The sequence below is a fragment of the Myxine glutinosa genome, chromosome 13 (assembly GCF_964187855.1).
Source record: "Myxine glutinosa chromosome 13, kmMyxGlut1.1, whole genome shotgun sequence".
NCBI lineage: Eukaryota > Metazoa > Chordata > Myxini > Myxiniformes > Myxinidae > Myxine > Myxine glutinosa.
The window spans coordinates 86,155,363-86,645,681 of NC_136273.1; the positions used below are offsets into that span (position 1 = coordinate 86,155,363).

The 490,319-nt window shown below is 46.4% G+C and overlaps 11 protein-coding genes across 18 annotated transcripts in view; 5 read left to right on the top strand and 6 right to left on the bottom strand.

Annotated features, from left to right (window-relative positions):
• Positions 1-40,601, top strand: part of LOC137439076 (fibroblast growth factor 12-like) — a 238,336-nt gene extending 197,735 nt beyond the window's left edge. For both annotated transcript variants that reach the window (XM_068134755.2, XM_068134754.2), the window contains exons 4-5: positions 36,152-36,350; positions 36,919-40,601. In XM_068134755.2, the coding sequence (XP_067990856.1) occupies positions 36,152-36,350; positions 36,919-37,052 (333 nt within the window). In that variant the 3' untranslated portion in view covers positions 37,053-40,601. The remainder of the gene's footprint in view (positions 1-36,151; positions 36,351-36,918) is intronic.
• Positions 40,602-48,313: 7,712 nt separating this feature from the next.
• On the bottom strand, positions 48,314-99,306 carry GOT1 (glutamic-oxaloacetic transaminase 1). The gene is made up of 9 exons (XM_068134753.2): positions 98,702-99,306; positions 96,884-97,074; positions 89,407-89,530; positions 89,030-89,142; positions 88,830-88,934; positions 88,583-88,733; positions 76,073-76,238; positions 57,160-57,302; positions 48,314-49,020 (listed from the first exon to the last, which is right to left on the bottom strand). Exons 1-9 carry the CDS (start codon positions 98,817-98,819, stop codon positions 48,878-48,880), a joined length of 1,254 nt encoding a protein of 417 aa, XP_067990854.2. The 5' UTR covers positions 98,820-99,306; the 3' UTR covers positions 48,314-48,877.
• LOC137439072 (uncharacterized) lies at positions 99,091-167,249 on the top strand. Of its 4 annotated transcripts, none has more exons than XM_068134745.2 (9): positions 99,091-99,119; positions 130,345-132,253; positions 134,452-134,605; positions 140,878-140,971; positions 142,539-142,621; positions 151,694-152,244; positions 154,287-154,338; positions 163,137-163,365; positions 165,624-167,249. In XM_068134745.2, exons 2-9 carry the CDS (start codon positions 130,383-130,385, stop codon positions 167,099-167,101), a joined length of 4,512 nt encoding a protein of 1,503 aa, XP_067990846.2. In that variant the 5' UTR covers positions 99,091-99,119; positions 130,345-130,382; the 3' UTR covers positions 167,102-167,249. The 4 variants fall into 4 exon arrangements, with proteins under 4 accessions (XP_067990846.2, XP_067990845.2, XP_067990843.2 ...); XM_068134744.2 differs by lacking the exon at positions 99,091-99,119 and adding an exon at positions 126,253-126,348; XM_068134742.2 differs by lacking the exon at positions 99,091-99,119 and adding an exon at positions 126,445-126,588.
• A 1,286-nt stretch (positions 167,250-168,535) lies between these two features.
• Positions 168,536-218,820, bottom strand: LOC137439073 (ATP-dependent DNA helicase DDX31). Of its 2 annotated transcripts, none has more exons than XM_078767741.1 (20): positions 218,529-218,820; positions 218,144-218,397; positions 217,801-217,876; positions 185,313-185,356; positions 185,123-185,193; positions 184,870-184,934; positions 183,037-183,081; positions 182,825-182,866; positions 178,220-178,284; positions 177,609-177,728; positions 177,393-177,499; positions 176,324-176,556; positions 175,871-176,041; positions 175,629-175,688; positions 175,312-175,362; positions 173,620-173,759; positions 173,436-173,505; positions 172,659-172,767; positions 172,377-172,536; positions 168,536-169,578 (listed from the first exon to the last, which is right to left on the bottom strand). In XM_078767741.1, the coding sequence occupies exons 1-20, from the start codon at positions 218,613-218,615 to the stop codon at positions 169,497-169,499; spliced, it is 2,052 nt and encodes a 683-aa protein (XP_078623867.1). In that variant the 5' UTR covers positions 218,616-218,820; the 3' UTR covers positions 168,536-169,496. The 2 variants fall into 2 exon arrangements, with proteins under 2 accessions (XP_078623867.1, XP_067990850.2); XM_068134749.2 differs by having other exon boundaries at positions 218,520-218,647.
• A 149-nt stretch (positions 218,821-218,969) lies between these two features.
• LOC137439074 (metal-response element-binding transcription factor 2) lies at positions 218,970-243,636 on the top strand. The gene is made up of 12 exons (XM_068134751.2): positions 218,970-219,040; positions 228,746-228,940; positions 231,863-231,944; positions 233,798-233,896; positions 234,136-234,236; positions 234,374-234,522; positions 234,836-234,931; positions 235,069-235,137; positions 236,831-236,954; positions 237,745-237,812; positions 238,469-238,594; positions 243,048-243,636. Exons 2-12 carry the CDS (start codon positions 228,767-228,769, stop codon positions 243,304-243,306), a joined length of 1,347 nt encoding a protein of 448 aa, XP_067990852.1. The 5' UTR covers positions 218,970-219,040; positions 228,746-228,766; the 3' UTR covers positions 243,307-243,636.
• Positions 243,637-248,390: 4,754 nt separating this feature from the next.
• LOC137438394 (ATP-sensitive inward rectifier potassium channel 1) lies at positions 248,391-366,952 on the top strand. Its single transcript, XM_078767743.1, has 6 exons — positions 248,391-248,560; positions 264,709-264,911; positions 267,804-267,987; positions 333,945-334,268; positions 343,401-343,586; positions 366,499-366,952. Exons 1-6 carry the CDS (start codon positions 248,525-248,527, stop codon positions 366,832-366,834), a joined length of 1,269 nt encoding a protein of 422 aa, XP_078623869.1. The 5' UTR covers positions 248,391-248,524; the 3' UTR covers positions 366,835-366,952.
• Positions 366,953-396,107: 29,155 nt separating this feature from the next.
• On the bottom strand, positions 396,108-415,192 carry VMA12 (vacuolar ATPase assembly factor VMA12). The gene is made up of 6 exons (XM_068134756.2): positions 414,871-415,192; positions 403,223-403,299; positions 402,394-402,483; positions 401,984-402,026; positions 401,756-401,868; positions 396,108-397,743 (listed from the first exon to the last, which is right to left on the bottom strand). Exons 1-6 carry the CDS (start codon positions 415,013-415,015, stop codon positions 397,648-397,650), a joined length of 564 nt encoding a protein of 187 aa, XP_067990857.1. The 5' UTR covers positions 415,016-415,192; the 3' UTR covers positions 396,108-397,647.
• Positions 415,193-417,120: 1,928 nt separating this feature from the next.
• Positions 417,121-434,693, bottom strand: LOC137439080 (uncharacterized). Its single transcript, XM_078767030.1, has 6 exons — positions 434,631-434,693; positions 423,255-423,291; positions 421,410-421,528; positions 419,288-419,629; positions 417,512-417,829; positions 417,121-417,380 (listed from the first exon to the last, which is right to left on the bottom strand). The coding sequence occupies exons 1-6, from the start codon at positions 434,691-434,693 to the stop codon at positions 417,249-417,251; spliced, it is 1,011 nt and encodes a 336-aa protein (XP_078623156.1). The 3' UTR covers positions 417,121-417,248.
• Positions 434,694-437,586: 2,893 nt separating this feature from the next.
• On the bottom strand, positions 437,587-448,080 carry LOC137439081 (rab9 effector protein with kelch motifs). The gene is made up of 7 exons (XM_068134760.2): positions 447,986-448,080; positions 446,586-446,743; positions 446,167-446,319; positions 440,988-441,149; positions 439,986-440,135; positions 438,413-438,562; positions 437,587-438,113 (listed from the first exon to the last, which is right to left on the bottom strand). Exons 1-7 carry the CDS (start codon positions 448,036-448,038, stop codon positions 437,695-437,697), a joined length of 1,245 nt encoding a protein of 414 aa, XP_067990861.2. The 5' UTR covers positions 448,039-448,080; the 3' UTR covers positions 437,587-437,694.
• Positions 448,081-456,195: 8,115 nt separating this feature from the next.
• Positions 456,196-478,195, top strand: ZNHIT6 (zinc finger HIT-type containing 6). Of its 2 annotated transcripts, none has more exons than XR_010986853.2 (9): positions 456,196-456,835; positions 461,911-461,976; positions 466,923-467,029; positions 470,200-470,285; positions 474,123-474,226; positions 474,724-474,792; positions 475,403-475,490; positions 475,866-475,946; positions 477,587-478,195. XR_010986853.2 is itself a non-coding variant. In XM_068134761.2 (9 exons), exons 1-9 carry the CDS (start codon positions 456,213-456,215, stop codon positions 477,723-477,725), a joined length of 1,356 nt encoding a protein of 451 aa, XP_067990862.1. In that variant the 5' UTR covers positions 456,196-456,212; the 3' UTR covers positions 477,726-478,195. The 2 variants fall into 2 exon arrangements, 1 of the variants encoding a protein (XP_067990862.1); XM_068134761.2 differs by having other exon boundaries at positions 475,410-475,490.
• On the bottom strand, positions 462,617-481,724 carry NTMT1 (N-terminal Xaa-Pro-Lys N-methyltransferase 1; the record flags this gene model as incomplete). Of its 2 annotated transcripts, XM_078767745.1 has the most annotated exon segments (3): positions 462,617-463,420; positions 481,178-481,294; positions 481,472-481,724. In XM_078767745.1, coding segments are annotated over 3 exon segments (384 nt in total), but the record flags the coding sequence as incomplete, so codon positions are not given.
• Between the last annotated feature and the right edge of the window lie 8,595 nt (positions 481,725-490,319).

Here is a 490,319-nt window from a genome sequence, read left to right on the forward strand (position 1 = left end):
TTCTCAACTGCTGCGCAACTAAAAGCATGAACCACAAGAGACCAAAAGCTGCACTGCCAGACGCCAGAGAGGCAAGAGAACAAGAACCAAGAGAGCGTTCGGCGCTCCCTTAAATAACCTCGCTGGTGACGTCACGTTCCTTGGTGCGCCACCCAATCAGTGCCCTCCACCGAATCACAGGCCTGTAGTGTTGTGATAGCGCGTGGCACTCGAGGCCCAGCGGAGGTGTAGCTGGCTGCAGCCATCATCGGCGGTGTCCTAGCCTGGTTTCCTGTCCGTTTGTTCCGAAGTCATTGTCAGGGAAAGGAATTATTTAATGTTGCGCTAAGGACCTAACTAATGTTTATGTGGTTTGGAGTGCCATAATGGACAAAGGTTTGACTACTAGGTGAAACTCACAGGGGCGTTACCTTTAATCCCTCACTATTTAACACCCGAATCTCCAGGTAGATCCACAATCATACATATTACCCCGACAAATGCCTAAACATCAAGAACTTATTACATGTAGAGTCCGTCACGACAGTCGAATACCTACCTATACAGATCTACCTAGCTCTACCAAATTCATAACACAGCCTCCCCCCTGGAACCGTAGCTCCTGCAAGGTTCACCGCAGGCGCTACCATTCCAGCCTTAACACTTACTGTCACACACTTAATTAACCTATGAAATAAATCAGGAAGGGCTGTGGGAAGTGAGTCGGACTACCTACCTACACTTCCTTAACATGCTAAACCCCTTAACCATCATGCAAGTATGTACATTTTCTTCGTTGTTCCTGCGGAGGGAGGAACAAACAACACACCAAAACTCCTACCTTATCCACAAACTTAACCATCTTACAAAAACTCAAAACTCTAACCCTTGTAGATACCCCGGTCTACAGACCGCGTCCCCCGGTGGATGCCACAAGACACAACCTTACCTGCGGGGCCATCCCAATGCACCCCCTAAATTTCCTCGGGCCCTGTCCAGATGTTGCAGGTAAGTGACATGGCTCGGTGGATTTCGCCCACATGCATGCAACACTGACCCTTTAACCGCTCATCCTTATTCCAAAAATCATCAAGGCATTTAAAAAATCAACAAAGCACTTATTTCAATACACCCCCTGCAGGACCATGGCATTGATGTCATTCGCGTGTGTGTGCATTCCTCAACTAGGCAGCGGGGAGGTACCGCACAAAAAGATGGTGGGGGCGCATCAGGCTGTGGTGCCCGCAGTCCCAAAAACAAGTCAACCGACTTACAAGTTCATTGCCCCCCCCCCCCCCTTTACCTCTTGGCCCCGTGACAGCCCAACAGCCCCTTTCCGCCGTTACCTCGCCGGTGAGGGTCTCCACACACACCAGGCTCCTTTGCCTCCTGCTTTCGCGCAGCAACACGGGTCACCGGGGGACTTCCTCACCCCGCGGCGCCCAACCAGACCCTCCACCGACGAGCTCCAATTTCCAGTTACCACCGGCTGCCAGGGGTAATTGCCGCAGAGGGGGGCCCGCAGGCATCGCTCCTCAGAGCTTGCTCTGTACCTGCGGACACACACACCTTCCCCACCCACAAGACCCCAAAACACACTTCCTCCCCCGCTGCCATTCAATTCTCCACACAACTCAGCACAATTCAGTACAATTCCATAGATGGTGTAAAAGGTGTTACAAGGCTTGCCATGGCCTGCTACATGTGAAATCCCCCAGTTCACATTTAAACCATCACACATTTCCAAATGCACATTTCCAAAAGCACAAGTATCACCCCTCATTATCTCCAATAATCATCACTCACTCTCCAGGTTCCACTCTCACGACCACATCAAAACACATAACCACAACACAAAAACATACGCCACCCACAAGACACTGTGTGGCTCCCATTCCATCCCCTCACCGGCCATGTCATCACTCTCACCCGCCTCCCAACTCCAAATTACATGTCCCCAATTTCCCAAAGCAAGTCCTGAAGCCTGGGACAGTACTCCTTAAAACACTCACCTCAAGTGCAGGTAGTTGCAGGTTGGTCGGGTTCAAGAGTGTCATCCACCACACCTAATTTCCCCCTCACCCTTCCAATCCACTCCGGAGCCTCCCGACCCATGTAGGAGCTCAATCTATCCCCGTGAACTATCTGTGGAAGGGTATGCGGGCCCATCTGAATTTTGAACACCACATCAGTCACCTGCCGAAGCACCACCCCGGGGCCCTTCCAAGGTGAAGTGAGTTTTGGGCACACCCCCTTCCTTCTCCGGGGCCAGTAGAGCCAAACAAGGTCTCCGGGAAGGAACCGAGGTGTGTGAGCCCGAGCGTCATACCGCGTTTTCATATGCGAAGAAGCCAAGCCAATTTGCTTCCTCGCAAACTCATGAGCCTTTTCCATGCTCGCTTTCAAATTGGTTGCATAGCTCTCCACAGTTGGCTCACCCGGTTCCCCTGGTGACGGTCCCATCAACAAATCTGTGGGGACTCGCATCTCCCTACCGAACATCAACAAGGCGGGGGTGCACCGAGTGGTCGCATGCTGGGCGGTCCGGTATGCCATCAATATAAAGGGAAGGTGCTCATCCCAATCCTGTTGGTTTTCAGATGTAAAGAGGGCCAATTGTGTCAACAGTGTCCGGTTGAACCTCTCTACCATCCCATCCGATTGAGGCCTAAGGGGGGTCGTCCGGGTCTTATGAATTTGGAGGAGCTCGCACACCGACCGCAGGAGGGCGGATTCAAAGTTCCGGCCCTGGTCAGTGTGTAGCTCCCTTGGGACGCCAAATCGGGAGAAGAATCCCTCAACTAGAACTTGAGCTACCAGCCGGGCTTCCTGGTTGGGCAATGGGTAGGCCTCTGGCCACTTGGTGAAGTAATCCATTGCCACCATAATGTACCGATTCCCTCGGCGGGTGGCTGGCAGGGGCCCCACCACATCTACTGCCACCCGCTCGAGCGGTGCCCCGACATTGTACACCTGGAGCGGGGCCTTGCGCGCACGTGGGGGTCCCTTCTTACCGCGGCAGAGGTCGCAGGATCTCACCCAATTTTGAATGTCTCTGCCCGAATTCACCCAGTAAAACCTTTGCCGTAATTTGGACAAAGTTTTGGCCACGCCCAAATGTCCCATTGTCCTAGTCCCATGCACGTGCCCCATAACCACTTCCTTCAATTTGTTGGGTACAATTTATCAACCAGGAAGCTACATCGCCCGTTGGTGTCACCCACTTTCTGAACAAATAGCCCTCTTTCAACCCCAACATCTGCCACTGTGCCCAATAGGCCTTTACCTGGGCTCCGTGTGGAGCAATCTCCTCCCAAGAAGGTCTTTTGTCCTCCTCTAGCCAATGAAAAAGGGGCCCCAAAACAGGATCCTCCCTTTGACTCTCTTGCCAATTCACATCGCCCAATTCCGGTGGGGGTTGTGGCAAAGTTCGCCTGGTCACTTTTGCTGCATATAGGCATGCATCAATTTGGCCCTGCCCAATTGGATCCTTGGCTTCTTGTCTATCACAAAATTTACATTGTGCCTCCCAACAGGGGCGCCGAGAGAGAGCGTCTGCATTGGCATGTGCTTTGCCAGGCCGATGTTGCACAGTGAAATTATACTGCTGCAGCCTCTCAAGCCACGTTGCAATTTGTCCCTCCGGCTCTTTGAACCGAAGGAGCCATTGCAAGGAGGCATGATCCACTCGGATCACAAACTCCCTCCCATAAAGGTAAGGGTGAAAGTGTCCAACTGCAGACAGCAAGGCCAATAGTTCTTTGCGGGTAACGCAATAATTTCGTTCGGGCCTCGAAAGTGCCCGACTAATACGCAATAGCCCTCTCGACTCCCTGTTGCATTTGTGACAACACAGCTCCCAATCCTTCCTGGCTCGCATCTGTGTCCAGGACGTAATTGCCATCCTCTGTCGGGTATGCCAAAACTGGGGCCTCCACCAGACGTTGTTTTAAGTGACTGAATGCCTCGATGCAGCTCTCTGACCATACAAATTTGGCTCCTTTCTCTGTCAATTTGTGCAAAGGTCTTGCAATTTCCGCGAAATTTGCCACAAATCTCCTGTAGTAAGAGCAGAGGCCCAAAAATCCTCGGACCTCCCTTACATTTTTAGGGCCGGGCCACCCTTTTACAGATTTTACCTTTCCAGGGTCAGTGGCCACGCCGCTCTCACTGATCACGTGACCCAGGTAAGTCACTTCCCTCCTGAAAATTTCACACTTGCTCGGATTTAATTTCAACCCGGCACCCCTTAATCTCCCAAATACCTCTGACAAATTTTCGACAGCCTGTTCAAATGTGGGAGCGTGGACCAATACATCATCCAAATAGACTAGGCAAGTCTGCCACGATAAGCCAATTAAAACACGTTCCATCAGACGCTCAAACGTGGCAGGGGCATTGCACAATCCAAAGGGCATGACGACAAACTGCCAGAGACCCTTTCCTGTGGTGAACGCTGTTTTCTCCCTCGCCTCTTTATCCATTTCCACCTGCCAATAACCACTCTTTAAATCCAACGTGGAGAACCATTTTGAGCCTGAAACGGCATCGAGGGTGTCATCAATCCTTGGCAGGGGATACGAGTCCTTGAGTGTCACATGATTGAGCTGGCGGTAGTCCACACAGAACCGAGTGGTCCCATCCTTCTTCTTCACCAGCACAATGGGTGACACCCAAGGACTCACCGAGGGCTCGATAAATCCGGCTCTTTCCATTTTGCTCACCTGTTCCTCTGCCTCCTCTTTCTTAGCGAAAGGGAGCCGCCTCGGCGGTTGGCGAACAGGCCGAGCCTCGCCAGTACTAATTTGGTGCCTGACGAGACTCGTGCGTCCAACATCCTCGGGGGAGAGAGAAAAAACACCCAAGTTCTTACCAACCAAATTGTGCAACGTCTCTACCTGCTCCGATGTTAGGCCCTTTTCAGAGCGTGTCATCATGTCCCGCACTCCCTCTGACCAATCACATTTCCCCAAATTTTGCCCTCCTTCCGGCTGTACTGGCAAGCATGTGGATCCACCTCCTCCGGTGACCTCTACTACACTACTGCATTTGGCTACGATGGCTCCGCCCCTTATAGTGCGGGGGCTGTCGGACAAGTTGAGCAGCCTGACTGCCAGCATAGGCCCACGGGTGTCTACGAGGGTGCGACCCACCATTAATCCCTCCGTCCCCTGCGAGGACCACGACTCCACTAGCCCCAGCTGGCCAATGGGTTGAGCACCTGCTGCTAACTCTGCCATCACGACTCTCTCGGACCTGGGAGGCACGGTCACAGTGCGCGGCACCTCCAGCCACGTCCCCTGCACCTCCTCGTCATCCCCCAGTCCCATTAACTGCAGCCTCTCGGTGCCCAACCACATATGACCATGCCCAAGGTCTAATTGGCAGTCATGTTCCACCAGGAAACTCAGTCCCAACAGACACTGATCGCACACCCCCGCCACCCACACAACCACGCTGACCTCCAGGCCACCCAACTCCATCCTCACCACTCCGCGTCCCAATATTGGTGCCGTTGCCCCCGTAGCCAGTTGAAGGCTGTGTCCTTCTACCCTATCAATTTTGTCCCAGCCTCCAACACTCTGGTCTAGCACACCCGGATTGATAATGGTGTCACTGGCTCCAATGTCCACCACAGCCTCACAAAATTCTCCCTCAATTTTGCATCTAACCCTTAGATTACCTGTGCCAATTTGTCCGCAATTCACTACTTCCACCAAAGGAGGGCGCTTCTCCACACACTTGCCAGCCGAGCATGGCCCCGTATGCTCGGCTCGTTCTAGTTTCCCGCACACTCTATCGCTATTGGCCCAGGCCGAGGTGGTGGTCCTCTGTCTGGCACCTGTGGACCTACTGGGGGCCCCCTCCTTTCTGGACTGCGAAGCCTGTCAGGAGGTGGGGGCCCATATGGTTGCCGACAATTCCTCTGACTGTGCCCTCTTCTCCCACATATAAAACAAGTCCCCAAGAACGGACCCCTCTGGTAGCCAGGCGGAGCCCCACCTTCTCCCGGCCCAGCCCGATAAAAATCAGGCCGTCCCGATGGCCAACCTGGACCAACCTGTCGTGACTCGCTCCCTGCAAATTTTCCCCCAGTCAAATTTGTCAGCTGGCGGCTGATTCCCCTTAACATTCGCCCGATGTCATCCTCTGACTTTTCCTGATCCCGCACCTCTGCCTGCCGTACCGTCACAGGTGCCTTCTCCGATGCGCGGTTCGACCTTCTCAAAAAGGTCAGTCTCGCCACGCATTCCGCTGCCCGGTGCACCGTGGGTGGGTCCTGTAACTCCACCAACGTCCGGACCTCAGGATCAGGGAGAGCCGCCATAAATTTTTCTATCGCCAGCTTGTCCCACGCCTGTGCTGGTAGGTCCCTGTATGCTATCCTCACAGATTGGTATATATCCTGGGCCAGCTCCTGCAACGTCTCGTTAGGCTTTTGCCTGCGATGCAGCAGCTGTGCCCTGACCAGGTCGCACCTTGCGCCTGTCCCGTACCTGTTATTCAAGGCCTCACAAATGGCCTTGCTGGTCAATATTCCCTCTGGGACTACGTTTAACACGTCGGCGGCTGACCCCCGCAGTGTCGCCACCAGATTCCCCATGCGCTCCCGCTCTCCCCAACCATTGAGCTGAGACACGCACTCAAATTGTGTCAGGAAAGCCTCGAGGCTCCCTGCTCCGTCGAAATGTACGAGGGGGATTGTTTTTCCAGAGACTCTATTCCCCGATTCCTCTCTGTCCAAATCCAGTCTGGGGCCAAAACACCCCCCCATCTGGGTATTCCGTTTCGGAGCCTCTGGTGTCCAAATGTGGCTCGTGGTGAGGGTCTCCTGGGTCACCTTAATCTGGTCCTGAAGATGTTTAACCGACCTACTCACCTCTTCCCTTAGGCTCTCTTGAACCCGGCCAACCTCCTCCTTGATGGTATTGTCCCAGATCTCCAGTCGCTCCTGCATAAAATCACTCACCCTTTCATTATCCATTAGTGGCCCCCACAGGCCTTTCTCAATTAACCCTTGCTCCTGCTCTTTTATGCGGGTTTCCAACCCCCTCACCTCCTCGGCCAATTTGCCCCCCTGTCGGTTGAGCCGTCCCCATTCCTCACTCTGCTGTAGCATTCTGGCATCCACCCGGCCCCGATAGCCTTCCAGGTCCCCATTTGCTTTATCAATTCGACCCTCCAACGCTTCCCCCCTTCGGACAGCCTGGGTCACGCCCTCCTCTATTTTTGACATTAATTCTGTCCGTATCGATTCACTTGCCACCCCTATGGCTTTTTCCATCTCCCCCCCTCTAGTTTCTACTTTATCCTCCAATTCCCCCAGCCTGCCCGTAATTTGGTTTTGCACACTCCCTTCTATGCCATCAATTCGTTCCCCCAGCTGTTGTGCCATTTCCCCAATTTTTCCTTCCAATTTTTCATTCCTCTCTTTCATTTGTTCATTCACTTTTCCCTCCAATCCCTCAATTTTGCTGTCCATCCCTTTGATCTGTTCTTTCAAACCCTCCTCTAATCTACCCATTTGCCCCTCCATGTTTTTTGTTTGGGCATTAATTTTGTTCTCCAATTGCTCGTTCTGAGCATTCATTTCCCCTTTCAATCCATTAATTTGGTCACTCATGTCCTTCAGTCCTTCCCTACATTCCTTCCCCTGCGACTCCATTTTATTTTCCATCCCTTCAATTTGTTCTTCCAATCGATCACTCATTCCCCGAATTTCTGCAAGGTTTCGCTCACCCTGTGCGTTCATATCTCCCATCTGCTTTCCCATTTTGTTTTCCAGCCCATCAATTTTAATACTCTGAGCATCCATTAATTCCTTTAAAAATTTAATTAAAGCCTGGTCGTCTCTAGGGGCCGTCCCACTTGTTCCCGGCTCCCCGGTGGGGGAGGGGGATAAGTTGGTGTTCGGGACGGGGGAGGTTCCAAGGCTCACCTCGACATCTAATTCCCCTATTTCCGGCTCACTCCCGACGCTGATGGAGGCCTCGCTGCGTACTTCCATCTCATCAATTTCCGACATCCGCTTTCCGGAAGATTGTTTCCCGCGCGCGTATTTATTTTAATAATTCCTGAAACAATTTAAATTTGACGAAGACGCGATATCGCGCTCCGTTTGCCCAATTGATTATTAAATTTCTCCGCCTCGACTATAAAAATCTTGCATTCGAACGTCGGGCGCAATGCACGCCCGACCGTGTCGATGTCTCGCCGTGGACAAAAAAATTTGTCCGACGGGTTCGAATCCTACACTCCTGACACCACTTGTTACGCAACCGCGATTAACACCACAGTTGCGGATGGCCGATTGCGAGGCTTTACACTCCCGAGGCGAAAACTCAATGGCGGATTCCAAATCAACACAAAGTTAAACGCGCGGAATGGCGGACACAGCAAGCTCCGCAGCCTTATCTATTAAAATGAAACACCCAGGAAACTGCGTTCAGATATATACAGAAAATAATACAAGGATTTATTAATGAAAAGTAAAGACAGTGAAAAAGCCCGCGCCGGTAATAACTCTAATCAGAAGCCTAAATTGGGATCCCACACACAACAGATATCAAACACGATATGAGGGAGATTATGAATTACAAAAGAAACACGTCACGTCGTGTACAGTGTACGCGGAGCCCGGCCTTATCTGTCTCTGTCGTCTTCTTGTGACACGGCCGCGCTCAGCCGCCACCAGGCCTTCTCCAAGCTCCGATCCTCTCGCCGCCCACGAGGTCGGTGCACCAATCTCCAAGGCACCCAACGCAGGCCAGCGGCTTCACCCAAGATCGATCCCCACACGAAGCACGAAAAGACAGGAACGGGGAGAACGCAGGTTTGACTGCACGTCTCATCCCTCCAACTCGCTCCGGGACTGGTCTCAACTCAACTCCTCCGGCTCAACTGAAGTGAACTCTCTGCGGGAGTGCTGGCAGCCAACTCTTCTGCAGAACTCTTCTCAACTGCTGCGCAACTAAAAGCATGAACCACAAGAGACCAAAAGCTGCACTGCCAGACGCCAGAGAGGCAAGAGAACAAGAACCAAGAGAGCGTTCGGCGCTCCCTTAAATAACCTCGCTGGTGACGTCACGTTCCTTGGTGCGCCACCCAATCAGTGCCCTCCACCGAATCACAGGCCTGTAGTGTTGTGATAGCGCGTGGCACTCGAGGCCCAGCGGAGGTGTAGCTGGCTGCGGCCATCATCGGCGGCGGTTTCCTAGCCTGGTTTCCTGTCCGTTTGTTCCGAAGTCATTGTCAGGGAAAGGAATTATTTAATGTTGCGCTAAGGACCTAACTAATGTTTATGTGGTTTGGAGTGACATAATGGACAAAGGTTTGACTACTAGGTGAAACTCACAGGGGCGTTACCTTTAATCCCTCACTATTTAACACCCGAATCTCCAGGTAGATCCACAATCATACATATTACCCCGACAAACGCCTAAACATCAAGAACTTATTACATGTAGAGTCCCTGTCACGACAGTCGAATACCTACCTATACAGATCTACCTAGCTCTAGATGTTGCTCTACCAAATTCATAACAATATATATATATATATATATATATATATATATATATATATATATATATATATATATATATATATATATATATATATATATATATTGTTGCGGATCTCGAACGTCGGCTCTCCCCTTATCAAGGGGGGGGGGTTAATCCCCTTGTCTTTTAAGCTGGACGTCCCCCAATCCGGTAAGCTATAACGTCACTTCCGGTCGGTATTAGCCAGGGTGATTGGTCAATGGAGTCCCAAATACCTGCTTACTAACCCGACCGTAAAGCGAGGAGATAACCCCCACCCAAGCCGCAGCGTTAATGGATACACCGAGCACCCGATCCTGAGCGGTTCCTATCGTGCCACAGGTATTCAATTGAGAAAAGACGCAGATGATCGAATGAAAGGAAATCAGAGTAAGGGAGAACAAAGAGTGGGTTTATTAATTATTTACAAAAACCCAAAGAGGAAACGAAAGCAATATACAAGAACAAAAGGACACAGGGCAAGCTTATCTATGCAGTCTTACTTACAACCCCGGACAAACAGACAGACTCACACGGGAGGGTAGTGGTAGGAGGAGAAGGTCCAAGCAGATGGTTCCAGGCTCCGGGTCCGCGGCGAAGAATGGCAGGCAGCTTGGCGTGTATCGTTGGCGCGCGACCGGACCTTACATATGGCGGGGGGGAATGCCGCATACGTATATGCATGCCAACTCTCTCTCTCAACATTCGTCTCAGAAGGTACCCTCGCGCAGATCTCATTACAATAAGCAAGGAGTCCGTGGCACCGTTCTCTCTAATAATGGAGCTCCCTCGTGCCGTTCTTGTTACAATAAGCAAGGAGTCCATGGCGCCGTTCTCTCTAATAATGGAGCTCCCTCGCGCAGTTCTTCCAATAGCCACGGTCCCCTTCGCAGTTCTCTCAAAGCAGTCCTCGCGCTTGCGCTTATATAACGCGCTGTGAAATCACTCCGCGCTCCGCCAGGCCACGCCCGTCGGTCAGATTACATTCGCCCTGGTTGGCTCGTGGGGGCTTACCGGCCACGCCCTGGTGGTAAGTTGACGTGGCCACACCTCGTTCTTGGCGCTCCGCCCCCTTCTTCTCCAAGCTTGACCGCATGCGTAATGGCGTTTGGAGCGAGCGCTGAGGCGGCTGCGGCTGGCAGAGGTGCGTAATACAATTTGGAGAGAGAGACTGGCAAAATGGAAGGAATGGTGCCTATCTTATTTCATTAATGCAATGCAGATTCAACTATTGGGAACACAGCCTTATCTGAAACACATACGAAGGAAATAACTGACAGTCCTACGGTGTCCTACGTGTTGCATATGGCCTAACTATCGGTGCGACCTTATTAAATGATGGAATATTTACAAGAGTTATTATTTACAAGTAAGGGGTTCTCAAAACCGCAACACTGCACCCTCCTCTCCTCCAGGCCCGTCCCGGGCCAAAACAACTTTAATTTAATGTGACACTTAGGTGTGGTAACCCTCTACTTTTAACCTCACCCTGAGTGTGACAGTTTTAACACTAAGTATGTCCCGCCTGCTGCGTTGCATTCTACTTATCAGACTCATTCCCACAGACTAACCGAATTGCGGAATGGTCTTGAAACTAAACATTTAACCGGTGGGGAGCATGTTATTTACAAAGACACTACTATTTTGATTATTTACAACTACACCCAGGACCTGTCTTTGGTGGGAACAAAAGCAGAAACTTTTGAAAAGAGGAAGATCATTGCCATGCACTGCACTGATACATCATACCATATGCACCAATAAAACAAAATGCATGAAAAGCACCACAAAGCACCAAAGAGCACCAAAAAGCACCATAACAAAAGAAAATGCACCAAACACATTTCAAAACAATAATAGTGGCGTCTTGTGATGTCTTCTCTGCTCTTCTGCTGGGCTGGCTGCTGGGCCGCTGGTTCTGGCTGCCTTCTTACTTGCCATCTATTTAATAATTAAAAAGGGCACACACCGCGTCTGCTTTTTATTTACGGCCAGCAGGGCCAACTGAGGTGGTCCACCTGCTGGGCATAGGTGCCACCTTAACCGTGGTCCGCAAGCAAGAGGCTGCTGGCAGCAATGGTCGGTCCCAGCAGAGACGCCAGGCCACAGTACGTGTGGTCCAAAGTGGTGCCAGGCCACAGAACGTGTGGTCCAAAGTGGTGCCAGGCCACTGAACGTGTGGTCCATATGTGGTGCCAGTGTGGTCCATATGGTGCATCAGTGCAGGCCGGAGGCAGCAAAGGTGCGGGCACACAACTGCGGCCACCTGCGCACTCCCCCCGGGCCCAACAAAACAAGTCCATGAGTGGGGGAAGGAGGACAAGCAAATCAGCGGGGCAAGGGCACAAGGGTACACATTAATACCAGGCAATGCAAGGTGAGGTGCGCAGGAGAGCGAGCCGAGAAAGCTCGTCCCTAACGTACGTCCCCCCCTGTCACCTACTCTACCCTTGCCCCTCCCCCATATTTACACAATTTACACATCAAATCCGTCGCTATGACCCGTCCCCCATATCTCCCCTAATGCCAAATTCATCACCAATCCCTCCTAAGGAGGAAGAGATGGAATCCCAACAATGTCACCCCCACGTCATGATGCGTCTTTCAACTAACCAAACATTTGCTCAAAAATCTGGTGTGGAGTCTTATCACCTTGGTGAGTGGATGTGGATGGTGCGAAGAGATTTTCTCCTATCTATGCTTCTAAATGACATTAACTCAGTTAAGCTACCCGGGGTCTTTCCCTGCCAAACCATTGGCCACTTTACTCTATGCGGTTCTGAAAACCAATTCCCATTGAACATACTGTGGTGCTCACCAATTTGTGATCTCACTCCCCCGATTCTTTCCCCCTGTGCCCTCGCACAATAACGGGGCTGGGTCGTGTGGCTCACCAGCAGGTCCGCTCACCTGCACACCTCCACCACTGTACGTCGCCACCCGAGCTTACCTAGCTCCTTATCCTAACCTACCTGGGGAAGGCCCTCCCTGGCGCTTACCTCCTCGATGCCCTCTGTGGCACTGGGCTACCCGGGTCCGTCCTCCGGATTCTCGGGCCCCTCTGAACTCTAACCTGGCTCCCAGATCCTATCTGCGGCCTCACCTGGCCGACAGACTAACAGTGGCGGAGTGCCCAACCAACCATTCTCACCAACAGGCCACACGCCCAGCCATTTCACTCCACTAATGCACCCATCAAGCAGTACTCTGCTACTTTCGCACCACAGATGTCAATATGCAACCACAATTTACCTACTCCCTCTACCTACTTTTAAACTACCCTCCCTGGGTATTCGTGAAGGGGTCCATCCTTCCCCCATCCACTCCTTCGCACCATACACTCCCCTCCACGTATTCCACAATACTCACTCCACACCATTCATTCCATACTCCATTTACTCCAGACCATGTATTCCATCCAACCATTCTCCCTTGCCACCATGCAAGCCAATCACTCAATGCACAATCACACACATCCTCTATACTCTGCTCAATACACTTTCACTTCTCCAAACCATTGCCTCCGGCACTCAGATTCTCCCACGCTCACACACACATCCTTCATGAGCATTGCCTCTCAATTCCTCATTTCAATATGCTCACCAGCAAGACTCGCATACCAATTCCTCATTCAATAAACCACACCACAAACACACTGCATCATTTAATCTACCTGCTTTTCCCTCTAACTTAGTGCTTCCCTGTCATCCCTTATACTATGCACATCCCACGTCGTTAACATCCAACTAATCTACGCTACGTCTCCACTACAGGTACAAATGTCACTACTTACATCTCAGTCTCCTAAAGTCATCTCTAGGTCCCTATACATTATCCAAGCCCTCCCGGGCTAGTTTTCACCGCCAATACCCCATAAAACTATAGCTCCTTTGCCCAAAGATACAATGTGAGGGATGGTAGATCTACCATCCCTCTACACCGTATACCATTTGCCATCATTACTGCTACCATTAATCGTCCACTATGCTTGAGCCTCTCGGTGCGGGAAATACATTATCAAAGCTCGGCTTCGCAAAGCCGAGCAATGAATTCGGGTGGTTTGTCTCCTACAGGTTGGGTCCGTCCGGCATTCAGATTCAGGGGAGGAGGTTTTGTCGGGCCAAGACTCCAGGCACCATCTCGGCGCAAGGCCTTGTGCTCCCAAGCGCGTTCGCCCAGCCTTGCCCGGCCGGAGCACCGCCACCACAAGGGGGCGACGCTCCGCACCCTTCTCCTTCCCCTCGAACCGGGCCGATCGCTTTGCCTAACAAAGCGCGGCACCGACAGTGCAGGGCGGAGCCCGGCCCGAATCGTGCACGGCGCTCCGTGCAGGAGCGACGCGGCCACGATCCCGGCCGGCCCCCGCAGCACACAAAAAAAAAAACCGCGCACCGAGAGCTCGCGTCGGCTATACGTCGGCCTGAACGCTGTCCCGGTTAACGTCGATGCTCGGATTGCATTCTCACACCACGCGTTCTGTTCTACACTCATACATCTCGGCGCTCCAACGCTTCTCATACAACCCATACACTCTGTCATTGCACTCGCTCGTGCATTCCCTTTCGCTCCACACTCAGGTGCACACCACTCGCTGCTCGCACACTCCTTTGTTACACACCTCTCCTCCGTTATGTACTCCGTAACGCTCCCGGGTGTGCACTTCTGCGTCCACCCACTCAGGCAACACCTACCCACAGGTGTGCAATCCCCTATCGCACACCCAATCGCGCGCACCCAATCACACCCAATTTAAAGTGTGCTCTCCCACACACTCGCCACAACCAACTCAGGTGTGCATTCTCTCACACTCGCCACAACCAACTCACACTCCGTGTCACTCTCACTCAACCCACTTTCACACTCTAACACACTCACTCTTTGACGCACACTTTTTTCTCACACGCGCGCCATTTCCATTCACACAGCGCACCACGGACCTTCCACAGCCGCCCGGGTTACACTGGGATCCCAAGCGCGCTAAAATTCTTTTTGCGCCAAACACTTTCCCGAAAAACCTTTTCGCGCCATATACAGCCCGACTCACCTTGGCGCTTCTTCTTCTTCGCTCCACCACCTGCAAATCTTTATTCGGGTTAAGCACGGCATCATGATGTGGATACAGACTTTGCACATTTTCCATTTCTTTCTCCCGCGAGTGCTTTTCTAAGTCCGTCTCTTCCGCCCCAATTTCCATTATAATGATTTTAATTCCTTTATTTTTGACGACCGCTGGCGCTAATAAAATTTTCTCTACTTCGGCGGTCGCCGGCTTCCCCATACCCCGGGTCGTGATTTCTATACCCGTCCACCCGGCTGTGCTTTGCTCCACTTCGCTCAACCTGCGCTCCTCTAGCCGCGTTACCTCGTCGCGTACCCCCGTGACCTCTTCGCTCAATCTGCGGTCCACCTCTTTCTCAAATTCCTTTATTTCGAACCTGGCTTGCCCCCTCGCCAGCCCCTCGTTTACTTCCCGGGCTTGGCCATTTATGTCCTCCAATTGGTCCCCTACTTTGTCTTCTAATCCTCCCAATTTGCTGTCTAACCCCCCAAATTTGTGATCTAACCCCTCAATTTGACCTCCCAATTCATTCCTCGACCCCCCAATTTGGCTTCCCAATTGCTCCCCCATTCTGTCTTCCAAATTACTCAACCCATCCTTCATTTGGTGAGTTTGTGCATCCATTTTTTTTTCTTGGATGTCCATCCTCCCATTTATTTCATTCATGTCATTCTTTTGGGCATCAATTATTTCCCTTTTTGATTGGTTCCCCATCTCTCTCATTTCTGCCATGAATTGCACCATGAAGGATAGCATATCCGTCACTCTTACTTGCGCCGCGGGCGCGGCCCTCGTCACCATGTGCGAGGCGCAGCCATTTTGTGTGCCTGCAACCCCCTCTACCGCACCTTCTTCAACCCCCTCCTCCATTGCTCCCACTTCTTCCCTGGGGTCCTGGGTTGCCTCTAATTCTTCTTCTATTTCCCCCTCCGGCATCCGATCGCCTTGATTATCCATGGCACGACTCAATTTGGATCTTTTAATAAAAATTTCGGCTGCTCAAAATTTTGACCAAATTTTTTTTTCAGATTTATTAAAATTTGGTTCGGGTCCAATCCCACTCCCAGACACCAATTGTTGCGGATTTGGGGGTCGGCTCTCCCTTACCAAGGGGGGGGGGGTTAATCCCCTTGTCTTTTAAGCTGGCCGTCCCCCAATCCGGGAAGCTATAACGTCACTTCCGGTCGGTATTAGCCAGGGTGATTGGTCAATGGAGTCCCAAATACCTGCTTACTAACCCGACCGTAAAGCAAGGAGATAACTCCCACCCGAGCCGCAGCGTTAATGGATACGCCGAGCGAAGCGAGCCGCGACTCGGGCCGTTAACAAACACTAAACCCGATCCTGAGCGGTTCCAATCGTGCCACAGGTATTCAATTGAGAAAAGACGCAGACGATCGAATGAGAGGAAATCAGAGTAAGGGAGAACAAAGAGTGGGTTTATTAATTATTTACAAAAACCCAAACAGGAAACGAAAGCAATATACAAGAACAAAAGGACACAGGGCAAGCTTATCTATACAGTCTTACTTACAACCCCGGACAAACAGACAGACTCACACGGGAGGGCAGTGGTAGGAGGAGAAGGTCCAAGCAGATGGTTCCAGGCTCCGGGTCCGCGGCGAAGAATGGCAGGCAGCTTGGCGTGTATCATTGGCGCGCGACCAGACCTTACATATGGCGGGGGGGAATGCCGCGTACGTATATGCGTGCCATCTCTCTCTCTCTCTCTCTCAACGTTCGTCTCAGAGGGTACCCTCGCGCAGATCTCGTTACAATAAGCAAGGAGTCCGTGGCGCTGTTCTCTCTAATAATGGAGCTCCCTCGCGCCATTCTTGTTACAATAAGCAAGGAGTCTGTGGCGCCGTTCTCTCTAATAATGGAGCTCCCTCGCGCAGTTCTTCCAATAGCCACGGTCCCCTTCGCAGTTCTCTCAAAACAGTCCTCGCGCTTGCGCTTATATAACGCGCTGTGAAATCACTCCGCGCTCTGCCAGGCCACGCCCGTCGGTCAGATTACATCAGCCCTGGTTGGCTGGTGGGGGCTTACCGGCCACGCCCTGGTGGTGAGTTGACGTGGCCACACCTCGTTCTAGGCGCTCCGCCCCCTTCTTCTCCAAGCTTGACCACGCGCGTAATGGCGTTTGGAGCGAGCGCTGAGGCGGCTGTGGCTGGCAGTGGCGCGTAATACAATTTGGAGAGAGAGACTGGCAAAATGGACGGAATAGGGCCTATCTTATTTAATTAATGCAACGCAGATTCAACTATTGGGAACACAGCCTTATCTGAAACACATACTAAGGAAATAACTGACAGTCCTACGGTGTCCTACGTGTTGCATATGGCCTAACTATGGGTGCGACCTTATTAAATGATGGAATATTTACAAGAGTTATTATTTACAAGTATTTACAAGTGAGGGGTTCTCAAAACCACAACAATATATATACATGAGTGTGTGTGTGTGTGTGTGTGTGTGTGTGTGTGTGTGTGTGTGTGTGTGTGTGTGTGTGTGTGTGTGTGTACGTGTGTACATGTATATACGAGTATATATATATATATATACACTAGCTGAGGTACCCGGCTTCGCCCGGGTTGAATAAGAATAAGACAAATATATGATGAAAAGAACATGTATATTTTAGAGCAATATCACAGTACATTTCCTACATGACGTTTTGTCTCGCGCCTGATTTCGCATCGCTCCAGGTTCTTCACCTCGCTTCAACCATTTTCACAACCATCCAGACGTTAATCTGGTGTGTGTGTGTGTGTAACGTGGATTTTGAGTGGGAATTTGCGGTTCGTCGATTGGGAGCCGTTGAACGTCCATACCCGAAGGTGTGATTTCCCAGCCACCTCTTGAGGACACTTTTGCCTATCTTTGGCAGTGTGACTGTCAACCGAGCGGGATTCTGGTCTCGATACAACATCGTTCTGACGATCGCTTCAACATCACCCGTCCCACAGTCCCCGACCTGTCCCACAGTACCCGAGCCGTCCCACAACACCCGACCCGTCCCACAACACCCGACCTGTCCCACAACACCCGACCCGTCCCACGTACCCGACCCGTCCCACAGTACCCGACCCGTCCCACAGTACCCGACCCGTCCCACGTACCCGACCCGTCCCACAGTACCCGACCCGTCCCACAGTACCCGACCCGTCCCACGTACCCGACCCGTCCCACAGTACCCGAGCCGTCCCACAACACCCGACCCGTCCCACAACACCCGACCCGTCCCACAACACCCGACCCCTCCCACGTACCCGACCCATCCCACAGTACCCGACCCGCCCCACAGTACCCGACCCGCCCCACAGTACCCGACCCGTCCCACAGTACCCGACCCGTCCCACAGTACCCGACCCGTCCCACAGTACCCGACCCGTCCCACAGTACCCGACCCGTCCCACAGTACCCGACCCGTCCCACAATACCCGACCAGTCCCACAATACCCGACCAGTCCCACAACACCCGACCCGTCCCACAACACCCGACCAGTCCCACAATACCCGACCAGTCCCACAATACCCGACCCGTCCCACAATACCCGACCAGTCCCACAACACCCGACCCGTCCCACAACACCCGACCCGTCCCACAACACCCGACCCGTCCCACAACACCCGACCCGTCCCACAACACCCGACCCGTCCCACAACACCCAAACCGTCCCACAACACCCGACCCGTCCCACAACACCCGACCCATCCCACAACGATTGAAATGGCAGACTTTGCAGCACCGAGTCAGCTCTGACTGGAGCTAAAAAGCTTTGGACTCTCACAATCGGCAAAGCCAGAGGAGCCCAGGGCCTGGAAGCAGGATGAGGGGAGGTTGGAGGGTACGTTAGTCATTACCGTGTCTGGGAGAGAAGGACTTGCACGGATATGGGTTTGGGAGATTGTGGCTTGGGTCAGATTCCCAGAAGGAATTCGTAGCAATGCCGTTAACCACGATGCCGTTAACCACGATGCCGTTAACCACGATGCCGTCCATGGGCATTTCCACTGTGAACACCAACGTGCATTTCCTGGGCTTCACCTGCGCTCCTGCAGCGCCGCACTCTTCCGCATTTGGGGAAGGTCGAGATTAAATCGACCGTCGTTGGTTAACCAAAAAAATATTTCCAACAGTTGAAATAATTATTGTTTCCAACAGTTTGAATTTAATGAAATTTGAATTCGAATAAAATCTCAACTTAAAAAAAAACCGTTTATTCGTTCTTGGCGCGAAAAAATGGCGCGCATTTTGTCATTATGTGCGACTTTACGTCACTCCTACGGACGTGAAAACATTTGTTTTCCTTAAAGATATATTTAAAATAAATAAAATAGTACATAAATTACCAATAAAAGAAGCTAAAAAACAATTTAAAATACAATAAAAAGCACATTAAAAATATATAAATATGTACGTACAGTATACTGTACGTACGCGCAACCGCTGCTTCGCATTCACAACAGAGGCGACGTACAGTATTCCTTTACTGAGTCTGTGTTAGCCATGGGTCCAAAGAAGGATAATGCCAGTGTTTCCAAGCGTAATGTGGTTACGATGGACGATAAGGTAAATCTGATTAAAAGGTATGGAAAAGGTGGAAAAGTGTCGGTGATAGCGCATAGACCTCATCGCGAATCGGAACCGCAATGCGTCATGGGATCGGAAAGGGGCAATAGCGCCGCCACAAACTACACCATGGAATTGCAGCTGGCCCGGTTTTTTAAACCATTGATATTAAAATAAAAAGTCGCCTATAACCACCGGGATTTTATGCTGATTCCGAATCTGTGTCTAAAACTTTTCTCCGATGTGTAGTTCTTGAGTTATAAGCGGACATCAAGACAGACAGACAGACACTCCTCCTTTATATATAGAAGATAGAAGAGATATATATATATATATCATGGTTCTTGGACGTATTATGAAGGCGAATTGTGTTCTACAGTGTTCAAGTATAGAAGTCAATTTAAATAATGGTTTAAAGAAGTTTAAAGGAGTATAAATAAATGAAAGGCATATAATTCTGGGCTTTACCACCATTTTACCCAGTCTATATTATGTCATTCTGTCTCTGTCTCTGTACGTCACTACTCTGCTGTTGTTGTGGTTTTTGTTGGCGGTCGATTTTTTAAATGTGCACCCATTGGTCAGACCCCACCCACATTTGTCACTTGACTCCACCCACCATGGCACCCAGGCAAAATAATATGGCCACCATCCTGTTTTTTGGTGGGCCAATGATATCAGGCCTGCAGGCCTGTGCTGATTTTATATTGCCTGGGATTGTTGCGTCCGATTTAAATTGACTTTGTTTGAGTCGAGTTTTGATTGGAAGGGGGCATGTCTTCAAGTGTTAGGTAATATCTTAGGGGGGTGTGAAACCAGACCCAGCTGTAAGACTTGTCATTGATATTGAACCAAACCATGAAGACCCTCGTGGATGAATTGTATAATTCCTTCAACAGCAAGGATGAGGGAATTGAGTGGATAGAGGAGGTGAAATATATATATATATATATATATATATATATATATATATATATATATATATATATATATATATTGTAACGAATTTGAGAAGTGTAACGGTTTTGAAAAGTGTAACAATTTTGGAGGAAGTGTAACGAATGTGAAAAGTATGGTTTTGTTGTGTGTAACACCCTCGTAATGTAAATAATGGTCGCAGCCGTCCTCCTAGTTAATTCCATGAAACTTACACACAGGCCACGATATATCTTTTTAAATAGTTTATTTCCTTATTCTATGTAGGCTAAATATGTGTTTCCCACTAGATTGACTCTGCATTGCATCAAACGAAATAAAGCGTAGGCCCCTCCGATGATCCATGGCAGCTCAAGTGCCAGGGATTCCCCCACTTGAGCTTTCACAGCAACCGTTTATTGCAGTACTGAACTGATGAGCAAAGTGACGGCGCCTTACCTGCAGCTGCTGACCGGTTTTCGCCATTTGCGGCCATTACGAACAAGGGGAGTGGCTAGAGAAGACGGGTCGCCCCCCTCGTCATAGGGGGGGAGGAGTAAGGCGGCCCCGCTCATCCAACCCAGAACAAGGGGTTTGGCTAAGAGAGGGCGGAGCGGGAACCCCCGAGAAAGTGCGCGAAGGTTCGGGGAGGAAACCAATATAAGTCGCCGCGGGACGCACTCCACTCTCTTGCTCCTCTTGCTCTTGCGTCCTCCAAGCTCTTGCTTTGACCCCGTCCTCTTGCTTGCTGTCCCTCGTTGTTGCTGGGGAGAAGGAAGACGCCTGAACGAGCAGGTGTGTGCGAGCCATCGTGCGACCAGCTGCGCTGCAGCTAAGGGGGCAGCTAAGGGGCCGCAGGCTACGAACAGGACGCGCCAGGCAGCAATCGACGCTGGACCCTCCATTGCCTCCCAAAAACAACCATCCATCCTCAAGCCATACCTGCCTGCAATATCCCCCGTGTAAGTGTGAACGTAGTCTGTCCTAATCGTTGTCCTGGGGTTAAGTAAATAGACTAGTATAAGCTAACGATGCACTGTGTATCTGCTCCTTCCATTCGCTGAATATAACCGATTGCTCTCGTTGCTCTGGCTTGTGAAAATACATAATAAATCCTGTTATTCCTCCGTACTCTGTCTTCTTCTCTCTTCCTTCTCTTTCGGTCGCTTTAGAGGTTTCCCGATTGAATATCTGTGGTGCGATCTGGTCAACGTTGGGGGAGTCGGGCCAATTGGGGATCCTGTAACGGTCGCGGTGGACCATCCGCTCGGCCCAAAGTAACATCTAAGCCGCGATCCGTAACAATTGGTGTCGAGGAGTGAGATACGAGGCCCGAACCAAATTTTTTACAACGTGTAGAAAAAAAATTTTTGGTCAAAATTACGAGCTGCCGAAATTTTGTTTTATAAAACCCGAATTTTGAGATCGCGCCATGGACAATCAAGGCGATCGGATGTCGGTGGGGGAGATAGACGGGGTAAGGGTAACCCAGGACTTAGGGGAAGCAAGGGAGGAGGAGAGCAATGAGGTGGTTGAGGGAGTATCAGACGCACAAAATGGCGCTCTCGCGCACGAGGTTACGGGCGCGCAAAATGGCGCCTCGCACATGGCCACGGCGACCGCGCCCGCGACCGTAGCAGCGCCAACGGTGGAAAACATGCAATCATTTATGGCTGAAATGGAAGCCATTATGGACAAAATGATAAACGGAATGAGGGCCGATAGGGAGGAAATGGAGCAGAGGGACAGAGACCGCAAGTTGGGCGAAAGGGTCCCCAAGGGTGCACGAGGAGGTAGCGCGGGTCGAGAAGCGCCGGTTGAACGAAGTGGAGAAAAGCACTGGTACAATGACAGGGGTAGAAATCGCGACCCGGGGTTTGGAAAAGCCGGCGACCGCTGAGGTAGAGGAGGGTGTTTTATTAAAGCCAGCGGTCGTCGAGGTGAATAAAGAAAAAGCAGTGCTGGGAATTAAAATTGAAGAGATGACGGAGGTAGCCCGGGAATTGCAGGAAAAGATGGAATATGTACAAAGTCCCTGCTCAAATCACGATGCTGTGCTTAACCCGAATGGAAGTTTGCAGGTGCGCGTGGAGAAAAGGATCCCCCAGGTGAGTCGTGCTGTATATTGTGCGGGTAGATTTTGTAAAAGGATGTTTAGCGACAAAAGAATTGTCGCGCGCTTGGGATCGAGGAAGCATCCGGGCGTTGGTGAAGGGTCCTGTGTGAGTGGAAATGGCACGCGTGGGAGGAAAAAGTGTGCGTCGGCGAGTGGGTGTGTTATAAAGTGTGGGAGTGAAACCGAGTGCGAGCGAGAATGCACGTCGGGGTGTACGGAGTGTACGTGCGAGGGTGAGAGTGACACGAGGAGTGAGTTGGTGGTGGAGCGGGTGCGAGAATGCACGCTTGGAATGGTTGAGGGTGTGCGAGGAAGCACACCTGAGTTGGTCATGGCGCGAGTGTGGGAGGGCCCATCTGAGCGCGTTAGTGGGTGGATGCCAGAGTGCACGCCCATGGTGAGTGTTACGGAGGACGTAACGGAGGAGAGGTGTGGACCGAGGTGTGCGCAAGAGTGTGCGCGAGAGGTGTGGTGTGTAACAGGGAGTACGTTGGTGGAATGTACGGACGGCGTTGGAACGCCGGGTTTGGTGAGGGTGAAAGGGGTAGCGTATGCATGTGAGCATGCAGGTGAAGCATCGACGGTAACCGGGTTAGCGGTTAGGGCGACGGATAGCCGATGCGAGCACTCGGGGCGCGGGGTGCTTTGTTGGGTGCGAGGCCCGGCGCGGGTCGATGCTGCGTCGCTTCTCTTCGAAGCGTCGTTGCCGATTCGGGCTTGGCCCCGCCCCGCACGGTCGAGTCCGGGCTTTGTCGGGCGAGGCGACCGGTCCGGTTCAAGGGCGAGTGGGAGGAAGCGGAACGGTGCCCCCTCGTGGGGACGGGGTTCCGACCGGGGGAGATTGAGCCATCGGGCCCGGGACCGCAAGGTGCCGCGCCGAGATGGTGCGTGGAATCTCGGCCCAACCAAACCACCTCCCTTGAACCGAAAGCCGGACGGATTCAACCTGCAGGTGACCAAACCACCCGAATTCATTGCTCGGCTTTACGAACCGAGTTTAATGATGTCACGACGCACCGAGGCTAGGATATAGTGGACTGTGATGATGGTGATAGTGATAGTGATAGTGATTTGATACGAAATTTATAATAGTGGGTAGAATTGGCAGTAAATGGAAAATTTTTGAATTGGTTGGAATTTGGACGAGCAAAATTGATAGTGGGACCTCCCCGATGTGGTGGGATGGCAACTCTGTCATCCCTCACAACGAGGGGGGCAAAGGAGCACTAGCTTATGGGGTGTATGGCAGTGAGAACTAGCCCGGGTGGGTTAGGATATTGTGTGTAGGGCCCTAGAAGATGACATTAGGTAACGTTAAGATTAGTTAGTGACAAGGATACCTGTAGTGGGGACGCAGGTAGATTAGCGTGGATGATAATGACGTGGGAGCGCAATAGTTTAAAGGGGCGACTGGGAAGCGCAAGTTTCAGAGGGGAGTAGTTAGATGAGATGATGCCGTGTGTTTGAGGATTGAACAGGTGTGATTGAACAGGTGTGATTGCACAGGTGTGCAACTGAACAGGTGTATGGAGCAGTGTATGAGGGAGTAGTGGTGATTGCGTGTTGTGTTGACCAAATGGTCCAGGAAGAAAGGAGGGTGCAGGTGGCACCAGGTGTGAGTGCACAGGTGTGCAACAACAGGTATGGAGAATGGTTGTGTGGAATAAATGGTATGGGATATATGGCGTATTGGAATGGATGGTCGTGGAGTGAGTATGGTGGAAATTGTGGAGTGGAGTGGATGGTGCGAAGGTGTGAATGGGGGAAGAGTGGACCCCCATCACGGATACCCGGGGCGGGTAGAGTAAGTGTTAGGTAGAGGGTACAGGTAAATTGTGGTTGGATATTGGCATCTGTGGTGCGGGTGAAAGAATGGTCTTTGGATGGGTGCATTAGTGTTGTGGAAATGGCTGGGCGTGTAGCCTGTTAGTGTGTGTAGTTGGTTGGGCACTCCACCACTGTGAGGATGTCGGCCAGGTGAGGCCGCAGGTGGGCTCTGGGAGCCGGTAGTTGTAGTGGATGGGGCCCGAGGATCCGGAGGACGGACCCGGGTAGCCCAGTGCCAGAGGGCACCAAGGGGTGACAGAGCCAGGAGGGGTCTTCCCCAGTTAGTTAGGTTAGGGTGAGGAGCTAGGTAAGCTCGGGTGGCAACTACAGTGGTGGAGGTGTGCAGGTGAGTAGACCTGCTGGGAGAGCTACACGTCACAGCCCAGAAATTGTGCAAGGGCACCGGGAGATGAATCGGGGGAGTGAGACCCCAAATTGAGAAGCACCACAGTTTGGTCAATGGGAATTGGTTTTTAGAACCCATAGTGTAAGTTGGCCAATGGATTGGCAGGGAGAGACCCCGGGTAGTGTAAAGTGTGTTAAAATCATTTAGAGGATAGTTAGGATGAAGGATCTCCTCGCACCATCTGCATCCACTCACCTGAGGTGACAGGTACTCCGCACCATGCCATGTTTAATTATTTTTGATGCAAATGTTTTGGATTGTGAGACGCATCATGACGTGGGTGTGACATTGTGCGTAATTCCATCTCTCCTTCCTTATGAGGATTGATGATGAATTGATGATGGCAAATTTTGAAGTAGAGGGATTGGAGACGAATTTGGTGTAGAAGGGAAAGATGGGGAAGACAAGACGTAGTGACGAATTTGTAAAGGTGTAAATTCTTGTAAATATGGGGTAAGGGCAAGGGTAGTGTAGGTGACAGGGGGGGGTGACGTACGGTAGGGACGAGTTTTTCTCACTTCGCTCTCCGTACGCACTTCACCCTGCATTGCCTTTATTGACGTGTACCCTTGTGACCTTACCCCTCACTCATTTGTCTTCCCCCTTTTGTCTCCCACTTGAGGACCTGTGCGCCATTGGGTGCCGAGGGGAGCGTGCGTGAGATGGCCATTGTGCGCACGAGATTCTCAGAACCAGCATGCATTGCGTTGATGTACCACTTTATGGACCGCTGTTCTGCGGCCAAGTACCACTTGATGGACCCCAGGTTCTGGGGCAGGGCACCTCTGTTGGAGACCGGCCATAGTGGCCAGGGAATCTTGCTTGCGGACCTCGGTAAGGCGGCACCTATGCCAAACAGGTGGACCACCCTTAGTTGGCCCCTGAGGCCCTAAATAAAAATGAACACAAGTTGTGCTTTTTATTATTTCCAAGTAGGCCGCATGAAGCCAGAAGACGTCGGGAAGAACATCGGCCCAGCAGAGAAAGAGAAGACCACCACCAGTTGTTTTGTTGTGTTTATTATGAACCGTGGTGACTGTGCACCGGGTGGTGCTTTGTGGTGCTTTTGGGTGCTTTGGTGGTATTGGTACGGGTGCATCGATGCAATGCGTGCTGTCTCCTCCCTCCAACAGGAATTTCTTTTTCTTGTTCCCTAAAAAAAAAAAAAAACACAGGTCCTGGGTTGCGTTGTAAATAAGAAATAACGTGACTGTAAATAATGCTCCCCACCGTAAATGTATAGTTTGAGAACAATTCCGTGATTCGGTTAGCTGTGGGCTTGAGTCTGTTAGACAGGGAGCAATGCAATAGGGGGACATACTTATTTGTGTTTTAAGATTGTCACACTCAGGGTCAGGTTAATTGTAGAGGGAATTACACCTACGTGTCACACTAAGTTAAAGTTTTGTAGGCCCGAGTACGGGCCTGAAGAAAGGAGGGTGCAGTGTAACGAATTTGAGAAGTGTAACGGTTTTGAAAAGTGTAACAATTTTGGAGGAAGTGTAACGAATGTGAAAAGTATGGTTTTGTTGTGTGTAACACCCTCGTAATGTAAATAATGGTCGCAGCCGTCCTCCTAGTTAATTCCATGAAACTTACACACAGGCCACGATATATCTTTTTAAATAGTTTATTTCCTTATTCTATGTAGGCTAAATATGTGTTTCCCACTAGATTGACTCTGCATTGCATCAAACGAAATAAAGCGTAGGCCCCTCCGATGATCCATGGCAGCTCAAGTGCCAGGGATTCCCCCACTTGAGCTTTCACAGCAACCGTTTATTGCAGTACTGAACTGATGAGCAAAGTGACGGCGCCTTACCTGCAGCTGCTGACCGGTTTTCGCCATTTGCGGCCATTACGAACAAGGGGAGTGGCTAGAGAAGACGGGTCGCCCCCCTCGTCATAGGGGGGAGGAGTAAGGCGGCCCCGCTCATCCAACCCAGAACAAGGGGTTTGGCTAAGAGAGGGCGGAGCGGGAACCCCCGAGAAAGTGCGCGAAGGTTCGGGGAGGAAACCAATATAAGTCGCCGCGGGACGCACTCCACTCTCTTGCTCCTCTTGCTCTTGCATCCTCCAAGCTCTTGCTTTGACCCCGTCCTCTTGCTTGCTGTCCCTCGTTGTTGCTGGGGAGAAGGAAGACGCCTGAACGAGCAGGTGTGTGCGAGCCATCGTGCGACCAGCTGCGCGGCAGCTAAGGGGCCGCAGGCCACGAACAGGACGCGCCAGGCAGCAATCGATGCTGGACCCTCCATTGCCTCCCAAAAACAACCATCCATCCTCAAGCCATACCTGCCTGCAATATCCCCCGTGTAAGTGTGAACGTAGTCTGTCCTAATCGTTGTCCTGGGGTTAAGTAAATAGACTAGTATAAGCTAACGATGCACTGTGTATCTGCTCCTTCCATTCGCTGAATATAACCGATTGCTCTCGTTGCTCTGGCTTGTGAAAATACATAATAAATCCTGTTATTCCTCCGTACTCTGTCTTCTTCTCTCTTCCTTCTCTTTCAGTCGCTTTAGAGGTTTCCCGATTGAATATCTGTGGTGCGATCTGGTCAACGTTGGGGGAGTCGGGCCAATTGGGGATCCTGTAACGGTCGCGGTGGACCATCCGCTCGGCCCAAAGTAACATCTAAACCGCGTCCGTAACAATATATATATATATATATATATATATATATATATATATATATATATATCGTGTCGCAGTTTGTGAACACAATACGGTCAATCTTGTTGCAATCTGCAAGCAACAAAGAGATCGATCGGAATGGGCTATTTTTAGCCCAAAGCGAAAATCAGGGTTAAGCAATTGGTTCTCAGTCAATGATCAAGGACCAACTTAATTTCAATCGACAGTACTTTGTTTAACTTTGGCTCTGAATTTGGCAAATTGTACAGAATGTCGTCCATGAGTGCTCATGCGTACAAAGGAGAAAGGTAATTGTTTTTTGTCTCGCTGACTGTTTGGCAGCCAAACAAAATTGAAAGTCATTCCAAACAGGAAGCTTAGTGTTTTATGGATGTCATGAAGGACAAACACCAGGCATGAATAACTAATTTAATATGTTAAATAAGGTGGTGTAAAAGACAGTTCACCAATGGCGGTCAACTTCCCAAAAAATTTTTCCCCTAAAGTCTTTAAAACCTTTTTTAAATTTCAATTGAATTCTATACTTGAACACTACGGAACACAAATCACCTTCTTGACACTTTCAAAAACCTTTGTGCTCGGAAATATAGCTAATTTCCAGAAATGCAAAACAACCGTTTAAAAGACCCTCGTCATGTCCTTTTTTTCAAGACTGTTTCAAGGTCTCTCTCGTTTTTCTCTCTAGCTTTTAACTGTTTAAAGGTATAGTATTTTTTCATGTAAAAAGGTCAAACGTTAAGGAATACAACTATTGTTTCAATTTTAATTGGTTGCTGGGCAATGCAAAGAGATGGAGCTTATGATTCCAAGTCGAAGACAAATGTGAAGGGTGGATCTGGAACTTATTAAGCAAAGTAAAAAACAGTGATTTTTTATATTCTTGTTGCTGTTACCACGAGCCACGTTGTTGGCAATGGAGCCAATTTTAGTTATTATAAATCAGAAAATAAAATTTAAAAAATGAAAAAATTAAGTCTGGATGGAAATCCAAAAAAAACAACCATAAAGGTAAGAAGGAATGATGAGGAAGGAATGACACTACAATCCTTTTACAGATTGACATTTTTGCCATAGGTGACTGTTTAGCAATCACACTATAATTCACCAAATGTCCGTCCGTCTGTCTGTCTGTCTGTCTGTCCATTCGAAGGTACCGTAAAAACTGCTGAACCGATCGCAACAATATTTTGGGTGGATAATCCTGGGATCTCCAGGAGTCAAATAGGCTATTTAGTTTTCCCAATTTCAGCTTTGGTCTCCAGCATTCTCAGGTTTGGACTCCCGCATAACATTCGCGTTTGCATAACGTGCATTGTGACGATGTTTTCATTGTGACGATGTTGTTTTCCCGGGTGCCGCACAAACGACTTCACCGATCGCTGCACAGCTGCACCGATCGGACTCGGTGACCTTGGACAAAGACCTTTTATAAGGACACGGGTTGAATCCCTGCTTGAGAGAATTCCAACCCCCTCGCCGCCATCACGGCCGTCTCTCCAACTTACAATCCCACGAGATATGCGGAAAGGACGACCCAAAACCAATATAAACATCATTAAACATCATTCATATATAAACATCATTAAAAGTAAATAATGACCTCGGCCAAAGTTCAAACGACATTTAATCTCTATATGAGAGAATTCCACATAGCTATTTGGGCGGTGAATACGCTAACAGATCGCTGTCTCCATTGGTCTTGCCAAGGCCGTAACAGCTATCGGCTCAAAATCCTTTTAGTTGTTGAGTTGGTAGTTTTTACAATGAAGGAAACATTAACAATGTTGTTTAAAGTTTATTTTGTGATTAACTGGAGTTATGTTGTTTGGAATGAAAAAAGAGATATCGAGTTCAAGGTCCCACGATCGATCCCACGATTGATGTTTCTATACGTGAATGTACCCGTTTGTTTGCGAACGGGTACGTTTTTCATGGAAATCCTTCACGAACTTCCTGTCCATGTCTGACGTGCGACTGAAGGTGCTACAGGAATGTGGAATTTATTGGTTTCATGCTTTAGCATTCGCCGTATCTGCATTGCCTGTTTGCTTCTGGCCTTCCACCCATGCATAGCACGGGTATCTCCCTCGTAGTAACAAATGCATACAGATGTCTATGTGAGAGGGAGTTGTACATTTGTAGTATGGGTTGGTGCAATTGTGTATTTTATTATCCCCCATTGGACTTAGTCTGAAACGGGTGGTTATGGATTGGGTCTCGTCCGTCCGTCTGTCCGCAACCATATCTCGGAAATGTATAGACCGATTTTGTGCATACTTGGCAAAAAGACAGTACATGATGATATACATATGCACATCATTTTGTTTTGCGGTGTGATCAAAGATAGCCGACTGGCGGCAGCTATTTTAGGTGTAAAAAAACACGTTGAACACTTCCTCAACCATTTCTCAGACATGCATTTACAAATGTTGTTCAAAATTGGCAAACAGATAACGAATGACGGCTTAGACATATATGTCATTTTTTTTTTCGAGATCAGATCCAAGATGGCCGACCAGCGGCCATTTTGTTACTTAAACATGTCCCCAACCATTTATTGAACATGCATGGACCGATTTTGTTCAAACTGGGTTTGGTTTTGGACAAACAAAGATAATACATGAGAGTATACATGCAGTATGCATAAGATTTTGTTTTGTAATCAGACTAAAGATGGCGAACTGACGGCCTTTGACTCTGTACAGCAAAATTGCTAAAACCATGGGGACCATAAGAGGGAGAGATGATAATGCTACAGGGCTGGTAGTATGCATCCAAGAGTATTTGAGAGATGTGGCGAAGCAGATAAGCATGATGTTAAAGGTAGTCAGGACATATTTACTAAATGAAGGTCATGATTAAATTCATCGGAGTTAAATGTGGCAGTTTCTTTGACTTGGCAGACGAATGAGTAGTTTATCAAGACTTTCAAAAAGCATAGAGATTCGGTACCATGGAGAAGGCTGTTGGCCAAGGTGAGGGCTTGTGGAATGGCTGTTGGAGGTTGGAAACTGGCTTAATGTTTGGAAGCAAAGAGTGGCTGTGAATAGGAGGATATCAGGCTGGGAGGATTAAGAGGATGTAAGTAGTGGGGTACCTCAGGGATCAGTTCTATCACCGTTATTATTCTTATTGTACATCGATGATTTTGACAGTGAGATTAAGAGTAGGTTTTCCAAATTAGATGTCACTAAGTTTGGAGGGAAGGAAGGTAGCAGAGAGGTGTGTGTTGGGGTGGGGGCAGGGGGGGGGGGGGGGTTATCACTTTCAGGAAATTTTTTATACTTTAATATATTCGGCAAAATATTGGCAGATTCAGTTTAACATAAGGAGATGTAAGGTGCTGGGGAGGGGAATAATAATGAAAATAGGGATTACATCATGCAAGTGGCAATTTTAACTTAGGAGAAGGATCTGGGGGTGGTAATAGATATGGCTGGTAAGCAGACAGCACTATTCCAGGCAATCGTAGGTAAAGCAAATAAGGTTTTGTGTTGCATTCAGAGGGGGATACATTTTGAATCCAAGGATGTAGTATTGACTCGGTAGAGGAATTTAGTGAGACCTTATCGAGAGTATGGTGCTCAGTTTTGGTCACCACATATGAGGAAGAACATAGCTGGCATAGAGAGAAAACAGCATAGAGCAACTAGATTGATTGTGGACCTGCAGTCTAGCTAGATGAAGCTATGTTTCCTGGCTGAAGGAGACATGACTTTCTACATTCGACAGGAAGCAATTGCGAGGGGATCTGATAGTGACATTTCAAAGAACTAGCAACGGTACCCGCCCTATATAGTCCATGGGCCCGGACCCGAAATTTCACTAATTGGTACCACCCGAGGTGGCAAGTTCTAGTAATGATTTTTGGAAAGGTGCATGTATGTGGGATACATGCTGATGTGATAGCAATTCTGCACTGGTAGCTTAGTGGTAGTTATCAGCTATTTTATACCCGCACCCGGTGAAAGGCGTTCGACGGTTCGGATTGATTTAGTCCATGTGTGAAATTTTGGGTACGGGCCCATGGACTAATTGGGCATATTAATCAGAAAGTACTGAGACAACGTAGATCCCAAAATTATCGCTTTATGTCTTATTTTAAACATACAATCTTCACATAGTGTAATTTTGGAATACAACAGCTACTATAATACACGTACGTGATTGTTATGGAAATTGTCACATAAACATGTCACAACATGAAAAGGTCACAACACATATTAATCAAACGGTTTTCTGAATCAAGGGAAAGAAAGTCCAGAGGCTGTACTGAGCTCATCTGCTGAGCCCATCTCAAGTACATGTATGCCACAATAGCTATAAACAGTACTAGTACTCAAATGTTATACAAAATGGTTGGAAATGTCAGACCAATCGGTCTGATTAGGTCTGATTAGACAGACCAATCAGACCTTGGACAGACCAATCAGGTCAGTGTTGTCAGGGAACATTGGATTCAGCCAGTTGTTTTCCATGAGATCTATGAGGGACTTGACAGCAGTTTCGTCTTTCCTGATCCTTGGAGCATGTATATCTGGATGAGACAGTTTGGAACTGCCCTGACCTATCATGTCCCTCAGTGCTCTCAGATACATGGTCCTGTACTCAGCTGTCAGGTAGTACTTGCTCACAGCCCCTGGTTTCAAGCTGAACCCCTTTGTCCCTCCTGCCGTCTGGGTGTCTTTGTTAACTGTCTCTTCGGTCGTTTGGTCGACAGGGATTCTTCCGAAGGGGTTGTTGGGACCGAGTTGAACTGAGAATCCCCCTCGCATGAACTCAGCATACACATCTGGGTGTGTGGTGGGCAGCTGGGACATCTGGGCATAGTAGTATGGGAGGTAGCGTGCATAATTCAGCCTGTCATATGCGAAGCACCATGGGATCATTGCACGAATTGATGCCAGGTGTAGCACCCAGTCTCCCTCTCTTGATGCTCGAATGAGACCCAGCAAGATCTCGACAATGTCCAGATACGACATCCAGAATGCTGAGAGGCTGCCGTTTCCACCTCTGAGGAACTCGAGGTATATTCCAAACAGTTCCATGATGCGTGCGCATGAGCGGTCACCGAGGACCTGCTTCAGGGATGCCTGTGAGATATCTTTGCAGAGGCTGTCAATGATCCTCAGTGTCTCATCCATGTGGACCACATCGTTGGCGTGAGTGGCTTCCAGCCACGAGAGGAAACCCTTCCAGGCCAGTCGAGTGAGTGCCTCATAGACATTCTTGTGTAGGTGGACTGCCCTGTTGTACTTGCGGCCATCCATGACACCATTAATGGAACCTTCTGCGATCACACCAGACTCGATGCAGAGATCTCGCAATCCAGCATCTTGAAATCGCTTCCCTATTATTCCCATCAGTGTGCAGATGGTGTGGAATACTCCGAGCCTGGTGATGATGGTGTTTTGGAACTTGTCAGGGTGTTTCCATATAATCTCCACAGCCTTTGCATACAGTGCCTGGTCAAAGACACAGACAATCTTTGTCAGGTCCAAGGAGTGCATGATGTTCAGTGACTGGTTTAGCACTTCATTGACAGTCGACATTTGTGTCGCTGGAGCATTAATGGTAGGCAGGTAGCCTACATTGTCTGGAATGACTGTCACGTCATCTCGAGTCCGGATGTTGAAGCCTGTCCAGCTGCTGATTGATTGCTCTTCTTGTTGCGACATGCGTGCCATGACCCAGACAAGATTCTTCTCTTTGGCGAGCTGAGTCTCAGCTGCAGTGTCAGCATCTGCACTTTTGCTCTGTGGTGGTCCCACTCGTTGTCCAGCGTTGTATGCTGGTAGCATTGGTGGTGGTGCATCAATACTTCTCTGCTTTGTTTTTCCTACAGTCAGCATGGTTCTGGTGGACACTGGGGTGATTGGCTTTGCTTGTACGGCAATCCCATTCACTCTGTGAGATGTTCCTTCTCCACTGGTGGTCTCTTCCAGACGGTCGATATTATCCCAGGCTAAGGTTGTGAATATGCCAGGATGGATGTTACCTGGGAGGGCAACATCACTCCCTGATAGCGAGAGCTTTTGGAGACACAGAGCAGTGTCGATCTCTTCCATCTGAGAATAGGACACACTATGGCCGAGTCGGTTGAGGATGTGTATCAACTCTACATTCCCGGTCAGTGACTTGATAGCGAATGGCAGAACGATGTGCTTCGGGGGCTTTATCAGTCCACGTGTTACAGCATATACCATGTCATAGCCGAGTGAACACAGAAGCCGCTGGACTCTTTGAGATGCATGATCAGGGTCATTGGAACCTGTAAGTAGATAGCACAGGAAGACCATGACCGACTCTGGAATGGTAGTGTCCTCTGCTTCTGGTTTGACTTCCGGTGGCCAGGCTTGAGGGGCATCTTGGTTCTTGATGTCGGCTCTCATTTTCAGGGCTGCTTTGGAGACCACATCTTCAGCATGGAGGCCTTTCTGAGTATGCAGCTCTGCTTGTAGCGATTGGTATTGTTTGGCAAGTTCGTATATGGACAGGTTGTCTGGAAACAGGAGGAGTTTCCCTTTTCCCTCAGAGAAGATGTGCAGGGAGTCTGCAAACTCGCTTTCCAGTTTCCGTCGTATGTGTTTCTTGGTTGATTCCCTTACATGGGCAATACCAAGAGAGTTCATTGAAGCCACCAGTCTAGAAGAGAGATCAGTCATTGTCATCACTTGAGGATTGCCAAAAAGCTCCCTTCTGATGAACAGGAACAGCTCATTGTTGGCCTGATCCACAGCAGCGCCATACTGAGCTTCAGCATCATCATCTTGGCTTGCATCCTGTCCACTGCGAACCTCTCTTTTGGTATAGAACCGATAGCACGACCTATGATAGTGACCTTCTGCAGCTACCAGGTCTCTGCTGACTATGGCAAGGATTCTGCTGTCCATTTTCTCCATGGCTACATTCCTGATTGTGGCGTCAGCTCGCAGTTCTCGACATTGTATGAGGATTTCTCTCGTCTTCTGTCCTTTAGCATACTTGGTGTCTTTCTGGCAGAAAATGCACTCTGCCTCATAAGTCCTTGATGTGCTTGCACATTGTCTAGCTGCTCTCTGTGATCCTGTGTCTTGAGCAGGTTCACTGGCACTGGCACATTTGAGGATGCCATCAAGATGTCTTTTCATGGTGAAGAGACTGCGACATTTTCTGTGGTACTGGATTGTTGGAATCTGTCCATCAGGAAGGTTCGTAGCTAGTTTCAAAATTGCTGCATGTTTTCTGATCTGGGCTGCCCTCAGCAATGTTCTCCATGAGTCAATGTCTTGTAGTGAAACCAGCTTGTCTGTATTGTCATTGGAACAGTGGATGATGCACTCCACTCGTGGCCGCTTTAGTGGCAGGCTGCTTGCTCCATCAGAGGCCATGTTCAGTCAGTTTTCACCTGCAACATAGAATTATCAATCCACATTACTATGTTGCACAAATTAGTAGTCTGCCAGTCCTTAATTATATTTAATTACACTTAATTAGACTGGTGAAACCAGTGGACTGATATCTGAAAGCAAATCAAGCATTCATGACTGGACTTATTCTAACCTGCAGGCTGCAAATGTATATCACCACTGATGAGGGGAAATCAGCACTTTACATATCTGTCATATATTTTCTGCTTAACTAAATAGACATAATTATTGCAGAGCCTCTTGTTCTTGCCTCACCTACCAGGAAGTATCCACCAGTGGCCAAGTATACGGAATACGGAAGAAAACTGGACACTGCCAGCATCCAACATATATTTTGTTCTTAACTAAGACACTAAAACTGAAGAAAAAGTTAGTTTCCACACATGAATAAATACAAGAATATGTATTATATAGTATAACATACATGTCTTTATTACAAACATCCATTTGCTAAGATATTTAAGCATGTTACATTGTCTATTCAGCTAAAAAAATGATTTGGAAGATGATACTAGTAACAACAGCGCGGAGTTGCGGTATCGCGATTAATGCAAAAACAGCTTTCCTGCAAGAAAAATGAAAAAGCTACCCATTTGGAATTGCTATCACATATTATTTTACTTATATGGGTGTAACAAATAAATTGGCACCATGGAACTTTTGCCACCTCGGGTGGTACCGATATCTGGTCTGGCCCATGGACTAATAGGTGGGGCTTCAATTGGGAAGCCCAAATGAAAAGGCAAAATATCAGAAATTGAAGGCTTTTTTATTTTAAACGATTCATATAAACATCCGTTGAATCATATCACATTCAAATCATCAAAATCTAAACAGTACATGGTACCCATTTTGAAAAAAGATTGAATTCTGCAAAACAGAAGCGGCTGCTGCACGTCTTTCTTAGTCGCACGTTTATGTGTGAAGAGTGCGCGCCGAATCTGTAACACGGAAGTGGCCGCCACACCTGTTTCTCAGTCGCTTTGCACACGCTGCCGTGTTACTTCGGAGCCGCACGTTTATATAGGAAGAGTTTGTCAGGAGTCGATCTACTCTCTCCTGGTATGTAGAATTTCAACAAAAGCCACATCACTGTTCATATCGGTAAATATTATTCCATCGTGTTTGGAAAAACTGGAAAATAGGAAAACTTGGAAAAACAATATCGCCTATTTTACTCCAGGGGGTCCCAGGATTACCCACCCAAAATATCGTTGTGATCGGTTGGGCCGTTTTTGCGGTACCTTCGAACGGACAGACAGACGGACATTTGGTGAATTATAGTAAGATGAAGGGTAGAGATAAAATAAGTGCAGAAGGGTTTTTCAGCATAATGGACCCAGGGCAATGGGCCACAGGTTACAGAGTAAAGAAGAGGAAAGTTAGTAAGGCAGGGGGGGGGGGGGGGTCTTTCACTCTGATTAGTAAATTGATGTAATAGTCTTCCTGTAAAGGTAGTGACAGGAGAAACAGTGCATGGTTTTAAAATAGGGTTGGATATGTATGTTGAAGTAGTGTGAATAGATGGTTACTTAGATAATGTCACGATTAAGGAAGTCGGATGGGCCTAATGTCTTCGTCCTGCATTGCAATTGCTTGTAAGATACCAAGCTGGTGATGCACCTGGTTTTGATTGATTATGTTGGTTTCTGTGATGCACGCAGGATCGGTTTACTCCAGAGTGCAAATTTAAAGAGTCGGTGTACCAGAATTATTACGTCATTTACTCGTCGACTATTTACAAGCAGCATGAATCTGGTCGTTCGTGGTTCCTTGGTCTCAACCACGAGGGCCATGTGATGAAGGGAAACCATGTCAAGAAAACTAAGGCAGCATCCCATTTCATTCCAAAACCAGTTGAAGGTAAGTTGAAATGTTCTTGCTCTTCTTGATCGTGTGTGTGTGTACATGCATCAATGCGTTGCTCTATATATCAGTTAAAAAACAACAAAATAATAAAAGTCAAAAAAGTTGGTTTTGCCCCTTTTCTAAGTGTCAGAGTTGTATACCTGACTTGTGTTCGATTGTCAGAACCAAAGCCTTGACTTGTATTCCAATGTCAGGGAAAGATGTGATTGGTTGGAAACAACATCGAGAAGCAGTAATTTTGGACACCCCTGATGTAATGATGCCTCATGATGTAATGATGACCCCCTGATGTAATGATGCCTGATGCCTCATGCTTAATTTTCCAGATAGGCCTGTTATGTTGTGTGAAACTTTGCTTGCATTCGGTGTTAGAGGCCTATACACGTTTGACATGCTGAGGGTGGACAGTCCTGAAGAAATGTGCCAAATGGAGCCTCATAATGAGCAATCAGTAATAAGGATTTATATATATATATATATATATATATATATATTAGCCTCTCCTCACACTGCTCACTGCCTTTCTTGTCTCTATTTATCTTTCTCTTTCCCTCTTTCTCAGTGGCTATGTACAGGGAGCCATCACTGCACAATGTTGGTGATTCCCCGCTGATGCTGCACAGCGTGACACGGGTCTCGGCAATGCCTTTGGCTATGAACGGTGGGAGTGTGAGCAGTCGGCTGAAGGCCGCGTAATATGGACCGACCCTTCCTGCCTTCCTATCCAACCGACACCACTCCTTGGCCACCGGTGGATGAATAGCTTTGGCCACAAGACTGCACATTCAAAGTCACAGAGAGTAGATGGGAAATTATCCATTGTTAAACATTGGTTTCCTAACAGATACTAAATTGGAATATTTTATCCTAAAGTCCACGCAACTTACTCAACTGTGTAATTGCTACTCGATTGAATGCCGAACAAGAACACAAGCTCAAACCTCTGTTTCAAACGGATCGATGCGACAAACTTTATAACATGTGAGATAGGAGTTTTGAAGAAGTTGATTTACAAGGAAACGTGTTCTCGCATCTTCAAGGAAACAAACTGCGAAAGCGACAAAAATAATACAATGTAAATAAAGCAAATCAGAAATCTTGAAGCATGCTTATGACTAGTCTTAGTTTTCCTTTTTCAATGAATGTCCATCATCAGAATAGCTGTACCTGTACGTCTATTTCCATGGCCATCCCTCGTAACCAGCTCACACAGATTATGTTTTAAACTCGTGAATGTAAATACAGGGAACACGCCAAAAGTAACCGGTTGTTACATCAAGTTGTGAAGATCACATTGAAATTTTTGATCCAATGATTCCACAAATTCGCACACAAAGCAACGGCGTGATTCACAAGAAATGCAATGAGAGTTGTACATATGGCTTGTTTACAGAAACGCCGCAATGGAGCGTCTGCTAGGCATTGCATGGTTTTCCTTTTTTAGACTCCGATCAACAGGATGCCCTAGTGTGAGCTCTGTCAGCTGCTATGTGCCTTGATTGAATTGGCTTCGTTTCATTTCGTTGTTATAATACTTGCTACCCCTTTAATGGATTTATTTTATGCCCTTTCATGGCTTTGTCGCAATTGCACTGTTTTCTATGCACGTTGAAAAAAGTGGCAAATTAACTTATGGTTCTGTATGATATAATGTAACAATCGAACTGCACTGTGCTGTCTAGCAAAAGAAAAATTGCCCTATTCGGTAAAGGTTCATAAAGCCACTGTTACGTTCAAATCTAACTGCCACATCGCTAGCGATCATCAAACGACTAAACCATTGTTTTCCACAAGGAGTGCCATGAACATTGTGTTCGATTGATACATGTACGTCAAATAGATATATAGAGCAACTGACCTTAACCCGAACCTTAACCCTAAAACTAACCCTAACAACTGACCTTAACCAGAATCTTAACCCTAAAACAAACCCTAACCCTAGCCCCAACCCTAACCCTAACAACTGACCTTAACCCGAACCTTAACCCTAAAACAAACCCTAACCCTAGCCCCAACCCAGGGGCGCCGCCAGGGATTTTGGGCCCCATGAAAAGATATCACAATGGGCCCCTATGAAGCACGTGCGCACATTTTTACCTAATGTTCAAATAATTTTTAGGGCCCCTGTCAGTGCAGGGCCCTTGGAATCATCCTAACTTCCCCCCCCCCCCCCCTTACGGCACCCCTGCCCCAACCCTAACAACTGACCTTAACCCGAACCTTAACCCTAAAACAAACCCTAACCCTAACAACCCTAACCCTAACCCTAGCTCCAATCCTAACCCTAACAACTGACCTTAACCCTAAAACAAACCTTAATTGTAACCCTTTGTTGGAGAAAAGGAAGGATTTCATATCAACTGCGATGATGGATTCCGTTACCTTGCTGATGATTTAAAGTAAGCTGATAGCCCTGCATTTAAGGGGATCCGTTTTTGCACCTTTTCATGTAATGTAGTGATGTTGGCGGATTTCCATGCAGATGTAAGATGACCTAGCACAAATGATAGGGTGAAAAGGGCAGAGAGACGATGTGCAAGATCAGCAGAACAGGTTTTTAAGACACATCAACTGATGCCGTCTTGTCTCGTAGCAGATTCAGAGTTGAGGGTTGCTTGAAACTCCAGCAGGAGGTGGGTGCGACAGGGTAAAATGGGTACAGAGAGTGAGGGGTTGGGGACACAAGATTTGGAAACAAACACAAAATTGAGGCATTTGGCCTTCTCACAAACAGTGTCGGCTGTGACGCCTTTTGAAGAGAGGGAAGGGATGTAAGAATAACATACTCCGGAGACAGACTTAACAAGGCGCCACCAGGTTTTAGAGGAGGAAGACAAGTTTGAAAGTTAATTCTTGAGGTTGGACAGATGTTGTTTTCTGGCTATCCTGAGAGTCGACACACACTTGTTGCGGGCTTTGTGGAATGATCTCAGATTGCCTTTGGTTGGATTTGCTTTCCAGGAAGTAAAGATGAGTTGTTTCAAAGCAACTGCCTCACCACAGGATTCAGTGTACCATGGGCGGAAGGAGGGGTAGGACAACTGAAGACGAGATGGGATGAATCTGTGCATGAGAGAGAGCAGTTTACTTTGGAAGAATTCCCAGGCCGAGTTCGTATCAGTGGCAGATAGATATGGGAGACCAGTCCTGAAGAGAGATGGCACACGCAGTCCTTGCCAAGCTACCTGAGTGAAATGCCAGACTTGCCTACGTTGAGGCAGCTCTCCTAGAATAAATAGCCAGAGAGATGTTGACTCTCACAAGCACATGATCAGGCGATTCAATAGGAGCAGTGGGACGGCAGGAGCCATTCCCAGAGAAGATTGTCATCACCAAGTCCAGAAGGGAAGATTTGCCATTGTTAGAAATCTGGGTTGGAAGGTTTACAGATTGTGTCAGTCCCATGGAGTCACAGAAGTCCTTTGCTGAAAAGCCATGGCTGGTCCATGAGAGAGCTACGCACTCCAAGCCAATTTGCATAGTCACAATTGAAATTGCCACATATGAGGAAGAGAGAGTTGGGATGAGGGGTTAAAAGTTTGTCCATGTTGTCTGAAAGAGAGATGTAGATGGAGTCGTCATGGTAAGACAACACATAGACAAACAAGAGGTGGGAATGGAGGGGAAATTCCAGGCAAAGGTACTCCTGGAGTTTGGGAGGTTTAAGATCAAATCGAGTTCTTGATGTAAAATGCAATAACTCCACCGTCAGGGCGGGGTTCAAGATTCTCAAAGAGACATCAGAGGAGAGACTAGCCAGAAAGAGACACTAATGCCTTCTGGGATAGAACTGCAACCCTAACAGCTCACCCAAGGCCTAACCCTAACCTCTCATTGCAACCTTAACAGCTCACCCAAGGCCTAACCCTACCCTCTCATCGCAACCCTAACAGGTCACCCAAAGCCTAACCTCTCATCGCAATCCTAACAGCTCACCCAAAGCCTAACCCTATCCTCTCATCGCAACCCTAACAGCTCACCCAAGGCCTAACCCTACCCTGTCATCGCAATCCTAACAGCTCACCCAAAGCCGAACCCTAACCGCTCATCGCAACCTTAACAGCTCACCCAAGGCCGAACCCTAACCTCTCATCACAACCATAACAGCTCACCCAAAGCCTAACCCGAACCCTAACCGCTCATCGCAACCCTAACAGCTCACCCAAGACCTAACCCGAACCTGTCATCGCAACCCTAACAGCTCACCCAGGGCCTAACCCGAACCTGTCATCGCAACCCCAACAGCTCACCCAAAGCCTAAGCCTAACCTCTCATCGCAACCCAAACAGCTCACCCAAGACCTAACCCTAACCTCTCATCACAACCATAACAGCTCATCCTAAAGCTAACAATCTAACCAGAACCCTAACAACTCGTCCTCGAACAGAACCAGGGATATATGCTGTCAAGTGGGGGAGAAACTCATGTTACTTGTTACAAGATGGTTACCTGTGATCATTATAAGGAGTTTGTTGCCTGTGATCGTAACAAGGAGACTTACCTGTTTATAACGAGGAGACAACTGGAGACTCAGTATTTATAACAATGGGACCTGTGATCGGTAGAACGACACAGACGGTTACCTGCACACGTATCATCGGCTTTATGCAAACGACTTATAAATGGCAAAAGACAGTGGAAATTGCAATTCTCTTTCAATGTATTTGGGAAATTCAATGGAATAGGATGAGTCAATGCTGTTTCTCTTTGCAATTCACAATTCATTTTAAAATCATGTGTTTATTTATTTATTTATTTATTTATTTTTACCCCATTTATACCAAACATCAATCGAGTCGTATTGAATAAGGTGAAATATTGGTGCTGAAAAGCATGTAGAAAATGATAATTTTGATTTATAACAGCTTCCACAAAGTTATCCTTATTCAAGATATCGTGGGAAGAGGGGGGGGGGGGGCGTGGGGAGATAGGATGGGGGGGACGTGGGGGTAACGGCGGTGGGGTTTGGGAGGGGGTTTAGACGAAAAAATATGGCTTTTTAAAGCTCATCGGAAATTGATACGGACACTATTTTGTCACACTTCTGTCTTATGCAAATCCAAGGGCGCTCTGTGTAGCCCATGGGGCGTTCATTAGACGATTGTGTAGCAGGTTTTGTAAATAGCGTTTCACCAAAAAAACCTCCAGCTTGTTGACAGAATGAGCAAGCGAGCCCAGTTGGGCGGTCTCTTTATTTTGGTATTCGTGGATGTTATTTTTGCACGATATTATGCTTCACAATTAACCATAAAAGGTGAATAAAAAGAAAAGTAACAAAAAGTGCCAATTTAATGAATTATTCAGGATTATAAGTGTGTACGTTTTGTTTCATGCTCTGTTATGCATGATGTCGAAACGGGTCATCGAAGGACATTTACCATCTAAAAAGAGAAATCTTTTATACGAGTCGAATAAAAAATACATGGAAAGACTCGTACCTGTATTCCTTTTAGCACAATTTACATTATGATTACGTTTTTGGATTCTCATGTGTGCAATAAATCACAAAGGTAAATTACTTTTGTTTTAAAGTTTTTCAAAGAACGAAGCTATTTGTGTAAGGGCTAACAGCTTTGCTAACCCCAACCCAACCTCAACCCTGCTGAAACCTTTGCTAACGCTGGTGAAAAAAAAATGGAATTCACATTTTTCGCTTCAAATTGGACGGTTTTTGTGATACACGGTTCAGATTAAACTGGTGGTGTGATAAATGGTTCAGATTGGACTCTTCATGCGATAAATGGTTCAGATTGGACTCTGTGCGATAAATGGTTCAGATTGGACTCTGTGCGATAAATGGTTCAGAATGGAATCTTCATGCGATAAATGGTGCAGATTGGACTCATTGTGCGATAAATGGTTCAGATTAAACTGGTGGTGTGATAAATGGTTCAGATTGGACTCTTCATGCGCTAAATGGTTCGGATTGGACTCTTCATGCGCTAAATGGTTCGGATTGGACTCTTCGTGCGATAAATGGTTCAGATTGGACTCTTCGTGCTATAAATGGTTCGGATTGGACTCTTCATGTGAAAAATGGTTCAGATTGGACTCTTCGTGCGATAAATGGTTCAGATTGGACTCTTTGTGCGATAAATGGTTCAGATTGGAATCTTCATGCGATAAATGGTTCAGATTGGACTCATTGTGCGATAAATGGTTCAGATTGGAATCTCCATCCGATAAATGGTTCAAATTGGACTCCATGTGATAAATGGTTCGGATTGGACTCCGTGCGATAAATGGTTCAGATTGGACTCCGTGCGATAAATGGTTCAGATTGGACTCCGTGCGATAAATGGTTCAGATTGGACTATTTGTGCGATAAATGGTTCAGATTGGACTATTTGTGCGATAAATGGTTCAGATTGGACTCTTCATCTTACTATAATTCACCAAATGTCCGTCTGTCTGTTCGAAGGTACCGTAAAAACTGCTGAACCGATCGCAAAGATATTTTGGGTGGGTAATCCTGGGATCTCCAGGAGTAAAATAGGCTATTTAGTTTTCCCAATTTCAGCTTTGGTCTCCAGCATTCTCAGGTTTGGACTCCCACATAACATTCGCGTTCGCATAACGTTCATTGTGACGATGTTGTGACGATGTATGTGTTCACGGTAGTGTTTGACGTGACGGTGTGAACGTAATTTCGTAATGTTTTTCGTTTCGTAATCCTTGAATGAACGTTAAATGTTAAATGAACGTTTAATGTTTAATGAACGTTTAATGCCCTTCGATGTCCGGGGCCACACACGCGTGACACTGGACGGGACAGTGTGTACCTTGCCCTTCGCCGTCAGGCTCGGGTAAACCGCTGAGCCCCATCCGTGATGGGGACTGGGGCTTGAGACAGTGTCCCACGAACGAGGAATTCCCAGTAAGCGTGAGTCATCAGTTCGCGTTGATTAAGTCCCTGCACTTTGTACACACCACCCGTCGCTACTACCAATCGGACTGTTTGATGAGATCCTCGGATCAGCCCCTGCACGGACCGTTCTCGGCTCGTGCCGGTGCATGGAAAAGATGAGCGAACTTGACTGTCTAGACTCTAGAGGAAGTAAAAGTCGTAACAAGGTTTCTGTCGGTGAACCTGCGGAAGGGTCATTATCGGGACAACATGAGAGCGAGCGAGACGTTCGTGGTACGTGATCGTCCATGTTCTGTTTAGCCATGTATTGTTTAGATTTTGATGATTTGCGTGTGATATGATTCAAGGGATGTTTATATGAATCGTTTAAAATAAAAAAGCCTTCAATTTCTGATATTTTACCTTTTCGTTTGGGCTTCCCAATTGAAGCCCCGCCCATAGAGCGAGTACTGTTGCTAGTACGATAAATGGTTCAGATTGGACTCTTCATACGATAAATGGTTCCGATTGGACTCTTCATACGATAAATGGTTCAGATTGGACTCTTCATACGATAAATGGTTCAGATTGGACTTTTCGTGTGATAAATGGTTCAGATTGGACTCTGTGATAAATGGTTCGGATTGGACTGTTCTTGTGATAAATGGTTCAGATTGGACTGTTCCTGTAATAAATGGCTCAGATTGGACTCTTAATGCGATAAATGGTTCAGATTGGACTCTTAGTGCACTATGTAATGATTTCAATTACAAAACGCGTTCAAGATAATGAGTTTTATTGAAATCGATCTTGCACGTCATCTACAAAACATAATCACATATTAGCAGGCAATCATATAAAACCCTATAAAAAGCAAGCCATATAAAGATGTGTCATTTTAAACCTACCAGCTCGGATTCGTCACGAAAGACAGACAGCTCCCTTGCACTCAGGCCAACCCTATTAGAGCACATTGCTTAACTCACCGACAGAGAGGGAACTGCAACGGGTCTTAACCTTTATTCTTCATTACATTCTCCTACCAATTAAAATTTCTGCGAAGCACGCATGAACATAATCCATACTATGGCATATAAACCCACAGATAGCATTGTTCAGCAGCAAAGAACAGACAATCTACCACCCCAAACGAACCGGTTTCCGACTCTCTCTTCCGGCTCGGGTACATAGCCGACAGAACTGATCTCAGGATCGACCACATTGGGCACTGCCGAACTAGGGGAGTCTGCTTCAGGGCCGGGCCCCAGCGGCTCCGCACGAATCGGGACACAATCATGCAATGGGGAGCTAGAAGAAGAAGAATCCGCTACTGGCCCAAGAGGAGACACCGCAGGTGTGTTAAGCGGTTCCTGCCCGACTACATGCTCCTCACTCATATCAGGACGTGGATCCTCACCACAAGGAGCTAAATGCCGAACCGATGAAGCCGTGCGTCCGTCCGCCATCCGAATATGGGCATATTCTGGATTCACCTCCAGCACGTGTACCCGGTCGACTAGCGGTTCATATTTACTATTGCGGACCATCCGCCTCAAAAAAGTGGGTCCGGGTTCGAATAGCCAGCCTGGCAAGGATTGTCCTCTCGAACTACGCCTTTGATAACAAAACATTCGATTGTGGGGAGTTTTATTTGTAGCAGTACATAGGAGAGTACGTATAGCATGTAAGGCCTCAGGTTACACTAAACCCCATTGATGAGGGCTCAAGCCCCGAGTTCTCAAAGCCATTTCCACGGCCTTCCAGACAATACCATTAAATCGCTCGACTTGTCCGTTCCCCTGCGGATGATATGGAGTAGTCCGGCTGGCGGCGATGCCTCGCTCTAGAAGGAAGATCTTCACCTCCTGAGACATGAATGCAGCCCCCCTGTCAGAATTCATGAAAGCCGGATATCCGAACAGTAGAAACAGCTGGAGCAAACAGTGGATGACCATAGCGGATGACATGTCAGGGTATGGGAACGCAAATGGAAATTGTGAGTACTCGTCTACAACCGTGAGCATGAAGCGATGCGGGCCCGACGAAGCTAGAGGTCCCTTAAAATCGATACCCAGTCTCTCCCAAGGACGGCCGGCTTGAATCAAAGTCCCCATCGGTGGCTTATAGAAACGAGGCTTCACTTAAACACACACCAAACATGAACGGCACAGGCGTATGACGTCATCTACCATGAAAGGCAGGTTACAACAATGAACAAAATGTGCGAGACGAGTTACCCCCGGATGACATAGAGATTCGTGGATAACCAGCAGATCGTCGGACGTCATGCCAGCACAGATAGGTCGACAGGGAATCGGCTGCCAGATTATCGTGTCCTGGGCGATAAGTTATGTCAAAGCAATACTCTGCCAATTCTATCCGCCATCTCGACATCTTTTCATTCTTAATGTGTTGTGAATGCTGATGGTCGTACATAAATGCCACAGACTGCTGAGCAGTCACGAGTTGAAACTTTTCTCCTAAAAGAAAGTGACGCCATCGCCTGATCGATTCCACGATCGCGTACACTTCCTTTTCGATAGCAGAGTGTTTACGTTCACTGTGGCTCAAGATTCGCGAAAAGAATGCCACAGGCTCCCCTCCCCTCCCCTCCCCCCCGGTAAGTGTCACAGCGATAGCACAATTGGAGGCGTCTGTTTCGACTAGGAAGGGTATTGTCTCGTCAATGGAGGTCACACAGGCGCCTGCTATATTTTCTTTTAGCTGCTGGAATGCGCCCTTGGCACCCATCGTGGCCTTGGCACCCATCGTTAGAGGGAACGCCTTGCAATCTACAAGAGGACAAATCTTCTCCGAGTAGCCTTGAACCCACCAAGAATAATGGGCAAATACAGTGCATTCAGAAAGTATTCAGACCCCTTCACTTTTTTCACATTTTGTTATGTTGCAGCCTTATGCTGAAATTGTTTAAATTCATTTTTCCCCTCATCAATCTACACTCAATACCCCATAATGACAAAGAGAAAACAGGATTTTAGAAAGTTTTGCAAATTTATTAAAAAGAAAAAAACTGAAATATTACATTGACATAAGTATTCATACCCTTTGCTATGACACTTGAAATTTAGCTCAGGTGCCTCCCATTTCTCTTGGTCCTCTTTGAGATGTTTCTACACCTTGATTGGAGTCCACCTGTGGTAAATTCAATTGATTGGACATGATTTGGAAAGGCACACACCTGTCTATGTAAGGTCTCACAGCTGACGATGCATATCAGAGCAAAAACCAAGCCATGAGGTCGAAAGAACTGCCTGCAGAGCTCAGACAGGATTGTGTCGAGGTACATATCTGGGGAAACCTACAAAAACTAGAGAGGTTCCAGGGAACCTGAACTTAACTGGTCTATATCAATATGGTTAGAATATGCATAATAGAACCACAAACTATATAGTTTATATGTGCTAAAAATGACCAAAATGTATTTTTCAATATGGCCGCCCTGCCACGCCCATTTTTGGGCATGCAATCCCAAACTAGTTTATGTCCTAAAGATGCTGCATTACAAGTTTCATCAATATTCGTGACTTTTAGAGCGTAGACATCGAATTGTTTACAGACGAGAGACAGACAGACGACGAACACGGTGTCGACAAAAACTCAGCTGGACATAGTCCAGTTGAGTTAAAAATCTCTGCTGCATTGAAGGTTCCCAAGAGCACAGTGGCCTCCATAATTCTTAAATGGAAGAAGTTTGGAAAAACCAGGACTCTTCCGAGAGCTGGCCACCAGGCCAAACTGAGCAATCGGGGGAGAAGGGCCTTGGTAAGAGAGGTGACCAAGAACCCGATGGTCACTCTGGCTGAGCTCCAGAGATCTTGTGTGGAGATGGGAGAAACTTCCAGAAGGACAACCATCACTGCAACACTCCACCGATCTGGGCTTTATGGCAGAGTGGCCAGACGGACGATCGTTTTTATTTTTTGAAACAAGGAGGGCATAATGTTGAGTAGGTGGAGATAAGATATTTGGGAAGAAGGAAGCAAAACTGGAACAAGGAGAGAAAATAATTTTCACTCTTACTATCCGAGGGGTGGTTGTGTTATGCGTAAAACAATACAAAACAAGTTCAAGATATAACAGAAACAACATACGATTTAACATGAAATTTTGGACAGGCTATAACAACATGAAGAGGAAGATATAACATAAAAACACGACGAATCCAGTTCGGGAAAACTCCGCTTTAGTGAGGTGGAAACAGGAGATTTGACCAGCACGCGCGAAGTATGATACGTTGTGATCAATAAAATTAGTTTTTAAAATGATAAAAATTATAACATGCATTTGCAAGACTGTGCCGCAGCACATTGCGCACCAAAGGTGGGCCGTGAAGGGTACACCCGGCCAGAGGGCCGAAAAGGGTACTCCGGGCTGGAAGGTGGGCCGAGAAGGGTACTCCCAGCAGCAGGGCCGGAATGGTACTCCAGCCTAGAGGTCCCGAAAATAGGCCGATAAGGGTACTCCCACCCAGAGGGCCCTCCTGCCTGGATGTGTACTCCTGCCTGGATTGCAGAGAAGGGTACTCTCGGCCGGAGGGCCGAGAAGGTGGGCCGATAAGGGGCACCCGCACCCGGAGGTGGGCCAAGTAGGGCATTCCTACACCGGGCAGGAGTGCCCACTAGTTTTCATCATGATGCAAACAACATAATGATTCAAATGCAACGAAATAATAAACACTTATTTCTTGTTCTTCCATGAGCCTTACTCTTGTAGAAAGTAAAACAAAACCTGCCATTTTAACCAAAATTACAATTATACCTTAATGTTTGAGCAATTTATGTAAAAATAAACTTGATGGAGCAACACTCAAATTATTCAGAATTTTCTTTCCCCAGTATGAACACATGTGGGATAAACTCACTCACAAAAGAAAAAACACACATCAGCATCTTGGCTTCGACACGGGAAATGTAATCATGTTGCACAACGCAAAATTAATTCTCGTTTTTATTAAACATTTACCTATCAAATGTTTTTATTCCTTCACTTTTCAATTCTATCCTTCCTACTCACAATATAATTCGAAGCAGTGCACCATATTTCAAACAAGGATAAAATATCTATTTCGATAAATAATGCGAAACAAAGGTTTGTTTTTAGCAGTTTGTTTTTAATCTCATCAAGTCAAACAGGTACGCGGACACAATGGATAGTTATGTCGGTGCTGCCACCTTAACATTGCACCTTGTAATTGTCTTTCTCCTCCATCACTTACCACTTCCCAGCCAGTGTATTGCACTCCGGAGTCGATCTGAAGGGCATCAGCTTCCCCTCGCTCCCCACAGTCGTTAGCATACCCCAATCAATGTCCTGTTGATATCGCCCAATACATTCAGACGTATCAGAAAATGACCTTCACTCCGTATAATAATATCTGAGGACGCATGTTCGGTGTAATCTGTGACAATGTCATATGCAACTTCACCCTGATGAGCCCAAGACTGCTGCGGCCCTGCGATTTTGCAGGAAAACTCGCATTGTGATTGCATACAGCCGTTGTCTCTCGACTCTTGTTGATTAAAGGCAATTGTAAAAATGCCATGAATTGTGAAAATTTATACTCTGCACCACAAGAAAAAAAAACCCAAAAACATTCACATAACATCGTTGTTTTGTTAGGGTGGCTGGAATCCGGTATCGTGAGGGACAACCCTCATTCGGAGATTGTTGTGACCGCGTCGTGGATAGACTCGGCAACATAATCGATGTTGTGAGAATTGAGAGCACACATGTTGATGCGCCCACTTGCCATCAAGTACACGTGCTTCTCCCGGATAAGAAAGTCCACTTGTGCTCCTGCGCACATGTACAGTACATGAATATCATTAACGTTTCTTTTTTGAGAGAGAGAGAGATTTCTGTGTTCCACTTCACTGCTACCGAAAAAAAAAATAAGAGCATAGAAAAACAACTTTTTGTAGGAATATTGACAAAACATACAACAATTGGATATGGTCATGCCCTCATGATGAGAACACTGTAAATATCTCAGAAAATATGGGTTTAAATCCAGCTGAAGGCAAAAGTGTTAAGCATCAGAATGAGATTCTGAGGAGGATTCAAACTTTCGATATTTCTGTGAAACTCCAGCCACCTCTGACATTAGAGGCTGTGAACAGTAAACGTGCGACTAAGCTTCTTACAAGAAAGTGACAACTGACAGCACATGGTGCCAAAGGCCATTGAAGGTTCACAAAATCAGAAATTCATATTTGATTTAATGAATAAATATGGATTTAAATACCACTTAATTATTCTTTTTTCTTGAAAAGAAAATTTGTGTTTTTTTGTGTCTTTGTACTCTCGATTGTCCCCAACCCCAAAAAACGATGATGGGCATGTGACCCGCCAAGTCTTCTTCAAAACACTTTTGCTTCCGGACTTCTGTTTGTGCGGCCTACATACGCTTTATACATAGAAATGCTGTAATCGCGTCATCAACTAAGAAAGAAACTAGAGCAATGCGACTGTCACCAATATGCCTCCGCATAGTCCCACAACGGGTAGATGCCCTCGTTCACTGTTCTAAAAATAAACAAGTTTGATTTAAATCCCTTCAGCTATTTTCAAGCATCACATTTTCACCAGCCATGACAAGTTTCACATCGATCAGTGAAGCAGTTTCAGAGAAGGGATTTTTTAATTATCAGCTTTCAAGCTGATATGACTGCCACACCACGTGACATATGACCTTAAACTAGAGTAATTAAAAAAAGTACACTCTGCATATGTATGGGTAGGGGATCACGTTTGTGAAGTTTTGTGTTGATCGGATAAGGTTCTTTTTTCTATCCAAGATGGCTGACAAACCACGTGACCTACGACATCATCATTTTCAAACTATATGCAACAATGGTGTTCGATGATATTTGTAAAATTTTGCATCAATAGGGTTAGCGTTTTCAGAAATATAATTATTTAACATTCTCCTTCAATCCAATATGGCTACCACACCATGTGACCAGTGATATTTTCCGTGATCAACTTTTAATCGCCATGCCTCGTCAATGACACACGTAAAGTTTCAAGTCAATCAATTTTGTGGTTTGGGAGACGATTGTTTTTTAAGGTTTTAGGTTAAATCCAATTTGGCTGCCAAACCACGTGACCTATGACGTCATAAATGTCATATTTCAAAACAAATGTTTCATAGATCATGTGCATTGCAATTTCAGATTTTTAGGATAAGGAAATCGATTAAAACATTTTTGGCTGGTATACCACTTCACCAATGATGTCATCATTATCATGCTTTTGTTCCCCATTGGGAGTACTTGACAATGTGCCAAGTTTAAAATTTTTCCATTCAGTGGTTTCCGAGAAAGAATTTTTTAATTACTTGAGTTTAATAAAAGATGGCTGCCATACCACGTGACCTACGATGTCACAATTATGATAAAAACATTCTGCATGGGTGTCACTCCTACCCTGAAAGTTTCGTCTCAATCGGACATGTGGTTGCTGAGAAAAAACGAGGTTTAGCCCGTACGGACGGACAGACGGACGAACCCGAAAACATGATGCCTCCGCCACCTTCGGGGGCGGAGTCATAAACAATCGATGCGAGTGAAAGACGCGATCGCCGCTAAGATTCGAGATCGTTGTAATCCAATGGAGAAGAAGAAAAGCTGCCGAAAAGCACCAGAAACCGAGGGTAATTCGCACACTGCTGCCCCGACGGTTGTACAGTTTTGCCCGATTGCTGTGATCGCCAGGTATTTCATAAACGATGTCGCCCCAAATTTTCGCCCCCAATTTACACCGCGGGTTCATCACGATTTTGACTATCGTCATAATCTGAAGATTCTAGATCAGAAAATTCGTCAAATTTACCTTCTGAGGAGTCTGAAGCGAGTTGTGCGGCCATTGCTCTTTGCAGACCGAGACAATCGTATTGGTGATGACGTCACACAGATGAAGCAATAACCATGTAGGTTTTCTGCAATTTTTAGGGGCAGTACCAGCCAGGTTGGCTTTTAACCTTAACGCCTCAAAAAAAAAATCATAATTAAAAAACACATTCAGTTATTACTTGCAAAATCGAAGATTTTTCAAGTATATTTGTCGGTTGCGTTTGTGGTTCTGTCTGTCTGTCTGTCTGTCTGTCTGTCTCTTACTTGCCGGAATCTTTGTTACTTGCCGGAAAAGATTCCGGCAAGTATGTTGATCAGTTGGTTTGTCTGTCTGTCTGTCTGTTTGTCTACTTGCAGCACTACGTCTACACCGTTGCACGTAGAATCGCCAAACTTTACACACATATTTGTCTTGCCCTGGGATAGACTGTGCCCAATTGATGACGTCATCGGTCACGTGGTTTGGCCGCCATCTTGGGAAAACCGAAAAAATTTGCACCTCTATATCTCCGAAAGTGCTGAATAGAAAAAATTGAGACATGGCTCATTGTAAAGAACTCTCCATGGGGAATAAAATATGTTAATGATGATGTCATAGGTGCCTCCATTATGACGTCATAATTCAACAAGTACAAAACTTCATCCGATGAAGATGGAATTTCTTGAGCATCATCAAGGAATAAATTATAATGATGACGTCATCGGTCACGTGGTTCAGCCGCCATATTTGTCCAAAATGGCCCATAAAAAAGTACATTCCGGCAAGTCCTCGGTCTCTGACCAATTTTTCATCTGTTTGTTTGTTTGTTTGTCACCGGCCTACAGGTCACAATTTTCAACCGATCTTCACGAAACATCACCAAATGGTAGCTTGTCAAAAGCAAGAAGCCTATTGTTTTTGGAGTCAAAAGGTCAACATAGGCCAAAGGTCACCAACTTTGACGTCATAATTCGACAAGTACAAAACTTCATCCGATGAAGATGGAATTTCTTGAGCATCATCAAGGAATAAATTAGTTTAGAAAACAAATAATGATGACGTCATTGGTCACGTGGTTCAGCCGCCATATTTGTCCAAAATGGCCGATAAAAAAGTACATTCCGGCAAGTCCTCGGTCTCTGACCAATTTTTCATCCGTTTGTTTGTCTGTTTGTTTGTCACCGGCCTACAGGTCACAATTTTCAACCAATCTTCAGGAACCATCACCAAATGGTAGCGTTGGTCAAAAGCAAGAAGCCTATTGTTTTTGGGGTCAAAAGGTCAACATAGGCCAAAGGTCACCAACTTTGCTAAATTTCTAAAATCCTCAATTTTCATCCAATTGACTTGAAATTTGAAGAGGACTTGCATATCTGGTCTCTGAATTCAACCACCAAGTATTTTTGAGGTCAACATAAGCCAAAAGGTAAACATAGGCCAAATTTCTAAAATCCTCAATTTTCATCCAATTGACTTGAAATTTGAAGAGGACTTGCATATCTGGTCACTGAATTCAACCACCAAGTATTTTTGAGGTCAACATTGGCCAAAAGGTAAACATAGGCCAAATTTCTAAAATCCTCAATTTTCATCCAATTGACTTGAAATTTGAAGAGGACTTGCATATCTGATCACTGAATTCAACCACCAAGTATTTTTGAGGTCAACATTGGCCAAAAGGTCAACATAGGCCAAATTTCTAAAATCCTCTTTTCATCCAATTGACTTGAAAATTTAACAGCATTTGCACATTGAGTCACTAAATAGGAAAACCAACTATTTGAGGTCAAAAGGTCAAAGGTCAACTCAAGGTCAACCTTCCAAAATCTTTTTTAATCTGAAAAATCGTCACTTTTCTTCTTATTGACCCAAGCTTTGATCAAGATTGTCAATTTTAATCTTGATGAAATGGACAATTTGCTGTATCAATGGAATTTTTTTTTCTTGGGGAGGGGGGGGGCAGATTTTGCAAGTATCGTGCTCCGCATGTAGTCTTCTTGTTTATTTATTACTTAGAAATCATTATCATTGCATTTAGAAAAATCTATTTTTTATTGATTTCTGATTCTGTGGGCCTTTAAGCTTTATGTTCACCTCTGCCCCATTCTCAGTGTATCTTCTACAGTCTGTTGACTCAATCTCTCCAGGCCTTCAAGTCCAATGCCCACTTCGTATTGATCTCTTTCATTTATTTATTTATTTGAATTTATTACAACTGCAAAGACCCTGCTCTACCCATGGCTTCAACCTAACAGTATGCTGTGATGGAAGAACCTAAAGTACTAGAACCTAAAGAAAAAGGCAATCTTCAAATGCCCAGCACAGAATATGCGCAGGAAAAATAAATAAATAAACAAGACGACGTCATGTGTAGCACGATACTTGCAAAATCCACCGCCCCCCCCCCCCAAAAAGTTTTCCAATGATACAGCAAATTGTCCATTTCATGAAGATTCAAATTTACAATCTTGATCAAAGCTCGGGTCAACAGGACGAAAAGTGACGATTTTTCAGATGGAAAATGATGATTTTGGAAGGTTGACCTTGAGTTGACCTTTGACCTTTTGACCTCAAAAATAGTTAGTTTCCCTATTTAGTGACTCAATGTGCAAATGCTGTTCAATTTTCAAGTCAATCAGATGAAAATTGAGGATATTAAAAATTTGGCCTATGTTGACCTTTTGGCCTATGCTGACCTCAAAAATACTTGGTGGTTGAATTCAGTAACAGGATGTGCAAGTCCTCTGCAAATTTCAAGTCAATCGGATGAAAATTGAGGATTTTAGAAATTTGGCCTATGTTGACCATTTGGCCTATGCTGACCTCAAAAATACTTGGTGGTTGAATTCAGTGACCAGATATGCAAGTCCTCTTCAAATTTCAAGTCAATCGGATGAAAATTGAGGATTTTAGAAATTTAGCAAAGTTGGTGACCTTTGGCCTATGTTGACCTTTTGACCTATTGACCCAAAAAACAATAGGCTTCTTTCTTTTGACCAACTCTACCATTTGGTGAAGTTTCGTGAAGATCGGTTGAAAAATGTGACCTGTAGCCCGGTGACAAACAAACAAACAAACAAGAAAACGTCATGCGTAGCACGATACTTGCAAAATACGCCCTCCCCCAAAAGTTTTCAATGTGACATGATGGCCTATGGTGACCTCAAAAATACTTGGTGGTTGAATTCAGTGACCAGATATGCAAGTCCTCTTCAAATTTCATGTCAATTGGATGAAAATTGAGGATTTTAGAAATTTGGCCTATGTTGACCTTTTGGCCTATGTTGACCTAAAATATAATTTGTGGTTGAATTCAGTGACGAGATATGCAAGTCCTTTTCAAATTTCAAGTCAATTGGATGAAAATTGAGGATTTTAGAAATTTGGCCTATGTTGACCATTTGGCTTATGTTGACCTCAAGAATACTTGGTGGTTGAATTCAATGCAAGTCCTCTCAAAATTTCAAGTCAATTGGATGAAAATTGAGGATTTCAGAAATTTGGCCTATGTTGACCATTTGGCCTATGTTGACCTCAAAAATTCTTGGTGGTTGAATTCAATGACCAGATATGCAAGTGGTCTTCAAATTTCAAGTCAATCGGATGAAAATTGAGGATTTTAGAAATTTAGCAAAGTTGGTGACCTTTGGCCTATGTTGACCTTTTGACCTATTGACCCCAAAAACAATAGGCTTCTGGCATTTGACGAACTCTACCACTTGGTGAAGTTTGGTGAAGATCGGTTGAAAATTGTGACCTGTAGGCCGGTGACAAACAAACAAACAAGCAAACAGACAGACAGTCACAAACACAATCGACCAATATACTTGTAAAATCTTCGATTTTGCAAGTAACAAGAAAACGTCATGCATAGCACGATACTTGCAAAATACGCCCTCCCCCAAAAGTTTACCATTGATACAGCAAATTGTCCATTTCATGAAGTTTAAAATTTACAATCTTGATCAAAGCTCGGGTCAACAGGATGAAAAGTGACGATTTTTCAGATGAAAAATGATGATTTTGGAAGGTTGACCTTCAGTTGACCTTTGACCTTTTGACCTCAAAAATAGTTAGTTTCCCTATTTAGTGACTCAATGTGCAAATGCTGTTCAATTTTCAAGTCAATTCGATGAAAATAGAGGATTTTAGAAATTTGGCCTATGTTGACCTTTTGGCCTATGTTGACCTCAAGAATACTTGGTGGTTGAATTCAGTGACCAGATGTGCAAGTCCTCTCCAAATTTCAAGTCAATTAGATGAAAATTGAGGATTTTAGAAATTTGGCCTATGTTGACCATTTGGCCTATGTTGACCTCAAAAATTCTTGGTGGTTGAATTCAATGACCAGATATGCAAGTGGTCTTCAAATTTCAAGTCAATCGGATGAAAATTGAGGATTTTAGAAATTTAGCAAAGTTGGTGACCTTTGGCCTTTGTTGACCTTTTGACCTATTGACCCCAAAAACAATAGGCTTCTGCCATTTGACCAACTCTACCACTTGGTGAAGTTTGGTGAAGATCGGTTGAAAATTGTGACCTGTAGGCCGGTGACAAACAAACAAGCAAACAAGAAAACGTCATGCGTAGCACGATACTTGCAAAATACGCCCTCCCCCAAAAGTTTTCAATGTGACATGATGGCCTATGGTGACCTCAAAAATACTTGGTGGTTGAATTCAGTGACCAGATATGCAAGTCCTCTTCAAATTTCATGTCAATTGGATGAAAATTGAGGATTTTAGAAATTTGGCCTATGTTGACCTTTTGGCCTATGTTGACCTCAAAGATACTTGGTGGTTGAATTCACTGACCAGATATGCAAGTCCTCTTCAAATTTCAAGTCAATTGGATGAAAATTGAGGATTTTAGAAATTTGGCCTATGTTGACCTTTTGACCTATGTTCACCTAAAATATAATTTGTGGTTGAATTCAGTGACGAGATATGCAAGTCCTTTTCAAATTTCAAGTCAATTGGATGAAAATTGAGGATTTTAGAAATTTGGCCTATGTTGACCATTTGGCCTATGTTGACCTCAAAAATTCTTGGTGGTTGAATTCAATGACCAGATATGCAAGTGGTCTTCAAATTTCAAGTCAATCGGATGAAAATTGAGGATTTTAGAAATTTAGCAAAGTTGGTGACCTTTGGCCTATGTTGACCTTTTGACCTATTGACCCCAAAAACAATAGGCTTCTGGCATTTGACCAACTCTACCACTTGGTGAAGTTTGGTGAAGATCGGTTGAAAATTGTGACCTGTAGGCCGGTGACAAACAAACAAACAAGCAAACAAACAGACAGACAGTCACAAACACAACCGACCAATACACTTGAAAAATCTTCGATTTTGCAAGTAACGAGAAGACGTCATGCGTAGCACGATACTTGCAAAATCCTCCCCCCCCCCCCCCCCCCCCAAAGTTTTCCATTGATACAGCAAATTGTCCATTTCATGAAGATTAAAATTTACAATCTTGATCAAAGCTCGGGTCAACAGGATGAAAAGTGACGATTTTTCAGATGAAAAATGATGATTTTGGAAGGTTGACCTTGAGTTGACCTTTGATCTTTTGACCTCAAAAATAGTTAGTTTCCCTATTTAGTGACTCAATGTGCAAATGCTGTTCAATTTTCAAGTCAATCGGATGAAAATCGAGGATATTAAAAATTTGGCGTATGTTGACCTTTTGGCCCCTGTTGACCTCAAAAATAGATGGTGGTTGAATTCAGTGACCATATATATAAATCCTCTTAGAAGTTCAAGTCAATCAAATGAAAATTGGTGATTTTAGGAATTTAGCAAATTTGGTGACCTTTGGCCTATGTTGACCTTTTGACCTATTGACCCCAAAAACAATAGGCTTCTTGCTTTTGACCAACTCTACCCTTTGGTGAAGTTTGGTGAAGATCGGTTGAAAATTGTGACCTGTAGGCCGGTGACAAACAAACAAACAGACAGACAAACAGACAGACAAACAGACAGACAAACAGACAGACAAACAGACAGACAAACAGACAGACACAGAACCACAAACACAACCGACCAATATACTTGAAAAATCTTCGATTTTGCAAGTAATAAAATAACTGGGACATACGGTTGAGGCCGGTGTAGCTGAACATCCCAATCTGCTTCGTGATGTGCTCCCAAGTCCCCGGCGTTCCCAGCTGGCTCAGCTTATCGTACAGTTGCTGCCGCATCAGCTTCACACGTTCCGCCATAGATGTCACACATCCAATCCTTACGAGAGCACACGAGCATTTGGGCATGGAGCTTCTGGGCATAGAACTTGGAGCAACATGCTCATGCAGGTAGTCCATACACTTGCAAATAAGCCATTGGAAATATGTTCTGCAGTTATGTTTGTTTTTATGTATCATGTGTATACATTGCGTAAACTAAACACACGTTATAATGAAAACTGAAAAAAAATAAAAGTAGGAACCGCCTTTAGAGGCCATTTTTACCCGCAGAGCGGGGGTTGGCCTTTTTCGGGCACCGTGGTCCCCTTTTTTTGAAGCAATGTTTTACGGCCGGATGCCCTTCCTGCCGCCCTAGCAGTGTCCATGTGTTTTATACCTCTCCTCTCCAAACCCCCCCCCCCCCCCCCTTCCCATGCCTCCTCCCCCCAAGCCCTCTCCCTCCCACAGATCTCCCGATGTCCCTGCTCTCAAATGTTGTACTTGTGTGCTTCCCTCTCTCCCCATCTTGTCTCCTGCTCCCTTTATCATATGTTTTATGTGTCAGTTTGTCTTTTTGGGATTAATGTGTCAGTTTGTCTTACATAAGCCTTGATCTTGTACACAAAAAAACAAACAAAAAAAAAAAAACCTCTGTTGGTCGCCTCTTGCGACACACAGCGAGTTAGTTACCAGTGAACTGGGACTCAATTTGCCGACCTCAGAAGGATGACAGGCTGAGTCAACCCCCCTGACGTTAATTCAGAGATCGACCGGGATTCGAACCCAGGATCCTATGATCCCAAGCCGGCACCCTATTAAAATCGCTAAAAATGAAAAAGCACCAGGCATTAAAATAAAATAAAAAGGAGCAAAATTTTATTTTGTTTTTAACAACAAAAATGACAAACAAGAAAGACAAGTACACATACATTCAAAGTACACCGCCCCATGCCAAATAATTAAATATGCTGCAGCGCGGCATTGCCGGGGCGCCTCCGGCGCCCGGCAATACCGCAGTGCAGCTCATTGAGGCTCCATTGGGAGGGAGAGGTGTACACTAATTGATTGATTAATTGTATAATTAAAATCAATAAAAGATTATCACAAAATATTTTCATAATCAATTGGCCAATCGCATAACTAAACCACTAGTGCTTCATCCGAAGATGTATCTTTTAGAAATTTAATTAAATAAGTCATTTATAAAAAATTAAATAATTCATTGATTACTCAATAAATAATTAATCGATTAATCAATAAATAATCAATAGATGAAATGATTAATCAATAAATCAAAAATATCCTTGATAGCCACATCACTTGGTCACTCATGTCCAAATATTAGCTTCCCAGCTCAAAAGGTGCCTGAGATATTGGCCAAATGAGAAAGAAAATAAATAAATGATTAATAATGAAAATAAATAAATAATAATCATAAAAAAATTAAATTACTAATCAATTTGGTCAGAGAACACATAAACTACCACTATTTCATCAGAATCTGTAACTTTAAAAAAAAAAAATTTTTGGTCATTTTTTTTTTTTTTTTTTTTTTTTGTATACAAGATCGAGGCTCGTGAAAGAGCGAACATTAATCACACAGAAAGACAAACCGACACATAAAACATATAACATAGGGAGCGGTAGACAAGATGGGGAGAGAGGGGGAAGGACACAAACATAACATTTGAGAGCAGGGACCGAGAGACATGGAGACATCGAGAGATCTGAGAGAGGGCGAGGGCTTTGGGGGGGGGGGGGGCGCGTGGGAAGGGGGCAGTGGGAGAGGTATAAAACATATGGACACTGCCAGGACTTCCAGGAAAGAAGTTGGAATTTCAAACAAGGTGGATCTGGGGTGAATTAGCGGGGGTAGAAAAGATCAAGGTTTTGGATGGGGGAAGATAAGAGATGGTGGTGAACAGCTGTTTTAAAGACCTGGAGGGAGAAGTGGGATTGAAGGGAGTGAGGGAGTTTGTTCCAGAGGCGGGAGAAAAGAGGAATGAAAGAGTGAAGGTGAGCGGAGAGCCGAGATTTCGGCAGTTTAACCATCAGAGGGTTGCTGGCAGATCTTGTGCGACCTGTAGGAATATTTGGGGGACAGAGCACAGAGAGAGCTGGGGGTGCAAGGCCGGAGAGGAGTCGGTAGAAGACAGAAAGACCACCTACCTGCCTGCGGTGAGTGAGTGAAAGGCCCTCAGAGATAGCTTCATCGCGGGAGATTCCAATAATTCTGAAAGCTTTGGTTTCAACAGCGTGAAGCCGAGCTAGGTGTGAGGCAGGAGCACCGGCCCATAGGGGAGAACAGTATTCCATTGAGCTGCGGATGAAAGCCTTGTATGTGGTGAGGAGCTCAGGTGTGCCGAGGAAGGACTTCGCACGACGGAGGATGCCCAGTCGGCGACTGGCTTTGGAGGCCAGCTTGGAAATGTGGTTTTCCCAAGAAAGATCATGGCAGATAGTGAGACCCAAAATCTTGAGCGACAGAACTTCTTGGAGAGGATTGTTGAGAAAGTAGATGGGAGGGTTGTCCAGTCGATCTTTTCGGAGAGACATAGTAAGAGTGTGAGATTTGTCAGGATTGAAAGACATGTTCCACTTGTTTGACCAGTCTATGATTTTGTCCAGGTCTTCAGAGAGTGAGGAGGCAGCAGACTGCCGATCTGAGGGAAGAGGAATGGAGCGGCAGAGAGTGGAGTCATCAGCAAAGAGATAGAGAGGATTTTCGAGAGAGTCAGAGAGATCATTGATGAAGACCAGAAAAAGCACGGGGCCCAGAACACTGCCTTGGGGAACTCCAGCCTGAACAGGAAGAGGAGATGAGAGAAACCCATTCAGGGCCACACGTTGACGACGACTAGAGAGGAAGTCCGCCAGCCATGCGTGGAGATTTCCATGGATACCAAAGGAGGAGAGTTTGGTGAGCAGAGCGGGGTGCCAGACCGTGTCGAAGGCACGTGATATGTCGAGGGAGACAGCTCTAATTTCCTGTTTGGCATTGAGGACCTCCATCCATTGTTGAGACAGCAGAAGCAGCATGTCCAGAGTAGAGTGACCTGGTCTGAAACCAAATTGATGATCAGAGATCAAGCCATTGGAGAAGAGGAAAGATTTCATATCAGAAGCAATGATGGATTCCATGACTTTGCTGATAATTGGGAGAAGGCTGATTGGTCTGTAGTTGCTAGGATCTGTTTTTGCACCTTTTTTGTGCAAAGCGGTGATGTTGGCTGATTTCCAAGCAGATGGCAGTTGACCTTGAGCAAAAGAGAGGGTGAAGAGAACAGAGAGAGGGTGAGATAGAGCAGTAGAGCAGGATTTTAGGACCCGTGGGCTGATGCCATCGGGTCCAGTTGCAGAATCAGAGTCGAGGGTTGACAGAAACTTTTCCACCTTGTCAGGAGGAAAGGACACGGAGTCCAGGAGCAGCAGGGTACGACTGGGTATGGTGGGTACAGAGAGGGATGGGTTTGGGACACAAGATTTAGAGGCAAACACAGAGTTGAGGCATTCAGCTTTTTCACGTGCGGAGTCAGCTGTGTAGCCGTTTGAGGTAAGGGAGGGGATGGAGGGGGAACAAACACCAGAAACGGATTTGACCAGACGCCACCAGGATTTGGAAGAGGGAGACAGATAAGAGAGTTCGGTCTTGAGAACGGAGAGATATTGTTTCCTGGCTCTCCTGAGGGTGGACACACACTTGTTTCGGGCTTTGTGAAAGGAAATGAGATTTCCTTCCGTTGGATTTGCTTTCCAGGAGACGAAGGCAAGTTGTTTCTGGGCAACAGCCTCACCACAAGATTCCGTGTACCATGGACGGGAGGAAGGGTATGACAACTGAAGACGAGATGGGATAAATCTGTGCATGAGAGAGAGCAATTTACTTTGGAAGAATTCCCAGGATGAGTTGATGTCAGAGGTGGTAGAGATGGGAGACCAGTCCAGATGATTGATGGCTGCTTGAAGACCGTGCCAGTTGGCCTGAGTGAAATGCCAGACTCGTCGACGCTGAGCAGGCTCCCTGAGGATGGTCAGAGAGATGTCCACTTTAACAAGGACATGATCAGATGATCCGATCGGAGCAGAAGAAGAGCAGCAGACATTTTCAGGGAAGTTAGTCATAACCAAGTCCAGAAGAGAAGATGTTCCGTTGACTGAGATCCGGGTCGGGAAATTGACAGATTGTGTCAGTCCCAGTGAGTCGCAGAAGTCCTTTGCTGAGGAGCCATGGCTGGTGAGAGAGGTACCCACACCCAGCCAACTGGCATGATGACAGTTGAAATCACCACATATGAGGAAGAGAGAGTTGGGATGAGTAGATAGAAGTTGGTCCATATCATCAGACAGCGAGATGTAGATGGAGTCATCACTGTTTGGTGGACGGTACAACACACATATGAACAAGAGGTGGGAGCGAAGGGGAAGCCGTAGCCAGAGGTATTCCTGGGGGTGAGGTGGAGAGAGTGCAGTGCAGGGCGAGTGAGGAAGAGAGTTTTTGATAAAGATAGCAACCCCGCCTCCAGGACGAGGCTCAGGTCTATCATACCGGAGGAGGGAGTAGCCCGGGAGAGATACTATGGAATCAGAGACATCATAAAGGAGGAAAGTTTCTGTTAAGCAGATCACGTCTGGTTTGACAGAAGCAACCTGTATGGAGAGATCAGTTAAGTTTGAACGAAGGCCCCGGATGTTTGAGGTCCATACCGTTAATGAAGAGGAAGGGGGAGCATCAGATACAGAACAGGGGGGAGGAGGGGTAGGGTAAGATGTGGAAGAGGTGGAAGAGGTAGGGGGAGCTGTTGAAGGTGTGTCAGAGATTTCAGAATAGCTCGGAGAAAGGGAAGGATGGGGCGGACAAAAGGTTTGATGGTGATTGGGTGAGCCACAATGAGGTGTTATTTGAGGAGGGGGAAGAGCAAGGCAGAAGGTTGGGGGAGATGGAGGTGAGAGGTTGAAGGGGGAAGAAGCGGGGAGGACGCTTTGAGGAGGGGGAGTGAGAGGGGGGAAATTGAGAAGCAATGAGGGTGGGGAGATTTGAAGGGGAGGGGTGAGGGGGGAGTTTGGGAGGGAAGGGACAAGGGGAGGGATTTGAAAGGGATGGGATATGGGGGAGATTTGGAGGGGAGGGTTGAGGCAGGAGTCTAGGAGGGGAGGGGCGAGGGGGCGTCTTGGCGGGGAGGGGTGAGGGGGTAGTTTAGGAGGGAGGGGGCAAGGGGGGAGATTTGAAAGGGATGGGTGATGGGGAAGATTTGGAGGGGGAGGGGTGATGGGGAAGATTTGGAGGGGAGGGGTTATGGGGAAGATTTGGAGGGGAGGGGTGAGATTGGATTTTTGAAAGTGTACGATTTATGGGAAACGAACATTTATTGCAAAATGAGTTTCTTGTGACCTTCGAGTTAAAAATACGTTTAAGGACGCTGGATGGAGGATGGAGTGCAGGAGAGTTTAGGGAATGTAGAAAAAAGGCACTATAGGAGATGGATATTTTTTTTGGGATGAATTGATTTGGTGAGCAAGTCGAAAGCAGCCTTTTAAAGAAGAAGAAGAAAAAGGTGTTATAAAATATGACGGAATACATAACTTGAGGGGAAAGTGTAAACATTGAAGGTTAATGAGTGAAAACTATCTGGGGAAATGGGGGAGAAACACGTGGTCGAAGAACGAACGAACGAATAAGAATGAATAAACGAATGAGAACAGAGAAGGAAATGTTGTTTTTTTTTTTGTTTTGTTTTTTTTTTTTTTTGAGTTGAGATTTACACAAGGAAGTAGGCTATGGGTGAAAAGCCTGGGAATACAGAGAACGAAAGTTATTGGATCACAAACGATGGACCGCTGAGAGAAAAACAAAGCCTCAAGGTTGTACAGTGCACACTGTACAAGGCCTTGCTCGCGACACGGCAAACAGACGATCAATTTATGAAAGATAAACACCGAGAAACAACCAAAGTTGCACACAATAACTTCACACACCGAAAGATAAATACAGTTTCGACAAAATACAATTGTGAACAGACTTAACTTCGAAAAACGTGGAGACCGTGTGGAGCTTCGAAAATCCCTGCCGCCGTCATTAATCGAATAATTAAATAATTAATCGATTAATTGATTAATTAATAAATCAAAAATATCCTTTGCAGCCAAATCACCTGGTCATTGGCATGTCCAAATATCAGCTTCCTAACTCAAAAGGTGCCTGAGTTAATGGTCAGAAGAGAAAGGAAATTAGATTAATTAAATAGGTACTTAATTAATCGCTAATAATTAAATAACTCCTCAATTTATTGATTAATCAAAAAAATAAATACCGTTTTTGACAAAGGACTTGCTCACTATTGTGCCGAAATTTCAGCTTCCTAGCTCAAAGGATGGCTGAGATATCGCCCGGACAACCAAGAAAGAAAACAAACAAGAAAGCAAGAAACCAGAGTGAAAACTGAGTACTCTTTCAGCGTGCGTCACTGCCGAGCCCCCTTTGGTGCCCGGCAATGACGATTTGCAATGCCTGGAGATGGCAGAGGAAAGGAGCGGTGTACAACAAGAAAGAAAGAAAGAAACCAGAGTGAAAACTGAGTACTCTCTTTCAGCGTGCGTCACTGCCGAGCCCCCTTTGGTGCCTGGCAATGACGATTTGCAATGCCTGGAGATGGCATAGGAAAGGAGCGGTGTACAATTAACGGTCTTATCATCATCATCATCAGGTCGAGCGAAGTCGGGTATGTACGAGGTTTCTCCAAGTCCATCTGTCTTCCATGTTCCTTGGTAATTCTTTCTTCATCCCCCGTGTCTCTTTCCAATTGCTCAACATGGTTAGAACTGGTCGATGGTGAGATCTCATCCCATGACATGGCGACCAGTGTGTTGCGATACAATTTCATGTTTGCTTAGACTATAACAGTGTCCCACAAATGTAAGTCTGCGCTCCGTTAAACAGTCAGAAACCCGTGGTAGATTACCATATCGATCGTTAACAACGAAGTGTTGTTTCCAACTAATATTTAGTGCCGCTCTAAGAAGTCTAATGTAACATCCATCTCGTCTGCTTTCAGGTACAGTAAAGTGCTGCAGGGGAGGGTGCTGAAGGGGATGAGGGTAAGGGTGCTGATGGTGTTCAGGTGGAGGGGCCACAGTCAATGGGTAATCGACACCTGTTTTACTGAGTGCTGCAGGTTTCTGTGTAGCTCCTTGTACAGGAGCAAAATATCATGCAACCCCCTCTTGAACCGGAGGCACCACTCTATCACTGGGTCGGCATCTTGCAACCTGTCAGTGACTGCCCTCATATCCTGCAGCACTTCAGCCAGGAACCTGATGGTTAGGTTGGGCCTCACCACCTCTTCCTCCCCTTCACTGCCCCCTTCCTCCTCCTCAGAAACCTTCATGATGGCCTCCAACCCTTCAGCCAGCTCCGCCCCATGTTAGGTGATGAGCTCCTCCAAATTGTCAGGCTCCATATCATCGAAGCCTTCCCCTCCCATCTCCCATACCAACCCATCTCTTCCGTGGTGTCTGGAAAACCTCTGAAGTTGTTGACTGTCTGTGGCCATAGGTTTTGCCAGCAAGTGTTGATGGCAGAGGCTTTCACTTCGTCCAACGAGTCTTTGATGGCGCTGATGCACTGCGCTATGTTGAAGTCCTTCCAACATTTCCCGACGGTAAGTTCGGGGTTGGACTCCATAGCATCCAAGATGCGACGGAAGGTGCCGTAGGTGTAATGCGTTTTGAATGTCGAAATTACCTCTTGGTCAAGCGACTGGATCAGGGAGGTGGCATTGGGTGGCAGGAATATGACCTCGACATTGAGATGGGCCACCTTCAGCACCTCGGGATGACCAGGAGCATCATCCACCAGCAGGAGGACGTTGGAGAGGTCCTCCACTGCCAGGTACCTCTCCAATTCAGGGACGAAACAGTTGTGAACCAATTCATGGAGATGGCAGCTGTAACCCATGCCTTTCTGTTGGCCCTCCAAAATACAGGCAGAGTGTGCTTATTTTTGCACTTGAAAGCACATGCATTTAGGGAATGGTACAACACGGTTTGATCATGCAGTCCCCTTTAGTGTTGGCACAGAGAAGAGATACCCGTCTTTTGCAGCCTTTAACCTCGATGCTGTCCTCTCTCAATTCGACATGAAAGTTCTCGTGGGCATTTTCTTTTTTCCAGAACAGACTTGTCGCGTCTGCATTGAAGACCTGCTGTGGTCTATATATACCCCTTCTCCTCGATGAGCAGCGCGAGTTGTCAGGAAAGTTTCAGCTGCCTCGTAGTACGCCGAGGCACACTCGCCTGTGAACTCCACATTGTGGAGACCTTACCGCTTCTTCCAACGATTAAACCACCCCCTGATAGATTGGAAGGGGCCGGAGCCACTCTTTCCCACATCACTAAGCACATCATCGATCATAGCCACATCACTCGTGTTGGTAGCACCTCCCGCGCCGATCCAGATGACCGTACATGCGCTTTGCCTTTTCATGAATCAGAGGTCCACTTAAAGGCTCGATTTTCTGAGCATTGTCCTCGAACCACACATTCAATTCCCTCTCCATTGTTTATGCGTGAACATCCATCCCTCACCTGGGTAACCACTTTGGTGCTGGGTGCTGTGCTACCTGCAACACTTTCACGAATCGCCTTCTCATTTTTTATGTAATGTACAGTCGGACTCGTTCACTCCATAATACCTGCCCAGAGGCCACACTCTCACCTATGGATAGCCGGTCTAGTAGCTCCAATTTCTGGCTCAGGCTCATGATCTTTTTCTGCCTCTTGGGAGCAGACGCATCTCCTGCACTACTCTTGTGCTTAGGACCCATGATCGAACAATGAGCGCAAAAGGTCCACGAGCACGAGGAATCACAGCAGGTCAAGGCAGTGGGACGAATAGATTAGTCCGGAAAATTTTCGATCATAGAAATGTCGACACGTTCCCACTATGCGGCCTTAGAGGCCCTGACGCGGAAGCATGGCATCGCCTTGTTTTCCCCCTAAGGAGGTCAGTGTGGAGGACATCATCACAGTTGGTAACATCATCGGCTAGAAAAAAAATCCGTGTAGCTTCACAGATGAATAAACAGGTGGTGATAGTCGTAGCTGAAGAGCAGCTGGTACACAAAATTGTCATGACTGGGCTGTGTACCAAAAATTGACACTTTGTACTGGCTTCCCCACTTGACACCCGGGCCGTGAAAGTCTTGTTCTCCAATGTTCCACCGTTCCTTAAAAATGATTTACTTTTAACTGGCCTATCTCAGTTTTGAACAGTGACATCCCAGATCACAATGTTATCTCTTGGCTGTCGCAGTGAGCAGATTAAGCACATCATGTCCTTCCGGCGGCAGGTGCACGTTGTGTTTCGTACATTCAACGTGGACAAGGTATTCAGCACAGCATTCAAATTTTGTGTTGACAATCATGAGTATCCAGTGCTGTCTTAGCTGTGGGAACTTTAGTCATTTGAAACGTTTCTGTCCACAAACGACCCCCTGCAGCTGAGCAGACGGCCTACCCAGTTACTGTCTCAGACGACGTACCATCAACATCAAAAGCTTCCAATAACAACGTCTGGGACGGATTTACACTGGTTTACTCCAAGACGAAAACACTTCGGGATGTACCCCCACCCCACAAGGAAAATAAGGTGGTTTTAGAGTCGGATGCGTCAGACAGTTCCAGCTTTAACTGATCAGATATCGATGAATAATCCATATGAGCTTTTTTATTTGCATGAGTATTTTTTTTTTTTTTTTTGTATACAAGATCGAGGCTCGTGAAAGAGCCAACATTAATCACACAAAAAGGCAAACCGACACATAAAACACAAAATAAGGGGAGCGGTAGACAAGATGGGGAGAGAGGGGGAAGGACACAAACACAACATTTAGAGCAGAGACATCGAGAGAACTGTGGGAGGGAGAGGGCTTGGGGGGAGGTGGGAGATGTATAAAACATATCAACACTGCAAGGACTTCCAGGAAAGAAGTTGGAATTTTAAAAAGTGGATCTGGGGTGAATTAGCGGGGGTAGAAAAGATCAAGGTTTTGGATGGGGGAAGATAAGAGATGGTGGTGAACAGCTGTGTTAAAGACCTGGAGGGAGGAGTGGGATTGAAGGGAGTGGGGGAGTTTGTTCCAGTGGCGGGGAATGAAAGAGTGAAGGTGAGCAGAGACCCTCGATTTTGGCAGTTTTGGCAGTTCTTTGCTGCATAAAGTTCCTTGGAGCAACGAAGGCCGTAATTAACAGCACGGTTAAATTCAGAGCTCCTCTCAACATTTGGATCTTGCTCAATCACCAATTCTATGGTCTGATTAAATGTGCCGGGAATTTGGCTGATAAATCAACGGAAAATCAGCAAACTCCGTGAAATTGTGGACGCACTCAGGGCACACTTTCTTCTAGCCTTCATTGAAGAGGCCTTCACCTCCACCCATCAATCCTTAATGTTTTCCAAAACCTTAATGTCTTTAAATCATTCCACAAATTATGGGCTGTTTTTGGATCACAATAAGAGATAAAGGCATGTGATATTTAGTTTGATCTTCGATATATGCACTTAACCACTCCATGTTCTGCAGGGCACTGTCTCTCACTCTGGTTAGTCTTGTAGCATCAAACTGGTCGCAGTCGCCGATATTGGTTCAAGCGTTATCAAACAGAGTGACCACAATATTCGTCATGGGTCTGTGTCTGTGTGTCTGTCTGTCCGCAGCATAACTACCCGATGATATCATCCGATCTTGATGAAACTTGGGTGGGAGGTTGATATCATGATCTAGTTGTGTCCTGCCGAGAGTGGGCGTATTGCGCCCATTGTGGGCGGAGCCACGCCCAAAAAAGATGTCTTTTTAGGGGGTAATCAAGTTCAAGCTACATCTTCTCCGAGGGAGTTGGTGGAATCTGAGAGGGGTTTCGGTATTTGGTTAGGCCAATGTCATGTGTCTAGCCCCACGGAGCTCGATTTTTTATTTTCGCCCCAAGGTCAAGGTCACCAGGTCACGAAATTTAGAAAAGTCGATTTGTGATGGTTTTATTACATTGTTCGCTTCCTGATAGGGTGAAATGTCGTACATGATTTTATATTATCGCATACATCATGAAATACAAGTTTTCCAACAAATTTCAGAATCTTCGACCTTTGACCTTTGAAGGTCACAAAGGTCAAATTTTCAAAGTTGTCAGAATCGAACCGAATTTTCGGTATTGTGTAGCTAACTAACCTCATAACTGATTATACATTATTTTCTCTCATTTCAAGGTCAGTAACCTTCGTTTTGACATTTCCGGGCCAGCACCACACACAACTACGTACAGCTGGCTCTTAAAGGCCTGCGCACGCAGAGTATTGGGGCCCTTTGTAAAGAGGCAGGCACACCGCATGTCGGGGGCCGACACCAGCTACGTGGGCCCCCGACCCCCCAGTCCGGGCCTGTTTCGGTTGTAGTCCGTCCTTTGTCATTGAATACTGCTCGCTCGTGAAGCTTCGTCGTCTCCTGACTTGTTTCCTTTATTTTTGCCAAACTTTTCACGATCGAATATATATATATATTAAAAATAACCACATTTAGAGGCCATTTTTCCCCGCAAAGCAGAGGTTGGCCTTTTTCGGGAACCGTGGTTGTTGTTGTTTTTTTTGTCCCCTTTTTGAAGCAATGTTTTACGGCCGGATGCCCTTCCTGACGCCAACCCTTTTTGCTGCCTTTAACGACAAACAGGGAATGACCAGTGAACTGATACTCAATTAGCCGACCTCGGAAGGATGACAGGCTGAGTCAACCCCCCTGGCGTTAATTCAGCGATCGACCGGGATTCGAACCCAGGATCCTAGGATCCTAAGCCGGCACCCGAGCCGCTAGCCCAACACCAGGGTTTCTTTTCACGATCGAATGCACAGTCGATATAGCTATTGCATGCGTGCGCCCAATTTCCGTTGTTCCTTCACCACACTCAAGTCTTTCAATGAAATTCCATTTCACCTCCAACATAAGTCTTTCGTTGTTCCTTGAGACGAGGTGTGATTGGCGAAGGTCTCACGTGTCTCTTGGAACTCATTACAGAGGGTTTGGGTCGTTTTTTTTTGTTTTTGTTTTTTTTGTATACAGAGTCGAGGCTCGTGAAAGAGCTAACATTTATCAAACAAACAAGCAAACAAAGTATATAAAAAGGGGAGCGGTCGACAAGATGGGGAGAGAAGGGGAGGAAGCACACAAACACAACATTTGAGAGCAGGGACATCGGGAGATGTTTTTGGAGGGAGAGGGCCTGGGGGGAGGCAGGATAGGTATAAAACGGAAGGACACCAAGGACTTCCAGGAAAGAAGTCAAAAGTCACCTCAAAAAAGTGGATTTGGGGTGAAATTAGCGGGGGCAGAAAAGATCAAGGTTTTGGATTGGGGAAGATAAGAGATGGTGGTGAACAGCCGATTTAAAGACCTGGAGGGAGAAGTGGGATTGAAGAGAGTGAGGGAGTTTGTTCCAGAGGTGGGAGAAAAGAGGAATGAAGGAGTGAAGGTGAGCAGAGAGTCTTGATTTTGGCAGTTTAACCATAAGAGGGTTGCAGGCAGATCTTGTGCGACCTGCAGGAATATTTGGGGGACAGAGCCCAGAGAGAGCTGGGGGAGCAAGGTCGGAGAGGAGTCGGTAGAAGACGGAAAGACCACCAACCTGCCTGCGGTGATTAAGTGAAAGGCCCTCGGAGATAGCGTCATCGCGGGAGATTCCAATGATTCTGAACGCTTTGGTTTCAACAGCGTGAAGACGAGCTAGGTGTGAGGCAGGAGCACCAGCCCAGAGGGGAGAGCAGTACTCCATTGAGCTGCGGATGAAAGCCTTGTATGTGGTGAGGAGCTCAGGTGTGCCAAGGAAGGACTTCGCACGACGGAGGATGCCCAGTCGGCGACTGGCTTTGGAGGCCAGCTTGGAAATGTGGTTTTCCCAGGAAAGATCATGGCAGATAGTGAGACCCAAAAGCTTGAGTGACAGACCTTGGAGAGGATTATTCAGAAAGTAGATGGGAGGGTTGTCCAGTCGGTCTTTTCGGAGAGACATCGTAAGAGTGTGAGATTTGTCAGGATTGAAAGACATGTTCCACTTGTTTGCCCAGTCTGTGATTTTGTCCAGGTCTGCAGAGAGTGAGGAGGCTGCAGACTGCCGATCTGAGGGATGAGGAATGGAGCGGCAGAGAGTGGAGTCATCAGCAAAGAGATAGAGAGGATTTTCAAGAGAGTCAGAGAGATCATTGATGAAGACCAGAAAAAGCACAGGGCCCAGAACACTGCCTTGGGGAACTCCAGCCTGAACAGGAAGAGGAGATGAGAGAAACCCATTCAGGGCCACACATTGACGACGACGAGAGAGGAAGTCCGCCAGCCATGCGTGGATTTCCATGGATACCAAAGGAGGAGAGTTTGGTGAGCAGAGCGGGGTGCCAGACCGTATCGAAGGCACGTGATATGTCGAGGGAGACAGCTCTAATTTCCTGTTTGGCATTTAGGACCTCCATGCATTGTTGAGACCTGGTCCTGGCCCTGGCTGGCCCTGGCTCTGGCTGGTGAGGCCCTGGTGTTGGGCTAGCGGCTAGGGTGCCGGCTTAGGATCCTAGGATCCTGGGTTCGAATCCCGGTCGATCGCTGAATTAATGCCAGGGGGGTTGACTCAGCCTGTCATCCTTCCGAGGTCGGCTAATTGAGTACCAGTTCACTGGTAATTCCCTGTTTGTCGTTAAAGGCGGCAAAAAGGGTTGGCGGCAGGAAGGGCATCCGGCCGTAAAACATTGCTTCAAAAAAGGGGACCGAAAAACAACAACAACCACGGTTCCCGAAAAAGGCCAACCCCCGCTTTGCGGGGAAAAATGGCCTCTAATGGCCTCTAAAGGTGGTTATGCATTGTTGAGACAGCAGAAGCAGCATGTCCAGAGTAGAGTGACCTGGTCTGAAACCAAATTGATGATCAGAGATCAAGCCATTGGAGAAGAGGAAAGATTTCATATCCGAAGCAATGATGGATTCCATGACTTTGTTGATAATTGGGAGAAGGCTGATTGGTCTGCAGTTGCTAGGATCTGTTTTTGCACCTTTTTTGTGCAAAGCGGTGATGTTGGCTGATTTCCAAGCAGATGGCAGTTGACCTTGAGCAAAGGAGAGGGTGAAGAGAACAGAGAGAGGGAGTGAAAGAGCGGAAGAACAGGATTTTAGGACACGTGGGCTGATGCCGTCAGGTCCAGTTTCAGAATCAGAGTCGAGGGTTGACAGAAACTTTTCCACCTTGTCAGGAGGAAAGGACACGGAGTCCAGGAGCAGCTGGGTACGACTGGGTATGGTGGGTACAGAAAGGGATGGGTTTGGGACACAAGATTTAGAGGCAAACACAGAGTTGAGGCATTCAGCTTTTTCACGTGCGGAGTCAGCTGTGTAGCCGTTTGAGGTAAGGGAGGGGATGGAGGGGTAACAAACACCAGAAACAGATTTGACCAGACGCCACCAGGATTTGGAAGAGGGAGACAGATAAGAGAGTTCGGTCTTGAGAACGGAGAGATATTGTTTCCTGGCTCTCCTGAGGGTGGACACACACTTGTTTCGGGCTTTGTGAAAGGAAATGAGATTTCCTTCCGTTGGATTTGCTTTCCAGGAGACGAAGGCAAGTTGTTTCTGGGCAACAGCCTCACCACAAGATTCAGTGTACCATGGACGGGAGGAAGGGTATGACAACTGAAGACGAGATGGGATAAATCTGTGCATGAGAGAGAGAGCAATTTACTTTGGAAGAATTCCCAGGATGAGTTGATGTCAGAGGTGGTAGAGATGGGAGACCAGTCCAGATGATTGATGGCTGCTTGAAGACCGTGCCAGTTGACCTGAGTGAAATGCCAGACTCGTCGACGCTGAGCAGGCTCCCTGAGAATGGTCAGAGAGATGTCCACTTTAACAAGGACATGATCAGATGATCCGATTGGAGCTGAAGAAGAGCAGCAGACATTTTCAGGGAAGTTAGTCATAACCAAGTCCAGAAGAGAAGATGCTCCGTTGACTGAGATCCGGGTCGGGAAATTGACAGATTGTGTCAGTCCCAGTGAGTCGCAGAAGTCCTTTGCTGAGGAGCCATGGCTGGTGAGAGAGGTACCCACACCCAGCCAACTGGCATGGTGACAATTGAAATCACCACATATGAGGAAGAGTGAGTTGGGATGAGTAGGTAGAAGTTGGTCCATATTATCAGACAGCGAGATGTAGATGGAGTCATCACTGTTTGGTGGATGGTACAACACACATATGAACAAGAGGTGGGAGCGAAGGGGAAGCCGTAGCCAGAGGTATTCCTGGGGGTGAGATGGAGAGAGTGCAGCGCAGGGCGAGTGAGGAAGAGAGTTTTTGATAAAGATAGCAACCCCACCTCCAGGACGAGGCTCAGGTCTATCATACCGGAGGAGGGAGTAACCCGGGAGAGATACTAAGGAATCAGAGACATCATGAAGGAGGAAAGTTTCTGTTGAGCAGATCACGTCTGGTTTGACAGAAGCAACCTGTATGGAGAGATCAGTTAAGTTTGAACGAAGGCCCCGGATGTTTGAGGTCCATACCGTTAATGAAGAGGAAGGGGGAGCATCGGATACAGAACAGGGGGGAGGAGGGGTAGGGTAAGATGTGGAAGAGGTGGAAGACGTAGGGAGAGCAGTTGAAGGTGTGTCAGAGATTTCAGAATAGCTCGGAGAAAGGGAAGGATGGGGGCGGACAAAAGGTTTGATGGTGATTGGGTGAGGCACAATGAGGTGTTATTTGAGGAGGGGGAAGAGCGAGGCAGAAGGTTGGGGGAGATGGAGGTAAGAGTTGGAAGGGGGAAGAAGCGGGGAGGACGCTTTGAGGAGGGGGAGTGAGAGGGGGGAAATTGAGAAGAAATGAGGGTGGGGAGATTTGAAGGGGAGGGGCGAGGGGGGAGTTTGGGAGGGAAGGGACAAGGGGAGGGATTTGAAAGGGATGGGATATGGGGGAGATTTGGAGGGGAGGGGTGAGGGAGAAGTCTAGGAGGGGAGGGGCGAGGGGGAGTCTTGGAGGGGAGGGGTGAGGGGGTCGTTTAGGAGGGAGGGGGCAAGGGGGGAGATTTGAAAGGGATGGGTGATGGGGAGGATTAGGAGGGGAGGGGAAAGGGGGAAGATTTGAAAGGGATGGGTGATGGGGAAGATTTGGAGGGGAGGGGTGATGGGGAAGATTTGGAGGGGAGGGGTGAGATTGGATTTTAGAGAGTGTACGATTAATGGGAAACGAACATTTATTGCAAAATGAGTTTCTTGTGACCTTCGAGTTAAAAATACGTTTAAGGATGCTGGATGGAGGATGGAGTGCAGGAGAATTTAGGGAATGTAGAAAAAAGGCACTATAGGAGATGGAATTTTTTTGGGGGATGAATAGATTTGGTGAGCAAGTCGAAAGCAGCCTTTTAAAGAAGAAGAAGAAAAAGGTGTTATAATATATGACGGAATACAGAACTTGAGGGGAAAGCGTAAACATTGAAGGTTAATAACAGTGAAAACTATCTGGGGAAATGGGTGAGAAACACGTGGTCAAAGAACGAACGAACGAATAAGAATGAATAAACGAATGAGAACAAAGAATAAGAACAGAGAAGGAAATGTTTTTTTGTTTTTTTTTTAGTTGAGATTTAAACAAGGAAGTAGGCTATGGGGTGAAAAGACTGGGAAAAGCAGAGAACGAAAGTTATTGGAGCACAAACGACGGACCGCTGAGAGAAAAACAAAGCCTCAAGGTTGGACACTGTACAAGGCCTCAAGACACAACACGAATTAACACGATTTTCAATACAGGTATGAAAGATTTGCACCGAAAATCTTCCTCGGGACACAATATACGTACACACACCATAAAATAAATACAGTTATAACGAAAATACAAATGGGAACAATTACTTAACTTCGATTTCAAATCGCTCGCGACGCGGCAAAGGCCTTGCTCGCGACGCGGCAAACAGACGATTAATTTATGAAAGATAAACACCGAGAAACTTCCAAGGGGCACACTATAACTTCACACACCGAAAGATAAATACAGTTTCGACAAAATACAATTGTGAACAGACTTAACTTTGAAAACGTGGAGACCGTGTCGAGCTTCGAAAATCCCTGCCGCCGTCTCCAAGATCTCGCGAACAATTTGATCGCGAACAATTTTTCCTAAAACAACCTAAACAACCTAAAAAAAATTGATCGCGAACAACTTTCAAAAGGAATGTAAACCTCTCTATCAGAGCGTCTTCCACCTTGTGAACACGGAGGAAACAGTGTACAGTACATGCGCAGTAGAGTGAAAACGTGTTCTTGCGCATCCTGGGTGGTTGGTGTTTCAGCCTCGCAGTTTTATATATTTTTTGTATACAAGATCGAGACTCGTGAAAGATATAACATTAATCACACAAAAGGTCAAACCGACACATAAAACATATAATAAGGGGAGCGGTAGACAAGATGGGGAGAGAGGGGGAAGGACACAAACACAAAATTTGAGAGCAGGGATACCGAGAGAACTGTGGGAGGGAGAGGGCTTGGGGGGAGGTTGGAGAGGTATAAAACATATGGACACTGCAAGGACTTTCAGGAAAGAAGTTGGAATTTCAAAAAAGTGGATCTGGGGTGAATTAGCGGGGGTAGAAAAGATCAAGGTTTTGGATGGGGGAAGATAAGAGATGGTGATGAACAGCTGTTTTAAAGACCTGGAGGGAGGAGTGGGATTGAAGGGAGTGGGGGAGTTTGTTCCAGAGGCGGGAGTAAAGGGGAATGAAAGAGTGAAGCTGAGCAGAGAGCCTAGATTTCGGCAGTTTAACCATAAGAGGGTTGCAGGCAGATCTTGTGCGACCTGTAGGAATATTTGAGGGACAGAGCCCAGAGAGAGCTGGGGGAGCGAGGCCGGAGAGGAGTCGGTAGAAGACAGAAAGACCACCAACCTGCCTGCGGTGAGTGAGTGAAAGGCTCTCGGAGTTAGCTTCATCGCAGGAGATTCCAATGATTCTGAATGCTTTGGTTTCAACAGCGTGAAGACGAGCTAGGTGTGAGGCAGGAGCACCAGCCCAGAGGGGAGAGCAGAAAGTTTTCAACAACAAAAGAGAAAGAACAGAAAGAGGAGAGTTTTAATGTGAAACGCATCTGCTATATAATCGAATATTTGGTCATAAAAACTAAATTGCGATTAATCGAAACTGAGATTATGCGAGGATTTACTGTACTATCAGTCCAGAAAGTGACCTCGTCAATTGTAATTTATATTTCCCGTCGGTTCATCTCATTCACTCGCACCAACAGTGGCAGCAGTCAGCTCCAGTCAGGATGGTCACTTGCTAGAGGGGGTGGGAGGGGGGGCAACTCTCTATTTCCTCAGAATCAAGGCACAATATATCCATCCCTCTGCATTCACTTGTCTTAGGTAAGAAGACGGGCCATAGCCACTCTTGCTCGAGTCAGAGAAGTGGTGAAGCTCGCGAGTCACAACTCTCCCAAGGCCTGCAGGCTTGAAACATCTGACAAAGTAGTACTCTGCCAATGTATCTCAAGTCGTTTGTTTGTTTGGTTCATGTGCGCGGATGGATGGTAGTTTAGGTAAGGGTTTTATTATCGATTTGTTATGTACTATTTTTGCTTCTTTGTGTTTCTTTCCCCAAACCATTTGCAATTAAACCGACTTGTCTCGGGGTGAATTCTGCCTGTGGTGATTAAGAAATTCTGGCTTCAGGCTTTGTTTACATTTTGTGGAATGAATTAATGAATGAATTAATTAATAAGCAAAAATTCTGGAAGCAAAAATATTCTCCCCCATACCCATTCTCTCTTACCATTCCTCGCGCAGAGCTGGGTCTCCAAGCACAGTCGCCACGATGCGTGCCCCATGGCTGGGAGGGTTGGACCACATGGCACGTACTAGTAACACCATCTGCGACTTTATGCAAGCAAGAGTGTCCGGATCACGAGCCACTATCACCAGGTTTCCAACTCGCTCATCTGGAGGGAGTACAGCAGCTCAAGATGTAGATATATGGCGATGGTTAAAGTGATAAGAATAATGGGACCAGCACAAGGAAGGCCAGGATTTCAGAACAATTTTAAGGAAGGAAGAAGTAAAATATAGTTTGAATTTCTCAACAATTCCTCTCAAGATGACAGTGTAATAAGATGTGTGTTATAAATTTTCTTGGAACGTGTTCCTCAAAAGCCACAAAGACGATAATGTCTTGTGTTGCTCATCAAAATTTGATAGTGAAATACTATAGCATTTCGCGGATGAAAGCAATACCCCAATGTATTTGTGCCAAGGCACATCCATGCTTTACTGCAGTGAGATGTCTGTTTCATAATGCTTGACTGCAATAATCATGTCACATGTGCTACCATGTGCCACGCACGCACGCACGCACACACACACACACACACACACACACACACACACACACACACACACACACACACACACACACACACACACACACACACACACACACAAAAAAGGCAATGTAGGGATGACAAACTACAGTCTAAAAAGGTCCTAAACAAGATAGGGATGATGTTGGTTTAGGGAGTAGCTAAGAGAATTGGCATCACATAACATACCCGACATACCCTACATACATATACATATACATATACACATACACATATTGTTACGGATTCGTCACTTCCGTTGTTGTGGTTTTCATCCACTGTAAACATTTTTGATTCCATGTAATATTATTGTTGTCATTGAAGGGAGATAGAGATTACTATTTTCAAAAGGTAAAAAAGTTAATGTTTTAAATGAAACCGGAACCGGACGATGACGAAGAGGAGGAGGAGGAAGAGAAGGCGGAGCGAGTGAGTCAGACAAGAAGCCTGGCTGCTTCGAGGTCTGGAGCGAACGATTGGTGAACGAGGGTCACGAGTGAACTTTGGGTTTCCCGGGAAAGAGATTCCTGCGACAGAGTTGTTATCGCTGTGACAGATAAACCTGCGTGACAGGTTTTGCGATTGATACCGAGGAGAATCATCGTCGTGCCGTTACGCCTCGAGAACGGGCCGTCGGCCATTTTGACTCACGCGCGTTGCGCTTCGCTCAAGGTTTTTCACTTCGCTTTAACCATTGTCACCGCATTCAGACGTGAATCTGGTGTGTGTGTGTAACGTGGCTTTTGAGTGGGAAATCTGCGGTTCGCCGGTTGGGAGCCGTGGAGCGTTCATACCCGAGGGTGTGATTTCCCAGTCGCCTTGAGGGCGCCTTTGCGCAGCTTTGGCAGCGGGACTGTGACTGTCATCTGAATGGGATTCTGGTCTCGATTGGACATCGTTCTGACGATTACTGGAGCGGATGGACTTTGGTTTGATGCTGGAATAGAGACATTGGGAATGTTCTTCTTTTCGCTCACTTGGAGCACAGCGAGTTATATTGTACGAACCTGATGGTACCATCGTAGGAAATATATATTGGTTGTACAATTGATTGCTATTGTTGTTGTACCGTTATTCTTGTGTGATCTTAATACAATACTTGTTTGTTGGTAACAATTGGTGTGGTTTCACCATTGATCTTTGACATACAGAATAACACATCTTTCTGCCGTGACTCCTCTCGGGGCTTGGAGGTACACCGTGACCGGGGTTTGGGAAGGAGCACGTAACAATATATATATATACACACATATACATATATATACATATATATATATATATATACATACATATATATATATATATATATATATATATATATATACATATATATATATATATATATACATACATATATATATATATATATATACACATATACATATACACATATATATATATATATATATATATATACATATATATACACATATACATACACATCTATATATATATAAAACACAGTTTGTGTGTGCGTGTGTGTGTGTGTGTGTGTGTGTGTGTGTGTGTGTAATGTTACCGATAGACTCCTAAACGGAGTGGCTCACGTACTTGATATTTGGCACAGACATGGCCATTGAGCCTGGGACGAACATGGCTGACCTAAAAATTTATTTCATAATATGTTTTTACCATATTTTTATCTCAGCGCGAAATATTATGACCGGAATCTGACCGGAAGCAGAGCAGCGCGCTGATTCGCTCAGAGCGATCACGTGATGTTCGTTGCCGCCATTAACTCAGTTACGCGTTCGCACGTATTTCAGAGCGATTGCGTTTTTGCCGGGTACTTCTGCATGATTAGCATTTAGCGTGATTTAGCATGTTTCACATACATTTGTTTTCAGCGAGCAGAAGTACCCGGCATTGTACGAATAATATATCGATAGTGCCGTGTAGGGCGGAGTGATGCCGCTGTGGGAGGGACCGAGCAAGGTCGCTGTGGGCGGGACCGAGCAAGGTCGCTGTGGGCGGGACCGAGCAAGGTCGCTGTGGGCGGGACCGAGCAAGGTCGCTGTGGGCGGGACCGAGCAAGGTCGCTGTGGGCGGGACCGAGCGAGGTCGCTGTGGGCGGGCCCGGGTGAGGCAGCTATGGGCGGGGCCGAGAGAGGTTGCTGTGGGCGGGGCCGAGCGAGGTCTGCGTTAGTGCGTTGCCGTTGCCTGGTATAAAAAGATGGTGCTTGCTGCTCTCTGCGTCAAGATACGGACTTGATGTCCGTATCTTTACAACAGACATTCCAATGATGATGATGATAAATGTAATACCACTCAAGGAAGGCCCACAACTCAAGAGAGTGGAAAAAAACAATAAAATGAACAAAAATACGGGGAAGGAGAAGCAACCACTCAGAAGAATGACAGAAAATCATTTCCCTTAAATGTACCGTGTTCACCAACTAGCACGACCAGATACAGGACACCAAAATAATTTCCCTTACACATATCGTGTCCACCAACCAGCAAGACCATACCACTTACCTCTGGATCAAACTGTATTGCAAATATTCAAACGGTTTTTACATGCTGCCGTCTCCTAGCAACCAATGAAATTTTTCAAAAATATTGTAGCTTCACTTTTCACGGAGTATGAGCGTTCTATATATTTTCAATTCAGTGCGCCCGACTCGCTCACGTACTTGATTTGTGGCATAGACATGGCCATTGGGCCTTCACGGTGTAATTTGTGCGAGGCTTTTGTCCGAGTGAGCTTGAGTCGAGAGGGCGAATGTACGGGTTGGGAATGTACGGGTCTCCCTTCCCCCGCCCGGCAACGCCGGTACTGGAGGGCGTCACAGGATCGGTGAGTCTCCAAAATCCACTTCGTGCTGTTGCGAAGATTCAGGACGATGTCGCGATTGTTGTGCTGCTCTCCGACCATGAGAACTGCAACGTCATTGTTGACTGGCCCTCCCCTCCCCCCTTCACCCTACCCCCTCCCCCTCCCTTTTCCCCCTCCCCCTCCCTTTTCCCCCTCCCACTCCCCCTCCCTAGGATGGCAGGAAGGTTGGCGTCAGGAAGGGCATCCGGCCGTAAAACATTGCTTCAAAAAGGGGCCCGAAAAACAACAACAACCACGGTTCCCGAAAAAGGCCAACCCCCGCTTTGCGGGGAAAAATGGCCTCTAAAGGTGGTTATTTTTTATATATAAGTACCCGGCATTGCTGGGCGGGGGAGGGGAGGGGGAGGGGAGGGGGAGGGGAAAGGGGAGGGGAGGGGAAAGGGGAGGGAAGGGGAATGGGGGGAGAGTGAGCCCCTTGGTAAAGCGAGCGATTTTTTTTTTCATAGCGTCATAGTGTTCATAGCGTCATAGCGTTCATAGCGTTTCATAGCGTCATAGCGATTTTTTTTTTCATAGCGTCATAGCGTTCATAGCGTTCATAGCGTCATAGCGTTCATAGCGTCATAGCGTTCATATCGTTCATATCGTCATAGCGTTCATATCGTTCATAGCGTCATAGCGTTTCATAGCGATTTTTTTTTTTCATACCGTCATATCGTTCATAGCTTCATAGCGTCATAGCGTTCATAGCGTCATAGCATTCATATCGTTCATATCGTTCATAGCATCATAGCGATTTTTTTTTTCATAGCGTCATAGCGTCATATCGTTCATAGCTTCATAGCGTCATAGCGTCATAGCGTCATAGCGTTTCATAGCATTTCATAGCATTTCATAGCGTCATAGCGTCATAGCGTTCATAGCGTTCATAGCGTCATCGCGTTTCATAGCGATTTTTTTTTTCATAGCGTCATAGCGTTCATAGCGTCATCACGTGATTGCTCTGAGCGAATCAGCGCCCACCTGCTCTGATTCCGTTGATTCCGTGCGCTGAAATGCGCTGAGGTAAATATGAATAAAAAATATGGATCGTCAAATATTTTGAGTTCGGCCATGTTCGTCCCAGGCTCAATGGCCATGTCTATGCCAAATATCAAGCACGTAAGCCTCTCCGTTTAGGAGTCTATCGGTAACATCACACACACACACACACACACACACACACACACACACACACACACACACACACACACACACACACACACACACACACACACACACACACACACACACACACACACACAGTGTTTTATATATATATATATATATATATATATACATATACACATATATATATATATATACATATACATATATATCTATATATATATACATATATATCTATATATCTATATACATATATATCTATATATCTATATATCTATATTGTTGCGGATATGGGATTTGCATCCATCCATATCCGCTTGTAAATATTCCCCTATTTCCTCAATACTTCCCAACTATCCCCAATCCCCCATTCCCTAGTCCCATTTTCTGTAAACAACACTCTGTAGACCCGACCTCCCCCTATTTCCCCCATTAAATGTCGTGCCCAGGTTCACCGCATCTCATGTAAGACAACTATAGGACATCTTGCTAGTTATTCTTAGTCTATGTCAGTTAAGGACTCGTTTCCATTAATTCTGACCCTTCGTTGCACCAGAATGTGATTGTATGGCACCGTTAGGAAGTTTAGGACCTCCCAATACCTCCCCGCAGCTCTTCCTCACAGTTCAACAACAACAACAACAACGAGCGCAGGAAGTGCGCGTCCTCACCCCCGGCTCGGTTGGTAGGGGGTGTTGGGAGGGCACCAGGCCTTCCCAACGAGCCGCCATCAAACATGTGCTCGACGGGGTTACCAAATAGGGGCTCCCTGTCAGCTCCTCGTCAAGGGCGGAGCCCGGTAACCCCCGCACCCAATGGAAGCGGCGGACCGGCCCCAGTGGGGCGGAACCAACCAGCCGAGGGCGTGTCACTCCCCGCTGAGCATGCGCAGTGAGAGGGAGGTGACGCCAGATGCGCGCTGAGATTGGAGAAAGAAAGACGTCCCCTCCGAGCGCTGTGACACCTCCCCGCATCTTCTGGACCGTGCTTTATCCTGTCCCGGAGCCAAGGTGCACCTTGTGCTATCGACCTACCTGTCCCTTCCTGCCATCAATCCCTGTGTAAGTCTGCCTTGTTCCGTTTGTCTGTGGTCTGTCTGGGCTAAGATAAGACGGTAATTAAGTGCCCATCTCTTCTGTGTCTTTACCTCACTGCCTTGTAATCTACCCCTTTTCTCCACCACTGTAATTATACCCTCCTCCGGAGGTCTTGAGAACTGTACCCCTTGCGTCGTTTCCTCTTTCCCAGTCGTCGTGTCCTTTCTATCATTGATTTGGCATAGCGCAATTTGGCCAACGTCTGGGTGAATCGGGTGAGTTGGGGAAGAATCGGGGGAACTGTTCGGTCGCGGTAATACCAACCGCTCGGTAAATAACATCTTTAACCGCGTCCGCAACAATATATATATATATATATATATATATATATATATATATATATATATATATATATATATATATACAGACTTGGCATTTAATATGGAATATTTTTTTTGTAGGGGTGAACTTACTTTGCAAGATGTCTAAGAACCAAAAGTTCATTGGAATTATGTTGAAATTATTCTAGATTTTGTTAATGTGACCTTTAAAAGAAACAAAAACCCCATTTGACATTTCGAAACAAATAAATTGATCCTTGAAAGTGATGTAAACTGATATCGAACTCAATTCATGGACAGTACTGTGTTAAACTTCTGTACGTTTTCCAGAAGTATCTCTTTATTTTGCACATTAGCCAAATTTTTTTTTAACAAAAACAAAAGTTAAATTACGACTGGGATTACAGACAGTAAAATTACAGTTCAGTACTTCGTGTTACCCCCACGAGCATTCAGGAGAGCACGTACACGTTGAGGCATGCTGTTCACGAGATTGCCAAGGTTCGGACAGGAATCGCTTGCCATGCAGTGACAATAGCCTGCTGCAATTCACGCACAGAGGTCGGCTGCTGGTCCAAGTGGTCGATTTGACGCGTTAATTCTGCCTACAAGTTCTCTATCGGATTCATATCCGGGGACATGGCAGGCCACTCCATATGCTCTACACCACGGTCAGCAAGAAAGTGTTGGATCATGCGAGCACGATGAAGCCGTGCATTGTCATCTTGGAAGACAAAGTTTCCTCGAAAGGCTGCACGAGCAAATGGAAGCAATGTTTCTTCCAGAATGGCCCTGTACTTGAACTGGTTCAGGTTTCCATTCAGAACAACCAGGTCAGTTTTGCCCCCTGCATGAAAAGCAGCCCAAACGGTCACCCCACCACCTCCAGCTTGGACTTTTGGCACTATACAATCTTCGTTGTAGGCTTCATGCACTTGTCTACGCACTCGGACACGGCCATCTTGACGATAGACCAGAAATCTAGACTCGTCACTGAAGATCACATGATTCCAGTGTCCTGGCTGCCATTGACGGTGCTCTCTGGCCCACTGCAATCGGCGCTGGCGGTGTTGTCTGGTCAGGCGTGGCTTTTTCAGGGGACGCCTGGCACGATAGCCTGCTTGAACCAGTCGTTGGTTGACTAGCCTTCTGGATACAGGCACATTTGTCAGTTGCTGCCACTCAGCCCTAAGCCGATTAGCTGACTTGGTACGGCCATTGCGGACTAACCAGTGCAGCTGGCGATCATCCCTCCTTGTGGTTCTGCGGGGACGTCCTGGCCTCGGTATTGGAGTAGGGACACCCCTCTGAGCATTTCGTTTCAGGATCTTTGACACCTGACCTTGAGTGATGCCATACTGCCGAGCAATAGCACGCTGTTTCATGCCGTAATTTCGTAAAGCCACCACTCCATGACAATCAGCATTGTCGAGTTGACGGACCATCTCCAGAGGAAGCGGCAATAACTTTTGGAGACGTGCAGCAGTTGTTTTCCACTAATACAGAACACAACAACCCTTGTACACCCAACTGTGAAGCCAATCATCAAATGCACCTGTCCGTACATTTTGCCACACCACCTGTGATATAATCCTGTTGTTCACTTCTTGCTGCGACAGACAATCAGTGACATGGTTCTTTTCACAAATAAATCACCAAAGTGTAAAAGAAACTCACCAGATTGATATACTGAGTTAAGAAAGTAAACACAAGTCAAGAAAGAAAAATATTCCATATTAAATGCCAAGTCTGTATATATATATATATATATATATATATATATATATATATATATATATATACAGTGGAACCTTGACTTACGAGTGCCCCAACTTACGAGTTTTTCGAGATACGAGCCGTCGCTCGGGCGGTTTATTGCTTTGAGATGCGAGCCGAGATCCGAGTTACGAGCTTTCGCCACCCGGTCACGTGGTTATCTTGCCATGCACGTACAGTATCTCTGTCGTATAGCGCTGCATTTTAGTTTTCGCATTTCGGTTATTTTGAGTTTACGCCGCCAGGTGGGTTCCGGTCACGTGGTTATCTTGCCGTGCACGTACAGTATCTCTGTCGTATAGCGCTGCATTTTAGTTTTCGCATTTCGGTTATTTTGAGTTTACGCCGCCAGGTGGGTTCCGGTCACGTGGTTATCTTGCCGTGCACGTACAGTATCTCTGTCGTATAGCGCTGCATTTTTGTTTTCGCATTTTGGTTATTTTGGAAAATTTCATGTTCATGTCGAACATTTCATGTTCATGTTCATGTTTTCATGTTCATGCCATGCCAGGCCACAACTTGTTCAGAGTGCCGGCGATAGCTCGCCTTCTCTTTGTGGAAAACACGGTGAGATCCTTAACATCCAACAACTAATGGGACGCAAACGGGGCGCCCAGTTTAGCGGTACACACATTGATGAATCACCCTGCCTGTGAAACACCGACATGACAGGTTATAGCTGGGTCGGGATTCAAACCCAGGCTGGACAGTTTAGACTTTAGAGTCAAGTGTGCGTACCTCCAGTCCAGGCCATCCTGCCAACTTGTATGCTGCATACAGGTGAAATATAAAGCGCGAGATATTTTTATATATACTGTATATTTTAAAAAAAATTGGTGTGGTTTTTGGCGGGCTGGAACGGATTAATAGCATTTCAATGCATTTCAATGGGGAAATTTGATTTGAGATACGAGCAATTTGAGTTACGAGCTCGGTCACAGAACGAATTAAACTCGTAAGTCAAGGTTCCACTGTATATATATATGTATATATATATACATGTATATATGTATATATATATATATACAGTCTATATATATATATATATATATATATATATATATATATATATATATCTGTGCAGTGTCTGTCTTGAGTTGTGTTGTCTTGTCACTGAACTACTTTCTCAAACTTTTGTGAAATCGTACCAAACTTCTGGTAGGCACATAACTCTCCCGTCGGTATGTCCTAAGGGTATTTGTTTGAAAAAATTTCGAATTTATTTTTTATTTTTTGGAATTTTGTCGGGAATTTTTTTTTTTTTTCAACTTAAGTGTTCAACTTCAATGGTTTATAAAATGTGATATCACGTATATTACAAATACATTTGTGCAAAATAATTGTTTGAATTATGATTGGTTTAAACCATGACAAAACGGCAACTCGGGCACAGTCATTTATCTATACTAGGGCATGCCCGTACTATATCTATATCTAAAATTATATCCCCCCCTCTATTTACATGAAATGGTTTGGTCCATGAAATGTTTTGGTCCATTCGCAACGCCAAAGCGAACGGCGAACGCTTTACATGAAATGGTTTGGTGCATGAAATGTTTTGGTCCATTCGCAACGCCAAAGCGAACGGCGAACGGCTTGCGAGTACAGTGACAATCCCCCCGGGGTTTTTATTAGTTTTAAAACATAGTTTAACGCCAACATAGCGCCAACATAGTTTGCAAACGTGAAATAAATGAATACGCTCTCAAATGTGCCATCCGAGGCAGAGTGTGTCCGCCACGTTCGGCACACGCGATAGCTCGCTGCTCTGATTGGTTGAATCGTTTTTTGGACATAGCTCGGTAAGTAATTGTCCGATTAATATGAAACCTTGAAAAGGCACATCCTCGGGTCCCCAGCAATATACCTGGCAAGTTTAAAGTATATCGGACCCGTGGTTGTCGAGAAACAGCGGTCACAGACAAACAAACGTACAAACGTACAAACAAACACACAGAGATTACTGGAATTATAGATAGATACAGTCACGTGAAAAAGTAAGTACACCCCATGTAAAGTTTTGACTTTTTCAACATATTTCAACATACAGCTATTTGATCTTCATTTCAACAATATTGTTATGGATTCGGGGGTCGGCGCTCCCCTTATCAAGGGGGGGTTAATCCCCTTGTCCTTTTAAGCTGGCCGTCCCGAGTCCTGGAAGCTACAACGCTCCTCCCGGTTGGTCTTGGGTAGGGTGATCGGTCAATTTGGGTCCCAAATACCTAATTACCAACACCGACCGCGAGCAGGGAAATAACTCCCGCTCGAACTACGGATAAGATGGAAATTGCCGAGCGGTTAGCAATCCGCGGCCCGAGCCATTAACCAAGAGACTAAACCCGATTCTAGTGGTTCCGAAATCGTGCCACAGGTACTCAATGGAAAGAAAGGACTAAAGCGATCGGGTAAGAAGAAACCAGAGTATAGGAAGAACAGGTGAATTTATTTACAAACCAAGAAGAGGAAATGAAAGGAATATACAAGGAAGAAGAAGAAGAAGCAGGACACAGGGCAGGCAGCGCTCCGCGTGTTGTCAACCGCGAGCGGACCTTACGTATAGCGGGGCGGGGGGGGGGACTGGACGCTGCGTACGTAATACGTTTCGAGCCATCTCTCTATATATATATCTTTTTCTCTTTCTCTTTCTCTTTCTCTTTCTCTTTCTCTCTCTCTCTCTCTCTCTCTCTCTCTCTCTCTCAGTTCTTTCGAAAGGAGTCCGTTTGCAAGGCGCGTATATCCTCCAGTCCTTCAATAATGACGGTCCCCTGCGCAGTCCGTAAAAGGAGTTCGTTCTTATGAGCCCCGCTGGATAAGTCCTTCGCGCAAGAAGTCCCCGAAAGAAGTCCGTAAAAGGGCTTTTCGCTCGCACTTATATAACGCGCTTTCAGATCAATCCGCGCGCTTGGAAACCACGCCCGCCAGCGAGCTCACCTCAGCCCTGGTTGGCTGGTAGGGGCTTACCGGCTCCGCCTTTGACGGCTGGTTGACAGGGCCACGCCTTGTCCCCGGCGCTCCGCCCCCTTCTTCCTCGAGCTTGACCGCATGGTTAATGGTGTTTGTTTGAGCAAACTTCAGCTGAACGCAGCGAACGCTGCTGGCAAGCAGAGGCGCGTCATAGAATTGGGAGAGAGAGGTTGGCAAAATGGCCAGAATGGATTTGGACCTATTCTTATTTAATTGATGCAACGCAGATTCAACTATTGGGAACACGGCCTTAACTAGACACATAATAAGGAAATAACTAAAGTTCCTATGGTGGCCTACGTGTTGCATATGGACTAATTAAGGGTGCGACCTTTAACCTTTTAATAATGGAATATTTACAAGTATTATTTACACGTGAGGGTTCTAAAACCGCAACAATATTGATAGATAAAGGTGACACAATAAAACAAATATCATGAAACATTTACATTTTGTAGTCCATTGTATAATTTAAATAAACTTAAATGCAAATTTTGCATGTGGAAAAAGTAAGTACACCCCTACATTTATCACTACTTCAAATACCTAAAATTTGAATCAGGTGCACCAGCTCAGGTGCAAATGATTTGAACATCGTTGGAGAGGATCTTGGAGGAACCTGTCTTATTTAAACCTCAGACATTTAGTTTGGTTTGCTCTTTGTTGTTGGTGTGCAGCGTCACCATGCCTAGATCAAAAGAGCTCTCTGAGGCCTTCAGAAAGAAGGCTATACATGCCTACGAGTCTGGGAAGGGATTTAAAAAGATCTCCAAACAATCTGAAATCAATCATTCGACTGTCCGGAAGATCATCTACAAGTGGAGAAGATTCCAAGCAACTGCCAAATTGTTCAGGCCAGGCCGCCCCAGCAAGTTCAGCCCGAGAGCAGACCGCAAGATGCTGAAAGAAGTCTCGAAGAACCCCAGAATGTCATCACGGGACCTACAGGTAGCTCTTGCCACTGTTGATGTCAAAGTGCACGAGTCTACCATTAGAAAGAGGCTGCACAAATTTGATCTACATGGGAGGTGTGCCAGGAGGAAACCTTTGCTGCCCAGAAAGAACATCAGGGCAAGACCTTAGTTTGCCAATGAACACCTCGGCAAAGACCAGCACTTCAGGAACAATGTGCTCTGGACAGATGAGTCAAAGGTAGAGCTATTTGGCCACAGTACCAGAAGACATGTTTGGCGAAAACCAAAGACAGAATTTGACCACAAGAACCTGATACCAACTGTAAAGCATGGTGGTGGAAATATTATGATTTGGGGCAGCTTTGCTGCATCAGGGCCTGGGCAGCTCACCATCATAGAATCCACTATGAATTCTTTATTGTACCAGAGGGTGCTTGAGGCTAATGTGAGGCCATCTGTCGGAAAGTTGAAGCTGAACCAAAGGTGGATCTTGCAACATGACAATGACCCTAAACATACCAGTAAATCCACCAAGGAATGACTGAAAAGAAAGAAATGGAGGGTTCTGGAATGGCCAAGCCAAAGCCCGGATCTAAATCCCATCGAGATGTTGTGGGGGGATTTGAAACGAGCTGTGCATGCAAGAAACCCCTCAAACATCGCACAGCTGAAATAATTCTGCATGGAGGAGTGGGCAAAAATTTCTCCCAGTCGATGTCAGAGACTGGTAGACAGTTATAAGAAACGCCTACTTGAGGTTCTTTCTGCCAAAGGGGGCAATACCACCTATGAGAGCCAAGGGTGTACTTACTTTTTCCACATGCAAAATTTGCATTTATGTTTATTTAAATTATACTGCATGTTATCCCAAATAAATAAATCACACTCCCAAAAGTTATACAAATCATTCTGCAGAAATGACAGCAACATAATTGAAGGCACATACTGTATAGGCCGAAGTTCTTGGAAAATGACTGTGCACAGAATAGCTCCAGACCATGGGACTCAAACAGACGAATCGCAGCTGCATCTTCATCTAGCTTCCCTGAGGCGAAGCCCTGATATGCAGAGTCGAAGAATGGGAAGAGATTCCGGCGCTATGGAGGGTTTAGGGGATGAATGTGGGATTAAAGCGATGAATGAAGGGAAACTAAGCATGTAGATTGATCCATAACCACCAAAAAGAGTCTCACCTTGACCACATCCAAGATCTGTAGCCACTGTGGTCCAGTGGGGTCTGTTCCAGTGGGATTGTGGGCGCAAGCATGCAGCAGCACCACGGATTTTTCTGGAGCTGACTGCACACACACAAGTGCATGTCGTCATTTTATTCACTCGGATTATTATCATTTAAATCATCATTTGCCAGCCATTGTATGCAATACAGCAGGACCTCAAGATCTTCAAGGAGCTCAGTGATAGCAAGGCTACGGCCAGCTTCGTCCCAGTAGCGATACTTGCGCAGATCCGTGAAACCCGCATCTCGAAATGTTGTGATATGGTTTCCTAAATGAAGAACCCACTATTATCAACATTACCATTACCTCCTCCTCCCTCCTCCCCAATATAGTTTTCTTTCTTATCTGACATGGTTGAAAAGAAGTAATGAAAAAAACCAAGTCGTCTTTTTTTTTTGTTTCACTTTAGGAATTACTGTATCTTGAATTCCATTAATTCTGCACAACAAAGCAAAACAATCGTAATAGACACAAGATAAGGAAGATAAATAAAAATGTAAAGAGAGGCAAGAATGGAATGCTCAAGTCTAACCCCATGTGGGTTCTGAAAAGTAGACAGGACATTTGCCACCCAGCTCGGGATTCCACCAGCGGCGCAGGAATTCTGCTCCAAGACGCAAAGCTCCTGTTCCACCAATTACCTGCACACCAGCTGCCTGCCGAGAAAATGATGGAGGCCTAGGTAAGAACACAAACAAACTGCTACGAGGCTGCAACCTTTAAACAAAGGGACGCAGTTAATTAATATTTTCATTAAAGAAGTTGTCTGCATTCCCCATATGCCAATGTTGATGTAAGGGTTAAACTACGGAATGATGCACCCCCCACCTCCTTCCCAACCCAATATTCAATTTGCATCCATGCCCACCCCCAAACTCCACCTGTGCAAAATCCAGTGTGAGAACGAGAGGAGATGAAGGTATTCCATTGAGAGCTACACGTTGGACAAAGACAGTCAGTAATCCAAGAATGGAGTTGGCGTTTGGTACCATAGACCGTTTTGCTTGACGCCATGGACATCCAGGACTTCACGATCATTGGAATATCCCACAATAAAGTAGAGTCTGTGGGCCTATCACTTTGCCATCGCAAACAGGTTTGTGGCTTGTCTTCTTCCACCTATTTTCTGTTCTTATGCCCTCTCCATGCTTTGTCCCCTCCCCCCCCCCCCCCCCATCTCCCCCCTCCTCACCTGTACTCCCGAGGTACATGCATATATGCAGGGCACACGTAGTCCACTAGCAACCCCCTTCTGGTGAAACTCCCAAAATGCAGAAGCACTGCTAACCTCCACTCATTTATTCCTCTTTTTTCCAGCCGGTGGAACCAGCTTCCACATTCTCTTCATCTCATTCTTCCCTCCAGGTCTTCAAGACAACTGTTCACCACAATCTCAGATCATCCCCCATCCAAAATCCAGCCTATCAGTGGGATACAAAACGTAGACTGTAGTATGCGTTCTACAGAGCGCCATTCCAGTTACCTCCGCCACCTAAGGTGGATAGAGGTTACGTCCTCACCCCCGTCTGTTGGGTCTAAACTGCCAAAATAAAGGGATGAACAATTTATATAATAAAAGAAGGTTATTGTACACAATTTCGGTTTTAGTCCAAGTTTTCAGGGCTGATTCGTGTCATAAACATGATGCATATGTTTGTTCCATGTATGCCAGGTATCTGTGCATTTTACGGTAATACAGTAAAACCTCACCGTCTGCGTTAACTCGTCTTCCTCTACCATCCTCTCGCAACCCCCCGCCCCCTCACCCTCCTCTTCCTCTTCCTCTTCCTATCCCCTCTCTCCACCTCCATTTTCCGCCCCTAGTTTGACAACAGCTGGTAAGAGCTTTCAAAGATGTGCTATATGTTATGCATGCATCTCACGAAACAGCAGCAGGGACTTGTTCATTTTTCCCTGTATTAAAAACAAACAAAAATAAATAAATAAACATTCTTTTTTTCCCCCAGATTTCTCCCAATATCGTTCAGAACACCTCGTCACTTCTGAAAATGCAAGCACACGTCGAATAGACCTTCCGAATACGAAACCCCCAGTCCGAAAGCTACAAATCTATTTCATATTTAGTTGTTTAAAATGGCTTAAAATGATTTTCGTTAAAAAAAAAATTGTTTAAAGTGGTTTTTAGTTATTTGAAATGATTTTAAATGGTTGAAGTTATTTTTGAAAAATTGTCTAAAAACGTCGAATTTTGTCCGATTTTCTCGGGATTTATTTCAGCCGAGTCTTAAAGTATATCAGCGACAGTCAAAAATGATATCACAAAAAAATGATATCATAAGAATAAATAGTGGAATAGTCCAAAAGGGTTTCACTTTGTTAGGCCTCAAAGCATGGGGAATTTTAAACGTTAATTTTAAAAAAAAAAACAAAAAAAAAACATGAGACCCCCACAAACACATCATTCACCTTATTGTTCTCAGGAAACATTCATCTATCCAAATGTGCACACATACACCCACTCACTTTATTATTTAATGATAGAATATTCTTCAAATGTACGCCAGAGGCCTGTGGGACGTCAGAGCTATGCGATTCGAACAAAATGGTGGTGCCTGCTAGGGTGCACACGGTGCCCCTTTAAAAATATATATTTATAGAATCAATCTGTCCCTGGTCTCATTGTATTCCTATACCAAAATAAGAAAGCCAGGCAAACTTTCAAGAATATTGGAAACTATTTATGTGTCCCACCACTGCTTTGAATATTCACTGGCAAAAACAAATAAACGGCAATAAACGCTTACAGAAATAGGTGGTATACATACAAAGGACACATGTAGGGATTTATTTTGTTAGCAAACATCGACAGAAAATATTAATGCATGACAGACATAGTTCAGATATTGATATAATGTACATTTTATATTCCTTCACAAGTTCACACATGCATTCAACAATGTATTAATTGAACATAATGGCCAATTTGGCTAACATACACAAAACAGAAAGGCAACAAACTCATGAATCAGCTGCTTATGACTTTTGGTCCAACAATGTCTTTATTGTCCCTGACTTTTATCATCTGGTTCAGTTGTCCTTTTTCTCAGATTGGGCCTCATCTTTCTGTTCTCTTCAACAACTTGGAGAACATTCTGATAGTGCTCTTCACCGCGAGCAGCTGCCAAGAAGTCGGAGCTCAGCTTCACGCCTCGTTCTGCTGAATCATTCACTACATTGATTGCTCCAACATTGATCAAGGCATTCTTGTAGAATTCTGATTCAGGCCACTCGGAAACATCCAGGGACAGGAACCCTACTTCCAGCTTCAGAACATGGAAGAAAAACCATGAATCTTCGGTGACAAAGTCAGCAAGTTTTGAGCCGAGATTGACTTCTGTTGGGAACCTTGGTTTGCCGAAGCCTGTTCCGAAACGATTCTCAGGAAGCTGGCGCGGTGTGTCAGGTCTTTTTTGGAGCAGTTGGTCTGCAAGTATGCAACACTCATGAGCTGGGGTGTTACTGCTGAATAGTGCCAGTGGTATTAGCTCTCCGGTAAGGTACCACAGGTGTCGACTGAACGCCTTCAGTGCGCTACTGGCCACTATGGTGTTGAGTTCCTGATACCGTAGCAGCTTCTTGTACAGGAGGAGGTCATTCCAGGGCACATCTACACTGATGGAGCATTGCATCCACCAAGTGGAATAGACGAGTGTTGCAAAGGTGACGAATTCTGTGAGCTTCTTTCCCTGGTGCTTGGCTGTTATTGTTCCAGATGGGAGATCCTGGATTTGTGTCTCAAACAGGCAGATTTTCAAACAGTAGATCAATTTCGCCATCCACCTAGCTTCGTGTAAGGCACCAGGACGCTGAAATGTTGTAGTAGGGTAGTCAGGATCGAGATAGACTGCACATAGCTGTAGAAATTCTTTGTAGTCGTCCCGTTTCTGGTCAACTTGTGATGTCACGAGTTGCAAGGTTTCTGCACGCCATTCATCAATTAGATCTTTACCTTCCTCGGGAAATGACGCTAACTGTATTCGGTGCAGTGGCTGATCGCTCTCATGGGGAACCAAGTTCCAATTTTTCCTGAGACGAGTGAACAGCATGACATCTGGAGACTTGGATGTCTCGATCTTGAGATCCTCAAACACGTGCGTAAGAATGACTTCTCCTACGTGATGCCGACAACCAGACCACAAAAGTGGACGTTCTAGGGTTTCCTGTATCTGAATGCATGCTGCGGACACATGCCCTGTGTTGCTAGCGGTCGTATCAAACACCATGTTGCAAATTGAGTCTGTGCAGTTCCAACTGCACAGCAAATCAAATGTGAGCTTTGAAATGATTTCTCCAGATTTTTTTTATCAGTTCCAGGTTTGTAAGCAGGCACACCAAGAACCTTGATGTCTGTCACATCTCCAACCGCCACAGTCAGCCGCTCCTCATTTTCATATTTATTTGTGAGCGAGGGAAGCAGCTTGCCATCCCAGTGAAGAGAAGCAAACTGTGGAACATCCCACTTCTCCTGGTAACTTTCAGCTATTTGCTTTCCGATTTCTCGTCTGGATATATCAGCCACAGCATACGATGTATATACTTTGGACACATCCCCTCCAGCTTCCTGGACGAATGCCTCAGTGAAAGCAGCCTGTTGTGATGGTCATCTTCATTCTGGTAGCAAGTGCAATCATTTTGGGGGATTTCATGATGTTATGAGGTATGAAAGCCTCTGTCCCAGAATGTACCACTCGTCTGTGCTTTCTTCTCGGATGTGTATCCATAATGGTTCCTGGCAAGAAATCTACTCCATCCTCGGTGTCACCAGGATCAGTATCAGAACTGCTCTCAAATGTTGCTGTAGCAGTAAACTCCGCCATCTCAGCTTCTGCCTTTTCTTGCCTTCGTCTGTCCAGAAGCTTGCGTTGTTCTGATCTCTGTTTCTGTTTCGCGAGGGAAGCGTCAAAACCTCCAAAGCTAGCAATACGATCTGTCTTCATGGACTGCAGGAATTTGATGTCCTCAGGAGTTTTCATTTTCTCTTCAGCATCAAGCGGCCAGAGTGGGAATGTTTTGAAAAGATCCTGCTCATGTTCATGGACTTTGCTCAAAACAGTTGGCATGTCACGGCGACTTTTGGGGATTTGTCTTAGTTTGGAGTTCTCATCGTGCAGCTTCAAGATCTTTTCACATGCTTTGCGATCACATATCAAAGGAACGTTTGCTTTCTCATAAAAAGGCTGAATCTTTGCAAGCACCAGCTTGGAACAATCCTACTTGGTTTTGTTGGTAGAATATCCATCCTGTATATGGAATATCAGACACCGAAGGACCTGTAGTGCTGTAGGCAAGCGAGATCCAGTTATTTCTGAATCAACGTCCGTGATCGATTGACCTAGTGCAAATATCTCAGAAGAGTTTCTTGTTTTCATTCTACTAGATCCTGCTGCAGTTGCTGGCGAGCCTGGCGTAGATTCATGCTGGAGTTCATCAGTTGAGCAGATATCAAGAACACCAGCATCTTGTGATGATTTATCCTCCTCCATAATATTTCCTCTCTGCTAGTAATTCTGGCAGCGCACACAAACGTATCACAAATGTGTGTCAATATCTACAACTGGGTAATAGCATCTGTGTCATGACAGGCCAAAGGCAAACATGTCAGCTACATCAGGATCAGTTCCTGCATAATGCATATACTTGCTACAGAGCAGATCAGTCAATCAGCTCATATTGTGACTGCATTGTTATGTCTAGACAATGTCTAGACTGTGCGTGTCTAAAAATAGCCCAAATCTAGCAGCAGTTTCCATGGCAACTGTCTGGACATTTCATCCCTGGCATTTCTATTTACAACTTTACACAGGTAAATCAATTCACATTGAACTCTCAAGAAAAAACAACAACAAATAATGATACTAGTGCTGGAATTAAAGACAGCCTATTTACCATAATATTGTTATAATGGCGGCTTATGGCCATTTTTGTGGAAATATTCAAGTGAATGGTGGGACACATAAATAGAGTCCAATTTTCATAAAAATTGACTAGGACTATTATTTTAATGATTGGAACAAAATAAAAACAGGGACAGGGCAATATGCTCATATGGGGGCACCGTGTGCACCCTAGTGCCTGCCTTAATAACCTTAATAAGTGGTAGAGGCTTGCCTGTAGAATTGGCAGCCCTTATGACCCACAGACACTAACTTAGCTATATATATATATATATATCCTTTGCACTGCCCATGATGCAAGAAATGGCTAGTCAACAATAATGATATGAACTGTTGACACTGATGTAGTGGTCCTTGCAAATGCAGTGAAAATGAGCATACGCTAGCTGTGGATTGCATTTGGGGTTGGCAAACACTATCGATATATTCCAGCCCACACTGTTGCTTATGAAATGGGGCCAAGAACCTGCGAGGCATTGCCCTTTCATGCTGTCACTGGATGTGACACTGTTTCAGCACGAGCTGGCATAGGAAAGAGAATGGACTTTGAGACATGGAAAGGCTACGCTGATGTACCAGCTTTTTGTATACTGCACACTCAGCCAAAATCTCTGAAGAGGATGCTGCTTCCTATGAAAGTTTTGAGGTCCTGTTGTAGACGCACATGCCCCCTCAGCAGAGTAAACCATGCCTGCCAGGTGCTGTTTGGCCAAGGTAACAGGAGCATTGAAAACACCTCAAACTCAGGCTGCCCTTCTGGAACAGCTGTGGTCTGAAACAAAGTTGGTGATCTGAGATGAGGTTGTTGGGGAGAAAAAAAAAAAAAAAAAGGATTTCATATCAACTGCGATGATGGATTCCATGACCTTGCTGATGACTGGAAGTAATCTGATAGGTCTGCAGTTAACCCTTTGAGGACCACAAGCATCTTTAAAGTAGTTTTCAGCTACAAGTCCAATTTTATAATTTGGTTGACTATAATAATCATGATTTTTCTTTATACCAAGTCGAGGTTCGTGTAAGAGCTAACACATAGAACATATAATAAAGGGAGCGGGAGACAAGAGGGGGAGAGAGAGAGAGAGAGAAGCACAACAACAGTAGAGAACAGGGACATCGGCAGATCTGTGGAAGAGACAGGGCTGGGGCAGGATACACGGAATAAACACGATGGATATGATATGAAATTCACGACTATACAATGGCCTGAAAATGTATTCAACCCCGCCCTCCCCAACCCGTCCAAAGTTTTCACATTTTGATGCCACCTGAGCTTATTTCATGATGCTTTCAAATCAAACTTAATATATCGAGTCTTCACAAACTACTCCAAAGTGATAACGTTAAAAACTGCAGATAAAATGCGAATAACTTTGATTAACAGAGAAAAATCAGATGATTCTCAGTTGCATAACTATTCAAACCCGAGCCCGAGCTCCAACAACCCAATTAACCCTAAATCACTGCAGGAGCAAATTATGGGGAAGCCAAGAGGGAAGGGACAATAGGGTGTAGTGACGAAGAAGCTTTGAAGGGATGGGTGAGGGGGAAGTTTGAAGAGAATTGGGGTGTTTGGGGTGGGAGTGCAGAAAGGGGGGGAGCATGAAGTGGAGGGATGCTGAGGAAGGAGACATGCGCAAGGGTTGGGGTTAGAAGGACGCAGGCTTGTAGGGGATGGGGGCGAGGGTACTGACACTAAATAACGTAAAGGGGACCCGATTGTTGTGTGCAAGCAACCTCTGCAAACTCGACTTCAAGATTCTCATACTTAACATTCTGAGATAAAGATCATGGGATGGGTGGGAGAAGATGGAAGAAGATAGAGAGACCACCAACCTCTATTGGGTGAAGGGGACAATTGGGTGAGGTCCTCTATTGGGTGAGGGTGAGGGTTACGTGAAAGTAATAGGTCCAAAAACTCTGCTTCATCATGAAAGATACTACTGATTTGAAGGATTTGGTTTCCATAGCGTCAAGCTGAGCAAGGTGTGAGGCAAGGGTGCCAGCGCAAAGGTGAGAGCAATACTCCATCAATCTGCTGTTCCAAGTGGAAAATCAAACTGTCAATGCTGGTTCTGGAAGAGACGTACTTACCCTGCCGCTCTGTAATCCCGGACTCGCCTCTCCCAGGCTGAGCACTGTGGCCAGGCGAGTAAATTCTGGATGACCAATGACTGGCAGGTACTCGTGGTCCAAGGAGGAATCTTCCAGTTTATGTGCCAGCTGTGCCTCGGTCTTTGCCACAACAGGCAGCACCCAGGGCAGACCATCATCAGTGCGATAAGCTGAGGGGGGGGGAGGGGGGGGGGGGGTGGTGGAAAGAGGAAAAATGTACAACCAAATAGACTACGGCACATCACGTCCTTTCCTCAGTTATATGGTAGCTCTGTCAGTGTTAGTATTTATCCACCAAATGAGGAACCAAGTGTTCTGCTGTCATCTCGTTCTTCGGTGAGCCTGTCATTTATTACTCTTCTGAAAATGGAATGTATAATCTTTCATATGCAAAGCATTCCTGTGGGTAGCATGATTTGTTGGGGGCTATGGTTGTACCGCTGATGCATTGCCCTATAGAGGTCAAACCCCGTCAAATATGGGTGCGTGTGGCATTACCTTTCTCAATAAACACGAGTCAAGGTGAAACATTGCACAAAGTTGGGATTTACTTGCCAGAGACCGTATTCAGCCATGGTGAATTACAGTAAACGCTCAAATATCCGATTTAGTTATTGCGGGATTTCATTTCGGCCAATCACGGTTTTTGAGTTGACATGATCTTTGACCTCTTGACCCCAAAATTAAATCAGTTCATCTTTGCATCATAACACATACTTGTTCCAACTTTGGTCAAAATCCCATCACTGGTTCACAAGTTATTGCGGTAACACAATTTTAACCGAAAATGACCTCTGACCTTTGACCTCGTGACCCCAAAATCGAATGTGTTCATCTTTCCATCATTATACATACCTATATCAAGTTTGACTTGTATCCTTTCAGCCGTTTGGTATCCACGCTGTCGAAACCAAAGCTTTCGGAATCATTGGAATCTCCCGCGATGAAGCTACCTCCGAGGGCCTTTCACTCACTCACCGTAGGCAGGTGGGTGGTCTTTCTGTCTTCTACCGACTCCTCTCCGGCCTTGCTCCCCAGCTCTCTCTGGGCTCTGTCCCCCAAATATTCCTTCAGGTCCCACAAGATCTGCCAGCAACCCTCTTATGGTTGAACTGCCAAAATCAAGACTCTCTGCTCACCTTCACTCCTTCATTCCTCTTTTCTCCCACCTCTGGAACAAACTCCCTCACTCTCTTCAATCCCACTCCTCCCTCCAGGTCTTTAAAACAGCTGTTCACCACCATCTGTTATCTTCCCCCATCCAAAACCTTGATCTTTTCTACACCCGTTAATTCACCCCAAACCCACCTCCTTGAAATTCCTTGTTTTCTTTCCTGAAATTCCCTGTAGTATCCATCTTGTGTATCCCTTGCACCCCACCCCAACCCTCTCCCTTCTACAGATCTCCCGATGTGAAGTCTTTCTCTCCCATCGTCTCTCTTCTACTTTGACTTCTACACATCCCCTGTTCTCGCAATCTCGCCCCCTCTTGTCTCCTGCTCCCTTTGTTATATGCTCTATGTGTTAACTCTTATATGAGCCTCGACCAAGAATAAAAAATTATTAATTTTTTTATTACACCCAGTAGTCTAACCCCGTTCCGAGACGTGGCAGGTTGGCACACACGTGACGTCTCTCTCCCTGCAAGCGAAACACCAGGATGACAGTTTGTACCTGGGTCAGGATTCGAACCCAGACGAGGTAGCTCAAAGGTGAGGGAGCGTACATATTCAAGTCATTCTGCCAAATTCTCCAATCAGTACTTCTCTCTGTTTCTCTCAGTGGTCGTTCACTCACCTCCGACCCCCAGGTTGACCTTCGCCGGGTGTGGGTCGCCACGGAAATCCACCGTAAGTTGGAACACCGGAACCGGCGGTGCACGTGGAACCTCCGCGAACCAGGACGTGTGCTCCATGATGTGAAGGACGAGGTGATCGCACACGAGCGACTGTAAAGGACGCAGGAAGGTCGTCTCACCACACAGGGACCAAGGTGCGACCAACTACAAAAATATCTTTAAACTTCGAATATGACCCGAGCTCCAAATAAAGAAGGCGCCGAACAGGACGAATTAAAAAAAGAAAAAAGGAATTTAAAGGAAGGCGGAGAGGGAAAACCGTAATTTAAATCCCTCCCATGGCGTGACGTAATCGCCACCCGCCCCAGTCCACGTTGGGCACCGTGACGTCATCACAACCTCTTCCTCACCCTACAAGTACAAGTTCATCTCCGCGATGTAGTAAAATATTTAAATTTCACAAACCTCGTTATTCCGAGCACGTTAATAGTTATTTAGTTAAAACTTTAACTTTTTAACCAGAGTCGGTGAGGTAATGGTTATATAGTTAGTTGTCCACTCAGTCTCGGCGGACGGCGGTTTGAATCCCGTCCGAGTCGTACGTAATTTGTAAATGGTATAGGGGAGCCAGGCACTGAAATGTTGAAAATCCCGTACCGGCGTGCTGTAAAATTTCCATGGGTGGAGTTGTGTAGGCCTAGGCATCCCGCACAGGAATAGTTTGCTCTGCTCTGCATTTGCTCTTGCGAAATCCAAATTTTTCGGGGTTATTTGAACTTAAGGGACCACGTAATTGAGCCCAAAAGTTGGGGGTGGGGGAAATCAAAATCCGATTTCAACAGGTTTACTAGAAAGGAAACCATGCAGGTTGGGTATCATTAGAAAGGTCTTGATAAGACCTACCGGATGGTACGATGCAAATGAGTAGGTCAATACTGATGACGTCACCAGAGGTCAAAACGTCATATTTTTTTTAGCCGAGGTGAAAATCTAGGGGGTTCGATCTTAAAATGGCCACTGGTGCAAAACTAAAAGAGATAAATGGATGAAAATAACACTGATTTATGTTGACATATAGGGTAAGTTTTTTATAACAATAAACATTACAAATACCTTGAGGTTTTGGAATTAACCCCTTGTGTTTGAAACACAAATTTCATTAAAACGACAATCCTCGGGATTTTTCTAGCATTAGGACAAGACAACCCCAGGACTTTCTATATTATGATTTTAACCAGATATCTTATTGAAATAGTTTACATTTATCTCTTCGAAGGTGTATCAACCCTTAATGCACCAATTTAGTAACAGTGGATACATTTTGACCCTCAGTGTACGGAATACCAAGTTTGTGGTAAAACTCCGCATGAAAAACGTAAGAGTAAATCTCTCAGGCTCTCTTTAGTGAGTTATGGGTACTATAGTATTCCTGCATTGTTCCTTGTATTGCATGAGTTATGGGTACTATAGTATTCCTGCATTGTTCCTTGTATTGCGTGAGTTATGGGTACTATAGTATTCCTGCATTGTTCCTTGTATTGCGTGAGTTATGGGTACTATAGTATTCCTGCATTGTTCCTTGTATTGCATGAGTTATGGGTACTATAGTATTCCTGCATTGTTCCTTGTATTGCGTGAGTTATGGGTACTATAGTATTCCTGCATTGTTCCTTGTATTGCGTGAGTTTTGGGTACTATAGTATTCCTGCATTGTTCCTTGTATTGCGTGAGTTATGGTTACTATAGTATTCCTGCATTGTTCCTTGTATTGCGTGAGTTATGGGTACTATAGTATTCCTGCATTGTTCCTTGTATTGCATGAGTTATGGGTACTATAGTATTCCTGCATTGTTCCTTGTATTGCGTGAGTTTTGGGTACTATAGTATTCCTGCATTGTTCCTTGTATTGCGTGAGTTATGGGTACTATAGTATTCCTGCATTGTTCCTTGTATTGCGTGAGTTATGGGTACTATAGTATTCCTGCATTGTTCCTTGTATTGCGTGAGTTATGGGTACTATAGTATTCCTGCATTGTTCCTTGTATTGCATGAGTTATGGGTACTATAGTATTCCTGCATTGTTCCTTGTATTGCATGAGTTATGGGTACTATAGTATTCCTGCATTGTTCCTTGTATTGCGTGAGTTATGGGTACTATAGTATTCCTGCATTGTTCCTTGTATTGCGTGAGTTTTGGGTACTATAGTATTCCTGCATTGTTCCTTGTATTGCGTGAGTTATGGGTACTATAGTATTCCTGCATTGTTCCTTGTATTGCGTGAGTTATGGGTACTATAGTATTCCTGCATTGTTCCTTGTATTGCATGAGTTATGGGTACTATAGTATTCCTGCATTGTTCCTTGTATTGCATGAGTTATGGGTACTATAGTATTCCTGCATTGTTCCTTGTATTGCGTGAGTTATGGGTACCATAGTATTCCTGCATTGTTCCTTGTATTGCGTGAGTTATGGGTACTATAGTATTCCTGCATTGTTCCTTGTATTGCGTGAGTTATGGGTACTATAGTATTCCTGCATTGTTCCTTGTATTGCGTGAGTTATGGGTACTATAGTATTCCTGCATTGTTCCTTGTATTGCGTGAGTTATGGGTACTATAGTATTCCTGCATTGTTCCTTGTATTGCATGAGTTATGGGTACTATAGTATTCCTGCATTGTTCCTTGTATTGCATGAGTTATGGGTACTATAGTATTCCTGCATTGTTCCTTGTATTGCGTGAGTTATGGGTACCATAGTATTCCTGCATTGTTCCTTGTATTGCATGAGTTATGGGTACTATAGTATTCCTGAATTGTTCCTTGTATTGCGTGAGTTATGGGTACCATAGTATTCCTGCATTGTTCCTTGTATTGCGTGAGTTATGGGTACTATAGTATTCCTGCATTGTTCCTTGTATTGCGTGAGTTATGGGTACTATAGTATTCCTGCATTGTTCCTTGTATTGCGTGAGTTATGGGTACTATAGTATTCCTGCATTGTTCCTTGTATTGCGTGAGTTATGGGTACTATAGTATTCCTGCATTGTTCCTTGTATTGCGTGAGTTATGGGTACCATAGTATTCCTGCATTGTTCCTTGTATTACGTGAGTTATGGGTACTATAGTATTCCTGCATTGTTCCTTGTATTACGAGAGTTATGGGTACTATAGTATTCCTGCATTGTTCCTTGTATTGCGTGAGTTATGGGTACTATAGTATTCCTGCATTGTTCCTTGTATTGCGAGAGTTATGGGTACTATAGTATTCCTGCATTGTTCCTTGTATTGCATGAGTTATGGGTACTATAGTATTCCTGCATTGTTCCTTGTATTGCATGAGTTATGGGTACTATAGTATTCCTGCATTGTTCCTTGTATTGCGTGAGTTATGGGTACTATAGTATTCCTGCATTGTTCCTTGTATTGCGTGAGTTATGGGTACTATAGTATTCCTGCATTGTTCCTTGTATTGCGTGAGTTATGGGTACTATAGTATTCCTGCATTGTTCCTTGTATTGCGTGAGTTATGGGTACTATAGTATTCCTACATTGTTCCTTGTATTGCGTGAGTTATGGGTACTATAGTATTCCTGCATTGTTCCTTGTATTGCGTGAGTTATGGGTACTATAGTATTCCTGCATTGTTCCTTGTATTGCGTGAGTTATGGGCACTATAGTATTCCTGCATTGTTCCTTGTATTGCGTGAGTTATGGGTACTATAGTATTCCTGCATTGTTCGTTGTATTGCGTGAGTTATGGGTACTATAGTATTCCTGCATTGTTCCTTGTATCGCTTAAGAACAGACAGTATCTCTTGAAATTAGTCGATGAGGGAACAAAGGTAAGACAAGCAATCATTGATTTCACTGATAAGTGACTATACATGTAACTCTAAGATTTGTAGCCTTTAATTCAGGCAAATTTGATCAACAACCATTTCAGACACTCGTGGGTCCATAAGCAACATTATCGCTGGTTATGCATCCAGCCTAGTCTAGATTATATATCGGATAGCCTTTCATTGGCACAGTGACATAGTATGGAAAGACCGGTTATAACATTGAAGATGGAGATAGGCGGATGGCTCTTAACAGTACAGATTCAAACATGTATGAAAAGTAGGAAATTACTTTTCGAATCGGTTGCATTTTAGTGGGTCTCCTGCACACAAACAGGCAATGCTGCACTCTGTTCCAGCCTGTCTGCAGGCTCAGTTGCCCCTGCATTTTCTTTTCATGCATCTGCGGAATGTCCGAATAATGCCCGGTTTTGATGGCTTGGTCATCCTTAGGGCAACTAAGCAACCGTCATGCAAGGTCCTACCAAATTGTGATGCATCTGGAAGGGATGGATTTGTCTGGACTGCCCGCTTGCAGAGTGCGAGGTGTTGCAAGACATGGAGAATATGGTGTTTAAAGGCATCCTCAGTGCAAGGAAGGGAACGTAGATCTCCTTTGCGCGTGATAAACAGATGGCAGCGCAGTTCGTCTAAGGTACCATTGAAATCCTTCCTGCCATACAAGGCAAAGTACAATAGTCTGGCTGATTGGAATATGTCTGAGGTTGGGGTCCAAGTCTGTGTCACAGTCAGCATCGCTGCCAAGAGGATCGAGGACATCTGTGCATTCAAATGCCACTTTAAGGGTGAAGGAACTGCGCTCCAACGCGAGTCGAAAGAATTGACGCGACCAAAGACGGAATTCGTCCGAGTTGCTTTATTGAAACAAAACAGCTCAGGTATTCTGACAAGCCCGTTTTTCGGGCAACAATATATATACACATTTATGTCGGGAAGTTTGCCCGGCAAAAGCTATACCGGGCATGCCCGGGTATCAAGGGCGAGCCTTGGAAAGGCGAGTCTGGACCTGCCCGGGCGTGTTTGGCTGCGGCCTGGCAAGTCGAGGCTGGGCGTGCCCGGGCGCTCTGGGCGAGCACTGGAAAGGCGATAGCGGGCATGCCCGGACGCTCTGGGCGAGCCCTGGAAAGGCGATAGCGGGCATGCGCGGACGCTCTGGGCGAGCCCTGGAAAGGCGAGAGCGGGCATGCCCGGGAAAGACGAGACCGGGCGTGCCCGGGAGGTTCGGGCATGCCCGGGAACAGTGAGTCCGGGCATGCCCGGGAGAGGCGCGTCTGGCCGTGTTCTGGCCGGTGCAAGGCGATTATGTACATCCAGCGGTAACCGCTACACACGCCCCTCCAGAATCGACCTGCACCGGCAGGGTCAATTTAAGGGGGGTCCAGATGACCCGGCCGAAGCGACCCCTGGAGGGTCGTGGGGAGGGGTCTGACGTGGTGGTGGGTAGTCGAGCGGGGGGAACTGTGGACGGGGGGCGGCCTTGCCGCGGAGGAAGGGCCAACCGTGGTGGTCGGTCGACGTCCATGTGCGCTGGTTTGAGGCGGTCCACAGAAATCCGGTCCGGCCGGCCGCCGAAGTCGACGATGAAAGACTTGTCGCCCCGTCGCAGGACCTGGAAAGGCCCGTCGTACGGCGGCCGGAGTGGCCCCCGGTGCGCGTCATGACGCACAAAGACGTACTCCGCTGTGCAAAGCGCCGGGGGGACGTAGGACTGGGGGCCACCGTGGTGGGACGTTGGCACGGGGGCAAATCGTCGGGCGGCCTCCTGGAGGTCCGAGCGCTGGCGAGCGGCGGACCAGGGACTGGTAGCGTCAGGCACGAATTCGCCCGGGATGCGGAGTGGCTGGCCGTAGACGAGCTCGGCGGCGGATGCCTGGAGGTCTTCCTTGGGGGCCGTGCGAAGGCCCAAAAGGACCCACGGCAGCCGGTCGGCCCAACCGTCGTCCTGAAGGCCGGCCATGAGTGCGGCCTTCATGGAGCGGTGAAACCGCTCGCACAACCCATTGGCTTGGGGGTGGTAGGCCGTGGTGCGGTGCAGCGTGACCCCCAACGAACGGGCGACCGCGCCCCAAAGCTCAGACGTGAACTGTGGGCCGCGGTCGGACGAGATGTCCGCTGGTGCGCCGAAGCGCGTGACCCAGGTGGCGATGAACGCCTGCGCCACGTCGGCGGTGGTGGTGGAGGTGAGGGGCACGGCCTCCGGCCACCTGGTGGTCCTGTCCACCATGGTGAGCAGGTGGGTGAACCCCCGCGAGGGGGGCAGGGGACCCACCAGGTCCACGTGGACGTGGTCAAAACGCCGTTCAGGCACGGCGAAAGGTGCCAGCGGGGCCTGGGTGTGGCGGTGGACCTTGGCTCGCTGGCAGGCCGTGCAGGCGTTGGCCCAGTCGCGGATGTTTCGTCGAAGGCCGTGCCAGACGAAACGCGCCGACACCAGCTTCTGAGAAGCTTTCCAGCCCGGGTGAGAAAGGCCGTGGATGGAGGCGAAGATGCGGCGCTGCCAGGAAACGGGCACGATGGGGCGAGGCTGGCCCTGGGAGACGTCGCAGAGCAGGACGGTGCCCGCGACGGGGATGTCGGCCAGGCGGAGGCCCGTGTCCGCCACGCGGAGTGCCTGCACCGAGGCGTCGGTGGTCTGGTCAGCCGCCATGAGCGTGAAGTCCACACCGAGGTGGACCGCGTTCGCGCTGGCCCGCGAAAGGCAGTCGGCCACGGCGTTGTCTTTGCCGGCGACGTGCTGGATGTCCGTGGTGAACTCCGACACGGCGGAGAGGTGGCGCTGCTGGCGGGCCGACCACGGCTCCGTGACCTTAGCCATTGCGTAGACCAACGGCTTGTGGTCGACGAAAGCCGTGAACGGGCGGCCCTCCAGGAGGTGTCGGAAATGGCGAACGGCCAGGAATAGCCCGAGCAGCTCGCGGTCGAACGTGCTGTAGTTTACCTCGTTCGGCCGGAGTTGCCGGCTGAAAAAAGCGAGTGGCTGCCAAACCCCGTCCACCCATTGCTCATGGACGGCGCCCACCGCGTAGTTGGAGGCGTCCGTAGTGAGGGCGATGGGCGCGTTGAGCACCGGGTGAGCCAGCAGCGTTGCGTCGGCGAGGGCCCGTTTGGCACTGGCGAAGGCCGCGTCCATGGCCGCGGACCAAACAATGTCATGCTTGGCCGGCTTGCCCCGGAGGGCCTCGTAAAGGGGCCGCATGAGCTGAGCAGCGCGGGGCACGAATCGGTGATAAAAATTCACCATGCCGAGGAACTCTTGGAGGGCCTTGATGGAACGGGGACGCGGGAACGTGGTGATGGCCTCGACCTTGGTCGGCAGCGGCACGGCCCCGGTCTTGGTGATGCGGTGGCCCAAAAAGTCAACGGTCGTCGCGCCGAAGTGGCATTTGACCGGGTTGACAATTAAGCCGTGCTCGCTGAGGCGACCGAACAGTGTTCAGAGGTGGAGGAGGTGCTCGGCGCGGGACGTGCTGGCGACGAGGATGTCATCCAGATAGACGAAAAGAAACGGCAGGTCGCGCAGCACGCCGTCCATCAAGCGCTGGAACGCCTGGGCCGCGTTCTTGAGGCCAAACGGCATCCGCAAAAATTCGAACAGGCCGAACGGCGTGATGACGGCCGTCTTCGGGACGTCGGCCGCCCGGACAGGTACCTGGTGGTAGCCCCGTATCAGGTCAATTTTCGAAAAGATGACCCATCCCGCCAAACGGGCGGAAAAGTCCTGAATATGCGGGATCGGGTACCTGTCGGGGGTGGTAGCGTCATTGAGACGGCGGTAGTCGCCACACGGGCGCCATCCACCCCCCGGCTTTGGCACGATGTGCAGTGGCGAGGCCCACGCGCTATCGGAGCGCCGCACGATGCCGAGGTGCTCCAACGCGTCGAATTCGGCCTTTGCCACGGCGAGCTTGGCTGGGTCGAGGCGGCGGGCCCTGGCGTAGACCGGCGGGCCCGTAGTGGGTATGTGGTGCTCGATCCCGTGCCGCACCGCGACGGCCGAAAACGTCGGCCGCGTGAGGGCCGGGAATTCCACGAGCAGGCGAGCGAACTCGTTTTTTGCCGGGAGGGCGCATGCCAGTTCGGTCGGCGCGGAGCTGCTCATTGTGCACGCCAGGGAGTTGAAGGTCTCGGCGTGGACAAGGCGACGTCGTTTGACGTCGACCAGCAGCCCGTGCGCGCAGAGGAAGTCGGCGCCCAGCAAAGCCACGGGGACGCTGGCGGTAACAAAAGTCCATTGAAAGCGCTGGCTGCCGAAGCAGAGGGTGACGACGCGTGGGCCGAAAGTGCGTATGGCCGAGCCATTAGCAGCGACCAAAGAGGGGCCGCAAACTGCGTCCAGCCTGTCCTGCTCGGAGGCAGGTATGACGCTCAGTTGGGCGCCGGTGTCGCACAGGAAACGCCGTCCAGACGCTTTGTCCCGAATAAACAGCAAGTTGCCCGAGTGGCCGGCGCTCATGCGGCCGACGTTTTCGGCCGTCGCGGTGCGGCACGGGATCGAGCACCACATACCCACTACGGGCCCGCCGGTCTACGCCAGGGCCCGCCGCCTCGACCCAGCCAAGCTCACCGTGGCAAAGGCCGAATTCGACGCGTTGGAGCAATTCCGCGGCGATGCCTCGCAGGGCGAACTGGGAGTCCGCCTGGGCGAACCAAACAGCCGCGTGAGTCTCCCAGAGGGTAGGCAGTTTAAGCGTCACTGCCGTATCACGTCGGGGTCACCAATGAAGGAACTGCGCTCCAACGCGAGTCGAAAGAATTGACGCGACCAAAGACGGAATTCGTCCGAGTTGCTTTATTGAAACAAAACAGCTCAGGTATTCTGACAAGCCCGTTTTTCGGGCAACAATATATATACACATTTATGTCGGGAAGTTTGCCCGGCAAAAGCTATACCGGGCATGCCCGGGTATCAAGGGCGAGCCTTGGAAAGGCGAGTCTGGACCTGCCCGGGCGTGTTTGGCTGCGGCCTGGCAAGTCGAGGCTGGGCGTGCCCGGGCGCTCTGGGCGAGCACTGGAAAGGCGATAGCGGGCATGCCCGGACGCTCTGGGCGAGCCCTGGAAAGGCGATAGCGGGCATGCCCGGACGCTCTGGGCGTGCCCTGGAAAGGCGATAGCGGGCATGCCCGGACGCTCTGGGCGAGCCCTGGAAAGGCGATAGCGGGCATGCCCGGACGCTCTGGGCGAGCCCTGGAAAGGCGAGAGCGGGCATGCCCGGGGAAAGACGAGACCGGGCGTGCCCAGGAGGTTCGGGCGTGCCCGGGAACAGTGAGTCCGGGCATGCCCGGGAGAGGCGCGTCTGGCCGTGTTCTGGCCGGTGCAAGGCGATTATGTACATCCAGCGGTAACCGCTACAAGGGCACGCTTTTTCCCAATGTGGTAAGGATAGGATACAGTGTCACATCCCATTAGGATGTAACGGCCAAGATCATTGCTGTGACATCCACTGTTGGAAACGTTGAAGTCCGTTGTCTGGAAATGGTGTGGCATGGGAGGTATACAGTTGTTGTGGCATCCGGATTCTGTGGCCTTGTTTTCTTTTGAATCCACAGTTCCTTCAGAACCACAGTGGTGAATCCACAGTGGTGGGAATGAAAAATCCCTGCCTGTCTTCTTGCTGATCCACTTCTCTCGCCATGGATGCAATGTATCTCTGCGCATCAGTGTAACTTATACAATTACCAAGGCGATTCAGTAAAGTCACAGTGTCTTTACTTCTCATCTGCTTTATAACGTGGATGGCAGTTCCAATCTGCTTTGGTGTCTGTGTGTTTGCAATTGCAGCACATATATCTTGGGTGAGGTTGAGAACTTTCTCATGCATCTTTGTGTCTAATTGAACCCGACCATCAGGCCCCAAGTCATCGCCAGCATCACTTACCATCCAGGCAACATGATTGTACAAGTCACAAGGGACACAACTTGAACGAAGGGCATATTCATAGGAAATCACAATGTTTGCTTCAACATCAGATTCACTAGACTGTCGACATTTTGTCATCTCGGAGGTTGCAGACTTGACCTGACAACGAATAGACTTTGCAGTGTGAAATGATTCAGCAATGCTGCTGTATGATTGCGGCTTGTCAATAATTTCTTGCTCAGTGGCAGTTTCACGACCACCATCTCCATCCTCTATGAATATTGATTCTTCCAACTCGCCTTTCAATTTTCTGATTTCTTATAAACTGTTGCAATAGATAAACCAGATGAACACAGCCAATTGGAAATGCCTTGAGGTTGGAGGATTATCATGACCCGGTCTCCGAAATGATTTTGAAAGCGTTGCTCTAGACGACAGTTGCGGTATGATAAGGGGTTATCAGCATCGTTTTCTCTTAACCAGTTGCAAAGCATATCACGCAGATGAGAAACAAGATATAATGTACCCTCCCCAAACAACTGTTGTTCTATCTCAGAAACTAGCCATTTGAAGCCAGCTTCGAAAACGCCAGCGCAAGAAACCTCGGCCTCTTTCATCTTACCTAGACCCCTCTGATTTATGAAATTGTCCAAACAAAGTTTATGGTACTTGAAATCATAGGCAATCATATCAATCCAGCCATCACTCGTACCTTGTAGGAGGTGTAACATTTTCTGGTCATTTAGTTCTTTTGCTCTAGTCCAAATTGAGATTTGTCTTTCTGCAGTTGCAACTAGAATCAGCTTCCGATTTTCCTTCTTGTCTCTGTCCTTCCCACAAACAAAGCACACAGATTTCAAGTCCACTTTGGAATCTAGTTTCGATCGGGTAGTTGTACGGCGGACTTCTTCGGCACTCTCCTCAGCAAATTCGGCCATCTTCTTCTTTTTCTGGTTTACGGACTTCTTGTTGGTGTACTGGCTATGGCAAACACTGTGGTACTTTGGACGTTTCTCCAAAAACAAATCTTCGTCCCCAATATCTTCAGTGAGGCGGCGTGCAACATTATCATCCAAATTGGACACTGCATGCAACAAACCAGGGTAGCCAGCTTTCGTGAGATTTGACAAACAACTTTGTGTTGACTTTTGACATATGATACAAATTCCATAGTCCGTGCCACCAACAGGACACCCTCTCTTCTGTCCAACGTGCAGCGTTCCATCCTCTGCATTGCCATAGTTGGCCAAGGACCAGAAAAAGCCTGAAAAAGAACCAGGATTGATCAGGAGGAGTCATGAGGCAAACACGCTATGTCACAGCCTTAGACATGTTAGACAGCAAGCATCGGTTTTTAACTCAACTGGACTACTGTCCAGTTGAGTTCATCACATACTGAACCCTCCGGCGTCCGTCGTCTGTCGTCGTCGTCTGTCATCTGTCGTCCGTTAACTTTTCGACATTAACACTCCAGCGTCCACAAATATCAACCGATTCTGATCAAACTTGACTTGCAGCATCCTTACCCCAAGGACCAGGTTGGTATTACATTTCAGCCCTATCCGTTGAAAAATGGCGGACGTAGGCGACCATTTTGTTTTTGATCATGAAAACGACGTTAACACTCTAGCATCCACAAATATTAACAGATTTTGATCAAACTTAGAGTGTTTAACCCTTACTACACAAGGTAGGTCGCTATTGCATTTCAACCCGATCTGTCACAAAAAGGCCGCCATAGGCCGCCATATTGTTTTCAGCTCCGAAACGACGTTAAGACTTTAACATCCACAAATATTTATGGAGGTTGATCAAACTTGGTGTGTGAGACTCTTACCACACACACACACAACTATATTTCTGCAACATTGTTGCAAAGTGTAACATTGTATCAATTGTAAAACAAGGACAAGTATAAGGATACAAGGACCTTAAAATTATGACACAAGGTTGTTGGCTTTTCATTTAAGTCAAATCTAGTACAGACAACTGACCTACTTTAAAGTTGTCCAGTCAGTTCAGTTGAGTTCTGCTTCCCTGGAAGCTCTAGTTTATCATAGGTTCTCCTTTATCTGCTCAAAACAAAAGGCTCTGCTATCAAGGAATAGTTAGGCCATCCTTCGACAGATGGTAACTCATTAGGGACAGCAGAAATCCACTATCCCGTTTTGCCCCGCTATCTCATTATGCAACATACATAGTGTTTGTCGGTAGGGTAGAGCAATATCTAGAGCCAGGTAGATCTGAATAGGTAACATGCTTCGAATAGGTAACATAGGGAATCTACCTTGCAATAAGTTCTGTGTAGTCCGGTTTGTCGGGTTAAGATGTATACCTGTGAAGGCTGCAGGGCTCTCGCGCCTCCCTCCATCCCGCGCGCTTTGGTGTAGCTTTTGTTTTTGGAGTCCGCCATTGAGTTTCGCCTCGAGAGCTAAGGCCTTGGCTTCCGTGACCACCTGATTTTAATCAAAGGTGGCCGCGCGACATTATAGTCACTTATCAGTGAAATCAATGATTGTTTGTCTTACCTTTGTTCCCTCATCTACTAATTTCAAGAGATACTGTCTGATCTTAAGCGACACAAGAAAAAATGCAGGAATACTATAGTACCCATAACTCACTAAAGAGAGCCTGAGAGATTTACTCTTACGTTTTTTTATGCGTAGTTTTACCACAAACTTGGCATTCCGTACACTGAGGGTTAAAATGCATCCACTGTTACTAAATTGGTGCATTAAGGGTTGATACACCTTCTAAGAGATAAATGCTATTTCAATAAGATATCTGGTTAAAATCATAATATAGAAAGTCCTGGGGTTGTCTTGTCTTAATGCTAGAAAAATCCCGAGGATTGTCGTTTTTATGAAATTTGTGTTTCAAACACAAGGGGTTAATTCCAAAACCTCAAGGTATTTGTAATGTTTATTGTTATAAAAAACTTACCCTATATGTCAACATAAATCAGTGTTATTTTCATCCATTTATCTCTTTTAGTTTTGCACCAGTGGCCATTTTAAGATCGAACCCCTTAGATTTTCACCTCGGCCAAAAAAAATGACCTTTTGACCTCTGATGACGTCATCAGTATTGACCTACTCATTTGCATAGTACCATTCGGTAGGTATTATCAAGACCTTTCTAATGGTACCCAACATGCATGGTTTCCTTTATAGTAAACCTGTTGAAAATCGGATTTTGATTTCCCCTACCCCTACCTTTTGGGATCAATTACGTGGTCCCTTAAGTTCAAATAACCCCCAAAAATTTGGATTTCGCAAGAGCAAATGCAGAGCAGACCAAACTATTCCTGTGCGGGATGCCTAGGCCTACACAACCCCACCCATGGAAATTTTACAGCACGCCGGTATGGAAAAATCCTTATTTTGCATAATTTTGAGGTCAGGCTCCCCTACTATGTGCTGCTTCCCTGCTGACGCTCATCATTCAAAAAAAGGATAGATAACGGACAAAAAAATAACCATATATTGGCAATCATACACACACACACAGGCTTTGATGGTCCTAATGGCCGAATGTTGAAGTGCCAATTGCAATGGAAGTGTTATATTATTTATTACTAGCACACGGTGTTGCCGGGCAACGTGGGGTCCTTCCAACCACCCCATCCCTTCCCTCCAACTCCTCCCCTCGTCTCCTTATCCTCACCCCTTCCCTGCATCCTGCAACCCCACCCCACCCCCTCCCCACCCACCCCACTCCCTCCCCACCCCACCCCGTGCCGACCGCCTCCTGGACCTTCCCGTCCTCGGCGACACACGACCATCCGTCCGGATGGATTTCATGCTGTCCCTGCTTGGAGACCAGCGCCCGGATTTCTTGTTCCACGCACTTTTCCTCCGCCAGCTACCTGTACAGGTGTGCCTCACGCTGGCCGGTTCCAACATCACGGAACCCCGCGCCCTGGCTGGAGAGGCCGACAAATTTTTCGCGGCCTGCGACACGCGGTCGGTTTACGGTGCTGCCGTAGTGGATCCCGGTGCGGCGGCTCCAGCGCCCCCTGCTTCCCTCGTGGCCGCTGCTATGCCCCGCCCACTACCGCCGCCGCCACCACCACCGCCGCTGGCATGGCCGACGCGGCCGCCGCCGCCGCAAACCTGGTGCTACTACCATGCCAGGTTCGGCCGCAAGGCTAAAACGTGCCGCCCGCCGTGTTCTTTTGACGGGTCGGGAAACGACCGGGCCGGCGCTCACTTGCGGCCATGAGCGTCGGCCATTCCGGCAGACTCCTGTTCATCACGGACACCTCGTCCGGGCGCCGTTTTCTTTGCGACACGGGAGCGCAGGTAAGCATCCTCCCTGCCTCCGCGTCCCACAAGCAAGCCGCGGGCCGGGGCCCCGCTTTGCTTGCCGCCAACGGTACTCCCATCCGCACATTCGGGAAGCGTTGCCTCTCACTGCGGTTCGGAGGGCAGCGCTTCCAATGGTCGTTCGTCACCGCCAGCGTGCCAATGGCCCTGCTCGGCGCGGACTTCCTATGTGCACATGGGCTGTTGGTCGACGTTAAGTGCAGACGTCTCATCCAGGCCGAAACCTTCAGCTCGCTCGCTTGTTCGCTGAGTGGCTCGTTGAGCAGCTCGATGAGTGGCTCACCGAACGGCTTGGCAAGCGGCTTGCTGAAAGGTTCCGTCCCGGCAAGGTTAGCCTGAACGCTTCCGGCAGCGGACGAGTTTACCCGCCTCCTCGCCAGTTTCCCGGCCCTCGCGCGGCCCACCTTTTCAGCGGTGGCCGTCAAACACGGGGTGGAGCACCATATCCCCACGGTCGGGCCACCGGTCTATGCCCGGGCACGCCGCCTCGACCCCACGAAGCTCGCCGTGGCGAAAGCGGAGTTTGCCATGCTGGAACAGCTGGGTATCGTACGGCGCTCCAACAGCGCTTGGGCCTCTCCTCTGCACATTGTGCCGAAGCCCGGTGGCGGATGGCGGCCGTGCGGTGACTACCGCCGGCTCAATGATGCCACCACCCTCGACCGCTACCCGGTCCCGCATAGCCAGGACCTTTCTGCCCGGTTGGCAAACACGACCGTGTTCTCCAAGGTGGACCTCATCCGGGGCTACCACCAGGTCCACGTACAACCGGACGATGTCCCAAAGACGGCCGTCATCACCCCTTTCGGCCTCTTTGAGTTCCTGCGGATGCCTTTTGGGTGGAAGAATGCGGCCCAGGTGTTCCAGAGGCTCATGGGCAGCGTCTTGCGCGAATTACCTTTCATCTATGTCTACCTGGATGACATCCTAGTCGCGAGCGCATCCCGGGAGGAGCACCTGCTCCACCTCCGCACACTTTTCGAACGCCTGGGCCAGCATGGCCTGATCATCAACCCCGCAAAGTGCCGCTTCGGCATCGCCGCCATCGACTTCTTGGGGCACCCCATTACCAGGCATGGGGCCATCCCTTTACCGGCCAAGGTGGAGGCCGAAAAGTTTTCCACGCCCCCGCACGATCAAGGGGCTCCAGGAATTCCTGGGCATAGTCAATTTTTACCACCGCTTCGTGCCCCGCGTCGCCCAGCTCCTCCGCCCCCTGCACGAGGCCCTCCGGAGGAAGCCGGGCAAAGGTGACATCGCCTGGTCGGAGCCGATGGCCGCGGCATTTGCGGGCGCAAAGCTGGCCTTGGCCAATGCCACCATGCTGGCGCACCCGGCGCCCGATGCACCGATCGCCCTCACCACCGACGCGTCGGACTACGCGGTGGGTGCGGTGCACGAGCAGTGGGTGCGTGGTGCTTGGCAGCCCCTGGCGTTATTTAGCCGGCAGCTTCGCCCGCACGAAAACCGCTACAGAACCTTCGACCGCGAGCTGCTCGGGCTCCACCTGGCGGTCTGACACTTCCGCCATCTGCTCGAGGTCGGCCCGGCAGCAACGTCACCTCTCTGCCGTGTCCGAGTACATGACGGACATCCGTCACGTCGCCGGTAAAGACAACCCGGTGGCGGATTGCCTTTCCCGGTCCGTCGCGCACGCGGTCCACCTCGGGATCGACTATGCCCGGATGGCGGAGGACCAGACCGCCGACCCCGGCGTCCAGGCCTTGCAGACCGCCATCACGGGCCTCCGCGTCACCGAGGTGCCGTTCGACGTCGCAGGCGCGGCCCTCCTGTGCGATGTCTCCCTCGGCCGGCCTCACCCCATCGTGCCCGCTGGCTGGCAGCGCCCGGTTTTCGCCACCATCCACGGCCTGTCCCACCCGGGCACGAAGGCCTCCCAGAAGCTCGTCGCGGCGAAGTTCGTCTGGCATGGCCTCAGGAAGGACGTCCGTGACAGGGCCAGGACGTGCCTCGCGTGCCAGCGCGCAAAGGTCCACCGCCACACCCAGGCCCCGTTGGCCCCGTTTACGGTGTCCGAGCGTCGGTTCGACCACATCCACGTCGACTTGGTGGGACCTCTGCCCCCCTCGCGGGGGTTCACCCACCTCCTCACCATGGTGGACCGCACCACACGGTGGCCGGAGGCCGTGCCATTGGTGGCGATGTCTGCGGCTGATGTGGTGCAAGCCTTCATCGCCACTTGGGTTGCCCAGTTCGGTGCCCCCTCGGACATCTCGTCCGACCGCGGCCCCCAGTTCACCTCGGAGCTCTGGGGCGCAGTGGCGCAAGGGCTCGGCGTCAAACTGCACCGCACCGCGGCCTATCACCCCCAGGCCAACGGCCTGTGCGAGCACTTTCATCGCTCGATGAAGGCCGCGCTCCGGGACAGCCTCCGCGACGGCAGCTGGACCGACAGGCTCCCCTGGGTCCTGCTGGGCCTCAGGACAGCGCCAAAGGACGACCTGCGTGCGGCCTCGGCGGAGCTGGTCTTCGGACAACCGCTGCGGGTACCGGGCGAATTTATCCCCGACTCCACGGCTCCTTGGTCCGTGGCACAACAGCGCTCCACCCTGCAGGAGACCGCCCGGAGGTTCGCCCCGGTGCCGATGGCACACCACGGTTGCCCGTCCTCCCACGTCGCCCCGGAGCTTCGCACGGTGGAGTACGTTTTCGTCCGGCACGATGCCCACCCGGCACCGCTGCGGCCCCCGTACGACAGGCCCTTCCGCGTGCTGGAGACCGGGGACAAACATTTCACCGTGGACATCGGCGGTGCCCTGGATCGTATCTCCATGGACCGCCTCAAGCCGGCCCACCTCGATCTGGACCACCCCCCGCAAGCAGCTCTGCCTCAGCGTCGAGGCCGCCCCCCGGCGGTCAGACCCCCGGCACCCCTCAGCCCCGCCGTCCCGCTACCCCCAGCCCTGCACGCATCGCCAGGGGGCGTTTCGGCCGGATCATCCGGCTTCCCCGCAAGCTCACCCTTCAGGTGCGCGGGAATTCTGGGGGGGCGCATGTGGCGGGCACAAGGGTCAATAATTTCGCGCACCAGTGGGTGGCGCGAGCGTCCAGGCGGGGAACTGAAATACATGCCCCGCCTTTCGGCCGATCGGCCACGCCCGGGGGCAAGGCGTGGCCTCGGGACATATATGCGGGCTCTAAGGTCGAGCCCGCCCAGTGCTGATATGCGAGCTTGTAATAAAGACTCCTGTTTGTATCCACGCGTTGTGGCCTACCTCTCTGGCAATCGAGTCGTGTGTGCACAGCACCACATGCGCGTCTTGTTCATGACATATTGCACATATTTTGTACACACACACACATACACACACACACACACACACACACACACACACACACACACCCACATACATATACACACACACACACACGCACACCCACATATATGTACACACACACATACGCACACACCCACATACATATGTACACACACACACACATACACACACACACACACACACATACACACACACACACACACACACACACATACACACACACACACATATGTACACACACACACACACACACACACACACATATACATATAAACACATATACACACACACACATACACACACACACATACACACACACACATATGTACACACACACACACACACACACACACACACACATAAACACACATATATACACACAAACACACATATACACACCCACATCCACACACACACACACACACACACACACACACACACACACACACACACACACACACACACACACACATATATAAACACACATATACACACCCACACATACACATACATATTGTTGCGGATATGGGATTTGGCCTCCATCCATATCCGCTTGTAAATATTCCCCTATTTCCCCAATACTCCCCAACTATCCCCAATCCCCCATTCCCTAGTCCCATTGTCTGTAAACAACACTCTGTAGCCCCGACCTTCCCCTTTTTCCCCCATTAAATGTCGTGCCCAGGTTCACCGCATCTCACGTAGACAACTATAGGACATCTTGCTAGTTATTCTTAGTCTATGTCAGTTAAGGACTCGTTTCCATTAATTCTGACTCTTCGTTGCACCAGAATGTGATTGTATGGCACCGTTAGTAAGTTTAGGACCTCCCAATACCTCCCCGCATCTCTTCCTCATGGAACAACAACACCAACAACAACAACAGCGGCGGCGGCGCGGCAGCGGCGCGGGGAGTGTGCGTCCTCACTCCGGCTTGGTTAGCCGCCATTGAACATGTGCTCCGACGGGGTTACCACGCAGGGGCTCGCTGTCAGCTCCTCGTCAAGGGCGGAGCCCGGTAACCCCCCCCCCCCCCCGCACCCAATGGAGGCGGCGGACCGATTCCATCTGGGGCGGAGCTAACGAGCCGAGGGCGTGTCACTCCCCGCTGGACATGCGCAGGAAGAGGGAGGTGACGTCAGATGCGCCTCAGCTTGGAGAAGAAAGGACGCCACCTCCTAGCGCTGAGAAATACCTCCCCGCCTCTCTGGACCGGACCGGGTCGATTCTGCCCCTGAGCCAAGGTGCACCTTGAGCTATCGGCTGACTGCCCTTCCTTGCCATCAATCCCTGTGTGAGTCAGTCTTGTCCCGTTTGTCTGTGGTCTGTCGGGAATAAGATAAGACTGTGTCTAAGTGCTTATCTTTCTGTGCTTTACCTCTTGCCGTGTAATCTAACCGTTCTGCATAACCAATATTATATCCTCCTCCGGAGGTCTTGAGAACTGTACCCCTTGTGTCGTTGCCTTAATCCCAGCCGTTGTGTCCTTTCCTTCATTGATTTAGCATAGCGCGATTCGGCCAACGTTCGAGTGTAATCGGGTAACTTGTGCGAACACGGCGGCCATTCCGCTCGGTCAAGCAACATCTAAGTCGTGTCCGTAACAATTGGTTGTCAGGAGTTGGATTCGGACCTGGGACTAAATTTGTTAGGCCCAAATTTTGGAACACCAATTGTACTATTAGAGAAACAATTGGTGTCGGGAAGTGAGATTGGACCCGGAGCGCGTTTCACGCGCTCGAAATTATAACGGCGAAATTTGATTGTGTTTTACAAAAAAAAAAAAAAACCCGAATTTTGAAAGTCGCGCTATGGCGGATCAAGACGGCTGGGTTCCGGTAGAGGAGAGTGAGGCAGGGTCGATCCAGGACCAAATTGAGGGACATGAGGGACATGAGGAGAGCGAAGCAGTGAGGGTGGCAGGTTCGCAAAATAGCGTCGTCGCGCACGAGGTTATGGGCGCGCAAAATGGCGCCTCACACATGGCCACGGCGCCCGCGCCGTAGTAGCGCCACCGGTGGATTTGAACCTTTTTTTAATGCAAATGAAGGCCCTTATGGACAAGAATAATGAAGAAATGAAAAACAGTATGGGGGCAATGAGGGAGGACATGGGGTCCAATAGCGAGAAATTGAGGGAGGACATGGGGGCCCAGATCGGAGGGTTAGGGAGTAGAATAGAGGGATTAGACAATAGATTAGGGGAAATACAGGAGGGGTTAATGGGGGTAGAAAACAGAATGGCCGCTCAAGAGAATCAAATGGAAGGGATGCAAAAGGGGTTAGAGGGGTTAGAAAACAGTATGGAAGGCAAATTGAGGGACATGAGGGACCAAGCGGAAAGGGAAGTTAAACAAATGGGGCAGCAGATAGAGGGGGTCAGAATGGGGGTAGAAACCAAACTGGATGCTCACAGGGAGGAAATGGAGCAGATGAGGGTGGCATCTGGGCAGGAGATGCAAGTGATGGGAGAAGAGATCAGAAGAGGGGTGAGTGAGGAGGTCGGAGGAGTGCGCGAGGAGGTGAGGCACTGTAAGGAGCACATGGAGAAGGAGGTGAGAAAGGGGACTGTAAAATTGCAAGGGGGCATAGAGGACCTGATGCAGGAAGTAGAACAACTGACAGAGGGACAAAAAGAACTAACGGACCAGGTAAAGAAGAACACAGCGGTAATAGGAGGGTTAAAAGCGACACAAAATGACCTAAAAAATGACTTGGTAGCGACGAAGAGGGAATGTCAGATGGTACGTGAGGGACTGACAACGAGGTTGGACGAGGTGACAGAGGTAATGGAGACGAAGGACCGGCAGGTGAGGACGCACATGGAAACGGTCAAGGTAGCCTTAGAGGACGAGCTTGAGGAGACGTACCGGGAAATAAAAGAGGTGAAGCAGAAATTAGAAGAAGTGGAAGAAGGGGTGAGCGAAATTAAGAAGCGACGGAGAGGGGATAAGAAAGAGATAAAAGAGGAGATAAAAGAATTGGTCCAAAGTCTGTGTTCGGATCGTGATGATGTGCTCATTAACCGGATGAGGGATTCGCAGGTGATGGAGGAGAAGCGAAGAGGAAGAGGACCCGGTGTAAGTGGTGACCAATATGGTCGTGCGTATGATGCGCCAGGTGATTTAATGAGCTGAGGGATCGAGATAGACCCGGATGTTCGTGAGAGGCCAAGAGTGAGGTGTATGGCTGGTCCGGAGGGTATGGAACGAGAGGTGCGAGGTGTGGGTGAGCAAGGTTGTGGTGGTATGGAATGGGTAGCGGGTTGCGGAAGTGTGACCCATGCATCGACACCAACAGGGGTAGTTGTTAAAGGGACAGGGGAGGCACGAGAGCCCCTTGGGGGTAATGTACTGTGGGGGCCCGGCCGGTTCGGCCCCGCGCTGACCCCGCCAGGGGCGACGCACGGGGTCCGGCAGGCGGGCAACGACTCGCATACGAGGTGGTCCCACAAGGTCCCACTCGCGCCATATGATGGTGGGTAAGGGTGGCATCCCTGCCACCCTTCCCAGGGGGGGCAAATGCGCTATAGTTTATGGGGTGTATGGCAGTGAAAACTAGCCCGGGTGGGTTAGGATATGGTGTGTAGGGATCTAGCGAAGATGACATTAGGTGACGTTAAGGTTAGTTAGTGACAATGATACCTGTAGTGGGGATGCAGGTAGATTAGTGTGGATTATAATGACGAGGGAGCGCAATAGTTTAAAGGGACGACTGGGAAGCGCAAGTTTCAGAGGGGAGTAGTTAGATGAGATGATGCTGTGTGAGAACTGGACAGGTGTGTGGAGCAGTGTATGAGTAGTGAGTGTTGTGGATCAGCGCGAATGCGCTTGGGGAGAGAAGGGTGCAGGTGGCACCAGGTGTGAGAGCACAGGTGTGCAAGTACAGGTGTGTGGAATATATGGAGCAGAGAATGAGTGGTGTGGAGAGAGTTGGAGTAAGTGGTACGGAGTGGTGTGCATGGTGCGAAGGTGTGGATGGGGGAAGAGTGGACCCCTTTCATGAGTACCCGGGGCGGGTAGTGTAAGTGTTAGGTAGAGGGTATAGGTAAATTGTGGTTGGATATTGGCATTTGTGGTGCGGTTGCAGAATGGTATTGTGGATGGGTGCATTAGTGTTGTGGAAATGGCTGGGCGTGTAGCCTGTTAGTGTGTGTAGTTGGTTGGGCACTCCACCACTGTGAGGATGTCGGCCAGGTGAGGCCGCAGGTGGGCTCTGGGAGCCGTTATTGTCAGTGGGGCCCGAGGATCCGGAGGACGGACCCGGGTAGCCCAGTGCCAGAGAGGGCACCGAGTGGGGAGAGCGCCAGAGGGCCTTCCCCAGGTAGTTAGGTTAGGGTAAGGAGCAGGTAAGCTCGGAGGCAACTGCAGTGGTGGAGGTGTGCAGGTGGGTAGACCTGCTGGGAGAGCTACACGTCGCAGCCCAGAAATTGTGCGAGGCACCGGGAGATGAATCGGGGGAGTGAGACCCCAATATTGAGAAGCACCACAGTTTGGTCAATGGGAATTGGTTTTTAGAACCCATAGTGTAAGTTGGCCAATGGATTGGCCGGGAAAGACCCCGGGTAATGTAAAGTTGTTAAAGTCATTTAGGAAATAGTTAGGATTGATGAACCTGTCACACCATACGCAGCCACTTACCTGTGGTGATGATGATGACTCCACACCTGTGTTTTCTTTGTTCTGTGTGCAGGAAATGAGAATTGCTGTGTGGATTGGTGAGACGCATCACGACGTGGATGAGACATTGGGGTGATTCCATCTCTCCCTCCTTAGGAGGGACTGATGATGAATTGGTGATGGCAAATTTTGATGTTGAGTTGGAGATGGCAAATTTTGATGAGAGTTGGAAATAGCAAATTTGATTGGTTAGGAGGGAGAGAAGACGAATTTGGTTTATGGGAGGAACGGGGAAGACAGTAGGGACGTTTGTTGATGTGTAAAGTAGATGTTTATGGGTAGTGTTGTGTTTTGTGGATACAGTAAGGGGTAAGGGAGGGGCAATGTAGGTTACCTGGTGGGGGAGGGGGGGGCGTACGGTAGGAACGTACCTGTCTCACCTGGTTCCCATGTGCCCCCAGTGTGCATCATCTTGTATTGCGTGCACTTTTGCGCCCTTACCACCTTACTCACTTGTCTTCTTTTGTCTCCCACCTCCGAGGATCTGGCTTTGGGGCAGAGAGAGAGGAGAGAGAGGTGCTGGCTCCGCAGTTGTGGGCCTGTACTTTCGCTGCTTGCTGCCTGGATCGATACACCATATGGACCGCAATTTTTGTGGCCGCCCACCATAGACCGCAATTCTCTTGCGGGCAAGCACCACCCGTTGATGGACCTATGGGTCAACGTGGCACCTATGCCATACAGGTGAACCACTTTTAGTTGGCCCCCTGACGGCCACAATTCAGAAATGGACGCGGTTGGCGCCTTTCTTTATTTCTAAGGAAGCCAGAAGGCCAAGTGCTCCATGAAGGCAAGACCAGCGGCAGAACATCGGCCGGCTGCGACACCACCGGTGTCGGAGCGGTACAGTGTTACAGTGTGCTCTTACAATAAAGACGTTTATATGTTACCGCTTGTCCGCTTCCTCCTTGCTCACAAGCAGCGCGCGTAACGCCGCGCTTTACTGGTGACCCTCGACGTTGGATCTGCCGTAGCGATCCTTCCGAACACGACGCCATTGCAATGGCCAACGACAAGGCAATGGCGATTAAACTTCCCGAATTTTGGGAGGCCCAGGCCGAAGTCTGGTTCGTTCAAGCCGAAGCCCAATTTCAGCTTCGGCGCCTCACCAACGACGACATGCGCTACTGCCATGTCGTCGCCTCCCTCGGGCCCGGCACGGCCGCTCGAGTTGTGTCCGTCCTTCGCCACCCACCGGACGGCCACAAGTACGAGGCACTCAAGCGACTACTCCTAGCCACGTTCGGCCTCACAGACGACGCACGGGCCGACCGCCTCCTGGATCTCCCCGAGCTCGGCGACACGCACCCGTCGGACCGAATGGACCATATGCTGTCACTGTTGGGCGACGAAGCCCCCGGTTCGCTATTCCGGGCGCTTTTCCGGCGCCAACTTCCAGCGCAGGTTCGCCTCGCGTTGGCCGGGACCGAGCTAACGGAACCCCGAGCATTGGCAGCCGAGGCGGACAGGTACTTCGCCGCTTCGGACACGCGGGCGAGCGTCGGCGTGGCCGTCACGGCCCTCGAGGCTGATGTTCAGCAGCATGTTCCACAGCATCAGCTTCTACAGCATACGCAGCATGCTGATACGCACCTCGTGAACGCCGCCACGCCCCGCCCACCGCCGCGGCGAAAACCGCCACCGTGGGGAAACCCGCCAACTCCACCGGCCTGGCGGAGCCAGCCGCGCTCCTCCAGCTCCACCACCTGGTGCTGGTTCCACGCCAAGTTCGGCCACGAAGCTCGGCGGTGTCATCCGCCGTGCTCCTTCAACGGGTCGGGAAACGCCCGGGCCGGCGCTCAATAGTGGTGATGAGCGCCGGCCGTTCGAGCAGCCTGCTGTTCATAACGGACACCTTCTCCGGGCGCCGTTACCTGTGCGACACGGGAGCGCAGGTGAGTGTCATTCCCGCCGGCACGTCAGACAAGCACGCCGCGGTTGGGGGCCCCGCGCTGCTTGCCGCGAACGGGACGCCCATCCGTACGTACGGAAAACGCTGCCTCTCTCTGCGGTTTGGAGGGCAGGTTTTGCGATGGACGTTCGTCACCGCCGACGTGCCCATGGCACTGCTTGGCGCAGACTTCCTGTGCGCTAATGGGCTCCTGGTCGACGTCAAGCGCAGATGGCTTGTCCAGGCCGAGACGTTCAGCTCGCTCGCTTGTGTGTTGCCCAGCTCAACGAGGGGCTTGCCAAGCGGTTTGCCGAACGATTCGGTTCCGGCCACTTTGGTCTGTACGCTTCCGGCAGCAGACGCATTCACCCGCCTCCTCGCCGGCTTCCCGGCCCTCACGTGGCCCACCTTCTCGGCGGGGCCGTCAAGCACGGGGTGGCCCATCACATCCCCACCGTCGGGCCACTGGTCTACGCCCGGGCACGCCGCCTCGAGCCGACGAAGCTGGCGGTGGCAAAAGCGGCGTTCGCTACCCCGGAGCGACTCGGCATCGTTCGGCGCTCAGAGAGCGCTTGGGCGTCGCCGCTGCACATCGTGCCGAAGCCCGGCGGGGGATGGCGACCGTGCGGGGTCTATCGCCGTCTCAATGACGCCACAACTCCCGACCGCTACCCCGTCCCCCACATTAAGGACTTTTCCGCCCGTTTGGCGGGCAGGTCCTTCTTCTCGAAGGTGGACCTCATACGCGGCTACCATCAGGTCCCCGTCAGGCCGGAGGACGTCCCGAAGACGGCGGTCATCACGCCATTCGGACTCTTCGAGTTCCTGCGCATGCCCTTCGGTCTGAAAAATGTGGCTCAGGCGTTCCAGCGACTGATGGACAGCGTCCTGCGCGACTTGGATTTTGTCTACGTCTACCTGGACGATATCCTCGTCGGCAGCGCGTCCCGCGAAGAGCACCTACGCCACCTCCGCACGCTCTTCGAACGCCTGGGCCAGCATGGCCTGATTGTGAACCCCGCAAAGTGCCGGTTCGGCGCCGCCACAATCGATTTTCTGGGGCACCGTGTCACCAGGCACGGAGCCGTCCCCCTGCCGGCCAAGGTGGAGGCGGTGAAGGGGTTTCCGCGCCCCCGCACGATCAGAGGGCTGCAGGAGTTCCTGGGCATGGTGAACTTTTACCATCGGTTCCTGCCCCGTATCGCCCAGCTCCTGCGCCCCCTGCACAAAGCTCTCCGAGGTAAGCCGGGCAAAGGCGACGTTACCTGGACCGAGCAGATGGACACGGCGTTCACGGGCGCGAAGCTCGCCTTGGCTAACGCCACCATGCTCGCGCACCCGGCGCCCGATGCACCGATCGCCCTCACCACCGATGCCTCGGACTACGCGGTGGACGCGGTGCACGAGCAATGGGTGCGTGGAGCTTGGCAACCGCTGGCGTTCTTTAGCCGGCAGCTTCGCCCGCCCGAAAGCCGTTACAGTACCTTCGACCGCGAGTTGCTCGGACTTCACTTGGCGGTCAGGCACTTCCGCCATCTGCTCGAGGGCCGTGCGTTCACTGCCTTCGTCGACCACAAGCCGCTGATCTTCGCGATGGGCAAGGTCACCGAGCCGTGGTCGGCCCGGCAGCAGCGTCACCTCTCGGCCGTGTCCGAGTACACGACGGACATCCAGCACGTCGCGGGGAAGGACAACCCGGTGGCGGATTGCCTTTCCCGGGCCGTCGCCCACGCAGTCCACCTCGGCATCAACTATGCCCGGATGGCAGCGGACCAGGCCGCTGACCCCGACGTCCAGGCCTTGCGGACCGCCGTCACGGACCTCCGCGTCACCGAGGTGCCGTTCGACGGCGTGGGCGCGGCCCTCTTGTGCGACGTCTCCCACGGGCGTCCTGCCCCATCGTGCCCACGGGCTGGCAGCGCCAGGTGTTTGACGCCATCCACGGCCTGTCCCACCCGGGCGCGAGGGCCTCCCAAAGGCTGATCGCCGACAAGTTCGTCTGGCATGGCCTCCGGAAGGCCGTCCGTGGCTGGGCCAGGACGTGCCTCGCGTGCCAGCGCGCCAAGGTGCACCGGCACACCCAGGCCCCGTTGGCCCCGTTCACGGTGCCGGAACGCCGGTTTGACCACGTCCACGTGGACCTGGTGGGACCTCTGCCCCCCTCGCGGGGTTTCACCTACGTCCTCACCATGGTGGACCGCACCACCCGCTGGCCAGAGGCCGTGCCCCTGGCATCGACAACGGCAGCCGATGTCGCGCAGGCTTTCATGGCCACCTGGGTCGCCCGGTTCGGCGCCCCCTCAGACATCTCATCCGACCGCGGCCCCCAGTTCACCTCGGAGCTCTGGGGGGCGGTTGCGCAGGGGCTCGGGGTCCGGCTGCACCGAACCACGGCCTACCACCCCCAGGCTAACGGCCTGTGTGAGCGATTTCACCGCTCATTGAAGGCCGCGCTCCGGGCCACCCTCCGCGACGGCGGCTGGGTCGACAGGCTCCCCTGGGTCCTGCTGGGCCTCCGGACGGCGCCCAAGGAGGACCTGCGTGCATCTGCGGTGGAGTTGGTCTTCGGGCAACCACTGCGGGTGCCGGGCGAGTTCCTCCCCGACTCCACGGCACCATGGTCCGCGGCACAGCAGCGCTCCGCTCTGCAAGAGACCGCCCAGAGGTTCGCCCCGGTGCCAACGGCATGCCACGGGCACCCACCGACGCACGTCGCCCCGGAGCTTCGCACGGCGGAGTACGTCTTCGTCCGCCACGATGCCCATCGGACACCACTGCGGCCCCCGTACGACGGGCCTTTCCGCGTGCTGGAGACCGGGGCGAAGCACTTCACCCTGGACATCGGCGGTACTCCTGACCGCGTTTCGGTAGACCGCCTCAAGCCGGCCCACCTCGATGTGGACCATCCACCGCCAGTGGCCCGACCCCCACGTCGGGGCCGCCCTCCTGTGGGCGGACCCCCGGCACCGCCCAGCCCCGCCACCACACCGCCCCCCGGTCCTGCACCCATCCCAGGGGCAGCCAGGGGCATCCCACCTGGCATCCCTGCACCCCGGACGCCGCCGATCGCCAGGGGGCGCTTCGGCCGGGTCATTCGTCTGCCCCGCAAACTGGCCCTCCAGGTACGCGGGAATTCTGGGGGGGCGCGTGTGGCGGACACAAAAGCCCACTGGCGTGGTGACATCATTCCGCGCACCAAGTGGGCGGTGGCCACGCCCGAGAGGTAGGCGTGGCCTCATGATATACACCGGGCGCCCAGCCCGGAGCGGTACAGTGTTACAGTGTGCTCTTACAATAAAGACGTTTATATGTTACCGCTTGTCCGCTTCCTCCTTGCTCACAAGCAGCGCGCGTAACGCCGCGCTTTACTGTCATTAAACATTTAAATACATACAAACAATTTTTTGTGAAGTACTTAATAAAAAAAGTACGACTTTTACAGTCACTATAATTATGGATGACCACTTCCGAGAGAAAAGCTTCAGGAGACTTTATAAATGACGATTTTGGGTTCTGTTTACAAAGATCTGCCAACGCACGACATCATGGGAGCTTCAATATGGCGTCCGGTGACTTCATCCCACGCGTCCAATGCGCGATCCAGTCAGTGAGTTTTAGATCAGTGCGCCAAGCACTCAATTCCGTTGTGCAGCGCATGGAGAGCTAGCCCCAGGTGGTGTAGCGGGCGATGCAATGCTGGCGATGTATAACCTGAGGTGAATTACATTAAAGGTACGTTTTTACATCATTGATGTTTATTATGATTAATGCTTTGTTTGTTGAAAGGTAAACGTTGTACTCAGTGAATACAATATCCGTTACGTTAATATTGTAAATGCGTGGTAATACTAATGGTCGCGATTTAGTTTTTCCCATGTGTCAACATGAGCGCCATGCGGTCGTTTTGTTAGGTTGTACAGTGGAGGCCGCGGCAGTGAACATAACCCTTCATTGGACGTCGTTTTCACACTTGTAGGTGATAGCGGGTTGTTGTGCATTGTTGGAATGTTGTGCGGACGCCAGAGCAGCTCGGTTGGTGCTTGCCGATAGTTTGGGTTCGGTTCCTGACGGTCCTATCAGTATCAGAATACAATGAATACATTGTACAGAATACAATGCTTACAATGATCTCTTTAGTTCAGAGTATGTCGTCCTTTGGATGAGGACGCAAAGCCGGCTGTACTAAGTGCACTCAGCCTCAGGTTATGGACGTTTAAAAGTATTCTTTAATTAAGATCCTATTGTGTGTGTGTGTGTGTGTGTGTGTGTGTGTGTGTGTGTGTGTGTGTGTGTGTGTGTGTGTGTGTGTGTGTGTGTGTGTGTGTGTGTGTGTGTGTGTGTGTGTGTGTGTGTGTGTGTGTGTGTGTGTGTGTGTGTGTGTGTTAGCGTTAGCTTGGCTTGGCCCGCCTCACCACGCGCCGTTACTGAGGAGCGGGCTTATTTTAGCTGAGGATAATGACTGTACGGTACCTGAGTTGTTGTGTTGTGTTGTGTTGTACCTCACCACCAAGTAATTGAAAACACTTCACCACCACGAAATTCCAAAACACCTCACAGCCACGAAACACGTAATTAAACACACCTCACAGCCACGTAATTAAAAACACCTCACAGCCACGAAACACGTAATTAAACACACCCCACAGCCACGAAATTAAAAACACCTCACAGCCACGAAACACGTAATTAAACACACCTCACAGCCACGTAATTAAACACACCTCACAGCCACGTAATTAAACACACCTCACAGCCACGTAATTCAAAACACCTCACCACCACGTAATTTGAAACACCTTACCACCACGTAATTCAAAACACCTCACCACCACGTAATTCAAAACACCTCACCACCACGTAATTTGAAACACCTCACCACTACGTAATTCAAAACACCTCACCACCACGTAATTCAAAACACCTCACCACCACGTAATTCAAAACACCTCACCACCACGTAATTCGAAACACCTCACCACCACGTAATTCAAAACACCTCACCACCACGTAATTTGAAACACCTCACCACCACGTAATTCAAAACACCTCACCACCACGTAATTCAAAACACCTCACCACCAAGTAATTCAAAACACCTCATCACCAACTAATTCAAAACACCTCACCACCACATAATTATAAATACCTCACCACCATGTAATTATAAATACCTCACCACCACGTGATTTAAAACCACCTCACCACCACGTCATTTAAAAACACCTCACCACCACATAATTCAAAATACCTCACCACCACGTGATTCAAAACCACCACCACGTTATTAAAAACACCACAACCACGGAAACAAAAGTTTGAGGGAGTCGTTAAGTAACAACACAGACACTGCCCAGATGTGTAGCTGTAGATATCTATCTATAATTCCAGTAATCTCTGTGTGTATGTATGTATGTATGTATGTATGTATGTCTGTTTGTCTGTGACCGCTGTTTCTCGACAACTACCGGTCCGATATACTTTAAACTTGCCAGGTATATTGCTGGGGACCCGAGGATGTGCCTTTTCAAGGTTTCATATTAATCGGAGAAGTAGTTACCGAGCTATGTCCAAAAAACGATTCAACCAATCAGAGAGCAGCGAGCTATCACGTGTGCCGAACGTGGCGAACAGACTCTGCCTCGGACGGCACATTTGAGAGCGTATTCATTTATTTCACGTTGGCAAACTATGTTGGCGTTCAACTATGTTTTAAAACTAATTAAAACTAATTTGCGATTCATCGTAACTGCGATATGCGACCTTCCGGACAGTGAAGACTGCACTTCCGGCAGCCAATCACAGAACGCGTTGTTGCGTAGGCGTGGCCGATGTGAGAGCGAGCCGAGCCGAGCGCGTGCGCCATTACGGTTCGTAATTCGATTTCTTCCGGAGAAAATAATAATTTCTCGATTTCTTATGCGCATTATTTCTCCCAATTCAGTCAGAGCGAAGGGCGGAAGCGAAGAGCGTTGTTTTTTTTGTTTACGGGCGTACGGGCGTACGGGGGGGGTAGAGCGTACGGGTAGCGTTTTTTTTTTTTTTTGGCAAGGAACGGGCACCCACGTACGGGCATGCCCTAGTATAGATAAATGACTGTACCTGAGTTGCTTTGTCATGGTTTACACCAATCATAATTCAAACAATCATAATGCACAAATGTATTTGTAATATACGTGATATTAGCTTTTATAAACAATTGAAGTTGAAAACAAAAAAAAATTTCCGAAAAAATTCCCCAAAAAAAAAAAAAAATTGCAACATTTTTCAAAATAAATACCCTTAGGACATACCGACGGGAGAGATATGTGCATACCAGAAGTTTGGTACGATTTCACAAAAGTTTGAGGGCGTAGTTCAGTGACACAACACAAGACAGACACTGCACAGATATATATATATATATATGTATGTATGTATGTATGTATGTATGTATGTATGTGTGTGTAAAAGAGGCATACTTTTTGTGTCTATTAATTACATACTTTTAATTAATTACGTATTACGTACAATTGAAATGTACCTTTTAACTCGTTTAGACTCCTGAGACTCTTTCGAACTTTGAAGACCCTTTAAGACTCAAAAGACCTAGATGACCCAAACGTCCCCCAAGGACCCAAAAGACCCAGATGACCCAAAGGTTCTCGAGGACTCAAAAGACCCAAATTACCTAAAGGTCCCTCGAGGACCCAAAAGTTCCCGAGGACCCAAAAGACCCATATTACATGTTGGTAATGTATATTATGTTAGTGATTTATATTTTGTTAGTGATGTATATTATGTTAGTGATGTATATTATATTTTGGTGATGTGTATTATGTTAGTGATGTATATTTATATGTTGGTGATGTATATTATATTTTGGTGATGTGTATTATGTTAGTGATGTATATTTATATGTTGGTGATGTATATTGCATGTTCGTGATGTTTATTACATGTTAGTGATGTATCATGTTAAATTGGATTAAGTTTATTATAAGCATGCAGCCGGTACATGTAAAGGAACGATTTATTTGATAATAACGTGAGAGTGTGCATAAAAGAATACGCCACTCGTGTTTCTCCTCATGGTCTCTGTGTTAAGTTTCCTTGTTTGTTACCTCCGCTACAGAAGGTGGGTGAAGGTTATGTTTTAACCCTTGTCTGTATATCTGTCAACATGATATCTCAAAAGGTTGTGGACAGATTCAGACAAAACAAGGTGGACAGGTTGGGTGTCTGCCAAGGACAAATTGATTCAATTTTGGTGTAGATCTAGATCCGGATGTGGCTACTATAAATTTTTAGGTGATTCTTCACCATTGAGAGTTAAGGGCAAAAATAATATATAGCATGATATCTCAGGCTTGAAGACGGATTTGAACAAAACTTTGTGGATGAGTTGGTTTGTCAATAAATGGTATTGACATAATTTTTTATTAGAATTGTTTATTTAGTGGGTGCATTTTAAATGGAAAACTTAGTGTTAATCATCCAGAATTCAGCTTGGGAATTGGCATTTTTTGACTCTGTATATCCAAACTAGGTTAAAAAGTGTTGCAGGCTTTTACCCAAAATGCCTTTGGATGAATCCTTTCCTGAAAATCTGAATGGTCTATGACTCGATCATCAAAGTAAATGCAAGTCCGTGTTTAATTCAGGCTACAACTCACTAACGCCACCCCCTCTTCCCTTGAACTTGCATGTCTGTGATGTCTTTTTACATGTTGTTATTCTGTTATTCTTTCAGACCGAACTCTGAACATCGTCACAGCCATTCTTTGAGCAATGGCAGAGAATGAAGCGTCTGCTCATGGAATATGCAAGGGCAACAGTTTTGCTTGCTCGACAGCCCATAAAAAGAGAACCGATTTTCCACTGGAGAATCAGATTACACTTGCATGTGAACAACTTGGTGGTGAAGCAGGATGGAGAGATAGCAAGGTAGTTGAATCTGCTACGGATGCAGTATTGGCATTTCCTGAGGGTACGGGAGCAGAGATTACAGGTGGGGAGTGTGTGAAAGATGTAGAGCATGCTGATGCCTTTAGCGCCACTTGTGCAGAGGTTGCTGTTGCCGAGGAGGGGGATGTAGAGGGTGCGGGAGCAGAGGTTACAGGTGGGGAGTGTGTGAAAGATGTAGAGCATGCTGATGCCTTTAGGGCCACTTGTGCAGAGGTTGCTGTTGCCGAGGAGGGGGATGTAGAGGGTGCGGGAGCAGAGGCTACAGGTGGGGAGTGTGTGAAAGATGTAGAGCATGCTGATGCCTTTAGGGCCACTTGTGCAGAGGTTGCTGTTGCCGAGGAGGGGGATGTAGAGGGTGCGGGAGCAGAGGTTACAGGTGGGGAGTGTGTGAAAGACGTAGAGCATGCTGATGCTTTTAGGGCCACTTGTGCAGAGGTTGCTGTTGCCGAGGAGGGGGATGTAGAGGGTGCGGGAGCAGAGATTACAGGTGGGGAGTGTGTGAAAGATGTAGAGCATGCTGATGCTTTTAGGGCCACTTGTGCAGAGGTTGCTGTTGCTGAGGAGGGGGATGTAGAGGGTGCGGGAGCAGAGATTACAGGTGGGGAGTGTGTGAAAGATGTAGAGCATGCTGATGCCTTTAGGGCCACTTGTGCAGAGGTTGCTGTTGCCGAGGAGGGGGATGTAGAGGGTGCGGGAGCAGAGGCTACAGGTGGGGAGTGTGTGAAAGATGTAGAGCATGCTGATGCTTTTAGGGCCACTTGTGCAGAGGTTGCTGTTGCCGAGGAGGGGGATGTAGAGGGTGCGGGAGCAGAGATTACAGGTGGGGAGTGTGTGAAAGATGTAGAGCATGCTGATGCTTTTAGGGCCACTTGTGCAGAGGTTGCTGTTGCCGAGGAGGGGGATGTAGAGGGTGCGGGAGCAGAGGTTACAGGTGGGGAGTGTGTGAAAGATGTAGACCATGCTGATGCTTTTAGGGCCACTTGTGCAGAGGTTGCTGTTGCTGAGGAGGGGGATGTAGAGGGTGCGGGAGCAGAGGTTACAGGTGGGGAGTGTGTGAAAGATGTAGACCATGCTGATGCTTTTAGGGCCACTTGTGCAGAGGTTGCTGTTGCTGAGGAGGGGGATGTAGAGGGTGCGGGAGCAGAGATTACAGGTGGGGAGTGTGTGAAAGATGTAGAGCAAGCTGATGCCTTTAGGGCCACTTGTGCAGAGGTTGCTGTTGCTGAGGAGGGGGATGTAGAGGGAGTGGGCACCAAAGACACAGAGGGCAAGAGCATCAGGGTTGCGGGCGCAGAAGATGCTGGCACAGTGGACGAAGTGGAATCTGGAAAAGTCGAGGATGACATTGAGAATCTGCTCGTTATGGTGCAAAGTATTGAAAAAGACACCAGTTGTGAAGTTAGGAAAGAAGTGAGTTCTGATATACTGTGGATAAAGAATGCACTTGATGGGATTGACTCTAAGATCGTTGCAGGCTCTTTGGAAAGCTTATTGGAAGATTATGGGAATGAGAGCATGAGTCAAGGGGATACTGAGGAAATAGGCAAAACATTGTGCAGTGATGAAGACTTTGATAATGAAGAATTGCTAGTATTAGAACCTCTGGGCGATTCCTTCAAAGAATGTGAGGCTACGAGGGCAGTTTTGGAAACCTCGAGCAAATACAATGTGAGCTCCGAGAGCAGTGACTCGAGGTGAGTTGTTTTATCTCATTCTTTTTTGCATTTTCTTCTTTCTCAGAACTTTCTTTCTATAGATATATATCAGAACATATCAGACTCCTCTCTGGCCTTGCCCCCCAGCTCTCTCTGGGCTCTGTCCCCCAAATATTCCTACAGGTCGCACAAGATCTGCCTGCAACCCTCTTATGGTTAAACTGCCAAAATCAAGACTCTCTGCTCACCTTCACTCCTCTTTTCTCCCACCTCTGGAACAAACTCCCTCACTCTCTTCAATCCCACTCCACCCTCCAGGTCTTTAAAACAGCTGTTCACCACCATCTCTTGTCTTCCCCCATCCAAAACCTTGATCTTTTCTACCCCCGCTAATTTCACCCCAAATCCACTTTTTTGAAATACCAACTTCTGTCCTGGAAGTCCTTGGTGTCCTTGTGTTTTATACTTCTCCCACCCCCCCCCCCCCTTCCCACGCCTCCTCCCCCCAAGCCCTCTCCTTCCCACACATCTCCCTGCCCTCAAATGTTGTGTTTGTGTGCTTCCCCTTCTCTCCCCATCTTGTCTTCCGCTCCCTCTTTTTATATATCTTGTTTGTCTGGTTGATTTGTTTGTGAAATAAATGTTAGCTCTTTCACGAGCCTCGATTCAGTATACAAAAAAAAAAAAAAGGAGCGGGAGAAAAGAGGGGGGAGAGAGAGGGAAGTACAACAACAGTAGGGAACAGGGACATCTGTGGAAGAGAGAGGGCTGGGGCAGGTTACATGCGATAAACAAGATTGACACTGCAGGGGCTAAGGAAAGAAAACGGGGAATTTGAAGGAGGTGCGTTTGGGGTGGAAAATATCAAGGTTTTGGATGTGGGAAGATAAGAGAATGGTGGTGAACAGTTGTTTTGAAAACCTGGAGGGAGGAGTGGGATTGGAGAGTGTGGGAGTTTGTTCCAGAAGCGGGGGAAAAAAGAGGAATGAAAGAGTGAAGTTTGTTCCCCCTTCCCTTCTCGTCCCCTTCCCCTTCCCCCATCCTCCTCCCTCCCTCTTCTCTCCCCTTCCCCTTTCTCCATACCCCTCCTCTTCCCCTTCCCCTCCCCTATCCTCCCTCTCCTCTCCCTCTCCCCGTCCCCCTCTTCCCCTTTGTATACATAGTCGAGGCCTGTGGAAGAGCTAGTAATAGTACACTGAACGGATCAGGATGCAATAGGACAAGATGAACAGCAGATAGAGGGGGGAAACACCAACGGCAGAGCTGAAGGCCAAGACAGGGGGAGGCGGACAAAAAATGGGTGTGCAGAGGAATGGGGGGAAGAGGCAGGAGAGTATGCATGGGATGGACAAGATGGATACAGAAATAATCTATCAGGAAGGAATACTGGAAATTTGGAAGGAGGGATTGTGGAGAGGTTTGGGGGTAAATGAGGGTAGAATGGTTTTTGGATTGGGGATGATCTGAGATGGTAGTGAACAGCCGTCTTGAAGATCTGGAGGGAAGAATGAGATTGTGGAAGTTTGTTCCACATGTGGGGGAAAAGAGGAACAAATGAGTGATGTGGGCAGTGATTCTGGATTTGGGTAGTTTCACCAGAAGCGGATTGATGGTGCACTGCGTGAGCCCTGCCTGGGGTAGGAGAAATGAGGAGGGGGGGGGGGGGGGCAAGGTATGGAAAGAGCATTTTCGTTATTATCTACTTTTTTGACAGTTCCTCAGACGTTGCATGTTTTTGACATTGAGGTCACAGAAGGTCAACTTTTTCTTCATGTCATACTTCTATAAAAGTGATTTTATTTTATTTTATTTTATTTTTGGGGGATTGTAAATGACACAGGTTCCAATGATGGATACCTTTATTGGGCTAGGGTTGGTAGGAGCCAAAGTTGCACAGCTCCAAAGGTGGAAGGGTCACCCCGAGACTCCAAATGGCATTGACCCAATATCTCTGGATCTCATGACCCGCTTGTGCTAAAACCTGCACAGGTGTGTTTGGAGCCTAAAACACCCTTGCCTGCCAAATTACAGCAACATTGGATATGGGGTGTTGACCACTGGTCCACTTGTCCTGGACTTCCCCAAGTTGGAATACATATACAGTATTATTTATTTATTATCAATGATTAATGAAATGTGTAAAATACTAAATGTGTGCGTGCCTGTGCACTTTCTGAAATAAAACTTCCCAGAGTTCTGTTGTGAATTAGTAGAACACAAATTGTTTCTTTTGGCAGTGATGACTGGACAAGTTCCTCTGATTCCTTTGACTTCACAGAGAAGGTTGAAGTTGGCCAAATCGAGGGGCAATTGCCAAAGACAGCAACGAAAAAGAATGTGGGCTTGACACAGAGCATTGGTGATCAATGGCTTTGTGACATGGGCCTTAAGGTAATGTTTTACAAATAGAACACAAGAGGATGAAATGTGCATCGAGATTATCATCTTCCAGTTAAGAGGAGAGGAATAACTTGTTGATAAATGCAAGTGCTCACTGTTCCAGTTTCATTGCAAGTGCACGAGGTTTTTCTGAACATCTTCAAAAGCTAAGAATACCATACCAGATCTGTCTAGTGTAACTTATTGTTAATCGTGAATCGTTTCTAATGTCTTCATGGAAAAAACGAACTTTGTTTTATTGTGTCTACTTGGAGTTTTTATGTATTTATTTTAATAGAGTCAAGGCTCGTGTAAGAGCTAACACATCAAACACGAAATCGTGCATGGACACAAAACTTACAATAAAGGGAGCGGGAGACGAGAAGGGGAGAGAGACAAAAGCACACAATCACAACAACGGCAGAGAACAGGGACGTCGGTAGATCTGTGGAAGAGAGAGGGCTGGGGGAGGAGAGAGGGGTACACGGTATAAAACACATGAACACTACTAGGAATTTCAGGAAAGAAGTTGGAGATTGAAAGAGGTGGGTTTGGGGTGTTTTAATGGGGGTAGCGTGGGTGGGGGAGGGGAAGCTGCGAGGAGAGAAGGAAATTATTAGGCAAAAAATTTTTTTTATGCCTCCGCCAACAAAGTCGCCGGAGGCATTATGTTTTCGGGTTGTCCGTGCGTCCGCCCGTACGGGCTAAACCTCGTTTTTCTCAGCAACCATATGTCCGATTGAGACGAAACCTTCACGGTAGGAGTGACACCCATGCAGAATGTTTTTATGATAATTGTGACGTCATAGGTCACGTGGTATGGCAGCCATCTTGGATTAAAAGCAAATAATGAAAAAATATTTCTCGGAAACCGCTGCATGGAAACATTTTAAACTTGGCACATTGTCAAGTACTCCCAATGGGGAACAAAAGCATGATAATGATGACCTCATAGATGAAGTGGTTTCCCAGCCAAAAATGTTTTAATCAAATTCCTTATTCTAAAAATCTGAAATTGCATGCACATTATTATATTTCAATACAAATGGGTCATATCTATGACCCATTTGTATTGAAATATAAAATTTTATGACATAGGTCACATGGTTTGGCAGCCATATTGGATTGAAGGAAAATAATAAATAATTATATCTCTGAAACCGCTCACCCTATCGATGCAAAATTTTACAAATATCTGACAGCACTGTTGCATATAGTTTGAAAATGATGATGTCATAGGTCACGTCGTTTGGTAGCCATCTTGTATAGAAAAACAAACCTTATCGATCAACAGAAACATGATACCCTACCCATACATCTGCAGAGTGATGGCATCTACCCATTGTGGAACTATGTGGAGGCATATTGGTGACAGTCGCATTGTTCTGGGTTTTTTTGTATTTAGGACTTTAAACAAAGGGTAAGAGGATTGGGGGAAGTAGGGGGTGAAAAAAAAACAAAGAAAAAAAGCTATACAACGAAAGAACGAACGTAAATAAACAAAAAATTGACAAGGAGACGGGGAAGCCTCGAGGGAACCAGGCCCCAAACGCGGCGCAAACAAAAGTTTGTACGATTGAAAAAACCAGATCCAACTAGAAACGCACAGTAAACACATACACAGTTAAATAAACAGTAGAAATTTGACAAAAACACGATCGGGAATTTTTTTTTTTAATCTTTGATGACATGGAGGTCTCGGACAGACACTACCTCGCCGGAGGAACCAGAGGCGGAAGTCCAATCGGAGTTTGCGTTTGATTAAGCTGCATACTCGTGAGTCAGAGGTCTTAATCCTTACACCTCATCTCCTCTCCGGCATTTCTTCCTCCACCCACCTCTCCTCACTCGATATGTATTATTTTACGATTCTTAACTTTCTTTCTTCTTTCTCACTTGCAGAACGCGGATTGCTTACTTTCAAGTCTGATTTTAGTTTTACTGGTACCTCTAGTTTAGAGATTGTCCAATGGCATTTCATTCAGTATCTAATGCCAGCAAACGAGATGGAGATTCACAGTGATTCTTGTCCGAAAGCAGATGCGATTGATATGAGCAGCATTAGCTGCACATATGCTTCGGCTGTAGACGCTGTAGACATTTTCCCTTGTGCATGCAATTGCCGTTTTATTTTTTGCTACTTTTTATAATCGTGCTGTCGGAATTAGGTCTGTAGACCATCACACGCACAAATCAGTGGAGAGCATACCTCTGCCAGTTAAACAGTTTACGTTTTGTATCGCAGAGTAGACCAGAAAAACACAATACAGAATCACATTTAATCAAAATCATCCGTCCACAACTTTTTGAGATGTCCTGCTATATATCATTTTTGGCCCTATCTCCCAATGGTGAAGAATCACTTAAAAATTATACTAGCCGGATCTGGATCCAGATCTTCACCAATATTAAATTGATTCTTCCTTGTCACATGCACTACCTGACAACCAAGTTTCGTCCAAATCCATCCATAACTTTTTGAGATATCCTGCTATATGTTGGTTTTAGCCTCATCTCTCAATGGTGAAGAATCACTTAAAAATTCAATACTTCTTATATCCGAATCCATATTCAGATCTTCACCAAAATCGAATCGATTGGTCCTTGTCACACACACAACCTCTCCACCAAGTTTCGTCCAAATCTGTCCACAACATTTTGAGATATCCTGATATGTATCGTTTTTGGCCCGATCTCCTGATGGTGACGAATAACTTCAAAAATTCTCGTTGCCGGGTCCGAATCCCAATCTTCCCCCAAAATATAATCATTTCGTCCTTGTCACATACGCTACCTCTCTGCCAAATTTTGTCCAAATCTGTCCTCAATTTTTTGAGATATCTTGTTCACAAACAAACAGACATACAGGGGTGTAAACATAACCTACATCCACCTTTGGTGTCGGAAGTAGTCAGATAGTTTCGTGAATATTCTATTTGTAATTCGACATAATCTTGACTTTTTTCTGCAATTTACTATGTTCCGTTTTAAGTCTCGGATTTCAGAAATTCCGTCTGTTTTCCACAATCTTATAAAAGCACTGGCTCTAAAAATGCATCACGTGTCTTGAGTAAAAAAATAAAAATAACCACCTTTAGAGGCCATTTTTCCCCGCAAAGCGGGGGTTGGCCTTTTTCGGGAACCGTGGTTGTTGTTGTTTTTCGGTCCCCTATTTGAAGCAATGTTTTACGGCCGGATGCCCTTCCTGACGCCAACCCTTTTTGCCGCCTTTAACGAAAAACCTTAACGACAAACGTGTCTTGAGTATAAACCCCAAAAGCCAGCACACCTGAATTATGAAGATTTTAACAGTAAACGGAAACAAACTTCAGAAAATCTGGAGAAACTACAGTTGGGAAAAAAAAGAAGACTGGAGGGTGATATTCAGGCACTTCAACATATTGTTTCAGTCGCCAGATCGTCCCGGTTGCCTGGTTTGAATTTGGTGAGTCGTGTCAAAACGACTGTGAGAGCACCCTAGCTCAGAGATCTCCCGTCGGATTCCGTGTCCAGAGCCTTGTTTTGTGCAGATTTTTGAAGTCCTTCAAACGAGCGAGTGCCTTGCTGATAGGCAATCACGTGGCAGATCTTAATCTTCGGCCGAGCAACTGAGCTACCTGATGCGGGTGTTTCTAGCGGCACAAGGGCCGCGACCAATTCTACCTTTAACGGGCTCCACAGAGCCACCAGACAAAACCGTCAGAGCAAACAGGATCCACCCGGAGACCAAGTCAGATTCGGAAATTGTATTTCAAGCCAAAAGGGTCGGGAATTTATCAGAAGCAATTCCCACTTACCCACTCCTGACACTCGTGCACGCAAAACATCATCGATGATCCCCTTCCCATGCCTCCTCCCCCCAAGCCCTCTCCCTCCCACAGATCTCCCGATATCCTTGCTCTACATCTTGTTCTCCCGCTCCCTTTATCATGTTTTATGTTTCAGTTTGTCTTTTTGTTATCAATGTTAGTTAGCTCTTACACGAGCCTCGATCTTGTATACAAAAAAATAATAATGTACAGGTCTTAGCGTTTGCCTTCACACATTTGCCAGTTGAGAGACAATTGGGGAAAGCACGAGACTGGCTGAACTTTGTGACAGGCCCCGCAGAGCTCGCCGCATCTCTCAACGGAGGTAGCACAGAGCTGGATGCCCCATGATACTTGAGAGTGTAAAGTTTTCACACGGCAGGGTGCCGAAAATCCACTCAAGTCTCTATTAGGAAGCTCGGTTCATCGGGCACCCACCACAAGACAGCCGTGTGAGGTTCGTGCCAACAATCCCTGGTATATTTGAGACGATCTGTCACTGTTCTCCGCTATGTCCATGCCGTCCTACTCGGCCATCTTCCGAATGCAAAGACCAAGACGATGTAACCAAGGCCCGCAGTTACTTGCAGCACGAATAACACGGGCGCTCCGTCTCGATGGTCATAATACAACCAAAAATCCCAAGCAGATGCTGGAACTAAATAGATGCCGGAACTCTGAACATACGCCACCCTGCCCTTTTATTCACTCCCCCGGGCATGCGACCTCGCCTCGAGAGCTCCTTGATCCTCAAATTCGCATGCAGAACTGGGTGTGAACTGTTTTCATATTGTGCACCAAACTTGCAATGAATACTACAAGCAATGCCTTTCTTGGCACAGCTACATGATGTACATAAGTGTTGGTTGCTCTTACAACAGCATCTTGTATCAATCAGCAGTTCTGCAGGTCCTGAGACCTTGTCAGTGATAATGGGTACAACTGAGCCAGCCTCTACTTTGTATCCATATTCCTCCATAGTTTTATTTAATTATATATATATGTATATATATTTTTTGGATACAAGATCGAGGCTCGTGTAAGAGCCAGCACATTAAACACGCATTAGCACATAAAACACAAAAAACGTAAACGGACGCATAAAACAATAAAATGAGGTGGAGACAAGATGGGGAGAGGGAGGGAAGCACACAACCACAACAGTAGAGAACAGGGACATCGGGAGATCTGTCGAAGGGCGAGGGCTGGGGGGAGGGGGGGGGTAGAGGGAGGGAAGGGGTACACGATATAAAACAAATTGACACCAATAGGAATTTCAGGAATGAAATCGGAGATTGAAAGAGGTGGATTTGGGGTGTATTCACAGGGGTAGGAAAGATCAAGGTTTTGGATGGGGGAAGATAACAGATGGTGGTGAAAAGCTGTTTTGAAGACCTGGAGGGAGGAGTGGGATTGAAGATAATGTGGGAGTTTGTTCCAGAGGCAGGGAAAAGATGAATAAAAGAGTGAAGGTGAGCAGAGAGTCTTGATTTTGGTAGTTTCACTAGAAGAGGGTTGCTGGCAGATCTTGTGCGTCCTGCAGGAATATTTGGGGGACAGAGCACAGGCAGGGCTGGGGGAGCAAGGCCGGAGATGAGTCGGTAGAAGACAGAAAGACCACCAACCTGCCTGCGGTGAGAGAGTGAAAGGCCCTCCGAATCAGCTTCATGGTGGGAGATTCCAATGATTCTGCAAGCTTCGGTTTCCACCAGCCCAGAGGGGAGAGCAGCACTCCATAAAGCTGTGGATGAAAGCTTTGTATGTGATGAGGGGCTCAGACGTGCCAAGGAAGGACTTCGCACGACGGAGGATGCCCAGTCGGCGACTGGCTTTGGAGGCCAGCTTGGAAATGTGGTTTTCCCAGGAAAGATCATGGCAGATAGTGAGACCCAAAAGCTTGAGCGACAGAACTTCTTGGAGAGGATTTTTCAGAAAGTAGATGGGAGGGTTTTCCAGATGTTCTTTTCGGAGAGACAAAGTAAGAGTGTGAGATTTGTCAGGATTGAAAGACATGTTCCACTTGTTTGATCAGTCTGTGATTTTGTCCAGGTCTGCTGAGAGTGAGGAGGCTGTAGACTGTCGATCTGAGGGTTGAGATATGGAGCGGCAAAGAGTGGAGTCATCAGCAAAGAGATAGAGAGGTTTTTCCAGAGAGTCAGAAAGATCATTCATGAATACCAAAAAAAGCACAGGGCCCAGAACACTGCCTTGGGGAACTTCAGCCTGAACAGGTAGAGGAGATGAGAGAATTCCATTCAGGGCCACACGTTTACTGCGACCAGAAAGGAAGTCTGCAAGCCATGCATAGAGATTTCCATGGATACCATAGGAGGAGAGTTTGGTGAGCAGAATATCTTCCAGTAATTAGTAACAGTTACTTAGCTTATTATTTTATATTTACCAGAAAATATGCATTTTATACCATAAATAAGAGTAATTATGAATCCCCCCCCCCCCCTCCCCTGTGTTTTTCAGGTTTGCATACCAACATCTGTACCACCACTTACTCTTCCCAAATGCTTGAACCTTCAGCCTGTTGGAGTGATCTGCTCAGTGTTCCTCCCCATTGGTGAGTTGAATTGTAGTGCTCTGAGGACTTTCAGGCTGTAACCACAAATATTACCTGTTGATGTCTTAACTGATTTTTTTTTTCAGGGTCTTGCTTGTCAACTTCAACACCTTTTTCCAAATATCTGACATGTTGATTTCATGTTGCCGAATGGTTAAGGGATGTTGGCTGGACAAACCTGGCACCTGGTTCTCATCAAGCTCTTTGTAAGAGGTGTTTTCAAGCCGAACTGACTGACTTCCTCTATGTACGCTGACAGTGTTCGGCTTTTGAAGTCTCCTTATCAATTGTTCAACCTGTGCATGCTGCTTGTGCCCTGTGGCAGTCTTGGCCCAGTTCTCTGGGTTTGTGTGGTGGGATTTTTGGAGGAGCTTGTTGCAAAGCAGAGTCAAGGCTCGTCAGAACATTGTGTACCTTCTCAGCTGAAAAAACTCAGTGTTTTGGAGCCATTGAATACTAGGGGGTTAGAGTGGGAATAGATGCGGGTCGGTTATGTACCCAAGCTTTGCTGGCAAACAGAGTTCAGTCATTCAACCTTATTGTGATATACTCTGCCTGTTTTCTCTTAGTGTAGCAGCATAGCAAACCTGTTGTGCATTTTGTGATACAAGCACCAAATTTGGCACAAATGTACATTAATATGTTGCGAACATTGTGTGGTCAGCAATGAAGACGAGAGTCTGAATTACATGTATGCAAAAGACCTTGTGAACCAGTGAAGCAAATACACGGGTAAGCATGAATTAAATCTCGGGCATGATATAATTTCCATGATGTTTACCTCTACACTCAATGGTGGAAGGAGGTAATGTTTTGATCCCAGCTTGTCTGTATGTCTGTTTGTCTGTTAGTCCACAAAATTCCAGACAAAGCTTGTAGTAGTGGTAGTTGTAGTGGTAGTGGTGATAACAGAAATTGTTATATAGAACTGAACTTATATTATTATAATTATATGCAGAAAATAACTTCATTTCTATATGCCCTGCAGTGGACAGGTTAATTGGTTTATGCACTGAAGGGGTCACCCTGGTGTGCACTGCTGTGTTCTGCCTCACTGAGTTGTTCAGGTATGATGTATCAGCACAAGCTTCCGGTCGGCCCGGAGGTGGGGGTGCGGGGCCTGTCACGGAACGTCAAAACAAACGGCCTGCCGGGGCCGCCCAAAAGTCGGGCGTGAGGGGCGCGTCCACTAATGGAACGCCTCTCGCTTCCCAGATCGATGGCCACGTGGTCAGGAGAACCTCGTCCCTTCCGGTCACACTTTGCCTATCGGCCGGCCTCGAAGACCGAAATTGTGACGGTGTCACCCGAAAAATTTGAAATTACGAAATTTGAAAAAATTTGAAAAACAAAAATTACGGAATTTCAAGTGGCCCAATATCTGAAAATGTTCGCAACATATTAATGTACATTTGTGCAAAATTTGGTGCTTGTATCACAAAATGCACAATTCTTTTGAATATTTGGGCTAAGCCGCCCCACTATCTGTAAAAATGTTAATAGATACTTTTTCCTCAACTTTCCTTTTTGTTAATTCCTTCCTTCCCCTTCATTATTTTTCCTGTAGTGGTTGTTGAGTCTCTTCCTGGCGTTCCTCCTCTGGATGAGGGCTCCATCTTGTTCACAGACAACTGCATACCCATTGCAACGGTAACACTAATTTGCAAGACTGATTAATTGTATTTTGGATGATCATTACTGAATCTCTCTTGATTAAAGTGTTCAGGAAGCTTCTGACCTAACTTGTCATATAATATATATTCTCCGCCAGTCGCTCTGTCACTCTGAAGCTCTGTCCGTCCAAGGCGGAGCTTTGCTGGCCTGACTCCACCTACAATCCTAGCCTCAAAAAATCAAATCGCCGCTATTTTGTTCGCTACTTATAGGCGTTAGGCTTCTGGTGTACGTTTGAAGACTGAACAATGTGTCTTCTATCATGAAATAAAGGTACGTCTATGTAAAGGTGGGAGGGTTTGTGGAATTTCGGTTGGGGGCGGAGGGGAGTGAGGATTTGTGGTGGGGAGGAGGGTTTTGAAGGCTTGAAGTGGGGAAGGGATAGAAGGATTTGGGCTGGGAGGGAGAGGTTGAGGACTTGAGGTTTGTGAGGAGGGGTTGAGGGCTTGGGGTTTGTGAGGAAGGGTTGAGGCGTTTGGGTATTTAATACATTGATATATCCCCAAGTCCATCTTCACGATGGAAAACCTTATTTGCAATCGATAACTTGGGAGACACTAACTTTATAATAACTTATCAGAACGGAAGCAGACAATATCTCCAAAGCATGAAACTAAAATATGGAAAAACTCATTTTCCATATACATGTCGTTGCAAGTATGACTCAGGTGTGAAGGTGTTGGCAGATCATTCTTCCTGCTCTAAACTTTTGGACTGTGTAAAATATATATATATATACCTGGTTTGATCTTGGGGTAAACAGTGTTTCTGTTTTGTCGATTTTTATTGAAGACTAGGAAGAGTTCCACAGACTTTCGACCATTGTATGCAGCACAATACTCCATATGCAAAATCTTAATAAAACACAAATTGTACAATTTAATGAGGGAGAATAATACTCAATGGAGGAAGATAAGTACAAGATATATTTGCACACAAATCAAAATTATATATTCCATAAAACAATAAAATAAGACAGGTGATATGTACATGTAGTCTCACAGGTACATAAATATCCACATCCAGTATATTTGCTCACGTTTACCTGGGGGGCGATGCAGCTTGAGAGTCTGGGTAGGCAGAGAGGCGAGTGGTGGCGTTATGTAGGTGAACAGGTAGAAATGACCACCTCATCGTCCGATAGTGAGTGTGATACACAAGCGTGATACACTATCACAAGCAGATAGTGAGTGATCGACTTCAGTAAATATTAGAAACAAAAAAAAACCCGATCAAGGGTTGAAGTTTCCTCATTATTTAGTCAGCCGTGTGGTTCGGCGGTTGCGAATCTGTTGCCGAGAAACCATGATTCAAGAAGGTTTCTGATCACATGGTTTGCTTTTGCCAGAACACCTGAGGTCTCCACTCATGTCCCTTGTAGGACTGTACGGTGTACAAAAACACATCTAAATATACAAGTGTTGATAAACAATTTTGTCGATAAAACTGATCGACTTAAACTGATAAAAAATGTTATTAATTTTTTTGGTATGCAAGATAGAGGCTCATGTAAGAGCTAACATCAACACACAAAAAAAAAAAACCGACACATAAAGAAACATATAATAAAGGGAGCGGGAGACAAGATGGGGAGAGAGAGAGGGAAGCACACAAGTACAACAGCAGAGAACAAGGACATCGGGAGATCTGTGGGAGGGAGAGGGCTTGGGGTGAGGAGGCATGGGAAGGCAGGGGAGGGAGGTGGGAAAGGTATAAAACACATGGACACTGCTAGAACTTCCAGGAAAGAAAGAAGTCGGTATTTCAAAAAAAGTGGATCTGGGGTGAATTAACGGGGGTAGAAAAGATCAAGGTTTTGGATGTGGGAAGATAAGAGATGGTGGTGAACAGCTGTTTTAAAGACCTGGAGGGAGGAGTGGGATTGAAGAGAGTGAGGGAGTTTGTTCCAGAGGCGGGAGAAAAGCGGAATGAAAGAGTGAAGGTGAGCAGAGTCTTGATTTTGGCAGTTTCACCAGAAGAGGGTTGCTGGCAGACCTTGTGCAACCTGAAGGAATATTTGGGGGACAGAGCCCAGAGAGAGCTGGGGGAGCAACGCCGGAGAGGAGTCGGTAGAAGACAGAAAGACCACCAACCTGCCTGCGGTGAGTGAGTGGAAGGCCCTCGGAGTTAGCTTCATCGCAGGAGATTCCAATGATTCTGAATTCCAATAATTCCCACTATTTGTCAACGATGTTAAAACGATACGACGTAAACTGATCATTAATTGTTTGCCGATGCTTTTGTCATGGAGGCATTCTGTCTGCGAAACATGGACTGATGGTAATGCTAAGCAATATCTCCATGCCACTCAGGGTGATTCCCCGGCATGTCATTGCCATGGGCAGCAATACTCTTCCTCCTAAAATAAACCACTGTGGGAACAATTTACATAACGAACGACAATCGCGGTGATGACGTAAATGAACACAGGGGTGTTGCCCAAACCCCATCTGGATGTTATGAATTAAGAAAACGAATCCGCATATACGAATAGGTGAATAACACCCCAATTTCCCACATGGTATGTTAGTTCTGAAAATACGGAAACCTCTGTATTGGCAAAAAAGTAAAAATTGAAGGGGGCCCGACACTTAGTATTTCCCCGGGGCCATTCTGGCTCTCTGTATCCCTGCACACACCCAAACTGTCCACCAAATTTCATCCAAAATTGGCCACAACTTTTTGATACATCCTGTTCACAGACAGACTGGGGTGATAACATAACCTCCACCCACCTTTGGTGGTGGAGGTAACCAGGTTCTCCAATCTATGTTGTTGCACCAAGACCTTGTAATTAGGGCAAAAGGAATGCAAGTTATAGGCTAAAAGCTACTTGACAGTTGCCTTTACTAGCGTTTAGGCTTTCAGACATGCTTTGGCCCACATTTCCTCATTTCTAATAGCCACTGGCATTTTGATTTTTGGTCAACGCCGAAAGTGGTTTCCTCCGGACATATTGTAGGCAAGACATCCTGTTCTCTACGTACATCATACTCACCTAATTTATCTGTCTGGCCGTTCTGCAGGTGATAGTAATAAGTATTATCTTTGAAATGAATTCTGACAAACCTTGGATGAAATAAATGCTTTGAGACCAACAACAAACAACAACAGGCATTTTAAGGCCATTTTCCCTGCTAGAGCGGGGGTTAGCCTTGCGGTCCCCATGACAATCTTCTCCATTTTGCCCTATTTTCTGCATCTCTCCTTGTTAACCCCCTTGCCCGCATTTCTTCTTCCACCATCTTTAGCAAAGTCTTTCTCGGTCTTCCCCGTCCTCTACTTCCTTCTACATTCATTTCCATCACTCTTCTCAACCAGTCACTTTCATCCTTCCTCAACACATGACCAAACCATCTCAACCTGTTCCTCGTCACAGCATCAATCACAGGCTCTATTCCCATCATCTTTCGCAATTCATCATTTGTCTTCCTCTCTCAACGATACTCTGCACATCCGTCGAACCATTCGCATTTCCACCCTTTCCAGCCTTCGTTACTGCTCTACGTTCATTACCATGTCTCGCTCCCATAAATCATAACACTTCTCACACATGCAGCATACACCTTTCCCTTCAGCTTCAACGACACTCCCCTCCTCATCAGCACACCACTCAGTTCCCGAAACTTCTTCCATGCACATCTCACTCTAGTAACCGTTGCCGAGTCTGATCCACCTTCTCCATTCAGCATGTCTCCGAGGTAGCAAAATGTTTTCACACCTTCCAGCTTCACGCCGTCTCCAAGATCCAACTCAACATTTCCTCCATCTGCAGCTCCCTCTGTGCACACCTTACATTTGAATGTACCTGCCACACTGGTTAATGACCATCTCAGACCACTACATTTTTGATGAACCCACTCAGCGCATATTGTACATTGAATGGAATTCACTCCGACACCCTTCCTGCACACAGCACACGGCCACTTCCCAGTTCTTTCCACCTCACCACATGCTTTACCACTTGCCATCACCTTCGTCTTTCCGATATTCACCTTCAGACCTTTTGTCTCCATACATTCCTTCTACTTTTTCATCTTTTCCTTCAGTCCATCCATATTTTTCGCAATCAACACCAGATCATCTTTGACCAAACATTTTTGATTTGATCATCTCAAAGATCATCTTTAAGACCAAAGGAGAGATATTTCGGATGAACCACGACGTCACTAGATGTACGTATACTCTAGCTTTGTTCTCGTGTGGAAACTTGGGTTATGAAAAAAACGCTTCCGAAGCCCCATGGGAAAGTAAATCAAAGTATGTTTGCTCGTTGTTTTATCCATTCAATGAGATGTGAACATGTCTATGTTAGGTTTTTAACTCCACGTGCATCAATTTACTGCTGAAAAGGAAAACATGTTTTTGCTCCAAAACAAGTATTGGAGCCATCCATTCCTGTCATAAACCCATATGCATATGATGTTCCTTTATTTCCTGGTTTGCAAATTCAAAGCAATGAATGTATGATCAGAGGCTTCCTGTGGATTTGGTTGTTTTCATGACTTTGGATGGACAAATATTTGAATGTCAAATGTGCTTGTACTTGTATGTGGGTGTTAAGTGTTCGATGGTAACTTTCACAGTTGTAGCCTATTGAGTCAGGGCAGGTGTGGGAGCGTGCGCCGCAGCAGCACGTCACCACGTCCACTTTCTGCCGGTAGTCCAGGGGTCTCGGTCTGGCCATCTCCCAGACAGTTGCCCGGCCCATCCCCATCCCCATCCACATCTCCTTGAAATGCCGATCAACCACGATGCACGTGGTTAGCCCGTTGGCCTCCTCCATTCACGAGGCTCCCTTGCTGAGAGAAAGAATCTGGCGTGCAGGATCAGCGTCAGGAAAATGAGCCCCATGTCCATACAGCCGCAGCTGACACTCAGACTATACAGGTAATAAATCTCATCTGAGTCTCTCTCAGCAAAAGCTCGTTAGACACACAGTCTGACCAGTGATAGCCAAGGATTCTCCAAAGGGACCTGAAACCGAAGGAGGTAAGTCAGAGTCCAAGTCTCACACCCGTAGAGAAAACTGGAAGCACCAAGGTCTTAAAAATTCGAACTTTCGTCCTCCTGCATAGGTACCGACAGCACCACACCCTATGGTCCAGTGAATCGATGACTCCCCAGTCCCCAGGCCCGACCCAGATGTCTATCGACCTCTGGCTCACAACATGGGGAGACATGAATATCACTGCCAAGGTAAGTGAATCTCTGTGACCTCAACATCCTCGCCACAGACAGATACAGACGAGATCGCAGCATCCAATACATCATTGAAAGCCTGGATCTTAGTCTTGACACAGGAGACCCTTAATCCCAGTGGCTCCGAATCCTCATTCAGCGCCTTGAGGGCCCCCATCAGGATGTCCAGAATCTCTGCAATGAAGACTGCATCGTCTGCGAAATCAGGGTCAGAGATCTTCACGTTCGCAAACGATGCACTCACTGCAGCTAGATCTCTCTGACATCTTTCCCAAAATCCAGTTCATACAAGTGCTGAAAAGTGTGGGAGCCAGTACACCCCCCCCCCCCCCCCCCCCCCCCACTGATAAACTCCAGTTAACAAATGGAAATAAGTCAGAGACACTCTGAACCACCACACTTCACAGCACTCTCAATACCAGAGTTTATTTAAAAAATCACATCGATCAGCTTTGATGGCATACCACAAAGACCAAGTATCCTCCAAAGGGAATCCTGATGTACTGAATCAAATGCTTTGCAGAGATCAATATACACTGCATTCAGAGATCCCTACTGAAACTCTCACCTGCATTCAGTGAGGACCCAAAGAGCAAGGATATGGTCAAACATCGACCTGTTTGGTGTAAAGCCAGACTGCTCTGTGCGCTAATGCTCAAACAGATAATGGCGAACTCTATCAATAATTATCCGAGCAAAGACCTTGCCCGGCACTTAGAGCAGCGTCACCCCTCGGTAGTTGTTGCAGTCCTGCCGATCACCCTTCCAATACCAGAGAGGGACAACAAGCCCCCCCCCCCCCTTCTTACAGTCAGTTGGGATGATGTCTGTGCTCCAAACAGAGCACAGAACTGCATGTAATGACACAAATACAGCCATTTCCCCAGCCCTGAGAAGTTCAGCATGGATGCCACAAATCCTAGTAACTTTTCCTCCTTTCAACCCGTTCACCGCAGCCTGTTTCCACAAACAAAGGCAGTTCATAGTTTATTGGAGGATCAGCAATAGGGATAGTAACACCCCTGAAAGGCTGACATCCAACTCAACAGCTGGTGGGCCAGCCTGTAAAGCCACTCCAAGTAACCGGCCCAGCTGGCCTTCACTTTAGTCCTCTCTGTCAAGAGCTCACCATCCCACGCTCTAAAGGCAATACACCTAAGGATAGGCTTGGAGGAGCGCAATACACAGATTCCTCTGTAAGCAATCTGATGAGAATCATGACCACAGGTGATGCTCTACCCTTTCACTTATTCCTCACACATAGGCCTCCTTGTCCACGCTCAGCGAATGTAGTTTTACGTCAGAGCTCAGTTCTGCCATCAAGCCTGCCCTTGCGACTGATCAATACTACCCAATGTCCTTTGGGAGACAAAGTTCTTCTTCGCCTGACAGTGGGTTCCAAGACACCCACCAGCAACATCAAAAATTGTGGTCTTTAAGGCACTCCACAACTCTTCACGACCCCCTGAAACGCTCAGATCCCTTGGACCCCCACTCAACCTGTTTCAAAACTCCTCAGCTACCCTTTCATCCTTGAGCCTGCCAACATTCAGCCTAGGCTTGGATTTGGTCCACAGCTTCAGAGTTGCTTCAACAAGCCTATGGTCAGTATTGAGGAACTGAGCATTCCGGCAGACCTGCATTGTGGCGCAACTTTCAGCAACCACCAACGAGAACATGGTCAATCTCCTTTCCCACACCACCAGCGTTGGAATGCCAACTCCAGCGATGTGGCTGTGGGTGCTGAAAACATGAACCGGCCACCCTAGATGCACGACCTTTTACGAAGTCAACGAACTTAGTGTTATTCTGGTTCCTGGTTCCAGACCCATGGAGACCCACACGTCTCATAACCGTCCCTATCGGTGCCAGTCAATGCATTGAAATCTCCCAAGACTGGAAGAGTATCTCGCCTGGGGCACTAATCAATCAGATTAGATCGTGGCATGGAATGTCTCCTTCTCAATGAGATCACTCACCTCAGTCAGAGCATATACAGAGACCAGTGAAATGAAAACTGACAAATCCTCAGTCTTATAAAAATGCTTGTTGACCGGTGTTACCTCAATTATCATCGGAGTCAGCATGTTGGACACAGCTACAGCACCTCCCTGGGCATGGTAACCATCAGTGACCAGAACAGTACATGTAGCCACCCACCATGATCTCACCACTATCTGATCTCTGAACCTCAGTGCTGCAATGCTGATGTTCAAACGCTGGAGCTCAGATAACAGCAGAAACAGGTGATCATCCTCTCTTAGAGTGAGGACATTCCAGGCACCCACCCGAAGGGACCGTCTCAAGTTAACCCGTTGAGACCACCCTTTGGTGGATGACACCCTCAGCACCACCCCGATACACACTACCACAACCCGAAACGGCAAGGTTCCCCTATGCTTTTCCTCCTATCATCCTAGAATGGGGGTACCAAAGACTTTGCCCCAGTCCCGTCATCCGGTGAGCTGCCCTGCGAAGGAAAGCTGCACAGTAGGTAATTCCACGGAGCGGGTTTTCTCGTTTTTTTTTTTTTTTTTTTGCGTGTATGTTGTGGAATGAAGTATTTTACGGTGGTCTGAGTGCAAATCCTTCCACCAACCTCCTATAAATGGGTAACCCAACTGCTGGAGGACATCCGTGGACACAGTTGGGCACCAGATATGGATGGCGTTGCCTCACTCGGAGCTCCGCCACCCTTTGACAGGTTTTCTTTTTAATCCTGCTGTGTGTCCATATCCTTATACCCCTCCTCACCAGGAAACCTGGTGGGAGAGACTGTTTAGTCGCTGGCAACCCGATCATGAAATGCATTAGTACAGGTCTACATGGTACCTGTAGCAAGTCACAGATCTGATGTGGCATGACCTGACAATACAGGCGGTTCACAGTTGATTAGAGGGTGCTCCATGATAACTTTCACAGTTGTAGCCCATTGAGTCAGATCAGGTATGGGATCGGCAACATCAAGGTGGACGACACCTCAGCACCACCCCGACACACACCGCCACAACCCAACCCAGCAGGGTTGCTCTGTGGTTTTCTTCCTATCAAAGAATGGGGGTTCCGAAGGCTTTGCCCCAGTCCATGTAGACCATGCCAATGACATTGGAGTTTATTGTTCAGTCATTTTTAAATTGGAACTAGAGCGAAGGTGATTGTGCACCATCGCAAATCCCCATGCTTCCCACCTAAATCAAAATTGAGAGATAGCAAAAGGTTCCACCAGGAATGATCCGATATCACATTTAGAAATTTTTTCCCCCATTTTGACCCCTGTTACTCTACGTCCCCCACCCCCTCCCTGGGTCTTGAACCCGGGGTCAAATAAAAAAAAACTCATTACATATTTTGTGCGTCACCCAATGTTGATTGCAGATGGGGGGCGGGGCCAAAAATGATACTGCTCTTGCACCTTCATGCCATGTGGTGATCATAACTACCAAGTTTGGTGAATTTCTGCCCAACCGTGTTTGAGGAGATAACGGGACAGACAGACTAGGCCGAATACCATCTCTCCCGGGTTTTTTTTCCCCTAAAAGCATGGGTATCATACAGTCCAACATGACAAATCGAAGCGGAATACATCATGATGGAGCAATCGTGTCAGAAATGTGATGGACCAAGTGAGGTGATAGGATATGTTGTTTAGTTCATGACAAGATGTGAATTTGACCTGGGCATGATGAGCTAATAATGTTTCCGTATTAAAATTGGCCTATGAATTGTGACACCATGACTTGTTACTTTGTCTGCTTATTGCTGCTTAACTTTGTTTGCCATTGGTGGTCTGTGTCATTGATCTTTCCTTACACTGGGCATGCTCTTATCATTGTCTCTCTTCAACAGGTCTTTGAAACATTTGGCCCAGTGAGCAGGCCTTACTACAGCCTGTATATTGGGACATACAAAACAGAAAGTGAACAGGTGGCAAACACAGTTGAAAATGGGAAAGAAATGAAGGAAAGTCATGTACCTAGTGAATTTGCTGAAACTCTTAGTATTTGTGAGAGGAAACATCAAAGACGTTTCTTTAAAGACGAAACAGAAGAAACACAGGATGTAGTTTTAGAAACAGATATAAGAGAAGATGAGATTGGTGTTGTAGGCGAGAGGAGTGAAATGGCGCTGCAAGTTGCAGACATGAAGATGGAGATAGCAGAAACGGTGATTGAGATGGAAGGACAGGGGAACGACACACATGAAGGAATAATTGCCGTGAGCCGTGAAGAACAAAACATGGGGAACATTGAAGAGGTTAAGAATCAGAAAGTGGATGTTGAGAAAGAGTATAATGATGTTGCTGAGATACCATTTGAACTCGTTGTGGGCCAGATATTGAAGTACGCACCAGGACTCACCAGCTGCACCCAAACAGTCTTCACTGAAAGGCTTTTCAGGTAAGGTTGTGGTCGGGGATTGATTAGGAAAGAGCAGTCGATTGTATAAATGAGGAAGGAAGTTGTAAAAAGAAAACAAATCGAGTATGTAGCTTAGTTCTGAACGTGATATATAAATTTAGGAAGGCGGATACAGTATGACTAGACTCTTAAGATGAATGCTTGATAAGATTATAATGTTACTTTTGCATATTGTTTGACATGTGGATTTGGGGGAAGAGAGTGTAGGACAACCCAGCCACTTCCAGAGGGTATTCGTCCACACATTTTGATTGAATAATAACAAAGACAAGTTTGTGCTGTTCTGTCCAGACCCAAATTTAAAATTAGCACCTTCAGTAGAAATGTCTAAAAAATAGAGCAGCACGGATATTTTAAGTTGGCATGGTATTGAAGACTTATTTGGTTATTTTAAACTATTGATGTGTTATTACAGGGGTGGCTAAACTTCCTGACCCTACACGTCACACCAGGTTTACGTCGTGGGTACAAAAATAAAAACCAAACCTCCCAACAAGGCAATTCCCAGGCGTATCCATTGCACTATGACTTGGTTTTAATACGACTATGAACCTCGTTCACATTTCATTCACGACTCTTTCATTCGCTAACATTTTTTTTTTTTTTTGCATACAACATCAATCACAAAAAAGGACAAACGGACACACAAAACATACAATTAAGGGAGCGGGAGACAAGATGGGGAGAGAGAGAGGGAAGCACACAAGTACAACAGAAGACAACAGGTACATCGGGAGATCTGTGGGAGGGAGAGGGCTTGGGGGGAGGAGGCATGGGAAGGCGGTGGGAAAGGTATAACAAATTACAAATAGGAAATTAGTCTGACAAAACAACAATAACGAGAACGTCACTCGGAATAGTGCATGCCTCTGCCAGGTTTGTATCCCACTGGTAGGCCGGATCTGGATTCGGACCTGAACCACAATCTAATCGGCTTGTTCTTGTCTCCGAACCAACTCGTCCACCAAGTTTAGTCATAACTCGTCCATAACTTTTTTTAAATATCATGTTATATAATCGCTTTTCGCCCGATCTCTCAAAGGTGAGTACCAGTTCACTGGTAATTCCCTGTTTGTCGTTGAAGGCGGCAAAAAGGGTTGGCGTCAGGAAGGGCATCCGGCCGTAAAACATTGCTTCAAAAAGGGGACCAAAAAAACAACTACCACGGTCCCCGAAAAGGCCAACCCCCGCTTTGCGGGGAAAAATGGCCTCTAAACGGTGGGTTTTTTTTCTCAAAGGTGAAGAATCACTTGAAAATTAAATAATTCTCGTATCCAAATCCTTATTCAGATCTTCACCAAAATCGAATCGATTCGTCCTTGTCACACACACAACCTGTCCACCAAGTTTCGTCCAAATCCGTCCACAGCTTTTTAAGATATCCTGCTATGTATCGTTTTTGGCCCCATCTCCCAATGGTGAAGAATCACTTTCAAAAATTAAATAATTCCAATATCCGAATCCATATTCAGATCTTCACCAAAATCGAATCGATTTGTCCTTGCCCGACATCCAACTGGTCCACCAAGTTTCGTCCAAATCCGTCCACAACTTTTTGAGATATCCTGCTATGTATCGTTTTTCACTCTATCTCCCAATGGTGAAGAATCACTTTCAAAATTTTACTAGCCAGGCCCGAATTCCAATCTTCCCCAAAATATAATCTTTTCCTCCTTGCCACATACGCTACATCTCTGCCAAATTTCGTTTGAATCCGTCCACAACTTTTTGGGATACTGTATCTTGTTCACAAACAGATAGACAGGGGTGAAAACAACCTCCATCCACCTTTGGTGGCGGAGGTAATAATCATATATGGACTGTATACGAGAAGTTGTATACGAGGACTGTTGTATACGAGAAGATATTAAAGGAGATGTACAATGAATGTCATAGTCGAGAAAAGTCCATTACTTCACTCAAGTTTAAACATTTACTTGAAATGAGCCAGGTTATAATGACAGATGCAGACTTTTAATTATTATTTATTACTTGTATTGTATCACCTCTGACTATTCTAGAGACAAAGGATCGGATGCTTCTTGGAAGAATGACGTCGAACCCCCAATGGAGGTATGCGCCAACATTTTTGTACATCATCAGTATGCTATGGTGTACTTTTAAGATTAATTTTTTTGTACACATTAGCAACTAGAACGGCGCTCGGTAGAGCGCATACCTGAACAGTTTACGGTTTGTATCCGACTGATGGGCCGGATCCAGATCTTCACCAGAATCGAATCGGCTCGTTTTTGTCACTTAACCAACTCATCCAACTCGTTTTGTCATAACTCGTCCACAACCTTTTGATATATTGTCGTGTCCATAGCCGATGAAGACCAATCTTGGACAGATAGCCAAAACGAGCTTTAACTCTGAGGTGGATCTCAAAACTTGGCGGAATTATCTTTTCACGCGTGCGGGTTGGTTCGAAGTCTTACCTGATCAGACGGCCAGCACGGGGTTATTATTACTCGACCCACAAACGTAAGATGCAAGAAATAATGAATTTAATGAAAATAAATGCAAAGACAACTAGAACTCAGTAGAGAGCATACCTCCGCCTGGTTGGCCACATCACTCAATGGTGAAGAATCACTTAAAAAAATTAAATAATTCTCATGTCCGAATCCATATTCAGATCTTCACCAAAATCGAATCGATTCTTCCTTGTCACACACACAACCTCTCCAACAAGATTTGTCCAAATCCATCCATAACTTTTTGAGATATCCTGCTATGTATCGTTTTTGGCCCCATCTCCCAATGGTGAAGAATCACTTTAAAAATTCTCGTAGCCGAATCCGGATCTTCACCAAAATCTAATCATTTCGTCCTTGTGACATACGCTACATCTCTGCAAAATTTCGTCCGAATCCATCCACACCTTTGAGATATTTTGTTCACAAACAAACAAACAGACAGGGGTGAAAACATAACCTCCATCCACCTTTGGTGGTGGAGGTAATAAAAATGTTGAGGTAAAACTAATAGTAATAGGCTAAGGTGAGGGACCCTTCATGCGGACTCAATTACAGACACAGGGAAAGATAAAGAAAACAAGCGTTACGCCTAGGTCCCCCGTCGGGGAAGTGATGTGAGTTGACAAAGTGGAAGACGCAGAAAACATGCTATGATATGATATTTCGCTCACAAGGTTCAGACATACATGGAGGCGGCCATCTTGGATTTTGACGTGGTGACCCAATTTTCAATAGCGTTCTTTCTTATGCCTAGATACACCCACACACCAGTTTAGAAGTTGGTACTTCGCTTATTTTTCAAGATATTCCGCTCACAAGGTTCAGACATACATGGCGGTGGCCATCTTGGATTTTGACGTGGCGACCCAATTTTCAATAGCGTTCTTCCTTGTGCCGAGATACACCCAAACACCAGATTAGAAGTTGGTACTTCGCTTATTTTTCAAGATATTTCGTTCACAAGGTTCAGACATATATATGGTGGTGGCCATCTTGGATTTTGACGTGGCGACCCAATTTACAATAGCGTTCTTCCTTATGCCGAGATACACCCACACACCAAATTAGAAGTTGGTACTTTGCTTATTTTTCAAGATATTCATCTCACAAGGTTCAGACATACATGGCGGTGGCCATCTTGGATTTTGACGTGGCGACCCAATTTTAAACAGCGTTCTTCCTTATGCCGAGATACACCCACACACCAAATTAGAAGTTGGTACTTCACTTATTTTTCAAGATATTCATCTCACAAGGTTCAGACATACATGGCGGTGGCCATCTTGGATTTCGACGTGGCGACCCAATTTTAAACAGCGTTCTTCCTTATGCCGAGATACACCCACACACCAAATTAGAAGTTGGTACTTCACTTATTTTTCAAGATATTCAGCTCACAAGGTTCAGACATACATGGCATCACATACATGGCGGCGGCCATCTTGGATTTTGATGTGGGTTGCACCCACACACCAAATTCGAATACGGTCCTTCGCTTACGCACGCATGCTCGCACGGACGGACGGACGGACACACGGGCGGAGGGGAAAACCATAGTCCCCCTTTCGCTCCGCTGTGCGACGGGGGACAATAAAATGTGCTTATAATTGGTCGGGACTCAGCTTTGCGTCCCCAAATGTCTGGTAGGGCTTGCTGGTCGTTGAACCAGAGTCAACGTGCGGGAAGCGCACAAGATGGTGCGGAATCGCGCGTGCAGCCAGCCACCGGAGTGAGGCAAGCAGGCAGGATCCTTCTTTGTTTCGGTCGAGACCTCCTTCATCTCCGAAGAGCACCACCGAAAGACTTAATGAGCAAAGAACTCACGCGCACTGGCCAGACTGGAAGGATCGAGGAAGAGGAGTTGTAAGCGTCCAATAACTGTACCAGATACGCGGGCAAAGCCCGACGCGCATGAACCGAAAGACGCGCTTTTATGAGTGACGCTCGGTTGAGCTTTAGGCCGATCGCTATACAGTGCATTAAGTCACGCGAGTGAGGAAAACGGCTGTGTAATCGCCAGCCGCGCTGAGAGTCCCGCCCTTTGCCGTTCCACCTCGTTATCTGCCTTGTTCGGGAGACGCGCTACGAGGTTCCTGCCATCTTCGCGGGACGTGCTGGGACCGTGGAGAGCCGGACGGGGGCCGTCTCTGGACGACCACGTCGACGCGTTGGCTGAACACCTACCCATCTGCAATTCCCTGTGTGAGTGTGTGACGGGCCCGAGTCCAGGGAATAAGTTAAGATTGACTAAGGCTGCTCTGTGTCTCTGCGTCCCCGATCATTGTAAATACGTGTGGGAATAATTAAACCTGTGTTCTTCGTTTCTTACATTTTCTCGTTTCTGTGGTTTCTTCATTGGCTAAGCGTGGTACGAATGGGATCGCTCAAATCGGGTTCCACTAACTAAGACTGCACGGACCACGTGGTACTCAATCCGCTCGGTGTACTCAAACCACACGTGACTTGTGCGAGGCTTGCTTCCTCGCTTCCAGGGCGGCGCAGGGAATTAGGTACGAGGGAGGGGGAGAGGGGAAGAAGGGCGGCGTAGAACCGCAACAATATAATAAAGGGAGGGGGAGAGAGAGGAAAGCACAACAGTAGAGAACAGGGACATCGGGAGATCTGTGGAAGGGAGAGGGCGGGGTACACGGGATAAACAAGATGGACACTACAGGGACTTTAAGGGTGTAGTACTGGTGAACAGGTGATTTTTTTTTTGTTTTTGTTTTTTAGCTGAACAGTTTCCTTATAGTCTTATAAACAAGAATCATGCTATTAGAGGTCATAGAAGTACCCCTAATTATTGAAAAATTCAAATTTCAATTCAATTCAATATAATATTTTGCATGAAATTTGTTATAACTTGGGAAATGCATCATTCTTTTGGGCTGAAATTTGGACAGGATATTCAGAATATCACTTCCTTTAAAATGATGAAGGCTTTTGTTTATAGGAGTAGCCATTGTGGATTTATTGAAGGACAACCAAGTTTTATCTGGTAATTGGCATAATTAGCTAATTAGTGAACATTTGACATAATTTCACAAAATCCTCTCATCAGGTAGTAGAGTAACACATGTATAATACATGTACCAAGTTTTGTGTGAAAAGAATGATAGGTGACATAGAAGATAGAAGTAGAAATGTGTTCTTTGTTTTTCCTTGTTTTTTATTGACGGTCTAATTTATGCAAATTATATGCATGTAATATGACAAAGAAGCGTTGAAACTGGTCTGAGTTAAAGCCATGGGCGGACTGGCCATAGGGCATTTGGGCAATGCCCGGTGGGCTGGGACCGCTGGGTAAAAAATGGGCCGCTGGGCTGGATAAAAAAACTGCTGAAAAAAAATTTGTCATGGAAAACTTTTGGCTCCATCCCCGGGGATTCCCCGCTAAATATCAAAAGTTCAAAAGGTCGCCCCTGACGCCTCATTATAATATTACTAGCAACGGTACCCGCCCAGTAACACGTACCAGAGCAAACAAATCGTTTGCGCAGTGGGCTCTCCAATATTCGATGTGTTCACGGTTTGAATTACGTAACGTAACGTTTGTGACGATGTTTGTGACTTTTGTGTTCACGGTCGTGTTTGATGTGACGGTGTGAACGTAATTTCGTAATGTTTTTCGTTTTTATTTTCGTAATCGTTTAATGAACGTTTAATGAGCGTAAGAATAATGTTTCATGATCATTAGATGAATGAATGAATATTATGAATCATGCCATGGCGTCGCGTTGGCAGCAGTGACAATATAAAAATGTTTGCCAAGAACTTCAAAGAGAGAAAAGGAACTTTTATCAGCAATGACGTGTGTCCTGAAGTTCTAAGCTGAAGAAGAGGTGCCGTACAAAATCATTCCATTTTTTTTCCTAAAGAAAAGCGAACAGTTGGTCACTAATCACGATTTGAAACACGATGGAATAATATTTACCGATATGAACAGTGATGTGGTTTTTTTTATTGAAATTCTAAAAATACTGTTCACATTTTGATGATTTGTGTGTGATATTTAACGGATGTTAAAATAAATCGCGCCTCCAAATTGAAGCCCCGCCCTCAGAGCGGGTACCGTTGCTCGTCATAGATAATGGCGACTCAACAATTTTTACCGCTTTGCTTTGAAGAACGGGAATGAAGGGGGAGGAGCGTGTTAATATGTCTGGTTGAAGGCTGTGGGCTGTGAGGTGAGGGGCTTTTAAGCCAGATTTGAATCTTACAGCCGCCATGTTGGTTGTCACTGTCACTGCGATGCGAAGCGAAATACGCCTCAGAGCTGTTACATTCACAATCGCTATGTCATATGTACTCCCGATACGTGTTTCCTTCGACGATTGTAAAAACTACCAAGTCAACAGTTAAAAGGATTTTGAGCCGATAGGCCAAGTAAGTTTAGATAGGTCTACTGACTACTGATCTAGTATTGATAACAATGTCGCGAACTGACTTACGATGCTAATTTTTTTTCCTTCAGCAACTGCATCTGTAACCAACAATGGATAAAGCAAACCAGAAGAGAAGAAAAGGAGGTGCTGAGAAAGAACGTGATCGAAAGAAAAAGAAACTGTCAGATAGTGCTTCAAAGTGCAGAAACCTTTTGGATCTGTTCAAAAGTACAAATACTGGGCCTGGTGAAGTCAGTGAACACAGGGATAAGGATACTGAATCGGTAGCTGGACCATCAGCAGCTGAATTGGTAGATGATCAATTGGCAGATGAATCAGTAGATGACCAATTGGCAGCTGAATCGGCAGAATTGGTGCAAATTGGTGAACACGAACAGGTGCGGTCAGCTGAGAGAGATGTACCTGCTGCAGCTGCTGCACTTGCAGAGGAGAGATACCCCTCGATTAACTACTTTAAGAAACCATGTAGAGATGAAGATTGTTTGCTGTTTTGGAATTACCACCCTTATCAAAAAACTGACAACCGAGTGGTCAAGAGGTGTTTCATGCGAAAAGATGGTACAAACAGATGGTGGTTGTCATACAACAAGAACAATCATTCTCTTCACTGTTCAGTGTGCTTGGCGTTTTCCAGCACCTCAGACTGGTCCACGTTCATCGAGGGAATGACTGACTGGCGACATGTACATACACGTGTTGAAGAACAGGAACGCTCTTCTTTTCATTTGAGATGCTCTACAGCATACCTGGTAGATCGACAACAGTCCAGCGTTTCTCACCTGCTCGCACGCAGCCATCATTATGAGGTTAGAAAGGCACGACAAGTGATGGAAAGAGTTGTGGATGTGGTCAAACTCATTGATAAGAGGGGACTGAGCTCCAGAGGAAGTAATGAAGAAGCAGCATACATACTTGTCAATGAGGAGATCGAAAATGGTACATTTCTGGAAGTTGTAAAACTGCTTCGGAAGTATGATTCCTGCACAGCCGATCATCTCTCTCACTTTGTCCAGAACAGCAAGAAGCAACATGAGAAGGCAAAGAGTTCACGAGGTCGAGGCTCCTTGGTAACTTTGCTGTCTAAAACTACAGTGAATTATGTTATCACAGTTATCCGGGATAAGATACGTCGGTGGATTTCTGAAGAAGTAACAGACATGTTTGCTGTGGAAATTGATACCACTCAAGACATCTCAACACAAGACCAGTGCTCTGTTGTTCTGAGATATGTTGATAGCACTGGCACTATCCAAGAAAGATTCGTGAGTGTGGTGAATGAAATGTGAGGAATCTACTGGCAAAGCTTTTGTGCAACTTGTTTCTGAAGTCTTGTTAGGACTGAATCTTGGCCTCAAGAACTGTGTTGGAAACTCAACTGATGGTGCAGCAAACATGCAGGGGCGCTACAAAGGCTTCAGTACTCTGCTATCAAAGGAAGCTCCAATGCAGATCCATGTTTGGTGCCACGCACATGTGTTAAATCTCGTTGTGACTGAAGCTACAAGTGATGTGGTGACTAGCGCATCACTGTTCTCACTACTGAATGACATTGCAGTATTCTTTCGGGAATCTTATCAGCGAATGAACATCTGGAGTTGACACTCCACTACTGTGAAACGAATGGGAACTATCGGAGAAACTAGATGGTGGTCAAAGGATGCCGCCTTGAAGAAGGTTTTTGGTTCATTCAACAATCCAACTGGAGCACTTTTCATGGAAGTTATCACCACTCTTAATGCCATACTTGTTGCTGACCAGATCCAAGCAGCTAAGGCCAAGATGAAGGGATACATTGCCAGTCTCCTGCAGTTTGAAACAATTCTGACTGCACAAGTATATCTGCATGTATTCTCCCGCACTACAGCGCTCTCCAAGTATCTACAAACTGTGCAATTGGATCTGCTGACTGTGCACCGGATGGTGGATGAATTGCTAGAGAATATGCAGATGCTACGATTGCTACGGGATGACTTCCAAGCTTGTCATGATGCAGCTGCAAATTTTGTTCAATGGGCTAATGACCAGCTGGATGAAATGGATGTAAATCTTGTTATGGAAGAGTCCCTTCCTATAAAACGGCAAAGACAGCACAAACGTATTGATGGCGAACTGTCCATAGATGAGGCTACATCAGCTTCTGACCCAGTAAAGAAGTATCGCATTGAAGTGTACAACCGAATAGTGGACACTATTGTGAGCAGCATCGAGCAGCGGTTTGACAGATCAGCAACATCAACATTGTATGCTGATCTCTCACTTCTTCACCCAAGGAACTTTGATCAAGTGCCATCGGGAGCTCTGGAAGAGCTGCACAAACATTTGCTGAGATTTGATGATGGTGTCACTGCGGAACAGCTACGAAAAGAACTGTGAAGCCTTGGAGAACAATGGTCAACACTGAAACAATCAGTAGCAGATGCTTATACAGTGCAGGAGGACAGTGAGTCTGAACAGGACAGGAAGACTCTGCCAAGTACATGCAAGTCATGTAAAGCCTGTCCTCTCTGCTGATACAAGGTGCTCCTCAAGTTGAACCTCTTCACTGATGTCTACAAGAGCATTGGGCTTGCCTACACGCTGCTGCTAGCGCTGCCTGTGTCACAAGTGGCATGTGAACGGTCTTTCTCTGCTTTGAAGAGAATCAAAAGCCGTCTGCGAAGTACAATGACACAAGAACATCTTGAGGCGTTCATGTTGATGTCTGTGGAAAAAGGGAATCTGGCCAAGCTTGACACTTAGGATATCATTGATGGTGTGGCTGCCAGAAGCAGCGAACTGCGCAGGCACCTACTCTCTTAGACATGACATGTGCTTGTGTTACTGAAAATAAATTTAATTTTTAGTGGATTTTTTTTTTTCAAGCATTTCGTCTATTTCCTCAGATAAGCAACATATAAATGAATAATGGGCCGACCTAGGTGTAGGATGCCCGGACCGGTTTTAAGACCCAGTCCGCTAAAAGCCAAGATTATATCTTTCAAGAAAAACTGAAAATTAGATATTAACTTGACTTTGTTTTTGTGTAAAGGCCTCTCAAAGGTACCTATGTAGTTTTCTCAATTTTTCACCAGTACTACACCCTTAAGGAAAGAAAACGGAATTTGAAGGAGGTGGATTTGTGGTGGATTAACAGGGGAAGAAAAGATCAAGGTTTTGGACGGGGGAAGATATATTATTGATGATGGTGAACAGCTGTTTTGAAGACCTGGATGGAGGGGTGGGATTGAAGAGAGTGTGGGAGTTTGTGCCAGTGGTGGGACAAAGAGGAATGAAAGAGTGAAGGTGAAGATTTTGGGATTTTGACCAAAGTTGGTAAAAGTATGTATTATGATGCAAAGGTTAGAGGTCACATCAGGTAAAAATGTGATACTTTTACCATCAGGATATCTCAAAAAAATGTGAGAACAGCTGAATGGATGTAAATCAAACTTGGTACAAGTATGTATAACTAGCAGAGTTACCCGGTGTTGCCCGGAAAATAGTCAGTCATGTGCTTTTTATAGTCAGAGGAAGCCATGCCCTTATTCTAAATCTGATGCGCCCATGTTTTTTGTCGTGAAAAGTTACCCCATGGACCACCTCTTCCCTCTCTAAGTCACTTCCTTAGGCTGTCCATGAGGCAAAACCGAACAAACAGACGTTCACAAATAGGGTTATAGATGATGTAATAATGTGGGCGGAGGCATATTGGTTGACATCGAAGAGTGCCGTTCTAGTTTATTCTTATCTGATCATGTGGATGCACACACCTGAAAGTTGGCGATTGTGTATTTTGTTTTTTTTGTCATTCATGTGTCCCACAAAAATGAATTGAAAATGTAGATAATTTCACACATTTATGCAGAGAAATTATTATTTGGTTTCTGGATTTCTACGACATCTATTTATTCTTTGAGCAATTAACTGCAGATAGTGTTCACTATGAATGTCCAGCTTCTAGTGAAGGATGTGCAGGAATTAAAAAGTTTGCAACTTCCCCCAGATGCTGGATTATAGTGACGATGAACAAGAACGAGCTGCACGTCGTGAACGACATGCCCCATGCAATGGTAAGGAATCCAACATAGCGCACGATCAAGTGAATGTCTCAAGAGGAAGAAACATGAAGATGAGAAATCAGGAGGAAGGGAAGCAAGAGACAGTGGAGGGCACAGACTCTCGCACCTTGAATGCTGGAGGACAAAGAAAAATTGGATACCGAAGAATTGAGCGTGAGTTTTTAATCAGAGCAAAGCTGGAAAGGTTTTTTTTTTTTTTTACACACACACACACACACACACACACACACACACACACACACACACACACACACACACACACACACACACACACACACACAGTGTGGGAATTGCACATGCACTCAGAGCACCAGGATAACACCTGTGGAAAAGCCATCTGTAATCAAATAACTGACCAAATACAGTGCTGGAGTATCGGGAGGGATGCAAAAAGACAAAGATGAGGTCACCAGGAGGAACCTGGATAGGATTCAGTTTTCAACTGCTGCTCCCCTACCCGCAAACCCATCCAGGCACAGTCAGGTGAACCTTACAAAAACGATTTGGAAGATGCACTGCACCCCTCCATGAATAAAAAACGCAAAGGAAAGAATGGAGTGGAGAATAAGCAGGAAGACAAAGAAACAAGAAGACGTCATGTGGAGCACGATACTTGCAAAATCCGCCCCCCCCCCCCCCCTCCCCAAGAAAAAAAAATTCCATTGATACAGCAAATTATCCATTTCATCAAGATTACAATTGACAATCTTGATCAAAGCTCGGGTCAATAGGAAGAAAAGTGACGATTTTTCAAAAGAAAAATGATTTTGGAAGGTTGACCTTTGACATTTTGACCACAAAAATAGTTAGTTTCCCCATTTAGTGACTCAATGTGCAAATGCTGTTCAAATTTCAAGTCAATTGGATGAAAATTGAGGATTTTAAAAACTTGACCTATATTGACCTTTTGACCTATGTTGACCTCAAAAATAGTGGTTGAATTCAGTGACCATATATGTAAATCCTCTTAGAATATCAAGCCAATCAAATGAAAATTGTTGATTTTAGAAATTCGGCCTATGTTGACCTTTTGGCCTATGTTTATCGAAAATATAATTTGTGGTTGAATTCAGTGAACAGATATACAAGTCCTCTTCAAATTTCCAGTCAATCGGATGAAAATCGAGGATTTTAGAAATCCGGCCTATGTTGACCTCAAATATACTTGGTGGTTAAATTCAGTGACCAGATATGCAAGTCCTCTTCAAATTTCCAGTCAATCGGATGAAAATCGAGGATTTTAGAAATCCGGCCTATGTTGACCTCAAATATACTTGGTGGTTAAATTCAGTGACCAGATATACAAGTCCTCTTCAAATTTCCAGTCAATCGGATGAAAATCGAGGATTTTAGAAATCCGGCCTATGTTGACCTCAAATATACTTGGTGGTTAAATTCAGTGACCAGATATACAAGTCCTCTTCAAATTTCAAGTCAATCGGATGAAAATTGAGGATTTTAGAAATTTGCAAAGTTGTTGACCTTTGGCCTATGTTGACCTTTTGACCCCAAAAACAATAGGCTTAATTGGGACGACCTATACAACTTCGTGAAGTTTCGTGACAATCGGTTTAGAATTGTGACCTGTAGGCCGGTGACAAACAAACTGACAGACAGACAGACAAACGCCACAAACGCAACCGACCAATGTACTTTATTTATTATTATTATTAATAATAATAATAATAATAATAATTCATTTATTTTGTATTATTATTATTATTATTTTTGTATACAAGATCGAGGCTCATGAAAGAGCTAACATTAATCACACACAAAGTCAAACCGACACACAAAACACAAAATAAGGGGAGCGGTAGACAAGATGGGGAGAGAGGGGGAAGGACACAAACACAACATTTGAGAGCAGGGACATCGAGAGAACTGTGGGAGGGAGAGGGCTTGGGGGGAGGTGGGAGAGGTATAAAACACATGGACACTGCAAGGACTTCCAGGAAAGAAATCTTCGATTTTGCAAGTCTCATAAATCATGCATAACACACACACACTGGCCTGACCTACCCTAGCCTAATCACATAATATACACAGCAATTCAAGAGCACACAAATCAATACACAGGCCCTCTATGTACGAGTACAATAATAAAAGGGCTGTGTGTGTACGTGTGCATGTGCGTTATGCATGTGGTCAAGGTACGTGTGATTGTGTGTTGTTTAGAAGAAATAAAGGCACAGCCAAACAATGTACCAAGTACGACTCAACTACCAATTTCTAAAGAAAAACCAGGAAGGAGCAGATTTGGTGCCGGTCAACTTAACTGAATCCAGGAAATGGTATTGCATGGTTGGATTGTACAAACTGTTAATTTGAACATTGAGGACGTCATGAGATCAGTTTGTGCTCTCAAGAGGCATATTTCAAGCGATTTGTTTATTTGTTTATTTTTCCAGGTTCTCTTTCTGTTGGCCAGTACCAAAAAAAGTCTTTCAACTTTCAGGAAGCGAAGCCACAGTTCTCACGAACTCCTGGGCCACCTCCACACAGCCATTTTCCTCAATCATCACCTTGGCCCACTTCAACTAACAACCATTTCCAACAAGTAATTGGGTCTTTTTCACCAAGATCTTGCCCCACTGCATTGCCTTTGCATGCTTCTCCATGCCAGCGACCGCCACCTTCACTCTGGTCCAATTTCCCTCACGGCCAGCGACCCCCGCCTTTTCCCTGTCCTGCTCCTCCTCTTCGGCAGCAACCTCCACCTTTATACTGGCCTGCTCCTCCTCTTCAGCAGCAACCCTCACCTTTTCCCTGTCCTGCTCCTCCTCCGCCTCTTCAGCAGCAACCCCCACCTTTTCCCTGTCCTGCTCCTCCTCCTCCTCTTCAGCAGCAACCCCCACCTTTTCCCTGTCCTCCTCCTCTTCGGCAGCAACCCCCACCTTTTCCCTGTCCTGCTCCTCCTCCTCCTCCTCTTCAGCAGCAACCCCCACCTTTTCCCTGTCCTCCGCCTCTTCGGCAGCAACCCCCACCTTTTCCCTGTCCTGCTCCTCCTCCTCCTCTTCAGCAGCAACCCCCACCTTTTCCCTGTCCTCCTCCTCTTCGGCAGCAACCCCCACCTTTTCCCTGTCCTGCTCCTCCTCCTCTTCAGCAGCAACCCCCACCTTTTCCCTGTCCTCCTCCTCTTCGGCAGCAACCCCCACCTTTTCCCTGTCCTGCTCCTCCTCCTCTTCAGCAGCAACCCCCACCTTTTCCCTGTCCTCCTCCTCTTCGTCAGCAACCCCCACCTTTTCCCTGTCCTCCTCCTCTTCGGCAGCAACCCCCACCTTTTCCCTGTCCTGCTCCTCCTCCTCCTCTTCAGCAGCAACCCCCACCTTTTCACTGTCCTCCTCCTCTTCGGCAGCAACCCCCACCTTTTCCCTGTCCTCCTCCTCTTCGGCAGCAACCCCCACCTTTTCCCTGTCCTCCTCCTCTTCGGCAGCAACCCCCACCTTTTCCCTGTCCTGCTCTTCCTCCTCTTCGGCAGCAACCCCCACCTTTTCCCTGTCCTCCTCCTCTTCGGCAGCAACCCCCACCTTTTCCCTGTCCTGCTCCTCCTCCTCCTCTTCGGCAGCAACCTCCACCTTCATACTGGCCTGATTTTTCTCGAGGACAGCAAGCCCCACCTTTGCTCCGACCCACTCTACCTCTTCCTCGGCAACCCCCACGTTTGCCGTGCTCCACTCCGCCTCTAGGCCAGCAACCCCAGCCTTCACCTGCTCGGTTTCCAGGCCAACAACATCCACCTTCACCTTTGTTCACTCTGCCTCCAAACCACAACCCCCCGCCTTCACTTTGGCATGTTCTGCCTCCGGGCCAGCAAGCCCAGTCTTTGACCTGTTTCACTTCGCCTCCAAGACCCCAACCACCTGTTTCGACCTGGCCTGCTCCATAGCTGAACCAGCAGTCTCAGCCTTCAGCCTGTCTTGCTGTGATGCCTGGGCACAAACCACCACCTCAACCAATTCCACTCGTTTCTGGGACAGTAATTCCAACTTCTGCCATGATCCATTTTGTTGAGTGGTAAACCTTCGCCTGTGCCAGCAAACACTTCCTTCACCCTTTCTCGCTATGGGTCCGGGACAGCAACCCCAGTCCCATAATGTTGGTTTGGGGGATTTGTTTATTTGAGAATCTTTTATATTCAATTCGATCTATCGGTTTTTGGATTTTTGTTGTTGTATCAGATTACCACAACATTCTGCTTTGTTTTTGTTTTTTCACTTGACTGATTTGTAAAGTATCTCAATTTACTTGTACTGTATTATAAAATGGTACATGCAAGCATAAATCAAATCATTCAGTTGCTGAAATTCCACGCACTCGTTACAAACCAAGGGCAAGTAGGAGGATTATTTTGTGTTTACCACCTGACTACTTTATTAAAGTCTTCTTTCCTTACTGTTGCTCTTGATTTTGCCTTACTCTGAACTCAAAATGCTGGAGTTTAATTCACCAAACTTTCCTGTACCCATACTTTCTCCCCTTGCAGAAGCATGTGGACCTCTTCCCCAAGGAGGGGGGGGGGGCGGTAGGGGGGGGCGGTAGGGGAAGAGGGGAGGGAGGGGAAGGGGGGAGGGAGGGGAAGGGGGGAGGGAGGGGCAGAAGACGAAAGGGAGGGAGGGGCGGAAGAGGAGGGAGGGAGGAGTGGAAGAGGGAGGGAGGGGCGGAAGAGGAGGGAGGGAGGGAGGGGCGGAAGAGGAGGGAGGGAGGAGCGGAGGAGGGAGGGGCGGAGGAGGGAGGGAGGGAGGGGCGGAAGAGGAGGGAGGGGGGGGAGAGGGGAAGAGGAGGGAGGGAGGAGGGAGGGAGGGGGAAGAGGAGGGAGGGAGGGGGGAAGAGGAGGGAGGGAGGGGGGGAAGAGGAGGGAGGGAGGGGGGGGAAGAGGAGGGAGGGAGGGGGGGGAAGAGGAGGGAGGGAGGGGGGGGAAGAGGAGGGAGGGAGGGGGGGGAAGAGGAGGGAGGGAGGGAGGGGGGAAGAGGAGGGAGGGAGGGGGGAAGAGGAGGGAGGGGGGAAGAGGAGGGAGGAGTGGGAAGAGGAGGGGGGGAAGAGGGATGGGGGGAGGGGGAAGAGGAGGGGAGGGGGAAGAGGAGGGAGGGGGGAAGAGGAAAGGGAGGGGGCAGAAGAGGAGGGAGGGGTGGGAAGAGGAGGGAGGGGTGGGAAGAGGAGGGAGGGGTGGGAAGAGGCGGGAGGGGTGGGGTGAGGAGGGGAGGAGAGGATGGGAGGGGGAAGAGGAGGGATGGGGGGAGGGGGAAGAGGGGATACCTGATAATCTTGAGTACCTCAATGATTGTTTATGTATTAAACAATGACCTTTATGAATTACATCAAATGAACCATACATTTCACTTTATTGTGCAAAGTTGGTATTTTTCACCATGATTCGCATTGCTCACTGTAAAATTGCTTGAAAAAAAAATGCACACTGTACAATATATTTTTTCCAATATACAATTGTAAATTATTCGACAATAAAAAAAAATCTCAACACTTTCAAGTTAAAAGGGTAACGATTAAAACGGCAGCCTCAATCCTTTCCCAAAATACCATAACGAACCAACAGCCGATTCTTGGGACAGGTCTGCCTAATTGTTACACAAGAATGGACTGAGGTACACGATGTTTGAGGCAAGCGTCCACATGACCTGCTGGGAGATTCATGGCGACCAATCTCCTGGAGGACCGTGACACCTGACCGTTACATCATCGCGAGCGCTTACGATGACGTACGCACACAGTGCCTCACGTATTCCCATGTACGTACATAGCCTTCGTCCGTGTGGCGTCATCACCAAGGGTGTGCAGTATCATGGATGCATCATGACGTCATGTCGATATGACAATTGCTGCAGTACGATCTTGGCGTAGCGGAACATCAAACTGTCTCGTTTTCTTCAACTCTTTTGTTAAAATGACGCCGGCCGGGGTCTTTATTTTCAATTGCAATTCTGTGCCAAATTCAATCCGCCGTGTTGGTTTACAGCGTTGCTAAGCAACAAATTAGACCAGTCCTGCACGCAAGCATATATAAACGTGACGAACAATAGAGAATCTGCTGGGATTCTTGCCCAAATGGGTGTTACATGTAATACGATGTTGATACAACCACGATATCATTACGGTAAGCAAAAAGGGCTCTCGGTGCTTTCTAGGCCACATTTTTTGCTCTTTTGGTACAACAGCGCAGAATAATCATGAAGTGCACACCGTGAACCAGGCAGTGACCTCTGAACACGAGTTGAAATGTACTTTTCGATTTCACCGCAGATCAAGCACATTTACAGCTTGTCACCTCAAAGGCCACTCTCATACTCGGATAACATGAGGCTTCGAGGGTCCATCTTGTGTTTGAGTCTCTTTGGCTGTTTAACAACCCTGGAAGGAAATGTGAGAGTGAAAGAAGAGAATATGAGCTCAAGGTCGAAGGGAAAGCATAAACGAATAAAAGCTCCACACCTTATGTTAAAATGAAAGGAACTTTCAAATGTTAACAGATCAATATAAACAACGATGTTCAAAGCATGTGAACAGGCCTTCTGTCAGAGACAAAAGAGGATTTCAACTCGTGGTTTCAAAAGTGATTAATGAAGTAGGGATATCTTGCATACATCGAGGTTTCGATCTATTGCAGCCGACAGCAAATCAATAAAGGTCAAGATGACAGGCTGCGCAATACGCCAGGGCCCGAGCAATTCCGGGAATGCTGGGCTAGCATGTGGCGGAGCATGTAGATATTATAGGATGATCAAAACTAACTAACTAACTTGTTACATACACGTCAGGTGGGTCGACGACAACCGTCGACTACCTGATGGTGCGTAGGCGAGATAGGGGGCACCTCCGGGACACAAAGGTGATCCTGGGGGAAGAGGCTGTTTCACAGCACCACTTGGTTGTCTGCGACATAAGGGTGAAAGGTGCGAGGAGAGCTCGGCGGGTGAAGTACCAACCGAGAATGAAGGTGTGGAGGTTGAAAGAGGTGACAGTAAGGGAGGCATTAAAAGAGAGGCTGAGTAGGGTCGAGGATGATGTGGTTGAGCTTGAAAGTGGTTGGATGTCAATGAAAGATAGTCTGTTGGGAGCCGTTGGTGAGGTATGTGGATGGACAAAAGGACCACCGAGGCACTCGGAAACATGGTGGTGGGATGATGAAGTTGGAAAGAGGATTGACGAGAAGAGGAAGGGGTGGCAGAAGGCGAAGGTTCCCGGAGCAGAAACAGCAGAGCATGAAAGTTATAGGCAGCCAGGAAGGCTGCAAAGAAAGAGGTAGCAAAGGCGCAGCAGGCATGTGGGAAAATGTTCGGAGAACACTTGGATTTGGAAGAGGGTCAGAAAGCGGTATTCAGGATTGCAAAGCAGATAGCAAAAGAGAGGTGTGATGTGATGGGGGTGAGTTGCTTGAAGGATGAAGTGGGACAAATCGTTGTCGACCCAGATGGAATTAAAGGAAGATGGAAAAGATATATGGAAATGCTGTTGAATACAGAGAATGAAGGGGATGGCAACATAGAGAGTAACCCAGTTTTAGGACCGGCAGAGAAGATAACTGAGAAGGAAGTTGAGGAAGCGATAAAAGCAATGAAGGGTAGAAAAGCGGGAGGGCCGACGGGAGTTGGAGATATGTTGAAGGCAGCAGGAAGTTGGGGTGTGAAGAGAATGACAGAGATCTATAATCTGGTGGTGAAAGAAGGCCGCATTCCAGTGGTTGGGAACTGAGTACCCTCGTCCCTCTATACAAGGGGAAAGGTGACCCTCTGGAGTGTGGCTCGTACCGAGCGATAAAGTTATTGGAGCATGGAATGAAGGTATTGGAAAGGGTGTTGGAAAGGAGGATAAGGAAGAAAGTGAAGATCGACGAAATGCAGTTTGGATTTATGCCAGGAAGAGGAACGACAGACGCGCTTTTCATTGTGAGGCAGTTGCAGGAGAAGTACATGGAGAAGAGGAAGAAGTTGTTTCTTGGTTTTGTTGATCTGGAGAAAGCATTCGATCGGGTTCCACGCAAAGTATTGACATGGGCATTGAGGAAGTTAGGAGTGGAAGAATGGTTGATCAGAGTAGTGATGGCAATGTACAAAGAGCGCGCACAGCTGTAAGGACGAAGGACGGGAACAGTGGTGAGTTTGAGGTGAAGGTGGGAGTGCATCAGGGGTCGGTACTAAGTCCACTACTATTTGTCGCTGTGATGGAGGTGCTGGCTCAGACCGTAAAGGAGGGTTTACCGTGGGAGTTGTTGTATGCAGATGATCTGGTGTTGATTGCGGAAAGTATGGATGCACTGAAGGAAAAGATGAACAAGTGGAAGGAAAGTATGGAGAGAAAAGGTCTGAAGGTGAATATAGGAAACATGAAGGTGATGGCAAGTGGTAAAGCATGTGGTGAGGTGGAAAGAACTGGGAAGTGGCCCTGTGCTGTGTGCAGGAAGGGTGTCGGAGTGAACTCCATTCAATGTACAATGTGCGCTGAGTGGGTTCAGCAAAAATGTAGTGGTCTGAGAGGGTCATTAACGAGTGTGGCAGCTACATTCAAATGTAAGGTGTGCACAGAGGGAGCTGCAGATGGAGGAAATGTTGAGTTGGATCTTGGAGACGGCGTGAAGCTGGAAGGTGTGAAAACATTTTGCTATCTCAGAGACATGCTGAATGGAGAAGGTGGGTCAGACTCGGCAACGGTTGCTAAAGTGAGATGTGCATGGAAGAAGTTTCGGGAACTGTTGGACGGATGTGCGGAGTATCGTTGAGAGAGAGGAAGACAAATGATGAATTGCGAAAGATGATGGGAATAGAGCCTGTGATTGATGCTGTGAAGAGGAACAGGTTGAGATGGTTTGGTCACGTGTTGAGGAAGGATGAAAGTGACTGGTTGAGAAGAGTGATGGAAATGAATGTAGAAGGAAGTAGAGGACGGGGAAGACCGAGAAAGACTTGGCTAAAGATGGTGGAAGAAGAAATGCGGGCAAGGGGGTTAACAAGGAGAGATGCAGAAAATAGGGCAAAATGGAGAAGATTGTCATGGGGACCACAAGGCTAACCCCCGCTCTAGTAGGGAAAATGGCCTTTAAAATGCAGGTTGTTGATCAAAACTAAGCTCTGGTGTAAAATTAACTTAAACAGGGAAATTAAGAGCCATGGAAGGAGAAAAATAAAGATAATAAATCGAAAACCAAAGACTACCTGTCCTTGTACTTCACATCGGTCTTGCACGCAACAGCCCCTGGTGCCTCCCGGAGAGTGAAGCTCTTTGCAACATGACCCAGATGAAGGGATCTCAGGTTGAAGGCGTGGCGGAGAGACGTCGGGAATGTGGCGTAGGCCCGAATGTAGGACTGAAAGGCTGCACCACATGTACCAGTTATAAACTGTCTTCACCGTCTTCGGTTCGTTTCTACCCCACTTGCTCCAAAAACCTTTCATTCTATACTCATTTACACCATTACATTCTCCCTTTGGCCTCACCTTTCCTGGCCTGTTGCAAATGTGCTGGCTTTGAGGCAGTGAACGATTCAAACTGCACTTGCAAGTCCGTCGCCCTTTTCCGTGTGACGTCCCACGTCACAACATGTTTCTGAGGGGGGGGGGGGGGGGGGGGAAATGGTGAATAGTTAGAGAAAGACGAAGGAGATCAAGGCTGAGACCAGAGGAGAGGTGTTCTTCCTGAAACCAGCAGTGGACGCGGAACGCCCGCTGAGGACGACCCAAACGCTGCAAAACCTCCAACTTCCATAGTGTTCGGACTACAGCCCTTCGGCTGGCTGTGAATGGCACTCCTCACCTCCACCACCTACCACTACAACCAAAACAACCTATTGCACTTTTTAACTTCCTTTTCTTTTATGCCAGAGCAGGGGTTTCCATTCCTCTGCTTCTCATTAGCTCAAGGCATAAAGCAGAACTTTGGGCCCACCTGCATATGCCTTAAATGCAACAAATCTACAATAAGAAGGTACACCTTCATACAACGCAACCACTGCCACAAATGGCTTCATCTAACATGCTCCAACCTAACAAAAACCGCGCACTGGACAAACTGTCAAGCACGTCTATGCACACGACCTGCCTTCCTACCCCTACACAATACATCCAACAACAACAGGCCTACTCACATAATAATAATCTTAACACACGACAGCTAAATACCAATGGTGTCTTGAGGAAAACAACTGAACCTAATCACTTCTGATACAAACACAACATGCACACAAAAAAATAAAGGAAAAAAGGCAAAGCTCGCACCCTTCCACGGAAAAAGTCTTCTTTCTGTAGCAGCGACTCCAAGACTTCCTCAACTTTGAGCTCCTCGAGGCTGGAAAAATAGGTCAAAAGAAGATGATATTGGTGGATATTTTACCCTGATGTCTTTCTTTTTTTTTCCCTTATCCTAACAACGATTGGCTGCCATCAGTGGCAAACTAGTCACCTGATGCCGTGGGAAGAAAGTTCATCCAGCATGCCGACCTCTGCTGGTGTCAGGAATAGGACACAGCCACCCCCACTGCCTGCCCGAGCAGTTCGGCCTGCACGGTGGACGTAGACCGCAGCTGAGATTGGAGGGTCATACTGCCATGGCAGGAGTCAAAGGTAGAACCATTTGCGGTCAATATGCAAATGTCTGTTAAATGTAATCCTGAAATCAATTTATTTAAATAGCAAAAACGGTTTGGTTCCAACACTCAAAACAATGAGTCCCGTATTTTTTCCCGCCGAAAGTCGGCCTCAACTTGTATTCAGAATCGACTTATCTATACGAGCAACGGTTCCCGCCCTATGGGCGGGGCTTCAATTGGGAGGCCCAAATGAAAAGGCAAAATATCAGAAATTGAAGGCTTTTTTATTTTAAACGATTCATATAAACATCTGTTGAATCATATCACACGCAAATCATCAAAATCTAAACAGTACATGGTACCCATTTTGAAAAAAGATTGAATTCTGCAAAACGGAAGCGGCCGCTACACGTCTTTCTCAGTCGCACGTTTATGTGTGAAGAGTGCGCTCCGAATCTGTAACACGGAAGCGGCCGCTACACCTGTTTCTCAGTCGCTTTGCACACGCTGCCATGTTACTTCGGAGCCACACATTTATATAGGAAGAGTTCGTCAGGAGTCGATCTACTCTCTCCTGGTACGTAGAATAAACAGTATTTGTAGAATTTCAACAAAAGCCACATCATTGTTCATATCGGTAAATATTATTCCATCGTGTTTGAAAAAACTGGAAAATTGGAAAACTTGGAAAAACAATACAGCCTATTTTACTCCCAGGAGTCCCAGGAATACCCACCCAAAATATCGTTGTGATCGGTTGAGCCGTTTTTGCGGTACCTTCGAACGGACGGACGGACATTTGGTGAATTATAGTAAGATATGCTTTCAGACAATGAATTGCAGAGTGTGATTTTTCTGAAATTACTGTAATTGTCAATTAAAAACACACGAAAGGAATCAAATTGATATATGTGGGAAAATTATACGCCCAGACCAGGAATCAAACCCATGTCTCTGGTGAACCATACCAGTACTCTGCCAGAGGACCTGGGTTCGATTCCTGGTCTGGGCATGTAATATTCCCACATATATCAATTCAATCATTTACAATTCTGTTTATTAATGTAATTGCTTCACTACGCCCCCAGTGGTGTTTATCAAAGAGGACATGGATTTGTCCCCCCATTGGAGGAAGACCCTCTCGTGTTCAGGCTATTGGTGCCCCGATGGTTGGCACCGAGTGCCCCGGAAGCATTGACAGAAAGAGAGCGGCAATCATATGTTTGGGGAAATTGCATGCTCAATCAGGGTCGCCCAGCTAGCTTAGATGGCAGAGCACTGGTAGTACGGTTTTCCAGAGGACCTGGGTTCGATTCCTGGTCTGGGCATGTAATTTTCACACATATGGCAATTTAAATATTGAAAAACTATTTATATTCCAATTTATCCAAAAAGTCGACTTATCTATGAATGGAGGAAAGAAAAATGGGGAAATTAGCCAACTCGACTTGTACACCAAAATGTATGGCAATTATTTTTGTTTTGGAGTCAAAATCTGTGTGCTTGCATATCGTGTTTTAATATTCCAAGCAGAATGATCACCAAACCCTCCTCCCCATACTTACTTGCAAAATCCAGTTAACACAGGGGAGATCGAGCCCTCTTGCTGCCACATCCTGGAGGTAGTTGGGATGCAGGTATGAGGTGTGTGAATGGAACGGCACGTTGTCGTTTGATACCACAGTACTACATATACAGGATTCTGTTTCAAACCAAGATCAATATCAAAGCAACCGGTTTCCTTCATCCCAACCGTGCTCACTAATTGGTGACAGCGTTACTATTAGTGACAGCGGTATTAGACAACAACAGCATTATTTGATGGTTTCCTCCTTTTAGACAAGAAGATTTATTATTGCATTGCGTTGATTCCGGAACTGACCGTGCAGAGCAAAATGCCAGCTGTTGCTTGTGTGAAGGTTTGAAAAACTTCCCTTCGTTCCTGTTCACCACAAGGAGTTCATTTTACCTCATAACAATCAAAAGATGCATCTTGGAATCGACAACATTCATATTACCACCTTACCCACCATGCATTGCAACATTCTCACCATAAGCTTTCAATTCTTACATTAATGTCTCGCAAGGGCCATTGCACAGGCCCATGGTGTTTACCAATCATACCTTCTGTGCCATGTATCCATGCAGCTTCAGCCAAGAGAGATCAGAACTAAAGCTCAGCCTCGGATTAAGATCCAAGAGCTCAGCATCACCGAAGATGTTGCTAAACAGACAGTGATGGAATTCCACCGAATCGCACGCTGAGAAGAACACAATGATCTTCGTTTCACCTTTCTGACAGAGAATCAATGGTGCATCAGGATAAGAGATGCTGAATGGAAGAGGCGACTGAATTGCCATCAATAAGAGTGAAAATAATGGGATGGAAATGGGATTGAGGAGAGATCCTCAAGAAACAGGAATGAAGACAAATGAGAAAAGGTGGGAGGATTCGGAATACCGGAAATGAGGATGAAATGTATGAACTGACTGGGGAAGAGGGAGTAGGGAGGGAAATAAGTCAGGGTGAAAAGTGAAGAGAAGAGATGTGCGGAAAATGGGAAGAGGTGACCATACCTTGAAGCAAGATATAAAGAAAGATGCGAGGGCAACAAGACGCAACTTGCTGGGTACAACCAATACGTTCTGAGAAAGTCCTTCAGGCACCGCAAACTGCCCATTGTCCTCGTCACCTTTTGCTTTCTGCTTTCCAGCTGACCCAGGACATTTCTCGTCATCTCCATCTCGCCTCTGAGAAATGTCGATGGTGACTGGAGAATTCAGACTGATGCTGGCCAGTTGTGATACACCTGTGAAGATTGACAAGATCAAAACCTGTGCTACGATTGCTAACCTATGGTTGTTTGACTGTGCTCCATCTATCTATAATTCCAGTAATCTCTGTCTGTACGTTTGTACGTTTGTACGTTTGTCTGTGACCGCTGTTTCTCGACAACCACGGGTCCGATATACTTTTAACTTGCCAGGTATATTGCTGGGGACCCGAGGATGTGCCTTTTCAAGGTTTCATATTAATCGGACAATTACTTACCGAGCTATGTCCAAAAAACGATTCAACCAATCAGAGAGCAGCGAACGATCGCGTGTGCCGAACGTGGCGGGCACACTCTGCCTCGGATGGCACATTTGAGAGCGTATTCATTTATTTCACGTTTGCAAACTATGTTGGCGTTAAACTATGTTTTACAACTAATAAAAACGAATTTGCGATTCATTCGCTTTCCTGCGCGTTTGTGCACGCGATGGCGATTTCTTTACCAAACTCCGGAAGCCGTTCGCTTTGGACCAAACCATTGCATGTAAATAGAGGGGGGGGATTGTCACCACTCGCAAGCCGTTCGCTTTGGACCAAACCATTTCATGTAAATAGAGGGGGGGGATATAATTTTAGATATAGATATAGTACGGGCATGCCCTAGTCCTTTTAAAATGCAGAGCGTCAAGAAAAAAATAAATAAAAAAGAAGCAGCAAGTACCATTTTTTAAAAAGTCTTTGGTACGATTCAGTCAAGGTTGGGTGCAAACCGCCGGGTCCACTGACCTCCCAGACTCGGAGAAGATGCTCTAACCATTACGCCACCAAGATGGTGTCAAAAGGCCAAAATATAAATAAAAACAGCCTCACCTTGAGTTAGTGTGGCCGAAAGCAAAACAGACTGGTGGTTCGGGCTCTGCTGGTTCACTCTGTTTAAAATGGTGGTGACGTACTTCTCAAACCCCAGATCCAGCAGCCTGTGAAGAACGGATAAGCAAAAGTGGTAACGCTATAATCGAACAAGCTATTGAGGTAACATGTCATCGTAAAGGTTTTCCCCCTTCCCAGATCCGTACAATCACCGACCTGTCTGCCTCATCCAGGATCAACCAAAGCACGCGAGAAAGTTCCAGGCAGGCAGTGCTTGTTAAGTGGTCCACCAACCGGCCAGGCGTCGACACCAAAATGTTGATGCCTTTTCGAATCCTACGGAGACATTGCTTGCTACCATGGCAACCAATTTCTTTATGATTGCCCGTTCATCCATCCTATTCTATGCTGGAAGTTTTTGTGCATTGCCTCAAACATAATATTTTCGTCTTATTTCCATGCTTTACAGGTTTAAATAACAAAAGAAGGGTAAAATGGATCGAGGAGGAGGGGGGAGGCCAAAAAGGGTTCCACGAAGCAGTATTTAGCAACATTACCATTTCACAACCTTTGTGGTGTCTCTCTCATACGCATCCAGCAAACGGATTGGCCTGTTAGAATTTCCATCCAGCTCACAATGTTAGTAATCCAGGTTCAGATATCGTACGGGTTTGTCCATCGTCGACTACTGTCCTAGTAATTCATGTAAAGGTAATCCGATATCTACTTACGTTTATGACCTCCATGTGATGTGTGTGCAAGCTTCATTGCGAGCCCTGAAATTATTGAATGAATAATGAAAGAATGTGCTCATATCGTTTACAAACCTTGCTTTTTCAGAACTTTTCTTCTCCCCACCCATGAGAATACCAGGAACCAATCGTATGAAGGGCTGCAAGTTGAGTAGGAAGGTTGTGGACAGCGGGGTGTGGGAGAGGGAGCATGTTTTTAAATAGAAGAAACAGGTTAAAAGATAAAGTCCATGAGAGCAACAGTCAAGTTCCAAGAAAAAATAAATCCAGTCTTCTATTAACTTGAAGGTGAAGATAAAGTTGGTCTCGAGACTTCTTTTTGGGGAAATCAAACTCTGCTTTGTCAATCTGTCTATATATTTATCAATCTACAATATCTCAAAAACAATCGACTTATTTGAAGATGAGATTTGAAAATATCTGAACCCCAATATGAAAATAAATAAATAAACATTTTGGAAGGGCGTTAAGCTGGAGGATCAATCTTCCAGCACTGGTCGTTGGTGGATGTTAAAGGTCCCATGGAATCTTTCGTGAAGAGTATGCAAGTTATCGCTTACACTGAAGAAATAAATTCCTGCCTCTATCCTGAAGACAAGAAAATTTGGCGCCCCAGGCTTTGTACTTCTTCTTATCAAACAAATTCAATTGTTGGATCCTATAGTCTTACAACAATGAGACAACATGGATGGATGTAAAGTCCTTGTCCTGCATGCAATACATGTATAGGCTCCTGCATGAGTCTTCCCTCATTGCAAATCCAAACAAGAGGGAGAATTGCTTTGCAATACATGTCCCCGACCAGTCCCATTAAGGGTACAACTCCATGAAAAATTTGTGAAACACCCCGAAACTCAAACTTGTTCTGTAACGTATCATAATAAGGCCATGTACCAAGTTTCAGTTTAATACGTTAAAGGGTATGGAAAGAAGTCTTGAATATCTGAATCCCATTTCAAATAACAGAGTACAAACTAGAACGCCACTCAGTAGAGCGCATACTCCCGCCGTGGGTCAAGTTGGAATAATACGTTTTGTTTAACATCCCCTCTCCCCAAAACAATAAATGAAAAAGAAAGTAAGCCCTAACTGGCAGAGAATTTATTTTGATATATCTCGGAATTAGAGGAGAAAAACATCATTTAAGAATAAGAATAAAAGCTTTAATGCAGTAAAACAGAAAAAAAAAATTCCCCCAAAATTCCCAAAAAAAATTCTAAAAATTTCTCAGAATAATATCCTGAGCTTCACCAACAACTAATCAATTCTTCCTTATCCCAAGGGCAATCATCCCACCAACTTTCATCCGAATCCGTTCAGAACTTTTCCAGATATCTTGTTCACGAACACATGAACACACATACGCACACACACGGACACGATTGAATGCGTTACTGCCTGGCGGGAGTAATAACTCTCTTATCTATCTATAATTCCAGTAATCTCTGTGTACGTTTGTCTGTGACCGCTGTTTCTCGACAACCACGGGTCCGATATACTTTTAACTTGCCAGGTATATTGCTGGGGACCCGAGGATGTGCCTTTTCAAGGTTTCATATTAATCGGACAATTACTTACCGAGCTATGTCCAAAAAACGATTCAACCAATCAGAGAGCAGCGAACGATCGCGTGTGCCGAACGTGGCGGACACACTCTGCCTCGGATGGCACATTTGACAGCGTATTCATTTATTTCACGTTGGAAAACTATGTTGCCGTTAAACTATGTTTTAATAAAGTTTTAAAACTAATAAAAACGAATTTGCGATTCATTCGCTTTCCTGCGCGTTTGTGCACGCGATGGCGATTGCTTTACCAAACTCCGGAAGCCGTTCGCTTTGGACCAAACTATTTCATGTAAATAGAGGGGGGGGATATAATTTTAGATATAGATATAGTACGGGCAATGCCCTAGTATGAACAAATAACAAAAACTGTTATTTGAATAACAGAAGTACAAATAACAAGTGGGACGGACAGACAGAGAGAGCAAACCTATAGTACCCTGCGGGCAGTTAACGAATAAAACTAGAGTTCATAAAACATTATTATCTCATGCAGTCTTGAAACAATAACAAAACAACAACTTGAGAGAAACAAAGACATGGGAAGAGTCTTTTAAACTCTCGCTTGGCGTTTCCAAGCACGATCAACATTTGTTTTGTTCATGAACATTGCATGACAGAAGTTATGGTAACCAGGCAACGCTATGCGCCACTATATTTGTCAGAATGCAGAATCCAACAGGTACTGCTAAAGGTAGGTTTTGAAAGTGCCAAAAAGGCGATTTGTGTTTTACGGTGTTAAAGCATATTTAATAAACTGGAATTAATTCCTGGATGGGACGAGTGTGACAAATCCGGACTCAACCCGGGACTCAAACCTAAGCACCTCCTCGCTGATGTGGCGACACAGCCGACTGATCTATGAGACTTCACTTCAGGTAACCTCAGGAACACTGCGAGCTTTATAATGTCCGACAGACAACAGACAAACGAGTGAAAACGTAACTTCTGTCCAGCTTTGGTGATGGAGATAATTCAGTCACTGGCACAACAACCCAACATTGTCAAAAAGGAGCAAGTGTTTTTTTTTTGTTGTTGTATTTTTTTGTGTACAGAGTCGAGGCTCGTGAAAGAGCTAACATTTATCAAACAAACAAATCAAACAAACAAGCAAACAAAGTATATAAAAAGAGGAGCGGTCGACAAGATGGGGAGAGAAGAGGAGGAAGCACACAAACACAACTTTTGAGAGCAGGGACATCGGGAGATGTTTTTGGAGGGAGAGGGTCTGGGGGGAGGCAGGATAGGTATAAAACGGAAGGACACCAAGGACTTCCAGGAAAGAAGTCAAAAGTCACCTCAAAAAAGTGGATTTAGGGTGAAATTAGCGGGGGTAGAAAAGATCAAGGTTTTGGATTGGGGAAGATAAGAGATGGTGGTGAACAGTCGTTTTAAAGACCTGGAGGGAGGAGTGGGATTGAAGAGAGTGAGGGAGTTTGTTCCAGAGGCGGGAGAAAAGAGGAATGACGGAGTGAAGGTGAGCAGAGAGTCTTGATTTTGGCAGTTTAACCATACGAGGGTTGCAGGCAGATCTTGTGCGACCTGCAGGAATATTTGGGGGACAGAGCCCAGAGAGAGCTGGGGGAGCAAGGCCGGAGAGGAGTCGGTAGAAGACGGAAAGACCACCAACCTGCCTGCGGTGATTAAGTGAAAGGCCCTCGGAGATAGCGTCATCGCGGGAGATTCCAATGATTCTGAACGCTTTGGTTTCAACAGCGTGAAGACGAGCTAGGTGTGAGGCAGGAGCACCAGCCCAGAGGGGAGAGCAGTACTCCATTGAGCTGCGGATGAAAGCCTTGTATGTGGTGAGGAGCTCAGGTGTGCCAAGGAAGGACTTCGCACGACGGAGGATGCCCAGTCGGCGACTGGCTTTGGAGGCCAGCTTGGAAATGTGGTTTTCCCAGGAAAGATCATGGCAGATAGTGAGACCCAAAAGCTTGAGTGACAGAACTTCTTGGAGAGGATTATTCAGAAAGTAGATGGGAGGGTTGTCCAGTCAGTCTTTTCGGAGAGACATCGTAAGAGTGTGAGATTTGTCAGGATTGAAAGATATGTTCCACTTGTTTGCCCAGTCTGTGATTTTGTCCAGGTCTGCAGAGAGTGAGAAGGCTGCAGACTGCCGATCTGAGGGATGAGGAATGGAGCGGCAGAGAGTGGAGTCATCAGCAAAGAGATACAGAGGATTTTCAAGAGAGTCAGAGAGATCATTGATGAAGACCAGAAAAAGCACAGGGCCCAGAACACTGCCTTGGGGAACTCCAGCCTGAACAGGAAGAGGAGATGAGAGAACCCCATTCAGGGCCACACGTTGACGACGACTAGAGAGGAAGTCCGTCAGCCATGCGTGGAGATTTCCATGGATACCAAAGGAGGAGAGTTTGGTGAGCAGAGCGGGGTGCCAGACCGTATCGAAGGCACGTGATATGTCGAGGGAGACAGCTCTAATTTCCTGTTTGGCATTGAGGACCTCCATCCATTGTTGAGACAGCAGAAGCAGCATGTCCAGAGTAGAGTGACCTGGTCTGAAACCAAATTGATGATCAGAGATCAAGCCATTGGAGAAGAGGAAAGATTTCATATCCGAAGCAATGATGGATTCCATGACTTTGCTGATAATTGGGAGAAGGCTGATTGGTCTGTAGTTGCTAGGATCTGTTTTTGCACCTTTTTTGTGCAAAGCGGTGATGTTGGCTGATTTCCAAGCAGATGGCAGTTGACCTTGAGCAAAAGAGAGGGTGAAGTGAACAGAGAGAGGGAGTGAAAGAGCGGAAGAACAGGATTTTAGGACCCGTGGGCTGATGCCGTCAGGTCCAGTTGCAGAATCAGAGTCGAGGGTTGACAGAAACTTTTCCACCTTGTCAGGAGGAAAGGACACGGAGTCCAGGAGCAGCTGGGTACGACTGGGTATGGTGGGTACAGAGAGGGATGGGTTTGGGACATAAGATTTAGAGGCAAACACAGAGTTGAGGCATTCAGCTTTTTCACGTGCGGAGTCAGCTGTGTAGCCGTTTGAGGTAAGGGAGGGGATGGAGGGGGAACAAACACCAGAAACAGATTTGACCAGACGCCACCAGGATTATATAAAATAATAATAAAATAATAATAATCAACGTACCTTTGTGAGCCACCTGACAACCTCGTAGGTCTGAAGCGCAAGCTGTCGGGAAGATAAAAGCAGAACAAGAAAGAAAGAGATTGGCCAGCTTAGTGGAGGGAATAAAAAACCACCTTTAGGTGGTGTGAATGCTTAGTGGAGGGAATGAGTGAAACAAACATGTAACGAGGCAGAACCAGCATGAAAGGCAGAGTAATCAAACACAAACTCACCTCCCGTGTTGGTACAATTATGAGTGCATACGGCCCATCGCTTCTCTGCGTAAAATGCAAAAAAGGCGTTTAGAAATGATCAATCCACTCTCCTCGATGTTTCCAAATCAACAAGCAGCACAATGGAATAGAAATGCTCATTTTACACAAAATTCAAAAACAACGATAACCACAATGGATGGGGGGGGGGTGTGGGGGGGGGGGTGGAGGGGGTCGGGAACGTATCGAAAAAGGAAAAAAAGATTCATAGTTTTAAAATAGTAATATCGACAGTTTAATAAAATACGGCACTCTAAGAAATCGCGACGTCGACCGATATGCCTCCATCCACATTATACATACTTGTACCAAGTTTGATTTTAAACCCTTCAGCTGTTCAAGCATCACATTTTTACCTGACATGACCTCTAACCTTTGACGCCAAAATCTAATCGGTTCATCTTTGTATAATAGTATTTACTTGTACCAAGTTTGGTCAAAATCCCATCAATGGTTCACAAGTTAGCTTGGTAACAGAATTTCAATGGTTCACAAGTTTACCTAATGGGACCTCTGAGCTTTGATCTCTTGACCACATGATCTAATCAGTTCATCTTTGCGTCATTATACATACTTGTACCAACTTTGACTTGGATCAATTCAGCCGTTCTTCAGTTCTCACGGTAACGAAAACCTATCACTGACAACCTAAAAACATAACGCGTCCGGTGACTTCAACGGCGGGGGCATAAAAATAAACCAGAGAATTCATAGAACTCCTTATCTCATGCAGTCATGAGAGAAAATAACATGAATAGTGTTTAAACTCTCAATTATTGCATTTCCGAGCACAATATATATTTCCGAGCCGCCATTTTGTCTCAATCTCGATATTCTCCAATGCTGAGAGAACAAGCACCAAATTTGATTGGTCGAGATGGCGTAAAAATGCTTAATACTTTCTCCAAGTACGGCTAAACTGAAGGGAGGTAATTTGTGTTCAACTATAATTATATTGAAATAAAATAAAGATTTTACAAGTCATAGAAAAAAAAAAATTCAGAAGTTTACCACTGTTGGTACAGCATCGTGGCCTCTATTACACCACCTTATTTAATATTAGTCTGTGCCTGTTGGCTTAGCGGTTAGGGTGCCGGCTTGGGATCCTAGGATCCTGGGTTCGAATCCCGGTCGATCGCTGAATTAACGCCAGGGGGGTTGACTCAGCCTGTCATCCTTCCGAGGTCGGCAAATTGAGTACCAACTTGCTGGGATGAATGATCCCGGTGTGTACCCCGTTTAGAATAGGTACACCGTATCCCTGCGCATCGTAAGAGCGTGACCAAGGGTTGGCGTCAGGAAGGGCATCCGGCCATAAAAACATTGCCTCAAACAGGGAACCATGATTGTCATGGGGCCCGCAAGGCTAACCCCCGCTCTAGCGGGGAAAATGGCCTTAAAACGATCATTCATTCATTCTCATTCAGTCTGTGCCTGTTGTTTGTGTCTAGCAGGGAAAATGGCCTTAAAATGCCTGTTGTTGTTTGTTGTTTGTGTGCTGTATGACGTCCCAAAACGCTAAACTGCACGCTCGTGTTCCGATTAATGTTCTGCAGTGTTCAAAATGTAAAATTAAATTGAAATCAGGTCATTTCTCAATCACAGACTGATGTTTGTACAGACAGCCAGATACGCAAAGTGAACCAATTGCTTAACCCCGCTTTTCACTTCGTGCGCATGGGGCAACAATTCCACAATAAAATATTCAACTATTTCTGAGGCAGTTAAAACATGGAACCAATTCTTCTTTAGGCCCGAACAAGGAAATTGCATCGTTTGGAAGTAGACCGACACCTTGATTTCCGGTTGCACGGCTTGCAGGGCATGGACCAGAGGCAGAGCATATGCCAACGTTTTCCCTGCATCAAGACAAAGAATCATTAGCTCTTTTTGGTACATTCCAACCAAAAAAAATACCAGCACAGGTCTGTGGTTCATCTTTACTTGGTCAAATTATCCAATGGATTGATTCTTGATACAAACATCGTTCCTGCTACTTGGTGGAATTCACCGGAGAACCCCCGTGTCTCATTATTATTTACTATACCTGATCCTGTCTGCGATTGGATTAGAACATCTTTTCCTTGTAGCAGCAACGGAATGGAGCATTTCTGGACACTGCGAACAAGAGTTTGCTCAACGTCTTTCAAGAATTAACAAATGACCGTAATAAAAAGAGAAGATGCATGCATGCATGTGATGGCAAGTATTTGTGGAGTAAAAAAAAAAATTCTTACCAAGTCAAACAAGTCAAGCCCTTGTCCTTGGAAAGCAGAGATTCCTGTGAAAAGTCGTAAACAATTGTACATTATCAACCCTTGGTATATTTGACGCTATCATTGGATGGGCGATGACCGTGATCATACTTTAAACAACAACACAACAACAACATGCATTTTAAAGGCCATTTTCCCTGCTAGAGCGGGGGTTAGCATTGTGGTCCCCATGACAATCTTCTCCATTTTGCCCTATTTTCTGCATCTCTCCTTGTTAACCCCCTTGCCCGCATTTCTTCTTCCACCATCTTTAGCCAAGTCTTTCTCGGTCTTCCCCGTCTTCTACTTCCTTCTACATTCATTTCCATCACTCTTCTCAACCAGTCACTTTCATCCTTCCTCAACACATGACCAAACCATCTCAACCTGTTCCTCTTCACAGCATCAATCACAGGCTCTATTCCCATCATCTTTCGCAATTCATCATTTGTCTTCCTCTCTCTCAACATACTTTAAACAACCACAGAAATATCACTGTTATGACTTTGTTTGAAAATGGTCCACCAAAGCACTTGGCTCTGTCATAAGGCCTTGTTAATCATCTCCACTTAACACTTCCTGCTGGTCAGGATGAGTGTGAGTGGATCCCACATTTCAACCGGCCTTTATAAGACAAGTTCCGAGCATAAATGATCCGATTACTGCCCAATGGAGCGGGGACCGTCAAACCTCACGTAACAGCGTACCAGCTTGGGGGCTTGACCATGTGTTGTAGCCTGCCCCCACATGTATAGCAGGTTTATTTTTTTTATTTTTTTTGTATACAAGATCGAAGCTCGTGTAAGAGCTAGCACATTAAACACAAAAAACATAAACAGACACATAAAACAATAAAGGGAGGGGGAGACAAGATGGGGAGAGAGAGGGAAGCACACTTGAGCACAACAGTAGAGAACAGGGACATCGGGAGATCTGTGGAAGGGAGAGGGGAGGAGGGGGAGGGCAGGGGTACATGGTATAAAACAAATTGACACTACTCGGAATTTCAGGAATGAAGTTGGAGATTGAAAGAGGTGGATTTGGGGTGTATTAACGATGGTAGAAAAGATCAAGGTTTTGGACGGGGGAAGATAAGAGATGGTGGTGTTGGTGCAATAAGCATTTCAGCAATCAGGTGGATAAAGTTTGCTTAGGTTTCCTCGTGTAGGCTATAATTTCATGCTTGTCAATCATGAGGTTTACAATCATGTGGAGGTTGAAGATCGCATGTTACCACATTCAAATAATAGCTTGTACTAATAAACAGTCCTACTATCTATATCTGTACTGAAAATATATGTGTGTGTGTGTATATATGTATATATGTATAATTGTATATATGTATATATGTGTATATATATATATATATATATATATATATATATATATATATATATATATATATATATATATATATATATATATATATATATACATACACAGGCGGACTTGGGACTATATACACAGGCCACAGGCGGATTCCGTTGAACTTGGGGCCGACTCAGAAGAAGACCTTTGTTGGTCGAAAGCTTGTCGACAATTAAAGATCAACGTCCTGAAGCTACGTCCGCGTCTTATTTAATCTAACGATTATTTATTCAATGCAAATGAGACGCCCTGCTCGTACTGCTCGTACTCCATATCCGCTTGTAAATATTCCCCTATTTTCTCCAATACTCCCCAACTTTCCCCAATCCCCCATTCCCTAGTCCCATTGCATGTAAATAACAATCAGTAGAGCCGACCTGCCCCTTATTCCCCCATTAAATGTCGTGCCCAGGTCCACCGCACCACACGTAGCCAACTTTCGGACATCTTCCTAGTTATTCTTAATCTATGTCAGTTAAGGCCTCGTTTCCATTAATTATGACTCTTCGTTGCACCAGAATGTGATTATATGGCATCAGTAGTGAGTTTAGGACCTTTCCCATACCTCCTCCCATCTTCTTCCCCAAACAACAACAATAACAACAACTACAACAACAATTACAACAACAACAGAGGGGATGGCGGCGGAGCGGGGGAGGATGCGTCCTCACACCGGCTCGATTAGCTCCAGACCATGCGCTCCACGGGGTTACCCCGAAGGGGCTGGCTGTCAGCTCCTCGTCGGGGGCGGAGCCAGTAACCCCCCCCGCACGCACCCAATGAGAAGCAACGTGCCGATTCCACGAGGCGGAGCTAACGAGCCGAGGGCGTGTCACTCCCCGCCGGATATACGCGGCCACGCGCCGGATGTGACGTCAGATTCGCCCCCAGCTGGAGAAAGACGGACCTGCGAGCGCTGAAACAGATGCGCCTGAGTTTGGAGAGGCCTGAGAAAGAACGTCACCTCTGAGCGCTGCGACGAGACCTCCCCGCATCTCTGGACCGAACCGTGTACCCTGCTTTGAGCCAAGAGTGCACCTTGAGCCATCGCTATCTGCCTTTCCTAGCCATCAATCAAACCCCGTGTGAGTCAGCGTTGTCCCGTTTATCTGTCGTCTGTCTAGGGTTAATATAAGAGTGTGTCTAAGTGCCTGTCTTTCTATGCTGTCCCTCTTGTAGTTGTAATCTAACCTTCCGCCTTAATATAACCTCCTCCGGAGGTCTTGAGATCTGAACCCCTGGTGTCGTATTGTGTCATTATAACCCAGCCGGGTGTCTTCTTTTTCTTATTGAGCCAGCGTAGCGCGACTTCGTCAACGTCGAGTATAGTCGGGTAATTTGTGCGGACACGACGGCCATTCCGCTCGGCCCACCTTAACATCAAAGTCGTGTCTGTAACAATTGGTGTCGAGGAGTGGAATTCGAACCCGGGACTAAATTTATTAGGCCCAAATTTTGGGAGGGAAAATCGATTCGGAGCGCGTACTGCGCTCGACGAAATTATAACGAAAAAAAAAAATTGGATTTGTTTTACGAAACTCGAATTTTGCAAGTCGCGCTATGGCGGATCAAGACAGCTGGGGTCCGGTAAAGGAGAGTGAGGTAGGGTCGATCCAGGACCAAAATGAGGGACAGGAGGAGAGCGAAGCAGTGAGGGCGGCAGGTTCGCAAAATAGCGCCGTCACGCACGAAGAAGCGGGCGCGCAAAATGGCGCCTCGCTGGTCACCGTGCCCGCGACCGAAGTAGCGCCGCTGGGAAGATTGGAACTTTTTTTTATACAAATGACGGCCCTTATGGAAAAGAATAGTGAGCGATTGGAAAACCAAATGGGGGTAATGGGGAACCGGATGGATGCTCAGAGTGAGCAATTGGGGGTAATGAGGGACGAAGCGAGGGCTCAGAGTGAGCAAATGGGGGTAATGAGGGACGAAGCGAGGGGTACCAGTGAGGGGTTAGACAATAATTTTGAGGAGTTAGACAAGAAATTTGGGAAGATAGACAATAATTTTGAGGGGTTAGACAACGGGATAAAAGAAGTGAAAAATGGGTTAATGGGGGTAGAAAATAGAATGGCTGCCCAGGAGAATCAGATAGAGGGAGTGAAAAATGGGTTAGAGGGGTTAGAAAACAGTATGGAAGGCAAATTGAGGGACATGAGGGACCAAGCGGAAAGGGAAGTTAAACAAATGGAGCAGCAGATAGAGGGGGTCAGAATGGGGGTAGAAACCAAACTGGATGCTCACAGGGAGGAAATGGAGCAGATGAGGGTGGCATCTGGGCAGGAGATGCAAGTGATGGGAGAGGAGATCAGAAGAGGAGTGAGTGAGGAGGTCGGAGGAGTGCGCGAGGAGGTGAGGCACTGTAAGGAGCACATGGAGAAGGAGGTGAGAAAGGGGACTGTAAAGTTACAAGGGGGCATAGAGGACCTGACGCAGGAGGTGGAACAGCTGACGGAGGGACAAAAAGGACTAACGGAGCAGGTTCAAAGGAACACTGCGGTATTAGGAGGGTTAAAAGCGACACAAAACGACATAAAAAACGACTTGATAGCGACAAAGAGGGAATGTCAGATGGTACGTGAGGGACTGACAACGAGGCTGGACGAGGTGATAGAGGTAATGGAGACGAAGGACCGGCAGGTGAGGACGCACCTGGAAACGGTCAAGGTAGCCTTAGAGGATGAGCTTGAGGAGACGTACCGGGGAATAAAAGAGGTGAGGCACAAATTAGAAGAAGTGGAAGAAGGGGTGAGCGAAATTAAGAAGCGACGGAGAGGGGATAACAAAGAGATAAAAGAGGAGATAAAAGAATTGGTCCAAAGTCTGTGTTTGGATCGTGATGATGTGCTCATTAACCGGATGAGGGATTCGCAGGTGATGGAGGAGAAGCGAAGAGGAAGAGGACCCGGTGTAAGTGGTGACCAATATGGTCGTGCGTATGATGCGCCAGGGGATTTAAAAAGCTTGGGGGTCGAGATAGACCCGGGTGTTCGTGAGAGGCCGTTGGTGAAGTGTGCGACAGGTCTGGTGTGCGAAAGAGGAGGTGTGCGAGAAAGTCCGACTCTGGGGTGTGTGAGGAAAAAGTGTGTGCCAAGGAGTGAGGGTGCTGGCGAGAGTGAGTCGGTCGTAGCGTGTGTGCGAGGGAGCACATGGAAGCGCGGGGTGGTGAGTGTTACAGAGGGTGTGACGGGAGAGTGTGCGCAAGTGTGCGCGAGAAAGGTGTGTGACGGACAGGTGCATGAGGAAAGTGTGCGCTGTCAGAAGTAAGGAAGAGTGTCCACCTGTGGTGAGTGTTACAGAGGGTGTAACGGGGGAGTGTGCGCGAGAAAGGTGTGTGATGGACAGGTACATGAGGAAAGAGTGCGCTGTCAAAGGCAAGGAAGAATGCACACCTGTGGTGAGTGTTACAGAGGGTGTAACGGGAGAGTGTGCGCGAGAAAGGTGTGTGATGGACAGGTACATGAGGAAAGAGTGCGCTGTCAAGAGTAAGGGTGAGTGCGCTGTCAGGAATGGAGGTGAAAGTAGTGAGAGTGACATGGAGCGTGAGTTAGTTGTGACAGGTGAGCGAGGATGTACACCTGGGATGGAAGGATGCACACCTGGAATGGTAGAGCGCGAGTGGGAATGCACGCTGGAGTTGGTGGTGAGGCACGTGGTTGGGTGTGCGAATGAGAGCACACCTGTGATTGTCACAGAGGAGGTGACCGAGGAGGGGGCGCGAAGAGGTGTTTTGGTGAGGTGTGCGACCAACGAATGTGTGCCAAGGTGTTCGGTGGTCAGGTGTGTGACCAAGGCTGTGAGTGGAATGGGTGTACCTGGGTGTGTAAGGAAAGGTACGAGGAGCATGGGCACAGCTGGATGTGTGAGCAAGGAACGGGCTGCGGGGTGTAAGCGTCCAGGTGAAGCATCGACGTTACACGGGTTAGAGGTTAGAGCGACTTTTAGCCGAAGCAGGCCCTCGGTGCGTGCCGGGCCTCGCTTTGAACGGCCGCGTCCAGGCTCCACTAGGCGGAGCTGGCAGCCCGATAGGAAGGGTCGTTATGGCGACCACGTTTTGTTGAGACGTGCCGGCAGGTCGAGATCGGGACATTGGATGGCTCCACGCCGAGGTGATGCGTGGGATCTCGGCCCGGGTAAGCCCCCGTCCCTGCACCGAGTGCCGGACGCATTCAGCCGCTGGCACAAAACAACCAGCATCCATTGCTTGGCTTTACGAAGCCGGGCTTTGGATAGGAATTGGCGCACCGAGAGGCAGTAGTGAGTAGACTGGGTGATGAGGTTAGTGTTTTGGCCCCGAAATGAGAAAAACAAAATTTGGTGATTGGCAAGGGATTGGCAGTAGTGATTGGCAGATGATGGGTAGTGATTGGCAAATTTTTAATTTGTTGAAATTTGACGTGCAAAATTGGTAGTGAGAGACCCCCGATGTGGTGGGATGGCATCCCTGCCACCCTTCCCATGTAGTGGGGCAAAGGAGCAATAGCTTATGGGGTGTATGGCAGTGAAAACTAGCCCGGGTGGGTTAGGATATTGTGTGTAGGGATCTAGAGAAGATGACCTTAGGTGACGTTAAGTTTAGTTAGTGACTGATACCTGTAGTAGGGACGCAGGTAGATTAGTGTGGATGATAATGACGTGGGAGCGCAATAGTTTAAAAGGGACGACTGGGAAGCGCAAGTTTCAGAAGGGAGTAGTTAGCTGAGATGATGCTGTGTGTGTGAGAATTGAACAGGTGTGATTGCACAGGTGTGCAACTGGACAGGTGTGTGGAGCCGTGTATGAGTAGTGAGTGTTGTGGATCAGCGCGAATGCGCTTGGGGAGAGAAGGGTGCAGGCGGCACCAGGTGTGAGAGCACAGGTGTGCAAGTACAGGTGTGTGGAGAGAGTTGGAGTAAGTGGTACGGAGTGGTGTGCATGGTGCGAAGGTGTGGATGGGGGAAGAGTGGACCCCCATCACGGATACCCGGGGCGGGTAGTGTAAGTGTTAGGTAGAGGGTGCAGGTAAATTGTGGTTGGATATTGGCATTTGTGGTGCGGTTGCAGAATGGTGTTGTGGATGGGTGCATTAGTGTTGTGGAAATGGCTGGGCGTGTAGCCTGTTAGTGTGTGTAGTTGGTTGAGCACTCCACCACTGTGAGGATGTCGGCCAGGTGAGGCCGCAGGTGGGCTCTGGGAGCCGGTAGAGTTGTGGATGGGGCCCGAGGATCCGGAGGACGGACCTGGGTAGCCCAGTGCCAGAGAGGGCACCGAGTGGGGAGAGTGCCAGAGGGCCTTCCCCAGGTAGTTAGGTTAGGGCAAGGAGCAGGTAAGCTCGGAGGCAACTGCAGTGGTGGAGGTGTGCAGGTGGGTAGACCCACTGGGAGAGGTACACGCCGCAGCCCAGAAATTGTGCGAGGGCACCGGGAGATGAATCGGGGGAGTGAGACCCCAAATTGAAGAGCACCACAGTTTGGCCAATGGGAATTGGTTTTTAGAACCCATAGTGTAAGAGGGCCAATGGTTTGGCCGGAGGAAGACCCCGGGTAGTGTAAAGTTGTTAAAGTCATTTAGGAAATAGTTAGGATTGATGAACCTGTCGCACCATACGCAGCCACTTACCTGTGGTGATGATGATGACTCCACACCTGTGTTTTCTTTGTTTTGTTGCAGGAGATGAATCGCTGTGTGGATTTGTGAGACGCATCCCGACGTGGATGAGACATTGGGGTGATTCCATCTCTCCCTCCCTAGGAGGGACTGATGATGAGTTGGAGATGGCAAATTATGATGTTGAGTTGGAGATGGCAAATTTTGATGAGAGTTGAAAATGGCAAATTTGATTGGTTAGGAGGGAGAGAAGACGAATTTGGTATATGGGAGGAACGGGGAAGACAGTAGGGATGTTTGTTGATTTGTAAAGTAGATGTTTATGGGTAGTGTTGTGTTTTGTGGATACAGTAAGGGGTAAGGGAGGGGCCATGTAGGTTACCTGGTGGGGGGGGGGGGGGGGCGTACGATAGGAACGTACCTGTCTCACCTGGTTCCCATGTGCCCCCAGTGTGCATCACCTTGTATTGCGTGCACTTTTGCGCCCTTACCACCTTACTCACTTGTCTGCTTCTTTTGTCTCCCACCTCCGAGGATCTGGCTTTGGGGTAGAGAGAGAGGAGAGAGAGGTGCTGGCTGCGCAGTTGTGGGCCTGCACTTTCGCTGTTTGCTGCCGGGATCGATACACCATATGGACCGCAATGTTTGTGGCCACCCACAATGGACCGCAGTTCGTTTGCGGCCAAGCACCACCCGGGGATGGACCTATGGGTCAACGTGGCACCTATGCCATACAGGTGAACCACTTTTAGTTGACACCAAGTGCACCACAAGAAGAGCAAGAGACACCTGCAGGGTTAGGGGTTGTCGCATTTATTTTTATACCAATGAACAATGGTGACTGCACCGGATGGTGCTGACTGTGTGGTGGGGTGGTGCTTTTGATGCTGGGAAAGGGTGCTCTGCACGTTATTAAAGGCCGTCGGCCACAGAGCACTCGTGGGTTGGTGTATCGATGTTGGCAAGCGCGCTCTCTCTATGCATAACATCTGCATGTGTTCCTCCAAAAACAGGTCCTGGATCGTAGTGTAAATAGCAGCGTAGTCTTGTAAATAATGCTCCCTACCGGCTGTATGTTTAGTTTGAGAATTCTTTCCGGATTCGGTTATCCTGTGGGTGTGTTTCTGTGAGGAGAAGGGTGCAACGTCGCAGGGGGACATATTTACTCATTTGTGAATATCTGTAAAACTGTCGCACTCAGGGTAGAGTTAATAGTAGAGGGAACTACATTGCGTGCCACACTAAAGTAGGTAAAAATTTATCGGGTCGGGACGCCCCGAGGGTAGAGAAGGGTGCAATGTTGCGAATATGGAATTTGGCCTCCATATCCGCTTGTAAATATTCCCCTATTTTCTCCAATACTCCCCAACTTTCCCCAATCCCCCATTCCCTAGTCCCATTGCATGTAAATAACAATCAGTAGAGCCGACCTTCCCCTTATTCCCCCATTAAATGTCGTGCCCAGGTCCACCGCACCACACGTAGCCAACTTTCGGACATCTTCCTAGTTATTCTTAATCTATGTCAGTTAAGGCCTCGTTTCCATTAATTATGACTCTTCGTTGCACCAGAATGTGATTATATGGCATCAGTAGTGAGTTTAGGACCTTTCCCATACCTCCTCCCATCTTCTTCCCCAAACAACAACAATTACAACAACAACAGAGGGGATGGCGGCGGAGCGGGGGAGGATGCGTCCTCACACCGGCTCGATTAGCTCCAGACCATGCGCTCCACGGGGTTACCCCGAAGGGGCTGGCTGTCAGCTCCTCGTCGGGGGCGGAGCCAGTAACCCCCCCCGCACGCACCCAATGAGAAGCAACGTGCCGATTCCACGAGGCGGAGCTAACGAGCCGAGGGCGTGTCACTCCCCGCCGGATATACGCGGCCACGCGCCGGATGTGACGTCAGATTCGCCCCCAGCTGGAGAAAGACGGACCTGCGAGCGCTGAAACAGATGCGCCTGAGTTTGGAGAGGCCTGAGAAAGAACGTCACCTCTGAGCGCTGCGACGAGACCTCCCCGCATCTCTGGACCGAACCGTGTACCCTGCTTTGAGCCAAGAGTGCACCTTGAGCCATCGCTATCTGCCTTTCCTAGCCATCAAACCCCGTGTGAGTCAGCGTTGTCCCGTTTATCTGTCGTCTGTCTAGGGTTAATATAAGAGTGTGTCTAAGTGCCTGTCTTTCTATGCTGTCCCTCTTGTAGTTGTAATCTAACCTTCCGCCTTAATATAACCTCCTCCGGAGGTCTTGAGAACTGAACCCCTGGTGTCGTATTGTGTCATTATAACCCAGCCGGGTGTCTTCTTTTTCTTATTGAGCCAGCGTAGCGCGACTTCGTCAACGTCGAGTATAGTCGGGTAATTTGTGCGGACACGACGGCCATTCCGCTCGGCCCACCTTAACATCAAAGTCGTGTCTGTAACAATATGTATATATGTGTATATATATATATATATATATATATATATATATATATATATATATATATATATATATATATATATATATATATATACATACACAGGCGGACTTGGGACTATATACACAGGCCACAGGCGGATTCCGTTGAACTTGGGGCCGACTCAGAAGAAGACCTTTGTTGGTCGAAAGCTTGTCGACAATTAAAGATCAACGTCCTGAAGCTACGTCCGCGTCTTATTTAATCTAACGATTATTTATTCAATGCAAATGAGACGCCCTGCTCGTACTGTGGAGTTTCTACTATTTCTTACAGTTATATATATATATATATATATATATATATATATATTGTTACAGACACGACTTTGATGTTAAAGTGGGCCGAGCGGAATGGCCGTCGTGTCCGCACAAATTACCCGACTATACTCGACGTTGACGAAGTCGCGCGATGCTGACTCAATAAGAAAAAGAAGACACCCGGCTGGATCACAATAACACAATACGACACCAGGGGTTCAGTTCTCAAGACCTCCGGAGGAGGTTATATTAAGGCAGAAGGTTAGATTACAACTACAAGAGGGACAGCATAGAAAGACAAGCACTTAGACACAATCTTATATTATTCCCAACAGACGACAGATAAACGGGACAAGGCTGACTCACACGGGGATTGATGGCTAGGAAAGGCAGAATCGATGGCTCAAGGTGCACTCTTGGCTCAAGGACAGGGTACTGTACGGTCCAGTAGATGCAGGAGGTTTCACAGCGCTCGAGGTGGCGTCTTGTCGTCTCAAGCTGGGGGCGCATCTGACGTCACATCCGGCGCGGGGCCGCGTATATCCGGCGGGGAGTGACACGCCCTCGGCTCGTTAGCTCCGCCTCGTGGAATCGGCACGTTGCTTCTCATTGGGTGCGTGCGGGGGGGTTTACCAGGCTCCGCCCTTGACGAGGAGCTGACAAGGAGCCCCTTCGTGGTAACCCCGTGGAGCGCATGGTCTGGAGCTAATCGAGCCGGTGTGAGGACGCATCCTCCCCCGCTCCGCCGCCATCTCCTCTGTTGTTGTTGTAATTGTTGGGGAAGAAGATGGAAGGAGGTATGGGAAAGGTCCTAAACTCACTACTGATGCCATATAATCACATTCTGGTACAACGAAGAGTCATAATTAATGGAGACGAGGCCTTAACTGACATAGAATAAGAATAACTAGGAAGATGTCCGAAAGTTGTCTACGTGTGGTGCGGTGGACCTGGGCACGACATTTAATGGGGGAATAAGGGGAAGGTCGGCTCTACTGATTGTTATTTACATGCAATGGGACTAGGGAATGGGGGATCGGGGAAAGTTGGGGAGTATTGGAGAAAATAGGGGAATATTTACAAGCGGATATGGAGGCCAAATTCCATATTCGCAACATTGCACCCTTCTCTACCCTCGGGGCGTCCCGACCCGATAAATTTTTACCTACTTTAGTGTGGCACGCAATGTAGTTCCCTCTACTATTAACTCTACCCTGAGTGCGACAGTTTTACAGATATTCACAAATGAGTAAATATGTCCCCCTGCGACGTTGCACCCTTCTCCTCACAGAAACACACCCACAGGATAACCGAATCCGGAAAGAATTCTCAAACTAAACATACAGCCGGTAGGGAGCATTATTTACAAGACTACGCTGCTATTTACACTACGATCCAGGACCTGTTTTTGGAGGGACACATGCAGATGTTATGCATAGAGAGAGAGCGCGCTTGCCAACATCGATACACCAACCCACGAGTGCTCTGTGGCCGACGGCCTTTAATAACGTGCAGAGCACCCTTTCCCAGCATCAAAAGCACCACCCCACCACCAATCGGTGCAGTCACCATTGTTCAATGATTAAAAATAAATTCGACAACCCCTAACCCTGCAGGTGTCTCTTGCTCTTCTTGTGGTGCACTTGGTGTTAACTAAAAGTGGTTCACCTGTATGGCATAGGTGCCACGTTGACCCAGAGGTCCATCCCCGGGTGGTGCTTGGCCGCAAACGAACTGCGGTCCATTGTGGGTGGCCACAAACATTGCGGTCCATATGGTGTATCGATCCCGGCAGCAAACAGCGAAAGTGCAGGCCCACAACTGCGCAGCCAGCACCTCTCTCTCCTCTCTCTCTACCCCAAAGCCAGATCCTCGGAGGTGGGAGACAAAAGAAGAAACAAGTGAGTAAGGTGGTAAGGGCGCAAAAGTGCACGCAATGTAAGGTGATGCACACTGGGGGCACATGGGAACCAGGTGAGACAGGTACGTTCCTATCGTACGCCCCCCCCCCCCACCAGGTAACCTACATGGCCCCTCCCTTACCCCTTACTGCATCCACAAAACACAACACTACCCATAAACATCTACTTTACAAATCGACAAACATCCCTACTGTCTTCCCCGTTCCTCCCATAAACCAAATTCGTCTTCTCTCCCTCCTAACCAATCAAATTTGCCATTTTCAACTCTCATCAAAATTTGCCATCTCCAACTCAACATCAAAATTTGCCATCACCAATTCATCATCAGTCCCTCCTAGGGAGGGAGAGATGGAATCACCCCAATGTCTCATCCACGTCGTGATGCGTCTCACAAATCCAACAACAATTCTCATTTCTGCAACACAAACAAAGAAAACACAGGTGTGGAGTCATCATCATCACCACAGGTAAGTGGCTGCGTATGGTGCGACAGGTTCTTCAATCCTAACTATTTCCTAAATGACTTTAACAACTTTACACTACCCGGGGTCTTTCTCCGGCCAAACCATTGGCCCTCTTACTCTATGGGTTCTAAAAACCAATTCCCATTGGCCAAACTGTGGTGCTCTTCAATTTGGGGTCTCACTCCCCCGATTCATCTCCCGGTGCCCTCGTACAATTTCTGGGCTGTGGCGTGTACCTCTCCCAGTGGGTCTACCCACCTGCACCCCTCCACCACTGCAGTTGCCTCCGAGCTTACCTGCTCCTTACCCTAACCTATCTACCTGGGGAAGGCCCTCTGGCGCTCTCCCCACTCCGTGCCCTCTCTGGCACTGGGCTGCCCGATCCACACCCGGGATCCTCAGGCACCCACTCACAACTACCGGCTCCCAGAGCCCACCTGCGGCCTCACCTGGCCGACATCCTCACAGTGGTGGAGTGCCCAACCAACTACACACACTAACAGGCTACACGCCCAGCCATTTCCACAACACTAATGCACCCATTCACAACACCATTCTGCAACCGCACCACAAATGCCAATATCCAACCACAATTTACCTGCACCCTCTACCTAACACTTACACTACCCGCCCCGGGTACTCGTGAAAGGGGTCCACTCTTCCCCCATCCACACCTTCGCACCATGCACACCACTCCGTACCACTCACTCCAACTCTCTCCACACACCTGTACCTGCACACCTGTGCTCTCACACCTGGTGCCACCTGCACCCTTCTCTCCCCAAGCGCATTCGCGCTGATCCACACACTCACTACTCATACACTGCTCCACACACCTGTCCAGTTGCACACCTGTGCAATCACACCTGTTCAATTCTCACAAACACGGCATCATCTCTGCTAACTACTCCCTTCTGAAACTTGCGCTTCCCAGTCGTCCCTTTAAACTATTGCGCTCCCTCGTCATTATCATCCATACTAATCTACCTGCGTCCCCACTACAGGTATCAGTCACTAACTAATCTTAACGTTACCTAATGTCATCTTCTAGATCCCTACACACAATATCCTAACCCACCCGGGCTAGTTTTCACTGCCATACACCCCATAAGCTATTGCTCCTTTGCCCCCCACCTGTGAGGGATGGTGGATTTGCCATCCCACCACATCGGGGGTCTCTCACTACCAATTTTGCACATCAAATTTCAACAAATCAAAAATTTGCCAATCATCTGCCAATCACTGTACCATTACCAATCATCACTCTGCCAATCCTTTGCCAATCATCAAATTTTGTTTTTCTCTAATTTTGGGGCCAAAACACTAACCTCATCACCCAGTCTACTCACTAATACCTCTCGGTGCGCCAATCCCTGTCCAAAGCCCGGCTTCGTGAAGCCAAGCAATGGATGCTGGTTGTTTTGTGCCAGCGGCTGGATGCGTCCGGCACTCGGTGCAGGGACGGGGGCTTACCCGGGCCGAGATCCCACGCACCACTTCGGCGTGGAGCCATCCACTGTCCCGATCTCGACCTGCCGGCACGTCTCCACAAAACGTGGTCGCCATGACGACCCTTCCTATCCAGCTGCCCGCTCCACCTAGTGGAGCCTGGACGCGGCCGTTCAAAGCGAGGCCCGGCACGCACCGAGGGCCCGCTTCGGCTAAAAGTCGACCTAACCTCTAACCTGTGTAACGTCGATGCTTCACCTGGACGCTTACACCCCGCAGCCCGTTCCTTGCTCACACATCCAGCCGTGCCCATGCCCCTCGTACCGTTCCTTACACACCCAGGTACACCCATTCCACTCACCGCCTTGGTCACACACCTGACCACCGAACACTTTGGCACACACTCGTTGGTAGCACACCTCACCAATACACCTCTTCGCGCCCCCTCCTCGGTCACCTCCTCTGTGACAATCACAGGTGTGCTCTCATTCGCACACCCAACCACGTGCCTCACCACCAACTCCAGCGTGCATTCCCACTCACGCTCTACCATTCCAGGTGTGCATCCTTCCATCCCAGGTGTACATCCTCGCTCACCTGTCACAACTAACTCACGCTCCATGTCACTCTCACTACTTCCACCTCCATTCCTGACAGCGCACTCACCCTTACTCTTGACAGCGCACTCTTTCCCCATGCACCTGTCCGTCACACACCTTTCTCGCGCACACTCTCCCGTTACACCCTCTGTAACACTCACCACAGGTGGACACTCTTCCTTTCTTCTGACAGCGCACTCTTTCCCCATGCACCTGTCCGTCACACACCTTTCTCGCGCACACTCTCCAGTTACACCCTCTGTAACACTCACCACAGGTGGACACTCTTCCTTACTTCTGACAGCGCACTCTTTCCTCATGCACCTGTCCGTCACGCACCTTTCTCGCGCACACTCTTGCGCACACTCTCCCGTCACACCCTCTGTAACACTCACCACCCCGCGCTTCCACGTGCTCCCTCGCACACGCGCTACGACCGACTCACTCTCGCCAGCACACTCACTCCTTGGCACGCACTTTTTCCTCACACACCCCAGAGTCGGACTTTCTCGCACACCTCCTCTTTCGCACACCAGACCTGTCGCACACTTCACCAGTGGCCTCTCACGAACACCCGGGTCCATCTCGAACCCCAAGCCTCTTAAATCACCTGGCGCATCATACGCACGACCATATTGGTCACCACTTACACCGGGTCCTCTTCCTCTTCGCTTCTCCTCCATCACCTGCGAATCCCTCATCCGGTTAATGAGCACATCATCACGATCCAAACACAGACTTTGGACCAATTCTTTTATCTCCTCTTTTATCTCTTTCTTATCCCCTCTCCGTCGCTTCTTAATTTCACTCATCCCTTCTTCCACTTCTTCTAATTTGTGCTTCACCTCTTTTATTCCCCGGTACGTCTCCTCAAGCTCGTCCTCCAAGGCTACCTTGACCGTTTCCAGGTGCGTCCTCACCTGCCGGTCCTTCGTCTCCATTACCTCTATCACCTCGTCCAACCTCGTTGTCAGTCCCTCACGTACCATCTGACATTCCCTCTTTGTCGCTATCAAGTCGTTTTTTATGTCGTTTTGTGTCGCTTTTAAACCTCCTAATACCGCAGTGTTCCTTTGAACCTGCTCCACTAACTCCGTCTGTCCCACCGTCAGCTGCTCCACCTCCTGCGTCAGGACCTCTATGCCCCCTTGTAACTTTACAGTCCCCTTTCTCACCTCCTTCTCCATGTGCTCCTTACAGTGCCTCACCTCCTCGCGCACTCCTCCGACCTCCTCACTCACTCACTCCTCTTCTGATCTGCTCTCCCATCACTTGCATCTCCTGCCCAGATGCCACCCTCATCTGCTCCATTTCCTCCCTGTGAGCATCCAGTTTGGTTTCTACCCCCATTCTGACCCCCTCTATCTGCTGCTCCATTTGTTTAACTTCCCTTTCCGCTTGGTCCCTCATGTCCCTCAATTTGCCTTCCATACTGTTTTCTAACCCCTCTAACCCATTTTTCACTCCCTCTATCTGATTCTCCTGGGCAGCCATTCTATTTTCTACCCCCATTAACCCATTTTTCACTTCTTTTATCCCGTTGTCTAACCCCTCAAAATTATTGTCTAACTTCCCAATTTTCTTGTCTAACTCCTCAAAATTATTGTCTAACTTCTCACCGGTACCCCTCGCTTCGTCCCTCATTACCCCCATTTGGTTTCCCATTACCCCCAATTGCTCACTCTGAGCATCCATCCGGCCCTCCAATCGCTCACTATTCTGGGCCATAAGGGCCTTCATTTGTATAAAAAAAAGTTCCAATCTTCCCAGCGGCGCTACTTCGGTCGCGGGCACGGTGACCAGCGAGGCGCCTTTTTGCGCGCCCGAAGCATCGTGCGCGAGAGCGCCATTTTGTGCACCTGCTACCCCAGCTGTTTCGCTCTCCTCATGTCCCTCATGTCCCTCAATTTGGTCCTGGACCGACCCTGCTTCACTCTCCCCTACCGGACCCCAGCCGTCTTGATCCGCCATAGCGCGACTTGCAAAATTCGAGTTTCGTAAAACAAAACAAATTTCGGCCGCTCCAAATTTTGACCAAATTTTTTTTTTTTCCTCTATTCGTTTTTTTTTTTTTTTCAAAATTTGGTCGGGCCTCGAATCTCACTCCCGACACCAATTGTTACAGACACGACTTTGATGTTAAAGTGGGCCGAGCGGAATGGCCGTCGTGTCCGCACAAATTACCCGACTATACTCGACGTTGACGAAGTCGCGCGATGCTGACTCAATAAGAAAAAGAAGACACCCGGCTGGATCACAATAACACAATACGACACCAGGGGTTCAGTTCTCAAGACCTCCGGAGGAGGTTATATTAAGGCGGAAGGTTAGATTACAACTACAAGAGGGACAGCATAGAAAGACAAGCACTTAGACACAATCTTATATTATTCCCAACAGACGACAGATAAACGGGACAAGGCTGACTCACACGGGGATTGATGGCTAGGAAAGGCAGAATCGATGGCTCAAGGTGCACTCTTGGCTCAAGGACAGGGTACTGTACGGTCCAGTAGATGCAGGAGGTTTCACAGCGCTCGAGGTGGCGTCTTGTCGTCTCAAGCTGGGGGCGCATCTGACGTCACATCCGGCGCATCCGGCGGGGAGTGACACGCCCTCGGCTCGTTAGCTCCGCCTCGTGGAATCGGCACGTTGCTTCTCATTGGGTGCGTGCGGGGGGGTTTACCAGGCTCCGCCCTTGACGAGGAGCTGACAAGGAGCCCCTTCGTGGTAACCCCGTGGAGCGCATGGTCTGGAGCTAATCGAGCCGGTGTGAGGACGCATCCTCCCCCGCTCCGCCGCCATCTCCTCTGTTGTTGTTGTAATTGTTGGGGAAGAAGATGGAAGGAGGTATGGGAAAGGTCCTAAACTCACTACTGATGCCATATAATCACATTCTGGTGCAACGAAGAGTCATAATTAATGGAGACGAGGCCTTAACTGACATAGAATAAGAATAACTAGGAAGATGTCCGAAAGTTGTCTACGTGTGGTGCGGTGGACCTGGGCACGACATTTAATGGGGGAATAAGGGGAAGGTCGGCTCTACTGATTGTTATTTACATGCAATGGGACTAGGGAATGGGGGATCGGGGAAAGTTGGGGAGTATTGGAGAAAATAGGGGAATATTTACAAGCGGATATGGAGGCCAAATTCCATATTCGCAACATTGCACCCTTCTCTACCCTCGGGGCGTCCCGACCCGATAAATTTTTACCTACTTTAGTGTGGCACGCAATGTAGTTCCCTCTACTATTAACTCTACCCTGAGTGCGACAGTTTTACAGATATTCACAAATGAGTAAATATGTCCCCCTGCGACGTTGCACCCTTCTCCTCACAGAAACACACCCACAGGATAACCGAATCCGGAAAGAATTCTCAAACTAAACATACAGCCGGTAGGGAGCATTATTTACAAGACTACGCTGCTATTTACACTACGATCCAGGACCTGTTTTTGGAGGGACACATGCAGATGTTATGCATAGAGAGAGAGCGCGCTTGCCAACATCGATACACCAACCCACGAGTGCTCTGTGGCCGACGGCCTTTAATAACGTGCAGAGCACCCTTTCCCAGCATCAAAAGCACCACCCCACCACCAATCGGTGCAGTCACCATTGTTCAATGATTAAAAATAAATTCGACAACCCCTAACCCTGCAGGTGTCTCTTGCTCTTCTTGTGGTGCACTTGGTGTTAACTAAAAGTGGTTCACCTGTATGGCATAGGTGCCACGTTGACCCAGAGGTCCATCCCCGGGTGGTGCTTGGCCGCAAACGAACTGCGGTCCATTGTGGGTGGCCACAAACATTGCGGTCCATATGGTGTATCGATCCCGGCAGCAAACAGCGAAAGTGCAGGCCCACAACTGCGCAGCCAGCACCTCTCTCTCCTCTCTCTCTACCCCAAAGCCAGATCCTCGGAGGTGGGAGACAAAAGAAGAAACAAGTGAGTAAGGTGGTAAGGGCGCAAAAGTGCACGCAATGTAAGGTGATGCACACTGGGGGCACATGGGAACCAGGTGAGACAGGTACGTTCCTATCGTACGCCCCCCCCCCCCCACCAGGTAACCTACATGGCCCCTCCCTTACCCCTTACTGCATCCACAAAACACAACACTACCCATAAACATCTACTTTACAAATCGACAAACATCCCTACTGTCTTCCCCGTTCCTCCCATAAACCAAATTCGTCTTCTCTCCCTCCTAACCAATCAAATTTGCCATTTTCAACTCTCATCAAAATTTGCCATCTCCAACTCAACATCAAAATTTGCCATCACCAATTCATCATCAGTCCCTCCTAGGGAGGGAGAGATGGAATCACCCCAATGTCTCATCCACGTCGTGATGCGTCTCACAAATCCAACAACAATTCTCATTTCTGCAACACAAACAAAGAAAACACAGGTGTGGAGTCATCATCATCACCACAGGTAAGTGGCTGCGTATGGTGCGACAGGTTCTTCAATCCTAACTATTTCCTAAATGACTTTAACAACTTTACACTACCCGGGGTCTTTCTCCGGCCAAACCATTGGCCCTCTTACTCTATGGGTTCTAAAAACCAATTCCCATTGGCCAAACTGTGGTGCTCTTCAATTTGGGGTCTCACTCCCCCGATTCATCTCCCGGTGCCCTCGTACAATTTCTGGGCTGTGGCGTGTACCTCTCCCAGTGGGTCTACCCACCTGCACCCCTCCACCACTGCAGTTGCCTCCGAGCTTACCTGCTCCTTACCCTAACCTATCTACCTGGGGAAGGCCCTCTGGCGCTCTCCCCACTCCGTGCCCTCTCTGGCACTGGGCTGCCCGATCCACACCCGGGATCCTCAGGCACCCACTCACAACTACCGGCTCCCAGAGCCCACCTGCGGCCTCACCTGGCCGACATCCTCACAGTGGTGGAGTGCCCAACCAACTACACACACTAACAGGCTACACGCCCAGCCATTTCCACAACACTAATGCACCCATTCACAACACCATTCTGCAACCGCACCACAAATGCCAATATCCAACCACAATTTACCTGCACCCTCTACCTAACACTTACACTACCCGCCCCGGGTACTCGTGAAAGGGGTCCACTCTTCCCCCATCCACACCTTCGCACCATGCACACCACTCCGTACCACTCACTCCAACTCTCTCCACACACCTGTACCTGCACACCTGTGCTCTCACACCTGGTGCCACCTGCACCCTTCTCTCCCCAAGCGCATTCGCGCTGATCCACACACTCACTACTCATACACTGCTCCACACACCTGTCCAGTTGCACACCTGTGCAATCACACCTGTTCAATTCTCACAAACACGGCATCATCTCTGCTAACTACTCCCTTCTGAAACTTGCGCTTCCCAGTCGTCCCTTTAAACTATTGCGCTCCCTCGTCATTATCATCCATACTAATCTACCTGCGTCCCCACTACAGGTATCAGTCACTAACTAATCTTAACGTTACCTAATGTCATCTTCTAGATCCCTACACACAATATCCTAACCCACCCGGGCTAGTTTTCACTGCCATACACCCCATAAGCTATTGCTCCTTTGCCCCCCACCTGTGAGGGATGGTGGATTTGCCATCCCACCACATCGGGGGTCTCTCACTACCAATTTTGCACATCAAATTTCAACAAATCAAAAATTTGCCAATCATCTGCCAATCACTGTACCATTACCAATCATCACTCTGCCAATCCTTTGCCAATCATCAAATTTTGTTTTTCTCTAATTTTGGGGCCAAAACACTAACCTCATCACCCAGTCTACTCACTAATACCTCTCGGTGCGCCAATCCCTGTCCAAAGCCCGGCTTCGTGAAGCCAAGCAATGGATGCTGGTTGTTTTGTGCCAGCGGCTGGATGCGTCCGGCACTCGGTGCAGGGACGGGGGCTTACCCGGGCCGAGATCCCACGCACCACTTCGGCGTGGAGCCATCCACTGTCCCGATCTCGACCTGCCGGCACGTCTCCACAAAACGTGGTCGCCATGACGACCCTTCCTATCCAGCTGCCCGCTCCACCTAGTGGAGCCTGGACGCGGCCGTTCAAAGCGAGGCCCGGCACGCACCGAGGGCCCGCTTCGGCTAAAAGTCGACCTAACCTCTAACCTGTGTAACGTCGATGCTTCACCTGGACGCTTACACCCCGCAGCCCGTTCCTTGCTCACACATCCAGCCGTGCCCATGCCCCTCGTACCGTTCCTTACACACCCAGGTACACCCATTCCACTCACCGCCTTGGTCACACACCTGACCACCGAACACTTTGGCACACACTCGTTGGTAGCACACCTCACCAATACACCTCTTCGCGCCCCCTCCTCGGTCACCTCCTCTGTGACAATCACAGGTGTGCTCTCATTCGCACACCCAACCACGTGCCTCACCACCAACTCCAGCGTGCATTCCCACTCACGCTCTACCATTCCAGGTGTGCATCCTTCCATCCCAGGTGTACATCCTCGCTCACCTGTCACAACTAACTCACGCTCCATGTCACTCTCACTACTTCCACCTCCATTCCTGACAGCGCACTCACCCTTACTCTTGACAGCGCACTCTTTCCCCATGCACCTGTCCGTCACACACCTTTCTCGCGCACACTCTCCCGTTACACCCTCTGTAACACTCACCACAGGTGGACACTCTTCCTTTCTTCTGACAGCGCACTCTTTCCCCATGCACCTGTCCGTCACACACCTTTCTCGCGCACACTCTCCAGTTACACCCTCTGTAACACTCACCACAGGTGGACACTCTTCCTTACTTCTGACAGCGCACTCTTTCCTCATGCACCTGTCCGTCACGCACCTTTCTCGCGCACACTCTTGCGCACACTCTCCCGTCACACCCTCTGTAACACTCACCACCCCGCGCTTCCACGTGCTCCCTCGCACACGCGCTACGACCGACTCACTCTCGCCAGCACACTCACTCCTTGGCACGCACTTTTTCCTCACACACCCCAGAGTCGGACTTTCTCGCACACCTCCTCTTTCGCACACCAGACCTGTCGCACACTTCACCAGTGGCCTCTCACGAACACCCGGGTCCATCTCGAACCCCAAGCCTCTTAAATCACCTGGCGCATCATACGCACGACCATATTGGTCACCACTTACACCGGGTCCTCTTCCTCTTCGCTTCTCCTCCATCACCTGCGAATCCCTCATCCGGTTAATGAGCACATCATCACGATCCAAACACAGACTTTGGACCAATTCTTTTATCTCCTCTTTTATCTCTTTCTTATCCCCTCTCCGTCGCTTCTTAATTTCACTCATCCCTTCTTCCACTTCTTCTAATTTGTGCTTCACCTCTTTTATTCCCCGGTACGTCTCCTCAAGCTCGTCCTCCAAGGCTACCTTGACCGTTTCCAGGTGCGTCCTCACCTGCCGGTCCTTCGTCTCCATTACCTCTATCACCTCGTCCAACCTCGTTGTCAGTCCCTCACGTACCATCTGACATTCCCTCTTTGTCGCTATCAAGTCGTTTTTTATGTCGTTTTGTGTCGCTTTTAAACCTCCTAATACCGCAGTGTTCCTTTGAACCTGCTCCACTAACTCCGTCTGTCCCACCGTCAGCTGCTCCACCTCCTGCGTCAGGACCTCTATGCCCCCTTGTAACTTTACAGTCCCCTTTCTCACCTCCTTCTCCATGTGCTCCTTACAGTGCCTCACCTCCTCGCGCACTCCTCCGACCTCCTCACTCACTCACTCCTCTTCTGATCTGCTCTCCCATCACTTGCATCTCCTGCCCAGATGCCACCCTCATCTGCTCCATTTCCTCCCTGTGAGCATCCAGTTTGGTTTCTACCCCCATTCTGACCCCCTCTATCTGCTGCTCCATTTGTTTAACTTCCCTTTCCGCTTGGTCCCTCATGTCCCTCAATTTGCCTTCCATACTGTTTTCTAACCCCTCTAACCCATTTTTCACTCCCTCTATCTGATTCTCCTGGGCAGCCATTCTATTTTCTACCCCCATTAACCCATTTTTCACTTCTTTTATCCCGTTGTCTAACCCCTCAAAATTATTGTCTAACTTCCCAATTTTCTTGTCTAACTCCTCAAAATTATTGTCTAACTTCTCACCGGTACCCCTCGCTTCGTCCCTCATTACCCCCATTTGGTTTCCCATTACCCCCAATTGCTCACTCTGAGCATCCATCCGGCCCTCCAATCGCTCACTATTCTGGGCCATAAGGGCCTTCATTTGTATAAAAAAAAGTTCCAATCTTCCCAGCGGCGCTACTTCGGTCGCGGGCACGGTGACCAGCGAGGCGCCTTTTTGCGCGCCCGAAGCATCGTGCGCGAGAGCGCCATTTTGTGCACCTGCTACCCCAGCTGTTTCGCTCTCCTCATGTCCCTCATGTCCCTCAATTTGGTCCTGGACCGACCCTGCTTCACTCTCCCCTACCGGACCCCAGCCGTCTTGATCCGCCATAGCGCGACTTGCAAAATTCGAGTTTCGTAAAACAAAACAAATTTCGGCCGCTCCAAATTTTGACCAAATTTTTTTTTTTTCCTCTATTCGTTTTTTTTTTTTTTTCAAAATTTGGTCGGGCCTCGAATCTCACTCCCGACACCAATTGTTACAGACACGACTTTGATGTTAAAGTGGGCCGAGCGGAATGGCCGTCGTGTCCGCACAAATTACCCGACTATACTCGACGTTGACGAAGTCGCGCGATGCTGACTCAATAAGAAAAAGAAGACACCCGGCTGGATCACAATAACACAATACGACACCAGGGGTTCAGTTCTCAAGACCTCCGGAGGAGGTTATATTAAGGCGGAAGGTTAGATTACAACTACAAGAGGGACAGCATAGAAAGACAAGCACTTAGACACAATCTTATATTATTCCCAACAGACGACAGATAAACGGGACAAGGCTGACTCACACGGGGATTGATGGCTAGGAAAGGCAGAATCGATGGCTCAAGGTGCACTCTTGGCTCAAGGACAGGGTACTGTACGGTCCAGTAGATGCAGGAGGTTTCACAGCGCTCGAGGTGGCGTCTTGTCGTCTCAAGCTGGGGGCGCATCTGACGTCACATCCGGCGCATCCGGCGGGGAGTGACACGCCCTCGGCTCGTTAGCTCCGCCTCGTGGAATCGGCACGTTGCTTCTCATTGGGTGCGTGCGGGGGGGTTTACCAGGCTCCGCCCTTGACGAGGAGCTGACAAGGAGCCCCTTCGTGGTAACCCCGTGGAGCGCATGGTCTGGAGCTAATCGAGCCGGTGTGAGGACGCATCCTCCCCCGCTCCGCCGCCATCTCCTCTGTTGTTGTTGTAATTGTTGGGGAAGAAGATGGAAGGAGGTATGGGAAAGGTCCTAAACTCACTACTGATGCCATATAATCACATTCTGGTGCAACGAAGAGTCATAATTAATGGAGACGAGGCCTTAACTGACATAGAATAAGAATAACTAGGAAGATGTCCGAAAGTTGTCTACGTGTGGTGCGGTGGACCTGGGCACGACATTTAATGGGGGAATAAGGGGAAGGTCGGCTCTACTGATTGTTATTTACATGCAATGGGACTAGGGAATGGGGGATCGGGGAAAGTTGGGGAGTATTGGAGAAAATAGGGGAATATTTACAAGCGGATATGGAGGCCAAATTCCATATTCGCAACATTGCACCCTTCTCTACCCTCGGGGCGTCCCGACCCGATAAATTTTTACCTACTTTAGTGTGGCACGCAATGTAGTTCCCTCTACTATTAACTCTACCCTGAGTGCGACAGTTTTACAGATATTCACAAATGAGTAAATATGTCCCCCTGCGACGTTGCACCCTTCTCCTCACAGAAACACACCCACAGGATAACCGAATCCGGAAAGAATTCTCAAACTAAACATACAGCCGGTAGGGAGCATTATTTACAAGACTACGCTGCTATTTACACTACGATCCAGGACCTGTTTTTGGAGGGACACATGCAGATGTTATGCATAGAGAGAGAGCGCGCTTGCCAACATCGATACACCAACCCACGAGTGCTCTGTGGCCGACGGCCTTTAATAACGTGCAGAGCACCCTTTCCCAGCATCAAAAGCACCACCCCACCACCAATCGGTGCAGTCACCATTGTTCAATGATTAAAAATAAATTCGACAACCCCTAACCCTGCAGGTGTCTCTTGCTCTTCTTGTGGTGCACTTGGTGTTAACTAAAAGTGGTTCACCTGTATGGCATAGGTGCCACGTTGACCCAGAGGTCCATCCCCGGGTGGTGCTTGGCCGCAAACGAACTGCGGTCCATTGTGGGTGGCCACAAACATTGCGGTCCATATGGTGTATCGATCCCGGCAGCAAACAGCGAAAGTGCAGGCCCACAACTGCGCAGCCAGCACCTCTCTCTCCTCTCTCTCTACCCCAAAGCCAGATCCTCGGAGGTGGGAGACAAAAGAAGAAACAAGTGAGTAAGGTGGTAAGGGCGCAAAAGTGCACGCAATGTAAGGTGATGCACACTGGGGGCACATGGGAACCAGGTGAGACAGGTACGTTCCTATCGTACGCCCCCCCCCCCCCCCCACCAGGTAACCTACATGGCCCCTCCCTTACCCCTTACTGCATCCACAAAACACAACACTACCCATAAACATCTACTTTACAAATCGACAAACATCCCTACTGTCTTCCCCGTTCCTCCCATAAACCAAATTCGTCTTCTCTCCCTCCTAACCAATCAAATTTGCCATTTTCAACTCTCATCAAAATTTGCCATCTCCAACTCAACATCAAAATTTGCCATCACCAATTCATCATCAGTCCCTCCTAGGGAGGGAGAGATGGAATCACCCCAATGTCTCATCCACGTCGTGATGCGTCTCACAAATCCAACAACAATTCTCATTTCTGCAACACAAACAAAGAAAACACAGGTGTGGAGTCATCATCATCACCACAGGTAAGTGGCTGCGTATGGTGCGACAGGTTCTTCAATCCTAACTATTTCCTAAATGACTTTAACAACTTTACACTACCCGGGGTCTTTCTCCGGCCAAACCATTGGCCCTCTTACTCTATGGGTTCTAAAAACCAATTCCCATTGGCCAAACTGTGGTGCTCTTCAATTTGGGGTCTCACTCCCCCGATTCATCTCCCGGTGCCCTCGTACAATTTCTGGGCTGTGGCGTGTACCTCTCCCAGTGGGTCTACCCACCTGCACCCCTCCACCACTGCAGTTGCCTCCGAGCTTACCTGCTCCTTACCCTAACCTATCTACCTGGGGAAGGCCCTCTGGCGCTCTCCCCACTCCGTGCCCTCTCTGGCACTGGGCTGCCCGATCCACACCCGGGATCCTCAGGCACCCACTCACAACTACCGGCTCCCAGAGCCCACCTGCGGCCTCACCTGGCCGACATCCTCACAGTGGTGGAGTGCCCAACCAACTACACACACTAACAGGCTACACGCCCAGCCATTTCCACAACACTAATGCACCCATTCACAACACCATTCTGCAACCGCACCACAAATGCCAATATCCAACCACAATTTACCTGCACCCTCTACCTAACACTTACACTACCCGCCCCGGGTACTCGTGAAAGGGGTCCACTCTTCCCCCATCCACACCTTCGCACCATGCACACCACTCCGTACCACTCACTCCAACTCTCTCCACACACCTGTACCTGCACACCTGTGCTCTCACACCTGGTGCCACCTGCACCCTTCTCTCCCCAAGCGCATTCGCGCTGATCCACACACTCACTACTCATACACTGCTCCACACACCTGTCCAGTTGCACACCTGTGCAATCACACCTGTTCAATTCTCACAAACACGGCATCATCTCTGCTAACTACTCCCTTCTGAAACTTGCGCTTCCCAGTCGTCCCTTTAAACTATTGCGCTCCCTCGTCATTATCATCCATACTAATCTACCTGCGTCCCCACTACAGGTATCAGTCACTAACTAATCTTAACGTTACCTAATGTCATCTTCTAGATCCCTACACACAATATCCTAACCCACCCGGGCTAGTTTTCACTGCCATACACCCCATAAGCTATTGCTCCTTTGCCCCCCACCTGTGAGGGATGGTGGATTTGCCATCCCACCACATCGGGGGTCTCTCACTACCAATTTTGCACATCAAATTTCAACAAATCAAAAATTTGCCAATCATCTGCCAATCACTGTACCATTACCAATCATCACTCTGCCAATCCTTTGCCAATCATCAAATTTTGTTTTTCTCTAATTTTGGGGCCAAAACACTAACCTCATCACCCAGTCTACTCACTAATACCTCTCGGTGCGCCAATCCCTGTCCAAAGCCCGGCTTCGTGAAGCCAAGCAATGGATGCTGGTTGTTTTGTGCCAGCGGCTGGATGCGTCCGGCACTCGGTGCAGGGACGGGGGCTTACCCGGGCCGAGATCCCACGCACCACTTCGGCGTGGAGCCATCCACTGTCCCGATCTCGACCTGCCGGCACGTCTCCACAAAACGTGGTCGCCATGACGACCCTTCCTATCCAGCTGCCCGCTCCACCTAGTGGAGCCTGGACGCGGCCGTTCAAAGCGAGGCCCGGCACGCACCGAGGGCCCGCTTCGGCTAAAAGTCGACCTAACCTCTAACCTGTGTAACGTCGATGCTTCACCTGGACGCTTACACCCCGCAGCCCGTTCCTTGCTCACACATCCAGCCGTGCCCATGCCCCTCGTACCGTTCCTTACACACCCAGGTACACCCATTCCACTCACCGCCTTGGTCACACACCTGACCACCGAACACTTTGGCACACACTCGTTGGTAGCACACCTCACCAATACACCTCTTCGCGCCCCCTCCTCGGTCACCTCCTCTGTGACAATCACAGGTGTGCTCTCATTCGCACACCCAACCACGTGCCTCACCACCAACTCCAGCGTGCATTCCCACTCACGCTCTACCATTCCAGGTGTGCATCCTTCCATCCCAGGTGTACATCCTCGCTCACCTGTCACAACTAACTCACGCTCCATGTCACTCTCACTACTTCCACCTCCATTCCTGACAGCGCACTCACCCTTACTCTTGACAGCGCACTCTTTCTCCATGCACCTGTCCGTCACACACCTTTCTCGCGCACACTCTCCCGTTACACCCTCTGTAACACTCACCACAGGTGGACACTCTTCCTTTCTTCTGACAGCGCACTCTTTCCCCATGCACCTGTCCGTCACACACCTTTCTCGCGCACACTCTCCAGTTACACCCTCTGTAACACTCACCACAGGTGGACACTCTTCCTTACTTCTGACAGCGCACTCTTTCCTCATGCACCTGTCCGTCACGCACCTTTCTCGCGCACACTCTTGCGCACACTCTCCCGTCACACCCTCTGTAACACTCACCACCCCGCGCTTCCACGTGCTCCCTCGCACACGCGCTACGACCGACTCACTCTCGCCAGCACACTCACTCCTTGGCACGCACTTTTTCCTCACACACCCCAGAGTCGGACTTTCTCGCACACCTCCTCTTTCGCACACCAGACCTGTCGCACACTTCACCAGTGGCCTCTCACGAACACCCGGGTCCATCTCGAACCCCAAGCCTCTTAAATCACGTGGCGCATCATACGCACGACCATATTGGTCACCACTTACACCGGGTCCTCTTCCTCTTCGCTTCTCCTCCATCACCTGCGAATCCCTCATCCGGTTAATGAGCACATCATCACGATCCAAACACAGACTTTGGACCAATTCTTTTATCTCCTCTTTTATCTCTTTCTTATCCCCTCTCCGTCGCTTCTTAATTTCACTCATCCCTTCTTCCACTTCTTCTAATTTGTGCTTCACCTCTTTTATTCCCCGGTACGTCTCCTCAAGCTCGTCCTCCAAGGCTACCTTGACCGTTTCCAGGTGCGTCCTCACCTGCCGGTCCTTCGTCTCCATTACCTCTATCACCTCGTCCAACCTCGTTGTCAGTCCCTCACGTACCATCTGACATTCCCTCTTTGTCGCTATCAAGTCGTTTTTTATGTCGTTTTGTGTCGCTTTTAAACCTCCTAATACCGCAGTGTTCCTTTGAACCTGCTCCACTAACTCCGTCTGTCCCACCGTCAGCTGCTCCACCTCCTGCGTCAGGACCTCTATGCCCCCTTGTAACTTTACAGTCCCCTTTCTCACCTCCTTCTCCATGTGCTCCTTACAGTGCCTCACCTCCTCGCGCACTCCTCCGACCTCCTCACTCACTCACTCCTCTTCTGATCTGCTCTCCCATCACTTGCATCTCCTGCCCAGATGCCACCCTCATCTGCTCCATTTCCTCCCTGTGAGCATCCAGTTTGGTTTCTACCCCCATTCTGACCCCCTCTATCTGCTGCTCCATTTGTTTAACTTCCCTTTCCGCTTGGTCCCTCATGTCCCTCAATTTGCCTTCCATACTGTTTTCTAACCCCTCTAACCCATTTTTCACTCCCTCTATCTGATTCTCCTGGGCAGCCATTCTATTTTCTACCCCCATTAACCCATTTTTCACTTCTTTTATCCCGTTGTCTAACCCCTCAAAATTATTGTCTAACTTCCCAATTTTCTTGTCTAACTCCTCAAAATTATTGTCTAACTTCCCAATTTTCTTGTCTAACTCCTCAAAATTATTGTCTAACTTCTCACCGGTACCCCTCGCTTCGTCCCTCATTACCCCCATTTGGTTTCCCATTACCCCCAATTGCTCACTCTGAGCATCCATCCGGCCCTCCAATCGCTCACTATTCTGGGCCATAAGGGCCTTCATTTGTATAAAAAAAAGTTCCAATCTTCCCAGCGGCGCTACTTCGGTCGCGGGCACGGTGACCAGCGAGGCGCCTTTTTGCGCACCTGCTAACCCAGCTGTTTCGCTCTCCTCATGTCCCTCATGTCCCTCAATTTGGTCCTGGACCGACCCTGCTTCACTCTCCCCTACCGGACCCCAGCCGTCTTGATCCGCCATAGCGCGACTTGCAAAATTCGAGTTTCGTAAAACAAAACAAATTTCGGCCGCTCCAAATTTTGACCAAATTTTTTTTTTTTCCTCTATTCGTTTTTTTTTTTTTTTCAAAATTTGGTCGGGCCTCGAATCTCACTCCCGACACCAATTGTTACAGACACGACTTTGATGTTAAAGTGGGCCGAGCGGAATGGCCGTCGTGTCCGCACAAATTACCCGACTATACTCGACGTTGACGAAGTCGCGCGATGCTGACTCAATAAGAAAAAGAAGACACCCGGCTGGATCACAATAACACAATACGACACCAGGGGTTCAGTTCTCAAGACCTCCGGAGGAGGTTATATTAAGGCGGAAGGTTAGATTACAACTACAAGAGGGACAGCATAGAAAGACAAGCACTTAGACACAATCTTATATTATTCCCAACAGACGACAGATAAACGGGACAAGGCTGACTCACACGGGGATTGATGGCTAGGAAAGGCAGAATCGATGGCTCAAGGTGCACTCTTGGCTCAAGGACAGGGTACTGTACGGTCCAGTAGATGCAGGAGGTTTCACAGCGCTCGAGGTGGCGTCTTGTCGTCTCAAGCTGGGGGCGCATCTGACGTCACATCCGGCGCATCCGGCGGGGAGTGACACGCCCTCGGCTCGTTAGCTCCGCCTCGTGGAATCGGCACGTTGCTTCTCATTGGGTGCGTGCGGGGGGGTTTACCAGGCTCCGCCCTTGACGAGGAGCTGACAAGGAGCCCCTTCGTGGTAACCCCGTGGAGCGCATGGTCTGGAGCTAATCGAGCCGGTGTGAGGACGCATCCTCCCCCGCTCCGCCGCCATCTCCTCTGTTGTTGTTGTAATTGTTGGGGAAGAAGATGGAAGGAGGTATGGGAAAGGTCCTAAACTCACTACTGATGCCATATAATCACATTCTGGTGCAACGAAGAGTCATAATTAATGGAGACGAGGCCTTAACTGACATAGAATAAGAATAACTAGGAAGATGTCCGAAAGTTGTCTACGTGTGGTGCGGTGGACCTGGGCACGACATTTAATGGGGGAATAAGGGGAAGGTCGGCTCTACTGATTGTTATTTACATGCAATGGGACTAGGGAATGGGGGATCGGGGAAAGTTGGGGAGTATTGGAGAAAATAGGGGAATATTTACAAGCGGATATGGAGGCCAAATTCCATATTCGCAACAATATATATATATATATATGCATATATATATATATATATATATATATATATATATATATATATATATATATATATATATATATATATATATATATATATATATATATATATGCAAAGATTTGCGGTTGGGAGTAAATCCAAATGACTCCATGGTAAGATCTCCAACCTTTAATTGAACAAACAATGACAACGTTTCGATTAACAACATGTGACAAAGCCACACGCCTCCGTTAATCTTCCTCAAGAGTGATAAAATCATCTCAACATCCCCTTATATGCAACAAAGTGGGTGGGGTATATGCAAAGTGGGGTGGGCAAAGCTGGACAGCCAATGAAACCGTATCACACCACTCTCGTGAACAAAGAATGTTACTGACCAAATTCAAAAATCAACCACATATTAACGGCTCAAAACAATCCTGTAAGCAATGCTGGATTATAACTCAAGTGTTTAGAAAATCCAGAACAAACATTACATTTAATTAGAAGTTAAACTTGTAAATAATGAAATTGTAAATTAAATTAAAACTGTAAATATATTAAAGCAATTTTTTTTTAAAGATAAAATAAAATTGCCATAATATCAAAATCATCACATGTGTGCCTATGCGGTAAAGGGGAATGCGGGAAGGAGGGGTGGGGGTGATAAAAAGGGGGGGGGGAGAACCGGAGGGGGGGCGGAAGCAGAGAGGGGGTTTGGGAGAGGGGTGGTTTGGGAGAGGCGTGTTTGGGGGGGGGGGGGGGGGAAGCAGGGGGCAAATTGTCCGAATAAAAACCTTGTGTAACATATTATGTGGACTCGTTGTTCAAAGTATGGAATGCCTGCTTCGTTTACACAAGAGTGGGTCAAACGCTACCGGTAAGTCAACCACCTCTTGTGTGATCGAGGTAACAGTTTCTTCCGTGTGCCAAGCCTCCAAAACACGTCTTCTGTTTCTGTTAGGTGTGGAACCCAAAATATTAACCCTATCCCATAAAGGTGTGTGGCCTTCCTTAAGGCCGTGCTTGGCAATAGCAGATCTGCTGGGATAATTACATTCAAATGCTTTTTGGTGTTCAGCAATACGTTGACCGAAGGTCCTCCCGGTTTCACCCACATATTCAGCTCCACAACCAGAGGGCACTACGTATACCACCCCTGACCTATCCTTCCTCGGAAGCTTGTCCTTGACCCTTATAAGAGCTTGGCGAAGGGTGAAAACCGGTGTGAAACTCACCCTCACTCCTGCCGATTTCAAAATTCTGCCGACCCTCTGTGAAACCCCCGGTACAAAAGGGAGAACACACAAACCCTTTGGTTGTTCTCTCGGTCTCAGCCTGTTGTGTGGGGAAGCCCTTATCGTTTTCCTGTTGGGTAACAAGCTATCAGGATAACCATTTGCCCTCAACACATTTTGAAGATGGTCCACCTCACTCATCTTGTCTTCAAAGGTAGATCGTAACTCACGTGCTCTTTTTGAGAGGGTGTGCACCACCGATCTTTTGTGTTCCATTGGATGGCAAGAATTGAAATCAAGGTAGCGATCAGTGTGGAAAATATGTAGTATCATCTACACTATTCTACAGGAAAGGGTCAGTAACGTCTCCGTTCACGAGAGCGGTGTGATACGGTTTAATTGGCTGTCCAGCTTTGCCCACCCCACTTTGCATATACCCCGCCCACTTTGTTGCATATAAGTGGATGTTGAGATGATTTTATCACCCTTGAGGAAGATTAACGGAGGCGTGTGGCTTTGTCACATGTTGTTAATCGAAACGTTGAGTCATTGTTTGTTCAATTAAAGGTTGGAGAGCTTACCATGGAGTCATATATATATTCTTTTTAGATCTCCACACTACAACACTCTTCTCCGTTCTCTGTCAGTCTGTCCGTCCGACCGTCATTTTTCATAGTAACTAAGATGGTTTAGACTCGGGGTGGGGGAGAGGTTGAGGACTCGGGGTGGGGGAGAGGTTGAGAACTAGGGGTTGGTGGGAGGGGGAGAGTTGAGGACTCGGGGTTGGTGGGAGGGGGAGAGTTGAGGACTCGGGGTTGGTGGGAGGGGCAGAGTTGAGGACTTGGGGTTGGTGAGAGGGGGAGAGTTGAGGACTCGGGGTTGGGCAGACGGGAGAGTTGAGGACTCGGGGTTGGGGGGGGGGGGGGGGGAGAGTTGAGGACTCGGGGTTGGGGGGGGGCAGTTGAGGGGAAATGCCACAGAAAACTCACCAGGAAAGGGTGCAGACCAACACTGGAAATCGAGGCCGAACTGAAGATCTGCTCTTGAGGATGTTCTACTGGTTGCCTGGGCAACACAGGAACATAGGGATAACGGATGCTGCGATTCACTGAGCAACTATGTACAATGTGCTACAAAGACATCCATTCAAAAGTATGATGCCATTTATTTACTACGTACCGGTACGCAAATATCTTGGGTTGGTAGATTTATTGGGCAATGCATGCATGATTTCCACCAAATATGCGTACGTAATAGATATATGGTCCTTTTGTCATGCCTGTTTCCATTTCGGGAATGATAGGCAAGTAGATAAACAACCGAACAACCCACCTGGATATTGAGGGGACATCGGGGTTGTTTTTAAAAAGGGAGGAAGTTTTCGGAGGAAGCTTCTCTTGGGGATTTTGCCCCTTGACCGGTCTTCGTCCCTTTTTGTAATGCAGACCCACAGGTTCATATTCATTCTGATTCTCGCCACCACCAACCTTCTTCTTCTTCTTTACATTGGCTGCAACCCCCTCCTCATCCTCGGTGAATCGGAATAGCTTCGACCGAGGAGCAGCATCTCGTCCGCGCTTCAGAGCCTGTTTTAGAAGATGGAACACGTTTTGTGTTTTATTGACAAAAAATTCGAATAAAACCTCCAGAGAAACCGGATCGGTGCAGCATCGAGACCGGACGGCGGACACTTGGTCCTTTCACTCACTCTACTAACCCAAGTTCTCTCCACCCGAACAGGTCCAGTCACCAGGTCAGACTCCGGCTCTGTGGAGATTCCGATCTGGATGCCCCAGTCCGCCATGCTGACCGTGACGTCACGCACTCACGTCATGCATTCGCACCATTCGCCGAACCGATACGAACCACGTTTTGGGACCCGTCGTGACTGTAATCTACGGAAGTACACAATTAATTATTATTATTATTATTATTCACAAATTTGTTGTGTCCATTGTCACGTGCCTTCTACTTCCGGCGCCGATTTCGTGTAACGGTATTGCTTGAATGCAATTTTCTTTTCTTCGAAACGATAACATCAGGTTTGAAGTATTTAAATTATCAACTCAAATGATCTTTTATATATGTCATATAATTGTGTTTTATCACATTTATCGTAGTTTCACTTTAAAATTTCGCACGTAACGTCCGGTTCCGGTATGAGGGCACGTCATTTCCGTGTCCTGGTAAACGGCATTCTTTTGGCGCGAAAGATACGACAGGGTTTTGGTGAGTTCGGTCATAAATGAATGAACAAACGAGCAAATAGACGCATCAATGTTCGTATATTTTGTGTCCCTGCGGTGTAAGGTCGGAGTCTATGGCTTTACAGAGGCGTTATTGCATTGCGACAACACGGTTTTGCGTTCCCATTATGTACCGTACTGTACAAGGAAGTAGGCAAGAGCACAGACAATAAAGACCTTTTGTCTAACAAGCGTCCATAATAAGGCTGCAGATTATTGTCAAAAAGTGCCTTAAAAATAGCGGAACTGGCAACCAGCTTCCTACCAGCTACTTTTGTTATTTTTATAAAGTAGGGGCCTTGATAATGATAAGTTCACAAACCAAAAATACCCAGAATACCTCTGGGGGAACATGCTTAAATGACGTCATCAAAATGGCTGCCAAAATTGTAAAGTTTGGCATTGTGTACAGGTGCTGACTTGGTACCTAACCGTTAATATATAGTAGTTTTACTTGAGCAAAGGTATTGTACACAAAAGTAGATCACTGAAACAAATGGTAACCACCAATGTGAAATGAACACCAGGGGGCGCTAGCAACATGGCCGCCTGTGTATTGAAATGGCGTTTTTCTTTTCTCCATATTTGATGAATATAGTGGGAGAAATCTTGATGTTTGCTTTTATGATATAGGTTCAATAATACTAGTACCCGACTGCAAAGCCGCAATGAGCCGGCGAAGCCAAAGCCTCTTGCCACTATTTTACCCATCACTGTGGCATCAGTAGGTTAGGTAGTTGGTAGGTGCAGTAGGTACCGTACTAGTTCAAAATGACACCATTTGCATTCTGGATGAGATTAAAATTTATAAAATTTCCTTCTTGATTAATTCGGTGAATTCCGTCTCAACTTCGGATATTTCCAGCCGTGAAAAACTATCCCCAACGGCCGCGAGATTTCTAAAAAATAATTCTTCGTCAATTTTAGAATATTTGACGCCGTTTACACCGTCCGAAATGTGGTAAAAAGCTTTTTTGAAATGGTTTTTCAACTGCTCGAATCTCATTGGTTCCGGTAATTGGTGACGATTTTCGTTGAAGATAACCAGGGCCCGTGTGGGCCCGGGGAACGAGGTTGGTCTTAAAGTATTTTAATTACAAATTAGAGGTGCATAAGATTGTGAATCAAACAAAGACGGGTGAAACAAACTCCTATTGAACTTTTTCGCAATTCTTTTATGCATACTTCCGCATCCGGAAGATGGCGGCCTCCATTGAGCGATTTGGTTTTTGAAATATTTTTTCAAATGCTCGAATCTCATTGGTTCCGGTGTTTGGTGACGATTTTCGTTGAAGATAACCAGGCCCGTGCGGGCCGAGGTTGGTCTTAAAGTATTTGAATTACAAATTAGAGGTGCATAAGAATGTGAATCGAACAAAGACGGGTGAAACAAACTCTTATTGAACTTTTTCGATTTGTTATGCATACTTCCGCATCCGCAAGATGGCGGCCTCCATTGAGCGATTTGGTGCGTCAAAGCTTCGAAATTCTCAAGGGATCCAGCAAAATCTGGCTTTTCAACATAATACGTACGCGTTCATTCACAACACCGGCTTCGCCGGCTATTATACATGTATAAAGAGGGACTTGCCTTATTACCAAAATAATGAGACCTGGTTGGTTACACGATATTGATTGCAACACTAAATGTAATAGTTCATTTGGTTTTTTCCCCAGACGTACTGAGCTTGACATCCACAGATTAGTGATCGACTGCTAATTAAAACATTAGGAGGTCGGCCCAGAGTTGATAGTTAGCTTTAAAATTATTCATTTTTGTTTCATTCTTGTTTTTCATTCTTGTTTTATTCCGGTGCTTTTATTATGAGTTGATGATATTCATTTCAATGTTATTAATTTCTATTTCATTATTGATTATCCCAGAGTTTAAAGTGACCAGCAGTTAACCGATAGATTTAATGATGTTCATTTTTGTTTCATTCTTGGTTCAGTTCTTCTTCATTCTCGATTCATCACAGAGTTTTACCATCACATTTAATTTGTCTTTGTTTATTTATTCTTGGCAAGTTTACCATAACACTTCAGGTTCACTCTTTTCTTGGATTTCTTCGTTCAACATAATATGACTGTGGATACCTTATATCCTTATTTGCTGTATTTTTGGTAGTTTACATACCTTGTATTAATTTCTGCATCTGTTGCTGTGCTTTTTCTAAGAATAGATTCATTACTTTTGTTCTAGGTCCACATCTTTAGATGAGAACAATGGACGAGCAAGAGTCATCTTCAAGTAGGGACTCTGAGAGTGTCTTGCGGACTGATATTTGTATAATTTGCAAAGGAAAGAAAGGACCTTTATCTGAGAAAGAAAAGGCACGGACAATTACATCTAAGGGATTATCAACTTTTATAAAATCATGCGAGGAGCGACAAGATGAGGTTGCTGATGAAATACTGCCACTTCGCGAGACACCTCAGGTGTCCCAGATCCGATTTCATTTTACCTGCAAATCTACCTATACGGATTCACGAAAACGTCAAGCAGCACAAAAACGCAGACAAGAAGGGAGTAATTCCAATGACCACCAGCCGAAAGTAGCCAGGCTGTCAAGAGAAAAAACATCAGCCTTTTCCTGGGATCGGCTTCAGGGGGCTATTGCTGCAGGAAATCAGGTTGTTGTCCAACGTCTTTCTTTTGAGAAGGATATATTTGCAAAGAATGTGAAATACCACAAGATATGCTATCAAAACATTACCTCTTCAAACACCAAAGAGGCTAATAAGCATAAAACAGAGAAAGAAAGTGTTGACTCTACTTTCAATCAAGCAGCTAGAAATGTCTACCTGGAATTCAAGGAAAGGTTGGACAATGGAACACCAGTGCTTCTATCAGACTTGTGCAAACATTACAGAGAATGTTTGGTTAACCTGGACATGGATCCTGACACTGCCAAACAGACACGGTCATTTTACGTTAAGAATAAAATGATCGAAATTTTTGGAGACGAGATAGCATTTTACAGTCAGATAGGATTGCCGGATATTGTATGCTCCAGTAGCATAACAGTGGGACATTTAGTTAGAGAGATGGCTAAAGTGTCAGAATCCGATATCGAGCAAGACCTGGTTGAGAATGATGATGGTTCTGATTACAACAATGATTCCCAAATACTTCACCGTGCAGTTAGTATTATTCGCAGAGACATAGAAAAATTACAACCAACAACTGAATACCCTAATACCCAAGAAATTGATCTTAATGCATCAGCTGCGTTTAATTTAAATATTATTTAAATATTTAAATTGGATTATTAAATTAATTTAAATGCATTTAATTTAATTTATTATTTAAATATTATTTAAATATTATTTTAAATATTATTAAATATAATTAATAATATTATTTTTAAATATTATTAAATATGAATATTATTAAATAGAATATTTAAATCAGATGCTAGTATTATTTTATTACAGATCAGGACACAGGGACCCTCAATGTAAAAATACAATACAAAAACTTAATAAAAATGGAGGCCATCTTGATGACGTCACTTGAACATGTTCCCCCAAGGGGATTCTGGGTATTTTTGGTCTGTGAAGTAGTCAGGGCCCATACTTTATACAACAACAACAACATGCATTTTAAAAGCCCATTTTCCCTACTAGAGCGGGGGTTAGCCTTGCGGTCCGTCCCCATGACAATCTTCTCCATTTTGCCCTATTTTCTGCATCCCTCCTTGTTAACCCCCTTGCCCACATGTCTTCTTCCACCGTCTTTAGCCAAGTCTTTCTCGGTCTTCCCCGTCCTCTACTTCCTTCTACATTCATTTTTTTTTTTTTTTTTTTTTTTTTTGTATACAAGATCGAGGCTCGTGAAAGAGCGAACATTAATCACACAGAAAGACAAACCGACACATTTCCATCACTCTTCTCAACCAGTCACTTTCATCCTTCCTCAACACATGACCAAACCATCTCAACCTGTTCCTCTTCACAGCATCAATCACAGGCTCTATTCCCATCATCTTTCGCAATTCATCATTTGTCTTCCTCTCTCTCAACGATACTCCGCACATCCGTCGAACCATTCGCATTTCCACCCTTTCCAACCTTCGTTGCTGCTCTACGTTCATTACCCATGTCTCGCTCCCATAAATCATAACACTTCTCACACATGCAGCATACACCTTTCCCTTCAGCTTCAACGACACTCCCCTCATCATCAGCACGCCACTCAGTTCCCGAAACTTCTTCCATGCACAGCTCACTCTAGCAACCGTTGCCGAGTCTGATCCACCTTCTCCATTCAGCATGTCTCCGAGGTAGCAAAATGTTTTCACACCTTCCAACTTCACGCCGTCTCCAAGATCCAACTCAACATTTCCTCCATCTGCAGCTCCCTCTGTGCACACCTTACATTTGAATGTAGCTGCCACACTGGTTAATGACCCTCTCAGACCACTACATTTTTGATGAACCCACTCAGCACACATTGCACATTGAATGGAGTTCACTCCGACACCCTTCCTACACACAGCACAGGGCCACTTCCCAGTTCTTTCCACCTCACCACATGCTTTACCACTTGCCATCACCTTCGTCTTTCCGATATTCACCTTCAGACCTTTTGTCTCCATACATTCCTTCCACTTGTTCATCTTTTCCTTCAGTCCATCCATACTTTCCGCAATCAACACCAGATCATCTGCATACAACAACTCCCACGGTAAACCCTCCTTTACGTTCTGAGCCAGCACCTCCATCACAGCTACAAATAGTAGTGGACTTAGTACCGACCCCTGATGCACTCCCACCTTCACCTCAAACTCACCACTGTTCCCATCCTTCGTCCTTACAGCTGTGCGCGCTCTTTTGTACATTGCCATCACTACTCTGATCAACCATTCCTCCACTCCTAACTTCCTCAATGCCCATGTCAATACAATACCCATGACAATACACATACTTTATAAAAATATCAAAATTAGCTGGTAGGAAGCTAGTTGCCACTTCACTCTCATTTTCATGCTCAATCTGCAGCCCTATAAGGCTGTCCATCATGTAATGTCAGAATCATTTTCTAAGCAGTCGTTAGATCAAGTGACGTCATTGTGGGACAGGAGGGCATATGTCCCGTGTCGTCCTCTCTTCGGTACAACAGCAGCTGGTCTGGACTCATCTTAAAGCCGTCTGTCATCGATGCTTGTACAATGTCCTCAGAAAGTCCATTCCAAACATTCACCAGCCGGTGGGTAAAGAAGGATTGGACTCCAATCCACCAATTGTACACCTGTGCACATTCATATTGTACCTGTGTAGAGTATTTGAGAAATGTACCTCTTCCTCAAAAGAAGATACCACTCCATCTTCGGCATTGATAATGGAGCACATACTGTACGTATGACGTCACCACACTTCCGTCCGCCATATTGGATTACTTCCAAACTAAGCGAAATCCATGTCAACTACATCATTGTTTCTATATTTGGTAAAAATGGTGAATTTTTTGTACCTGTATTTTGATACATGTCGACAGCAACAGTTGCTGGTGACATTGTCAATAACATTTTCATATTTGGCAAGTGACTTTGCCCAGGTTTGCCTCTTCATCCACCAGTGGATGGTAACTGGTATATGCTGACAATAGGCTATTATCATATTAGTACCACCTGGTGTTGGCCTCATGGTTAGGGTGGCGGGCTTGGGATCTTAAGGTCCTGTGTTCGAAACCCGTTGAATTAACGCCAGGTGGGGTTGACTCAGCCTGTCATCCTTCCGAGGTCGGCAAAATGAGTACCAGATAACTGTTTATAGAGAGGCATTGCATCAGCGGCAGATGAGCCCACATAAATGATGCAACCAGCAGCCAGGTGCCTGCACACGAACCACCCACCATATTAGTACGAGAACTATTTATTTAATATTTCAGATTTGCCACCAAGCAACATTTGATGCGTATTTCACTTGTTATAAGCATAATTGCCTTGCTATGCATATTTGCCTTCATATTTTCCTTGTTATAAGTTAAACAGAGGGACAAAAAAACAACACGAAACACATTTGCATGAAATTTTTTTTTTGCTGACGGTGACAGCTGGCTGGTATTCACGGCCGCCTTTAATGTTAATTCGTTTGATGCAATATTTACTGCACATTTTTATTGTTTTATCAATATACTAGCAGGAGTACCCGGCATTGCCTGGTGATGTTCTAATCCTGTTGGCATTTTGAAGAAATCTAATTTTTTTTTTTTGTGGATGTGTAAAACACTTCCCTGCAACAACAACAAACAACAGGCATTTTAAGGCCATTTTCCCTGCCAGAGCGGGGGTTAGCCTTGCGGTCCCCATGACAATCTTCTCCATTTTGCCCTATTTTCTGCATCTCTCCTTGTTAATGATTGTTTATAGACATGTTGAGAAAGCGAGTTCATTTTTAAACAAAACTACGAGGTATTTCGTGCTGGCATTTGAACTGTTAAATTTTAATTGCAGTAATTGTGATCGAAATATATTGCCGCAAACGGCTGCCTGGATGCGCGAGTGTCTAGTGGATAGTCTTTCTCTTGACCTCCATATAGGCCATCAGCCAGACCCCCAAAATAGGGTCCATTGGTACCAAAATGAGGGAGTAAGCCTAATATTGATTTTTGGATAGGTCTTTACCCCTAGAATATGAAAATATGTGATAGCAAATTCAACCATGTAGCTAAATGGGTGTTATCACCTCATTTTCAAAATGGCCGCCAAAATGCATGTTTTTCTATTAAAAACACCATGTTTCATATTCTTGTAGGAATTTGTAACAAATAGCATTGCGTTTTGAGATGTTTAAGACTTTACAACTCTCTTAAAGTATGAAATACATCATCTGAACTTTAATCCAAGAAGATAGAATCCAATATGGCGCCCAATTTCACAAAATGGCTGCCATCATAGCAACAACTTTATGCACAAAATATGCACGAAAATAACTGGCGTTCAGTAGATTTGCAAGTATACACATGGAAAAAAGTATCGCACCACCACGTATTTTCGACATAGTGGAAATGTATCGATGAATTTTTGCACCTTTTCGTTGCGGTGTAGGGTAATCTTGTGCAACATTTTGTCCAGATGTTGGAACGCAATGAAGAGAACAAAATTGGGTGACACATTCCTGCCTGTCCTTCACATCATTTGTTTGTTGATACTTTCTTTTTATGTTTATGTTTTACTTTACATTCACTGGTGAAACATGGTGAAACAATGTTTATAGTTCTCATGAATATCTAATGACATTTAGAAAGTTGTAAAATCATTTCTAACCCCTAAAACCAGGTATAAGATACCCAAATTTGTGGTATAGGGTGAATAGTGAAAAAAACACTACATTGACCATTGATACTTTGTGAAATTTGGCGGCCATTTTGAAAATGGGTGATAACACACATTTAGCTACATCGTTGAATTTGCTACCACATATTTTCTTATTCTAGAGGTAAAAACCTTGTCAAAAATCATTATTAGCCTTACTCCCTCAATTTGGTACCGGTTGACCCCCCTAGCTGATAGCCTAATAATTGTTTGATTTCTTAACATTCTAATTGCACCATGGAAGTGAACGAGTAATGCCACCCTCCTTGATTATAAGTAACGAATTTTTACTTATAGTCGCACATATATGAGTATAAGTAAATAATTGGATGCATACAGTAGCAGATTCAACTAGATACTGAATAATAAAAATATACTAATTGGAATACTGTGGGTTAACATAATTAATTAAAGATAAGGGGAGGGAGGATTAAAGAGTGAAATTAAAAATAAAAGAAAGAGGATCAGGCCAGATTTGGAGGATGCTGGGAGCAGGTGGAAATGGGGAGGGAAGTCGAGAGATGTGTCGGCTAACGGCCAGGACTGCCTGAAGTGATAACTCGGAGGCATTGAAAGGGAGGCAGAAAAAAATGCAGTGGCGGTATCTCGTAGACTTAGGCAGGAGAGCCCTGAGGGCATTTATGGCAGCAAAGAGCCTCTAGGTAGGGGCTTGAGCCCAGAGGGTGTCTGGCATAAAAAGTGCAGGTGGGTGTGAGACAGGTGGGGCTGAAGTACAATATCCATTCATTCTGACTGGCTCTTCTGACTCTCCCCTCCCTCTTTTTCCCCATGATTCCCATTGAAACTAGACCAACCAATCAGTTGGCCAGTTCTCGATATAACATTGGGTTTAACCTAGCGTTGAGTACCAGCTTGCTGGGATGAATGATCACGGTGTGGACCCCAATTCAGAATAGGCACACCGTATCCCTGTGCATCGTAAGAGCGTGACCAAGGGTTGGCGTCAGGAAGGGCATCCGGCCATGAAAACATTGCCTCAAACAGGGAACCATGATTGTCATGGGGCCCGCAAGGCTAACCCCCGCTCTAGCGGGGAAAAATGGCCTTTAAAACGATCATTCATTCATTCATTCATTTCTCCTTGTTAACCCCCTTGCCCGCATTTCTTCTTCCACCATCTTTAGCCAAGTCTTTATCGGTCTTCCCCATCCTCTACTTCCTTCTACATTCATTTCCATCACTCTTCTCAACCAGTCACTTTCATCCTTCCTCAACACATGACCAAACCATCTCAACCTGTTCCTCTTCACAGCATCCCTACACCCACTAAGAAAAATTTACATTTAATATTATAATATTACACACGCACACTAATCGGGGATCATTTAATATTACCTTTCATATAGGTACAAAGGCTCAGACACTATAAAGTGGGGGTAATGCTGTTATGTGTTTACAGGCCTCCCCTATCTTGACCATACAATCACAGTGGGCAATGCAGACAGTCCCAGATTTCCCTGCTTCGATCTAAGGTTGTTGTGGCTTCTTGCAAAACTCCTGTGAATGAAGTACCTGCAAATTATAGTTAAATAATCAATTATGGTGCCAAATTGTTACATTTGTAAGGGTATGTGAGCAGACTTAGCCTATATATGTCGGGACAACAATAATGTTAAAGTTGTTTTGTTATTAATGATTATGTATTTGGATTTGTTAGTGTCAAGCTGTTGTTGTTTTCTCCAAAAAAGTATTTCTCCCATAACTGGAATATAAAATTACCGCAAATACGAAACAAATAAGAAATCTAAACGTTGGAAAAATGCCAGCGATGCATTTTAGGCCTACCCTTCCTCGTACAACGTAATAGCCATTCTTCACAAAAACACGCACATCGCTGATCCTGCCAGACGTCAACTGGTTGTCGGTATCCAAACGTTTCCACGGTGTAAATATTTTTAGTAATCGTAAGATAATTCACTAAATATGGATATAAAATGGTTAGAAAGTTTGTCTCGCTTCTGGACCATGCTGTGTTCAGTAATTCACACGGATCTGTGATGCCCATAAACTCGTATTGTTATAATATTGCTCCCCAGACAAAGTGTCCAATGTATCGACATATCCAAGCTTCAGGACAAGCTTTGACTCCGATTGTTGGGCCATAAAAGCACACAAAGCACAATAACTCAAACCTATCGTGAATTTATCTTCCTTTCCCACCCGATCCTGCACCCCCTTCCCGTACTCCAATATGGCGGTGGCATACAAATTGCTGACATCTCTAGCTCCATTGATTGTAGATGCAACAACAACCTGAGCTTAGCCATTCGCTGTTTGACTGGACCCATTTGGTCTTTGTATTTTTGTAATCTTAAAGCAATTAAGTTAGGTTGTTGTTGTTTCAACAGACTGATGTAGTTTTACCACACATGAGGAATACCATGGATAATACCAATGCTGAGGAGGACAGCCCAGACCTTTCCTTCTTGGCCATGCCAGAGCCTCCAGGGGTTGGCGTGGAAGGGCATTCCAGGTTTGTGACTGGTCAGGAGGTGCTGGCACGTTGGTCCGATGGCCTGTTTTACTTGGGACTTGTGAAAAAGGTGAGACGTTTCTCTCATGTTTGCTCTTATTCCCAACACTCAACATTATAATAATACTAGTGGGGCATCACATGCTTGCAGATACTCGGGTGCACCCTACATGCAGACACAATAAATATAAGCTTTATATACAGTCACGTGAAAAAGTAAGTACACCCCATGTAAAGTTTTGACTTTTTCAACATATTTCAACATACAGCTATTTGATCTTCATTTCAACAATATTGACAGATAAAGGTGATATAATATAACAAATGTCATGAAACATTTACATTTTGTAGTCCATTGTATAATTTAAATAAACATAAATGCAAATTTCGCATGTGGAAAAAGTAAGTACACCCCGACATTTATCACTACTTCAAATACCTAAAATTAGAATCCGGTGCACCAGCTCAGGTGCAAATGATTAGAACATAGTTGGAGAGGATCTTGGAGGAACCTGTCTCATTTAAACCTCAGACATTTAGTTTGGTTTGCTCTTTGTTGTTGAGGTGTGCGGTGTCACCATGCCTAGATCAAAAGAGCTCTCTGAGGCCTTCAGAAAGAAGGTTATAGATGCCTACGAGTCTGGGAAGGGATTTAAAAAGATCTCCAAACAATTTGAAATCAATCATTCGACCGTCCGGAAGATCATCTACAAGTGGAGAAGATTCCAAACAACTGCCAACTTGTTCAGGCCAGGCCGCCCCAGCAAGTTCAGCCCGAGAGCAGACCGCAAGATGCTGAAAGAAGTCTCTAAGAACCCCAGAATGTCATCACGGGACCTACAGGTAGCTCTCGCCACTGTTGATGTCAAAGTGCACGAGTCTACCATTAGAAAGAGGCTGCACAAATTTGATCTACATGGGAGGTGTGCCAGGAGGAAACCTTTGCTGTCAACAAAGAACATCAGGGCAAGACTAAAGTTTGCCAATGAACACCTAGGCAAAGACCAGCACTTCTGGAACAATGTGCTCTGGACAGATGAGTCAAAGGTAGAGCTATTTGGTCATAGTACCAGAAGACATGTTTGGCGAAAACCAAAGACAGCATTTGACCACAATAACCTGATACCAACTGTAAAGCATGGTGGTGGAAATGTTATGGTTTGGGGCAGCTTTGCTGCATCAGGGCCTGGGCAGCTCACCATCATATAATCCACTATGAATTCTTAATTGTACCAGAGGGTGCTTGAGGATAATGTGAGGCCATCTGTCGGAAAGTTGAAGCTCAACCAAAGGTGGACCTTGCAACATGACAATGACCCAAAACATACCAGTAAATCCACCAAGGAATGGCTGAAAAGAAAGAAATGGAGGGTTCTGGAATGGCCTAGTCAAAGCCCGGATCTAAATCCCATCGAGATGTTGTGGGGGGATTTGAAACGAGCTGTGCATGCAAGAAACCCCTCAAACATCGCACAGCTGAAAGAATTCTGCATGGAGGAGTGGGCAAAAATTTCTCCCAGTCGTTGTCAGAGACTGGTAGACAGTTATAAGAAACGTCTACTTGAGGTTGTTTCTGCCAAAGGGGGCAATACCACCTACTAGAGCCAAGGGTGTACTTACTTTTTCCACATGCGAAATTTGCATTTATGTTTATTTAAATTATACAATGGACTACAAAATGTAAATGTTTCATGATATTTGTTATATTATATCACCTTTATCTATCAATATTGTTGAAATGAAGATCAAATAGCTGTATGTTGAAATATGTTGAAAAAGTCAAAACCTTTCATGGGGTGTACTTACTTTTTCACGTGACTGTGTTTGATCAAGTGTATTATGCTTGCAGCAATTACCATTTTCTGTCTTTGGTATGACTTGGTCCGAGTTGTGTTTGAGCCGCCGACCTCCCAGAATCAGAATTGACACTCGGACCTTACTCCACTGAGTCTGGTAGAGGGTAGACATTCAAACCTCAGGTGTAACACCACTTTCCTTGCATTCGCAACATGAGTCTCATCAGAATCCTCTTCTTAATTCCTTTTCAACATGACACACACATCATTTGGCCCTCCTCCTCGCCCACCTTCCCCCACCTCCCCCACCCCCCCCCCCCCAACCTCCCTTTGCGCAACTCCCACGAATGTTCTGGGAAAGAACAAATGGTGCAACGAATCTGTGCCATGAACAAACTCAAAATACCCAGCAAATACCATACAACATGCACACGTGATTGAAGAAACGACTCAAGTTTACTCCTTAAAACTCAGTGTGATTAACCTTTAAAAACCCCACAGATGTTTCTATTTTTAGGCCACCAAATGCTCTCATTTATTACACTACTGTACGTTCAAACAAAAGCTCATTTTCAGATTTATTACTTATAATGTCTTCGGATAAGCCTGGTGGTGGATTGACGGTTAAGTTGGCTGTCTGAAGATTATAGGGTCTTGAGTTTGGGCCGCTGTCATGCCGTTAACACCAGGTGGGTTGACAGCCTGTCATATTTCCGAGCGAGCTGGTAACAAGGGGCACTGACTGCATCAACGGCACCACCGCGCTCCTAGCAATGATGCAACCAGCAGCCATAGGCTGCATACAAAATAATAATTTATTAGGTTCTATCTTTATAACATACAAAAATGTGGTGGAATTTATGGGCCCTCCCCTCCCAGAATAAGTGCCAGTACCATGAGCACACAGGATTTGAGCCCCTACCCTAAACTACAAAGTACGTATTGTAATGTTATCATCACTATTTATTATCACCATTGCTGAGGCCCAAAACCCAATATTAAATTATTACCTTAAGTCAACACTGTCCTGTAATCTGAACAGGAGTGCAGCTGACGCACACTTGCGAAGCCCGAACACCCCAACCCCACCCAATTCTCCCAGGCATACGTAATATATAGATTGCTCTTTATTAATAACGCATTTCTGATATTTCACTTGAAGTTCCTGCTTGGGATTTCCCCACTTGTTTTGGCAGGTGGACAAGAAAAGGCAAAGCTGCCTCATCACGTTTGAAGACTTCTCTGAGTTCTGGGTCTTCTGGAAGGATATCCAGAGTTGTGAGCTCTTTGGGGTGGTTTGGGAGGCGCTGAGGTGGGGGGTGTTTGTTGTTGTTCTGCCACCTTTGTCTATGAAAGAGAACTGGGCACAGTATCCGTCATGACAAATTAGAGCTTGGATTGTACAATGGTGTTTTAACTTTTTTGTCCCCCTTTTCTCTCATTTGTGCAAGTCCTATTGTGCTTGGCTCTTCTCTTCAATCCTTCAAGACAGCTACCCATTGCAGGCAGGAGAAATTTCCGTGTTTCTGCGAATTGCCTCATTTTCTGAATGTCCGAGTCATTTCCGAGATTCCCATAAAAGACCGGTAATACGATATGAATCGTGACACGGCCTTTAGATGCAACATTGCTGTTACACTTGATTTGTGAAGCCTCAGTTCGGCTACGTTAAAGACGAGTGCTTGCGCCTCCTCCGTGTGTCAATCGGAAGATTCGATTGTAATCATCACGTTTGGCTTTGCCGTGGCCGACAACGTGATCGGTGCGGTGTTGTGACACCTCGATTTGCATTGTTATGTAACCTGACTTTCAATGCTTGCGCTTCTCCTTTTTTACGTGCTTTCTACTGCCGGTGCTGCAACTAGCAAAAAGATCCCTCATTGTTGCACGGCGGCGTCGTTTATCAATATAAACTTCTACATATAATAAGATACTTTGCTTGGATCACCAGCATCTCTCTCTCTCTCTCTCTCTCTCTCTCTCTCTCTCTCTCTCTCTCCCTCTCGCTTTTGAGAGACCATGGAAAACTGTGCATCAGCGTTGAAGATGCAGAACAAGAAAGAGCAATCAGAGATTGCAGACCCTCACCAGGATGTATTTTTAGTGGTTTTTGAAGGCTTTAGTGTCGAAACAAATATGGCGGCCAAACCAGGTGACCGATGACATCATCATTTTTTTTTCTCCACCAATTTATCCCGAGATGATGCTCAAGAAATTTCATCTCGTTCGATTGAGGTTTTGTACTTGTCGATTTTTATGACATCATCATTAACATGTTATTCCCCATTGAGAGTTCTTTACAATGAGCCATGTCTCAATTTTCTCGACGCAGCGCTTTTGGAGATGTAGAGGTGCAAAGTTTTTCGGTTTTTCCAAGATGGCGACCGTACCACGTGACCGATGGCGTCATAATTATCATTTAAAATTCTATAGGAGGAGTTTCACCTGTGGTGAAAATTTCCTGTCAACCGGACCAACGTTTGCAGAGAAAGTCACATTTATTCTGTGCAGACAAACAGACAAATAAACAGGTAAACAAACGGACTCAAATACAATAACCTCTCCTCTGGCGAGGGTTATAACGGCCAAAAAAATAAACCAAAACGTAACATCAATGCAACCAAGTACATACTTCCGGTAACTGGTGTGTTTATTTAATTTTGTGTGCTCAACAACAAAAATGAAATTGCATGTTACCAAAATATTCCCGTCAAATCTTTACAACAATTCCTTCCTTTGCTTTGAATCTTTTTTTTTCTTTTTTCAAACTGAAGCACTCTCATGGCTGCCCGTTGCTGTTCATTTTGTCTATCTCAGATCTCTCCTGTTCCTGCCGACTCTGCCCCCCCCCCCTCTCTAACTGCTGCCTTAGATACACACTTCGATGTTGTTGTCTCTACGTCTCTTGTACGCCTGCTCCTTTCCGCCACCTTGTCAGTTATAAAACCTTACACCTTCTTTCAGCTAGCTTTTCCATGAGCCTTTACCTCTGTAATATAAGCTCACTAGTTTAACCTTAACACCCCTAGTTATGAATGTCCTGCTGGCTTCTCAATATCCTCCATTTTACCACACGTCTGCTGTCCATGAGGCTGTTGGTGGAAGCCTAACTCTTCCTTTGTGTGTGGCAGTGGGTGGTGTTTCTGGTGGTGACGTCGTATGCACAGTCTGCCAGGAGGGAACGTCCGAAAAGCCCAATGAGATCGTCATTTGCGACAAATGTGGGCAAGGTAGAGCCAACGTACCCGCAAGCTTTCCTGCCATCACACGTGATTCAAAATGGTTTAGTGTTGGAACAAGGCCGACTCACACTGTCCCTTCTCTCGCTCCACCCTCACTCACTCCGTCCCAAACCTCCTCTCCTGCAGCTGTATCATAGTGCAGAGCAGATGAGCCATTGGCAATGAGACTAACTCGATGTCTCAGTTTGTGCTCTTGTAGCTAGCTCCTCCTGTGTTTGCCTGTTAAGGTTACCACCAGCAGTGTCACGTCCCAGCCATCCCTTCCGACCTGCTCTCCTCTTCTGCTACCTGGCAGTGCCGCCAATGCATCTTTGTGACCACCACCAAGGTTAGAGGACGCGATGCCCAACCCTCGGTTTTATGTTCATAAACCTACACCTGATTTTATGTTGTGCTAACCAGCGTCTGTGCCTCTCCTCTCTCTTTCTTTTGACTCCTTGCTATGGCAATGCTCTAACACTCCAGCGGGGAGGTGCACTGAAGCGTGGTCCTCAAGCGCGGGCCCTGTTGGCCGTTAAAAGGACGCTGCCGTACTGCCCAGACAGCATCGTGTGGGACAACTTACACCGCACCAACCTGCAGCACGTGTACTGTTACTGCGGCGGTCCTGGAGAGTGAGTACCAGAGGCGGGACGGAGTGGCGGTTAAAACAGGATGTAAAATACCCTTAACCTCCTTTTTCAATGTTGCAGTAACCTTTTTTTTCTGTTGCACCTCAAAAGTTAATTGTGAACCGTCAAACAAATCTCTGAACAAATTGTTTTATTTTTCATGAAACTCAATTTGGGTTGCTGTTGTTATTTATTAAAATCAACTGTTCCTTACAGCGTCGTATAACAGTGCTCAAAACAATCGTTTAACTGTCAGCAATTGCATAATGTCACTGTGGCCGCACATAGTGCCGGTTGATTGTTACTGTTCGTTCAGGTGGTACCTGAAGATGCTGCAGTGCAGAGGCTGTAGGCAGTGGTTCCATGAGGCATGCATTCAGTGCCTGGAGCGGCCCATGCTCTTTGGAGACAGGTTTGTGGTCATATTAGGTCCAAATGAGTGTTTCATCCTTTCTAATTGGTGGTATTCCTTTTTAAGATTCTACGGCATTTAAAAAACAATTGCTCCACTTTGTCAATTGCTCTCATTTTGCTCCACTACCATGACAGGTTCTACGATTTTGAGTGTGCAGTTTGTACTCATGGCCCAGAGAGAGTGGAACGGATTTCAATGCGCTGGTATGTTGTAACTTATTAGTCCCTTACCGGTTTCAGCGGAGTGTACTATAGGTTTGCTCTCCATATATCCATCCGTTTGTCCGTCCCACCTGTGGTTTCCCAGACTTTTTTTCCCCATACCCTGTAACATATTCAACTTAAATTTGGTGCATGACTTTATTATGATAAGTTAGAGAACAAGTTTGAGTTTCGGGGCGTTCCGTCAATTTTTAACAGAGTTATACCCTTTTTGGACTTGGAAATATCACATATTATACATGGGCCAGTTTTCCAGACTTTCCCCCCCTTACCCTGTAACATATTGAACTGAAACTTGGTACATGGCTTTATCTTACTATAATTCACCAAATGTCCGTCCGTCTGTCTGTCCGTTCGAAGGTACCGTAAAAACTGCTGAACCGATCGCAACGATATTTTGGGTGGGTAATCCTGGGATCTCCAGGAGTAAAATAGGCTATTTAGTTTTCCCAATTTCAGCTTTGGTCTCCATTATTCTCAGATTTGGACTCCCGCATAACATTCGCGTTCGCATAACGTTCATTGTGACGATGTTGTTTTCCCGGGTGCCGCACAAACGGCTGCACCGATCGCTGCACGGCTGCAATGATCGAACTCGGTGACCTCGGACAAAGACCTTTTATAAGGACACGGGTTGAATCCCTGCTTGAGAGAATTCCATCCCCCTCGCCACCATCACGGCCGTCTCTCCAACTTACAATCCCACGAGATATGCGGAAAGGACGACCCAAAACCAAAATAAACACCATTAAACATCATTCGTATATAAACATCATTAAAAGTAAATAATGACCTCGGTCAAAGTTCAAACGACATTTAATCTCTACATGCGAGAATTCCACATAGCTATTTGGGCGGTGAATACGCTAACAGATCGCTGTCTCCATCGATCTTGCCAAGGCCGTAACACCTATCGGCTCAAAATCCTTTTAACTGTTGATTTGGTAGTTTTTACAATGAAGGAAACATTATCAATGTTGTTAAAAGTTTATTTTGTGATTAATTTGTGATTGGAGATATGTTGTTTGGAATGAAAAAGAGATATCGAGTTCAAGTGAATGACGACATGCCGTGATGGTTTCTACTTTCTAAACGTGAACTTCGCGGATCGCCATAAGGAGATTCGCCACGGACCCATGATCGATGTTTCTATACGTGAACGTACCCGTTTGTTTGCGAACGGGTATGCTTTTCATGGAAGTCCTTCACGAACTTGCTGTCCATGTCTGACGTGCGACTGAAGGTGCTACAGGAATGTGGAATTTATTGGTTTCATGCTTTAGCATTCGCCGTGTCTGCATTGCCTGTTTGCTTCTGGCCTCCCACCCGTGCCTAGCACGGGTATCTCCCTAGTTATGATAAGTTACTGAAACTGCAACAGGTTCTGTAGCTTGGCATACCTAAAACAATTTATGCTACAGGATATTATTCCCAATTGCTGAGTGCTTGGAACAAGAGCATTCATTGGGACCCATAGGGGACATGTATTGCAAAGAAATTCTCCCTCTTGTTTTACTTCCTATCTCTTTGGAGTTTTTAAAAGCACAGATATGCATTAACAAGGCTTTTAAAACATTGCTTTGTGCACTCGTTGCTGCGTTTTCTTTTATTTGCGTTGTGCTGAGTGAGAATGGTTTGCATGTGTGCGGATGTGTTGGTGTGTATGTGCTCACAGGGTAGACGTTGCACACCTCTCTGTGTACAACTTGACCATCTTGCAGAAAAAGAAGTATTTTGACTTTGAGCGTGAGATAATGACATTTGTTAATGACAAGTGGGAGAGTCTACTGCCGGGAAAGGTACGAAACCTATTGCTTCTTCTTTTCATGTGTAGACGATAGGCTTTGGCCCCTCGCTTGAAAATGATAATTATCTGAATCAATAAATTGTTTTTGTCAAACACATTGACCTTCCTTTAGCCAAGTGGAACCATATCCCTAATCGGTTACAAACTTGTTCACAAAATCGTACTTTCCTCACCTTCACTCCCCTTTCTTTTTAACCTGGCCATTCCACTATTGCATTATTGCCAGTTTTCTTTGCGTCTGGCCCCCAATGAAGGCCTGCCCAGGCCCATAGCTGTGAGTCTTCCCGGCTTCTTATTGCAAGCAGTGTTTAAAGAACAGAGCCGTTTGTTTTTGACTTTTTATTTTCACAATATAATCCTAGTTTTTGTGACGGCTCCCATCGGTCTATGTTGGTGGATAAGAGCATGTTAACCGCTGCCGTGAACCGAGGAGCCGCTGATGTTTTGTTAATTGATCCCAAATATGGTATTTCTGATTTGAGCTCGTTGCAAGAGCTTGGAATCCATCTAATTGATATTGCTGCTTTCGGCCAGATTTGAACCCATAACCTCTGGATTGCCAGCCAATTTGTCCCCACCCGTAGACCACTGGATTTTTTAGAGGTTGAGTTTTGAAGATCCAACATGAACAATAAACTTACTTTTTAATGTTTGCAGTTGCACTTGAGAAAATATCCTTCCACCCCTTCTTCTCTGTTATAATAGTACCTTCCGTTTCAACCTCAACCTTCTCCTGGCTCTGTCCTGTACATTCTGTACCACGTGTTCCCACTCTGACCCAGATTGCGAACACACCACGGCAGGACCGCAGCCACCACATCCTCTACGCACTCACGAGCAATAAGACCAAGTAAGTTTGGCTTCGCTCAGCAGATTCCTTCGTTCAGTCACAGGATGTGTGCACGTGCGTGAGTGCGTGTTCTTTCACACTGTTGGAAGGATAACGTATGTAAGCAAATTGTAGATGGAATCAAAATATATAAGGGAGGAAATCCTCTGCATTAAATCAAAAAGACAATTGCCTTGGATTGTATTGAGTACCTTTTAAAGCCGGGTCCTCACCTGAACAGTTGCGCACCCAAATGGCTCTCAAAATCGTGCAACTTAATTGCTCGTGGTGGCTTTGTACACCTCTGAGCAAGTTGTTGTGCAAATTTGCAGGTAACATGTCGTTCGAAATATCACTCGTTGGATTGCTTGAAAGTCGAGCTCGTCTCTGATAGAAGGCCTTCCGTTGCCATCAATCAAGTTGTGCAACTGATCGCTGGTACAAGCGATGTGGACCCGGCTGAAGAATCAAGATTCTGCAAACATTCTTCCCTTGGACAATTTTTTTTTTTGTAGGCGCAAAACTCGTGGAAGAACGAGAGTTAAAAAGGAAAGTGGAGAAAACAGCTTTGGGCATTGTTTGTGACGTACGGATTAAGTTGCCTGGTTGTTCGATTATATCCAAGTGTGTTTACAAAACATGTGACTGAAAAATTAACATGTGTACCCATGCTGCAGGTTTGTGTGTGGCAGAGAAATGAAGAAGAAGAAACACATATATGGCTTAAGGGTCCGTGTTCCACCATTTCCTCCGATACCATCCCAAAGGGAGCAGGAACCATTGACTTTGAGTTCCTTGAAACGGTAAGTTGGAAAAACTAAGTCAAAAAAGAATATACACTTAATTTTATTATTAACTTGCAGAATACCCACCGTCTGGGTCTTAAAAGTCTTAAAGGGTCTTTGGGGGTCTTTAGGGCCCTGCGTGGGGTTTTGCAAGAAGACAATGTTTGCATGGTGTGTGCTTAAAAGGTTCTGGATGGTCTAAAAGGTGCGTTCCAATAGTAGTTAGTGTCTAAGCCGTCGATGGAGTGTAATCTCTCAAGCATGTAAAAAGGGTCTAAAAAGGTCCAAGGGGTCTAAAACTCTAAATGGTCAAGAGTCCAAACTGTCTAATCTGTCTGAAGTGTGTAAGGGGTCTAAATAGTGTTAAGGTCTAAGGGATCCAAAGGGACTTAACAGGGGTATATGTCTAAAGGGTATGACAGATCTAAAAAGTGAAGGGATCTAAAGGTGTCGAAAGGCTCTTAAAGGTAAAAGGGGTCTTGGGGTCTCAAGAATCTAGGGATCTCAAGGGTCCTGAGGATCTTATGGGTTGTCAAAGTGTCTTATGGGTCTGAATTGTCTTCAGGGTGTTTGAGGGTTTTAGGGGTCTCCAGAGTATTAGGGGTCTCCAGGGTCTTAACAGTTTTTTGGGTGTCTTTGAGGTTTTAAGGGTCTTTAGCTAGCTTATGAGTCTTTTGCATATAAGGGGTCTTCGGGGTCTTAATGGTCTTGAGGGTCTTAAGTGACTTTAGAGGTCTTAAGCGTCTTTACGGGTCTTTAGGGTTTGTGGGGCTTTAAGGGTCTTCGATGTATTTAGGGATCTTAAGGGTCTTAAAGTGTTTTAGGGATCTTAAGGGTCTTGGGGGTTCTTTAGGGGTTTTGGGGGTCTTTAGGGTTTTGGGGGTCTTTTGTATCTTGTGGGCCTTAAAGGGGAACCCAAACGCTCAAGCCTCCTCGACGCTAATCTATCCCTTGTTACCCTACAAAATAGATATGATGTCTTTTTCCGATTTGCGATTTATAAAGAAGGTAATTTTGCAATTAAAAGTCGAATTCTTCTTCTTCGCGATTAGCCAGACGTCGCACCACGAAGTAGACCGCCACTTCCATATTGTCTACGGGTTGCATTGCAGTGCGATATAACTCAAACGGCAATTAATTTTCAAATTTCAACAAATATGCCGGGCCGATGCATCTTTGGTGGTTGTAGTAATACAAACCAAGAGGGTTTCATGCTACGCCAATGACCGAAAGACCCTGAGTTTGCCAGAAATTGGACGAGGTTTGTCCGAAATGCCCGAGTGTGGATCGGGCCTACAAAATGTTCGCGTTTGTGCTTGAAACATTTTACAGAGCACTGTTATGAAACAGCAGAGATGGCTAGATCTTGTGGTTTTCTGCCACGATTGAGAGAGGATGCCATCCCCACAATTAAGTGGAAGAAACAGCCGTCACTCAAAACTGTAAGACCACCCAGCACCACTTCCACCCTCCACCATTTCACCCTCACTCATTTTACCACAAAAAAATTGTGTTTGGGTTCCCCTTTGAGGGTCTTGCGGATCTTAAGGGTCTTGGGGGTCGTAAAGGGTCTTCAAAGGTCTAAGGGGTCTCAGCAGTCTAAAGGGTCGAAAGGTTGAAAAGGTACATTCCAATAGTCCGTAATTAATAGACGTACATGTCATTCGGGTGCAACTGACATTCAAACAGTACGTCATTAATAAACATGTAGTCACATGGCTTCATGGACCGTGTATTTCATTTTTATATATCTGGATTTCACCCTCACTCATTTTCCATGTACATATCAGCAGCAAAGCTTATTGATAACACGCACATCATTAATAATTACGCTGCGCTCGCGAAGCGAAGGGAAAAGCAGGGTTAGGCATTCAGGTGCGTGTGTGTGGCGTACATAGGTGTGTGTCTGCATTTTAAAAATTCATTTTCTCAGCAACCGTTGGTCCGATTGACACGAAATTTTACCATAGGAGCACCTCCGCCTGTATAATTTTTTTTTTCATAATTATGACATCATAGGTCAAGTGGTAAGGATGTCATCTTGGAAAAACGTTATACCTCGATATCTCCAAAACCGCTCAATGGACAAAATTGAAACGAGGCTCATTGTCAAGTACTCCCCATGGGGAATAAGATATGTTAATGATGACGTCATATTTTGACAAGTACAACGCTTGATCAGATCAGTATGAAAAATAATTTCTCTGCAACTGTTATTCTGATGGACATTAAATTTTCAGCATAGTAGCGCTTCCTCCTGTATAATATTTTAATGATAATTATGACTTCATAGGTCAAGTGGTACAGGCGCCATCTTGGAAAAATCGAAAAACATTGCACCTCTATATCTCCAAAACCGTTGCATGAAAAAAATTGAAACGTGGCTCATTGTAAAGAACTCCACATGGGAATAAGTGTTAACAATGACGTCATTGGTGCCTCAATTATGACGTCATAATTTGAAATTTATTGAGCGTGATTTACACAACAATTATATTGGAGAATATAAATTTATGATGTCATCGCTCACGTGGTCTGGCACTTTTATTGGACCAAAGAAAAAAGCCCTTCAAAAAGAGAACAGTTGGCTCGCACCAAGTTGCCTGTGCAGGGTAAGTATTCTATGAATACCATCTCATTATGAAACAGTTATCCAATCGATTATTTGCTAACACAGGTGTACCGATAGGCCATCCCAACAGCTAATACTGCAAAACCCTCCAATAATGAGGCCTAAAAATATATATGAAGCATTTATTTGCCCTTGCTTTCTCTTTATGCTTTTGCCGTCGAAGTGGCCGGAAGCATTATGTTTTCAGGTTGTCCCTCCGTCCGTCCGTGATAGCTTTTCGTTCCTGCGATAACTTCAGAACGGCTGAAGGGATCCAAGTCAAACTTGGTGAAGGTATGAATAATGAGGTAAAGATTAATTAATTAGATTTTGGGGTCACAAGGTCAAAGGCCACGTTAGGTAAAAATCCTGTTCCCACGATAACTTGTGAACCAGAGATGCGATTTTCACCAACGTTGGTACAAGTATGTATTATGATGCAAAGATGAACTGCCTAGATTTTGGAATCAAAGGTCAGAGGTCATGTCAGGTAAAACTGTGATAGTTAAGAACAGCTGAAAGGATTCAAATCAAACTTGGTACAAGTATGTATGGTGATGTAATAATGTGGGCGGAAGTATGTCGCGACATCAAAGAGTGCCATTCTCGTTATTTTTTTCATATAAATTTTGAAATACTGGTTTAATGTATCACTACGGAGGGAAACTAGAACAGCACTTGGTGGAGCGCATACATCCACCAGGCTGGGCAGTTTATGTTGTCACACTATCACACTCATAGGCCGGATCCGGATCCTCACCAAAATCTAATCAATTTGTCCTTGTCGCACACCCAACCTGCCCACCAAGTTTCCTCTGTCCAATCGGGTCTTCACCAAAAAGACAACAAAATAATAATATAATTAATCGGATTATTCATTTGTTTATTGAGGTCAAGGATATTGGGTTTATGCTACAGCTTCGATTACCAAAATTTGACAAAAATAGGAAGTTTTAATCCACAAATGGAGAATAATAAATACATCTGTGAAAGTTTTCATTCACACATTGCATACTTCCGAAACCTCCGAGACAACAAATAATAATACACGACTCAATTATCCCGACCTTTTGGGGTCGGCCAGGAATTTTGTTGTTCCAAGTCGTTTACAACCCAGCTAGTCGGGCCTGACATTCGACCGAAGGTGATTTGGGCTAGGGTTGGAAATTGTTCAGGCTGCCAGCGATAGCTCGACGACTCTTCGTGAAAGACACCGTGGGATCTTTAATGTCCACCAAATAAACAGACGGGACATCCAGCTTATCGTTTATCCAAGGGAGGTCTTACTTTCTGATCACCCGCCCCCCCCCCCCCCCCCCCCCCACCCCGAGAAACATCAATCTGACAGTTTCTTGTCAGGCCGGGAATCAAACCCATACTATACTGCTCAGAGGGAAGTGCGCTACTTCTTCCCCATCTAATAGTGTATTAAAAAAAAGAAGTATTTTTTTTACCTTCATGGATTCTTTGGAGCCAGGTACTTTGCTGTCGTATTCTGCATTTATAACTGTAAAGACTTTTGCTCTTTCCTTCTTCTCAGGCGCCGTCAAACCCTTTCCAGCACCCCCACCCCCACCCCCACCCCATATACCTCAGCTCCCTGCCCTTGAACTCCCACACACCCCTTTTGTCAGAATTATATTTTCACCCTCAAATTCCTTCATTCCTTCTCCTGACCAATCTCCTGTTTCATCTATGTTTTTGCAATCCACTCTTATCAACGTGATTTCTTATTTGCCTTCACCTCCCTTTACACTCGCCGTTCCTTTGCACCCCTCACATCTCTGTCCTGCATCCTTTCACCTGTCCTCCTCAACTTAAACTCAAATATCTTCACCCACCTATTTTGACTACTTACAGACCTTTCAGGAGAAAAGACCGGGGTCCACTTCGCCGTTCGCCTCGCTTGCCCGTTACCGATGCGCAACTTCAACAACAGGAACAGCAGCAGCGCGAGTCTGGACCAAGCTCGCTGGAGCAGCTCAAAGCTACGATGAGCAGCTGTCGGGGACCGGAAGGCCGGCTTGCCCTAGGGGAGGAGGTCCAGGTGCTAGCTCGCCGCATTGGGGTCGACGGCCGGGTCCAATACCTGCTGCAATGGGAGGGGACCACAGCCTGAGTGTTGAGCCCCCCCCCCCCCCCCTCTGCTCCCGGCCCTCGACCGTGAGCACGCAAGATGCAACCTTTAACATTTTTATCTGTCCTATTGTTGTGTATAGATAGCATACCATCTGATGGGGAAATGATCGTGAAATAAGGCTATCTCTTAAACGCTTGATGAAGAGGAGGAGTCTGCATTGCGGAATTCAATTGCAATGATGTGAATGGCTTTTGAGGTGTTTTTTAATCATTGTTCCGCAGTTCAGCAAATACTCAGGAGAACATTCTGTCACAGGAATTCTTAGAATTTAACATTTTTGATCCATAAAAATAAACCGCATTGAACCCACGAGTCACTTTTTGTCGGTAAACCGTGCGTGTTGGGTATCGGAACGCGTGGCTTTAACATCCTGCAAAAGACGGTGCACTCATTGATGCAACCAAATGCCACCTCCAAAGCACCAAGAGGTAGTACAAAGCTCAGGTGGACACTCTAACCCAGATTAAACAGCCAAAATGCAACTGCGTTACCTCTGAGTTATCATGCCAGCCGTTCTACATGTTACATGAGCAAACATTGTGGAATGTGTGAGAATTCTTAACTCCCCTGTATTTCTCCATACATTCCCCATTGCTTACTTTTTCCACTCTTTCCCAGCATTCCCTGCTCGTGCCCCAGAACAACGATACAAATTATTCGGCCATTGGCGATTCTCCACGTGTCCAACTCTTAAACACCTTTCGTAAATTCCATTGCAACCATCAACCTAACAGACTCGGAACGGACGCTCAATACATTACACCACCACACCACACAAAACACATTACACCACACAAAACACACCTGGTGGTGGCTTGGGATCTCAAGATCCTGAGTTGGAGCCTCTGTCATGCGATCAAATTAACACCAGGTGGGTTGACTCGGCCTGTCATCCTTCCGAGGTCGGAAAAATGAGTACCAGCCTATTGGTAGCAGGGGCACTGCATCAACAGCTGCGCTTCCAGACAATTATGCAACCAGCATCCACTTGAGCCACCTCAAAACAGCAAGTATATATATATATACTGAAACGCAAAAGAAACTTACCACCTTTGAAACCTTTAAATATCAACAATAACACTGCGTGTAGTAAATGTGTGAACTTATTTGTGGACAATAGTGTCCTCACCGTCAGACAAAACGGTCACGGATGGTCACTTGAACCTTCAATGGTCACTTCATAGCACAGCTGTTGAACAGCCGTTTTGACTGTCAGTGATTAGCCAAGGGGTACAGGATGATTTTAATGAGCTGCACGTGATGTCTTGATATTGGCTTTAAAAAGGCCAGTGCAAAATGGGCATTTTGACCGAAAATTTTGACCAACTTAAAAAAGACCGAAAACGCAAAAGAAACTTATCACTTGTTTGAAATGTAATAAAATTGTAACAGTTCAAAATAAAACAAACCAACAATTGCTAATTGAAACATTGGCATTTTATTGATGACATGTCAAGTTTTTGACCAAGATACACCATCTCATCAGTTTGTTCTACAGTACAGAACAGCACAGGGTGCAATGTCAGTCCCCTTTCAATAGCGTGTGTGGCCACCATTGTTTTGGATACAGGCAGTGCATCGTCGGCGTATACTGCCTACCAGTCTTTGGATGGATTGCTGCTGGATTCTGTCCCACTCAGTCCTCAATGTCTGAAGCAGCTCTGCCCGTGTCCTGGCCCTGCCAACTACGCGTCTCCCAAGCTCATCCCACAGGTGATCTATGGGATTCAGGTCAGGGGAGAGCGCAGGCCACTGCATGGTGTTGATGTTCTCGCCTTGGAGAAATGCAGTGGTAAAGCGAGCAGCATGGGGACGAGCGTTGTCATGCTGAAAGGTTCTCAGTTCTGGGTGGTCTAGCAGGAATGGCAGCAGATGAGGTCGCAGGATGTTATCCACATACCGCTGAGCGTTAAGATTCCCATCCACAACCACCAGTGGCGTCCTGTACCGGCCTGATATGGCGGCCCACACCATCACACTTGGGCCACCCCACCTGTTGGCTTGACGCACGCAACAATCGTCATATCGCTCACCAGTTCTTCTCCAGACACGCTCACGCCCATCAGGACTGTCCACACAGAACCTTGACTCATTGCTGAAAGCGACCTCGTTCCACTGCGCCATGGTCCACCGCTGATGCTGCTGGCACCATCTCTGTCGATTGCGGCAATGGGCAGCCGTCATCACGGGGCCTCTGTATGGTCTTCTGGCAGTCAGAGTCATGCAGTCGTCTTCGTGCAGTATCATTGGAGATCCGTGGGTTTGCACGCCCCGGAGTTTCTGCCGCAGTGCGGGATGCTGGACGGAATCGATCCCGCAGGTGACTTCGGACCATCTGCCTGTCCTGCCTTGCAGTGGTGACTCTTGGCCTCCCTGATCGAGGTCTGTCATCTGCAGAGTTGTGGAGGGTGTCTCTGACCACCAGGGCCGATATCGTCTGGTGTGAACAGCCAAGGCGACGTGCCACCTCACGGTAGCTCAGTCCCCCTTGCAGCATGCCCAGGGCACGCTGCCGTTGATCCCTTGACAATCGTGGCATGTTGATTGAAATGCCCATTTTGCACTGGCCTTTTTAAAGCCAATATCAAGACATCACGTGCAGCTCATTAAAATCATCCCGTACCCCTTGGCTAATCACTGACAGTCAAAACGGCTGTTCAACAGCTGTGCTATGAAGTGACCATTGAAGGTTCAAGTGACCATCCGTGACCGTTTTGTCTGACAGTGAGGACACTATTGTCCACAAATAAGTTCACACATTTACTACACGCAGTGTTATTGTTGATATTTAAAGGTTTCAAAGGTGGTAAGTTTCTTTTGCGTTTTCGGTCTTTTTGAAGTTGGTCAAAATGGTCAAATTGTTCGGTCAAAATGCCCATTTTGCACTGGCCTTTTTAAAGCCAATATCAAGACATCATGTGCAGCTCATTAAAATCATCCCGTACCCCTTGGCTAATCACTGACAGTCAAAACGGCTGTTCAACAGCTGTGCTATGAAGTGACCATTGAAGGTTCAAGTGACCATCCATGACCGTTTTGTCTGACAGTGAGGACACTATTGTCCACAAATAAGTTCACACATTTACTACACGCAGTGTTATTGTTGATATTTAAAGGTTTCAAAGGTGGTAAGTTTCTTTTGCGTTTTCGGTCTTTTTTAAGTTGGTCAAAATGGTCATTTTTTGGTCAAAATGCCTATTTTGCACTGGCCTTTTTAAAGCCAATATCAAGACATCACGTGCAGCTCATTAAAATCATCCCGTACCCCTTGGCTAATCACTGACAGTCAAAACGGCTGTTCAACAGCTGTGCTATGAAGTGACCATTGAAGGTTCAAGTGACCATCCGTGACCGTTTTGTCTGACAGTGAGGACACTATTGTCCACAAATAAGTTCACACATTTACTACACGCAGTGTTATTGTTGATATTTAAAGGTTTCAAAGGTGGTAAGTTTATTTTGCGTTTCAGTATACATACGAGTATATACTGTCACGTGAAAAAGTAAGGACACCCCATGTAAAGTTTTGACGTTTTCAACATATTTCAACATACAGCTATTTGATCTTCATTTCAACAATATTGATCGATAAAGGTGATATAATATAACAAATATCATGAAACATTTACATTTTGTAGTCCATTGTATAATTTAAATAAACATGGATGCAAATTTCGCATGTGGAAAAAGTAAAGTAAGATTTCACCGCTCATTGAAGGCCGCGCTCCGGGCCACCCTCCGCGACGGCGGCTGGGTCGACAGGCTCCCCTGGGTCCTGCTGGGCCTCCGGACGGCGCCCAAGGAGGACCTGCGCGCATCCGCGGCGGAGTTGGTCTTCGGGCAACCGTTGCGGGTGCCGGGCGAGTTCCTCCCCGACTCCACGGCACCATGGTCCGCGGCACAGCAGCGCTCCGCTCTGCAAGAGACCGCCCAGAGGTTCGCCCCGGTGCCAACGGCATGCCACGGGCACCCACCGACGCACGTCGCCCCGGAGCTTCGCACGGCGGAGTACGTCTTCGTCCGCCACGATGCCCACCGGACACCACTGCGGCCCCCGTACGACGGGCCTTTCCGCGTGCTGGAGACCGGGGCAAAGCACTTCACCCTGGACATCGGCGGTACTCCTGACCGCGTTTCTGTAGACCGCCTCAAGCCGGCCCACCTCGACGTGGACCATCCACCGCCAGTGGCCCGACCCCCGCGTCGGGGCCGCCCCCCTGCGGGCGGACCCCCGGCACCGCCCAGCCACGCCGCCCCCCGGTCCTGCACCCATCCCAGGGGCATCCCACCTGGCATCCCTGCACCCCGGACGCCGCCGATCGCCAGGGGGCGCTTCGGCCGGGTCATCCGTTTGCCCCGCAAACTGGCCCTCCAGGTGCGCGGGAATTCTGGGGGGGCGCGTGTGGCAGACACGAAAGCCCACTGGCGTGGTGACATCATTCCGCGCACCAAGTGGGCGGCGGCCACGCCCGAGGGGTAGGCGTGGCCTGAGGATATACACGGGGCGCGCAGCCCGGAGCGTGCTAGTGTTACAGTGAGCTCCTGAAATAAAGACGCTTATAAGTTACCGCTTGTCCGCTTCCTCCTTGCTCGCAAGCAGCGCGCGTAACGACGCGCTTTAACTACCTGTCAAACTTACGTGGATTGTTTTTTAGCCTCCGATTTTGGTTGCATCATTTTTCTGGAAGCGCTGCTGTGCTGCTGATGCAGTGCCCCCTTGTCAACAGTAAGCAGGTGCTCATTTGGCGGACCTCGGAAGGATGACAGGTAGAGTCGACCCACCTGGTGTTAATTCAACGCCACGACAGGGCTTGCTCGAACTCAAGACCCCAATATCTTAAGCTTAAACCAATCGATCCTCCTGTTCGGTGAGTGTTCTTTTCACCCTACCTGCTGCACCCGACACACCTGCGGAATTTTCACACCGACCCAGGACCCCCATACGCGGATACGTCATACGTAACCCCCATCTCGACGGACGTCATGTAAATTCCACAAATTCCTCCAAGACGTCAAGTTTGTGCAAAGACCACCGAGGGACGAGTCTGGAGTCTGCACGGAGCACGGCCACAGGTGCGCACGTCAGCAACACCTTTGCACACCTGTTGTGACTTTACGAGCACTTTAACAGCGCAATCCGAACGGTGAGGTCATCGTGCTGAGCACAGGTCGACTGGTCGAGCGAGTTTTGGGCGAAATGCGCGAGTTGTGTAAAGTTTGGACACTTGAAACTGTAAGTACGTTCACGGTAAATCGTAAATACACGACAGGTACCGGTCGGTGTGCTCACGGTTTGGGATTTTCCCGCCCGTTTGTTCACACGGTTCGCTGATCGTTATCCAAACGATGAGAGCGAACTATGCACCTGTTGGAAAGGTGTAAACTGCTAACTAGCACGTGCAGGTGCATTGGTTGTTACCTCCACCATCGACGGGATGGACGTTATGTTTTTACCTCCGTCTGTTTGTGAACAGGATGTCTCAAAAAGTTGTGGTTGAGTTCTGTAAGTGACAAGAAGAGGCAAATTCAAATTTGCTTCAGGTACGAATCCAGATCCGGCCTATCATTTTGATACCAAACGTTTAACCTGTTCAGTCAGGTGGAGGTGTGCTCTCCACCTGGCGCCATTGTAGTTATCTCAGATTAAACATGGTACCTGCTGCTTCCTTGCTTGGCGTTCAGCATTTAACAAGGATAGAGCACGGACAAACAACCATAGGTTGGCAACCATTGCGCAGGCTTCATTGGCCGAATGGCCTCGTGTGTTGGAACTTCCTTGTAAGAGAACTAGGCTGGTGGGATGGCCTAGACCTTAGAGGTATGCACCCACCTGTCTGAAGAGAGGGAAAAGGGTGCCTGCCTGAAAAGAAGAAGAAGAGGGTGCACCCTGCCTGGCTGAGGATTTTCCAGAGTCAGAGAGATCATTGATGAAGATCAGGAATATGATTGGGCCGAATTCCCTGCTTTGTGTACTCCAGCCTTGACAGGGAGACGAGATAAAAGGATTTTTCCCAAAATCTTTGTTTTTTTAAAATCTCTTACTTTTTAACATCTTTTACTTTTTAACATTTCTTTTACTTTTTAACATTTCTTTTACTTTTTAACATTTCTTTTACTTTTTAACATTTCTTTTACTTTTTAACATTTCTTTTACTTTTTAACATTTCTCTTACTTTTTAACATTTCTCTTACTTCTTCACATTTCTATTCATTCTAATTCTTGCTTTTCCTTTATTTCTCTCTCTCTTTGTCTATCTACCGAAGCAGAATTGAATTCTTGCAGAAAATTTTCTGGAAGGTCCACTCGGCTGCACCTGGTTGGGTTTGAGTGTAGTTGTGGAGTAGCGGCTGAAACCCGAATCCTATCCAGGTTCCTCCTGATGACGCCATCTTTGCTCTTTACTTATTCGGGTTCCTCCTGATGACTCCAATGTAGTATTTGGTGTTCCGTTTGATTCCGTTGAGGGCTACGCCTTGACTACAGGTGGTAGAGGAAGCCAGTATGTGGAGGTGACTTTGGATACCATGGGTGGGCAGAGAGTTTGGAGAGCAAGGCGGGGTATTAGTGGATAAATAATTGATTTGTTTATATATATATATATATATACATACCTACATACACCTTCCTGTACTCCTCTTTTGGCGCATCTCCGACGATTGTGAGTAAGTCGTTCCGATAACCTAACCTTTGAACGTATCCCTCATATATTGAACCTGCTTTCAGGAATTCCACGTCTATTTCTTATGTAAAGGCTTTCATCCTCGTGTGCTGTTCCTAATTATTATACACATTCGTTTCGTTATAAATTCATCATTAACAGACTGCACCTTCTCCTCAAAAGGTTTCTAAACTGATGTAGGAACGGTTCTTTACAAACGGCTTCACATTCTGTATCCCGATTCGAGCGAGTGTCGATTCCCCATTGGATAAGTTAATTTGGAGAATCTTGGAATGAGCTTAAGAAGGGCTGTGATGGGTTACGTTTGGTGGGATCGGGTGGTAGGGTCCATAGCTAGACTGCGGTAAGTGTAGTATGGTCCGTGTGATTGGAGTAGGTAAGATTGCCATGTAACAGGGACCTGTCGTATGTAATTTATAGACATGATAGTCGGTAATATTGTATGCGTAAACACCTCTTGTTTGCGGGTGGGGCCAGATAAACCTTCCCATCAGAATGAATATATGAATGATCGTTTTAAGGCCATTTTCCCAGTTAGAGTGGGGGTTAGCCTTGCGGGCCCCATGACAATCATGGTTCCCTGTTTGAGGCAATGTTTTTATGGCCGGATGCCCTTCCTACGCCAGATGAAGCCTTCCCATCACAATAATAACAAAAACAATTACAAGCAAACCATTACCTGGGAAAGCTCTGTTCAGCCGCCGTGAGTGGGGATGGAGGAAATGTCACACGGAGGACAGGACTGCATCCTTGAGAAGCAATTGTTAACTCGTAATTGACAACACAATTACCATCTTTGGGAATGCAAGTGTTTTGTCATTATAGGCTCGCGTGTCACCTTTGTGTGTTAATTACGTTTACAAACACGGGCGAACAGGTTTCTCGGTTAGCTATTCAGATTAAATCTCTCCGCGTTTGCTCACACCAGCTGCTGTTTTTATGTGTGAAGTGATGATAATCAATTATAACATCGTTTTTATATGATTTATCAGATATGTAAACACGAGCAAAAGTACCTGTCTTCGCTTTGCTGACACATTTAATGAAAAGACAACATGCACTTCACAAACATTCTGCGATACAGTATTCATTTCATCATTTACCCGAGGTCATCTACCATCTGCTTGGAAGTCAGGTAGCATCACCTTCATCGGCCAATCTTGCTGTTTATAAATGGAGGGAGGAAAAATCACTACCGCTTCGCTGTGAAGCTCAGTGTTGGATGTTTTGGTTTGAACTTTCACTTAAAATGAGTGCAATTAAACATTTTGAAAATGTCGAATTATTCTCTCAGATTTCAACATCACCTTAATGCATACAGTCATGTGAAAAAGTAAGTACACCCCATGTAAAGTTTTGACTTTTTCAACATATTTCAACATACAGCTATTTGATCTTCATTTCAACAATATTGATAGATAAAGGTGATATAACATAACAAATATCATGAAACTTTTACATTTTGTAGTCCATTGTATAATTTAAATAAACATAAATGCAAATTGCGCATGTGGAAAAAGTAAGTACACCCTTGGCTCTAATAGGTGGTATTGCCCCCTTTGGCAGAAACAACCTCAAGTAGGCGTTTCGTATAACTGTCTACCAGTATCTGACATCGACTGGGAAAATGTTTTGCCCACTCCTCCATGCAGAATGCTTTCAGCTGTGCGATGCTTGAGGGGTTTCTTGCATGCACAGCTCGTTTCAAATCCCCCCACAACATCTCGATGGGATTTAGATCCGGGCTTTGACTTTGCCATTCCAGAACCCTCCATTTCTTTCTTTTCAGCCATTCGATGGTGGATTTACTGCTATGTTTACGGTCATTGTCATGTTGCAAGGTCCACCTTCGGTTGAGCATCAACTTTCCGACAGATGGCCTCACATTATCCTCAAGCACCCTCTGGTACAATGAAGAATTAATAGTGGATTCTATGATGGTGAGCTGCCCAGGCCCTGATGCAGCAAAGCTGCCCCAAACCATAATATTTCCACCACCATGCTTTACAGTTGGTATCAGGTTCTTGTGGTCAAATGCTGTCTTTGGTTTTCGCCAAACATGTCTTCTGGTACTGTGGCCAAATAGCTCTACCTTTGACTCATCTGTCCAGAGCACATTGTTCCAGAAGTGCTGGTCTTTGCCTAGGTGTTCATTGGCAAACTTTAGTCTTGCCCTGATGTTCTTTCTGGACAGCAAAGGTTTCCTCCTGGCACACCTCCCATGTAGATCAAATTTATGCAGCCTCTTTCTAATGGTAGACTCGTGCACTTTAACATCAACAGTGGCAAGAGCTACCTGTAGGTGCCGTGATGACATTCTGAGGTTCTTAGAGACTTCTTTCAGCATCTTGCGGTCTGCTCTCGGGCTGAACTTGCTGGGGCAGCCTGGCCTGAACAAGTTGGCAGTTGTTTGGAATCTTCTCCACTTGTAGATGATCTTCCGGACAGTCGAATGATTGATTTCAAATTGTTTGGAGATCATTTTAAATCCCTTCCCAGACTCATAGGCATCTATAACCTTCTTTCTGAAGGCCTCAGAGAGCTCTTTTGATCTAGGCATGGTGACGCCGCACACCTCAACAACAAAGAACAAACCAAACTAAATATCTGAGGTTTAAATAAGACAGGTTCATCCAAGATCCTCTCTAACGATGTTCTAATCATTTGCACCTGAGCTAGTGCACCTGATTCTAATTTTAGGTATTTGAAGTAGTGCTAAATGTAGGGGTGTACTTACTTTTTCCACATGCGAAATTTGCATTTATGTTTATTTAAATTATACAATGGACTACAAAATGTAAATGTTTCATGGTATTTGTTATATTATATCACCTTTATCTGTCAATATTGTTGAAAAGAAGATCAAATAGCTGTATGTAGAAATATGTTGAAAAAGTCAAAACTTTACATGGGGTGTACTTACTTTTTCACGTGACTGTATTGTTATGTTTGTGGGGGTAGATAATGGAATCCCATAGTAAAGGTAGGATTGCATATTTATAGCATGGACCGTGGACGCGTAGGACAAATCTCTATGTACTTAAGTTGGGAGACTGTAGCTTGATTGATTATGTATCTTCAGACGAGGGGTGAAGCAGTGATAATTAGTTAGGGATTAAGGTTGGTTTTCCCCATTATGTGATTTTTCCCTTTGTCGTTTTCCCTAACGTTTTACATTTACAAAGGCCGGCCATGCAAAACCTCCGTTTAGTGACAACAACCGCCGACATAACCCGAACAGAGCTGATCAGACTAAGCCCCGCCTCTAAAGGACCATAGGAAACAGGCCACGCCCCTGAAGGACATGATTAGCACAGAGGTTGTGGGCGGGGCAAACTGGTAGGGACGTTCGGTGATTGGCGCTCAAGAGGCGGAGGAAGAGCGCGTCTACTCCAGCTGTGCTGTTTTTGCTCGGAGAAGGAGGGTGCCATTTTTGTTCTGATAGTGGACGACCATGTGCTGACTGTGTTGGGCGCGTTTTGGGAAGCGCGGAGCTCTTTGTCATGTCGGCAGTGTTTTGCAGGAGGTTTTGGACAACTGCTGGGCTCTTGGAAGCTGAAGGCCGTGTTGCACTTGACGGTAGAAAATCGAAAGGAGGCCGTCTAATCGGCTCTCCTCATGCTTGCAGTGCCTTCGACGCGCAGCGATCAACGTCGCCATTTTTGGAGAGCTTCCATCATGAGTGGCTACACTAGCTTCAACAGCCACCAAGCTCCTAAAGAAATTTATTGTGACCAAGCTGAGTGCCGGCCAGCTAAAGGGATTTTATTTTATTATCTGTCCCCTTGTCTGTCTTTAAGTCTGTAGTCTAAGGTAGTAGTCTAAGTGTCTAAGTGTGAACTCTGATAGAAATTAGTTTTACCTCAGCATTCCATTTATTTCTTTGTTCATTTTTATTCAATCATATTTGTTGAATTTTCTTTGTCGTGTTTACTCGTTTGTGGTTTCAGAATAAACCCATGTGTTTTGTTCAGGCAAACGCTTCACCTCCCTTCATTCTGCATGCGACAAAAGTACCGCCACTTTTCGGGGTTCCACATCGGGAGTAAAACTGTCTCGGTTATCGGTCATCCAGCGGTCTTAACCACTGTTGACAGGACAATATTGTCACGTCTGACAGCCTCCGTAATACAGACCATCTGCGCTGGGATCATTTATCCCAGGAAATGGCCGAACGGTTTCTAACCTACTGCATTCGGTTATTCATTAATCGTTACCATTCCACAAGGTCAAGCCTGGTGTTGGCTTAACAGTGAAGGTAGCTGGCTTAAGATCTTCGGGTCTTGAGTTTGAGACCTTGTCGTGCCATTGCACCCAACAAGGAACACCCAACGTGCCGTTGCAATAACACCAAGTGGGTTGACTCAGCCTGTCATCCTTCTGAGGTTGGCAAAACAAGTACCAGCTTATTGGGGTAATAAGCCATTTGATTGTCCTGCGTCAGAGTGGTGACCCATCTCTGATTGTACTCCTTAGCCAATGAAACTCCCTTGGCAGCCAGATGTGCCTCACGGCGTGAAAGGCATGGTTATTATTATTCCCCAAGGTCACCCAAGTGAACCAAAATTTACGGCAACACGCACAGGAGGCAGATGGATCGAACACGTTTCTTACCTTTAAAAAGGTTTATTTATAAACTAGCAGGGGTACCGAGCATTGCCCAATGTTGTTCTAATCCAGTTTCCCTTTTGAATAAATCAATTAGGGGTTTTTTTCGATTTTTCAGAGGGAGAGTTTGGGGTGGGAGGAGGAGGTAGGGGAAGGCGTGAGGAGGGAGTTCGGAGAGAGTAGCTGGGGGTGAGGAGGGAAGAAAAGGGGTTGGATTCTGGAGGGGATGAGGTGGGAGGAGGAGGGAGGGGAAGGGATGGGAGATTGCTGAGAGGGGTTGGGGGGTGGGGGGGACCCTGCATTGCCGGGTATCTTTGCTTGTACTAGCAAGGACCCGGGGAACGGAGTTCCACAGAAACCCTCCCTTTGTTTGGGCAGTGTATACGCAATTGGTATAGTATTAATACATGGTACAAGAAGGATAAAAGTCCTTCTTGGCCATGGGAGATAACATCATGGGTTCTGAAATAATACACCGCTTTAATAATTAACTTTAGTTAGTACAGTATTATTGTCCTATACGTACTGTGTCGTTGGAAGACCCATGACACCTATGCTTTCGATATGATTTTAACAATTAGACTAGACGGATTTATGCGAAAAGGCCATGGATAAGCTTCTAGGTGCATTTTTGGGTAAAAGTTGGGAACCTCACTTTTTAACATAATTAGGGTATGCTGAATTCGATCAACCCGGTTCCCAAGCCGAATTTTGAATTTTGAGAATTCTAAGGTTTTCTCTGTTGATTCAGCACGACATATGTTGTTCTCCAAGACTGGTAAACCAGAAGCAATGTCAACGACAAGTGATGCTCTTCATTTCCATTTGATGCTAGTGTGGTGCTGTGCCCACGACTGGATTGCCAGAGAGGTAGGCCACAACGCGTGGATACAAACAAGTCTTTATTACAAGCTCGCATATCAGCACTGGGCGGGCTCGACCTTAGAGCCCGCATATATGTCCCGAGGCCATGCCTTGCCCCCGGGCGTGGCCGATCGGCTGAAAGGCGGGGCATGTATTTCGGTTGCCCGCCTGGACGCTCGCGCCACCCACTGGTGCGCGGAATTATTGACCCTTGTGCCCGCCACACGCGCCCCCCCCCCAGAATTCCCTCGCACCTGAAGGGTGAGCTTGCGGGGAAGCCGGATGACCAGGCCGAAACGCCCCCTGGCGATGCATGCAGGGCTCGGGGGTAGTGGGGCTGGGGGGTGCCGGGGGTCTGACCGCCGGGGGGCGGCCTCGACGCGGAGGCAGAGCTGCTTGCGGGGGGTGGTCCAGATCGAGGTGGGCCGGCTTGAGGCGGTCCACGGACATACAATCCGGGGCACCGCCGATGTCCACGGTGAAATGTTTGTCCCCGGTCTCCAGAACGCGGAAGGGCCCGTCGTACGGGGGCCGTAGCGGTGCCCGGTGGGCATCGTGCCGGACGAAAACGTACTCCGCCGTGCGAAGCTCCGGGGCGACGTGGGAGGATGGGCAACCATGGTGTGCCGTCGGCACCGGGGCGAACCTCCAGGTGGTCTCCTGCAGGGTGGAGCACTGTTGCGCCGTGGACCAAGGAGCCGTGGAGCCGTGGAGTCAGGGATAAATTCGCCCGGTACCCGCAGCGGTTGTCCGAAGACCAGCTCCGCCGAGGACTCGCGCAGGTCGTCCTTGGGCGCCGTCCTGAGGCCCAGCAGGACCCAGGGGAGCCTGTCAGCCCAGCTGCCGTCGCGGAGGCTGGCCCGGAGCGCGGCCTTCATCGAGCGATGAAAGCGCTCGCACAGGCCGTTGACCTGGGGGTGGTAGGCTGTGGTGCAGCGCAGTTTGACGCCGAGCCCTTGCGCCACCGCGCCCCAGAGCTCCGAGGTGAACTGGGGGCCGCGGTCGGACGAGATGTCCGAGGGGGCACCGAACCGGGCAACCCAAGTGGCGATGAAGGCTTGCGCCACATCAGCCGCAGACGTCGCTGCCAATGGCACGGCCTCCGGCCACCGTGTGGTGCGGTCCACCATGGTGAGGAGGTGGGTGAAGCCCCGCGAGGGGGGCATAGGTCCCACCAAGTCGACGTGGACGTGGTCGAACCGACGCTCGGGCACCGTAAACGGGGCCAACGGGGCCAACGGGGCCAACGGGGCCTGGATGTGGCGGTGGACCTTTGCGCGCTGGCACGCGAGGCACGTCCTGGCCCAGTCGCGGACGTCCTTCTTGAGGCCATGCCAGACGAACTTCGCCGCGACGAGTTTCTGGGAGGCCTTCGTGCCCGGTTGGGACAGGCCGTGGATGGCGTCGAAAACCGGGCGCTGCCAGCCAGCGGGCACGATGGGGCGAGGCCTGCCGAGGGAGACGTCGCACAGGAGGGCCGCGCCCGCGATGTCGAACGGCACCTTGGTGACGCGGAGGCCCGTGACGGCGGTCCACAAGGCCTGGACGCCGGGGTCGGCGGTCTGGTCCTCCGCCATCCGGGCATAGTCGATCCCGATGTGGACCGCGTGCGCGACGGACTGGGAAAGGCAATCCGCCACCGCGTTGTCTTTACCCGCGACGTGATGGATGTCCGTCGTGTACTCGGACACGGCAGAGAGGTGACATTGCTGCCGGGCCGACCATGGCTCGGCGACCTTGGCCATCGCGAACACAAGGGGCTTGTGATCAACGAAAGCCGTGAACGGGTGGCCCTCGAGCAGATGGCAGAAGTGTCGGACCGCCAGGTGGAGCCCGAGCAGCTCGCGGTCGAAGGTGCTGTACCGGCATTCGTGCAGGCGAATCTGCCGGCTAAAAAACGCCAGGGGGTGCCAAGCACCACGCACCCACTGCTCGTGCACCGCGCCCACCACGTAGTCCAACGCGTCAGTGGTGAGGGCGATCAGTGCATCGGGCACCGGGTGCGCCAGCATGGTGGCGTTGGCCAAGGCCAGCTTTGCGCCTGCAAACGCCGCGGCCATCGGCTCCGACCAGGCGATGTCACCTTTGCCCGGCTTCCCCCGTGCAGGATTAAGGGCCTCGTGCAGGGGGCGAAGGAGCTGGGCGATGCGGGGCACGAAGCGGTGGTAAAAATTGACCATGCCCAGGAATTCCTGGAGCCCCTTAATCGTGCAGGGGCGCGAAAAACTCTTGACGGCCTCCACCTTGGCCGGTAAAGGGACGGCCCCGTGCCTGGTGATGCGGTGCCCCAAGAAGTCGATGGCGGCGACGCCGAAGCAGCAGTTTGCGGGGTTGATGATCAGGCCATGCTGGCCCAGGCATTCGAAAAGCGTGCGGAGGTGGAGCAGGTGACCCTCCCGGGACGCGCTCGCGACTAGGATGTCGTCCAGGTAGACATAGATGAAAGGTAAATTGCGCAAGACGCTGTCCATGAGCCGCTGGAACGCCTGGGCCGCATTCTTCAACCCAAAAGGCATCCGCAGGAACTCAAAGAGGCCGAAAGGGGTGATGACGGCCGTCTTTGGGACATCGTCCGGTTGTACGGGGACCTGGTGGTAGCCCCGGATGAGGTCCACCTTGGAGAACACGTTCGTGTTTGCCAACCGGGCGGAAAAGTCTTGGATATGCGGGACCGGGTAGCGGTCGGGGGTGGTGGCATCATTGAGCCGGCGGTAGTCACCGCACGGCCGCCATCCGCTGCCGGGCTTCGACACAATGTGCAGAGGAGAGGCCCAAGCACTGTTTGAGCGCCGTACGATACCCAGCCGTTCCAGCGTGGCAAACGCCGCTTTCGCCACGGCGAGCTTCGTGGGGTCGAGGCGGCGTGCCCGGGCGTAGACCGGTGGCCCGACCGTGGGGATATGGTGCTCCACCCCGTGTTTGACGGCCACCGCTGAAAAGGTGGGCCGCGTGAGGGCAGGGAAACTGGCGAGGAGGCGGGTAAACTCGTCCGCTGCCGGAAGCGTACAGACTAACCTCGCCGGGACGGAACCCATCAGCAAGCCACTCGGTGAGCCGCTCAGCGAGCTGCTCAATGAGCCGCTCAGTGAACAAGCGAGCGAGCTGAAGGTTTCGGCCTGGACGAGACGTCTGCGCTTAACGTCGACCAACAGCCCATGCGCACATAGGAAGTCCGCACCAAGCAGGGCCATTGGCACGCTAGCGGTGACGAACGACCATTGGAAGCGCTGCCCTCTGAACCGCAGTGAGAGGCAACGCTTCCCGAATGTGCGGATGGGTGTACCGTTGGCGGAAAGCAAAGCGGGGCCCCGGCCCGCGGCTTGCTTGTCGGACGCGGAGGCAGGGAGGACGCTTACCTGCGCTCCCGTGGCGCAAAGAAAACTGTGCCTGGACGAGGTGTCCGTGATGAACAGGAGGCTGCCGGAATGGCCGACGCTCATGGCCGCAAGTGAGCGCCGGCCCGGTCGTTTCCCGACCCATCAGCAGAACACGGCGGCGGCACGTTTTAGCCTTGCGGCTGAACCTGGCATGGTAGTAGCACCAGGTTTGTGGTGGTGGCCCCCGCGGCGGCCGTGCCGGCGGCAGTGGTGGTGGTGGCAGCGGCAGTATTGGGCGGGGTTTAGCAGCGGCCACGAGGGAAGCAGGGGGCGCTGTAGCCTCCGCGCCGGGATCCACTACGGCAGCACCGTACACCGACCGCGTGTCGCAGGCCGCGAAATACTTGTCGGCCTCTCCAGCCAGGGCGCGGGGTTCCTTTATTTTGGAACCGGCCAGCGCGAGGCACCACTGTACAGGTAGCTGGCGTAGGAAAAGTGCTCGGAATAAGAAATCCGGGCGCTGGTCTCCAAGCAGGGACAGCATGAAATCCATCCGGAAGGATGGTCGTGTGTCGCCGAGGGCGGGAAGGTCCAGAAAGCGGTCGGCACGTTCGACCTCCGTGAGCCCGAACGTGGCGAGGAGGAGACGTTTGAGTGCCTCGTACTTGTGGTCGCCCAGCGGGCGCCGAAGGATGGACACGACGCGGGCGGCAGTGCCGGGCCCGAGGGCGGCGACCACGTGGTAGTACCTGGTCTCGTCCACCGTGATGCCCCGGAGTTGGAATTGAGCTTCAGCCTGCACAAACCAAACGTCGGCTTGCGCTTCCCAAAACTCCGGGAGTTTGATTGCGATGGCGTTGGTAGCCATGGCGCGTTCGGGGGTCAGCAACGGCTGAACCAATCGGGGTCACCAGTGTGGTGCTATGCACACACGACTCGATTGCCAGAGAGGTAGGCCACAACGCGTGGATACAAACAAGAGTCTTTATTACAAGCTCGCATATCAGCACTGGGCGGGCTCGACCTTAGAGCCCGCATATATGTCCCGAGGCCATGCCTTGCCCCCGGGCATGGCCGATCGGCCGAAAGGCGGGGCATGTATTTCAGTTCCCCGCCTGGACGCTCACGCCACCCACTGGTGCGCGGAATTATTGACCCTTGTGCCCGCCACACTAGTACACTATCAAGCCATGGTATGGAGAGATGCTCATTGTGCCATACCTGACCTTCCTGCACCTGTGGAAATGGGATGGAAACGTGGTGATTCAGGACTAGAGCCTATTCTGATGTCACTGAGTCCAATCCCAGAAAGTTGCCTCGAGATGATTTGTTGTGTATGCCAGAAGCAATGCAAGACTCGACGCTGCAAATGTCGCTATTCAGAGTTGAGGTGCACATCAATGTGTGCCTGTCAGCAACAGAGTGATGATCAGACCCCTTGTATGAATTTGATGTAGTTTGGCAAAACAACATGTGTGACATTCCTGAATGCTTGTCCTTCACGGCCATGTATACTTAATTTTAGAATAAATGGTTGTATGAAATATTGTCTTATTTAAACCATTTCCCATTTTATCGTGTCCAATTTCCATATCAGTTTGAATGTCTCTTTCAACATGTCGCCATCATAATATAGACCAGACAGATTTATGAAAAAAGGCCATGTCTAAGCTTCTAGGTGCATTTTGGGGTAAAAGTTGTAAACTTAAAGTAAAAGAGCTGCATGTATATACATGATATATAAATGCTTGTTCAAATAAACTGTCCAAAAATGGCAATTTGGCGGCCATTTTTTAATGCTAATTAGAAGGTCAAAAACTAACATTCATGCACCTAACATTCACATTTCTCAGAAATCCGTCTCGTCTAAATCGCTTTGTTTGTGTTTCACACTGAATGAAAAATGTAGAGGTAGAGCATGCAGATTGTGATACATGACTGGTTCGATCGCTTCGATGACGTTCGGCTTCAACGGCATATAAATGAAAATGGCGGTCGGCGGAGTCAGCCACCGTACGCTGTTGTACGCTGTAATTACATCATAGACGTTATGACAGACAGACAGACAACTGCCGCTACTTTAATATTGTCGTGTGTCTACCCTTTGGTGAACACCGCAGGGTGATGGATAGCCGACCGAGCTTTAACTCCGAGGCGTACCCAAACTATGGCGGTAGTGGCACGTGCAGGGGGGTATTGGAGGGCAGCGAGAGCTTACCAGCACAGCCAGATGCGGCACGGGGGTTATCTGATCCTCACAACAAATAAATGTACAAAACCGGCAAAGCCACAATACAACAATTAAAATGCAACAAATAATGGTTTAATAAAAATAATGCAGGCAACAAAAATGAATGTACAGTAAACTAAAGTTCCTATATTGAGGATCTTCCTCTCGGACACAATTACACACAAGGGGATGATAAAACAAACATAAAAATGTAGTGTGGTGCGTTTGCCTGCGACTCCGTCCCGGCATCCTTGACCGTCCTGGGTCATCACAGATTCCACGTCCCTGCACGGGAAAACACGCGTTGGCACGAAGTCGCGTTCACCGCCAGCCGCCGACGCGAAGCGAACAGGCCCGGGCTCCTCCCTTGTCCTTCTCGCTCGGCTGCACCGAGCTCCGACCGTCCCGAACCGCTCTTGGTCTCTTTTCCCACCAGCGGACCCGATCCAGGAAATGCAACCACCATGGGCCAGCACTAAGAGAGAGAGAGGGTAAAATGTGTCTTCCTGCGACCAAGCCAGGGACAGAGAGAGAGAGAGAACAGTGCATCCACCCGCAATCAAACCCAGCACAAGAGAGAGCGAAAATCCACTGATGCTTACACACGACGATCCACTGATACTTACAGGTGGCAATCCACTGATGCTTACAGGTGATCATCCACTGTATCTTGCCAGTGATTATCTACTCCTGCTTTGTGGGGAAGAGACAGTATTTTGGTGGCAGGGGTGGGACTTGTGGTTCTAAATTATTTATTGGCTTCATGCATTGAGATTTGAGCTGTTCCATAAATACTGATGGAGATTATAATGTGAATGTGTAAAGGGCAATGTACATTCTACAATCTACATATTATGCAATCAAATGACAATGGTTGAAGCTCCCATCTTTTCTTGTCTCAGCCATCTCCAAACAGAGATCATTCCCTTTTTTGTTACAGGAGGGAGGCTTATGGAAGAGCTAGGTAGAACTGACAGTTGGACAATCATCATGGGAATGAACAAAACAGAAAAAGAGGAAAGGCAGGAGAGGAGGAAACGCTGAAACTAGCATGTAACATGGTTGAGTTAGGAAAATATTGTTACGGAAACGGAGAGGGCTTCCCTCGTTGCCCTGCGGAGATTAACCCGCCGTTCCTTCTACTAACCACTCTCCGTTCCTGGTCGTCCCAACGCTCCCTCCCGCCCGCAGCGCCGCCAGGGTATTCGGGCCAGAAAGTCGGAATGGCCTTCCCGGGACCTGAGTGCAACGCTCGGTCGTGAGACAGGGAAGAGACGGCCGTTCGAGCTACGGTTTTAGGTTACCGAGCGGGTTTAGTAACCCGTAGTTCGAACCATTAACAAACTACACCCGATTATAACGTTGGCCAAATCGCGCTATGCTAAATCAATGATAGAAAGGACACGATGACTGGGAAAGATGAAACGACGCAAGGGGGTACAGTTCTCAAGACCTCCGGAGGAGGGTGTAATTACAGTGGTGGAGAAAAGGGGTAGATTACAAGGCAGAGTGAGGTAAAGGACACAGAAAAGATGGGCACTTAAATACAGGCTTATTTATGCCCAGACAGACCACGGACAAACGGACAAGGTAGACTCACACAGGGGTTGATGGCAGGAATGGACAGGTAGGTCGATGGCACAAGGTGCACCTTGGCTCGGGGACAGGATAAAGCACGGTCCAAAGATGCAGGGAGGTCTCACAGCGCTCGGAGGGTACGTCTTGCTTGCTCCAAGCTCAGCGCGCATCTGACGTCACCTCTCTCTCACTGCGCATGCTCAACGGGGAGTGACACGCCCTCGGCTGGTTGGCTCCGCCCCAACTGGGGCCGGTCCGCCGCTTCCATTGGGTGCGGGGGTTACCGGGCTCCGCCCTTGACGAGGAGCCGACAGGGAGCCATGTTCTGCCCCCTGTTGGGTAACCCCGTCGAGCACATGTCCGATGGCGGCTCGTTGGGAAGGCCTGGTGCCCTCCCACCACTCCTACCAACCAAGCCAGAGTGAGGACGCGCACTCCCTGCGCTCGTTGTTGTTGTTGTTGTTGTTGTTGTTGTTGTTGTTGTTGTTGTTGTTGTTGCTTCTGAAGAGAACTGTGAGGAAGAGCTGCGGGGAGGTATTGGGAGGTCCTAAACTTCCTAACGGTGCCATACAATCACATTCTGGTGCAACGAAGGGTCAGAATTAATGGAAACGAATCCTTACCTGACATAGACTAAGAATAACTAGCAAGATGTCCTATAGTTGTCTACATGAGATGCGGTGGACTTGGAGGCGACATTTAATGTGGGAAATAGGGGGAGGTCGGGTCTACAGAGTGTTGTTTACAGAAAATGGGACTAGGGAATGGGGGATTGGGGAGAGTTGGGAAGTATTGAGGAAATAGGGGAATATTTACAAGCGGATATGGATGGATGCAAATCCCATATCCGCAACAATATAATGGAAGCAATAAGTATAATGGGTCAAAATTGGGGATGACATGAGATGGCGGAGCATTGCTTGCTTGAATCCCTGGATGTAAGAGTGAAACAGCCTCTGGAAAGTTGTTCCATAGATGGGAATAGTGATAAATAAGAGATGAGGTGTGCAGTCAGCCTGGATGTTGAAAGCTTACCCAGGAGTTGTTACTGGAAGAATACATTAATCCTGGAGTAGATAGTGAGGGGCAGAGGACCGAGGGACCAGAGGGAGCGATGTTGGAGAATAGACGGTACAAAACAGAAACCACAAACCTACCTGTGATGTGAAACAACACACCTTGTGCTTAGGCTTCGTCATGGGAAATTCCAATAATTTTCAGAGCTTTAGATTCCAGAATCCTGGACACACAGATGCGATGCTGGTGGGCCAGCCCATAGCAGAGAGCAGTACTCCAGTGAGCTACAGACAATGGCCTCGTAGATTGTGGGTAGCTCTGATGTTCAATGGAATACTTGTATTGACGAAGGACGCCTAGTCTGGCGTTGGCTTGGGAGACCAGCTTTGCTATGTCCTCGGCACAGGAAAGGTTATGGCTGATGGAGAGGCCCAGACGTTCAAGAGACTGAACCACTTCCAATAGATGACTAAGGAAATAGATGGGTGATCCGCGTCCATTTGATGAACCTTCAAGAGCGATAGCGAGTGACTGAGATTTTCCAGGAGACTGAGATTTTTCCAGGAGACTGAGATTTTTCCAGGAGACTGAGATTTTTCCAGGAGACTGAGATTTTTCCAGGAGACTGAGATTTTTCCAGGAGACTGAGATTTTTCCAGGAGACTGAGATTTTTCCAGGAGACTGAGATTTTTCCAGGAGACAGATTTTTCCAGGAGACAGATTTTTCCAGGAGACAGATTTTTCCAGGAGACTGATTTTTCCAGGAGACTGAGATTTTTCCAGGAGATCGAGATTTTTCCAGGAGACTGAGATTTTTCCAGGAGACTGAGATTTTTCCAGGAGACTGAGATTTTTCCAGGAGACTGAGATTTTTCCAGGAGACTGAGATTTTTCCAGGAGACTGAGATTTTTCCAGAATATTTGAGATTTTCTAAATTTCTCCCCTTCACTCCCAAACCCCTGCGTTTTAATATGGACATGCACCTGCATGTTATTTAAACCGAAAATGTAGCTGGGTGATGCAAGCTCTTGGTTTCATTGCTCCATGTAGTTGTTAATACCTACAACATAACCTTTTCTTTACAGATGATGAAAGCATGTGTGAGGAATTTTCTCCAGAGGATAAGTGGAGGACGTTTACAGGTCGGTCCAGTGTCTGCGGAGGTCCCTTGCCCACGGCTCGTCTCCAAAGATGGACACGTCAACATCGTGCTAGACAACCTGTCCACCCAGTACCACCTTACTATGATGGCCGACATGTGGACAACCTTTTTGGAACTAGGGTGGAGGTGTTGTTTTAGATCTTGCAGTAAACACTTGTGGTGGTACCATGCTTAAACTAACGTTGTTCATTTGTTGCTGTCAATCACATGTCAATTGCCAGGGCTGCAGCGTCTCTTAAGACCTCAAGCTCTTGAAGAGGGAAGTCGTCAGTTCAAAGGGCAATTGGTGTCACAAAGGTGGTGAACTCGAAGTAGTTTAGTGTTCGATTAATGGATATTACCTCTGCCACCGAAGGTCATTGGTTATTACCTCTTACCTTATAAGACCCCGAACATCCCTTCAAACCCCAAAGACCCTTTAGAACCCCAAGATCCTTAAGACCATGTGGACCCAATTAGAAGCATTAGACTCTACTGGTAGTCTCATGGGATCAGGATTTTAGAACCTGAAGACCTTACATTGACCAATGACCATGCTAGATCCTTTAGAAACTCAGACCTTTAAGATCCCTAATACCCTTGAGACCCTAGATACCACATTAGACCTTTTAGAACACCTAGACCCTGTTAGACTCTTTATACCTGTAACTACTGTTGGAACATACCCTATAGACCTTCTAGACAGACCATTTAGACCCTTTGGACCTTTTTAAGACCCTTTCATTCCCTGCGACAGGTGGTGGCTCTGGTGGTTCGTGTGTTTATGAATTGTGAATAAGGTGTGTATCGTGGTAAAAAAATGTGTTCCTCTAAAGTTTCGCTGTGATTAACAGCCATTTCCGATGTCGGAGAAGGCAGCCATTTCCAAGCAGCTTGTTGAGCGCTCGCCAAGTGCTTTAGTCTTGTGACGGTCTGAATAACTCAAGGAGACCAAGCAGGTTTATAAAGTATTGCAAAAAAACGGAAATGGCTCAACACGAGGAGAGGTGTAGCGGTTTGTCAGGGTCGGTTGTGTTTCGCCCTTGGGCCTGTGGACTTGGCTCGGTTTTCCTTCATGGGGCGGCCCTGCACGGCAGGGAATTGGTGACCAAGAGTTGAGGCTTGGTAGAGATTCTGAACATGGGGCGAGGCACACGAGGAGGATTGCATGAGGGGGGTGAGGGTGAAACTGAATGGCGGGAATCAAGTGTGAAAAGCATTTGGGGTGTTCACTTTGAAATGTTACTTCTTTTTTTTTTTTACTTTCCCTTGAGGGAGGGGAGGGAGAGGAACAAATGGAGAAAGAGAGCAGGGAGAGGTGGGAGTGTGTGTGTGTGTGTGTGTGCACTCGGGTAGGAGTGCAAGAGGTAGCTATATGATAACAGCCTATGGTAGGAGATCCAGCAGGTCAGCCAGGGCAGCGCTAATGATTGGTGACTTGAGTGTCCCAAACTAATCAAGATGGTACTAACTCTGCCAAGCGGGCAGAGGTTTCGAAGCGAGGTTCGGCTCGGTAGTTTGAATGTGGGATCAATGGGGGGAGAGGGGTTGAGGTGGTGGAGATGGTGCAGAGAAGGAGGTTGGAAGTGTTGTGTGCGCAGGAGACAATATGGAAAGGGGACAGGGCGAAGAGATTAGTAGGAGGATACCAGATGTTGCACGCAGGTGGGATGGAAGGAGTATGAATAATAGTTTTGGACGAGATCAGCAAGGAGGTGCTCAGAGTGGAAAGATGGCATGGGTGGTGGTACAGAGGCAAATGGTGTGTGTTATGTCGGTATATGGGCCACAAACGGGAAGGTCTAGGCCAGAGAGGCAGAAATTCAGGGACGCACTGGAGAGGATGATGGGAATGGTTGAGATGGAGGGGATGCTGTGCATTGCTGGAGACTTCAACGTGCATGTCGGAGTAGCGCAGCCTGGTGAAGGGGAATGGGTTGGGAGATTTGGTTGGGGAACGAGGAATAGAGAGGGTCAAGAGCTGGTGGAGCTGATGGCTCAGACTCCTTCTTTCTAAAGCGGGAACGCCACAAGATTATCTATAGGAGTGGACAGCACAGGACAGAACTGGATTTGGTGGTGGTAAGGAAGTGACAGCTGTGGAGGGTTAAGGATCGCAAGGCAGTGGCTGGAGAGCATGTTGCCTCCCAGCACAAGGTTGTGGTGTTTGTGGTGAGGATGAAGAAAAGGAGGGAGGTTAAGAGAAGGGGTCGAGAGGTTATGAGGTTAGGGAAGTGTAGGGGAAACGTCGCCGAAGAGTACAAGAAGAGGGTGGGCGCCAGGTGTGAGCAACTTCGTGGAAGGTTTGGAGAAGGGGTGGAAGAAGTATGGAGAGGCATTCAGGGGAATTGCAGAAGTGTTGTGTGGAAGGACGTCCTCGTCGAGGGATAGAAATCAGGTATGGTGGACAGAGGAAGTATCGAAGGCAGTTGGTGAAAAGGAGGTTTGCAAGAGGAAAGAGAAGATCAAGGATAGAGGGAGAGAACCGGATGCAGGGTTGCTTTACCTGTATGTGCAGAAGAAGAAGAGGAGCAGCAAGGAGAACTGTGGATAAGGTGAGGAATGATATGGAAGAGGGAGGTGTACAAGTTGAAGGAGGATGGTGGATGGTGGGAGGAAGATGATCTCTAAATTGGCTCGTAACAGGAGTGCGGATAGTAAGGCAATGAAGGGACGGGCGGTGATTGAGGATGGAGGCAGGAAGCTCGTGACGGAGAAGGGATTTGTAAAATAAAACAATAAAATATTTGTCGACCCACTCAGCATTCGTATTCCTTATTTTATGATTGATCAGGAGACCACAAACTGATGGGTTTTTTATTTATTTACAAGATCTATAAGGACTAATAATAACAATGGAATTATATTCATATTATAAAGACACTTTTCAAAATGAATGTTGATACAAATGACTAAATTTATTTGAGAAATTTGGCTTGAAGACAATTTTGATGAATGTGGTTAGATAGAATGATTACATACACTGTATTTTCATCGAATACCAATCCACAAATGGTTATTATATCTTGTGCTTCACAGGTGCAAGTGTGCAATGTTCTTCATTGTTTACCTTGGTTCGTGGCTCCTCTTCGGTCTCATTTGGTTTGCCGTTGCATCATCACATAGAGATTTATCCACCAGCAACTCCACACAGGAACAAAAGCCATGTGTGCACAACGTGAAAAATGTTATGGGAGCCTTCTTGTACTCTGTGGAAACACAGGTGGGCTTTGATTCCAAATCCAACAGCCACTTCGCTTTTTGATCCATTCAGCATCGGAAAAAGTCATTCTACATTCAACATCCCAAAAACAGCCATTTTACATTCAACATCCCATAAACAGCCATTTTACATTCAACATCCCATAAACAGCCATTTTACATTCAACATCCCATAAACAGCCATTTTACATTCAACATCCCATAAACAGCCATTTTACATTCAACATCCCATAAACAGCCATTTTACATTCAACATCCCATAAACAGCCATTTTACATTCAACATCCCAGAAACAGTCATTCTACATTCAACATCCCATAAACAGCCATTTTACATTCAACATCCCATAAACAGCCATTTTACATTCAACATCCCATAAACAGCCATTTTACATTCAACATCCCATAAACAGCCATTTTACATTCAACATCCCATAAACAGCCATTTTACATTCAACATCCCAGAAACAGTCATTCTACATTCAACATCCCAAAAACAGCCATTTTACATTCAACATCCCATAAACAGCCATTTTACATTCAACATCCCAGAAACAGCCATTTTACATTCAACATCCCATAAACAGCCATTTTACATTCAACATCCCATAAACAGCCATTTTACATTCAACATCCCATCGAGACATTTTACATTCAACATCCCATAAACAGCCATTTTACATTCAACATCCCAGAAACAGCCATTTTACATTCAACATCCCATAAACAGCCATTTTACATTCAACATCCCATAAACAGCCATTTTACATTCAACATCCCATCGAGACATTTTACATTCAACATCCCATAAACAGCCATTTTACATTCAACATCCCATAAACAGCCATTTTACATTCAACATCCCATAAACAGCCATTTTACATTCAACATCCCATAAACAGCCATTTTACATTCAACATCCCATAAACAGACATTTTATATTCGATGTCCCATAAACAGCCATTTTACATTCAACATCCCATAAACAGCCATTTTACATTCAACATCCCATAAACAGACATTTTATATTCGATGTCCCATAAACAGCCATTTAACATACAACATCCCAGAAACAGCCATTTCACATTCAACATCCCACAAACAGCCATTTTACATTCAACATCCCATAAACAGCCATTTTACATTCAACATCCCATAAACAGCCATTTCACATTCAACATCCCAGAAACAGCCATTTTACATTCAACATCCCAGAAACAGCCATTTTACATTCAACATCCCATAAACAGCCATTTTACATTCAACATCCCATAAACAGCCATTTTACATTCAACATCCCATAAACAGCCATTTTACATTCAACATCCCATAAACAGCCATTTTACATTCAACATCCCATAAACAGCCATTTTACATTCAACATCCCATAAACAGCCATTTTACATTCAACATCCCATAAACAGCCATTTTACATTCAACATCCCATAAACAGCCATTTTACATTCAACATCCCATAAACAGCCATTTTACATTCAACATCCCATAAACAGACATTTTATATTCGATGTCCCATAAACAGCCATTTTACATTCAACATCCCAGAAACAGCCATTTTACATTCAACATCCCATAAACAGCCATTTTACATTCAACATCCCAGAAACAGCCATTTTACATTCAACATCCCATAAACAGCCATTTTACATTCAACATCCCATAAACAGACATTTTATATTCGATGTCCCATAAACAGCCATTTTACATACAACATCCCAGAAACAGCCATTTCACATTCAACATCCCAGAAACAGCCATTTTACATTCAACATCCCATAAACAGCCATTTTACATTCAACATCCCATAAACAGCCATTTCACATTCAACATCCCAGAAACAGCCATTTTACATTCAACATCCCATAAACAGCCATTTTACATTCAACATCCCATAAACAGCCATTTTACATTCAACATCCCACAAACAGCCATTTTACATTCAACATCCCATAAACAGCCATTTTACATTCAACATCCCACAAACAGCCATTTTACATTCAACATCCCATAAACAGCCATTTTACATTCAACATCCCAGAAACAGCCATTCTACATTCAACATCCCACAAACAGCCATTTCACATTCAACATCCCAGAAACAGCCATTTTACATTCAACATCCCATAAACAGCCATTTCACATTCAACATCCCATCGAGACATTTTACATTCAACATCCCATAAACAGCCATTTTACATTCAACATCCCATAAACAGCCATTTTACATTCAACATCCCATAAACAGCCATTTTACATTCAACATCCCATAAACAGCCATTTTACATTCAACATCCCATAAACAGACATTTTATATTCGATGTCCCATAAACAGCCATTTTACATTCAACATCCCATAAACAGCCATTTTACATTCAACATCCCATAAACAGACATTTTATATTCGATGTCCCATTAACAGCCATTTAACATACAACATCCCAGAAACAGCCATTTCACATTCAACATCCCACAAACAGCCATTTTACATTCAACATCCCATAAACAGCCATTTTACATTCAACATCCCATAAACAGCCATTTCACATTCAACATCCCAGAAACAGCCATTTTACATTCAACATCCCAGAAACAGCCATTTTACATTCAACATCCCATAAACAGCCATTTTACATTCAACATCCCATAAACAGCCATTTTACATTCAACATCCCATAAACAGCCATTTTACATTCAACATCCCATAAACAGCCATTTTACATTCAACATCCCATAAACAGCCATTTTACATTCAACATCCCATAAACAGCCATTTTACATTCAACATCCCATAAACAGCCATTTTACATTCAACATCCCATAAACAGCCATTTTACATTCAACATCCCATAAACAGCCATTTTACATTCAACATCCCATAAACAGACATTTTATATTCGATGTCCCATAAACAGCCATTTTACATTCAACATCCCAGAAACAGCCATTTTACATTCAACATCCCATAAACAGCCATTTTACATTCAACATCCCAGAAACAGCCATTTTACATTCAACATCCCATAAACAGCCATTTTACATTCAACATCCCATAAACAGACATTTTATATTCGATGTCCCATAAACAGCCATTTTACATACAACATCCCAGAAACAGCCATTTCACATTCAACATCCCAGAAACAGCCATTTTACATTCAACATCCCATAAACAGCCATTTTACATTCAACATCCCATAAACAGCCATTTCACATTCAACATCCCAGAAACAGCCATTTTACATTCAACATCCCATAAACAGCCATTTTACATTCAACATCCCATAAACAGCCATTTCACATTCAACATCCCATAAACAGCCATTTTACATTCAACATCCCATAAACAGCCATTTCACATTCAACATCCCAGAAACAGCCATTTTACATTCAACATCCCATAAACAGCCATTATACATTCAACATCCCACAAACAGCCATTTTACATTCAACATCCCATAAACAGCCATTTTACATTCAACATCCCATAAACAGCCATTTTACATTCAACATCCCATAAACAGCCATTTTACATTCAACATCCCACAAACAGCCATTTTACATTCAACATCCCATAAACAGCCATTTTACATTCAACATCCCACAAACAGCCATTTTACATTCAACATCCCATAAACAGCCATTTTACATTCAACATCCCATAAACAGCCATTTTACATTCAACATCCCATAAACAGCCATTTTACATTCAACATCCCATAAACAGCCATTTTATATTCAACATCCCAGAAACAGCCATTTTACATTCAACATCCCATAAACAGCCATTTTACATTCAACATCCCAGAAACAGCCATTTCACATTCAACATCCTATAAACAGCCATTTCACATTCAACATCCCATAAACAGCCATTTTACATTCAACATCCCAGAAACAGCCATTTTACATTCAACATCCCATAAACAGCCATTTTACATTCAACATCCCATAAACAGCCATTTTACATTCAACATCCCAGAAACAGCCATTTTATATTCAACATCCCAGAAACAGCCATTTTACATTCAACATCCCATAAACAGCCATTTTACATTCAACATCCCATAAACAGCCATTCTACATTCAACATCCCAAAAACAGCCATTTTATATTCAACATCCCAGAAACAGCCATTTTACATTCAACATCCCATAAACAGCCATTTTACATTCAACATCCCAGAAACAGCCATTTTACATTCAACATCCCATAAACAGCCATTTTACATTCAACATCCCAGAAACAGCCATTTTACATTCAACATCCCATAAACAGCCATTTTACATTCAACATCCCATAAACAGCCATTTTACATTCAACATCCCATAAACAGCCATTTTACATTCAACATCCCATAAACAGCCATTTTATAGTCGATGTCCCATAAACAGCCATTTTACATTCAACATCCCAAAAACAGCCATTTTACTTTCAATATCCCTTAAACAGCCATTTTACATTCAACATCCCAGAAACAGCCATTTTACATTCAACATCCCAGAAACAGCCATTTTACATTCAACATCCCATAAACAGCCATTTCACATTCAACATCCCAGAAACAGCCAGTTTACATTCAACATCCCATAAACAGCCATTTCACATTCAACATCCCAGAAACAGCCATTTCACATTCAACATCCCATAAACAGCCATTTCACATTCAACATCCCAGAAACAGCCATTTTATATTCGATGTCCCATAAACAGCCATTTTATATTCGATGTCCCATAAACAGCCATTTTATATTCGATGTCCCATAAACAGCCATTTCACATTCAACATCCCATAAGCAGCCATTTCACATTCAACATCCCATAAACAGCCATTTCACATTCAACATCCCATAAACAGCCATTTCACATTCAACATCCCATAAACAGCCATTTCACATTCAACATCCCAGAAACAGCCATTTCACATTCAACATCCCATAAACAGCCATTTCACATTCAACATCCCATAAACAGCCATTTTATATTCGATATCCCATAAACAGACATTTTATATTCGATGTCCCATAAACAGCCATTTCACATTCAACATCCCATAAACAGCCATTTCACATTCAACATCCCAGAAACAGCCATTTCACATTCAACATCCCATAAGCAGCCATTTCACATTCAACATCCCATAAACAGCCATTTTACATTCAACATCCCAGAAACAGCCATTTCACATTCAACATCCCATAAACAGCCATTTTACATTCAACATCCCATAAACAGCCATTTTACATTCAACATCCCAGAAACAGCCATTTCACATTCAACATCCCATAAACAGCCATTTCACATTCAACATCCCATAAACAGCCATTTTACATTCAACATCCCATAAACAGCCATTTTACATTCAACATCCCAGAAACAGCCATTTCACATTCAACATCCCATAAACAGCCATTTCACATTCAACATCCCATATAAACATTTTACATTCAACATCCCAGAAACAGCCATTTCACATTCAACATCCCATAAACAGCCATTTCACATTCAACATCCCAGAAACAGCCATTTTACATTCAACATCCCATAAACAGCCATTTCACATTCAACATCCCATAAACAGCCATTTCACATTCAACATCCCATATAAACATTTTACATTCAACATCCCAGAAACAGCCATTTCACATTCAACATCCCATAAGCAGCCATTTCACATTCAACATCCCATAAACAGCCATTTTACATTCAACATCCCAGAAACAGCCATTTCACATTCAACATCCCATAAACAGCCATTTTACATTCAACATCCCATAAACAGCCATTTTACATTCAACATCCCAGAAACAGCCATTTCACATTCAACATCCCATAAACAGCCATTTCACATTCAACATCCCATAAACAGCCATTTTACATTCAACATCCCATAAACAGCCATTTTACATTCAACATCCCAGAAACAGCCATTTCACATTCAACATCCCATAAACAGCCATTTCACATTCAACATCCCATATAAACATTTTACATTCAACATCCCAGAAACAGCCATTTCACATTCAACATCCCATAAACAGCCATTTCACATTCAACATCCCAGAAACAGCCATTTTACATTCAACATCCCATAAACAGCCATTTCACATTCAACATCCCATAAACAGCCATTTCACATTCAACATCCCATATAAACATTTTACATTCAACATCCCAGAAACAGCCATTTCACATTCAACATCCCATAAACAGCCATTTCACATTCAACATCCCATAAACAGCCATTTCACATTCAACATCCCAGAAACAGCCATTTTACATTCAACATCCCATATAAACATTTTACATTCAACATCCCATAAACAGCCATTTCACATTCAACATCCCATAAACAGCCATTTCACATTCAACATCCCATATAAACATTTTACATTCAACATCCCAGAAACAGCCATTTCACATTCAACATCCCATAAACAGCCATTTCACATTCAACATCCCAGAAACAGCCATTTCACATTCAACATCCCATATAAACATTTTACATTCAACATCCCAGAAACAGCCATTTCACATTCAACATCCCAGAAACAGCCATTTTATATTCGATGTCCCATAAACAGCCATTTTATATTCGATATCCCATAAACAGACATTTTATATTCGATGTCCCATAAACAGCCATTTTACATTCAACATCCCAGAAACAGCCATTTCACATTCAACATCCCAGAAACAGCCATTTTACATTCAACATCCCATAAACAGCCATTTTACATTCAACATCCCATAAACAGCCATTTCACATTCAACATCCCAAAAACAGCCATTTTATATTCGATGTCCCAGAAACAGCCATTTTACATTCAACATCCCAGAAACAGCCATTTTACATTCAACATCCCATAAACAGCCATTGTACATTCAACATCCCAAAAACAGCCATTTTACATTCAACATCCCATAAACAGCCATTCTACATTCAACATCCCAAAAACAGCCATTTTATATTCAACATCCCAGAAACAGCCATTTTACATTCAACATCCCATAAACAGCCATTCTACATTCAACATCCCAAAAACAGCCATTTTACATTCAACATCCCAAAAACAGCCATTTTATATTCAACATCCCAGAAACAGCCATTTTACATTCAACATCCCATAAACAGCCATTCTACATTCAACATCCCATAAACAGCCATTTTACATTCAACATCCCAGAAACAGCCATTTTACATTCAACATCCCATAAACACCCATTTTACATTCAACATCCCAGAAACAGCCATTTTACATTCAACATCCCATAAACAGCCATTTTACATTCAACATCCCATAAACAGCCATTTTACATTCAACATCCCATAAACAGCCATTTTACATTCAACATCCCATAAACAGCCATTTTATAGTCGATGTCCCATAAACAGCCATTTTACATTCAACATCCCAAAAACAGCCATTTTACTTTCAATATCCCTTAAACAGCCATTTTACATTCAACATCCCAGAAACAGCCATTTTACATTCAACATCCCATAAACAGCCATTTCACATTCAACATCCCATAAACAGCCATTTCACATTCAACATCCCAGAAACAGCCATTTCACATTCAACATCCCAGAAACAGCCAGTTTACATTCAACATCCCATAAACAGCCATTTCACATTCAACATCCCATAAACAGCCATTTCACATTCAACATCCCAGAAACAGCCATTTCACATTCAACTTCCCAGAAACAGCCATTTCACATTCAACATCCCATAAACAGCCATTTCACATTCAACATCCCAGAAACAGCCATTTTATATTCGATGTCCCATAAACAGCCATTTTATATTCGATGTCCCATAAACAGCCATTTTATATTCGATGTCCCATAAACAGCCATTTCACATTCAACATCCCAGAAACAGCCATTTCACATTCAACATCCCATAAACAGCCATTTCACATTCAACATCCCAGAAACAGCCATTTTATATTCGATGTCCCATAAACAGCCATTTTATATTCGATGTCCCATAAACAGCCATTTTATATTCGATATCCCATAAACAGACATTTCACATTCAACATCCCATAAACAGCCATTTCACATTCAACATCCCATAAACAGCCATTTCACATTCAACATCCCAGAAACAGCCATTTCACATTCAACTTCCCAGAAACAGCCATTTCACATTCAACATCCCATAAACAGCCATTTCACATTCAACATCCCAGAAACAGCCATTTTATATTCGATGTCCCATAAACAGCCATTTTATATTCGATGTCCCATAAACAGCCATTTTATATTCGATGTCCCATAAACAGCCATTTCACATTCAACATCCCAGAAACAGCCATTTCACATTCAACATCCCATAAACAGCCATTTCACATTCAACATCCCATAAACAGCCATTTCACATTCAACATCCCATAAACAGCCATTTTATATTCGATATCCCATAAACAGACATTTTATATTCGATGTCCCATAAACAGCCATTTCACATTCAACATCCCATAAACAGCCATTTCACATTCAACATCCCAGAAACAGCCATTTCACATTCAACATCCCATAAGCAGCCATTTTACATTCAACATCCCATAAACAGCCATTTCACATTCAACATCCCATAAGCAGCCATTTTATATTCGATATCCCATAAACAGACATTTTATATTCGATGTCCCATAAACAGCCATTTCACATTCAACATCCCATAAACAGCCATTTCACATTCAACATCCCAGAAACAGCCATTTCACATTCAACATCCCATAAGCAGCCATTTTACATTCAACATCCCATAAACAGCCATTTCACATTCAACATCCCAGAAACAGCCATTTCACATTCAACATCCCATAAACAGCCATTTTACATTCAACATCCCATAAACAGCCATTTTACATTCAACATCCCAGAAACAGCCATTTCACATTCAACATCCCATAAACAGCCATTTCACATTCAACATCCCATAAACAGCCATTTTATATTCGATATCCCATAAACAGACATTTTATATTCGATGTCCCATAAACAGCCATTTCACATTCAACATCCCATAAACAGCCATTTCACATTCAACATCCCAGAAACAGCCATTTCACATTCAACATCCCATAAGCAGCCATTTTACATTCAACATCCCAGAAACAGCCATTTCACATTCAACATCCCATAAACAGCCATTTTACATTCAACATCCCATAAACAGCCATTTTACATTCAACATCCCAGAAACAGCCATTTCACATTCAACATCCCATAAACAGCCATTTCACATTCAACATCCCATAAACAGCCATTTCACATTCAACATCCCAGAAACAGCCATTTCACATTCAACATCCCATAAACAGCCATTTTACATTCAACATCCCATAAACAGCCATTTCACATTCAACATCCCATAAACAGCCATTTCACATTCAACATCCCATAAACAGCCATTTCACATTCAACATCCCATAAACAGCCATTTCACATTCAACATCCCATATAAACATTTTACATTCAACATCCCAGAAACAGCCATTTCACATTCAACATCCCATAAACAGCCATTTTACATTCAACATCCCATAAACAGCCATTTCACATTCAACATCCCAGAAACAGCCATTTCACATTCAACATCCCATAAGCAGCCATTTTACATTCAACATCCCATAAACAGCCATTTCACATTCAACATCCCAGAAGCCGCCATTTTGCATTCAACATCCCATAAACAGCCATTTCACATTCAACATCCCAGAAACAGCCATTTTACATTCAACATCCCATAAACAGCCATTTCACATTCAACATCCCAGAAACAGCCATTTTACATTCAACATCCCATAAACAGCCATTTCACATTCAACATCCCATAAACAGCCATTTCACATTCAACATCCCATAAACAGCCATTTCACATTCAACATCCCATAAACAGCCATTTTACATTCAACATCCCATAAACAGCCATTTTACATTCAACATCCCATAAACAGCCATTTCACATTCAACATCCCATAAACAGCCATTTCACATTCAACATCCCATAAACAGCCATTTTACATTCAACATCCCATAAACAGCCATTTCACATTCAACATCCCATAAACAGCCATTTCACATTCAACATCCCAGAAACAGCCATTTCACATTCAACATCCCATAAGCAGCCATTTCACATTCAACATCCCATAAACAGCCATTTTACATTCAACATCCCATAAACAGCCATTTCACATTCAACATCCCAGAAACAGCCATTTTACATTCAACATCCCATAAACAGCCATTTCACATTCAACATCCCAGAAACAGCCATTTCACATTCAACATCCCATAAGCAGCCATTTTACATTCAACATCCCATAAACAGCCATTTTACATTCAACATCCCATAAACAGCCATTTCACATTCAACATCCCAGAAACAGCCATTTCACATTCAACATCCCATAAGCAGCCATTTTACATTCAACATCCCATAAACAGCCATTTTACATTCAACATCCCAGAAACAGCCATTTTACATTCAACATCCCATAAACACCCATTTTACATTCAACATCCCAGAAACAGCCATTTTACATTCAACATCCCATAAGCAGCCATTTCACATTCAACATCCCATAAACAGCCATTTTACATTCAACATCCCATAAACAGCCATTTTACATTCAACATCCCATAAACAGCCATTTTATAGTCGATGTCCCATAAACAGCCATTTTACATTCAACATCCCAAAAACAGCCATTTTACTTTCAATATCCCTTAAACAGCCATTTTACATTCAACATCCCAGAAACAGCCATTTTACATTCAACATCCCATAAACAGCCATTTCACATTCAACATCCCATAAACAGCCATTTCACATTCAACATCCCAGAAACAGCCATTTCACATTCAACATCCCATAAACAGCCATTTTATATTCGATATCCCATAAACAGACATTTTATATTCGATGTCCCATAAACAGCCATTTCACATTCAACATCCCATAAACAGCCATTTCACATTCAACATCCCAGAAACAGCCATTTCACATTCAACATCCCATAAGCAGCCATTTTACATTCAACATCCCATAAACAGCCATTTCACATTCAACATCCCATAAGCAGCCATTTTACATTCAACATCCCAGAAACAGCCATTTCACATTCAACATCCCATAAACAGCCATTTTACATTCAACATCCCATAAACAGCCATTTTACATTCAACATCCCAGAAACAGCCATTTCACATTCAACATCCCATAAACAGCCATTTCACATTCAACATCCCATAAACAGCCATTTTATATTCGATATCCCATAAACAGACATTTTATATTCGATGTCCCATAAACAGCCATTTCACATTCAACATCCCATAAACAGCCATTTCACATTCAACATCCCAGAAACAGCCATTTCACATTCAACATCCCATAAGCAGCCATTTTACATTCAACATCCCAGAAACAGCCATTTCACATTCAACATCCCATAAACAGCCATTTTACATTCAACATCCCATAAACAGCCATTTTACATTCAACATCCCAGAAACAGCCATTTCACATTCAACATCCCATAAACAGCCATTTCACATTCAACATCCCATAAACAGCCATTTCACATTCAACATCCCATAAACAGCCATTTCACATTCAACATCCCATATAAACATTTTACATTCAACATCCCAGAAACAGCCATTTCACATTCAACATCCCATAAACAGCCATTTTACATTCAACATCCCATAAACAGCCATTTCACATTCAACATCCCAGAAACAGCCATTTCACATTCAACATCCCATAAGCAGCCATTTTACATTCAACATCCCATAAACAGCCATTTCACATTCAACATCCCAGAAGCCGCCATTTTGCATTCAACATCCCATAAACAGCCATTTCACATTCAACATCCCAGAAACAGCCATTTTACATTCAACATCCCATAAACAGCCATTTCACATTCAACATCCCAGAAACAGCCATTTTACATTCAACATCCCATAAACAGCCATTTCACATTCAACATCCCATAAACAGCCATTTCACATTCAACATCCCATAAACAGCCATTTCACATTCAACATCCCATAAACAGCCATTTTACATTCAACATCCCATAAACAGCCATTTTACATTCAACATCCCATAAACAGCCATTTCACATTCAACATCCCATAAACAGCCATTTCACATTCAACATCCCATAAACAGCCATTTTACATTCAACATCCCATAAACAGCCATTTCACATTCAACATCCCATAAGCAGCCATTTCACATTCAACATCCCATAAACAGCCATTTTACATTCAACATCCCATAAACAGCCATTTCACATTCAACATCCCAGAAACAGCCATTTTACATTCAACATCCCATAAACAGCCATTTCACATTCAACATCCCAGAAACAGCCATTTCACATTCAACATCCCAGAAACAGCCATTTTACATTCAACATCCCATAAACAGCCATTTTACATTCAACATCCCATAAACAGCCATTTCACATTCAACATCCCAGAAACAGCCATTTCACATTCAACATCCCATAAGCAGCCATTTCACATTCAACATCCCAGAAACAGCCATTTTACATTCAACATCCCATAAACAGCCATTTCACATTCAACATCCCAGAAACAGCCATTTCACATTCAACATCCCATAAACAGCCATTTCACATTCAACATCCCATATAAACATTTTACATTCAACATCCCAGAAACAGCCATTTCACATTCAACATCCCATATAAACATTTTACATTCAACATCCCATATAAACATTTTACATTCAACATCCCAGAAACAGCCATTTCACATTCAACATCCCATAAACAGCCATTTTACATTCAACATCCCATAAACAGCCATTTCACATTCAACATCCCAGAAACAGCCATTTCACATTCAACATCCCATAAGCAGCCATTTTACATTCAACATCCCATAAACAGCCATTTCACATTCAACATCCCAGAAACAGCCATTTTACATTCAACATCCCAGAAACAGCCATTTCACATTCAACATCCCATAAGCAGCCATTTTACATTCAACATCCCATAAACAGCCATTTTACATTCAACATCCCATAAGCAGCCATTTTACATTCAACATCCCATAAACAGCCATTTCACATTCAACATCCCATAAGCAGCCATTTTACATTCAACATCCCATAAGCAGCCATTTTACATTCAACATCCCATAAACAGCCATTTCACATTCAACATCCCATAAGCAGCCATTTTACATTCAACATCCCATAAACAGCCATTTCACATTCAACATCCCAGAAACAGCCATTTCACATTCAACATCCCAGAAACAGCCATTTTACATTCAACATCCCATAAACAGCCATTTTACATTCAACATCCCATAAACAGCCATTTTACATTCAACATCCCATAAACAGCCATTTCACATTCAACATCCCAGAAACAGCCATTTTACATTCAACATCCCAGAAACAGCCATTTTACATTCAACATCCCATAAACAGCCATTTCACATTCACCATCCCATAAACAGCCATTTTACATTCAACATCCCATAAGCAGCCATTTTACATTCAACATCCCATAAACAGCCATTTTACATTCAACATCCCATAAACAGCCATTTCACATTCAACATCCCAGAAACAGCCATTTTACATTCAACATCCCATAAACAGCCATTTCACATTCAACATCCCAGAAACAGCCAGTTTACATTCAACATCCCATAAACAGCCATTTCACATTCAACATCCCATAAACAGCCATTTTACATTCAACATCCCATAAACAGCCATTTCACATTCAACATCCCAGAAACAGCCATTTTACATTCAACATCCCACAAACAGCCATTTCACATTCAACATCCCAGAAACAGCCAGTTTACATTCAACATCCCATAAACAGCCATTTCACATTCAACATCCCATAAACAGCCATTTCACATTCAACATCCCAGAAACAGCCATTTTACATTCAACATCCCAGAAACAGCCATTTCACATTCAACATCCCATAAACAGCCATTTCACATTCAACATCCCATAAGCAGCCATTTTACATTCAACATCCCAGAAACAGCCATTTTACATTCAACATCCCATAAACAGCCATTTCACATTCAACATCCCAGAAACAGCCATTTTACATTCAACATCCCATAAACAGCCATTTTACATTCAACATCCCATAAACAGCCATTTTACATTCAACATCCCATAAACAGCCATTTCACATTCAACATCCCAGAAACAGCCATTTTACATTCAACATCCCAGAAACAGCCATTTCACATTCAACATTCCAGAAACAGCCATTTTACATTCAACATCCCAAAAACAGCCATTTTACATTCAACATCCCATAAACAGCCATTTCACATTCAACATCCCAGAAACAGCCATTTTACATTCAACATCCCAAAAACAGCCATTTCACATTCAACATCCCAGAAACAGCCAGTTTACATTCAACATCCCATAAACAGCCATTTCACATTCAACATCCCAGAAACAGCCATTTCACATTCAACATCCCATAAACAGCCATTTCACATTCAACATCCCAGAAACAGCCATTTCACATTCAACATCCCAGAAACAGCCATTTTATATTCGATGTCCCATAAACAGCCATTTTATATTCGATGTCCCATAAACAGCCATTTCACATTCAACATCCCATAAGCAGCCAGTTTACATTCAACATCCCATAAACAGCCATTTCACATTCAACATCCCAGAAACAGCCATTTCACATTCAACATCCCATAAACAGCCATTTCACATTCAACATCCCATAAACAGCCATTTTATATTCGATATCCCATAAACAGACATTTTATATTCGATGTCCCATAAACAGCCATTTCACATTCAACATCCCATAAACAGCCATTTCACATTCAACATCCCAGAAACAGCCATTTCACATTCAACATCCCATAAGCAGCCATTTTACATTCAACATCCCAGAAACAGCCATTTCACATTCAACATCCCATAAACAGCCATTTTACATTCAACATCCCATAAACAGCCATTTTACATTCAACATCCCAGAAACAGCCATTTTACATTCAACATCCCAGAAACAGCCATTTCACATTCAACATCCCATAAACAGCCATTTCACATTCAACATCCCAGAAACAGCCATTTCACATTCAACATCCCATAAACAGCCATTTTACATTTGTTACGTGGTCCCCTCGGTGAATACCTGGTCTCGGTGACCCCCGGACCGTGAGAGGAACTTCGCCAGAAAGTTGTATTATATATGCGCTTTCGCCACGCAATCCATATGAATTCCACCCAAGAGACAACTGATGTTCAAGGATATATTTCAATGGTAATGATACCATACAATTTCAATGATACAACCACGGAGATTTTCCCCGAGCAATCAACAACAAACAACCATCAACAATTCCCAATCCACAATCAATTCCCTATATGATTAAGATGGCCATCTTATATATGTGTGTCCCCGTTGGTACTCATGACCCCCTTTTGGTCTCGGTCCCGCACAATGTCTCTGGGCCCCTCCTGACCAAGATGATGGTCGGCGTCGCCGCACTCGGGCGGTTGAACGAACCCCGGGTGGACGTGTTTCCACCGGGCAGGTATCGTACCAGGCACCACGGCTGCAGCCCCTCGTGGCCACGCGAAGCGGGTACGGGAAAGCAAGCCAAAAGCCCCACGCCGCTTGCAAGGCGTGTTAGGCCCCAACGTGCGACCCGTACGCGTCTTTTTAGACGGTGTCGCGAACGGTGCCAAACGCTGGGTCGGTGCACGGCCACACGACAGTTTGACGTCCACCGGGCAGGTATCCGTCCCGGTAACTCCTCTCGCCAGACGGGCTCGGGAACGCCGCTTTTCCACACGGCTCAATCAATCCCACCTTTCGTCGGAGCGGGCGAGGAAGAAGAATACTCGTCGCTTTTCTTCCTCGTGTCTTTCCTCTTCCGTTTCCGGTTTCTTTTTCAGAAGGGCTCCTGACCCTCCAACCACAACAACCCTTAATCTACTACACATGGATAAGCAAAGACCTGAATGGTAATTCACATACATTCACATAAATATGTAACACTCCCCCCCTTCAAGAAAGAAAGTTTGAACCCAGCGAAAACTTTCTTTGCCGGCCAATTTGGAGAAACAAACCAGATAACTCAACCCCCCCCCCCACATTATCAGTTCCCCCCGGGCACAGTTATCACTTAAAAATAAAGCAACCAAAATTTCACCACAACCCCTCCAGATTACTCACTCTGGACTAAGCACCAGCAACGACATTGTCCCTGCCAAATCAAACTCCATCTAATGACCCTCTGACTTTGACCGTCAGTTTCTTGTGAATGAAGGTTAAGGGGTTGATCAAAGATCCAAAGTTAAGCAACTCGATAGCACTTTTTCCGGGAGGCCAAGCCGAGTATTCACTACATGGATGCCTTTAGGAACGTGGAGTTCACGGTTAGTCCGTGCAGGAAAGTTCTCTACATGGGCGCCTTGAGGAACGTGGAGTTCACGGTTAGTCCGTGCATGAAAGTTCACTACATGGACGCCTTTAGGAACGGCGTTCACGGTTAATCCGTGTAGGAATCTTGGCTCGGCGGCTCCGCCGCATTCAGTGCTTCAACTTCTCAGAACTTCCCTAATAATTATGGTGGGACCACTTGTCCCTGTAGTCCTCTCGACGCCTACGAAATGCCTTCCCTACTGTTATGGTCCGACCCTCCAAATCCTTGCCATTCCAATTCTTCTCTGCCTCTCTGGCGTCTTTGGTGCTGGCAAACGTGACAAAGCCGAACCCTCTTGACTGTTGCGTTTCCCAGTCTCTTACCAACCGCACTTCCACCAGCGGCCCATATCTGTTGAAGACAGAGGTCAGAACTTCTTCCTCTGTTTTGAAGTTCAGTCCCCCTACAAATAACTTGGCACTTTTGTCGCCATCCCGAGCTGGTGTGGTGTTATTTTCCCTGCTGGGCTCTTTACCAACCCTCAGGTTACCATAAACTTGACCCCCGGCCAAATCATTCCCGATAACCACAGATACACCCTCTACAGGAAGCGTGGCTTGTAAACCGACGGTGACCGGTCCTGACACCAAATCGGACTCCAAATGGATGACATGAAGTGGAGCACTAACACCGCCCCCGATCCCCTGTAAACGAACACTATCCCCCGTTGTCGTCTCCTCGGACCATGGCAAAATGCCTTCAAGCATTAAAGATTGATGTGCCCCTGTGTCCCTCAATATCCTAACCGGTTTCCGGTTAGTCGAGGCTCCATCCCGTGACACAAACCCCTCTGAAATAAATGGTTGGTAACCCTTTTGATGGCGATTTCTCACAATGGCCATTGCATTTGGAGTCGTAATAGTCGGACTCCGCTCTGGGTCTTCCCTTTTCATGCGGTAACAACTGGACATCAAGTGTCCAGGTTTCTTGCAAAAAGCGCAAGTAGGCCCGGAGGAAAAACTCGTGGTCTGCCTCGGGCCCCCCGAACTATAAGTTTGTCTTGGGCCCGCATCCCTCTGATTTCGAACAGGTGGGGTATCCGCGTTGTCCCCATAATCCTCTCGAGGCCGCCGCCATGTATGGTCGTTCTCCGCACCTGCTGTTCCCCACCTCCCCTGCAGAGATCTAGGCGAGGAGTTAGGTTCGTGGACCCCTATTCGGTGGGTTAAGGCATAATCATCTGCCATGGTGGCTGCGTCCCACAACTTTGGTACTTTCTTTTCCTGCAGGTACACTTTGATGTCCTCGTGGACACACTGCTGAAATTCCTCCACCAGGATCAAGTCACGCAATGTTTCGAAGTCTTTCCCGACTCCTTTTGACTCACACCACCGATCAAACATGTTTTCTTTCACTCTGGCAAATTCCACATGGGTCTCACTCTCCCTCTTCCTGGCATTCCTGAATTTTTGCCTGTAAGCTTCCGGAACCAACTCATAGGCTTTGAGGATGTGTTTCTTCAGTACCTCATAATCTGCACATTGGTCCATTGGTAGCGCCGAATAAATCTCTTGAGCTTTTCCCACCAGCACACTTTGCACTAGTATGGTCCAGGCCTCCTCCGGCCAGTTTAATTGTCGAGCCACTTTCTCAAAGTGTGGAAAAAATTTCGCGACTTCCTTTTCACTGAACGGTGGAACCAGCCTCACATGTCTGCCCACATCCCAGGTTTTCTGGTTAGGTGTCGACCCCGTCAGCAAGGGTGGTACCTCTCCCCGTTCTCTCATTAACTCCAGCTCCTTGAATTTAATTTCCTGCTGAAGCTCCATGTCACGTTCCTTTAATTCCCTTTCCGCTTTTCTCTCCTCTGCTTCGAGGTCCCTTGCAGCTCTCCTCTCCTCTGCTTTTCTCCCTTCTAACCTTTCCTGGAGTTCTCGTTCCACTCTCCTTTCTTCTGCTCTTTCCTTTTCTGCTTTCCTTTCTTCTTCTTTAATCCGTTCCTGGCTCCGTAATTGCAACTCCAGTTTCCGGAGCTCAACGTCTTCTGGTTCTTCGGGTAGCCACTCCCAGGCTAACTCGTCCCATGTTCCTAATCCCATCATAGACTGTATCACCGTGGTCTGCAACTCTGCCTTCCTCAAATTAGTTCGGACCTCCAAGTTAAAATGTTTGGCCAATTTCAAGAGGTCCGACTTTAGTAACGCTCGGAACTGTGCCTCACTCGGGGTGACCACAAAGTTCTGTGCCACAAACGCCATGGTGCCTATCGTTAACACCTGTTAACCTTTACCCAAGACTTTACCCCAATTTCTCAAAAAATTTACCAATTAATAATTAATTAATAAATTTTAATTAATAAAAAACTATTATTTTATTATGTTATACAATTTTAAATCCCGGACGTAGACCCAATTGCGAAGCCGCAAATCGTAATTTGGACGAGCCCCCAATTCTGTTACGTGGTCCCCTCGGTGAATACCTGGTCTCGGTGACCCCCGGACCGTGAGAGGAACTTCGCCAGAAAGTTGTATTATATATGCGCTTTCGCCACGCAATCCATATGAATTCCACCCAAGAGACAACTGATGTTCAAGGATATATTTCAATGGTAATGATACCATACAATTTCAATGATACAACCACGGAGATTTTCCCCGAGCAATCAACAACAAACAACCATCAACAATTCCCAATCCACAATCAATTCCCTATATGATTAAGATGGCCATCTTATATATGTGTGTCCCCGTTGGTACTCACGACCCCCTTTTGGTCTCGGTCCCGCACAATGTCTCTGGGCCCCTCCTGACCAAGATGATGGTCGGCGTCGCCGCACTCGGGCGGTTGAACGAACCCCGGGTGGACGTGTTTCCACCGGGCAGGTATCGTACCAGGCACCACGGCTGCAGCCCCTCGTGGCCACGCGAAGCGGGTACGGGAAAGCAAGCCAAAAGCCCCACGCCGCTTGCAAGGCGTGTTAGGCCCCAACGTGCGACCCGTACGCGTCTTTTTAGACGGTGTCGCGAACGGTGCCAAACGCTGGGTCGGTGCACGGCCACACGACAGTTTGACGTCCACCGGGCAGGTATCCGTCCCGGTAACTCCTCTCGCCAGACGGGCTCGGGAACGCCGCTTTTCCACACGGCTCAATCAATCCCACCTTTCGTCGGAGCGGGGCGAGGAAGAAGAATACTCGTCGCTTTTCTTCCTCGTGTCTTTCCTCTTCCGTTTCCGGTTTCTTTTTCAGAAGGGCTCCTGACCCTCCAACCACAACAACCCTTAATCTACTACACATGGAAAAGCAAAGACCTGAATGGTAATTCACATACATTCACATAAATATGTAACACATTCAACATCCCAGAAACAGCCATTTCACATTCAACATCCCATAAACAGCCATTTCACATTCAACATCCCAGAAACAGCCATTTCACATTCAACATCCCATAAACAGCCATTTCACATTCAACATCCCAGAAACAGCCATTTTATATTCGATGTCCCATAAACAGCCATTTTATATTCGATGTCCCATAAACAGCCATTTCACATTCAACATCCCATAAGCAGCCAGTTTACATTCAACATCCCATAAACAGCCATTTCACATTCAACATCCCAGAAACAGCCATTTCACATTCAACATCCCATAAACAGCCATTTCACATTCAACATCCCATAAACAGCCATTTTATATTCGATATCCCATAAACAGACATTTTATATTCGATGTCCCATAAACAGCCATTTCACATTCAACATCCCATAAACAGCCATTTCACATTCAACATCCCAGAAACAGCCATTTCACATTCAACATCCCATAAACAGCCATTTTACATTCAACATCCCATAAACAGCCATTTTACATTCAACATCCCAGAAACAGCCATTTTACATTCAACATCCCAGAAACAGCCATTTCACATTCAACATCCCATAAACAGCCATTTCACATTCAACATCCCATAAACAGCCATTTCACATTCAACATCCCATATAAACATTTTACATTCAACATCCCAGAAACAGCCATTTCACATTCAACATCCCATAAACAGCCATTTCACATTCAACATCCCAGAAACAGCCATTTCACATTCAACATCCCATAAACAGCCATTTTACATTCAACATCCCAGAAACAGCCATTTTACATTCAACATCCCAGAAACAGCCATTTCACATTCAACATCCCATAAACAGCCATTTCACATTCAACATCCCAGAAACAGCCATTTCACATTCAACATCCCATAAACAGCCATTTTACATTTGTTACGTGGTCCCCTCGGTGAATACCTGGTCTCGGTGACCCCCGGACCGTGAGAGGAACTTCGCCAGAAAGTTGTATTATATATGCGCTTTCGCCACGCAATCCATATGAATTCCACCCAAGAGACAACTGATGTTCAAGGATATATTTCAATGGTAATGATACCATACAATTTCAATGATACAACCACGGAGATTTTCCCCGAGCAATCAACAACAAACAACCATCAACAATTCCCAATCCACAATCAATTCCCTATATGATTAAGATGGCCATCTTATATATGTGTGTCCCCGTTGGTACTCATGACCCCCTTTTGGTCTCGGTCCCGCACAATGTCTCTGGGCCCCTCCTGACCAAGATGATGGTCGGCGTCGCCGCACTCGGGCGGTTGAACGAACCCCGGGTGGACGTGTTTCCACCGGGCAGGTATCGTACCAGGCACCACGGCTGCAGCCCCTCGTGGCCACGCGAAGCGGGTACGGGAAAGCAAGCCAAAAGCCCCACGCCGCTTGCAAGGCGTGTTAGGCCCCAACGTGCGACCCGTACGCGTCTTTTTAGACGGTGTCGCGAACGGTGCCAAACGCTGGGTCGGTGCACGGCCACACGACAGTTTGACGTCCACCGGGCAGGTATCCGTCCCGGTAACTCCTCTCGCCAGACGGGCTCGGGAACGCCGCTTTTCCACACGGCTCAATCAATCCCACCTTTCGTCGGAGCGGGCGAGGAAGAAGAATACTCGTCGCTTTTCTTCCTCGTGTCTTTCCTCTTCCGTTTCCGGTTTCTTTTTCAGAAGGGCTCCTGACCCTCCAACCACAACAACCCTTAATCTACTACACATGGATAAGCAAAGACCTGAATGGTAATTCACATACATTCACATAAATATGTAACACTCCCCCCCTTCAAGAAAGAAAGTTTGAACCCAGCGAAAACTTTCTTTGCCGGCCAATTTGGAGAAACAAACCAGATAACTCAACCCCCCCCCCCCCACATTATCAGTTCCCCCCGGGCACAGTTATCACTTAAAAATAAAGCAACCAAAATTTCACCACAACCCCTCCAGATTACTCACTCTGGACTAAGCACCAGCAACGACATTGTCCCTGCCAAATCAAACTCCATCTAATGACCCTCTGACTTTGACCGTCAGTTTCTTGTGAATGAAGGTTAAGGGGTTGATCAAAGATCCAAAGTTAAGCAACTCGATAGCACTTTTTCCGGGAGGCCAAGCCGAGTATTCACTACATGGATGCCTTTAGGAACGTGGAGTTCACGGTTAGTCCGTGCAGGAAAGTTCTCTACATGGGCGCCTTGAGGAACGTGGAGTTCACGGTTAGTCCGTGCATGAAAGTTCACTACATGGACGCCTTTAGGAACGGCGTTCACGGTTAATCCGTGTAGGAATCTTGGCTCGGCGGCTCCGCCGCATTCAGTGCTTCAACTTCTCAGAACTTCCCTAATAATTATGGTGGGACCACTTGTCCCTGTAGTCCTCTCGACGCCTACGAAATGCCTTCCCTACTGTTATGGTCCGACCCTCCAAATCCTTGCCATTCCAATTCTTCTCTGCCTCTCTGGCGTCTTTGGTGCTGGCAAACGTGACAAAGCCGAACCCTCTTGACTGTTGCGTTTCCCAGTCTCTTACCAACCGCACTTCCACCAGCGGCCCATATCTGTTGAAGACAGAGGTCAGAACTTCTTCCTCTGTTTTGAAGTTCAGTCCCCCTACAAATAACTTGGCACTTTTGTCGCCATCCCGAGCTGGTGTGGTGTTATTTTCCCTGCTGGGCTCTTTACCAACCCTCAGGTTACCATAAACTTGACCCCCGGCCAAATCATTCCCGATAACCACAGATACACCCTCTACAGGAAGCGTGGCTTGTAAACCGACGGTGACCGGTCCTGACACCAAATCGGACTCCAAATGGATGACATGAAGTGGAGCACTAACACCGCCCCCGATCCCCTGTAAACGAACACTATCCCCCGTTGTCGTCTCCTCGGACCATGGCAAAATGCCTTCAAGCATTAAAGATTGATGTGCCCCTGTGTCCCTCAATATCCTAACCGGTTTCCGGTTAGTCGAGGCTCCATCCCGTGACACAAACCCCTCTGAAATAAATGGTTGGTAACCCTTTTGATGGCGATTTCTCACAATGGCCATTGCATTTGGAGTCGTAATAGTCGGACTCCGCTCTGGGTCTTCCCTTTTCATGCGGTAACAACTGGACATCAAGTGTCCAGGTTTCTTGCAAAAAGCGCAAGTAGGCCCGGAGGAAAAACTCGTGGTCTGCCTCGGGCCCCCCGAACTATAAGTTTGTCTTGGGCCCGCATCCCTCTGATTTCGAACAGGTGGGGTATCCGCGTTGTCCCCATAATCCTCTCGAGGCCGCCGCCATGTATGGTCGTTCTCCGCACCTGCTGTTCCCCACCTCCCCTGCAGAGATCTAGGCGAGGAGTTAGGTTCGTGGACCCCTATTCGGTGGGTTAAGGCATAATCATCTGCCATGGTGGCTGCGTCCCACAACTTTGGTACTTTCTTTTCCTGCAGGTACACTTTGATGTCCTCGTGGACACACTGCTGAAATTCCTCCACCAGGATCAAGTCACGCAATGTTTCGAAGTCTTTCCCGACTCCTTTTGACTCACACCACCGATCAAACATGTTTTCTTTCACTCTGGCAAATTCCACATGGGTCTCACTCTCCCTCTTCCTGGCATTCCTGAATTTTTGCCTGTAAGCTTCCGGAACCAACTCATAGGCTTTGAGGATGTGTTTCTTCAGTACCTCATAATCTGCACATTGGTCCATTGGTAGCGCCGAATAAATCTCTTGAGCTTTTCCCACCAGCACACTTTGCACTAGTATGGTCCAGGCCTCCTCCGGCCAGTTTAATTGTCGAGCCACTTTCTCAAAGTGTGGAAAAAATTTCGCGACTTCCTTTTCACTGAACGGTGGAACCAGCCTCACATGTCTGCCCACATCCCAGGTTTTCTGGTTAGGTGTCGACCCCGTCAGCAAGGGTGGTACCTCTCCCCGTTCTCTCATTAACTCCAGCTCCTTGAATTTAATTTCCTGCTGAAGCTCCATGTCACGTTCCTTTAATTCCCTTTCCGCTTTTCTCTCCTCTGCTTCGAGGTCCCTTGCAGCTCTCCTCTCCTCTGCTTTTCTCCCTTCTAACCTTTCCTGGAGTTCTCGTTCCACTCTCCTTTCTTCTGCTCTTTCCTTTTCTGCTTTCCTTTCTTCTTCTTTAATCCGTTCCTGGCTCCGTAATTGCAACTCCAGTTTCCGGAGCTCAACGTCTTCTGGTTCTTCGGGTAGCCACTCCCAGGCTAACTCGTCCCATGTTCCTAATCCCATCATAGACTGTATCACCGTGGTCTGCAACTCTGCCTTCCTCAAATTAGTTCGGACCTCCAAGTTAAAATGTTTGGCCAATTTCAAGAGGTCCGACTTTAGTAACGCTCGGAACTGTGCCTCACTCGGGGTGACCACAAAGTTCTGTGCCACAAACGCCATGGTGCCTATCGTTAACACCTGTTAACCTTTACCCAAGACTTTACCCCAATTTCTCAAAAAATTTACCAATTAATAATTAATTAATAAATTTTAATTAATAAAAAACTATTATTTTATTATGTTATACAATTTTAAATCCCGGACGTAGACCCAATTGCGAAGCCGCAAATCGTAATTTGGACGAGCCCCCAATTCTGTTACGTGGTCCCCTCGGTGAATACCTGGTCTCGGTGACCCCCGGACCGTGAGAGGAACTTCGCCAGAAAGTTGTATTATATATGCGCTTTCGCCACGCAATCCATATGAATTCCACCCAAGAGACAACTGATGTTCAAGGATATATTTCAATGGTAATGATACCATACAATTTCAATGATACAACCACGGAGATTTTCCCCGAGCAATCAACAACAAACAACCATCAACAATTCCCAATCCACAATCAATTCCCTATATGATTAAGATGGCCATCTTATATATGTGTGTCCCCGTTGGTACTCACGACCCCCTTTTGGTCTCGGTCCCGCACAATGTCTCTGGGCCCCTCCTGACCAAGATGATGGTCGGCGTCGCCGCACTCGGGCGGTTGAACGAACCCCGGGTGGACGTGTTTCCACCGGGCAGGTATCGTACCAGGCACCACGGCTGCAGCCCCTCGTGGCCACGCGAAGCGGGTACGGGAAAGCAAGCCAAAAGCCCCACGCCGCTTGCAAGGCGTGTTAGGCCCCAACGTGCGACCCGTACGCGTCTTTTTAGACGGTGTCGCGAACGGTGCCAAACGCTGGGTCGGTGCACGGCCACACGACAGTTTGACGTCCACCGGGCAGGTATCCGTCCCGGTAACTCCTCTCGCCAGACGGGCTCGGGAACGCCGCTTTTCCACACGGCTCAATCAATCCCACCTTTCGTCGGAGCGGGGCGAGGAAGAAGAATACTCGTCGCTTTTCTTCCTCGTGTCTTTCCTCTTCCGTTTCCGGTTTCTTTTTCAGAAGGGCTCCTGACCCTCCAACCACAACAACCCTTAATCTACTACACATGGAAAAGCAAAGACCTGAATGGTAATTCACATACATTCACATAAATATGTAACACATTCAACATCCCAGAAACAGCCATTTCACATTCAACATCCCATAAACAGCCATTTCACATTCAACATCCCAGAAACAGCCATTTCACATTCAACATCCCATAAACAGCCATTTCACATTCAACATCCCAGAAACAGCCATTTTATATTCGATGTCCCATAAACAGCCATTTTATATTCGATGTCCCATAAACAGCCATTTCACATTCAACATCCCATAAGCAGCCAGTTTACATTCAACATCCCATAAACAGCCATTTCACATTCAACATCCCAGAAACAGCCATTTCACATTCAACATCCCATAAACAGCCATTTCACATTCAACATCCCATAAACAGCCATTTTATATTCGATATCCCATAAACAGACATTTTATATTCGATGTCCCATAAACAGCCATTTCACATTCAACATCCCATAAACAGCCATTTCACATTCAACATCCCAGAAACAGCCATTTCACATTCAACATCCCATAAACAGCCATTTTACATTCAACATCCCATAAACAGCCATTTTACATTCAACATCCCAGAAACAGCCATTTTACATTCAACATCCCAGAAACAGCCATTTCACATTCAACATCCCATAAACAGCCATTTCACATTCAACATCCCATAAACAGCCATTTCACATTCAACATCCCATATAAACATTTTACATTCAACATCCCAGAAACAGCCATTTCACATTCAACATCCCATAAACAGCCATTTCACATTCAACATCCCAGAAACAGCCATTTCACATTCAACATCCCATAAACAGCCATTTCACATTCAACATCCCATATAAACATTTTACATTCAACATCCCAGAAACAGCCATTTCACATTCAACATCCCATAAACAGCCATTTCACATTCAACATCCCAGAAACAGCCATTTCACATTCAACATCCCAGAAACAGCCATTTTATATTCGATGTCCCATAAACAGCCATTTTATATTCGATATCCCATAAACAGACATTTTATATTCGATGTCCCATAAACAGCCATTTTACATTCAACATCCCAGAAACAGCCATTTCACATTCAACATCCCAGAAACAGCCATTTTATATTCGACATCCCAGAAACAGCCATTATATATTCGATGTCCCATAAACAGCCATTTTACATTCAACATCCCAGAAACAGCCATTTTATATTCGATGTCCCATAAACAGCCATTTTATATTCGATATCCCATAAACAGACATTTTATATTCGATGTCCCATAAACAGCCATTTTACATTCAACATCCCAGAAACAGCCATTTCACATTCAACATCCCAGAAACAGCCATTTTATATTCGACATCCCAGAAACAGCCATTATATATTCGATGTCCCATAAACAGCCATTTTACATTCAACATCCCAGAAACAGCCATTTTATATTCGATGTCCCATAAACAGCCATTTTACATTCAACATCCCAGAAACAGCCATTTTATATTCGATATCCCATAAACAGACATTTTATATTCGATGTCCCATAAACAGCCATTTCACATTCAACATCCCAGAAACAGCCATTTTATATTCGATGTCCCATAAACAGCCATTTTATATTCGATATCCCATAAACAGACATTTTATATTCGATGTCCCATAAACAGCCATTTTACATTCAACATCCCATAAACAGCCATTTCACATTCAACATCCCATAAACAGCCATTTCACATTCAACATCCCATAAACAGCCATTTCACATTCAACATCCCATAAACAGCCATTTCACATTCAACATCCCATAAACAGCCATTTCACATTCAACATCCCAGAAACAGCCATTTCACATTCAACATCCCACAAACAGCCATTTCACATTCAACATCCCATAAACAGCCATTTCACATTCAACATCCCAGAAACAGCCATTTCACATTCAACATCCCATAAACAGCCATTTTACATTCAACATCCCATAAACAGCCATTTTACATTCAACATCCCAGAAACAGCCATTTCACATTCAACATCCCAGAAACAGCCATTTCACATTCAACATCCCATAAACAGCCATTTTACATTCAACATCCCATAAACAGCCATTTTACATTCAACATCCCAGAAACAGCCATTTCACATTCAACATCCCAGAAACAGCCATTTCACATTCAACATCCCATAAACAGCCATTTTCCATTCAACATCCCAGAAACAGCCATTTCACATTCAACATCCCATAAACAGCCATTTCACATTCAACATCCCATAAACAGCCATTTCACATTCAACATCCCAGAAACAGCCATTTTACATTCAACATCCCATAAACAGCCATTTCACATTCAACATCCCATAAACAGCCATTTCACATTCAACATCCCATATAAACATTTTACATTCAACATCCCAGAAACAGCCATTTCACATTCAACATCCCAGAAACAGCCATTTCACATTCAACATCCCAGAAACAGCCATTTCACATTCAACATCCCAGAAACAGCCATTTCACATTCAACATCCCATAAACAGCCATTTTACATTCAACATCCCAGAAACAGCCATTTCACATTCAACATCCCATAAACAGCCATTTCACATTCAACATCCCATAAACAGCCATTTCACATTCAACATCCCAGAAACAGCCATTTTACATTCAACATCCCATAAACAGCCATTTCACATTCAACATCCCATAAACAGCCATTTCACATTCAACATCCCATATAAACATTTTACATTCAACATCCCAGAAACAGCCATTTCACATTCAACATCCCAGAAACAGCCATTTCACATTCAACATCCCAGAAACAGCCATTTCACATTCAACATCCCAGAAACAGCCATTTTATATTCGATGTCCCATAAACAGCCATTTTATATTCGATATCCCATAAACAGACATTTTATATTCGATGTCCCATAAACAGCCATTTCACATTCAACATCCCATAAACAGCCATTTTATATTCGATATCCCATAAACAGCCATTTTACATTCAACATCCCAGAAACAGCCATTTCACATTCAACATCCCAGAAACAGCCATTTTATATTCGACATCCCATAAACAGCCATTCTACATTCAACATCCCCAAAACAGCCATTTTATATTCGATGTCCCAGAAACAGCCATTTTACATTCAACATCCCAGAAACAGCCATTTTACATTCAACATCCCATAAACAGCCATTCTACATTCAACATCCCAAAAACAGCCATTTTATATTCGATGTCCCAGAAACAGCCATTTTACATTTAACATCCCAGAAACAGCCATTTTACATTCAACATCCCATAAACAGCCATTTTACATTCAACATCCCATAAACAGCCATTTTACATTCAACATCCCAGAAACAGCCATTCTACATTCAACATCCCAAAAACAGCCATTTTACATTCAACATCCCATAAACAGCCATTCTACATTCAACATCCCAAAAACAGCCATTTTACATTCAACATCCCATAAACAGCCATTCTACATTCAACATCCCAAAAACAGCCATTTCACATTCAACATCCCAGAAACAGCCATTTCACATTCAACATCCCATAAACAGCCATTTCACATTCAACATCCCATATAAACATTTTACATTCAACATCCCAGAAACAGCCATTTCACATTCAACATCCCATAAACAGCCATTTCACATTCAACATCCCATATAAACATTTCACATTCAACATCCCAGAAACAGCCATTTCACATTCAACATCCCATAAACAGCCATTTTACATTCAACATCCCAGAAACAGCCATTTTACATTCAACATCCCAGAAACAGCCATTTCACATTCAACCTCCCATAAACAGCCATTTCACATTCAACATCCCAGAAACAGCCATTTCACATTCAACATCCCATAAACAGCCATTTTACATTCAACATCCCAGAAACAGCCATTTCACATTCAACATCCCATAAACAGCCATTTCACATTCAACATCCCATAAACAGCCATTTCACATTCAACATCCCATAAACAGCCATTTCACATTCAACATCCCATAAACAGCCATTTCACATTCAACATCCCAGAAACAGCCATTTCACATTCAACATCCCATAAACAGCCATTTCACATTCAACATCCCATATAAACATTTTACATTCAACATCCCAGAAACAGCCATTTCACATTCAACATCCCATAAACAGCCATTTCACATTCAACATCCCAGAAACAGCCATTTCACATTCAACATCCCATAAACAGCCATTTCACATTCAACATCCCATATAAACATTTTACATTCAACATCCCAGAAACAGCCATTTCACATTCAACATCCCATAAACAGCCATTTCACATTCAACATCCCAGAAACAGCCATTTCACATTCAACATCCCATAAACAGCCATTTTATATTCAACATCCCAGAAACAGCCATTTCACATTCAACATCCCATAAACAGCCATTTCACATTCAACATCCCAGAAACAGCCATTTTATATTCAACATCCCAGAAACAGCCATTTCACATTCAACATCCCAGAAACAGCCATTTCACATTCAACATCCCAGAAACAGCCATTTTATATTCGATATCCCATAAACAGACATTTTATATTCGATGTCCCATAAACAGCCATTTTACATTCAACATCCCAGAAACAGCCATTTCACATTCAACATCCCAGAAACAGCCATTTTATATTCGACATCCCAGAAACAGCCATTTTATATTCGATGTCCCATAAACAGCCATTTTATATTCGATATCCCATAAACAGACATTTTATATTCGATGTCCCATAAACAGCCATTTTACATTCAACATCCCATAAACAGCCATTTCACATTCAACATCCCATAAACAGCCATTTCACATTCAACATCCCATAAACAGCCATTTCACATTCAACATCCCATAAACAGCCATTTCACATTCAACATCCCATAAACAGCCATTTCACATTCAACATCCCATAAACAGCCATTTCACATTCAACATCCCACAAACAGCCATTTCACATTCAACATCCCATAAACAGCCATTTCACATTCAACATCCCAGAAACAGCCATTTCACATTCAACATCCCATAAACAGCCATTTTACATTCAACATCCCATAAACAGCCATTTTACATTCAACATCCCAGAAACAGCCATTTCACATTCAACATCCCATAAACAGCCATTTTACATTCAACATCCCAGAAACAGCCATTTCACATTCAACATCCCATAAATAGCCATTTCACATTCAACATCCCATAAACAGCCATTTCACATTCAACATCCCAGAAACAGCCATTTTACATTCAACATCCCATAAACAGCCATTTCACATTCAACATCCCATAAACAGCCATTTCACATTCAACATCCCATATAAACATTTTACATTCAACATCCCAGAAACAGCCATTTCACATTCAACATCCCATAAACAGCCATTTCACATTCAACATCCCAGAAACAGCCATTTCGCATTCAACATCCCATAAACAGCCATTTTACATTCAACATCCCATAAACAGCCATTTCACATTCAACATCCCATAAACAGCCATTTCACATTGAACATCCCATAAACAGCCATTTCACATTCAACATCCCATATACAGCCATTTTACATTCAACATCCCATAAACAGCCATTTCACATTCAACATCCCATAAACAGCCATTTCACATTCAACATCCCATATAAACATTTTACATTCAACATCCCAGAAACAGCCATTTCACATTCAACATCCCATAAACAGCCATTTCACATTCAACATCCCAGAAACAGCCATTTCGCATTCAACATCCCATAAACAGCCATTTTACATTCAACATCCCATAAACAGCCATTTCACATTCAACATCCCATAAACAGCCATTTCACATTGAACATCCCATAAACAGCCATTTCACATTCAACATCCCATAAACAGCCATTTTACATTCAACATCCCATAAACAGCCATTTCACATTCAACATCCCATAAACAGCCATTTCACATTCAACATCCCATATAAACATTTTACATTCAACATCCCAGAAACAGCCATTTCACATTCAACATCCCATAAACAGCCATTTCACATTCAACATCCCAGAAACAGCCATTTCGCATTCAACATCCCATAAACAGCCATTTTACATTCAACATCCCATAAACAGCCATTTCACATTCAACATCCCAGAAACAGCCATTTCACATTCAACATCCCATAAACAGCCATTTCACATTGAACATCCCATAAACAGCCATTTCGCATTCAACATCCCATAAACAGCCATTTTACATTCAACATCCCATAAACAGCCATTTCACATTCAACATCCCATAAACAGCCATTTCACATTCAACATCCCAGAAACAGCCATTTTATATTCGATGTCCCATAAACAGCCATTTTATATTCGATATCCCATAAACAGACATTTTATATTCGATGTCCCATAAACAGCCATTTTACATTCAACATCCCAGAAACAGCCATTTCACATTCAACATCCCAGAAACAGCCATTTTATATTCGACATCCCATAAACAGCCATTCTACATTCAACATCCCAAAAACAGCCATTTTATATTCGATGTCCCAGAAACAGCCATTTTACATTCAACATCCCAGAAACAGCCATTTTACATTCAACATCCCAAAAACAGCCATTCTACATTCAACATCCCAAAAACAGCCATTTTACATTCAACATCCCAAAAACAGCCATTTTATATTCGATGTCCCAGAAACAGCCATTTTACATTCAACATCCCATAAACAGCCATTCTACATTCAACATCCCAAAAACAGCCATTCTACATTCAACATCCCAAAAACAGCCATTTTATATTCAACATCCCAGAAACAGCCATTTTACATTCAACATCCCAAAAACAGCCATTTTACATTCAACATCCCAAAAACAGCCATTTTATATTCAACATCCCATAAACAGCCATTTCACATTCAACATCCCATAAACAGCCATTTCACATTCAACATCCCAGAAACAGCCATTTCACATTCAACATCCCACAAACAGCCATTTCACATTCAACATCCCATAAACAGCCATTTCACATTCAACATCCCAGAAACAGCCATTTTACATTCAACATCCCATAAACAGCCATTTCACATTCAACATCCCAGAAACAGCCATTTTACATTCAACATCCCATAAACAGCCATTTCACATTCAACATCCCATAAACAGCCATTTCAAATTCAACATCCCATATAAACATTTCACATTCAACATCCCAGAAACAGCCATTTCACATTCAACATCCCATAAACAGCCATTTCACATTCAACATCCCATATAAACATTTCACATTCAACATCCCATAAACAGCCATTTCACATTCAACATCCCATAAACAGCCATTTCACATTCAACATCCCATAAACAGCCATTTCACATTCAACATCCCATAAACAGCCATTTCACATTCAACATCCCAGAAACAGCCATTTTACATTCAACATCCCATAAACAGCCATTTCACATTCAACATCCCATAAACAGCCATTTCAAATTCAACATCCCATATAAACATTTCACATTCAACATCCCAGAAACAGCCATTTCACATTCAACATCCCATAAACAGCCATTTCACATTCAACATCCCATATAAACATTTCACATTCAACATCCCAGAAACAGCCATTTCACATTCAACATCCCATAAACAGCCATTTCACATTCAACATCCCATATAAACATTTCACATTCAACATCCCAGAAACAGCCATTTCACATTCAACATCCCATAAACAGCCATTTCACATTCAACATCCCAGAAACAGCCATTTCACATTCAACATCCCACAAACAGCCATTTCACATTCAACATCCCACAAACAGCCATTTCACATTCAACATCCCATAAACAGCCATTTCACATTCAACATCCCAGAAACAGCCATTTCACATTCAACATCCCATAAACAGCCATTTTACATTAAACATCCCATAAACAGCCATTTTACATTCAACATCCCATAAACAGCCATTTCACATTCAACATCCCATAAACAGCCATTTCGCATTCAACATCCCAGAAACAGCCATTTTACATTCAACATCCCAGAAACAGCCATTTCACATTCAACATCCCATAAACAGCCATTTCCCATTCAACATCCCAGAAACAGCCATTTTACATTCAACATCCCAGAAACAGCCATTTCACATTCAACATCCCAGAAACAGCCATTTTACATTCAACATCCCAGAAACAGCCATTTCACATTCAACATCCCAGAAACAGCCATTTTACATTCAACATCCCAAAAACAGCCATTTTATATTCAACATCCCATAAACAGCCATTTCACATTCAACATCCCATAAACAGCCATTTCACATTCAACATCCCAGAAACAGCCATTTCACATTCAACATCCCACAAACAGCCATTTCACATTCAACATCCCAGAAACAGCCATTTTACATTCAACATCCCATAAACAGCCATTTCACATTCAACATCCCATAAACAGCCATTTCAAATTCAACATCCCATATAAACATTTCACATTCAACATCCCAGAAACAGCCATTTCACATTCAACATCCCATAAACAGCCATTTCACATTCAACATCCCATATAAACATTTCACATTCAACATCCCAGAAACAGCCATTTCACATTCAACATCCCATAAACAGCCATTTCACATTCAACATCCCATATAAACATTTCACATTCAACATCCCAGAAACAGCCATTTCACATTCAACATCCCATAAACAGCCATTTCACATTCAACATCCCAGAAACAGCCATTTCACATTCAACATCCCACAAACAGCCATTTCACATTCAACATCCCATAAACAGCCATTTCACATTCAACATCCCAGAAACAGCCATTTCACATTCAACATCCCATAAACAGCCATTTTACATTAAACATCCCATAAACAGCCATTTTACATTCAACATCCCATAAACAGCCATTTCACATTCAACATCCCATAAACAGCCATTTCGCATTCAACATCCCAGAAACAGCCATTTTACATTCAACATCCCAGAAACAGCCATTTCACATTCAACATCCCATAAACAGCCATTTCACATTCAACATCCCAGAAACAGCCATTTTACATTCAACATCCCAGAAACAGCCATTTCACATTCAACATCCCAGAAACAGCCATTTTACATTCAACATCCCAGAAACAGCCATTTTACATTCAACATCCCAGAAACAGCCATTTCACATTCAACATCCCAGAAACAGCCATTTTATATTCGATGTCCCATAAACAGCCATTTTACATTCAACATCCCATAAACAGCCATTTTACATTCAACATCCCAGAAACAGCCATTTTACATTCAACATCCCAGAAACAGCCATTTTACATTCAACATCCCATAAACAGCCATTTTACATTCAACATCCCATAAACAGCCATTTTACATTCAACATCCCAGAAACAGCCATTTCACATTCAACATCCCATAAACAGCCATTTCACATTCAACATCCCAGAAACAGCCATTTTACATTCAACATCCCATAAACAGCCATTTTACATTCAACATCCCAGAAACAGCCATTTCACATTCAACATCCCATAAACAGCCATTTTATATTCGATATCCCATAAACAGACATTTTATATTCGATGTCCCATAAACAGCCATTTCACATTCAACATCCCATAAACAGCCATTTTATATTCGATGTCCCATAAACAGCCATTTTATATTCGATATCCCAGAAACAGCCATTTTATATTCGATATCCCATAAACAGCCATTTTATATTCGATATCCCATAAACAGACATTTTATATTCGATGTCCCATAAACAGCCATTTCACATTCAACATCCCAGAAACAGCCATTTTATATTCGATGTCCCATAAACAGCCATTTTATATTCGATATCCCATAAACAGACATTTTATATTCGATGTCCCATAAACAGCCATTTTACATTCAACATCCCATAAACAGCCATTTCACATTCAACATCCCAGAAACAGCCATTTCACATTCAACATCCCAGAAACAGCCATTTCACATTCAACATCCCACAAACAGCCATTTCACATTCAACATCCCATAAACAGCCATTTCACATTCAACATCCCAGAAACAGCCATTTCACATTCAACATCCCACAAACAGCCATTTCACATTCAACATCCCATAAACAGCCATTTCACATTCAACATCCCAGAAACAGCCATTTCACATTCAACATCCCAGAAACAGCCATTTTACATTCAACATCCCAGAAACAGCCATTTCATATTCAACATCCCACAAACAGCCATTTTACATTCAACATCCCATAAACAGCCATTTCACATTCAACATCCCAGAAACAGCCATTTCACATTCAACATCCCAGAAACAGCCATTTTATATTCGATGTCCCATAAACAGCCATTTTATATTTGATGTCCCATAAACAGCCATTTTATATTCGACATCCCAGAAACAGCCATTTCACATTCAACATCCCATAAACAGCCATTTTATATTCGATATCCCATAAACAGACATTTTATATTCGATGTCCCATAAACAGCCATTTCACATTCAACATCCCATAAACAGCCATTTTACATTCAACATCCCATAAACAGCCATTTCACATTCATCATCCCAGAAACAGCCATTTTACATTCAACATCCCATAAACAGCCATTTCACATTCAACATCCCATAAACAGCCATTTCACATTCAACATCCCATAAACAGCCATTTCACATTCAACATCCCAGAAACAGCCATTTCACATTCAACATCCCAGAAACAGCCATTTTACATTCAACATCCCAGAAACAGCCATTTCACATTCAACATCCCATAAACAGCCATTTCACATTCAACATCCCATAAACAGCCATTTCACATTCAACATCCCAGAAACAGCCATTTTACATTCAACATCCCACAAACAGCCATTTCACATTCAACATCCCAGAAACAGCCATTTTACATTCAACATCCCATAAACAGCCATTTTACATTCAACATCCCAGAAACAGCCATTTTACATTCAACATCCCATAAACAGCCATTTTACATTCAACATCCCATAAACAGCCATTTCACATTCAACATCCCATAAACAGCCATTTTACATTCAACATCCCAGAAACAGCCATTTTACATTCAACATCCCAGAAACAGCCATTTTACATTCAACATCCCAGAAACAGCCATTTCACATTCAACATCCCATAAACAGCCATTTTACATTCAACATCCCAGAAACAGCCATTTCACATTCAACATCCCATAAACAGCCATTTCACATTCAACATCCCAGAAACAGCCATTTTACATTCAACATCCCAGAAACAGCCATTTTACATTCAACATCCCAGAAACAGCCATTTTACATTCAACATCCCAGAAACAGCCATTTCACATTCAACATCCCATAAACAGCCATTTTACATTCAACATCCCATAAACAGCCATTTTACATTCAACATCCCAGAAACAGCCATTTCACATTCAACATCCCATAAACAGCCATTTTACATTCAACATCCCAGAAACAGCCATTTTACATTCAACATCCCAGAAACAGCCATTTTACATTCAACATCCCATAAACAGCCATTTTACATTCAACATCCCATAAACAGCCATTTCGCATTCAACATCCCAGAAACAGCCATTTTACATTCAACATCCCAGAAACAGCCATTTTACATTCAACATCCCATAAACAGCCATTTCACATTCAACATCCCATAAACAGCCATTTCGCATTCAACATCCCAGAAACAGCCATTTTACATTCAACATCCCAGAAACAGCCATTTCACATTCAACATCCCATAAACAGCCATTTCACATTCAACATCCCAGAAACAGCCATTTCACATTCAACATCCCATAAACAGCCATTTCACATTCAACATCCCATAAGCAGCCAGTTTACATTCAACATCCCAGAAACAGCCATTTCACATTCAACATCCCAGAAACAGCCATTTTACATTCAACATCCCAGAAACAGCCATTTTACATTCAACATCCCAGAAACAGCCATTTTACATTCAACATCCCAGAAACAGCCATTTCACATTCAACATCCCAGAAACAGCCATTTCACATTCAACATCCCAGAAACAGCCATTTTACATTCAACATCCCAGAAACAGCCATTTTACATTCAACATCCCAGAAACAGCCATTTTACATTCAACATCCCAGAAACAGCCATTTCACATTCAACATCCCAGAAACAGCCATTTTACATTCAACATCCCAGAAACAGCCATTTCACATTCAACATCCCACAAACAGCCATTTCACATTCAACATCCCATAAACAGCCATTTTACATTCAACATCCCATAAACAGCCATTTCACATTCAACATCCCATAAACAGCCATTTCACATTCAACATCCCAGAAACAGCCATTTTACATTCAACATCCCATAAACAGCCATTTCACATTCACCATCCCATAAACAGCCATTTTACATTCAACATCCCATAAGCAGCCATTTTACATTCAACATCCCATAAACAGACATTTTATATTCGATGTCCCATAAACAGCCATTTTACATTCAACATCCCATAAACAGCCATTTCACATTCAACATCCCATAAACAGCCATTTCACATTCAACATCCCATAAACAGCCATTTCGCATTCAACATCCCAGAAACAGCCATTTCACATTCAACATCCCATAAACAGCCATTTCACATTCAACATCCCATATAAACATTTTACATTCAACATCCCAGAAACAGCCATTTCACATTCAACATCCCAGAAACAGCCATTTTACATTCAACATCCCATAAACAGCCATTTCACATTCAACATCCCATAAACAGCCATTTCACATTCAACATCCCATAAACAGCCATTTCACATTCAACATCCCAGAAACAGCCATTTTACATTCAACATCCCATAAACAGCCATTTCACATTCAACATCCCATAAACAGCCATTTTACATTCAACATCCCATAAACAGCCATTTCACATTCAACATCCCATAAACAGCCATTTCACATTCAACATCCCATAAACAGCCATTTTACATTCAACATCCCATAAACAGCCATTTCACATTCAACATCCCATAAACAGCCATTTCACATTCAACATCCCATAAACAGCCATTTCACATTCAACATCCCAGAAACAGCCATTTTACATTCAACATCCCATAAACAGCCATTTCACATTCAACATCCCATAAACAGCCATTTTACATTCAACATCCCATAAACAGCCATTTCACATTCAACATCCCATAAACAGCCATTTCACATTCAACATCCCATAAACAGCCATTTCACATTCAACATCCCAGAAACAGCCATTTTACATTCAACATCCCATAAACAGCCATTTCACATTCAACATCCCATAAACAGCCATTTCACATTCAACATCCCATAAACAGCCATTTTACATTCAACATCCCATAAACAGCCATTTCGCATTCAACATCCCATAAACAGCCATTTCACATTCAACATCCCATAAACAGCCATTTTACATTCAACATCCCATAAACAGCCATTTCGCATTCAACATCCCAGAAACAGCCATTTCACATTCAACATCCCATAAACAGCCATTTCGCATTCAACATCCCAGAAACAGCCATTTTACATTCAACATCCCATAAACAGCCATTTCACATTCAACATCCCATAAACAGCCATTTCACATTCAACATCCCATAAACAGCCATTTCACATTCAACATCCCAGAAACAGCCATTTTACATTCAACATCCCATAAACAGCCATTTCACATTGAACATCCCATAAACAGCCATTTCGCATTCAACATCCCATAAACAGCCATTTTACATTCAACATCCCAGAAACAGCCATTTCACATTCAACATCCCATAAACAGCCATTTCACATTCAACATCCCATAAACAGCCATTTCACATTCAACATCCCATAAACAGCCATTTCACATTCAACATCCCAGAAACAGCCATTTTACATTCAACATCCCATAAACAGCCATTTCACATTCAACATCCCAGAAACAGCCATTTCACATTCAACATCCCATAAACAGCCATTTCACATTCAACATCCCAGAAACAGCCATTTTACATTCAACATCCCAGAAACAGCCATTTCACATTCAACATCCCAGAAACAGCCATTTTACATTCAACATCCCAGAAACAGCCATTTCACATTCAACATCCCATAAACAGCCATTTCACATTCAACATCCCATAAACAGCCATTTCACATTCAACATCCCAGAAACAGCCATTTTACATTCAACATCCCATAAACAGCCATTTCACATTCAACATCCCAGAAACAGCCATTTCACATTCAACATCCCATAAACAGCCATTTCACATTCAACATCCCAGAAACAGCCATTTTACATTCAACATCCCAGAAACAGCCATTTCACATTCAACATCCCATAAACAGCCATTTCACATTCAACATCCCAGAAACAGCCATTTTACATTCAACATCCCAGAAACAGCCATTTCACATTCAACATCCCAGAAACAGCCATTTTACATTCAACATCCCAGAAACAGCCATTTCACATTCAACATCCCATAAACAGCCATTTTACATTCAACATCCCAGAAACAGCCATTTTACATTCAACATCCCAGAAACAGCCATTTTACATTCAACATCCCAGAAACAGCCATTTCACATTCAACATCCCAGAAACAGCCATTTTACATTCAACATCCCAGAAACAGCCATTTCACATTCAACATCCCATAAACAGCCATTTCACATTCAACATCCCATAAACAGCCATTTCACATTCAACATCCCAGAAACAGCCATTTTACATTCAACATCCCATAAACAGCCATTTCACATTCAACATCCCATAAACAGCCATTTCGCATTCAACATCCCAGAAACAGCCATTTTACATTCAACATCCCAGAAACAGCCATTTCACATTCAACATCCCATAAGCAGCCATTTTACATTCAACATCCCATAAACAGCCATTTCACATTCAACATCCCATAAACAGCCATTTCACATTCAACATCCCATAAACAGCCATTTTACATTCAACATCCCAGAAACAGCCATTTCACATTCAACATCCCAGAAACAGCCATTTTACATTCAACATCCCAGAAACAGCCATTTTACATTCAACATCCCATAAACAGCCATTTTACATTCAACATCCCATAAACAGCCATTTCACATTCAACATCCCATAAACAGCCATTTTACATTCAACATCCCAGAAACAGCCATTTTACATTCAACATCCCAGAAACAGCCATTTTACATTCAACATCCCAGAAACAGCCATTTCACATTCAACATCCCATAAACAGCCATTTTACATTCAACATCCCAGAAACAGCCATTTCACATTCAACATCCCATAAACAGCCATTTCACATTCAACATCCCAGAAACAGCCATTTTACATTCAACATCCCAGAAACAGCCATTTCACATTCAACATCCCATAAACAGCCATTTTACATTCAACATCCCATAAACAGCCATTTCACATTCAACATCCCAGAAACAGCCATTTTACATTCAACATCCCATAAACAGCCATTTCACATTCAACATCCCAGAAACAGCCATTTTACATTCAACATCCCATAAACAGCCATTTCACATTCAACATCCCATAAACAGCCATTTTACATTCAACATCCCATAAACAGCCATTTCACATTCAACATCCCATAAACAGCCATTTCACATTCAACATCCCATAAACAGCCATTTCACATTCAACATCCCAGAAACAGCCATTTTACATTCAACATCCCATAAACAGCCATTTCACATTCAACATCCCATAAACAGCCATTTTACATTCAACATCCCAGAAACAGCCATTTCACATTCAACATCCCATAAACAGCCATTTCACATTCAACATCCCAGAAACAGCCATTTCACATTCAACATCCCACAAACAGCCATTTCACATTCAACATCCCATAAACAGCCATTTCACATTCAACATCCCATATAAACATTTTACATTCAACATCCCAGAAACAGCCATTTCACATTCAACATCCCATAAACAGCCATTTCACATTCAACATCCCAGAAACAGCCATTTTACATTCAACATCCCAGAAACAGCCATTTCACATTCAACATCCCAGAAACAGCCATTTCACATTCAACATCCCATAAACAGCCATTTCACATTCAACATCCCATAAACAGCCATTTCACATTCAACATCCCAGAAACAGCCATTTCACATTCAACATCCCATAAACAGCCATTTTACATTCAACATCCCAGAAACAGCCATTTCACATTCAACATCCCATAAACAGCCATTTCACATTCAACATCCCATAAACAGCCATTTTACATTCAACATCCCAGAAACAGCCATTTCACATTCAACATCCCATAAACAGCCATTTCACATTCAACATCCCAGAAACAGCCATTTCACATTCAACATCCCATAAACAGCCATTTCACATTCAACATCCCATAAACAGCCATTTCACATTCAACATCCCAGAAACAGCCATTTTACATTCAACATCCCATAAACAGCCATTTCACATTCAACATCCCATAAACAGCCATTTCACATTCAACATCCCATAAACAGCCATTTCACATTCAACATCCCATAAACAGCCATTTCACATTCAACATCCCAGAAACAGCCATTTCACATTCAACATCCCATAAACAGCCATTTCACATTCAACATCCCAGAAACAGCCATTTCACATTCAACATCCCATAAACAGCCATTTCACATTCAACATCCCATAAACAGCCATTTTACATTCAACATCCCAGAAACAGCCATTTCACATTCAACATCCCATAAACAGCCATTTCACATTCAACATCCCAGAAACAGCCATTTCACATTCAACATCCCATAAACAGCCATTTCACATTCAACATCCCATAAACAGCCATTTCACATTCAACATCCCATAAACAGCCATTTCACATTCAACATCCCAGAAACAGCCATTTCACATTCAACATCCCATAAACAGCCATTTTACATTCAACATCCCAGAAACAGCCATTTCACATTCAACATCCCATAAACAGCCATTTCACATTCAACATCCCATAAACAGCCATTTCACATTCAACATCCCATAAACAGCCATTTTACATTCAACATCCCATAAACAGCCATTTCACATTCAACATCCCATAAACAGCCATTTCACATTCAACATCCCATAAACAGCCATTTTACATTCAACATCCCAGAAACAGCCATTTCACATTCAACATCCCATAAACAGCCATTTCACATTCAACATCCCAGAAACAGCCATTTCACATTCAACATCCCATAAACAGCCATTTCACATTCAACATCCCATAAACAGCCATTTCACATTCAACATCCCAGAAACAGCCATTTCACATTCAACATCCCATAAACAGCCATTTTACATTCAACATCCCAGAAACAGCCATTTCACATTCAACATCCCATAAACAGCCATTTCACATTCAACATCCCATAAACAGCCATTTCACATTCAACATCCCATAAACAGCCATTTCACATTCAACATCCCATAAACAGCCATTTTACATTCAACATCCCATAAACAGCCATTTCACATTCAACATCCCATAAACAGCCATTTCACATTCAACATCCCATAAACAGCCATTTCACATTCAACATCCCATAAACAGCCATTTCACATTCAACATCCCATAAACAGCCATTTCACATTCAACATCCCATAAACAGCCATTTCACATTCAACATCCCAGAAACAGCCATTTCACATTCAACATCCCAGAAACAGCCATTTTATATTCGACATCCCAGAAACAGCCATTTTATATTCGATGTCCCATAAACAGCCATTTTACATTCAACATCCCATAAACAGCCATTTTACATTCAACATCCCAGAAACAGCCATTTCACATTCAACATCCCAAAAACAGCCATTTCACATTCAACATCCCATAAACAGCCATTTCACATTCAACATCCCAGAAACAGCCATTTCACATTCAACATCCCAGAAACAGCCATTTCACATTCAACATCCCACAAACAGCCATTTCACATTCAACATCCCACAAACAGCCATTTCACATTCAACATCCCATAAACAGCCATTTCACATTCAACATCCCAGAAACAGCCATTTCACATTCAACATCCCAGAAACAGCCATTTTACATTCAACATCCCATAAACAGCCATTTCACATTCAACATCCCAGAAACAGCCATTTCACATTCAACATCCCAGAAACAGCCATTTTATATTCGACATCCCAGAAACAGCCATTTTATATTCGATGTCCCATAAACAGCCATTTTACATTCAACATCCCATAAACAGCCATTTCACATTCAACATCCCATAAACAGCCATTTCACATTCAACATCCCATAAACAGCCATTTCACATTCAACATCCCAGAAACAGCCATTTTACATTCAACATCCCAGAAACAGCCATTTCACATTCAACATCCCAGAAACAGCCATTTCACATTCAACATCCCATAAACAGCCATTTCACATTCAACATCCCAGAAACAGCCATTTTACATTCAACATCCCATAAACAGCCATTTCACATTCAACATCCCAGAAACAGCCATTTCACATTCAACATCCCAGAAACAGCCATTTCACATTCAACATCCCAGAAACAGCCATTTCACATTCAACATCCCAGAAACAGCCATTTTATATTCGACATCCCAGAAACAGCCATTTTATATTCGATGTCCCATAAACAGCCATTTTACATTCAACATCCCATAAACAGCCATTTCACATTCAACATCCCAGAAACAGCCATTTCACATTCAACATCCCAGAAACAGCCATTTCACATTCAACATCCCAGAAACAGCCATTTTATATTCGACATCCCAGAAACAGCCATTTTATATTCGATGTCCCATAAACAGCCATTTTACATTCAACATCCCATAAACAGCCATTTTACATTCAACATCCCAGAAACAGCCATTTCACATTCAACATCCCAAAAACAGCCATTTCACATTCAACATCCCATAAACAGCCATTTCACATTCAACATCCCAGAAACAGCCATTTCACATTCAACATCCCACAAACAGCCATTTCACATTCAACATCCCACAAACAGCCATTTCACATTCAACATCCCATAAACAGCCATTTCACATTCAACATCCCAGAAACAGCCATTTCACATTCAACATCCCAGAAACAGCCATTTTACATTCAACATCCCAGAAACAGCCATTTCATATTCAACATCCCACAAACAGCCATTTCACATTCAACATCCCATAAACAGCCATTTCACATTCAACATCCCAGAAACAGCCATTTCACATTCAACATCCCAGAAACAGCCATTTTATATTCGACATCCCAGAAACAGCCATTTTATATTCGATGTCCCATAAACAGCCATTTTACATTCAACATCCCATAAACAGCCATTTTACATTCAACATCCCATAAACAGCCATTTCACATTCAACATCCCAGAAACAGCCATTTTATATTCGATGTCCCATAAACAGCCATTTTATATTCGATATCCCATAAACAGACATTTTATATTCGATGTCCCATAAACAGCCATTTTACATTCAACATCCCAGAAACAGCCATTTCACATTCAACATCCCAGAAACAGCCATTTTATATTCGACATCCCAGAAACAGCCATTATATATTCGATGTCCCATAAACAGCCATTTTACATTCAACATCCCAGAAACAGCCATTTTATATTCGATGTCCCATAAACAGCCATTTTATATTCGATATCCCATAAACAGACATTTTATATTCGATGTCCCATAAACAGCCATTTTACATTCAACATCCCAGAAACAGCCATTTCACATTCAACATCCCAGAAACAGCCATTTTATATTCGACATCCCAGAAACAGCCATTATATATTCGATGTCCCATAAACAGCCATTTTACATTCAACATCCCAGAAACAGCCATTTTATATTCGATGTCCCATAAACAGCCATTTTACATTCAACATCCCAGAAACAGCCATTTTATATTCGATATCCCATAAACAGACATTTTATATTCGATGTCCCATAAACAGCCATTTCACATTCAACATCCCAGAAACAGCCATTTTATATTCGATGTCCCATAAACAGCCATTTTATATTCGATATCCCATAAACAGACATTTTATATTCGATGTCCCATAAACAGCCATTTTACATTCAACATCCCATAAACAGCCATTTCACATTCAACATCCCATAAACAGCCATTTCACATTCAACATCCCATAAACAGCCATTTCACATTCAACATCCCATAAACAGCCATTTCACATTCAACATCCCAGAAACAGCCATTTCACATTCAACATCCCAGAAACAGCCATTTCACATTCAACATCCCACAAACAGCCATTTCACATTCAACATCCCATAAACAGCCATTTCACATTCAACATCCCAGAAACAGCCATTTCACATTCAACATCCCATAAACAGCCATTTTACATTCAACATCCCATAAACAGCCATTTTACATTCAACATCCCAGAAACAGCCATTTCACATTCAACATCCCAGAAACAGCCATTTCACATTCAACATCCCATAAACAGCCATTTTACATTCAACATCCCATAAACAGCCATTTTACATTCAACATCCCAGAAACAGCCATTTCACATTCAACATCCCATAAACAGCCATTTCACATTCAACATCCCATAAACAGCCATTTTACATTCAACATCCCAGAAACAGCCATTTCACATTCAACATCCCATAAACAGCCATTTCACATTCAACATCCCATAAACAGCCATTTCACATTCAACATCCCAGAAACAGCCATTTTACATTCAACATCCCATAAACAGCCATTTCACATTCAACATCCCATAAACAGCCATTTCACATTCAACATCCCATATAAACATTTTACATTCAACATCCCAGAAACAGCCATTTCACATTCAACATCCCAGAAACAGCCATTTCACATTCAACATCCCAGAAACAGCCATTTTATATTCGATGTCCCATAAACAGCCATTTTATATTCGATATCCCATAAACAGACATTTTATATTCGATGTCCCATAAACAGCCATTTCACATTCAACATCCCATAAACAGCCATTTTATATTCGATGTCCCAGAAACAGCCATTTTACATTCAACATCCCATAAACAGCCATTTCACATTCAACATCCCATAAACAGCCATTTTATATTCGATGTCCCAGAAACAGCCATTTTACATTCAACATCCCAGAAACAGCCATTTCACATTCAACATCCCAGAAACAGCCATTTCACATTCAACATCCCAGAAACAGCCATTTTATATTCGATGTCCCATAAACAGCCATTTTATATTCGATATCCCATAAACAGACATTTTATATTCGATGTCCCATAAACAGCCATTTCACATTCAACATCCCATAAACAGCCATTTTATATTCGATGTCCCATAAACAGCCATTTTATATTCGATATCCCATAAACAGACATTTTATATTCGATGTCCCATAAACAGCCATTTCACATTCAACATCCCATAAACAGCCATTTTACATTCAACATCCCAGAAACAGCCATTTCACATTCAACATCCCAGAAACAGCCATTTTATATTCGACATCCCACAAACAGCCATTCTACATTCAACATCCCCAAAACAGCCATTTTATATTCGATGTCCCAGAAACAGCCATTTTACATTCAACATCCCAGAAACAGCCATTTTACATTCAACATCCCATAAACAGCCATTCTACATTCAACATCCCAAAAACAGCCATTTTATATTCGATGTCCCAGAAACAGCCATTTTACATTTAACATCCCAGAAACAGCCATTTTACATTCAACATCCCATAAACAGCCATTTTACATTCAACATCCCATAAACAGCCATTTTACATTCAACATCCCAGAAACAGCCATTCTACATTCAACATCCCAAAAACAGCCATTTTACATTCAACATCCCATAAACAGCCATTCTACATTCAACATCCCAAAAACAGCCATTTTACATTCAACATCCCATAAACAGCCATTCTACATTCAACATCCCAAAAACAGCCATTTCACATTCAACATCCCAGAAACAGCCATTTCACATTCAACATCCCATAAACAGCCATTTCACATTCAACATCCCATATAAACATTTTACATTCAACATCCCAGAAACAGCCATTTCACATTCAACATCCCATAAACAGCCATTTCACATTCAACATCCCATATAAACATTTCACATTCAACATCCCAGAAACAGCCATTTCACATTCAACATCCCATAAACAGCCATTTTACATTCAACATCCCAGAAACAGCCATTTTACATTCAACATCCCAGAAACAGCCATTTCACATTCAACCTCCCATAAACAGCCATTTCACATTCAACATCCCAGAAACAGCCATTTCACATTCAACATCCCATAAACAGCCATTTTACATTCAACATCCCAGAAACAGCCATTTCACATTCAACATCCCATAAACAGCCATTTCACATTCAACATCCCATAAACAGCCATTTCACATTCAACATCCCATAAACAGCCATTTCACATTCAACATCCCATAAACAGCCATTTCACATTCAACATCCCAGAAACAGCCATTTCACATTCAACATCCCATAAACAGCCATTTCACATTCAACATCCCATATAAACATTTTACATTCAACATCCCAGAAACAGCCATTTCACATTCAACATCCCATAAACAGCCATTTCACATTCAACATCCCAGAAACAGCCATTTCACATTCAACATCCCATAAACAGCCATTTCACATTCAACATCCCATATAAACATTTTACATTCAACATCCCAGAAACAGCCATTTCACATTCAACATCCCATAAACAGCCATTTCACATTCAACATCCCAGAAACAGCCATTTCACATTCAACATCCCATAAACAGCCATTTTATATTCAACATCCCAGAAACAGCCATTTCACATTCAACATCCCATAAACAGCCATTTCACATTCAACATCCCAGAAACAGCCATTTTATATTCAACATCCCATAAACAGCCATTTCACATTCAACATCCCAGAAACAGCCATTTCACATTCAACATCCCAGAAACAGCCATTTTATATTCGATATCCCATAAACAGACATTTTATATTCGATGTCCCATAAACAGCCATTTTACATTCAACATCCCAGAAACAGCCATTTCACATTCAACATCCCAGAAACAGCCATTTTATATTCGACATCCCAGAAACAGCCATTATATATTCGATGTCCCATAAACAGCCATTTTACATTCTACATCCCAGAAACAGCCATTTTATATTCGATGTCCCATAAACAGCCATTTTATATTCGATATCCCATAAACAGACATTTTATATTCGATGTCCCATAAACAGCCATTTTACATTCAACATCCCATAAACAGCCATTTCACATTCAACATCCCATAAACAGCCATTTCACATTCAACATCCCATAAACAGCCATTTCACATTCAACATCCCATAAACAGCCATTTCACATTCAACATCCCATAAACAGCCATTTCACATTCAACATCCCATAAACAGCCATTTCACATTCAACATCCCACAAACAGCCATTTCACATTCAACATCCCATAAACAGCCATTTCACATTCAACATCCCAGAAACAGCCATTTCACATTCAACATCCCATAAACAGCCATTTTACATTCAACATCCCATAAACAGCCATTTTACATTCAACATCCCAGAAACAGCCATTTCACATTCAACATCCCATAAACAGCCATTTTACATTCAACATCCCAGAAACAGCCATTTCACATTCAACATCCCACAAACAGCCATTTTACATTCAACATCCCATAAACAGCCATTTCACATTCAACATCCCATAAACAGCCATTTCACATTCAACATCCCAGAAACAGCCATTTTATATTCGATGTCCCATAAACAGCCATTTTATATTCGATATCCCATAAACAGACATTTTATATTCGATGTCCCATAAACAGCCATTTTACATTCAACATCCCAGAAACAGCCATTTTACATTCAACATCCCATAAACAGTCATTTCACATTCAACATCCCATAAACAGCCATTTTATATTCGACATCCCAGAAACAGCCATTTCACATTCAACATCCCAGAAACAGCCATTTTATATTCGATGTCCCATAAACAGCCATTTTATATTCGATATCCCAGAAACAGACATTTTATATTCGATGTCCCATAAACAGCCATTTTACATTCAACATCCCATAAACAGCCATTTCACATTCAACATCCCAGAAACAGCCATTTCACATTCAACATCCCACAAACAGCCATTTTACATTCAACATCCCATAAACAGCCATTTCACATTCAACATCCCAGAAACAGCCATTTTACATTCAACATCCCATAAACAGCCATTTCACATTCAACATCCCATAAACAGCCATTTCACATTCAACATCCCATAAACAGCCATTTCACATTCAACATCCCATAAACAGCCATTTCACATTCAACATCCCAGAAACAGCCATTTCACATTCAACATCCCAGAAACAGCCATTTTACATTCAATATCCCAGAAACAGCCATTTTACATTCAACATCCCAGAAACAGCCATTTTACATTCAACATCCCATATAAACATTTTACATTCAACATCCCATAAACAGCCATTTCACATTCAACATCCCATAAACAGCCATTTCACATTCAACATCCCATAAACAGCCATTTCACATTCAACATCCCAGAAACAGCCATTTCACATTCAACATCCCAGAAACAGCCATTTCACATTCAACATCCCATAAACAGCCATTTTACATTCAACATCCCATAAACAGCCATTTTACATTCAACATCCCATAAACAGCCATTTCACATTCAACATCCCATAAACAGCCATTTTACATTCAACATCCCATAAACAGCCATTTCACATTCAACATCCCATAAACAGCCATTTTACATTCAACATCCAATAAACAGCCATTTTGCATTCAACATCCCATAAACAGCCATTTTACATTCAACATCGCATAAGCAGCCATTTTACATTCAACATCGCATAAGCAGCCATTTTACATTCAACATCCCAGAAACAGCCATTTTACATTCAACATCCCATAAACAGCCATTTTACATTCAACATCCCATATAAACATTTTACATTCAACATCCCATAAACAGCCATTTCACATTCAACATCCCATCGAGACATTTCACATTCAACATCCCAAAAGCAGCCATTTTACATTCAACATCCAATAAACAGCCATTTTACATTCAACATCCCATAAACAGCCATTTTACATTCAACATCCCATCGAGACATTTTACATTCAACATCGCATAAGCAGCCATTTTACATTCAACATCCAATAAACAGCCATTTTGCATTCAACATCCCATAAACAGCCATTTTACATTCAACATCCCATAAACAGCCATTTTACATTCAACATCCCATCGAGACATTTTACATTCAACATCCAATAAACAGCCATTTTACATTCAATGTCCCATAAGCAGCCATTTTACATCGGACATCCCATGGAGACATTTTACATTCAATATCCCATAAGCAGCCATTTTACATTGGACATCCCATAAACAGCCATTTTACATTCAACATCCCAAAAACAGCCTTTTTACATTCACTATCCCATAAGCAGCCATTTTACATTCAACATCCCAGAAACAGCCATTTTACATTCAACATCCCAGAAACAGCCATTTTACATTCAACATCCCAAAAACAGCCTTTTTACATTCACTATCCCATAAGCAGCCATTTTACATTCAACATCCCAGAAACAGCCATTTTACATTCACTATCCCATAAGCAGCCATTTTACATTCAACATCCCAGAAACAGCCATTTTATATTTGATGTCCCATTAACAGCCATTTTACATTCAACATCCCAGAAACAGCCATTTTATATTTGATGTCCCATTAACAGCCATTTTACATTCGACGTCCCATAAACAGCCATTTTATAGTCGATATCCCATAAACAGCCATTTTACATTCAACATCCCATAAACAGCCATTTTGTAGTCGATATCCCATAAACAGCCATTTTATAGTCGATATCCCATAAACAGCCATTTTATAGTCGATATCCCATAAACAGCCATTTTATAGTCGATACCCGGTATCCCATAAACAGCCATTTTATATTCGATGTCCCATAAACAGCCATTTTATATTCGATGTCCCATAAACAGCCATTTTATAGTCGATATCCCATAAACAGCCATTTTACATTCAACATCCCATAAACAGCCATTTTGTAGTCGATATCCCATAAACAGCCATTTTATATTCGATGTCCCATAAACAGACATTTTATAGTTGATATCCCATAAACAGAACTTTTATATTCGATGTCCCATAAACAGCCATTTTATATTCGATGTCCCATAAACAGACATTTTATAGTTGATATCCCATAAACAGAACTTTTATATTCGATGTCCCATAAACAGCCATTTTATATTCGATGTCCCATAAACAGCCATTTTATATTCGATATCCCATAAACAGACATTTTATAGTTGATATCCCATAAACAGAACTTTTATATTCGATGTCCCATAAACAGCCACTTTATATTCGATATCCCATAAACAGCCATTTTATATTCGATATTGTAGCGGCTGCCGCTGAGTTTTCACAATCGCCTTGCACCTATCAAGGACGCGGAGCGATCACCATGCCGGGCTCGTCCAGGACGCCCAGGCCCGCGCTCAACTTGCCAGGCCTCAGTCGGGATGCCCGGGCATGCCCGGGCAGGCTCGCCCTCAACTTGCCAGGCCGCAGCCAGGACGCTGGGCCACGCCCCCTGGCGCCGGGCCTGGGCAAACCCCCTGGCGGAATAGATATATATTGCTGACTGATAAACGGTTTTTCAGAGTGCCTGAGTGTTTGATTTCATTAAAGCAACTCAGATGAATTCTAGCTTTTTGTCGCGTCCATTCTTCCGATCGACGTGGGAGCCCCGGCTCCTTCATTGGTGACCTATCGACATGGACACGGCAGTCGCCCTTAAACTGCCTACCTTCTGGGAGGCTCACGCGGCGGTTTGGTTCGCACAGGCGGAGTCCCTGTTCGCCCTGCGAGGCATCACGGCCGACGACACCCGCTTCCACCATGTGGTAGCTGCGCTCGGGTCGGTTACCGCGGCCCGCGCCCTGAGCCTCCTCGAAAGCCCGCCAGCCGCTGACAAATACGGCGCGATTAAGAAGCTGCTCCTCGATGCTTTCGCCCTCCCATCGGCGGAACGCGCACGGCGCCTGCTCGATCTGCCTGAGCTCGGCGACACGCGCCCTTCCGAGCGCATGGACTACATGCTTTCACTGCTCGGCGAGCACTCTCCGGCATTCCTGTTCCGGGAGCTGTTCTTCCGTCAGCTGCCTAACCCGGTACGCCTCGCCCTGGCAAGCACGACGATCACAGATCCCCGGGCCCTTGCCAGAGAAGCCGACAAGATCTCCGCCGCAGGACAGCGCATCGTAGCGGCGACATGGGACCCACCGCCGTCCGACGCAACACCCAGGGCGCCCGAGCACCCGGCACGGTCGACGGCCGAACTGCCGACGCCATTGGCGGCCGATCTACCGAGCCGACCACCTCCGGCACGACGACCGAGGCCTCCACCTGACCAAGCGTGGTGTTACTATCATGCCAGGTTCGGACAGAAGGCCCGGACATGCCGACCCCCGTGCACCTTCGGCAGGCCGGGAAACGGCCGGGCCGGCGTTCATTACCAGCCATGAGCGCCGGCCACACGGGCAACTTACTGTTCATCACGGATAAAGCGTCCGGACGGCGCTTCCTGTGCGACACCGGCGCCCAACTGAGCGTCATACCCGCCTCTGACCAGGACAGGCAATCCGCGGTTTGCGGCCCCTCCTTAGTTGCGGCCAACGGATCGACTATCCGCACCTTCGGCCCGCGCAACGTCACCCTCTGCTTCGGCGGCCAACACTTTGCTTGGACGTTTGTAACCGCCAACGTGCCCGTGGCTCTGCTAGGCGCCGACTTCCTCTGCGCACACGGACTGCTGGTGGACGTCCAACGGCGTCGTTTAATCAACGCTGAAACCTTCAGCTCCCTGGTATGCACATTGAGCAGCTCCGCGCCGACCGAGCTGGCATGCGCCGTCCCGGCGGCGAACGAGTTTGCTCGCCTGCTCACAGAGTTCCCGGCCCTCACGCGGCCGACGTTTTCGGCCGTCGCAGTACGGCATGGGATCGAGCACCACATACCAACCACGGGCCCGCCGGTCTACGCCAGGGCCCGCCGCCTCGACCCAGCCAAACTCGCCGTAGCGAAGGCCGAATTCGACGCGTTGGAGCACCTCGGCATCGTGCGGCGCTCCGATAGCGCGTGGGCCTCGCCACTGCACATCGTGCCAAAGCCGGGGGGTGGATGGCGCCCGTGTGGCGACTACCGCCGTCTCAATGACGCTACCACACCCGACAGGTACCCGATCCCGCATATCCAAGACTTCTCCGCCCGTCTGGCGGGACGGGTCATTTTTTCGAAAATTGACCTCATACGGGGATATCACCAGGTACCTGTCAGGGCGGCCGACGTCCCTAAAACGGCAGTCATCACGCCGTTCGGCTTATTCGAATTCTTGCGGATGCCGTTTGGTCTCAAGAACGCGGCTCAGGCGTTCCAGCGCTTGATGGACGGCGTGCTGCGTGACCTGCCGTTCCTTTTCGTTTACCTGGACGACATCCTCGTCGCCAGCACGTCCCGGGCCGAGCACCTCCTCCACCTCCGGACACTGTTCGAGCGCCTCAGCGAGCACGGCCTCATCGTCAACCCGGCCAAATGCCACTTCGGCACGACGGCCGTTGATTTTTTGGGCCATCACATCACCAAGAACGGGGCCGTGCCGCTGCCAACCAAGGTCGAGGCCATCACCACGTTCCCGCGTCCCCGCACCATAAAGGCCCTGCAGGAATTCCTGGGAATGGTGAATTTTTATCACCGCTTCGTGCCCCGCGCTGCTCAGCTCATGCGGCCCCTCTACGAAGCCCTCCGGGGCATGCCGGCCAAGCACGACATCGCCTGGTCCGCAGCAATGGATGCGGCCTTCCAAGGCTCAAAGCGGGCCCTCGCCGACGCAACACTGCTCGCTCACCCGGTGCTCAACGCTCCCATCGCCCTCACCACGGATGCCTCCGACTACGCGGTGGGCGCCGTACATGAGCAATGGGTGAACGGGGTTTGGCAGCCACTCGCTTTTTTCAGCCGGCAGCTCCGGCCGAACGAGCTCAAATACAGCACGTTTGACCGGGAGCTCCTCGGTCTACACCTGGCCGTCCGCCATTTCCGCCACCTCCTGGAGGGCCGACCTTTCACGGCGTTCGTCGACTACAAGCCGTTGGTTTACGCCATGGCCAAGGTCACGGAGCCATGGTCGGCCCGCCAACAGCGCCACCTCTCCGCCGTGTCGGAGTTTACCACGGACATCCGGCACGTCGCCGGCAAAAACAACGCCGTGGCCGACTGTCTTTCCCGGGCCAGCGCGAACGCGGTCCACCTGGGCGTGGATTTTGCGCTTATGGCGGCGGACCAAACCACCGACACCACGGTGCAAGCCCTCCGGGCGGCGGACACGGGCCTCCGCCTGGCCGACATCCCCTGCGCGGACACTGTCCTGCTCTGCGACGTCTCCCAAGGGCAGCCTCGCCCCATCGTGCCCGTCGCCTGGCAACGCCGCATCTTCGCCTCCCTCCACGGCCTTTCCCACCCGGGCCGGAAAGCTTCCCAGAAGCTGGTGTCGGCGCGTTTCGTCTGGCACGGCCTTCGTCGGGACGTCCGCGATTGGACCAGCGCCTGCACGGCCTGCCAACGGGCCAAGGTCCACCGACACACCCAGGCCCCGCTGGCACCTTTCACCGTGCCCGAACGACGTTTCGACCACGTCAACGTGGATCTGGTGGGCCCCCTCCCCCCGTCACGGGGGTTCACACACCTGCTCACCATGGTGGACAGGACCACCAGGTGGCCGGAGGCCGTTCCCCTCGTCTCCACCACCACCGCCGACGTGGCGCAGGCTTTCATCGCCACCTGGGTCGCCCGCTTCGGCGCACCGGCGGACATCTCGTCAGACCGCGGTCCACAGTTCACCTCCGAGCTGTGGGGCGCGGTCGCCCGCAACCTGGGGATCAAGCTCCACCGTACTACGGCCTACCACCCCCAAGCAAACGGGTTGTGCGAGCGATTCCACCGCTCCATGAAGGCCGCGCTCATGGCCGGCCTTCAAGACGTCGGGTGGGCCGACCGGCTGCCGTGGGTCCTTTTGGGCCTTCGCACGGCCCCCAAGGAGGACCTCCAGGCATCCACCGCCGAGCTTGTCTATGGCCAGGTGCTACGCGTCCCGGGCGAATTTGTGCCCGACGCTACCAGTCCCTGGTCCGCAGCTCACCAGCGCTCGGACCTCCAGGAGGCCGCCCGACGGTTTGCCCCCGTGCCAACATCCCACCACGGTGACCCCCAGTCCTACGTCCCCCCAGCACTCCGCACAGCGGAGTATGTTTTTGTGCGTCACGACGCACATCGGTGGCCACTCCAGCCGCCGTACGACGGGCCCTTCCGGGTGCTGCGACGGGACGACAAGTCGTTCGTCATCGACATCGGCGGCAGGTCGGACCGGATTGCTGTGGACCGCCTCAAGCCGGCGCACGTGGACGTCGACCACCCACCACGGGTGGCCCTTCCGCCGCGGCGAGGCCGTCCCCCGTCCACGGTGCCCCCCACTCGACCGCCCACCACCTCACCGGACCCCCTCCCACGACCCGCCAGGGGTCGCTTCGGCCGGGTCATCAGGACCCCCCTCAAATTGACCCTGCCGGTGCAAGTCGATTCTGGGGGGACGTGTGTAGCGGCTGCCGCTGAGTTTTCACAATCGCCTTGCACCTATCAAGGACGCGGAGCGATCACCATGCCGGGCTCGTCCAGGACGCCCAGGCCCGCGCTCAACTTGCCAGGCCTCAGTCGGGATGCCCGTCATGCCCGGGCAGGCTCGCCCTCAACTTGCCAGGCCGCAGCCAGGACGCTGGGCCATGCCCCCTGGCGCCGGGCCTGGGCAAACCCCCTGGCGGAATAGATATATATTGCTGACTGATAAACGGTTTTTCAGAGTGCCTGAGTGTTTGATTTCATTAAAGCAACTCAGATGAATTCGAGCTTTTTGTCGCGTCCATTCTTCCGATCGACGTGGGAGCCCCGGCTCCTTCAATATCCCATAAACAGCCATTTTATATTCGACGTCTCATGAACAGCCATTTTATATTCGATATCTCATAAACAGCCATTCTATATTCGACATCCCATAAAGAGCCATTATATATTCGATGTCCCATAAACAGCCATTTTATATTCGACATCGCATAAACAGCCATTTTATATTCGATATCCCATAAACAGCCATTTTATATTCGATGTCCCATAAACAGCCATTTTATATTCGATGTCACATAAACAGCCATTTTATATTCGATGTCCCATGAACAGCCATTTTTAGTCGATACCGGTATCCCATAAACAGCCATTCTATATTCGACATCCCATAAACAGCCATTATATATTCGATGTCCCATAAACAGCCATTTTATATTCGACATCGCATAAACAGCCATTTTACATTCAACATCCCATAAACAGCCATTTTACATTCAACATCCCATCGAGACATTTTACATTCAACATCCAATAAACAGCCATTTTACATTCAATGTCCCATAAGCAGCCATTTTACATCGGACATCCCATGGAGACATTTTACATTCAATATCCCATAAGCAGCCATTTTACATTGGACATCCCATAAACAGCCATTTTACATTCAACATCCCAAAAACAGCCTTTTTACATTCACTATCCCATAAGCAGCCATTTTACATTCAACATCCCAGAAACAGCCATTTTACATTCAACATCCCAGAAACAGCCATTTTACATTCAACATCCCATATAAACATTTTACATTCAACATCCCATAAGCAGCCATTTTACATTCAACATCCCAGAAACAGCCATTTTACATTCAACATCCCAAAAACAGCCTTTTTACATTCACTATCCCATAAGCAGCCATTTTACATTCAACATCCCAGAAACAGCCATTTTACATTCACTATCCCATAAGCAGCCATTTTACATTCAACATCCCAGAAACAGCCATTTTATATTTGATGTCCCATTAACAGCCATTTTACATTCAACATCCCAGAAACAGCCATTTTATATTTGATGTCCCATTAACAGCCATTTTACATTCGACGTCCCATAAACAGACATTTAAAATTCAACATTCAACATTCAACATTCAACATCTCATAAACAGCCATTTCACATTCAACATTCCATAAACAGCCATTTTATAGTCGATATCCCATAAACAGCCATTTTATATTCGATATCCCATAAACAGCCATTTTATAGTCGATATCCCATAAACAGCCATTTTATAGTCGATACCGGTATCCCATAAACAGCCATTTTATATTCGATGTCCCATAAACAGCCATTTTATATTCGATGTCCCATAAACAGCCATTTTATAGTCGATATCCCATAAACAGCCATTTTACATTCAACATCCCATAAACAGCCATTTTGTAGTCGATATCCCATAAACAGCCATTTTATATTCGATGTCCCATAAACAGACATTTTATAGTTGATATCCCATAAACAGAACTTTTATATTCGATGTCCCATAAACAGCCATTTTATATTCGATGTCCCATAAACAGACATTTTATAGTTGATATCCCATAAACAGAACTTTTATATTCGATGTCCCATAAACAGCCATTTTATATTCGATGTCCCATAAACAGCCATTTTATATTCGATATCCCATAAACAGACATTTTATAGTTGATATCCCATAAACAGAACTTTTATATTCGATGTCCCATAAACAGCCACTTTATATTCGATATCCCATAAACAGCCATTTTATATTCGATATCCCACAAACAGCCATTTTATATTCGACGTCTCATGAACAGCCATTTTATATTCGATATCTCATAAACAGCCATTCTATATTCGACATCCCATAAAGAGCCATTATATATTCGATGTCCCATAAACAGCCATTTTATATTCGACATCGCATAAACAGCCATTTTATATTCGATATCCCATAAACAGCCATTTTATATTCGATGTCCCATAAACAGCCATTTTATATTCGATGTCACATAAACAGCCATTTTATATTCGATGTCCCATGAACAGCCATTTTATAGTCGATACCGGTATCCCATAAACAGCCATTCTATATTCGACATCCCATAAACAGCCATTATATATTCGATGTCCCATAAACAGCCATTTTATATTCGACATCGCATAAACAGCCATTTTATATTCGATATCCCATAAACAGCCATTTTATATTCGATATCCCATAAACAGCCATTTTATATTCGATATCCCATAAACAGCCATTTTATATTCGATGTCCCATAAACAGCCATTTTATATTCGATATCCCATAAACAGCCATTTTATATTCGATATCCCATAAACAGCCATTTTATATTCGATGTCCAATGAACAGCGATTTTATATTCGATACCGGTATCCCATAAACAGCCATTTTATAGTCGATGTCCCATAAACAGCCATTTTATATTCGATGTCCCATAAACAGTCATTTTATATTCGATGTCCCATAAACAGACATTTTATAGTCGATGTCCCATAAACAGACATTTTATATTCGATGTCCCATAAACAGCCATTTTATATTCGATGTCCCATAAACAGTCATTTTATATTCGATGTCCCATAAACAGACATTTTATAGTCGATGTCCCATAAACAGACATTTTATAGTCGATGTCCCACAAACAGCCATTTTATATTCGATGTCCCATAAACAGTCATTTTATATTCGATGTCCCATAAACAGACATTTTATAGTCGATGTCCCATAAACAGACATTTTATAGTCGATGTCCCAAAAACAGAACTTTTATATTCGATGTCCCATAAACAGCCATTTTATATCCGATATCCCATAAAGAGCCATTTTATATTCGATGTCCCATAAAGAGCCATTTTATATTCGATGTCCCATAAAGAGCCATTTTATAGTCGATGTCCCATAAACAGCCATTTTATATTCGATGTCCCATGAACAGGCATTTGATATTCGATATCCAATAAACAGCCATTTTATATTCGATGTCCCATAAACAGCCATTTTATATTCAATGTCCCATAAACAGCCATTTTATATTCGATATCTCATAAACAGCCATTTTATATTCGATATCTCATAAACAGCCATTTTATATTCGACGTCTCATGAACAGCCATTTTATATTCGACGTCTCATGAACAGCCATTTTATATTCGATATCTCATAAACAGCCATTTTATATTCGATGTCCCATAAACAGCCATTTGATATTCGATATCCAATAAACAGCCATTTTATATTCGATGTCCCATGAACAGGCATTTGATATTCGATATCCAATAAACAGCCATTTTATATTCGATGTCCCATAAACAGCCATTTTATATTCAATGTCCCATAAACAGCCATTTTATATTCGATATCCAATAAACAGCCATTTTATATTCGATGTCCCATAAACAGCCATTTTATATTCGATGTCACATAAACAGCCATTTTATATTCGATGTCCCATGAACAGGCATTTTATAGTCGATACCGGTATCCCATAAACAGACATTTTATATTCGATGTCCCATGAACAGCCATTTTATATTCGATACCGGTATCCCATAAACAGCCATTTTATAGTCGATGTCCCATAAACAGCCATTTTATATTCGATGTCCCATAAACAGCCATTTTATATTCGATGTCCCATAAACAGCCATTTTATATTCGATGTCCCATAAACAGCCATTTTATTTCGATGTCCCATAAACAGCCATTTTATATTCGATGTCCCATAAACAGCCATTTTATATTCGATACCGGTATCCCATAAACAGCCATTTTATAGTCGATGTCCCATAAACAGCCATTTTATATTCGATGTCCCATAAACAGCCATTTTATATTCGATGTCCCATAAACAGCCATTTTATAGTCGATGTCCCATAAACAGCCATTTTATATTCGATGTCCCATGAACAGCCATTTTATATTCGATACCGGTATCCCATAAACAGCCATTTTATAGTCGATGTCCCATAAACAGCCATTTTATATTCGATGTCCCATAAACAGCCATTTTATATTCGATGTCCCATAAACAGCCATTTTATAGTCGATGTCCCATAAACAGACATTTTATATTCGATGTCCCATGAACAGCCATTTTATATTCGATACCGGTATCCCATAAACAGCCATTTTATCGTCGATGTCCCATAAACAGCCATTTTATATTCGATGTCCCATAAACAGCCATTTTATAGTCGATGTCCCATAAACAGCCATTTTATATTCGATGTCCCATAAACAGTCATTTTATATTCGATGTCCCATAAACAGACATTTTATAGTCGATGTCCCATAAACAGACATTTTATAGTCGATGTCCCATAAACAGAACTTTTATATTCGATGTCCCATAAACAGCCATTTTATATCCGATATCCCATAAAGAGCCATTTTATATTCGATGTCCCATAAAGAGCCATTTTATATTCGATGTCCCATAAAGAGCCATTTTATAGTCGATGTCCCATAAACAGCCATTTTATATTCGATGTCCCATGAACAGGCATTTGATATTCGATATCCAATAAACAGCCATTTTATATTCGATGTCCCATAAACAGCCATTTTATATTCAATGTCCCATAAACAGCCATTTTATATTCGATATCTCATAAACAGCCATTTTATATTCGATATCTCATAAACAGCCATTTTATATTCGACGTCTCATGAACAGCCATTTTATATTCGACGTCTCATGAACAGCCATTTTATATTCGATATCTCATAAACAGCCATTTTATATTCGATGTCCCATAAACAGCCATTTGATATTCGATATCCAATAAACAGCCATTTTATATTCGATGTCCCATGAACAGGCATTTGATATTCGATATCCAATAAACAGCCATTTTATATTCGATGTCCCATAAACAGCCATTTTATATTCAATGTCCCATAAACAGCCATTTTATATTCGATATCCAATAAACAGCCATTTTATATTCGATGTCCCATAAACAGCCATTTTATATTCGATGTCACATAAACAGCCATTTTATATTCGATGTCCCATGAACAGGCATTTTATAGTCGATACCGGTATCCCATAAACAGACATTTTATATTCGATACCGGTATCCCATAAACAGCCATTTTATAGTCGATGTCCCATAAACAGCCATTTTATATTCGATGTCCCATAAACAGCCATTTTATATTCGATGTCCCATAAACAGCCATTTTATATTCGATGTCCCATAAACAGCCATTTTATTTCGATGTCCCATAAACAGCCATTTTATATTCGATGTCCCATAAACAGCCATTTTATATTCGATACCGGTATCCCATAAACAGCCATTTTATAGTCGATGTCCCATAAACAGCCATTTTATATTCGATGTCCCATAAACAGCCATTTTATATTCGATGTCCCATAAACAGCCATTTTATAGTCGATGTCCCATAAACAGCCATTTTATATTCGATGTCCCATGAACAGCCATTTTATATTCGATACCGGTATCCCATAAACAGCCATTTTATAGTCGATGTCCCATAAACAGCCATTTTATATTCGATGTCCCATAAACAGCCATTTTATATTCGATGTCCCATAAACAGCCATTTTATAGTCGATGTCCCATAAACAGACATTTTATATTCGATGTCCCATGAACAGCCATTTTATATTCGATACCGGTATCCCATAAACAGCCATTTTATCGTCGATGTCCCATAAACAGCCATTTTATATTCGATGTCCCATAAACAGCCATTTTATAGTCGATGTCCCATAAACAGCCATTTTATATTCGATGTCCCATAAACAGCCATTTTATATTCGATGTCCCATAAACAGCCATTTTATATTTGATGTCCCATAAACACATTTTATATTCGATGTCCCATAAACAGCCATTTTATATTCGATATCCCATAAACAGACATTTTATATTCGATGTCCCATAATATTCGATATCCCATCATATCCGCCACCAAAGCGCGACCTGCAACACCTCCCTCTAGTGGTCCTCATGATACCCCATACCAGGTGCCTGTGAGAAACCACCTCGGACCCCCCTGGAGGTCTTAACCACCACCAGGGTCCGGCGACCCTCGCTCGGGCGATGGACAAGGGACGCCACACTCCACCATTCCCCCTGTGGGACCTGGGACGTACCCATGGTCGGACCCCACATCCAAATTTCACCAGCGCAGCCCCCCAGCTGGCTGGCATACCCAATTTCTAAGTGGGGCAATTTCCCACTAGGCCGACACCAATGACGTCTCCTGATCCGAATTCCGCAGTCCGGGGACCAATTCCCTCCAAGGCTGTGCCAAATTAAATTCCCATTTAAATTTAATGTTGAAAATTTTGGCCTCTTGTGCCCAACCGCAGCTGCAGGTTACAACCCCTTCTTCGGGGTTTTCTGCCCCTCCCTGCAGCTGTTCCAAATTCACTATGGGGATCGCCTCTTCCGAGGCTCTATCTCCCGACTCCTCCATGTCCAAGTCCAGCTCGGGGCCAAAACACTCCCGCCCCCCCTGCTGGGTATTCAATTTCGGAGTCTCTCGTGCCCAATCGTGGTTCGTGGTGAGGGTCCCCTTGGTCACTTTAATCTCGTCCTGGGGGTATTCGATGGACCAACTCACCTCATCTCCCAGATTCTGTTGGACCCGAGCAATCTCCTCCTCGATGATATTGTCCAAAGGGCTCAGCCGCTCCTGTGTCAAATCATTCACATTCCCAATCAATTGTGGCCCCAACAGGTCTTTACTACTAACCACCCGGTCTGGTTCTGTTACACGGGCCTCCATTATTTTTACCTCATGCTCCAAATCACCGCACTGGTGATGCACAAATTCCAATTCCTCCCCCTGCTGATGCATTCTGGCATCCACGCCGATCCAACAGCCTTCCCGATCCTCATTTAATAAACATTCCCCATTTACTTCCGAACATTCCCTCTCCTGTGCCCCAACTGCACCAGCCTGGGCCTCACCCTCCTCAACTTCCAACGCCATCTCCTCCCGTTTTGAATCAACTTGTAATGCCCATTCCTTCTCCTGTGCCCCCAATTTGATTATCTATTCTCCCCTCTATTTTATCAATTCGTTCCCCCATTTCCTGTTATTTCCTCCATTTTTCCTTCTAATAGTTCATTCATCTCCCGTATTTAATTCCCTTGGTCACTCATTCGTTTAATTCCTTCAATTTTTCCCTCCAACCGATCACTCATGCCCTTCATTTCTTCACTTTGGGCATTCATTTTATCAGTTATTCCCCTCATTTTCCCCTTAAATCCTTTCATTTGTTCATCCATTTTATTAGTTTGGGCATCAATTTTCCCCCCAATTGTTCCATTAATATTTGTATCCAGACCTGGTCGGGCATCGCACCCGTTCCCAGCGCCCAAGGCTCCGTCATTGGGGAGTTGGGTGGACAAACGCTCGGGACGGGGGAGGTTCCAATCCTATCCTCAAATCCTTCTATCCCTGGATCGCTTCCGAGCTCCTCAGAGCCCTCCATCCGCTCGGCCATTTCATTCAAGTGGGCCATAACGTGCTCACCGGCGGTTTTCCCACGCGCGCCTAATTTTACCTCCGACAAAAAGAAAAGTTAAATTTAGTGACGCGCTGTCTTGCGCTCTTCCCGACACCAATCGACAAAAAAAAAAATTGAAACCCTGGTACTACAATCGATTCTCTCCTCGAGAGAGAGAAAACGATTATTAATTTTGTATTCCGAAAACTTTTGTATCCCTTGGACACCGAATGTCCACCGGGTTTGAATCCCAAACTCCTGACATCAGTTGTCGTTGGTGTCAGAAAGTTAGTATCCCACTCCTCGACACCAGTTGCCGTGTGTCTCCCCTGCAGTGAACACCGCAGTGTGACGGGTGGCCAACCGAGCTTTAACTCTGAGGCATATACTCAACTATGGCGGTAGTGACGCGCGGGGGTAGTGGAGGACAGCGAGAGCTTACCTGTACAGCCGGACGCGACGCTGGTTTTCCAAACCACAAACAAATAAACGGACAAGACAAGGAATTGAAAGTCAACGATTAAAGGGTTTAATAAAAATCGATGCAATACAAGAAAAAAAAAAACAATGACACTAAATTCCTAACCAAGGGACCCTCCATGCGGACTCAAATACAGACACAGGGAGGAATAAATGAAAGTAAAATTATGGTGTGTAGTGTTTGCTTGGTATTCAGCTTGGCGTCCTTGACCGTCCCGGGCCGTCACCGGTCTTGCGTCCCTGCGCGGGAAAACACGTGTTGACGCGAAGTCACGTTCACCGCCTGCCGCCGACATGAAGCGAACAGGCCAGAGCTCCTCCCACGTCCTTCTCGCTCGGCTGCACCGAGATGCGACTGTCCCAAACTTCCCAGGTGCACATGACTCGAAACGCAGCCGTCAAGAGCCAACACCAAGGAGAGGAAAGAGAAGGATGCGTCAGCTCACAATGAAGTACAGGACAGAAGAGAGTAAATCTGACTGTACGCGATGGAAGCCAAGACCAAGACAGTGTATAAACTGTGAGACAGCTTGTCACTAACCCAGCACGAAAGAGCGAATGCGAAACGTACTGTCCGTAATAAATGTCAGAACCAAGAACATATAAACGGTGACCGCTTGCGAAGAAAGCCACGAACCAAGAGAGCGAAAATGGCGAGACGTGTCCTTTTTGTCCCTGGTGCTCGAACATTCTCTGATGACGTCACACACGCTCCAATCAACAAGCGCCACCCGCTCACCCAACATTGCTTTCCCTATCGTTCTTCAGGGCGTGGCCTCACGGCCACTTCTTGGTGCCCCTTGAGATGACTCAGCTGGGTGGCGTCAGTGGTAGTGTTCGGATCCGGCCGGCGATTATGTTATTTAATTGTAGGCGGTGATCACATGGCTGGTGATGGAAGTGTCATAAGGAACAAAGGGGAAACCACAGAGGCAACTACACATAGGGAATCTACCCTTATACCCAACTAATTAGCATAGCTCCACCCCTCGCATGGAGACAAATATACACTTGCGTGACATCCGGCCCTACTTAGTTACAGGAAGGTTTCTTCTTCTTCGTGACATTCAGAGCACACGACCCTATACAATCCTACCTGATCTAAGATATTCCAATGCCTACCCCTATAAACATAACAATACCTTTAGTCGGTGTGGTATCGTGCTTTATTCTACCAGGTGAGCGCCCAGGGGTGTTGCCCCTATTTTTATTATCGATCCGAAAACTCTCAAGTAATAGAGTGGGGGTAGAGCGACTTGAGACTCAATAAAGCTCCACCAGAACGATCTACAAATTGTGTACCGTACATACAAATGGCAAGAATTTCACCAACCCACGTGTACCATTGTGAGATTGGGTCAAACCCGAGATGTTGTGAGCAAAAATGCTCAGCACCAGACCATATTTTCGTTCCAGGTAACCATTGGGTATGGATCTCGTGCCCTCACCGACAATTGTCCAGTAGCAATGCTGGTTTTGGTGCTGCAGAGCCTCTGTGGACTGTTCATCGATGCGGTGGCGTGCGGAGCAATTATAGCCCAGCTTGCGATGCCGTGGCGCAGGGCACGCTGCGTGCGCTGGAGTCACTATGCGGTCGTGGCACCGAGGGACGACCACCTGGTTCTGCTGCTGCGCTTTGTGGACCATCGGCGGAGCGCACTCCTGGGTGCGCGGATAAGCTGTCGCCTCATTCACATTGCGCACACCACTCAAGGACATACAGTTGTGCTGAACCAGGAGGTACGACATTGTCAATTTTGTGCATCAATCCACATACAGCGCATGCCAACATTCATGAATAACCAAGTGGGAATACTGCTAATCCATTCATAAATAACCAAGTGGGAATACTGCCAATACATTCAAGAATAACCAAGTGGGAATACTGCTAATCCATTCATGAATAACCAAGTGGGAATACTGCTAATCCATTCATGAATAACCAAGTGGGAATACTGCCAATACATTCATGAATAACCAAGTGGGAATACTGCTAATCCATCCATTCATGAATAACCAAGTGGGAATACTGCCAATACATTCATGAATAACCAAGTGGGAATACTGCTAATCCATCCATTCATGAATAACCAAGTGGGAATACTGCCAATACATTCATGAATAACCAAGTGGGAATACTGCTCATCCATTCATGAATAACCAAGTGGGAATACTGCCAATACATTCATGAATAACCAAGTGGGAATACTGCTAATCCATCCATTCATGAATAACCAAGTGGGAATACTGCCAATACATTCATGAATAACCAAGTGGGAATACTGCTAATCCATCCATTCATGAATAACCAAGTGGGAATACTGCCAATACATTCATGAATAACCAAGTGGGAATACTGCTAATCCATTCATGAATAACCAAGTGGGAATACTGCTAATACATCCATTCATGAATAACCAAGTGGGAATACTGCTAATCCATCCATTCATGAATAACCAAGTGGGAATACTGCCAATCCATTCATGTATAACCAAGTGGGAATACTGCGAATCCATTCATGTTTAACCAAGTGGGAATACTGCTAATCCATTCATGAATAACCAAGTGGGAATACTGCTAATCCATTCATGAATAACCAAGTGGGAATGTTGGAACCCATCTGTGGATCGGTCCCATCGGCCGATGGGTCTGACCCGTTTGCGGATCCGCAGATGGGCGACCCATCTGTGGATGCACGAGAAATGACAATGCAGACCCATCGGCCGATGGGTCTGCGCCATCTGCGGATGTGTTGTTCACCTTGAAGGAATGTGTATGCATCAATGGTGGATGAGTATGTTTATTTGAACCTAAAAATAAGCAATTGATGTCATAAATGTTTATAAAGCAGTCCGTGACATGTGGTTTGTCGATAACCGTTTGTCGATAAGATAAAAATACTGTTACTGTCGCGGTTAAGATGTTATATTGACCGAGCGGTGGTGTATTACCGCGACCTAACACTAACAGTTCCCCCGATTCTTCCCCAACTCACCCGATTCACCCCAAACTTTGGCCGTATCGCACCGCAGCTGCCCAATCTGGAAAACTCTAAAACGACCGAATGCAAAGAGGAAAAGGAATAAGACGAGAAGACGGACAGAAGAGTAATTGGATTTATTATACACACAAGCAAAAAGAAAGCAGTCACGTTTATTTACAGACGAGATTAGATACACAGTGCAACGCTAGCTTACCTACAGTCTTAATTAACCCAGGGACAGAACAAACAAAAGACAGACTCACGTACGCAAATGGATGGAAATTGCAGGCAGGAATGACAGGAGGTGGGTGGCTGGAGGAAGGCCCGGAGCTGGTTGGAGTTTGATCCCGCACGGGACGTCGGGCTGGACCTCGACGGCCGCCGATGCCACCGATGCCACCGATCCTGTCGTGTGCGCGGGGTAGCGGGTCGGAGCTGCTTGGTGGAGCCAAGCCAACGCTGCTGGTGGGGGGTCTGGCGTGACGGGTTCTCTCGCGTGACGGGTTCTCTCTCTTACTAACTCCAGGACTATTTGTAAGTCCAACTCTTCCTCACCACCGACAACTCAACACAACCCCTCCACTCTACGCAAACACTGACCACCACTGACGACCAACCCAGCTCTGACCAAAAAAACCACACACTCCGCTCTTGTCGTAGCTCATCCCGTCAAAGCTCATCTCCTTTGGACACGCCCTGCCTTGGGTTATATATGCCCCGCCCCTCAACCTTTGCGAACCTCCCCGATCGCTCTTCCTCCGCCCTCTCTAGCCAAACCCCTGGCTCATGGTTGGTCGAGTGGGGCTGGCTCACTCCTCCCCTCTATGACGAGGTGGAGACACGCCTTTCTTCTCCGACCCTGCCTCGTGGTCAATGGCGGTAATTGGAGCGGAGGTAGTTTCTAATCGACAAAAAGGGGGAATGGAGGTTTTGGGAATGGGAATGAAGGGAATCTATCTCTTTCACTTGGTGCAATGGAGTACTTCTATTAATGGGAGACACAGCCTTACCCTAAAACACAGAATAAGATATAACTATTGAACAGGGGTATTCTATGATTGGCTGTGGTGTGGATGCTTTATGGACTAATTATGGGATGCCCTTTGACCTTTACACATCTCCGGAGGCAGGAGGCGCAGAATAAACAATAATAATAATTCACACAATCAAAAAAATATACAGTCCTCATATCCGCAACAATACGATAAAAGACGCTCCATTTAAAAACGCTGGTCTACTTCGCTGGTGGCACTGGCAGACTCAGCTCTCCATTGTTTATATTAAAGCGTGGCGTTACGCGCGCTGCTTGTGAGCAAGGAGGAAGCGGACAAGCGGTAACATATAAACGTCTTTATTGTAAGAGCACACTGGAACACTGAACTGCTCCGGGCTGGTCGCCCGGTGTATATCATGAGGCCACGCCTACCCCTCGGGCGTGGCCACCGCCCACTTGGTGCGTGGAATGATGTCACCACGCCAGTGGGCTTTTGTGTCCGCCACACGCGCCCCCCCAGAATTCCCGCGCACCTGGAGGGCCAGTTTGCGGGGCAGACGAATGACCCGGCCGAAGCGCCCCCTGGCGATCGGCGGCGTCCGGGGTGCAGGGATGCCAGGTGGGATGCCCCTGGCTGCCCCTGGGATGGGTGCAGGACCGGGGGGCGGCGTGGCGGCGGGGCTGGGCGGTGCCGGGGGTCCGCCCGCAGGAGGGCGGCCCCGACGTGGGGGTCGGGCCACTGGCGGTGGATGGTCCACATCGAGGTGGGCCGGCTTGAGGCGGTCTACCGAAACGCGGTCAGGAGTACCGCCGATGCCCAGGGTGAAGTGCTTCGCCCCGGTCTCCAGCACGCGGAAAGGCCCGTCGTACGGGGGCCGCAGTGGTGTCCGATGGGCATCGTGGCGGACGAAGACGTACTCCGCCGTGCGAAGCTCCGGGGCGACGTGCGTCGGTGGGTGCCCGTGGCATGCCGTTGGCACCGGGGCGAACCTCTGGGCGGTCTCTTGCAGAGCGGAGCGCTGTTGTGCCGCGGACCATGGTGCCGTGGAGTCGGGGAGGAACTCGCCCGGCACCCGCAGCGGTTGCCCGAAGACCAACTCCGCCGCGGATGCGCGCAGGTCCTCCTTGGGCGCCGTCCGGAGGCCCAGCAGGACCCAGGGGAGCCTGTCGACCCAGCCGCCGTCGCGGAGGGTGGCCCGGAGCGCGGCCTTCAATGAGCGGTGAAATCGCTCACACAGGCCGTTAGCCTGGGGGTGGTAGGCCGTGGTTCGGTGCAGCCGGACCCCGAGCCCCTGCGCAACCGCCCCCCAGAGCTCCGAGGTGAACTGGGGGCCGCGGTCGGATGAGATGTCTGAGGGGGCGCCGAACCGGGCGACCCAGGTGGCGATGAAAGCCTGCGCGACATCGGCCGCCGTTGTCGACGCCAAGGGCACGGCCTCCGGCCACCGGGTGGTGCGGTCCACCATGGTGAGGACGTAGGTGAAACCCCGCGAGGGGGGCAGAGGTCCCACCAGGTCCACATGGACGTGGTCAAACCGGCGTTCGGGCACCGTGAACGGGGCCAACGGGGCCTGGGTGTGCCGGTGCACCTTGGCGCGCTGGCACGCGAGGCACGTCCTGGCCCAGCCGCGGACGGCCTTCCGGAGGCCATGCCAGACGAACTTGTCGGCGATCAGCCTTTGGGAGGCCCTCGCGCCCGGGTGGGACAGGCCGTGGATGGCGTCAAACACCTGGCGCTGCCAGCCCGCGGGCACGATGGGGCGAGGACGCCCGAGGGAGACGTCGCACAAGAGGGCCGCGCCCGCGCCGTCGAACGGCACCTCGGTGACGCGGAGGCCCGTGACGGCGGTCCGCAAGGCCTGGACGTCGGGGTCAGCGGCCTGGTCCGCTGCCATCCGGGCATAGTCGATGCCGAGGTGGACTGCGTGGGCGACGGCCCGGGAAAGGCAATCCGCCACCGGGTTGTCCTTCCCCGCGACGTGCTGGATGTCCGTCGTGTACTCGGACACGGCCGAGAGGTGACGCTGCTGCCGGGCCGACCACGGCTCGGTGACCTTGCCCATCGCGAAGATCAGCGGCTTGTGGTCGACGAAGGCAGTGAACGCCCGGCCCTCGAGCAGATGGCGGAAGTGCCTGACCGCCAAGTGAAGTCCGAGCAACTCGCGGTCGAAGGTACTGTAACGGCGTTCGGGCGGGCGAAGTTGCCGGCTAAAGAACGCCAGCGGTTGCCAAGCTCCACGCACCCATTGCTCGTGCACCGCGCCCACCGCGTAGTCCGAGGCATCGGTGGTGAGGGCGATCGGTGCATCGGGCGCCGGGTGAGCGAGCATGGTGGCGTTAGCCAAGGCGAGCTTCGCGCCCGTGAACGCCGTGTCCATCTGCTCGGTCCAGGTAACGTCGCCTTTGCCCGGCTTACCTCAGAGAGCTTCGTGCAGGGGGCGCAGGAGCTGGGCGATACGGGGCAGGAACCGATGGTAAAAGTTCACCATGCCCAGGAACTCCTGCAGCCCTCTGATCGTGCGGGGGCGCGGAAACCCCTTCACCGCCTCCACCTTGGCCGGCAGGGGGACGGCTCCGTGCCTGGTGACACGGTGCCCCAGAAAATCGATTGTGGCGGCGCCGAACCGGCACTTTGCGGGGTTCACAATCAGGCCATGCTGGCCCAGGCGTTCGAAGAGCGTGCGGAGGTGGCGTAGGTGCTCTTCGCGGGACGCGCTGGCGACGAGGATATCGTCCAGGTAGACGTAGACAAAATCCAAGTCGCGCAGGACGCTGTCCATCAGTCGCTGGAACGCCTGAGCCGCATTCTTCAGACTGAAGGGCATGCGCAGGAACTCGAAGAGTCCGAATGGCGTGATGACCGCCGTCTTCGGGACGTCCTCCGGCCTGACGGGGACCTGATGGTAGCCGCGTATGAGATCCACCTTCGAGAAGAAGGACCTGCCCGCCAAACGGGCGGAAAAGTCCTGAATGTGGGGGACGGGGTAGCGGTCGGGAGTCGTGGCGTCATTGAGACGGCGATAGTCCCCGCACGGTCGCCATCCCCCGCCGGGCTTCGGCACGATGTGCAGCGGCGACGCCCAAGCGCTCTCTGAGCGCCGAACGATGCCGAGTCACTCCAGGGTAGCGAACACCGCTTTTGCCACCGCCAGCTTCGTCGGCTCGAGGCGGCGTGCCCGGGCGTAGACCGGTGGCCCGACGGTGGGGATGTGATGGGCCACCCCGTGCTTGACGGCCCCCGCCGAGAAGGTGGGCCGCGTGAGGGCCGGGAAGCCGGCGAGGAGGCGGGTGAATGCGTCCGCTGCCGGAAGCGTACAGACCAACGTGGCCGGAACCGAATCGTTCGGCAAGCCGCTTGGCAAGCCGCTCGTTGAGCTGGGCAACGCACAAGCGAGCGAGCTGAACGTCTCGGCCTGGACAAGCCGTCTGCGCTTGACGTCGACCAGGAGCCCATTAGCGCACAGGAAGTCCGCGCCAAGCAGTGCCATGGGCACGTCGGCGGTGACGAACGTCCATCGGAAAACCTGCCCTCCAAACCGCAGAGAGAGGCAGCGTTTTCCGTACGTACGGATGGTCGTCCCGTTCGCGGCAAGCAGCGCCGGGCCCCCACCCGCGGCGTGCTTGTCTGACGTGCCGGCGGGAATGACACTCACCTGCGCTCCCGTGTCGCACAGGTAACGGCGCCCGGAGAAGGTGTCCGTTATGAACAGCAGGCTGCTCGAACGGCCGGCGCTCATCGCCACTATTGAGCGCCGGCCCGGGCGTTTCCCGACCCGTTGAAGGAGCACGGCGGATGACACCGCCGAGCTTCGTGGCCGAACCTGGCGTGGAACCAGAACCAGGTGGTGGAGCTGGAGGAGCGCGGCTGGCTCCGCCAGGCCGGTGGAGTTGGCGGGTTTCCCCGCGGTGGCGGTTTTCGCCGCGGCGGTGGGCGGGGCGTGGCGGCGTTCACGAGGTGCGTATCAGCATGCTGTTGAACATCAGCGTGCTGTAGAAGCTGATGCTGTGGAACATGCTGCTGAACATCAGCGTCGAGGGCCGTGACGGCCACGCCGACGCTCGCCCGCGTGTCCGAAGCGGCGAAGTACCTGTCCGCCTCGGCTGCCAATGCTCGGGTTTCCGTTAGCTCGGTCCCGGCCAACGCGAGGCGAACCTGCGCTGGAAGTTGGCGCCGGAAAAGCGCCCGGAATAGCGAACCGGGGGCTTCGTCGCCCAACAGTGACAGCATATGGTCCATTCGGACCAACGGGCGCGTCTCACCAAGCTCGGGGAGATCCAGGAGGCGGTCGGCCCGTGCGTCGTCCGTGAGGCCGAACGTGGCTAGGAGTAGCCGCTTGAGTGCCTCGTACTTGTGGCCGTCCGGTGGGTGGCGAAGGACGGACACAACTCGAGCGGCCGTGCCGGGCCCGAGGGAGGCGACGACATGGCAGTAGCGCAGGTCGTCGTTGGTGAGGCGCCGAAGCTGAAATTGGGCTTCGGCTTGAACGAACCAGACTTCGGCCTGGGCCTCCCAAAATTCGGGAAATTTAATCGCCATTGCCTTGTCGTTGGCCATTGCAATGGCGTCGTGTTCGGAAGGATCGCTACGGCAGATCCAACGTCGAGGGTCACCAGTAAAGCGCGGCGTTACGCGCGCTGCTTGTGAGCAAGGAGGAAGCGGACAAGCGGTAACATATAAACGTCTTTATTGTAAGAGCACACTGTAACACTGAACTGCTCCGGGCTGGTCGCCCGGTGTATATCATGAGGCCACGCCTACCCCTCGGGCGTGGCCACCGCCCACTTGGTGCGTGGAATGATGTCACCACGCCAGTGGGCTTTTGTGTCCGCCACAATATAGCAATTCCTGGCATGCCTTAATCACCCCAAAGCTAAAGATGAAGGTGTGGCTTCGTTATCGGGGCATTGTCAATTATATAAACACAATAACGCATTATGTGAATTCTATGAGGCCCTATGTGATTCTATGAGGCCCTATGTGATTCTATGAGGCCCTATGTGATTCCATGAGGCCTTCAGCGATGGGTCTGACCCGTTTGCGGATCCACAGATGGGTCAGACCCATCGGCCGATGGGACCGATCCACAGATGGGTTCCAACAGGAATATTGCCAATCCATTCATGTATAACCAAGTGGGAATACTGCTAATCCATTCATGTATAACCAAGTGGGAATACTGCGAATCCATTCATGTATAACCAAGTGGGAATACTGATAATCCATTCATGAATAACCAAGTGGGAATACTGCGAATCCATTCATGTTTAACCAAGTGGGAATACTGCGAATCCATTCATGTATAACCAAGTGGGAATACTGCGAATCCATTCATGTATAACCAAGTGGGAATACTGCGAATCCATTCATGAATAACCAAGTGGGAATACTGCGAATCCATTCATGTTTAACCAAGTGGGAATACTGCGAATCCATTCATGTATAACCAAGTGTGAATACTGCGAATCCATTCATGTTTAATCAAGTGGGAATACTGCGAATCCATTCATGTATAACCAAGTGGGAATACTGTGAATCCATTCATGTATAACCAAGTGGGAATACTGCGAATCCATTCATGTATAACCAAGTGGGAATACTGCGAATCCATTCATGAATAACCAAGTGGGAATACTGCGAATCCATTCATGTTTAACCAAGTGGGAATACTGCGAATCCATTCATGTATAACCAAGTGGGAATACTGCAAATCCATTCATGTATAACCAAGTGGGAATACTGCGAATCCATTCATGTATAACCAAGTGGGAATACTGCGAATCCATTCATGAATAACCAAGTGGGAATACTGCGAATCCATTCATGTATAACCAAGTGGGAATACTGCGAATCCATTCATGTATAACCAAGTGGGAATACTGCGAATCCATTCATGATTAACCAAGTGGGAATACTGCGAATCCATTCATGTATAACCAAGTGGGAATACTGCGAATCCATTCATGAATAGCCAAGTGGGAATACTGCGAATCCATTCATGGATAACCAAGTGGGAATACTGCGAATCCATTCATGAATAACCAAGTGGGAATACTGCGAATCCATTCATGTATAACCAAGTGGGAATACTGCGAATCCATTCATGAATAGCCAAGTGGGAATACTGCGAATCCATTCATGGATAACCAAGTGGGAATACTGCGAATCCATTCATGAATAACCAAGTGGGAATACTGCGAATCCATTCATGGATAACCAAGTGGGAATACTGCGAATCCATTCATGATTAACCAAGTGGGAATACTGCGAATCCATTCATGTATAACCAAGTGGGAATACTGCGAATCCATTCATGAATAACCAAGTGGGAATACTGCGAATCCATTCATGAATAACCAAGTGGGAATACTGCGAATCCATTCATGTATAACCAAGTGGGAATACTGCCAATCCATTCATGTATAACCAAGTGGGAATACTGCCAATCCATTCATGTATAACTATTCAAATATTGTATTCATGAATATTTGTGTATATTGCATTGTGGGTCTATTCGGCAAAATAAAAGCAAAAAGAAGTTTAATTTCCTGTTATTATTATCTTTTGTAGACTATAATCAAAGAAAGACAACTTGGATAACAAATCTGAGATAAAACTTGGTTTCCGTTTAACGCACGCTTGAGGCGATACCAGAACACAATGAAGAAGAGGAAACTCAGTAACCTTAGTTTCTCGAACGCTCTCAAAAGTTTCTTCTTCATTTCGATTCCGGTATATATTTGCGTCAAAGAAATAACGTGAAAAAATTTAATTGGTTGGAATTTCAGTTTTGGTGAAACATTACTTGAAAAGCCTAATAAATTGATCAGTTCAACAAGTGATTTACAAGGAAATAAATGACGAATTTGTTCTTGTTCTGTCCGGTGGTTATACCAGGTGGTGGAGTTCGTGGTGGATTCCAGCGCCGAGGTACCGTTCGTTGCCGCCCCCTTCACTGCCATGCACGTGATTGATGGGCGGAGCCCCCTGCGTACCCTGACGTCCTCACGGCTCCGTGCGTCGCACTTTGAGCTGATTGTCCTGCTGGATAGCACCAGTGAAACGAGCAGCGACACCTGCCAGGTACGTGCTCTACATACATCAGGGCCTGGCTTCCTTCAGAAAGTATTCACACCCCTCGACGTTTTTCTCATTTTGTTGTGTTGCAGCCTGAATTTAAAAGGGATTAAATTGAGATATTTTTTGCCAATAATCTACACAATACACCATAATGTCAAAGTGGAAGTTTTTAGAAGAAATTTTGACAAATTAATTAAAATGAAAAGCTGAAACGTCTTGAGTCAATAAGTATTCAAATTCAACCCCCTTTGCTATGACCAAACACACCAAATTGAGCTCAGGTGCATTCAATTTCCTTTACCATCCTTTACATGCCTCCACAACTTGATTGGAGTCCACCTGTGGCAAATTCAATTAATCGGACAAGATTTAGAAAGGAACACACCTTTCTACACAAGGTCCCACAGTTGGCAGTGCATGTCAGAGCAGAAACTCCACCATGAAGTCCAAGGAACTGTCTGCAGAACTCTGAGATAGAATTTTGAGGTGGCATAGATCTGGGGAAGGGGACAAAACAATTTCTCGAGTGTTGAAAGTTCCCAAGAGCCAAGTGAGTTCCATCATTAGGAAATTGAAAGAATATGGAAGTAAACGGACTCTTCCTCAAGCTATTTAGGGTATTTTGTGATGATCAGTGACAAAATATTTAAATTTAATCCATTTTAAATTCAGGCTTTGACATAACAAAATGTGAAAAAGTCAAGGGGTGTGAATACTTTTAGAAGGCACTGTAGACACCATGATCTTGAAATCTGCATTCAAAAGAGATATCGGTCTCCAACTTTTATATCCTTGAAATCCCCTTTCTTTCGGAGCATCACCAACAATGATTCGGACCACGAGAGTGGCACCCTGCCAGAGCTCCAGATAGCATTCCAAACATTCAAAAGGGGGCCCTTGATTTCTGGTAGAAACACCTGATGAACTGTGTTTGGAAAGCCATCCTTCCCTGGTGCTGCTTGGCCTCTTTAAGGCCTCAATAACCCTTTCTAACTCCTTCGGTGTAAATGTGTAATTTTCCTAACTACCATTCACACGAGCAGTACAATGTGACACCAGATCTTCCCTGTCCACTGCAGACACCTCCTGAAATCCCCAATTATCCCATCAACTACCAAAGGGTTAGTCTGAAAGAAGCCCAAACTGTCACACATGCATGATGGCTGCACATGACGTTTTGTCAACTTGCGGAAAGAGGGAGTGGAACACTGTTCACATTTTCCCGATGAAGCGAAAAGGTTTTAAAAACAATGTGGTCTCCGAAAATAGGCAGCAATGCTCCTCTTAACTTATGAGATTTCATGCCACACGTCAAATCCATTTTCAACTGGAGGGCATACAGTCGTTGAAGCCTCTGGGACAACCGGACAAACTACTGTCTCTCCCTCCGCATCTTGGTCCTCCCCAAGCCCACCAGCAAACTTTTCAGCCGGATCTTAAAGCCATTCCACAAATAGGAAATGTCATCATATTCTGGAATTAATAAAGTCCATAAACAAATTTGTTCCCTCATAACATTGTATGGCCAGGGGAGTTCAAAAAGTGTAGCGTTGCACTTCCAATGACCCTCCACCCTGGGAACACTGACGAGTAACAAGAGATCCCTACAATACTACAATGGTCAGAAAACGAATTCCAGACCTGATGAAAACCATGACTTCAATTTGTTTAGAAATAAAAAGGGAGTCCAGTCGTGACCACACAGAATTCCCATTACCTATCCACGTATGGCCAGAGCTAATCGGATGCAACGTGCAAAAAGAGTCCCAAAGGTACCAGAGGGATCTCTCTCCAGAACCTCCAACAACAGATTGAAATCACCACCCAGGATGACAGAACGCTCAGTACGTCGGCATGATCAAATTATTTTTAAACATTCTACCTGCTTCCTCGATTTCTGAGGGAAAAGGACATTGGTTTCTTATAAGACGAAACCTTAGATCACGCAGGTCAACGTCAGCCATACATATTCTACCTGGTAATTGCTTCCGCATTCCCCATAGTCTGTGGCAGCTTATCAGAAAACGAATCCCAACATCATCATTCCTGTTTTGATTACCCTGGAAAAATGGGGAAGTCCCAACCTTGCTTTAGTAAGAGATGGATAACTCATCCGAGCTGGTAAAAAGCACTCCTGCAGAAAGGCTACATCGAAACCAGATGCGTTGATTTCCTTGAAAATCACATCCCTCCTGTCCGGACGACAAATGCTGCGGACATTAACTGACAACATTTTCAAGTGCGTCATCCAAAGCACTGTTCAAGGGTGAGCGATCAGCGTTTCTCAATTTCCCTTATTTTCCCATTCTTTCCCTCGCCTCTTTATCTTCCGCTTCGCATGTTGAACGACAACAACCTCTTTGGACCTTCCGTCCCACTCCAAGTCTGCCTCCATACTCCCTTCTCATGGAGCACCCATGCCCTTTGTACGAATCCAGTCCACACCCACCTCAACATCCTTTGAAATTACACACTCTTTCATATATATGACGCCACCAGCCCTGAAGTACGAGCTTTCCAACCTCCCTCTCTGACCGCATCACTCTTGGTAATGGATCCCCCGTGCCCAACCTTGCTTCTCTCCATATTGTCCTTATCACCTTTCCCTCCCTTCTCTCCATCACCCTCAATCAGAGCACCTGAGCCCAACGGACTTACAACTCTTGCAGGTTGGGGTTCAGCTTCAGCTTTAGATCCCACGGCTGGAGTAGCATGCGAGTCCTCAAGTTAAACAGGCAAAACAGCACCTGAAGCTGTAGCTTCGCAAGCACTTAATAGCCCCAACCCTCACCTGATGGACCTTTGGCAGTCGGGGAGTCGCCTGCACTCACAGTACTCCAAAGAAATTCACGCATTCTCTTGATTCTACAGGCATAGGACTGTGGACAAAAACGGTAGAGGTGCTCCAAGCTACCGCAAAGATTACATTTCAGACTCTGTGCACATGCGTTCCCCAGATGCTCAGAGGGGCCACACCTATAACACTAAGGGTTTTTTGCTCCTGCCTGCCCTCTGCTTGGTCCCGGCTCTGCTCCTGGCTTCACCTACCTGGCTCCTTCGTTTCCTCGGGCCCGCTCTCGTGGGTTGGGACCATTGTTTCACCTCCTCAACCTTGGCCTCGTCTCGTCTCTCTGCTCCTGCCTGGCATGGCTCTGCGGTACTCCGCCGCAAGGCTCCTTCTGCTCAATACCCGCTCCACTCCATCATGCATCTCTGCCATCAAATCAAATGGACTCCTCCGACGACCCAGGTACATTCACCGTGGCTCCGGTCGTAAGTTTGTTTATTTGCAATCAGGTCACTCCATCCCCGTCCTCTGGTCGGCTCAGCGCACTCTCACTCTTCGTCCCAGCGCACCTGGTCACAGCAACGCACACGATCGCACCTCCTGCCTACGAACCCTGGCTAAATCACCTGAATTCATCCCTGCTGTTCAAAACAACATCAAGCTCACCCTGTTCAACACCCGGTCCCTCAACAACAAATGCCTCATCCTGAACGAATACATCCTGGATAACAAACTGGACTTTCTCTGTCTCACCGAAACCTGGCAACAACCTCTGGACTACTACACACTCAACCTCACCACACCCAATGGATATTCCTACGTCAATAAACCACGCTCGGAGGGCCGAGGTGGTGGAATTGCCGTTATCCACCGTCAAGACATCAAGACCAACCTCATCTCCATCTCATCTGCTCCATCATTTGAACACCTGGCTTTTAAACTCTCTGGTCGCACGCAGTCAGTCATGGCTGTCGTCTACCGCCCTCCCAAACCACACCCATCATTCCTGTCTGACTTCTACTTTCTGACCCAGCTATGTTCCCTCTCCCCCTCAATCCTCCTCCTTGGTGATTTCAATATCCACATGGACTCCACTGACTCCACAATAACCACTGACTTCACTGATTTACTCACCTGCTTTAACCTCACTCAACATGTCGACTTTCCTACCCATATCCATGGTCACATTTTGGACCTTGTCTGCTCCACTGGATTAAATTTGCACCATCTCTCTGGCTCCGACCTCACCCTCTCTGACCACTTAGCCATCACTCTGACCATCAACATCCCCGCCCCAACACCAAGGCATTATCGCACTATCAACTTCCGTAAGCTAAACGCTCTTTCACCTACCTCATTCTCATCCACCCTCTCTGAAAAAATGTCCACTTCTCCCTTCATTGACCTCCACACCCCTTCCGACCTCACTGACTACTACAACCACACTCTCTCCTCCTGCCTTGACCAGCTTGCGCCTGTAAAAACCAAAACAGTTTCTTTCACCCATTCTGCTCCCTGGTTTACCCCTGAACTCCGCCTGATGAAAACTCGTGCTCGCCAACTTGAAAGACTCCGCAATAAAACGGGTCTCACAGTTCACTCCCAAGCCTACAAGGACCACCTACAACACTACAAAGATGCCCTCTCCCGCACCCGCTCCGCCTACTACTCTCAAATTATCCACTCTGGCTCCGGAAACCCAAAAGCACTCTTCTCGACAATAAACAAACTCCTCCACCCCCTGAACACCACCACCCAGTCAATCACAGTAGACAACTGCATCTCCTTCCTCTCTTTCTTCCAACGCAAAATTGACAACATCTACAACAGCTTGACCACCGCCGCACCCGCTCCCCCTCCAACCACCTGCCCCCCCTTGTCCTGCCATCCCCTGTCTCGGTTCTCCCCAATCTCCCTACTGACCTCTCTGAACTCCTCATAGGAATGAAAACTGCCACCTGCACTTTTGACCCCATCCCCTCCAGCTTTGTCAAGGCCTCCCTCCCTGCTCTCTCTCCACTTATCATTGCAACAATAAACTCCTCCCTGTCTACAGGCATCGTCCCACCTTCCCTCAAAATTGCTGCTGTTACCCCCATTCTAAAAAAACCTGGTCTAAACCCTGACACCCTAAACAACTTCAGACCCATCTCCAACCTACCCTTTCTGTCAAAAGTTTTGGAACGCGCTGTAGCCACTCAACTCAAACATCATCTCTCTGCCAATAACCTGTATGAAACATTCCAATCCGGATTCCGCTCCAACCACAGTACTGAAACTGCTCTCCTCAAAATCACCAACGACCTTCTCCTCTCCTCTGACGCTGGCAACCTCAACATTCTCGTCCTCCTCGACCTCAGCGCTGCCTTTGACACCATCGATCACACCATCCTCCTCACCCGACTTAAATCCACCTTTAACGTTACCGGCACTGCCCTCTCTTGGATTAAATCATACCTCTCTGACAGACGCCAGTTCATCTCCATCAATAACTGCAAATCCCCCACTGCTCCCCTCCCCCAAGGTGTCCCCCAAGGTTCAGTTCTTGGCCCCCTCCTCTTCATCCTTTACCTGTCCCCCCTCGGTCACTTAATCCGCCGTCATGGTCTCCAATTCCACTGCTTCGCCGATGACATCCAGCTTTTCATCTCCACCAAGTCCGTCTCCACCGACACCCACTCTATCCTGACAAACTGCATCACTGAAATAAAATCCTGGCTTCAAATCAACTTCCTCAAGCTTAACTGTGATAAATCTGAAATAATCATCATTGGCCCAAAAACGCTCACAAAATCCACCCATAACTTTGCCCTCAACATCGACGGTATCCCAGTATCCACCTCCCCTCACATCCGGAATCTTGGCGTCATCTTTGACCAAACCCTTTCCTTCGACAAATACACTAAACAGATCACAAAGTCAGCCTTCTTTCACCTGAAAAACATTGCCCGTCTCCGCTCATCCCTCTCCTCCACGGCTGCAGAAACCCTCATCCACGCCTTCATCACCTCCCGTCTGGACTACTGCAATAGCCTCCTCTATGGTTCACCCTCAAAAATCACCAATAAACTCCAATACATTCAGAACTCCGCTGCCCGTCTACTCACCCATTCCCGGACCCGTGACCACATCGCCCCCGTCCTTTACAAGCTTCACTGGCTCCCCATCCCCCAGAGAATCCAGTACAAAATCCTCCTCTTGACATACAAAGCCCTCCATAACCTGGCCCCATCCTACCTGGCTGACCTCCTCTCCAGACACACTCCCACCCGCAACCTCCGCTCTGCTGGTACCAACCTCCTGACCCCCTCCATCCGGACCAAATTCAGATCCTGGGGGGACAGGTCCTTCTCCATCGCTGCTCCCACCCTCTGGAACTCACTACCTCACACCATCAGAGACTCCTCCTCACTCACCACATTCAAAACATCACTCAAGACCCACCTGTTCAGCACTGCATTCAACATTCAACCCACAGCATTTAACCCCTGACTATCTCTTCTCCTTCTCCCTCCTTTTGCTTTAAATATTTCCCTATTGATTCTTGTCTTTTTGCAATTGTTGTTGTCATGTATTGTTATGCATTATGTTTTCCACTCTGTCAAAGCGCCTTTGGGCTTCTGGAAAAGCGCTATACAAAATAAATGAATTATTATTATTATTATTATTTTCCATGCCCATGCCACATGGTCTGTACTACCACAACGGTTACACGATTTCACCTGTCCTGGATAATATATAAATACACGAAACGGTCCAATGTTGATTTTGCCTGGAAGATGCTTCAAACCACCAGGTGACGTATTATCACCTTCACGGTTCTTGCTCCCGTTGGCATGCAACGCATTCACCACCGGGCCTCGCACCTTGAAAAGGCGACTCAACCTTGTGATAATATCTTCACTTTTCACGACCTCACAGTACATTTGAATCTTAATACTGATCACACCCTTTTCTGATAATGCCACCGCTAGAGACGATTCAGCGGTTGTGTGTTCTTCCTCTCTGCCCAAATCTCCCAAAAGTGGGTCTCACTAGGGTAGTTAGTCAAAATAATTTCAAATATCTTACCGCCAGGCAAAGCGAAAATTGCATCCAATTGGGAAAACCTAAAACCCAATGCTCATTGGATTACGAGTTTGCTAAACGAGTGACGATCCATTGTAAAATCCTCGCACACTTCAAGGCAGGCGCACAGCATTCCGACGCTGCACCCGTGTAGTGGCTGCAACGATCCCGGCTGCATTCCTCCCACGCTGGTTCGGTACACTCGCAGTGAACAGTGAACACAGGTATATTTTGAGGGATGGAATGATGAGACACCACCTGCTGCTAGTTACCAAGCAGACCGGTGGGCAGACGTGCTACTGCAGATGCATCATTTGCCTGTAGACCGACAGTAAATTCATGCCTGGCTCCTTCCAAACTCGGAGTGATTGCAGTATCAACTGCAGACTGCCTCTCTTGAACATCTGACTGGACCGAATCACCCCCCAAAGGAGGTGCAGAAGCTGGAGAAACACCACCATCAGCTTTCAATGGAAACGGGGGATGCAGATACCCACCTTGACAGAAGATGACGATGGTCCCCCTACCGAATCCAAGAACGGAACGAGAAGATCGATAACACGTGCGGTTTGTTCCAGGTTCCTCTAACATTTCATTATTTCCAAGTGTTCCGGAAGCAGAGAATCACCTTCCTCCAAGTTGCCATCAACAGTGCCCACAGTAGTCACGACAGCACTGGCAGACTTCATAGCACCAGCAACAGTAGTCGTAATGGCATCATCATCAGTTGTCGTTGTAGTAGTAGTAGTCGTAGTATAAGCAGCATCAACCACGGGAGCAACACCTGAAACAGCAACATCATACTTCTCCTCACAGTATTCCGAAGAATCCGTCAAAGGTAAAGGCACGGTAATACCTGCCAGGAGGACCCTGGCCATGGTTGATGGAGATGGGGAGGAGCTAGGCAGAGTACGTCCATGCCAAATACTTCCTGTATTTCATTCTGTATTTCTCCCTTTTTCTCAATAACTTCAAACTAAATCTTTCTTGAATGTAAAGTTTGTAAACGATTCTGCCTTCCTCTTTTAAAAGTATTTTAAACATTTTAAAATACTCCACTTTCAGTCTCCTCGTCAGAAATGCACCGTGTTTCTCTTCTTCACCACGGTCTATCACGCTCTTTTTCTTCAGAAAGATTATTTTTTTTCCTTCCAACCGTTCCTTTTGTTCTGTTGCATCCTCATCTGTTCTGTATTCTTCTTCTTCAATGAAGAGTTAATAGAACACAATACCTCGCACAGTGTTGAGGTATAACTGAGGAGAATAGAACCATGTTCCACACCTTGAGTTCAAGAGATAACAATATTTAATGATGAACCAATATCACAGCGCTGTGGAGGGTGTAAGAGCCATACCATTCACAATTGAACAGCATGGCCACATACACTCCTAGAAAATTGGCATCCCAGAGTTTCTTTATATACACAAAATTATACAAAAAATCTCCGCTGAAAAATGAGCACGGACAAAGGAAAACTGGCTCGACATCTCCCACCGCGACCCTATCTTCTTTGGCATGAGCACAAGAGCACCGTGACATTCTCAAAACTTATATTCCATGCTGGCTTTTGGTCAAGGACAGACAGACGCGTTTTCACGAGGGGGTCTAACAGAGCAAGCAGTTTCACTATCTTTCTACATTCCTTGGCACAGTTGGAAAATATAGCATAGTTAAAAAGCAAGAGGGAACATAGTAAGCTTAATCCTTTTCACAAAGCAACCATTATTAAATGCAAACCACAATTACATAAGGCACAATAAAAGGCATGACCTCGACATTCCCCCATTTGGTCTCTACGAGACTACGTATCACAGAGACCAGGCCACATCGGCTTTATTTGCAAAGCAAAAGAGAATAGTGTTATATGTGGCCACATCGGGCTTTATTGAGTGTTGTATGTGTGTCCTCCCAAGGGCATGCCACGCACATAAAGTACCCCGCATGCACGCTTGAAAGGTGTGTCATGTTGTGCGTGTTTGGAACATGAAGGTCCAGAACATGAAGATCTATTAACTTTTCAGATCCGCAACGAAGGCGCCTGGTCCGGCCAAGGATGTTGCCCGGGGGGGTCTAACAGCCCACCCTTGGAGCAGCGTAGGTGCGGCTGAAATCCCCCCCAATCGAAGGGCTCCCCGTCCTCGCACAGACCCGGTCCTTGCCGATCTTCGAAGTTAATCGACGTCCATGCTGTTGTTCTGAGGAATACATAATGTAATTAATATCTTGTGTCACGTGTTCCTGGTCAGAGTACAGAGCATTACAATTCAAAGTAAAGAGAGAGACTTCCTTTTGTGTCAAAGACGTTCATGGACGCATAATCAGCTTGTGGAACCAGAGTATCAGTGTCAGGTCCTTTGGCAGCCAGACCCAGCGTTGCAGTCAGATCCATAGTCGAATCAAGCGGAGATGTGCAGCTGTGTGCTTATAATACATAAGAAGCATTAGCCAATTCCCGCAGGGGATTTACAACAAAATCATCACAATAAATCAAATAAATCAACAGTCTTCTGATGCGCCGGTCACATCGGCATCGCCCAGGGGCTCGTTCAGGTCGACGGCCTCGGCGGTCAAGATCATGGTCTTCCGACGGCGGTTTCTTCATCGTCCATCCTGAAAAATACTTTCTTACACACACCATGATCAAATTCCTAGCCCCCCGTCCCACCAATTGGCATTTAGTTACCTTATCTCTCAGATGGTTGGCTTATTCATAGCCGCATTTCCTGTGTCGTGTCTGGAAATTCAAATGCCATATTTACTTTCACCAATTTCCGAAAATACCTTCCTTTTAATCATCTTCCCTACATCTAATAATACATGATTTACCAACCATTTCCCCCCCAACCATAATCGGTCAATGGAAATAATCGGTATTCTCCCCTTCAAAATTTCACTGTTATCCTATCAATACCTGGACATTTTTTCCCTTCCTTCCTAGATACGCGAATTTCACACCAGTATAAACCCACTGGAAAAATTATCTGAAAAATAACGAAATCGTCTCCAAGTTCTCTAGCTAATCTCCATCCGCAATCACCAACTTTACCCTCCTGTGCATTTTGCCTTAGGTTTTAGAACCTAGAGTCTACCAAAACAACAACAACTAGCCTCCCAAAGCCATTTCCCTGCAAGAGCGGGGGTTAGCCTTGCGGTCCCCATGACAATCTTCTTCATTTTGCTCTATCACCTCCCTTTGAGCAATAATTCAATTGATGTGATTCCCACGTACCTGGTGGAGTTCTGTTCACCTGGTCTGCAGAGCCGTGATCCAATCTTCACCAGCCCCCAATCACCTCCTCGATTGGGGTCATTCTGCATGTAGCAATCTAACGCAACGTTATTAAACGAAATTCACAACTTTACATTCATTGGTCCCCCCAGTGCAAGCCAACCCCTTGTATCACCTTCTTATCACAAAAACAACAGTCCATAACTAACCACTTTCCTTTATTTCCTGTCTTTTCCATTAACTTTTTACAACCTTTTCCTCTACTTCCTCAACAATTCCCAACAAAGTCACCTGTCATTGACAAATAATCCATCTGATTCGACTTTCCAATCCAATCATCTTTGCACTTTCCACGACCTTCTTCACACTTCCTCCCAAACCTTTCCTTCAGACACAACCCACATGAGTTATGAATACAATTTCCCCTTTCAGGCACGTGTCTAGCCACTCACAAAGTGTCCACAAGACAACGTCACCATATTTCACACCTCGGACCAGCCTGGGGTCCATCGAGAGATGCATCCTCAGGTTAAAATCACCTCAGCTCTTGAGAGCTCAATTTTGTTCCATGGCCTATTCTGACCCATCTTGGCCCACCACCACCTCTACCTTCTGCCAAGCAAGAGGCAGGAGCATCATTACTCCCTCTTCCCTCTGCCCACCATAACTGGCAGACAGACAATGGCGAGCCACAAGCCCCAATGTTCTTAAACAGACAGATTCAACAACATCCAATAAGTGAATTCATTTTCCCAGAACTCATTCCCCTTTCCAACCAACATTTACACCTAAGCTTTAGGAACATGCCTTGTTCCAGGTGTGTGCGCATCCACATCCTTAAATTGGCCGACCCCCATTTGTATCCCGGCTGCCCCACCACCTGGAGCATGGTTACCCCCCAAAATGACATTGCACGAACCCTTTCAATACCTGTCTAAACCTACTACCATTTAACGACGCTTCCCCATACACTGTTATGGCCCCATCTGGATTTTTCAATCTTTATTTCAATTTAAATTTAACCCGATTTCCTCCAATTCCTTCCTACAGCATCACATGCACCTGTTACAGTGAATATATTTCCCCTGCCCCCTCCCCTTACTCAGGAGCCATCATTTTGATAAAATCATTTGAAAAATAGCCAATGGCAATCCATTCTGTTCAGATTGCGTGCTCCCAACAGAATACTGGATCCCAACCTCCAACCAAGCCACTGTTTCTCCGAAACAGCTCCAATTTTTTCTTTTTCCCCCGCACACAAGTCAGTCCAAGCCAGCAACTGAACACAAAGATATCCCAACATGCCGTGACCTTCACACCCCCACCAAGCTAGCATTCCCAAAAACAAACCCATGTTGTCTTTTTTTCCAGTCATACAAACCAAAGTACACTTTTGTTTGCACCTGTACTTTAACCACGATTATATGAGACTCAACACCAGGACTGCTCCGTGGAGCAAGGCACCAGAGACAACTCCCCTCTCCACCTGGACTTACCCCAGGTAGAATTTGGCTACCTACAGAGAAAGTACTTGCACAACACATTTACAAACCAATTCGTCCCCTCGTTGTATTAGGGGACATCTCGAATGTTCCACCACAATTCACAGCAGGTGACCACCCACCTGCCCTTGAAGTCCTTCTCAGTCATCTTTCCCACGAAAATGTAATCGATTTGTCTGACGCACCACGTCTGTTCAGCAAATTTTTGAGACACCCAAGCATGTCATAACACATGGGCTGTCCAATTCTGAAATCTCACGAAACCTTTTCTGAGGGTCAAATGTAACAGACAGACAGACCGGCAAATAGGCAGGGGCAAACCCCGAGGCCCCAGACACCATCACCACACACATACCCCGCATCACATAGGAGTATCAACATTTGTCATAGGAGTATCAGCTTAAAATATCCACCCGCTCTGATCCTCCAGAGCTGAGGAAACCAGCCAACCTGAGCCGGACAGCAAATGCCATATGTCTTCGTCTCAAATCGAGGGCAAAATTTTCACAATGGCAAACAATTAATATATTGTCCACATTCATCTTGGTCACCCCAACCCATCCTGGCTCTCCCCAAGAGCTCCGTGTCCGGACAGACAGACAGACAGATAAACAGACCGGGTGAAACCATAACCATCCATCCTTCCGATTGGACTCAGCACACATGCCGCCCGCTCACCAGTCATGTACACTCAGCACCCATAAATGGCACACGCCAGCATCACATGTCATTCTTACCTTTATTCAACGCATTCCGCAATCCCAAGTCAAATCCCAAAACAAATTAAAACAGACGTCATCTTAAAAAATACAACTTGCCTCTGCAAGAGGGGTCTCACTAAAATCCGAAATGGAGCGAAATGGACCTCAAAATAACCAATAACTTCCCCACAGCCTTCCTAGGGAGGCGTGCTCTATCATGCAGCACCCTTTACCTGGTGCACACCTTCCGCACATTCCTCCCGCTCCCAGGCTTCGTTGCACACCTGACCACCGCACACACTCGTCGTTCGCACACTCCATTCCAGGTGTGCATTCCTTCTCACCTGCCACAACCAACTCGTACTCCGTGCCACTCTCAGCACCTTCCCTGTGTCTTTGCACCAATGCATCTCCAGGATGCATTACGCAACCCATCCACACATCATTCGCACGGTGTGAGCCACATCATATACCGACAGTTGAAACCTCGACCGTTTTCATCCCTCGGATGAGCGTTCGACCCACATTATCTTCTCCAATACTTTCCCCCATCCGCCTGTGGGGCAGCTTGTCTCGCATTATCTGCCCTGAGACCCATATGCATTTTCATAACTAAATCATACCACCATCGCTTGCCTGGAAAGCCGTTGTCCGGCGCATTGATCAACACAAATGTGCCGATGCATCGTCCAGCTGCCATTCCGCATCACATCCGTACCTCGGTCTTGTAACTGCCATTCTCTATTTCATCCGCTGTAGACAACCTCATTCACCTCATTCAGAGAGACCTCATCCACACTATACATCATTCATTGTATGGACAATGGACAAGAACAAGACTTCCTGTTGGCACCGGAAATTCATTATTGTCTTGAAATCCTACATTCAACCACGTCAATCGCCTCATTTAATATACTTCGCGTTCCTATCAATGTTAATTCAGCATTCCTCTTATAATTCCATTATCAAACAATGTATTCCTCATGATATTGCATGGCAGGATTCACAGGCGACCACTATACCGACATGGCGCATAGCACACCGCATGAAGCACCTTGCTGGCAAGGCATGAACGACTCACGTGTAGGAAAGTTGAAGTGGCCCACAATGCATTTGGACACACATCCTCCAAGCAACCTCATAGCAGGGTTCTCCCTCGTACTCACGCATCTTCCTGTTCCATAATGCGCCTTTCTCTCCAGACGGCTCTCCCACACTCGTCCGTCTCAATCCCAACTGCACCTGTTCACAGGATTTTTGGGTCTCTCCCAATCTTCTGCTTATCTCGCCGGCCTCCATGCTAGCCGGGCTGCATCCCCATGCGGCAACTCCGCACGTTATTCTTTCCCTCATCTTCAGTTTTTCATAAAGGTGCAACCACCCGATGTGGCTGGTTGCATCATTTTCTTACCTGGCTCATTTTAATCCTTTATTCGCCTGACTCGGCCACCCGAATGCGTCGAATACACGCACTCCGTCTCCAGAACTCAAATCATTCTAGTTTACTTCAGATTGAGTATTACTCCGACATACCTTAATCTCCCTTAAGATATTTAATTAACGTGCACGGAACATTTTCCCGTCCATGCGCCCAGGCGGTCGCTCCCAGCGCACGGCAGCACGACCCCCATTTGCAAGAAGCAGCTCGTGATGCGTACAAGGCGCAAGGAAGCGCCCCGAGGCCATCCACCGAAAAATCCTGCCTTTTAATTTACCGCGCCAATATTTCCCTAATCCGGTCCTCCCGCGGCGCTAACTCGCGGTCAATGCTTGTATAGCGCTTCTAACTTGTCTAACTTATCCTGGCCATCCTCCTTGGGTCTTCGTTAGCCCGCAGCCAATACTTTCTCTGGTTACTATCAACCCCATCAACTCCATCTTGTCTCTAGACTGCCCTGCCTGGGAAGTTCTTGGCTTTACCAAGAAGTCCCCCCTTTTTGCTAACTGACCCCCATTTCTTGGTTCATCAATAGACACTTGTTACCCGAGCCAAATAGGCCTGTACTTACACACCAGATTCCAATTTGTTCGTGATCCAAGCACGGAACGACGAAATAGAAGACAGACAGCCTGGGTGAGTGAACGGAGCTCAATTTGGAAAGACCCCTCAGTATGAAAGCTCACGTTAATCGAATCAGTGCTGGCCAGCCTCTCCGCTGTCTCCACAGGGTCTGCCTCCCAAATATCGCTCAGAGTCGGATCCCACTTCTGACACCAAACTGAGGAGAATAGAACCATGTTCCACACCTTGAGTTCAAGAGATAACAATATTTAATGATGAACCAATATCACAGCGCTGTGGAGGGTGTAAGAGTCATACCATTCACAATTGAACAGCATGGCCACATACACTCCTAGAAAATTGGCATCCCAGAGTTTCTTTATATACACAAAATTATACAAAAAATCTCCGCTGAAAAATGAGCACGGACAAAGGAAAACTGGCTCGACATCTCCCACCGCGACCCTATCTTCTTTGGCATGAGCACAAGAGCACCGTGACATTCTCAAAACTTATCTTCCATGCTGGCTTTTGGTCAAGGACAGACAGACGCGTTTTCACGAGGGAGTCTAACAGAGCAAGCAGTTTCACTATCTTTCTACATTCCTTGGCACAGTTGGAAAATATAGCATAGTTAAAAAGCAAGAGGGAACATAGTAAGCTTAATCCTTTTCACAAAGCAACCATTATTAAATGCAAACCACAATTACATAAGGCTGCTGGGCCATAGAAGTTCACGGTTCACGTTTCACGTTTCACGGTTCACGCGTGTAAAGAAAAATGGACAAACGTAGTATGACTTGCTCTGGGCCATAGAACGCCTTTCATGTTTCACGTTTCACGTGTCACGTTTCACGCGTGAAAGGCGGAATGAACATGCACACTTTTTATATGCGTGAAAACGGAGATCTCGGTCGACCTGATTATTTTTAGACTGACATCCGGGCAAAACTTCCGAAACAAAATGGACGACTACCGAGAACAGTTGATCGAGTTAGTGAGAGCAAGGCCCCTGCTGTGGGATCCGCGTGTGGCGGATTACAAAGACAAGGACCAGAAGGCACAAGTTTGGGAGAACTTGAATGGGCGTCTGAATTCACCGACAGGTTAAGGTTTATTGTTTTCGGGTGTGTGCGCGTGTGTGTTTGTTTAATTGCGTGTGTGTGTGTGTGTCAATGTGTGTGTGTGTATGTGTGTTTGTGTGTGTGTCAGTGTGTGTGTGTGTGTGTGTGTGTGAGAGAGAGAAAGAGAGAGAGAGAGAGAGAGAGAGAGAGAGAGAGAGAGAGAGAGAGAGAGAGAGAGAGAGACAGACAGACATACAGAGTGAATGAGACAGTGATAAAGACAGAGACAGAGTGAGAAGTTGTTCGGTGGAATTCACCACGGGTTTCTCTCAGAAGGAAGTGCTCTCGGCTCCAAATTCTGTGCCTTTTTCTCTTCCTCCGTCTTAGTAGAAGCAGAATGAGGCAATCTTCTTCATCCGAAGAGTCCATGTTGACGGTTACTCGGCCAAAGCAGAACTGGCGCGCAACACGTGAACAGCCAAGCGTGAAATCCTATGGCCCAGGGTCCGATTGTTCACGTGAACGTGAACCGTGAAACGTGAAACGTGAACCGTGAACTTCTATGGCCCAGCAGCCTAAGGCACAATAAAAGGCATGATCTCGACATATACAGTACTGTACTTCAGTTTTAATAAAATAATGATAAGCTACATGGCCAAACGTATGCGGACACCCCTTCTAATTAGTGGATTCGGCTGTTTCAGCCACACCCATTGATGACAGGTATATATAATCAAGCACACAGCCATGCAATCTCCATAGACAAACATTGTCAGTAGAATGGGCCATACTGAAGAGCTCAGTGACTTTCAACGTGGCACCGTCATAGGATGCCACCTTTCCAACAAGTCAGTTTGTCAAATTTCTGTCCTGCTAGAGCTGCCCTGGTCAACTGTAAGTGCTGTTATTATGAAGTGGAAACGTCTTGGAGCAACAACAGCTCAGCCACGAAGTGGTAGGCCACACAAGCTCACAGAACAGGATCGCCGAGTGCTGAAGCACGTAGCGCGTAAAGATCGTCTGTCCTCGGTTGCAACACTCGCTACCGAGTTCCAAACTGCCTCTGGAAGCAACGTCAGCACAATAACTGTCTGTCGGGAGCTTCATAAAATGGGTTTCCATGGCCGAGCAGCTCCACACAAGCCGAAGAACACCATGCGCAATGCCAAGCGTCGGCTGGAGTTGTGTAAAGCTCGCTGCCATTGGACTCTGGAGCAGTGAAAATGCGTTCTCTGGAGTGATGAATCACGCTTCACCATCTGGCAGTCTGACGGACGAATCTGGGTTTGGTGGATGGCAGGAGAACACTACCTGACTGAATGCATAGTGCCAACTCTAAAGTTTGGTGGAGGAGGAATAATGTTCTGTGGCTGTTTTTTATGGTTCGGGCTCAGTCCCTTAGTTCCATTGAAGGGAAATCTTAACCCTACAGCAGGGGCGGGCAACCTTTTCAGAGTGAGGGCCAGATGAGACTTTTGGAAGGAGATCGCGGGCCGGAGTGAAAAACGAAATCTCAGAATTACTATATTTTGTTTACATGAATAGATTGTACAAAAATTGCATTGAACACTCTACAAATCAATGAGACTGCTGGTGCTGTTTGCCATGAAGAAGTATTTCCATGTCTGGCTCGATGGTTGAGGTAGACAACAGAAGAATGTCATTGAGGTGGCGGTCCGAGAGTTGGGAGCGAAGGTGAGACTTCGTGTACTTCATTTTCGAGAAGAGCTGTTCACAGCAGTAGGTGCTGCCGAACATGGCCACAATGCGTTGGACATGGGCAATGTATTTTTGAAAATTGTTAGAAGGGAGAACGGTGTCGCGGAAGAAGGACAATGGAGAAGAGGTGCGGAACTTCGCCTTCATTTCATCGTTGCACTGCAGCTCCACCAACTCCATCTGTAAGGAGGCAGGGGCGTCTTCCACGGGGAAGTCAAAGGGAGCAGTGAAAAGCTTGAAGTCCGCAGCCAGCACCCTGACTCCTGCAAAACGGGAAGCAAATTCCTCACGTAGAGAGTTGACGACACTAACGCAAGTGCCCAGGTCCACATCGTCAGGGGCACATGCAGCAAGGCGAGGAAAATGCACAAACTGACCAGAAGCCAATTGAGCCTCCCACAAGCGCAGTTTAACCTCGAAGGCAGTGATGTGCGCGTACATGTCTGTCACGAGAATGTCTTTGCCTTGCAGCTTTATGTTGAGGGTGTTCAGGTGCGCCGTGATGTCCGTGAGCAGGGCCAGGCGAGCTAGCCACCGCGGATCAGAGAATTGATCAGCGTGGGGAAGGTTCTTCTGACGTAGAAAGGTGGCAATCTCCTGCTGTAGGTCGCACACCCGAGACAGCATGGCCCCACGACTCAGCCAGCGTACCTCACAGAAGTAGAGCAGGTCGTTGTAGTGCACGTTCACCTCGTCCATCAGTGCCTGGAACTGACGATGGTTAAGGCTGCGGGAGAGGATGGAGTTGACGACCTTCACCACGACAGACATGACACCAACGAGGTTGGCAGACTTAGCACACAGGGACTCTTGGTGGATGATGCAGTGCATCTTGTTAATGGGCTGAGTGTATCCGGCGGCTGCACAGTGACGCACTAGCAGCGAAGCGGCGCCCTTCTTCTCACCAACCATCGCCGGGGCACCGTCGGTCGTCACACACACAAGACGGGAGAGGTCCAGGGAGTGCTGATCAACACACAGAAGCACGGCGTCGCATATGTCTTTCCCAGTGGTGGTGTCGCGCAGCGGGACAAGCTGGAGGAATTCCTCACACACTTGAAAGTCAGCGGTGACGCCACGGATGAAAACGGACAGCTGGGCCGTGTCCTTTGTGTCGGTGCTCTCATCCAGAGCGAGGGAAAAGGCGACGAAATTTGAGCTGCGTGTTTTGAGTGAGTCGTGCACGTTTTCCGACATATCCTCGATGCGGCGACGAACGGTGCGGGACGAAAGGCTCACGTTCTCAAAGGCGGAACGCTGCTCTGGACAGACGGAGTCCACTACAGCGAGGAGGCATTCCTTGATGAAGTCCCCATCCGCGAATGGCTTCATTCGGCGAGCAAGGATGCGGGAGACTTCATAACTGGCGCGCGTCACCTTTTCGGCCTCAGTATTCTGCTTGCGGAAGAGTGAAGTTTGTTTCTCCAAGTTGCCTGATAGTCTAACCATGGCGTCCTTCCTTTCGGTGGCAGACACCGACGCGAAGTTTGACGCGCGGTGCTCTGTCTCCCAGTGGCGGCGCACGTTGTACTCTTTTAGGACAGCCAAAGTCTTCAAGCATATGAGGCACTGGGCCTGTCCAAAGCGCTCGATGAAGAAGTACTTCTCCCACTCAGGGTTGAAGATCCGACGCTCGAGGTCCACTTTCCTCTTCTTAACACGCTGGGTCGCAGACATGATGAGCTGAAAAGGAAGAAAATTAGGTATATCAGCAATGAATAAATGATGTAACAGCAAGCAATCTGGGGCACAAAAAATCTCGGAAGACGAATTGTACAGATGAATGTATTTATTTTACGCGCACGTGGCCAACGCTGAATATGACACAGTTTCACCGTAAAACTGAAATACAGGAAATGAATCAGTCTGCATACTTTTTTTTTTAAAGAGTTCGTTTTCCTTTTAAACAAAAGTTCGTCAATTTCGTTTTCCTTTTAAACAAAAGTTCGTCAATTTCTTTTTTCTTTTACAAACAGAAAGTTCGTTATATATTTTTTTTCTTTACAAATAGAAAGTTCGTTATATTTTTATTTTTACAAATAAAAAGGGAGAATAAAATTATTTAAACGCAGCAAATGAAAGATAATAACATGTTCTAACAAACAAAACAAAGCAAATTGAAAGAAAGTGAAAATTGAAATAGGTTTAGAGAACTCTGCGTCGCTTACCTCTTTGTTGCAAGTTATTTGTCCCAGACACCAACGTTTGTCGCAAGCTGACTGAATCGGAAGGACGTCCGTATCACATGCCGGCTGATTTGAAAAGACCGCCTATCAGCAAGCAGGCGGTGTCTAGGCAAGACAGTTCCCCGTGCGCATGTCTTCCGGAAGAGGACGGTGCTGAAGACAAAATGTCCCTTTCTTGAATTCAGACCGGCTAAATATAAACTCTTACATTTACAAATGATATGAGTTTTACTGGGAGGTCCGCGGGCCGGATTGCAATAATAAAGCCTAGCAGGGTGGCGGGCCGGACGCTAAGCCTTCGCGGGCCGGATGTGGCCCGCGGGCCGGGGGTTGCCCGCCCCTGCCCTACAGCATACAATAACATTCTAGACGATTGTGTGCTTCCAACTTTGTGGCAACAGTTTGGGGAAGGCCCTTTCCTATTTCAGCATGATAACGCCCCCGTGCACAAAGTGAAGTCCATACATAAATAGTTTGTCAAGATCGGTGTGGAAGAACTTGACTGGCCTGCACAGAGCCCTGACCTCAACCCCATCGACCACCTTTGGGATGAATTGGAACGCCGACTGCGAGCCAGGCCTAATCGCCCAGCATCAGTGACCGACCTCACTCATGCTCTTGTGGCTGAATGGAAGCAAATCCCCACAGCAATGTTTCAACATCTAGTGGAAAGCCTTCCCAGAAGAGTGGAGGCTGTTATAGCAGCAATGGGGAGACCAACTCCATATTAATGCCCATGATTTTGGAATGAGATGTTCAACGAGCACATACGGGTGTGATGTTCGGGTTTCCACATACTTTTGGCCATGTAGTGTATTAATGACCATTTTTGCTAAAAACCCGGAAGTTCCGTGTTGAAGTAGTCCAGAAGCAGTCCCAAATACCATACTTATACACCACCCCCATTGAAGCTTTATTTAAATTTAAGTACATACTGCAAAACTGGTGGTTATTGGAAGTTTTATGACATACAATTTGTGTTCTCGTGTAAAAGTCGCATAAATTAATTAATTCCGTCTGAGCGGGTTTAGCCCCGCCGTTTCATCATGGTTAACCAGACCCAACGTTCTACTTGCGGTATCGCTCGTCCGTTTTGATTAAGTACAGTTGAGTGTTTGGAAGCACAGTCGTTATCTGGGCTGATTAATTTGCTGGGATGGTTAAGCGGGATTTGGACGCTGGACCCTACCTAAATGAAGCGTCTCAGACGACGTCTGCGGTTGCTTAGCCACCCGTCATGCAGCCGAGTAACCCACTGTTCATCGGCTTCAGGGTCATCAGCCTGGAAGTGGGTCCAAGATCTCCCCTCGCAACCCCCCACCCGACCCGAACCCGTAACAATATGGTGTTACCCCACGTGCACGATGTGAAAAGTGGGGTTAAGCAATTGGTTTACTCTGTCTGTCTGTCTATAGATGTCGGTCTATGATCAAGGAACTACTTAACCTGAAATTGAATGTTATATTTTGAACACTGTAGAACACAAATCGCCTTGTTGTCTCTTTCAAAAACATCTAGTTTTGCAGTGCCTGGACAAAAACGGCGGATCGGAGCTCTGCCCTGTCACCTATCAAGTAGCGGTTGAACTACGGACATGAATTATTCGATACCTGTCGATTAATGTCACAATTATCACTGTCATGTTATAGTTAGTCGTGCCATTGCTTTCACTATGCCGTAATGTAGTTGCTTTCACGCTTACGTTATCCAATTTTCCTCAGGCATTTGTCAGTCGCAGGTATTCCCACCTTTAATCAAATTTCTTCTGTTGTTAATCATAATAACTCCAACTTTTTCCTTTCCAACTTTTGTACCCCACCAATAGGCCGGATCTCCATTCGTACCTCGAGCAGAATCTAAGTGACCTGTTCCTGTCACCCACCCAACTAACTCATCCACCAACTTTCATCCGAATCCCTCCATAACCTTTTGAGATATCGTGTTATATGGGTGTTCCAAAAAGACCTTTGGTTGTTAATATATTTGGAACCACAAATGATACAACAATACCCTTTGGTTTATATGATACAGAAACTCATAAAGTTTTGTGCACACCATCATTACACTTCAATGTGAGCTCCATTTGTCACACACAGGACATCAAGATGGTACACGTGTTCTTGCCACGTTCAGCTCAGCATGTTTGCGTCCACCAGTGCGCCGGCAGCTGTGATCCGAGAACGAAGATGCTGCAGATTTGCCACCTTGGTGTTGTCAATCTTTGACAAACCCCCACAGAAAAAAAACAAGGGGGGGGTTATGTCTGGCGCTCGTGGGGTCAGGCGGTTGGTCCGTCTCTGCCAATCCAGTGACCTGGAAAAGTTTCAGTCAGGATGGCTCGAACGACTAAGGCCCAATGAGGGGGAGCGCCATCCTGCTGGAAAACGATATCGGTTTGCAGGTCTTCAATCTGTGGGAAGGTGAATCCTTCCAACATGTTCATGTAAATTGTTGAGGTCACTCTATCCTCCGCAAAGAAAAATGGAGAAGGCCACATCATATATTGACCTTTGGACTGTCGCATATGTGTTCAATGACCACGTGGGGTTATCAGAGCCCCAGAACCTCACATTGTGCTGGTTTACCTTCCCCAACACATAAAAGCAAGCTTCCTCTGTGAACATGACCTTTTTCAGGTAATCTTCGTCATCCTCCATGCGACTGAGCATTTCCAAGGCAAACGCCTTGCTTTTGGGTCTGTCATTTGGTTTGAGTTCCTGCAGAAATCTGTACCTTATAGACATAAAGCTTTAGACTTTCATACAAAATCCTGTGTACAGTGGTGGTTGGCAGTCCCAGTTCTCCGAATGCGTATTGGATTGATTTTCTGGGACATTGTTGAAATGATTCACGCACTCGTTCAGCGTCTGCTACAATTGTGCTCGGTCGACCCGTCGGTACTTTTCTGTTTCTGGCAACTTCCAGTCTCCTTGATACCAATCTTGCCAATCCCATGTACCAATCTCTGATACTAGTCCACAATGGCCGATTCCTTCCATACCTTGTACGGAAATTCTCTGAACTTGCGTGTCGGATCTTGTCTCTGAACCATTCAACGCATTGAGCTTTCTCCTGTGGAGTCGCCATTTTCTTTTACATTAAAGCAGCAGACCTGAAAATAAAGAAAACTTTGAGTTCTGCATCATATAAAATAAAGGGTACCGTTGTATCATTTGTGGTACTAATTATGGCAACAACAAAGTTGTTCAGGTCTTTTTGGAACACTATAATGTCGTTTTTTGCGCTTTCTCAATGGTGAAAAATCACTTGGAAAATTCTCGTATCCAGATCTGGATCTTCGCCAAAATCGAATCATTTTGTCCTTGTCGCACATCCAACCTCTCCACCAAGTTTTGTCCAAATCTGTCCCTAACTTAATATATCCTACTCACAGATAGGGAAGGGGGGGGGGGGCACATAATGTCCGTCCACCTTAGGTGGCAGAGGTAAAAATATGTGCAGGTACAGTTGCATGCTGTGTACCCTTCGGCATTTGCTATTGTGCCAAGTGAAGCCAATCTCTTTTAAGATAACAAACTTTGTGCCCTGTACATCCAATATGACATTAATCAGGTCTCATGGGCCTTTTACTGGGCCTCAATTTTGTTGTTGAATGTGTTTGAACTGGTAACGTGACAAACTTGGTTTGTTTCAGGCCCGCACATCATACCTTCCGGACGAGATCATCTGGGGCGGGAATTTCTGTCCCCTGCCGATCGTCGCATTCCCGACCGTGCCATCTCTCCTCCCGTTCACGCATTCCCACCGGACGATGTTCCGGGTAGACATGAGGAGCTTTGACCGCACGCTCCCGGTGGAGACGCCACACTGCCTCACCTGCCTGAAAGTAGGTTCGTGTGAAGACTGCAAAAGCGGAATCCCAGGAACGAACCCAGCATTCGAAACTGATGAGGTTTCCACAAAACCTCTTCAGATTATGATGCCCACAGACATTCCTGGTGATTCTGCCCTTAACATAACCAGATTTTAAGGACGATCACCGTTCAAAACTCGCCCTCGGTGTTCGCAGAATGTCACATCATTATATGAGTTATTTGTTACATCATTGTATTTACTAAAGTCAGTTTGTCTGCAGACAGTGTTCTCTCCAAGCGACCTGGGGTTACGAACAAGTATTTTCCTTTGCGGAAAGGCCTTGCAGTTTGAAGGATTTGGGCCTTGGCCGCATGACTTAAAAAAGGGCCAACGATTTATTCTGGACACACCAAGAGCAAGGTGTGCAGGTGAAAGAGTGAATTAAAAAGAACACAGAGGTGTGGGGATGATAGAGAGGGAAAGGTGGGCAGAGGAGTTTGGAACAGGTGGGAAGAGAAGGGAAAGAAGTTAGATGGGGTGGGGGGCAGGAGCATCAACAGCAGGGTTGAAGAACAAAATGGAGGGAGACTTGGACAAATAATAGGTGTGGTGAGGAATGAGGGGCTGGAGAGGATGTATGGGGCTGGACAAGATGGATACAAAAGGAAACTCTCAGGAAGGAAAAATCTGGAAATTTGGAAGGTGGTGGTGGTTAACAGCTGTCTTGAAGATCTGGAGGGAAGAATGAGATTGAACAGAAGAATGTGGAAGTTGGTTCCACAGGTAGGAAAAAAGCAGAACGCGTGGTCTCGGTGTCTGCAAAGGTGACTAATGGCAAAGGAAATAGACAGGCCAGAGGTCACACTCTCTGTAGCAGTGTCCTTTGTTTTACCGAGTGTGCTGAGTCCGCCATGTTCAAGTGTACGTATCAAAGACACAATGACTGCAGAATCCGCTTCGAGCAAGTGCATCTACATAATGGTACAGACTCTCCTGCTGCATTGCTGCCTCCACTCCAAGGTGGTGCGTTGTTCACTCACTTCTGTGGCTGCGCTGACTTCCTTATGTCGTGAAAATCAAGCTCAGACACGACTTGACCTGAGCTACCTCTGGGTAGGTTTAATATAATTTAGATCTGAAGTACATCCTGTAAAAATACATTCATGCAACAGGCATTAAAATCAGAGTATTTCATGAGCAATGGTCGATTCAATATGGCAATGGTCCAATAGAGAGGACAGTCAGCGCAGCATTTAGGGGCGTACATACCATTCAAACTACAGGACTATGTCACAGTGAGTTCCGCTGGAGTGTCCGTGCGCCCCGGTTGTCCCGGGTCTTATAGATGCCCCTTTTGAAGCGAGCACACCCTGGGTTCACCTTGGTATAATTTCACTACATTCTCCCCGCCGTTAGAACTATACTGCCGCTCGGCAGGTTGCAAGCAAGCATCAGCAATAGCAATCAGCAATCGAAAGGGTCACGTCAATCTACGTCAGTCGGTCCACCCGTAGCGGTCGGGGCGGCGAACTTCCCTGCCAGTTCGTGTTCGGAATCTACCGGGCACGGCGTCCCCAAGCCCGGAGTCCCCCGCGTTGGAATAGCCGCCGGAGGTGGGAGTCGGAGGGGGCGCCCCAGCGCCTTCGGGCACGGGAGTGGGGAACGACGGAAGTAACAGTGGTAGTTCCATAGGGGAAGCTTCGGTAGAGTCCATAGACTCGTAGACGGGTTCGTCGATATCCCTGTCGTCGTCCCCACATGGGGCGAGATGGCGTACGGAGACAGTAGACTCGCGGCCATCCGTCGTTAACACGCGAGCATGCTCGGGATTAGCCTGGAGGACCTGCACCTTGTCAACAAGGGGGTCGTACTTGCTAGCGCGAACCGCTCGTTTGAGATAGGCGGGCCCCGGTTCAGCGAGCCAGCTGGGTAAAGATTGGATACGGCCGGAGCTTCTAGGATGGTGGAACAGTCGTTCGTGAGGAGTCTGGTTGGTGGCGGTACATAGGAGAGCCCGGATCGAGTTTAGAGCGGCAGGTAGCGACCACGCCCATTTATCGAGGCCTCGGCCGAGGGTCCGGAGGCTTAGCATGACGGCCCTCCATATAATCCCATTAAAGCGTTCGATCTGCCCATTCGCTTGGGGCCGGTACGGGGTGGTGTAGCTCGAAGCGACATTATGCTGGAGCAAGTAGCCCCTCACCTCCTGGGACAGGAACACCGCACCCCGATCGGTATGCACGTAGGCCGGATACCCGAACATAGAAAACAAATTCTGCAGGCACCGAATAACCGTGGCAGCCGACATATCCCCGCACGTGTAAGCAAAGGGGAATCGTGAATACTCATCGACGATAGTGAGCAGATAGCGAGAGTTGCTCGACATTGGCAGCGGCCCTTTGAAGTCCATCGCCAAGCGCTCTCACGGTCTAGTAGCCCTAACGAGTGTCCCCATAGGAGGGTTATAAAAACGCGGTTTGAGTTCCGCACAGATCGCGCAATCACGGCAGATGCGGCGGATGTCCTCAATCGAGTACGGCAGATTGCCCTCGCGCACAAAATGCGCGAAGCGCGTTACCCCGGGATGACACATAGTGCCGTGCAAAGTGCGCAGCCCCTCCAAAGTTACAACCCCCGCGCAAGTGGCCGGCCTCGATAAGGCGTCAGCGACCAGGTTATCCTTCCCCGGGCGGTATTTGATGGTGTAGCAGAAGTCGGCGAGTTCGATACGCCAACGGGTGATTTTCTCATTCTTAATGCGCTGAGCATGTAAGGTGTCGTACATAAACGCAACGCTCTGTTGGTCCGTGACGATTTGGAAACACCACCCGAGCAGATACGGCCGCCATCGCCGAATTGATTCGACGATCGCGTACGCTTCCTTTTCGACAGACGAATGCCTCCGCTCGGCGGAGGTGAGAGTCCGCGAGAAGAAAGCCACAGGGCGGCCCCCTTGGGAGAGAGTCGCCGCTATCGCATGATCTGAGGCATCACTCTCCAAAACGAAAGAGGCACTCTCGTCAATCGTCGCGACAGCGGCGCCAGCGATGTCGACTTTAAGGCCCTCAAAGGCCGCCAGGGTGGCCGGGCCCATGGGGAAAGTGTCGCAGGCCATGAGGGGGCGGAGCTTCACAGAGAAATTTTGCACCCACTTTGAATAGTGGGCGAACAGCCCTAGAGCGCGTTTCAGCGAAGCCCGATCGCTAGGCGGAGCCATATCGAGCAAAGGGCGCAGACGCTCCTTATCCGGAGAGATGGAGCCATGGGTCACGGTGTACCCCAAAAGGTCTACCGTGCGTAGAGAGTATCGACACTTAGCCGCATTCATGGTTAGGCGATATTTCCGCGCGACCTCGAGGAAGCGTTTCAGATTAGCGTCGTGATGCTCCTGGTCATACCCACAAACCGTAAGATTGTCCAGATAGACAAAGACATCGGTCAAATTCTCCTTCGCAACGAGGTCATCCATAGCCCTCTGAAAACAAGCGACTCCGTTAGTTACCCCAAAGGGGAGTCGCGTGAACTGGTACAACCGCTGACCTGATTCAAAGGCTGTAAAGACGCGATCAGCCCTAGAGATGGGGACTTGATGATACGCACTACGCAGATCGAGAGTGCTATAAACGGAATACAGGGGCACCTGGCGTACCAGGGCGTCCATCCCCGGTAAGGGGTAGGCATCCAGCTGTGTAAAACGATTAATCGTCTGCGAATAGTCGATTACCATGCGCCGGCGGTGGGCCTCACTCCGCACCACTAAGACTTGGGCCTGCCACGGTGACCTACTGTGTTCTATAATACCGTCCTTTAAGAGCAGGGCCGTTTCTTCCGCAATGAATTGCGCGTCCGCGCGAGAGTAGCGCCGCGATTTGACGGCTACAGGGGTACAATCAGTGGTCAGGTTGGGGAACAGTGAGAGAGGCTCCATGTCCATTTGAGCGAGGGCGCACACAGCGAGCGTGTCCGGCCCACCGAAGTCTATTTCCAAACGTCCATGCCGCTTAAGGAAATCAAGTCCTAACAGAACGTCAGCGCATAAAGCAGGTAATACCATGAGATACACGTCCGGGAACGTGCGTCCCTTTATCACAAGTTTCAATCGACACGCCCCTTTTGTGCTCAACCGAAGTCCCTGAGAGGCCATGAAGATCCGGCGGGTTGTCCCGAGAACCGGCCACCCATGTTGATGCACGAGTCGCTGATCGATAAAACTATCCGTGGACCCCGTGTCAATCAAAGCTTGCGCAAAAACGCCCGCGACCGTGAGCGGAATGATGGCCTGCGCAAGGCCGGCAGACCCGGCAGGTATTGTACCAGCCGGGCGAGAAGATCGCGCCTCGCGGGTGGATCCCACGCCGGCTGCAATCCTTCGGGCAGCGTCGGCAGGTTGGGCCTCAGCAGGAGCATTGATGTCAGTTGGCTCATCAGCAGATTCATTTGCTAGAGTGGGTGTGTGTAGGTCGTAAGAGCCGCCGCCAGATGGCGCTCGAGTCACGTGAGAAAGATATCTGCCGTCTGCAGATTCATATGCCAAAGTGAGTGCATGTAATTCGTAAGAGCCGCCGTCAGATGGCGCTCGAGTCACGTGAGAAGGCTCTCTGCCGTCTGCAGATTCATATGCCAAAGTGGGTGCATGTAATTCGTAAGAGCCGCCGTCAGATGGGGCTCGAGTCACGTGCTGCGTTTGCCGCACATCGAGAGGAGTTTCCAAAGCAGGAGCATGTCGCTTGTTTGAAGTAGGCGTTCGAGCGCCAGTCAAGGTCGGTCGCGCTGCGGCCGGTCGCGTTCGCGCCATTTGTTTCGGCGGCCCGGTGTATCTCACCAAGGTCGGGCGTGCAGCCAGAGGCCCGCGAGAAGGAGAGTGGCTCATCAAAGCCGAGTGAGGTGCCCCGTCCGGCGCTCGATCCGTTGGCTCCGCAATGAGCCCATTCAAGGTCGCGCGGGGACGCGTGCCCCGAGCGGCCTTCCTGCAGACCTTTGCAAAATGGCCCTTGGTGGAGCACAGGTGGCATGTAGCCTCCCGAGCCGGGCATTCAGAGCGAGGGTGCTGCCGATTCCCGCAAAAATAACATTTTGCATACCGGTCAGGCCGTGGCCGGGCAGCGGCGGCAGCAGTGAGGCCGGAAGCGGAGTTCGCTTCAGGAGCACCCGGAGTCTCGGCCGTGGTGGTCGGGTCCTCCTCCGTATCCTCGGCGGTAGCCCTCTCCGGTCGCGCGAGTTGAGAGGCCCCTGCCACGACTCGTGGGTGATCATATGTGGTGGATTGTTCTCGGGCATCTGTATATACGCGCGCCAGCCGTAGTGCTTCCGTAAATGTCAGATCCGCGACCTCCAGGAGTCGGAGCCGCAAGACCCCAGAACTAATTCCGGAGATGAATGAATCTCGGAGCAAGTCGTCCTGCACTTGTTCGTGGGTCCGTACGTCCTGCACGCAGTCCGCCAACAGGTAGCGCAACTCCTGCGCGTAGCGATCGATCGATTCAGATGGTTGTTGTCGCCGCTGGGAGAGTTGATGCCGGCCGTGCACAGCGCTCCGTGTTTTTACGTATAAGCGCTTCAGCTCGGCTAGTGCCGTAGCGTACGTCTCAAATCGAGCTATGTTCCGGAACACGGTGTGATAGACCTTCGACTGTAACACGGACAGCTTCATCGCAGCGGTGGGCTCTGTTTCGTGAGCAGCAAAATAATTCTCCAGCGTTTTGAGCCAGTGAGTGAACTCCGATGCTGATCCCTCAGCTTGAGAGTCGGCTCCGAGAATTGGTACCACGATCATCTTGTGGTCAGCCATTCCGGCGATCTAAATGATATTAAATGTCGTGAAAATCAAGCTCAGACACGACTTGACCTCTGGGTAGGTTTAATATCATTTAGATCTGAAGTACATCCTGTAAAAATACATTCATGCAACAGCCATTAAAATCAGAGTATTTCATGAGCAATGGTCGATTCAATATGGCAATGGTCCAATAGAGAGGACAGTCAGCGCAGCATTTAGGGGCGTACATACCATTCAAACTACAGGACTATGTCACAGTGAGTTCCGCTGGAGTGTCCGTGCGCCCCGGTTGTCCCGGGTCTTATAGACGTCCCTTTTGAAGCGAGCACACCCTGGGTTCACCTTGGTATAATTTCACTACACCTTACATCTCCAATCTTGGTTTGTGTTGGTTTTCAAGCCAAAATCCATTACCATTGGCTTGCAAACGCCTCCTTATTGGTCAACCACGCATGGTCTCATGGGAAGTCAAATGGTCCTTTGCTATAACATTACCATGAATATTTGGCAATGGACTTGGAAAAACAACTGACACCATTTTATCCATTTTTCTCTCTGCATTTTTTTTTCATTGCAGGAGCAAGACTCATGGAAGAAAAAGGTAGAACTGAGACAGCGAGACAAATATTAAGGGACTGAACCATCAGGAAAAGAAGACATGAGGGAAGGAACCACTGAAACTAGCGAGTAAATGCATTGCTTAGTAACTAGCGAGTAAGTTATTTCCTGGGAAAACCACATTTCCAAGCTGGCCTCCAATGCCAGTCGCCGACTGGGCATCCTCCGTCGTGCGAAGTCCTTCCTTGGCACACCTGAGCTCCTCACCACATACAAAGCTTTCATCCGCAGCTCAATGGAATACTGCTCTCCCCTCTGGGCTGGTGCTCCTGCCTCACACCTAGCTCGGCTTCACGCTGTTAAAACCAAAGCATTCAGAATCATTGGAATCTCCCGTGATGAAGCGAACTCTGTGGGCCTTTCACTCACTCACCGCAGGTAGGTTTGGTGGTCTTTCCGTCTTCTACCGACTCCTCTCCGGCCTTGCTCCCCCAGCCCTGTCTGTGCTCTGTCCCCCAAATATTCCTACAGGTCGCACAAGATCTGCCTGCAACCCTCTTATGGTGAAATTTCCAAAATCAAGACTCTGCTCATCTTCACTCCTTCATTCCTCTTTTCTCCCGCCTCTGGAACAAACTCCCACACTCTCTTCAATCACACTCCTCCCTCCAGTTCTTTAAAACAGCTGTTCACCACCATCCCCCATCAAAAACCTTGATCTTTTCTACCCCCGTTAAATTCACCCCAGATCCACTTTTCTGAAATACCGACTTCTTTCCTGAAAGTCCGAGCTGAGTTCATGTGTTTTTTGTTTTTTTTACCCCATGTGTTTTTTTTACCTCCCTCACCCCCCACCCCATTCCCAAGCCTCCTCCCCCCAAGCCCTCTCCCTCCCACAGATCTCCTGATGTTCCTGCTCTCAAATGTTGTACTTGTGTCCTTCCCCCTCTCCCCATCTGGTCTCCCGCTCCCTTTATTTTGTCTTATGTCTGTTTTTTTTTGTCATTAATGTTATCTCTTACACGAGCCTCGATCTTGTATACACAAAAAAAAAATTGCTTATTTGGCGTCCTGGAGCAATGAGTGAGACAAAACAGCCTTTAGAAGGAGATTCCACGGACGAGATAAGCGAGCAATAAAAGAATCGAGGTGTGCAGTCGACCTTGATTTTGGGAGTTTAACCAGGAATGGGATGCTCGAAGAATGGGTAGATGCTGGAGTTTCTGGTGAGCAATATCGGAGAATAGATGGTAGAAAACAGAGAGACCACCAACCTGCTTGCAATAATGCTAAAGTATCGGACCTTGTGCTTTGGCCTCATCACGAGAGATTCCTATCATTTTGAGAGCCTTCCATCCACAGCATCCAAGAGAGCCCTCCGTGTCACTCATAGGAGAGATCTGAGATCCACTGAAGCATGGACAACGACCTTGTAGAATGTGAGTATCTCTGATTATCCAAGGAAAGATTTGGATTGACGGAGGATGTCCTGTTTGCGGTTGGCTTTGGAGGCTAGTTTTGCTGTGGGTTTGTTTGACGATCATGCCGGAGTGACAGAGTGAGACAGAGATTTTCCAGGATTGAAGGACCTGTTCTATTTATCAGACGAGAATGTAATTCTAATCATTTCCAGATCAGAAGAGAGAGACGCAACCCCTGTCTGCCTAGCAGATGGATGGGGGAGGGGGGGGGGGGGGGTGCTGTAAGACACAATGTGAGCAGTTTTCAAAAAGAAAGTGGTTTTCCAGACCATCAGAGGTTGTTGTTTTTTTGTATACCAGATCGAGGCTCGTGTAAGAGCTAACATCAATCACAAAAATAACGGACACACAAAACATACAATAAAGGGAGCGGAAGACAATATGGGGAGAGAGAGGGAAACACACAAGTACAACAGCAAAGAACAGGGACATCGGGAGATCTGTGGGAGGGAGAGGGCTTGGGGGGAGGAGGCATGGGAAGGGGGTGGGGGGTGGGAGAGGTATAAACCACATGGACACTGCTAGGACTTCCATGAAAGAACTCGGTATTTCAAAAAAGTGGATCTGGGGTGAATTAACGGGGGTAGAAAAGATCAAGGTTTTGGATGGAGGAAGATCAGAGATGGTGGTGAACAGGTGTTTTACAGACCTTTAAAGGTTATTAATATAGATGAGCAACAAGACTAGGCCCAAAACAATGCCTTGAGGAACTCCAGCCACCAATTATAGAGGGGAAGAGGGTTCCATTCATGGTAACACGGGCTGCATGAGTGAAGGAAGTCAGAAATCCAGGAATTAAGGCAGCCTTCCATTCCACAGGTAGATTGCTGGGCAAGCAAAGCATGTCCAGAGTTGAGTGACTGGAACGGAATCCAAACTGATGGTCACGGATCAGGTTGTTTGAAAACAGGAAATAGCCTACTTGACATCGGAAGCAATGATGGACTCCATGAGCTCGCTTGGAATTGTTGTTGTCGAGTCTGCTTTTGCACCCTTGTTGTGGATGGCAGTGATGTTTGTTGATTTAAACGCAGAGTGGAGGTAACCAAAAGAGGGCAGACTGAATAGCACAAAGAGTAGGGGGTTGGGGAGAACCAAGAACGGGATACGAGAACATGGACACCGACATCATCTGGACCCATCACCAAAGTAGGAACCTTGTATATCTTACCAGAAACCACTGTTAATAACACTGGAATCTAAAGACAACTTTGGGATTGAAGGAGCTGGGGCTCCCACGTCGATCGGAAGAATGGACGCGACAAAAAGCTAGAATTCATCCGAGTTGCTTTAATGAAATCAAACACTCAGGCACTCTGAAAACCCGTTTATCGGGCAGCAATATATATCGATTAACCCAGGGGGTTTGCCCAGGCCCGGCGCCAGGGGGCGTGGCCCAGCGTCCTGGCTGCGGCCTGGCAAGTTGAGGGCGAGCCTGCCCGGGCATGCCCGGGCGTCCCGACCGAGGCCTGGCAAGTTGAGCGCGGGCCTGCCCGGGCGTCCTGGACGAGCCCGGCATGGTGATCGCTCCGCGTCCTTGATAGGTGCAAGGCGATTGTGAAAACCCAGCGGCAGCCGCTACACACGTCCCCCCAGAATCGACTTGCACCGGCAGGGTCAATTTGAGGGGGGTCCTGATGACCCGGCCGAAGCGACCCCTGGCGGGTCGTGGGAGGGGGTCCGGTGAGGTGGTGGGCGGTCGAGTGGGGGGCACCGTGGACGGGGGGCGGCCTCGCCGCGGCGGAAGGGCCACCCGTGGTGGGTGGTCGACGTCCACGTGCGCCGGCTTGAGGCGGTCCACTGCAATCCGGTCCGACCTGCCGCCGATGTCGATGACGAACGACTTGTCGTCCCGTCGCAGCACCCGGAAGGGCCCGTCGTACGGCGGCTGGAGTGGCCACCGATGTGCGTCGTGACGCACAAAAACATACTCCGCTGTGCGGAGTGCTGGGGGGACGTAGGACTGGGGGTCACCGTGGTGGGATGTTGGCACGAGGGCAAACCGTCGGGCGGCCTCCTGGAGGTCCGAGCGCTGGTGAGCTGCGGACCAGGGACTGGTAGCGTCGGGCACGAATTCGCCCGGGACGCGTAGCACCTGGCCATAGACAAGCTCGGCGGTGGATGCCTGGAGGTCCTCCTTGGGGGCCGTGCGAAGGCCCAAAAGGACCCACGGCAGCCGGTCGGCCCAACCGCCGTCTTGAAGGCCGGCCATGAGCGCGGCCTTCATGGAGCGGTGGAATCGCTCGCACAACCCGTTTGCTTGGGGGTGGTAGGCCGTAGTACGGTGGAGCTTGACCCCCAGGTTGCGGGCGACCGCACCCCACAGCTCGGAGGTGAACTGTGGTCCGCGGTCTGACGAGATGTCCGCCGGTGCGCCGAAGCGGGCGACCCAGGTGGCGATGAAAGCCTGCGCCACGTCGGCGGTGGTGGTGGAGACGAGGGGAACGGCCTCCGGCCACCTGGTGGTCCTGTCCACCATGGTGAGCAGGTGTGTGAACCCCCGTGACGGGGGGAGGGGGCCCACCAGATCCACGTTGACGTGGTCGAAACGTCGTTCGGGCACGGTGAAAGGTGCCAGCGGGGCCTGGGTGTGTCGGTGGACCTTGGCCCGTTGGCAGGCCGTGCAGGTGCTGGTCCAATCGCGGACGTCCCGACGAAGGCCGTGCCAGACGAAACGCGCCGACACCAGCTTCTGGGAAGCTTTCCGGCCCGGGTGGGAAAGGCCGTGGAGGGAGGCGAAGATGCGGCGTTGCCAGGTGACGGGCACGATGGGGCGAGGCTGGCCTTGGGAGACGTCGCAGAGCAGGACAGTGTCCGCGCAGGGGATGTCGGCCAGGCGGAGGCCCGTGTCCGCCGCCCGGAGGGCTTGCACCGTGGTGTCGGTGGTTTGGTCCGCCGCCATAAGCGCAAAATCCACGCCCAGGTGGACCGCGTTCGCGCTGGCCCGGGAAAGACAGTCGGCCACGGCGTTGTTTTTGCCGGCGACGTGCCGGATGTCCGTGGTAAACTCCGACACGGCGGAGAGGTGGCGCTGTTGGCGGGCTGACCATGGCTCCGTGACCTTGGCCATGGCGTAAACCAACGGCTTGTGGTCGACGAACGCCGTGAAAGGTCGGCCCTCCAGGAGGTGGCGGAAATGGCGGACGGCCAGGTGTAGACCGAGGAGCTCCCGGTCAAACGTGCTGTATTTGAGCTCGTTCGGCCGGAGCTGCCGGCTGAAAAAAGCGAGTGGCTGCCAAACCCCGTTCACCCATTGCTCATGTACGGCGCCCACCGCGTAGTCGGAGGCATCCGTGGTGAGGGCGATGGGAGCGTTGAGCACCGGGTGAGCGAGCAGTGTTGCGTCGGCGAGGGCCCGCTTTGAGCGTTGGAAGGCCGCATCCATTGCTGCGGACCAGGCGATGTCGTGCTTGGCCGGCTTGCCCCGGAGGGCTTCGTAGAGGGGCCGCATGAGTTGAGCAGCGCGGGGCACGAAGCGGTGATAAAAATTCACCATTCCCAGGAATTCCTGCAGGGCCTTTATGGTGCGGGGACGCGGGAACGTGGTGATGGCCTCGACCTTGGTTGGCAGCGGCACGGCCCCGTTCTTGGTGATGTGGTGGCCCAAAAAATCAACGGCCGTTGTGCCGAAGTGGCATTTGGCCGGGTTGACGATGAGGCCGTGCTCGCTGAGGCGCCCGAACAGTGTTCGGAGGTGGAGGAGGTGCTCGGCCCGGGACGTGCTGGCGACGAGGATGTCGTCCAGGTAAACGAAAAGGAACGGCAGGTCACGCAGCACGCCGTCCATCAAGCGCTGGAACGCCTGAGCCGCGTTCTTGAGACCAAACGGCATCCGCAAGAATTCGAATAAGCCGAACGGCGTGATGACTGCCGTTTTAGGGACGTCGGCCGCCCTGACAGGTACCTGGTGATATCCCCGTATGAGATCAATTTTCGAAAAAATGACCCGTCCCGCCAGACGGGCGGAGAAGTCTTGGATATGCGGGATCGGGTACCTGTCGGGGGTGGTAGCGTCATTGAGACGGCGGTAGTCGCCACACGGGCGCCATCCACCCCCCGGCTTTGGCACGATGTGCAGTGGCGAGGCCCACGCGCTATCGGAGCGCCGCACGATGCCGAGGTGCTCCAACGCGTCGAATTCGGCCTTCGCTACGGCGAGCTTGGCTGGGTCGAGGCGGCGGGCCCTGGCGTAGACCGGCGGGCCCGTGGTTGGTATGTGGTGCTCGATCCCATGCCGTACTGCGACGGCCGAAAACGTCGGCCGCGTGAGGACCGGGAACTCCGTGAGCAGGCGAGCAAACTCGTTCGCCGCCGGGACGGTGCATGCCAGCTCGGTCGGCGCGGAGCTGCTCAATGTGCATACCAGGGAGCTGAAGGTTTCAGCGTTGATTAAACGACGCCGTTGGACGTCCACCAGCAGTCCGTGTGCGCAGAGGAAGTCGGCGCCTAGCAGAGCCATGGGCACGTTGGCGGTTACAAACGTCCAAGCAAAGTGTTGGCCGCCGAAGCAGAGGGTGACGTTGCGCGGGCCGAAGGTGCGGATAGTCGATCCGTTGGCCGCAACCAAGGAGGGGCCGCAAACCGCGGATTGCCTGTCCTGGTCAGAGGCGGGTATGACGCTCAGTTTGGCGCCGGTGTCGCACAGGAAGCGCCGTCCGGACGCTTTATCCGTGATGAACAGTAAGTTGCCCGTGTGGCCGGCGCTCATGGCTGGTAATGAACGCCGGCCCGGCCGTTTCCCGGCCTGCCGAAGGTGCACGGGGGTCGGCATGTCCGGGCCTTCTGTCCGAACCTGGCATGATAGTAACACCACGCTTGGTCAGGTGGAGGCCTCGGTCGTCGTGCTGGAGGTGGTCGGCTCGGTAGAGCGGCCGCCAATTGCGTCGGCAGTTCGGCCGTCGACCGTGCCGGGTGCTCGGGCGCCATGGGTGTTGCGTCGGATGGCGGTGGGTCCCATGTCGCCGCTGCGATGCGCTGTCCTGCGGCGGAGATCTTGTCGGCTTCTCTGGCAAGGGCCCGGGGATCTGTGATCGTCGTGCTTGCCAGGGCGAGGCGTACCGGGTTAGGCAGCTGACGGAGGAACAGCTCCCGGAACAGGAATGCCGGAGAGTGCTCGCCGAGCAGTGAAAGCATGTAATCCATTCGCTCAGAAGGGCGCGTGTCGCCGAGCTCAGGCAGTTCGAGCAGGCGCCGTGCGCGTTCCCCCGATGGGAGGGCGAAAGCATCGAGGAGCAGCTTCTTAATCGCGCCGTATTTGTCAGCGGCTGGCGGGCTTTCGAGGCTCAGGGCGCGGGCCGCGGTAGCCGACCCGAGCGCAGCTACCACATGGTGGAAGCGGGTGTCGTCGGCCGTGACGCCTTGCAGGGCGAACAGGGACTCCGCCTGCGCGAACCAAACCGCCGCGTGAGCCTCCCAGAAGGTAGGCAGTTTAAGGGCGACTGCCGTGTCCATGTCGATAGGTCACCAATGAAGGAGCTGGGGCTCCCACGTCGATCGGAAGAATGGACGCGACAAAAAGCTAGAATTCATCCGAGTTGCTTTAATGAAATCAAACACTCAGGCACTCTGAAAACCCGTTTATCGGGCAGCAATATATATCGATTAACCCAGGGGGTTTGCCCAGGCCCGGCGCCAGGGGGCGTGGCCCAGCGTCCTGGCAAGTTGAGGGCGAGCCTGCCCGGGCGTCCTGGACGAGCCCGGCATGGTGATCGCTCCGCGTCCTTGATAGGTGCAAGGCGATTGTGAAAACCCAGCGGCAGCCGCTACAGGATCATGTTTCCTTCAATGATGCAAGGCCTTCCCCAATGTTTCAAACCACAGCATTTTTTTTGGTCCAATCCATATTCTGCATTGCTAAGGTGATGGGGATGAATCAAATGTTCCAAAATATGGCAATGCTTGGACAATAATCAGCATATTACATTTCATCGTGTTTCACATCAAAGTGCATTCGCTGCACAAGGGAAGACATTTCTTTTTTGTCTATTTATTGTCTCTCTGACAAGATCGGAGACGTGAGATATTAAAATGAGCTCCGTCCAACCGATCATCTGTCCATGTACGTTTGTGTGCGCTCAAAAACCCTTGAGCATTTATCAAGCTTTCATATTGCAGATGTTCCTCATGACGTCATCTCAACCTGATTAGATCACTTCTGTGATTGGCTGAATGTTGTTGCCATGGCAACCATCTCAGCAACTTGTCTTGTGCATGAGATATTTAAAAAACCGTTGAACATTTAGCTTTAATATTGCAGATATCTATTCCTAATACCACCCAAAAGGCAGGGGAGGAGGCCTAGAGTATCAGCTCCTTGTTTTCTAAGTGTCTAAGGCTCATGGAGAAACTAACAATTCGCGTGCATGACGCACATCCACAGGACCACACTGCAGTTGAAGAAATTGATGGATCATGCGCACAAAAACCATGTTGCGCTCGACAATTTGAGGAATGTTTATTTATATTAATTTAACGGAAACAAATTGATGTCCCAAACTCTCCATCTCTTCTATGTCCAAAAATTATTTACAAAAAAAAAAAAACCTACAGTGGGCAAGAACCATTAGCAGTTATTTAATGTGGAAAGCACTGCATATGCATGGTGCACCATCTTCTTCAGCTTTGGTTATACAACTTTACCAGGTCTACAAATTACATCACTATATTTAAAATAAAATAAACTTTGTGATTCATACGGACTTAATTATTTATTGAAATCATTGTCACTTTACAGAGAATACGTTTCTGTTTTTATAATAAAATAAAGCTCCAAACTGCTGTTTTGTTTTGTTTTTTTAAACAAAATCTGGGCTCATTTAAGAGTGGCGAGAAGGTAAAAGGCAACGCACTGACAGTGGGGCAGCGCATAACACATGGACACAAGGGGATGAACGATGGACAAAGGAGGAAGGTAATATCACAGCCAAGAAGTAAAAGTATCAGGTCCATGGGGGTAGAAAAGATCATAGGAAGGATGGAAGATGACCGAAGATGGTGTGTGTTGTTTATTGTGGCCGAGGAAAGAAAAAGAACGAAGATCCGAACGTCCATCCCCGTTGTGTGTTTTTTCGCATCTTGTGTTCTTGGGGTTGAGAAACGTCAGTGCAGAGTTATCCTTTTGATTTTGGATAATACACAATGAAAGACTACATGCAATGCTGGGTTAACATACCTCTGCGAGATTATGAAGCAATGAGAATGCAAGTACACCAAGCTGAAGACGTGATATTTGCTCGACTTGAATCGAGTACCATTTATATTATGGGGAATGTCGCATGTGCATAGTGCAATAAATTAACTTACATTATTTAACTGGAATGGCACCACCCTTTGGTTTGTACAACTCTATGGTACAACGTTGACCAGCATGTGGTCAATCCAGCGATAGCAATTGCTAAGGTGAACCCGCTGGGCTGTTCTTACCGTCTGGAGTGGGATATTTGGGACCATGACACATCTTTCCCTGCATTCGTCAACCGGGCCTCCGAAACTGTGCCACAACACCAGCTTGCACATACTAAGTAATCTACTATATAAGAGAGCCGTTGGTCTGTCACCATTTTTCTCAGAGATGGCTAAACGGATCTTCGTCAAACTTGCAGAGGTTCATCAGTGAGTGTTTCGGAGTGTTCTGGGCAAAAAAAAACTTTTGAAAAGAAAAAAGAAAGTTCGGGTTTTTGGGGATTTTTTTTTTTTTTTAATTGCTCTATAATGCCAGAGTTATATACAAGTAATTTTTGATTAATGACAGTCATATACAAGTACACATTCGCATAAACAAATACAAAACAATTACCAGACATTTGACCATAAATGATCAAACAATTCCAGAAGCGGTTGAAGTTGGTGGTAAGGCTTCTTCTTCTTCTTCTTGAACGTCATCTATCTATAATTCCAGTAATCTCTGTCTGTACGTTTGTACGTTTGTACGTTTGTACGTTTGTACGTTTGTCTGTGACCGCTGTTTCTCGACAACCACGGGTCCGATATACTTTTAACTTGCCAGGTATATTGCTGGGGACCCGAGGATGTGCCTTTTCAAGGTTTCATATTAATCGGACAATTACTTACCGAGCTATGTCCAAAAAACGATTCAACCAATCAGAGAGCAGCGAACGATCGCGTGTGCCGAACGTGGCGGGCACACTCTGCCTCGGATGGCACATTTGAGAGCGTATTCATTTATTTCACGTTTGCAAACTATGTTGGCGTTAAACTATGTTTTACAACTAATAAAAACGAATTTGCGATTCATTCGCTTTCCTGCGCGTTTGTGCACGCGATGGCGATTTCTTTACCAAACTCCGGAAGCCGTTCGCTTTGGACCAAACCATTGCATGTAAATAGAGGGGGGGGATTGTCACCACTCGCAAGCCGTTCGCTTTGGACCAAACCATTTCATGTAAATAGAGGGGGGGGATATAATTTTAGATATAGATATAGTACGGGCATGCCCTAGTCATACTAAACTCAGAAACGTGATCAACGGTACATTCACTAGCATATATTCAATGAAAAGGTAAAATGATGATTTTACATTTGTGATGGATTCTGATTTGGATGTAATTGCTTTTCCATTATATTTGCCCTCATTTCAAATACTAGGGCATGCCCGTACTATATCTATATCTAAAATTATATCCCCCCCCTCTATTTACATGAAATGGTTTGGTCCAAAGCGAACGGCTTGCGAGTACGGTGACAATCCCCCCCCTCTATTTACATGAAATGGTTTGGTCCAAAGCGAACGGCTTGCGGAGTTTGGTAAAGAAATCGCCATAGCATGCACAAACGCGCAGGAAAGCGAAAGAATCGCAAATTAGTTTTAATTAGTTTTAAAACATCGTTTAACGCCAACATAGCGGCAACATAGTTTGCCAACGTGAAATAAATGAATACGCTCTCAAATGTGCCGTCCGAGGCAGAGTCTGTTCGCCACGTTCGGCACACGTGATAGCTCGCTGCTCTCTGATTGGTTGAATCGTTTTTTGGACATAGCTCCGTAACTACTTCTCCGATTAATATGAAACCTTGAAAAGGCACATCCTCGGGTCCCCAGCAATATACCTGGCAAGTTTCAAGTATATCGGACCCGTGGTTGTCGAGAAACAGCGGTCACAGACAAACATACAAACATACACACAGAGATTACTGGAATTATAGATAGATGTTAATATTTCTTTTTCGCTTGTGCAACGCTGGGTACTCCAGATATAAACACTTATGTACTTTACTCAGGGTAAAAATACAAATACAACTTTGTCTGGGGAGTAACATCGGCTACGTAGCCACGGCCTCATGCAGAGGTGTGGGGGACCGGGAGAGGGGCATAAATTCTCCATGTAAATGTGTACCGTGTGATGGTGGCAGAGGATATTACAATTGGACCTGTCGTTTTTTTTTGTCCACCAATTTATCCGGAGATGACGCTCAAGAAATTTCATCTTGATCGGATTAAGTTTTGTACTTGTCGAATTATGACGTCATAATGGAGGAACCTATGACATCATTAACATATGTTATTCCCCATGGAGAGTTCTTTACAATGAGCCATGTCTCAATTTTTTTCTCTGCAGCACTTTCAGAGGTGCAAGTGTTTGTTTTTCCAAGATGGCACCCATACCACGTGACCTATGACGTCATAATTTTTTTTGTTAATTCTACTGGAGGAGCTGCACCTATGGTGAAAATTTCCTGTCAATCGGACCAACGGTTGCAGAGAAAATAATATTTATTCTATGCGGACAAACAGACAAACGGAGTCCAATGCAATACCCTCTCCTCTGGCGAGGGTAAAATGAGAAAGAAGATAAGGAATCACTGTAACCTGAAAATTAAAAGGGTTAGGTTCGATTATGTAGGGTAATGCGGGTAGAATTACAATCAAAACTAGAACGGCACTTGAAAGAGCATACCTCCGCCAGGCTGAACAGCTTACATTTTGTGCCCCGTTGATAGGCCAGATTTGGATTCGGACCTGAACTAAAATCGAATTGGCATCCACCTAGTTTTGTCATAATCTGTCCACAAATTTTTGAATTATCATGTTGTGTGTGTGTGTGTGTGTGTGTGTGTGTGTGTGTGTGTGTGTGTGTGTGTGTGTATGTATATATATATATATATATATATATATATATATATATATATATATATTGTTGCGAATATGGAATTTGGCCTCCATATCCGCTTGTAAATATTCCCCTATTTTCTCCAATACTCCCCAACTTTCCCCGATCCCCCATTCCCTAGTCCCATTGCATGTAAATAACAATCAGTAGAGCCGACCTTCCCCTTATTCCCCCATTAAATGTCGTGCCCAGGTCCACCGCACCACACGTAGCCAACTTTCGGACATCTTCCTAGTTATTCTTAATCTATGTCAGTTAAGGCCTCGTTTCCATTAATTATGACTCTTCGTTGCACCAGAATGTGATTATATGGCATCAGTAGTGAGTTTAGGACCTTTCCCATACCTCCTCCCATCTTCTTCCCCAAACAACAACAATAACAACAACTACAACAACAATTACAACTACAACTACGACTACAACAACAGAGGGGCGGGGAGTGTGCGTCCTCACACCGGCTCGGTTACCCGCCATGACCATACGCTCCACGGCGTTACCCCGAAGGGGCTGGCTGTCAGCTCCTCGTCAGGGGCGGAGCCAGTAACCCCCCCACGCACCCAATGAGAAGCAACGTGCCGATTCCACGAGGCGGAGCTAACGAGCCGAGGGCGTGTCACTCCCCGCCGGATATACGCGGCCCCGCGCCGGATGTGACGTGAGATGCGCCCCCAGCCTGGAGAGAGAAGTCGCCACCCCTCGAGCGCTGCAATACCTCCACCGCATCTCTTAAACTGGACCGTACGTGATCCTGCCCTGAGCACAGGTGCACCTGGAGCGATCGCTACCCGCTTTCCTGGCCATCAAACCCCGTGTGAGTGAGCCTTGTCCCGTTTATCTGTCGTCTGTTGGGGTTAATATAAGTGTGTTTAAGTGCCCACCTTCCTATGTTTCCCTCTTGTCCCTGTAATCTAAACCTTCCGCATTATTGTAATAACAACCTTTGAGAACCGTATCCCTGGTGTCGTGTCGTATTAATTCCAGCCGTGTGTCTTCTTTTTCCTTCATTGGTCTAGCATAGCGCGATTAGTCAACGTTCGGGCACAATCGGGTAACTTGTGCAGACGTGGTCATACCATAAAACCGCTCGGTAAATAACATCCAAGCCACGTCTGTAACAATTGGTGTCGAGGAGTGGAATTCGAACCCGGGACTAAATTAGTTAGGCCCAAATTTTGGGAGGGAAAATCGAGCCGGAGCGCGTACGGCGCTCGACCGAATCGATTCGGAGCGCGTTTCCCGCGCGAAATTATAACGGCGAAATTTGAATTTGTTTTACGAAAATAAAAAAATAAAAACCGAATTTTGAAAGTCGCGCTATGGCGGATCAAGACAGCTGGGGTCCGGTAAAGGAGAGTGAGGTAGGGTCGATCCAGGACCAAAATGAGGGACAGGAGGAGAGCGAAGCAGTGAGGGCGGCAGGTTCGCAAAATAGCGCCGTCACGCACGAAGAAGCGGGCGCGCAAAATGGCGCCTCGCTGATCACCGCGCCAGCGACCGTGGCAGCGCCCCCGATGGATTGGGGCCTTTTTTTCATACAAATGAAGGCCCTTATGGCCCAGAATAGCGAGAAAATGAGGGAGGAAACGAGGGCTGATAATGAGCGGTTGGGGAACCGGATGGATGCTCAGAGTGAGCAAATGGGGGTAATGAGGGACGAAGCGAGGGGTACCAGTGAGAAGTTAGACAATAATTTTGAGGGGTTAGACAACGGGATAAAAGAAGTGAAAAAGGGGTTAGAGGGGGTAGAAAATAGAATGGCTGCCCAGGAGAATCAGATAGAGGGAGTGAAAAATGGGTTAGAGGGGTTAGAAAACAGTATGGAAGGCAAATTGAGGGACATGAGGGACCAAGCGGAAAGGGAAGTTAAACAAATGGAGCAGCAGATAGAGGGGGTCAGAATGGGGGTAGAAACCAAACTGGATGCTCACAGGGAGGAAATGGAGCAGATGAGGGTGGCATCTGGGCAGGAGATGCAAGTGATGGGAGAGGAGATCAGAAGAGGAGTGAGTGAGGAGGTCGGAGGAGTGCGCGAGGAGGTGAGGCACTGTAAGGAGCGCATGGAGAAAGAGGTGAGAAAGGGGACTGTAAAATTGCAAGGTGGTATAGAGGAGTTGACGCTGGGAGTAGAACAACTGACAGTGGGACAAAAGGAGTTGGGGGACCAGGTAAAGAAGAACACAGCGGTAATAGAGGGTTTAAAATCGACACAGAAGGAGATGAAAAAGGACGTAGGGGTAATTAAAAAAGAGTGCCAGACGGTACATGAGGACCTGACGAGGAAAATGGACAAGGTGGTAGAGGTAATGGAGGTTAAAGAGCGGGAGGTGCGGGAGCACATAGAAAAAAATAAAGTGGAGTTAGAGGAAGAACTTAAAGGGGCGCACGAAGAGATGAAGGAGATGAAGCAAAAATTAGAAGAAGTGGAAGAAGGGGTGAGCGAAATTAAGAAGCGACGGAGAGAGGATAAGAAAGAGATAAAGGAGGAAGTAAAAGAATTGGTCCAAAGTCTGTGTTCGGATCGTGATGATGTGCTCATTAACCGGATGAGGGATTCGCAGGTGATGGAGGAGAAGCGAAGAGAAAGAGGACCCGGTGTAAGTGGTGACCAATATGGTCGTGCGTATGATGCGCCAGGTGATTTAATAAGCTTGGGGGTCGAGATAGACCCGGATGTTCGTGAGAGGCCAAGAGTGAGGTGTATGGCTGGTCCGGAGGGTATGGAACGAGAGGTGCGAGGTGTGGGTGAGCAAGGTTGTGGTGGTATGGAATGGGTAGCGGGTTGCGGAGGTGTGACCCATGCATCGACACCAACAGGGGTAGTTGTTGGAGGGACCGGGGAGGCACGAGAGCCCCTTGGGGGTAATGTACTGTGGGGGCCCGGCCGGTTCGGCCCCGCGCTGACCCCGCAAGGGGCGACGCACGGGGTCCGGCCGGCGGGCAACGACTCGCATACGAGGTGGTCCCACAAGGTCCCACTCGCGCCGTATGACGGCAAGAGTGATCTACGCGCGTACCTGGCGCAGTTCGACTGTGTGTGTAAGGGTAACGGTTGGGGTGAGGACGAAGGTGGAGTACACCTGGTGGCCGCATTGCGCGGCGCGGCGGCGGAGGTGCTGACGGCATTACCAGCGGGTGCTCTCACCCTGCCAGCCCTCCGCGACGCCCTAATTAATCGATTTGGAATAGAACAGCAGAGCGAGCTTGTTAAAGCTCAGCTCGCGCTGCGAAAGCGCAAGCCCCAGGAAGCCATCGGGGAACTTGCCCACGACATTCGCCGCGCAGTGGGGATCGCACATGCTAGCATGGCAGCGGATTCCCGGGAAAGCCTGGCGCTGGACCATTTTATCCAGGCCCTCCCGGATATTGAGCTCCGGCAACAGCTCGCCATGTGGCGCCCGCAGACTCTGAGCCAGGCGGCTGACGCTGCGGCCCGTTGGGAAGCAGCGAGGCCCCTGGCCCGGGGGGGCGAGCGTCTCGCAATGGCGGTCCGCCAGATGGGACCCCCGATGGAGGGCGGACCCCTTAGGGGGCCCGCCCCCGACGTGGGTCCTGACCTGGCGGGCATGGTCCGGAGGCTGGTGGACCAGCGCCTGGCAGGACCTGGACCATGGCAGGCGGCCCCGGAGGTGGCCCGCGGTGGACCACGAGCGGGTAATCCAATTCGGACCTACAGGGGGGGGAATTTGGAATTCCGGAGGCAAGCACCTTACCAGGTGAGGTGCTATACCTGCAACCGCCTGGGTCACCTGGCGCGGCACTGTCGAAACGCGCGCCGGGATGATCCCCGGCAGTTGAGGTCCTCAACTCCGCCCAGGGGGGAGCGGGTTAGCCGACCCCAGACACCCCCCCGCCAGACCCCGGGAAACTAGAAGGTGTCGGGCACGTAGGGCGGTGTTCGGCAGCAGAGGATGGAGGAGAGCCCTCATTGACGCGACAGGTCATTTATTGTGGCCAAATTGGAACCGGTAGCCTGACAATTAGATGCAAAATTGCCGGCGTGGGGGTAGACGCCGTAGTGGACACAGGAGCTAGCGCCACGATCATCAGCCCTGTGGTCCTTGATTCGAGTGCAGGTGGCTGGGATAAGATCCAGCGCCTGCAAAATTATAGTTTGCAGCTTGCTACCGGGGTAACGGCCCCGATCATAGGGCGTGGTTCTGTGACCCTCAAGTTAGGGTCGGTAAGGAGGGAGATAGATGTTTGGGTGGCGGAGGTGTGCGACCCATGTTTAATAGGGTTGGACTTGTTGACTGCCAGCGGTTGTAAAATCGACTTGTGCCGGGGGATCCTGCAGGTGGGAGTAGAAGAGCTGCCGTTAGGGGGAGTGAGCACGGCCGAGAGAGCGGAGCTGGAGGCTTCCGAGGCCGTGACCATCCCCCCAAGGGCCGAGGCGATAGTGCCGGCCCGATGGGCAGCTCGCCCAACATGGCAGGAGTCCTGCGGCCTGGTCGAACCGGTGGCAGCGCAGTCCATACCGGGTTTAATCGTGGGCCGCACCCTTGTAAAAACGAACGGACCGGTAGTGGCCGTCCGAGTAATAAATATGAGTACAGAACCACGCACTATAGTAAGGGGCACGAGGGTAGCTGGCTGCACCCCCGTTGAGGAAGTCGCGACAGTGAGGGGCGAGAACGTCCAGCCGAGCCGACCCCGGGGGGAGCCTTCAATGACAAGTAGGAATTGGCCCGATCCCATTTGCGAGATGGTAAATCGTAGCAGCGTAGAGTTGGGAGGTACCCAGAGGGAGGCCTTACACAAACTGGTTGGGTCCCATTTGGACCTCTTCTCCTTGTCCACCGAGGATATTGGACGTACGGGCCTGGTGAAACATCAGATCCACACCGGTGAGGCCCGGCCTATTCGTCAGGCCGCCCGACGGCTCCCTTGGAGCAAGAGGGCGGAAGCTGACGAGCAGGTTGCAAAAATGCTCGACGCAGGTGTGATCGAGCCCTCGGGAAGTCCTTGGATGTCACCTGTTGTGCTGGTCAAAAAGAAGGATGGGACCACGCGGTTCTGCGTGGACTATCGCCAGCTAAACAACGTGACACTCAAGGACTCATATCCCCTGCCAAGGATTGATGACACCCTCGATGCCGTTGCGGGCTCAAATTGGTTCACAACTTTGGACCTCAAGAGTGGGTATTGGCAGGTGGAGATGGATAGGGCAGGGAAGGAGAAAACGGCATTTTCCACAGGTAAGGGACTGTATCAGTTTACTGTGATGCCGTTTGGTTTGTGTAACGCCCCCGCCACCTTTGAGAGATTGATGGAGCATGTACTAGGCGGCATGCCATGGCAATCATGCCTGGTGTACCTGGATGACGTCCTGGTACATGCCCAAACGTTCCCCCAGGCACTAGCTAATTTGGACCAGGTGTTCGGGTGCCTCAGACAGGCAGGGTTGAAGCTGAACCCGAGTAAGTGCACTTTGTTTGCAAGAGAGGTGGCCTATCTAGGTCACGTGATTGGCCGCGAGGGGGTAAAAACAGACCCAGACAAAATTAAAGCGGTAGAGGAGTGGCCCGCACCACGTACCATCAAAGAGGTGCGGGGATTTTTGGGACTCTGCTCCTACTACCGGCGCTTTGTGGCGAAATTTGCGGAGTTGGCCCGTCCCCTCCACCGGCTTACGGAGAAGGGGACGCGATTTAATTGGACACGGGAGTGCCACGAGGCCTTCCAAAAATTGAAGGGGTGTCTAACATCCGCACCCCTTCTAGCTTACCCCACTAGTGACGGGACATTTACCCTGGACACGGATGCGAGCCAGGAAGGATTGGGCGCAGTTTTGTCTCAGACACAGGAGGGCGTGGAGAGAGTGATTGGTTATTATAGTCGGGCCTTAAGTAGGCCCGAGAGAAATTATTGCGTCACTCGCAAAGAGTTATTGGCTATGCTGGCTGCCATGAACCATTTCCACCCGTACTTGTACGGGCGGAAATTTTTGGTTAGAACTGACCATTCCTCCTTGCAATGGCTCCTTCGGTTCAAGGAACCGGAGGGCCAAATTGCAAGGTGGTTGGAAAAGTTGCAGCAGTACGATTTTGATGTGGCCCATAGGGCCGGGAAGGCCCATGGTAATGCGGACGCACTCTCTCGGCGTCCTTGTCTGGGAGAAAACTGCAAATTTTGTGCGAGACACGAGGAGAGGGAACAATTGGGCGATTCGGACCCGACCCTCGTTGTCCGGGCAACCCGGGTGAGAGGGCCAATTTTGCCACTAACCGCGGACGAGGAATTTGGAGAGTTGGCTTGGAGCACGGCCCAGCAGGAGGATCCTGTTCTGGGGCCGGTGTTCCAATGGGTCAAATTGGGGCAAAGACCAAAGGGGGAAGAGGTCACCCCCCTCGGGGCGCAGACAAAGGCATATTGGGCTCAGTGGCAGACCCTGGAATTGAAAGGCAACATCTTGTATCGCAAGTGGGTGGAGGTTCCCTCTGATAGAACTTCCTGGCTGGTGATAGTCCCTGACAAATTCAAGAACGTCATATTGCAACAGGTGCATGGTACCCGCTCCGGCGGCCATTTGGGCAGGACAAAGACAATATCTCGGGTCCGCCGGAGGTTCTATTGGGTGAATATGGGGCGCGACATACAGGACTGGTGTCGGAGATGCGACGCCTGTTCTGCCAAAAAGGGACCAGCACGGAGGATGAGGGCCCCCCTTCAATTACATCAGGTGGGGGCCCCCCTTGAGCGGGTGGCTATGGATATTCTAGGACCGCTGCCCCGCACCCGCCAAGGTAATAAGTATATCCTCGTTGTGATGGACTACTTCACCAAGTGGCCGGAGGCCTACGCCCTCCCCAACCAAGAAGCAGGGGTGGTAGCGCAGGCCTTCGTGGAAGGATTTGTGTGCCGGCATGGGATTCCACAGGAGTTGCACACCGACCAGGGACGAAATTTTGAGAGCAAATTACTAAAAGATGTGTGCAGTCTCCTGTCAATTCGAAAAACCAGGACAACGCCTTTAAGACCTCAATCTGACGGGATGGTGGAAAGATTCAACCGAACTTTAATCCAACAACTGGCACTGTTCACCACCACCCGTCAGGATGACTGGGACGAACATCTCCCTTATTTGCTTATGGCCTACCGGACCAGCCAGCACGGGGCCACCGCATGCAGTCCAGCGTTGCTTATGTATGGGCGGGAGTTACGGGCTCCCGCCGACTTGCTATGCGGTCCCGTGCCAGACACAGTGGTTAACCCGCCGAGGGAGGGGTACGCACGTCACCTAGAGGAAGGCATGGAGCTAGTCCATGCCTTCGCCCGCCGCCAACTCCATCTGGCGGGGGAAAAGATGAAGCGCAGGTACGACGACCGGAGCCAGGGGAGTCAATACGCTCCGGGGATGAAGATTTGGTTCTTTAATCCCCGGAGGCGGAAGGGAAGGTGCCCAAAACTCACCTCCCCCTGGCAAGGCCCAGGAGTCGTCCTGTCGCAAATCTGTGACGTGGTCTTTAAGATCAAAATGGGGCCACGAGCCCTCCCTCGGATCGTCCACGCCGACCGGATAAGACCTTACACCGGCGAGCAGGCGCCCCCGTGGATTGCCTCGGCTTTAGATGCCGAGGCGGGACCCAGTACCTCTGAATAAGGGGGGCTTATTAGTGCCAGAGGACTGGGGGATTGAGGAGCGATAGGCCCGGTGGGAGAGGGTGGCATCCCTGCCACCTTTCCCATGTGGGGGCAAAGGAGCAATAGCTTATGGGGTGTGTGGCAGTGAAAACTAGCCTGGGTGGGTTAGGTTATATTGTAGGGATCTAGAAGAGATTGACATTAGGTAACGTTAAGTTTAGTTAGTGACTGATACCTGTAGTGGGGACGCAGGTAGATTAGTGTGGATTATAATGACGTGGGAGCGCAATAGTTTAAAGGGACGACTGGGAAGCGCAAGTTTCAGAAGGGAGTAGTTAGATGAGATGATGCTGTGTGAGAATTGAACAGGTGTGATTGCACAGGTGTGCAACTGGACAGGTGTGTGGAGCAGTGTGTGAGTAGTGAGTGTGTGGATCAGCGCGAATGCGCTTGGGGAGAGAAGGGTGCAGGTGGCACCAGGTGTGAGAGCACAGGTGTGCAGGTACAGGTGTGTGGAGAGAGTTGGAGTAAGTGGTACGGAGTGGTGTGCATGGTGCGAAGGTGTGAATGGGGGAAGAGTGGACCCCCATCACGGATACCCGGGGCGGGTAGTGTAAGTGTTAGGTAGAGGGTACAGGTAAATTGTGGTTGGATATTGGCATCTGTGGTGCGGTTGCAGAATGGTACTTGGATGGGTGCATTAGTGTTGTGGAAATGGCTGGGCGTGTAGCCTGTTAGTGTGTGTAGTTGGTTGGGCACTCCACCACTGTGAGGATGTCGGCCAGGTGAGGCCGCAGGTGGGCTCTGGGAGCCGGTAGTTGTGAGTGGGTGCCTGAGGATCCCGGGTGTGGATCGGGCAGCCCAGTGCCAGAGAGGGCACCGAGTGGGGAGAGTGCCAGAGGGCCTTCCCCAGGTAGTTAGGTTAGGGTAAGGAGCAGGTAAGCTCGGAGGCAACTGCAGTGGTGGAGGTGTGCAGGTGGGTGGACCCACTGGGAGAGGTACACGCCACAGCCCAGAAATTGTGCGAGGGCACCGGGAGATGAATCGGGGGAGTGAGACCCCAAATTGAAGAGCACCACAGTTTGGCCAATGGGAATTGGTTTTTAGAACCCATAGTGTAAGAGGGCCAATGGTTTGGCCGGAGGAAGACCCCGGGTAGTGTAAAGTTGTTAAAGTCATTTAGGAAATAGTTAGGATTAAAGAACCTGTCGCACCATACGCAGCCACTTACCTGTGGTGATGATGATGACTCCACACCTGTGTTTTCTTTGTTTGTGTTGCAGAAATGAGAATTGCTGTTGGATTTGTGAGACGCATCACGACGTGGATGAGACATTGGGGTGATTCCATCTCTCCCTCCCTAGGAGGGACTGATGATGAATTGGTGATGGCAAATTTTGATGTTGAGTTGGAGATGGCAAATTTTGATGAGAGTTGAAAATGGCAAATTTGATTGGTTAGGAGGGAGAGAAGACGAATTTGGTATATGGGAGGAACGGGGAAGACAGTAGGGATGTTTGTCGATTTGTAAAGTAGATGTTTATGGGTAGTGTTGTGTTTTGTGGATGCAGTAAGGGGTAAGGGAGGGGCCATGTAGGTTACCTGGTGGGGGGGGGCGTACGATAGGAACGTACCTGTCTCACCTGGTTCCCATGTGCCCCCAGTGTGCATCACCTTACATTGCGTGCACTTTTGCGCCCTTACCACCTTACTCACTTGTTTCTTCTTTTGTCTCCCACCTCCGAGGATCTGGCTTTGGGGTAGAGAGAGAGGAGAGAGAGGTGCTGGCTGCGCAGTTGTGGGCCTGCACTTTCGCTGTTTGCTGCCGGGATCGATACACCATATGGACCGCAATGTTTGTGGCCACCCACAATGGACCGCAGTTCGTTTGCGGCCAAGCACCACCCGGGGATGGACCTATGGATCAACGTGGCACCTATGCCATACAGGTGAACCACTAATAATTAACACCAAGTGCACCACAAGAAGAGCAAGAGACACCTGCAGGGTTAGGGGTTGTCGAATTTATTTTTATTCCAATGAACAATGGTGACTGCACCGATTGGTGGTGGGGTGGTGCTTTTGATGCTGGGAAAGGGTGCTCTGCACGTTATTAAAGGCCGTCGGCCACAGAGCACTCGTGGGTTGGTGTATCGATGTTGGCAAGCGCGCTCTCTCTATGCATAACATCTGCATGTGTTCCTCCAAAAACAGGTCCTGGATCGTAGTGTAAATAGCAGCGTAGTCGTGTAAATAATGCTCCCTACCGGCTGTATGTTTAGTTTGCGAATTCTTTCCGGATTCGGTTATCCTGTGGGTGTGTTTCTGTGAGGAGAAGGGTGCAACGTCGCAGGGGGACATATTTACTCATTTGTGAATATCTGTAAAACTGTCGCACTCAGGGTAGAGTTAATAGTAGAGGGAACTACATTGCGTGCCACACTAAAGTAGGTAAAAATTTATCGGGTCGGGACGCCCCGAGGGTAGAGAAGGGTGCAATGTTGCGAATATGGAATTTGGCCTCCATATCCGCTTGTAAATATTCCCCTATTTTCTCCAATACTCCCCAACTTTCCCCGATCCCCCATTCCCTAGTCCCATTGCATGTAAATAACAATCAGTAGAGCCGACCTTCCCCTTATTCCCCCATTAAATGTCGTGCCCAGGTCCACCGCACCACACGTAGCCAACTTTCGGACATCTTCCTAGTTATTCTTAATCTATGTCAGTTAAGGCCTCGTTTCCATTAATTATGACTCTTCGTTGCACCAGAATGTGATTATATGGCATCAGTAGTGAGTTTAGGACCTTTCCCATACCTCCTCCCATCTTCTTCCCCAAACAACAACAATAACAACAACTACAACAACAATTACAACTACAACTACGACTACAACAACAGAGGGGCGGGGAGTGTGCGTCCTCACACCGGCTCGGTTACCCGCCATGACCATACGCTCCACGGCGTTACCCCGAAGGGGCTGGCTGTCAGCTCCTCGTCAGGGGCGGAGCCAGTAACCCCCCCACGCACCCAATGAGAAGCAACGTGCCGATTCCACGAGGCGGAGCTAACGAGCCGAGGGCGTGTCACTCCCCGCCGGATATACGCGGCCCCGCGCCGGATGTGACGTGAGATGCGCCCCCAGCCTGGAGAGAGAAGTCGCCACCCCTCGAGCGCTGCAATACCTCCACCACATCTCTTAAACTGGACCGTACGTGATCCTGCCCTGAGCACAGGTGCACCTGGAGCGATCGCTACCCGCTTTCCTGGCCATCAAACCCCGTGTGAGTGAGCCTTGTCCCGTTTATCTGTCGTCTGTTGGGGTTAATATAAGTGTGTTTAAGTGCCCACCTTCCTATGTTTCCCTCTTGTCCCTGTAATCTAAACCTTCCGCATTATTGTAATAACAACCTTTGAGAACCGTATCCCTGGTGTCGTGTCGTATTAATTCCAGCCGTGTGTCTTCTTTTTCCTTCATTGGTCTAGCATAGCGCGATTAGTCAACGTTCGGGCACAATCGGGTAACTTGTGCAGACGTGGTCATACCATAAAACCGCTCGGTAAATAACATCCAAGCCACGTCTGTAACAATATATATATATATATATATATCACTCAATGGTGAAGAATCACTTTTTAAAAAGTCTCGTATCTGGTTCCATATTCTGATCTTCACCAACATCGAATCAATTTGTCTGTCACACACACACACATCTCCACCAAATTTTGTCCGAATCCATCCACAACTTTTTTGAGATATCCTGTTCACCTGCTTGGGATAGGATCCCATGCTGACAGACAGACAGGGGTAAAAACATAACCTACATCCAACTTCGGGGGCGGAGGTAACTAGAAAGCATTTGAAAATGCAAAGCCCCGTCCGCATCCGTTTTATACTCAAACTAAACCTGACAAAAATGACAGTTTAAAAAAAATTGTACATTTTATTCATTTGTGTTCTCTATATTCTCATAATAAAGGCTTGTTGAAGATTTGATGACAAAAGCTCAATTGGTAAAAATGTTATGGCCTGGACAGACACACAAGCTCAATGGTAAATAAATAAACATGCAAGCGATGATTTTTTTTTTTTTTTTTAAAGAAAACCGGCCGTCTTGTGCTTGATGTGCTGCAACAGGGCTAATTAGGCCTAGATATAGTCACTATGACTATTTACAGCCTTTCACAATTTGACCGAATTTTTTTTTCCCCATATTCAGAATAAAAGGTTTCTTGAAAATTTGATGACGAGACAACCTTTAGAGGCCATTTTTCCCCGCAGAGCAGGGGTTGGCCCTTTTCGGACACAATGGTCCCCTTTTTGAGGCAATGTTTTATGGCCGGATGCTCTTCCTGCTGCCAACTCTGTTCGTCGCCTCTTGCGACACACAGGGAATTACCAGTGAACTGGTGCTCAATTTGCCGACCTCCGAAGGATGACAGGCTGAGTCAACCCCTCTGGCGTTAATTCGGCGATCGACCGGTATTAGAACCCAGGATCCTAGGATCCCAAGCCGGCACCCTAACCGCTAAGCCAACACCAGGCATGAAAATTTGATGACAAGCTCTGGACAGACAGACGCGATTGCAAAATCCCATCTCCCACTGCATGTGACGAGGGGAACGTGCTATAATGTACGTATTTGCAAGTTTGAGTTGTGTGCTTGTAATAATCGATCCCAGCATGTTTCTGAACAGGTCTGGTCTTAACCAACCTCAAACCACCACATGTTCGGTCATCTAAGACTCGAAGAGTCCAAGTGACACCGAGCAGCAAGCAAGCTCCATTTGCCTTTGCAATTAATTTATGAATAGTTCATTTTTCAACAATACCAACCTCATGTACACGGCTCAACCAACAGCAAGCACACCTTTTTGTGCACACACCGGCCTGGGAATGGCTTCAAGCTTGAATTAATGAATATAATAAAGGTAAAGCATCATGAACACAACAAATATATTACACGGCATCAAACAAAATAAAATATATATTTCATGTAAGGAGAGAAAGCACAATGCACATATCAGATTGGTTACCCAAGTTCACACCAAATCATGTCCAAAGAAGCTCACCGAATTGATGATAAAACATTGCTTATGAGGACAGACAAAGGAGTTTTGAATGCTATAATTACATCAGTTAATTTGTTTAGTAATTACTCGTACTTAAAATTAATGCAAACACAAGTGGCATTTCCACCCGTCCACTTTCCTCTCCACCCCTCGCCTCTTTCTCCACCAAATACCATTTAATAGAGTGCTTATAAGCCCAAGTGTGACCTCATTTGGCTGTTATATAACACAGGTACAGAGAGATGTAAAGGCTTTGATTGATTCAAAGTCTTTTCGTGTTCATTGTGTACCAGAATTCCCTGCAGAGACTGGCAAACCGAGTCGATGCTTTATGGCGTATAAGCAACGATGCATCGATAAATCCCACCGATTCGCAGAGCACGACTCGTGGTCATAGGCCACCATCGTCTCCTGCGGATATCTTGGCTAGACCGTAGAGTTCAGCCAGCCCGACGAGTGTTGCCGACACAATTCCAATAATCAAGGGCTGATTGGGAAAGGATGGAAAAATGGAAACAACTGGGTGAGCAAAGCAAAAGTTCCATTTGCAAGCAACATCAGTTGAATATGAAGCGAACCGACCAACTTTAAACATTTCCTGGGTGTACCAGGTCCAACAAAGCACTGTGCAGACACCGTTTTGTAAAATGTACACTCGGCATCACCACTTTGTTTGGGGAAGGACTGCATTTTGGATTCTCGCGATATTACAAGAACAATCTCCAGTGATAATAACGACACTCTTGCAACTTGAGACTACTAGACTTGGTCGAGGTTTGTGTCGGGCTGCATTGGTGGACAGTTCAAATGATGGACTTCATCAACTGAAGGTCCCTGGGATAAAGATGACACTTCCAAGAACAGCAGCTTCTTCCGATGACTCATCCAGTTACAAATAAAAAGTAGGATAAAACATTTGAATAAATTAGCAACTGGAACAGCACTCAGTAGATCGCCAGGCTCAAGAGTTTATGTTTTGTATCCCACTGATAGGCCGGATCTGGATCCGGACCAGAACCAAAATCGAGTCGCTTGTTTTTTGTCGCCGAACCAACTCATTCACCTACATTTGTCATAATCCGTCCATAACCTTTTGAAATATCATGATATGTATCGTTTTTGGCCCTATCACTCAATGGTGAAGAATAACTTTTAAAAATTACCGTGTTCAGATCTCAATAATCAATCAAAAATCGGTTTATTCCAAAAAGACTTGCACAGCGATAGGCTGAATTAGTCAATTTACAAATACTACAGAGATAAGAACAAAAAAATAAAATGGCTCAAACAAAAAATAGGAAATACATAGGATTAGCCGTCCAAACCAAGAAAATACAAAACACAGATTTCTAACAAAACACAACAGGCGTCAAACTCATTAACACAAGGACCTCATCCAATTCTTATTCAAAGGGAGGTTAAAAAGGGGATGGGCAGCACTTGCAGTGGTTGGTTCAACATCTAATAGTAGATAACATGCCAGAACTCCTTAAGTTATTGTTCCTCGGTGGGGGGAGCCAATCTCTGTGTATGTTTGATTTTAAAAGTACATTCCAAAATTGAGGGAGAGCTGTTCGAGCCTCTCAGAAAGAACAGGAATATCAAGTACCTGACAAATGTCTGCACAATATTTGGTTCTACAAAAGTCACTGGAGAGAATTATACGAAACGCTTTCCGTTGCAGTTTCTCCAAACATTCCTTCCGGGCTTTATTTAAGCCACAAAACCATGTGGGTGACGCATATTCCAAAGTGGGTCTAACATACTGTAAATATACTGTTATTGAATCAGAAACTTGGATATTACAACGTTTCAGTTTCCGCAAAAAGTAGAGTTTTCTGTTGAAGGTTTAACACATGGCCTGAACTTGTGTCCCATTTCAGGTTTTCTTGCACATGGATGCCTAACAGTTTGACACAATCTGTTTGATTAATAGCTGAGTCTCCAATATGAAGACTAGGCCCCTCTGCCAGAAGTCTTTGAAAATATGTAATAATGACGGCATTTACTAGTGTTAAGATTCATATCGTTTTTAAATGACCATTCTTGGAGACCGGCAAGTTGCTGCTGCATACGACTAGTTTGTTCAGTGTCACTATAAGTTTGACAAAAGGTCACGTCATCAACATACTTGTGTGAAACTTCAGGATAACCAGAAACAAAGTCATTTATCATGGGCAATAAAGCAACCAAACCAATTTTTGTGCCTTGAGGAACCCCAGCATTGGTTATTTCCCACGTGGAAACTTCCCCGTTGTACCGTACAGCCTGACTTATATTGGATAAAAAACTACAAATCCATGGGATAATAGATGGTCAACACCAAGATTAATAAGTTTATCAACAACAAAATCTGTATTCATATAATCACCAAAATCGAACCGATTCGTCCGTGTCACACACCCAACCTGTCCATCAAATTTAATCCAAATCAATCCTCAACTTCTTGAGATATCTTGATCATAAATAGACAGAGGTGAAAACATAACCTCCCCTCACCTTCGGTGGTGTAAGTAACCAGTTTAAAACTTACCGGATATTCTTCAAATTACATTCTGTGTGGTTTGTGTACAAAGTCAAGGCTCGTGGAAGAACTAGAACGCAGAATGGATCAGGACACAACGGTACGAAAGGAACAGTACACGGGGGTGGGGGAGAAACACCAACAGCTGAATGGAAGGATAAAAGAGAGGGAGACTTGGACAACACAATGGGTGTGGGGAGGACAGGATGGATACAGAAGGAAACTCTTAGAAAGGAAAAACTGGAAATTGCGAGGGAGGAGGGCACGGGTGGGGGTGGGGAGTTGTTAACGGGGGTGGAAAAGCCCATGGTTTTGGATTGGGGATGAACTGAGGTGGTGGTGTCCAGTCGCCTTAAACACCTGGCGGAAAGAATGAGATTCAAGAGAATGTGGAAGTTGGTTCCACACTTCCACATGTGGGGGGGGGGGGGGCGGGGGGGGGGGAAGAGGAACTAATGAGTGAAGGTGAGCAGTGATCCTGCATTTAAGTAGTTTCACCAGAACAGGGTTGATGATGGACCGTGTGAGCCCCACAGAAACCTGGGGGCACAAAGCATGGAAAGAGCAGAGTGTGCAAGGTGGTAGAAGATGGACCACCGACCTGTCTATGATGGAAAAGTGATAGGCCCACAGACTCAGCTTCATCCCAGGAGATTCCAATGATCTTGAAGGCCTTGGTTTCCAAGGTGTCAAGCTGAGCAAGTTGTGAGGTCGGGGAGCCAGCACAGAGAGGAGAGCAGTGCTCAATCAAGCTACGGATGAAAGCCTTGTAGGTGGATAAGGGTTCAGGTGTGCCAAGGACGGACTTTGTACGACGGAGAATGCCCAGTTGGTGGCTGGCTTTAGAGGCCAACTTTGAAATGTGGTTTGCCCAAGAAAGATCATGGCTGATAGTGAGACCCAGGAGTTTCAATGACTGAACTTCCTCAAGAGGATTGTTAAGAAAGTAGATATGAGGGTTTGCTAGACAGTCCTTTTGGAGAGAGATCGTGAGAATGTGAGATTTGTGAGGATTGAAAGACATATTCCAAGTGTTTGAGAAGCTTGTGATTTTTTCAAGGTCTGAAGAGAAGGAAGGCTGCAGCCTGCCTGTCCAAAGGATGAGGGATGTCACAGAAGAGTCATTGGCAAATATTAGGTGTACCGGAAAGTAATGTTTTTAAAGCTGTGTATTCCTCGTTTAAAAACGACATCACTTTTCAGTACACCGAATATATAAAGGGGATTTTCCAGAGTCAGAGAGATCATTGATGAAGATGGGGAATAGGACAGGGCCCAGAACACTACATTGGGGCAGTCCAGCCTTGAAAGTGAAAGGAGATGAAAGGATTCTGTTGAGAGCCCCACGTTGGCTACAAGAGCAGAGGAAGTCAGTTAGCCATGTGTGGAGTTTACATTGGATGCCATAGGCAGAGTTTGGAGAGCAAGGCAGGATGCCAGGCTGGATCGAAAGCACGACATATGTCCAGAGAGACGGCCCTGATCTCGTGTCTGACATTGAGGGCCTCCATACAGTGTTGGGTGAGTAGAAGCATCAAGTCCAAGGTTTGGGGACATTTTTTTGTTGCGTTTGGGGACTTGGATCCAGAGCAGGAGTGACCTCGTCTGAATCCAAGTTGGTGATTTGAGATTAGGCTGTTGGAGAAAAATCCACAACCACTGCTCACCGCCACTCATTTACTACTTTTTCCTGCCCGTGGAACCACCTTCCACACTCTCAATCTGATTCGTCCCTCCAGGTCTTCAAGACAGCTGTTCACCACAATCACAAGTCATCCCCCATCCAAAACCAAGGTGTGAGGTAGGGGCACCAGCCCTGAGGGAAGAGCAACACTCCATCAAGATGCGCATAAAGGCCTCGTAGATGGTATTAGAGAGGAACAATAACTTTTCGTTTGTGGGTTTGTGTTTACGTCATTAAAAACATTTAGACCAGCAACGCAAACAATGTGCTTGGATCTGTGAGCAAACTTACGATGGTAGGAGTCGTGAAGAGGTAGTTGGAGATGAGAAACGTACACGCAAAGGTAGCAGCCACAGAAATGAGGAAGTTCACACTCGTAAGCAGCACAACACGGAACGGAGCCGCTGTAAACATGGCACGCAGACCAGCAAAGCTTCACATTGGAGCACTATTTCAAGCAGAACAGCACAAGGCAATTAAAGGCTGAATAAATGGTTACATGCTGATCTACGGTCTGACCTTCTTGGCTCAGTTCACCAAAGAGGCCTCGTTTTTGGAGAGCCTGGGCAGAAGCAGCAAATGAGAAACAAAAGTTTTCAAAAATTTAACAAAATAAGCATTACAATATTAAATAGATAATCTGAGATAAAATAGTCAATTAAAATCTGACAAAGCATTACGTAGTTGGGTACTAAGTAAAACAAAAAAGCCCCACAGTGAAACGAGCTACAAAAACAACCAAGACCGAGCATGCAACAATGCAGATACTCAATGGGTTATATAGATTACAGTAGATCTGAGAATGAACGATCTATATGAAAGTATATCTGGATTCAGACTCGCGCACTGAAACACAGACCGATTACGATAGCCTCTGCATTCCCTTGGGTACAGGGTGAGGATAACAGGTAAGTAAAGAAGCAACTTGCTCTGCAATCCACGTTACGCGTCATGCTTCGGTACTCCTTGGCAGCTTGCCTCGCACGCAATTTTTCCAATCTTGCTTGAAGTGATGGATCCTAAAGGCAGAGGTCAAGACGACGTCAGCATCACGCATCTATAATATAAAAGGAGCACGGTCTCGGTGTGCCTGCGTGCGTGCAGCCGTCAACAAATAGGGGATTTATACGCCGTGCGTATGTTCGCCATCAATTATGATCGACATCTTTTTATCAATCAGATACTAAGCAATCTGAAAACTATGATATAGTTGAGTAAGGTGAGGATAGATAGGCCGGTTTCAATTTGCATTTAAACAAAAACTCTTATTCCATCTTCTTCTTCACTTATAATAATGCCGAGCCTCATTCAATCCCGTTTCTCATATTGATTAGATTCAGAAAAAGCTTGCTATATTCAATACTCTTTCTTTTGACATTTCCATTTTATCCATACAACAGTAATACATCTCCCTATCAAACAGTATTTCCGATTATACACCGCCTTGTAAAGCATCACACAGTAGGTCGCTCGACTTGCAACACAGGTGAGAAAAGGAGCTGCATTTATTCGCACGGTTTTTAAAGGGTGAAAGTTAATTATTTATTTATTTTCTCTGAAAACCTGTCGGTCAAAACACTATACAATCTATTTATTACGCACGCAAAAATGGCAGAATTACCCTCTTCCGCTCTGCACTGTATTCTCCATACATGAGGGGTGATGGGTTTAATTTGACGATTACTGCTAATTTAACATTTTTTTAACCGTTACACAAAACCAAACGGATGACGTCATTGCTCTTCCCGAGCTTCTCACCGGTGGAGGGGGTGGTGGCGGCGCATCCAAAACGATTTCACTTCCTGTGAGCAACTCGTGTAAATATACTTGCTCGCCTGTCAGCAGAGATTAGATGGACAAACGGTGACAACATAATGACAATTGTTTTTCGGTTCTTTATGCATCTTAATGCGATAATGTTTATGCAATAAAATGGCCTTAAAACGATCATTCATTCATGCATCTGTCAGGAGCTTGCAGACCAAAAGTGACATGAGCAATTTACACAGTTGACGATTGTCGAGGATCATGGCAGAGCAGAACTACAGAATAATAATAAGTATTATCATGTTTGCGAGGACAAAGCACATCCAAATAGATTAAAGACAGTTATGCCTTGATGTTCTGTTTTACTATTAAGTGTGTATATATATATATATATATATATATTGTTGCGGATATGAGGATTGTGTTTTTTTTATTGTGTTGTATTGTATAGTAAATTGTTGTGAAATATTGCTTTATTCTGGACCCTCCTTACTCCAGTTATGTATAAAGGTCAAAGGGCGTCCCATAATTAGGTCATAAACAATCACGTCAGCCAATCATAGATTTCCCCCTGGTTGATAGTTATATCTTTATTATGTGTATTAGGGTAAGGCCTTGTCTTCCATTAAAATGACACTCCATTGCACCAAGTGAAATAGAGTAGATTCCTTTCACATTCCCCTTTCATCATTGCCAAGCCTCGATTGCCAATTACATCCCCTCCAAGCCTCCATTGCCAACTGCACAGGTTTGTTACAGTGGTGGGTTGCTGATTTCACCCCAATAGCCGCCATTAAGCATGTGCTCAGCTCGGGGTCAGAGGGCCTGTGCCCACCAATCAGCCGAGGCGAGCTGACCGATGGGCGTGTCCTAAAGGCCGGCGGCTTGATCGCCGGAGGCGCTATAAAAGCGCGCGCGCAAGGTACTGCCGAAGAACATTAAGGGAATCACAAAGCCTGCTATTCGTCGCCTTGCTCGCAGAAGTTGGACCAAGCAAGAGAGAAATAAGGTGGTTGGACAGAGAGACGTGCCAAGAAAGAGTTGAGCCAGAGAACCAGCAGCTTTGGGTTACACAAGCAGCGTTGACTCCACCAGGCAGCGTCGACCCGTTACCCCGCGGGAACCAGATTGCGGAGGCATCGGTGGCCGTCGAGGTCCAACCCGACGTCCCGTGCGGGATCAAGCCGAACCATCTGCCCCAGCTAAACCTTCCCAGTCCTCCTTCCAGCATTTATTCCAATGATTCCATCCTTGTGTACGTGAGTTTGTTTTGTTTGTTCTGTCTTTGGGTTAATTAAGACTGTAGGTAAGCTAGGAATTTGCACTGTGTCCTTCTGGTCCGTCCCTCTGTCTATTTTATTTTATTATCCTTCCTTCTCCTTGGTTTTTTTGAGCATGTAAATAGTAGGAATAAATTTAGTAGTATTTCCAACCTTTTGGTTTTCTTCTTCTTCTTCTTCACATCCGTGTCGCTTTTGTCTTTTCCATATTGAATATCTGTGGTGCGATCCGGCCAACGTTCGGGAATCGGGTTAGTCGGGGCAACTGTTCGGCCGCGGTGCCATCCGCTCGGCAAACACAACATCTTATCCGCGGTCCGTAACAATTGGTGTCAGGAGTGTCGGATTCGGACCTGGGACTAAATTTATTTCGCCCAAATTTTGGAACACCAATTGTACTATTGGCAGTAACAATTGGTGTCGGGAGCGGGGTCGGACCCGAAGCGCGCTTAACGCGCTCAAAATTACGAGCTGCCAAAATTTGTTTTGTTTTAAAGAAAAACCCGAATTTTGAAATCGCGCCATGGCTGGTCAAGGCGACGGGGTGTCGGTGGGAGAGATAGACGGGGTAGAATCGACCCAGGACCTCGGGGAAATGTATGTGGAGGAGGGCAATGAGGAGGTGGTTGAGGAGGTTTCAGGCGCGCAAAATGGCGCTCTCGCGCACGTGGTTACGGCGGCGCCAAATGTCGCCACGGCCGCGACCGTGGCAGCACCGGTGGATTTGAACCTTTTTATGATGCAAATGGAGGCCCTTATGGCCAAGAATAGTGAGCAATTGGGAAACCAAATCGGAGGATTGGAAAACAGAATGGGGGAGCGACTAGGAAATCAAATCGAGAGGCTAGGAAGCAAAATGGAGCGAATCGGCAAAATTGGGGACAGAATGGGTGACCGCATGCAAAAATGTGGGGAGACCATGGATCGCATGGTAGGCGAGAGGGTCCCAAGGGTGCACGAGGAGGTAACGCGGGTCGAGAAGCGCTGGTTGAGCGAGGCGGAGGAAAGCGCAGGTAAAATGACGGGTGTAGACATCGCGACCCGGGGTATGGGGCAGCCGGCGACCGTTGAGGTGGAAGAGGGAATTTTAATAAAGCCAACGGTCGTCGTGGGGAATAAAGAAAAAGTGCTGGGAATTAAAATTGTAGAAACGACAGACGTAGAAGAGCAACAGTCGGAGGGAGAAATGGATTATGCTCAAAGTCCCTGCTCACATCACGATGCTGTGCTTAATCCTTATAAAGATTTGCAGGTGCGCGTGGAGAAGGGAATCCCCCAGGTGAGTCGTGCTGTGTATTGTGCGGGGAGATTTTGCAGGAGGATGTTTGACGACAAGAGAATTGTCGCGCGATTGGGATCGAGGAAGCACCCGGGTGTTGGTGAAGGATCCCGTGTGAGTGGAAATGGCACGCGTGTGAAAAAAAAGTGTGCGTCGGCGAGTGGGTGTGTTATAAAGTGTGGGAGTGAAACCGAGTGCGAGCGAGAATGCACGTCGGGGTGTACGGAGTGTGACACGAGGAGTGAGTTGGTGGTGGAGCGGGTGCGAGGATGCACGTATGGGATGAACGGCGAGGGTGTGCGAGAAAGCACACCTGAGTTGCTGGTAGCGCGAGTGCGAGGGAGCACATCGGAGCGCGGTAGTGGGTGGATGCAAGAGTGCACGCCCATGGTGAGTGTTACGGAGGACGTAACGGAGGAGAGGTGTGGACCGAAGTGTGCGAACGGCGAGTGTGCGCAAGAGTGTGCGCGAGAGGTGTGGTGTGTAACAGGGAGTGCGTTGGTGGAATGTACGGACGGCTTTGGAACGCCGGGTTTTGTGAGGGTCAAAAGGGTCGCGTGTGCGTGTGGGCATGCGAGTAAAGCATCGACGTTGGACGGGTTAGCGTTTAGGGCGACGGATAGCCGATGCGAGCACTCGGGGCGCGGTGCGCTTTGTTGGATGCCAGGCCCGGCGCGGATTGATACTGCGTCGCTTCTCTTCGAAGCGTCGTTGCCGATTCGGGCTTGGCCCCGCACCGCACGGTCGAGTCCGGGCCTTGTCGGGCGAGGCGACCGGTCCGGTTTAAGGGCGAGTGGGAGGAAGCGGGACGGTGCCCCCTCGTGGGGACGGGGTTCCGACCGGGCGAGCCTCAACCATCGGGCCCGGGACCGCAAGGTACCGAGCCGCGATGATGCATGGAACCTCGGCCCGAGCATGCCTCCTCCCCAGAGTCGTGAATGCCGGACGGATTCAAGCTGCAGGCGACCAAACCACCCAAATTCATTGCTCGGCTTTGCGAAGCCGAGTTTAATGATGTCATGACGCACCGAGGCTAGGATATAGCGGACTGTGATGATGATGATGATAGTGTTTTGGACCCGAAATTAAAAAGCGAAATTTAATGATTGGCAAAGGATTGGCAGAGTGATGATTGGTAGTGGTAGAGTGATTGGCAGCTGATTGGCAAATTTTTAATTGGCTGGAATTTGGTGAGCAAAATTTATAGTAGAAGAGGCCCGATGTGGTGGGATGGCAACTCTGCCATCTCTCACAGCGGGGGCAAAGGAGCACTAGTTATGGGGTTTATGGCAGTGAAAACTAGCCCGGGAGGGTTTGGGTAATGTGTAGGGATCTAGAGAAGATGACAATAGGTAACGTTAAGATTAGTTAGTGACAATGATACCTGTAGTGGGGACGCAGGTAGATTAGAGTGGATGATAATGACGTGGTATGTGCTTAGTTTAAAGGGAAGACGGGGAGCACTAAGTTAGCAGGGCAACAGGTAGTGCAGATGATGCCGTGTGTTTGAGGATTGGAAGTGTATTGAGCAGGGTATGAGTAAATGATTGTGAGTTGTAGTGTGATTGCACGGGTGTGCAACTGGACAGGTGGATGGAGCAGTGTATGAGTGAGTGATAGTGATGTGAGTTGTGCTGACCAAATGGTCCAGGAAGGAAGGAGGGTGCAGGTGGCACCAGGTAAGATTGCACAGGTGTGCAAAAACAGAGGTATGGAGAATGGTTGTGTGGAATAAATGGTATGGAGTATATGGAGTATTGGAATGGATGGTCGTGGAGTGAGTATGATGGAAACTGTGGAGTGGAGTGGATGGTGCGAAGGTGTGAATGGGGGAAGGATGGACCCCCATCACGAATACCCGGGGAGGGTAGTGTAAGTGTTAGGTAGAAGGTACAGGTAAATTGTGGTTGGATATTGGCATCTGTGGTGCGGGTGAAAGAATGGTATTTGGATGGGTGCATTAGTGTTGTGGAAATGGCTGGGCGTGTAGCCTGTTAGTGTGTGTAGTTGGTTTGGGCACTCCACCACTGTGAGGATGTCGGCCAGGTGAGGCCGCAGGTGGGCTCCGGGAGCCGGTAGTCGTTGTTGTGGATGGGGCCCGAGGATCCGGAGGACGGACCCGGGTAGCCCAGTGCCAGAGGGCACCGAGGGGTGACAGAGCCAGGAGGGGCCTTCCCCAGTTAGATAGGTTAGGTAAGGAGCAGGTAAGCTCGGGTGGCAACTACAGTGGTGGAGGTGTGCAGGTGGGTAGACCTGCTGGGAGAGCTACACGACCCAGCCCGGAAATTGTGCAAGGGCACCGGGAGATGAATCGGGGGAGTGAGACCCCAAATTGAGAAGCACCACAGTTTGGTCAATGGGAATTGGTTTTTAGAACCCATAGTGTAAGTTGGCCAATGGATTGGCAGGGAAAGACCCCGGGTAGTGTAAAGTGTATTAAAGTCATTTAGAGGATAGTTAGGATTGAAGTCTCCTCGCACCATCTGCATCCACTCACCTGGGATGACGTACCTCCACACCATGCCATGTTTTAATTATTTTTGATGCAAATGTTTGGAATGAGAGACGCATCATGACGTGGGTGTGACATTGTGCTTTGTTGTTCCATCTCTTCCTCCTTATGAGGATTGATGATGAATTGGGTGATGGCAAATTTTGGCTAGAGGGATTGTGGTGACGAATTTGGAATAGAAGAAATATGGGGAAGACGTGACGGTAGTGACGAATTTGTAAATGTGTAGATTTTTGTAAATATGGGGTAAGGGCAAGGGTAGAGTAGGTGACAGGGGGGGTGACGTATGGAAGGGACGAGCTTTTCTCACTTCGCTCTCCGTACGCATTTCGCCTTGCATTGCCTTGTTTGATGTGTACTTTTGTGACCTTGTGACCTTACCCCTCGCTCATCTGTCTTTCCCCCCTTTTGTCTCCCACATGAGGACCTGTGCGCCACTGGGCGCCGAGGGGAGCGTGCGTGAGTCCACCATTGTGCGCCCGGAACTCCCAGAACCAGCTGTCTGCATCGATGCACCACATTATGGACCACATGTCTGTGGCCGAGCACCACTTATGGACCCCATGGGTTGGGGCATGGCCCCTCTGCTGGAACCGGCCATGAAGGCCCGAAATCTTGCTGGCGGACCTTGATCACAGGGCACCGTTGCCCCACAGGTGAACCACACTAGTCGGCCCTGTGGGCCATAAATAAAATTTTAAAAAATGGACACGTTGGGTGCATTTTAATAGTGTAAATAGGCCGCCAGCAAAGGAAGATGACAACACCAGGAAAATAATAATAGCCAGCAGAGGGAGCCGAAGAGCAAGAGACCACCTGCAGGGTTAGGGGTTGTTGTTTTTATTTTCATGAACAGTGATGACTGTGCACTGATTGGTGCTTGAGGGTGTGTTGGTGCGTTTTGGTGCTTTCATGGTGCGTCGATGCAGAGCAGACTGTCTCCCCCCAGAAAGAACAATCACAGGTCCTGGGTTACGTTTTGTAAATAAAGTAAAGCCATTGTAAATAATGATCCCCACCGTAAATGTATAGTTTGAAGACCATTCCGCAATTCGGTTAGCTGTGGGCGTGAATTTGTTAGGCAGGGTGCAATGGAGCAGCGGGACATATTTATTTATGTTTTAAAACTGTCGCACTCAGGGTCAGGTTAAAAGTAGAGGGAACTACACCTACGTGTCACACTAAATTAAAGTTATAGGCCCGGGACGTGCCTAAGAGGAGGAGGGTGCAGTGTTGCGGATATGAGGATTGTGTTTTTTTTATTGTGTTGTATTGTATAGTAAATTGTTGTGAAATATTGCTTTATTCTGGACCCTCCTTACTCCAGTTATGTATAAAGGTCAAAGGGCGTCCCATAATTAGGTCATAAACAATCACGTCAGCCAATCATAGATTTCCCCCTGGTTGATAGTTATATCTTTATTATGTGTATTAGGGTAAGGCCTTCTCTTCCATCAAGATGACACTCTATTGCACCAAGTGAAATAGAGTAGATTCCTTTCACATTCCCCTTTCATCATTGCCAAGCCTCGATTGCCAATTACATCCCCTCCAAGCCTCCATTGCCAACTGCACGGGGCACAGGTTTGTTACAGCGGTGGGTTGCTGATTTCACCCCAATAGCCGCCATTAAGCATGTGCTCAGCTCGGGGTCAGAGGGCCTGTGCCCACCAATCAGGGCCGAGGCGAGCTGACCGATGGGCGTGTCCTAAAGGCCGGCGGCTTGATCGCCGGAGGCGCTATAAAAGCGCGCGCGCAAGGTACTGCCGAAGAACATTAAGGGAATCACAAAGCCTGCTATTCGTCGCCTTGCTCGCAGAAGTTGGACCAAGCAAGAGAGAAAGAAGGTGGTTGGACAGAGAGACGTGCCAAGAAAGAGTTGAGCCAGAGAACCAGCAGCTTTGGGTTACACAAGCAGCGTTGACTCCACCAGGCAGCGTCGACCCGTTACCCCGCGGGAACCAGATTGCGGAGGCATCGGTGGCCGTCGAGGTCCAGCCCGACGTCCCGTGCGGGATCAAGCCGAACCATCTGCCCCAGCTAAACCTTCCCAGTCCTCCTTCCAGCATTTATTCCAATGATTCCATCCTTGTGTACATGAGTTTGTTTTGTTTGTTCTGTCTTTGGGTTAATTAAGACTGTAGGTAAGCTAGGAATTTGCACTGTGTCCTTCTGGTCCGTCCCTCTGTCTATTTTATTTTATTATCCTTCCTTCTCCTTGGTTTTTTTGAGCATGTAAATAGTAGGAATAAATTTAGTAGTATTTCCAACCTTTTGGTTTTCTTCTTCTTCTTCTTCACATCCGTGTCGCTTTTGTCTTTTCCATATTGAATATCTGTGGTGCGATCCGGCCAACGTTCGGGAATCGGGTTAGTCGGGGCAACTGTTCGGCCGTGGTGCCATCCGCTCGGCAAACACAACATCTTATCCGCGGTCCGTAACAATATATATAGATATATCGTATTCATGTGGATAGATATACATTGTGAATGTTAGTTAGCTTAAATACACGCACTTTTCCTTTCTTCATCCTGGATCCGAACCATTTCCCGCCAACACCATGAACATTTCAACATCATGCCACTAGCGGAGAATCCAACTCAAAGGACATCATTGAGCCTTCCTTTCACAGGCAGCCATCAATCATAAAGTGACAGTGATGCACAAATTCTCGCCTCCTGCCCCTTCCCAGAAAAATCCACCGCGAAGGCTTCGTCCGACCAATCAGCGGTGAGGGGTGAGGGTCAGTCCAACATCATGGCCTCCACATCAATGGTGCTTGAAGACGTATGACTAAATGTAATATTTTGTGTGCTCTATGTCCGTCACACTGTTTCTAAAGGGTTGTGTTGCTGTCATACTGAACAAGTCTCAGGCATTGTAAACAGCAGCAGTGGTGGTAGTTTGGGCAATAAAAACATTTAGGGCCAAATTTATAATCGTTAATCGTGCAATGATCACTCGTTCAAAGTTAGTTGCCAATTGCCGAAGAGTGATTATCTAATGTGGTTCAAAACCTTATCACAAGTGTTTAAATAACAAAAGCTTTTACACATCGGCGAGGGCATGTTTAAGAGTGCGCTTAAGGCCTTGAAGCGAGCATTGCACGGCTTATAATAATTGGTAGCTAACATGGGACGGTGGATATAGACGTGCAAGAGGAGGCAGAAGAGGGTAGGAATATGGCAGTTTGCCGACGTGCATTGAGAATCTTCGAGGATAGATGCAATCCTCTGGAGAAGTACGACAATATCAAATTTGTCTGGAGTTAGACTCTCGAAGGAATCATTTCTTTGGCTCCTGAATCTAGTGCAAGATGACCTGATTCAACCTACGATGAGGAGCAATGCGCAAAATCTCCTCCAACAATTGTTTGTGGCGCTGTGATTCTATGCATGCATCATTTCAATTGGATGTTGGAGATATGGGCGGGGTTTCACAGGCTAATCAGCTGTTTCTCTCCCTTCGTAAATTGCTATTTAGACGGTGATTAGTTGTGCACGTACAACGATGTTTTTGTCAGCATTTAAGAGTTTGGTGTGTGTGTGTTAGCAAGACGCTCGCTAAACGCCTTTCATAAATTCAGCCCCAAGTGTGCAGCTCAATCACATTTCACACCAAGTCCTCAACCAACAAGATCGCCAAGCAAGCCTGTGGCCTTCTTCATCATACAATAATAAGTCATAACCACTGCCGCCGACCATCGAAATGGCCAATGTGTGCAATGAGATGAAAGGCCTTTTGCAATGTAGAAAATCATGCAATAGAAATGATAGTATGAACAGCGGTAATGACTTATTATATGATGAAGGCCAAAGGCTTGCTTGGCGATCTTGTTGGTTGATGACTTGGTGTGAAATGTGATTCCAGATACTTACGGATGTCTACTTGCTGGCGATGTCAGGCACTACACATGAAAATAAAAAAAGGAAATTTGTATAATTTTGTTTATAATGTACTGTCAAGTCTGCGGCTGATGAAAATCAGCCTTGGACGGATAGCCGGTCAGTCTTTATCTCCCTGCTTTGCAAGCCGCGCGCGGGACGGGACCAAAATGCTTACCTGCACGGACAAAAGCCACATGGGTTTATTCTCGGACCCATCATGCAAACAAGACACAACAGAGAAAATGTACAGTAAGGAATTTAATCTTACTATAATTCACCAAATGTCCGTCAGTCTGTCTGTCTGTCTGTCCGTTCGTTCAAAGCTACCGTAATAACTGCTGAACCGATTGCAACGATATTTTGGGTGGGTAATCCTGGGATCTCCAGGAGTAAAATAGGCTATTTAGTTTTCCCAATTTCAGCTTTGGTCTCCAGCATTCTCAGATTTGGACTCCCGCATAACATTCGTGTTCGCATAACGTTCATTGTGACGATGTTGTTTTCCCGGGTGCCACACAAACGGCTGCACCGATTGCTGCACAGCTGCACCGATCGAACTCGGTGACCTCGGACAAAGACCTTTTATGAGGACACGGGTTGAATCCCTGCTTGAGATAATTCCAACCCCCTCGCTCCCCGCCATCACGGCCGTCTCTCCAACTTACAATCCCACGAGATATGTGGAAAGGACGACCCAAAGCCAATATAAACATCATTAAACATCATTCGTATATAAACATCATTAAAAGTAAATAATGACTACGGCCAAAGTTCAAACGACATTTAATCTCTACATAAGAGAATTCCACATAGCTATTTGGGCGGTGAATACACTAACAGATCGTTGTCTCCATCGATCTTGCCAAGGCCGTAACAGCTATCGGCTCAAAATCCTTTTAACTGTTGATTTGGTAGTTTTTACAATGAAGGAAACATTAACAATGTTGTTTAAAGTTTATTTTGTGGCGGGGAAGAGAGGCGGCGGAACATGCCATGATGGTTTCTACTTTCTGAACGTGAACTTCACAGATCGCCATATGCAGATTCTGGGGTCAATAGGTCAAAGGTCAGAAGTCATGTCAGGTAAAAATGTGCTAACTTGGGCATAGCTGAAAGGATTTAAATCAAACTTGATACAAGTATTATGTAATAATGTGGGCGCAGGTATATCAGTCGATGTCGTGACTTCGAAGAGTGCCGTTCTAGTTTCGAAATAGTTCAAGGTATGTAGAACAATAACAAAAAGGTCGGAACATAATGGTCACGGATTCCATGAAAATGACTACTATCTGCAGTGTATTGTCCACAAGTGAGGAGACTGATGCGCCATGGTGCTTCATGCAGGGAGGGACGCACATGACCTCAAAAAATCCACTCACATGCGTACATAAATCTATTTATTATGTACAAGATTGGTGTTCCCGTCAGCGAAGTGATGGGTTTTATGTTCTCGTGTAACTGAAATGGTCATGAATCCAAACTAGGCGGTTTATTGGCGGTCTCAACCGAATCTCAACCATCTTAACCACATTTCCAAGCTGGCCTCCAAAGCCAGTCGCCGACTGGGCATCCTCCATTGTGCGAAGTCCTTCCTTGGCACACCTGAGCTCCTCACCACATACAAGGCTTTCATCCGCAGCTCAATGGAGTACTGCTCTCCCCTCTGGGCTGGTGCTCCTGCCTCACACCTAGCTCGCCTTCACGCTGTTGAAACCAAAGCGTTCAGAATCATTGGAATCTCCCGCGATGACGCTATCTCCGAGGGCCTTTCACTTACTCACCGCAGGCAGGTTGGTGGTCTTTCCGTCTTCTACCGACTCCTCTCCGGCCTTGCTCCCCCAGCTCTCTCTGTCCCCCAAATATTCCTACAGGTCGCACAAGATCTGCCTGCAACCCTCTTATGGTTAAACTGCTAAAATCAAGACTCTCTGCTCACCTCCACTCCTTCATTCCTCTTTTCTCCCACCTCTGGAACAATCTCCCTCACTCTCTTCAATCCCACTCCTCCCTCCAGGTCTTTAAAACGGCTGTTCGCCACCATCTCTTATCTTCCCCAATCCAAAACCTTGATCTTTTCTACCCCCGCTAATTTCACCCCAAATCCACTTTTTTGAGGTGCCGACTTCTTTCCTGGAAGTCCTTGGTGTCCTTGCATTTTATACCTATCCTGACTCCCCCCAGGCCCTCTCCCTCCCACACATCTCCCGATGTCCCTGCTCTCAAATGTTGTGTTTGTGTGCTTCCTCCCCTTCTCTCCCCATCTTGTCGACCGCTCCCCTTCTTATATACTTTGTTTGCTTGTTTGTTTGATTTGTTTGTTTGATAAATGTTAGCTCTTTCACGAGCCTCGACTCTGTATACAAAAAAAAGAAAAGAAAAAGATATGACTGACCAGAGTAGTTGAGCCTTTGCCTTCAATCACCACAGAATCAAATGGATATTGTGCACACCGCATGAGAACGGTTCATTCAATGAACGGACAGATTGTGTCATTGTCGATGTAGTGTGAAAAACCATTCGCCTGTCATCCATCCACCTATTACATACGCATTTGGGGAGGGGTCGCTAAACGGATAAAAACCGAGAAAGGGAAGAGAAGAAGAGATAAGATAGAGACAGAGGGGAAAAGGAAGGAATACTGAGGGAAGAGACGAGGAAAAAGCTTGGGACATTTACAGTACCTCGGCTCCGCATTGCGGAAAACGTGCGGCGAACTTCCGAGAAGGGTATAGGTTGTGCCTGTGGTGGGTCATCGGTCGTGCAGGGACGAACATACGCCCCGACGAGGCACTGCAGCTCTGGTCCGGGCAGCAATCTCGTCGCCATGGCTCCAACGTTCCCTCCTTCTCCACTAACTCTGACCTCTTCTTTCGTTACCCTAACCGACTAACCGCTGTCAGCATTTAAGCCGCTTGGAGGCAATAACGAGCATCATTCGACATTACCCAACTTTAAGTTTCATGATAAAAGCATCTGCCTCAACCATCACATTGTAAATTGTCCAGCAAGTCTCAGTCACCACCCAGCGTCAAATGTATATACAAGTACATTGATAATGCTGGAAGATACATTTCCATCGAAGATATTTGAAATTTACACGAGCATAAGGCACTGACAACGTCATGGCTCATATGCATTTGCCGAAACAAGCACAAAAGCAATACGTAATTACAACGGCCCTCAGTCGAGAGCATACCTCCACCTGGTTGGCCATTTCACTCAATGGTGAAGAATCGCTTTAAAAATTCTACTGGCTAGATCTGGATTCTTCACCAAAATTGAATCGATTCTTCCTTGTCACACACACAACCTCTCCAACAAGTTTCTTCCAAATCCATCCATAACTTTTTGAGATATCCCGCTATGTATCGTTTTTGGCCCCATCTCCCAATGGTGAAGAATCACTTGAAAATTAAATAATTCTCATATCCGAATCCATATTCAGATCTTCACCAAAATTGAATCGAATCGTCCTTGCCAGACACCCAACCAACCGGTCCACCAAGTTTTGTCCAAATCCATCCACAACTTTTTGAGATATCCTGCTATGTTTCATTTTGGCCCTATCTCCCAATGGTGAAGAATCACTTAAAAAATTATAGTAACCGGATCCGAATCCGGATCTTCACCAAAATCTAATCATTTCGTCCTCGTCACATATGCTACATCTCTGGCAAATTTCGTCCGAATCCGTCCACAACTTTTTGAGACTGTGTTCACAAAGACAGACAAGGGTGAAAACAAAACCTCCATCCACCTTTTGGCAGAGGTAATAAAGTACAATTCTACAACTTTAATTTATTTTGCACAGTACCTAAAATTCAATAAACTAGTAATAGCCGTCCAAAACCATGTTGTGAAACGTCGGCCGAGGACGTCACTTTGTTTCCTTCTACCCTCGCCTTTATTCACTTTTAAATCCGTTTTCGCTGCAACCGCTTGAGCAATTGACATGAACCTTTCAGCATAGGATCGCCGACCCATGGATACATTTTAAACAAAGTTACATAATGATTGAATGGAAAATGCAGTCGGCGATCCAAAAAGTCTGTTTTCTGTAGGCATGGGTTGCAGGGTGTTTAATGTATTAGAAATAAACGACCTCGCTGCACTCGGCCTCATTAAACTTAGAAAACCAAAAGGTGTTGTTCCCACTATCAAAATATTAATGATTTTAAAATATTCCTTACCTCTTCAAGTGAAATGCAGCATTGAAATAGCTTTATGTACTCCAAAAAATAAGAAAATTGAATCATTTTGATGAAATACTGCAAATGAACATATTGATGAAATGCTTTGATGCACAACTTTTGCCAACTGCCAATCTGAACTAGAACAGCACCCGTAGAGTAGCACATACCTCCACCAGGCTGAACGGTTTACATTTTGTATCCCAATGATAGCCCGGATCTGGATCCGAACCTGAACCAAAATCGAATCGGCTTGTTCTTGTCAACAACCGAATCCGTCTACCTAATTTTGTCACAAGTCATCCACAATTCTTTGGGATATCATGCTATATATCGTTTTGGCCCCATCACTCAATAGTGAAGAATCACTTGAAATTTCGAAAATTCTTGTATCTGGATCTTCACCAAAATCTAATTGATTTGTCCTTGTCACACACCCAAACTGTCCACCAAGTTTTCGTCGGCATCCGTCCATAACTTTTTGAGATATCCTGCTCACAGACAGACAAACCGACAGATGTAACAGCACAAAAGGCCAGACAATACAACATCAGGATAATCAACATCGCATGACAGGACCAAAATTAATTTCCAAATTTTCAGGTTCATGATGTGAAAATGTGAGCTCAGCATCACTTATTGCAAGAGAATGCAAAATAATTTTGTTTTCATTTACATTTGTTATTCACATTAAACCTATGTATAAATGGTGAATGCAGTCATGGTAAAAACCACATCACATCAAGTTACAGGAGTTTGTTTATTTTCTGTATATGTACTGGAATGCAATGTATTCAATGCAATGTACGATTACGGCACAAACATACTGATTTGCCGATAATTTGTCGTGCCGTGCACCACATTATAAGCTATTTGGGAGATGTGAGTTCTTCCAGCACCAGATCAAGGTTGTTTCCATGATGATGAAGAGCATGTTGAATGGCATCGCTATGAAAACCCATCTCTTGGAGTTGCGATGAAAGTGTGTTTAACACAAGGGCCTGTGAGGGTAACATTTAGGGGAAAAGAAAACAAAAAGCTTCAGAAGAGATAGATTGAATACAAGTCGAAGAGTGTTTAAAAACAAGTAGCCGAGCAAAAAATAAATAAACAAACGGAATAGCTGATCCACCTCAGTATCTATTCCAGGAGCCGTTGTTGGATGTGGGAGAGCTGGAGAATGTAGGAGAGCTGGAGAATGTGGGAGAGCTGGAGAATGTGGGAGAGCTGGAGAATGTGGAAGAGAACCTGTTGGAACAGAAGACTGTGGAGGGTGATCAGAAAGTTGTGGAAAAGAAAGAGAACGAATATCAAGAGGTTCTGGAGGAGAGGAAGGTGAAGGTAAAGATGGAGAGACGTGGGATCCAGAGTCAGAACTTTGGGTTTGAGCTTCATTTTTCACTCGTTCAATTTCATTGGTATCGCTTGGATCGTGAGAATCGCTGATGGGCTGGGGGGTAGTGGGGTTGCGAGAGTAGGTGAGGCAATCTTCACACATGGAATGTTTTAACACCTTGATCATTCTAGTAAATTTAAGCACACCATGTCCCCGCTGTTCCCATGATTGCCACATGCCAGGAAGTTCCCAATTTATGAGATTCCATAAAAAGGCAAAAACCCCAAAGTAAATTTAATAGATTCTGCACTGCCCAATAATGTCCCACATAAAGTTTTAATAACGTTGTGCAACTTGAACCAAATACAAAAGAGGCACCATATGCACATATATATGGATGGTGGATTAGTAATGAAGCCCTCATTTCAGAACAGTATAGGGTTTGCCCCTCCTGAAAGGACTCGTCAAGCAAATGAGTCTTGGGTTGAATAGTCTTTGGATTATATTTTGTTGCCATCACAGTGTACTTAGCAACTGCAAAAGCTGCAGTGTATTTCCTTGTTTACAAAAGGTTGTGCAAATTTCCAACCAAACAAAAATATCCGTAAACAAGAACGGCACTCGGTAGAGAGCAAACCTCCGCCAGGCTGACCAGTTTATGTTTTGTATCCCACTGATGGGTTGGATCTGTATTCGGACCTGAACCAAAATCTAATCGCTTATTCTCGTCACCTAACCAACTCGTCCATCAAGTTTTGTCATAATCCGTCCATAACTTTTTTTAAATATCATGTTATATATCGCCTTTCACCCGATCTCTCAATGTTGAAGAATCACTTAAAAATTAAATAATTATCGTATCCGAATCCATATACAGATCTTCACCAAAATCAAATATATTCGTCCTTGTCACACACCCAAACTGTCCACCAAGTTTCGTCCGAATCCGTCCACATTTCGAGATATCCTGCTCACAGGCAAACAAACAAACGACAAACAGGGGCAAGATCATAACCTCCGTCCACCATTGGTGGCGGACGGAACAAGTCGGTCGGCGGAGCCTATAACCTTAAGCTGGGAGACAGGCGAACCTTGGACTGCGCATAAATACTGCTCACTCATTGAGATTCTTCATTTCAATGATTTATTTATGCGCTTGCCAGCACAATAGACTAGTAATGCAGTAATGCAATGATCAATTATACAAGATTATACATACCTTGATAGTGAAGAAACGAAGCTTACATCTGCTAGCACAGTGAAATCCAAATGCTGAAGCCATTCGTGTAAACTAGAGGTTCTATCCATTTATTCATCATTCCACCTGAATTTTTGTCGAGTATCTCTATTCACAATCCTTATAGCGATAATAAAGTTGTCTTGCTTAAATTGATCTTGAAAAACACAACGCCCAATTCCAAGTGCCTAAGTCCTCTTATACTTTTTTTTTACTGCTGGCTATGGTTATATTTTTGCACTTTATTCACTTAAAATGTCACAATTTTCCTATCATTATTGCCTTTGGCCACTCCCACATCTGCTTTATTGACTCTTATTTTAAAATCATCTTACCTTGATCTGGAACAAAACGCTTTTCAATTCTTCTTTGTCATTTAATGTCAACATTACCGCATGCTCAAAAGGGTCAAGATCAATGACCGAGGATTCAAAGTCACGAAAGTCAAAGTTTGTTCCAGGCTTTGGAGCAGGTTTTGCAATTAAAGGGTCAGGTGGAGGCCTTGGGGTCAGAGGCGATGGGAGTGGAAGTCTCAAGTCAGCAGTAGTGGTGACTGGGACGAGGTCAGGCTTCGGAGAAACAGAGTCACGGTCAGCATCACGCTCCTCAGCCTTCGTCTTCTGTGCCCTCAAGCGTTCGGCTGCACACAAGGCCTCATGTTCCACCTTGAAGTCATACTGTTAAAAACACATAATGGTGTACGTAAGGGGACATCAACGTATTACCTCTGTGAAACCTTGACACTCCACTCACAGCCTCATTAACCCCTTTCCACCCTCTGCTCTAACTTTTTCTCACCCCTACTCACAGAATATATGGCCTTTCCTTCTTTGTCACATCCTCCCAATAATAATAATAATTTTAAATTAAATTGCAATTGATCATTGGCTTTGACACCAATACAATTTTTTATTACGGGCCCTAGGCATCAAAAATCTACATATATCGAACAAACAGTTTAAAATGGAGCACCTTGACACTATGAAATCATTTAAATTGCATCAGGTGTGGCAATAAATGGGAATTTTTGCTCTCAGCTTGCTGGTTCGATGACAGAAGACGCCATTTGCATTTCTGCCATCTCCATCGCTATCCAGTTCAGAATCTCGTGCGGGCATGGGCAAATTGCCAGTAATTAAAAAAGCACTTTCATGAAGATATGTCTGAAAGTCTTCTACAGGGAAATGATTAGGTAAAGAAGAACAGTAAAAAAAAAAAACACTAGAGTAAAGTCGATGGCTCACAATCACAAATCCCCATACTTCCCATCTAAAGGAAGGTCGAAAGATTACAGATTACAGTTATAGATGGCAAACAGTTCCACCAAACAGGACCCAGTATCAAATTTTGAGTTTGAGACCCTTGTGACCCAAAGTCCCCACCCCCTGAGGCATGAACCCAGGACACACACCTACTCACAGTCAAATATAAACTCACAGTCAAAACTAAACTCACAGTCAAAACTTCCCGAAAGAATCGTTACATATTTCACACGTCCCCCAATGTTGATTGCATATACAAAGTTTCATTACAAAATGGTTTAAAATGTGCCCTTAATTGCATTTTTTGGTATTTGACTCTTTTGACCCTGCCCTAGGGGTGCGGGGCAAAAATGATACTGCTCTCGCACCTTCTTGCCATGTGGTGGTCATAACTACCAAGTTTGGTGAATTTCTGCACAACTGTTTAGGTTTAGGAGATAAAGAGATGGACAAATAAACAGATAATAATAATAATACATTTATTTTATATAGCGCTTTTCAAGAAGCCCAAAGGCGCTTTGACAGAGTACAAAAAACAAGTGCAAAAAGACAAAAATCAATAGGTAAATAATCAAAGCAAAAGGAAGGAGAAGGAGAAGAGATAGTCAGGGGTTAAATGCTGTGGGTTAAATGTTGAATGCAGTGTTGAACAGGTGGGTCTTGAGTGATGTTTTGAATGTGGTGAGTGAGGAGGAGTCTCTGATGGTGTGAGGTAGTGAGTTCCAGAGGGTGGGAGCAGCGATGGAGAAGGCCCTGTCCCCCCCAGGATCTGAATTTGGTCTGGATGGGGGGGGGGGTCAGGAGGTTGGTACCAGCAGAGCGGAGGTTGCGGGTGGGAGTGTGTCTGGAGAGGAGGTCAGCCAGGTAGGATGGGGCCAGGTTATGGAGGGCAGATGGAACCAAATACAATATATCTCCCTGTATTAATTTTTTTCAAGAAGTATGGGGATAATAAAGAAATAAGCAAATTAAGACAAACAAAAGCATGCACAATAATTCTGGAAATTACTACAAAGTAATTATTTAATAACTGTATATAACAACTATTTATACTGCATTCCTTATGCAGCCAAAAATATACCAAGCTCAAAAGTGCATACACTGCTTGCGAGATATTCTTCCTGTGTATAACAGATTATATCATGACATCATTGCACATCAATATCAATACACAACTTGCACCAAAACATTTTACCAGGGGTAGAGAGTTCCGAGAAGATGTTTTGGAGAGCGTGAGAGGCAGAGAGATGAGAGGGGGTGGTCTCAGCCTCTCTGCAAGTACCAATGGCACACCCCCAAGGCAATACCAAGGGCCTGTGCGCACAGGTACACGTTCACAAGGCTTGTTCACCATACAGTGCATTAATAGAAAGGAAGTGATGAAGTGAGAGTTCAAAATGGAAAAGGTTGAACATCAAAAAAGGTAAAAACAATCTTGTAAATATTTTCAGGTGTTTGTGCATTTCTACGATATTCTTCCACGGCCGAACTGTAGTATGTATAGGTCCCAAATGTTGAGGGTAGGTACTCCAGTATCTGTTCAAGGTTTAAAGTGATGCCTCTCTCACCACAGAATATCCCCACCCCCCACAAGGAAATTCTCTGTATGTATGTTTGTGTAGGTCTGAGTATCATAAAAAAACGTCTGAGCCAATCTTTGCCAGATTTTGCATACGTGCTGGGGGCACTGGAGGTCAGGTCATAGGTACAACTCCCCTCCCTCCCCTCCCCCCCCCCCCCCCCCCAAAAAGACAATCCTCCATATTTTTGTGTGTATGTCCAAGAATCATGGAAAAAAAACTGGGCCAACCTCCACAAAATTTTGCACATGTGTAAGGAGTACCCGGGTCCGGTCATGGGCACAACCTCCCCCCTCCCCCACCCCCAACCACCTCAAGGCAATTATCTGTACGTATGTGTTTTTCTGTCTGAAAATGAAACCGACCTCAAACAAGGAAATGAGGCTAATTGGCCCATCATTGCAGTGATGCAGTCTCAGGTTAACTTTTGCTACAGCTTTAAACATCAATCTTTTTGATGGTTTACTAAAGTCTAAAAAACATGATCTTCACTGGGTGACCCAGCGCTGCATGGGAAAAAAAAACTACGTAGAGATTCCAGCACGTTGTGCATTGAAAACGTTGAAATCTTGTAAATATTTTAACGTGTTTGTACGTTGTTCTTTCTTGGCCAAACCGGAACAAGTAGAGGCCCAAAAATGTTGGTTGTAGGTACTTCAGAATCTGGCCAAGATTTGAAGCTATCACACGCTGACCTTGAAAATGCACTGCACTCACAACACTCAGCCCTGGTGTTGGGCTAGCGGCTAGGGTGCCGGCTTAGGATCCTAGGATCCTGGGTTCGGAATCTCGGTCGATCGCCGAATTAATGCCAGGGGGGTTGACTCAGCCTGTCATCCTTCCGAGGTCGGCTAATTGAGTACCAGTTCACTGGTAATTCCCTGTTTGTCGTTGAAGGCGGCAAAAAGGGTTGGCGTCAGGAAGGGCATCCGGCCGTAAAACATTGCTTCAAAAAGGGGACCAAAAAAAAAACAACAACTACCACGGTCCCCGAAAAGGCCAACCCCCGCTTTGCGGGGAAAAATGGCCTCTAAACGGTGTTTTTTTTTTTTGTTTTTTGTTTTTTTACACGCTGACCTTGAAGGCCGCTTTAAGGCCACTATAATGCGTATATTGGGATGTGGGCTCAGGTAGTGCTTCTGCCGTAAGCAGACAAAACGTAACGTAACCAATAAATGAGGCCAATAACTCCATAAATAGTCAATGTCCAACATGTCCTGAAACCCCCACCTTCTTATAAACACAATCTTGTTAGTAATTTCAAATAGCTGAGTACTTCTTTCCCAGGCAGCACCAGGTACCCCAGCTAGTTAGCTGTAAAAGATGCATCAATATATTCAAAACTAGAAAAGAGAGGGAGTAATTAAACAACGTAAACATTCATGAAATATTTGAATCACTTGATATTTCCTTTTATGAAGAAGCATTTCAGGAATTAAATAAATAAATACTAAGCTCACCAAAATCATATGACGGTTCCTCCTTAAGTGACATAGCCTGAAAGGAAAAGATAAACTACGAGTTAGTCATCAAACTGTAACCTTACAATGAGCAGTGTCAAAGGTCACCTATCAGCCAAATCTTATAGAGGCTAATGCTGTCTGTCTGTCTGTCCCACCCTGAAACACAGAAACACTCCTCAGAGAGAAAACATGAATTAACTAAAAGTTGCTTCAAATTCATCCAAAACTACGGGAAAATTATCATTTATTTTTGATCGGACAAATATATATATATACTGTATATACATATATTAACCCAGGTGGTGTATTGACAGACCACTGCCTCAATCGGTCCAAAAAATATTTTTCTTGCCTGTTAATATATATATAGATACACACACACACACACATCAGTAATTATGTGACTTCATACCATGAGTGGGGATCCGCCAGTAAGGTGTCCCATACAGCTACTGCTGCACCTTACTGGGAGCGATAAGCACCACCTGCCACACGGTAACATTATCTCTGGTATCCACTCACTATATGGAGTCGACCTGGATGCGGTTGGGAGTAACTAATTAGTATCTGTAATTTGGTGCTCCAACCTGAGTGAACGTCATGACCATTGACGTCATCGCCACGTATGTCCGCATTGCCTGCCAAGCTCCGGAGGAGCCATCTAGCAGTGTGTCATTATGGATGTTAAATTCAGATACTGTCATTGATATTTCCTTGTATCGACAGTACACACATACACATATACATACATACATATATATATATATATATATATATTGTTGCGGATATGGGATTTGGCCTCCATCCATATCCGCTTGTAAATATTCCCCTATTTCCCCAATACTCCCCAACTATCCCCAATCCCCCATTCCCTAGTCCCATTGTCTGTAAACAACACTCTGTAGCCCCGACCTTCCCCTTTTCCCCCATTAAATGTCGTGCCCAGGTTCACCGCATCTCACGTAGACAACTATAGGACATCTTGCTAGTTATTCTTAGTCTATGTCAGTTAAGGACTCGTTTCCATTAATTCTGACTCTTCGTTGCACCAGAATGTGATTGTATGGCACCAGTAGTAAGTTTAGGACCTCCCAATACCTCCCCACAATCTCATCTCCGCATCCTCCCATCTTCCTCATGAAACTACAACAACAACAACAACTACAACAACAGCGGGGGCGGCGCGGCGGCGGCGCGGGGAGTGTGCGTCCTCACTCCGGCTTGGTTAGCCGCCATTGCCCATGTGCTCCGACGGGGTTACCACACAGGGGCTGACTGTCAGCTCCTCGTCAAGGGCGGAGCCCGGTAACCCCCCCGCACCCAATAAGAAGCGGCGGACCGATTCCATCTGGGGCGGAGCTAACGAGCCGAGGGCGTCACTCCCCGCTGGATATACGCAGCCACTTACCGGAGGTGACGTCAGATGCGCCTCAGCTACGAAGGAGAAACAGACGCCACCTCCAGCGCGACGATACCTCCCCGCATATCTGGACCGGACCGTGTGGATCCTGTCCCTGAGCCAAGGTGCACCTTGAGCATCGACTACCTGCCCTTCCTTGCCATCAATCCCTGTGTGAGTCAGTCTTGTCCCGTTTGTCTGTGGTCTGTCGGGAATAAGATAAGACCGTGTATAAGTGCCCACCTTTCTGTGCTGTACCTCTTGTGCCGTGTAATCTCAAACGTTCTGCATACAAATATTATATCCTCCTCCGGAGGTCTTGAGAACTGTACCCCTGGTGTCGTGTCATTTAACCCAGCCGTTGTGTCCTTTCCTTCATTGATCTAGCGTAGCGCGATTCGGCCAACGTTCGAGTATAATCGGGTAACTTGTGCGAACACGGCGGCCATTCCGCTCGGCCCAGCATAACATCTAATTCTAAGTCGTGTCCGTAACAATACATATATATATATATATATATATATATATATATATATATATATATATATATATATATATATATATATATATATATATATATATATAACCTCTCATTTTGAGCTCTTTCAAACAGCGGAAGAATAAAAGGCTTACTTTTTTATTTTATATTGTGATGTTTTTACCATGGACTTCTGTTAGTACACTTGACTGAAACATCAAATCAAAATAGAAACATGTTCACAGTACTCTTTCACCATAATACATCACACTCCAGTTGAATTAAAAGCGAATACAAGTCTTGTTGATGCTGCAAACGTCACCGTAAAATTATTCGACACCATTTTTTCTGCTCCGTGAATAAAAGTGTCAATTTGTTTAATTTTCACCTCATAATGTCCAATATCGCTTCTACATCTCCTCCTGCTCTTCACGTCCTTGTGAAAATCTCTACTTCTGGAGGAGTTCAAGTCCCCTCATCAGTCTAAATCGTGCAGCTGATAATGTTGCATTCGACTTCAGCACCCACCATTCATTTCCCTTTGGCTCCAACATCGAATGCTCCTATCCTATTCTATATAGGCCATGGACTTAATGACCAATAAAAATTTATCCAACATATTAGGTGTTCCGGCAAAGTAGTGTTGTTTTTTACCTTCGCAAAAGCGGAAGGTTATGTTTTGATCGCTGTGTATTTATTTGTATGTCTGTGTGTGTGTGTGTGTGTATGTTATTCGCATAACTCAAAAAGTATTCAACCGAATTGCATGAAATTTGGTGGGATGATTGGTTATTATACGGGACACATTTGATTAGATTTTGGGAGCAATCGGGTCAAAGGTCAAGGTCAAAGTCACGAAAAGGTCAAAATCGTATTTTTACCATAGCGCGGTCAATTTTTATCCAATTGGCATGCAACTAATGCCAAAATGTTCAGAATTCAATGCCCGATCTTGTTTGTCATAACTCGGTCAATTCTTATCCGATTTGCATGAAATCAGCACCAAACTGTTCACTGTTCTGTTCCCTACACTCCCATGCCAAGTACAGAACAGTAGCTGCGGCGAAGGTATGCGCTCTACCGAGTGCCCGTTCTAGTTAAGCTGTGCATTCCTCTTTGAAAAACGACATTACTTTCCGGTACACCTAATAATTTGTTTCAATCAGGACCTATAGAGTGTGATGAACTGGGGAAAAGATTGGCTTGTTACTTTCAACCAAAAAGGACCACCTTGTTGTCTGTGTCTTGTTCAAGATCACCTTGTTTTCCGACCCTGTCTATGGATTCTTCACCTTTGCAGGAACTCCCTGTTATCCGTCTGTTTGGATTGGATATCAGCTCAAACATCAGCTGGGAAAAATACATCTCTGGTAGAGCCAAAAGAGCCTCCCAGTACCTTGGCTGCTTATTTTGTGCTCGGCGATACCTTTCTCAAGGTGCTATGCTCCATATAAATAAGGCCACTATACGTCCTGTCATGGAGTATCATTGCCATATTTGGGCTGGAGCTCCGCCCTGTCACCTCTCTCTCTTCTTGACAGAATCCAGCGACGTGCTGCCATTCTGGTGGGACAGGAGTTGGCATCATCCCTGGAACCTCTCTCAGTCCGCTGCTCTGTTGCTTCCTTGAGCCTTTTCTACAGATATGTGGTTTGATGGGGTGGACAAGCATGGGGTGGACAAGCTGGATCTGGACATGATAATTTTTTTTAATTGTAAAAGTGATTCTTCACCATGGAGAGATGGGGCCAAAATCTATATAATCTCCACAATAAAGCAGGAGTGTCTGTCTGTCTTTTTCTGCCTATCCGTCCCTGAACTACTTCCTCAGTTTTGAGGTTATCCCTGCCAAACTTTCCGTGAAACCTTTTGGGGTCCCAACGGGTGGCCTACCTTGTCCACATGTGAGACTTTGTTTAGCTCACATTTGCGGATTTGGCAATGACCACACTCTCACAGGTTTCTCCACCTGAGCATGCTTTCAGTCGCTCGACACGTTTGGCAGTTCCTTCCCATCCATACACTGTATCTGTCCCGAGGAGTAAGACTATGAGGTATTCTTCCAGTTGTTTTCCCTGCTCAGCATCACTCTGGAACAGTTTACCTGCATCCTGCTTTCCCCTAAATCCCAACCTATCTCAATTCAAGAGGAATGTCAAAAGATTCCTCCTTTCTGTCTCATGTGTATACTTCCCTTTGTGTAGCCCCCACCCACGAGTGGCCTTCAAGGCTTTGTGGCGGGCGATCTCATAAATAAATAAATGAACTACTATTGTTGTGCCATATTCTTCCAACAACTACATGATAACCATTATTGTCAAATCAATGGTCACAGGATTCAAGGCAAGTGGCTCATCCTTTAAAATTTAGGCAATTTAAAAATATTTTCTTGTTTTTAAAATGTATCCAATTATTCTCGCCTCCTTGCAGGGCCGACTGGATAACGTTTTATGCCCAAGTCTTTCATGAACTGGCTGACTATGCCTGACATTCAACTGAAGGCGATTTGTGCAGCAATTTGGAATTTGTTTCAGGGACGACACCTACTATTTGCAAAGTACAACATGGGATGGTTGAGGTCCACCAAAGGCCGGTGCTTCGAGACTGGAAGCCCAGGTTAACATCCTTCGGAAGGACAGGATGATGCGTTGCCCTGCATGTGCAATACCACAATGATGGTTTGTAGCTGTGTTGAGATTCAAACTCAGGCTAGACAACTTAGAGGTGGGTGCACGTACACCTAAGCCAGGTGTGTTTAACCTTTCCGTACTTGCAGACCTTATGACACAGTCACCAAAACCAAGGACCCCCACTCAACGGGGATTAATGTCTGACCCAGAGAAGTGTAACCTTGATGTCTCCTGTAAAAAAAATGGTGAATAATAATATTTGAAATAAAAATTATGCAAAAAAATTATTTCACAATGATATTTCAATTATTTTTGGTTTTGTTTCAGTCAATTGTAAAAGTTAATCGATGAAGCAGAGATTAAACTAAAAACTAGACATAAATGGACGTCGCGAGGTCGACCAATATGCCTCCGCCCACATTAGGTTTTTGCTTACTCCAATTTAGACCGAAATCCTCAACACCATTTGACCTCAATATAAATCTGTACATATATCATGGTACATGTATTTGGTTTCGTTCAAATCCCTACCACTATAACACTTGTACCTGACATGACCTCTGACCTTTGACCTCTTGGTACTAAAATCTATTCCGTTCATCTTTGCATCATTAACATATAATTATATCAGGTTTGGTCAAAATCCCATCACTGGTGCACAAGTTATCGCGGTAACATAATTTAACCTAACATAACCTATGACCTTTGACCTCATGACCCAGAAATCGAATTAGTTCATCTTTACATCATTATACATACTTGTACCCATTTTGATTTAAATTCCCTCAGCTGTTCCCAAGTATCACATTTTTACCTGACATCACCTCTGATTTGGTCATCGCTGAATGACATAATCATCGCTGAATTAACACCAGGGGGGTTGACTCAGCCTGTCATCCTTCCGAGGTCGGCTAATTGAGTACCAGTTCACTGGTAATTCCCTGTGTGTCGTAAAAAGACGACAAACAGGGTTGGCGGCAGGAAGGGCATCCGGCCGTAAAACATTGCTTCAAAAAGGGGACCAAAAAACAACAACAACCACGGTCCCCGAAAAAGGCCAACCCCCGCTTTGCGGGGAAAAATGGCCTCTAAACGGTTTTTATTTATTTATCACCTCTGACCTCTTGACTCCAACATCTAATCAGTTCATCTTTGCATCATAATATATACTTTTTTGTATACATAGTTGAGGCTCGTGGTCGAGCTAGTACACTGAACGGACCAAGACGTCACAAACAAAACAGGACGCAAAGAACGCATGCATGGGATGGACAAGCTGGATCTGGACATGAGAATTTTTTTTAATTGTAAAAGTGATTCTTCACCATGGAGAGATGGGGCCAAAATCTATATAATCTACACAATAAAGCAGGAGTGTGCTGCCTATCCTATCTGCTGCTAAAGCTAAAGCTGCCTATCCGTCCCTGAACTACTTCCTCAGTTTTGACTTTTGAGGTTATCCCCGCCAAACTTTCCGTGAAACCTTTTGGGGTCCCAGCGGGTGGCCTACCTTGTCCGCATGTGAGACTTTGTTTAGCTCACATTTGCGGATTTGGCAATGACCACATATACAAACATAATGGCGGGGTCAGCTGCAGTAAGCTTATTGGCAAAGTCATTCACGAACCGGTTGTCCATGCCAGCAAGACTTTGGGCTCCCACCCATGTGTACTGTGTAGTATTGGTACCTCGCTAGTAACTTGATATTTCAAAAACTTGTGGACGGATTGTGACAAAACTTGGCAGATGAGCTGAGAAGGTGACAAGAACAAGCAGATTCGATTTTGGTTCAGGTCCAGATGCCGATCCGACCTACCAGTGGGATACAAAATGTAAATTGTTCAGCCTGGCTGAGGTATGCTCTCCACCGAGTGCCATTATAATCTCAATGTTATTCAAAGCAGATGTTGGGTAACCAGTCATGTGATAAATTGCTTTTAGTGGTAATTCGTTTTATCAGTCAGTTTGTACAATCAGGTGTAAATAATTTTACATGAGGAAGCATTATAGAATGGAAAAAACACAACTAAAGTATAGTACATCCTTGGATCATTTAACATGCACATATTACGTACGAAAAAAATGTGTTTTACTCACCTATATAGACAACCTCCTTCCTATCCCCCCCACTCCCGACCACTTCAGTTCCTTGTCATCTTTGCAAAATAATTTATCTATTATTCAATCATGTGCATACTCAATATAGGCTAACAGGATGCCCTAGATTCTACAAGTACCCACACTCGCTTTTAGGCCGATGCACACTCGCTTCTCGGCCGATGCACACTCGCTTCTAGGCCGACGCACACTCGCTTCTCGGCCGACGCACACTCGCTTCTCGGCCGACGCACACTCGCTTCTCGGCCGACGCACACTCGCTTCTCGGCCGACGCACACTCGCTTCTCGGCCGACGCACACTCACTTCTAGTTCTAGCTTCGAGGTCGATGTACACTGGCTTCTAGTTCTAGCCTCTCGGCCGATGCACACTGGCTTCTAGTTCTAGCCTCGAGGTTGATGGACACTCGCTTCTACTTCTAGCCTCTAGGTCAATGTACACTCACTTCTAGTTCTAGCCTCTCGGCCGACGCACACTCACTTCTAGTTCTAGCCTCTCGGCCGACGCACACTCACTTCTAGTTCTAGCCTCGAGGTCGATGTACACTCGCTTCTAGTTCTAGCCTCGAGGTTGATGTACACTCGCTTCTAGTTCTAGCCTCTCGGCCGATGTACACTGGCTTCTAGTTCTAGCCTCTCAGCCGATGTACACTCACTTCTAGTTCTAGCCTCTCGGCCGACGCACACTCACTTCTAGTTCTAGCCTCGAGGTCGATGTACACTCGCTTCTAGTTCTAGCCTCGAGGTTGATGTACACTCGCTTCTAGTTCTAGCCTCTCGGCCGATGCACACTGGCTTCTAGTTCTAGCCTCTCAGCCGATGTACACTGGCTTCTAGTTCTAGCCTCTAGGTCAATGTACACTCGCTTCTAGTTCTAGCCTCTCGGCCGATGCACACTGGCTTCTACTTCTAGCCTCTAGGTCAATGTACACTCACTTCTAGTTCTAGCCTCTCGGCCGATGCACACTCACTTCTAGTTCTAGCCTCTCGGCCGACGCACACTCACTTCTAGTTCTAGCCTCGAGGTCGATGTACACTCACTTCTAGTTCTAGCCTCGAGGTCGATGTACACTCACTTCTAGTTCTAGCCTCTCGGCCGATGCACACTGGCTTCTAGTTCTAGCCTCTAGGTCAATGTATACTCGCTTCTAGTTCTAGCCTCTCGGCCGATGCACACTGGCTTCTAGTTCTAGCCTCTCAGCCGATGTACACTGGCTTCTAGTTCTAGCCTCTAGGTCAATGTACACTCGCTTCTAGTTCTAGCCTCTCGGCCGATGCACACTCGCTTCTAGTTCTAGCCTCTCGGCCGATGCACACTGGCTTCTAGTTCTAGCCTCTCGGCCGATGCACACTGGCTTCTAGTTCTAGCCTCTAGGTCAATGTACACTCGCTTCTAGTTCTAGCCTCTCGGCCGATGCACACTGGCTTCTAGTTCTAGCCTCTCGGCCGATGTACACTGGCTTCTAGTTCTAGCCTCTCGGCCGATGTACACTGGCTTCTAGTTCTAGCCTCTAGGTCAATGTACACTCGCTTCTAGTTCTAGCCTCTCGGCCGATGCACACTGGCTTCTACTTCTAGCCTCTAGGTCAATGTACACTCACTTCTAGTTCTAGCCTCTCGGCCGACGCACACTCACTTCTAGTTCTAGTTCTAGCCTCTCGGCCGACGCACACTCACTTCTAGTTCTAGCCTCGAGGTCGATGTACACTCACTTCTAGTTCTAGCCTCGAGGTCGATGTACACTCACTTCTAGTTCTAGCCTCTCGGCCGATGCACACTGGCTTCTAGTTCTAGCCTCTAGGTCAATGTATACTCGCTTCTAGTTCTAGCCGCTCGGCCGATGCACACTGGCTTCTAGTTCCAGCCTCTCAGCCGATGTACACTGGCTTCTAGTTCTAGCCTCTAGGTCAATGTACACTCGCTTCTAGTTCTAGCCTCTCGGCCGATGCACACTCGCTTCTAGTTCTAGCCTCTCGGCCGATGCACACTGGCTTCTAGTTCTAGCCTCTCGGCCGATGCACACTGGCTTCTAGTTCTAGCCTCTCGGTCGATGTACACTGGCTTCCAGTTCTAGCCTCTCGGCCGATGTACACTGGCTTCTAGTTCTAGCCTCTCGGCCGATGCACACTGGCTTCTAGTTCTAGCCTCTCGGCCGATGCACACTGGCTTCTAGTTCTAGCCTCTCGGCCGATGCACACTGGCTTCTAGTTCTAGCCTCTCGGCCGATGTACACTGGCTTCCAGTTCTAGCCTCTCGGCCGATGCACACTGGCTTCTAGTTCTAGCCTCTCGGCCGATGCACACTGGCTTCTAGTTCTAGCCTCTCGGCCGATGTACACTGGCTTCCAGTTCTAGCCTCTCGGCCGATGCACACTGGCTTCTAGTTCTAGCCTCTCGGCCGATGCACACTGGCTTCTAGTTCTAGCCTCTCGGCCGATGTACACTGGCTTCCAGTTCTAGCCTCTCGGCCGATGCACACTGGCTTCTAGTTCTAGCCTCTCGGCCGATGCACACTGGCTTCTAGTTCTAGCCTCTCGGCCGATGCACACTGGCTTCTAGTTCTAGCCTCTCGGCCGATGTACACTGGCTTCTAGTTCTAGCCTCTCGGCCGATGCACACTGGCTTCTAGTTCTAGCCTCTCGGCCGATGTACACTGGCTTCCAGTTCTAGCCTCTCGGCCGATGTACACTGGCTTCTAGTTCTAGCCTCTCGGCCGATGTACACTGGCTTCTAGTTCTAGCCTCTCGGCCGATGCACACTGGCTTCTAGTTCTAGCCTCTCGGCCGATGTACACTGGCTTCTAGTTCTAGCCTCTCGGCCGATGCACACTGGCTTCTAGTTCTAGCCTCTCGGCCGATGTACACTGGCTTCTAGTTCTAGCCTCTCGGCCGATGCACACTGGCTTCTAGTTCTAGCCTCTCGGCCGATGTACAGTGGCTTCTAGTTCTAGCCTCGAGGTTGATGTACACTGGCTTCTAGTTCTAGCCTCTCGGCCGATGCACACTGGCTTCTAGTTCTAGCCTCTCGGCCGATGTACACTGGCTTCTAGTTCTAGCCTCTCGGCCGATGCACACTGGCTTCTAGTTCTAGCCTCTCGGCCGATGTACAGTGGCTTCTAGTTCTCGCCTCGAGGTTGATGTTCACTCGCTTCTAGTTCTAGCCTCGAGGTTGATGTACACTGGCTTCTAGTTCTCGCCTCGAGGTTGATGGACACTCGCTTCTAGTTCTAGCCTCTCGGCCGATGCACACTCGCTTCTAGTTCTAGCCTCTCGGCCGATGTACACTGGCTTCTAGTTCTAGCCTCGAGGTTGATGGACACTCGCTTCTAGTTCTAGCCTCTCGGCCGATGTACACTGGCTTCTAGTTCTAGCCTCGAGGTTGATGGACACTCGCTTCTAGTTCTAGCCTCTCGGCCGATGCACACTCGCTTCTAGTTCTAGCCTCTCGGCCGATGCACACTCGCTTCTACTTCTAGCCTCTCGGCCGATGTACACTGGCTTCTAGTTCCAGCCTCTCGGCCGATGCACACTCGCTTCTAGTTCTAGGCCAAAGCACACTCGCTTCTAGTTCTAGGCCGACGCACACTCGCTTCTAATTCTAGGCCAACGCACACTCGCTTCTAGTTCTAGGCCGACGCACACTCGCTTCTAGTTCTAGGCCAACGCACACTCGCTTCTAGTTTTAGGCCGACGCACACTCGCTTCTAGTTCTAGGCCAACGCACACACTTCTAGTTTTAGGCCGACGCACACTCGCTTCTAGTTCTAGGCCAACGCACACTCACTTCTAGTTTTAGGCCGACGCACACTCGCTTCTAGTTCTAGGCCGACGCACACTCGCTTCTAGTTTTAGGCCAACGCACACTCGCTTCTAGTTCTAGGCCGACGCACACTCGCTTCTAGTTCTAGGCCAACGCACACTCGCTTCTAGTTTTAGGCCGACGCACACTCGCTTCTAGTTCTAGGCCAACGCACACACTTCTAGTTTTAGGCCGACGCACACTCGCTTCTAGTTCTAGGCCAACGCACACTCACTTCTAGTTTTAGGCCGACGCACACTCGCTTCTAGTTCTAGGCCGACGCACACTCGCTTCTAGTTTTAGGCCGCCGCGCACACTTCTAGTTCTTGGCCGACGCACACTCGCATCTAGTTCTAGGCCGACGCACACTCGCTTCTCGGCCGACGCACACTCCAATATGTATACTGCCCAAAATGCGATTTCGATTAAAAACTACTGATGCTGGAATAATGAACCAGTGGGACTTGTTGCTGGAACTTGAAGGAGACGTGGACATAAGTCATAAGATGGTGCTTAAAGTTAAACATCCACACCTGGTTAATACTGAGCGAGAGGAGACGGAAGTTGTGGTTTTTGGGTTAACAAAAGAGAGAGAAGTGATGGAGGCAAATAGGTAAACAAATCAGGTTGTTTGACCGGAGAAAGAGAGAGACAAGGAATAATGAGGTAGGTTCGACACACGATGAAACAATGAGGCTCAAATGTCCATTTCCTCACTTTAATGTACTGTACAACTACAAGTACAAGTCTTCCGAAATAAAGACCAAATCGAAAGCAAAACCCCTTACGACCCTGACCCCAAAACCGTCATCTCCAAAGAACGTAAACAATGACCCGAGTATCTCAAATTGGTAAACAAAAACAATGACCCGAGTATCTCAAATTGGTAAACAAAAACAATGACCCGAGTATCTCAAATTGGTAAACAAAACTCAAACACCGACATCCATACCCAGATCTCCACAGGACTCCAGTCTCCAGAGCGCCGGAAACCACCGGGTTCTTCTGACGTCATCGTAAATATAATTTTATATCCCTTTTCACTACTTACGTTTCCGTGAAAGAATAATGTTATATTTAAAATACTAGAACACACACTCGAATAATTGTGTGTACTAGTAATCCAATACACACACTAAGCGACAGGAAGGATCAGGTTATAAAGTCCCGTGGGGTAAATAGATTAGAGTAGATCTCCGCTCAGGTTCGATGGTCTGTGGTGAACGCGATCAGCATGCATTGCCTCACGGATGTCGGGATTCCTCCAAATTTCTTTAATTTTAGTTTTAAACAGCACTATAGCGACTGTTTAAAAATGTAATCATGCGTGTTTATGATTTATAATATTTTGTTTACTTCTGGGAGGGGTGCCCACACAAAACGCCACAAGCGATCATAGGAATATTATTATCGGGGAGAAGGAATATTATTATTATTAATATTGTTTTTTAGGAATATTATTATCGGGGAGAAGGAATATTATTATTATTAATATTGTTTTTTAGGAATATTATTATCGGGGAGAAGGAATATTATTATTATTAATATTGTTTTTTCTTAACATTATTGTCATCGTGTTGTTATTACTTTTGTTATTAAAAGCCGTCTTGGAAAAACGCCACGATAAGCTATCATAACACGAATATATACTTGAAGCCTCCCAAGTTTGACTTGGCTCCCTTCAGCCGTTCTTTAATAAGTTATTGCGGTACCGAAAACCTATCACGGATGGACGGACGGACAGATAACCTGAAAACATAGAATTCCCCCAGCGACTTCGTCCGCGGAGGCATAAAAAATCCCTTGTAAATAACCTTTATTCACAAGCAGACTTAACAGTTCAGTTGTCAGAAAGTCCAAACCAGGGAAGAACTAATAGTCAGGCTCACTATGTTTTTTCGTTCAAATTTTTGGAGATTAGCAAAACTATACATTTTTGGAATATTCAGAGCATGAGGAATCCAAAAATTAATGTTTACATTTGCGTAGACACCTTTGCGAAAATGACACTCAGGACAGTGATGAAGATCTATAAAAGCACATTCCTGAACGGTATAGACCGAGTAGATCCTGTGTATAGGACTTATAGTTCAATCTGATACCAACAAGGCTGCTTTCTTGCTTTATAAACCCATACCTATAACTTCAAAGGACTTGCAATATCATGTATTATGTAATGCAGTTATATTGTAGGAGCTGGGCTCCAACGTAAATCGGAAGAATGGACGCGACAAAAAGCTGGAATTCGTCCGAGTTTCTTTATTGTGTCAAATCAACTCGGGTACTCTGAAAAGCCCGTTTATCGGGCAGCAATATATATACACATTATCCCGGAGCGTTTGCCCGGGAAAGGCGAGACCGGGCGTGCCCGGGCGTCCTGGGCGAAACCTGAAAAGGCGAGTCTGGACATGCCCGGGCGTCCTGGACAAGGCCTGGCAAGTCGAGAGCGGGCATGCCCAGGCGTCCTGGGCGAGCCCTGGAAAGGCGAGACCGGGCGTGCCCGGGCGAGCCCGGCATGGTGATCGCTCCGCGTCCTCGGTAGGTGCAAGGCGATTGTGTATACCCAGCGGTAGCCGCTACAATATCACAAATATAAAGACAATGGTTTTCAATTACCTTTGTTTGTTGCTTTTCTATAATCCTGAGCACTATTTTGAGGCCTTTATTGGATTCCTTGACCCAGAAAACATAGGATTAGCATATTTAATTAAGTTTCTAGGTTAACTAGAAGCCGAGATAGCGCAAAAGATGTATTTTATGGCGGCCATTTTGAAAATCCAAAATGGCGGCCATGCAGGTGTCTGTGCAAATGCCAGCATTGATTTTCGGATTCTCCGTGCTCTGATGATTCCAAAAATGTACAGGTTTGTTAAAAACCCAAAATTTTGAACGAAATTATATTTGTTAACATAGTGAACCTGACTATAACCACCAGACGACATCATAATTAAACTTTATAAAAAGTCGCTGGTTTAAAAAAAACAAATTCCATTCTATATATATATATATATATATATGGGAGCGTATCCTGGATCAGCACGTCGCTGCATCCTTGGACGACCCCTCAGCACCATTTTTTTGTTTTGTTTTTTGTTTTTGTATACTGAATCGAGGCTCGTGAAAGAGCTAACATTTACTTCACAAACAAATCAACCAGAGAAACAAAATATATAAAAAGAGGGAGCGGAAAACAAGATGGGGAGAGAAGGGGAAGCACACAAACACAACATTTGAGAGCAGGGAGATGTGTGGAAGGGAGAGGGCTTGGGGGGAGGAGGCGTGGGAAGGGGGGGGGGGGGGGAGGGAGAAGTATAAAACACAAGGACACCAAGGACTTCCAGGACAGAAGTTGGTATTTCAAAAAAGTGGAATTGGGGTGAAATTAGCGGGGGTAGAAAAGATCAAGGTTTTGGATGGGGGAAGATAAGAGATGGTGGGATTCGAACTCAGGACCTTAGGACCCCAAGCCCACCACCCAAACAAAATTCCATTAGAAAATGTGGAACAAGCTTCAAATGAAGCAATGATTGATTGATGAGCCCATACGCTATCCAGACCGCTCGTCCTGCGGAAACAATCACATGGCAAGGACTGCACTGGGTGGTTTGCTACTACCTTTCCCACCAATAGCAATGGCAGGAATTTGCAATTTGTTGAGGATGCCGGCACACCATGGCCTACTTTTGTGAAAGACAGATGGTGGGATATTTAAGCGTCCATCAGAGAACGCCAGTAGATGGGACACCCAGTGTAATGTCATTGATAACCCTGATTGTGAAGCACCAGGGTGATGGTTTACAGTCGGACCAGGAATCAACCCAAGTCGAGTACGCCACCTCGAGCTGTTGCGTCAGCCCCGGAAATTATGAATGAGAAAGTCAGGAAATGCGCAATGCTGTGCAGAGCAATACCAAAAACAAATCTATTGGGAAAAGTCACAACATTATCAGTTGAGTAAACAAACTTTTAAATAACTGAATCAAACGTGTATTTCAAGTCGACACTTCTTGAGCGTCTCATTGAATGAAAATCACTGCGGGGTCGTTAAACAAATTCCCTTTGTCATCCATTCCACCAAAAACAAAACAAAGATGGATCACGTGCACTCCCAGCTCCAATTGGTTGCTGTGATCACGTGACTCTTGGCTGCTCAACCTCAGAGGGTTCATTTTTGTGTCAATGTCCTGAATCTTGCCCTTGTCCAGTTGATTTTCGTCTGGACTTCTCTCACCGATTACGGTCCTAGCTCGCTGCTCCACGGAGGGCAATTGTCCAATTGCATCTTGTGTTTTCCCAGAAGCCTCAGAAAGGACTCCAGTGTTGAAGCTTGAGGATGAGTCTTCGTGAACCTTCCAAGGAATAAGGCACATAGAGAAGTCCAGACGGGAAGCTGGAGAAGGCCCTCGTATCTGTATTAGTGTCCATACAAAGTTGTCTGAAGATAAAGCAACAAGACAATAGTAAGTCGTCTTTAAAACAACAACAACAACAACAACAACAACAACAACATGCATTTTAAGGCCATTTTCCCTGCTAGAGCGGGGGTTAGCCTTGCGGTCCCCATGACAATCTTCTCCATTTTGCCATCATAATTTAAAACACCAAAGCATATTCTTTTAACCGATTGGTTGACCATTTTTTATCATGGCAATGGTTATAGTGACTAAACATACAGGAAGGCCAAAATTAAGAACACGGAAGTCGTGTTTAAAAATACAAAACTTGCAGCCTTACTTGTATCAAGTACGTGCAGTTTGTCAGAAAGACCTTCTTCTCCAAGACCTCCAAACATGTAGACCCGAGAACCGAAGGACACCGCAGAATGGGCTGCGACACCCTGTGGTACATCTCCCTTGGTCATGATTTCTGACCAGGCCATGGATTCTGAGAAGAAACTGTCATTGAAATACTGGCCCACTTTAACATTGTTAAAATTTAAATTTAAATCATTGTTAAAAATTTAATTTAACACTCACAGAGGCTTCATAACATCTCGACGAAGGCTTCAATGCTGTTCAAGTAGGAAGTAATTTAATGGAACAAGCCATTCCTTGGAAGTAAAGCATCCTATCCCATTCTCTTACACCCATTCTAAGCCAGCACTGACAAAAAGAGCTACAATTCGTTTCATTTTCAGACAACAGCTTCAATTCTTTCCTGGGAAAGCCACATTTCCAAGCTGGCCTCCAAAGCCAGTCGCCGACTAGGCATCCTCCATCGTGCGAAGTCCTTCCTTGGCACACCTGAGCTCCTCATCACATACAAGGCTTTCATCCGCAGCTCAATGGAATACTGTTCTCCCCTATGGGCTGGTGCTCCTGCCTCACACCAAGCTCGTCTTCACGCTGTAGAAACCAAAGCTTTCAGAATCATTGGAATGAATCTCCCGCGATGAAGCTAACTCCGAGGGCCTTTCACTCACTCACCGCAGGCAGGTTGGTGGTCTTTCTGTCTTCTACCGACTCCTCTCCGGCCTTGCTCCCCCAGCTCTCTCTGTGCTCTGTCCCCCAAATATTCCTCCAGGTCGCACAAGATCTGCCTGCAACCCTCTTATGGTTAAACTGCCAAAATCAAGACTCTCTGCTCACCTTCACTCCTTCATTCCTCTTTTCTCCCGCCTCTGGAACAAACTCCCCCACTCCGTTCAATCCCACTCCACCCTCCAGGTCTTTAAAACAGCTGTTCACCACCATCTCTTATCTTCCCCCATCCAAAACCTTGATCTTTTCTACTCCCGCTAATTCACCCCAGATCCACTTTTTTGAAATACCAACTTCCTTCCTGGGAGTCCTTGCAGTGTCCAGGTGTTTTATACCTCTCCCACCCCTCCCCCCCCCCCTTCCCACGCCTCCTCCCCCCCAAGGCCTCTCCCTCCCACAGATCTCCTGATGTCCCTGCTCTCAAATGTTGTGTTTCTTTGCTTCCCCTTCTCTCCCCATCTTGTCTACCGCTCCCCTTATTATTTACTTTGTGTGTCTGTTTGATTGTTTGTGTGATAAATGTTAGCTCTTTCACGAGCTTCGATCCTGTATACAAAAGAACCAAAAAAAAAAACAGGATCATCACACAAATCAGGTGACCAAGTGACTCATGAAGAACACGTGATGCCTCACCTCCATATGTCATTACTCAAAAAGAAAGGATCTCCTTAATTTAGGCGCACATTGGGAGATATTAAAAAACAAATACAGAAAATGAACAACCAGCACTAACTGAATGGCCATGCCAAAATCCATACAAATACAAGGTAGCAAAAGAGATCATAAACACCATCAACGGTAGGTGAATTTGCAAATCAGATACCTACGGGTGTCCAGGGAGTGGAGATCATTCATAAAGTTGTTGCCATCCATGCCGCCATGAATTAGCACCTTCGATGCCACAGCAACCATCGTATGTCCTTGCCGGGGCGGTGGAGGGTTTCCACTGGTGCGTGGCTGAGACCATATGTGAGAAACTACGAAAGGATATTAAAATGGGGGGGGGGGGGAATAAGTTCCAGCTGAAGTTCCTATTTGCTTTGATAGACATTGCTCATACAATGAGGCAGAAACATTGTGAAAATGATGGACACATCATTGAATCATTCAGATCTGAATCCAAATCTGGACTAGTCATAGTAGTAGTGGTAGTGGTAGTATACTAGTATTATCAAACGGAAGACCAAAGACTGCATTGGAGTCATCAGAAGGAACTAAATAATTAAAGAGAAAAGATGGAGTCATTACTTAGTAGTAGTCCTCTACGACTACTACTACTTATTGATTCTTCTTCTTTAACAACCCACGTTATTATGGAGTCAGGTGGTGAACATTTTTGGCATAAGTCTTTCACAAGTCCGTTAGTCAGGACTGACGTTCAACCATCGGTGGCCGGAATTTATGATTTATTCAAGGTACCGGCAATAACTCGCCTACTCTTCGGGAAAGACACTGTGGGATCTTTCACGTCCACCAACAACCAGTACTCGCAGACGGGTCCTGCAGCTTAACGTCCATCCGATGGACGGCACACACATTGATGCCTCACTGTGCCTGATAAACACAAGGTCGAGATTGAAACCCAAGCTGCACATCTCACAGGTGAGTGTGTATACCTGAAGCTATCTTACCAGCCATGGTCCAAATCTGGACTGCACAGTACCTGACATTTGTTACAAGTTGCAAGACAATGAGCAAAACATTGAGGTCTTCATTACAAATGTTCTCAAGAGATCTGATGTCATTCTTATCATATATAATGAGAAATCATAGGTTTTTTTTCAAGGGCCTTTTGCGATGATGAAGCACTTGGCATCGGCTCCACACACCAGTATCAAACACGTGCAGTTTGGGATCCCTCACAGGTGCAGAACCTTTCTCCCCACCGCCCCATAAGAACAAACGATCACCAACAAGGGCAGCAGCCTCGTGGCAAGTTCTCGGACTAGGGGGTACGCCCCGAATTTCTGGGTTGCTCCAACTCCCTGCATCTGATAGGAAAAGTTAAAGAATGGAGAAAGTCAAGTTAAAGAAAGGCTGAACAAATAAGAAAGATTCATTGTTCTGTATGACCATAGTTTTTGTTTACTGCATCAAAGATTAAAGTCGACAAATAAATTGATGCAATTATTGTAAAACAATCTTGGTACAAGATGCATCCGTGAGCCTAAGGATTTTGTTTAGATTCTTCCATTTCTATTGTAAAATACATGACCAACTGGACAAAACCAGGCTATTCTTTTTGTACACCGCTCCTTTCCTATGCCATCTCCAGGCGCTGCATGACGTCATCGCCGGGCACCGAAGGGGGCTCGGCGATGACGCGCGCTGAAAGGGAGTACTCAGTTTTCACTCCGGTTGTTTGTTTTCGTTTGTCCGGGCGATATCTCAGCCATCCTTTGAGCTAGCAAGCTGAAATTTGGGCACAATAGTGAGCACGTGCTTTGGCAAAAACGACATTTTTTGTTTTTGGATTAATCAATTAATTGATTAGTTAATTAATTATTATTGATTAATTAAGTTGGTATTGCCCTGGTGTTAAGTACCCTGGTACCCTGGTGTACCCTGGTGTTGGTACCCTGGTTATGAAGAGTTAAGTTAAGTTAAGTTAAGAGTTAAGTTAAGAGTTAAGTTAAGAGAGTTATTAAGAGTTAAGAAGTTAAGAATTAAGAGTACCCTGGTGTTGGGCTAGCGGCTAGGGTGCCGGCTTAGGATCCTAGGATCCTGGGTTCGAATCCCGGTCAATCGCTGAATTAACGCCAGGGGGGTTGACTCAGCCTGTCATCCTTCCGAGGTCGGCTAATTGAGTACCAGTTCACTGGTAATTCCCTGCTTGTCGTTAAAGGCGGCAAAAAGGGTTGGCGTCAGGAAGGGCATCCGGCCGTAAAACATTGCTTCAAAAAGGGGACCAAAAAACAACAACAACCATGGTTCCCGAAAAAGGCCAACCCCCGCTTTGCGGGGCAAAATGGCCTCTAAAGGTGGGGTTTTTTTTATTTTTTTAATTAAGTTGGTATTGCCCTGGTATTGGCTTAGCGGTTAGGGTGCCGGCTTGGGATCCTAGGATCCTGGGTTCGAATCCTGGTCGATCGCTGGATTAACGCCAGGGGGGTTGACTCAGCCTGTCATCCTTCCGAGGTCGGCAAATTGAGTACCAGCTTGCTGGGATGAATGATCCCGGTGTGTACCCCGATTTAGAATAGGTACACCGTATCCCTGCGCATCGTAAGAGCGTGACCAAGGGTTGGCGTCAGGAAGGGCATCCGGACCATAAAAACATGGCCTCAAACAGGGAACCATGATTGTCATGGGGCCCGCAAGGTTAACCCCCGCTCTAGCGGGGAAAATGGCCTTAAAACGATCATTCATTCATTCACTCATTCAATTAAGTACTTATTTATTTATTTCCTCACCTGGGCAACATCTCAGGCACCTTTCGAGTTCGGAAGCTGATATTTGGACATGACAGTGACGAAGTGATGTGGCTATAAAGGATATTTTTGATTTATCGATTCATCAATAAATCAATTAGAGATGTAGTGTATGTGGCAGAGAGGTAGTGTATGTGACACGGGCGAAATGATTCCATTTTGGCGAAGATCCGGATTCGGATCCGGCTAGTAGAATTTTTTAAGTGATTCTTCACCATTGGGAGATAGGGCCAAAAACCATATATAGCAGGATATATCAAAAAGTTGTGGACGGATTTGGACGAAACTTGGTGGACCGGTTGGGTGCATGACAATGACTAGTCAATTCGATTTTGGTGAAGATGTGAATATGGATTCGGATACAAGAATTATATCATTTTTAAGTGATTCTTCACCATTGAGAGAACACGATATATAACATGGTATTTAAAAAAAGTTGTGGACGAAATATGACTAAACTTGGTGGAGGAGATGGTTTGGTGACAAGAACAAGCTGATTAGATTTTGGTTCAGGTCCGAATCCAGATCCGGCCTATCGGTGGGATACAAAACATAAACTGTTCAGCCTGGCGGAGGTTTGCGCTCTACCGAGTGACGTTCTAGTTCAGATATATTTTCCCATGGAAGCTGAAAGAAGGGTTTCCTTAGTTCTCAATGCAACATTGATCGAAGTATGCTATGGGGAGCAAGGATAAGCTCACGTTTCCATATTTAACCCCTCTTTTACTCTGACCAAAAGTTAACGCTAAAAACGTCATCTTCCCTTTGCTAATTGCTTCCAATGGTGGTTAGCATCCACCAATCAATGTTCTGTTGATTCCATCAATTGTTCCACCTGTCCACCGATGCAGATCGACGAGGAAGCCTAGTTTTCCATTTCCTTAGGTCCGTCAAGCTGTTATCCTGACAAGGTCAAGCTGACAACATGTCTTTCAATCCTGACAAATCTCACTCTCTCACTATGTCTCTCTGAAAAGACCGTCTGGACAACCCTCCCATATACTTTCTCAACAATCTTCTCCAAGAAGTTCTGTCACTCAAGCTTTTGGGTCTCACTATCTGCCATGATCTTTCCTGGGAAAATCACATTTCCAATCTGGCCTCCAAATCCAGTCGCCGACTGGACATCCTCCATCGTGCGAAGTCCTTCCATGGCACACCTGAGCTCCTCACCACATACAAGGCTTTCATCCGCAGCTCAATGGAATACTGCTCTCCCCTCTGGGCTGGTGCTCCTGCCTCACACCTGGCTCGTCTTCGCGCTGTTGAAACCAAAGCGTTCAGAATCATTGGAATCTCTCGCGATGAAGCGAACTCCAGGGGCCTTTCACTCACTCACCGCAGGCAGGTTCGTGGTCTTCCTGTCTTCTATCGACTCCAATCCGGCCCCCCCCCACCCCCCCCCCCCCCAGCTCTCTCTGGGCTCTGTCCCGCAAATATTCCTACAGGTCACACAAGATCTGCCTGCAACCCTCTTCTGGTTAAACTGCCAAAATCAAGACTCTCTGCTCACCTTCACTCTTTCATTCCTCTTTTCTCCCGCCTCTGGAACAAACTCCCTCACTCTCTTCAATGCCACTCCTCCCCCCAGGTCTTTAAAACACCTGTTCACCACCATCTCTTATCTTCCCCCATCCAAAACCTTGATCTTTTCTACCCCGTTAATTCACCCCAGATCCACTTTTTTGAAATACCAACTTCTTTCCTGGAAGTCCTAGCAGTGTCAATGTGTTTTATACCTCTCCCACCCCCTCCCCTTCCCATGCCTCCTCCCCCGAAGCCCTCTCCCTCCTACAGATCTCCCGATGTCCCCGTTCTCTACTGTTGTAGTTGTGTGCTTCCCTCTCTCTCCCCATCTTGTCTCCCGCTCCCTTTATGATATGTTTTACGTGTCCGTTTGTTTTTTTTGTAATTAATGTTAGCTCTTACACAAGCCTCAAGATGATATTAGACATGCGTTGCTTAGGTAATAGATAGAGATGTCCAGCCCATCCTCAAGCGTGTCTAAACTTGTTATCCCTTTTGACAGTTTATTTGATGTTTTTACCTTTACAATCAGTCTTTAAAACTTTTTCGAAGCGTCTGACATGTCATCAGGTGCCATGTTTAGGTGGCAAAGAATTGTCATCCTTTTAGGAAAGTGACGCCTTGGGTGAAATCGGGTGAAAGGTCGGGTAGATCTTCACAATTAGGTAGATCTCACGACTGACCGGGTGTGCCGACCATCTCTTCCTGTCTCATCACAATCGCTCAGTCTATCGTGTAATGTATGTTGGTCCTAAGGCTTAAGCCAATTAAGGATCTTCCTTTCATCCGTCGACTTGTGGGGACATATGCTGGTAGTGGGTTAAGGGAGTTCATCATACATCCAGAATTAGTCTCACCCCGAAGAGAATGCGGGACTATTGCAATACGTGTGTGTGTGTGTGTGTGTGTGTGTGTGTGTGTGTGTGTGTGTGTGTGTGTGTGTGTGTGTGTGTGTGCGTGCGTGCGTGCGTGCATGCATGTATATATATATATATATATTCGCTTTAAATATGGTTTTCCCTGCAACCGCTTACTTGATTGATGCAAAACTTTATACATGTGAAGGACTCCCCATGGAGATTATTTTGTTGCTAACTCTGACATCATAGGACACATGGTATGGCAGCCATATTGGATTAAAGGGAAATAAATTGGACATAATTTTCTCCAAAACTGATCAACGGAAAAAATTGAAACGGCATATATCATCAACTCGTCATGGGGTATATAGGGTGATAACAATGATGTCATCGGTGAAGTGGTATTCCAGCCATAATTGGTTGATATTAAAATCTCTATCTGAAAAATCTGAAACGTCATATATCTGATCTATGACGCAATGTGAGTGAGAAATTACATTTATGACGTTCATAACCCAAGCCAATAAACGATGTGATAAAATAGGGTGCATGGATGATACGGTATATGGGCCATTGGGCCATAATAGTAGCGTGTTCAGTTAATGATCGCATTTTTGTTCAGAATGAATGCGTGACGCAAGTGCCGTTCTGGTTGTATTTGTGATTGCTTCCTTCTGTTGCCTTCCCGTGCCATTTATTTTAAATATACTTGGTCTTGGGCGAATTATGGCTGCAGTGGTGGCTTGTGTTGGGGTTTTTTTTATTTAAACAATCCCGTTAAGGGTTGATTAGCCGCAGTCCACACCGCCTTTGCGGTATCACGTGACTCGTTATCGCATCACGTGACTCGGGCTCGCTCCGCCCAAGATTATATCAGTCACATGACGTCTATTGGCGTATCGTATCACTTAGGTGGCTCGGCGGTCCAACGTGCATGGTATCAGGAGTGGAAAGGCCATGACCTGGCCAGGGACCACGCACTCACGTGCCTATTGCAGTCGTTTTAACGCAACCCACCGGATTCAAACCAGGCAAATGGAATGACCGGCAGCTGCAACACTATTCTAATTTGCACATTATCAAAAAAAAATCAAAAAAAGAGATGACATGAACAACAACACATCAACAACAGAAAACGTAAGCATGTGAACAATGCAGTCATGTCGTGCAATTCTTGTTAAAGGACAGACCAATATCCAGGGCCTGCATGCTGTTCAGGTTGCCGCTGGTGTTGGCACCACCAAAGACCCAGAGATGCTTATTATCCGTTGGCAGCAAGAAGGAAGTATGTTCATAGCGAGGTCGGAGTCCATGCCAGGCCGGGTGGCACCAAGTGTGCTTATCTGCAAAAACATGCAGGAAAAAAAAACAAGAAGTCTTTTGAGTTGTAAGTGAGATAACGAGGGGGATAATTCACGAGCTCAAGTTTATAAGAATTTTAAAATTGAGGAGAGTGCAACAAGTACAAATAACTTTTCTTTTTATTTGAACAACCACCTTGCTCAAAACATGAAAGGCCTTCTTCACTTGAGCCAAGCACTAGGAATTTCATCGGGGAAAAAACCGGAAATATTAACCACAAAAATCCAATAAAAACACAAAATCCAACCTAAATCAAGAAGTATGGTCTGGGTGATGTTGCCATGAGGATGTGCTCCTCCGACTACTGCCAATTCCCCAAGCTCTCCGTGCTCACTGGAGGGGATGTAGGAGCATGTATGACCCACTCGGGCTCCTGGTAGTTCTCCTCGTGGCTGCAGAGCGTACCTTTGACAAATATGACAGAGGAACAAAGGGAAATTAAATGGGGTAAAAGCAAATGAATATGTCTCATGTGTACATCAGCGGTAATCTCTCACGGATATCCCATGACTTATTACACAGGATGATAAAGCATACAGGCAGAGTTTGGCCTTAGAAGTTTGGTTCTTTTTAGGGAAAACAATATTTCAGGGAGAGTGTGGTCACTCCCCATGCATCTCCTCCTAGATTTCATTATTTAAATAGGACAACTAATATTCGGTTTTGGTGCATCATGCAGGAGGAAGGAGGCAGGAGTTAGGAGGAAGAAGGTAGGATGCATGAGGTAGAGGTAGAAGACAGGAGGTAGGAGGAAGGACGTAAGAGGCAGGAGGTAAGAGTCTAGGAGGTAGGAAGCATAAGGTAGAAGGCAGGAGGAAGGAGCCTTGGAGGAAGAAGGTAGGATGCATGAGGTAGAGGTAGAAGACAGGAGGTAGGAGGAAGGAGGTAAGAGGCAGGAGGTAAGAGTCTAGGAGGTAGGAAGCATAAGGTAGAAGGCAGGAGGAAGGAGCCTTGGAGGAAGAAGGTAGGAAGTATAAGGTAGAAGGCAGGAGGTAGGAGCCTAGGAGGAAGAAGGTAGGATGCATGAGGTAGAGGTAGAAGACAGGAGGTAGGAGGAAGGAGGTAAGAGGCAAGAGGTAGGAAGCATAAGGTAGAAGGCAGGAGGAAGGAGCCTTGGAGGTAGGATGCAGGAGGTAAGAAGCAGGAGGTAAGAGGCAAGAGGTAGGTGGTAGAAGGAAGGAGGCAGATGGCAGGAGGTAGAGGCAGAAGACAGGAGGTAGCAGAAAGGAGGCAAGAGGTAGGTGGTAGGAGGTAGGAGCCTCGGAGGTAGGAAGCAGGAGGTAGAAGGCAGGAGGTCGGATAGCCTCCTCATGCGTCAAAGTTCCTCGTATGAAGCTGTCAATCATCCACAATGGGCACCGAGCATGTAATATGAATATCCCACAGTATGTGGTGCAGACATGCAGCTGTAGGTAAAATTAACCACATATAATATGTATCAATTTAATTTGCTCAGACACAACCACTCCAACATAAACCAATACTGAAATAAAGAAGAAGAGTCATCGAGCTTAAACAACCTGAAGATTAAAATAAATTAACATAAATAAAATAATAAATAGCAATATCAGAAAATAATAATTATTGCAACGGTAACACTAACAGTGGTGTTTATATTCATATACTAATTCGCGATTTTGCACTTACCATTCTCCAGGATTTGGCGATTTTCCCACTGTCAAGGCAGGAAGCTCTTCCATGATTGTTGTTGTTGTTGTTTTTTTCCTTGTTCGTGGGAAGTTCCTTTCTAATCAGGCAAATGACAAGAGGGTGTTCCATTAGAAAGCGGCTTGCTATCGCTTTCCAAGCTAGTCGTTCCGTATCACTCGCTTTGCAAGTCGCTCGTCTAGCCGCTCGGCAAGAGGAACAAGCGATTGATTGAGATGAGCTACGTCACGTTATCAAAAATGGCCTCCATAATCGGATTCAAAACGATACTACAACCAATTATATGTTCAGAAGCAAACTCTGTTATGTACACTCATAATATTATTGAAACATGCTTTTAATATTTTAATTGTTACTCTACTTTTCATCCTAATTCTTCAAAATTTCCATGCATACAAACCATCTCCCCAACATACACAGTGTTAAGGGTCTATAGATAAGCTCGGCAGGGCGCTCCTCCTTCTGACTCTTTATTTATTTTTCTTTCCCTCTTCCTCGTACTCTGTAGTCGCTGATAACACAATCAATCTGTTTGGAGAAGTTGTCACAAGATTATCGAGTAAAACTGAAAACAACGGTCCGGCTAACATTGCTCGAGTACCACGGTAGCATTGTTTTCATGGAGGCCGCCATGTTGTTAAGCGGTGCCGAGCATTCCGTTCCGTTGGAATGCTTGCTTGAGCGCTTTGAATCAATCAAGCTGCTTGTCTAGCGATAACAAGCTGTTTGCTAACGGAACACTCACCAGGTCTAAAACAAAGGGTGTAAAGTCGAGGGGTCCAAATGTTCTATAAGTATACAGGTCTTAAGTGTTCTAAGGGTTTCAAAATAAAAGGGTGTCTTCCAATCGTAGTTATGGTCTAAAATGGGTTTGAAGGGCTTATGGTTGGTACCCACATGCTTGCATGGTGCCCATACACTTCATACCCACACATTTGGTGCCCATACACTTGGTACCCATACACTTCATGCCCATATGCTTGGTACCAACATGCTTGGTGCCCACATGATTGGTGCCCACATGCTTGGTACCTACACAGTGGGTACCCACACACTTGGCACCCACATGCTTGGTACCCACACACTTGGTACCCACACACTTGGTATCCACACATTTGGTACCCACATGCTTGGTACCCACACACTTGGTACCCACACACTTGGTACCCACACACTTGGTACCACATGCTTGCATGGTGCCCATATGCTTCAAACCCACACATTTGGTGCCCATACACTTGGTACCCATACACTTCATGCCCATATGCTTGGTACCAACATGCTTGGTGCCCACATGATTGGTGCCCACATGCTTGGTACCTACACAGTGGGTACCCACACACTTGGTACCCACATGCTTGGTACCCACACACTTGGTACCCACACACTTGGTATCCACACACTTGGTATCCACACACTTGGTACCCACATGCTTGGTACCCACACACTTGGTACCCACACACTTGGTACCCACACACTTGGTACCACATGCTTGCATGGTGCCCATACGCTTCAAACCCACATGATTGGTACCCACATGCTTGGTACCCACACTCTTGGTGCCCACATATTCAGCCAATGCAACACCTTGCCCAAAGTACTCCAATTACAACCCTCAAAATGTTATATCTCCTAAAAGGACTCCTCTCCTAAATTTCCTAATTCTCTCTAAATCTCTGAAAAGAAATCTCCTAAAAGGACTACCTTATGATTGAAAGTTTGATAAGTCTCTGTGAGTAAGTTTTTATTCAAAGCTAAATTGTAATTGTGTTTGAAGCTTTTTTGACATTGCAGAAAATCACAGAAACATGAATGTTGTTTTGTAGAATTACCTAGAGCCATAACAATGTTGTATGAGCATGCCAGAATAGTTATAAGCTGGAAAGAGCTGGTGGTGAATGATTTGGGAGATGCAGCACGCTTGTTGGAGTTCTGGAAAATGCAGGGTCAGCCCTCTTTGGAATCTCCACAATCAGCAAAAAACCTTTCCACTGAGATAAGCTCCATGCCCCCACCTCTTCTCCTCGCTGAGACATGCAGATAAGAATGACTTCCAGATGAGCTAATTCTCCAGAGAAGGCCCAAGTAGTGACCTCTCTACATATACAAACATACTCCTCAGTCTTACGGTGTGACTGATAGGAATCACATGTGTTCTGGCGCCGTCCTGGCTGCAACTTCTGTGACCTTTAAATTACTCTTAGCCCTTGCACAAACATCAAAGAGCGACGGAAACCATAAGAGAGCTGTACTTCTCAAGGGCAGTGAGAAACTTGCTTGATGTCTTGTGTGCTGTATGTTCCATGAAGTACTTGGTGTAAATGCCAGTGAGTTTGTTCCAACAAGTCGATTAAATTGTTCACCAGAAAGTTGTAGTCTCTGTCTCTCTGTTTACCTTAATTGAGTAAAGATATTACACCTACAACAAGTTGGTGAGCCAGGCAGATCCGCAACTCAAAGGTCTACCAAGATCCCGTGCTAACCAAGGTAAGAACCACCAATATGTTGTACAAAACAACAACCAGTATTTTGATTGATTTGAATTTTGAATGATGTGAATTTTGAATGATTTAAAATTTAGTTTATTTGAATTTTAAATGATTTAAATTTTGATTGATTCGAAATTTGATTGATTCGAATTTTGAATGATTTAAATTTTGATTGATTGAATTTTGAACGATTAAAAATTTTGTTGATTTGAATTTTTATTGATTAGAATTTTGAATGATTAAAATTTTGATTGATTTGAATTTGAATGATTTGAATTTTGAATGATTTGAATTTAGTTTGATTTGAGTTTTGATTGATTCGAATTTGGAATGATTGAAATTTTGTTTGATTTGAATTTTGAATGATTTGAATTTTGATTGATTTGAATTTTGAATGATTTAAAATTTGGATGATTTGAGTTTTGATTGATTTGAATTTTGATTGATTCGAATTTTGAATGATTTGAGTTTTGAATGATTTGAATTTTGAATGATTTGAATTTTGTTTGATTTGAATTTTGAATTATTTGAATTTTGATTGATTTGAATTATGAATGATTTGAATTATGAATTATTTGAATTTTGATTGATTTGAATTATGAATGATTTGAATTTTGAATTATTTGAATTTTGAACGATCTGAATTATGAATGATTTAAATATTGAATGATTTGAATTTTGAATGATTTGAATTTTTATTGATTGGAATTTTGAATGATTTGAATTTTGAATGATTTGAATGATTCGATTTTTTAATTATTTGAATTATGAATGATATGAATTTGGATTATTTGAATTTTAAATGTGAATTTTGAATGATTTGCATATTGAATGATTTGAATTTTGAATGAATTGAATTTGTATTGATTTGAATTATGAATTATTTAAATATTCAATGAATTGAAATTTAAATTGCGTTATGTAATATTTGAAATGCCCCTCTAGATCTATGTATACGCAATACAATATTATATACGCATTAAGATTTGGATTCAATGGAATATCTTAAAATTAAATTCCCTTTTTAAACTAATTTCTAATTAATCTCCCATATATCCCTTGTTTTAGTGTGCTTTTTCAAAACAGATTTTCAAGAGAGTGTATGACATTATATTGTAAGTTCGGCTGGGCTTTACCTTTTTGTCGCGTTTTTCAGAATAGAGGAGGAATTATACAAATTTCGCCAAGAAAGAAGTTATAATACATCTGACAAACAATAAACGATAGGATAAAGGTAGAATTTCTAACAGTATGCCTGGTTAAGTGATTTCCGTATTTTGCAGTTTTGCACGTGTTTTCACGGTATGGCTGCGGTGGTGCCCGGTTCGGATTGGCAATGTAATTATGAAAACAAAGAACAGAAGAGCTCGTCTGAGGAAGAGAGAGTAAGGACCAAAGAGCAAAATGAATTGAAAGCGGTGAGACAAGATCCAGAATTTAAAGGAGAGTCCAAGGCAAGAGAAGAAAGAACTAAAATGTGTAACAGATCACGCAAGGAAGAAGAAGAAGAGGAGCCTCGGAGGTAGGAAGCAGGAGGTAGAAGGCAGGAGGTCGGATAGCCTCCTCATGCGTCAAAGTTCCTCGTATGAAGCTGTCAATCATCCACAATGGGCACCGAGCATGTAATATGAATATCCCACAGTATGTGGTGCAGACATGCAGCTGTAGGTAAAATTAACCACATATAATATGTATCAATTTAATTTGCTCAGACACAACCACTCCAACATAAACCAATACTGAAATAAAGAAGAAGAGTCATCGAGCTTAAACAACCTGAAGATTAAAATAAATTAACATAAATAAAATAATAAATAGCAATATCAGAAAATAATAATTATTGCAACGGTAACACTAACAGTGGTGTTTATATTCATATACTAATTCGCGATTTTGCACTTACCATTCTCCAGGATTTGGCGATTTTCCCACTGTCAAGGCAGGAAGCTCTTCCATGATTGTTGTTGTTGTTGTTTTTTTCCTTGTTCGTGGGAAGTTCCTTTCTAATCAGGCAAATGACAAGAGGGTGTTCCATTAGAAAGCGGCTTGCTATCGCTTTCCAAGCTAGTCGTTCCGTATCACTCGCTTTGCAAGTCGCTCGTCTAGCCGCTCGGCAAGAGGAACAAGCGATTGATTGAGATGAGCTACGTCACGTTATCAAAAATGGCCTCCATAATCGGATTCAAAACGATACTACAACCAATTATATGTTCAGAAGCAAACTCTGTTATGTACACTCATAATATTATTGAAACATGCTTTTAATATTTTAATTGTTACTCTACTTTTCATCCTAATTCTTCAAAATTTCCATGCATACAAACCATCTCCCCAACATACACAGTGTTAAGGGTCTATAGATAAGCTCGGCAGGGCGCTCCTCCTTCTGACTCTTTATTTATTTTTCTTTCCCTCTTCCTCGTACTCTGTAGTCGCTGATAACACAATCAATCTGTTTGGAGAAGTTGTCACAAGATTATCGAGTAAAACTGAAAACAACGGTCCGGCTAACATTGCTCGAGTACCACGGTAGCATTGTTTTCATGGAGGCCGCCATGTTGTTAAGCGGTGCCGAGCATTCCGTTCCGTTGGAATGCTTGCTTGAGCGCTTTGAATCAATCAAGCTGCTTGTCTAGCGATAACAAGCTGTTTGCTAACGGAACACTCACCAGGTCTAAAACAAAGGGTGTAAAGTCGAGGGGTCCAAATGTTCTATAAGTATACAGGTCTTAAGTGTTCTAAGGGTTTCAAAATAAAAGGGTGTCTTCCAATCGTAGTTATGGTCTAAAATGGGTTTGAAGGGCTTATGGTTGGTACCCACATGCTTGCATGGTGCCCATACACTTCATACCCACACATTTGGTGCCCATACACTTGGTACCCATACACTTCATGCCCATATGCTTGGTACCAACATGCTTGGTGCCCACATGATTGGTGCCCACATGCTTGGTACCTACACAGTGGGTACCCACACACTTGGCACCCACATGCTTGGTACCCACACACTTGGTACCCACACACTTGGTATCCACACATTTGGTACCCACATGCTTGGTACCCACACACTTGGTACCCACACACTTGGTACCCACACACTTGGTACCACATGCTTGCATGGTGCCCATATGCTTCAAACCCACACATTTGGTGCCCATACACTTGGTACCCATACACTTCATGCCCATATGCTTGGTACCAACATGCTTGGTGCCCACATGATTGGTGCCCACATGCTTGGTACCTACACAGTGGGTACCCACACACTTGGTACCCACATGCTTGGTACCCACACACTTGGTACCCACACACTTGGTATCCACACACTTGGTATCCACACACTTGGTACCCACATGCTTGGTACCCACACACTTGGTACCCACACACTTGGTACCCACACACTTGGTACCACATGCTTGCATGGTGCCCATACGCTTCAAACCCACATGATTGGTACCCACATGCTTGGTACCCACACTCTTGGTGCCCACATATTCAGCCAATGCAACACCTTGCCCAAAGTACTCCAATTACAACCCTCAAAATGTTATATCTCCTAAAAGGACTCCTCTCCTAAATTTCCTAATTCTCTCTAAATCTCTGAAAAGAAATCTCCTAAAAGGACTACCTTATGATTGAAAGTTTGATAAGTCTCTGTGAGTAAGTTTTTATTCAAAGCTAAATTGTAATTGTGTTTGAAGCTTTTTTGACATTGCAGAAAATCACAGAAACATGAATGTTGTTTTGTAGAATTACCTAGAGCCATAACAATGTTGTATGAGCATGCCAGAATAGTTATAAGCTGGAAAGAGCTGGTGGTGAATGATTTGGGAGATGCAGCACGCTTGTTGGAGTTCTGGAAAATGCAGGGTCAGCCCTCTTTGGAATCTCCACAATCAGCAAAAAACCTTTCCACTGAGATAAGCTCCATGCCCCCACCTCTTCTCCTCGCTGAGACATGCAGATAAGAATGACTTCCAGATGAGCTAATTCTCCAGAGAAGGCCCAAGTAGTGACCTCTCTACATATACAAACATACTCCTCAGTCTTACGGTGTGACTGATAGGAATCACATGTGTTCTGGCGCCGTCCTGGCTGCAACTTCTGTGACCTTTAAATTACTCTTAGCCCTTGCACAAACATCAAAGAGCGACGGAAACCATAAGAGAGCTGTACTTCTCAAGGGCAGTGAGAAACTTGCTTGATGTCTTGTGTGCTGTATGTTCCATGAAGTACTTGGTGTAAATGCCAGTGAGTTTGTTCCAACAAGTCGATTAAATTGTTCACCAGAAAGTTGTAGTCTCTGTCTCTCTGTTTACCTTAATTGAGTAAAGATATTACACCTACAACAAGTTGGTGAGCCAGGCAGATCCGCAACTCAAAGGTCTACCAAGATCCCGTGCTAACCAAGGTAAGAACCACCAATATGTTGTACAAAACAACAACCAGTATTTTGATTGATTTGAATTTTGAATGATGTGAATTTTGAATGATTTAAAATTTAGTTTATTTGAATTTTAAATGATTTAAATTTTGATTGATTCGAAATTTGATTGATTCGAATTTTGAATGATTTAAATTTTGATTGATTGAATTTTGAACGATTAAAAATTTTGTTGATTTGAATTTTTATTGATTAGAATTTTGAATGATTAAAATTTTGATTGATTTGAATTTGAATGATTTGAATTTTGAATGATTTGAATTTAGTTTGATTTGAGTTTTGATTGATTCGAATTTGGAATGATTGAAATTTTGTTTGATTTGAATTTTGAATGATTTGAATTTTGATTGATTTGAATTTTGAATGATTTAAAATTTGGATGATTTGAGTTTTGATTGATTTGAATTTTGATTGATTCGAATTTTGAATGATTTGAGTTTTGAATGATTTGAATTTTGAATGATTTGAATTTTGTTTGATTTGAATTTTGAATTATTTGAATTTTGATTGATTTGAATTATGAATGATTTGAATTATGAATTATTTGAATTTTGATTGATTTGAATTATGAATGATTTGAATTTTGAATTATTTGAATTTTGAACGATCTGAATTATGAATGATTTAAATATTGAATGATTTGAATTTTGAATGATTTGAATTTTTATTGATTGGAATTTTGAATGATTTGAATTTTGAATGATTTGAATGATTCGATTTTTTAATTATTTGAATTATGAATGATATGAATTTGGATTATTTGAATTTTAAATGTGAATTTTGAATGATTTGCATATTGAATGATTTGAATTTTGAATGAATTGAATTTGTATTGATTTGAATTATGAATTATTTAAATATTCAATGAATTGAAATTTAAATTGCGTTATGTAATATTTGAAATGCCCCTCTAGATCTATGTATACGCAATACAATATTATATACGCATTAAGATTTGGATTCAATGGAATATCTTAAAATTAAATTCCCTTTTTAAACTAATTTCTAATTAATCTCCCATATATCCCTTGTTTTAGTGTGCTTTTTCAAAACAGATTTTCAAGAGAGTGTATGACATTATATTGTAAGTTCGGCTGGGCTTTACCTTTTTGTCGCGTTTTTCAGAATAGAGGAGGAATTATACAAATTTCGCCAAGAAAGAAGTTATAATACATCTGACAAACAATAAACGATAGGATAAAGGTAGAATTTCTAACAGTATGCCTGGTTAAGTGATTTCCGTATTTTGCAGTTTTGCACGTGTTTTCACGGTATGGCTGCGGTGGTGCCCGGTTCGGATTGGCAATGTAATTATGAAAACAAAGAACAGAAGAGCTCGTCTGAGGAAGAGAGAGTAAGGACCAAAGAGCAAAATGAATTGAAAGCGGTGAGACAAGATCCAGAATTTAAAGGAGAGTCCAAGGCAAGAGAAGAAAGAACTAAAATGTGTAACAGATCACGCAAGGAAGAAGAAGAAGAGGATGAGGTTCTGGAGGGAAGTGAAACTCGTTTGGACAATATCGTCTCGATAAGGGACGCGAAGCAAAGAGAAACACAGATCACGTGGCATACAGACGAGATGAAGAACGGAGGGAATATGGTGGAGCAGAATGAAACGAACGTGGAATATGCGGAGGGAATGAAGAATGCTAAAAAGGAGAGGCGATCTCGAATGGAAGGCGCAGAGCCGATGATGTGTCGTGAACATGAGGAACGAGGAATGAATAACAAAACAGAAAACCCAGAGGACGTGAAGGATGGCGAGTATCAGACTGAGGAGAGGGAAACCCAGATGGAAATTTCGGAGGGAAGGTTGACAGAGACAGAGGTGAAAGAAGATGAAGGAACAAGTGAAAAAGGACGATTGGAGGAAGAGTCTTCCTGTTCAAAGGCAAAGTACGTGTTTTTACATTCAATTAATTATATCTAAATATGTAAAGGTCATTCACTCACTCACTCACTGATGTGTTTCGTACCTTGTACTGAAGGAGCTGTGCTCCAACGCGAGTCGAAAGGATTGACGCGACAAAAGACGGAAATTCGTCCGAGTTGCTTTATTGCACAAATCAAACTCGGGTACTCTGAAAAGCCCGTTTATCGGGCAGCAATATATATACACATCATGCCGGAGCGTTTGCCCGGGAAAGGCGAGACCGGGCGTGCCCGGGCGTCCAGGGCGAGACCTGGAAAGGCGGGAGCGGGCATGCCCGGGCGTCCGAGGCGAGCCCTGGAAAGGCGAGTCTGGACATGCCCGGGCGTCCTGAACGAGCCCTGGAAAGGCGAGGCTGGGCGTGCCCGGGCGTCCTGGGCGAGCCCTGGAAAGGCGAGTCTGGACATGCCCGGGCGTCCTGGGCGAGCCCTGGAAAGGCGAGTCTGGACATGCCCGGGCGTCCTGGGCGAGCCCTGGAAAGGCGAGGCTGGGCGTGCCCGGGCGTCCTGGACGAGCCCTGGAAAGGCGAGTCTGGATATGCCCAGGCATCCTGGGCGAGCCCTGGAAAGGCGAGACCGGGCGTGCCCGGGCGTCCTGGGCGAGCCCTGGAAAGGCGGGAGCGGGCATGCCCGGGCATCCTAGGCGAGCCCTGGAAAGGCGAGTCTGGACATGCCCGGGCATCCGGGACGAGCCCTGGAAAGGCGAGGCTGGGCGTGCCCAGGCGTCCTGGGCGAGCCCTGGAAAGGCGAGTCTGGACATGCCCGGGCGTCCTGGGCGAGCCCTGGAAAGGCGAGTCTGGACATGCCCGGGCGTCCTGGGCGAGCCCTGGAAAGGCGGGAGCGGGCATGCCCGGGCGTCCTAGGCGAGCCCTGGAAAGGCGAGGCTGGGCGTGCCCGGGCGTCCTGGGCGAGCCCTGGAAAGGCGAGTCTGGACATGCCCGGGCGTCCTGGGTGAGCCCTGGAAAGTCGAGTCTGGACATGCCCGGGCGTCCTGGGCGAGCCCTGGAAAGGCGAGGCTGGGCGTGCCCGGGCGTCCTGGGCGAGTCCTGGAAAGGCGAGTCTGGACATGCCCGGGCGTCCTGGGCGAGCCCTGGAAAGGCGAGAGCGGGCATGCCCGGGCGTCCTGGGCGAGCCCTGGAAAGGCGAGTCTGGGCATGCCCGGGAAAGACGAGACCGGGCGGCTCGGGCGAGCCCGGGAACGGCGAGACCATGCCCGGGAGAGGCGCGTCTGGGCCTGTCCGGGCGGCCTGGGCGAACCCGGCATGGTGATCGCTCCCTGGCCGCGTCCTCGGTAGGTGCAAGGCGATTGTGTATACCCAGCGGTAACCGCTACAGTACGGTAGAAAGCTGAAATTTAGCATCATGATGTAACTTGAAGCCAACACCCCAGAAAAAAATTACAAAACACTGGGAAGTTGCTGTAAACGAAAATATCCGTGAATAAAGGTCTGCCGGCACAGCCTCAGCCGGCTCACTGTGGGTCACGTGGCTCAAGACAATGGAATGGACACGCATGCATATTAATATACTGGTACACACATGCACACGCACACATGTACACACATACATGCATACATACATACAATCATACATACATGCATACATACATGCATATACGGACACACACACACACACACACACACACACACACACACACACACACACACACACACATATACCAGCACACGAGTACATACACACACACATACACACATATATATACACACACACACATATATATATATATACACATATATTGTTACGGATTCGTCACTTCCGTTGTGGTTTTCATCCACTGTAAACATTTTTGATTCCATGTACTATTATTGTTGTCATTTAAGGGAAATAGAGATTACTCTTTTCAAAAGGTAAAAAAGTTAATGTTTTAAATGAAACCGGAACCGGACGACGACGAAGAGGAAGAAGAGGAAAGGGGCGGAGCGAGGGAGTTCGACAAGAAACCGAGCTGCGTTGAGGTTTTGAGCAAACGCTAGCGAACGGGGGTCACTAGCGAACTTTGGGGTTTCCTGGGAAAGGGATTCCTGCGACAGAGTTGTTATCGCTATGACATAAACCTGCGTGTCAGGTTTTGCGGTTGATTCCGAAGAGAATCATTTGAGTGCCATTACGTCTCGAGTACGGGCCGTTGGCCATTTTGCCTCGCGCCGATTTCGGATCGCTCCAGGCTCTTCACCTCGCTTCAATAATTTTCACAACCATCCAGACGTTAATCTGGTGTGTGTGTGTAACGTGGATTTCGAGTGGGAATTTGCGGTTCACCGTCTGTGAGCCGTTGAACGTCCATACCCGAAGGTGTGTTTTCCCAGTCGCCTCTTGAGGACACTTTCGCCCATCTTTGGCAGTGTGACTGTCAACCCAACGGGATTCTGGTCTCGATACGACATCGTTCTGACGATCACGGAGCGTGGATCGACTTTGGCTTGATGCCGGGATAGAGACATTGGGAATGTTCTTTTTTCGCTCACTTGGAGCACAGTGAGTTACATTGTACGAAACTGATGGCACCATCATAGGAAATATATATTGGTTGTACAATTGATTACTTTTGTTTTTTGTGCTGTTATTCTTGTGTGATCTTAATGCAATACTTGTTTGTTGGTAACAATTGGTGTGGTTTCACCATTGATCTTTGACATACAAAATAACACATCTTTCTGCCGTGACTCCTCTCGGGGCTCGGAGGTACACCGTGACCCGGGTTTGGGGAGGAGCACGTAACAATATGCTCACACACACATATAGACACACATGCACCACATACGCACACACACACGCACACACACAAGCACACGTATATATGCACACACATACACATGTACACACACACATATACACACACACACACACACAAACATATGCACACATATATATATATATATATATATATATATATATATATATATATATATATATACACACACACACATACACACACATATACACACGTACACACATATGCGCTCACACACACATGCACAGACAACAGATATGTTGAAGGCAGCAGGAAGTTTGGGTGTGAAGAGAATGACAGAGATCTGTAATCTGGTGGTGAAAGAAGGCCGCATTCCAGTGGTTTGGGAACTGAGTACCCTCGTCCCTCTATACAAGGGAAAGGGGACCCTCTGGAGTGTGGCTCGTACCAAGCGATAAAGTTATTGGAGCATGGAATGAAGGTATTGGAAAGGGTGTTGGAGAGGACGATAAGGAAGAAAGTGAAGATTGACGAAATGCAGTTTAGATTTATGCCAGGAAGAGGAACGACAGATGCGCTCTTTATTGTGAGGCAGTTGCAGGAGAAGTACGTGGAGAAGAGGAAGAAGTTGTTTCTAGGGTTTGTTGATCTGGAGAAAGCATTTGATCGGGTTCCACGCGAAGTATTGACATGGGCATTGAGGAAGTTAGGAGTGGAGGAATGGTTGATCAGAGTAGTGATGGCGATGTACAAAAGAGTGCGCACAGCTGCAAGGATGAAGGACGGGAACAGTGGTGAGGTTGAGGTGAAGGTAGGAGTGCATCAGGGGTCGGTACTAAGTCCACTACTATTTGTAGCTGTGATGGAGATGCTGGCTCAGAACGTAAAGGAGGGTTTACCGTGGGAGTTGTTGTATGCAGATGATCTGGTGTTGATTGCGGAAAGTATGGATGGACTGAAGGAAAAGATGAACAAGTGGAAGGAATGTATGGAGACAAAAGGTCTGGAGGTGAATATAGGAAAGACGAAGGTGATGGCAAGTGGTAAAGCATGTGGTGAGGTGGAAAGAACTGGGAAGTGGCCGTGTGCTGTGTGCAGGAAGGGTGTCGGAGTGAACTCCATTCAATGTACAATGTGCGCTGAGTGGGTTCATCAAAAATGTAGTGGTCTGAGAGGGTCATTAACCAGTGTGGCAGCTACATTCAAGTGTAAGGTGTGCACAGAGGGAGCTGCAGATGGAGGAAATGTTGAGTTGGATCTTGGAGACGGTGTGAAGCTGGAAGGTGTGAAAACATTTTGCTACCTCGGAGACATGCTGAATGGAGAAGGTGGATCAGACTCGGCAACGGTTGCTCGAGTGAGATGTGCATGGAAGAAGTTTCGGGAACTGAGTGGCGTGCTGAAATGGGTGGAAAAATGGGCTGGAAAGGGTGGAAATGCGAATGGTTCGACGGATGTGCGGAGTATCGTTGAGAGAGAGGAAGACAAATGATGAAATCCGAAAGATGATGGGAATAGAGCCTGTGATTGATGCTGTGAATAGAAACAGTTTGAGATGGTTTGGTCATGTGTTGAGGAAGGATGAAAGTGACTGGTTGAGAAGAGTGATGGAAATGAATGTAGAAGGAAGTAGAGGACGGGGAAGATCGAGAAAGACTTGGCTAAAGATGGGGGAAGAAGAAATGCGGGCAAGGGGGTTAACAAGGAGAGATGCAGAAAATAGGGCAAAATGGAGAACATTGTCATGGGGACCGCAAGGCTAACCCCTGCTCTAGCAGGGAAAATGGCCTTAAAATGCATGTTGTTGTTGTTGTTGTTGTGTTGTTGTACACACATGCACACACACATATACACATGTACACACACACACACACAGATGTACACACACACCATGCTAGATTTTATCAACAGGTAAAATTAGCTTTGTGAATACAGTACAATATAATCTGTGATTGTGCTGTATGTGAGAGGGTTTCATCAAGAGGTGAATGTGTTGTCGGTGTTTGTTCATTCATCCACCCTGACACCCATCCCCTCCTCCCCCCCAAAAACAACAAAATACTGTACAGTATACTACATTTAAAATGAAACACCTTACCCATGCCCCTGTGTACCTTACCTTACCTTACCCATGACAGCCTTACCCATGCTCACCCTACCCATGCCCCTGTGTACCTTACCCATGCTCACTGTTAATACCCCAACGAAATAGTCCATAAACTGATGGATTAAATTTATGTGGTGTGGATATAGTACAGGCGTGATGGGCCAAGTGGCCTCCTCTTGTGTCTTGAGTACCTTGTATATCCTTGTAATCTGTTGTATGCAGGTGTGAGGTGTGTGGCAATGGGGAGCTGAAGTACAGGTGTCCTGGATGCTCGATAAGGACGTGTAGGTGAGTTTGTCACCTGTTCTGCATCAGCTTTTCTCACACGAACACTTGGTGTTGAAACATCAATGCGAGGGGCATTTGAAAGGGTTATTGGCAAGAGATATTTTACAATATTACAAGACATCCCAACGTGCTTATTTCCCCATATATGAGTAATACAAGTGGGATTGGTGGTAATAGTAGTAGTAATAGTAGTAGTGGTAGTAGTAGTAGTAGTAGTCGTAGTACTCGTAGTAGTAGTAGTAGTAGTAGTCCTAGTAGTAGTACTAGTACTTAGTTTAATATTTGAAGAGTGACGGGATTTGAATCGGGGTCCGAATCTCACAGTGAGGTCAAATCTTCCAACCAGGCAGTCACAAATCTAGTGAGGGGTAGGCCTTGGGATTGTATGTTGTCTGCCAGGAAAGCCGAAATGATCTTTACTTTGGTTTTCGATGTAACAGTAACTGAAACGAGACTGTCACATGTGATGCATTCGTCAGTTTGAAAGGATTGGGGCCGAGCGAGAGCCTCGACGAACCACCGTGTTTGTAACCTCCTAAGGAGGGGTTTCCGTGCCAATTTCCAATGGCCTTGACTTTACTCACTCCTCGGTATATCATTCCCAATTCCTGACCATGCACCAGACCGACACTTCAGTAATGGAGGAAAACATGGTTTATTAAAGAGAAGAGGGAGGGATGGGAGAACAATGATGCAATGATACCAGAGATAATAATTCTCCAAATAAAAACTATACCCTCGTGCCCACGGCTTACGTGATATAACTTAGGCCCACTCTCACACACCAGATAGAAACACATTCTCACACGTGATGTTTGCGCTCCGTGGGCTCAACTCAGCGTCCACAAATCTCATGGGTGCTCCATCTGTCGCCGTTGTTCCAATGCCCACACCAACACACATGCACTCACTCAAAATGTCAGGCATTGCACTCTCTGAAGCTGTCTTGAATCTGTCGTGTTCTGTCATTCTCCTACGTCCTGCGTGCAGCTGCGTTGTCATTCTCTCACGTTCTGTGTTTTCCTGCCCTCTGCGTTCTCCGCTCATGTGTTCTCTTCCTACCTCTCTCATTCCCACCCCCTCAAATCACAGCTTTCATAAGCTTTGGCAACCGAGCTGTTTGAAGAAACTGCTTTTTCAGAAACTTTGATTTTTTCAGGGACTTTTAAACTCTTTGGGTTGGTCCTTACCTTCCTGAAAGATCACTGAGGTGCTGTGCTCACCTCCATGCTTCAACACACGTCCTACTATTCTCCACAGAAACCAAACACTTATGCTGGATGTTTATTGATGAAATAACTAGTTACTCCCATTACCCATATGGCCATTCCCACAACACAATGTTTGGAATTAGGATCATTAATTTCTGGTATGAGTGACAAAATTTAAATAACGTTGCTGACCAATGAAGACGACATCTTAGGATGAGTTCATCGCCCGGGAGCTAAAATGAAACAAAAATGTGAGAATTACTCGATCTGATCGTAATGCATTTTTCATCATTCAAATTTAAAATGCACCATTACACAGCAAAATGCATCTTTGATTAATTTCTCATGTGGTTTCGGTGATGTACTGATCATGCCCTGACCACAATTAACAATACAATGCAAGTGCCATCACATAATGTGAATTTCAGGGAGTCGTAGAGGGGACACTGCACAATTTTCATTATTGATCAGATCAAGCAACGACTTATACCTCCACCGCCGAAGGTGGATGGAGGTTATGTTTTCACCCCTGCTTGTTGGTGAGCAGGATATATCAAAAAGTTACAAACGAATTCGGACAAAACCTGGTGGAGAGTTTGGGTGTGACAAGGACAAATTGATTAGCTTTTGGTGATATCCGTATACTATAATTTTTAAGTGATTCTTCATCATTGAGATATGGGGCCAAAAACGATATACTGGGGCCTGCAAAAGTATTCACCCCAAACAATAATGCCACATTTAGATGAGTTACAAATTATGTAAAAACTATTCTTATGTTGGAGGCATTATGTTTTTGGGTTGTCCTTCCGTCCGTGATAAGTTTTCGTTGCAGCGATAACTTGAGAACGGCTGAAGGGATATTGATCAAACTTGGTGCAGGTATACATAATGACGTAAAGATGAGCTGATTCGATTTTGGGACAATAGGTCAAAGGTCAGAGGTCGTATTAAGTAAAAATGATGTTGCCGTGTCAACTCAGTGAAAACCAGTGATGGGGTTTTTTTGTTTTTTTTTGTATACAGAGTCGAGGCTCGTGAAAGAGCTAACATTTATCAAACAAACAAATCAAACAAACAAGCAAACAAAGTATATAAAAAGGGGAGCGGTCGACAAGAAGGGGAGGAAGCACACAAACACAACATTTGAGAGCAGGGACATCGGGAGATGTTTTTGGAGGGAGAGGGCCTGGGGGGAGGCAGGATAGGTATAAAACGCAAGGACACCAAGGACTTCCAGGAAAGAAGTCAAAAGTCACCTCAAAAAAGTGGATTTGGGGTGAAATTAGTGGGGGTAGAAAAGATCAAGTTTTTGGATTAGGGAAGATAAGAGATGGTGGTGAACAGCCGTTTTAAAGACCTGGAGGGAGGAGTGGGATTGAAGAGAGTGAGGGAGTTTGTTCCAGAGGTGGGAGAAAAGAGGAATGAAGGAGTGAAGGTGAGCAGAGAGTCTTGATTTTGGCAGTTTAACTATAAGAGGGTTGCAGGCAGATCTTGTGCGACCTGCAGGAATATTTGGGGGACAGAGCCCAGAGAGAGCTGGGGGAGCAAGGCCGGAGAGGAGTCGGTAGAAGACGGAAAGACCACCAACCTGCCTGCGGTGATTAAGTGAAAGGCCCTCGGAGATAGCGTCATCGCGGGAGATTCCAATGATTCTGAACGCTTTGGTTTCAACAGCGTGAAGATGAGCTAGGTGTGAGGCAGGAGCACCAGCCCAGAGGGGAGAGCAGTACTCCATTGAGCTGCGGATGAAAGCCTTGTATGTGGTGAGGAGCTCAGGTGTGCCAAGGAAGGACTTCGCACGACGGAGGATGCCCAGTCTGCGACTGGCTTTGGAGGCCAGCTTGGAAATGTGGTTTTCCCAGGAAAGATCATGGCAGACAGTGATACCCAAAAGCTTGAGTGACAGAACTTCTTGGAGAAGATTGTTGAGAAAGTAGATGGGAAGGTTGTCCAGTCGGTCTTTTCGGAGAGACATCGTAAGAGTGTGAGATTTGTCAGGATTGAAAGACATGTTCCACTTGTTTGCCCAGTCTGTGATTTTGTCCAGGTCTGCAGAGAGTGAGGAGGCTGCAGACTGCCGATCTGAGGGATGAAGAATGGAGCGGCAGAGAGTGGAGTCATCAGCAAAGAGATAGAGATGATTTTCAAGAGAGTCAGAGAGATCATTGATGAAGACCAGAAAAAGCACAGGGCCCAGAGACGCAGACCTATCGTGCAACACAGAGACAGCAGAGGCAACATGTCCAGAGTCGAGTGACCTGGTCTGAATCCAAATTGATGAACGGAGATCAAGCCATTGGAGAAGAGGAAGGATTTGATATCTGAAGCAATGATGGATTCCATGACTTTGCTGATAATTGGGAGCAGGCTAATTGATCTGTAGTTGCAAGGATCTGTTTTTGCACCTTTTGTGTGTAAAGCGATAATGTTGGCTGATATCCAAGCTGATGGCAGATGACCTTGAGCAAAAGAGAGGGTGAAGAGAATAGAGAGAAGGTGTGAAAGAGCAGGATTTTAGGACCCGTGGGCTGATGCCGTCTGGTCCGGTTGCAGAATCAGAGTCGAGGTTTGACATAAACTTCTCCACCTTGACAGGAGAGAAGGACACAGATTCCAGGAGCAGCTGGGTACGGTGGGTACAGAGAGAGATGGATTTGGGACACAAGATTTTGAGTCAAACACAGAGTTGAGGCATTCGGCTTTGTCATGTGCGGTGTCAACTGTGTAGCCATTTGAGGTAAGGGAGGGTATGGAGGGGGAACAAACACCAGAAACAGATTTGACCAGACACCACCAGGGTTTGGAGGAAGGAGACAGGTTTGAGAGTTCAGTCTTTGACAAAGACAGTTTGAGAGTTACACCTTAAAACTCCTTAGATATGTGGAGGAGCTTAATTTTTAAGTTCAACCACTGAGTACATACAGTTCAAATATATTACACCTATTTTGTAACCTTTCAAACAAATAATTTACTCTTGAAGTGATTTCTGGTTAATTAGCCAAAGGGTGTCAATACTTATGCAGCCTTTGAATCATTATCTGCATTTTTTAGCTTTAGCACTTTGAAATCGTTTGTGAGGACTCTATATTAAATTTGATTTGAAGGCATCATGAAATAAGCTCAGGTAGCATCAAAATGTGAAAAGTTTGGAGGGGAGTTAGGGGTGCATACTTTTACAGGCCACTGTAAAGCATGATATCTCAAAAAGCTATGGATGGATTTTGATAAAACTTGGTGGATGGGTTGTGATAAAACTTGGTGGATGAGTTGGGTAAGTGACAAGAACAAGCCAATTAGATTTTGGTTAAGGTCTGCAGATCCGGCCTATCATTGGGATACAAAACGTAAACTTTTCAACCTGGCGGAGGGTAGGCGCTCAACCGAGAGCCATTGTAGTTTCCCTTCTGTTTCACTTCAAAGCTCTGGATAGTATTTCCCATTGTGTTGAATTTGAGAGTTCCTGTCCATCCAAAAAATGGCCGTCACTGTAGTATGACTGTCTGATTGCAGAGATATTAGCCTGTTTGTATTTTCATCTAAATTCCTGCCGATGTAGGGAACTCGGATTTGAATCCCACATACCATTCATGTTTGCATTGTTTACGAATGTCTTTGTAATTCATGTAAAAGTACACTGATTTATATAATGTCTGTCTCCTTGTAATCTGTTACGTACCTCCATATGCCACTTATTCATAAAATAAGTGATTACTTAACTTGTCCTTCTTACAGTGCCTTATGTGTGAAGAACCATAAGCAAGGAAACGGTTGCACAGGTGTGCGGGACAAGACCCGCTTTGTCTCGCTGAACTCCTTCACTGAGTCCCACCTTCTAAGTGGTGAGTCTTGTTGTAAAATAATTCAATGTTCAGAAACACGTTCATTTTTGAACACCTTGTGCTTTGAACAAACATTTTATTGACCCTATGGGACACTCCACATTTTATGATTTGCAAACTGTGAACGATGGAAGCTTTTGATCAACACTCGTTTATTTATTTGATGGCATTAGACCATGGGCCAGATACCGAAACCCTTCTTCCCTTCCTCCCCACCTCTCTCTTGGGAGTTTTGGAGACCACTAGTTTTAGCCAACCTATTATATGTCCTTTCAGTATTTGCTTCTGTGCTAAACAGATATTGGTGGATTAAAAAAATACCCAATATGAAGTACGGGCTACATTGCACATTATACGCCAAAAAATACTGAAGGAAAAATGAAAGTGGGTGATAAATTTGACTCCCAGTTACAAGCACAATGAACAATATTAATTTTAAACTTCATGTCCACCATGTCCAAAATAACAAAAATAATCAAAATCGAATACTTGGCCAGATATTTATATACCCAAAATTTACTATCAATTTGAAGTTGTAGCCAGTACTTTTATGTATTATAGTTGGTGCCAGTAATATACTGTGGTTGTGATATTTTAACGTGATTATATGATTGGCTTATAATGTAGAATTTTTCAATTACACAACCATACTGGATGTATAAAAGCCATAGCCAAAAGGACGGTTGTTGAATGAGAATATTGAAATATGGCAGCTATGTACTAAATAATGTACCTTAGAGTTAACATAATACTTATAGATTAATACAATACACCATTGTACTGAGTTCAGATAAAAATGCCTTTAAAAAATGTATATACAGATATGATATGTATTGCATGTCACAAGAAGTAAATGTAATTCAAAAAAGTAATGTTGATTTTAGGGACTTTGAGTAACAGAAAAAGATAAACTCTCATTTTGTTAAAAATGATCAATCACAGCAACCGTGCAAGCACACAACAACGTTTTTACCACAAGCTTAAGGTTTTTACAACATTGCAACAATGTAAAATTGTTTGCTGGGAAGACAGCAACAATGCCCAGCAAGAAGGTTTACTTATTTAAACCAACAGTCAACACACCAACAATGTTCAGGAAGAAGGTTTACATCTTTAAACCAACACAACAACAATGTTCAGGAAGAAGGTTTGCGGCACGGTTGCACAAAAAACTCCCTTAACCTTAAGAAAGATTTCCCTTAAGGTACGTTGTAATTCGTTGGTTTTCCTTAAGTGCTGTTGCATAAACAACCCTTAAGGATACGGATTCCCTTATATTAAAGTTGAGGAAATTGTTAGGAGCCGTTGCTATTCCAGGCAACCAATCAGATTAAAAATAGAAAGAGACGTCCAAAAGCAAGAACACATAATTTTAAATGACCCTTGTTATATGTTGCATGGGGAACACGTGCTTCCGGATGAAGGAGGAATCAAATGATTTTTGTGTAAAATTCATTCGATTATCATTGAGAATTTTATTACTTCCACCACCTAAGGTGGGCGGAGCTTATGGTCCAGTTGTATAAAGTATCCTCATGGAAAATTTGAGGATTCCCTTAACTTTTCCCTTGAGGACATCCTTAAGTTGAGGATGCTTGCATATTCGAGTAATCCTTAACTTTTCCTTAAATCCTTCCTTACCGTTAAGGGAGCATTCCACCATCCTTAAACACGAACATTTGAGTTTCCAAAAGGCGCTCTTCATGGAAGCTGGCCACGAAGAGGACGATTATCGCAGTGCAACGCAGAGACTGATATAACAATACTTCCGCAATTTCCTCTCTTTCATGACATCCAGAATATTTTGCTTGTTGTTTCGCACTCGTATTTCACTTTTATAAATCCACACTTTCACTATTCTCGGAAAGTTTCCAAACATTTAATGCACAAATTATCACATTTACCATAAAATGCACAATGAGAATCGAATGAATTTTACACAAGAATCATTTTATTCCTCATTTATACTGAATGGGGCAGTTCTGCTGCTGATGCAGTGCCGGTACACATGTGAGAAAGAATTTGTAATTTGTTCAGGGTGCCGACAATAACTTGCCTACTTTTTGCAAAAGACACCGTAGGATATTTACCGTCTTCGAACTATGTTTGCAGATGGGGCGCCAAGTTTAATATCCATCTGAGGAATGGCGCACACATCACTTTGCCCAGCATATGAAACACCAGGGTGACAGTTTGTAGTGGGGTTGGATTCAAACTAGTGCTGGGACTCGGTAGCAAAAACTCGGTTCAGATCCAGCTTGGTAATTTTGACAAAAAATTTACCAGGTCCCGGATCGGCTCGGAACTCGGATAAGTTTACAATTATTTTATTTATTTTTTAAAATTAAATGTTTTTTTCTTAATTGCCCTAAGGGTTTAAAAAAAATAGATTTATTTTATTTTATTGCTTTTATTTTTTCATTCCCCTATGGGCGATGCCATCTGGAACAGCATCTGCCTGTCATCCAGTGTATGTATTTATGTCCCTCGCAAACGTCTACCAATCAGAGCTGAGGATCTGGTCACATGACAGGGGGACAGCAGATCCTCCACTCAGCAGATTCTAGCTCGGCTACTCCGTTGTTAGACTATATCGGTCTTGTTAACATGATTGAGGCTCAAGGAAGAGCTACAATCAATTACGGTACCATTTTAACAGTGCCCATTTATGGTAACATCTTGCTTTGAAACTCACTAAGAGAAACAACATGACCATTCTATATTGCATCCGATTCATATACGAACAAACATTGCTGCCGTGCACACTTGAAAAATACTGCAATTACTTAATTTCATGTGACGGGAAAATATCCGAGTTATTTTTCCGAGTTGACAATCAAACCAGGCTTGGCTTGGACTTGGCTTGGACATGCCGATTTTGAGTTTGGGAACCTGGATAGGTTATGGCACAAATTCATATCCAGGTTAGACAATTCAAATGTGAGTGTGCATACCTCAAAAGTCTAATCTATCCTACCATCCCATTATGATGTTGCAACTCTGGCATCGTTCAAAGGTATTAACTTTCCTACTTGAAGTATGATTTTGTTGAAATTCAAGTCGAGAATTTCCTGCTATAATTAGTGAAAGGATGAGACTGTGCTGATTGCCTTGTGATCAGATTTTGCACTGCTTGTGTGATCTTAAAACGTCTCTTCTCTTCTCAAAAGATTACAGGTTTTTGGAGGATGTAGCTCGGGTGACTGATGGCCTTTTCAGAGACCGTCGCATGCGTGCACCTTCAAACCAAAAGTTTGTAAGTAAGCTCTGTCCGTATCGATTTTTTTTTCCCGGTTTATTTTTTCCATATGTCGGTATCAAAAGAAATAATATTTTTACGCAGGTTGCAAAAATACATAATGGGCCATTACATATTCATACATGACATACACATCATTGGTACAGGGTAATTCACGGCATACATCACACACTCAATCTTTACAAGTTGTAGCAAAAATTTTCGTACGATTGAGAATTTGGTTGATAAAGAGAGTAAAAAGGAGTTCAGATTTGTCCTTCGCTTACTTTATTCTTGCAGGATGATTTCTTAAGATGATAGTCGACGAACATTAATCGTAGGTAGCAGGTGAGTGCTCGGTTATCTAGCTCAGTAAATATTGTCATGTTCACCGTGGGGTTAACACCCCTGGTGACGAATGGCCGACCGAGCTTTACACTCCAAGGCGTTCAGTCCAACAATGGCGGTGTTATTTTATACGCGCGAGGGTGGAGGGCAGCAAGGCTCTTACCTATACAGATTCCACTGGAGCGTCCTCGAACCACGATAATCAAACAAGACCGACACGGAATTAAAATGCAACAAATAAAGGGTTTAATAAAAAATAAATGCACGGTAAAACTAAAATTCCTATTTGGGGCACCCCCCACAGACTCGTAAAACAGCACAAGGGGATAAATAAATGAAAGTAATAAAAGGTGTATGTGGTGCGTTTGCCTGCACTCCACGGTCTCCCCAAGCGGTCTCCGAACTCTGCCGGCCACCGCACATGTCCCCGAGTTCGCGTGCGGGAAAACAGGCCTTGGTGCGCAGCTGCGTTCACTCCAGCCACCGACGTGCAGCGCTCAGGTCCTCGCTCTTTTCTTGTCGTCCGCTCCACCAAGCACCGTGGTCTCTCCGGTGCACACGGCACGGCACACAGCCGTCACGAAGCCACGGACCAAGAGCGTTAGAGTCCACGAGCTGCGACCGTCTCCCATAATACCCAAGGCCAAGAGAAGGTAAATGCGACTGCTTCTATTGCCACAATGCCACCGTCCACCAAGCAGACGGACAAACACTGTTCGAGACGGCTTTGCCCTATGGGCTACGCCGTAAAAAATTATCTGATCTGGATCTGAATTTGGATCTTCACCAAAATCGACTCGATCTGTCCTCGTCACACACCCAACCTGTCCGCCAAGTTTCGTCTGAATCCGTCCATAACCTTTTGAGATATTGTGCTATACAGTCGGACCTCAACATTCGAGGTCCCAACATTCATGGACACCGCATATTTGCGGTTCATTGCATGTGAACTGCTTCTACATTCGCTCCTCATGAAATCGCCGTTTAAAACCATACATTTTTTTTTAAACACATATGGACTGGTCTGGTTTCCTATATCCACCACCACTGATATTAATTAATCCTGGAAATTCTTCTGCAGGAACCTGCTCTCTCCTATGCACAGATTAATCCCATTGCTTCAATTATCTTACCCATCCTCCCGCTCTTGGTACTCTGAATCCTGTGGTGAGGCAGTTGCTTTAAAACAACTTGCATTCTCCTGGAGGAGGAGAATGGTGTGGAGCTGGAGCCTGGTGTTGGCTTAGCGGCGAGGGTACCTGCTTAGGATCCTAGGATCCTGGGTTCGAATCCCGGTCGATCGCTGAATTAACGCAAGGGGGGTTAACTCAGCCTGTCATCCTTCCGGGGTCGGCAATTTGAGTACCAGTTCACTGGTAATTCCCTGTTTGTCGTGAAAGGCGACCAACATGGTTGGCGGCAGGAAGGGCATCCGGCCGTAAAACATTGCTTCAAATAGGGGACAACGGTGCCCGAAAAAGGCCAACCCCCGCTTTGCGGGGAAAAATGGCCTCTAAAGGTGGTTCTTCATTCTCCTCCTGGAAGGTAAATCCAACTGAAAACAACATCAGATAATTCCACAAAGCTCGCAACAAGTGTCTGCTCTGGAGAGCCAGAAAACATCATCTGTCCAATCTCAAGAATGAGCTTTAAAACTCGTCTCGCTCCTTTGAAACCTGGTGGCACCTTGTCAAGACTTGTACCCTCTGCCCTCTCCATGCTTTGTCCCTTCAGGTATCTGTAGGACCCATGTGATCCACATGCAACCCCCTCCTAGTGAAACTGCCTAAATCCAGAACCACTGCTCACCTCCACTCATTTATTCCTCTTTTCCCACCGATGGAACTACCTGCCATATTCTCTTCAAGCTCATTCCTCCCTCCAGGTCTTCAAGACAACTGTTCACCACTATCTCAAGTCATCCCCCATCCAAAATCATGATCTTTTCTGCACCTGTCAAACCACCGCTTACAAATTTTTTTGCTTATGTATCCATCTTGTCCACTGCTTGCATTCTCCCTTACCCTTCATTGTTACCTGCATCCCTTGTTTGTCCGTCTCCGTCTATTTTCTCCCTCCGCTATGCTGTTGGCGTTTCCCCTTTCTCCTGCTGTTCCCTTTATGTTGTGTCCTGATTTGTTTTGTTACAATTCTTCCATCAGCCTAGACCATGTAGTAAACCTCCTCCCCACCCTCTCCCCTTCTCCTCCCCCCCAATTCAAATACATTCGCGGATTTGACATTTGCGCCATTTTGCAGGAACGTATCCCCCGCGGATGTTGTGGTCTGACTGTATATCGGTTTTAGCCCTCTCCACTCAATGGTGAAGAATCACTTAAAATAATTAAAATGCTCTGATCCAGACTTTCACCAAAATTGAATCAATTCTTCCTTGTCACACATCCAAACTCTCCACCAAGTTTCGTCCGAATCCGTCCACAACTTTTTGAGATATTCTGGTCACAAACAAACAGACAAACAAAGAAACAAACAGACAGGAGTGAAAGCATAACCTCTGTCCACCTTCGGTGGCGGAGGTATTAATAACCAATTGCTTTAGAAACAGCCATGAGGACAAAGGAAGACACAATCACTCGTACTGTGCTGAGGGTTAAAAATAAAAAACTACTGTCCCTACCTGGTACGACTTGGCCTCATACATTGCACTGTTCCAGGCGTAGCCAAGTGCATAAAAGTTTTTTTAAATCATGTGTGGTATTTAAGGATTTTTAAACATCTTTCTTCGATTTGTTGGTGTTATCTCGATATTTTTGTAGGTATGCAGATTTTGCTTTTGTGGATATACCGTACTGATTTTCATATTTCATGCCAATTTTTTCATTTTACCGGTATATTCAAATTTCCAATACCGGTATATCAATATTAAAATTTATACTGATATAACCGATTTATCGCTGGACCCTGCTTGTAAGTGTCATTTCGGTATTCGCGGTATCAAGGATTTCCCAAAATTGGCAAACACGTGTTAAAACAGCAGAGCTATATAACCGTATATATATATATATATATATATATATATATATATATATATATATATATATATATATAGTCACTGCTTGTGTTTTACCATGTAAGCAGCACTAGCGGCAGTAGGTGAGCACCCTGGACAAGAATACAGCATAAGCACGATAGGTCAAATGGCCTGCTGTGTGTTTAAGCTTCCTTGTAGGTCCGTGTGTTTAATTACGCTGCCATCTGTGTTATTTCCTTAGATGGCGTGTAAGTATATTTACCTCCACCACTGAAGGTGGATGGAGGTTATGTTTTCACGTCTGTCTGTCTGTCTGTCTGTCTGTCTGTGAACAAGATATCTCAAAAATATTGGACTTCTTGTCCAAAAATCAAAAAAATGTAATTGTTGTTTTCGCAGTATAAATAGCGTAAGTATTGCTGATATGCTAAGGCAACCATGCTTCTTCTACAAAATGCTGTCCTGAATGTTTACAATTGCCATTTTGCTAATTTCATCAATTTTTCTCTTTTCAGCAAGCTTTGCTCAGGGACAAAGCTCTCAAACACGACATTGACTTACGTGTGATGCCTTTTGGGTTCACCAAGCGCAAAGAGAATTTTATATTCTTCCATAAGAAGTAAGTCACTGCTAACGCAGCACCTGATTGGAGGATTGAGGTATTAAGTGCAGATGAAGCAACTATTGTACCAGGGACCATGATTGCCTTGATATCCTACGAGATTGTTGTCGTTGTTTAATGGTCGATTGGTAAACCAGGAGTGTGCTAGCGCTTGCCAAGCCGGCCGTTCCTTATCACCGGTTTTGAATGGAGTGCTTGCTTGAGTGCTTAAGCCACTTGGTGAGCACTCTACTTGAAACTTTGTAACTGAACACACTCCTGTTGTGACGTCAAGCACATGTCTGCCTTCAAGGCGTCCACACTGAAAATAGAATTCGTTCCTTCGGGATATTGGAAAAAGGGTTAAAGATCCTTATTTTCTGTTATGAAAACAAAATGGATTTTTGGCTTTGTTTAACTTTAAACGTGAACATCTCTGAAATACATATGTACAGTTTTCCTTTTGATGCTTGGCTGCAATTGTGATGAAATCATTCTTTTCTTACACCAAACAGACAAGGTAAAATCTACTGGAGCATGAAGCTACTTTTTCCACAAAGTGGGGCTGAGTATTTAAGGAAAAGGTCAGTCTTGCCCACACGCTGGATAATTTATTTCACATTCATTAACTATTTGTGTTTTTGGAGATATTGGCCCTACCTTGGTTATTGCATTCACTTTTTATGCTTACATTCTCGTGTTGCTGACTCATCAATGAAGTAATCAACTATATCAATAAAAGGAAGATGTCTGTGTTTGTTTGTCTGTTTTCATTTCCTCTCTCCTCTCTTACCACTTCAAGCATCATCACTAAACTTTGTAGGTAATGAAGTTTTACAATTCCACTAAATGTATTTAAATACTGTACAACTCTTTCATTCGGCTCAGTCGATTGTAGTCTTTTGTTATTTTTTTCATTGTGCTTGATGATGCCACGGTATTCTAATGGGTGGCACTTCTGGCACCATTCCGTCACGGGATTGCCGTTCTTATATGACCCTTCGGTCCTATCAAATCCCATCACCCGCCCTTTACTGGGTATGTCCGATAGTATGTTTTTACCAGTTTAGACTCGTAATGGCTGCCTAAAAAAGAATTTGAAATACATACTGTGCAGAATGCTCTCTTTAATCAACATGTATAAACCAAGCCTATTTACTATATCTTCCTTTTTACTCTTCTTGATCATTTGAGTCTTCAGAATTCCAGAAGATCAGACCCTGCGATCCATATTAACCGAATACATTGACCCGAAGATTGCCGACCCCATTGTGAGGCAGAGGTAACGGACGTTTTGTGCGCTTCTTGAAAATGTTTTGTGTGCTTCTTGAAATTGTTATTGCCCACAACAAAGGTGGCCATAATTAACAAAGAAAAATTCACACTTTTGTTTGTTGATCATCGGCACCAATATAAAAAAGCTAATCTTGTCCAAATGTTTGCTAATGGTTGAGATTTGGGTTTAACCTCAATAGCTCTTACCTGCAGGGTCCATCTGCTTCATTGTGTCTGGCTTTCTCCATCACCACGCAGTCAGTACATTACCCTTCCATCATCCGTCACGTGGCTCATGGCTCACCCACAAGTCTAGATTTTCTTTACCAAAGAACCATTGACATTGTGGTCCACATTTAACAACTTTGGTTCCCATTTACAGGTTGAAGGTGTACTGTGCTACTGATTCATCGAGTGTGCAGCTGTTTATGAAGGTTGAAGGTCAAAGGGCAGACACCGTAAGGTAAGTGTTGGATTGATTTATGCTGTACCTCTGTGGTTTTGCAGTATTTCAATGTTGTAATTTCTATTTTTTCGGGCTGTTGTTGGGGAATGCGTATTTGGCTGCGATTCAATTCTGAATACCACCTTCATATTGCATCATGATCGAGGGCACAGCTGTGGCGCTGATGCAGTGCCCATGTCCATTTGAGGACGGATTTGTTCATGGTGCCAGCGATAACGCGCCCTCTGCTCTTCTCCAAATATCCCGTGGGATCTTTACTGTCCACCAAGGCACCAACTAATCTTAGCAAAACGTCCATCCGATATATGGGTTACATATTGGTACATCGTCCTGCATGTGAAACACCAAGGTGGCAGTTTATAACTGGGTCAGGTTTTAAACGCAGGCCACACAGCTGAAAGGTGAGTGCACAGGCCTCTTAGGCTATCCTGCCACTATGGTGTTTATAGTATAACAGTGATATAAGGAGGGGAGTGAGAGCATAAAGCAGGCCACCAATCCTTGTGGGAATGGGTACACGAATACGTTTTAATCTACACTTTGAAACTGAAGAGGTGCTGCTTGTTCATCTCACCAAATTCGGAGTTTTTGAATTATTTGGCTTCAATCACAACTATTCACAAGTTGTTGCGAAGCTTACTTTAAAGGTGAAGTGAAGTGAAGCATTGTGATTTCAAAAAAGGATATGTTTAACAGAATTGGTCATTCAAACCATTAGGTCTTCTTTCATATGTAGTACAAGGCCACGGGTGGGTTAACATCATTGGCTGAGGGCTCGGCTGTGTCTGTGATGCAATGCCCCCTCCCCTGTAAGCTAGGGCTGGAATTTTTAATTTGTTCAGGATACCGACGATAGCTCGCCTTCTCTTTGCGAAGGACACCATGGGACGTTTAATGCCCACCAACTAATGCCGGAAGACGGGACACCCAGTTTAACTTCCATCTGATGGACGGCACACTCGTTGATGAATCACCCTACCTATGATGTCATTCCTGTGATAATTAAACCCTGCCTGTTATGACAGTTTGTAACTGGTCTGAGATTCAAACCCAGGCTACACAGTTTAGAGGTGAGTATGCATAACTCTAGGTCATCCTGCCAGCCCAATCCATTTGGTAAGTTTTATCCACATCCCATTTAAATTGAAGTCGATGAGGAACTAGAATGGTACACGGTAGAGTGCATACCTCCACCAAGCTGAAACAGTTTACGTTTTGTATCCCACTGCTTGGCCGGATCTGCATCCGGAACTGAACCAAAATCGAATCGGCTTGTTCTTGTCACCTACCGATCTCCTCTGCCAAGTTTTGTTCTAATCCGTCCACAACATTTTGATATATCATGCCATTTCTCATTTTTGGTCAAATCTCTCAATTGTCAAGAATCACATAAAAAAATTCTCGGATGCGGATCTTCACCAAAATCGAATCAATTGGTCCGTGTCACACACCCAAACTGTCCACCAAGATTCGTCCGAATCGGTCCATGGCTTTTTGAGTTATCCTACTCACAGATAGACATACAAACCGATATGGGTGAAAACATAACCTCTGTCCACCAGAGGTAATTACCGGGCGGTGCGAGGATGCACAACATGAGATGAGGTGACTGCCTGTCATCCCGAATTCTGCTGCAGGTATTACAAGCTGGAGATGGACAAAACCCTAGTGCAGAATTTGGCAAGAAAAACGATCTTGGAATATCCCACTGTCCACGTGGTCCTGCCGAGTTCCGCACAAGCGTACCATCTCCTGGAGCTCCCACCAGCTTTCTGAACATAGTGATTTATATTTCTTTTGTACAGAGGATGTCAAATACTCTGGTTGAGAGTTCAGTAAATGTGGAACACACTTTGTAAAAATATTTTTATATAAATAATTCAACAACTTGCTCGTGGCTTACTATTATGGCACATTTGTACAAAGCAGGGAAATCACCTGAAAATGAATGCCGGAAGACGGAACTTTGCATCGTGCTAACATTCTGACCACCATTTAATGTATAATTGTTTTCATTCTGTGATATTCACTATCATTGTGCAATATATCTTTCACAAAAACAATTTATCACACAAACTCAAAGGGATTCAATAACACATGACCATGTGAATACTGTCAAACCTTGATTAGCGACCTTCATCTCAAGTGTGATGTCTTAGCTACTGCTTTTTAGGCACTTCCTGCACTTTTTATTCCAACTAATCACTCATGCATTGTCTCTACAATAAAGTACAATACTTATTGGACTTTGGCAGATCGAATGAGTCATTCCTTTTGCTTCAACATCATTTTGGAAAAGGCTGTCCTGCCAGCCTGTAGCTTGGCATGTGTGGTGAGGATGCCAACCAGAGGAAGTGTGTTGGCTTCATCCAAAAGCCCGATTTGGGTGGGATGTAATCTTAAGAGGACAGCGTTAAAATCCTGAGGGGTGTCTTAAGAGGGCCTGTATTATGATCCTTTTGGGGGTGTTCATTGCAATAGTGTTCAAACTGTCAGTGAAGGTCACAAGGGTGTAATTCAGAGCAGCGGAAATGGTCTCTGAGTATCGAGGATATTAAGCAACATTGAATGGACAAAAGGTATCACTGGAGTGTCGAAGGCGAAGGACTATGGCCTTATAATTCCACACAATCCAAAAACCAGACTAGGTGGCCTAATGTTTAGTGGCCACTCTGAGTCTGGGAGGTCGGCAGTTCGAACCCGGTCGAGTTATACCAGAGACTTAAAAACATGGTACATGTAACTCCCTTGCTCGATGCTCAGCATTTAAAAGGCTAGAACATGGATAAATAATGCTGGGAAGTCATTGCAAACCACCGAGTATAACCCTTAACAAAAAACTGCTTCAGCAGCACCAACGCTCTGTGAAGAGTACGTCCAAATCAAAATACAAAGATGAATGGAAGATAACTGCAAAAATGTTTTAAAACCACCAGCAAACAAAACTCTGGGCCAAATCAGAACCAGAGATGTGGCTACATGAGAGAGAAACCAGAAAAAAAATAATATGGAAGTATTCAAGTTGGAAGTTAAAACAAGCATTCCATCTGCCAGCATTAGTTGGTGGACATTAAAGGTCCCACAGCTCATGGGACCCTTCATGAAGCGTAGTCAAGCCATCGCTGGCATCCTGAACAAATTCCAAATTCCTGCTCTAACCTACAGGGGACACTGCATCAGTGGCACAGCTGCACCCCTAACAAATTATGCCACCCACAGCCAAATGCTGCATATGAAAGAAGAAGATTTTAAAAGAAGAAGAAGATTTTAAAAGAAGAAGATTTTAAAAAGGCACTATTTTCTACCATGCTTGCATATTTATTTTGACCAATTCTGTATGTGCAGGTTGGAGCACATACCTGGTTGACCATCACAAACTGGAGGAGTCCAAATAAGCTCGACCTTTTAATCCAAATGTAAAACAGACAAAATAAACACACAAAGTCTGAAATTAACTTTAAAACAACCCACCCAAGGGGAAATGCCCTGGCTGAGAAATCTCTTCTTCCAGTTATTTTAACGTAAATGCTCCCAAAAATTGAGGTTTGAGAATTTACTCATTTATTTGTGACTTGTGGTGCATTCCAATAATGCAGATCTACAATTATCTCCAATAATGCAGATAATAATGCAGATCTAATGCAGAATAATGCAGTGTGGCCCTGAATGGGTTTCTCTCATCTCCTCTTCCTGTTCAGGCTGGAGTTCCCCAAGGCAGTGTTCTGGGCCCTGTGCTTTTTCTGGTCTTCATCAATGATCTCTCTGACTCTCTTGAAAATCCCCTCTATCTCTTTGCTGATGACTCTACTCTCTGTTGCTCCATTCCTCATCCCTCAGATCGGCAGTCTGCAGCCTCCTCACTCTCTGCAGACCTGGACAAAATCACAGACTGGGCAAACAAGTAGAACATGTCTTTCAATCCTGACAAATCTCACACTCTTACGATGTCTCTCCGAAAAGACCGACTGGACAACCCTCCCTTCCACTTTCTGAATAATCCTCTCCAAGAAGTTCTGTCACTCAAGCTTTTGGGTCTCACTATCTGCCATGATCTTTCCTGGTAAAACCACATTTCAAATCTGGCCTCCAAAGCCAGTCGCCGACTGGGCATCCTCCATCGTGCGAAGTCCTTCCTTGGCACACCTGAGCTCCTCACCACATACAAGGCTTTAATCCGCAGCTCAATGGAATACTGCTCTCCCCTCTGGGCTGGTGCTCCTGCCTCACACCTAGCTCGTCTTCACGCTGTTGAAACCAAAGCGTTCAGAATCATTGGAATCTCCCGCGATGAAGCTAACTCCAAGGGCCTCTCACTCACTCACCGCAGGCAGGTTGGTGGTCTTTCCGTCTTCTACCGACTCCTCTCTGGCCTTGCCCCCCCAGCTCTCTCTGGGCTCTGTCCCCCAAATATTCCTACAGGTCGCACAAGATCTGCCTGCAACCCTCTTCTGGTTAAACTGCCAAAATCAAGACTCTCTGCTCACCTTCACTCCTTCATTCCTCTTTTCTCCTGCCTCTGGAACAAACTCCCTCACTCTCTTCAATCCCACTCCACCCTCCAGGTCTTTAAAACAGCTGTTCACCACCATCTCTTATCTTCCCCCATCCAAAACCTTGATCTTTTCTACCCCCGCTAATTTCACCCCAATTCCACTTTTTTGAAATACCAACTTCTGTCCTGGAAGTCCTTGGTGTCCTTGTGTTTTATACTTCTCCCCCCCCCCCCCCCCCCCTTCGCACGCCTCCTCCCCCCAAGCCCTCTCCCTCCCACACATCTCCCTGCTCTCAAATGTTGTGTTTGTGTGCTTCCCCTTCTCTCCCCATCTTGTCTTCCACTCCCTCTTTTTATATATTTTGTTTGTCCGTTTTATTTGTTTGTGAAATAAATGTTAGCTCTTTCACGAGCCTCGATTCAGTATACAAAAAAACCCAAAAAAAAAAACCGATGTGATCTGCTCTTGAAGGTCTTTCATGGAGAGAGCTGGAACATTGTCCCAATAAAAATTAAAAAAAACTTCTCTATGGCTTCAAGTGTGGGTTCAGGTTTGAGGTAATGCAATTGTTCCTTGACCATTGTTGGGAGAGCGGTCATCGCATGGCGATCATCCACACGGCATATATCTCCTTTGGAAAGTTATCCTGACATTTTTGTTCCACGATGGACATGCCCGAGTCTTCCACGATCCTGCAGAGCAGGTCCAGATTGCGGCACACACTGCTGTCCTCACCGTCCCAGATGACTCCTTCCTGTGCCACGTTGTCTTTGATGCAGATTATACCCCCAGGTCGTAGTGCTGCACAGCTCCGCTTCAGGAAGTTGGTTAGATGTTCATCCGTGAGGTGTCCTGGAGGGAGGAAATGATTTTGGGTGTTCTTAAGATGTCATTGCAAGTAAGATTATTGTGGAACGCAATAAGTATTGAATGATTGAGAATATTGACAGCTTATTATCTCTGCCTTATTACAAGTGCATTGACCTCATCAGCTCTTTCATGAGCCTTGAACTTTGGATAAAAACCCACCGATAACCCATTGGATCCAAATTAGGTCATAGTGACCTGGCATCGGGATAAAATCTTGCAGACCACTACAGTAGTAGTTGTCCACACGCTGAGCGTCTGCACCCAGGTAAGCTGGTGCCCTTTTCAGGAATGTCTCGGTGACGTCCACCATGTCGACGCGATCAAACAACGGCAGCAGCAACCGCTTGGTGATCCGCCCAATCCCCGATCCACAGTCTAGAGCTCTGGTTTGCCCAGTCTTACCAGGCCCTTCCTGCCAAAACAGCAAGACATGGATGCAATCCAAGTACCATGTTAGAAAATGACACCAACTAAAAGGCTAAGGCCACTAATCTACTCCAACTGCACATAAAATGTATGCATCTTTATAAATAGCCGACAGGTGTAAATGTGGAGACCAAGGGTCTATTCAATGGTAAAAATACGATATTCAATTGAGAAATTAAATATAGTAGCGTGACTCGGCGCGCTCCGTGTGCCTCACCACACGTCGTTTCAGAGGGGTAGGCATCTGAACATTTTGGTGTCTTTTGGGTCTTCAGGATATTTTGGATCCTCTGGGCCCTTAAGGGTATTTTGGGCCTTTAAGGGGTTTTGGGTCTTCAGGGTGTTTTGGGTCTTTGGTGTCTTCAGAGGCTTTGGGTTCTTAAGGGTCTTCAGTGTATTTTGGGTCTTTGGGGTCTTCAGGGGCTTTTGGGTCTTAAGGGTCTTTTGGTTCTTGGTCTTTTTGGGTCTGCAGGGTGTTTTGGGTCTTCGGGTGTTTTGGGTCTTCGGGTGTTTTGGGTCTTCGGGTGTTTTGGGTCTTCGGGTATTCAGGGTCTTTTTGAGCCTCAGGGCCTTGAAGGGTATTTTGGGCCTTTGGGGTGTTTAGGGGTCTTCAGGGTATTTTGGGTCTTCCGGGGTCTTGGTGGTCTGAAGGGTCTTTGGGGAATTAAAGGGTCGTCAAAGGTCTGAGGGGTCTCAGCAGTCTTAACGCAATTAAGAGGGTGGTAATTTTATTTGAAGAAGAAGAAGACGTTTTCGTCGCATATAAACATACATACATAACCATATACGTTTGCTCTATTATAATAAAACTAGCGGGGTCACCCGTGGGAATCCCACGGGCATGGATGTGTGTGACATTTCGACATATTGAGTTAGATGCTGCACATTCATTTTTACAAAATGGTTACTGGCAAGTCATCAGATCCAGAAATGGTGTGATGAACACTTTATTTATTTCACATAATATGTGACCCCTCACTCCTCTCCACCTGACACTCTCCTGTCTCCACCTAGCACTCCTCTCCTCTCCAAACCCTCACATCCCTCTCCTTTCCAATCCCTCACCTCTCCAATCCCTCACACTCCTCTCCTCTCCAATCCCTCACACGCCTCTCCAATCGCGCCTCACACTCCTCTCCAATCGCGCCTCACACTCCTCTCCAATCGCGCCTCACACTCCTCTCCAATCGCACCTCACACTCCTCTCCAATCGCGCCTCACACTCCCCTCCAATCACTCCTCTCCAATCGCGCCTCACACTCCTCTCCAATCGCGCCTCACACTCCTCTCCAATCGCGCCTCACACTCCTCTCCAATCGCGCCTCACTCGCCTCTCCAATCGGCTTTCCCCGTCTCGTTTCTCTCGTTTTTCTCCCGTCTCGTTCTTTTTCTTGCTCCAAATCGGCCCATCTCGCCCGTCGGCCCGTCGGAATCGGAAATCGGCCCGTCTTGCTTTCGTGCTTGCACGTAAATAAATTGTGTTCATGACACCATTTCTGGATCTGATGACTTGCCAGTAACCATTTTGTAAAAATGAATGTGCAGCATCTAACTCAATATGTCGAAATGTCACACACATCCATGCCCGTGGGATTCCCACGGGTGACCCCGCAAGTTTGCATTGACGTTCGTCGATGGACTCGTTCGCCCGTCTCATTCGTTTTCTTGCTACATCCTGTTCAAGTCTGCGTTCTTCATCGATCGTCTCATTCATTTTGGAAATATAAGTTTCCACGCAGCGCATGAATTGTCACGATCCTCAAGAGGAATTTGTCTCGTAATCATCAAATGATAAATGGCAAGTAAATTACATTGTGAAAATTTAATATTTCAAATAGACCTATTTAAAGTGTATGCGCAAATAACTAATAAATAAAAAAACGAAGAAATATGTCTCGGTAATTTCCTGAACTCGGTAATTTCTCGGTAATTTTACTTCCGGCTAAAAATGTTGAATGAAATAAAAACGAAGAAATATATGTCGTTTTGTGACGACTGTCATCAAAGGTAAACGGTGAATTCACTCGGTTTATTCGGTTCGGCTCGGTTTAAAGAAAAAGCGATAATGTCGAAATGTTGACGTCTGTGTCATGTTGGGCGGTGTATGATACTTGTTGGCTGTTGGGCGGTGATATGGTGTATTTTTAAAAATATATCTGCGTTTTCCCGCGTTGCTGACACCGAGTCTAAAACCATGATGGTGAGTTATATTGGAGATAAAGGCGTGAGAGAGACTCAATGGCCTTGAAGTTACAGGCATTTGAGAATTCATTTCGTTCTATAAACGGCAACTTTCATCGGATTTTCTTCTCTTTTTTTTTCAACCGAGTCAAAAACTATGTTAGCGACTGTGAAAAATGAAATGATATATCGAATTTAAAATAGATATCGACACATTGCCGTCGGTGTCATGTTGGGCGGTGTATGATACACCATGACGCGATTTTAAAAAATATATCTCTGCATTTTCCCGCGTGTGTGGAATGTTTGTGGAAAATTAAAGATTTCAAATAAACCTATTTAAAGTGTATGCGCACATAACTAATAAAAAAAACGAAGAAATATCTCTCGGTAATTTCCTGAAACATATTTTACTTCCGGCTAATATGTTGAATGAAATAAAAACGAAGAAATATATGTCGGCATCATTGTTGACGTTTTTGTGACGACTATCATCAAACGAAATAGTAATATATCATAACGGAAAAGCAAAAGCGAATTTTTAATATATATCGACACATTGCCGGCGGTGTCATGTTGGGCGGTGTATGATACACCATGACGCGATTTTAAAAAATATATCTGCATTTTCCCGCGTGTGTGGATTGTTCTCAATTATTGCTGACACCGAGTCTAAAAGTAAAACCATCGATAAAAATGAAATCATATGGTGAGTTAGATTGGAGATAAAGGCGTGAGAGAGACTCAATGGCCTTGAAGTTACAGGCCTTTGAGAATTCATTTCGTTCTATAAACGGCAACTTTCATCGGATTTTCTTCCCGTTTTTTTTCAACCGAGTCTAAAACTATGTTAGCGACTGTGAAAAATGAAATGATTTATCGAATTTGATTTGAAATAAAACTGGGAGAGAGAGGAAGACACCACGGGCCTACAAAACAGGACTCAAAGCTATGCGAGTTAATAAAATGGTGGATATTTGTTTATATGAAGCCTCTCCCAGAATGGGTGGAGCTATGGGTGGAGCTACTCTGCAAACCGAGTAAGCCACACCCCGGACAGACACCCAACAGATAGACAGACAGACAGACAGAATCATCTACGGCTATTATAATATAGAAGATAGGGACATGAATTGTCTTAACTTGGCACAAACTCGAAGACTGCTGACTCAAGCCAATGTTGACTCGCGTGCTTTCAATCTCTTGAGATTGCAGCATCCGTCACAAGAGATATCCTGGGTATTGTTCGATACCGACAGCTTGATTGTATTACCTCACTTTGTGTTGATACACAAAGATGAAAAGCGATTTTGTAGACCTTAGGAATGCTTTGCTTTGAATTTAATTATGATAACGATCACGGGTCGAACTATACTTGAAGAAGACCCGTTCGTAGTAGAATTCAGACTGTTTTGAAGGCACCTCGTCTCTGGCGACCATCTTAACGGGTCTCCACAGCTGTGCTTGGTTTTTCAATAAACTTGTTACTTCTTCAAGAACTGGACTCGAGGCTCGGTCTACATCGGAGGGCGAGGACCGGGGTCGGAATCCCACATAAAACTAGTGGAACTTGAGTTCATGGAACATAGTTTGCATTTCCAAGCACAATCTACATTTCTTATGAGCTGGTATTTTCTCTCAATGTCGATGTTCCCCAATGCTGACAGCGTGAGTGGCAAATTTGATTGGTCGAGATGGCGTAATATTTTGTCCAATTACTGCTAAAGTAGAGGTTTTTGGAAGTGCCAAGAAGGGGATTTTAGTCCTTGAGCCAACCGGCCATATTTTGAAGTGAATGCTCCGGCGGGGGGAGTAATTCTCATTATGATTTTCCATTAGACCAATGTCTCAAGTGTCAGAAAAGGTGTGATGGACATCTGAGAACGGTAGCTTAGTGCCCGGATGGACGCCATCTTTGAAACCACCCAGCTCGAAAATGCCCATTTGGTGGGGTACATTGTTGCACGTGTATCTGGACTTCTATACTAGCTATCGATGTGCGGTTGACGACTAAATATACGTCCGATGTGTACCGTCTAAATAAAAAATAATATGAAGCATTTTGTTTCAGATTAATTATTATAAAAATCAATTATCGAAAAAAAATCATATATTTTTCAATATTTTATTATTAGACTTGTACTTTTTTTAGTGAAACAACACTGGTATGATTTTCCAAATTATGCATTGTGCTACACCGTTTATCTGTCTATAAAAATAACTCAAAAACTAAAACATATCATCCACCACGAGTTTACAACAAATAAATGTAAAGAGGCATAAAATGACTTAGGCCGCCGCTGGCATTATCTATTCTGACGATAACGCAAGTTAGGAATGTCGTACGGAGAGGATTTTAACACCATACGATATCTAATAAGCAGGCGGAAATTGTTACATAGGAAATCTGCACTTTGGTGGCCATCTTGGATTTCAAAATGGCCGCCAATTATATTAATTATTCATTACTAGAGTTTGGAAAGACGTATGGAGCTGATTTTAACACCATACGATGTATATTCCTAATAAGCAAGCGGAGGTATCATTGAACATGTCATGTTTTAGTCAAATAACACCGGTATGATCTTCCAAATTATACATTTTGCTAAACCGTTTATCTGTCTATAAAGATTTTCAGGCAATTTGGCCTGCATTATAATAGAGAACAACATATGCTATACAATATACAGTGCACACAAAGTTAATCATCAGAGTCGCCATCAGAGTCATTGGCATCCTGAGCCACGATAGCATCATCCTGCACCATGTTGGAGCATCCCTGCAGCTTACACACAACAGTGCACTTCAACCCATTCAGTATGCAGGAGCAATCTGACGGTCGACACGTCCTTCTGCATGTGCATGAGATGAGATTCAAGACGACATCTGGAGCTGGTAGACCCGCCATCCATCGGATTGTGAGTGAACCGCCATCATCGAGTTCCCAACCATGTCCTGCTGATGGTGTTGGGACGTCTGGTAGGTTTTCAAGGCTGCGTCGCCAGATAGCCGCCTGATAGTTGGCCCTAAGCGTATGCTGCATCAAGGAGTCTTCACAAGGCGGCAATTGTCCAGATTCGATCTGGCCCTTCTTTGCACAGAACATGTGATAACGGAGCGAATTAACACCGACGATCTTCGTGTTCTTGGCGTACAGCTGACACGTGAAGGCCTGAATGCTATTGAAGACGTCTGTTGGTACATTCCACGAAGATCCCAGATCTGTGAATGCTTGAAGATACAGCTCATTCGCTTGCACAAGCTTCAAAGCCTTTATCTTTCCTTGGCTAGCCAGAGCACTCACAGTGTCACACCGCCGCTCCATGCATGAAGCCCTGGCAATGCACTGCAAACTCCAGACCCCAATACCGCAGCCAACTTTCCAACGTCGATCATTCTGACTCGAACCTTTGTTCCTCGTCTGATGAAGAGCTGACTATCGATGGTTCTGCTGAGATGAAGACTGATGATCAGAACGTCGGTGTCATCTGCCACTAAGATGATCGTCTTGTAGTGGGTAGCGGCGTGCTTTGCGTGGAGAAACATACGCGTGTCTGCTTCCTCGTGGCTACATTCGAGTGCTTGCACCAACTTCCACCTATCGCGGGTCAGTACCAGACATTTTTCACCACAGGTGACATACAGTGTTCTGTTGCCTAGCTTTTCGCGATTTGTTTCATGTTTCCACGACTCCGCCAGAAACACAACCAGTTTCTCCTTTGTCTGGCTGCAAGCAAGGAGACGCCGCCAGTTCATGATTTTGTGTGCGGGTCTGATCTCGCTGAAACTGATGCCTTCATTTGAACCGCGGTTCACACGCTCAGCTGCTTTGATGGATTCTTCTGTGTATGTGTCAAAGACAACATCGATGCGCTCACTGCCTTGACCAGCGTGAAGCGCTGCAGCAAGGATGCGGTCAGTTCAGCTGACAGCTGACAGAGGGACAAACGGAGTTAGTGGAGCAGGTTCAAAGGAACACTGCGGTACTAGGAGGGTTAAAAGCGACACAAAGAGACATCAAGGAAGACTTAATAGCGACACAGAGGCAATGTCAGATGGTACGTGAGGGGCTGACAATGAGGTTGGACGAGGTGACAGAGGTAATGGAGACAAAGGACCGGCAGGTCAGCGGCGTATCAAAGCTTCCAGAAACGTCTTGAAGAGGGAACAGGCTTTCATGACACATTGAACAAGCTAAACTTGAAGACCTTTGGTAAGATCAGGCAGAAAGTTGTGAAGGGCACAAACAAGGAGATCGTCCTGAGAGCTGACAGACAACTGTTTGCCACCATGATACTCATCGCCAAGACAAGGAACCTCGACATGCAACTTGTCCTTTGTCACCCACTAGGGCCGTTACCATGGTCTTTGGCAAACGTTGATGGGTCAATGAAAAAAACGAACAAAGCTGCACTTGCGAAACACATGGAAGGTCTTGTGGAACCAGCCGAGAACGTTGACAAGCGAAGTGCAACAATAATTGATGCGATGGCTCTCATACAAAAGATGCATGGCGAGAACGACACGTTCGAAGAACTATCTGACCGCATCCTTGCTGCAGCGCTTCACGCTGGTCAAGGCAGTGAGCGCATCGATGTTGTCTTTGACACATACACAGAAGAATCCATCAAAGCAGCTGAGCGTGTGAACCGCGGTTCAAATGAAGGCATCAGTTTCAGCGAGATCAGACCCGCACACAAAATCATGAACTGGCGGCGTCTCCTTGCTTGCAGCCAGACAAAGGAGAAACTGGTTGTGTTTCTGGCGGAGTCGTGGAAACATGAAACAAATCGCGAAAAGCTAGGCAACAGAACACTGTATGTCACCTGTGGTGAAAAATGTCTGGTACTGACCTGCGATAGGTGGAAGTTGGTGCAAGCACTCGAATGTAGCCACAAGGAAGCAGACACGCGTATGTTTCTCCACGCAAAGCACGCCGCTACCCACTACAAGACGATCATCTTAGTGGCAGATGACACCGACGTTCTGATCATCAGTCTTCATCTCAGCAGAACCATCGATAGTCAGCTCTTCATCAGACGAGGAACAAAGGTTCGAGTCAGAATGATCGACGTTGGAAAGTTGGCTGCGGTATTGGGGTCTGGAGTTTGCAGTGCATTGCCAGGGCTTCATGCATGGAGCGGGTGTGACACTGTGAGTGCTCTGGCTAGCCAAGGAAAGATAAAGGCTTTGAAGCTTGTGCAAGCGAATGAGCTGTATCTTCAAGCATTCACAGATCTGGGATCTTCGTGGAATGTACCAACAGACGTCTTCAATAGCATTCAGGCCTTCACGTGTCAGCTGTACGCCAAGAACACGAAGATCGTCGGTGTTAATTCGCTCCGTTATCACATGTTCTGTGCAAAGAAGGGCCAGATCGAATCTGGACAATTGCCGCCTTGTGAAGACTCCTTGATGCAGCATACGCTTAGGGCCAACTATCAGGCGGCTATCTGGCGACGCAGCCTTGAAAACCTACCAGACGTCCCAACACCATCAGCAGGACATGGTTGGGAACTCGATGATGGCGGTTCACTCACAATCCGATGGATGGCGGGTCTACCAGCTCCAGATGTCGTCTTGAATCTCATCTCATGCACATGCAGAAGGACGTGTCGACCGTCAGATTGCTCCTGCATACTGAATGGGTTGAAGTGCACTGTTGTGTGTAAGCTGCAGGGATGCTCCAACATGGTGCAGGATGATGCTATCGTGGCTCAGGATGCCAATGACTCTGATGGCGACTCTGATGATTAACTTTGTGTGCACTGTATATTGTATAGCATATGTTGTTCTCTATTATAATGCAGGCCAAATTGCCTGAAAATCTTTATAGACAGATAAACGGTTTAGCAAAATGTATAATTTGGAAGATCATACCGGTGTTATTTGACTAAAACATGACATGTTCAATGATACCTCCGCTTGCTTATTAGGAATATACATCGTATGGTGTTAAAATCAGCTCCATACGTCTTTCCAAACTCTAGTAATGAATAATTAATATAATTGGCGGCCATTTTGAAATCCAAGATGGCCACCAAAGTGCAGATTTCCTATGTAACAATTTCCGCCTGCTTATTAGATATCGTATGGTGTTAAAATCCTCTCCGTACGACATTCCTAACTTGCGTTATCGTCAGAATAGATAATGCCAGCAGCGGCCTAAGTCATTTTATGCCTCTTTACATTTATTTGTTGTAAACTCGTGGTGGATGATATGTTTTAGTTTTTTGAGTTATTTTTATAGACAGATAAACGGTGTAGCACAATGCATAATTTGGAAAATCATACCAGTGTTGTTTCACTAAAAAAAGTACAAGTCTAATAATAAAATATTGAAAAATATATGATTTTTTTTCGATAATTGATTTTTATAATAATTAATCTAAAACAAAAT

What these genes read in the sequence shown, in the direction of transcription:
- GOT1 (XM_068134753.2), bottom strand. Translation starts at nt 98,819, where the DNA reads ATGGAGCACACGTCCTGGTTCGCGGAGGTTCCACGTGCACCGCCGGTT. An exon ending in CTTTTCAGAACCCACATGGG is followed by an intron (nt 89,143 to 89,406) that starts GTTAGACTTGAG and finishes TTCTTCATTTAG; the next exon opens with GAAACCATATCACAACATTT. An exon ending in CCAGCTCTGCGCGAGGAATG is followed by an intron (nt 57,303 to 76,072) that starts GTAAGAGAGAAT and finishes TGCTCTCGTAAG; the next exon opens with GATTGGATGTGTGACATCTA.
- LOC137439072 (XM_068134745.2), top strand. Translation starts at nt 130,383, where the DNA reads ATGGCAGAGAATGAAGCGTCTGCTCATGGAATATGCAAGGGCAACAGT. An exon ending in TTTGTGACATGGGCCTTAAG is followed by an intron (nt 134,606 to 140,877) that starts GTAATGTTTTAC and finishes TGTGTTTTTCAG; the next exon opens with GTTTGCATACCAACATCTGT. An exon ending in ACGTCGAACCCCCAATGGAG is followed by an intron (nt 154,339 to 163,136) that starts GTATGCGCCAAC and finishes AACTTCCCCCAG; the next exon opens with ATGCTGGATTATAGTGACGA.
- LOC137439073 (XM_068134749.2), bottom strand. Translation starts at nt 218,615, where the DNA reads ATGGCGGACTGGGGCATCCAGATCGGAATCTCCACAGAGCCGGAGTCT. An exon ending in GGCTTGACTTGTTTGACTTG is followed by an intron (nt 185,194 to 185,312) that starts GTAAGAATTTTT and finishes TCTTGTTCGCAG; the next exon opens with TGTCCAGAAATGCTCCATTC. An exon ending in CCAATCGCAGACAGGATCAG is followed by an intron (nt 184,935 to 185,122) that starts GTATAGTAAATA and finishes GTCTTGATGCAG; the next exon opens with GGAAAACGTTGGCATATGCT.
- LOC137439074 (XM_068134751.2), top strand. Translation starts at nt 228,767, where the DNA reads ATGAGGAATACCATGGATAATACCAATGCTGAGGAGGACAGCCCAGAC. An exon ending in TACTGCGGCGGTCCTGGAGA is followed by an intron (nt 234,523 to 234,835) that starts GTGAGTACCAGA and finishes CTGTTCGTTCAG; the next exon opens with GTGGTACCTGAAGATGCTGC. An exon ending in CCCATGCTCTTTGGAGACAG is followed by an intron (nt 234,932 to 235,068) that starts GTTTGTGGTCAT and finishes CTACCATGACAG; the next exon opens with GTTCTACGATTTTGAGTGTG.
- LOC137438394 (XM_078767743.1), top strand. Translation starts at nt 248,525, where the DNA reads ATGCGCGAGTTGTGTAAAGTTTGGACACTTGAAACT. An exon ending in AAGTTTGGACACTTGAAACT is followed by an intron (nt 248,561 to 264,708) that starts GTAAGTACGTTC and finishes TTTTCTTTACAG; the next exon opens with ATGATGAAAGCATGTGTGAG. An exon ending in TGTACTCTGTGGAAACACAG is followed by an intron (nt 267,988 to 333,944) that starts GTGGGCTTTGAT and finishes TTTTCGTTCCAG; the next exon opens with GTAACCATTGGGTATGGATC.
- VMA12 (XM_068134756.2), bottom strand. Translation starts at nt 415,015, where the DNA reads ATGGCGACGAGATTGCTGCCCGGACCAGAGCTGCAGTGCCTCGTCGGG. An exon ending in CGCCACCACCCCCTCCACCG is followed by an intron (nt 402,484 to 403,222) that starts GTGAGAAGCTCG and finishes CTCTGCCTTTAG; the next exon opens with GATCCATCACTTCAAGCAAG. An exon ending in CGCGTAACGTGGATTGCAGA is followed by an intron (nt 402,027 to 402,393) that starts GCAAGTTGCTTC and finishes GCTTCTGCCCAG; the next exon opens with GCTCTCCAAAAACGAGGCCT.
- LOC137439080 (XM_078767030.1), bottom strand. Translation starts at nt 434,693, where the DNA reads ATGACGTCAGAAGAACCCGGTGGTTTCCGGCGCTCTGGAGACTGGAGT. An exon ending in CTCGGAACTCTCTACCCCTG is followed by an intron (nt 419,630 to 421,409) that starts GTAAAATGTTTT and finishes TGTTTTTAACAG; the next exon opens with TATGACTTCAAGGTGGAACA. An exon ending in GCGTTTTGTTCCAGATCAAG is followed by an intron (nt 417,830 to 419,287) that starts GTAAGATGATTT and finishes ACTACCCCCCAG; the next exon opens with CCCATCAGCGATTCTCACGA.
- LOC137439081 (XM_068134760.2), bottom strand. Translation starts at nt 448,038, where the DNA reads ATGGAAGAGCTTCCTGCCTTGACAGTGGGAAAATCGCCAAATCCTGGA. An exon ending in GACCATACTTCTTGATTTAG is followed by an intron (nt 446,320 to 446,585) that starts GTTGGATTTTGT and finishes ATGTTTTTGCAG; the next exon opens with ATAAGCACACTTGGTGCCAC. An exon ending in ACTGCACGTACTTGATACAA is followed by an intron (nt 438,114 to 438,412) that starts GTAAGGCTGCAA and finishes CTTTATCTTCAG; the next exon opens with ACAACTTTGTATGGACACTA.
- ZNHIT6 (XM_068134761.2), top strand. Translation starts at nt 456,213, where the DNA reads ATGGCTGCGGTGGTGCCCGGTTCGGATTGGCAATGTAATTATGAAAAC. An exon ending in TCTTCCTGTTCAAAGGCAAA is followed by an intron (nt 456,836 to 461,910) that starts GTACGTGTTTTT and finishes TGTTGTATGCAG; the next exon opens with GTGTGAGGTGTGTGGCAATG. An exon ending in CACCTTCAAACCAAAAGTTT is followed by an intron (nt 470,286 to 474,122) that starts GTAAGTAAGCTC and finishes TTCTCTTTTCAG; the next exon opens with CAAGCTTTGCTCAGGGACAA.